At 54.6% G+C, this 552,840-nt stretch overlaps 22 protein-coding genes and 1 long non-coding RNA gene across 73 annotated transcripts; 6 read left to right on the top strand and 17 right to left on the bottom strand.

The window, feature by feature from the left end:
- Positions 1 to 156,552: 156,552 nt before the first annotated feature.
- RPS6KA4 (ribosomal protein S6 kinase A4) lies at positions 156,553 to 169,611 on the bottom strand. 2 transcript variants are annotated; one of them, XM_031016339.3, is made up of 17 exons: positions 169,451 to 169,611; positions 169,292 to 169,363; positions 168,360 to 168,578; positions 168,149 to 168,264; positions 167,503 to 167,610; positions 167,195 to 167,275; positions 166,999 to 167,102; positions 166,743 to 166,893; positions 163,284 to 163,448; positions 160,489 to 160,617; positions 160,160 to 160,293; positions 159,964 to 160,057; positions 159,145 to 159,318; positions 158,871 to 159,065; positions 158,379 to 158,538; positions 158,037 to 158,200; positions 156,553 to 157,485 (listed from the first exon to the last, which is right to left on the bottom strand). In XM_031016339.3, exons 1-17 carry the CDS (start codon positions 169,503 to 169,505, stop codon positions 157,288 to 157,290), a joined length of 2,319 nt encoding a protein of 772 aa, XP_030872199.1. In that variant the 5' UTR covers positions 169,506 to 169,611; the 3' UTR covers positions 156,553 to 157,287. The 2 variants fall into 2 exon arrangements, with proteins under 2 accessions (XP_030872199.1, XP_030872200.1); XM_031016340.3 differs by having other exon boundaries at positions 169,338 to 169,363; positions 169,451 to 169,602.
- A 1,601-nt stretch (positions 169,612 to 171,212) lies between these two features.
- On the bottom strand, positions 171,213 to 188,662 carry CCDC88B (coiled-coil domain containing 88B). 3 transcript variants are annotated; one of them, XM_031016351.3, is made up of 27 exons: positions 188,540 to 188,662; positions 188,114 to 188,259; positions 187,848 to 187,959; positions 187,688 to 187,757; positions 187,538 to 187,596; positions 187,362 to 187,445; positions 187,124 to 187,267; positions 186,727 to 186,872; positions 186,491 to 186,572; positions 186,186 to 186,344; positions 185,544 to 185,690; positions 185,254 to 185,362; positions 184,954 to 185,090; positions 183,711 to 184,871; positions 179,515 to 179,642; positions 179,305 to 179,422; positions 177,834 to 177,929; positions 177,265 to 177,405; positions 176,495 to 176,751; positions 175,986 to 176,129; positions 175,633 to 175,819; positions 175,376 to 175,521; positions 175,059 to 175,157; positions 174,702 to 174,868; positions 173,341 to 173,547; positions 173,113 to 173,181; positions 171,213 to 171,702 (listed from the first exon to the last, which is right to left on the bottom strand). In XM_031016351.3, exons 1-27 carry the CDS (start codon positions 188,597 to 188,599, stop codon positions 171,647 to 171,649), a joined length of 4,431 nt encoding a protein of 1,476 aa, XP_030872211.1. In that variant the 5' UTR covers positions 188,600 to 188,662; the 3' UTR covers positions 171,213 to 171,646. The 3 variants fall into 3 exon arrangements, with proteins under 3 accessions (XP_030872211.1, XP_055210366.1, XP_055210367.1); XM_055354391.2 differs by having other exon boundaries at positions 174,844 to 174,868; positions 188,540 to 188,635; XM_055354392.2 differs by lacking the exons at positions 171,213 to 171,702; positions 173,113 to 173,181; positions 174,702 to 174,868 and having other exon boundaries at positions 173,357 to 173,547; positions 188,540 to 188,635.
- On the top strand, positions 188,624 to 203,849 carry LOC129525243 (uncharacterized). The gene is made up of 3 exons (XR_008669397.2): positions 188,624 to 188,966; positions 201,355 to 201,407; positions 203,568 to 203,849. It is a non-coding gene; the product is annotated as an uncharacterized lncRNA (long non-coding RNA).
- A 3,219-nt stretch (positions 203,850 to 207,068) lies between these two features.
- PRDX5 (peroxiredoxin 5) lies at positions 207,069 to 210,799 on the bottom strand. 2 transcript variants are annotated; one of them, XM_004051443.4, is made up of 6 exons: positions 210,556 to 210,755; positions 209,073 to 209,207; positions 208,155 to 208,286; positions 208,044 to 208,082; positions 207,879 to 207,940; positions 207,069 to 207,294 (listed from the first exon to the last, which is right to left on the bottom strand). In XM_004051443.4, exons 1-6 carry the CDS (start codon positions 210,724 to 210,726, stop codon positions 207,189 to 207,191), a joined length of 645 nt encoding a protein of 214 aa, XP_004051491.3. In that variant the 5' UTR covers positions 210,727 to 210,755; the 3' UTR covers positions 207,069 to 207,188. The 2 variants fall into 2 exon arrangements, with proteins under 2 accessions (XP_004051491.3, XP_018891738.3); XM_019036193.4 differs by lacking the exon at positions 209,073 to 209,207 and having other exon boundaries at positions 210,556 to 210,799.
- A 207-nt stretch (positions 210,800 to 211,006) lies between these two features.
- TRMT112 (tRNA methyltransferase activator subunit 11-2) lies at positions 211,007 to 212,256 on the top strand. Its single transcript, XM_004051448.4, has 4 exons — positions 211,007 to 211,494; positions 211,582 to 211,683; positions 211,800 to 211,889; positions 211,979 to 212,256. The coding sequence occupies exons 1-4, from the start codon at positions 211,417 to 211,419 to the stop codon at positions 212,084 to 212,086; spliced, it is 378 nt and encodes a 125-aa protein (XP_004051496.1). The 5' UTR covers positions 211,007 to 211,416; the 3' UTR covers positions 212,087 to 212,256.
- On the bottom strand, positions 212,204 to 223,473 carry ESRRA (estrogen related receptor alpha). Of its 3 annotated transcripts, XM_055354384.2 has the most exons (8): positions 223,222 to 223,382; positions 222,510 to 222,672; positions 221,454 to 221,790; positions 214,876 to 214,992; positions 214,576 to 214,704; positions 214,036 to 214,203; positions 213,677 to 213,946; positions 212,204 to 213,240 (listed from the first exon to the last, which is right to left on the bottom strand). In XM_055354384.2, the coding sequence occupies exons 1-8, from the start codon at positions 223,251 to 223,253 to the stop codon at positions 212,981 to 212,983; spliced, it is 1,476 nt and encodes a 491-aa protein (XP_055210359.1). In that variant the 5' UTR covers positions 223,254 to 223,382; the 3' UTR covers positions 212,204 to 212,980. The 3 variants fall into 3 exon arrangements, with proteins under 3 accessions (XP_055210359.1, XP_018891737.3, XP_004051495.2); XM_019036192.4 differs by lacking the exon at positions 222,510 to 222,672 and having other exon boundaries at positions 223,222 to 223,473; XM_004051447.5 differs by lacking the exon at positions 223,222 to 223,382 and having other exon boundaries at positions 222,510 to 223,138.
- Positions 223,474 to 224,164: 691 nt separating this feature from the next.
- On the bottom strand, positions 224,165 to 228,592 carry CATSPERZ (catsper channel auxiliary subunit zeta). The gene is made up of 5 exons (XM_004051442.4): positions 228,479 to 228,592; positions 227,922 to 228,252; positions 225,367 to 225,446; positions 225,089 to 225,155; positions 224,165 to 224,385 (listed from the first exon to the last, which is right to left on the bottom strand). Exons 1-5 carry the CDS (start codon positions 228,497 to 228,499, stop codon positions 224,282 to 224,284), a joined length of 603 nt encoding a protein of 200 aa, XP_004051490.1. The 5' UTR covers positions 228,500 to 228,592; the 3' UTR covers positions 224,165 to 224,281.
- Positions 228,593 to 228,881: 289 nt separating this feature from the next.
- KCNK4 (potassium two pore domain channel subfamily K member 4) lies at positions 228,882 to 237,598 on the bottom strand. 5 transcript variants are annotated; one of them, XM_004051441.4, is made up of 7 exons: positions 237,321 to 237,598; positions 235,680 to 235,945; positions 231,899 to 232,022; positions 231,620 to 231,780; positions 231,246 to 231,432; positions 230,651 to 230,790; positions 228,882 to 229,561 (listed from the first exon to the last, which is right to left on the bottom strand). In XM_004051441.4, the coding sequence occupies exons 2-7, from the start codon at positions 235,866 to 235,868 to the stop codon at positions 229,181 to 229,183; spliced, it is 1,182 nt and encodes a 393-aa protein (XP_004051489.1). In that variant the 5' UTR covers positions 235,869 to 235,945; positions 237,321 to 237,598; the 3' UTR covers positions 228,882 to 229,180. The 5 variants fall into 5 exon arrangements, with proteins under 5 accessions (XP_004051489.1, XP_055210361.1, XP_055210360.1 ...); XM_055354386.2 differs by lacking the exon at positions 237,321 to 237,598 and adding an exon at positions 237,102 to 237,301; XM_055354385.2 differs by lacking the exon at positions 237,321 to 237,598 and adding an exon at positions 236,774 to 236,976.
- Positions 237,599 to 239,395: 1,797 nt separating this feature from the next.
- On the bottom strand, positions 239,396 to 244,099 carry GPR137 (G protein-coupled receptor 137). 11 transcript variants are annotated; one of them, XM_063693223.1, is made up of 8 exons: positions 243,513 to 244,099; positions 242,010 to 242,381; positions 241,877 to 241,926; positions 240,945 to 241,170; positions 240,677 to 240,826; positions 240,423 to 240,551; positions 240,170 to 240,288; positions 239,396 to 239,854 (listed from the first exon to the last, which is right to left on the bottom strand). In XM_063693223.1, the coding sequence occupies exons 2-8, from the start codon at positions 242,364 to 242,366 to the stop codon at positions 239,695 to 239,697; spliced, it is 1,191 nt and encodes a 396-aa protein (XP_063549293.1). In that variant the 5' UTR covers positions 242,367 to 242,381; positions 243,513 to 244,099; the 3' UTR covers positions 239,396 to 239,694. The 11 variants fall into 11 exon arrangements, with proteins under 11 accessions (XP_063549293.1, XP_063549291.1, XP_063549295.1 ...); XM_063693221.1 differs by having other exon boundaries at positions 239,396 to 239,748; positions 243,513 to 243,646; XM_063693225.1 differs by having other exon boundaries at positions 240,183 to 240,288; positions 243,513 to 243,646.
- Positions 244,100 to 244,164: 65 nt separating this feature from the next.
- BAD (BCL2 associated agonist of cell death) lies at positions 244,165 to 256,754 on the top strand. Its single transcript, XM_004051439.4, has 4 exons — positions 244,165 to 244,262; positions 244,517 to 244,711; positions 255,183 to 255,373; positions 256,250 to 256,754. Exons 2-4 carry the CDS (start codon positions 244,525 to 244,527, stop codon positions 256,376 to 256,378), a joined length of 507 nt encoding a protein of 168 aa, XP_004051487.1. The 5' UTR covers positions 244,165 to 244,262; positions 244,517 to 244,524; the 3' UTR covers positions 256,379 to 256,754.
- A 415-nt stretch (positions 256,755 to 257,169) lies between these two features.
- PLCB3 (phospholipase C beta 3) lies at positions 257,170 to 275,094 on the bottom strand. Of its 4 annotated transcripts, none has more exons than XM_055354375.2 (32): positions 274,845 to 275,094; positions 272,098 to 272,175; positions 271,774 to 271,842; positions 271,552 to 271,692; positions 271,277 to 271,356; positions 271,141 to 271,194; positions 270,974 to 271,049; positions 270,769 to 270,869; positions 270,048 to 270,214; positions 269,826 to 269,972; positions 267,889 to 268,129; positions 267,632 to 267,716; positions 267,357 to 267,543; positions 266,367 to 266,572; positions 265,109 to 265,205; positions 264,940 to 265,024; positions 264,529 to 264,653; positions 264,044 to 264,198; positions 263,786 to 263,947; positions 262,998 to 263,097; positions 262,800 to 262,904; positions 262,483 to 262,574; positions 261,491 to 261,644; positions 261,367 to 261,402; positions 261,092 to 261,284; positions 260,555 to 260,708; positions 260,392 to 260,468; positions 260,190 to 260,279; positions 260,042 to 260,099; positions 259,323 to 259,409; positions 259,024 to 259,241; positions 257,170 to 258,090 (listed from the first exon to the last, which is right to left on the bottom strand). In XM_055354375.2, the coding sequence occupies exons 1-31, from the start codon at positions 274,941 to 274,943 to the stop codon at positions 259,038 to 259,040; spliced, it is 3,705 nt and encodes a 1,234-aa protein (XP_055210350.2). In that variant the 5' UTR covers positions 274,944 to 275,094; the 3' UTR covers positions 257,170 to 258,090; positions 259,024 to 259,037. The 4 variants fall into 4 exon arrangements, with proteins under 4 accessions (XP_055210350.2, XP_055210351.2, XP_018891735.3 ...); XM_055354376.2 differs by having other exon boundaries at positions 267,889 to 267,985; XM_019036190.3 differs by lacking the exon at positions 257,170 to 258,090 and having other exon boundaries at positions 258,671 to 259,241.
- A 3,473-nt stretch (positions 275,095 to 278,567) lies between these two features.
- PPP1R14B (protein phosphatase 1 regulatory inhibitor subunit 14B) lies at positions 278,568 to 282,103 on the top strand. 4 transcript variants are annotated; one of them, XM_031016361.3, is made up of 4 exons: positions 278,580 to 280,175; positions 281,302 to 281,385; positions 281,619 to 281,651; positions 281,762 to 282,103. In XM_031016361.3, the coding sequence occupies exons 1-4, from the start codon at positions 279,918 to 279,920 to the stop codon at positions 281,828 to 281,830; spliced, it is 444 nt and encodes a 147-aa protein (XP_030872221.2). In that variant the 5' UTR covers positions 278,580 to 279,917; the 3' UTR covers positions 281,831 to 282,103. The 4 variants fall into 4 exon arrangements, with proteins under 4 accessions (XP_063549296.1, XP_030872221.2, XP_063549297.1 ...); XM_063693227.1 differs by lacking the exon at positions 278,580 to 280,175 and adding exons at positions 280,195 to 280,921; positions 281,166 to 281,212 and having other exon boundaries at positions 281,619 to 282,103; XM_063693228.1 differs by lacking the exon at positions 278,580 to 280,175 and adding an exon at positions 280,216 to 281,212.
- A 346-nt stretch (positions 282,104 to 282,449) lies between these two features.
- On the bottom strand, positions 282,450 to 285,630 carry FKBP2 (FKBP prolyl isomerase 2). 7 transcript variants are annotated; one of them, XM_004051431.4, is made up of 6 exons: positions 285,458 to 285,630; positions 284,032 to 284,206; positions 283,278 to 283,390; positions 283,092 to 283,138; positions 282,713 to 282,748; positions 282,450 to 282,621 (listed from the first exon to the last, which is right to left on the bottom strand). In XM_004051431.4, the coding sequence occupies exons 1-6, from the start codon at positions 285,514 to 285,516 to the stop codon at positions 282,560 to 282,562; spliced, it is 492 nt and encodes a 163-aa protein (XP_004051479.1). In that variant the 5' UTR covers positions 285,517 to 285,630; the 3' UTR covers positions 282,450 to 282,559. The 7 variants fall into 7 exon arrangements, with proteins under 7 accessions (XP_004051479.1, XP_004051481.1, XP_018891734.1 ...); XM_004051433.3 differs by having other exon boundaries at positions 285,352 to 285,495; XM_019036189.4 differs by lacking the exon at positions 285,458 to 285,630 and adding an exon at positions 285,056 to 285,077.
- Positions 285,631 to 287,801: 2,171 nt separating this feature from the next.
- Positions 287,802 to 291,808, bottom strand: VEGFB (vascular endothelial growth factor B). 2 transcript variants are annotated; one of them, XM_031016358.3, is made up of 7 exons: positions 291,677 to 291,808; positions 291,070 to 291,112; positions 290,561 to 290,757; positions 290,243 to 290,316; positions 289,370 to 289,405; positions 288,937 to 289,172; positions 287,802 to 288,236 (listed from the first exon to the last, which is right to left on the bottom strand). In XM_031016358.3, exons 1-6 carry the CDS (start codon positions 291,734 to 291,736, stop codon positions 288,959 to 288,961), a joined length of 624 nt encoding a protein of 207 aa, XP_030872218.1. In that variant the 5' UTR covers positions 291,737 to 291,808; the 3' UTR covers positions 287,802 to 288,236; positions 288,937 to 288,958. The 2 variants fall into 2 exon arrangements, with proteins under 2 accessions (XP_030872218.1, XP_030872219.1); XM_031016359.3 differs by having other exon boundaries at positions 288,937 to 289,071.
- TRPT1 (tRNA phosphotransferase 1) lies at positions 291,735 to 302,771 on the top strand. Of its 6 annotated transcripts, none has more exons than XM_063693218.1 (8): positions 292,113 to 292,375; positions 300,697 to 300,780; positions 300,986 to 301,067; positions 301,596 to 301,765; positions 301,850 to 302,024; positions 302,226 to 302,282; positions 302,354 to 302,467; positions 302,600 to 302,771. In XM_063693218.1, exons 2-8 carry the CDS (start codon positions 300,706 to 300,708, stop codon positions 302,689 to 302,691), a joined length of 765 nt encoding a protein of 254 aa, XP_063549288.1. In that variant the 5' UTR covers positions 292,113 to 292,375; positions 300,697 to 300,705; the 3' UTR covers positions 302,692 to 302,771. The 6 variants fall into 6 exon arrangements, with proteins under 6 accessions (XP_063549290.1, XP_063549289.1, XP_063549288.1 ...); XM_004051426.4 differs by lacking the exon at positions 292,113 to 292,375 and adding an exon at positions 300,354 to 300,504 and having other exon boundaries at positions 302,357 to 302,467; XM_019036177.4 differs by lacking the exon at positions 292,113 to 292,375 and adding an exon at positions 300,382 to 300,516.
- DNAJC4 (DnaJ heat shock protein family (Hsp40) member C4) lies at positions 292,288 to 296,234 on the bottom strand. 4 transcript variants are annotated; one of them, XM_019036187.3, is made up of 6 exons: positions 295,624 to 296,234; positions 294,598 to 294,691; positions 293,948 to 294,132; positions 293,697 to 293,858; positions 292,589 to 292,675; positions 292,288 to 292,496 (listed from the first exon to the last, which is right to left on the bottom strand). In XM_019036187.3, exons 1-6 carry the CDS (start codon positions 295,707 to 295,709, stop codon positions 292,385 to 292,387), a joined length of 726 nt encoding a protein of 241 aa, XP_018891732.2. In that variant the 5' UTR covers positions 295,710 to 296,234; the 3' UTR covers positions 292,288 to 292,384. The 4 variants fall into 4 exon arrangements, with proteins under 4 accessions (XP_018891732.2, XP_018891731.2, XP_018891729.2 ...); XM_019036186.3 differs by having other exon boundaries at positions 293,697 to 293,861; positions 295,624 to 295,762; XM_019036184.3 differs by having other exon boundaries at positions 292,288 to 292,675; positions 293,697 to 293,861; positions 295,624 to 295,762.
- NUDT22 (nudix hydrolase 22) lies at positions 296,542 to 300,305 on the bottom strand. 4 transcript variants are annotated; one of them, XM_019036176.3, is made up of 6 exons: positions 300,257 to 300,305; positions 299,422 to 299,919; positions 298,888 to 298,986; positions 297,214 to 297,311; positions 296,987 to 297,080; positions 296,542 to 296,708 (listed from the first exon to the last, which is right to left on the bottom strand). In XM_019036176.3, exons 2-6 carry the CDS (start codon positions 299,899 to 299,901, stop codon positions 296,568 to 296,570), a joined length of 912 nt encoding a protein of 303 aa, XP_018891721.2. In that variant the 5' UTR covers positions 299,902 to 299,919; positions 300,257 to 300,305; the 3' UTR covers positions 296,542 to 296,567. The 4 variants fall into 4 exon arrangements, with proteins under 4 accessions (XP_018891721.2, XP_004051473.1, XP_055210356.2 ...); XM_004051425.4 differs by having other exon boundaries at positions 300,127 to 300,284; XM_055354381.2 differs by lacking the exon at positions 298,888 to 298,986 and having other exon boundaries at positions 300,257 to 300,304.
- Positions 302,696 to 321,459, bottom strand: FERMT3 (FERM domain containing kindlin 3). Of its 2 annotated transcripts, none has more exons than XM_004051420.5 (15): positions 319,212 to 321,459; positions 318,504 to 318,677; positions 315,201 to 315,434; positions 314,874 to 314,993; positions 314,602 to 314,770; positions 314,297 to 314,399; positions 307,216 to 307,323; positions 306,916 to 307,050; positions 306,785 to 306,834; positions 306,559 to 306,683; positions 306,270 to 306,376; positions 305,921 to 306,154; positions 305,450 to 305,574; positions 303,380 to 303,521; positions 302,696 to 303,256 (listed from the first exon to the last, which is right to left on the bottom strand). In XM_004051420.5, exons 2-15 carry the CDS (start codon positions 318,661 to 318,663, stop codon positions 303,077 to 303,079), a joined length of 1,992 nt encoding a protein of 663 aa, XP_004051468.1. In that variant the 5' UTR covers positions 318,664 to 318,677; positions 319,212 to 321,459; the 3' UTR covers positions 302,696 to 303,076. The 2 variants fall into 2 exon arrangements, with proteins under 2 accessions (XP_004051468.1, XP_055210352.1); XM_055354377.2 differs by having other exon boundaries at positions 318,504 to 318,674.
- Positions 321,460 to 321,503: 44 nt separating this feature from the next.
- On the bottom strand, positions 321,504 to 340,015 carry STIP1 (stress induced phosphoprotein 1). Its single transcript, XM_004051421.4, has 14 exons — positions 339,712 to 340,015; positions 332,695 to 332,904; positions 331,647 to 331,788; positions 331,357 to 331,498; positions 330,172 to 330,340; positions 328,582 to 328,708; positions 328,384 to 328,486; positions 328,005 to 328,125; positions 325,926 to 326,022; positions 325,669 to 325,793; positions 323,136 to 323,172; positions 322,820 to 322,923; positions 322,426 to 322,598; positions 321,504 to 321,991 (listed from the first exon to the last, which is right to left on the bottom strand). The coding sequence occupies exons 1-14, from the start codon at positions 339,718 to 339,720 to the stop codon at positions 321,919 to 321,921; spliced, it is 1,632 nt and encodes a 543-aa protein (XP_004051469.1). The 5' UTR covers positions 339,721 to 340,015; the 3' UTR covers positions 321,504 to 321,918.
- A 17,054-nt stretch (positions 340,016 to 357,069) lies between these two features.
- On the top strand, positions 357,070 to 526,171 carry MACROD1 (mono-ADP ribosylhydrolase 1). Of its 4 annotated transcripts, XM_004051419.4 has the most exons (11): positions 357,127 to 357,791; positions 372,534 to 372,635; positions 373,569 to 373,685; positions 509,396 to 509,425; positions 524,377 to 524,493; positions 524,957 to 525,078; positions 525,160 to 525,190; positions 525,316 to 525,389; positions 525,684 to 525,765; positions 525,848 to 525,882; positions 526,034 to 526,171. In XM_004051419.4, the coding sequence occupies exons 1-10, from the start codon at positions 357,494 to 357,496 to the stop codon at positions 525,850 to 525,852; spliced, it is 978 nt and encodes a 325-aa protein (XP_004051467.1). In that variant the 5' UTR covers positions 357,127 to 357,493; the 3' UTR covers positions 525,853 to 525,882; positions 526,034 to 526,171. The 4 variants fall into 4 exon arrangements, with proteins under 4 accessions (XP_018892279.1, XP_055210347.1, XP_055210349.1 ...); XM_019036734.3 differs by lacking the exon at positions 525,848 to 525,882 and having other exon boundaries at positions 357,070 to 357,791; XM_055354372.2 differs by lacking the exons at positions 509,396 to 509,425; positions 525,848 to 525,882 and having other exon boundaries at positions 357,112 to 357,791.
- Positions 405,541 to 489,251, bottom strand: FLRT1 (fibronectin leucine rich transmembrane protein 1). Of its 2 annotated transcripts, none has more exons than XM_031016346.3 (3): positions 488,885 to 489,251; positions 420,717 to 421,704; positions 405,541 to 408,730 (listed from the first exon to the last, which is right to left on the bottom strand). In XM_031016346.3, exon 3 carries the CDS (start codon positions 408,679 to 408,681, stop codon positions 406,657 to 406,659), a length of 2,025 nt encoding a protein of 674 aa, XP_030872206.2. In that variant the 5' UTR covers positions 408,682 to 408,730; positions 420,717 to 421,704; positions 488,885 to 489,251; the 3' UTR covers positions 405,541 to 406,656. The 2 variants fall into 2 exon arrangements, with proteins under 2 accessions (XP_030872206.2, XP_063549286.1); XM_063693216.1 differs by lacking the exon at positions 488,885 to 489,251 and adding an exon at positions 433,522 to 433,653.
- Positions 526,172 to 526,312: 141 nt separating the features above from the next.
- OTUB1 (OTU deubiquitinase, ubiquitin aldehyde binding 1) lies at positions 526,313 to 539,143 on the bottom strand. Of its 2 annotated transcripts, XM_031016345.3 has the most exons (7): positions 538,079 to 539,143; positions 536,208 to 536,269; positions 535,854 to 535,952; positions 528,073 to 528,191; positions 527,780 to 527,864; positions 527,477 to 527,671; positions 526,313 to 527,374 (listed from the first exon to the last, which is right to left on the bottom strand). In XM_031016345.3, the coding sequence occupies exons 1-7, from the start codon at positions 538,134 to 538,136 to the stop codon at positions 527,177 to 527,179; spliced, it is 816 nt and encodes a 271-aa protein (XP_030872205.1). In that variant the 5' UTR covers positions 538,137 to 539,143; the 3' UTR covers positions 526,313 to 527,176. The 2 variants fall into 2 exon arrangements, with proteins under 2 accessions (XP_030872205.1, XP_030872204.1); XM_031016344.3 differs by having other exon boundaries at positions 527,780 to 528,191; positions 538,079 to 538,203.
- Positions 539,144 to 548,015: 8,872 nt separating this feature from the next.
- COX8A (cytochrome c oxidase subunit 8A) lies at positions 548,016 to 549,979 on the bottom strand. The gene is made up of 2 exons (XM_004051417.3): positions 549,763 to 549,979; positions 548,016 to 548,335 (listed from the first exon to the last, which is right to left on the bottom strand). The coding sequence occupies exons 1-2, from the start codon at positions 549,874 to 549,876 to the stop codon at positions 548,240 to 548,242; spliced, it is 210 nt and encodes a 69-aa protein (XP_004051465.1). The 5' UTR covers positions 549,877 to 549,979; the 3' UTR covers positions 548,016 to 548,239.
- Between the last annotated feature and the right edge of the window lie 2,861 nt (positions 549,980 to 552,840).

Genomic DNA, 552,840 nt, shown 5'->3' with positions numbered 1-552,840 from the left:
GGCTGAGGGCCCTGCAGGGAGGCCCAGTTCACAGCAGAGCTGAGGGGACGGTCATGCCCTGAGCCCAAGGAGCTGTGGACTTTCTAGAAGGTTCCCAGCTCTGCCCTGCCCCCGATCCCTTCCTCCCTCACCTGCAGGGAGAATCCGCTGTTGCCTCTCACCTGGGACAACACAGAGAACAGCTTGTTCCTAACCCACAGAACCTGTGAGTGTTACCTTATATGCAAAAGGGACTTTGCAGCTGAGACCGAGTTCAGCATCTGGAGGTGGGGGACGATCCTGAGGGGCTGGAAGGAATCACAGGGGTCCTCCGAAGAGAGAAGCTGATGAGCAGACAGAAGCTGAGAGACAGGGAAAGGCGAGGCTGCTGGATTTGAAGATGGAGGGGAGGCCTCCAGCATCTGGGACCCCCAGAGCTTCCAGAAAGAACCGGCCCCACTGCCACCTTCATCTTAGCCCAGTGAGACCCACTTCAGACTTCTGACCCCCAGAACTGTAAGATAATAAGTGCTTTTAAGCCACTACATTTGTGGGGAATTTTTACAGCCTCAGCAGGGCATGAGTACGTCTGGGTGACCGAAGCTGCTGTGTAAGATATAGGAAACAGCAGAGTGTTTCCCCACTCCTGAACATCCCGCACCACTCAACGCAGAATACACCTGTGCCCAGATGTGCGGGGGGGTGGAGGCTCTCAGGGGGCACCAGCAGGGTGTCCTATAATTTAACCCAGTTCTGACACCACCTACCTGCAGTTAGCGTCGGATTTTCACAGGGTGAGAGTTCAGTCCCACAAGACTGCCCCCGCTTCTGATGCCAATCACAAGCCCTGGGTGGTGACCTGTGCTTCTGACCAATCACCTCTAAGAGGTCCCCACGACCTCTTCCTCGGGTTCAATTCATTGGCTAGGACTGCTCACAGAATTCGGGGAGACACTTACTTACAGTTATAGTTTATTGTGAAGATTAGAAAGGACACAGATGAACTGCGAGATGGAGGAGGCACATGGGGCAGGGCTGTGAGGGGGGCCGCGGAGCTTCCACACCCTCCCTGGGCACCATTCTCGGGACACCACCACGTGTTCAGCAACCCGGAAGCTCTCCAAACCCAGTCCTTTTGGGTTTTATGGAAGCTTCACTTTGTAGGCAGAATTGATTGCATCATTGGCCATTGGTGATTAACTCAACCTTCAGTCCCTCTCCCCTCCCTGGAGGTTGGGAGGTGGGGCTGGCTAGTCCTGCCTTGGTCTTTCTGGTGACCAGTCCCATCCTAAGGCTACCTAGGGGTCCCCAACCACCAGTCATCTGATGAGCATACTAAAGGCACTCTTACCACGCCAGAGATTCCAAGGGTTTTAGAGGCTGTGTGCCAAGAACCAGGAGCAGAGACCAAATATAGATTTCTTATGGTATGGTAATATCACAAGTGTCATTCTGTGTACCACCCTCTGCCGCCCACCTCACTCAGTTGGGCTCCCTGAGGCACACTGTGCTCTCCACCTTCTCCTGTGGGGTCAAGTGGGGTGTGGTTTAAATGGATCATCCAGTCCTGCTGGGGGAGGTTGGGTGTGTCACACCCCCGACAGGCGGAATGCAAGCCCTGTGTGAAAACAGCCACATCCGAGAATTCTAGCTTTGGTTTGGTTTTTCCTGCACAAGTACCCCTGAGGCACAATATTCTCTCAGGGCACTGCAACGCTACAGCGGTTCAGACTGGAGCTCCTGCCTTCACACCCAGCCCAAGGTAATCACGATTGCTCTAAGTCACTCAGGACAGTCCAGTTATCCACTTTTCCAGCTTTCCCTACAATTGGAGGAAGCAGAATGCACCTTGGCGCTGGCCAGCAAGGCATGAACAGAAGTCGGCTGGGGCTCTAGGAAACCTCACCCTCCCGATGAAAGGGCAGATGCTGCCGGCACACTTCGCTCCGTTGTCCCGAGAGCAGAGGAGAGGCCTGGTGCTACAGTGGCCATCTGTACCCAGGAGGTGACAGACATGGTTATGGCATGGATGGAAAGAGAGAAGGGGAGGGTGTGGTCCCTGGTGGCACCATTAGATAACTGAAACAATGCCAGAAACTGTCCATTCTGGATTCACAGTTGCACATGAAAAAGTGACCCACCACCTGTCTAAGGCGTAGCTGGTTGGGGGTTCTTTTTCTCCTACTTGCAGCCAAACACACTCCTACTGATTCCATGCATGGATGAACAGCCGGTCAGTGGAACAGAACCGCCTGCCCAGAAATAATGGATGTGTCATACTCAGTGGGCAAGAGCAGGAGCGTCTTCAGAAGTAGAACCAGGACTATTCACTGGCCATATGGGGGAGGAAAGTTGGATTCATATCTCACTCCACACACAAAAATAGATTGCGCATGTGTCAAAGGAGGGGAAAAATGAACTGCAAAGACCTAGAAGAAAACAAAACTAAATATTTATAAATAGATATAATAAATAAAGATAAAGTACCAATCAAAAGCAGACTACGTGGGCATTAGGAGGGCACAGTAGGATGTGCCCTGCCCCACATCACAGTGATTTTATCCTACATTAATATGACCCTCCCACTACAAATTTCTACCTGCTCCCAACTCCCAAATTAATTCCCCCAAAGTTCCGGGGGTGGAAAGAGGCAAGAAGTACTTTAATTGTTTGGAACATGCTAGCACGGAAACCACAGTTCAATTTGTTCTGCAACAGCAAATGACTTTTTTTGTGACAGAAGCTAAAAGCAAAGAGAAACCACAAGGAGTTCTGCTTCCTACCATATCAAGGACTTAATATTATGAAAATAATAGCGACAACAACGAAAACGAAGCCTGTAAACATGCTAGATTAAATGCCACAGACATTCTTTGAAATGCATAGCTGGGCTTGCAAGAACGTAAAAGTACTCCATGGAACAAACAGGGAAATGGAAGAGAAAGCCTGGGCAATTAGGAGCAAAGGGTTTTTGTGGAATTGAACGGAGGTCTTGGTTTTAAGATCCCCATGGGGATGGGAAATAAGGCCTGGAGCCCATGGGAAGGGAGGAGATGAAACGACAGCCCCCCTCCTCCCTGTAAGCCTGGAACCCTTGAGAGGCTGCTTCCTTCATGAAAGGTGGGCTAGAACAATCCCACCTGCAGCAGATGGTCAAGTCTCTGCATGGCCAGCTGGGAAGGCTTGCCCGGCTGTGGCCAAATACGAGAGAAGAGACTACGAGAGAAGACAAGAGGGAAGAGAGGGAGGGGAACTGCAGGTTCCTGCTAACGTGCACCTACAAACCTGGGAGCACATGCCTGGGGGTGGATGGAGTGTGCTGGGCAAGATTACGGGTGGAATAGTAGGCCAGGAGGGGGAGAATTTACCAATGAAGGGGCACCGTCCCGTGACTCAGGAGTCTTCATCATGACAAGGGCAGCTTGAGCCGTGCCTAATGCTTTACTAGGCTGCCATCTTGAGATTTAGCAGCAATGGCCTGCAGTAGATGAGGAAGAAACGCTGGAGTTACCTTGGCAGATTTTGATCAAGAAAGGGATCAAGTGGCTCAGAAGGTGCACGTGTTATAATGAAGTTATGATGGAAGACTGGAGAACTTACTCCCTGTGTATGTTCCCAGGGAGCCCCAGAGGACTCTGCTTGCGAAGACTGTAAGACATGCACCAGTGAAGGAAGCCCCGGCGGCATTGCCAAGTCTGGTTGTGGTCATCATCTGCAGTACAGGATTGATGACGGGAGGCTGCTATAGAACTGGCCTCCCTAGTGTCCACGGAGAAGAGAGGATCCCAAAACAGCAGAGACCATGTAGCACTCTTAACCCTCAGAGGCAAGATGATGCCATTACCAAAATGGGCAATGAGGGTGGAAAGGTCACCAGGAGCCTGACATTCAGGGCTCTGTGATAATGAATAATAGGCTGTGTTCTGGCCGGGCACAGTGGCTCATGCCTGTAATTCAAGCATTTTCGGAGGCAGAGGTGGGCAGATCACGAGGTCAAGAGATCGAGACCATCCTGGCCAACATGGTGAAACCCCATCTCTACTAAAAATACAAAAATTACCTGAGCGTGGTGGTGCATGCCTGTAATCCCAGCTACTCGAGAGGCTGAGGCAGGAGAATCGCTCGAACCCGGGAGGTGGAGGTTGCAGTGAGCCGAGATTGCGCCACTGCACTCCAGCCTGGTGACAGAGCGAGACTCTGTCTAAAAAATAAAACAAAACAAAAAAAGACTGTGTTCTTTCTAGAGGCAGGGTAGGTGGGCAGCCAGTGTGCTTATTTGACTTATGTAACCAAAAAAGGATAAGAATGTGTGAGCAGAAGGCTGAGGCCAGCCACTTCAATGGAAACATTATTATCTCTTCGCCAACTTCTAGGTTCGTGCTAGTTCTCAGACTCAGAGCCTGCGGATTGAAGGGAAGAAAGGTCCTCTTGAGGAAGGATCCTGAAAGCCCACACAGTAGGATTCTCCCAATCCCTCTGCTCTGCTTATTTATCAGAATAGCTTTTATAGTGGGGAAGGAGGATGCCCAGATTTCTCAAGGACTGATGGATACGTGTCAGAATTGACACTGGTCCCAGAGAACCCAAAATACCATCGTGACCGCCCCCATTAGAGTGGGGTCTACAGAAGCCACGTGATAAATGAAGTTCTGGCCCAAGTCTACCTTTCAGGAAGCCAGTGAGTCTGGAGAACCATCTATGGCCATTTCTTTAGTCTCTGAGCACATGTTCAGGCTGGAGACACTTACAAGATGGAAAATCAGAAGGAATACTAAGTCTGAGCATCATGACAGAGATGAGTGTCACCCTTATTCACTTAGAGGATGCAGAGAATGTGGTCCCTAATACATCCCTCTTTAATTCACCAGTATGGCCCTTGAAAAAGTCATCTGAATTGTAGCAGATGATGATGGACTCTTGTAAACCCAACTGCATGGGAGCCCCAAGTGCTGCTGTTGTGCCATGTACAATGTCTTCAGTAGAACAGGTCAGCACAGCCTTGGAATTCGGTGTAAAGCTGTTGATCTGGTGTGTGTACCCTCTCAAACCCTATCAGGAAGATGTATCTAAACTGATTTGCACTTACCTGGAATAGCAGCAGTACACATTTACAGGGACCTTAATCATCTGGACATCCCACAGAACATCACATAGGGATGCTACACTGAAGATGCCATGCTAATCAGACCTGGTAAGCAGGAAGTGGAACATACCCTACATGCCCTTGTAAGGCACCCATGCATTGCAGAGAGTGGGAGATAAGCCCTAGAGTGGTTCAGGGGTCTGTTATCTCAATAAAGATCCAGGGGTCCATCCTGGGTAATATAGCAAGACCCCATGTCTAAAAAAATTTTTTTAAGTAGCTGGGTGTGGTCATGCACACCTGTGGTTCCAGCTACTTGGGAGGCTGAGGCAGGAGGATCACTTGAGCCCAGGAGGTCAAGACCAGCTTGGACAACACAGAGAGACCCCAATTCTACGAAAAATTTTAAAAATTAGCTGGGCATGGTAGCGTGCACCTGTGATCCCAGCTACTCCAGAGGCTGAGGTGGGAGGATCCCTTGAGCCTGGGAAGTCGAGGCTGTAGTGAGCTATGATCATGCCAATGCACTCCAGCCTGGGGAGCAGAGCAAGACTCAAAAAAAAAAAAATCCATTGGTGTGGGTCATTCTGAGACATTCCCTTCAAAGTAAAGGATGAGTTACGTCATCTTGTATTTTCCACCACTAAGGAAAAGGCACAGACCTTGGTAAGCCTCTTGGGACTTTGGAGATGATCTCTTGTCATGGCACACTTGGGAATACTGCTCCAACCTCTTTATCAGATGACTTGGAGACAGCCGGTTTTGTTGGATCTGAGAGCAAGAAATGTCTCTCTCTCGAAGGTTCAGGTGCCAGATAAGTAACTCTGCCACTTGGGCTGCATCTCTTCACATCCTGCGGTGCCAGAGCTGCCCGTGGCAGAGAGGGATGCTGTGGAAAGCCTGGAAAGCATCTGGAAAGAATGGATAGGGGATTCACGGTGTGGACGCAAGAACCAGGCAATACTGTCAGCAGCAGAGAACTGGTCACCACTGAAAAGTAGTTCATAGACACTCATGCCTGGCACAGGACAACAGTGACTCTGTGGTAGAGCTTCCCATCTTGAGCTGGGCATCACCAGGCTTGCCAAGCCGGAGTGTTTGGCCATAATGAAAACAATCCACTGAATGATGAAAATGGAACAGTCAGGAACATGCCTGAGCAGGTCCTAATGGTATAAACAGGTTACACAAACAGGTGGCCCAGACCCCATGTCACCCATCTCTGGCATCCCTGCCTCTCTCAGCTCACACCTCACCTGGCTAACAGAGGCTGGGATCCTCTGGGTCTCATTCATTGGCTTGATATATTGGAGCAAATAAAAAACGGATGCTGCCTCACTCCAAGCCGATCCAGCCAGCAGAGCTTCAGGCAAGCACCTGGTTATCCACTTAGGTAAGGATTGTACACAGACTCTGGGCAATGGTAACTGATTGGGCTGGTTCGTCAGAGACTTGGAAGGAACGAGATTGGAAGATCAGAAAAAAATGGCCTGGGAAAGAGAGATGGGAATGAGCAAATGGGAGTGAGCACATTGTCTCACGTCAACACCACCGCTGGCCCCCTGAAATTATCAACTGCAGATGAAGCACTGAAGAACCAGATAGAAAAGGTGACTCAGCCAGCAGAGCTCAACCAGCCTCTGCCCACAGCCACCTCTGCACTTGCACAATGAGTGTGTGCAAGGAGTTGCCACGGTGGTGGGTTGGGAGACCATGCATGGGTTCACTCCATGTGTGCCTGGAGTCCGGGTCACAAAGGCTGATCCAGCTTCGGCTAAACACCTGCGTGTTCAGGAGCAGAGACTAACGCTAGGCCCTCATTATGGTGTTGTCCCTGGAGGAGACCAACTCGCTATGTGACAGCAGCTTGATTGCATTTAATCCCCCTATACTGGAGGGAGCAGCAAGCCCTCTGGACCAGAATTGACCCCTACTCTAGGTAGGATTTTACCTTGCCTGACTGCAGGGCTCCAGCTAGTACTCTGGACTCATGTGAGTCTGTGGACTCATGGAGTATCTAATTTGCCATTATGGGATTGCAAATAACATGGCCTTGAACTGAGAGAATCAAATTACAGCAAAATAGTTGTGATGATGGGCAGGACAATAGGACCCACTAGGGTCTCCATCTAAGCATCTGCCGGCTGGGTGGAATGTTTGGGGAAGAAACCAGTTTGGGGAAGACACCCTAGGGCACTGGGACACTGAGTTGGAAGGTGCGATCTATACTTTGAACCAATGGCCACCCCATGGTGTGTGTCCCTGATAGTGAGAGGACCCAAGGGGTGAAAGTAGGGGTGGAAGTAGGGGCGGAAGCTCTCACCATCATCCGCAGGACTCCCTGGCGAATTTTTTCCCATCTCCATGACTTCACGCTCTGCTTGGACTAGAGGTGTTATTTCCCATTGGGGAAGGGGAATGCTTCAATGGGGACATGTTAAGGACTCCAGTTAGTAGGTGGCATTTGGTGAGGGTGGTTGCATGCTGCCATGTAATAGGAGCAGGAAGGACTTTGTCTGAAGACTGAGGAATTCGCTGCAGCCCCTCCTGGTGCTTGGTATGGTAATAAGTCTGAACGGGCAACTGCAGCAACCATGGCCTCACAGGGTGTGGTGACCAGGGGCTCAGGCACCTCAGGGATGAAGTTTGCATCACCCCACCAGGCAAGCCACCAAGACCAGCAGAAGTGCAGGCCCAGGGTGCAGGGAATCCAGAATAGTTGGTAGAGGAAAGAGATAATGAATGTCAGGTATGGCCCTGGGACCCACTGAGGCGGCAGGGACTGCACTTCGTCCTGCTAATATTCCTGTTGTATTTTTTTTTCTTTTTTTGAGAAAGGGTCTCACTCTGTCGCCCAGGCTGCAGGAATGCAGTGGCACAATCACAGCTCACTGCAGCCTCCACCTACTGTGCTCAAATGATCCTCTCACCTCAGCCTCCCAAGTAGCTGGGACTACAGGTGTGCACCACCACACCCAGCTAATTGTTTTATTTATTTAGTGGAGACTGGGGTCTCACTATGTTGCCCAGGCTGGTCTTGAGTTCTTGGGCTCAAGTGATCCTCCTGCCCCAGGCTTCCAAAGTGCTGGCACTACAGGCATGAACCACCACACCTGACCTGCCTGTTATTTTTTAGAAATTGTGATAGGCCACAACCTTGAAGAAGCAGGGATGGAGCAGGTCAACTTTACTTGCAGCATGAGTGCATCTGAGCTGTTCAAGGGGTGAATGATGGCAGATGTTCCCTTAGGTGCCCCACCCAAGTCTTCTCAGCCCTCACTGTTCCAGTGCATGCTGGTGGCATCCTTTTCAAGTGTCTGTCTAAAGGCTCTGTCCCAATGCACAGGGAGAAGACTGGAAGTGCCTGGAAATTAATTCCCCTGCAACATCCTTGCAACATCAGCCAATGATGAAAAGAAGTTGGAAGATAAATACCTCCAGACTGGAATAGCCCCCATGCATGTTCTGCACTGTCTCCAGAGTTCCTCTGCTTTGCATTTCTGTGGCTCACATTGACACTTGCTTGGTAATGCATCCATGGCCTTCCTTTACTTTCCTCTTTGGACTTTTACTGTATAGTGTCTACCTTCCATTTCACCAGTTCTCTCTTCAACTGTGTTCAGTATGTTCTGCAGTCTATACATTGAGTCTTTAATACCAATAATAATACTTTCAGTTCTAGGAATTCTATTAGCTTTTTAAAAAATGTGCCTAGTTATGTTTGAAGTCTCTTATTTCTTACTCATGTTTTCAATCCATCTTTTATTTCTTTTAACAGTATAAATATAGTTTGTTTAAAATGCTACATTCGTTAATTCTGATACAGGAGCCTTTGGGTTCTGTTTTAATTTTAGCTATCCTAGAAGCTGACCCTGACACAAGTATTTGTGTACAACTTGATTGTTTTCGTAGTCTTAGGAAGCACTAATAGGAGAATGGAGAAGTTTATAGAGGAAAAAAGAAGAAGAAATTATGGGCAAATGAACGGGTGTGATGTGAATAAATCTTAACAAGATGTATAGACTGTATAAAATAGTAATATATTATTTATTTTGAAAGATTAAAAAAACAAACTAAAGCTAAGGTAACTTTTTGTAGTCACTGTAATTCGCCGATGAAATATAAGATGGAATGAGGTGAACTGAAGTGTTCAAACGTCATTGAATTGTTTTTCATAAGCAAGTGGGTCCGTTATTAAACTATTGTCTCATTTCCAAACCAGCCTTCTGTATTCGGTTTTGTGATACTGGTGATGGAACTCTGCAAACATTTCTGCTTTGACAGCCACGTCCCTGTTAGGGTCTGCCAATAGGGGGCACTAGAGAGAGACTAACAAGCTGGGCTGGAAGAAGGGACCTGCTCCTTCCAGTCGGCTTCCTGTTCTGATGAGCATCCTCCCAGCAGAGCTGCTTCACCCTGGCTGCAGCAGTTCCTGCAGCTGTGAAATCCAGCTTGCAGTTTTTTAGACATTTGCAAACCAATTTCATCTTGTCCCCTCTCTATCCCACAGATACACCAGCACCCGCCAGAGTTTCTCCTCAGAAGTCTGGGTCCCAAGCCCAGGGGGCCTCTCCTTTAATTACTAAGCTTTAATAATTCCAGCCTCTTCCCTTTGCTCCCTCAGCCCTGGGGGTGGCAGCTGCTGCCTGTGGTTGCTAATCCCTTGATAGACTAAATTTCTCTTTTTTACCATTTTATTTACCTAGTTAACAACTGTTTACCTAGTTAACAATTATTTATATTAAATCCTCTCTGTTCAGATAACTGGGGTGGTTCCTGTCTCTTGACTGTGTGCTAACTGATGCAGCTTCAGAAATTAATAAATTTCTAAAAACTGGTAGAATACAATACTGGAAAAATAAAAACAGTACTTCTTAAAATAAAAGCACTGAGTGAACATAGCATAATTATTTTATAAGATTGAAATGGGAGAAGCCCTTACCAACTATAACACAAAGTTAAGAGGCACAAAAGAAATAAAAAATGAAGAAATTTGACTATATAAATTAAAACATTTCTGGGCCGGGTGCAGTGGCTTACACCCAGTACTTTGGGAGGCTGAGGTGGGAGGATTACTTGAGCTGAGTTTGAGACCAGCCTGGGCAACATAATGACACCTGTCTCTACAAATAATGTTTTCTAAATTAGCTGGGCATTGTGATGTGCACCTGTGGTCCCAGTTATTCAGGAGACTGAGGTAGGAGGATCACCTGAGCCCAAGAAGTCAAGACTGCAGTGAGCCATGATTGTGCCACAGCACTCCAGCCTGGGTGACAGAGATCCTGTATTAAAAAAAAAAAAAAAAAATCTGAATGGGAAAAGATGACTTTAAGTAGAATCAAAAAATAGTCAAACTGGAGAAAATAAGTATAATTAATCAAAGACTAATATGTAAAGAACTTCTATAAATAAACAAGAAAGAGGCTAACCACCAAAAGAAAAAATGTCAAAGGGGATGAGTAAACTATTCATTTAAAAAATACGAATAACTTTTTAAAAATAACCTTTTATATTTTGGAATAATTTTAGATTTACAGAAAAATTACAATGATAATACAAAGATTTTCTGTACACCTTTCTTTCAGTTCGCCTAATGTTAACATCTTACATAATAACTGTGGTGTATTTGTCAAAATTAAGGTATTAGCATTAGCACATTCATTACTATTAACCAAATTATAAGCTTTGTTCATATTCTACTAATTTTTCTCAATAATTCCCTTCTCTGTCCCAGGCTCAAATCTAGAGTGCCACTCACATGTATGTGTCTCTTTGGTGTCCCCTGGTTGGTGACAGTATCTCCATCTGTCTTTGTTTATCATAACCTCGACAGTTTTGAAGAGTAGTGGTCGGGTATTTCACAGAATGTCCCTCAATTTCGGATTGTCTGACTTTTTTCATGACTAGAGAGGGGGCATGAGTTTAAGGACTCCCTTCATCACATCACAGCAGGGGGTGTGTGTGGTACTCACGTGGCATCATTGGTGATGTTGACCATCATCACGTGGTTTGGATGGTGTCTGCAGTTTCCTCCACGGTAAAGTTACTGTTGTTGCTTCCCATCTTCTATTCTTAGGAAGCCAATCACTAAATCCAGCCCACACTCAAGGGGAGGGGAATTAAACTTCACCATCTACGGGGTGGATATCTACATATATTTTTGGGATTCTTCTATAAGGAAGATTTGTCCCTTCTCCCCCCATTTATTTATTTATTCAATCATTTATTTATATGTGGACTGACATATATGTATATATATGTGGACTTATGTATATTTATTTTTATGTGAGCTGATGGATATTTATTTATATGTGGACTGATGTATATTTATTTATATGTGGACTGATGTATATTTATTTAATATGTTGGGCTATGGTCCAGCACTACATTATTTATTTTGCTGCTCAAGTGGTTCTTAGGCTGCTGGGAGCCTTTGCAGTTGGCTCCCATGAGCCTTTGACATTCCCCCGTCACTGTGGGTTGCTCTGGTTTTGTTGTGTTTTGAGTGCTTCCTTGCTTCCGACACTGAAAGATGCTCCAGGCTGATCTTGTATATTCCCTGACCCAGACCTAGAATCAGCCATTTCTCCAAGGATCCCCCAGTTCCTTTCACTGGAGAATGGCATTTCAAAACCAAGATCTGTATAAATTACTTTAAAACATGAAAATATGCTCAACCTGACTTACAATAACAGAAATATCAATAAAGCTAGAATGATACTGTTATTCACTAATAGATCAACAAAGAACCAAGATTTGATAGGATGTTCTGTTGGAAAAGCCAGGAGGTAAATAGGACCTCTCACTCTACGCTGCTCTAGGTAGATACGGCACAGCCTCAATGGAAAGCATTTGGCAACAGCTGTCAAAATTGATATGCACATACGCTTTGATTTAGCAACCCCACTTCTACTGATCTGCTTGCTGCCTATGAAATAACGGGTAAAAGAAAGGGTTTTTATTGCAATGTTGTTTATAAATTTCAAAGAACTATAAACAACATAAATATATATCAATAGAGAACCTGACATTTAGATTATGGTTCATCAAATTCAATGGAATACAATGCATTTGTAAAAACAAATGAGGAAGCTCTTTACATACTGATGCCAAATGATCTGTAAGACATTTTACTAAGGACAAGCTAAAACACACTTCAGAGCTGAAGGAGTAAGGTTTGTCTAGGAAAAGCAATATATGCATATTTACACACATACACAATATATATTTCTATATTCATATATACACATTTTACTTTGTGTGCATAAACTTTACCTGGATGGACTCTCAGCTAATGAATAATAGTAATTGCCTATGGGTGGCTGGCTGGGGGACAGGAGTAGAAAAAATAGTTTTCCTTGTAGACTTTTTATGCGTTTTGAATATTGAAACTTTTGAATGTATTACCTACCCTTTCATCAAAAAACAAATTAACACTATGCCTCTAAGTCATTCATGAGTCCATTGAGAAATCATAGTGGAAATCTCTAATACTCAGAACTGAATGGTGGTGAAAATACTACCCACCGAAACTTGTGGGATGCCACCAAAGCAATACTTGTAGGGAAATTCGTAACCATAATGTTCCTATCTGCGAAGAAAATAGGCTGAAAATGGATGGACGTTCCAAATGAGGTCACTGAAAGAGAGGTGGCTCAGGTGGGTTTTTGTTTGTTTGTTTTAAGACAGGGTCTCATTCTGTCGCCCAGGCTAGAGTGCAGTGCCGTGATCGTAGCTCACTGCAGCCTCAAACTCTTTTGCTCAAATGATCCTCCTGCCTCAGCCTCCTGAATAGCTGGGACTACAGGTTTGTGTCACCACACCCAGCCAATTCTTTAATTTTTTGTAGACATGGTGTCTCACTATGTTACCCAGGCTGGTCTCAAACTCTTGGCCTCAAGTGATCCTCCCTTGACCTCCCAAACCACTGGGATTCCAGGCGTGAGCCACCACACCCAGCCAATAATGTTTAATTCTTTCTCCTAATGGTTTAAAGAGCTTAAAGTGTCCTTGGAGGTCAACAGGTACAACCCGCTCATTTCCTGGTTGGAGAACTGAAGCCAGAAGAAGTCTGGAGACTTCAATTCTGTCCCCACCTTCTCCTGATCTTTGAAGGTGTCCCTCACTCCTCCTGTGCTCAGTGGCACCCAATAGCAAGCGGTACCAGATGCTCCGTGGAAGGGTCTGAGTTGCTGCACATTTAGGAATATGGCCAATGGGTTGATGTGCATTTCTGGCTGTGAGGAAACTGTGTATTCTGAGTACAGTGTGAGCTCAAGCTGGGATACGAGTTTCTAGCAAATGATGGGGCAGGCCTAGAACCCTGCTTCCTGGAGGAACAGGGGGCAGGAGCGGGCAGGAGAGGCTGATGCATTAACAAGTGCAGATTGCACTGCAGGGAGCAGGACCCCGAGACCGTAACCGACATCAGCCTCTGTGCTCAGCCGAGGCCCCTGCCTAGCCTGGCCACATCCGGGTCCTAGAAAGACCGTGAGTAACAACCTGAAAGAGCTATTCTTGCAAAACCTTCCAGGCACCTAGGGCTTAATGGCATAGCCTGAGCCCTTCAGCAAACCATAGAGATGAGCCTTCTCCCCACCTGCCACCCAGGGCACTCGGAGACAGATGCCAGGGACTGGGCCAAGGGAAGGGATGGCTTTGTCCAGCAAAGACCAGCGCTGGTGTGCCAAGCATCAGCAGTGTTGGTGCCCATCAGATGCCAGCTGGCAGCTGCCTGGGCCTGAGCACAGGTGGGACACCCACAGATATATGGGGGGGATTGAGAGAACCTTGCAGGGAGCCGAGACCCCAACTGAGGATGGGGGAAATACCATAGCAGTCATTACCACATTATTATTGGTGCCCATAGGCTGGAGATGCCTGGGGCTGCACCAGCTGTACAAGCAAACACTGGAAGCATATGAAGCACGTAGAGCAGCCTCCAAGCCCAGCTCAATCCCCTACCCAGCAACTCCAGTCTCATGAAAACACAGGGCAATTGAGACACGCTCAAAGAATAAAGAATACGACGCTTGTGATTTACAGTAGAGACAAGTTCACACATAAAAGGTTACTTTAGTCCTGAATTTAAAATTTACGCTTGTTCCAAAAAGTACACATTTGCAAGTATTTTCACTTTAGAATATTATAAAAACAATTTCCCGAGGACTTAAAGATTTCTATTTTGAATTACAGAAGGCAAAGTGGAAGAAGTTGCTCTCTGAAAATTGAAATAAATGTCAGCTGTGTGGTGCGAACAGCGGAGACATGATTTTATGGGCAAAACAGATTTCTTAAGGCAATATCAAAAGGCCTGAGTTGAGTAGTTACTTTGAATATTCTAATTTCAAAGAAATTTGCCTCCTCTTTACTGAAATTCTTTGCATTGTCACAGCACACTGGCACAAAAACGCTTCACTACGCGCACGTTATTAAGCAATTTTTTTGTTGTTGTTTGATGCCTGTAAATCTGCCAAACCGATTTCCAGAAGTTGATGGAGCCACTGTCCACTGTCACCTGGGATCAGCAGGACACCAAAACTCCAGGTCAGAGAGAGGGCTGGGTGCGTCTCAGGGAGAGCTCCCTCCCAGGGACAGGGAGAGGGTCAGCATGCACATCCACAGACAGCCAGGCGGTGCCTCTCTGGGGTCCTGAGAACTCTCTCAAAAGCAGAAATAGTGTGATGGTTGGCCAGGCCATCTCTGCTGCCTAATGCACCCCTTGGGGTCCCTGCAACAGAAACAAGGGGTTCCCTTTCAGAAATGTCCTGGACAAACCATTTCATTCATGGTTGCAAGAAGCTCCAGGAAACCACTCTCCCAAATGCCAAACCACCCGCAGTGGAGGACAGCACGAACAAAAGGATGTCTCCAGTGTGGGTCAGCTCCTCTGTCTCACCAGGAATCCTCAGACCTGGCTGGTCAGGGTGCAAACTGGCTTCTCAGTTTGGAGAACAGTTTGTTCCTATCTGGTAAAATAAAAATGTACATATCCTCCTCCCTCAGTTCACTTTCAGACTCTGTCCCCTAGAGATGCCCCCACTCCCAACACACACAGACACACAATGTTCACGATTTAGTTTTAAAAAATGGAAACATCTGAGTGCCCATCAATAGGAGAGTGGATACATAAAATGTGACGCCTTCAAAGCGTGGAATATTACACAGCCATGAAGACGAATGAACTAAAGCTGCTGGCCTCTGCATGGATGCATCTCAAAAACATACAGCTGCATGAAACAGGCCCATGTCTGTATCAAATAATGCTATTCCTATAAAATTCAAGAACGTACAAGACTATACCTATACCATATGTTGTTTTTGAGGACCTTCATGTGTAGTGAAAGTTGCAGTCCTGCCTGGGGCGGGTACAGCAGGCACCCCTCATAGGGGCCTGCCTAGCCCCCCAAGCATGGAAATAAAGGAAAATCTTGAATTCCTTCAAGGGAAATTCCCCACACCTAGCTAGCCTTGAGAAGTAAATGAGCAACTTCATTGATAAACAAGACCGTAACGGTAGCTTAAAGCGATGCCTGCCCAAATAAGTTAGTGCCACGAGAGGTTTGGTTTCCTATAGAAGTGAAATATAACATCCTGACCTATGTCCCTGAGTTGTTTTTCAGAAGCCCAGATCCCCACTAAATGGCAAATGCCATCCGCTGCCATGTAGACTTAGACCAGGGGGACTGAGGCCTGAATTCTGACTGCTGTTTTTTGTTCTAAATTTCTTCCTGAGGGCACAGCCACAGGCCAGAACTTAACGTTTCTTTCTACTGACCTCAAGTGTTTTTTGTTTTGTTTTGTTTTGTTTTTCTTTTTTTGAGATAGAGTTTCGCTCTTGTTGCCCAGGCTGGAGTGCAATGGTGCAATCTCGGCTCACCAAAACGTCCGCCTCCTGGGTTCAAGTGATTCTCCTGCATCAGCCTCCCGAGTAGCTGGGATTACAGGCATGCGCCACCACGCCCGCTAATTTTGTATTTTTAGTAGAGATGGGGTTTCTCCATGTTGGTCGGGCTGGTCTCGAACTCCCGACCTCAGGTGATCCACCTGCCTCGGCCTCCCAAAGTGCTGGGATTACAGGCGTGAGCCACTGTGCCCAGCCCTGACCCCAAGTTTTTAGACAAAGCTTTGCTTCCTTAACCAATCACAAATCAAAAATCTTTGAATCCGCCTATGACCTGTAAGCCTCTGCTTCAAGATATTCCTCCTCTTTAGGCCAAACCAAGGTAGAACCTCCATGTACTGATACGATTTTGCTTGTAACTTCTGCTTTCCTGAAATTTACCGCTGCCTTTACAACCCTTGTGTGTAGGCCATCAGGGAGGTCGGAAGCTCCCGACTGGCACCCAGTAAACAAACACCCTCCTTCCTCTCACCTCAAAACTTCAGTGTAGATATTTGGCTTACTGTGCTGGGCTAGCGGACTCCAGTTCAGTTCGGTAACAATGACGTTAATAGGGTAGAGCAAATCCCTTGGGAAGGAAGGGGATGGGGGCCAGAGGACACATGGGGGTTTCAGGATAAGTCAGGGGAAGTCAGAACCTCTGGTTTCTTAGGTAGGGTGACAGCACATGGATATTCCTTGTATTCATTATCTCCTCCTCCTCCTCCTCCTCCTCCTCCTCTTCTCCTTCTCCTTCTTCTTCAGATGGAGTCTCGCTCTATCACCCAGGCTGGCGTGCAGTGGTGTGATCTCGGCTCACTGCAACCTCTGCCTCCCAGGTTCAAGCAATTCTCCGGCCTCAGCCTCCCGAGTAGCTGGGATTACAGGCATGCGCCACCACGCCTGGCTAATTTTTGTTTTTTTGTTTTTGTTTTTTTGGGGGGGTTTTTTTGAGACTGAGTCTCGCTCTGCCACCCAGGCTGGAGTGCAGTGGCACAATCTCAGCTCAGTGCAAGCTCCGCCTCCTGGGTTCACGCCATTCTCCTGCCTCAGCCTCCTAAGTAGCTGGGACTACAGGCGCCCATCACCACAGCTGGCTAATTTTTTGTATTTTTAGTAGAGACGGGGTTTCACTGTGTTAGCCAGGATGGTCTCGATCTCCTGACCTCGTGATCTGCCCACCTCAGCCTCCCACAGAGGCGGGATTACAGGCGTGAGCCACCACGCCCAGCCCATGCTTGTTTCTTCTTATGCATAAATTTTTTTTTGCTTGAAATATTCCACTGAGAAACAACAGCCAAAGGGTGGAAACCACCCAAAAGTCCATCGATGGATGAACGGATAAACATGATGTGTGAAAATGTTGCCTCAATTTGTTTTAAGCAGGAAAGGGGAGACACACAGTCAAGGAAATGATCACCGTGAAGGAGGAAACTTGTCCTCACCCTAGAAACAGGATCACAGCCGGCCACCCAGGGCCACGTGGGGAAGCACCAGGGCTGTCAGGTGAGAGAGTGGCCGTGGCCCTTACTGGGGTTTTCATGGGATAGAATGGGCATGGCGGGGCAGGTGCACTAAGTTTCAATTGGGTGGTTTGAATAATTTTGGTGGACTCTGGAGTATAGGGCCAGTCCCTACTTGTCCAGGACCTGACCCTGGGGTGACTTAGGCCTGGGGGATTATTGGCTCAGTGTGTGAATTTGTGATAAAGGAGGAGGCTGGGAATGTGGGCTCCGGGTTGGTTGGTCTGCATGTCAAAGGTGCGTGCAGCAAACTATCACAAGGACAAAAAAACCAAACACTGCATGTTCTCACTTATAGGTAGGAATTGAACAATGAGAACACATGGACACAGGAAGGGGAACATCACACACCAGGGCCTGTTGTGCGGTGGGGGGAGCAGGTAGGGATAGCACTAGGAGATATACCTAATGTTAAATGACAAGTTAATGGGTGCAGCACACCAACATGGCACATGTATACATATGTAACTAACCTGCACGTTGTGCACATGTACCCTAAAACTTAAAGTATAATTTAAAAAAAAAAGGTGTGTTGCAGGCAGGGGAGTCATTGGCTAGCTTCAGGACTTAGCTAGCTCTGGAGGGGGCAGACTCTCCACGATCAAGGATCCCAATGCCAGAGCAACGAGAACACAGAAAATGAGAAAACATTGTCAATACAGGGGCATCTACAGATGATAGAATATTATTCAACCTTAAAAAGGAAAGAAATTCAGGCTGCAACGCAGATGAATCTTGAAGACATTATGCAAAGTGAAATGAGCCAGTCACAAAAGGACAAATCTGTATAATTCCACACATAGGAAGTGCCTGGAGTATCCAAATTTATACAGACAGAAAGAATAGCATTTCCCAGGGGCTGGAGAAGGAGAAGCAGAGAGTATTTAATGGACAGAGCTTCAGTTTGGAAAGATGAAGCATTCTGGAGCTGGGTGCTGGCAATGGCTGCATAGCCATGTCAATGGACTAAATACCGCTGAATCATATGTTTAAAAATGGTAAAATGGTACATTTGATGCTATGTATATTTTACCACCATAAAAACAATACTAAATGTTAAAAGACTTCTTTCCCATGCAAAAATGTATGTGATTCCTTTTGGCTATTCTCAGCTGACTCTTTTACATGTAAGTGGGATATTTTTGGGAAATCCTAAATTTTTCAGAATATATTAGATAAAACACACTGATAAAAACAGAACAAAGCCATAAAATAACAGAGGTTTGCAGGAGTTGTTTATAAGGTCAAGGTGACCAGTGAGAGTCAGGAACCAGAAGCAGAGGCTGAGGTTTTCATGCCTTTTTCCTGACAATAGGGACTTCTGGGACCCCAGGTGATGAAGGGGTGGCCCTTCTGCAGCTCTGTACTGAACACACAGAGATGCACACAGCAGCAGTGCACGACTCCATGTGCTCTGAACACTGCATGCCAGGGCTGGGCTCTGCTCCAGGGAGTCTCGAGGTGGACTCAGGCTTGGTTGCAGCCCTCAGGCAAGAAAGCACACACCGTTGCTTTGCCGAGGGATATTCAAAAAACACAGACCGTGTTAAGGGGTCCAAGGGGAGACACAGAGCAGGAGAAAAGGGCTCCTCTAGGAGAGAGGGCTGGAAAGAGCCTCGAGGAGAAGGCACTTTTGAAAGGACCTGCACGTCTACAGCCGTACCACCCTGAATGCGCCTAATTTCATCTGTCTGGTCTCAGAAAGGACCACTGAGAGGTGGAGGCTGGCTCCAGCAATGGGGACAGGAGACGGCTGCGAACTGGGTCACATGGCATCTACATGGTCATGGGGCAGGATCGCACACAGCCAACTCAGGGAGGGTGAACAGTTAGGTCTCAAGGCGGAGAACAGCTCAGCAAGAGATGAAGCTGGACTAATAAATTGGTGGGAATGAAAGGGACCCCATGAACAAGCTCCTGAGGCTAGAAAGACCTCGTCAGAGCAGAGCCATCAGTGGCGTGACACTCCAATTCTCCATCAAGCATGGGAAGAGGAAGCTGAGGGCCCCATGGTGGATAAAACCCACAAAATCACACAAATAGATGCAAACCTCCAACTGCGGCCATTGCTACAGAGCGGAAGTTCAGGTTCTCAGGAGAACAAGGTTGACAGGGGGCTTTGGTGCGGCCAGGGAGGTCAGAGACACTCCCTAAGGAAGCGATGCATGAGCCAAGGGCCTCAGCATGAGTAGAAATTAACAAGTGAGGAGGAGGCCAGCGAGTTTCCAGCAGAAGGGATGGCATATGCCAAGGCCCTGTGGATGGTCTCATGGCTTCAGACGCCGGCCACACCCAGTGACTCCCAGAAGCACACCTCCAGCCCAACCCCACCCCACACACCCCCAGACCCCAGAATCATACCAATGGTCTACCTGATGTTGCCACTGGAATGTCTAACGGGCACTTCACACTCAAGGAGTCCAGTCCTTGATCCCCCGAACCTCTGCTGCCCCTTATCTTTCCATCTCAATCATGGTGGCACCATCCACCCGGCAGCAGATAACCTGATGTGATCCTTAAAGTCTCCCTTTTCTTCTCCCTGCCACTTTAACAAGATACCCCTGAAAGCCAGGAGTATCTGGGAGCCTGCAGCTGGCAGCAGCCCTCAGAGAGCCCAGCTGCCTTGCTTCGAGGTGGGATGAGCTCTGGGACATCGTTAAGGCTGCAGAGTGTCCTGTGGGATCTCGCTGGGGCTCAGCTCTCACCTGAGACTGCCCCTTTGTGTGGCTTCCTCCTGATCCTGCTTCCCCCTGTGAGGAAGGTTACTCTACCACTTGCACGAGCCGGGTGAGACAGAACGCTCACACTGTAAATTAAGAAAAGCAACTTTATTATTCGCTGATCGGCATCAGGGGACAGCAGGAGCCTAGGGTCCCTGCTCCCCGACAAGGCTCAGGCAAGCTGGCCAGGGTGGGTAGAGTCCATCTGCACATGTCCTAGGCAGCACCACAGCCAACGGATGCCAAAAGATGCTCCGCTCTAGGTTTTATACCTAGGGGAAGTTGACTCACTGAGCACAAGTGTTGCAGGACATCTTGTTCTAGGAGGGACAGGGAGAGACCCTGGACTGTTCCAGCCAGTTCCTTCTTATCTCAAGATGTTGCACTCCCAGCACAATCAACAGTTATTCTGAAAATGACAAGCAAGAAAGTGGGGAAGAGCTGGGTGGCCAAGGCCATCTGGGATTTGTCCTGCATAGCTACTGTCCTTCCCATTTGTCCTGCAAACACTTTAATAAATCCTTTGCACGTGAGTCCTATCTCCTGGTTTGCCTCTGTGACAATCTAAAAACCCCTCATCTGATCTATTACCAAATCTTATGCTCTGTCTCTGAGATATTTCTTGAGTCTGTCCACTTCTTCCCGTCTCCATGGCCAGCACCCTGATGCAGAGAACTATCAGTGAACAACTGCCGTGGCCTCCTCAAGGGTCTTGCTGACTTCCCTCTTCCTCCTCCACATTCCCCACCGAATCATGCCACTCCCTGAAAGAAACCACTGCTCTCACTGTAGGTCGGCCAGGATGGTCTGCCTAGGTTCCTCTGATACCCCCTCTGCCATGGCAGTATCTGGCCTGTCACGGTCGTTGCAGCATCCCCTGGCTCAGTGCCTGGAAAGAATGAATTCAGTCTAAATGACCCTTAAAGAAGTACCCTTTAATTCCCTCTAAAGCTGAGGGGGCCAGAGCCTGCATAGAGGGTCAGTGCAGAGTGGGCCAGCCACCAGGCCAGCTTCCTTGGAGTGCATGACCCCCTGGTCCATATTTGGTTGAAAGAGGAGGGTGATGTGATGGTTAAGTTTATGTGTCAACTTGACTGGGCCACAGGATGTCCAGGTAGCTGGCTAAGCATCATTTCCGGGTGTTTACATAAAGGTGTTTCCAGAAGAGATGAGCATTTGGATCGGTGGGCTGAGGATAGCAGACAGTCTCCCTAATGTGGGCAGGCAACATGCAACCTGTTAAGGGCCTGATGAGAACAAAAAGGCAAAGGAAGGTTGAATTCCCTCCCTGCCTGACTGCTTGAGCATCAATCTTCTGTCCTTGGTGCTCCTGGTTCTCATACCTTCAGACTCAGACTGGAATCTGCACCATTGACCATCAAGCTCTCAGGCCTTCAAACTACACCACCAGCTCTCCTGGGTCTCCAGCTTCTGGGTTTCCAGCTCTACCAGGTCTCCAGCTTCTGGGACTTCAGCTCTCTTGGGTCTCTAGCTCTCCTGGGTCTCCGGCACTCCTGGGTCTCCCGCTTCTGGGTTTCAAGCTTTACCAGGTCTCCAGCTTCTGGGTCTTCAGCTCTTCTGGGTCTCCCACTCTTCAGGGTCTCCAGCTTTCCTGGGTCTCCAGTTTGCAAACAACAGACTGTGGGACCTCTTGGCCTCCATAATCACATGAGCCAGTACCTTCCAATACATCTCTCAGCTAGATGATAGGCAGTTAGATAGAGATACAGATCTAGATCATACATATAGATATTGCGAGAGTTAATTTTTGGTGTCAACCTGACAAAATTATGAAATATGAAACAGCTGGTAAAGCATGATTTCTGGGTATGTCTGGGGATGTTTCTGGAAGAGACTTGCATTTGAATCAGTAAGCTGAGTAAGGAACATCCACCCTTACTCAGTGTGCAGGGAGCACCATCCACTTGGCTGAGGGCCAGGACAGACAAAAAGGCTTGGGAAAGCCCAATTTGCTCGCTGTCTTTCTCCCGGAACTGGGACATCCTTCTTCTCCTGCCCTTGAACATCACAACTCTAGGTTCTCTGACCTTTGGACTCTGAGACTTGCACCAACAGATCCCCGTTTCTCAGGCCTCTGGCTCCTACTGAAAGTTACCCCATTGGCCCCCTGGTTCTCAGACCTTTGTGCCTGGACTGAGTCACGCTACCAGCTTCCCTGCTTCTCCTGTTTGCAGATGGCATATTGCAGGGCTTCTCAACTTTTGATTACCTGAGCCAGTTCCCCTAATAACGCTCCTCTCATATCTATCTATCTATCTATCTATCTATCTATCTATCTATCTATCTATCTATTTTTATCCATCTATCCCTCTATGTATATTATGTATACATCTATCATCTATCTATATCCCATTGGTTCTGTTTCTCTGGAAAATCCTGATTAATATAGACATAGACATAGACGCAGACATAGACACTGACACAGACACAGATAGACACAGACGCAGACACAAACAGACACAGACACAGACATAGACACAGACACAGACCTAGATGCAGACGCAGACGCAGACAGACGCAGACGCAGACACAGACACAGATGCAGACAGATGCAGACGCAGACGCAGACACAGACAGACACAGACACAGACCCAGACCTAGATGCAGACGCAGACGCAGACAGACGCAGACGCAGACACAGACACAGACAGACACAGACACAGACACAGACCCAGATCCAGACGCAGACGCAGACGCAGATAGACACAAACGCACATGCAGACGCAGGTGCAGGCGCAGAGGCAGACATAGACAGAGATGGAGATGCAGACACAGACATAGACATACACACAGATCTCCCATGTTGGTTCTGTTTCTCTGGAGAACTGTAATGTGATGGGGAAGGTCCATTAAGCCCCTGAAAATTGCACGCAACATTTCACCTGCATGTACACTCTGTGTCTTCTACTGTCCAATAGCTTCCATCAGGTCTTCAAAGGGCTCACAATCTTCCATATAAAAGGAAGTAATTCACATTGGAGAGGGTCAAGAAAAATGTCCCATCATGTGTTGGCCAGTATTGATCTCTAGGCAGAGAAATTAGAATGTTATTTGATATATTTGGTTTTTAGTTATTTATTCATTTATTCAACTAAAATGTAGTGACCACTAAAACATGCCTGGCTCTGTGGTGTTCACTGCAATTGAGACTATGAGCTCTGGTGTCAGATTGCCTGGGTTCAAATCCTAGCACTGACATTTACTGGCTGTGTGATCTTAGGCGAGTTGCTTAGCCTTTCTGTGCCTAGGGTTCCTCATTTGTAAAATGGGATTATTAAAACTTTCTCCAAGGGTTGTTGGAAAAATGTAAAGTACTTGAAACAATGTCTGGCGCAGAGTAAGTACTCAATAAATATCAGCCAGGCTTCATTAATTTAATTCATCAAGTAAAAATGTACTGAGCACCTGGTATGTGACAGGCACTGTTCCAGGTGCTTGGGATATGCCTGTGAAGAAAATGGTAAAAATCTCTATGCCCGTGGAGCTGACGTAGACATAGACACCGACATAGACACAGACACAGACATAGACACAGTCCAATTGGGGAGACAGGAATAGAAAATAACCATAATCTGGAAGTAAATTACCTAGCTTGCAGGAAGGTGGTAAATGCTATAGGAACAAGACTAAGCGGAGTAGCCGGGAGGGGGATCAGGAGTGGTCGGAAGTGCAATTACAAGGGGGGCGGTCAAGGTCAGTGTCGTCAAGAAGGTCGTGTATGAGTAAAGACTCAGTGGTGAGGGAGACAGCCATACAGATTCTGGGAAAATGCATTCCAGCAGAGGAAAGAGCCAGTGCAAAGGTCGCAAGGTGGGAGGTGTGGTTGCTGAAAAGCAGCAGGACAGGTGGGAGGTGGCAGAGTCATGGGTAGTAGGAGGAGACGAGGTTAGCATTCCACACCCCAGTGCACTGGACAGATGGCAAAAGGGAAACAAAGATGGAATCGACTTTTTCCCTTTTTATATGTTTTCCAAATTTTCTTTAATAGGCATTTTTAAGCTGGGCAAGGTGGCTCACTCCTATAATCCCAGTACTTTCAGAGGCTGAAGCGAGAGGATCGCTTGAGGTCAGGAGTTCAAGACCAGCCTGGGCAACATAGGGAGACCCCTGTCTCTACAAAAAAGTTTAAAAATTAGCCAGTCATAGTGGAGCATGTCTGTGGTCCCAGCTACTTGGGAGGCTGAGGTGGGAGGATGGCTTGAGCCTGGGAGTTTGAGGCTGCAGTGAACCAAGATTGAGCCACGGTACTCCAGCCTGGGTGACAGAGTAAGACCCTGTTTCAAAAAAGAAAAATATTTATATATATATATGTCAAAGCTTGGTAAGGAAATCTTTTTGCAATAAAAGAAGTTTTGGAGTTGTGGAACAAAACTTTCAATATCCTCTAATAGCATCCTTTGCTTTAGCCTTTTCAGGAATTTAGGATCTGGGACACAGGGCATTATGTGGTGGGGGCTCCTGAGCAGCACAGGCTTCTGTCCTCTCTCCCTTACCCACAAGCAGGCCCAGCCGGCCCCAGGAGCCTTTAGGGCAAGGGTCCCCAGCCCCTGGGCCACAGACTGGTACCAGTCCATGGCCTGTTAGGAACCAGGCCACACAGCAGGAGATGAGCGGCTGGTGACCTAGTGAAGCTTCATCTGTACTTACGGCCGCTTCCCCGTTGCTCACGTGACCACCAGAGCGCCACTCAGGTCAGATTAGTGCCGGCGTTAGATTCTCACAGGAGCACGAACTCTGCTGTGAACCGCGCATGCAAGGGATCTAGGCTGTGCGCTCCTTATGAGAACCTGATGTCTAATGATCTGTCGCCGTCGCATTGCAGGAAAACAAGCTCAGGGCTCCTACTGATTCTACATTATGGTGAGGGGTATAAATACTTCCTTATATATTACAACGTAAAAATAATAGAAATAAAGTGCACAATAAATGAAATGCCCTTGAATCATCCTGAAACCACCCCCACCCCCATCCCCCACCATCTGGAAAATTTGCCTTCCTCCAAACCAGTCCCTGGTGCTAGAAAGGTTGGGGAGCGCCGCTTTAAGAGCCTCACAAGAGATCAGTCCTGAAGACGCAGTTGGGATCACGTGACCCGAGCCCGCCCATCACAGGGCTGGCCCCGGATGCCATTTTGAGAGAGTGCTCCTTCCTTAACTCCTCCTGGTGGGGCTAGAATTTGGTGGATTGGGTGTTTATTTGATGAGGTTGCAGCATTTGGGTCTAATTTAAAACTTAGGATGTTCTTTAAATGTTTCATTTCTTCTTTGGGTCATTTCCATGATGCTATGCCACCAAAGGGGAGCCTCTAAGGGATTTTCCTTCCAAAATGTTGTATTTTGCTGGAATTTTGCAATTTCTTTGTTAAAGAATCCACCCACTCTTCCATTGCTCTGCATTCTTTCTGAAAGGACGTATACCTTGTGCGTCCAGTGAGACCTGAATCATTGTTAAAGTTGGCCAGAGACCAACAGCCTCAGGGGTGAGTATAGCTTGGGCACCCGCCCCCCCACCCAAAGCTCTGAAGACAGAGTGGGAGCTTCTTGTGGCCGCCGCCACCCCAACCGTCCCTCCTTTGTGGCGTCCTTCTGGTTTATTCTTCCACACACAGCACTTGTTCTTTCCTGTGACTGTTAGGACACTCGTAACAGTTTATTTCCTTGTTTATTATCTCTCTCCCCCACACACCCAGGCTGTACACTCTAGGAGGGCAGGACCCCATCCTCTGCTCCCCACACTGTGCACCGTGCCAGGCCTTTGCTATGGGTGTGTTTTATGGACAAATAAAGCGCATCTCCTCTCACTGGGGAAAGGTGAGGAAGCGATTCTTCCGCCTTTAATGGGGCCCTTCTCAGCCTTTCTCCCTTCACATTCTTCTTCAGCGAGCTGGGGAGACACCTGACCATAGACGGGGCTAAGATTCCCCATTCCAGGAGCTACTAAAGCCATCCCCAGGGTCGTGTTTGAAGAAAAAGCCAATGAGGACTGTCCTTTCCAAGGCTGTGGCCCACAGGGGTGGTGAGGCCAGCAGGCAGTCAGAGGAACAAGTGTCCACCCACAGTGCCAGCCCCAGCCCACACTCTAAACCAGGAGCCCTCAACACGGGCAGAACCCGGAATAGGTTTGGAGACTTCTGGAGGCATTTTGTATCACAGTGACTGGGTGAGGACACTGTTGGCATCTGCAAAAACTGGGGTGGGGACTTAAAATGTTCCACAGTGGGCAAGATGGTCCCACACCACCAAGATTCATCCGTATCCCGCACAACTTCTGAATGTCCACTGGACTGCATTTAAAATCATTTTAAATCATTTTAAAGTTATTCTGAAATGCTAAAGAAGTCTCATAATTTCAAAATCAAATTTTATTACAGTACTTTGTTTATAATCATTCAGCACCTAAAACCTAATATTATTTTACTATATATAAAAATATAATATGTTATATTTTATATTATATATATTTGTAACTGAATCCTGAAGTTTTCAACTATCATGTGAAATGAGATTGTACTTTGTTTTGTTCCAATTTTTATCGAGACTTAGTCACCCATTTGGAAGACCGTGTCTCCTAGTGGAGCTGTGCTTGGACACTTATCTATTATAATACAGATTACTTTATTTAAGTTATCTTTATTTCTTCTTTATTACTGTCAGAGAATTATATTGAGGTCTAAAAATGTATCTCTGAATTCCATTTCAGGACAGTAAAGAAGGAGCTACATAATCTTTGTGGTAGAATGGGATTGTGGGGCTGTTGGGTTGAGGATGGTTGCGGGAGGCTGGGTGTAGGGACTGCACAGATCCCAGTGGAATTTTCCACCTGGTCCTGATGGGTCATCCTCGTGCCTTCCCTCTGGTTCTACTCACCTTTCCAGGCTGAATCATTACCCCAGCTCCCCTCCCATTGGTGCACACCTTTGTCACCAGTATGGTGGCCAAGTTGACTGCCTTTCCTCTTGTCCTATCTCCTTGCTTCTAAAGTTTAGTTTCTTATACATAGGCTCCAGAGTACACGGAGTGAAAATTATGCAAGTTCACTTTCAAAATGAGGATTCGAAGGTAGCTCTTGGGCAGTGACCAGGGTATGACTCCCTGACACCATGACTCAGTTTCCTCCATCCATGTGGTCTGGGCGAGGGTCACAGTGGGGCAGGGGCTGATGTGGTGCCTCCTGGAATTTCATCATCATGGCAGGGACAGTGGCTTCTCTGTGAGGCAGCCAAAGCTGCAATTACTTCCTCCTTCTCTTTATTTAAACTACTTGGTATTTGCGGGCCTCTTGAATCTATGAGTATTAACTCATCTATGAGTATTAACATTAGTTCTTCCTCAAATCTAGAGAAATCTCAGCCGTAATCTTTCCAAATGCCTCTGCACCATTTCCTCCAGCCACTCTTCTGAGGCTCTAATGAAACAGATTAGATCTTTTCATCTCTCTTCTGAGAGACAAGAGGCAGAGAGGTTTTGTTTCTTCATGCTTTATTTTGCCAGGTTTATTCTGACCTATATTCCAGTTCACTAATTCTCTCTATAGCTATGTATAATAAACTAATAATTGAATTCCACTGAATTCCTAATTTTAGTTATTTTTTAGTTCTAGAATTTCTATTTGGTTCTTTGTCAAAGCTGCTATGTCAGGTTTTGCTGCTGCTGCTTTTTTATTTTTGGCCAAAAAATTCAAGCATAGCATGTATTTCCTTGAACATAGTAAACATAATTATTCCATAGTCTACAGTTTTTATAGTATATTGAATATTGTGTCCCTCTGTTACTGTTTGTGCTGGTTCTTGCTCTAAGTGTCTCTTCATGCATCTGATTATTTTGGAATGTGTAGTTGATACCTTATTTTATTTTATTTTGTTTTATTTTATTTTATTTTGAGACAGAGTCTTGCTCTGTCTCCCAGGCTAGAGTTCAGTGACTCTGTGTCTGCTCACTGCAACCCCCACCTTCCAGGTTCCAGCGATTCTCCTGCCTCAGCCTCCCGAGTAGCTGGGATTACAGGTGGCCACCACCACATCCAGCTAATTTTTGTATTTTCAGTAGAGATGGGGTTTCGCCATGTTGGCCAGGCTGGTCTCGAACTCCTGGCCTCAAGTGATCTACCCACTTCGGCTTCCCAAAGTGCTGAGACTACAAGTGTGAACCATCACACCTGGCCTGATAACTATTTTAAAAATTAACTATAGAGGCCAGGCGCAGTGGCTCACGCCTGTAATCCCATAACTTTGGGAGGCTGAGGTGGGCAGATCACGAGGTCAGGAGAACGAGACCATCCTGGCCAACATGGTGAAACCCTGTCTCCACTAAAATACAAAAAATTAGGCCAGGTGCGGTGGTTCATGCCTATAATCCCAACACTTTGGGAGGCTGAGGCAGGTGGATCACGAGGTCAGGAGATTGAGACCATGCTGGCTAACACAGTGAAACCCCCTCTCCACTAAAAATCCAAAAAAATTAGCCGGGCGTGGTGGCGGGCGCCTGTAGTACCAGCTACTCAGGAGGCTGAGGCAGGAGAATGGCGTGAACCCGGGAGGCGGAGCTTGCAGTGAGCCAAGATCGCGCCACTGCACTCCAGCCTGGACAACAGAGTGAGACTTGGTCTCAAAAAAAAAAAAAAAAATTAGCCGGGTGTGGTGGTGTGCACCTGTAGTCCCAGCTACTTGGGAGGCTGAGGCAGGGGTATCGTTTGAACCCAGGAGGCGGAGATTGCAGTAAGCCAAGATCACGCCACTGCACTCCAGACTGGAAACAGAAGGGGACTCCGTCTAAAAAGAAAAAAAAATTAATTGTAGAAAACACTTGAGACCTGAGGGATGTAATTCCCCTTTAAAGATAATATTTCTTTTCCTTTTCTTTTTTCCAGGTACTGAGGATAATAACGATCTAGAATCCTCTCTTCTTCTTCTTCTTCTTCTTTTTTTTTTTTTTTTTGGAGACAGGGTCTCACTCTGTTGCCCAGGCTGGAGTGCAGGGTCATGATCAGGGCTCGCTGCAGCCTCTACCTCCTTGGCTCAAGCAATCCTACTTCAGCCTCCCGAGTATCTGGGACCACAGGTGCACACCACTATGCCTGGCTAATTTTTAAAAAATATTTTTTGTAGAGACCAGGTCTCACCATGTTGTCCAGGCTGGTCTCAAACTCCTGGGCTCAAGTGATCCTCCCACCTGGGCCTCCCAAAGTGCTGGGATCACAGGCATGATTCCACCATGCCCGGTCTAGAATCACCTTAATATAAATGCAGGGCTTCAGATTTTCTGAGCTGTCCAGATGATGAAAAGCTAAGATTATTCTATTTCCTTCAGTGTAGCCCTTTGGGTCCTAGCCTAAAGTGGGATAGGGTTTACAGGTTCCCGTCTGTGATCTTGTGAAATATATATTTGGTCTTTTCCTGGCACACAACTCTTAAAATTCTTGGAATTTTCAAAGTGATGAGTGTCTTTTGTAGCTAATGAATTCACTGATGGCTGACAGCCCCTATGTAGCTTCAGGATGGTGGCTGGTCACAAGAAAGACCAAAGCAGGGTTAGATGATTAGGACTTTCATCTTGTCCCCCACCGACCTCTGGGGAAGAGAGAGGGGCTGAAGGTTAAATGGCCAATGACCAATAATTTAATCAATCATGCCTATGTAATGAAGCTTCCATAAAAACCCAAAAGGGAACTACTACTCAGCTATAAAAAGGAATGAATTAATGGCATTCGCAGCGACTTGGATGAGTTTGGAGAAAATTATTCTAAGTGAAGTAACTCAGGAATGGAAAACCAAACATCGTATGTTCTCACTGATATGTGGCAGCTAAGCTATGAGGACACAAAGGCATAAGAATGATACACTGGACTTTGGGGACCTGGGGGGATGGGTGGGGGGGCGCGGGATAAAAGACTGCAAATAGGGTGCAGTGTATACTGCTTGGGTGATGGGTACACCAAAATCTCACAAATCACCACTAAAGAACCTACTTATGTAACCAAACACAACCTGTTCCCCAATAACCTATGGAAAAATATAAAATAAATTAAAAAATTAAACAACCCAAAAGGACTTGGTTCTGGGAGCTTCTGGATAGCTGAACACGTGGAGGTTCCTGGAGGGTGTGCACCTGGAGAGGGAAACACGCCCCTTCCCCATACCTCGCCCTATGCATTTCTTCATCTGTATCCTTGGTAATATCCTTCGTAATAAACTGGTAAATGTAAATAAGTGTTTCCTTAAGTTCTGTAAGTCACTCCAGCAAATTAATCAAACCCAAAAAGGGGGTCATGGGAACCCCCATTTATAGCTGGTGGGTCAGAATTACAGGTGGAACAACCTGGGGCTTTCGATGAGCACTGGAAGCGGGGGCAGCCTTGTGGGACTGAGTGCTCAGCCTGCGGGATCTGATGCTGTCTCCAGGTAGACAGTGTCAGAATTGAATTGGAGGATGCCTAGCTGGTGTCCTCTGCAAAGTCGATTGATTGCTTGGTGTATGGGGGAAAAGATCAAGCAGATCAATCAAGAATTATTGCTTGTTGATTATCGAATGAGAGAATAGGAAAAGCACTTTTGTTGGTTTCTGGTTGTTCTTTTTCCTGTGTCCTCAGACCGCCCTTTCCAGGCACTCTGACTTTTGTCCTCTTAGCCTGAAGGGACTATGAAAAACAAGGCCCATCTTTTCAGGTATCTCATTGGGATGGGAAAATATCCTCAGAGCAAAGCGGCTGTGAGTACTGAGAAGCACATGGCATCATGGAGGTAGGTTGGTTACCTAGAAAAGATTGATCAAATAAGCAAAATATTGAGGAAAATGAAAGCCAGGTTTCTCACTGCCACAGAAGTTACAGACATGGAAAAGGAGGAAACTGGAATGAACGCTGTGTGTTAGATTATAATTGGAGGGATGAGCTAATGGTTTTCAATACTTATGGACAGATACAGAAATGAATATAGATATAATTGTGTGTGTACGTACATGTGTTGCTAGCTTTATCCACCAAGAAGGCCTGGGTGCAATAACACCCCGACAGCAATGAGCACGCCCAGCACTCAAATCTTGGTTTCTAAATACCATTCTCCCCTAAAAGCAACCAGGATTTCTTGGGAAAATGGCTGATTCCAGGGTTGAGGTAGGAAAAGCACAAGATGAACCTATAACATCTTTTGTGCCAGAAAGTGAGCATGTGCTCAAAAATCGGTGGAGATGAATTAAAAGGACAGAGGAGCCAGCTCTAAAGGGGTCCTGCTTGTTCTGACATAATTTGAACACCAAACTAGATAATAATAACATAACCTATTGGATAAAACAGAAAGCCATATAGATACTAAGGAATGAATACATAAATGAGGAGAAGAAAAAATTTTCTTACAACAAGATGCCAACTAACAAACGTGGAAGCAATTATGGAATTAGAAAAGTTACCATTTGATAATCATCATAGCTGTTAGTAATCAGTAATTTAGCCAAGAAGTATCAGTAGATGTTAATGCTGATGAGTGAAAGTTTGAACAGGCAGGAATATTTACATGGTTTCGAGGTACTTCTTTACAAAACATTTGTTAAATACAAAGGGAAAAATAATAACTTTATAGTGGAGACACCTGGCAGATACCATTTTAGCCAAGTGACCAAAGTCACAGTCAAAGCATGATGTCCCATCACCAGTCATAGGATAAATCTATGTTGTGTTCTCCCTGATAGGATACAATGGAAAGAACACAGCCCAACTGCTATGATAGTCCTGCCAAAAATGCGTAACCTGAATCTAATCAAAAGGAAGCATCAGACAATCCTGTACTTGAGGAACATTCTACAAAATAACTGATCTGTGCTTTTCAAAAGCGTCAGGTCATACAAATCAAGAAAAGACAGAGAAACTGTTGGATTGAAGGTGACTGAAGAGACATGTCAACTAAATACGACTTGTGACCCAAGATGAGATCTTGTTGGTACAAAGGATGTTCCTGAGAAATTGCCTAAACATGAATGCAGGATTCTGTTGATTAGATGGTAGTAGTGTGTGAGTGTTAATTTCCTGATGTTGAGGTTGCCTTGCTATGCAGGAGACTGTCCTTGTTGTAGAATGTACACCCTAAAGAATTTGAGATAATGGGCATCAGGCTGGTAATTAATTCTCAAGTGGTTCAGAAGGGGAAAACATGCTATTTGTACTCTTCTTGCAATTTTCTTTTTAAAATTCTTTTTATTTTATAGAGACGAGGTCTCACTATGTTGCCTAGGCTGGACTCGAACTCCCAAGCTCAAGTCATCCTCCCACCTCAGCCTCCTGAAATGCTAGGATTACAGGGGTGAGCTACCTCACCCAGCCCAAATTTCTACAAGTATAAAATCATTTCAAAATTAAAATTATCTTTAGCTCTAAAAATATGAAATAATAGCAAAGAAACTGGTTAAAACATAGACATCTAAATATTGACTATGAAGCAATAATAATAATGTCTAATTTTAGGGATTAAAAAAGATAAAAGTGAAGACAACAATAGTATGTATAAGTCAGATGGGTTATATAAGAATTAAAGCATTGTAAAGTCCTTAATTAAGAGAATGAATATATTGATTAAATTCAGATTTTGTTAATTTAAGTATACACATAAAAAAATCTATGGTTAACACAGAAAGAATAAACAAACAATAGGAAAAGGAAAAAACAAAATTTAGTTCAAATGAAGGCAAGAAAGGGGAAGGAAGGAAAAAGCAGAACCAAAATAAGATGGTCACAAGAAGTCCAGGCAGATGGAAACAAAAAGCAAACATGAGTGGTAATATGAGAGAAAGTGGAATTGAGGGTTAAAGCACTAACTAGAAAAAAATGGACATTACATAATGATAAAAGCCACCATTTATGAAAAAAATAGACCCGTGTCCACAAAACAGTGCCGCAGGTAGACATAAACAAAAGCTATTCTAAATGGTAGGAAACTGCAGCCTGACTAACATGGTGAAACCCTATCCTACTAAAAATACAAAAATTAGCCAGGCATGGTGACACATAAATCCCAGCTACTCAGGAGGCTGAGGCAGGAGAATCACTTGAACCCAGGAGGCAGAGGTTGCAATGAGCCGAGTTCGAGCCACTGCACTCCAGCCTGGTTGACAGAGCGAGACTCCATCTCAGAAAAAAAAAAAAAGAAAAGAAAAAAGAAAAAAGAAATGGTAGGAGACTTTGATTAAAATATAGATCCATGACCAGGCACAGTGGCTCACGCCTGTAATCCCAGCATTTTGGGAGGCCAAGGCAAGTGGATCACCTGAGGTCGGGAGTTCAAGACCAGACTAACCAACATGGTGGAACACTGTCTCTACTAAAAATACAAAAATTAGCCAGATGTGGTGGCGGGTGCCTGTAGTCCCAGCTACTTGGGAGGCTGAGGCATGAGAATAGCTTGAACCCAGGAGGCCAAGTTGCAGTGAGCCGAGATCACTCCACTGCCCTCCAGCCTGGGCAACAGACTGAGACCCTATCTCTGGGAAAAAAAAAAGATGCACACACGTATATGTATGTGTATATATTTATGTATGTGTACATATTTATGTATGTGTACATGTATACACATATTAATCAATATGTGTAAATACACATATACAAGTATAGTTGGAAATGTAAATATATACAATAAGATACACTAAAATCTTCATACTTAATAGAAATATATCTTTATATCACCTGAGTAGAGATTCATTTTTTCAAGTCCATGGAACACATTCCTGTTCTTAGCCATAAAGAAATCCTTGAGAATGTCTTTATTTATTTTTTATTTATATTTTATTTTTTGAGACAGAGTCTCACTCTGTCGCCCAGGCTGGAGTGCAGTGGCATAATCCTGGTTCACTGCAACCTCCACCTCCCAGGTTCAAGCGATTCTCCTGCCTCAGCTCCCAAGTAGCTGGGATTACAGGCATGCACCACTACACCCATCTAATTTTTGTATTTTTAGTAAAGATGGGGTCTCATCATTTTGGCCAGGCTGGTCTCAAACTCCTGACCTCGAGTGATCCGCGCCCCCACCCCCCTCGGCCTCCCAAGGTGCTGGGATTGCAGGCGTAAGCCACAGTGCCCGGCCGAGAATATTTTTTAAACAGGCTTTACCAGCAAATCCTCTAAACATAATCCAAAACAATTGGGAATAATTACTACAGAGATAACCCAAAAATGTTTACAACTTCAGAATTAAGAGACACATTCCTAGCTTACACCTAGCTCAAATAGGAAGTTTTACAATGGCATATTATCCTGAAAGTAATAATAATAAAAAAGGACGTTTCATCCCGAAATCTGTGTGAATCCTCCAAAACCAATACTCACAGGAAATGTTAGCACTTTAAAATGCTTTTGTTATTAAAGTAGGAAGATGAGCCAAGCACATCAAAAGAACGAATATGTTGTACTCATCCTAAGAAATTAGGAAAGGAAAACGAAATTATTCAAAAGAAACCAAGAAGAGTAACTGAACCAACACAAAAGCCACACTGATGGAAGGGAGGAGTGGGTCTGCGCCGCGGATGGGCGCTGTGATCAGATGGCGTTTCCTGAAGACGCTGCTCAAGCTGGAGAGTGTTCTAGAGAGCGGGTGCGGTGGGTGCAGGAAACTACAGCCTGCAGGAAACTACGGCACGTGGTCTCCAAATACGCAGTGTCCTGGCCACAGTGAATCTGAGAAGCAACCATCATTTATGAAAAGGCATGGCTCTCTGGATGCACTTATCAGACATCCACATGCCTAAGTCCAGAAACTGTCAGTGTGAGCACAAACGAAGACGAAGGACCACGACGCCAGCATCAACACGCCACGGCGAGCTGACAGAAAGGACGAGGGACAGAGGAACAAGGAACTCCCCCGTGACCCCGAGACCTGGGGGCCTCAGGCCTGCTGTGAGTGGGTTTGGCCCCTCCTGCGTGGGAGGCAGGGGCAGTCCCTGCTGCACGGGGTGAACACAGGGTGAGCGTGTTGGGTTGGTCTCCATTGAGGCTGCTCAGAAGGGAGTTCCATTCATTCTTCCCCGGTAACATCCACAAGGTCCTTCCGCATCAGCACAAGCTCCCCACTGCGTGGTCCTGTTCTTGAACTGATGGCCTAACATCAACAAAGCCTCTGAGCCCTGAGACCCTCCTCTGGCTGGGAGCCACGGTATCCATGGCAACCATGGCTGACACAGAGGAGGATGCGGACATCGTGGGAAACAAAGCCACATCTGAGTGAAACGCGCAGAGGTGCGGGTACCGGGGTACAGCGCGTGTGGGGCGCCCCCACGTGGTCAATCAGGATAGAGGCTCATGCGTGTCCCGCAGGGAGTGTGGAAAACTGGCCCAAGCTGGAGTGTCCAGAGGACCATGCCTAAGGAAATGATTTTGTCACATTGTCTCTCGCAGCGCCCTGGCTTCTGGCAGTGACCCCCTTCATCCCCTCTTCATCCTGTACCTGTGCTGGGACCCTCTTCATCCCGTGCCTGTGCGGGACCCTCTTCATCCCGTGCCTTTGTCTGACCCTCTTCATCCCGTGTCTGTGTGGGACTCTCTATTCTGTTGGGCCCGGGGAACACAGGGATGAGTTAGGCTCAGCAGCCCCTTCTTTCTAGGAGTGTGTATGACATCTGAGTGAGTGTGTCTAGCTGTTGGAGTTACACCATTCAACTAGTGATTTAATATTTTATGGCAAAACAAAAGCATACTATCTGTAGAGTGGAATGAATAATTTACAGGAATTTTTAAGGTCAAACAGAGACTTTCAAGGACTTTTACACCCAGAAGGGTCATTTTCCACCCCTTTGTACCCCCAGGGACCCGTATTTCCCTCTTCCGTGTTGGGGATGCTTCGGTGCAAATGTTTGAAAAGTATGTCCTGGCTCTAGAATCAGAAAGATTCTGCCTTTGACATATGAATTTGGAGGAGCACAAATGTTCGTCCATAGCATCATTTAATCTCTCTAAGCCTATTTATCATTAAAAAAAATGGTGATTTAAGTCTATATACCCGCAAGGCAAAGAAACCCGAAATGCATTCCTAAACCTCTTAGGCCTCTCGGATTACAGCTGATGCTCATCATTGGCAATAATTATATTCTGTAAAGTCCCCTCAAAGACTGAACTAGAACTAGTGGATACTGAATTATTGCTTTTAGGGAAACTTGGGGTCAGGGTCCTGTGAGCCTCTGGTCACATTTTTTTTTTTTTTTGGACAAAGTCTGGCTCTTTCACCCAGGCTGGAGTGAAGTGGTGCGATCTCGACATTCTTTTGAGGGTTTTGCCATGTTGGCCAGGCTGGTCTCGAACTCCTGACCTCAGGTGATTCACCCACCTCGGCCTCCCAAAGTGCTAGGATTACAGGCGTGAGCCACCATGCCCAGCCTCTGGTCACATTTATTAGTCAATGAATAAACAATTCTCCTTTATGTGTGTTTCTGTTTAAATATACATCATTTCGTGTCTATTGCTGATTAATTATCTCATGACTATACGAAGTGTATCTAACACATGTGTTTTCTCCATGGGGCAGGTTCTTGTGCTTAGAACAACAGATAGCACTTTAGTGCTATTCTGGAGCCAGGGCCATTTTAAACAAAATCACCGAGAAGAAACATGAAAATGCAAAACCATAGCACCAAATAGACTTCGAAAAAATGTGTTTATGACATAAGAGCTGAAGCAAGATGGCAGTTCCTTGTTCAGCCTCAACTGGGAACATACATTCAAAGCCTTTTTTTTTTTTTTTTTTTTGGCCACTGGGCCTGTCCATAAATGACCTCAAAAGGCTCTGACTGGCCGGGCGCGGTGGCTCACGCCTGTAATCCCAGCACTTTGGGAGGCCAAGGAGGGTGGATCACAAGGTCAGGAGATCAAGACCATCCTAGCTAACACAGTGAAACCCCATCTCTACTAAAAATACAAAAACAAAATCAGCTGGGTGCAGTGGCACACGCCTGTAGTCCCAGCTACTCGGGAGGCTGAGGCGGGAGAATGTCGTGAACTCAGGAGGCTGAGTAACAGCCTGGGCAACAGAGCAAGATTCTGTCTCAGATTTAAAAAAAAAAAAAAAGGCCCTGAGTGCTGATTTTGGATTTACAAATACATTTAAGCAAGTAGGCAGATTTGCAAATACAGAATCTGCATATAACGAGGGTGAGGATGAGCTGTCTGTGCAGCTCAGGTCCCTGTGACCCTGTGACTGGCTGTCATCTGTTTGGGTCACTGAACATTTTGCAGTTGTTGGATGTGGGGGCATGAGGGAGGTCTCGTGGGGCTCAATCTGCCCCAGCCTCCTCTCAGTCTTGGCAAAGCCATGCTGGAACACTGAGAACTCGATTTTTCTTTTCTCTGAAAAAAATATTTCTACATTGGGGTGATCTTCAATCGCAGGTCTTCACTCTGCTATTTTCTCTCCAATGAGAAAAAACCGAAGTTCACCACTGGGGCCTGTGCCCATTCGTGGACCAGGGATATTGGTTCCCAATGCCTTGGAGAATCGTGGGTCTCTGATCAGGGCAGAGAGAGCGTGCCAGCCATGTCCCTGCCCCCCACTCACCCACCCTCTGCCCAAGCTCCGGCCATCACTGCTCTCTGAGGGTGGCTGAGGCCCAGAGCTTCTTCTAAACAGCTCATTGTTCCTTCTTGCTTCTGGGACCCTCCTCTGCTAATTCCTCACAGCAGCACCAGCTACAAAATGTGTGGGTTCCGGTGCAAAATGAAAACACAGGCCTTTCATTCAGAAGTAGTATCAAGCTGGTGGTTGGAAAGCATTGGAACAAGCTTGGGCCCTTCTTAAGTAGCCGCACAGACCCATGAAGCCTGCCCTGCCTCAGAGCCCCAGGTCCTTTTCCTCCCCTACTCCCACACCATCCTGGTGGTCCTTGCTGCCTTAGGCAGAGCTACGTGTCCATTTTGCAGGGCAGTAGTCCGGCTCTACCTACTAACGGCATTCCTGGCAGGAGGAGAACCATGAGTACTGGCCCAGTGGGATAACCCCAAAAAGGAGCTTGACCCATGATCTGGCCAAGTACATCCACAGAGAGACTTGGGGTGGTCCCATGGGGCTCATGAATAAAGCTGTGCTCAAGGAGTCAGCCAGGTGGGGAAGGAGCATCCACGCAGTGCTGAAAACCCTGTTGCAGGGTGCCTCAGGATGAAGGGAGGTGGATTCAGCCAACAGATGTGTTGAGCTCTATGCATCTGCTGGTGCTGTCCACGGAGCTGGTAACTCAAAGATCAATAAGACATAGTCCCCTTAGAGGAACAGGAAGTCATTGGGAGGCACAAACCCATAAATGAATTATTACAACAAAATGTAATAATATCAACATGGAAGTGTGTACAGGAGGGGGTTCTGACTCCCTCCCTTCCCTCGCCATCCTGCCCTGGCCCCCAGAGGCCACTCCGCAGGTGGCAGATGGTGGACTTCTCAGCCTCCATAATTGCATGAACCAATTCCCATAATAAATCTCCTCTTATGTCTCTATGTAGCCTATGGGTTCTGTTTCTCTGGAAAACTAATATGCCTCTGATATTCTATTTCTTTCAATCCTGAGCAGGAGCTGTTGGCTACAATGAAGTTCCCTCAGACATATACATGTGCAACTGTCACTGTAACCCATCACTCGCAGGGCTCCACGTGGCCCAGCTTGATGTAGGACTAAAGGAAATGGCAGCTGGACTCCAGAAGCCACAATGATTCACAGAGAGCTTTGCCTAGAAGGCTACCCATAAATCCAGTGTAGGCTTCTCTTCCCCATCTCAAAGTTTCCCAGGCACAGAAGTTGCTGATATCTCTCCACCTCTCCCCTCATTGATATCCCCCACCCACCAGGGGGAACTCCAAACCTTTCTGCAGCCAAAAATGACTCAGCCAGGCATGGTGGCTCATGCCTGTAATCCCAGCACTTTGGGAGACCAAGGCGGGCAGATCACCTGAGGTTGGCATTTGAGACCAACCTGGCCAACATGGCGAAACCCCATCTCTACTAAAAATTAAAAAAAAAAGATTAGCTGGGCCTGGTGGTGGGCACCTGTAATCCCAGCTACTCAGGAGGCTGAGGCATGAGAATTGCTTGAACCCAGGAGGTGGGAGTTGCAGTGAGGCAAGATCGTGCTGCCGCACTCCAGCCTGGGCACCAGAGTGAGACTCTGTCTCAAAAAAAACTCTCGAGACATCTTTTCACAGGAACTGGACTGAGGACCTCATTTCCACCCATGGGACCCCAGGGAGCACGTAGTTCTCTCTCTGCTTTTCTTATGAGGATCGATGGTGGAGTTTCTGGTGAATGAAACTCTCTACCTGTTGCATCCACGTCAAAATAGTTAAGACAAAGAGGTGTTGCCTTGAGCCATGAGATTGGGCTGTTTTTGGATGATGGGACTATGAGTGAGTTTTCCCCTTCCGCTTTTTACCTCTCTGTACTTTCCATGTTTCCACCAGGGAGTGCCTTATTACAAAAATGATCAGAACTAGAAGACAAAAAAAAATCAAAAGGGAAATAATTAGGCTTGAATTGATGTGTAAGGTCCTGTTATTGGCAATCAGGGATCAGGCTGGGAGTTCAGCTTGTGGGTGGCCATTCTTCGGCGCAACAACTATTTATTGGATGCCTTAACGAGGTGCGGGAGAGCTTGGGGTGAGAATGGACGAGATCTCTGTCTCGTGGAGCTTCCCTACCCGAGGCGCAGGTGGCCACCAGCCAAACTCCCAGATAGATGGAGGCGCCGCCCCACTGGGATGCCTCAACCAGGCGGTGAGTGTGGAATACGGGACCCAGCCTCGGGTAGGGCTCAGAGGCGGGAGGCATGGGAGGAAAGGGTGGGGAGGATGAAACACACAAATCCCAATCAAATACAGCAACATGTTTGCAGTTGTCAAATCTGGGCTGTGAATTCTCTGCACTCTTCTGTATGTTCAGATTCTTTCGCTTAGATTAAAAAGTGGGTGTGAGGTGATAGAATGGAGACAGCAGGAGCGGACGGCTCTGCTGAGGAGTTTGGCACTGAAAGGGAACCGAGAAATGGGTTGTGGCTGGAAAGGGTGGTCAAGGGAAAGATTGGAGTATTTTTTGTTTTGTTTTGTTTTTAATATTTGGTTTTGAGGTAGCAGAGGGAGAGAGACTGATACTGAGGGGGAGAGGAGGTCTGAGAGAAATGCTTCCTGCATTGTAACCTCAGAGGCATTCAAACCAGAGCAACTCCATCTTGAATAGGGGCTGGGTAAAATGAGACTGAGACCTACTGGGCGGCATTCCCAGGAAGTTTGGTATTCTAAGTCCCAGGATGAGATAGGAGGTTGGCACAAGATACAGATCACGAAGACCTTGCTGATTAAACAGTTTGAGGCAAAGAACTCAGCCAAATCCCACCATAACCAAGATGGCGACAGAGTGACCTCTGGTTGTCCTCACTGCTCATTATATGCTAATTATAATACATTAGCATGCTGAGAGACACTCCACCAGCGCCATGACCGTTTACAAATGCCATGGCAACATCCAGGAGTTACTGTTTATGGTCTGAAAAGGGGAGGAACCCTCAGTTCCAGGAATAGCCCACCCCTTTCCTGGAAAACTCATGAACAATCCACCCCTTGTTTAGCATATAATCAAGAAATAACTATAAGTGTAATCAGTGAGCAGCCCATACCGCTGTTCTGCCGCTGGAGTAGCCATTCTTTTATTCCTTTACTTTCCTAATAAACTTGCTTTCACTTTGTCAGACCTCTGAACCTAAGCTAAGCCATCATATCCCCAGTGACCTGCACTTATACATCCAGATGGCCTGAAGCAACTGAAGACCCACAGAAGTGAAAATAGCCTTAACTGATGACATTCCACCATTGTGATTTGTTTCTGCCCCACCCTAACTGATCAACGTACTTTGTAATCTCCCCCACCCTTAAGAAGATTCTTTATAATCTCCCCCACCCTTAAGAAGTTTCTTTGTAATTCTCCCCACCCTTGAGAATGTACTTTGTGAGATCCACCCCCTACCACCAAAACATTGCTCTTAACTCCACCACCTATCCCAAAACCTATAAGAGCTAATGATAATCCCACCACCCTTTGCTGACTCCTTTTTCAGACTCAGCCTGCCTGCACCCAGGTGAAATAAACAGCCATGTTGCTAACACAAAGCCTGTTTGGTAGTCTCTTCATACGGACATGTGAAACACACTTTACAGACTTGCCTCAATTTTTTTCTCATGTGAGGTCCAAGAACCCTCTTAGGATCTGGATCGGGACCCCTTTCTGGTAACAGTAACAGTGGGGAAGGTGAGTATTTGAATTGGGCGCACACTTTGATGAGACTCTTGCCACCCTGCAGCCCAATGCCCCTTTAAAAACAGTATTTCTCTACAGTGGCATTCAGACATTTATAAGAGCCCTTTGGTGGTTGCCATGATTGTGTCTGGCATTTGGTGGCACAGCCAGAGCAACAGGTGCCCCCATTGTCCAGGACAGCCCCTCACTGCAACACTCAGCTTCCTGCCACCTTGCAAATGTTCTGTGGGACACTCATGTGCAAAGCCTGAACAATTGTTTGTGCCTAGAAATAAGAAAGATTTGTGTCTATTTTCCATAGAAAACCAAAGTTCTTTTTTTTCTTTCCTTTTCTTTTCTTTCTTTCTTTTTTTTTTTTTTTTTGGAGACAGGGTCTTGTTCTGTTATCCAGGCTGAAGTGCAGTGGCATGATCATAGCTCCTTGCAGCCTCAACCTCTCAGGCTTAAGTGATTCTCCTGCCTCAGCTTCCCAAGTAGCTAAAACTACAGGCACACACCACCATGCCAGGCTAATTTTTTATTTTTTTTTGGTAGAGACAGGGTCTCACTATGTTGCCCAGGCTGGTCTTGAACTCCTGGACACAAGCAATCCTCCTACCTTGGCCTCCCAAAGTGCTGGGATTACAGGCATGAGCCACAATGCCCAGTAATTGTTTTGGTTTTTGTAGAGATGAAGTCTCACTAAGTTGCCAGGTCTGGTCTCGAACTCCTGGCCTAAAGCTATCCTCCTGCCTTGACCTCCCAGAGTACTGGAATTACAGACGCAAGCCACCATCCCCCACCCAAAACCAAAGTTTCTTCTGTGTATATTTAACATACACTAGATAATACTTGCTCCTAGTCTCTTAAAAGAATTCTCCAGGACTGTCTGGCACATGTTTTCAAGGGACAGCTGCAGAGGCCAATGGATGGAAGCCAGCATCAGTGGTGTTGTTCTCAGCACCGTGAGGCTCTGCCACGGTGAACGATTCTTGGAGAAGTCCCCAAAAAACAAAGAGCCATCTCCCTTGGTTTGTGTGGTAGCTGCGTTTCTGGAAAATCCAGTGTCACATCCCTGTGCCTATGGGATCTGGAGCTGCCACGTGCATGCTCTTTATTTTGTGCCCTGGATGTCTGTGGGCACACAGGAGATTTAAAAATAAAGAATTACTTTTAAACAGAAATAGTTCTGTTTGTTTTCTTTCTGTAGATGCATTTAGATTTTCGAGTGAACATTAAATATGCATAAGAAAAAGGGAGTTTTTAGCAAGTGGAATTCCATTCGGGTTTTATAATGATGACATGGGAGCAAGATGCAAAATTTAAGGAAGTTTTTTAAGTATGCCTTGTCCTTGCTAAGAGCAAGAGTTTCCTAAATGTTATGCCTTAGGAGCCTCTCTCTGGCCCTGCATAAAGGTTTACCTTTGTTAGTCTCTGAGGGCAATGAAATGGAATGACTCTATGGACAAATCTGGGAACAACCTTACATCTGCAGCACTGCCTGGGATGCTGTGTGTGTGTCCCTCTGTGCCCAGGGGTAAACACAGCATCCAGTCTGTTTTGCTAAGAAGTTAATTTGGCAAGGTTGCTGGATACAAGTTCAATATACAAAAATCAATTGTATACCTAATCTAGCAAGGATGAATTAGGAAACGAAAAATTTTTCATCGAGCATGTGAAGTACTTTGGGGATAAAATTAATAAAATATGTGCAATACTTGTAAATTGAAAACTTCAAAGCACTCCTGAGAGAAATTAAAGACCTAAATAGATGGAGGGATATACCCTGTTCATGGATTGGAAAACTCAATATCATTAAGATATTGGTTTTACTCAAGTTGAGCTGAGGTTTAATGCAATCCCAATTAAAAGCCCAGTAGATTTTTTAATAAAAATTTATAAGGTGATTCTAAAATTTATATGGAGACAGAAAAGTCCTAGAAGAGCAAAAATAATTTTGAAAAAGATGAGAAAATGTGGAAAACCTAAAATAACATAAAAACAAATTTTTATTTTGTTATATATATAACATTTCAGTGAGAAGACTTACTGTAAAGCTACAGTAGGCCAGGCATGGTGGCTCATGCCTGTAATCCCGGCACTTTGGGAAGCCGAGGTGGGGGGATTACCTGAGGTCAGGAGTTCGAGACCAGCCTGGCCGCCATGGTGAAACCCCGTCTCTACTAAAAATACAAAAATTAGCCAGGCGTGGTGGCGGGCACCTGTAATCCCAGCTACTTGGGAGGCTGAGGCAAAATAATTGCTGGAACCCGGGTGGCGGAGGTTGCAGTGAGCCAAGATCACACCACTGCACTCCAGCCTGGGTGACAGAGCGAGACTCCATAAAAAAAAAACAAAAAAAAACTACAGTAATCAAGGCAAGTAATATTGCTATAAGAGTTAACATATATTTGTGGAACAGAATAGAGAATCCAGAAACAGACCCACACATACATGGTCTGTTGATGTTTTACAAAACTGCCAGAATAATCCAATGAGGAAAGGATAGTCTATTCAGTAAAGTACTGAAACAACTATATATGGAAATGACCATTTCCTCATATGGTACACAAAAATGAATTTGAAAAACATAGGCCTAAACATAAAAACTAAAACTATAAAACTTCTAGACGGAAACAGGAGAAAATCTTCACAACCTTGTGGTAAGCAAAGATTTCTTAGGAAGACCAAATCATGAGCCAATAAATTTTCAATAAATTAAACCTTGAAGAAATTTAAAATTTCTCCTTTTCAAAAGACCCTGTTAAAAAGGAAATTAAACAGCAAGCCACAGGCCAGAAAAAAAAATTATTTACAATGCATCTATCTGCTAAAAGACTGGTGGTATACAGAATGTAAAGAACCCTTACAACTCAATTTGAAGATAACCTGATTTTTAGAAATGTGTAAAAAGTTCAAAGATATTTCACAGAAGAAGATATACAAATGGCCAGTAAGTGCATACATAGAAGTTTAATATCATTGGTTATCATACACATTTAAATTAAAACCCTAGGCTGGGCGTGGTGGCTCATACATGTAATCTCAGCACTTTGGGAGGCCAAGGTGGGGGCATCACTTGAGCCTAGGAGTTTGAGACAAGCCTGGGCAACATAGCAAGACCCCATCTCTACAAAAAATTAAAAAATTAATTGGGCATGCTAGTGCATACCTGAAATGTCATCAACTTGGAGGATGAGGTGAGAGAAATGCTTGAGCCCAGGAGATCAAGGCTGCCATGGTCGTGCCACTGCACTCCAGCCAGGGCAACAGGGCGACAACTTGTCTCAAAAAAAAAAAAATCACTGATACTACTAGAATTGTTGAAATTTAAAAGACTGATAATTTCAAGTGTTGACAAGAAGGAACTGGAGCTCTCACACATTCCTGGAGCAAATGCAGAATTGCACAGCCACTTTGGAAATAATTTGGCATTGTCTTATAAATGTAAACATATCCTTACCCATGCAAACCAGAATCACACTCCTAGGTATTTACTCAAGAAAAATAAAAACATATATCTCCACAGAAATGTGTACTTAAATGTGCATAGTAGCTTTATTCTCAATAACCAAAACATGGATAAATCTCACAGATGTTACACTGAGCAAAAGGAACTAGACACAAATGGCTACACAAAGTATGATTTACATTTACATGAAATTCCAAAAAGGCTAAAAACTAATGTATGGTGACAGAAAGCATTGATGATCAGCCAGGACCAGGGAGGTGGTGACGAAGGTGGTGGTTACACAGGTATATATGTTGGTCAAAGCCAAAGCCCATTGAACTGCACACTTAAAATAGGTGCATTCTATTGTATGCAACTTATAGCTCAATAAAGTTGATTTTACAGAATTTTATATACTTACTATTCTTCTATAACAAGCCCAGACACAGCTCCTATCTCATGCTCACAGTCATTAACTCTAAAGTGAGAATTTAGAAAAACACTTGATTGAGTTGTGAAACAAGATCAAAATGAAAGATGTGGATGGGCCTGAAAAATGGTAACAGAAGACACAAATGTTAGTTACAGTTGGTTTCTATAAATACAAGATAATAAAAAAGAATATGGCCAAGCGTGGTGGCTCACACCTGTCATCCCATTACTTTGGGAGGCTGAAGCAGGTGATTCACTTGAGGTTGGGAGATCGAGATCAGCCTGACCAACATGGAGAAACCTCATCTTTACTAAAAATGCAAAATTAGCCAGGCATGGTGGTGCATGTCTGTAATCCCAGCTACTCGGGAGGCTGAGGCAGGAGAATCACTTGAACCCAGGAGGTGGAGGTTGTAGTGAGCCAAGATCACACCATTGCACTCCAGCCTGGGCAACAAGAGTGAGACTCCATCTCAAAAAAAACAAAAACAAACAAACAAAAACCACACACAAAAGCAAATAAAAAACAATATAAGTCACTGCTATGGCTTGAATATTTGTGTTCCCTCCAAAATTCATGTTGAAACTTAGTCCTCAATGCAAAAGTATTAAGAAGTGCAGTCTCTAGGAGGTGACTGAGTTAGGAGGACACCACCCTCATGAATGGAATCGGAGCTGGTCTGAAAGACTTGTTGGAAGGGGTTCATCTCTCTCTTGCCTCTCTGTCCCTTCTGCCATGCGAGGACACAGCCTTTGTCCCTCTGCAGAATGCAGCAACAAAGTGCCATCTTGGAAGCAGAGAACAGCCCTCACCAGGTACTGACTCTGCTGGCTCCAAAATCATCATCTTGGCCAGGTGTAGTGGCTCATGCCTGTAATCCCAACACTTCGGGAGGCCAAGGCGGGTGGATCACTTGAGCTCAGGAGTTCGAGACCAGCCTGGTCAACATGGAGGAACCCTGTCTCTACTAAAAATACAAAAATTAACCAGCTTTGGTGGCGCGTGCCTGTAATCCCAGCTACTCCGGAGCCTGAGGTGGGTGGATCTTTTGAACCCGGGAGGCGGAGCTTGCAGTGAGCCAAGATCGTGCCACTGCACTCCAGCCTGGGAGACAGAATGAGATTCTGTCTCAAAAAAAAAAAAAAAAAAAAAAATCCCCGTTCCAGGCTCCACCTCTAGGGAATCTGACCTAGGACACCAGGGAACCCACTCTGGAGAGCCAAGGAAAAAACCAGGACAAAGCCAAGGTCTAAGGAGAAGAGTGTGTCTAGGAGAAAGGGTTCGTGGCCTCTGAGGTCATGGGCAGGGAAGAACAGCAGCGTGGCTCCTCCCCCGCTGAGCCCTCAACTCACTGTGCATCCTCGGCTCTCACACCTGCCAGGCCCCTCATCCCCTGCAGGATGAAGCCTGGTGTCCATGGCTTGCCCTTAGCACCTACCACAACATTGTAAGCCTTGTAGCTCCTTCCTATGGGCTGCTGGATCCACACAGCCCTGAACATCACAGCCACCCTCCCCGACTCAAACCCCACGGAAGCTCAGGGTTCGTTCAATTCCTGAATCCCGCATGGAGCCCTGCCTGCTCCCTCCCTGTCACCTCAGCCTCACATCCTCTCCTCTCACTCCCATCGAGGGAGCCCTTTGAGGTCGCCTTTCCATTTCTGAGCCATTCCCCCTAAGCCTCACGAGGGCAAGGAATGTGTCTGAATAACAACAGCTTCCATTTATCAAGGGCTTGCTATATGCCAAGCCCCGTGCTAGTGCTTGACGTGGGTAGCAGGGTCTCCCACTCGAGACTGACTGAGGCACCAAGACACCAGATCTCAGACAGCAGAGCGAGGAGTGAGACGGGGCTCCCTACTGGCTGTCAGGGCAGGGTGGCCAAAAGGAGGTGTCACGACTCTTCGAGGGCTAGAATCTAAAAGGATCAGGGCAGGGCGGGTATTTGAAAAAGGATTTATTTAGAGAGAACTGGAAGTCCCACCTCCCTCAAGTTGGGTGAGGGTAAGGGGGTGTCTGCCTCATAACTCCAGCTTGGAGAGCCTGGACATCCCAAAGAGCCTGCTGGGGGACCCCACAGTTAGAGGCAGAGTGATGAGTCGAGAGACCGGGGCTGGCTCACCCATTTTAAAGCATGGTCCTGCCCGCAGGCCATCATTTGACCAGGCAGAGGCAGATGAGGGCTGCAGTGCCAGCCGGTGTAGGCCAGCGGGCCACCTAGAAGGACAAACAGCCTCAGCAGACGGGGGTAGGAGGCGGGCTGCTTGGAGGAAGTGAGCTCAGGAACAAAGCCTCTGCCCAGAGCGCAGGGGCTGCCATCAAGGAACCCCTGCCCTGAGGGTCTCCAAACTGGCCAAGTCCCAAGAGAGGAGGTGACAGCTGTGAACTCTGGCAGACACCAAACACAGAACCACGTGAGGACAGTGTCAGCCACGCAGACCTTTCCTGCCCCGATGGCTCCTCCTGGAGCCTGCCCCTCCCCTTCAGAGGGGACGAAAAAGGAGATCAGAGAGAAGGAAGATGCCACCTAGATGCTCCCCAGCCCCTGCTGCCTGTCCAAGATACCTTGGCTTGGAATGGAGAAGAATGTGTGGACTAACACATTGAACTGGAAGCCTTGAATTTCTGAATCGAGACTTTATTTTGATGTTTTTGGTTTTGTTTTTGTTTTGAGACTGGGTGTCACTCTGTCACCCAGGCTGGAGTGCAGTGGCTTGACCTCCTAGGCTCAAGCGATCCTCCTGCCTCAGCCTCCCGAGTAGCTGGGATTACAGACATGCAATATCATGCCCGGCTAATTTTTGTATTTTTTTGTAGAGACGGGGTTTCACCATGTTGCCCATGCAGGTCTCAAACTCCTGGACTCAAGCGATCCACCCGCCTCGGCCTCCCAAAGTGCTGGGATTACAGGCGTGAGGCACTGCGCCCAGCCAAGACACTATTTTGGACTTAAAGTGACTACAGGACATTTCTCCCCTGAGGGTAATTGAAAAAGTCATAGGAGCACCCACATTTCCTTTTCGATCTTGGTTCATGCAACCTCCAACTCCCTGGTTCAAGTGATTGTCCTGCCTCAGCCTCCCGAGTAGCTGGGATTACAGGTACGGGCCACCACTCCTGGCTAATTTTTCTGTGTATTTTTAGTAGAGGCAGGGTTTCACCGTGTTGGCCAGTAGGGTCTCGATCTCCTGACTTCGTGATCCGCCCGCCTAGGCTTCCCAAAGTGCTGGGATTACAGGCATGAGCCACAGTGCCCGGCCTAGGAGCACCCACATCTTCATCTCTCACTGTACTGAGTTGAACAGCAGCCCCCACAAATTCGTGTCCACCCAGAACTTCAATATGTGACTTTACTTGAAAATAAAGTCTTCGAAGATGTAACCCAGTTAAGATTAGGTCATACTGGATTCATGTGGACCCTAAATCCAAGGGGCTTACTACGGTCCTTATAAGAGGAGGGAAACTTGGGCAAGACACACTCATAGAGGGAAGATGACAAGAGGATGCAAAGGCAAGGGAGGAAGTCCCCGGGATGACGGAGGGAACGGGAGTGACGCATCTACAAGACAAAGAACGCAGGCAATGATCAGAAGATGGACAGGCCAGAAAGGGTCCCCCAGCACCTTTGAAGAGAGTATGGCCCTGCCAACACCCTGATTGCAGACTTCTGGCCCCCGGGACTGTGTGTGAGTTTCTGTTGTTTCAGACTGTCTGGTTTGTGGCACTTTGTTCCAGCAACCACAGGACACTCATTCACCCTCTGCAGGAATTCAAGTGGGGCACTGGGGGGCAAAAAAAAGACACTTTCTGATACCATCCCAGCTGGCTTGTTCTGCAACCCAGCCAACATCTAGGCTCTCATCTCCACGTCTGAATCCCCGAGATGTCACTGTGCCCGCTCAGCGAGGAGAAATCAGAGTGTCGGACTGACTTGCCCGTGGTTATTCATCTAGTGCCTGGTGCAAGAGGCCAAGTGCGAAACCCATATCTGCAGCGTTCTAAACAGCCTGGTCCCTCCCGGTTCTCTTTCCCACACATGTGTCAGGGACACATGTGACAACACTGCTAGCCCCTATTCCTCTGCTGAGGACTGGTCTCCAGTGTCCCATGATACTCCCTACGTTCGAATGCAGTGTATCGATCTGTTTAAATCTACTATCCTGAGGCTTAAACAAAAGCCTTCAAATCTAATTAATACCTCACCAACCACAAAGCTGGTGCTACTCCTGGGAAATGTCCCTCTCGACTTTCCTAAGACTACGTTCTCTTCACCCATTTCGCAGGTCACTGTGTCTCCAGTTCCTTTTTTCCATTCATTCGTGCTGTTTTTCTGTGTGTTTTGAACTCCAAGTCTAGTGTGCCCTAGATAATCAGCCACCTGGGAGACTCTTCCAACTACCTCTTTGGGCCTGGCCTTGCCAAGAAACATTGAACGCGGCTCACCAATACCAGCAGTTGCTGAATGGGAAATGTCACCCGCAGTCTGGCTCATTGAGATCCTGGGTACAGCCTCTTGATGGGGTTGTTAGAAATTCCAAGTCAGAAGTCAGTCTGTCAGTCACATTGTTAATGTCCAGAGCAAATGAAAATGAAGCTGAACTTCACAGCAAAGTTACAAATCACACTTTTTCTATTTCAATCTGTACTGACTTTATTTCCTTCACAGATATCAATGATTTGGATTCTGTCTATTTCTTTCTTGTTTTATGTTATTTTATTATTAGTGTTCATAAAGTGTTTTGTTTACAGCTTACAAAGAGCTTTTCCAGACGATAGGGTCATCCTCATTTTGTAGAAAAGGCTCATGCAACTACTGGTTGGGAAGCCAAACTTCCCGAAACCTCTGGGCTCTCATCTTCAACTCAGCGCTTTCTCCCCCGCATTGCTTTCTGCTGGAGCTAATGAAAGAAACTTGGTAGAAAAAGAACTTCTAGAGTCCATTTGTTGGAATCACTTTGGAAAACCGGGCTGAATCTATGAACCGCAAGATTCTCCACATCAGAGGCTGGTAATGTGATCCGAGGATAATTCCTCCAGTTTCCCAAAAGAGTGGGACTGTGAAGAGAATCCCTGGTGACGTCGTAGCTTCTCCCCAGCCGAACAAACAGGAGCACAGGAGCAGTCTTGAGCACTGTGTTTGCATTCCATCCCAGACCCCCACCAGAGTCTCTGCTCTCAGGAGAGTACATCAGAAATCTGGATTTCCCCAGAAATCTGGATCTCCCCAGTTTTTTTTTGTTTTGTTTTGTTTTTTTGAGGTAGAGTCTCGCTGTGCCACCTAGGCTGGAGTGCAATGGTGCAATCTCAGCTCACTGCAACCTCCACCCCCCAGGTTCAAGCAATTCTCCTGCCTCAGTCTCCCAAGTAGCTGGGATTACAAGTGCATGCCACCACACCCTGCTAATTTTTTTATTTTTAGTAGAGATGGACTTTCACCATGTTGGCCAGGCTGGTCTCGAACTCCTGACCTCTGGTGATCCGCCTGCCTCGGCCTCCCAAAGTGCTGGGATTACAGATATGAGCCACTGCGCCTAGCCAGGACCTCCCCAATTCTGCTGTTAACTCACTGTGAGGAACAGAACTGTGCCCATCTCAAAATTCATATGTTGAAGTCCCAAGCCTAGTCCCTCAGAATGTGACTGTATTTGGAGACAGGAGCTCTAATCAGTCAATCAAGTTAAATGAGGCCATTAGGATGAGTCCTAATCCAATGTGACTGGGGTTCTTATAAGCAGAGGAAATGTGGAGCCACAGAGACACCAGGGAGGTGCTTGCACAGAGAAATGGCCACGTGAGTCGTGCAGGACAGGAAAGCCTCAGAATTGGGGCTTAGCCTGGGTCAGTGCTTGGCTTCACCCAGGAGAGAATTCAAGGGGAGCTGATGTTCTGCCCCTTGCAGAGCAGGCCTGACTCATAGGCAGTGTGCCCAGAGTAAGCGTTGTATGGGCTCTTGGCAACTGTATTTATGTTCACATAAGCCCAATTTCAATTGCATGCAAATTAAGGGGTGGGTCAATGCAAATTGAAGGCTGGGTAGGAAAGGCGCACTAACTTCCCGGTCATTGTAGAATGACCTGGGCATTTGTAAATTGTCATGGTGCTTGTGGGAGTGTCTTATGCTAATGAGCCCTGAGGGCAGCCAGAGATTGCTTTTGCAACCATCTGTTGGTTTGGGCCAGTTGGTTTCGGTTTTTCACTTTATCTTTCTGGACCAAATCCTATTTTGGTCAGCAGGGTTGTGACCAGAAAACAAGTCCTGCTGGTCTCCTACTTCATTAGGACACAGCAAGAAGGCAGCATCTGGAAATCAAGAAGAAAATTCTCAGAAGAAACCAAATTGCCAACACCTTGATCTTGGGCTTCCAGCCTCCAGAACGGTAAGAAAATTAATTTCTGTTGTTTAAGTCCTGCAGTCTGTGATATTCTGTTATGGCAGCCTGAGCTGACCCATACACTTGCTGACTCAGGTCATTTGACCCTCTGTGGCATCAGGTTTCCCATCTTCCATAGGGATGGGCTCTGGCCCTCTCGACCTTGCAGGATCAATGTCGAAGGTCCTTTGGGGTTGTGAACACAAAAGCCTGTAAGACACAGAACACCAAAACCTGGGAGACATGAAGAGTGTGTTGTCCATGGTGCCATGTCACAGGCTGGGGCTGAAGAAGATCTGGGATCAAGCACCGTTAGAGTGTCTGCTTCTGGTTTGAAATGAGCCCCTAACACCACTGTTGGCTCAAAGTAGAGGGGGCACCCACTGATACAATCTTTCAGAGACTGATTGGTATGAAAACCCTGAAAATGGGCTGGGCACGGTGGCTCAAGCCTGTAATTCCAGCACTTTGGGAGGCCAAGGCAGGCAGATCACCTGAGGTCAGGAGTTTAAGACCAGCCTCAACATGGAGAAACACTGTCTCTACTAAAAATACAAAATTAGCCACGCGTGGTGGTGCATGCCTGTAATCCCAGCTACTCGGGAGGCTGAGGCAGGAGAATTGCTTGAACCTGGGAGGCGGAGGTTGTGGTGAGCCAAGATCGTGCCATTGCACTCCAGCCTGGGCAACAAGAGTGAAACTCCGTCTCAAAAAAAAAGAAAGAAAAGAAAGAAAGAAAGAAAGAAAGAAAGAAAGAAAGAAAGAAAGAAAGAAAGAAAGAAAGAAAGAAAACCCTGAAAAAGTCATCACCTTGGACTCAACAACTCTACCTCTAGAAGACCAGCAGACAAGTGAACTAACATAATGGAAAAAGATGTTCATCCTAGTATTGTTTATGGTAGCAAAAAAAAAAAAAAGAAAAAAGAAAAATGTCCAGCAGGGAATTGGTTAAGGAAGAATCATGTGATAGAATAATTTTCATCTATTAAAAATTATGCCATAGAAAAACATGTATCAGCATGGAAAAAATGTTCATAATGTATTGGTAAGAGAAAAAAACAGCTGACAACAGAATCATGTATAAAAACACATATTTCTGTAAATCTGTATCTGTCTGAAAATATACATAAAGAAAAAACTAGCAGAAAACATATCAAAATGCTAATAGTGGACAGGTGATTATGCATTTGGGTTAGACTTTTCTTGAGTTTTTCTGTGTTCTTCAATTTATCTGCATCGAACAAGCATTACTTGTTTTTTTTAAAAAAAATAATAGCCACTATTTTAAAAGAAATAAAAAAGATAAATGGCACCTCAGGGTCCAGAAAATAAAAGTCTTATGGTTAAATGAATGACTTTTGTGTGTAACACCGCAGAGATTGTTTAAGCACAAATAAAAAAGACAGATTGCTTATAGAATTGGGGAAGATGTGGGGCAAAGAATCCTCTCACAAACTTCTAGTGGGGACATGAATTGACAATAATCTTTTTGCAAATCAATTCATCTGTATATATTAAAACTTTAATGTGCATATCCCTTTGGGCAATAGCATCCTTGGGAATCTGTTCCATGGACACAAAAGCAGCAGTACATAGGGGTATGGGGACGTGAGTGTGACAGTGAGTATGCCTGGGCCACAGTGAAAGACCCTCACTCAGGGTGAGCAAAGGACAGTATGCTTACACCCTGAACTTCTATGCAACCATGAAAGAGCAAGTGAGTTATACAAGATGGCCTGGGGAATTGCTGTAATGTGTGAAGTGAGGAAATCAAGATACAGAGAAGTGTTATGATTTGATTCCATTGTCAAAAAGACAAGCATTGATTTTGTTGAAAACTCTACAGTATATATATGGGACTTTGTGCATGATTAAATGAGCCTGGAGAAAAGATGTTACCACTGTGTACCTGGGGTAGCAGAAGGTGGATGTAGCAAAAAAAAAAAAAAAAAAAGAAAGAAAGAAAAAGGAAAATGAAATAATGATTCACAATTTTGAAAAGTATTTACCAAGATCCAATGTATGCAAAATAATGTACTGAGGTTAAAGAGATGCATAGGAAAAGGCATGAAAGGATGTGCTCCAAAACATCAATGGTGGCAATACCAAGGTGAGAGGATTTCACATGATTTTTACTTTCTTCTTAATACTTTTCCATAATGCTTGATATTTTTACAATAAGCATGTATTTTAACAAAATCATAAAAATATAAATAACAATAACTTATTTATGGGTGGCGGGAAGCAACACCTCTACTCCCACCTCTCTCTCCCAGCAAATCTATTGAACTAAGTTTAACAGTGATGCTACAGGGCATTTCAGGATTGAAGACTTCTCTTCATTTCTTACTAGTCCTATTAGTTCAGGGAAAACAGGATTTATTCTTTGACTCAGCTGTGCTTTAACTAACTTATTAACAAAGCCTCTGTATTTTCTCAAAAATAAATATCATTTTCCTATTGCCTACGTGAATTTGTGATCTAGAGGAATTTTTAAAATGTGAATAACAAGAAAATTTATAATATTTTCCTTAATCTGAATGAGATCCTATATCTTCAGTCACACATTCCTGAAGCTGGAGCAACATGGTTCTGAAATCCAACATTTAAAATAAGACAAGAGAAAGAGGACTCAGTATCCTGGACCCAGCCTCTTTGCTCTTGACCATCAGTCTTTAGCTGACACTTCTCCATACCTGCACCAACCTAGGGATTACAAAAGGGTCAAAGTGAAGTCTAGACCTGGCCAGCAGGACTGTGCACCAGGCTGGGGGGCATATGCAGGACCCCAGCAGCTTTGAGCCCACACTCAGCCACCATCTTGATGTCAACTTGACTTGTCATCGCTGAATAGAAAAATTCGGACATGGGATGGAGAGGATCGGGAGGAGACTTCAGGGTGAGAGACAGGCCTGAGGGAAAGACTTCCTGAGTGTTAGAGGAGTGATGGATGCTGCATTTGTTTCCTGGGGTTGCCATAACAACTGCCACAGATTGAATGATTAAAATAACAGACATTTATCATCTCACAGTTCTGGAGGCCAGGGTTGGTTCCTTCTGAAGGATGCAAGGGAGAATCTGTCCCATTCCTTTCTCCTAGCTTCCGGGGGTTTGCTGGCAGTCTTTGACATTTTTTATGCATTACCCCAATCTCTGCCTTCATCTTCACATGACATTTTCCCTTTGTATCTGTCTCTGGGTCCAAAAGTCCCTTTGTAAAGACACAGTAAGATTGTATGAAGTCCTACCCTAATGATCTCATCTTCAACTGACTACTGCAAAGACCCTAACCCCAAATAAGGTCACATTCTGAGGTACTGGGGGTTAGGAATTCAATGTATCTTTCTGGGGGAACACAATTCACCGGTAACAGGTGCTGTTTCTACAGAGCAGTTGCAGACAGGAAGCACAAGAGACATCAAGGAAGGCGCAAGAGCAGCACAGGTGCCTCGGAGGGCAGCAGCAGGTCGCAGGCACCAGCTTCTGCCCGTTCCTAGGTCAGAGGACCCTGTTAGCCCTGCAGAGGCTGCCATGCCAGCAAGTTGCCCGACATCCACCGACCTGTGGGAAGACTCACTTCCACCTCCTGCCATGCCAGGGCCAGCTTGAAACCGATATTAAACTCCCTGCTCAGATGTAAACGTCATGATAAAGCCAAGTTGCAAGGATCCAGTAAATAGCATCAATCAAGTCTTTAGGATGAGGATTTGTCCCACTCTGTGCAAAGGGAGCTTTGTACTGATACTGATATCAATGAATTATGTGAACACCTACTATACGCTCAGGATCATGTTGACAAAATGGACTGTGTGATTCTGCCAAGGAAAACTCCTATTAAGTGATTTTTACCCAGGGGTGATACACTGGGCTGGAGGTGTTTCAAAACATGTGGCAGAGGCCAGGCACAATGGCTTATGTCTGTCACCCCAGCACTTCGGGAAGCTGAGGCAGGTGGGTCACTTGAGCTCAGGAGTTCAAGACCAGCCTGGGCAACATGGCAAAACCCTACCTCTACAAAAATTACCCAGGCATGGTGGCATGCACCTGTTATCCCAGATGCTCAAGAGGCTGAGGTAGGAAGATTGCTTGAGTTCAGAAGGCCAAGACTGCAGTGAGATGTGATCGCAACACTGCACTCTAGCCTGGGCAACAGAGCAAGACCCTGCCTCGAAAAAGAAAAAATATGGCAGCCCCTCACCTGCCACATGACTGAAAAAGAAAATCCCTGAGCCTAGTATATGGATGATCACTGCCTTACTTGGAGAGGCCCTGAGAGACTGTGGAGCAGGAAAATCCTCCCACTGGGCAGAACTTACAGAGAACACCTGGTTGTCCACTTTGCTCAGAAGGAGAGATGGCCAGAAGTATGGGTCTACACTGATTCATGGGCAGAAGCTGATGAGTTGACCAGATGGTCGGTCAGTCTGAGAGGTTTTTGTTGTTGTTGTTGTTGTTTGACAGTCTTGCTCTGTCGCCGGGTTGGAGTGCAGTGGCGCAATCTCAGCTCACTGCAACCTCTGCCTTCTGGGTTCAAGCGATTCTCCTGCTTCAGCCTCCTGAGTACCTAGGATTACAGAAGAACGCCACCATGCCCAGCTAATTTTTGTATTTTTAGTAGAGACAGGGTTTCATCATGTTGGCCAGGATGGTCTCGATCTCTTGACCTCGTGATCCACCTGCCTCAGCCTCCCAAAGTGCTGGGATTACAGGCGTGAGCCACCAAGCCCGGCCAATCTGAGAGGCTTTTTTGTCCTCCTGTTACCAAATATGAAGGGTTGTGTTTTGTTTTTTTTTCCTCACACCAACAAATTCTCTGACACCACCTAGATGTCTGATCATTCCATCCAATTCTGACACTATCTACCTGGAGCTAGCATCAGAGTCCACAAGCTAAGGGCTCAGTCCCACAAGACTGGCCCCACTGCAGATGCCAATCCAAGTCCTGGGCCCCCCATACTAGCAATAAACCAAAGGTTTCTGCAACCCCTTCTCAGGTTCAGTAATATACTAGGAGGACACACAGAACTCAGGAAAATGTTTTACTTACTATTACCGGTTTATTATAAAGGACACAATTCAGGAAATTTAGGAACAGCCAGACAAAAGATACACACAGAGCAAGGTGCAGGGGTCGGGGCAAGGAGCCTCCATGCCTTCTCTGGCCATACCACCCTCCCAGCACCTCCATGTGTTCAACCCAGAACCTCCTCAAACCCCATCGTTTGGGGGTTTTTTTGTTTGTTTCCTGAGACAGTCTCGCCCAGGCTGCAGTGCAGTGGCGTGATCTCGGCTCACTGCAACCTTGGCCTCCAGGGTTCAAGTGATTATTTTGCCTCTCGAGTAGCTGAGGTTACAGGCACGCACCCCCACACCTGGTAACTTTTTGTATTTTTAGTATAGATGGGGTTTCACCATGTTGGCCAGGTTGGTCTCGAACTCCTGACCTCAAGTGATTCACCTCCCTCAGCCTCCCAAAGTGCTGAGATTATAGGTGTGAGCCACTGTGCCCAGCCTTTTAGGGGTTTTTATGGAATTTTATCCTGTAGGCATGATCAATTATTAAATCAATCTTTAGCCCCTATCCTTGCCCCAGAAGTTGGGGGGTGGGGCAAAAGTTCTAGGCTTTGAATCAAGGTTTGGTCTTTTTGGTAACCAGCCTGCATCCAAAGCTATCTAGGGACCTGCCAAGAGTCACCTCATTAGAAATAAAGATGCTTCTATCATTTCTGTCCTTCAGGAAATTCAATTCAGGAGTTCTGTGCCAGGAACCGGGGACAAAGATCAAATATAATGTTCTCATTTATAATATAATATTTCTTATTATGCCACAGTCAAGGATTAGGAAGGAACAAAAATACAGTATTAAGCCTGCACAACATGGCGAAACCCTGTATCTAACAAAAAAAAAATAGAAAAACAGAATTAGCTGGGCATGGTGGTGTGCGCCTGTAGTCCCAGCTACTCAGGAGGCTGAGGCAGGAGAATCACTTGAGCCCGGCAAGCAGAGGTTGCAGTGAGCCAAGATCACGCCACTGCACTCCAGCCTGGGTGACAGAGCAAGATTGTCTCAAATAAAATAAAATAAAAGTCAAAAAGAGTCAAATAAAATAAGTCAAAAACACAGTAAAGCCACTCTCACATTAAAAAGTATGAATGAGGCCGGGGCACAGTGGCTCATGCCTGTAATCCCAGCACTTTGGGAGGCCGAGCTGGGTGGATCACCTGAGGTTGGGAGTTCGAGAACAGCCTGACCAACATGGAGAAACTCCGTCTCTGCTAAAAATACAAAATTAGCCAGGTGTGGTGGCGCATGACTGTGATCCCAGCTACTCGGGAGGCTGAGGTGGGAGAATTGCTTGAACCCAGGAGGCGGAGGTTGCTGTGAGCTGAGATTGTGCCATTGCACTCCAGCGTGGGCAACAAGAGCAAAACTCTGTCTCAAAAAAAAAAAAAAAAAGGTATGAATGAAAGCCATCCAGAAAAGGTAAAATAGTTCCGTTGTCAATAGGGATCCAGTGATTTCCTTCTTTCTGTTCCACACTTCCAGTACTTGGTACCATCCTCAAGGCAACCTCATATTCAAAGATGGCTGCTGAAATTCCAGCCATCCACTCAGCTTTCCAAGCAGCAGAAAGGCAGAAATAAAAGGACACCCTCCCCACTCGGTTGACTCTTTCAAGCAGCCTTCTTGACCTGGGCTGGCATCTAGTCATAGGGCCTCATCCTGCAGAAAGGGAGGCTGTTTAATGAAGTCTTTCAGCCAGGTATATTTTCACCACTAACACAACTTGAGTGGGCTACTAAGGAAAAAGGGGGACATTCATACTGGGTGGCAGCTAGAAGCCAGACCAAAATCAACCCATGAAAGCTGGCCTGGCAATATTAAAACAAAAATTTATGACAGAACGCATTATTAGGCATAAATAAATATACAACATAATGGTAAAGTGTACTAGCCCCCAAAGCGTAAATTTGCGTGCACCTAACAATATAACTTCAATATATACAAAGCAAAAACTGACTCTTTTACAAGGAGAAATTGAACAGCCACAGGCATGGAGAAAGATTCTGATGCTCATCTATCAAAAACAAATAGGTTCAAGCAGATAAAAAATGATGCAATGGTTTCTAATGTCTGAACAGCAAAATTCACAAGCTTAATCTACTTTATATAGAGCCCTGGATGCAACAAATAAACCATATTCATTAGTTTCAAGCATAAACTGAACATATGTAAAGACTGACCATTTACAAGGTCACAGAGGAGATAATAAAAAATGTGTGCCGGGCACAGTGGCTCACGCTTGTAACCCCAGCACTTTGGGAGGCAGAGGCGGGCAAATCACTTGAGGTCAGGAGTTCTAGACCAGCCTGGCCAACATGGTGAAACCTCGCCTCTACTAAAAATACAAAAACTAGTCGGGTATGCTGGCACGTGCCTGTAATCCCAGCTGAGGTGGAAGGCTGAGGTGGGAGGATAGCTTGAACCCGTGAGGCAGAAGTTGCAGTGAGCCAAGATCATGCCACTGCACTCAAGCCTGGGTGACAGAGTGAGACCCTGTCTCAAAAAAAAAAAAAGAAAAAAGAAAAGAAAAATATGTGGAAGAATCTGTATCTTATAGGCCCTAATCTCTAAGCACAATTCAGGTAAACTGAAGATTCACGATTTAAAAAAATAATTTTTAACCCACCTCATTTAGAAATAAGAAATTAGCCTTAGGTAACTATAGATGATAAAGGAACCTACAAATAAATGACAAAATATTTAGAACTGAATGTCTATGGAAGTACTACTTTTCAAAACTTCTGGGATGCAGTTAAAATGCATAGGTACTTGTTCTAAATTTATACCCTTAACTGTATTATATTTTTATTAAAAAAAAATGAAGACTGAAAACAATGACTAAAGCATTCAACTCAAGAAGTTAGAAAAAAAATTAGAGAAAGTCAAAGGAAGTAAAAGGAATGAAATTAAAATGGCAAAAGAGGCCGAGCACAGTGGCTCACGCCTATAATCCCAGCACTTTGAGAGGCCGAGGTGGGTGGTTCACTGAGGTCAGGAGTTCAAGACCAGCATGGCCAATGTGGTGAAACCCCATCTCTACTAAAAATACAAAAATTAGCCAGGTGTGGTGATGCATGCCTGTAATCCCAGCTACTCGGGAGGCTGAGGCAGGAAAATCGCTTGAACCTGGGAGGTGGAGGTTGCAGTGAGCCAAGATTGCGCCACTGCACTCCAGCCTGGGTGACAGAGCAAGACTCCATCCAAGAAAAAAAAAAAAAGTGCAGAAGAAAATCTTGTGAGATAGTAACTTTTCAATATTGGAGGTGGTGAGCGTCAGGGGAGACTGTTGATCCCCTACTCCTGAGGATCCCTCCAAGTGGGGGAAAGAATACTGTGGGCCCCTTTCCTCTCACTCCTCCACCTCATACCTCCTGAGGGACACAGTGGGTTCCCCTGATTGGACGGAGAAACTAAGCATGTATGGACCTGCCAGCCTGCCTTTCCCCTCTCGTCTTCTGTCTTCCTTTCCCACCATCAGCCAAGAATGTGTTTTCTTATTGTTCTTGACCACAAAGTAAACCGGACACCAGAACCCTGTCCCCAAGAGACAGAGTGTGGGTTGCAGTTCCCCATCCCTCTGTAAGCGAGCACACGAGTCCATCGCACTGTGGCTTGCAGCCCTGGGGGTGTCTTTGCGACAAAGTATGCTTCATTCTCCCACATCATCAACTTCTTTGGTAACCAAGATGATCATTTGGTCACCCGGATTCCCTTTTTGTCTTATTCCTCAAATGATATACAAATCCCATAAAAAGAAAGGCAATATTTATCGGGGTCTCTAAAACCCCTAACAGTCTGCAGGGCCGAAAGCTAATGCCTCCAAAAGAACAACAAAATGAACAAACTTCTAGCAAGTCCAATCACCTCAAAGGATGAAGGCATGAAGAAAAACAATGTTCCTCGGAAGAGATCCTAACTAGTCATACCACAGGAATGTTAAAAATCATTAGAGAAGATGATGAACAACTTTATACTAATAAATATTAAACCTTGAATGAAATTGTAAGCAAAGTTTTCAAATAATATAAAAGACAGACCCTACTTATTTTAGGAAGATGGCATCACTAATATGTCAGCTGGACAAAGATGGCATAAAGAAGAAAATTATAAGCCAATCCCCCTTTTAAACAGAGATATAAAAATCCTAAATAAATACAAGCAAAACAAATTAAGCAGTGCATTTTAAACATATATACATCATAACCAAATTGGCATTATCCTAGGCATGCAATGGTCAATTTTAGAAAAATATGTTACATAGAATTTGCCACATTAATAGATTAAGAAGAGAAAACATCACCATCTCAATAGATGCAGAGAACCATGTAATAAAATTCAGGCTGGATGCAGTGGCTTATGCCTGTAATCACAGCACTTTGGAAGGCCGAGGTGGGAGGATCACTTGAGGTCAGGAGTTCGAGACTAGCCTGGGCAACATGGCGAAACCCCATCTCTACCAAAAATACAAAAAATAAGCAGGGCGTGGTGTGTGCGCCTATAGTCCCAGCTACTCAGGAGGCTGAGGTGGGAGGATTCCTTGAGCCTAGAAGGTGGAGGCTTCAGTGAGCCAAGATTGTGCCACTGCATTCCAGCCTAGGTGACAGACTGAGGCCCTGTCTCAAAATAAATAAATAAATAAAATAAAATTCAACTCCTATTCATGATACAAACCAAAAATAGAAAGGATTTCCCTTAGTTTGATCAAAGACATCTATCAGAAACTCATAGCAGATAAGATTATTCATGTTAAAACATTAGAAGCATTACCATGAAAATTCAGGAATAAAATAAGGGTGCCAGCAACCACTCCTGTATTCAACATTGTACTGGAGGTCCTAGCCAATTCAGTAAGACAAGAAAAAGGAACAGTATAATAATAGTGAGGTAGGAGGCAGAACTCCACTCCAGAGGCAGGGATCGGACATCAGGCCAAACTGAGGACTGGTTAAAACAGAGACCTCGCAGAAGCAGCTTTCCAGCAGACACTCCCGCCAGTGTCCATGTCAGCTTACTGTTGCCACGGCAACACCTGGGCGTCACCGCTCTTTTCCATGGCAATGACCTGACAACCCAAAAGTTACTATCCTTTCCCTAGAAATTTCTGCATAAACTGCCCCTTAATCTGCATGCAATTAAAAGTAGGTAAGGGCCTGGCATGGTGGCTCATGCCTGTAATCCCAGCAGTTTGGGAGGCCAAGGTGGGTGGATCACCTGAGGTCAGGGGTTTGAGACCAGCCTGGCCAACATGGTGAAACCCTGTCTCTACTGAAACTACAAAAATTAGCCAGGTGTGTAGTCCCAGCTATTTGGGAGGCTAAGGTAGGAGAATCACTTGAACCAAGGAGGTGGAGGTTGCAGTGAGCCGAGATGGCACCGCTGCACTTCAGCCTGGGCAACAGAGTGAGACTCGGTCTCAAAAAAAAAAAAAAAAAAAAAAAAGCAGGCATGAATACGACTCCAGTCCTGCCCTGCCCTGCCCTGAGCTGCTACTCTTAGCACACTGCCTATGGGGTAGCCCTGCTCAGCAGGAGCAGTCACGGAACTGAAACTCCACCAGAGCTCTAACACTGCTGTTTCAATAAAGCTGTTTTCTTCCAACCTACCACCGGCTCACCTTTGATTTCTTTCCTGGGCAAAGCCAAGAACCCTTATGGGCTAAGCCCCAGTTTGGGGCTCACCTGTTCTGCATCAATAGGAAAGAAAAAAGCAACATATAGTGATTCTTTGCTGATAATAATATGATTGTTGACATAGAAAATCGAAGAGCTTCCACAAACTTTGAAAAGTGATAAAGGTTTGGCAGGGTTGCTGGATATAAGATTAATGTATATTATAAAAGATCAAGAATACTTCTATGCCCAGCAATAATTGACTAGAAAACATGTTATAAGAAGGCATCACTTACAATAGCAGCAAAAACAATGGGAACTGAGATTTCAAGAGAGGGAGTGATGTGCAGGATCTTTATGGAGGAAAGCATAAAATATTGCTGCAGAACACAGAAGTCATGAATAAATAAAGACCTATAGCGTGTTCATGGATAGAAAGACTCAACACCATAAACAAAACGATGCTTCCTAGATTAATCTATAAAGTTAACACAAGGCCAATCAAATTCTGAATGGGGCTTTTCAGGGAACTCGATAATATAATCCTAAAATGCAAATGCAAAATAAAGGGCCAAGAATAGCCAAAACAATTTCAAACAAGAGCAACAAGTCAAGGTATGAGGAGGGATTTCCCCTACCAGGTATCAAGACTTATAAAGCCATGATCATTTAAACAATGTGATAGCAACACAGGATAGACAGATACACCCAGAATACTGAACCCCAGAAATCTGATTTAATAAAATCAGTAAGAAAGTGGATGGATAAAAAAAATCCTGTTGGGTCCATCGGTTGTCCATTTGGAACAAAATTAATGTAGGTTCCAGCCTCACACTATAGCAGACACCGGGGTGCCTGGGCCACTCTCCCTTCAATCCCCAGACCCAGTGCATATAAAGGTGTCCCCTGTGAACACCCATGGCCCTCTGAGACCCCAGGGCTTCCACTGACCTTGCAAGAACAGTAGCTGGAAGAACCAGGGAGTCATTGTCCCAGGAGTAGGGTCTGGTAGTGCTGGTGGTAATGGGCAGAGGCTGAAGGATAATACCACAGCTTCCTGGCCCCTCCAGAGGGACAGTTGTGGGGTGTGTCTTACACCACCTCCCCACCATTCCCAGTGGTGCCTGCTCATCAGTGCACCCTTCCTAGGACTTGCCTTCCCCTCTTCCACCCAAATCCTTGTCTCAGGATCAACCCCTGGGGAAACCCACCATAGATAACACTGGGCCAAAACCAAGGTCCATAAAGTTTCCAAAGATGAAAAGCAAAACTGTAAAATATTTATAAGTAGAAAGTACAAGAGAAACCTGATTTTGATCTCTGCACAGGGGAAGGATTTCTTAAATGCGATGTGAAAAGCACATCATAAAAGAAAAGATTGATAAATGTGACTACGTTAGAACGGAGTGTTTCTGTTCAACACAAGACACCATAAACAAAGTGAAAACAACAAACCACCGATTCAGAATAGATATCTGCAGCAAAAGATCGTGACCAGAAAATGTAGGAACATCCTAGGGAGAATAAAAATAAGACAAAAATGGGAAAATGGACAAAGGACAGAAATAGAAAATCCCCAAAATAGAAATACATAAATGACCAAGAAACAAAAAATACAGGTTCTGTCTCCATAATGTTTAAGGAAAAGCAAATTAAAACAATGAGATAATCATGTTTTATCTGCCAGTTGGGCAGAATTTTGAAAGATGGAAGCAGCGTTGGGGGAAGAACATACTCAAACTCTTTTGCTGCCAACAGGAATTGGTGTAACCTTTTGGAAGAACCATTTGACAATATTCAAAAACCTTTGAAGTGCTTATTTACAACCTATGACTCAGCCATCTCACTTTTAGAAATGTCCCCTACAGAAATAATAGCATGAGTATATAAAAAAATTAAAGCGTATGCTTTTCTAATTTGTTAGTAAATAAAAAAATAGCTCTCCCTCTCCCTCTCCCTCTCCCTCGTCTCCCTCTCCCCACGGTCTCCCTCTCCCTCTCTTTCCACGGTCTCCCTCTAATGCCGAGCCGAAGCTGGACTGTGCTGCTGCCGTCTCGGCTCACTGCAACCTCCCTGCCTGGTTCTCCTGCCTCAGCTTGCCCAGTGCCTGCGATTGCAGGCGCACGCCGCCACGCCTGACTGGTTTTCGTATTTTTTTGGTGGAGACGGGGTTTCGCTGTGTTGGCCAGGCTGGTCTCCAGCTCCTAACCGCGAGTGATCCGCCAGCCTCGGCCTCCGGAGGTGCCGGGATTGCAGACGGAGTCTGGTTCACTCGGTGCTCAGTGGTGCCCAGGCTGGAGTGCAGTAGCGTGATCTCGGCTCGCTGCAGCCTCCACCTCCCAGCCGCCTGCCTTGGCCTCCCAAAGTGCCGAGATTGCAGCCTCTGCCCGGCCGCTGCCCCGTCTGGGAAGTGAGGAGCATCTCTGCCTGGCCGCCCATCGTCTGGGATGTGAGGAGCCCCTCTGCCTGGCTGCCCAGTCTGGAAAGTGAGGGGCATCTCTGCCCGGCCGCCATCCCGTCTAGGAAGTGAGGAGCGCCTCTTCCTGGCCGCCATCCCATCTGGGAAGTGAGGAGCGTCTCTGCCCGGCCACCCATCGTCTGAGATGTGGGGAGTGCCTCTGCCCCGCCGCCCCGTCTGGGATGTGAGGAGCGCCTCTCCCCGGCCGCGACACCGTCTGGGAGGTGAGGAGTGTCTCTGCCTGGCCGCCCCGTCTGAGAAGTGAGGAGACCCTCTGCCTGGCAACCACCCCGTCTGAGAAGTGAGGAGCCCCTCTGCCCGGCAGCCGCCCCGTCTGAGAAGTGAGGAGCCCCTCCGCCCGGCAGCCACCCCGTCTGGGAGCTGAGGAGCGTCTCTGCCCGGCAGCCACCCCATCTGGGAAAGAGGTGGGGGTCAGCCCCCGCCAGGCCAGCCGCCCCGTCCGGGAGGGAGGTGGGGGGGTCAGCCCCCCGCCCGGCCAGCCGCCCCGTCCGGGAGGTGAGGGGCGCCTCTGCCCGGCCGCCCCTACTGGGAGGTGAGGAGCCCCTCTGCCCGGCCACCGCCCCGTCTGGGAGGTGTGCCCGGCAGCTCATTGAGAACGGGCCATGATGACAATGGCGGTTTTGTGGAGTAGAAAGGGGGGAGAGGTGGGGAAAAGATTGAGAAATCGGATGGTTGCCGTGTTTGTGTAGAAGGAGGTAGACATGGGAGACTTTTCATTTTGTTCTGTACTAAGAAAAATTCTTCTGCCTTGGGATCCTGTTGATCTGTGACCTTACCCCCAACCCGGTGCTCTCTGAAACATGTGCTGTGTCCACTCAGGGTTAAATGGATTAAGGGCGGTGCAAGATGTGCTTTGTTAAACAGATGCTTGAAGGCAGCATGCTTGTTAAGAGTCATCACCACTCCCTAATCTCAAGTACCCAGGGACACAAACACTGCAGAAGGCCGCAGGGTCCTCTGCCTAGGAAAACCAGAGACCTTTGTTCACTTGTTTATCTGCTGACCTTCCCTCCACTATTGTCCTGTGACCCTGCCAAATCCCCCTCTGTGAGAAACACCCAAGAATGATCAATTAAAAAAAATAAATAAATAAAAAAGAAACCTAAATGACTCTCTGTAAAGAATTTTAACTTAAATGAAGGTAGGCCGAGCACAGTGGCTCGTGCCTGTAATCCCAGCACTTTGGGAGGCTGAGGTGAGCAGATCGCTTGAGCTCAGGAGTTCGAGATCAGCTTGGGCAACACGGTGAAACCCGGTCTTTACAAAAAAATACAAAAATTATCTAGGTGTGGTGGCGCATACCTGTAATCCCAGCTACTCAAAAGGCTGAGGTGAGAGGATCACGTGACCCAGGGAGGTTGAGGCTGCAGTGAGGTGTAATTGTGCCACTGCACTCCGGCCTGGGCAACAGAACGAAACCCTGTCTCAAAAAAATAAAATAAAATAAAATAACAAAAAATAAATAAATGAAGGTATACTACTCGGCCATTAAAAGGCAAGTGGTGAAATGTGGTCTACACAGACAGTGGAATATTATTTAGCCATAAAAAGGGAGGGAATTCTGACATATGCTGCAACATGGTTGAACCTGAAAACATTAGCCTAAGTGAAAGAAGCCAGTCACAAAAGGGCGAGTACTATATGACTCCATTTATAGGAGGTACCTGGAGCAGTGAGATTCAGGGAGTCAGAGAATAGAAGAGAGTTTCCCAGGGCTGGGGTCGGGGATGGGAGGTCAGTATTTAACGGGCACAGAGCTTCAATCTGGGAAGATGAAAAAGGGCTGGAGATGGATGGATGCTGAGGATGGTTGCACAGCAATGTGAATGTACTTAATGCCACCGAACTATGCATTTATAAATGGTTAAAATGGTCAATTTTACGTTATATACATTTTACCACAATTTTTTTTAAAGGCAAGGAATGGATAAACATGTATTAACCTAGAAAGCGCTGTGCATTTGCACAGTGAACACTTCCTGCGCACCTCGGTGTGGCAGATGAGGCTCTGGGGTGAGGCAGATGCTCTGGCAAGCAAGAAAAATGAGGTCCCTGCGCTCATGGGGCCGACTTCCAGTGGAAGAAAAGTCAGCAAGTGAGATCATCCCAGAACCATCGTGTTACAGAGAAAATACAGGAAATGGAACGGGGGTGGGGGCGTGGTGCGGGGCGGGACAGAGAGCCCAGGGGAGCCTCTTTGAGAGGGTGACGTGATCCCATGTCTGAGCACCAGTGGGATTTCCTGAGATTCCCTTCTTACTGCTCAGCTCCCAACACATTCGATCCCGTCTCCCCCTTCTCCATGGGGCTGAGAGAGATGCCTGGATTCTGAGGGGTAAATCCTTCTCAGTTAATAAAGAAAAGCTTTGTTAAAAAAAAAAATAGGGGTTTAAAAAGAAGTGAATAATTTAGCCAGGATTAATATTCACAAGAAAGAAAGTAAGCGTTATGTTTACTTTCTTTTGGGGGGTTGGGGGTGCTGTCTCCAACGCTGCAGAGGATTTTAGGAAGAAAAGTGACACCTCAGCGTGGCCAGTCCTGAGGAAGAACAGGACAGGCGAGGCGCAGGACAGGGTGATATTGCTTTGTCCTCAGTCTGTAGGGCTCCTTTCTCCCACCCCCGCTTGAGATAAATCTCAGGCAGGCACATGGTCCCAGGCAATGTAAGTCATGTCCTCACTTCTAGATCCAAGAACAGCCTTGGCTCAGTAATTATGACACCCAAGACCAGGTGAGAATCCAACTCTCCATCTCACTAAAGGCTGAGGCTCAGCCCACCGCAAGAAAGAAGCTGGCAGTGGCTGCCGGGGACGAAGGGGGAGGTTCTTTTTTTTCTTATATCTATTTCTTTAAATTGGGGTGAAATTCGTGTTACATAAAATTAACCATTTTAAAGTGTACTGTTTCTGTGCCATTTAGTACCCTCACGATGTTGTAAAGCCGCCACCTCTATCAAGTTCCAAAACATTTTCCTTGCCTGAAAGAAAACCTCATACCCATTCAGCATCACTCCCTATTCCCCACCGGCTCCGCCCGGGCTCCATCAATGGGCTCTGTCTCTGGATCTTCCTGTTCTGGTCATTGACTAGGGACCGTTCTGCAGGAGAAGCTCTCAGGAAGTGAGGGAAGCAGATGAGGGAGGGGTGCAGGCCAGGCAGGCACGTGCCCTCAAGTTGAATCTCAGGTTCTGATCCAAGGAGGCTCTAGAGAGTAAATCCCACTGCAGGGCTGTCCCAGCTTGAAGCAATGAAGCTGGTCTTTTCTCCCCTTGATTCCTCAGCCATTGGCTGTGGCCTGTCACTGCAGTGGGAAGGGGACTTTACACCGCAGGAAGAGCAGCTCCATTGGCTGAGGTCAAGTGCGGAGAAGACGGGAAACTCCCTACCACTAGCAGCCCCTCTCGCAGCTGCTGATGGACGGGCATGTGCCCTGGCCAGGTGAAGGGGTCTGGGCCAGGCACCAAACTGTCCACTACAGCCCGCCCTTTGCACCATTCAGACCTATTTGCTTCTCGCATAGAGTCCACTCCGTGCAGGCCCAGCTTCTCCAGGACGGTCAGAAGCCCTCCCTGGGGAAACCGCTACAAGGCAGGCTCTTGCGAAGGACTAGGGACCCCATTGCTGCCGCTGACCTCAAGGCCTTAACTGATCCATGCCATCGGCCCCCTTGACTCCTCCCTTACTCTCTGCTGGGCTGGGGCCTTGCCTGGTGGGGCGACCCAGACTGTCATCCCTGAGGGGTCTGAGGCCCTGGTTGCCATGGCCTGATCACGCCATGGTTGCTTATGTGCCCATTTACATATAGGCCCCATCTTATAGCTGCATTCCTCCTTCTGCTGATCGGGATCCCTGGCCCGTGCTGTGTAGAACGTTCATTCCATACCTGCTGGGCCACTAGCACAGAAGCCCAAAGGCACCAGGCAGCAACCAGAGCTTCAAGCTTGGTGGGACCCTCACCATATCCCCTATGGAAGCCATGTTCCCTCAGGGATCAGAACTTCTTGATGGACAAAGCCTAATGGCGTGGGGATAGGAGGCACAGATTCCCCAATGTGGGTCACAGGGGAAATGGCGAATGGGGCCACTCCTACCCCTTATGCTGCCTGGAGTGAACACAGTGCCTTATAATTGCTTAGTTTAAGGAACAATCACACCCTGAGGGATAGTCACCCGGTATCACCTCAAAGCTGTGATCCCAGAGGCCATTCTGTGGCTGCCCAGGCTAGCATTCCAGAGGACGTGATCTGCAGTAGGGCTGGCGGATCCCACGGTCATGTGCCCACTGCCGCACCTGCTTCCCCACAGAGTGAATCCCCTGGCCTTAGGTGATGTCATTCAGAATCCTGTGTCAGAGAATCAGCCACTTGACAGCGAGCCCTCAGAGAGTGATGTTGGCAGAGACCCCAAAAGTAGGAACTGCAAGCCCATTCCTGGAATCGGGCTGATGGAACTGAGTGAATCTCTGCCCTTTCCAGGGTGGAAGGGGTCCTGTGAAATCAGTTTGCTACTAAGTGGCTGGCCAGTCACTTCAAGGGAATGGGACAGTACTGGGAGCTCAGTGTTGGTCTCAGTTGCTGACGGATCAGACACGCAGAGGTGGCAGTAACCATGTCAGCCTCGATAAGTAGAGGCACATGCTCTTGGGCCCAGGAGTAGCCACCGTCTCTGCCGTCATGACAGTTCCACTCATGAGCCCATTGCCCAAGCCCTATGGCAGCCAAGGATGAAGGCCAACTGGGTCGTCCTGTCCATTTGGTTGTTCAGTGTCTCTTCCGCACGGGATACTCTCGGATGTTAATCTGAGATCAAGATTTTCACACTTCATGCCTGTCCTACCAGCCTATACACATGCCTTTCCCCCAGCCCTTCTTGCTCCTGAACTTCCAATCTTTTTGTTTTTGTTTTGAGATGGAGTCTCGCTCTGTGGCCCAGCCTGGAGTGCAGTAGCACAATCTCGGCTCACTGCAACCTCCACCTCTCAGGTTCAAGCAATTCTCCTGCCTCAGCCTCCCGAGTAGCTGAGATTACAGGCATGCGTCATCACGCCTGGCTAATTTTTGTATTTTTAGTAAAGACAGGGTTTCACCACGTTGGCCATGCTGGTCTTGAACTCCTGACCTCAGTGATCCGCCCACCTCGGCCTCCCAAAGTGCTGGGATGACAGGCGTCAGCCACCGAGCCCGGCCTAAACTTCCAGTCTTGCTCCTTCTAGATCCCTGACCCACCAGCTAAGCCACTGTCCACTGTCCACAAGCCCATGTACATTCTTTCCTCAAGCCACTTCTCTCTTCGCACAAGTGCACACACCAGGTGCACTGCCAACGGCCTGCCGCTGTCTTTGAGGACCTCCCTGGGAGGGCTGTGGTGCAGCAGCCACACGCGTTCAGCTCACAGGAACACATCCACTGAGGTGAGACTGCAGCCTATCTCCGCTGGTCACAGGAAACCCCCCAGGATGTGAGCTGAGGGGAGGCCTTGGTGCCGCATGGCCAGAGGCAGGGGGTCTGGACCACGTAGCTCCTGCCTTGGGGACCTTTGGGAGCCCAAACCCTGATGTGCCACTTGTGCCTCATGATGGATACCTGGCCTTGTGATTTGGTGACTCATCAGCTCATGGTGAAAAGCTGTGTCCACTTGATCACTTGATGTCCCCTGGTCAGATGCTTAGTTTCTCCCAGGGCTTGGGGACACATCCGGAGCCCTTCTCTGCTGCAGATGGCGTGGCGTTGTTCCAGCACCCTCGGGGTCTGCACTGTGGCTTTCCTATTGGGGCCTGCCGGGGACACCATGTGGTGACCCTCTCCACTACAGACACCCCATGTAGCACAGGGTCTGCAGAGTCACATGTCCCAAGCACAGTTGCTCATAGAACTGCATCTCCAAACTAGCAGCCTTCTGTGTCACTCAAGAAATGGGCCAAAACTGGATTCCCAAGTGCTGAGTATGCCACCCCCAAATTCAAAGAGTCCCGCCAGAAGTCGTGCCTCCTTCCACGTGGTAGGAAGGACAGGTGCAGTAACCACCCTTTACTTTGCAGGAGATAGCCCGACATGGCCAGACCACTGGCCCCGTCAAACCCCTACAGCATGGCAGCCCCTGAGCCTTCCCATTAACCCCCCATCCTCCTCCCCCACATATTCCACGAAAGCTTCCAAGGGACCTGCTGCTTCTTGCTCTGTAGGTCTGGTTAACACGATGTTGCTCCTGGCATTGACCAATGTGGTGGCCTGGAGGCTGCCCCGATGGGCTGGATCCCTTCAGACTATGTTGTGATAAGAGAACAGGAAAATTGACGTAGCCCTGGGGTAAGGCCGTGAATGTACACAGCTGCATCCTATAGATCCATGATGACCTTACCCAGCTCCAGCAAAGATGCTCCATTTCTCAGAGAAGATGCACTCAGGGGCCAGGCACGGTGGCTCATGCCCATAATCCCAGCATTTTGGGAGGACAAGGCAGGAGAATCACTTGAGCCCAGGAGTTCAGTAGGGAGATGCCATCTCTACAAAAAATACAAAAATTAGCCAAGCATGGTAGTGTACACCTGTAGTCCCAGCTACTCGGGAGGCTGAGGTGGGAGGATCTATTAAGCCCGGGAGGTCAGGGCTGCAGTGACCCAGGATTGTGCAGCTGCACTCCAGTAGCCTGGGTAACACAGCAATACCCTGTCTCTGGAAAAAAAAAAAAAAAAAAAGACACACTTGGGGAGACCACTCTGTTAAATTCATTGTTCTCCAATAATGCCACAATGCATCAATGCACATGGTTTTTGCAGGGGCCACACTGGTGTGCTCAATAGAGTTATGACAAAGACCCTCCTGCATTCTTTTTTTTTTTTTTTTTTTGAGACGGAGTCTCGCTCTGTCACCCAGTCTAGAGTACAGTGGCACCATCTTGGCTCACTGCAAGCTCCACCTCCCAGGTTCACGCCATTCTCCTGCCTCAGCCTCCCGAGTAGCTGGGACTACAGGTGCCCGCCACCACGCCCAGCTAATTTTTTTGTATTTTTAGTAAAGACAGGGTTTCACCGTGTTAGCCAGGATGATCTTGATCTCTTGACCTCGTGATCCGCCCGCCTCAGCCTCCTAAAGAGCTGGGATTACAGGCGTGAGCCACGGTGCCCAGCCTCTTCTGCATTCTTAAGTCTCTGAAGATGGCACTAATCTCTGTCCTTCCTCCACAAATGCAATATTGACTGTGTCATACTCTGGGGCAGTGGGGAGGGGGATGCAGGAGAAAGGCAGTTTCAGGGACTTCCATCGGGCCTAATGCTACAGCTCACACGCTATAGGTCAAGGAACCAACATGAAGGTTCTCCCACCTGCCAGGAATTTCTATTCCATTTATACATTCAGGAGCTGGGGGAATGACCACATGGTACGTCTCTGGACACACCAGAGGCCTATTGTGAGATGGACCTAGGCCAGGACTCCATTTATTACCTGGTTCCTATTACATCTTTACTCTATGGTTAACATGACAGCCTTTGGGTCCCTGGGTGTCAACGTCAATCTGAACCCTATATCCAAAAGTCCCTGAAAGATCTGGGAAACCCCCTTGTGGCAGCCCTGGAGATGCCACTCAGCACCCCCTTGCCACAGGGCAGTGAGCTGACAGCCTCCACAATGGGTGACAGTGTTTGAGCCAAGGTCATGCTGCCCCAGGCAGCTCCCAGCCAGTGCCTACCTGCAGCAGGGGTAGGAGGCCCTGGCGTTCCTTCCCAACGTGGGACTCCTCTTTGAGCAATCTTGGTTCCAGAGCCCCTGCTGGGCTGGCCAGACTCCCTCCAAGCTGCACTGCAGTCCAAAACTTTTCCTACCCAATCCTCCTTCCTTCCCCATCTCCTCTCACAGGTGTCAGACCCTCCTCAGAGCCTGAAAGTCCCCAGCCCCCTCCTGCCCCCTCCTTTACCTGTGACAGGTACTACCTCCATAAATCCCCTGCTTTTCTAACTCCATCCACCCAATTCCCAGAGGACCAGAGCTGGCCATGCCCTCTTCCCAGTGTACAGCTGCTGGAGAAAATGGCTAAGTTCCCTGTTATGTGTTGGATCATGCCTCCACCATTCCCCCGGTACTGGGGAAATCCTGATCCCGAGGACTGTGAATGAGACCTTATTTGGAAATAGAGTCTTTGCAGATGATCAAGCTAAGATGAGGTTATTAGGATAGGCCCTAATTCATTATGACTGTGTCCTTATAAAAAGGGGAAATTGGAGGTGGGAGGATCCCTTGACGCCAGGAGTTTGAGACCAGCCTGGGCAACACAGCAAGACCCCATCTCTAAAAATTTTTTAAATTAGGCTGTCACGGTGGTGCACAACTATAGTCCAGCTATTCAGCAGGCTGAGACGGGAGGATCGCTTGAGCCCAGGAAGTCAAGGCTACAGTAAGCCATGATCATGCCACTGCACTCCATCCTGGAGTGTAGACAGAGTGAGACCCACAAAAAATGGGTGGGGCAAGAAGAGAATTTGGACGCAGAGACAAGTAAGCACATGGGTAGAACATCAGGGGAAGATGAAGGCAGAGGTCGGGGTGATGCATCTCTAAACCAGGGAGCACCTAAGACTGCCAGGGAGCTAGAAGAGAGGCAGTGCAGACACCCCTCACGGCCCTCGGAGGGAGCCAGCCCTACTGATGCCTTGATTTTGGGCTTCCAGTCTCCAGAACTGTGGGAGACAATGCATTTTTTTTTTTTTTTTTGAGACAGAGCCTCGCTCTGTCGCCCAGGCTGGAGTGCAGTGGCATGATCTTGGCTCACCACAAGCTCTGCCTTCCAGATTCACACCATTCTCCTGCCTCAGCCTCCCAAGTAGCTGGGACTGCAGGCGCCCACCACCACGCCTGGCTAATTTTATTTTTTTTTTGTATTTTTAGTAGAGACGGGGTTTCACCATGTTAGCCAGGATGGTCTCTATCTCCTGACCTTGTGATCCACCCACCTCGGCCTCCCAAAGTGCTGGGATTATAGGCGTGAGCCACCGCGCCTGGCCAGGACAATGCATTTCTATTGTTTAAGCCACCCAGTCTGGGGCAGGTTTTTACAGCAGCCCCAGGAAACCGATACAGTCCTGGGGGATGGTATGGCTGCGGGGTCCTTCCTCTTGGGACCTGCCCCTCTTCCACTGATGGATTCTGAGTTTGAGAACAAGTTCAGATTTGGAAACAGCAGGGGATCATTCCTTTCTGTTGGGGCATCCGGCCTTGGACTTCTGCTCATCGATTCTTGGTTGCTTTTCATTCTATTTGTTGAACAAAATCCTTGCTGGCTGCCTAGACACCTTCCCCCTGCAAATGCTATGTCCTATGAGCCATCTCCATAGGCTGGGCAGGGCAGGCTCCCCCGCGGCTGTCCCAATCCTGCTGTCCATTCTGATCCTCTCACCCCCTTGCTTGTGACAGACAGTTAAGTGCTGCCCTTTGACCTGTGCTACTCGGGAATCCAGTCGTCCCTGTGGCTGTGGGAGAGCTCAGATCCATGGCAGCCCACCCCTGCCAGGCCCAGGCCACCAACGGCAACCCTCACAGGGCTGCTCAGCAACGCCGATGTCTCCTCGACAGCTCAGGCCTTATCATTTGGTTAAAGAGGTGGAAACTTCCAAAGAACATGGCCAGCCGGTGGGTTTTCCACCCTGTTTCGTGGTGAACAGGTCTGTGCAAATCTACCTGCAAAGGCCGAGGGAGCTGAGAGGCTGAAGAAAGAGGCTGACAAATCCAGTTTCTTGTAAAGAAATATTTAATAGGGACTTAGGAGCAGAAGCGATGTTCCGGGCTGCCACAAAATGGTAGATCCCCACATCTGCCCTGCAGAAAGTACTTTTATGTAGCAAGCTTTTAGGGTAAAACATGTGCAGGTGGCCATATCTCCGATTTTATTGCAAAACTCATAGCCACTTGCGGAGGGGGTTAGCTAAGCATCTTTACAAAGGGTTATGTATGGTACAGGCATTGTTTAAAGAGCTTACTGCAGAGCAGCTTGGTATATGGGGGTGAAACATTCATCATCATATGGCGGTTTTAAGATGGCATCACTCTTGTCATACTGTTTTCCTGCACAACCTACAATAGAAGAGCCATTCTGGCTTGTCCACTTCTCTGAGACTTTGCATACCTTCCTCCAGGGCTGTTCTGACATCTCCACTTCATCACCTACGCACTATCACTTCTTCCAAGCTTTCAAGAACTGCCTCAAGTGCTGGGCACTGTGGCTCACACCTGTAATCCCAGCACTTTGGGAGGCCGAGGTGGACAGATCACTTGAGGTCAAGAGTTCGAGACCAGCCTGGCCAACATGGCAAAATCCCATCTCCACTAAAAAAAAAAAAAAAAAATACATTATCTGGGCATGGTGGTGCATGCCTGTAATCCCAGGTACTCGGGAGGCTGAGACAGGAGGATCGCTTGAACCTGGGAAGTGGAGGTTGCAGAGCCAAGATCGCACCACTGTACTCCAGCCTGGGCGACAGAGAGAGACTCTGTCTCAAAAAAAAAAAGAACCCTCCCAAGCAACATATTAGAATCTTCCCAGGGCCTTTTTAAGGGTTAGGGAGTCTTTCTGTACTAATTAACTCTCCAGTCTCCAGCTTCTATGCAGCCTCCCTTGATCCAGAACCTTCGGAGTCCACATCTAGGAACATTCTCTAGACCCGGCTGGTCCCTGCTGGCTTGCTCCCACCACTCCTCTGCTTGTTAATCCCTCTTGGTCCCTGGCATGCAAAGCACATCCTTGGTCAGGTCATGCTGAGATATGATCCAGCTTTGAGCCTGGTGGTCAGGAGGGGAGGTGGGGATAGATGCTGGAGAGAGGAACTCCTTGTCTTGTAAGGTCCCTTCCCTTAGTTTCTGCATGGTCTTTAAGCAAAAGAGGACCTCTGTCTTCCAACAGAGGCAATGGGTCACTTCTGCAGGCCAGGAGGTACAGGAGAATCTGGGGGTTCAATGTCTCAAGAGTGTCTCCTCAGATAGTCCATCTCAGATATCAGGGACCCCACCCTTCCCCTTGGGGCCCTGACTTTGGAGAAGGGACTTCCCTGGGCTGGAAATTTGGCCTTCTCTGGAGTCCTGCACCTTGTCTTCTGCCCTCTGACCCCTGGCTATAGAAGAGAAGCATTTCGTTAAATTCTGCCAAGGAATCCTGACTTTGCTTTAAATTGATGATCCGTGGCCCTGAACTTGTCATTTTCCCTCTTCTAAGTGTCAGTAGTATTCAGTGACAGCCTCCCCACTCCACGTCCTTCTCACGGCTATTTTCCCATCTGTCTCTCAACATCAGTGATATTAAACGAGCCGGGCATCCCCGTCCACCTGAGTCCTGTCCCAGGTGACCACAGGCGGAGGCCTGAGCAGCTGCTCTGCCACCTCGTGCCAGGGGCCTCCGCAACGGGCTCCAGTCACCAGGGGCCAGCGGGGCATCCTCCCGCAGCATCCCGTCCTTGGGGCCAGCTTCCTGGGGCCCCTCCTGCTGTTCCCTGCCTTCATCTGTCTGAAAACAGAGCCCAAGACAGGGATTTACTAGGGGAGGGCTCATCCTGGGACAAGCTGCCCAGGATGTGAGGGCAGAGGGGCGGGGAAGGAGAAAGGACTCGGTAAAGGGGTGGTCCCAGGGTAAATACAGCTCTGGCAGATATGCAGGGGGCCCTGAGGCAGAGGTATCGCCATCTAGAGGCAGGCGAGGGAACAGTCTTTTGTTCAGTTAGCCGTGGGCTGTGGGCGTCGCCTGAATGTACCAGGTATTGTGGCTCCATTGGCTGAGGATGCTTCTCCAGCGAAGGAGGCAGGGAGCCGGGGAAGTGGGGTGGGGTCACGACACCGACAGCAGCTGCCAGACCAGCCATGCTGCGCTCAGCTCCCTCAGGCTGTCACTCTTAATCATCATGTCACTATCTCTGGGGCGTGTCAGTCACCATCAACGACGTGTCCCCCAAGCTGCAGAGGACGCAAATCCAGCTCTCCAAGAGGCTCTGTTGGCCCTCTCCACATGGGCTTGACAAGGTCAGGGGTGGGGGCACGTTCGGACCGCCTTCCTGCCTCTCTGAAGAAGATCCTCCAAGTCCCGGCTCCAGCTCTCCGGCCTCTTTGGCAGCTGGGCGGGTGGCCATCCAGGAGGCCCGTTCTCCATGCCCAGCTTGGCAAGGCTCCTTGGGACGCCGGGCTCGCTGCCTCTGTTTTCTTAAAGCTTCGGCCCAAAGGGACCCAGAGTCTGAGGTTAACACTCCGTCATCCCAGCGTGAGCGGCGCCTGAGTCCAGCTCTCGACTCCCCCACCTCCTATCACCTGTGCCGGGCTCACCCTGCACTCCCACCTGCAAATCAGCAGAGCAGACGCCAGCGCTCCCGACGTCCAGCACCACCCAAAGCGAGGCAGGGGGAGCTGAGTGGCCGGAAGCGCCATCTAGTGGGTGCCAGGGGCGAGTCCCCGAAAGAGACTGGAGAGCCAGGACTGGGGCAGGGCAGGATGGTGTCCCAGGGAGGGCCGGGGCCCAGGCGCTGGACAGCAGAGGACATAAAGGGAGAGGCATGGGAAAGCGAGGAGCAAGGGTGCTTCCGGGGCGCATGAGCCCCACCCCAGCCTGCCTCTGCCCTCGTAAGCAGATGACTCGGCTCAGGCAGGACACACCACGTCCAGTCTCTGTCCCCTCTCCAGACTCTTGGGAAAGTGTTACTTAAAATCCATTTGGGTCTGGTGTTTGCTTTATTCCAAGGAAAGGGGTAAGGAAAAATTCAGAAAAGGGGCGAGGGTCTCCCCTCTCCACAGTGGCAGGCAGGGGAATAGTGACATTCACCCCCTCCCCCAACCTGGTCTTGAACGTGGCAGGGAAGAGAACTGAGCCACCTGTCACCCAGAGGGGGAGGGGGAAGGTCAGAACTCCAGCCTTCCCACAGCAGACACGCCTGCGGGGCAGGAAGCAGGCGGGCTCCACGCAGTGTAGACATGTGCACTCACATGGATGTTAACAGTCTGGAAGAAACTGACCTGGCTGTGAATAGAGGCTCTCTCATGGGGAAGGGGCAGAAGATGGAGCTTTCACTTCTCCATTTATACACTTCTCCAAAATGTGGTGGGACCATGAGGAAACTGCACTTTCAGTTTTGATCTCTTTTTGTATTTTTTGAGTTAAAATGCAATTGGGAACAATGGGGTGTTAAGTGCCTCAGTGTGAAAGGCTGCGGCATCACCACTGAAATGCTGTATCAGACGTGGATCGGATCCACCCTCGACTCAGGGCTGTGCAAACTGGGACCCAGATCCCGCGCTGTGGGAACGGAGCCCTGCTCCACTGTTTACATGTTGTCTCTGGCTGCGGCCTCGCTGTGACAGCAGAGTTGAGGAATTGCCACAGAGACTGTTATAGCCCACAAAGCCCAAAATATTTACTCGCTGGCTCTTTATGGAAAAAGTTTGCCAACTATCAAATTACAAGACATACAGGGACTGGGGAGCCTGCTCAACAAAGCTAAGGGGACGTGACCAGCAAAATCCGGACTGCAGGCAACCATAGGACAAAGCGCCAGTTTCTTCAATACGTAATTTGCAACAGCAACCTGCTTACTAGAGGCCAGGAAGGGGAGGGGGAAAGGAGGGGATGAAGAAAGGTTGATGAGTGGGTACAAATACACACTTAGATAGACGAAATAACATCTGGTGTTCAATAGATCAGTAGGGTGACATTAATCGATTGTACACTTCAAAATTGCTAGAAAAGAATAATCCTAATGTTCCTGGCACAAGGAAAAGATAAATATTTAAGATGGTGGACATCCCAATTACCCTGATTTGATTATAGGAATGTATCCAATTATCATGCACATCCCAAAACTAGATACAGCTAGTGTATTTCAACTTTTATAAAGAAAAGAAAAAAGCGGGTGGGGTGCAGTGGCCCACGCCTGTAATCCCAGCATTTTGGGAGGCTGAGGTGGGCAGATCACTTGAGGTCAGGAGTTCCAGACCTGCCTGGCCAACATGGTGAAACCCCTTCTGTACTAAAAATACAAAAATTAGCCAGATGTGGTGGTGTGCACCTGTAATCCCAGCTGCTCCGGAGGCTGAGGCAGGAGAATCGCTTGAACCCGGGAGGCAGAGGTTGCAGTGAGCAAGACTCCATCTGAAAAGAAAAGAAATGAAAAGAAAAGACAGAGGGGGCCCATAGATTTAAAAGAGGCTGAGCAGTGACAGATAATAGAAGTGTGGATGGTAAGAAAATAAAGTCTCATTTTTCATGGTAGCAAGTGAGATCTCAAATCCGAGATCAGAAAGTGAAGAAAATCAGGAATTAAGAGTAGAAGCCATTTCACTTAGAAATGAAGGTTTAAGAAAAAGATGAGGCCGGGCGCAGTGGCTCACGCCTGTTATCCCAGCACTTTGGGAGGCCGGGGCAGGTGGATCACCTGAGGTTGGGAATTCAAGACCAGTCTGACCAACATGGTGAAATTCCATCTCTACTAAAAATACAAAAATTAGCCGGGCGTGGTGGTGTATGCCTGTAGTCCCAGCTGCTCAGGAGGCTGAGGCAGGAGAATCACCTGAACTCGGCAGGCGGAGGTTGCAGTGAGCCAAGATCGCACCATTGCACTCCATCCTGGGCAACAAGAGCAAAACTCCATCTCGAAAAAAAAAAAAGAAGAAAGAAAGAAGAAGATGAAACATCTACTCAAAAACTGAAAGTGGGTGCCCCTAATGAGGGGGTTTTGGGAATCAGAGAAATGGAGCAGAGAACTCTTTTTTATTTATATAATTTTAAGCCTAGTGGTAGTGTTTGAATTTTTTAATTTTGTATACATTTAAACAAAATATTTAAATATTAATATTTGAATCCAATAACAACTTAAGTTTTTTAACTTAATTGAATATATTTATAATCTTGGATTAAGGAAAGCCTTTTTAAACATGACCTGAGGCTGGGTACTTTGGAAGGCCAAGGTGGGCGGATCACTTGAGGTCATAAGTCGAGACCAGCCTGGCCAACCAACGTGGTGAAACCCCATCTCTATTAAAAATACAAAAATTAGCCAGATGTAGTGGTGGGCGTCTGTAATCCCACCTACTCAGGAGGCTGAGGCAGGAGAATCACTTTAACCCAGGAGGCAGTGAGCTGTGATTGCACCACTGCACTCCAGCCTAGGCGAAAAAACAAGACTCTGTCTGAAAAATAAATAAATAAATAAAAATAAATAAATAAACATGACCTGAAAACCAGAAACTAAATGGTTGATCTATGCAGCTGCATGAGAATCTCAAACTTCTCTCTGAGAAAGCTATTATATATTATATATATAACTATACAACTATATATATATATACACACACACACACACACACACACACACATATATATATATGTATGGTTGAAAGACTACTGACAACTGGAAAAAAGATTTGTAACAGATAATACAGATGGAGGGTTAATATGATAGTTTTTTCTCGCAAGCAACAGAAACTGACCTTGGCTGATTTAAGCAGAAAAGGGATGAGTATCAAGTACCACCACAGACTTTCTGGGTGGGCTGGAGAACCAGGCTTGCAGGCCTCCCAGACAGGAACAGAAACTGTGCTCCAGCTGGTCCAGTAAAGACACCATGGCTACCTTTTTACTGGGTCCTGCGCACTGCCACGGATCAGCTGCCATTGCTTTCACTCTTTCTGGAATCAAGTCTGCACGGCTTCTGCTACCTCTGGCCATTAGCTTTTAATCCCATTCCTGAGGCAAGAGCCTCTGAATGACAGATCCTCAATCATAAGCCTGCAGCCTGCAAGGGAGGCTGGGAAAGTGGGCCCCTGGCATCTTCTGCTTCCATAGCAGAAGTCAATGGATACCCCAAACATGGCAGACAAACAGGCAAAGGACATGAAGAGGCAATTGACAAAACAAGTGTGGAATTAGCCAATAAATATATAAAAAGCTGTTCAGCCTCACTAATATGGCAGCTGCTTGTGGTTGCCTACCCGGAATCAGTTCCCACCTTCTTCCTGCTGGCAAACCTTGATATGGTTTGGATACCAATCCCACCCACCAGTGACTCAGTGGGGAGCATGCACCCAGTTCCCATCAATGAGCTGGCTAGGCAGGTCTGCCAGGGGGCTTCCAGGAAAGACTTCTGTATTAGTCAGCATAGGTTAGCTGCCGTAACAAGCATGCTCCAAACCTGTAGTTTAACACAAGTTTATCTCTTGTTCATGCAAGTTGAATATGAAAGTCCTTGGTTGGGTGCTTCTCCCATGCAGTTCTCTGGCATTGCAGTGACTTTGAAACCTGAGATCCCTCCATCGTGGAGCCCTGCTATCCTCAACATGTGGCCTTCCAGATCACAGCACATAGGAATGCCACGGAAGGAGCACATGTTCCTTCTGCCCACATTTGATTGGCTAGAACAGGTCACATGGCCACAGGGACCTAGCCAGCTGCAGGAGAAGCTGGGAACTGTAGTTTGTGTGTCAGGAAGAAAATGAACCAGATTTAGCCAGGCAAGGTGGCTCACACCTGTAATCCCAACATTGTGGGTGACTGAGGCAGGAGGATCACTTGAACCCAGGGGTTCAAGACCAGCCTGGGAAACACAACAAGACCCCATCTCTATTAAAAAAAAAAAATCAAAAGATTAGCCAGGCATGATGGAGTGCACCTGTAGTCCCAGCCACTCAGGTGGCAGAGGCAGCATCCAGCTTCATCTGCTGGGTTAAGCCATGCAGTCCTGGAGCCCACGGTTGTGGCAGCTGCATTCTGACCCCTGCGTCCAGCAGGGATGGTGTGGCCCTGGGCCAGCCTCTGGGACGGTGGTGGGCTGAGTCCCCAGGTTCCCGGCTGTGCCAGAAATAGCAATTCCCTTTCAGGCCCATCTGAGGTGGGAGGATGGCTTAAGCCCAGGAGGTCGAGGCCGTAGTGAACCAAGATCATGCCACTGCACTCCAGCCTAGGTGACAGAGTGAGACCCTATCTCAAAAAAAACAAAAACAAGAGAAGAAAGAGAAGAAAGAAAGGAAGGAAGAAAGGAAGAGAGGGAGTGAGGAAGGAAGGGAGGGAGGGAGGAAGGGAGGAAAGAAGGAAGGAAAGAAAGAAAGAAAGTAAGAAAGAAAGAAAGAAAGAAAGAAAGAAAGAAAGAAAGAAAGAAAGAAAGAAAGAGAAAGAAAGAAAGAAAATGGGTCAGGTTTAGTGGACACTGAGTGCTGTCCACAGTTCCCCTCTGGTAAGCACATATCCATTTGGCTCTTCCTCCCACATAAAGGACCCACTCCTTGACTGGGGCCTGATCTTCCTCTCTAAGCAGAACTTTTCTTCGCTGTCTGCGCCCCACTGGCTCTTTCTGCATCAACCAACTAGGCCACATCTGATACGGGCATTGGGGTCATGGCTTCTTTGGGGTCCGTATAGATTTTGCCACTGGACTTCTGCTCCTACAGCCAAGACCTGAGAGTACAAACGGTCCTCCCAAGGCACATCTCGGTGAAGGGTCCCAGTGTGGCCAAGTGGGTCGCCCCCTGCCCATGTCTTCTACTCCCTGTAGGTTTGAGCCAGCTGTCAGGCTTCTGTCACTCCACCCGCAGAGATGCCAAGGAAATTGTTGCTTTCGGCAGGTGGCAAAGGAACCACCTGGCCAGACCAGGGCCTCCTCTGCACACAACACACAGCAAGGCTCCTGAGAGCTCAGCACACACACGATTTCCAGAATTAAAAAATCAATCCAGGACAGGAAGGGTGGAAAGATCCGCTAGAGAACAAAAGCTGCATTCTGGCAGATCAGATGGAAGAGCTCGCCCATGACGTCGGACACAAACACAGAGAAACGAAGGCAAGAATCAAAAGGTAAGAGGCTGAAGAATCAGATCTAGGACCCTAAATTGTAAGGAATAGCATTTCTAAAAGAAGAGAAAGGAACAAAAGGAGATATAGTAATTTAAGAAATAATAGAGTAGAAGAGAGATGTGAATCTTGTGATCTGAAAGGACTCTAGGCAGCCGTGATGAATAAAAAATACACACCTGGTGAGACGTCTGAGCTCCAGGATAAAGAGAAGTCTTTGGAGCTTCCAGCCAGAAAGGGCCCTGCGACAACAGACAGGCAGCCTTCTCATTTGCATCCCTGGAAGTGAGAAGGGAGAGAACCAATTTGCCAACTAGTGAGAAAAGGCAGCAGACAAGGAAAAGAAACCAAGGGAAGCAGACCAGAAAACCCTCTAACAAGTTGAAAATCAAATTGGAACAAAAGTCTCAAAAGAGTGGAAGACAGAACACAGGAAATAGCAGCCAGCGCCAAAGCGTGTTTGATTACATTTCCATGGATGACGATATGCCCGAGAAATATCATGTAATTAAAGGAGGGATGATTGAAAGGCGGGAAACATACTATAAGACAAAATGTATGGCCAGGTGTGGTGGTTCACGCCTGTAATTCCAACACTCTGGGAGGCTGAGGTGGGAGGATCACCTGAGGTCAGGAGTTCAAGACTAGCCCGGCCAACATGGCGAAACCCCATCTCTACCAAAAATACAAAAATTAGCCGGGCGAGGTGGCAGGCACCTGTAATCCCAGCTACTCAGGAGGCTGAGGCAGGAGAATCTCTTGAACCCGGGAGGCGGAGGTTGCAGTGAGCTGAGATTGCACCACTGCACTCCAGCCTGGGCGACAGAGCAAGACTCCATCTGAAAAAACAAAAAGAAGATAAAATATAATAATAAATGGGCTGAGACTGGAACTAAACATTCTCAGTGCATCTGCAAAACTCAGACATCGAGTTGGGGGCAGCAGTAAGGGAGCGAGGGAAGGGAAGTAAAAGTTCTAGGCTTCTCTTTTGAGGTAGTGTAGGCAGAGCGGCCAAGTGAAACCTTAGGGGGTTGGGTAGTTTTCATAGTTAACTTGGATTAGTAAGAGAGAATTCGAGGTTTAAACAAGGTTATTTAAAAGTTGCAAATGTGGAGGATGGTGAGGATCCAAGGTCCCAGGGCAGAGGCAGCATCCAGCTTCATCTGCTGGGTTAAGCCACGCAGTCCTGGAGCCCACGGTTGTAGCAGCTGCATTCTGACCCCTGCGTCCAGCAGGGATGGTGTGGCCCTTGGCCAGCCTCTGGGACGGTGGTGGGCTGAGTCCCCAGGTTCCCAGCTGTGCCAGAAATAGCAATTCCCTTTCAGGCCAGTTCTGAGATGGCAGTCACTCATTCCTGAAAGCTCATCGCCAAACCTCCTCCTCCAGTTGTTCTAAGCATCGTGTAAGCACCCAGTTCCTTGGATGACTCTCTCGCTGCTTCAACTGGGTGATTTCTGTTACAAATAGTAACCATAAAATAAGATGAAAAGGATAAAAACAAATATATCAATTGTCACAATAAATGTGAATGTACTAAATTCCCCTTTTAACTTGGAAGTTCAAATTGGGGAAGAAAGAAGGAAGGAAAGAAAGAGAGGGAAGGAGAGAAGAAGGAAGGGAGGGAGGGAAGGAGGGAAGAAGAGAGGGAGGGAGGGATGGATCGAAAAAATCTCATTATATACAACTACTTTGGAAAACCATTTTCTCTCTCTATCTACTAAAGCTAGACATACGTCCACCCTATGATCCAGCATTTCCACTCCTAGGCAAATATCCAAGAGAAATGAGTGCGTATTTCCCACCAAAAGACATGTGCAAGAATGTTCATAGCAGTGTTACTTAATATAGCCCCAAACTAGAAACCACCCAAACGTCCATCAATGGTAGAATGGATACATAATGATATATTCATGCAATGGACTACTACAGAACCAGGAAAAAAGAGCAAACTGGTGCTACACGCAGTAATACGGAGGATTCTCACTAACAGTAGAAGAAAACAGGCAGACACGAAAGAGCATATCCTGTGGGATTCGGTGGTGATGAAGTTCCAGAACAGACAGTAGAACACACAATGGCAACAGAAGTCAGAATGGAGCTTCCCTCTGGGAGGGGCGTGAGGGGCCTGCCCGGGGATGAGGCACATCCTAGGCCTTGATGCGGGTGTTGGCTGCATGGGCATGGGTGTGGTCACCCGCAATCAAGTTGTCCTCTTAAGAGCAATGCATTTTGCACACTGTGCTAGAGTTGTACCTCAATAAACGTTTCATTCCAGTCATGCTATTTATAGAAAGATAAATCTAAAACAAAATGAAAGGAAATACTGAAAAGGAACTGACTTGCTGGAGAAAAAAAGAAACCCCTGAAGGAATACATTTCAAGACCGAATATAAACTCCTTTTGTTAACCTGCTCTTTTTCTGCTCTCTGTGGGAGTCAGCAGTGCTTCCTGGGGGCAAGAAAGGGACATCAAAGCCCCCCAGGCCTCCACCCCCAGCGTCCTCCCTGCCTCAACCCAGAGAAAATCTGCTTCCCTCACTCCTGGATAGAAGACAGTCTACATTCCTCCATCGAACACTGAGTAAGCACCTACTGCATGCACCACACTGCCCTGCTAGGCCCTTCTCCCCACTCCCTACCCCTATGCACAGAAATGCTGGCTCGAATTCTTGCTAATATGTCACTTGGGCTGCTGGAACCTCTCCCCCAGAGATGGCTCTCAACAGGGTCCCAGGGCCATTCAGGAAGGGTCCTGTCCCCATGAGTCAGCCACTGCAAAAAGGCACTCACCTAAAACTGTTTCCGTCCCTGTGGGCTCGGCGGGGCGGGGCTGAAGTCCTAACTCACCACCTCCTACGGCGTCCACACCCTTGCTGTGGCCTTGTCATGGGCAATGGGTACTTCCCTGCTCCTTGACTTTGAGGTTGTCCATGGGATTTGCTTTGGCCAATGGCACATAAGCAAAAGTGACCACCTGCCAGGTGCCAAGAAGCCTCGTATGTTCTGCTCTGAAAGAAGCATGTCCCAGCTGAGCCACTCATGCAAGGAGGATGAGAGACTCGTGGAGCTGCACTGCCCCACTGAGCCACAGACCAGCAGGGAAAAGTGGAGCTGCCTGAGCTGCCCCAGCCAGAAGCCTGCACCAGCCAAGCTCCAACCAATCCACAAAATCATGAGAACAAATCACCATTGTTCTAAGCCACTGAGTTTGGGAACCATTTGTTACATGACACTATTGTCTAGTAGCTAACTGATACATCCCATCACCTGAGAAATGTGTGATCAGGACCACATGAGGGGCACAACACCATGACAACCATTCAGAGGAGGGGGAGATCAATGTGGAAGAATCAAGAAGCTTCCTGAGCCACACACAGTGGCTCACGCCTGTAATCCCAACACTTTGGGAAGCCAAGGCAGGCAGATCACTTGAGCCCAGGAGTTCAAGACCAGCCTGGGCAACATAGTGAGACCCCAACTCTACAAAAAAAAATTCAAAAAATTAGCCAGGCATGGTGGTGCATGCCTATAGTCCCAGCTACTCAGGAGGCTGAGATGGGAGGATCGCTTGAGCCCAGGAGCTCGAGGCTACAGTGAGCCGAGATTGCGCCATTGCACTCCAGCCTGGGCAACAGAGCAAGACTCCATCTCGAAAAATTTTTTTAAAATTTAAAACAGGAGACCTCCTGTTGCATGTCAGGTGCCGTGTAAGAGGCTCGTGCTTATTTGCATCAGCATCCCTGTGGTTAAATGCCACTGCACTGGCCCCGCTGAGGCTCCTTATCCCTACACGGCAGCTGGAGCTCAGCCGTCCTCACCCAGTACCCAGGCACTCTCCTTCCAGCTGACTGCACCCTGCCCCTCCCTCCTGGCCCAGGCCTCTCCTCTGCACACCTGCCTGGCCCTTTCCAGCACTGCAGTTTGAGACCCCTGCTATTCAGGGTCCCTGAGTCTCCCCAGCGCTGCGGGGAGTGGCTGTCTGTCCCTTTCAGGGAGGATGGTTTTGGTGCTGGAGAATTCACAGCTTCCCAAGGCTGTCCACCCACATTCCAGAGAGACAGGATCACTGAAACCATGGAACAGGTGAAATTGCCGAAGAAGCCCCTGGAGGCAAAAGAGCCAAGGACAGAACCTACGGGGAAACATCAAGGGGAGGAAGTGAGCCCCAGCCCCCAGGAGAGAGAGAAAATGTCTCAGAGGCCATGAGGAGGCCGTTTCCAGATGCTGCCGAGGGAGCAGGAGAGGAGCCTCCCGCCAGCGCTGGGCAGCGAGAGGGCGACGTGACCTTTGAGAATTCTGCTTCCCCAGCACAACCGGGCGAGAAGCTGGCTCCAAAGGGCTTTCTTCAAAGACTAGTACAAGCCCCTGAGGGCTCCGCTGATTGGACACATTTCCCAGCCTGGTCCAAGGCCGCTGATGGTGTGCGCCCTCCCAGACAATACCAAAAGCATGGTCACCATTCTCTCCAGAAAAATTGGGCTAAAATTGTACTGTTTCCTCTTTTTCCCCTAGGTCACTGTATTCTGCTTCACTCCACATTCTTCTGTACAAAAGAGACCAAAGCTTATGAATAGGGTTGGGAGATGTCCCAAGGAAAAAAAAATTCAAAGCGCTTTGGTTTCTCTAGCTGTGGAATGGACGCCCCTGGCTACCTGGGTCCATCAGTTCTTTTCTGGGAAAGTCCCAGGGGAATTGGCCAAAATCCTGCTCAGACCCGTCCAGTCCCACCTCTGCCCCAGATACCAGAGTCCCTAGGGCAGCGGGGACATCAGTGGACTCATATTGCCCAATCCAGCTACTGTGCAGAGCCAGATTTGTGTTCCAGAAGTTGTTAAAATATCCTCAGAAAACAACAAAGGTGGCCGGGGGCATGGTGGCTCATGCCTGTAATCCCAGCACTTTGGGAGGCCGAGAGGGTGGATCACTTGAGGCCAGGAGTTCCAGACCAGCCTGGCCAACATGGTGAAACCCCGTCTCTACTAAAAATACAAAAATTAGCCAGGTGTGGTGGCAGGCACCTGTAATCCCAGCTACTCAGGAGAGTGAGGCAGGAGAATTGCTTGAACCCAGGAGGCAGAGGTTGCAGTGAGCCGAGATCGCACCACTGCGCTCCAGCCTGGGCAAGAGAGCGAGGCTCCGTCTCAAAGAAAAAAAAAAAAAGGAAGAAAGAAAAGAAAAGAAAAAAAGAAAACAGCAAAGGAACTCCCATGTTGTGAAATTGCCCCTCCATAGCCTGTGGGTGTCCCTGGCCTCCCGCCTCTCGCTCTCTCCTCTCTCCTCTCTTTCCTCTCTTCTCTTTCCCATCCTTCTAACTTTATATCACAAAAGGGCAAAAACAGGGCTCATCTCTAAGGGCAGGGGAGACTGAGAAATGGACCCTTTTGGGGCAGCATCCCCTCGGGAGGCAGGAGGAAGGGGAAGGTCCACCCGGCAACACTCACAGGCTAGAGAATTTTGCTCTTTGACAAAAACAGCTCTGCTTGCTCCACAGTGGCCTGGGGCTGAAAGTCCTCACCTGGCATTTGTGTTGCCTTCTGTCAATCACCCCAGGGCCAGGGTGCAGCATTTAGGATGCTCTCAAGAATGCGGAAAAAATGTAACCAAAAAGTCCAGAGGTGAGGCATGATCAGGCATGTCATCCGCAGCCATGCTCTTTCTGTCTCTCTGCACTGTCCTCCTGCCGTCAGCCCTCTGTGGTTGTGCGGTGGCCACCAGCAACAGCTGGCTGCCTGGCTCCTTTATCACAATTAGTGGGAGAGGGTCAGTGGTGTGTAGGTAAGCCAGCTCTCTGGGGTGGGGATGGGTGTGAGGAAAAGCTCTAATTTATAGCATGTGCCATTTTCTGTGGTGTAAACACTCCCCATGGCTGATTTTTTTTTTTTTTTTTGACTGGGTATTGCTCTGTTGCCCAGGCTAGAATGCAGTGGCGCAATCTTGGCTCACTGCAACCTCTGCCTCCCCATTTCCAGTGATTCTCCTGTCTCAGCCTCCCGAGTAGCTGGGATTACAGGCACCTGCCACCACATCCGGCTAATTTTTGTATTTTCAGTAGAGACAGGGTTTCACCATGTTGGCCAGGCTGGTCTCAAACTCCTGACCTCAGGTGATCCGCCAGCCTCAGCCTCCCAGAGTGCTGGGATTATGGGTGTGAGCCACCGCGCACGGCCACCCCATGGCTGATTTCAAGCCACTAACCTGACTACACAGTTGGGAGGAGAGGCACACACTAGATGCCCACACAGCTCTGGCACAGAAACCCCATGGGACAGAGGACAGGATCACATGGATTGTTTAGACCCATCAGGGCCCATCCCTGGAGGCTGAGTCAATTCCCCCCAAACTATTTTAGCAAGGGCAGGAGGAGGGAGGAGAGGGTGTCAGGAGAGGCAGCGGTGAGGGTCGCAACCCGGCCCTCTCATCTTCCTTGCATTCCCTTCACAACATTCCTGCCCAGCCAGCCTCTTGCAGTTTCCAGCAACTACCCTAACACTGAGCCCAAAGAGCGACCCCACTCAGGGCAGTGGGCAGTGGCCGATTCCTGGCTTGGAGACAATGAACCATGAGGCTGACAGCCAAGGAGACCTCAGGGATAACCGGAATAGCAAAAGCCAGCATCCCATAGAAGGCCCCAAGAACCCCCTCCAGGGCCTTTGTCATGCCTGTGTGGTGGGCAGCCTGCCTGCCTGACAATAGCCACAGCCATTGCCTGATGCAGTCCCAGCCTGGCCACCCCCAGGCAAACAGGGGACAGCCGGGGACACTCACTCTGCACCAGCTTGGGGTCTCTTGGTCCAGTTCTAGAACCCACTGACGGGGGAAGATGGTGCAAGGCTGGAGAGAACAGCCCTGCATCCCTGAGCACCTCTGTCCTAGTTCACAACCATGTTGTCAGATGACTCATTTTTCTTATAAGCTAAGTCCAGAGCTTTTGGAAGCCAGACAGAGAGCTTTGTAAGAGATGGACACACCTGCCCGAAGTTGGAGTTTCCTGCACCTGCACCGAGGAGAGGATGGTGGATCTGAAAGGTGCCCCCTCCGCTGCCCGCTTCCTGGCCCAGAGCCACGTGGTAGGCTCTCAGTGATGCTTCCCACATCATCTGTGCAGAAAACCTGTTTCTCTTTGCTGCCAGCAAAGCTAATTGCTGAGTTAATTGGCAATGTGTTGTTAGGTGAAAAAGAGCAAGTTATAAAACTGTATTTATAGTTTGACATTATTCTCAAAGAAAAATATGTATGTATGTTCGTGTGTGTTCTGCATGTGTGTGCATGCATGTGTTCATGTGTATATGTGCATGTGTGTGATGGAGGAGTGTCTCTCTGTGCGAATATAAATGGACATAGAAAACAAGAATAGAGGCCAGGCGCGGTGGCTCATGCCTGTAATCCCAGCACTTTGGGAGGCCAAGGTGGGTGGATCACCTGAGGTCAGGAGTTCGAGATCAGCCTGGCCAACATGGCGAAACCCTGTCTCTACTAAAAATACAAAAATTAGCCGGATGTGGTGGCGGGTGCCTGTAATCCCAGCTACTCAGGAGGCTGAGCCAGGAGAAGCGCTTGAACTCGAGAGGAAGAGGTTGCAGTGAGCCAAGATCACACCACTGCACTCCAGCCTGGGCGACAGAGCGAGACTCCGTCTCAAAAAGAAACAACAAAAAAAGAAAACAAGAATAGAACAGGACTGCTCACTAGGAACAGTTTTGCTCCCCACCCCAGGGGACATTTGGTAATGTCTGGAGACATTTCTGGCTGTCACAGCTCAGGGGGAAGGTGCTTCTGGCATCTAGATGGTAGAGGCTATGGACGTTGCTAACCACCCAGCAGTGTACAAGACAGCCCTGCAGCAGAGAACCCGCCGGCCCCAAGTGCCAATGGTGCCGAGGTTGACAGACCCTAATCTAAGCAGTTGTCCCAAAGAAAGGAATCACCCAGGAATCATTAAAACCATAAATTCTTAGCCCTTACCCAGGTCTACCGACTCAGACACTCAGGATGGGGCCAGGGAATCTGTGTCTTTAACAAGCCCTCCAGGTGATTCTCACGCGTGCTCCCGTCGGAGAGCCACTAGTCTAAGAATAGACATCTTTTATCTCTGAATAGGGGCACAGTGACTTTTATGTTTTTCTTTTTCTCTATATTTTCTAATGTCTCTATTTTAGAAATCACGACATATTACCCTTGTGATCAGAGAAAATATAATCTAAGGTCTTAATGAATCTGTGATAGTGAAGTTTCCTTGTCAGCTGGGAAGAGAACAGAAGGTTCCCAAACCAGCATGTTAATCCTGGCTCCATTTAGGAAAACAGCTACGTGACCTTGAATGAGCAAGGTGAGCGGAGCCTCAGCTGCCTCACCTGTGAAATGGGGATTACAATGCTCCCTGCCTCGCAAGGTTCTTGGAGGGATGTGTTGAAATCCAAGACAAAAGCACCCAGTGCTGTTCTGAGTTCCTGAGAGGTGGCCAGTAGGTCCACCCAAGCCCACCTTGGGCAGAGGTGATCTTGCCCTGATGTGAGCCAGGCTCGGCATGGACAAGAACCTCCCGGGCCCACCCTGGACCCCTTTCCTTGTAACCAGAGCTCACACGGCACAATCATTGTAGGAAATGGTGTTCCCTCCCCACATTCGTAAGAGCTTGGTTTGCTTAAGCAACACCTCCTAAATGTTCACACGTGTCCAGCCATCGTTTCTGATCAGGGGGACATTATGTTTAGGGGTATTTCCTCCATGCATGCATTAAACCGGATGCTGTCAGATACTATTGCAGAACAAATAAAGTCTGTTCCACACTGGGGAGAATGCCAAAGACAGCACCAGCTCCACTGCCCAGGCAGTGACTGCATTGAGCACTTCTGTGAATGTGCAAGACTGACCACGTCTAGACCAGCCCCACCCAAAGCCAGTCCAGCCAATCAGAACTCAGATCTGCCTTGAGTGCCCCAGGGTGGGGTGGGGGGCAGGGGGGCCCACACACAATCAGGACTCAGGCACCAGCCTGGAGTAGGACTCCTCCATCCTTTATGTCTTTTTTTTTTTTTTTTTGATTGTTAACACTTTTTTTTTTTTTTAATTGATCATTCTTGGGTGTTTCTCGCAGAGGGGGATTTGGCAGGGTCACAGGACAATAGTGGAGGGAAGGTCAGCAGATAAACAAGTGAACAAAGGTCTCTGGTTTTCCTAGGCAGAGGACCCTGCGGCCTTCCGCAGTGTTTGTGTCCCTGGGTACTTGAGATTAGGGAGTGGTGATGACTCTTAACGAGCATGCTGCCTTCAAGCATCTGTTTAACAAAGCACATCTTGCACCGCCCTTAATCCATTCAACCGTGAGTGGATACAGCACATGTTTCAGAGAGCACAGGATTGGGGGTAAGGTCACAGATCAACAGGATCCCAAGGCAGAAGAATTTTTCTTAGTACAGAACAAAGTGAAAAGTCTCCCATGTCTACCTCTTTCTACACAGACACGGCAACCATCCGATTTCTCAATCTTTTCCCCACCTTTCCCCCCTTTCTATTCCACAAAACCGCCATTGTCTTCATGGCTCGTTCTCAATGAGCTGTTGGGTACACCTCCCAGATGGGGTGGTGGCCGTGCAGAGGGGCTCCTCACTTCCCAGTAGGGGCGGCCGGGCAGAGGTGCCCCTCACCTCCCGGACAAGGCGGCTGGCCGGGCCGGGGGCTGACCCCCCCCACCTCCCTCCCGGACGGGGCGGCTGGCCGGGCAGAGGGGCTCCTCACTTCCCAGTAGGGGCGGCCGGGCAGAGAAGCCCCTCACCTCCCGGACGGGGCGGCTGGCCGGGCGGGGGGCTGACCCCCCTACCTCCCTCCCGGACGGGGCGGCTGGCCGGGCGGGGGGCTGACCCCCCCACCTCCCTCCCTGACGGGGCGGCTGGCCGGGCAGAGGGGCTCCTCACTTCCCAGTAGGGGCTGCCGGGCAGAGGCGCCCCTCACCTCCCGGACGGGGCGGCTGGCCAGGCGGGGGGCTGGCCCCCCCCACCTCCCTTCCGGACGGGGCGGCTGGCCGGTCGGGAGGCTGACCCCCCCACCTCCCTCCCGGACGGAGCGGCTGGCCGGGCAGAGGGGCTCCTCACTTCCCAGTAGGGGCTGCCGGGCAGAGGCGCCCCTCACCTCCCGGACGGGGCGGCTGGCCAGGCGGGGGGCTGGCCCCCCCCACCTCCCTTCCGGACGGGGCGGCTGGCCGGGCGGGGGGCTGACCCCCCCACCTCCCTTCCGGACGGGGCGGCTGGCCGGTCGGGAGGCTGACCCCCCCACCTCCCTCCCGGACGGAGCGGCTGGCCGGGCAGAGGGGCTCCTCACTTCCCAGTAGGGGCGTCCGGGCAGAGGCGCCCCTCACCTCCCGGACAGGGCGGCTGGCCGGGCGGGGGGCTGACCCCCCCACCTCCCTCCCGGACGGGGCGACTGGCCGGGCGGGGGGCTGACCCCCCCACCTCCCTCCCGGACGAGGTGGCTGCCGGGCGGAGACGCTCCTCACTTCCCAGACGGGGTGGCTGCTGGGCAGAGGGGCTCCTCACTTCTCAGACGGGGCGGTTGCCAGGCAGAGGGTCTCCTCACTTCTCAGACGGGGCGGCCGGGCAGAGACGCTCCTCACATCCCGGACGGGGCGGCAGGGCAGAGGTGCTCCCCACATCTCAGACGATGGGCGGCCGGGCAGAGACGCTCCTCACTTCCCAGATGTGATGGGGGCCGGGAAGACGCGCCCCTCACTTCCTAGATGGGATGGCGGCCGGGCAGAGACGCTCCTCACTTTCCAGACTGGGCAGCCAGGCAGAGGGGCTCCTCACATCCCAGACGATGGGCGGCCAGGCGGAGACGCTCCTCACTTCCCAGACGGGGTGGCGGCCGGGCAGAGGCTGCAATCTCGGCACTTTGGGAGGCCAAGGCAGGCAGCTGGGAGGTGGTTGTAGCGAGCCGAGATCACGCCACTGCACTCCTGCCTGGGCGCCATTGAGCACTGAGTCAACGAGACTCCGTCTGCAATCCCCGGCACCTCCGGAGGCCGAGGCTGGCAGATCACTCGCGGTTAGGAGCTGGAGACCAGCCCGGCCGACACCGCGGAACCCCGTCTCCACCAAAAAATACGAAAACCAGTCAGGCGTGGGGGCGCGCGCCTGCAATCGCAGGCACTCGGCAGGCTGAGGCAGGAGAATCAGGCAGGGAGGTTGCAGTGAGCTGAGATGGCAGCAGTACCGTCCAGCTTCGGCTCGGCATCAGAGGGAGACCGTGGAAAGAGAGGGAGAGGGAGACCGTGGGGAGAGGGAGAGGGAGACCGTGGGGAGAGGGAGAGGGAGAGGGAGAGGGAGAGGGAGGGAGAGGGAGGGAGAGGGAGAGGGAGAGGGAGAGCTGCAGCTCCGTCTTCTATGCCATGTTCTACCCATCCTTTATGTCTTATGGGTCACCCAACAAATCCAGGTGCACAGCTGGAGGTAAATAATAAAACAACAAGGAGTACTCATTGCCAGAGCAACTCCCAGCAAGACGGGGCTTGGCAAGGACGAATGTCTGAATCGGTTCTGCAGTCAGATGGCAGGCGGCACTTTGCATGACCTTGGACAAGTGGCTCGACCTTGCTGGGCCTCCATCCCTACATCTGTGAAGCGGGTTGAAGGGCACGCCCATTCAGGGAGCTCTTACAAGGATCTGTGAGGTCACTGGCCTGCAGCGCTGAGTGGCCCTCGGTCTGTCCCACACATAGTAAGTTCTCATTAAATGGTGGCTCTCGGCCGGGCGCAGTGGCTCATGCCTGTAATCCCAGCACTTTGGGAGGCTGAGGTGGGTGGATCACCTGAGGTCAGGAGTTCAAGACCAGCCTGGCCAACATGGTGAAACCCCATCTCTAGTAAAAATACAAAAATTAGCTGGGTGTGGTGGTGCATGCCTGTGGTCCCAGCTACTCAGGAGGCTGAGGTGGGAGAATCGCTTGAACTCAGGAGGCGGAGGTGCGGTGAGCCAAGATCGTGCCACTGCACTCAAGCCTGGGCTTCAGAGCAAGACTTCATCTCAATCAATCAATCAATAAAAATAAATAAATAGTGGCTCTTAACTGCCCCGGGCAGCTCTCGCACCATGGCCAGGCTCACTCTGGAGTCACCTCTGATCGCTGGACACAGGGTCATTGTTCATTTTTCTTCTGAAAGATTTGGAATTCAGGGCACCATCACCCCTGGGACAAGGCAGCGTCCTCAGGTTCAATATTCTCACAGATGAAGGCCCAGGACACGACTCTGAGCAAAGTCATCCTGTCCCTTGGAGCTCCTGGGAAGACAGCTTTGCATGCAGCCCTCAGCCCAGAACTAGGCACTCCTCATGGCCTGAGGAAGTTTGGGGTAAGGGGTCTGTCTTTGAGAGGAAGGGGTGAGGACCTACAGGCCCTGGACAGGGAGCCAGCCTGAGGGTGGAAGCAGCCACCCTACAGGGTCTCACGCCCATTGCCTCCCCTAAGGACCCATTTTAGTGCCTGCCCAAGCATCTGAGCTGGCTTAGAAGGTGACAGCATCTGGCTTTTAGCAAGAGAAAGAAATAATGATCCTCAGAGGGCCTGATGATTACCTGGTGGTTTCCTTGGAAACCAAGTCTCCTATTCACCTTCCACCTCTTATCTGTCTTCCTCTTTCTCTCCTACCTTGATCTGGGCCACGGATCCAAGAAGGGTCAGATCACCACTTTCAAAGGAGAATGGGCCATCCATGAAAAGGAGAGAATCCCATAATTTCCCCATCTTTCGTCTAGGGACCATATCTCAGGGTAACCAAGCAAATAAATGTGAGAGGAATGATGGAATTAGAAATTCATTTTTGTAACTTCTAATAAAGTGATTGATTCAGGCGATGGTTAAAACATGTAGGGGAAAAGTTGATTGGTGTTCCCAGTTAATAACAAGCCATCCCTAAATGTGGTAACTAATGACAACAATTTCATATTACCTCTCACATTCAGAGTTGACTGAATATGAGCTGACAGGGCTCAGCTGGGCAGATCTCACCTGGGGCCTCTCATACAGTTGGAGTCAAATGGCAGCTGGGACTGCGGTGATTTGAAAACTCAACTAGGCAGGATACCCAGGATGTCTTCAGCAGTCTGGTGTCTGGTGCCTCGGCTGAAACTGCAGGAGGCAGCAAGGGCTGGTGGGTCTCCCTCTCTCTGTCTGGTGCCTCGGCTGAAACTGCAGGAGGCAGCAAGGGCTGGTGGGTCTCTCTCTCTCTGTCTGTCTCTCTTTAGGTGCCTCTCCCCATGGTTAGCTTGGGCTTCCTCACAACATGGCAGTCACAGAATAGTCTCACTCCTTCCATGGCAGCTGGCTTCCCCCAGAGTACATGTTCTGAAAGACCGGAGACTTTCAGAGGACAAGGCTTCTATGACCCAGCCTCAGATATCACACGAGGTCACTCCACCACACCCTAGTGGGCAAAAGCAAGTCAGCCAGCCAGCCCGGATTCAGCCCCGGGGAGGAGACTACCTAAGGGTGAGAACACTGGGAGGCACATTCGTTGGGGGCCATCTTTGAAGATGAGCTACCAGACAAGGAACTTTACCATGGACGGGTGGGGCTGTCACCCTCTGGACCCACAAGTCCTTTTGACAATCATAAAAAGAGAGACAAGCCGACCAGGCATGCCCCCGATAAGACAGTGAGAAGCACCCAGAACCACCTGTGGCCTGTTCTTGGGGAAAGAAAAGGTGAATCTCATTCTCATTGAGCCTCTAATGCTGACATCCATTTACAGGAAGCACAGGGGAGGTAGGTAGGTAAGTCCAACGCCATGAGGAAGCAGACAGAGGAGTCCAGGATGTGGAGCAAACCTAAGCAGAAATAGCCAGGTTTCTACAATAAGTCAATGTCATTAAATTTATAAGAGGAAGGGTGGGGATCAGCCCAAGACTGGAAGGTCCTTACGAAACTTAAGGACCTGGGCAGGTGCAGTGGCTCACGCCTGTAATCCCAGCACTTTGGAGGCCAAGTCTAGAGGATCACTTGAGCCCAGGAGTTTGAGAACAGCCTGGGCAACATAACAAGGGCCCTTCTCTACAGAAAATTTTAAAATTCGCCAGGCGTGGCAGCTCATGCCTGACTACAAGTCCCAGCTACTTGTGAGGCTGAGCGAGGAGGATCCCTTGAGCCTGGGAGTTGGAGGTGGCAGTGACCCATGATCGTGCCACTGCACTCCAACCTAGGCGGACAGAGTGAGACCCTGTTTCCAATAAAATAAAATAAATAACAGACCTAAATGACCAAACACTGCACATGAGCCTTTTCTGAATCCAGATTCCAACAGTATAGAAAGCCCGTTTTAGGGCAAACAGGGACATTTGATTATGGACTGGGTATCAGATGGCCCCGAGGGGTTAATATTGACTTTGTCAGGTGTGGTCATGGCTTCGTGGTTATGTAAGAAAATATCTTTTTTTCAGAGGAAGATACAAAGGTGAAGCCGCATGATGGTTGAGATTTTATTTTAAATACTCCAGCAGAAAGAAAGAGAAGAAAGAAAGAGGAGATAGTGAAGAAATGTGGCCAAATCGTGCTGATTATCTAATCTGGGTGAGTGATGGGTATATGGGGCTTCATTGTACTGTTCTCTCCACTCGTGTATGTGTTTGAAATAGCTCATAATAAAAAGAAATGTTTTAAAGGGGAGCCTTAGAGAAGGAGCCTTTTATCCCCTACTGCTCCCGACAGCGTGGCCTCGCGCTGAAATCATTTGTCACCATAAAGCTTAGCTGCCCAGACCTCGTCAAGCACAAATGCAGCTTTTCAAAGTCACCTTTCATGAAGCCAGAGGCCGCATTTCTAAGCTGTCGGCGGCCACCTCTTCTATTGTGAACTGGGGTCTCTGCTAAGCGAAATGGCAGATTTTAGCTCCCAAAGAACAGCGGGCCCTCAGCCGACTCAGGATCACACATCCCCAGGGTCTGTCCCCATCGTGGGGTCGATGTCGGCATCAAGCAGACCCTGCAGGCCACACGCTATATCAGGGAAGGCTTAAAGCAGACAGAGGGAAGGTTATGTACATGGCACGTACGAGTCCACATGTTCACACCCCCTGAAACACACACCAGCGGGAGAGGGAGAGAGAGAGAAGGTGAAGGTGGCATTGGGGATTCATTGGCTATGGTCAGTCTTCTCCTTCAGGCTGGATGTTGCTTCTTCCTCTATAAAAAGAGGGGGCCAGAACAGTGGTCCCTCACCTCCTGGCTGACCCAGGAGAGATGTCTCAATGTAGATTTGGAACCCTGCCTGTTTTTGAAATTCCCTGGTGATTCCAAGGTCACGGCTGCAGATCAGCTGTTGGGGGCCCCAGGGCTTAAGCATATGGAGTCTGGGCCCCGGTGGAGCTCAGATGGGCTGACTCAGACCTCTCCTGGGAGAGAAAGGAGTGGAGAGGGCAGATTGCCCACCTGGAGATCAGAAGCCCAGGCTCAGCCCCGGCCAAGCAAAGCGACCATTTCTCAGGGCCTCACCTGCAAACTGGAAGCCGGTCGCAAGGTTGGGCCAAGGCGCCTACCTCTGATATTCCACAAATGGTAGAGGGTGAGAAGTAACATACTGAACACCTGTTCACCCCGCCGTGGCTGAGCCTCAGCGCCTTTGGGTGGCTGGCTCAGCCTCTGACACCGACATGTGGCAATGCACAGCAACTTTGAGCAAGTTTGATTTCTCACAGGGAGGCCTGAAGCTTATATCTGCTACCTTTCCAAGGAGAGCCCAGGCTAAGCCAGTGTCTCCTCCGGGAGATGTCATCTGAGCCCCGGGTCTCGCCTGAGCACACAAGAGACAGAGCTTTACAAGGAAGACATGTGAGATCAAGGTGTGACAAATGCTGAGGGGACAAATGATGTCTGTGTTTGGCTGCAGCAAGGGCACGTGCCCTGCCTGGGCTGCCCTTGGCCCCAGAAAAACATTTGGGACCTACTACATAATCAAACAATGCTACCCAAGTGGGCCTGCCAAAATGAACCCAAGTTGTATTCTTTCCCGTAACTAACCAGGCTACAGAATCGAACGTACTGGTCTACGTTCCAGCTGGGTGGTGACTCGGGGACATCCTTGTGCACACACATCTAGATGCACACGGAGTTCAATGGAAAGACACCAAGCCACACTACAGACAAACCAGGGGCCCTACTCACCCTCACCTGACTAAGCCCACCTTCTAGGGACTGCCTCTGCTCTTCATCAAGAAGGAGGGAGAGACCATCTACAGACTGGCGGAGACCTGAACCAGCACCGCACATATTGTGTCACACCACAAGCAGGTGACATCGCTGGGAGGAAACTCAAAGGAGCCAGAATATTCTTAAAACATTCTTATTTCTAAAATAAAAAATACTCCTTCCTAACAGAAGTTCTTTCAATGTGGCAAGATTATAAGAGATTTTTCTTCTTTTTCTTTTTTCCTTCTTTCTTTTTTTTGGCTTAACTATATTTTCTACTCTTTCTACAACAATCATGGAGAGCTGTTTCCATAGAGACTTCAGCACTACCATTTGGCGCCAGATAAATCTTTGCTGTGGGGGGATGCTGTGTGCATTGCGGGGTGTTTAGCAGTGTCTGGGGCTCTTCCTGCTGGTAGTCAATCACATGCCCTTGGTGGTGACACCAAAGATGTCTCCAAACATGGCCAGAAGTCCCCAGGGAGGTAAAATCATCCCCAGCTGAAAGTCACTTGCCTGAAGAATGGCTGCTGAGGCCGACGGTGAGTAGCCAGAGCTGGAGGCAGCCGGGAGGGTGAGGACGAGAGCGAGCAGGCGCTTAGTGCTTCCCCAGAGCCAGGCGCCACACTCCACACGTCCCAGGCACCGCACATCTGACCCTGACGAGCACTCAACGGGGGGGCCCTCTCATCGTCCCCATTCTAATGAGGCCAAAGTCCCAAGACTATTAAGAAAGCACATCATGAAAATCAAAAGGAGAGAGATTCAAGGAGGAGCCATCAGCAGCTAGAGTGTAAGGAGCTCTTTCAAATAAATATAAATGGTACACCGGCAAATTAGTAACTTAGGTGAAATGAACAAATCCTAGAGCAAGCTTGTCCAATCTGCGGCCCAACACAAATTTGTAAGCGTTCTTAAAACATTATGAGATTTCTTTGCCATTTTTTTTTAGCTCATTAGCTATCGTCAATGTTAGTGTGTTTTATGTGTGCCCCAGGATGATTCTTCTTCTTCCTGTGTGGATCAGGAAAGCCAAAAGATTGGACACCCCTGTCCTAGAAAGACACAAACTATAGAAACTGACTCTAGAAGAAACAGAAAACCTGGATACATTTATGACAAGTAAAAAGATTGGATTGATAATAAGAAAACTATCCACAAAGGAAAGCCCAGGCCAAGAAGCCTGCGTTGGTGAATTCCACCAAACATTTAAAGAATTACTACCAACTCTTCACAAACTCTGCCAAAACGTAAAAGAAGAAAGAACACTTACCAACTCAGTCTGAGGCCAGTATTATTACCCTGATACCAAAACTAGACAAAAACATCATAAGAAATGAGAACTACAGACCGATATTTCTTGTAAATACAGATGTGAAAATTCTCCACAAAATACTAGCAAAACGAATCCAGCAACATATAGAAAGGGCCAGGTGTGGTGGCTCATGCCTGTAATTCCAGCACTTTGGGAGGCTGAGGCAGGAGAATCTCTTGAACCCAGGAGTTCAAGACCAGCCTGGGTAATATAGTGAGACCCTGTCTCTACAAAAAAATTAAAAAATTAACCAGGCATTGTGGCGCATGCCTGTAGCCCCAGCTACTTGGGAGGCTGAGGTGTGAGAATTGCTTGAGCTGATAGGTCAAGGTTGCAGTGAGCTGTGATCATGCCAAGGCACTCCAGCCTGGGCAACAGAGCAAGACCCTGTCTAAAAAAAAAAAAGAAAGAAAGAAACATATAAAAAGGATTATATATCATGACCACGTGATGAAAGGTTGTTTTAACATCTGAACATTAATTAATGCAAGTCACCCTTTCAGTAAAACAAAGGACAAAAACCCACGATCATCTCAACAGACACAGAAAAACTCATTCACCAAATTACCACCCCTTCATGAAAAAGGCATTGAACAAACTAAAAATAAAAGGGAGTTTCTTCAACCTAATAAAGGAGACCTATGAAAAATCCACAGCTAACATCATTTTGGGTTTTTTTTGTTTTGTTTTGTTTTGTTTTGTTTTTGAGATGGAGTTTTGCTCTTGTTGCCCAAGCTGGAATGCAATGGCATGATCTTGGCTCACCGCAACCTCCGCCTCCCAGGTTCAAGCGATTCTCCTGCCTCAGTCTCCCAAGTAGCTGGGATTACAGGCATGTGCCACCACGCCTGGCTAATTTTGTATTTTTAGTAGAGACGGGGTTTCTCCATGTTGGTCAGGCTGGTCTCGAACTCCTGACCTCAGGTGATCCACCCACCTTGGCCTCCCAAAGTGCTAGGATTACAGGCATGAGCCACCGCACCCAGCTTGTTTTTGTTTTTTCGAGACAGGGTCTCACTCTGTCACCCAGGCTGGAGTGCAGTGACACGATCACAGCTCACTGCAGCCTCCACCTGCCACACTCAGGTTATTCTCCCATCTCAGCCTCCCAAGTAGCTGGGACTGCAGGTGAGCACCACCATGCCAGCTTATCTTTTGCATTTTTTGTAGGGATGAGGTTTCGCCATGTTGCTAAGCTAACATTTAATGGTGAAAGACGGAAAGCTTTCTCCCTAAGATCAGGAACAAGGCAAGAATGCCTGCCTCGACCACTCCAATTCAGTGTTGTACTGGAGTTCTAACCAGGGCAATTAGACAAGAAAATGAAATTAAAATCCTTTGCGGTATAGTGGTTTGAGAAAAAATGAAATAAAAGGCATATATATACAGAAAAAAAGAAATAAAACTATCTCTATTTGCAGATGACATGATCTTGTATATTTTTTAAGCCTAAGAAATCCATTAGGCCGGGCGCGGTGGCTCACCCTTGTAATCCCAGCACTTTGAGAAGCCAAGGCGGGTGGATCACCTGAAGTCAGGAGTTCGAGACCAGGCTGGCCAACATGGTGAAACGTGTCTCTACTGAAAATATAAAAATTAGCCAGGCATGGTGGCAGGCATCTATAATCCCAGCTACTCAGGAGGCTGAGGCAGGAGAATCACTTGAACCTGGGGGCTGAGGTTGCAGTGAGCCAAGATCACACCATTTCACTCCAGCCTAGGTGAAAGAGTGAAAATCTGTCTCAAAAAAAAAAAAAAGGAATCCACTAAAAAAAGTTACTAGAATTAATAAACAAGTTCAGCACAGTTGCAGGATACATGATCAATATATAAGAACCAAGGCAGGCACAGTGGGCCGTGTCTGTAATCCCAGCTGAGGGAGGCTGAGGCAGGATTGCTTAAGGCCAGGAGTTCCAGATCAGCCTGGGTAACAACACAGCGAGACCCCCATTTCTAAAAATAAAAAATATGTATATAAGCCAATTGTATTTCTAGATACTTGCAGTGGACATTACAAAATGAAATTTAAAGGCCAGGCATGGTGGCTCACGCCTGTAATCCTAACGCTTTTGGAGGCCTAGGCAGGTGGATTGCCTGAGCTCAGGAGTTCAAGACCAGCCTGGGCAACATGGTGAAACCCCATCTCTACTAAAATACAAAAAAAAAAAAAAAATAGCTGGATGTGGTTGCGGGTGCCTGTAGTCCCAGCTACTCAGGAGGCTAAGACAGGAGAATTGGTTAAACCCGGGAGGCGGAGGTTGCAGTGAGCTGACATCACACCATTGCACTCCAACCTGGGTGACAGAGTGAGACTCAAAAAAAAAAAAAAAAAAAAGAAATTTAAAAAGAAACTTCATTTACAATAGTATCAAAAAGAATTTAAAATTTCAGAATAAATTTAGCAAAAGAAGTACAAAACTTATACATTTCCATACATGTATATCTCCTAGAAATCAAGGTGTGAATAGACAGTAACAGGTTGCAATTATTGAGCACCTACTGTGTGCAAAGCCTGTGCTTGGCACCAGATACGTATTTTCTAGTGTAATTCTGTAGCACCCCTGGGGTTAGTGTTTTTATAGATCCACTGACTTTCTCAAAAAGCCCTGGGGCCAGATGTGTTTCAGAAATCTGATTTCTTCACATTTTAGGAAGAGAATGTGACGCATACACACTGTGCATTATATAACAGCCCCCAGCGGGCCTGGGGCACTACCCTGAGATCAAACATATTAGTATTTTCACAGTGAGATGTATGAATATTCACACTGAGTGGAATAAATAAAGGCTGAAGTAGCCTCTCAGCAGCTCAGGTCATGTTTTGCAGAGCTGAGTCTAACCAGGTCTGTCTGCTGAGGGGGATCTGCCCTTACCTCCTCCATGGACCCTTCTCTACACATACTCTTGAAACTTCCACCACCTCAGTTTCCCACTTCCATCTTTCCATATAAAACCTGTCTTTGGCCGGGTGCGGTGGCTCACGCCTGTAATCCCAGCACTTTGGGAGGCCGAGGAGGGCGGATCACGAGGTCAGGAGTTTGAGACCAGCCTGGCCAACATAGTGCAACCCCATCTCTACTAAAAATACAAAAAATTAGCCAGGCATGGTGGCACACACCTGTAGTCCCAGCTACCCGGGAGGCTGAGGCAGGAGAATTGCTTGAACCCAGGAGGCAGAGGTTGCAGTGAGCCGAGATCGCACCACTCCAGCCTGGGCGACAGAGCAAGACTCTGTCTCAAAAAACAAACAAACAAACAAAAACTGTCTTTGCCATGTTCTGTGGCCCCAACCCATATACCCAGTTCCATGGGACTAAAGTCGTTTGTGCATGGACTCCATCCCTAATCTCTGACCAACCCCTGCCTCCGAAAGCTCCCTGTGTCCACAAATCCTGCTTAGGCTGAATCACCGGCCAAGTGGGCACAGTGTGCTATTTTGAAAAAGGAAGGCCAGGCGGGTGGCTCACGCCTGCAATCCCAGCACTTTGGGAGGCTGAGGGGGTGGATCACCTGAGGTCGGGAGTTCAAGACCAGCCTGACCAACATGGAGAAACCCCGTCTCTACTAAAAATACAAAATTAGCCAGGTGTGGTGGCACATGCCTGTAATCCCAGCTACTCAGGAGGCTTAGGCAGGAGAATCACATGAACCCGGGAGTAGAAGTTGCAGTGAGCCGAGATTGCACCATTGCACTCCAGCCTGGGCAACAAGAGTGAAAACTTCATCTCAAAAAAAAAGAAAAAGGAAATACCCGCTTATCAGCTACCTCAGGAAAAAGGCTCAGATCTCCTAACCTGCTCAAGGTTTCACCTCTTCAGGGAAAACAAAAGGCCAGACGTGGCAGGGCAGATCCTGTTTTGACTCCGAGACCTGCCATCGATATCCTGCTCCCGACCCTGTGTGTATCCTGTTGCCTGTTATTTCCAAAAACTTCTTCCTTGGATGCCTTTGGAGAATCCCCTCTGAATCCCAGCGTGAGCCTCGTCTACCTATGCTGGGTTACTCTTCAGAGGCTGCTTAATGCCTTCATTCAACAAACATTTATTGGACAACTGTGACATGCCAGGAATTCTTCCAGGCACTAGGACTGCAGCTACGAATAAAACAGACAGGACCTCTGCCCATGTGAGCTTGAATTCTAATGTAGTGAGAGATAGTAAACAAATAGATATATAATATAATGTCAGGTGGTGAAAAGTACTATGAAGAAAAATAAAGCAGAGTCAGTGTATACAGAATGGGGACCCTTTTTTTTTTATTTTTTTTTTTGAGACAGAGTCTCGCTCTGTCACCCAGGCTGGAGTGCAATGGCACAATCTTGGCTCACTGCAACCTCCACCTCCGAGGCTCAAGTGATTCTCCTGCCTCAGCCTCCCGAGTAGCTGGGATTATAGGCATGCGCCACCACACCCGGCTAATTGTTTGTATTTTAGTAGAGATGGGGTTTCGCCATGTTGCCCAAGGTGGTCTCCAACTTCTGAGCTCAGGCAATCCGCCCGCCTCGGCCTCCCAAAGTGTTGGATTACAGGCATGGGCCACGGCACCCAGCCTGGGACCCTATATTAGATTGTCACAGATGGCTTCTCTGAAGAGGTGACATTTAAGTGGTACCTGAATTAAGGAGAGCAGTAAGCCATGAAGATATCTGGAAGATATTACAGACAAAAAGAAAAGAACACTCCAATGCCCTAAGTAGGAAATGGGCTTGAGGAAGGGGGAGAAATCAGTGCACAAAAGAGTCAAGCAATTCTGGTATCTAGCCAGAACTTCACCTGTTTCTTGTTGTTTGTTTCTTTGAAACAAGGTTTCCACTCCTGTCACCCAGAGAGGAGTGCAGTGGCATGATCACAGCTCATTGCAGCCTTGACCTTCCAGGTTCAAGTAACCCTTCTGCCTCATTTTTTTCTTTGTGGAGTTGAGGTCTCACTATGTTGCCCAAGCTGGTCTCAAACTCCTGGGCTCAGGTGATCCTCCTGCCTCGGCCTCCAAAGGTGCTGGGATTACAAGCGTAAACCACTGTGCTCGGCCAGGAACTTCAACTGTTAATTGAAGCCAAGTGGCCTTAGAGGGTGTTGCAGATGAAGACTTCGAGGAAAATGGAGAAAGTATTATTGGAAACTGGAGGAGAGAAAATTATTGTTATAGTGTCTGAAAGTTTAGCAGCACTGTTATCTGTAGTAATGTGGAAAGTAGAAAATGTACTTAATGGGCTAGGTGATCTTGTTAGGGAGATTTCCAGGCAGAGTATTGGAAGTGCCACTTCACTTCTTCTTGTCTGTTTTAGTAAAATGAGATAGGAGAGAAATAAGCTAAAGGAAGAACTGTTCAACATAAAGGTGCCAGGACTTTCTGGTTCTGAAAATTCCCATTTTCTACAGATGGCAAACAATGCCAAATTTAAGAAATAGTTTCTGGGAAAAGATCAAATCCAGGACAATATCAGGAAAACACAGTCTAACGATGAAGCTAGAAGAGTGATTATAAACTCTTGTATTATATCTTCAGAAAATGTAAAGGGTGCTTCAGAGAATCATTCATAATAAGGTTCCTAAGAAGTTTAAAGATATTCCTCAGCAGTGTCAGCAGAATGCCAAGGTAGAGACAGGCTTATCTCAAAGAGACTTGTTAAATAGAGCAAACCTCAAAAAGATTCATAGGGGACCCAAAAGGGCTTTACAAGAATTGTATTGGCAGAAGCACTGCTAGTTTGGACTGAAAGAAACAGACACAATACAAAATAAAAAGAAGACTTTTGACTTCTTTTCTATAGGTAAGAAGAAAGCTAAGAAAACCAATCATCTGCTAAGATAAGCCACCTTTCATGAAAAAGAAAAGATGACTCAGCTTCTAGACAAAGCCAACAGTCCCTAGGGCAGAGCCAAGAGCCAAGGAGAATTATTTCCAGCCCTTGAGTCCTAATGAAGTGACTTCCAATGTGCGGTCTGCTAGATTTAAGAATTGCTATGTGCTAGTGACTCCTGTGTGCCTCCTTTTATTTTTTTCTAAACAGGGCCTCACTATGTTGCCCAGGCTGGCCTTGAACTCCTGGACTTAAGTGGTCCTCCTGCCTCTGCCTCCCGAGTTGCTGGGTCTACAGGAACACACCACCACAACCAGCTCTATGTGCCTCTCTTCTCGAATTGGGAATGTCTATAATGGTTATCTTATGCTTCTCACACTGTTGTATGTTGCAGGGTACAGAGATACAGAGATACAGATAACTGCCTCTTTAGTTCACATGTCTTCAGATCAAGCAAAACTATTCTCAAGAGCTATACTTGAGGAGCCTTACCCTAGAAGCCTCATCTGAACCTGATTTAGATGATGAGATTCTGGACTTTGAGCTTTAGTAAGATGAGACTTTTGGAGGCTGTGGGAGGAGGTAAGAGTATTTCCATGTGGAAAGGATATAATTTACTGGGGGCCAGAGAGTGAGCTATGATAGATTGCCTCCTACATGGCCCCATATGATATCCCCTCCTGCTATTTACACCTTTATTTAGTCCCTTCCCACATCGAATAGGGAAGACCTGTGTAGCCAGTAGGATATTGTAGAAATGATAGTGTGTGGCTTCTGAAGCTTTAAAGATATTGTGGCTTCTGTCTTGTTCTTTCCAAGATTACTTGCTCTGGAGGAATTCAGCCGCCATATTGTGAGGACACTCAAGCAGCCCTGTGGATAAGCCACATGGTGAGGAACTGAGGCCTCCTGCTAACAGCCAGTCCCAATTCCCCGTCTATGTCAGTGACTCATCCTGGAATCAGAGCCTTTTGGCAGTGGAGCCTATAAATGGCTGCAGCTCTGATCAATAACTTGACTACAATCTCATGAGAAATCTCAAATCTGAGCCATCCTGCTAAGCAAACCATTCCAGAATTACTGCCCCACAGAAACTATGTGAGATAATAAATGTTTATTGTTGCTTTAAGCCACTAAGTTTTTAAATAAATTTTTTAAATAGAGATGAGGTCTTGTTCCATTGCCCAGGCTCGTCTCAAACTCCTGAGCTCAAGCCATCCTCCCACCTCAGTCTCCCAAAGTGCTGGGATTACAGGTGTGAGCCACCACACCCAGACGGTTTTTTAATAATTTGTTATGCAGCAATAGATAAGTAATACAAATGGTCATCCATTCTTTATTTAAATCCTTCCAGGATCAGAGAATTCATCTATTCATTCATTCAACAAACAGTTTAATAACTGTTGGTATCTACTCTGTGTTGGCCAAATAGTTACCACCCCTCCCTGTGGGAGCATGGTATCTCCCTAAGCCCATCAAGTCTGAAGACATATTTGATCATGTGATTCTCTGTGGCCAATAAAATGTGAACAGAGGGATATAAGCCACTTCTGAGCAGAGGCTTTAAAGTCATTTCTCAGTTCTGCTGTCACTCTTTTTCCTGTGCCTCAAAACCAGCAGTTTCATAGCTGATCTTTCAGCCTGAACCATAGAATGAAAAAAACATAGAACAGGCTCACACCTACTGCAGGCAATGTGCAACATTAATAAGAACAACCTTTCTGTTATAATTATTATAAGCCACTGAGTTTGGTACCTGTTTGTTACTTGGCATAACCCAGCAAAAGCTGACTGATACAGTCACACTGCATCCAGACCTGGTGGGATGACTTTTTTATCTGAGTCTTCTTTATCCTGGCTTTCCTCCTCAGAATGCTTCCTGGTTCCTAACTGTTTCTCAAAAATGTGCCTCCCAGGAGTCAACATGATGGAGTCTGATCGGCCCAGGGCATGTTGGCCTTCCTTTCCAAGACCTGGCTGTCAAACACTCACAACATGGCTCCTTGAGACTTGGGAAACTTTGCTGCCTGGCAGCCTCACAGTCTGGAACACAGAGCTTCCCACATACAGCTAGAGAAGAATGCCTCCAGGGACCAAAATGACGTCATGAGTCCACATTCTAAAGCTTGAGAACTTGTCCCTGAGGACAGATTTCTAACCTCCTTAGAACCTAATTAGGCTTCCCAACCTGCAATCTAACGAGCTTGGTGATGTGGCTGCCAAGTTTACAGCAGATTCAAAGGTATGAATTAAAGATAAATCAAAATGCCAGGCAACCCAGCAGAACTGACGAAACAAACAAGAGTTGGCTGAGCACCAAATGGTGTCAGGCACGACCCATCTCACAACCATCTGTAAAATAGGTATTAATGTGCCCATTTTACAGGAAAGGAAACTGAGGCTCAGATAGGTCACTAATTTGACAAAGGTCACAAGCTTGTCAATAAGGATTCAAATGGGCATATGGTAGACATGATATGAACGGCAGCTCCTGATGCTGATTTTGGCATTGGTGCTGGTTGTAGGGAAGACAGAGCCAGTGGGGAGGGAGAAAACCATGAGATGGGAGGGTAGGGGGAGATTTTCAGTGGAACAAGGAACCAAGTGGAGAAAGGATGAGCCCTGGGGTATGGAAGAGTGGGGTACAGGGGAGGAGGGAGCACCTGAGAGCCCAGGGAACCCTGGGAAACCATCCCCACCTCAGAGAGGGCCTTCCTTAGGGCAGGCCATCCCTCGCTATGCTCCCCAGAAGGCCAAGCCCTAGCCTGGGCGACATGACCTGGCCACTGCACTGCACTGCCTTCCCTGGCTCACACAGCACCAGGCTCTCGCAGGACCATTTGTTGAGCTCTAGGAGTCTGGACCGATTGGCACATACGTATGGACCAGGACAACATCCAGTGCCAGGTTTATTGCTCCCAAGCCAGAATGGAGACTGCTTATGCCCATGGAATTGAACTTGCCAGTGCCGGCCCAGGCACAAGAGCTGGACAACTGCCCCTGGTGGGGGCTGCCCCTTGGAAGAGAGCAGAGGTGCAGCTAGCAGACAGGAGGGCCGAAGAGAGACGGACGGAAGCAGCTAGTGATCCCCCGCTCAGGACCCTCCTTCTGTCCAAGATCGCCTGGGTCCCGTTTCCTCCCAAGGAGGGCACAGAGAGAGCCCCAGGCATTCCTTCACCTGTTCTCTCCAGGGAGGCCAAGAGGCTGCACATTCTCCTCAGGACAGACAAGTGTCTGGCCCAGCACTGCGTGTGGGCACAGACAGGAGGAGGAGCTGGGGCACCAGCATTCTCCATCCAGACACCTGACTAAGACCAGGACCACCTGGCATTTTGGAAACCTTGATGAACACCTTCCCAGGGTTTATCTAAATTATTCTTTTTAACTTTTATTGTGGTGAAATATGTAGATCATAAAATTTATCATTTTAGCCATTCTTAAGTATACAGTCCAGTGACATTAAGTGTATTGTTGTGCGACCATCATCACCATTCAGCTCCAGAACTTTTTCATCTTCCCAACCAGAACTCCACATTAACCCCCCATTTGCCCCTCCCCCAGCCCCTGGCACCCACCATTCTACTCTCTGACTCTATGCATCTCACTCCAGGTACCTCCTATAAGTGGAATCCTACAGTATCTGTCCTTTCACAACTGGCTCATTGCACTTAGCGTGAGTTCCTGAAGGTCTATCCATGTGTAGCATGTGTCAGAATTCCCTTCCTTTTTAAGGCTGAGCAATATTCCACTGTATGGATAGGCCACATTTTGCTTAGCCATTCATCTGTTGATATGGTTTGTCTGTGTTCCCACCCAAATCTCATCGTGAATTGTAGCTCCCATAATTCCCACTTGTGGGAGGGACTCAATGAGGGAATAGTTGAATCATGGGGGTGGTTTCCTCTGTGCTGTTCTCGTGGTATTGAATAAGTCTCTTGAGATCTGATGGTTTTATAAGGGGAAACCCCTTTTGCTTTGTTCTCATTTCTCTCTCTTCCTTGCCGCCATGTAAGACATGACTTTGCTCCTCCTTGCCTTCCGCCATGATTGTGAGGCCTCCCCAGCCATGTGGAACTGTGAGTCAATTAAACCTCTTTCCTTTATAAGTTAACCAGTCTTAATTAGCTGGGCGTGGTGGCGGGCACCTGTAATCCCAGCTACTCAGGAGGCTGAGGCAGGAGAATTGCTTGAACCCGGGAGGCAGAGGTTGCAGTGAGGCAAGATGGAGCTGTTGTACTCCAGCCTGGGCAACAAGAGCAAAATTCCATCTCAAAAAAAAAAAAAAAGTTAACCAATCTCAGGCATGTGTTTATCAGCAGCATGAAAACTGACTAATACATCTGTCAATGGACAACTGCACTGTTTCCACCTCTTGCCTATTGTGAAGAATTCTGCTAGGAACATGGGTGTACAAATCTCTTCAACGCCTTGCTTTCCATTGTTTTAGGTATATACTCAGAAATGGAATTACTGGATTATATGGTAGTTCTATGTTTAATTATTTGAGGAACCACTATACCATTTTCCAAAGCAAATTTATCATTTTACACTTTCCCCTGCAGGGCACACAGGTACCAAAGTCTCCACATCCACGCCAACATGTGCTGTTTTTTTTTTTTATTATAGGCATCTGACTGGGTGTGAAGTGGTATCTGGCTGTGGTTTTGATTTGTGTCCTAACGATTAGTGATGCTGGGCATCTTTTCATGTGCTTTCATGTTTTTCTCTGGAGAAATGTCTATTCGAGTCCTTTGCCCATTCTTTAATTCATTTGTTTTTCATTGTTGAGTTGTAGGAGTTCCTTATACATTTTGGATATTAACTCCCTATCAGGCTGGGCGCAGTGGCTCACACCTGTAATCCTAGCACTTTGAGAGGCTGAGGCAGGTGGATCACTCTTAGAAGAAAACATAGGGGAAAAGCTGCATGACATTGGATTTTGCAATGACTTCTACTCTGGAAGTCAGGAGTTCAAGACCAGCCCGGCCAACATGGCAAAATCCCATCATTACTAAAAATACAAAAGTTACTCGGGTGTGGTGGTGCTACTCAGGAGGCTGAGGCAAGAGAATCACTTTAACCTGGGAGCTGGAGGTTGCAGTGAGCCAAGATCACGCCACTGCACTCCAGCCTGGGTAACAGAGCAGGACCCTGTCTCAAAAAAAAAAAAAAAAAGTGTCTGCTGATGCACAAAATATTTAATATTAACAAAGTTCCATTTATCTATTTTTTTCTTTTGTTGCCTGTGCTTTTGGTATCAAAACCAAGAAGTCATTGCAAAATCCAATGTCATGCAGCTTTTCCCCTATGTTTTCTTCTAAGAGTTTTATAGTTTTAGCTCTATGTTTAGGTCTTTGGTCCATTTTAAGTTAATTTTTGTCTATGGTGTAAGGTGAGGGTTCAACTTCATTATTTTGCATGTGGATATCCAATTTATCAGAACCAATTGTTGAGTAAATCATTCTTTTTTTTTCTTTTTGTGAGATGGAGTCTTGCTCTGTCACGCAGGCTGGAGTGCAGTGGCACTCACTGCAATCTCCACCTCCCGGGTTCAAGCAATCCTCCTACCTCGGCCTCCCGAGTAGCTAGGATTACGGATGTGCACTACCATGCCCAGCTAATTTTTTTGTATTTTTAGTAGAGATAGGGTTTCACCATGTTGGCCAGGCTGGTCTAGAACTCCTGGCCTTAAGTGATCCACCCACCTTGGCCTCCCAAAGTGCTGGGATTATAGGCGTGAGCCACCGCGCCCAGCCTCATTCTTTATAATTTACTTAAATACAGATAAACACAAAAGCTATAATTGTTGTTCTTACAGAACTGTAAGCCAATACAAATTAAACACAAAACAAACAACCAGTAAAATTCAAACAGCACTAAATTAATATAAGTGATGATGTCATTTTGCTGAAACTAAGTCCCCCATTACTCAGCAGTGGCACAGTGGGTTTGGTGGGTTGTTTCACCGGGGTTCTCCATTGGAACCGTGGCCAGAATGCATCTGTCCGTAGTAGCCTGCCTCTGTTCTGCTGAGACAAACACAAACACCTGTGACCACGAACCCACGTGGCAGTGTGCACTCACACATGTGTGACCAGGAACCCACATGGCAGTGTGCACTCACACCTGTGGCCACGAACCCACATGGCAGTGTGCACTCACACCTGTGATCATGAACCCACATGGCAGTGTGCACGCACACCTCTGACCACCAACCCACATGGCAGTGTGCACTCACACCTGTGTGACCACGAACCCTCATGGCAGTGTGTACTCACACCTGTGGCCACGAACCCTCATGGCAGTGTGCACTCACACCTGTGTGACCACGAACCCACATGGCAGTGTGCACTCACACCTGTGTGACCACGAACCCACATGCAGTGTGCACTCACACCTGTGTGACCACAAACCCACATGGCAGTGTGCACTCACACCTGTGATCATGAACCCACATGGCAGTGTGCACGCACACCTCTGACCACCAACCCACATGGCAGTGTGCACTCACACCTGTGTGACCACGAACCCTCATGGCAGTGTGTACTCACACCTGTGGCCACGAACCCTCATGGCAGTGTGCACTCACACCTGTGTGACCACGAACCCACATGGCAGTGTGCACTCACACCTGTGTGACCACAAACCCACATGGCAGTGTGCACTCACACCTGTGTGACCACAAACCCACATGGCAGTGTGCACTCACACCTGTGTGACCACAAACCCACATGGCAGTGTGCACTCACACCTGTGTGACCACAAACCCACATGGCAGTGTGCACTCACACCTGTGTGACCACAAACCCACATGGCAGTGTGCACTCACACCTGTGTGACCACAAACCCACATGGCAGTGTGCACTCACACCTGTGATCATGAACCCACATGGCAGTGTGCACTCACACCTCTGACCACCAACCCACATGGCAGTGTGCACTGACACGTGTGATCACGAACCCACGGGGCAATGTGCACTCATATGTAGTCATCCGGGTGGACCAGCACCAAGCATTTAAGTTATCAGTGACATGAAACTCCCAAAACTATTCTTGTAAGGGAATTGAAGGTGTTGAAAATATGCCTGAGGCCCTCGGGGAGCCCAGGTTAGAAACCCTGAGTTAGGCAGATGTAGCACACAGGCCTTCTAGAATGAATTAGGCGCACAGTGGCTTTTCCACGGCGTTAAAGGGTTCCGTTTACAAATGTAAACAATTGTCCTTACGGTTACATAGCTGCGCCCTGCAGATTATGTGTGCGTAAGACACAGCTGTCTTTTCAACATCTCGATTCCTGAGCTAACCTCAAATGGGCCACTGTAACGCTTCCCGGCAAGCATGCTGCACCCCTGGGCCCACGCCCTCCTCCCACCTCCTCCCCTCTCCTCAGACCCCTATCTTCCTCCCCCACTCCCCTCGGAGCTGGTGCATCCTTTTAAGCTAAGAACTTCCTCCACCCCCACAGCACATCTGCCCCTCCCCCAGGCTCCAGGGCATCGGTCAGGCATCCCGTCAGCTCTCCGTCCTCCCTGCTTACATCTTAAACTCTCTTCATCTCACTCCTTTTTCAAATGCCATCTTATTTCCCTCCTTCCCTTGACAGCAAAGGCCCCGAAGCCTCTGAAGAGCAGTCTCTCCCCTCTTTCCACTCACACACTTCCTGTCCTCTCACAAAGCCCACTCAAGGCAGGCTTGCAGCCCAAACTGCCCTTGTCAAGGTCACCTTGCTCTGCCAAGTCAGCTGTCAGCTCTGTGGTACTCAATCACCAGAGCATGGGACCCAGGTGCTCACCCTCCCTTCCTTGAAACACTCCCTCCAGGGCCTCCAGGGGCCTCGTGCACCTGGTCTTCTCCCCACTCCTGCCCCATCTTCCTCCTCATGGGCCGGCCTCTACTGTGGGTGTGCCCGACTCACGCTTGCACCTCGTGGATCACATCCAAGTTCATACCTCTAGCCCAGGCCTCCCCTGAACCCCCTGAGTCACAGCCAACCACAGTTGTGTTACAGGAAGGGGGTCCTGATCCAAACCCCAAGAGAGGGTTCTTGGATCTCATGCAAGAAAGAATTCAGGGCGAGTCCGTAAAGTGAAAGCAAGTTTATTAAGAAAGTAGAGGAATAGGCCGGGCGCGGTGGCTCACGCCTGTCATCCCAGCACTCTGGGAGGCCGAGGCAGGCGAATCACGAGGTCAGGAGTTCAAGACCAGCCTGGCCAACATGGTGAAACCCCGTCTCTACTAAAAATACAAAAAATTGGCAAGGCGCAGTGGTTCACGCCTGTAATCCCAGCATTTTGGGAGGCCGAGGTGGGTGGATCACCTGAGGTCAGGGGTTCGAGACCAGCCTGGCCAACATGGTGAAACCCCGTCTCTACTAAAAATACAAAAATTAGGTCGGGGGCAGTGGCTCATGCCTGTAATCCCAGCACTTTGGGAGACTGAGGCAGGCACTTCACCTGAGGTCAGGAGTGCGAAACCAGCCTGGCCAACATGTTGAAATCCGTTTCTACTAAAAATACAAAAAATTAGCCGGGCATGGTGGCATGCACCTGTAGTCCCAGCTACTCAGGATGCTGAGGCAGGAGAATCGCTTGAACCTGGGAGGTGGAAGTTGCCATGAACCGAGATCACGCCACTGCACTCCAGCTCGGCCAACAGAGTGAGACTCCGTCTCAAAAAAACAAGAAAAAAAAGAAAAATTAGCCAGGTATGGTGGCGGGCACCTGTAATCCCAGCTACCTGGGGGGCTGAGGCAGGAGAATCGCTTAAACCTGGGAGGTGGATGTTGCAGTGAGCCAACATCGCACCACTGTACTCCAGCCTGGGCGACACAGCGAGACTCCGTCTCAAAAAAAAAAAAAAAAGTCACGGAATAAAATAATGGCTACTCTATAGACAGAGCAGCCCCAAGGGCTGCTGGTTGCCTATTTTCATGGTTATTTCTTGATGATCTACTGAACAAGGGATGGATTATTCATGCCTCCCCTTTTTAGACCATATAGGGTAACTTCCTGACATTGCCATGGCGTCTGTAAACTGTCGTGGCGCTGATAGGATTGGAGCAGTGAGGACAACCGGAGGTCACTGTTGTGGTCATCTTGGTGTTGGTGGGTTTTAGCCAGCTTCTTTAGTGCAACCTGTTTTATCAGCAAGGTCTTCAGGACCTGTATCTTGTGCTGACCCCTATCTCATCCTGTGACTTAGAGTGCCTTAACTGTCTGGGAATGCAGCTCAGGAGGTTTCAGCCTCATTTTACACAGCTCCTATTCAACATGGAGTCGCTCTGGTTCACAGGCCTCCAACAGTTGGACCTCTTCATTTGGGGACATCAAACTCAGCCTGTCAAACCGACCTCCTCTCCCTCCACATTCCCCATTCTTGCTTCTTCACAGCTCCATCCTTCCTCTGGTTGCTCAGGTTAAGCCCCTTGGCTCCACAAATGGCCAAGAAGCACATGAAAAGATGCTCACCACTCTCCCTCTCCCTCTCCCTCTCCCCCTCCCCCTGCCCCTCCCCCTCCCCTCCCCCTCCCCCTCTCCCTCTCCCCACGGTCTCCCTCTCCCTCTCTTTCCATGGTCTCCCTCTGATGCCGAGCCGAAGCTGGACTGTACTGCCGCCATCTCTGCTCACTGCAACCTCCCTGCCTGATTCTCCTGCCTCAGCCTGCCAAGTGCCTGCGATTGCAGGCACGTGCCGCCATGCCTGACTGGTTTTCGTATTTTTTTGGTGGAGACGGGGTTTCACTGTGTTGGCTGGGCTGGTCTCCAGCTCCTAATCGCGAGTGATCTGCCAGCCTCGGCCTCCCGAGGTGCCGGGATTGCAGATGGAGTCTCGTTCACTCAGTGCTCAATGTTGCCCAGGCTGGAGTGCAGTGGCGTGATCTCGGCTCGCTACAACCTCCACCTCCCAGCCGCCTGCCTTGGCCTCCCAAAGTGCCGAGATTGCAGCCTCTGCCCAGCCGCCACCCCGTCTGGGAAGTCAGGAGCATCTCTGCCTGGCCGCCCATTGTCTGGGATGTGAGGAGCCCCTCTGCCCGGCTGCCCAGTCTGGGAAGTGAGGAGCGCCTCTTCCCGGCCACCATCCCGTCTAGGAAGTGAGGAGCGTCTCTGCCCGGTCGCCCATCGTCTGAGATGTGGGGAGCGCCTCTGCCCCGCCACCCCATCTGGGATGTGAGGAGCGCCTCTGCCCGGCCACAACCCCGTCTGGGAGGTGAGGAGCGTCTCTGTCCGGCCGCCCCGTCTGAGAAGTGAGGAGCCCCTCCGCCCGGCCGCCACCCCATCTGGGAGGTGTACCCAACAGTTCATTGAGAACGGGCCATGATGACGATGGCGGTTTTGTCGAATAGAAAAGGGGGAAATGTGGGGAAAAGATAGAGAAATCAGATTGTTGCTGTGTCTGTGTAGAAAGAAGTAGATATAGGAGACTCCATTTTGTTCTGTACTAAGAAAAATTCTTCTGCCTTGGGATGCTGTTGATCTATGACCTTACCCCCAACCCGGTGCTCTCTGAAACATGTGCTGTGTCCACTCAGGGTTAAATGGATTAAGGGCGGTGCAAGATGTGCTTTGTTAAACAGATGCTTGAAGGCAGCATGCTCGTTAAGAGTCATCACCACTCCCTAATCTCAAGTACCCAGGGACACAAACACTGCAGAAGGCCCCAGGGTCCTCTGCCTAGGAAAACCAGAGACCTTTGTTCACTTGTTTATTTGCTGACCTTCCCTCCACTATTGTCCTATGACCCTGCCAAATCCCCCTCTGCGAGAAACACCCAAGAATGATCAATTAAAAAAAAAAATCATCATCATCACCATATCTATTTTATTGAGTTATCATGAGGACTGGGAGTGAGTTAATACATGTACAATGTTTAGCACAGTGCCTAGCACATAGAAAATACCCAATAAATCAGCTCTTTGATGTTAAAAAAAAAAAAAAGAAAAGATGCTCACCATCATTAGTCATTAGGGACTGCAAATCTAACCCGCAATGAGATACCACTGCCCACCCTCCAGGATGGCTATAATTTAAAAAAACACACACAGACAATAGCAAGTGTTGGCGGGGATATGGAAAAAGAGGAACCCTTGTACCTTGCTGATGGGAATGTCAAATGGTACTGCTGCTGTGGAGAACAGCTTGGCCATTCCTCGCAAAGTTAAGCATGGAATTACTATACCATCCTGCAGTTTTACTCCTATGTATACATACCCCAAAGAACTGAAAACAGGTGTTCAGTTCACCTGAGCACAGTGGCTCAAGCCTGTAACCCCAGCACTTTGGGAGGCTGAGGTAGGGCAATCACTTGAGCCTAGGGGTTCGAGGCCAGCCTGGGCAACATGGCAAAACTCTGTCTGTACAAAAAATTAAAAAACTAGCCAGGTGTGATGGCACATGTCCATGGTTTCAGCTCTCAAGAGGCTGAGGTAAAAGAATCACCTGGGGGCTGGGCTCCATGGCTCACGCCTGTAATCCCAGCACTTTGGGAGGCTGAGGTGGCCGGTCACTTGAGGTCAGGAGTTCAAGACCAGCCTGACCAACCTAGAGAAACCCCCGTCTCTACTAAAAATACAAAATTAGCCAGGAGTGTTGGCACATGCCTGTAATCCCAGCTACTTGGGAGGCTGAAGCAGAAGAATCGCTTGAACCTGGGAAGGCGGAGGTTGTGATGAGCCAAGATCGTGCCATTGCACTCCAGCCTGGGCAACAGGAGTGAAACTAAAAAAAAAAAAAAAAAAAAAGAATCACTTGGGTCGGGAGGTGGAGGCTGCAGTGAGCTGAGATCATGCTACTGCACCCCAGCCTGTGCAACAGAAAGAGACCCTGTCTCAAAATAAATAAATAAGTAAATAAAAGGGAAAAAAACAGGTGTTCAAAGAGAAACTTGTACATGAATGTTCATAGCAGCACTATTCACAGTAGCTAAAACATGGAAACAACACCCATCTCCATGGATAGATGAATGACTAAACAAATGTGGTCTAGCCATACAGTGGAATATTATTCAGCCTTAAAAAGGAAGGAAATTGACACATGCTACCACATAGCTGAAATTTGAAGACGTTATGCTAAGTGATTTACCAGAATAGGTAAATCCATAGAGACAGAAAGCAGATTCATGCTTGTCAGGGGCTCCGGGAGGGGGAAAAAGGAGTGACTGTTTAATGCTTACAAAGTTTTCCTTTCAGGCTGATGGAAATGTTTGGGGATGAGACAGAGGTGATGATTGAACAACACTGTGAATGTACTAAATACCTCTGAATACACTCTAAAATGGTTAAATTAATATTATGTGAATTTTACCCAAATAAATAAACCAACTAATCAGCCTTGGCTCTTCCTTGGCTTCTCTCCCACTCCCATACATCCCACCTGTCAGTCAATCCCATCAGCTTTGCACTCAAAATATATACAAATATACCCAGAATCTAGGTTGGGTGCGGTGGCTCACACCTGTAATCCCAACATTTTAGGAGGCTGAGGCGGGCGGATCACCTGAGGTCAGGAGTTGGAGACCAGCCTGGCCAAGGTGGTGAAACCCTGTCTCTACTAAAAATACAAAAATTAGCAGAGCATGGTGGCAGGCGCCTATAATCCCAGATACTTGGGAGCCTGAGGCAAGAGAACTGCTTGAACTCGGGAGGCGAAGGTTGCAGTGAGCCGAGATCTTGCACTCCAGCCTGGGTGACAGAGCGAGACTCCGTCTCAAAAATAAATAAATAAAAATTTAAAAATTAAAAAAAAATACACACACACACACACAGAATCTGTCACTTACCACCACCTCGAGCCTCCACGCCAGTCTTAGCCACTGTCACCTCCCAACAGAGGACAGCAGGAGCCTGCTGACCAGCCTCCCAGTCCAGTTCTGACCCTCAGAGGCCTGTGCTCCTCGAGGCAGCCAGGGGGATCCTGTTAAATCAAAAGTCAGGTCCCATCTCCCGCCCTGCCCCTGCTTTAAACCTCCCCAAGTAGCATCACATCATGGTCAAAGCCAAAGTCCTTCCTACAACCCACCAGGCCACTGTGTTCCCCCACCTTGCCCCCACTGTGATCCTGGGTTCTCTCTCTTTCTGGCCACCCACTGGCCTCCTGCTGCCCCCACATACCTGCTACCCCCAGCTCTTTGTGGGGTCTCCTGTCCTGACATCTGTGGGCTTACTGCTCACTTCCTCATGCCTTTAGGCCTCCTTGGCTGGTCCTTCCTGAAGTTTCAGCTCCATCCCAACACTCCCACCCCTTCCTTGATGTAGTATTGCCTAGCATATGGCATATTTTATTCCTTAGGCTTGTATCTATGGACTGACTCCTACCCCAAAATATAAGCTCCATGAGGGCGGGACTTTTCCCTTTTTTGTTCCTTGCTATGTCCTCATTGTGTGGGACAGTGCCCAGCATAGAGAACATGCCTAAGAAATATCTGACAAATGAATGGATTCCAATTCACCTAAGCCCATGTATTTGTATTTGCTTTGCAGAGGTGGGTGTGCATGTGTGCGTGTGTGCACACATGCATGTGTCAGACAGGCATCCATCCTATCCAGGAGATAGGAAACCAAGAATGCAAAGACAACTCAGCAGATCTGCTGGCATGGAGGCGAGGCTGCATGGAAGGATCTGGATTGGATAGGAGTGTCCCATTCAGGACATGTGTCACTCAAAACCACACAACTCAGACTTGGGAAATATTCTATGCCAGTCACATCTGTTTACAACACGTGTGGCATCTCCTGTGGACGGAGTTGACAGTCTCATCCTGAGATAGGCAGAGCCTGGCGTGGAAGTGAGAGCCTTCATCTGGGATGAGACAGCAGGAGGCAGGGAGGTGACACACTGGGGGACATCACGTGGGGCCAGGCAGTGTCCACCCAGCTCTGGCACAGCCTGAGAGTCATCACTTCCTCAGTTTTCACACCCTGGGCACCTCCACCTCGCCTGCCTCCCCCGACCCCGGCCCCATGGCCAGAGCTTTCTTCCACATAATTCCCAGGAGTGCTATATGCATGAACCAAGCTAAGGTGTCAATCTCGTTTCAGAACCACAGCACGGCTCCCCATAAAAGTCATCTTTATGGACAGATATTTCATGGCAGCAGCTTGAGAAGGCTCACGTTTCTTAGGCAGCTGGTGCAGAGCCAGGAGAGCTAATCATGAGATCTTCCAGTCCCAGGACGTGGGCTGCGGCTGGCGGCTGTGGCCGTCTTATATCAAACTCTCAAGAGTCACAGGGCAGCAGCATTGGCCCCCTCCCAAGTCATTCCAGATGGGATTTAAGGTGGCTTAATGAGCATTCATAAAATACAGCAAGAGAACATAAATTGAAAAGGGTGTGCAAGAAGAAATCAAATAAATGGGAACTACATTAAATGAGCCAGAGACAGGAGGGAGGGGGAAGAAGAGGGAGGGGGAAGAACAGGCGGGAGGGGGATGAACAGGGAGGGGCCCCCTAAGCCACTGGAAAGTGTGGCAAGACTTCCCGGAGCCGGACAGAGCAGATTCTTGAGGGGTGCGCAGGAGTTTCGTAGGCCAGGATGGAGAGGAAGGGCCTGCAGGCAGAAGACTGATGTGTGCAAAGGAACCAGAGAGAGAAGGAGGCGGGGAGGGGAGAGGGGGTGCCGGGAGGAGGGAGAGGAAGCTCAGTAGTTCTGGGGGATAGCGGGGGGGATTGGGGAATGAACTGTTTCCCGCAAATGCCTCAGCCATAGTTGAAAGGATTCCCACTCCCTTCCCCACTCACAAAGTCCTGGTGCCCTTGGCCCGGCTGCCCAGGCCCTCATTCCCTGAGCTCCCAAGAGGTGCAGTGATTTATCCAATGCGGAGCTCGGGAGTCCGACTGCACCCGGAGGTGGTGGGCGCGGGGCGACGGAGGGGCGGAGGGGCAAGAGTACTACAAGAAAAGGCCGGGGCCTGCTCTCTGCTCTCTCCTCTCTCTGGACCTGCCTGAGCCCCAGGGGCACGGTCTGCACCATCTGCCTGTGAACAGGAGCGCTTAATTCAGAGTGGCCGGCAGAGACCCTGGGTCCGATGATCCAGAAGTCTGACATCGAGCTGCTGTTCATTAGCCGCAACCCTCCCCTGGGTCCTGGAATCTGTTCTCAGGTGACCGTGGAGGAGGCGATGCTGAGTGATCAACACCTCGGATCTCCAGCTGTCGGTGCAATGACCAAGAAGGCCTTGGTGAATGTTAAAGAAACAATTATTCCATGACATTGGTAAAGCATGGCTGAGCCAACTTTATCCAGGACAGTGGAGATTGATACAGGGACCCCCACAATAAGATCTTGCAGACGGGGAGAGAGATTAGGCTCCACTCTGAATACAGCACAGGCAAGTAGGAATTTATGGCCAAGGAGTGTGGGGGTCAGTGGATGGAAAATCACCAAGGGGTAGGGGAGATTCTGCTTAACCCGACCTAACAGGATTCTTGCTGACACAGGCCAGGGTTCTTTCGCTAAAACTGGATTTTTTTTTTTTTTTTTTTTTTTTTGAGACGGAATCTCACTCTGTGGCCCAGGCTGAAGTGCAGGGGGCACGATCTCAGCTCACTGCAACCTCCATCTCCCGGGTTCAAGTGATTCTCCTGCCTCAGCCTCCCAAGTAGCTGGGATTACAGGCATGCACCACCACGCCCAGCCAACTTTTGTATTTTTTTGGTGGAGACAGGGTTTCACCATGTTGCAAGCTGGTCTCGAACTTCTGACCTCAAGTGATCCGCCCACCTCAGCCTCTTAGAGTGCTGGGATTACAGGCATGAGCCACCGCGCCTGGCCTAGAACTGCATTTGACAAGGAAGTGCACAGATGGGCCTAGCAGAAGATTCAGAAGCCTGACTAAAGTTTGGCCGAGCAAAGAATCTTTATCTGTAACTCTCATTCAATGACCAAGACGCCCTTTAGGAGCTCTTGGAAGAGCCCTCATGATGGGGTGAGTGTCCTTATATGGAGAGATCGGGGCCAGGCGAGGTGGCTCACACCTGTAATCCCAACACTTTGGGAGGCCATGGTGGGAGAATCACTTCAGCCCAGGAGTTCGAGACCAGCCTGGGCAACATGGCAAGACCCTATCTCTACAAAAAAATTTTAAAATTAGCCTGGTGTGGTGGTGTGCACCTAGCTATTTGGAGTCTGAGGAGGGAGGCTCACTTGAGGCTGGGAGGTTGAGGCAGCAGTGAGCCGTGATCTTGCACTCCAGTCTGGGCTGTTCTGTTGAACGAGATCCTATCTCAAAAAACAAAAACAAACCTTGGAAGGACTGGCTTTTGGGGCTCTGAGGACTATGAGGAAGGATCAGTGTTTCTGGCCACCTACAGGTCTTGAGCCTGTGCAGGATGCGACTGGCTTTTATCGCAATTCCAGCTGATATTGAAGGGTGTGCCACAGCAGATGGAGTGACAGAAAAACAAAGAAGAATTTAGGAAAACACACACAGACATACAGACACAGACACACAGAGACACAGACACACACACACACAGACACACACAGAAACACAGACACACACACACACAGAAACACAGACACACACAGGCACACAGGCACACACATACACACATAGACACAGAGACACACACACAGACATACACAGACACACAGACATATACACAGACACACACAGACATATACACAGACACACACAGACATACACACAGACACACACACACAGACACAGAGACACACACATTCACACACACAGACACACACACAGAGACAGACACACACAGACACACACACTCCCACACATAGACTCACACACACAGACACACACAGGGGAAGGGTTTCACCTTAGGATGAGTCAAGGCTTGTCCAGGAGCTCACACTCCACAAGCGCAGAAGGCCCCTGAGCTGAGACCCAGTCCAAGCTCGGTGAGTGGGGCTTTTGTGGGGCGCGAGGCCCTGGAAGTCCACTGCGGAGTTTTGCTCATTAATTTGCTTTCCCTCCTCACTCAATTTCTAAGCCAGCTTAGCAAACCTGGAGTTTAAATTGCAAAAGCCCCAAGGGTTCGACTCTGACCTTTGGCAGGGACGGGACTTACCCTGAAGCCCATGGGCCCTTCTCCTGAGCCGGCCCTTCCAGAGGCCAGGAATTCCGGGTGGAGCTAGGTTTTGTGACCCCTGAGCCTAATAGAATGGAGGTGGCGACCTCTTTAGAAAAAGGATGCCAGGCCAGATGCAGTGGCCCACGCCTGTAATCCCAACACTTTGGGAGGCCGAGGCAGCCGGATCACCTGAGGTCGGGAGTTCGGGACCAGCATGGCCAACATGGAGAAACCCTGTCTCTACTAAAAATACAAAATTAGCCAGGTGTGGTGGCGCATGCCTGTTAATCCCAGCTACTCGGGAAGCTGAGGCAGGAGAAACGCTTGAACCCAAGAGATGGAGGTTGTGGTGAGCTGAGATCGCACCATTGCACTCCAGCCTGGGCAACAAGAGCAAAACTCCATCTCAAAAAAAAAAAAAAAGAATTTTAGGGGGACACAGAGATTCAGTCCATAGAGGTGTGACAACACATACGAAATATTGCAACCAGAGATGCTCAGCCAAGCCCTAATGTCCCAAGTCTTATTAGGGGTCAGTCATAGAGGCATGTGGCACCCACGTGACTGACCTTAACTATTTCATCTCCAGCCCTAGCTTAAGGCAGACTGATACAGCCTGGCCCAGGGCCCCAGGTGAAAAAAAACAGGCATTCGCCATAAATCACATGGCTGGCATAAACTGTCTCAGGTGGCCCAAGGCCCCAGGTGAAAAAAACACTCCTGTTAGGCAGGATATTCCAAGGGCTCAAAGCTTATCTCCCAGGGGCCAGGCAAGGGCCAGTCCTCTCTTTGGAATGTGCAGGGTTTGGGCAGCCCAGGCCTGATGAGTTAACCCCTTACTCCACAGGGCCCCTGCTGTATACATGGCATTACACAGAGTTAGATTCCAAAGCAGGAGGCAAAAATCACATGGAATCAGTGACCCTTGAAAAATCCCTCTGGACGATGCTATTTTGGAGTCCTCATCTCTCAGGAAGTCCGGCACAGCTGGGCTTCCCTCCAGGGCTGCAGCTGGCTTGCACTGAGGCTGCACTGTGTGGAAAACGTGGTCTGCAAATCCTCCACTGGCACTCAGCTGTGACACGCTGGCCCTGGGGTCATGCTAGGGAGCCGCATCCCAGAGGGGCCTCTCCTGCCCACTCCAGGAGGCCCATTGAGGGACCTGCCTCCAACAGGAGCTCAGCAATATGAAAATGATTCTTTCTCCTTTTTCCACCAGCTACATTTAATACAATCTGCAAAAGCTAAATATGTATTTGATTCAACTCCCTTCCGGGGAATGAGTCTTCTTCTTGGGGTGAAGTCAAGAATAATGATCACAGTGAATACTCAGTGGGTGCTTGCTTTGTGACGGGGACATTTCTCAGCGTTCTGTGGGTTAGCCCATCAAATCCTCACACCCTGCCTCTGAGATAGGGTAATCTATTGTATGCATTTTGCGATGAGGAGACTGAGACATGAAGACCTTAAATAATGTGCCCAGGCCAGGTGTGGTGGCTCACACCTGTAATCCCAGCACTATGGGAGGCCAAGGCAGGAGGGTCACTTGAGCCTAGGAGTTCAAGATCAGCCTGGGCAACATGCTGAGACTCCTTGTCTACAAAAAACAAAAAACAAACAAAAAAAAAATTAGCTGACCGTGGTGGTGTGCCCCTATAGTTCCAGCTACTTGAGAAGCTGAGGTGGGAGAATCACTTGAGCCCAGGAGGTCAAGGCTGCAGTGAGCAATGATGATGCTGCTGCACTCTAGCCTGGGCGACAGAGCAAAACCCTGTCTCAAAAAAAAAAGTAAATAAATAAATAACGTGCCCAAGGTCCCACAGCTAGTTGGTGGAAGGGGCCGCAGTTTTAACCTAGGCAGTCCAGCTCTGGGCTCTGCCTCTTAACCGCTATCTTCTTTTGTCTCTGAAAGGCAAATTAGTGTAATTATTATAAACCCGAAAGCTAAGAAGGAGATGTGAATGCATTCCTGCAGGACGCTGTCACTAGCTACTAGCTGTGCACACAGACTCAAGCAGAAATGGAATTGGCTCAAAAACAGATCTTACAGCCAGAACAGGAGCTGGGAGACAGTGACTGAAAAATGGCCCGGCGCAGTGGCTCACACCTGTAATCCCAGCACTTTGGGAGGCTGAGGTGGGAGGATCACCTGAGGTCAGGAGTTTGATACCAGCCTGGCCAACATGGTGAAACCCTGTCTCTACTAAAAATACAAAAATTAGCTGGGCTTGGTGGCAGGCGCCTGTAATCCCAGCTACTTGGGAGGCTGAGGCACGAGAGTCACTTGAACCCAGGAGGTGGAGGTTGCAGTGAGCCCAGATCGCGACACTGCACTCCAGCCTGGGTGACAGAGTGAGACTTTGTCTCAAAAAGAAAAAAAAAAAAGAAGAAGAAGAAAGTGACTGAAAAATTAAGGAAGTCATCCTGGCTGAACTGGAGGAAGAGGGGAATTGCCTTAGGAGAAGAGTTGGGCCCTTGGAGGTCAGGGGAGGCAGGTAGGAATGGGGGCAAGGGAAATTTTGCCATCCCACCCTCTTAAGTGCCCTGGCAGAAGGAACTAGGAGAAGGAAGCCTTCTTTTATTGTCACTGGATTGGGGAGGTGACTTGGAGATGAGAAATCTAACAGGGGTAACTAGAACATCTCCAGAGTCAGCTGGAATGGCCCACCCGGGAGATTCCAGGACAGATGCTCCTCAAAAGCCTCCCTCCTCCTGAAGCTCTCATTGTGGGGGGGCTCCTTTAAGGAGCTGGAGACCCCAGGAGTGGTTACAGAAAACTTGGCAGTTGTGAGAAGAGTCCAGAAAGATAATCACAGAACAGGCTGGACCCTGAATTTCACGGTGACCCTGTGATGTTAGGTGGGGAGGCAGGAGTGGTCTGAGCCCTGAGGCAATGTGCCTGGTCCATCCTAGGAGCTGGGGGTTCAGAGCCAAGCAGCACTCTGGGTGCAGTCATGACTGGCTTAGATGTTGGGCAGAGAGAAGGTGTTGGGCTGAGGATGGGGAGGGCTTTTTGGAACAACAGGTACTTTCGGCAAAATCAGACTCTAATGATTTTATCTCTCTCATTATGGGGAATCCACAAGGCAGAATCTGCAATGATCCAGGTCTATATCAGTCATGGTCCCATCAGGAGACAGAAACCATGTGTTGTGTTAACAGAGGAAATTTAATATAAAAAATTATTAACTAGGCATTGAAAAACTAAAAATGCAAAAAAGAGAACTCTAAGGGGAGAACCTTCCAGGAAGCAACACACACCCCCAGGGCTGGAGGAATGAAGAAGGGACTGGAATTATGAAAACATGGAAGGCTAGAATGCAGACCTCTAAGGAGCAGACAGGGTCAGCAGGTGCTGTGATGTCTCCAGAGGGGTTTGAAGGGGCTGGTCTGCCTGCTGGAAAAACTGCAAACTAGATCCAGCAGCTACCACAGGAAGGAACTGCCGCTGCCACAGTGAAGAAGTTGTGTGAGGGTGATGCCCACAGGAAGCAGACCGAAAGGAGCAAGAACCTTCGTCTTGTTCTAGCTTCAAAGCTGCTCTCTCTTTCTTTCTTTCTTTCTTTCTTTCTTTCTTTCTTTCTTTCTTTCTTTCTTTCTTTCTTTCTTCTTTCTTTTTTTTTGAGACAGAGTTTTGCTCTTGTTGCTCAGGCTGGACTGCAATGGCACAATCTCAGCTCACCACAATCTCCACCTCCCGGGTTCAAGCGATTCTCCTGCCTCAGCCTCCCGAGTAGCTGGGATTGCAGGCATGCACCACTATGCCCGGCTAATTTTTGTATTTTTAGTAGAGATGGGGTTTCACCATGTTGACCAGCCTGGTCTCGAACTCCTGACCTCAGGTGATTTGCCCACCTTGGCATCCTAAAGTGCTGGGATTACAGGTGTGAGCCACCATGGCTGGCCAAAGTTGCTCTTTCTAACATCCCCTATTGTCAGAGCCCAGCAGGGAAACAGCAGACAAAGCAGAAACATGGTTTGCAGAATTCCAACTCCATCATCACAACACAGAGCGTATAGAAGGCTGGGCTGGAAGCTGGAAGACCGTAACTTGATAACTGGCAAAGTCTACCCCTTTGGCTACTCTGCATTCGTGAACACCCCTCTGCATATATTTTTGGAGTTCTGTACAACAACAAAAATAACTCTGTGTCTCTACATAACAAGATGAAACTATCCTTCATACAAAGAAAGACATTCTCACTCTATGTTAGTCTGCTCAGGCTGCCATAACAAAATGCCACAGCCTGGGTGGCTTAAACAACAGAAATTTATTTTCTCAGAGTTCTGTAGGCCAGAAGTCCAAGATCAAGGTACTACTATCAGGTTGATTTTTGGTGGGATGAAGCCTCTTCCTGGCTCATAAACAGCCGCCTTCTCACTGTGTCCTCACGTGGCCTTTCCTCTGTGTGCACAAGGAGAGTGGGGTTGGGGGGAGATCTGAGTCTCTTCTTTTTCTTATAAGGACACCAGTCCTATAGGATTCGGGCTCACCTTATGACCTCATTTAATCTTGTTCCCCTCCCTAAAGACACTATATTCAAATGTCTTCATTAAGAATTAGGGCTTTGGCATATGAATTTTGGGGAGACACAATTCAATCCATAACGCACCATCTCCCCAAAATGAGAAGATGCGAAGTCCCAGCAGTCACTGGGTTCATCCTGGGAGATAAACACACCATCCGTCTTCAGGACGCGTTAGTTATTCCTGAGTCAGTCACCATCCCATCTGAAAATTCTGCTACTTAAAGACTAAATCAAAAAGTTAAAATTTGAAAAGCTTACATAAAATAATATAATCACATGATGTAATGATAAAATAAAATGAGGAAGGGGAGGGGAGGAAATATGCCTCACACAGCAGGAACCCCCTTTCCCCTTGGTATTGGGGCCAGTAATCCCAGTCAGCACAGTAACCCTGTCTTTTGCCTGTTGATCCAGTGGCTGAGAACCCCATCTCAACTTGGTTTTTTTTTTTGTTTGGTTTTTTTTTTTTTTTTTTTTGAGACGGAGTTTCGCTCTTGTTGCCCAGGCTGGAGTGCAATGGCACAATCTCGGCTCACTGCAACATCTGCCTCCCGGGTTCAAGCGATTCTCCTGACTCAGCCTCCCGAGTAGCTGAGATTACAGGCATGCACCACCACACCTGGCTAATTTTGTATTTTTAGTAGAGACGGGGTTTCTCCATGGTGGTCAGGCTGGTCTCGAACTCCCGACCTCAGGTGATCCGCCCACCTCAGCCTCCCAAAGTGCTGGGAGTACAGGCGTGACCCACTGCGCCCAACTCATCTCAACTTTTGACTCAATAAAACAATGGTGTCCCCTGGGGGAAGCATTGTCTCCTTGGGAACTAAGATTTTCAAACCAGTGGGGTTCAAAGTTGCTGGGACGGGAGAAAATAAAATCTATGAATGGGATATTAGTTTTAATGAGAGAAGCCACTCTCATTCCATCCCTTGATTCCTGGACCATGTTTTCTGGCCATGGAGAAGCAACAACAACATAAATTGGTCACTGATTCAAAGCATATCTGTCTCACGTAAGACAGAACTCCCTCCTGTCGGGGTGTCGTCTCCCAGCTGATGATGACTTACTGAATAAGTCTTCCCTGAGCTATTCCACCATTCCATGAGGCCAGCTGCTTCTGGGTGATGGAGTGTTTGGTAGGACCGGAGAACCTCACGACCGAAGAGCTATTGTCACATTTCTTTTGTCATGAAATGAATTCCTTGATCAGAAGCAATGTTGTACCATGATGGTGAATAAGACTCACAAAGTCCACAGATGATGATGCTGTCAGAAGCATTACGAGCAGGGATGGCAAACACATCTCCAGAGTATGAGTCTTTTCCAGTGAAAACAAATCTCTATCCCCTCCATAATAGAAAGGGTTTGAGTAATCAACCTGCTAGCAGGCTGCCTGGTCCACTGGATGCACCGTATCAGGGGCTCAGTGTCAGTCTCTGCTCTTGGCAGGCCGGGCACTCAGCAGTAGCGTTATCCGGAAGCCCTGGTGCCGAGAAGTACACATTCGTCGCTGAACCCCTGCATAACCTCCATCTCTGCCACCATGGCCACGTTGAACATGGACACAATGGGCAAGCACTGGGCTGGCTGGGGAAAGAGGATAACTGACACTCACAGAGAAATTCTCCCTCACGCTCTCATCATTGTGTCCACCTGGCTCTGAAGAGCTCCTCTGCCGGGGGTGCCCTCTGCGGGGCATCCGCATTGGAAACAAACATCTTTGCATTCTGTGCCCATTCTCAGCGCTCCACGTATTTCCTACCCACACTGCGTGTCACCATCTTCCAATTCTGCTTTTCCCAAATCCCTGACCATTCAGCTAAGCCAGGGGTTAGCAAACTTTTTCTATCAAATTTATAAATGTTTTAGGCTTTGTGGACCATTTGTTCTCCGTTGCAACTATGCAACTCTGCTGTTGTCCCATGAAAGCAGCACAAAAAGCAAACACATGGGTGTGGCTGAGTGCCAAAAACACCTTTTATTTACAAAATCAGAGGGTGGCCAGACTTGACCTGTGGGCTGTGGTTTGCCAACTTCTGAGCTAAACCATTAGCAATTGCCCATGAATGACTGTAGATCCGGATCCTCTGTCAGTCCAAAGTGGGACCCCTAGAGTTCTGCTTGACTATGTCTTTCAATATCCTTCAGAGCAACCCCTGAATGAGGCTGTCACACGGCAGGCACCCACTTCCAGTCAACGCCAGGATATTACGCAAAATCACCTATAAACTAAACCCAACAAGTCTTCTCAATCACACATCCCTAAGGCCATAGGTGGGGATCAGCGGTGTCAAAGGAGTCTGAGCCACCTGCTCCGGCAACTTACCTGTGCCTGAGCACATTCCCACTTGAGGATAGATTCAGCCTCACCGGCTGACCTCAGGGCTTGGTGGGTCTGATAACACCCACTTTCCACTGGACACCTTGGATACTGAGGTGTTCAGGGAGATCCCACCTCCAGGACTGGGGCCCTCGTTCCCCAGCTGCCAAGACGGTTCACAGCTGAGTCACCCTCTGGCCCTGGCCCTCAGCAGCAGGGAGTTGCCTCACCCACGGATGTGACCCCACCCTGGAGGAAGCCTGCTTCCAATGGCTAGTCGATGTAGGGGTGCAATGGCTTAACTCACTTGCCTGAATCTGGGATATGGCTGAAGAGCTAACCCAGTTCCAGAGTTCCCCGGGGAATTAGCTAGCCCTCTGTTGCAACTTCGTCATAGTTCAACACTTCCCTCTTCACAATTCCATCTCCTTCTCTCCCTTATGGGTGTTATTTCCAAGAGTATTTCCCAATAAACCCATTGCCCAAAAATCTTCCCCTCCGGGTATGTTTCATGGGAACCCAACCTTCTGAAACAGATGCTCAGGCCACATGGTCACTTGATGTCCAGTGTTCAGTCCCTACCAGGACACAGCTATAAGCCAGAAACTGTTTCTTGTTTTTTTGTTTGTTTGTTTTTGAGATGGAGTTTTGTTCTTATTGCCCAGGCTGGGGTGCAACGGCACAATCTTGACCCACAGCAACCTCCGCCTCCCGGGTTCAAGCGATTCTCCTACCTCAGCCTCCCAAGTAGCTGGGATTACAGGCATGCGTCACCACGCCCGGATACATTTTTTCTGTATTTTTAGTAGAGACGGGGTTTCTCTATGGTGATCAGATTGGTCTCAAACTCCCGACCTCAAGTGATCCGCCCACCTTGGCCTCCCAAAGTGCTGGGATTATAGGCATGAGCCACCGTGCCCGACCCAGGAATTGTTTCTGTAAAGGAGAATACTCTGTTGCAGAAGAGGGCATGGACTTGCACGAGAACCCTGGAGGCCTGCACAGTGATCCTCTTCCTGACACTTGCCTGCAGCCCATGCTTGACAGCAGCATCCCTGTTCACAAGCACATTCTGAGCATCATCAGTCTGTGGAGTCACAAGGCCCAAAGGAAGAGCACTTGCTGTGCAGGCTGGACTGGCTGCAGAGTCTTCTCTTGATTTGGTCCCCACTCAAAACTGGCACCTATTGCATTATTATTATTGAGGGAGTGGGTTTATTATTGAGGGAGTGAGTTTGCCCCCCTCTTGACCTTTCTCACTCACTCTTTGCCCTTATTCCATGTTATGATGCAGCAAGAAGGCCCTTGCCGGATGCTGGCCCCTTGATCTTGGACTTTCCATCCTCCAGAACCATAAGCCAATACATTTCTGACCAAATGGGTTGGAGTAAAACTCTCAAATGTGATGTATGCAAACCTCCATTATTTTTGTGGTAGGTGGTCCAGATGCAGCAACATATCCTTCACTTTGGAGGGGATATCTTGACATGCTTCAGACTATTGGTGCCCCATCAACCTCCCTGAGGTGACAGACCCCTGAATTATTATGGGGTTCATCTCCCCCATCTCCTTTTCGTTTGTCTTACTAATATACATGAAAGTATCTGCTGCTTCTTGCTCCTCAGGCCCTGTCTTGGTCCATTTTGTGCTGTTAAAACAGAATACCACAGACTGGATAATTCATAATGATCAGAAGTGTATTGACTTATGATTCTGGAGGCTGGAAAGCCTGAGATCAACGGACCAGCATCAGGCAAGGGCCTTCTTGCTGTGTCATAACATGGTGGAAGATCAAAGAGAGAGTGAGAGAGGGCAAGAAAGGGCGAACTCACTCCCTCAATAACAAACCCACTCTGTCAATAATAGCATTAGCCCATTCATGAGGGTGGGGCCCTCATGACCTAAACACCTCTTAAAGGTCTCACCTCCCAATACCATCCCAGTGGCAATTAAATTTCAACATGAGTTTTGGAGGGGATAGACATTGAGATCATAGCAGGCCCAATCAGCATAATGTTTCCCAGGTAGTAGACCAGTGTCATGTTCTGTGGAATGCAGAGAACAAGATCTCTGCCAACTATACTGTGGCAGAAAGTGGAAGGGTTGACGTGGCCCTGAGGCAAGACTGTGAAGGTGACAGATAAAAGCAAACTGCTTTTGGTGGTCCTTGAAAACTGCTATACAGAAAAAATACTTGGATGGGTCAAAAGCTGCATAGCAGGTGCCAGGGGTGTGCTGTTTTGCTCCAGGGAAGATACTGCACCTAGAGCCGCAGCTGCAGGTGGAGTCACCACCTGGTTACGTTTACAGCAACACACAGTCCTCCAGGACCCAGGACCCTTCCACCTTCTGCACAGATCAAACAGACGTGAATGGGGCTGTGCTAGGATCAATTCATCAGGATCCCTGGAGTGGGGTCTGAGCATCAGTAGACTTGCGATTCCAATGAGCTGCTGCGGTTGGGAACCTCAGTTGGGGAGGAATCATGGATGGAAATAAACACCGGAAGCCTGACCCACTGCTGCAGAGACGGAGTGGCAGAAAGGAGGGCTTCTGCTGCCGCTCTAAAAATAAGTCCTAGGAAATTCAAAAGCCCCTGGGAAAAGACACACAGCTGCCCCTGGCCCTCTGGGGGCACAGGCGTCTGAGGCATTGGCAGCTGCTTTGGATCAGGAATATTCCACGGTGACTCTGCAGGGGAGACACCTCGGGTCTGAGGCCCCTTGGAGGGCCCCGGGAATTCCTGAGCAGCTGCTGAGACTTCACGGCCCAGAGCTGTAAGCCTCCTGCAGATCTCGCTGAGGAAGGAGAAGCTTAGAGGGCAAAGCAGGACACCACCGGAACTGCAGAGAATCAAGCATGCAGCTCTGAGAAGGGCCTGCTGGAGGAGTGGGAAACTCATCAAAATTAAGAGCCTTTGAATAAGCAGGATGAGCACAAGGTGGGGGAGGGGCGGGGAGCCCTAGGTAAGGGCTCCAGGAATGACTTCACTGCAAATGTTAAGTGACCCCAGAAGACAACTGTCCCCCCGCTGCTCTCAGAGGAAGCTGTGAGCCTGGGTGGATACGGACAGCAGGGGCACAGTTTGCCTCTCATTGGGCAATTTCCACCAGTGGAGTTTCAATTCCTGGGTCGTGGACTCTCATCTCCTGGTGAAGTGCAACATCATTCCTCTTGTCGCCAGTGCGTTCTGCCTGCATCTTTGCTACAGCTCAGCTGGCTCGTCTAGGCCTCTGGCTGCCCACCGCAGTGGGTTCTGGGCTGGACTCTGGACCATGCGTTGCTGGGTTTGCTGCTGTGATGATGGAGGTGCTGCTTTTGTCTGCCTGATGTTTATACTTTGTGGGTGTGGAGTGTGCTAGGAACATCTCATATGTACCAGGAACTGGCTCTTTGGAAAAGTCAGTCCAGGTTAGAAACATAGACTGTGGCCGGGCATAGTGGCTCACGCCTATAATCCCAGCACTTTGGGAAGCCAAGGTGGGCAGATCACTTGACTTGAGGTCAGGAGTTCGAGACGGGCCTGGCCAACATTGTGAAACCCCGTCTCTACTAAAAATACAAAAATTAGCCAGGCGTGGTGGTGCATGCCTGTAGTCCCAGCTATCCGGGAGGCTGAGGCACGGGAATCGCTTGAACCCTGGAGACAGAGGTTGCAGTGAGCCAAGATCACGCCACTGCACTCCAGGACTGTATCAAGTTCACTCCAAAAGTGGAGAAGAGCCATCCGGACTGCAACTGCCACCAAGGGAAGCCACATTTCAGCCAAGTGGGGCCCTCCACCTAAGGCCGAGCATGGTAAGACACTGCAGAGAAAGCGGTCTTGACTTGAATTCATCTGGGCTTTGCCTTAGAGGGAGAAAGTTATTGCATTTTTGGACTTCAATCATGGGGGCTCCTGTTTACATTGCAGCTCTCTTATGTTGCAGGTTTTGATGTGGTTCTCAATGTTCAAACCCCACTGGGAGTTATATTACACAGTGTCGTTTGACCTAATTTAAGATAGGAAATGGAATAAGAAATGAATTTTATTCCTAGGTGTCACACAGCTGTAGCCGTTAGGAATGTCTCTGGATGCAATGAACAGAAAATCTACATATCAGAGGCTGAAGCAATAAGAGGCAGCAGCATGGGTATGGGCCATTCTGGGTTTGGGGAAATAGTTCAGAGATGTTATCCAGGAGCCAAGTCCACTTTTATTGGCCTTTTATCGGGAAGAAAGGAGTGTTCCTTTCATCAAGAAGTAAAGTGTTTCCCAGAAGCACCCCCTCCTCCTCACATTTCTTCACATCTCTTTGGCTAGAACCGCATCACACGGCCACCCCCAGTTGCAACAGAGACTGGGAAGGTGGAGTATCAGATGGAAATCCTATTGTCAGGACCCAGGCTGAGCATGCTGCCTCCCCACACGAAACCAGACTTCTGTTAGCAAGAAAGATACAAGATCGCCGGCCACTATGGTTATTGACATGCTGTGCTGTCATCTTCCAAAAACTGACGAGGGCCAGGTGTGGTGGCACACACCTGTAATCCCAACATCCTGGAGGCTGAGGCAAGAGGATCACTTGAGGCCAGGACTTTGAGACTAGCTTGGGCAATATAGCGAGACCCCCATCTCTACAAAAAATAAAAATAAAAATTTTAATAAAAAAATAGCCAAGCATAGTGTCATGCACCTGTAGTCCTAGCTACTCAGGAGGCTGAGGCTGAGGAACTCCTGAGCCCGGAGTTCAAGGCTGCAGTGAGCTGATTGCTTCACTGCACTCCCTCCTAGATGACACAGCGAGACCGTCTCTTTAAAAAACAACAACAACAAATTACAAAGAATTCAACAATTTAAAAATACAGCCCAAGGCAACCTACAGAATTGGAAGAAATATTTGCAAATCATGTATCTTATAAGAGATTAATATCCAGAATATAGAAATAACTCCTGCAACTCAACGACAACACAAAAATCCAGTTAGAAAGTGTGCAAAGAGAGCTAGGCGTGGTAGCTCATGCCTGTAATCCTAGCACTTTGGGAGGCTGAAGCAAGAGGATCACCTGAGGTCAGCAGTTTGAGACAAGCCTGGCCAACATGACAAAACCCTGTCTCTACTAAAAATACAAAAAAATTAGCTGGGCGTGGTGGCAGGCGCCTGTAATCCCAATTACTTGGGAGGCTGAGGCAGGAGAATCACCTGAACCCAGCGGGGGGAGGTTGCCATGAGCCGAGATCATGCCACTTCACTCCAGCCTGGGCTAAAGAGCGAAGCTCCATTAAAAAAAAAGAAAGAAAGAAAAAGAAAGAAAGTGTGCAAAGGACTTAAATAAAAATTTATCCTGTCTGGGCACAGCCAGGCACAACTACTCAGAAGGCCGAAGCAAAAGAATCACTTGAACCCTGGAGGCAGAGGTTGCAGTGAGCCAAGACTGTGTCACTGCACTCCAGCCTGGGCAACAGAGCAAGACCCTGTCTCTAAAAAAAAGAGAGAGGCCGGACGCAGTGGCTCATGCCTGTAATCCCAGCACTTTGGGAGGCCAAGGCAGGTGGATCACCTGAGGTCAGGAGTTCGAGAACAGCCTGACCAACATGGTGAAACCCCATCTCTACCAAAAATACAAAAATTAGCCAGGCATGATGGCTCATGCCTGTAATCCCAACTACTGGGGAGGCTGAGGCAGGAGAATGACTTGAACCCGGGAGGTGGAGGTTGCAGTGAGCCGAGATCAGGCCACTGCACTCCAGCCTGGGTGACAGAGAGAGACTCTGTCTCAAAAAAAAAAAAAAAAAGAATTAGGGACAGTGTCAAGTCCATCCATTCTGGCCACAGTATCCAACTTCAGTAGGTGGCTTATGGAGCACAGAGCCAGAGGCTGCAGTGGGGCCAGGCGTGGCACCCAGTGTTCAATGGTGGCAGCGGCCGATCGCTCCCGTGGCCTGACTTTGCCTCGGGTTCTGGGAGCTGCACCCTGTTTCTGTGGTTCTCCAGCCTTCCTGGTACCTCCAGAATCCCTTCCAGCCCCCATGGATAAAGTTAAGTGCCTCCCTCTCGTGTGCTCCCTGGAACCACCTCCCTCGTGGCCTCATCAGCTAAGGTCTTTGTCCCCACACCACATGAGCACCCACTGAGGGCAGGGACCAAGCTTCATCTTGTCCAATTCTCTATCCCTGGGCCCAGCTCCAGCCTTACATGTAGAGAAAGTTCTCGTTGTGAATGAATGCCTGGCTCTTTGGAAACAGAAACAGAACCAGGAAAGGATTGACCCAAAGTCCGCTGCAGAGATTGAGCTCCCCCAGCCCCAACAGGGCCCCCCGCTACAGAGGCCTGGGGAACAACCCCAGAAGGGAAATCAGGAACCAGCCTGGGAATGGAATGTCCTAGATCTACCTGAGATCAGGACCCTCCTCCCCTTCCAAGCATGCAGTGACCTGCCAGAGTCACACAGAGGAGCGAGTCCTGGGACCATTCTCCCTCCTAGAAAAAAAAACCCTAAAAGACAAAGCTGTAGCAACTGCTTTTAGAAGGACAGGCTGAGTGGCCGGGCGCGGTGGCTCATGCCTGTAATCCCAGCACTTTGGGAGGCCGAGGCAGGCAGATCACCTGAGGTCGGGAGTTCAAGACCAGCCTGACCAACATGGTGAAACCCCGTCTCTACTAAAAATACAAAAATTATCTGGGCGTGGTAGCAGGTGCCTGTAATCCCAGCTATTTGGGAGGCTGAGGCAGGAGAATCGCTTGAACCTGGGAGGCGGAGGTTGCAGTGAGGGGAGATCACAGCACTGCCCTCTCCAGAGCCTGGGCAATAGAATGAGACTCCGTCTCAAGAAAAAAAAAGCAAAAAACAAAAAACCCCGACAGGCTGAGCTCCCTGGCTTGTGGGGAGAGAGCAAGGGGCCTGCCCAGAGCTGAGTGATCCGGGATGATGGGTGCAAGGGAAGATGACCTCCCTGCAAATTAATGAGGCAGCTTTCTGTTCATAAACCACCTGCCATGACAAGCCTGGCCTGTTCCCAAGACAATGTCCAGGCTCAGAGCAAGCCAGATCCAGAACAGTTTCCAAACTACATTCCAGGGAACCCCAGTGCTCCACAGGCATTGCTAGGTGTGCCATGGGGAGCCTTGAATTAAACACATATAACAATGCAGGACTCCTCAGAGCATTTAATGTGCTGAGGCCCTTGATGACTTTCCAAGAGGCAGCACAGTACACGGCTGATGACAACATTTTTGCTGAGCATCTATCATAACCTTCCAACCTCCTTGAGCTCCAAGGAACATAGCTTGCAAATGCTGCTGTGGGCAGCACCCCACTACCTTCCACTGAGAAACTGAGGTCCCATCTCTTAAGTCTCACTCCCACCCTCTGCTGGGGGCAGTGGGGAGCCAACCTGACCTCCCCTCGCGGGGCTCTGCACACATTGCACACGTCTCCCTCCAGGGAAAGGGGTGCCAAGGAACTTCTGGGCCAGCTGAGCCAAAATACAGACTTGGAGTGTGAACTGGCCAAGTCACTGCCTCCTCCCTGAGGGTCCCTCCCTTTGGCACCCGCCGCCTTATCTCCAGAGAGGCCACCGTGGCACAGAGCCCCAGGCTCCACAGGTGGCTACTGACCTTCACCCACCTCTGGGCCAAGTCCACTCTCTTTTTGTTTTCTTTTTTTTTCTTTTTTGTTTGAGACAGAGTCTTGCTCTGCCCCCCAGGCTGGAGTGCAGTGGTGCAATCGCAGCTCACCGCAACCTCCACCCACTGGGCTCATGTGATTTTCCTGCCTCAGCCTCCCAAGTAGCTAGGACTACAGGCATGGGCCACCACTAAATCTTTGTATTTTTTTAGTAGACATGGGGTTTCACCATGTTGGCCAGGCTGGTCTCGAACTCCTGACCTCAAGTCATCCACCTGCCTCGGCCTCCCTAAGTGTTGGGATTACAGGTGTGAGCCACCACACCCGGCCCCAACTCCACTCTCATTCTTGCCCTGCCCCCTGTGGGCCACAGGACAGCCCTCTGTAGTAACCACTGAAGTCTGGTAAATGAACAACCTCAGCCCCTTGGAAGTCCCAAGAGATCCCAGCAGCTTCCCCTGCCTTGTCACCGCACCTGAAGAATGGTGGTGTGTGGTGGAAGGAGTACAGCCCTGCTCCGGGCCATCGGCTACCTGCATGTCCCCTCTGCTGGAGCCACAGGCCCCTCTGTTGGGCCAGTGTCCACATCCCACACCACAGCCAGGCCAGGCTTCTTTAGAAGCTCCCCATCACTGAGCCAACTTCCTCTGCCAGTTACACATATCACCCAGATGGGGTGATTTCTTACTGCAGAACACTTTGTTAATTGACACACCATTGAACTGAGCTGATGACTCCCGTGACTTGGTATCCTTAGTCCCTGATATGTTTTGGCTGTGTCCCCACCCAAATCTCATCTTGAATTGTAGTTTCCATAATCCCCACATGTAGTGGGAGGGACCTGGTGGGAGGTAATTGAATCATGGTGGTGGTTACCCCCATGCTGTTCTCATAATAGTGAGTGAGTTCTCATGAGATTTGATGGTTTTATAAGGGGCTTTCCATCTTTGCTCATTCTTCTCTCTCCTGCTGCCCTGTGAAGAAGGACGTGTTTGCTTTCCCTTCTCTCATGATTGTAAGTTTCCTGAGGCCTCCCCAGCTCTGGGAACTGTGAGTCAATTAAACCTTTTTCCTTTGTAAATTACACAGTCTCAAGTATGTCTTTATTAGCAGTATGAGAACAGACTAATACAGTACCAATATCTTTTCCTGATTCACTCATGGCACCTGAAGATGGGAAGAAGTAGCACAGACACAGCCGTGATTTCCAGCCCCTCTATGAGCTGCATGCTGACCCTTGGACATGAAGATTCTCTCTCTTGGCTCTGGAAGGTGCCAAGAAATAATATGATAAATGGAGATGCAGCCTGGCTAAAGGACAGTTCAGCAGTAGGGTGGACTTCAGGGTTGGTTCAATCCAGCAGCTCAGCTGTGTCCTCAGGACTTGACCTCTTCCCTCTCTCCTCTGTCATCCATAGCCTCAGCTGGACCCTGAGGTATGGTCCCCTTGGGGTGACAGGCTGGCTGCCAGCTGCCATTAGGGCTAGGTGCTTCCTCATCTGTGACCAGCAGAAATGGGTGAGCATCTACCCCAGCATCCCATGCATTCCAGCAACTGACCTAGAGCAAGCTTGGAGGGACCAGAAAGCACAAGTGCGAGGAACAGGAGCTGGGTAAGCTACACACACTACACAAAATCACAGATCAAAGCCACTTGGTCCTGGGCCAGGCTCAGAGTCCATGCTCAAATATCAGCTACCACTTTTATTCTATGTAAGCCAATATTTGGGCTCATAATGAGCCCATCTTCCCTTGAAGCTAACAGTCTAAGGGATGGTGAGATGACATAAAAAGACACCTGGAGTCTCCACCAATGACTGGCCTCATCATCACAAGCAAGACCTCCCCGTACCTTCTCCATCTGCAAAATGAGGGTTAAAATATCTCCTCACCAAACTCACAGGAGAAATCATGCTTTATAAATGCAGAGATGTTGGCCATGAGGCTTCTGATCCTTGCTACAGGCTTTCAGATCCTTGTTCTGAGCATTGGCAACAACACGTTTCTGAGAACATCTCCTTTGGCAAATGGTAGGTCAGGCAGAGCTGCTTCAACAGAATATGTTTTTGCTTTCAAAAAAAAAGAAAAATTGTGTATGCCTTTTAATCCAAATGGCTGAATTGCTGATTCAATCAGCAAACATGGAACAGACTGAGAAAGTGCAGCGTGAGCTCCGAGACAGCAAAGAGGGCCATGAACTTCAAGGATGTTTATGGAGCGATTGCTGAAACCAGCTTTCTGAAGAGGTAAGTCTCCACCAGGCAACAGGGAGGCACGATGCTGGGAGTGCCGTGGGATTTACGATGTTCATTAAGTCCATCAGCTTCCAACTCCCTCTGCAACCTGCATGTCCAGCTCGGCTACCTGGGGCACAAACAAGGTCTCCAGCTAAATTACCAAGATTCTTAGTGCCCGGCTGCACACCCACAGAGCACAGCCGACCTCAGCACCTGCCACCCCTGGGGACTCCAGGGCATGTTGGGTGTCTCCCACATGCTCAGGTCCAAGCCCACACCTGGCTTCCACCCGGCCCCATCCTCTCTGCATCCCCTGCTTCTGCTGGCCTCCAGTGTTCCCAGGCTGCCAGTCCTAGAGAGTCAAGGTTAGGCTAGGGTTGGGGCAGAAACACACGACTTTGTGCTGTCCCATAGCTGCACTGTTCTTTGTCACCCAGGCCAGAAGGGACACTGCCTGAGCCCAGAGGTTCGCTACCACTCCCAGAAACAGATCCCCAGGCCCCAGCCCAGCTGTCACTTCGCAGCATCCGCCTCCACCATTCTTGCTGCCCCTTCCCCTCCCAGGGCACCTCTGCACCAAACGACTTCATTCTCCTCCTCCAGTTCTGAGAGATAAAACCAGCGTGCATGCCCGTTCCTGCAAACAGGACCAAGCCAACACAAGGCCCCCAGGCCCACAAAAAGCAGGCTCTGTTCCCAGTACAGATGCCTCAGGGACACCCTGCTATATCCATGTCAAACTTCCCTTTATTCATGAATAGAGATGGGAAGTGAGGCATCAGGTGTGCTCAAAAGCTTTGCTATCGGTTAAGAATTGCACCTGGCTACAAGCTACAGAGAATCAAAATAACAGTGGCTATAATAAGGGAGAGGTTAAATTTTGCTCTCATGTGAAAAGAAGTCTAGAGGTAGCCAGCCCAGGGTTGATACAGCAGGTCCACAGCCATCAGTGACCCAGGCTCATTCTATCTTGCTCTCTGCCATCATTAACATGAGGCTCCCATCCTTGGGGCTACCTCATGATCCCAAAATGGCTACTGCAGCTCCAGACATCACATCCACATTTCAGGCAGCAGAGGGTAGGAAGGGGCAAGGCAAAAGGACATGCCTCTCAGCTTAGCCTCCTTTGGAGAGCTTTCCCAGAAACCATACTCAATAACCTTTGCTTACATCTTATAGGCCTATTTCTGAAAGGCTAGGAAATGTGATATTATAAAAAGCCCATTGACACCCAACACTATAGCTTTTGCGTTGCTAAGGAAGCTAAGGAAGACAGGAGTATAGAAAATACCAGCCTCGGCCATACTTTTTTTTTTTTTTTTTTTTGAGACAGAGTCTCACTCTGCCGCCCAGGCTGGAGTACAGTGGCACGATCTCGGCTCATTGCAACCTCCACCTCCCAAGTTCAAGTGATTCTCCTGCCTCAGCCTCCAGAGTAGCTGGGATTACAGGCATGCACCACTATGCCTGGCTAATTTTTGTATTTTTGGTAGAGACAGGATTACACATGTTAGCCAGGCTGGTATGGAACACCTGGCCTCAAGCGATCCGCCCACCTTGGCCTCCCAAAATGCCAGGATTACAGGCATAAGCCACTGCACCTAGCCAGCCATACTTTCTACAGAGCTAATAAAACTAAGAGGATAGGGGCCCAAACTAATCTCCCTCCTGGATTCTTGTGGAGAATAATACAACAGTGATTATGACATCAAAAAAGAGGAGGCAAAGTGTCAGATGTTCTCAGCCCATTCTACACCTGGGATGCAGCACTGTTTTGTGGTGCTTACCTTAACAAATCTGCTATCATATTCTGCTGCTGACAGCTGGTGGTCTACTGGGACCTCAGCGTCTTCATCTCTTGAGTGTTCACACAATTGATTCCTCCTCATCCATCTTTCATTTGTGTTCTTTGCTTTTCTCCTTGAAACAGTTTAATTTCATGGGCTGCATGATGATGTTTTGGACAGTGTGGGACCATATATTCCATGGTGGTCCCATAGGATTATAATGGAGGCTGGGTGTGGTGGCTCACACCTATAATCCTGGCACTTTGGGAAGCTGAGGTGGCCAGATCACTTCAGGCCAGGAGTTCGATACCAGCCTGGCTAACATGGCTGGGACTTGGGAGGCCAAAGCAGGAGGATTGCTTGAAGCGAGGAGTTTGACTACAGCCTGGGCAACATAGCAAGAGGCTGTCTGTATGCTTTTTTTTTTGAAAGAAAGAAAAAGAAAGAAAGAAAGAAAGAAAGAAAGAAAGAAAGAAAGAAAGAAAGAAAGAAAGAAAGGAAGGAAGGAAGGAAGGAAGGAAAGAAGGAAGGAAGGAAGGAAGGAAGGAAAGAAAGAAAGGAAAGAAAAATAACAAAAATAAAAGATTATAAGGGAGCTGAAAAATTTTTCTCATCTAGTGATGTCATTCATAGCCATCATATCATCATAGTGCAATGTGCCACCTTTTCTATGATTAGATATGTTTAGATACACAAATACCATTCTATTCCAATTGCCTCCGCTACTCAGCACTTCCTGCCATACAGGCTTGTGGTGTGGGAGCAATCAGCTGTACCATCTAGCCTAGCTGTGTTGCGGGCTACCCATCCAGGTTTGTGTAAGTGCACTCTGATGTTCACACGATGACGAAATCACCTAACAATGCATTTCTTAGAACGTGTCCCCATGGCTAAGTGACTCATGGCTGTATTCTGGAATCTTGTCATTCCAGACCACAGTCTTCACATTGAGGTACCAAGTTGTGGATCAGAATGGAAAGCTAGGCTATGATGAGGGACAGTGCGCTGTCACATGACTGACATGATTTATTTCACAAAGACAGCAAATGGAGCTGCCATGCCACCTCCAGCAAAGAGAGCCCGGGGCTGGCGTCTATGGAGCTCTAGGCTCTGCAGAGTCGGAGCGAGAACCAGATCCTTGGGGCAAAGAGAGCTGAAACGGATTGCAGAGAAAAGCGAACCACCACACATCTGCTAGAAAGAAATATCTCTTAGGCAGGAGATAACCTTGAGAGGCAGCGTAACCGCTCAACCACTGTGGTTAAGGGCTTAGTTCTCAAGTAGGGAGGCCCAGGCTCTAGGGCCAATGCCTGTGGATGCCTTCGTGTGACCTTGGACAATTTACTTTCTCTCTCCAAGCCTGATTTTCTTCATCCACAAAATGGAAACAATTGCAGATGATGATAATGTAGAACCTGTTCATGAAAGGAAATTGTAGACAGTGCTGGGCCCGGTGCCTGGCTCCTGGTACAGAGAAGGATTCAATAATAACATTAGCCATGACTATTAACAACAGCGGCAGCAGGGATCCTATGTGTGACCTTCTACTTCTGTGGCACAGGGCCTGGCACATCATGAGGCTCAATAAATGGGCTCAACGTCATCGCTACTCTTGTTGTTATTAAAGGAAATAGCCAGAAAGTGCTTCCTCTTTCCACAGGCAACCACGGACACTTTCTCTGGACTTGACTCACTCAGGCAAGAAGAACCTTCCGGGCTGAGCTTCCAAGCCCTAGCCAGGGGAGACGCAGGGCACGGAAGACCCCGCTGAGGCAGATTGGAGAGCTCGGAGCTGCAGAGTCTGTTTGGCATCTGCAACTCTATCGGTGGAGAAACGCCTGCCCCCGCTAAGCAGTCAGTGCCCGCCTGGTCTCACTGGCTCCCAGGCAGCTTCTCCCCACCTCCCCTCTGTGTCCAGCATGCTCCCGGCAGCCTGCCTTATGACAGGTCTACAGGGACATCTGTCGGTGAGAAGGCCCTGCCAGATACCTGTTGACCCCCGCTGGGCAGGAAAAATAACACAGAGAGGCTCTGAGGACCTGGGTATGGTGCAGTGGGAGTGGGGGACATAGCAGACACCCCTTACTCTGTAGAATACCAGCTTTCCACTAAAGTGGGTGATGGCAGGGAATTCTGGCAGAGAATACTGGTTTCTGAGAGCTCCTAGTATAAAATTGGATCTGTGTCCCTAAGGAAAATTCCACATTACAGAAAGTGTGGCCCAGGGAGGGAGAAAGCCTCAGCTGGGCATCACAGGAATTGGTTTTGTCAGTCGGCAGCCCTGTGGCTCTGGCTAAGTCCCTTCCCCTCCGTGCCTTGGTCTCCCCATTAGGAAAGTTCAGGAGGTTCATGAGGTCTGTGGCTCCATAGCTTGAATATACACCATGGAAGGTTGCTTTTTGGTTGTTTTTGAGACAGAGTCTTGCTCTGCCACCCAGGCTGAAGTGCAGTGGTACAATCATAGTGCACTGTAACTTTGAACTCCTGGCCTCAAGCAATCCTCCTGCCTCAGCCTCCCAAAGTACTGGGATTACAGGAATGAGTCACCGCACATGACCCTGGGAAGCTTTTTAAAAAGCAGATTCCCAGACTGCACTCCCTGAAATTCTGATTCAGCCGGTTACAGGGGGCCCAGAAACCTGCCTGAGGCTCCTCCCAGAGGACCCCACTCCCTGGCTGCCTCTTAACCTGCAGTTTCAGGCATCCCAGGGTGTCCCACTGTCTCCCAGGCCCCAGGGAGAATCAGAAAGAGTGGGGGCACCGCAGGGAGCAGGCAGGAGGGAGCGGTTGCAGAGGCCCTGGCCTGGTGACTGCTGTCTTCAAACCGCCCAGAGCAAACCCACAGAGCCGGCCCGGGCCCCGCCCACCTTCGGTCCAGTGTTATGGGGGAAGCTGTCAGACGCCAGCATCAGTGTGAGGTGCACTTATGGAAACTGCCCTCCCTGACTTTCCCGCTGAAAAGTCCTTACCTCTGAGGTTTTCAGGAATCTGAAAGGAAAGGCTTCTTTCCATGAAAATGTGCCGAAAGACCACTTCACACCTGCACCTACGCGCCGTCCTGTGGGAGCCAGCCTGAGTCGGCCTGGCTTGGATGGCAGCAACCTCCATGCCTCACCCATCCCAGGGGCCCTCCTGCCCTCTGCCTAGGAGGTGTTCCAAGTGCTTGGCATGCATTACTTGACCTTATCTTTGCAATGCCACGAGGCGGCCAACATTATTGCCCCGTTTCGTGGATAAGGTTACTAAGGCACAGAGAGGGTCGGTAATTTGCCCAAGGTCACTTAGCTAAGAATTGGTGGAGATGGGTTTCACACTCCTTCAGGGAAACTCCTGAAGCTAAGCTTTGAGACCCGCTTCATCTTCTAGCTTAGAGATATAGTCACTACTTTTTTCAGCAGAGCCCTCTCCAAACAGAATCGTAGATTTGACCCCTGCATAAGAAACACATCAAAGCAAAGCCACTCTGGTTGAAGCGGAGGGACTATCCAGCCATCCCGCCTCCCCTTACCCTGCTCATGGAGACCTCCTCAGAGCACCAGGGTTCTGCAGAACTGAATCTAAGAGTCAATAAAGAAGCCATGGCTCAGAGAGGGAGTGTGCCTTGCCCAAGGCCACACAGCCTGCAGGTGGCAGAGCTGTTGTGACACAGGCAGCATCCAGAGAAACAGGGGATGTGCGGGGCAGCCTGAGAAAGGGGCCCTGCACACCTGGCCAGCCCACCCTGAGCACCTAGATGGGCAGAGGAGAGCAGTGATGGTCCGGGTTGACCCCAGGCAGGGGGCTTAACTGGGGTTGCTAGGGAATGGCTGAATCTACAAGTATATTCACTTGTTCACTCAACAAACATCGCCAGAGTACCTACTATGTGCCAGGTATGATGTGGCACCAAGGATACAATGGTGAATGATGAGGACAGTCTCGTCCCTCCCCGCCATGCTCATATCCCAGGCGGAGAGACTGATAATTAAACAATGACAACAGGCCAGGTGTGGTAGCTTATGCCTGTAATCCCAGCACTTTGGGAGCCCAAGGTGGGTGGATCACCTGAGGTTAGGAGTTCGAGACCAGCCTGGCCAACATGGTGAAACCCCATCTCTACTAAAAACACAAAAATTAGCTGGGCGTGGTGGTGGACACCTGTAGTCCCAGCTACCTGGGAGACTGAGGCAGAAGAATCGCTTGAACCTGGGAGGCGGAGGTTGCCATGAGCTGAGATCATGCCACTGCACTCCCGCCTGGGCGTCAGAGCGAGACCCTGTCTCCAGAAAAAGAAAAGACAATGACAGCAACACACAGGGACGGCTGCTTTGGTGGGAACTGCTGCCTACTGAGGGCACAAAGAGTCGGGGCTTGTAGGCTGGTGGAGGGGTCAGGAGGGGCTGTTCTGAGAAATAAAGCCATCCGAGCATTGACAGATGACATGGCATCAGCCTGGCCAAGAGAAGGGGAAAGCGTGCCCCACAGAGGGAACAGCAAGTGCAAAGAATGAGCACAATGCATTTGAGGACCTGGAAGAGGTTTGATTTGGCCAGAGCAGAGCCCATGGCAGGAGATGGTGAGAAAGGGGACTGGAGAGGTAACAGGGGCCAGGCTGCATGAGTCATGGAAAGAGGCGTGGGCTTTATCCTACAGAAGTTGAATGATTAGATATGTGTTTCTCTCATTGTTTTAACTCCCCTGGCTTCTATATGGAGGACCGTATGGAGGAGGGGTGGGAGATGCTGGGACGTTGTTCGTAGGGAATCGTGGTGTCCAGAGAAGACATGATGGTGATTTGATGTGATGATCACGGGAAGGAGAAGAAGGGACGGTCTGCCAACATCCATCCCTTTCTCCGCCTCCTCTGCATCGGGGGAGGGAGGTGAGGAGGGTAGGTGACAAGTCTGGCCAATGACATGGTCAGCAGTGATGTACATCACTTCCAGAATATCCCCACACTCTCCTTCACCCCCATCTCCCTGGGATGGTAATGCTCCCAGGGTAAGCCTGGGAGCCTCGGGCCAAGTCCCTAGAGCCTGGGTCCAAGAGCCCCTGGTTCCCTTTGCCCCACTGGGCTGCAGCAGGAGGGACCTACCACGCCTCTCTGCCCTGAGACAAAGACCAGTCCCCTCTCCAGTAAAAATCCTTATCTCTGGAGAAGGAAGCAGGATGAACGGGGAGGAATCTACAACCACTCCCACATTAATGATGTTCATGCATGCGTACGTGCCTGATCGTTCTTTGAGCTCTTCATCTGTTTTTTTTTTTTTTTCTTTTTTCTCTATTTCCCCCTTTTCCTTAAACCACGGCACATTCAAACAGGCAGTACTTGCCTTAGGGGAGGCAGGTGTTAGGTAAAAACACCTGTGGGTGCCGGGCATGGTGGCTCATGCCTGTCATCCCAGCACTTTGGGAGACCAAGGTGAGCGGATCACGAGGTCAGGAGATAGAGACCATCCTGGCCAACATGGTGAAACCTCGTCTCTACTAAAATACAAAAAGTTAGCCCGACATGGTGGTGTGCGCCTGTAGTCCCAGCTACTCGGGAGGCTGAGGCAGGGGAATCGCTTGAACCCAGGAGGCGGAGGTCACAGTAAGCCGAGATCATGCCACTGCACTCCAGCCTGGCAACAGAGACACAGTAAAAAAAAAAAAAAAACTAAACAAACAAAAAAAAAACACCTATGGGTCTTCTTAACTTTTGTCCTCCAAAATCCTTTGTCTCGGAGAAAAAAGGAGAGCCAGCCTTGGGCATCCTGAGAGCAGAGATTCCTGCCTCTACTCACAGCAGCCTGCCAAAAGAAAGCCTAGGCCCCAGGGAGGAACCGTGCTGAGGCCTCTCAAAAGGGGGCACACTAGTGGCTCACCCACGGTCTCCTGCCCTGAGCGCGCCATGGAAGGATCTTGTGGGCTTTGAGGACTGGAGTGTGGACGTGTCAGAAGTTCCTGTGTGCACCCATGATGGGGACCCTCCTGGCCCCTACTTGCTGCTCTGGTCCCTCAGAGGTCTCTGCCGCTGTGACAGGACCCTGAGCAGGGTAGGAAGTTCACCAAGAAGATTGGAAGCTACTTTTTCTCTGCCAGTTCAGCCAAGGTCTTGATGTCAGAAACACTGCTGAGTGGTTAAAAACAAGTGGTGGGAGGCGGTGGCTTACACCTGCAATCCCAGCACTTTGGGAGGCCGAAGCGGGCAGATCACTTGAGGTCAGGAGTTTGAGACCAGCCTGGCCAACATAGTGAAACCTCGTCTCTACTAAAAATACAAAAATTAGCTGGGTGTGGTGGTGCACACTTGTAATTCCAGATACTTGAGAGGCTGAGGCAGGAGGATCGCTTGAACCCAGGAGGCGGAGGTTACAGTGAGCTGAGATTGTGCCACTGCACTCCAGCCTAGGCAACAGAGTAAGACTCCATCTCAAAAAAAAAAAAAAGTGATTTTTCTTGCACACCTGAGTCAGTGCCCTGAGCTTCTTACACTTTACACAACAGTTATTAGGGATACCCTCCCCCAGTGACATCTGAGGGCAGCTGCAGAGGGCAGGGTCTTCCCCACAGCAGAGCCGGAACACCCCTTCTGGGAAGGCTCAGCTTTGGGGAGGAAGGGCTTCCGTTTCCAAGCAGGCCAGGGACTCCCCACACACATCCCAGGCTGCGTCTGCCCTGGAGATGAAGTCACAAGCCAGCCTCAGGGTTACCTCTGGGCTCCAGTCCCCCCAGCCTAGTCCTGCGGTGCTCCTCCCCACAGCCCTTCTTTCCCCATTCACAGGCAAAGCAAGATCCCTGGAGATTCCAGTTCCTGCCTGGCCCTGGTTCTGTCACTGCTCCCCTGACAGCCCCCACATGCCCACAGCGTCAACCAGCACATCACTTCACAGCCAGCGGCCGCCCCATGCCTGCCCGCGGCTCCCCTCTGCAGCCTCCAGGCCAGCCCCACCCAGCGCGGAGAGTCAGGGCTTCCTGGCCGGGTCTGAATCCCGCATCCCCCGGCTACAATACAGTCCCAGTAGGCAACAGGGTCCCCGTGGAGGGGAATCAACTGAAGAATGAAGTGTTTACTTCAGAGCTTCTACCACGGCGCTGTGTGCTTCCCTCAGAGAGCGACACACTCACACACACCCTCTCACACTCTCACACTCACGCTCACACACTCACACCCACAAACACACACACGCTCACACCCACACACTCACGTACACACCCACACACACTCACACGCTCACACCCACACGTTCACATGCTCGCACCCACACACTCACACATGCTCACACTCTCACACACATGCTCACACCCACACACTCACATGTGCTCACACCCACACATGCTCACACATGTGCACTCACTCAGACTGACAGACACTGACACACACTAACACACACTCACATACACTCAGCACATTGACACATTTACACACATACACTGACACATTCTTACACACACACATTCACACACTCATGCGCACACACTGTCACATGCTTACAATCAACATACTCAGTCTTTGTTCACACTCACACTTATATGTCCACACACTGTCACACATGTTCACACATACACTCACACAAAACACAGGCTTTGTTCACATACATTCATACACATTCACACACATGCAAACGCAATCCTCACAGCACACACCTGCATACACACCCACACTTGTGCTTACACACACACCCACACTCATCCACATTCTCACACTCACATGTGCTCACACACTCCCATACACCCACACACTCGTGCACTCATGAGGTCGCACTCACATGCTCTCTAGCATCCTCATATTCACTCACACATCTTCACACGCTCACATAGACACACAGGTGCTCACACACAATCACACTGACACACTTATTTACTCACATACGCACACATTCACATACACAAGAGTGTGCTCCCACGCCCATCCTGGCCGCTCCCAGGCAGCTACTGACACACGCCAGGTCGGTGGCGATTCACACTCCGTGCTGAGAGGTATTCAGAGGGTGGGGCGCCATCTGGTCCTCACTTTTCGTGGGGGGCGGGGGGGCGGTGTTCAGAACACTTGGCTCTGGCTGATGCCAGAAGGAGAAGGCCGGTGGCCCAGGGAAGGGGGACCGGGAGGGAGGGAAGAGCATCGCTCTCTTTTTCCTGGACATGGGTCCCTTCCTGAGCAAGCCTGAACTGGTCTCAATTTTCCTGGGTTCTCTTAATAATTTTTTGGTAAACTGCCTTTTGTGGGGGAATCCCAGCGCGCCACGCACTTTGCCAAGCGTTTGGCCGTGCACCCGTCGGCAATTCCAGTGGCTGTTGTTCCATCCGCACTTCACTCTAGAGGCCACGGAGACTCAAGCCCAAGTGGTTTTGGTCACGACTGCACAGCTGGGAGGGGAAGAGCCCTGGTACGAAGCCACTCGGCGGCTCAGTTCATGGTTCTGCAAAGCTTCCCCGCCGCCCAGCTCTCCTGCCCTCAAGCACGCCCACTCCCTGGGGACCCTTCAGCACATCCCTGGAATCACTCTCTCCCTCCCCCATGCAGACTGTGTCCCCAGCCCATTCCCGCAGAGACAAAGGTCAGATCCACCACTTCTGTCCCTCGTCCCCTGCTCATGGTCCACAACACCCTCCACCACCATCACAGGCCCAGCGGGCGACTGCAGGGCAGGAAAGGGAGAGCCTCCGCTGCCGCATCAGCCTCCAGGAGCTCCGCCAAGAAAAATGAGGGCAAGGACACACTCCGCTGGCGAGGCCTGCCATTTCATTTTAAAGGAGACAGCGCTTCCTGGATCTTGCTCGTGCTGCTGCAAGTCATATAAAATGATAGGATCTTTCTGAAGGGCAGTGTGATCACATATATCAAAGACCTTTAAAACGTGCATGCAGGGGCACATCCTTTAGCCTATTAACTTCACTTCTAGGAAACGTATCCTAAGGAAATATTTGGACAGGTGAGCAAAGACGTAGGTACAAGGATGTTCACTGCAGCACTGTTTAAAATAGCAAGGAGCTGTAGCCAAAAATAGAAACAATCTAAATAAATCATTGCATACCCATACAATGAAGCACCCTACAGCTACAAAGAATAATTGTAAAATATAGTCATTGACATAGAAAGATATTCACAATCTATTTTTGACTTTAGACAGGCTGTAATAACCTATTTACATTTTGATGCCATTTTAACTAAAAATCTGTATCAATAAAGAAAATTCTAGGCCGGGCATGGTGGCTCACACCTGTAATCCCAAAACTTTGGGAGTCCGAGGTGGGAGGCTTGCTTGAGCCCAGGAGTTCGAGACCAGCCTGGACAACATAGTGAGACCCCATCTCTGCAAAAAACAACAACAACAACAAAATCAAAAAATGAGGTGTGAGAATTGCTTCAGCCCAGGAGGTTGAAGCTGCATGAACTATGATCATGTCACTGCACTCCCGCCTGGGTGACAGAGTGAGACCCTGCCTCAAAAAGAAAAAAAAGAAAGAAAAACTTAGAAGTGAATGCATCAGACCAGGCGAAGTGGCTCACGCCTGTAAGTGGCACTTTGGGAGGCCAACACGGGTGGATCACCTGAGGTCAGGAGTTCGAGACCAGCCTGGCCAACGTGGTAAAACCCCGTCTCTACTAATAATACAAAACTTAGCCTGGTGGGATGTTGCGCACCTGTAATCCCAGCTACCTGGGAGGCTGAGACAGGAGAATCACTCGAACTTAGGAGTGGGAGGTTGCAGTGAGCTGAGATACCCCCACTGTACTCCAGCCTGGGTGTCACAGCAAGACTCTGTCTCAAAAAAAAAAAAAAAAAAGAATTGAATGCATCAAAATATTAACTAACACAGTTTATCTATGGAGAGTAATGCCACGAATGATTTTTTGAAATCTCCTTTGCATTTACTGATTTTTTCTTTTTTTTTTTTGAGACGGAGTCTCGCTGTGTTGCCCAGGTTGGAGTGCAGTGGTGCGATCTCCGCTCACTGCAAGCTCCGCCTCCCAGGTTCACGCCATTCTCCTGCCTCAGCCACCTGAGTAGCTGGGACTACAGGTGCCCGCCACCACACCCGGCTAATTTTTTGTATTTTTAGTAGAGACGGGGTTTCACCGTGTTTGCCAGGATGATCTCAATCTCCTGACCTCTTGATCCGCCCACCTCGGCCTCCCAAAGTGCTGGGATTACAGGCGTGAGCCATCGTGCCCAGCCTGTTACTGATTTTTTCTAAAATTAACATTTAATTAATATGAATTTTTACTTATACATGCATATTATTATATATTTGTTTGACTACACATAAATATTCCTGGAAAACTACACAAGAACACATTAGCTTCCTCTGGCAACAACAGAAGGTACGTGGCAGAGGGTCAGCATGTGGAAGAACATTTTTCACTATGTACTTTTATGGATCCTTTGAATTTTGAATCATATGAATATATATATATATATATATATATATTTTTTTTTTTTTTGAGACAAGCTCTCATCTCACTATGGTGTCCAGGTTGGTCTGGAACTCCTGAGCTCAAGTCTGGAACACTGAGCTCCCACAGTGCTGGGATTATAGGAGTGAGCCACCCCACTCGGCCAAATTTATCATCTTTCACAAATACAAATACAAACTAAATTTAAGTTTTAAAACAAAATAAAATATTTTTTTTTTGAGATGGAATCTCGCTCTGTCGCCCAGGCTGGAGTGCAGTGGTGCCATCTCAGCTCACTGCAACCTCCGCCTCCCGAGTTCAAGCGACTCCCCTCCCTCAGCCTCCCAGGTAGCTGGGATTACAGGCCTGTGCCACCACACCCGGCTAATTTTTGTATTTTTAGTAGAGACTGGGTTTTGCCATGGCTGGGTTGGTCTCGAACTCCTGACCTCAAGTGATCTACCCGCCTCGGCCTCCCAAAGTGATGGAATTACAGGGATGAGCCACCGCACCTGGCCAAAAATAAAAGATTTAAGGGGTATCTTTGACATTTCACAAAGCCCATTTTTGTGCAGCAGTGACCGTGGAAGGAGACTGTTTATATCAGAGTCACAAACTCAAATGCCTAGAGGGCCAGAGGGATGAATGCAGGACAGAGCTGGTGTAACCACAGGGAGTGGTGGGGACTGCGGCAACCTGGAAAGCAGAGGCCCTGTCTGTGGCGGCAGCGTGATTCTGCTCCAGCTGATTAGACCATGCAGGAAGACTGCCCCAGGGCCAGCCCTTCCAGCTCATCAGTAAAAGCCTCACATCTAGGATTCCATATGCTTTTCCTCATTTTAAAGCATGTGCTTAGGCCAGGTGCGGTGGCTAATGCCTGCAGCCCCAACACTTTGGGAAGCAGATCACTTGAGCTCAGGAGTTCAAGACCTGCCTGGGCAACTTGGCGAAACCCCATCTCTACAAAAATACAAAAATACAAAAATTAGCCAGGCATGGTGGCGCATGCCTGTAATCCCAGCTACTTGGGTGGCTGAGGTGGGAGGATCACTTGGGCCCAGAAGGTTGAGGCTGTAGTGAGCCGAGATTGCACCACTACACTCGAGGGTAGGCAACAGAATAAAACACTGTCTCAAAAAAAACAAAAAGTGCTGGCCCTAAAAATGAGTTTCTACAGGCCAGGCACAGGCCAGTTTGCAATCTCTACATTCATATGGAATATTTTTGTTTACACTCCCAAAGTACCTTAGGGAGAAGTAACTTGCTTAGAGTCAAACGGTGACTCTAGAACTTTGAGATGGAGTCTCGCCCTGTCGCCCAGGCTGGAGTGCAGTGGCACAATCTTGGCTCACCGCAACCTCCGCCTGCTGGGTTCAAGCGATTCTCTTGCCTCAGCCTCCCTAGGAGCTGGGATTACATGCATGGGATTACAAAATGCCTGGCTATTTTTTGTATTTTTAGTAGAGACAGGGTTTCACCATGTTGGCCAGGCTGGTCTCGAACTCCTGACCTCAGATGATCCGCCCACCTCGGTTTCTTAAAGTGCTGGGATTACAGGCACGAGCTGCTGTGCCCGGCCAGAACTTTAGTTCTAACAGTAGTTATTAATAGTTAACAGCAGGCCAGGAGCGGTGTCTCACACCTGTAATCCCACCACTTTGGGAGGCCAAGGCCAGAGGATGACCTGAGGTCAGGAGTTCGAGACCAGCCTGACCAACATGGAGAAACCCCGTCTCTACTAAAAATACAAAATTAGCCGGGCATGGAGACGCATGCCTGTAATCCCAGCTACTCGGGAGGCTGAGGCAGGAGAATTGATTCAACCCAGGAGGCAGAGGTTGCGGTGAGCTAAGATCACACCATTACACTCCATCCTGGGCAACCAGAGCAAAACTCCATCTCCAAAAAAAAAAAAAAAAAGTTAACAGCGACTTGGAGGGAGCCAGAGGTTTACAGGGCTGTCGGACCCTCTCGGGGCACCAACATTTTATCAGAGCAGGAAGCCCAAGCGTGTTCACTGAGGACATTTGAAGAGTGGAAACAGAAGCCCAGTGTAGGAGGGTGAGCTCTCCTGGCTCCCCTGGAAGAGCCAGCCTCCATGTTAGGTAAGGCTGGTCAGCAGCCAAAGTCAAGGTATAGAAGCAGGGGGCCAGACCTAAAACCTTGAGCACTGGCCTCTGGCCTCCCTACCTCCCTGCCTGTGCCCACCGTGTCCCCTTCCACTCTGCCGCTTTACACCCTGGCCAGCCTGCAGCTCAATCACATCTATCTCCCACCCGCAGGCTCCTTGACCACACAGAGAAGAGGCAGGATTCAAACCAAGGCTGGCTCATTCCTCTAAGTCCCTGCTCTTTCCACCCAGCATCCTCCCTTCTCTGGGTTACTGCATCCTCTGAACCTGTTTCTTCACCCCTGAAATGAGGCTAAGTACTCCGGAGGCTGAAGCAGAAGGATCGCTTGAGCCCAAGAGTTTGAGGCTGCAGTGAGCTACGATGGCACCACTGCACTCCAGCCTGGGCAACAGAGCAAGACCCCATCTCTAAAAGCTAAATTAGGCCAGGTGCAGCAGCTCACACCTGTAATCCCAGCACTTTGGGAGGCCGAGGCGGGCGGATCACCTGAGGTCAGGAGTTCGAGACCAGCCTGTCCAACATGGTGAAACCTCTTCTCTACTAAAAATACAAAATTAGCCAGGTATGGTGGTGGGCGCCTGTAATCCCAGCTACTCGGGAAGCTGAGGCAGGAGAATCACTGGAACCCAGGAGGCAGAGGTTGCAGTGAGCTGGGATCGCACCCCTGCACTCCAGCCTTGGACAACAGAGCCAGACTCCGTCTCAAAAAAAAAAAAAAAAATCTCTTTTTTAAATAAAAGTTAAATTAATTAATTAATAGGAAGAAATGAGGCTAAGGATACCTCTTTCATAGGGTGGCTGTGAGTTACATGGAATGAGAGGTGAAGAAATTGAAGATGAGAGACTATTTTGCATCCACTCAATTAGAAAAGGTTTTGAAATGGTAATACTCAGTGCTTGTGAGTATCTGATGAAATGGGACCCTTTCATCTCCTTCAATGAGATTCCCGCCTAGAGTGCTCAGGAGGGTCCCTACACATTGGAAAAGGTCAGTAAATCTCAATAAATTCCTGGTGACTGAGTGACTACACTCTTAAATCTGTTAATTCTCTAGTTCCTCTTTTCGACAAATAGGGGAGGCTGGGGCTGTTAGGTGACTTGCTAAAGTCACACAGCTGGTAACACAGGAGTCAGAATTAGAGCCTCAGAATTTCTTCCCTCCTCCTGAGGGCCTTGTCCTGGGCCCCTTCCTCTTCTTTCAGACCACCAGGATGGGACACAGCTGGCGCCCGCATACCCGCCCTTTCCACTCCCCCGGAGCCCCACCTGCCCACAAGGACTGCCTGATTCGCCTCACCTGGGCACCTCTGGGTCCCAGCCCAGATCCCCAGGCCTCCCGGGGACAGGAGGGGAAGGTCCACATTAGATGGTCTCACAGGGTAGCCACAGGGAGAGAAACGATGGGGAGGCGGCCCAGGGTGGGGTTCAGGCAGACCCTGGGGCGGGAGCTGTCAGGACATCCCCATGTGTGGACAAAAGAACCTACCTGCGGTGCTGGCAAAAGTGCTCAGGCCACAACCGCCCTATGGCCACACACACACACACCCCGCAGGGATCACACAGGGAGGAGTCTCAGACACTCCCTGAGGGGAACCAAGCTCTGATCCCAGTGAGGGCCCTAATGAATAGGGCTGATCCGCTCACTCCCACCTTCACTGACCACCCAGCCGGGTTCAAGTAACCTCCCTCCAGGGCCCACCCCTCCCCTACTCTCCACCCAATGAGCCTCCAGAGGGGATGCCATGGTCCAGACCTAAGCCAATCAGCACACTGCCTCCCTGGCCACAGTGATTGGTTCAGTGTGGGCACATGACCTCAGTGGCTCCAATCAGAGCACATCTCAGGACTTCCCTTGGGAACCGTGAAACCATTACCATCTCCATATTTCCATCTGGAGTCCCTGGAGCGCCTGGCACCCGTCTTGGGTCCATAAGGAGAGTCCTCCAGACTGGACCACCGCCAAGAAAACAATAAAAAGCTCGGCCGACTCGGCAGCTGAGTCCTGATCATGTGCTTCAGTCTGGATTAGGTCTTGCCTGAAGCTAGCGAGAAGCTGCATAGTTCCAAGAGCCCCCCAAAACCCTGTGTTTTGCTTAAGCAAGTTTGGGTTGGGTTTTCTCTTACAGACAGTCCCCGACTGACTTATGCTTGACAGGAATTTTCCGACCTACGATGGGTAATCCCATCGTAAGTCAGGAAGCTCCTTACCATTTATGTTTTCTACTGAAAGCCTATCGCTTTGGCACCATGGTAAAGTTGAAAGCCGGTAAATCAAACAAGCCTAAGTCAGGCACCGTCTGCTGTGTTGCAGACATTAAATGTATTTTCGGCTTTCAGCATTTTCTATTCAGGTTGGGTTTATTGGGATGTAGGTCCACCCTAAGTCAAGCAGCAGCTGTATTTACAACCAAGAATATCCTAAATGATACCCAGCAGAGCTGTCCGGATATACACCCAGGATGAGAGCTGCGCCCTCCTGCTCATAGCAAAAGTCAAGGAACAAAGAATATCTTCTTGCCGAGAAGAGTCTGCCTGTCCCTCCCCACTGAGGTTCCAAACTCCACGGGCTAGCAGCCTGTCTGCCCAGAATCTCTGCTCTAGACACCCACAACACGAACGAGAACACGCAGATGCCACACACAGCACTGGGTGGACTTTTATTTTAAAGTCAAAGGCACAGCCTGGCTGGGCTGAGGCAGTGACCATGGATGCCCAGCCCAGACCCCCAAGGCCCCACCCCCAGCCAGGAGTAGCTGTGCCAAAGAGGAGGGGGTGGGTGAGAAGACGGCCTCCTCTTTTAGGAGCCACCTATCTCCTTCCTTAGCCCCAACAGGGGAGAAGCAGATGACATAAAGTGAGGCAGAAATGCTTCAGAGGGTCCCCCAGGGCCTCTCCTTCAGTACCCCCAACACGGGTCTTTGGTGGACGTAATTGCACAGACAGTCCATAAAGTGACAGTTGAGGGGTGCCCCTCCCAGGAACGGGGCCTCAGGGGAGAACAGGGTAGGGGGTCCCAGTTTAGGAGTTAGCACTCCTAACTCAGTGCTTAGAAGTGGGGGAGGGGCTCTTTCCTGTTGGAGCAGTCCCCCTGGAGGGGCCTTCTGCCCAGAAGAGGCAGTGTCGTGGGAGAGGGCCCCCCAAACCCCGCTCCCCAGCAGGCCCCCCCTTCCCTGCATCTCTATCTGGTAAGACATAAAAAATTCTCTGCTTATAAAAATACTTCTGCTCTGTCTGGGAGTGGGGTGGGGTAGGAGAGGAAAGGACAGTCCCTTGGGGATCAGGTCGGCCGCAGGCAGAGGCCTCCGGGAGTGAGCCGGGCTCCCAGGTCACAGCCCCTATGAGGGAAGGGGGTCACAGTGGTGGGGATTAGGAGGGGGGCAGGGGGCCGTTGGCTCGGCGGGGGGCCCCTTTGGCGGCGACGGGGGCTCGGCCCGGGTTGGCTGGTGCAGGGGAGCCCCGGCGGGAGGCGGTGGCGCTCCGCAGCTTCTGCTTCCGCCGCTTGGCCAGGGGTGCGTTCTCCACGCTCTTCAGGAAGAAGCCCTCCCGCTTGCCCCGGTTGAACGCCTGGCAGAAAGGAAAGGGTAAGTGCTCCCACCCCCGCCTGACCCCGGCTTCCAGATCTAGTTTGACCTCCATTCCCAGACCTTGCCTCCAGCCGCCTAGGTCAAGGCCGACAGGGCCTTGGCCTCCAGACCGACCACCGGATTCGGTTCACCTCCCTTTTTTTTTTTTTTTTTTTTGACGGAGTCTCCTTCTGTCGCCCAGGCTGGAGTGCAGTGGTGCAATCTCAGCTCACTGCAACCTCCGCCTCCTGGGTTCAAGAGATTCTCCTGCCTCAGCCTCCTGAGTAGCTGGGATTACAGGCGCGCACCACCACACCCGGCTAATTTTTCTCTTTTTAGAAGAGACGGGGTTTCACCATGTTGTTCAGGCTGGTCTCGAACCCCTGACCTCGTGATCCGCCCGCCTCGGCCTCCCAAAGCGCTGGGATTACAGGCGTGAGCCACCGCGCCCGGCTTCACCTCCCCTTTCCGGGCTCCGATGGCCGGGCCTCCCCAGACCCCACCTCTCGAGGCTTCGCCCACCCCTTCCCTTCAACAGACCCTGCCCCTTACCATGAAGGTGGCGTTGAGACCCGAGCGCACTGCAGGCCCAGAGGACTCGAGCACGTCGGGCGTCCGGAGCGGGGGTGAGGAGCGCGCGCTGCCGTCCTGCAGCCACGAGCTGCCCCGCAGTCCCTCGAGCTTCAGCCGCTTGGCGGGGTCCACGGTCAGGAGCCCTGGAGGCGGGGCAAGGAAGTGTGGGGAGGAGCCTGGCGTAAAGACTGAGCCCCAAAGAGATCGTAGCAGCCCCACTCTCCTCCCCTACCCATCCCCAACCAGGACACCTGGCCCAGTGACCATCCCTGTCCCAGCGTCCCCCTCCCCAACCATGGTCTGTGACCTCCAGCTCCGCACCTCGGACCAGCTCCTTGGCTTCCTCGGATACACCCTGCCAGGCCTCCCCGTCAAGGGAGAAGCGCCCCTCGCGGATTTTGCACATGATCTCGGCCGCCTGGCTCTGCCCGCCCTGGCCAGAGGCCCCTTGGAAGGGGACCTGCCCCGACAGCATCATGTACTAGGAGGGGTGAGGGGAAGGTGAGGCCAGCCCAGGCTGCGGTGCCGAGGCTGACCCCTCCGCTCCCACAGAACCACTCACCCTCCCCACTAGGGGCACTCCTGAGACCCACGCGTGGTGAACCCTGACTTCTAACCCCCAATACCCGGATGCTCCGACTCTAGCACCAGAGCGACCCCACCTCTTTATTTGAACCACCCCGATCCCAGCTTCGGACGAAACCCAGCCGACCCCACCAAGATGACCCCTGTCCCCTCCCTCGTGCTGCTGCACATCAGGAAGACGCCAGGTCCGAGCGACCCTGACCCCGCCTCAAGGACCGCGTCCCATACCAGAATGACGCCCAGGCTCCAGAGGTCGCAGGACTCGTCGTAGCCCTGCTGCGCCAGCAGCTCGGGGGCAGCGTACTGCAGCGTGAAGCAGGGCGTCTGCATGGGCACCCCGGGACTCTGCGGCCGCAACCGCGCAAACCCGAAGTCGATGATTTTCACCGGGGCCCCGGGCGTGTCGTCGGCGTACAGGATGTTCTGCGAGGGCGGCGGGGTAGTGGTCAGAGGCAGCCCCCGGCGCCACAGCTCCGCCCCGCCGCCGAGGCAGCTCGCCCACCTCCGGCTTGAGGTCGCGGTGCACCACGCCCGCCTCCTCGTGCATGAAGCTCACGGCCGACACGAGGCTGCGCAGGATCTGGCTTGCTTCCGACTCGCTGAAGTGCCGCTTCTTGCGGATGTGCTCCAGCAGCTCCCCGCCCCGCAGCAGCTCCAGGACCAGGTACGTGTGCAGCTGCGGGCGGCGTGGCGGGCCACGGTCAATACCCACCCACAGCGGCGAGCCCCCTCCCACCACCCAGGCCCCACCCCCGGCCTTCGGGCCCTGCCAATGTTCGAGCACCCCCTCCTCAAAGTCCTTTTTCTTTCTTTCTTTGTTACTTTTTTGGAGACAGTCTCTCTTTGTCGCCCAGGCTGGAATGCAGTGGCACCACCTCGGCTCACTGCAACCTCTGCCTCCCGGGTTCAAGCGATTCTCGTGCCTCAGCCTCCCAAGTAGCTGGGATTACAGGCGCACGCCACCGCGTCCGGCTAATTTTTGTATTTTTCGTAGAGACGGGGTTTCGCCATGTTCCCAGGCTGGTCTCGAACTCCCGACTTCAAGTGATCCGCCCACCTCGACCTCCCAAAGTGCTGGGATCACGGGTGTGAGCCATCGCGCCCGGCCAAAGTCCCTTTTCTTGTCGATCCTCAGCTCCGCCTTCCCGTCCTCAGGCCCTACTCCCCTCAAATTCCACTCCCTGCGCCTCCCTGGTCCCTTTGGGCCCCCGAATCAAACGCTAGGCCCCGCCCAATTCACCCCTAGATCCAGCCCATAGTGCCCCCAAGCCCCGCCGCCTGCCCCTTTTCTCTCCGCCCTCCCCTGGCCGGAAGCCATCACCTGGTCGTGATGCACCTCGTGCAGATTCACCACGTTGGGGTGTGACTGGCACAGGCGCAGGGCAGCCACTTCGCGCTGCGTGTTCGCCTCCAGCCTGGGGGACGGAGCAGAAGGAGTTACGGTCGCCGCGCTTCGGCCCCGCCCCCGGGACAGCGCTCTGCCACCCCCACCCCTGCCCGCGCCTGGGCCCTCCCACCTGCGACTGAGGATCTTGACTGCGAACTCCTGGCCGCTCTGGCGCTGGCGGCAGCGGCGACACACAGAAAAGCTGCCCTGGCCCAGCGCAGGCTCCCGCAGGTCCAGCTCGTACTGCTGGAAGAAGGGCGAGTCCTGGAGGCGAAGGCGAAGGGGGCGCGTCAGAGGTCCCACCTGGTAGCCCCACGGCCCCGCCACGCCCCATGTCGGAGAGGCTTAGGACCTTACCGAGCTCACGCTGCGGGCGCCAGTTGGATCTAGGCCTAGAGTCCCCGGGCCTAGGCCTCTCCTAAAACCAATTTCCCCCCAACCCAGCCCAGCCCAGCCCACCTGCATCATAGCGCTCCTGGCCACCGCTGCCCGCCCTGGCCGGTCTCCAGCACCAGGCGCTTCCAGCCCATCGGTCATCACCGCGTTGTTGTGGTCAAAGAGGATGGAGGGTGCCACAAAGGAGTATCCCTGCAGGGCGGGAGTCCGGGGAATGGGCATGGGCATGGGGGTTGGGGGTGCGGGTGAGGGGACTCTGGTGGGGAACCAGGCAAAGGCAAGACCCTGGACAAGGGGGCAGTGGGGGGTGTTCCAGTTGCATTCTGGTACACACAGGATGTGTGGACACTTTTTATTCCACCTGGTTTTATAATCACTTGGGGCCATGTCTGTCCCCACCAGCCTGTGACCCCAACTTTCTCATCCAAGTGACCACCTATTCCTCCCCAGGTGCCAAGGGCTGAAGGCACTGAAAGGACCAATGAATATACTGAAAGTGTGGCCTGAGTTCACGCTTAGCTTATGAGAATCCAACTCTATCCGCTGAGGAAAAAAACCTTTATTCCTCCCTTTCAAGCCGGACTTTGGCTTCTTCTGCAAGGGGAGCTACTGAAGAAATGCAAAAAGAAAGCAGAGTTAATTCTTTGCTTTTCCTAAAGATCCACGTCCTGGCAATTTGAGGAGCTTTTAAGGGTCATTTTAATTGCGTGTTGTGGCCAGGCGCGGTGGCTCGCGCCTGTAATCCCAGTACTTGGGGAGGCTGAGGCAGGTAGATCACCTGAGGTCAGGAGTTTGAGACCAGCCTGACCAACATGGAGAAACCCCATCTCTACTAATAATACAAAAATTAGCCAGGCGTGATGGCACATGCCTGTAATGCCAGCTACTCGGGAGGCTGAGGCACGAGAATCGCTTGAACCCGGGAGGCAGAGGTTGCGGTGAGCCGATATCATGCCATTGCACTCTAGCCTGGGCAACAAGAGCGAAACTCCGTCTTAAAAAAAAAAATTAATTATCTGGGTGTGGTGGCACTTGCCTGTAGTCCTAGCTATTGGGCAGGCTGAGGTGGGAGGATCACTCAAGCCCAGGAGTTCAAGATTGCAGTGAGCCATGGTTGCCCAACTGCACTCCAGCCTGGGTGACAGAACAAGATCCTGTCTCTAAAAAATTAATTAATTAATTAATTTTAAAAAATAATTTAAAAAATAAACTATGTGTCATCTTCTCCTAAAAATGTAGTACCCAGATCCGTACCTGGAATATTTTAGGCACTCACTACACATTTTTGAATCATTAAATGAATGAATGAAAGTACCTACCAATTCAAGAGAAAGAACTTTATCATGAGGGCTGTGAGACAATGGAATGGAATGTGGACATTCAAGCACAGAGTTGTCAATTCTAAGAGCTTCAGAGAAGGAACTTATCCAGCCATACTTGGTCTGTCTATTAAACAAACCATACTGGTTTATTTAGTGATAATGATATGATATCATTATGGCAACATGACAAACTGCACAGAAGGAGATGCTGTCCACAGAGGACTGCAGCACAAAGAAAGGGTGACCCCCTGGGCCAGGTGAGCAGACAAGGAGGCCTAAAAGAGGGGTAGAAGCTTGCCAGGTCGACTGCTGTAGAGAATGTACTCCAGGTAGCAGGAGCAGCAAGTGCAAAGGCACAGAGGTATATTCTGGAACCTCTGAGCAGTTCGATCATGCCCTCCAGAGCATCAAGTAGGAAAATGATGAGAACTGAGGCTAAGGTTCTAAGCAAGGACCACATCATGAAGGGCCTCAATGCCCAAGCAAAGGGAGTTTGGACTTGTCCAAAAGGTGTAAGCTTCTAAAATTCAGTAGAGGGGGCTTGGCATGGTGGCTCATGCCTCTAATCCCAGCTCTTTGGGAGGCCGAGGCGGGCGGACCACAAGGTCAAGAGATTGAGACCATCCAGGCCAACATGGTGAAACCCCATCTCTACTGAAAATACAAAAATGAGCTGGGTGTGGTGGCGCGCGCCTGTAGTCCCAGCTACTCAGGAGGCTAAGGCAGGAGAATCGCTTGAACCCGGGAGGGAGAGATTTTAGTGAGCCAAGATTTAGCCACTGCACTCCAGCCTGGAGACAGAGTGAGACTCCGTCTCAAAAAAAAAAAAAAAATTCGGTGGAGGGGACCTGACCCTCCAGGAGTGTACCATGCTATGCCAAGGGCATGCAAAGCCACAATATCAACATGCATCTCCTCCTAGGTGTCCATGTGAGGAAGTGAAGATCTCTTTTTTTTTTTTTTGAGACGGAGTTTCACTCTGTCGCCCAACCTGGAATGCAATGGTGTGATCTCGGCTCACCGCAACCTCCGCCTCCCAGGTTCAAGCGATTCTCCCACCTCAGCCTCCCGAGTAGCTGGGATTACAGGCGCATACCACCACATCCAGCTAATTTTTGTATTTTTAGTAGAGACGGGGTTTCCCCATGTTGGCCAGCCTGGTCTCGAACTCCTGACCTCAAGTGATCCACCTGCCTCAGCCTCCCAAAGTGCTGGGATTACAGGTGTGAGCCACCACACCCAGCTGCAAGTGAATAATTTTAAACAATATTTTTACATAACAATAAAGAGATGATGGAATAGAAGGGAAATTAACAGAAGGTTTAAAGATAAACCATGAACTATCAAACACACATCCTGCCTGGGTGGTCTCTGTGACTGACAACCCTAGGTCCCACTGAAGTGGCGACCTCTAGGGGAGACGCTGAGTCCTAATCAGGACACAAGGCCTAGGCAGTGTCCTCGGGCCAGCCAGGGCTGAGGCAGACAGCAACATCTCATCTCTCCTGCATCTGGGTTCCATGAGTTTCCCCTCACCTGAAAGATTCGGGGGTCCCCAGGTGGGGGGCTGCCAGGGGGTGAGTAGACAGGCTCCAGCCGAGTGAATTCCTCCGCAAAGTTGCCCACATCCAGCTCTGAGCGGATTTGGGGCCGGAATGGGGCTGGAATCTTCCTGGCAGCCAGAGCCACCCAATCGAGGCCCTGAGGGAAGGGAATCAGAGGTCAGGTGTCAAAGGTCAGGAACGAGAAACTCCCTCCACTCAGCCCACCCTCACTGGGCAGTTCCTCCATGAGGCAAGGGCCCATCTGGCATTTGGGGTGGGCAGCTGTTCCTCCTGCCTCCCTGGCTTCTCTCTCCCTCTGGTAACACAATCCCTATTCCCCTTAGAGAACCACCATGACACCACACTTAGTCAGTTCTGGAACTTTTAATAGAATTGGTGTGAAAAGGTCGGGCGTGGTGGTTCATGCCTGTAATCCCAGGATCTTGGGAGGCCAAGGCAGCTGGATCACCTGAGGTCAGGAGTTCAAGACCAGCCTGGTTAACATGGTGAAACCCCATCTCTACTAAAAATACAAAAAAAAAAAAAAAAAAAAATTAGCTGGGCGTGGTGGTGCACACCTGTAATCCCAGCTACTCGGGAGGCTGAGGCAGGAGAATCAGTTGAACCCAGGAAGCAGAGGTTGCAGTGAACCAAGATAGCGCTACTGCACTCCAGCCTGGGCGACAAGAGCGAAAACCCCATCTCAAAAAAAAAAAAAAGAGTTGGCGTGAAAAACAAATCTCTTTCTCCTGCTGGACTTAAATCTAAGAGGATGTGGTCTGGAACTGCTGGGGACCCTCTCAGGGTTAGATGAAGTCCCCACGCAGAAAAGCAGAACCAAGGGACATAGTTTCAGCACCTGGATGTGGTCTTGCCTTAAGTCAGACCACTTTCCCTCGACCTTTTCACTTATGAGAGCCAAAACATGCCCATTTATGTTTAAGCTAATGCGGCAGAATCTGTTGATTGCCTGCTCAATATCCATTCTCCCTGTCTTCCTTAGTACCATAGCCCCAGTTTTATTCCACGAACCAATATACACAATTAAAAGAATATTTTTACAAACTTGCTTGCAGTTAGGGGTGACCAAAACTTATCAGAAAAAAATTATTAGGTAGGATTCCAGGAAAAGATCCTGAAGAGGGAGGTTGCTAGGTGGCATGTGCTCCTTTTGCCCCTTCTCCTTCCTCCTGCTCCCTACCTGGGAGACAGCTTAGATGGCAAGAGCTCCAGCAACCATGTTGGACCATGAAGCAACCCCAGGGATAGAAGCTACTTGCTAAGAATAAAAAAAATTAGAAAAAAAAAGAAAGAAGAGGAAGAGTTTGGATTCCTGAAGACAACGCGGCACTGTGAAGACACCGCGGCAGCCCTGGTCTGCTAATCTGGACTTCTTTTATGTGAAAAGAAAAATAAGTAAGCCACTTATTTATAAGTAAGTATAATAAAAGGTTTACTTATAAGTAAACCTCTTAGGTCACTCTGTTCATTCTGATCTCTGTGGCTAGCACCAAACTTGATTCCAACAGATATCACCATTTTGAGTTGGACTTTTTGTCAATGTAGCCAAGATGACTGACTCAAGCTGGAAGGCTCCAGTTCTACCACCAAGGACCTGAGCACTGCTCTCACCAAAGAAGCTGTCCAAGAAAAAGCAGAAAGAGGCCAGGCGTGGTAGCTCACGTGTCTGTAATCCCAGCACTTTGGGAGGCTAAGGCGGGCAGATCACGAGACCAGGAGTTTGAGACCAGCCTGGCCAACATGGTGAATCCCTGACTCTACTAAAAATACAAAAATAAGCTGGCCATGATGGTGCGCACCTGTAATCCCAGCTACTCGGGAGGCTGAGGCAGGAGAATCACTTGAACCAGGGAAGCAGAGGTTGCAGTGAGCCAAGATCATGCCACTGCACTCTGGGAAATAGAGCGAGACTCTGTCTCCAAAAAAAAAGAAAAGAAAAAGAAAAGACAGAAGGAGGGAAACACCCTTCCACACATCAGGCCTTGAAGACCTTGGGGCCTCTCCTGTATGACTGGTCAACCCACTCCAGCATCCAGCGCAGCACCCAGCATAGGTGAAGGGTGGGCTTACGGAATTCACTGAAAGAAACCAACACTGCTCACATGCTTTCCCCACCCCGTGCAAAGGGACATCTTCACCTCAAAGACATAGATTCCTATGTAAGAAATCATCTCAGGCAGGCCCTCCCAGGGCTTGGAAGATTCAAAGAGATGGCACTCGAAGTATGAGTAACACAGTACCTGGCCCACAATAAGTACCCAGAAATGGGTGCTTTTGTTTAGCTGCCAGACAAATGGCAAATCTGATGCCTACACTTAAGCAGAAGACCATTAAGTACAGGCATTCAAGCCTCTCAGCCTTGGGTTGAATCTGAGCTCCATCACTTCCTGGACAAAGTACTTAATTGTTTGGAGCCTCAGCTTCCTCATCTGTAAAGATGGGGACAAGAATCAAGGTGGTTGTGGCAGGGCGTGGTGGCTCACACCTGTAATCCCAACACTTTGGGAGGATGAGGCAGGTGGATCACTTGAGGTCAGGAGTTCGAGACCAGCCCGGCCAACATGGTGAAACCCCGTTTCTACTAAAAATATAAAAATTAGCCAGTCGTGGTGGCCTGTGCCTGTAATCCCAGCTACTTGGGAGGCTGAGGCAGGAAAATTGCTTGAACCCCTGAGGTGGAGGTTGCACTGAGCCGAGATCGTGCCACTGCACTCCAGCCCAGAAGACAAAGTGAAACTCCGTCTAAAAAATAAGAATCAGGTAGTTGTGAGGGTGAAATGAGTTCATGTCCGCAAGGGCCCGACACACAGTAGGTATTGACTGTTACAAAGTCCTGCTGGGCGATGACGCTGGCCAGGCCCAGCCCCTGAGTCAGTGCATTCTCGCATGGCCAGATTCACTCTGCACTGTACTCTAACATGTGTGTGCTCCTAACGAGTGAGCAAACACCCATGTGTGCTGATCAACCGTCCATCTGAATGACAGGCACAGAGACTGTACAGGGACGGGGACAAAGAACAAAATGCCTGGGTGGGTGCTAAAAGCCATAAGTGTGGGTTTCCGTACTGATTTGGACCAGCAGGAGATCTATCTAGACCCAAGGTCTATTCCCAACTCGGCACCATTTACTGTGCCTTCTGGGGCGGGTCACCTGCCTTCTCTGGGTCTGTCCAGTGAAAGGACCGACCAATCCATTCTCAAATCCCTGACAGCCCCAACAGCCAATGAACCTAGAATCCTTTCTTTCAGGAACACATCTGCCAAGTTTCAGTGGGGATGGATGTGAAGAGAAACCTAGCTGACACACGCTTTCTTTCTCTGGGGGGATTTCCAAATAAAGTGAAACTGGCCAGGCACAACCTTAACCTGGAACAGCAGCCCCACCTGGGTATGCACCAGGAGGTGTGGGGCCCTGAGTCAGGAGCCTCACCTGGAAGAAGGGATGGTTCCGGACTTCTTGTGCCCCCTGGGGCCCCGCGCCCAATCGCTTCTTGGGATCCTTGCAAAGCAGCCGCTGCAGCAGGTCCTGTGCCACGGGCCCGATCCGAGGGGGGAAGGGAGGGGAGCACTTCAGGATCCGTCTGGGAGGATTGGGGGGGCGTCAGGGGCAGCAAGCCCCCCCCCACAGCCCTGCCCAGGCAGGCCCTGCAGCCCCCTGGCCGCCCTCCACGTCCAGCCCCACTCACCGAGACACCTCAGCCTGCGTGTTCCTCTCGCCCTCCAGGGTGAAGGGCGAGGCCCCCGTCAGCAGCTCGAAGAGCAAGATGCCCAGGCTCCACCAGTCCACAGCCTGCCGGGTGGAGCCGGGGTGAGGGCCTGCATCTCCCCTGCCTCACACCCCACCTTTCCACCTCCCCCAGCCCCACTTCCCTGCCAACCTACCTTGCCATGCCCCGTCTTGCTACGGATGATTTCAGGGGCCATGTACTCAATGGTGCCACAGAAGGAGAAGGTCCGCTCTTTCTGGGAGGGCAAGAGGTCCTGCTTAGATGTCGAAACCTCTCCTGTGCCCCAGTGCCCCACAAGGCCCAGAGTAAGACTCGCTCAACTTGTGAGGTTGGAGAGCTGAGCTGTGGAAACTTCTTGGAGCTATTCACTTCTGCAGCCCCAGAATGCAGGCCCAGAACAGGAAGAGGCAGGAAGGAGAAGGATTGAATGGGGCACTGCAGGCAGAGGTGGCCTCCACTCACCTCCTCCGTCAGGAACTCCTTGCTCAGCCCGAAGTCCGTGAGGACAATGTGGCCCTCGGAGTCCAGCAGCACATTCTCCAGTTTCAGGTCTCGGTAAATGATGCCAAGCTGGTAGGAGCAAGAGGGGTGCTGAGGCTTCCTCCCCGAAACCCTCCCCAGCTCCTGCAGCTCCTGGCCCTGCTCAGGATAAGGAGACCCCCCATAGAAAGTCATCTGCCTGTAGAGGGGGTCTCCAGGGCAGAGCCACTGAATAAGAAAGGCCATTTAAGATATAAAACAAAGGAGGGCCCCGTGGATCAGGCCCCAAGGTCCCAGAGAGAGGAAAGTCTGTGTGAAGAGCTCCATTTCAAGGAGGCCTTAGGAGCCAGGCCGTGAGGTTTCCATTTGAGGAAGTTCTGTGAACGCAGCCCCGAGTTCCCTGAAAGAGGAAAGCCCCTTCGAGGAGGTGCCAGGGGAGGGGACCCCACCAGGCAACGTTGAGGCTTCCTGCAAGGGGTCCAGGGGAAGCAGCTCCAATTCCCACCCAGCTCACCACTGGCCCCCCAGGAAGCCCAGGGGGAAGCCTGAGGCTGCCCTGCGTGTAGATTCCTTCCAAGGCCCAGACCCAGTTTCCATAGCAACAGCCTGCGGCCAGGTCTTCACCCACCTTGTGCAGGTGTTCCAGGGCCAGCACGATCTCACCCCCATACACGCGCACCTCAGCCTCCTTGAAGTACTGGCGCTGGTAGAGGTGGGTGAACATCTCCCCGCCGCTCACATAGTCTGGGAGGTGCAGTGGAAGTCAGGAAGCAGCCCCGTCAGGTGGCCTCGCCTGCCCCCAGCCACCCCACCCCCGTTGGGATGTGGCGTGCGCTCACCCAGGATGAGGTGCAGCTTGGCATCCGTCTGGAAAGCGTAGTGCAGCGTGACCAGGAAGGGCGCCTGGCGCACCAGCTCCAGCACCGAGCGCTCGGTGCGCGTGTGCTCCTGCGTCTTGGCGCGCTGCACCAGCGCCGCCTTGCGCAGCACCTTCATGGCGTACAGCTTCCCCGCGTCGTGCCCGCCCGCCTTCCGCACCAGGAACACCTTGCCGTAGGCTGTGGGAGCAGCGAGTGGGTGGAGGGTGGGCTGTGAGCGGGAGATTGGTGCAGGCTTGGGGGGTGGGGGCGATGCCAACCCAGGAGGGTGTGCAAATGAGGCGAAGGAGCTGGGGCAACAGGCAGGTGTGCAAAAAGCTGGCAGAGCCTTCTAAGGAAAGGGTGTGCACATCCCGGGAGGGTGCCCAGCAAAACCAGGGAAAGGATGTGCAAACCAGGCTGGGGAGCATGCATCTCCAGGGGGCCTGCTGCGAGGCGTGGGGGCGGGGCATATGCAAACCTGCGAGAGATCAGATGGATGTGAAAAGATGCCAGTGCAAGGAAGGGAGGCAGAGGTGTGCACCTGGCTGGCGAAGGGATGCGCAAACCAGCGCTGGGGCATTTGCAAAATGTGGGAGGGGGATTCCATATTGGAAGAAAGGGAGGAGCTATGCAAATCACTTGAGAGGGGCGCCAGTCCCCCTCCCCAGGCTGTTGGCAAATCCAGGGGGGTATGCACGCACAGGACCGTGGAGGGAGGAGTGATGTCAACGTGGAGTGCCCTGGAAGTGGGCATGCAAACCCTGGCGAGGCAGGGCGGGGCAGGCAAGGCAGGCTGTGCCGGGAAAGGGTGGGGGGCCTGCTCAGTGGCCTGGCCCAGGCCCAAGAGTGAGCAGGCAGGAGGTCAGGGGCACCGCGCCTGGGACGCCTGCCCGGTGGATGGGGGTCCTCACCTCCCGTGCCCAGCACCTTGAGCAGCTCGAAGTTCTCCACGCTCACCTTCTCCTCGTGCCCGGTCAGGTTGGCTGTGGGCACAGGGGGCGAATGAGCCCAGCCGGTCCATGACCCGTCCCGGCCTGCCCCGGGCAGCCGCAGTCAGGCCCCACACCCACCTTCTGTGATCCGCAGCTCCACGGCGCAGCTCTCATCCTCGTCCTCGTCCCCCATGGCGGGCGGGTCGCTGGGGCCCGCGCGGCTCGGGCTCCGGGCGGCGCCGGTTACATGGCGGCTCCGGCCGGGGCGGGCGCTTCCTGGTGCCGCCTCCGGGGCCGAGGCGGGCGCCGGCACCGCCTCCCGGCTCCCCGCCCTGCGCGGCCTGAGTCAGGCGGCTGGAACGTGACAGCGCCGGGCTGCCGGTGGGCGGCCGGCTGGGGCCGCCCTGTCTCCCGAGCCCCCAGGCCAGGCCTCAGGGCCGTGCGCTCCGGGACCTTACTCGACTCTCCGGGGAACTGGAAACACCCCGTGGGAGCCATCCCTGAGCCCGTGGGTAACCTGGAGCCTCTGGGGCATTAGTCCCCAAGCCAGGAGTCTGCCCGGGAATGCCGGCTGCAGCCAGTGGCTGGAGGACATTACGAGTCTGTGCCCCAAGGTGGGGGACGAGGTGCCTGGTGCTGGGCAGGCTGAGAGGGGGTCTGGATCCTGGAAGTCACCCAACTCTCAGGCAGTGGAGCCCACCCCACTCCATCGTCCTGGGGGTGGCCAGCAGGGCCCCTCTCCCCAGAGGACTGGCCTTTGCAAGGAGGAGCCTCATCACCAAGAGGGGGCTGGAGCCCGGCCTGGGACCCCATGGCAGGGAGAGGAGTGGCCAGTTTTCTGACCAGCTTTCTTTCGGGGGGGCCTGCAGAAGCACTTCAGCCCCCAGTCACCATGCAGAGCCCACCAGGTGCCATGCGCACCTCACGTGTTCTGCTCCTGTTGTCTCCTAGCCTGGTGCAGTACCCAGCTTAGAGCCCTGAGCAGGCCTCAAGAAGAGATGTCAGTGCCACACAGGGCTGCCCCCTCTCCCCATGAGGCCCAGGGCCCCTGCTGACTGGTCCTCCTGAGCCCCTGCTCCGTCTTCTTCCTGCCTTTCCCTTCCTGACCACCAATGGGGCCACCTAGCACAGTGGGACAGCCATGAGGCCCCACACCCTGAGGCCGGTGGGAGGGGCTCTCAGCTCCTCTGCCAGCTGGAGAGGCCAGGGTGTCCACCCCACGCCCCTGTCCTGTGAAGCCCTGGCTGAGAGGAGGAGGAACTCAAGCTGCTGCAGGTCACACCTGGGAGGCTGGACGGACCGTCCCTCCCAGCTCTGCACCCCCCAAGTTCAGGCTGCCTTATCTCAGCCCTGGGCAGCTCCACCCTCCCCTGGGTGGCCCCAGGTACCCTGACTCACATCCTGCACCCCAGCCTAATTGCCCCGCCTCTCAGGCATCAGGCTAGAGGCCCTGGTCAGAGAGCCAGCGTCCCTCCCACCTCTCGTGGCAACCCCTGGCATTAAGTGATGCCCCGCCAGGCTGAGAACTCCCTGGGGAGGGGGCTCAACCTCAAGGAGGGAGGGGAGATGAGTAGGAGGAGGATGTGAACAGAGAGAAGACGGTGCCCTGGGAGAGGGTGGGGGCGGGGCAACAGGGGCTTCACTGCCCCACACCCCTGAGCCCAGATCTTAGACCCCAATCCCTGCTGGCTACCCAGGATGTCATCCCCTCTCCACCTCACCAGGACATCCGGGCTTTGGCCGGCCGGACTGGCCAAGCCCCTGGAGAAAGGCCTGTGCTGCTCTGTCCAGGCAGGGGCCCTCTGCCCACAGACCCCCGCCAACCAGGAGGACTGGGGCGGCATGTGTCCTGGTGTCCTGAGGTACCCAATGCAGCCAACAGACAGAGCAAGACTCAGGAGGCTGCAGTTCAGCTTTATTCTCATGCCCCTCATGTCCTGTTAAGGCTCAAGATCAGCCCAGGCCACAGTCCCCCAGCACTGGGACTCAGCTCCCCACCTGGACAGGGCAGGGGATTCTCTTGCTGACTCCTGCCAGCCTCCTTCAGCTGGGGGATCCCCCAGAGACCGCTGCCTCAGCGGGAGCCACCTGGAAGAAACAGAACTCCGGCCTGGAGCTGCTCGTGGGGGCCAGCCATCCCCCCTGTCCACACACTCGTCCCAGCTCCATCTCCGAGCCCCGGCGCTGACCATGGAGGATCTCAGGGCCCAGGCCTCCTTGTCCAAGGACTCCCCTTGGGGGCCCTGGCTCCCTGAGCTCTTGGGCTGCCTGGGGCCTCCGCTGACACTCCAGTGCCAAGAAGGCTGCAGTCCCAAGCCTGCTGTTCCCACGGTGTCACTGGCTGAGGGATGGGGTGAGGGGACGTTTCTCCGGTTCCTGTACCTCGGGGCCTAGAGGGAAAGGCTCAGCTCAGACCTGCTTCCCTCAGGAGGACTCCCAGAGTCCCAGGAGGCCCACAGGCTCGAGCACCTTCTGCCCACCCCCGACCTGCCAATACCCCCCGCTTCCAGCTGCACCACGCCTGCTGTTCCCTCAGCGGTTCCCTCTGCCCAGAATGCTGTTCTCAGGTATGTCCACATGACAAACTCTCCCCTCCAAGTCTTTGCTCCAATTTCACATCCTCTCTGAGGCCCACCCCAGCACCCCAGTTACTAAAACTCCAACCAGCCTGCCCAGAGCTCCTGAGCTCCTGACCCCTCCCCCGCTCTCCTTTCTTCCCAGAGCATTAGCGCCTCCTGATGGTCCAGCCGGGTCTAGGGCTGAGCTGCCCAGGGCGGAGCTAAGTAGGTGAGATGGGGTTGGCCTGTGACGTGCTTCAAAGACCTACTATGTTTTTTTGTTTTTTGTTTTTTGTTTTTGAGACAGTCTCACTCTGTCACCAAGGCTGGAGTGCAATGGCGTGATCTTCGCTCACTGCACCCTCTGCCTCCCAGGTTCAAGTGATTCTCCTGCCTCAGCCCCCTGAGTAGGTGGGATTACAGGCATGGGACACCATGCCTGGCTAATTTTTGTATTTTTAGTGGAGACAGGATTTCACCATTTTGGCTAGGCTGGTCTCTAACTTCTGGCCTCAAGTGATCTGCCTGCCTTGGCCTCCGAAACTGCCAAAGACTTACTATGAAAAAAATTACGTCTGGCTGGGTGGCTCATGCCTATAATCCCAGCACTTGGGGAGGCTGAAGCGGGCAGATCATCTGAGGTCAGGAGTTCGAGACCAGCCTGACCAACATGGTGAAACCCCGTCTCTACTAAAAAATAATAATAATAATTATACAAAATTAGCCTGGCGTGGTGGCCCATGCCTGTAATCCCAGCTACTTGGGTGACTGAGCCAGGAGAATCGTTTGAACCTGGGAGGCGGAGGTTGCAGTGAGCCAAAGAGTGAAATTCCATCTCAAAAAAAAAAAAAAAAATCACGTCTAATAGCTCATTCATGATTTTTACACTGGCTACATGCTGAAATGGTAATAGCGTAGGCATATTGAGTTAAATGTTATTAAAATCCATTTTACCTGTCTCTTTTCACTTTTTCTGGTGAGCCTACTGGAAAAGTTAAAATTATCATGTGGTTCACACCATATTTCTAGTGGACAGGGCTGTTGTAGATAATAATTATTTTTAGGCAAATTGTTTACTATCTGCCTCCTCACACCAGAACGTTCCCTGCTGTGTCCCCTGCCAGCACGTCACCTGGCACTTGGTAAAGGATCATTGTCGAATGAAAGAATGGATGAATGAAGTTCTGTCAGGGGCCCCAGGCAGGACAAAGAATACTACTCCTTCCGCAGTCCCCCACTCACCCTCTCGGTTGGCATCTGTTTCGTGCTCCTGCAGGGTCTCAGCGGAGTTCTCCCATCCCACACCAGGTCCTGGGAGGCACAAGGCAACCACTGGGCCCGGGGCCAGTGCGGAAGTGGACAGAGCTTGCAGGAGACACAGGGGACAAGAAGGAAGCCTCCTCCCCCAAGGAGCTGGTGGGTCCACAAAGAGTTGGGGGGCTGGCTGGTACAGTGACCCTTGTCCCTCACCTTTGCTGTGGGAGACGGGTGCCCCCAGGGGGCCTGGATGGCGCTGTCGGAATCGTTGCCTAGGGGTGTCCCCAGGGCTGAATGACTCAGAGCTTCGCCCCACCGGGAACCTTGAGCTGAGTTTCCGCCGCTGCCCGCCTGCCAAGGTCTCATCCCGCAGGCAGAGGGAGCTCTGGGCCCGGCGCATGGGTGCCGGGGAAGGGGACCCTGCAAGAGGTACATGCAGGGAGGGGGTAAGAGGAGGGGAGGGGAGCTGAGGCTCCTGTAGGGAGGAGGTCAGAGAATGGAGGGGGGGCTGAGGCTCACGCAGGGAGGGGGTCAGACAAGGGGAGGGGGTGCTGAGGCTCCTGCAGGGAGGAGGTCAGAGAAGGGAAGTGGGGTCTGAGGCTCATGCACGGAGAGGGTCAGAGGAGGGGAGAGGGAGCTGAGGCTCATGCAGGGAGGGGGTCAGACAAGGGGAGCGGGGGGGCTGAGGCTCATGCAGGGAGGAGGTCAGAGAAGGGAAGGGGGGGCTGAGGCTCATGCAGGGAGGGGGTCAGATGAGGGGATGGGGGGGCTGAGGCTCCTGCAGGGAGGAGGTCAGAGAAGGGAAGTGGGGGCTGAGGCTCATGCAGGGAGGGGGTCAGAGGAGGGGAGGAGGCTGAGGCTCATGCAGGGAGAGGGTCAGAGGAGGGGAGGGGAGGCTGAGGCTCATGCAGGGAGGGGGTCAGAGGAGGGGAGGGGGGCTGAGGCTCATGCAGGGAGGGGGTCAGAGGAGGGGAGCGGGGACTGAGGCTCATGCAGGGAGGGGGTCAGAAGAGGGGGCTAAGGCTCATGCAGGGGAGGGGTCGGGGGGGGAGGCGGAGGCTCATGCAGGGAGGGGGTCAGAGGAGCAGGGCCCTGGATGGAGTGGAGGGGCCAGTGGGTGAAGCTGCCCAGGGCCAGGGAGGGGAGGTGCAGAGGTGGGGGAGGAGCCAGGCAAATAATGGGGGCAGCAGGACACTGGCCCTGTGCTGGCCTTCATACTAACTCACTGCATGACCTTGGGCAAAAGCTTCCCCTCCCGGGGCCTCAGTCTCCTCATCTGCAGTCTAGGATCAATGACCTCTCCCTAGAGTCCACTGCACCTCCCAGATCCTGGGCTCCGCTGCAGATGGGGCAGGCTGGGTTGGGGACAGCACAGGCAGGAGGGAGGTGTGGGCCAAGGGTGATCCTGCAGGACCCAGGGAAAAGAGCCCCTGGTGGCATCAGGGCAGGCTGGGCAGGCCTCAGGGAAGGCCAATGGGGTCACGCATGCAGGCCAGGCAGTGAGGCAGGTGCCAAGGTGGGGGACGGAGGATGTGGGGCAGAGACCATCCTGGCCACCTGACCCCCAGACCCACCTGTCCCATCTGCCTCCCTGCCCTCAGGAAGCTCCGTCTCCGGGGGGCCCCCCAGGCTCTCGGTGCTGCCAGCCCCATCGGCCCCCAGGCGCAGCCCCCCAGGGGGGCCCCCCTCCCGCCGGGGCCGCATCAGCCTCTTCACCTTGTCTGCCAGCCAGCTGCCCTTCCTGGGGGCAAGAGGGCACAAGAGGGGGTCAGGACAGGGAGGAGGGAGGGAGCAAAGGGTGTCCTGGGGATGTCAAAGGCTAGGTTGACCTTCATGGGGCCTGGACCTGAGCTGCGCCTGGGGTCAGAGGCCAGGGCAGGGGCAGAGGTTAGCAGGATGTCCAGCCTGAGGGAGGTGACAGGGCTGCTCACTTGGTCCGGGGCAGGGGCACAGGCTCCAACACGCGGTATTGGTCCATGATCTTCTCCACGAGCTTCTGCTTCTCACGGCGCAGGGCATTAAGCTGGTCCCTGGCAGGAGTGAGAAGGGAGAGGTGGGTGTGAGGCCCAGGGAGGCCGAGGCAGTAGCAAGGCACAAGCTGCAGCGAGGACGCACTGGTCCCGTGCCGCAGATCGGACTGACCTGGAAGGTCAGCTCCAACCCTGTCCCTAGGCCCTCACTAAGGGCTCTCCCCAGGAACGCCCAAAGGGGATGCAGGCCCCACCCCGTTCCCAGGCGGCCCACTCACAGGTACTCCCGCTGTTCGCGGTGCAGGTGGTCCCGACTCTCCAGGCTGCGCTCCAGGAGCTCCCTGTTCTCCCGGCTCAGGGCCTGAACTTCAGCCAGCAGCTGCCGGTTCTCCTCTTCCTGGGCACTTCGCAGCTGTGTCAATAGCTGGCAGGGGGGCAGCATGGCTCGGGGGGGTGGGACCCAGCTCAGCACCACCTGGGTCTAGGCTTTCTGCCCCCCCACATGCCCATACCCCCACCGGCCCTCCAGCCACACCTCACACTGCGTGGTCAGCCGGCAGGCGCTCAGGTCCAGCTGCTGGTTGGACTCGCGCAGCTGCTGGCTCTGCATCTCCAGCTGTGCCCGCTCCAGCTCCAGCCGCGCCAGCCGGCCCCGTAGCTCCCCGCGTTCACCCTGCAGCTCACCCCGCTCCCGAGACACCTCTGCCAGCAGCATCTGAGCCCTTGGGAGGCAAGGAGAGCTGCTCTCCAAGGGACCTGGGTCCCCAGTCCGAGTGCTGGCTAGAGAAGTTATGCCGGGGAGGGGAGGCCAGGCAGGACCCCACACCCCCAACCCACTTTCAGGATGGGGCCACTGAGAGCTGCTAGGGGCTGTGGCAGGGGCGGCACCTGTCGTGCTCGCTCTGAAGCCTCCGCAGCTCCTCCTCCAGGCCCCGCTGCCGATGCCCATCCTGCATCAGGCGTTCACGCTCTGCCAGCAGGGCCACCTCCTGTGCCTCCACGCTGGCCCGCTGGGCCTGCAGCTGCTCGTGCCTGGGATGGACAAGGGGCTAAGAGGGCTGCGTGAACCTATGGCCACCACAAGCAGCCGGCTGGACTATCTGGACCCGGGGCGGGGGGGGGGGGGGGTCTGTCACCTCCTAAGCCTAGGTCCCCCAGGGGAAGCCATTGGGCAGAATGCCATGCCAGGTGCCCACCACTCCCAACAGGTGAGCCCCACGGGGAGCCCAACCCAGAAGTGTGGGGAGCACAGCTACCCCAGAGGGCACAGCAGTGGCAGGGGCATCACAGAGCGGAGGTGGAGGTGCTTCCTGGTGGGGAGTCAGACCTGCTGAGGGGAGTCTTCTCTGGCAGATAGGGGGTGCCAGGGGAGGAGCTGGGCATTTGGTGATGCTCACCGGCCCTGCAGCTCCCGGTGGGCCAGCTCCAGTGCCCGCATGTTGGCCTTGAGGTCTCGGTGCCGCACCAGCAGTCCCTCTAGCTCGGCCTCCTGCCGCCGCTGCAGCTGTGCCAGGGCCTCGTGGTCCCGAAGCAGGGCCTGCTGCTGCCCGCGGGTCTCCTCCTGGGACTGCCGTGCCGCCCGCACCTCCTCCTCCAGCACCTCCAGCTTCCGGTGCAGCTCCTGGCCCTGAATCTCCAGCACAGACTTCTCGGCCTAGGATGGAGGAGGGAAGCAGGGGCTGCTGGGGAGGAACCCCTGGCTGGAAATCGAGTGAGAGGCGGGGGGCTAAGGGCAGACTGTAGGGCCCAAGACAAGGAGAGAGTTGTGGAGGAGGCAAAGGGCTGGGGGCACAGCAGGCAGTACAAGCCCCAGCCAGAGGCTGATGGTGAGCAGGGGAGAGGCGGCAGAGGCTGGCTGGGCCAGGCTGTCTGGAAGGGGCACAGGGCAGAATGGGACTAATGGCGCCCTGTGGAGGGGAGGGCTGGGACGGTGAGAGGGCAGGGCAACATGGGTGTAGATGTGGGGGCTGGCGGCAGGTAGGAGGAGGTAGCGGCAGGGAGGATGGTGCAAAATGGTGGCTGGGGTCAGAGGACAAGGATAAATGAGACTGGGGAAGAGGTGGGGCAGCTGGCTGGGAGCTGGGATAGAAAAAGGCCACAGGACGATCCAAAAGGAGCAGGAGGGGGCAGTACATGGGCAGGGATGGGCACCCGGGCCACCACCCACCTGCAGGCGGCTGCTGTGCTCCTGCGCCCGCTGGCTCTGCAGCAGCAGCTCCTGGGCACGGCCCTGCAGGCTCCCCAGCTGCCCCTCCAGGTGCTGCAGCTGCCCCTGCAAAGCTGCCTTCTCTGCCACCAGCATCGCATTCTGCCCAGAAGTGGGGGTTAGCAATAGCCAGGTGGCGGGGGCACCCCCCAGTGCCTACCACAGGCCCACACTCACACTGCATGGGGCACCCCCACCCCCGGGCCCACTGTGGGCCCACACTCACACTGCACGGGGCACCTCCCCAGGACTCACACTGCATGGGGCACCTCTCCGCCCAGGGCCCACTATGAGTCCACACTCACACTGCACGGGATACCCCCCAGCCCAGGGTTCACTGTGGACCCACACTCACACTGCACGGGGCACCTCTCCAGGACTCACACTGCATGGGGCACCCCTCCGCCCAGGGCCCACTGTGAGTCCACACTCACACTGCACGGGATACCCCCCAGCCCAGGGTCCACCGTGGACCCACACTCACACTGCACGGGGCACCTCCCCAGGGCCCACTGTGGGCCCACACTCACACTGCGCTCCACCTCGATAAGCCGCACATTCTGGGTCTCCACCAGCCGAGGCTCCGCACGCTTTTTGGGCCCCAGCCCCGCGGGGCCCTGGCGCAGCTGCAAGGAGAGTCCCTGGGAGGTCATGCGGGGCAGCCGCAGTGCCTTGGGGATGCCTCAAGGACCTGCGCTTATGAGCCTGCCCTGCCAGCAGCATTTAGCCTAGTCCACCCCGCCCCAATCCCATGCCTTCCCTTGGATCCCACAAGTCCCTGCTCCTGGTTCCTGAAGCTCCACCGTCACCACCCTGCCCTTCTCAACTTCTCTCTGTCTGCGGCAGAGCCTTCTGCTCATAACACTTCTCCATCCCACTACTCCTCTAAGACTCTTTGGTTTTTTGTTTTTGTTTTTGTTTTTGTTTTGAGACAGAGTCTCGCTCTGCCACCCAGCCAGGAGTGCAGAGGTGTGATCTGGGCTCACTGCAACCTCTGCCTCCCGGGTTCAAGCAATTCTCCTGCCTTAGCCTCCCAAGTAGCTGGGATTACAGATGTGGGCCACCACGCCTGGCTAATTTTTAGGGGTTTTTTTGTTTTTGTTTTTTGGGGTTTTTTTGAGACGGAGTCTCGCTCTGTCACCCAGGCTGGAGTGCAGTGGTGTGATCTCGGCTCACTGCAACCTCCTCCTCCCAGGTTCAAGCAATTCCCCTGCCTCGGCCTCCTGAGTAGCTGGGACTACAGGCGCCCACTACCATGCCCAGCTAACAGCTAATTTTTGTTGTTGTTGTTGTATTTTTAGTAGAGATGGGGTTTCACCATATTGGTCATGCTGGTCTCGAACTCCTGACCTCAGGTGATCCACCTGCCTTGGCCTCCCAAAGTGCTGGGATTACAGGCATGAGCTGCTGTGTGGGGCCTTCTCTAAGCCTCTGTTTCAACCCCACCTTCTCCACAAAACCTTCCCTGATAGACTCGCATGCACCTGCTGGGTATCTTGCTGGGTACCACCCTCCCAAGCCCCTGCATGGCCTCCTCACAGCCCCTGGCACCTAGTTATTGTCACCTGTTTTCTTGCCTCTATCCTCACTGTCCTGTGAGCTCCCTGAGGATGGCAGCCTGGGATTGGGCCCCACCACCACCCCACCCTCCGTGTGGAGCCCGCACACAGCCCGGGCATCAGAAACCATCGCTGGCTTCCTTGATGCCAAGCACTGAGCTCCCTAGGCAGTGGGGGACCTCGGGTGAGACAGGCAGAGCAGTCATCCACAGCAGAAGTTCTGTCCATGTGCAGAATGGGGAAAATGAGACCCCAGATAAGTCAACACGGCCACCTGACTCCCAGCACAGTGCTCTCTCCAACAGGCCCCACATGGGGAGTGAGGCAAGTAGCTAGCCAAGAATCCAGAGGCAAGACTAGGAGCACAGATGACCCTGGCATCTGCTCATGGGATGGAGGGCAGAGTGGCATGGCCCCCAGCTCCCAGGCGGGCAGGCATCACCTGGAACAGCTCCTCTTCCAGCTGCAGGGCCCTAGTCTTGAGCTCCATCAGCGCCTCCTCCTTGCTGGTCGCCGCCGCCTGCAGCTCAGCTTCCAGCCGCTGCTCCAAGCCCTGGTACCTGCCAGGAGAATCCTTGGCACCCAGCCCCACCCCACCCTCGCCCCACCACACCCCTGCCTCCCTCATTCTTCCCCTCAGCCCTGTCCCCACCTCTGGTGCTGGCTTTCCTGTTCTCGCAGAAATTCCTGGCGCTCGAGAGCCGCCTGCTCCAGCTCACGCTGCAAATGCTCCAGCCGGGCCCCCAACTCCTTGCCCCGCACCACAGCTTTCTCCAGCTCCTGAGGGCAAGCAGAGCAGGCTCAGGGCAAGGGGGCAGGAGAAAGCCGGAGACAGAGGCCTGAGAGTTGAGAGAGCTGCCTTTCTGTCCTTGACCTGCCATCCTGGGCACGTATCATTAAGCCTTTGGGCTCTACTTCCCCATCTATAAAATGGGAGCAAAGCCTGGGGCCCTCGAAATTGGGCATGAAAGAGCTGGGGGTTGTAAGCCTGGCAGGGCATGAGGAAGGCCCCTGGGCTGGGAGTCAGTAGGTGACACATGTTGGGCAAGTGCCGTCACCTCTCTGAGCCCACGGTTCTTCATGTGCGCAGTGAAAGGTGGATGCGCCCGGTGGGCTGCCACCCCAGCCATGTGACAGCTAGACAGCTAGAGAGGCTCAGCAGAGGTGGGTCCGGTGAGAGACCTTGGCTACAGGGAAAAGGCCACGGAGGGCTGGCGGGACAGGAACTCAGGAGCTGACAGTGGGGGCTGGGGGGCAGGGGGCGCCAGGATGCTGCCAGCTAGGTGACCTGTGGCCTTTGGCGGTTGGGCTGCACCACTTTGGAAGGAGACGGGAGGCCCATTCTGGCCTGTGTGCCCCAGAGGGAGGGAGACCAAACCATTCTGCCATGTGGGGGGCCTGGCAGGATGAAGCTTCGGGGACAGCTGCCCATGACCAGCTGCCAGCCAAATCCTGCCTTGGAAACCAAGCCTACAAGCCTTGCTGCTGAAAACTACCTTCCTGGCTTAATAACTGCACCTAGGCCTTGCCCAAGGGGCACTGCACCTCCTGACACTCCTGGCCACCACCTCTCCCTGAAAAACTACAAGTCCGATGAGGCACTGCTGCCTGGCTGGCTGACAGCCACTAGCGCAAGTACTGGGGTAGGAGGCATGGTGAATAGAACCTCCCGCCCAGCCCCTGCCCTGCCTTCCTCTGGGCCCTGGCCACAGCCCTCCTAGGGCCCCCTCCCCCCAGCCTGGGAGGCTTCCCCACCCAGTGGACAACCTGAGAGGCCCATGGTTCCCTGACCTCCCCCTGGCCAGCCACCTTCTCCTGCTCCAACCAGGAAATCTCACAAAACTCCCCCTTTGTCCCTAGCTTCCCCCACCCTCTCAGTCCTTGGAGCCGGCTCTTCCAGCCCGCCAGCCCTACCCTCACCTTCACTGCCTACCTGCTGCCATTCCCTCCCATGGAACAGGTCCATTCTAGGTGCCAGGTATTGCCCCAAGCTCCCTACGCTCATTATCTTACAGGATCCTGTGAGGCAGGTACAATTTTTTTTTTTTTTTTTTTTTTTTTTTTTTTTTTTTTTTTTTTTGAGACGGAGTCTTGCTCTGTCACCCAGACTGGACTACAGTGGCGCGATCTTGGCTCACTGCAACCTCTGCCTCCTGGGTTCAAGCAATTCTCCTACCTCAGCCTCCCGAGTAGCTGGGATTACAGGTGTGAGCCACTGTGCCCGGCCAAGGCGGGTACAATTTTTATTCCAGTTTTACAGGTGAGAAAACTGAGACTCAGAGAGGTTAAGTAACTTGACCCAAGCCACACAGCTGGAAAGTAGGCAGGCTGCCCGGCTAGACAGCATCTCAGCCACACCCCACAGAGTGGACCCCAGAGATGGTCTCTCACCTTCCCTCTCACATTCGCCAGAACCCCCTTACCCTGGGCCTGTCTTGCACAACGCCTGACCCCATGTCTACCCAGCAGTGTTCTCCCCACCCCCCATCCTCATAATGGGTCTCTGAGCAAATTACTCTTCCTCCCTGAATTTCAGGGTCCTTATCTGTACAGAAATGGGACTGGAAACTGCCTGTGCAGGATGACTCAGTTCCTACCTGTGTTGCAATCTCACAGGTCCCCTAGCACTGGGGCCCATTGGCCCAAACACCCTTCCTCGTGCCTTTTCACACGCAGACCTGACCACTTTGCTCACTTTGCCCATTGGGGAGCCTTCAGTGGCTGCCCAATCCCCCATGGCAAAAGCCCTAACCCCTTCCTTAGCTTGGAAGGAAGCTGAAGCCACGCCCAAACACTGGAGTGCTAGCTTCGTGGTCACTGCTGTGTGCCCAGAGCCTGGTACAGGGCCTGGCACCAAGAAGATGCCTGTAAACATGTTTAAATGAATAAGTAAAAGTGTGTTGGCCAGGCGCGGTGGCTCACGCCTGTAATCCCAGCACTTTGGGAGGCCGAGGCGGGCAGATCACAAGGTCAAGAGATCAAGACCATCCTGGCCAACATGGTGAAACCCTGTCTCTACTAAAAATTCAAAAAATTAGCTGGGCAAGGTGGCGTGCACCTGTAGTCCCAGCTACACGAGAGAGGCTGAGGCAGGAAAATCGCTTGAACCTGGGAGGTGGAGGTTGCAGTGAGCCGAGATCACGCCTCCAGCCTGGTGACAGAGGGAGACTCTGTCTCAAAAAAAAAAAAAAAAAAGGAAAAGAGAGAAACTAGCCAGGCCAACATGATGAAACCCCATCTCTACTAAAAAATACAAAAATTGGCCAGGCGCGGTGGCTCACGCTTGTAATCCCAGCACTTTGGGAGGCCGAGGCGGGTGGATCACGAGGTCAGGAGATCGAGACCATCCTGGCTAACATGGTGAAACCCCGTCTCTATTAAAAACACAAAAAATTAGCCGGGTGCGGGGGTGGGTGCCTGTAGTCCCAGCTACTCGGGAGGCTGAGGCAGGAGAATGGCGTGAACCTGGGAGGCGGAGCTTGCAGTAAGCCAAGATAGCACCACTGCAGTCCGGCCTGGGCGAAAGAGTGAGACTCCGTCTCAAAAAAAAAAAAAAAAATACAAAAAGTAGCCAGGCGTGGTGGTGTGTGCCTATACTCCCAGCTACTCAGGAGGCTGAGGTGGGAGAATCTCTTGAACCTGAGAGGCGGAGGTTGCAATGAACCAAGATCACCCCACTGCACTCCAGACTGGGCAACAGAGGGAGACTCTGTCTCAAAAAGAAAAAAGTGTCCAGTCCTCCTCTCACCCCCACTCCCATGCCGCCCTAGTCAGCTTCCTCTGCCACTTACACCATGGCCACTGCGTCCTGATAGCCCCAAGCTCCCCTGTCCACCAAGGTGACCCTCCTCAAGCGCAGCCCCACATAGTTCTGCCCTGGCTTTCCCTGCCTGGGGAGGGAGGACCAACACATTCAAAGCTGGCCCTCATCATCCCTTCCTCCTGGGCCCTGAGCATTCTTTTTTTTGTTTGTTTCATTGGATGGTGTTTGTTTGTTTTGAGACAGAGTCTCGCTCTGTCGCCCAGGCTGGAGTATAGTGGCACAATCTCAGCTCACTGCAACCTCCGCCTCCCGGGTTCAAGCAATTCTCCTGCCTCATCCTCCCAAGTAACTGAGATTACAGGTGCCTGCCACCACGCCTGGCTGATTTTTGTATTTTTAGTGGAGGCAGGGTTTCACCATGTTGGCCAGGCTGGTATAGAACTCCTGACCTCAAGTAATCCACCCACCTCGGCCTCCCAAAGTGCTGGGATTACAGGTGTGAGCCACCACACCCGGCCCCTGAGCGTCTTTAATGACTTTGTCTTTGCACATGCCATTCCCTCTGGACAAAATGTCCTCCCCACCTAGTGACATTGTGGTCACTCCTCCTAAAGCCTCCTTGCCTCCACTTGGGCATCAGCTCACCCTCCCACGGGCTCTCGTAGCACTTGGCTCTGAATAACCAGTGCTTGAACACTTACAACATACCCTTGCCAGCATGAACCAGACCTTTACAGCTACTGTCTCCCAAGGTCCTCCTAAGACCGGCCCAGGTGGCCAGGAATAGTACCCCTGTTTTACAGAATGAAGCCTGGTGTGGAGGTGAGTCGACTGCTGCAGCCAGAGAGCCAGGATGTGTACTAGGCAGTCCCACCCCCTCCCACAGCGCCCCCATCACACAGTGGACATGGCTCTGTGCCCCAGGCCAGGCACACCTTTGGAAGGCAGGGGTGGACTTGGCCTTTCTATCTCCAGCCTCCGCTCGGTGCTGGGCACCCACTGAACAGCTGCTGATGGAATCAGTAACTCCCAACAGCCTGGAACTCTGCTTCCCAACCCCAGCGGTGAGCCCCAACCTGACCTACCGCCTGGAGGGCCTCCTTCTCCCGGCGCTCCCTCTCAGCCTCCTCCAAGTGCTGGCGGCCCTCGCTCTCCAGCGCCTGCATCCGTTCCTCCGCGGCCTCCGACTGGGCCCGCAGCCTGGACCCCTCACGCTCCCACTGCCTCCGCTCCCGGCCCGCTGCTGCCAGCGCCTCCACCAGCGCCTCCCGTTCCTGGGACGCAGACTCCAGCTCCCGGCCAGCAGCCTCCACTGCCTCCCGCAGCCGGGCTTGCTCCCAGGCCTGGGCCTCTGCCTCCCGGTGGGCCTCGGCCTCTGCCCTTCGCGCTTGGGCCAGCTCCTTGGAGAGGCGGGCAGCCTCCGTGTCTTGGGCCTCCAGCTTGCGGGCCTGGGCTTCCAGCTCATCTCCAAGGGCCTCAGCCTTTCTCCTCAACTGTGCCACCTCCTCCCTGAGGGCCTCCTGCTCTGCGACACCACTGGCCAGGCTCTCCCCTGGGATTGGGCCTTCCCAGGCCTGGACCTCAAGAGCCCCTTCTGACTTCTGCTGTGGTTTTTGCCAGGCTGGGTCCCTGACCGTCCCTTCCAGCCTCTGGTCATGCTCTCTGGCCTCTGTTTGTCGCGTGGCCAGGTCCAGGCACTGGTTTGGGCCCTCCTGCTCCTCCAGCTGCACAGAGCTGGGCTCCGAAGGCCCTGGCTTGTGCTCAGGGCCCTCCTGTCTCAACCCCCGGGCCTCAGGCACCAACTCGCCTTGGGGAGCCTCTCTTCCCTCTGTCTCTCCTCCCAGCAACTGCGGGGCCTGAATTTTGGTCCCTGGACCCTGAGGTGGGGCCACAGAGGCAGGGATCTGGAGAGAGGATCTACGGCCAGCCTTCTCCGGGGACTCCTGTGTCTCCACAGGAGAGCCTGACTCTTGGGGGGACCAGTCTGAGGCCTGGGGGTCCATGGCAGCTGCCTGAAGGGGACTCTCTGCCTCCTGTGGGTCTGAATCAGGTGCCTGGGGACACTCAGCTGATGCCTCGAGCACTGAGTCTAATGCCGGGGGAGCCAAGTCCAAGGCCTGGGGGCCTCCATCCCTTGCCTTCTGAACCAAGCCCTGAGGGCTGTGGTGGGAGGCCACAGGAGTCTGGGGAGCCTCCTCCAGCACTGGAAGAACAGGGTCCTCTCTCGGTGCCTCCAGCAGGGGGTGCTGAGGGCATACGAGAGGGACAGTCAGGCCCAGGGAGGGACTAGGGGAAGGGCCGGCCAGGACCCTGGGGGAGGGGACTTACCTGGCCCCCTGGCTGCCCCTGAAGCACCTGAAGCAGCCCCCGAAGCTCCTGGTTCTCCCTCTCAAGGGTCCGAAGCCGCCCAGCCTCTGCCTCCCTCACCTCATCTTGCAGCGAGGGGGCCGCTCCTGCTAGGGGTGCTGAGGATGAGAGATGAGGTCAGGACCCCTCCCTTGCTGCCTGGCTCCTCACATACACACCCCAGAGGCTTGGGAGAAGGGAGGGAGTCAGAGGCTCTCCCCAGTACACCTGCCGGAAAGCATAGGCAGCCCCCACCCCAGCCCCTCCACTGGGGTCCCTCACCCTCCCCAGGGGATCCTGGAGGTGGCTCCAAGCTCCGCTGAAGCTCCAGCTCCAGCTCCACATTCTCCTCAGCCAGCTGGTCCACCTGATGCCGCAGAGAGTCCAGCTCCTGGGGGTGAGGGAAGGGTCAGACAAGCCCTCCACACCATGGCCAGGCCGAGTGTGTAGGTCGGAGGGTCACTAGAGGTCACCAAGAGCAGAGGTTGCAAGAATCACTAGGGACCACTAGGGAATCAATGGGGTCATGGGGTGACGGGGCAACCCAAGTGGGATCACTGTGGCTACCTTACCGCATGGGCCTCGCCCAGCCGGGTCCGCAGCAGCAGGTTCTCTCGCTGGGTCTCATGCAGCCGGGCGCAGCGCTCTCGGGCAGCCTCCAGCTGCTCTTCCAGCAGCGCCTTGGAGGCCTCCAGCACTCCTGAGAGCACCCGCTCCTCCTGGTGGGAGAGCAGGGAGAACCGGTAGCCATGCAGCCCCCATGCACTCCAGCGCCTGAGGGTCCCAAACTCCTTCCCCTCAGCCTGTCACATACCCTGCCTCCCTCCCCTACCCTGCACCCCATCAGTCTCTAGGCCCCGCCACTCCCTTCCATCTTCTTCCCACCAAGATCTCTTCAGGTACTTTCTTCCTCGCCCCTGGCCCCGCCCTTTGTGCAGGCCCCGCCCTTCTGTCCATGCCCCGCCCCTCCCCCGGGAACCGCCTTCCTTCCAAGGCTGCATCACTTACACAGCCCTCCCCTCCCCTCCACCTGCCCCATCCTCTGGAGGCCCTTTCCCAGACGCCACCTCCCTGAATTTGTCCTCACCCATTTCTCCACCTGTGACTGTCCCCTCCAGAGAACCTGCCTCTCTGCCCTCGGGACCCAATCTCGCCCCTCCTCCTGGCCCGCCCCCTCGCGCACGCCCCGCCCCGCGGCTCCGTCTCCGCCTCACCTCCAGCTGACTCTTGCAGGCCTCAGCCGCCTGCAGCCGCTCGCGGCAGCGCCTCAGCTCCTCCTGCAGGCGGGGCAGGCGGCCGGCCCGCTCCCGCAGCGCCTCTGCCTCCTCGCGGTACAGCTCGGCCCGCTTGGCCTGTCCCGACAGCGCCTGGGCCTGGGCCAGACGGTGTGGAGCTGGGAACAGCCAGCCGCGGGCCAGAGGGATTAGGGACGGGAAGGAGCCGGGTTGGGAGGGAGGCAATGGGATCGGGTGCGGGGAGGTTAGGGAATGCCGCGGTGGCGGGGAGCATGTGAGCGCACCTCCTGGCGGAGCCTTCTTATTTCGGCCTCCAAACCCTGCACCTCGGCCTGGGAGTCTAGCAGCAGCTCGGCCTTCTCCTCCCTGGAGGGAAGGGGAGTCTAGGGAGGGTCTGGGGGCCCACAACCCCCAGCCCTTCCCAGGCCTGACCCCTCCCGTAGCCACCAGGGCTAGGGTCCCATCAAGGCTTAATCTGCCCCTCTCCACTCAGTCCCCTTCCCAGGCTGCGCACACTCACAGCTCCTGCCGCAGACGCCGCAGCTGAGCCTTGGCGTTGGCCAGCTGCAGGGCCAGATGGTGCGAGGGGCCCTCGGCGGGAGCCCTAGAGGGAGCCTCAGGCCTCAAGCAGAGGGGTTCTCGCTCCAGCAGCAGTTCAGCCAGCCGCTGTAGGTCAGGGGTCAAGGGTCAGGACTAACTTATCCAATGCCTCTGCACATCGACCCCCAACCACAACACCAGACATGGGGTTGTGGTCTGGGGTCTTGGGCCATCTGGTTGTGACATCCCTGATGGCCCAAGACCTCAGACCACAACCCCATGCCTGGGCCCCAAACTTCCATCTCCCTTGCACAACCGGCTCCCTGATGGTCCTCCAGTTCCCCAACCTGAGTCCACGATGCCCCTGCTGCCCCTACCTGGGCCCCCAGGTCACGCTCCCGTGCCAGCTTCGACAGTGTCCCCATCAGGCTTCGGGACAGCATCTCCAGCTCGGCAGGTGCCAGCTCCCCAGGCTCTGGCCCAGACAGTGCCAGCACCATGCCGGCCCCCGGCTGGGTCACCTGGGGCGCAGGAAGAGCAGTTCAGTGGAAGCCGCGGTGTGGCAAGGGCGTCCCAGGTGCCATACCAGTCTGGGCTGCCGAACCGTCTCAGTACCTCCTGGATGGCAGCGGCCAGCTCGCTCTGGACCTCGAGACTGAGGCCCTGGATGTGGCGGATGAAGAGTTCCCGGTGCTCACACTGAGAGGAGACAGGAAGGGGAGCTGGTGCAGGATCTCCCTCCTCTGCCGCCAAAGCTCGACCCTAACCTTTCCTTCCCACCGCCGGCTCACCTGTACTGACGCTCCCAACAGTAGCCGAAGAACGCCTTCCAGCTGCTCCACCGCTTCTTCTGCAAGGCACATGCCACAAGGGGTTAACTGGGGCGGGGAAGGTAGAGTAGTGCGGGGGCAGAGGCAGGAGGGTGTGGGTGGGGAGAGCACCTGAGAGAGGGTCAAATCCCAATGTCTGGAGGTCTGGGGGTGGCGACAGGATGAGCAGCTGCAGCTCCTCCTGGAGGCAGAGAGGCAGACTATATGAGGCGCCTTCCCGAAGGGGCTCCTCTTCCTCTCCCGTCTCCGCCTTTCCCTCGAGACCCCTTACCTGGTAGAAGTCCCTCAGTCGGCCCCACAGGTGGTTCAGGTTCCACACTCGCCAGGCAGCAGGTCCGTCAAGGCCTCTGAGCATCCGAGGTCCCCCTCGGGAGCTGGGGGCACTATGGGCCGGAGGTGGGCTCGAGGACCCGCCTCCCATCAACAGGCCTCGCCCACCGTCCCTCAGGCCCCGCCCACTGAGCATCAGGCTCCGCCCACCCGCTTCCCCTCCCCTCAGATCCTTCCCCGCCACCGCCCCCGCCCGATGCCCCTTACATGATGCCCAGCACCCGGAGGAGCAGGGCCCCATCGCTGAGGCGCAGGAATCTCTTCTCCAACCAAAGGGGCGGCTCTTCCTCCTCTTCCTCTTCTTCCCCCTCCGAGTCTTCCGCCTCCCCGACCAGCCCGGCCAGTCCCAGCGCCTATGAGGAGCCCAGAGGGGTCAGCCGACCAGCAGAGTGAACCCTGAGCCCCTCCGACCTGCCCCAGTGAACCCAAGCACCCCTTCTCACCCATCCTCTGAGTGCCTCTGTCCCCTCTTCCCTCACCACAGCCCCCCACACCATATCTCCATCCCCCACATTTGAACCCAGCCCTCCCCTCCGGCCTGGTTCTGCCTCACCCTCCCCCGGCCAGCGCCAACACCAGCCCCTGGCTGGGGCTCACTTCCCCTCCCCAACCCGCTGCCACCTGCCCCCTCACCCAGGTAGCCAGACTCCCACTCAGGAAGTCTCTGAGCCTGGGCCCCTTGCCCCCCTCCATGCCCGGGTCAGGGTGCCCGTCTCGCTGTGGCAGCTGCACCTGCCCTGAGAGGAAGAGGAAGTCCCCGAGTGGGGGATCCCGGGGCCAGCCACAGACACCCTGTGCAGCTTCCTCCTTCCGGGTGCAGGCGGGCCTGGGCAGTCTGAGTCCTACCTCAACCCCCACCTCACCTCCCTGCATCCTCCTAACATCTCTGCAGGGCTAGCCCAGAGGTTGGCGGCGGAAGGCCCACAGCTCCCCTGGCTCCATGGGCAATGACCGGACAGCCCTTCACCTCTCTGGGCCTTGTTTTCTCAAACTGAAACTGGAGAGGATGACCCCAGCCTGGGACCTTCGAGGGCCTCAAAAGGGCTCTGGGCCTTGCGTGGTGAGTCTGGGCACCCACACACCCATCTTCCCAAATGCCAGGCTTCACTCACTACAGCGTTCTTTCTTTTCCCTTCAGTGTTTCTCAAAGTTACCCAAACCACATCCCCTGGGAAGCCTGGTTCAGATGCTCCTCCAAGAAGCCTCCCTTGAACCCCAGACAGAAGGGAGCATCACTCCTGTGACCTCACCCCACCCCATCCTCTATACACTAGAGACTGTTGTAGCCGTACTAGGTGCTATGAAGGGGAGGGGATTTGACCTCGGCAGGATGATCAGGGAAGGCATCCTGGAGTACGCATGAGATCAGGGATGGCTGGGTTAACATGGCAAAGTGGAAAGGAAGGGAGGGTATTCCAGGCAGCAGGAACAGAATGTGCAACTGCTCTGAGGCAGCTGGAAGCATGGTCAGCAAAAAGATTGGAAATTATGCATGTTTTATCTATTCCAAGATGCTTAATGTTCACGTTTCACTTTTTGTTTTGTTTTGTTTTTAAGAGACAGAGTCTGAATCCGTGACCTAGTCTGGAGTGCAGTTGCAAGATCACAACTCACTGCAACTTCAACCTCCTGGGCTTAAGCAATTCTCCTACTTCAGCCTTCTGAGTAACTGGGACTAGGGTGTGTGCCACCACACCTGGCTAATTATTTTGCTTGTTTTTTGTACAGAGAGAGTCTCGCTGTGTTGCCTGGGCTGGTCTCGAACTCCTGGGCTCAAGTGATCCTCCCGCCTTGGCCTCCTGAAGTGCTGAGATGACGGCATGAGCTGCCTCACGCAGCCCCCATCCTATACCTCTGAAGTGAGTTTACATGGTACAGTTGCTGTCTGGCTAGCTGCCGTCCCAACATCACTATCAGGACCCACACCTGAAAAGCACCAGCATCAAATCCTTCAGAAGACTGTCAGCAGCTTGGAAGAAATCCTAGAGGCAAGCAGAACCCTTTTTAGCCCTGGGACTCAAATGGTGGGAAACCCCAGGGGGAGGGAACCAGGCTTGTCAGTGACACTCCCTTTTTTTTTTTTTTTTTGGTGAGACGGACTCTTGCTCTGTCTGTCGCCTAGGCTGGAGTGTAGTGGTGCAATTTCGGGTCACTGCAACCTCCATCTCCCGGGTTCAAGCAATTCTCCTGCCTCAGCCACCTGAGTAGCTGGGATTATAGGCACCTGCCACCACGCCCAGATGCTTTTTTGTGTTTTTAGTAGAGACAGGGTTTCACCATGTTGGCCAGGCTGGTCTCGAACTCCTGACCTCAGGCAATCCACCCGCCTCGGCCTCTGAAAGTGCTGGGATTACAGGTGTGAGCCACCGCGCCCGGCCTGTCAGTGACACTCCTAGAGCAGAGTGAAAACTCGGCTCCACTTCATCTGCACAATTGTAAAGCTGGCTTAAGAGCGCCTGGCTGTTTCATGGCTGTTTTATGGAATGTTTGGAGCAGTACTGCTCTCCGTAGAACTCTCAAGGACTCAGAGAAGGAGGTGGCAGGCAGACACAGACATCACGACTCTCAGACCAAAAATGATTCACACAAGTTGGACTCTAAATGTGAAGGAGTTTTCTGAACATGGTAACCAATTTATTTTGCTTCTATTATCCTTTTTATGTGTGCATGAGAATTATATATGATGAGAATCTACATTTAAGTGAAACAGAGCTCTTTCGAGAAATACAAAAGAAAAATTCTAGTGATGAAAGAACCTTGGGACATCGTTAACTGGCAGCATTCTCTTTTCTTAGTGACATTTTTATAATTGATGACATCTTAGTTTTTTTTGTTTTTTGTTTTGAGACAGGATCTCTGTCACCCAGGCTGGAGTGCAGTGATGCAATCACAACACACTGTAGCCTCAACCTCCCTGGCTCAAGGGATCCTCCCACCTCAGCCTCCTCAGTATCTGAGACCACAGACATCCACCATCCACCTGACTAATTTTTGTATTTTTTGTAAAGATGGGGTTTCACCATGCTGCCCAGGCTGGTCTTGAACTCCTGGTCTCAAGCAATCCGCTTGCCTTGACCTCCCAAAGTGCTGGGATTACAGGCATGCACCACTACGTCTGGCCAACATCTTAGATTTGATGAAATATGGCATAATAATGACATCATAGCAAACACGGGCTTCCCTTGAGCTAGGCATGGTTGTAAGTGCTTTACACTTACTAATGTGTTGGCTCTGGACTAGTCTGTGAAATAAGGACTATTGATTATCTCCATTTTATAGAGGAGGGAACAGAGAGGTTAAGTAATTTGCCTAAGGTCACACAGCTTTTAAGTGGCAGAGCCAACTGAAAGAAGGCAGTGGGGCAAGAGTGCAAGGAGCAAGGGGCACCCATAGTCAAGGTGAGCTGGGCTTGACCAGGCCACAGGAAACCACGCAGGATTGGTAGCAGAGGAGCACAGCCAGCTGTTCAGTCCTTTTGAAATGCCTCTGGAAATGGGAGTGATCCTCTCGTTGTTGCCAGAATTCCAGGCCTTGATGCCAGCACAAGCCTTCATTAAATGTCCCTGGGGTGATTATTATTATTATTATTATTATTTTTGAGACAGAGTCTCGCCCTATCACCCATGCTGGAGTGTGGTGGAGCAATCTCGGCTCACTGCAGCCTCTATCTCCTGGGTTCAAGCGGTTCTTCTGCCTCAGCTCCCTACAGAGCTGGGATTACAGGCATGCGCTGCCATGCCTGACTAATTTTTCTATTTTTTTTAGTAGAGATGGGGTTTCACCATGTTGGCCAGGCTGGTCTCAAACTCCCGACCTTAGGTGATCTGCCCACCTCAGCCTCCCAAAGTGCTGGGATTACAGGTGTGAGCCACCACACCCAACCTGATTATTATCTTTAGTATTAATAATATCAAGGATCAAGGCCGGGCACAGTGGCTTACACCCATAATCCCAGCACTTTGGGAGGCTGAGGTGGGCGGATCACCTGAGGTCCGGAGTTCGAGACCAGCCTGACCAACATGGAGAAACCCCATCTCTACTAAAAATACAAAATTAGCCAGGCATGGTGGCTCACACCTGTCATCCCAGCTACTCGGGAGGCTGAGGCAGGAGAATCGCTTGAACCCAGGAGGCGGAGGTTGCGGTGAGCCGAAATCGCACCACTGCAATCCAGCCTGGACAACAAGAGGGAAACTCCATCTCAAAAAAAAAAAAAGAAAAGAGAGAAAGAGATCATGTCCTTCGTGGGACATGGATGGAGCTGGAGGCCATTATTCTTAGCAAACTAATGCAGGAACAGGAAACCAAACACCGCATGTTGTCCCTCATAAGTGGGAGTTAAATGATGAGAACACACGGACACAAAGAGGGGAAAAACAGACACTGGGGCCTACTTGAGGGTGGAGGGTGGGAGGAGGGAGAGGAGCAGGAAAAATAACTATTGGATACTGGGCTTAATACCTGGGTGACAAAATAATCTGTACAACAAACCCCCATGGCATGAGTTTACCATATAACAAAGCTGCATGTGTACCCCTGAACCTAAAATATAAGTTTTTTTAAAATTCTATACCTGGCCAGGCACAGTAGCTCACGCCTGTAATCCCTGCACTTTGGGAGGCCGAGGTGGGTGGATTACCTGAGGTCAGGAGTTTGAGACCAGCCTGGCCAATATGGTGAAACCCTGTCTCTACTAAAAATACAAAAATTAGCCAGGCGTGGTGGTGATGGATGCCTGTAGTCACTGGGGAGGCTGAGGCATGAGAATTGCTTGAACCCAGAGGTGGTGACTGCAGTGAGCCGAGATCGGGCCACTACACTCCAGCCTGGGGGACAACAGCAAAACTCCGTCTTAAAAAAAAAAAAAAGTATATATATACATACATATACATATGTGTATATATATACATATATATGTATATATATACATATATATGTATATATATGTGTGGGTATATATGTATATATGTGTGTGTATATATATGTGTATATATGTATATATGTGTATATATGTATATATGTGTATATATGTATATGTATGTATATGTGTGTGTATATATGTATGTATGTATGTGTATATATACTGAATTAAAAATACTAACCCTTCCTGAATCTTATTACTTTTTAATTTTACTTTTTTTTTGGGGTGGGAGGAGATGGAGTCTCACTCACTCTATTGCCCAGGCTGGAGTACAGTGGCGTGATCTTGGCTCACTGCAGTCTCCACCTCTGGGTTCAACCAATTCTCATGCCTCAGCCTCCCCAGGGACTGCAGGCACCTATCACCACCACGCCCAGCTAATTTTTGTATTTTTTGTAGAGATGAGGTTTTCACCATATCGCCCAGGCTGGTCTGAAACTCCTGACCTCAAGTGACTCAGCCTCCCAATGTTCTGCGATTACAGGCATGAGCCACACCTGACCTAACCCTTCCTGAATTTTAATATTTTATAATATTAAAATAATAATAATAATATCAAGCATCTGTCCACTCTGCAAAGCTTGTTCCTATTTGCATACCCACCCCCGCACGGGCATCCCTCAGGAGCACCTGTCCTGTGCGCGCCCAGCAGCTCCCGTGGGGTTAGCCAAGTGTGGTGACAGGGGCTCACCTCCTGGTGGCTAAGGGCCTCTGTCTTGCTCAATATCTGAGTCACACCCTTCCTCAGGCCTTAGGGGCAGGGCCATGTCTCTATTGCTCTCACATCTGTCACTCCAGACAAGCCTGGCTGCACCTCCATCTGGTTATCTGACTCGCCTCAGCTGAGTCAGGCAGAGGGAGTCTGTGGGGAGGAGGGGAGGCTGGAGAGGGGCTTCGCTCATCAGCTGACACTGAGATCCGGGGATTCCAAGGCCCAATTAGGTGTTCAGGGGTGTTCTTCAAAGGGTGGAAGTGGTCCCTTTACCTTGGACTTTTCCCTTAAAATTTTTTTTCAGATACAGCACATGATCAAAAGTGTCAAGAATGAGGTCAGGCATGAGCCTGTAATCCAAGCATCTTGGGAGGCTGAGGCAGGAGGATCGCTTGAGCCCAGTAGTTGGAGACCAGCCTGGACAATATAGCAAGACCCCATCTGTACAAAAACACTGAAAAATTAACTGGGCATGGTGGTGCGTGCCTGTGGTCCCAGCTACTCGGGAGGCTGAGGTGAGAGGATCCCTTGAGCCAGGAAGTTCAAGGCTGCAGTGAGTTGTGATCACACCACTGCACTCCAGCTTGGGCGATAGAGCAAGATCCTGTCTCAAGAAAAAAACAATGTCGGCTGGGCGTGGTGGCTCACGCCTGTAATCCCAGCACTTTGGGAGGCCAAGGCGGGCAGATCACCTGAGGTCGGGAGTTCGAGACCAGCCTGACCAACATGGAGAAACCCTGTCTCTACTAAAAATACAAAAATTAGCCAGGCGTGGTGGTGCATGCCTGTAATCCCAGCTACTCGGGAGGTTGAGGCAGGAGAATCGCTTGAACCCAGGAGGCAGAGCTTGCAGTGAGCCGAGATGGCGCCATTGCACTCCAGCCTGGGCAACAAGAGTGAAACTCTGTCTCAAAAAAAAAAAAAAGAAAAAGAAAAACTAATGTCCAGAGTACACAGAGGCCGGACACCGTGGCTCACGCCTGTAATCCCAACACTTTGGAAACTGAGGTGGGCAGATCACCTAAGGTCAGGAGTTCAAGACCAGCCTGGACAACATGGAGAAACCCCGTTTCTACTAAAAAATACAAAAATTAGCCAGGTGTGATGGCAGGTGCCTGTAATCCCAGGCAGGGAGCTGAGGCATGAGAATCGCTTGAACCTGGGAGGTGGAGGTTGCAGTGAGCCGAGATTGCTCCCCTGCACTCCAGCCTGGAGGATAAAGGGAGGCTCCATCTCCGAAAAAAAAAAAAATACATAAGAGTATAGAGAAAAAAATAAATTGTCTCCCATCCCTTCACTGGGTCCCCATCCCGTTTCCAAAGGCAATTTCTTGTGTCCTTCCTGAGGATACAAATGGCTACATGTGTGAGCCTGTAACAAGTGGCTGCAACCACATACACAGCCACACACCTTCCTTGCTTCACAATGTATTTTGCAGTCCATTTCATTTCTGTTCAGAACCTTGACCTTTTTAACAGCTGTGTAGTATTTTACCACGTGGCTATCCCGTCATCATTTAAATAGCCTTCTGCTGATGGATATTTTAAATGTTTGCATATTTTGCTATGACTACAGTGCCATAATGACTGGCTTTCTCAGATATCTCTTCCTTGCAGCTTTTAAGGGGGCTCAGTGTTGGCTGGGCGCGATGGCTCACGCCTGTAATCCCAGCACTTTGGGAGGCTGAAGCGGGTGGATTATTTGAGGTCAGGAGTTTGAGACCAGCCTGGCCAACATGGTGAAACCCTGTCTCTACTGAAAATACAAAAATTAGCCGGGCATGGTGGTACATGCCTATAATCCCAGCTATTCGGGAGGCCGAAGCAGGTGGATCATTTGAGGTCAGGAGTTTGAGACCAGCCTGGCCAACATGGTGAAACTCCATCTCTACTGAAAAAAACGAAAATTAGCTGGGCATGGTGGTACATGCCTATAATCCCAGCTACTCGGGAGGCTGAGGCAGGAGAATTGCTTGAACCCAGGAGGCGGAAGTTGCAGTGAGCCAAGATCGTGCCACTGCACTCTAGCCTGGGCGACACAGCAAGACTCTGTCTCAAAAAAAAAAAAAAGTGGGGGGGCTCATTGTCCACTGCTGCCCAGCATGGGGACCCCGGAGGTGGGCAAGAAGCTGAGAAAGACAGACAGACAGAGGGACAGCACAGTCAGCCTCTGTCTCCTCCCCGGGGAATCGGCTTCTCCATCCACGCAGGCGGGGCTGGGAAGGCCTCCATCTCCCAGTCCTCTTATAGGCTCTAATTTTGGGGGGTTTTTTGTTTTGTTTTATTTTGGTTTTTGAGACGGAGTTTCGCTCTTGTCACCCAGGTTGGAGTGCAATGGCGCAATCTCGGCTCACTGCAACCTCCGCCTCCCAGGTTCAAGTGATTCTCCTGTCTCAGCCTCCGGAGTAGCTGGGATTACAGGCGTGCGCCACTACACCCAGCTAATTTTTGTATTTTTAGTAGAGACAGGGGTTTCACCACGTTGGCCAGGCTGGTCTGGAACTCCTGACCTCTCAGGTGATCCACCCGCTTCAGCCTCCCAAAGTGCTGGGATTACAGGCATGAGCCACCACTCCCGACCTGGGTTCGAATTTTTTAGCTAGCTCTGGTTCAGTCTCAAAGGCCAGAAGCAGGAGGGCTCTGGGGTTTGGGCGGAAGGGGAAGCCAAGGAGGCCAGGGCAGGTGGGGGCCCAGATCCAGCAAGAGCCCTGAGCCAACCAGAGCCAGGTCAGAGTGAGGCTTTCTCCCTGCTGCAGGCAGCCCCGGAGCTCCGCCTGGCACCCCAGCGGCCTGGCTGGGGCCCAGCTCTCTAAGTAGATAATTCAGGGCCCCAGGCTCAAAAAACAAAAAACAGCCTCCAAAGCCTTCTGGGCAGCTGACCCTCTGTTGCTAGATCTTCAGGGTCCCCCTCCTTCCCACCCAAGTGTCTGAGAAGGGGTCGTCTCCCCACCCACCACTTGAGGGTGAAATAGTGGAGCTGGAGTTAGCAGTAATGCCCAGGGGAGTGGTCCCAAAGAGCTACCCAGGTGGCAGGAGGCAGTGGGAAGCCAGAGCCAGGAAGGGTGGGGCCCAGGGCCATTTGCCCAGTGCCCGTCCAGATGCCCCGTGACTCAGAGTGCAGCCTGCGCGGCCTGGGGTCCCGCTACTGTAGAGTGAGGCCCAGCCCAGCCCCCACTACCTGACACCAGGCCGGCTCTCCCTTCCTGTTCTCCCCGGGCACTCCCATGCTCCAGGGGGGCACTTGCTGTGCCTCACCCTGTGCCTCCAAGCCATGCTGGGGCGCAGGCGCGAATCCTCCTCCAGGGGGCATCCACCCAGCACTGAAGGAGTCATTCAGAAACTGCCTGGCTCACGGCCATGCCGGGCTTAAAGCTCTCCAGTGGCTTCTCCCTGAGTTGACTCAGCAGCTCACCATGACCTTCAAGGCCGTGGAGAGGCGCCGCCTCACCACCCTGACCTCATCCTTCCTCCTCTCCTCCACTCTGGCCACGCTGGTTCCTCAATCGCTCTCCCCCACTCGGCACCTTTGCATCGCCGACCACTCAACTTGGAGCTCAACATGTCTGAGTCACACACTCCCCAACTCCCTACACACACACATTCACACATGCTCACACGCACGCACATTCACACATGCTTACACACATTCACACATGCTCACACATGCACATTCACACATGCTCACACACATTCACACTCACACACACACGCACGCACACACACACCCTTTCCCCTTATCCCATACTGGTCTCTCAACTGTCCCTTTCTCAGAAAAGTCCTTTCATGACCTGGCATGGTAGCTCACACCTGTAATCCCAGCACTTTGTGAGGCTGAGGCAAGAGGATTGCTTGAGCCCAGGGGTTCAAGACCAACTTGGACAACATGGTAAGACCTCATCTCTACAAAAAAATCCAAAAATTAGCCTCACATGATGGAGCACACCTGTCATCCCAGCAACAAGGGAGGCTGAGGCAGAAGGATCACTTGAGCCCAGGAGTTCAAGGCTACAGTGAGCTGTGATCACACCACTGCACTCCAGCCTGGGTGACAAAGTGAGACCGTGTCTCAAAAAACAAAAGAAAAGAAAAGAAAAGTCCTTTCTCTTGTAAAGCAGCCCCCATCCTCCTCCCACAGCAGGGTTCCACTCCATGGCCACCCGGCACCTTCGCGTGCTTGCTTTGCCTGCTCCCCTGTCAAGTGGAAGCCATCATGGGCTCACCCATGACTGCAGTGCAGAGAGCGCAGTGCTGAGCCCACTGGGTACATGAGAGCACCGACGTCCGCTGCCCACTGATCTCTGCTGGGCTCCATTCTAAGCACTTCCCACATCTCAATCACTTAATCCCCTCCTCAGCTGTAAAATACAGGAGCTGGCCGGGCGCGATGGCTCACACCTGTAATCCCACCACTTTGGGAGACCGAGGTGGGCAGATCACAAGGTCAGGAGATCAAGACCACAGTGAAATCCCGTCTCTACTAAAAATACAAAAAAAAAAAAAATTAGCCGGGCACGGTGGCGGGCACCTGTAGTCCCAGCTACTCGGGAGGCTGAGGCAGGAGAACGGCATGAACCCGGGAGACGGAGCTTGCAGTGAGCCGAGATTGCGCCACTGCACTCCAGCCTGGGCGACAGAGAGACTCCATCTGAAAAAAAAAAAAAAAAAAATGCAGGATCTATTGTTTATCCCCACTTTACAATGAAAAAAATTGATGCCCAGAGAGGTTAAGTCACTTGCTTAAGGCCACACAGCCAGGAAGTGGTGGAGCCAAGATACTGAAGGCAGTTTTTTGTTGTTTTTTTTTTTATGTTTTTGAACAAATGAACTCTTATTTCAGAGGCCAGGAAAGTGCAGCTCAGAAGGGAATGGGGGCAAGTAGGGCAGCTGAGGCTGAAATCTCAGTCCTTCTCTGGCGCTAAGAGCTCGCGGTCTCCCAGCCCCACTCTACCCACAACCCCACCCCACCCTCCACCCCCTGCTCCCCACCACCTCCTCCACTCCATTCCTTTGTGTTTTGTTTTGTTTTGTTTTGTTTTGTGTTTTTGGAGACAGAGTCTTGCTCTTACCCAGGCTGGAGTGCAGTGGCTCGATCTCAGCTCACTGCAACCTCTGCCTCCTGGGTTCAAGCAATTCTCCTGCCTCAGCCTCCCACATAGCTGGGATTACAGGCAAGCGCCACCACGACCGGCTAATTTTGTATTTTTAGTAGAGACAGGGTTTCTCCATGTTGGTCAGGCTGGTCTCGAACTCCCGACCTCAGGTGATCCACCCGCCTCGGCCTCCCAAAGTGCTGGGATTACAGGCGCGAGCCACTGCACCCGGCTCCACTCCACTCCTTGTTGCTGTCGGGTGGGACAGCAAGGCTGGAGCCCAGCATCCAATTAGGAAACAAGGTGGAAACCCAGGGCTAAGCCCCGTGGCTGCCAGTTGCCCTCGTAATTAAAGACACACACATTAAAGACAGCTCCGAGGTGCCATTAAACATCCATTAAACTGGCAAAAAATAAATCCGAAAGGTAAAACTCAACTGTAGTTGGCAACTGCAGCAGAGAACACAGCACAGGTCACAGGTCACAGGTGGCTCAGAGGCAACAGCCCTCACACCTGGCTGCCTGTCCCTGCCCTGAATTGTTCCATGTGGGAACTGGGTCACACTGGTCAGCTTCATCAAAGATAGATTTGCCAAATTGGCATACAATTCACGTCATAAAATTCACTCTCTAAAAGTGTACAAGTCAGCACGGTCTCAGAATTTCCTGAGACCAATAAAACCACCGGAGCCCTTTGACCCAGCACTCCAGCGTTTGGGAATAAGCCCTGTAGAAGGAGCCCAAGAGGAAACAAAAATAGAAGTGTGTCCAAAGCTGGAAGCTGCCCCAGCCAAACACCGGAAACACCCAGCTCTCCACCAGATAACCCACGTGAGTCACAGCTTGTGGGCAATATCCCATCTCCATCCTTACCACTGCTCAGCCCAGACCTCCCTCATCTTCCTGGCCTGCAGACCTTAGCAGTGGCTGTTCCCGCCCCTGGAACACCCTTCCCACCTGGTACCTGGTGCCTGCAGGGCCCATGCACGGCATATTCACTGCTGTATCCCCAGAGCCTCGCACAGTGCCTGGTGCAGAGATGATTTTCAGCAAAGAGGCACTGAAGGGAAGATACCTACGTGACTGTGAGGAGACACAGGCGAGCAAGTGGAACCTCTGAACACCTGATTGGGCCACTCATAATGACATGAGAATTGCAATGCTCAGAGGAGAAAAGCAGCTTCTTTTGGTGAGAAGCCACTGAGATTAAAGATCTGTCTTAGGGTCGGGCATAGTGTCTCATGCCTGTAATCCCAGCACTTTGGGAGGCCAAGGCAGGAGGATCACTTGAGCAGAGGAGTTTGAGACCAGCCCGGGCAACACAGAGAGACTTTGTCTCTACCAAAAAAAATCAAAAATTATCTGAGCATGGTGGTTCATGCCTGTAGTCCCAGTTACTAGGGAGACTGAGGCAGGAAGATCACTCTACCACCACCAGGAGGTAGAGGCTGGTGGTGAGCCAAGATCGTGCCACTGCACTCCAGCCTGGGTGACAGAGTGAGACCCTGTCTCAAAAAAAAAAAAAAAAGCCGGGAGGCCTTTGGGAGGCCAAGGCAGGCGGATCACGAGGTCAGGAGATCGAGACCATCCTGGCTAACACGGTGAAACCCCGTCTCTACTAAAAATACAAAAAATTAGCCGGGCGTGGTGGCGGGCGCCTGTAGTCCCAGCTACTCAGGAGGCTGAGGCAGGAGAATGGCGTGAACCCGGGAGGCGGAGCTTGCAGTGAGCCTAGATTGTGCCAGAGCAAGACTCCATCTCAAAAAAAAAAAAAAAGATCCGCCTGTGCCTTAGTGGTGATGGTTGCGCAACTCGGTGAATATATTGAAAACAACCGACTTGTACACTTTAAAAAAAAAAAAAAGAGACAAGGTCTCATTATATTGCCCAGACTGGTCTCAAACTCCTGGACTCAAGTAAGCATCCCCCTTCACCCCCACAAAGTGCTGGGATTACAGGCATGAGCCACCATGCCTAGCCTTTGTACAATTTTACAGGCTGAATTTTATGATATGTGAATTGTATGTCAATTTGGCAAATCTATCTTTGATGAAGCCGAACCATGTGGCTCAGTTCCCGCAGAAACTAATTCAGGAAAGGGACAGGGAACCAGGAAAGAGGGCTGTTGTCCTCAGCAGTGAAACTGACTTGGGGCCCTGAAGGTTAGAGTGATCTGGGCAGGGGCATCCCAGCGGGGAACATTGTCTGGTAGATGCTGAAAGGGAAGAGATTGGAGGACCCACAATTGGGAATCAGGGTGACTTTGGTGACCAAGGTTGCAGGGAATGGGGACAGAGGCTTGGAGAGAAGTCACTGGGGAGATGAGAGGACCACACGTGGATCTAGGCCAGCTTCGTATTAACCATGCCCTTCCATGGCTGACAGGAAAGGCAGGGAAGTGAGCATCTCCTGGGAGGCATGGAACCTCAAAGGTCCCTCTTCTCAGAGGTGATCCCTGTGTGGCCACACTGCTTGCTGTCCACCCAATATCCTTTCTCTCTCTCTCCCTGACTAAAAAAACTCATAATTTTTAATTTAGACACATGGCACCCTGGAATGAAGTTGATACTTCTCAGCTTCCTTTGCAGCTAGTATGACCATGTGACTAAGTTCTGTCCAGTGAGATGTAAGTGGAAGGGATATATGGCAGCTTCCAGAAAAAGCTTCTTGACAGACAGCTGGCATGGGCCTTTTATCTTCTGTTCTTCATTTCCTCCTTCCTGCAGGCTGGACGATGAATGTGATGGCTGGAACTCAAGCAGCCACAGTGGATCATAAGGTAAAGACATGTGTTTAAAATGGCAGAGCAGCAAGACAGAAGGAATAATCACACAGCTAGCATACTAGCTCAACCTCTCTAGTGCATACCTGTGAGCTAAGCCTTTGTTTTTTTGTTGTTGTGTTGTGTTGTTTTGTTTTGAGATGGAGTTTTGCTCTTGTTGCCCAGACAATGGCACAATCTCGGCTCACTGCAATCTCCACCTCCCAGGTTCAAGCCATTCTCCTGCCTCAGCCTCCTGAGTAGCTGGGATTACAAGCATGCACCACCACGCCCTGCTAATTTTGTATTTTTAGTAGAGACGGGGTTTCTCCATGTTGGTCAGGCTGGGCTTGAACTCCAGACCTCAGGTGATCCGCTCACCTCTGCCTCCCAAAGTGCTGGGATTACAGGCGTGAGCTACCACGCCTGGCCTTCACTTCTTTACTCCTTCCCAAAACGTGTTAAGTATTATCTGTGTTTCCCACGCCGAGCAGGGCTCCTTACCTGTGTTAAGTAAAAAGACATGATTCCCAACTCCAGGAGTGCGAGTTGATGATACAAATAGAATCACATGGCAGGCCAATATGCATGCTCGTTAACACCAAGAATCTGTGCCTTCGCATAGATGTTACCTGAACTTCTCCAGAAGTTATACCCATGCACACATTGCGCTATCTGCTGTCACTTCTCAATGCCTGTGTCACCAAACCCCAACCACGCCCAGTAGAGTGTGTCCCTTTGGGGCCAGCAGCCTCCACTGCCCCTGATCACAGCACCTTCATGGCTGCAGCCCAAGCCTGATCTAGGCCAGGAACACCAGGACCCCTCCAACCTTTTCTTTGTCTCAGAAACCCAGACTTGACTCCCTTAGGGCCTACTGAAAACTCCCCCAATAGGCCAGGCACGGTGGCTCACACGTATAATCCCAGCACTTTGTGAGGCTGAGGCGGGCAGATCACGAGGCCAGGAGTTCAAGACCAGCCTGGCCAACATAATGAAACCCCATCTCTACTAAAAAATACAAAAAGTAGCTGGGCATGGTGGCGCGCGCCTGTAGTCCCAGTTACTCAGGAGGCTGAGGCACAAGAATCGCTTGAACCCGGGAAGCGGAGGTTGTGGTGAGACTCATTCTGTTGCCCAGGTTGGAGTGCAATGGCGTGATCTCGACTCACTGCAACCTCTGCCTCCCAGGTTCAAGTAATTCTCCTGTCTCAGCCTCCCAAGTAGCTGGGACTACAGGCATGGCGTCACCATGCCTGGCTAATTTTGTATTTTTAGTAGAGATGGGGTTTCACCATGTTGGCCAGGCTGGTCTCAAACTCCTGACCTCAGGTGATCCGCCCACCTCAGCCTCCCAAAGTGCTGGGATTACAGGCATGAGCCACCATGCCTGGCCTGATTTTTATCTTTCAAATAACCTTTTATTGAGCCTTTTTTTTTTTTTTTTTTTTTTTTTTTTTTTTTTTTGAGGCAGGGTCTTGCTCTATTACCCAGGCTGGAGTACAGTGGCATAATCATAACTCACTGCAGTCTTGGCCTCCTGGGCTCAAGTGATTTTCCCAACTCAGCCTCTGGAGTAGCTCGAACTATAGGCACGTGCCACCACACCCACCCAATTATTTTATTTTTTTGGTAGAGATGGGGTGTCACTAATTTATTTTTATTTAGTTGTTTTTGTTTTTGTTTTGGGTTTTTTTTTTTTTGAGACAGAGTTTGGCTCTTGTTGCCCAGGCTGGAGTGCAGTGGTGAGATCTTGGCTCACCAAAACCTCCGCCTCCCGGGTTCAAGTGATTCTTCTGCCTCAGCCGCCCGAGTAGCTAGGATTACAGGCATGAGCCACCACACCTGGCTAATTTTGTATTTTTAGTAGAGAAGGGGTTTCTCCATGTTGGTTAGGCTGGTCTCGAACTCCCGACCTCAGGTGATCCGCCCACCTCAGCCTCCCAAAGTGCTGGGATTATAGGTGTGAGCCACCACACCCGGCCTATTTTTATTTTTTTAGAGACAAGTTCTCGCTCTGTCACCCAGGCTGGAGGGTAGTGGCACGATTATAGCTCACTACAGTGTCCAACTCCTGGTGTCAAGCGATCCTCCCGCCTCAGCCTCCTGAGTAGCTAGGACCACAGGCATGCACTACGACAACTTATTTATATATTTATTTATTTATTTATTTTGTAGGGACGGTGTCTTGCTGTGTTGTCCAAGCTTGTCTCAAACTGGCCTGAATCAATGCTTCCACCTCAGCTGCCAGAGGAACCGGGATTACAGGCCTGAGCCACTGCAGCCAGCCAGTTTGTTATTTTAATGTAAATTCTTAGTAAACAACTCAGGAACTCTCTTGTCCTTTTAAAATCCATTTCAACTGCTGCTAATCGGAGTGTATATTCAGGGCAACTTGAATCTGTGCTCCTGGGATGCAATCCTCAAGCTTGGCCCAAATAAAGTCTCCGCTGATATTAATTTTGCCTAGGCTTCTTCCTTTTAGGTCAACACTCTTCAGGCTCATGTTGGGGTCTGTTCAGCTGCGTTTCAAAGGGACTCTGGACCCAGGAAGGCCCAGAACCACTGATGCTGAGTAATACCCTTGGCCTTCTGGTCTGAGTTGCTATGGCCTTGGGCATGCTAGGACAGGCAAGTGAGTTTCACTGGGGCATGTGTTGGGTGGATGTTTCAGGTTTTCTTTTCTTTTCTTTTTTTTTTTTTTTTTGAAACAGAGTCTTGCTCTGTCTCCCAGGCTGGCATGCAGTGGCACGATCTCGGCTCACTGCAACCTCCACCTCCCAGGTTCAAGCAATTCTCCTGCCTCAGCCTCCCTCCCCGGTAGCCGGGATTACAGACATGCGCCACCATGCCTGAGTAATTTTTGTATTTTTAGTAGAGATGGGATTTCTCCATGTTGGCCAGGCTAGTCTCAAACTCCTGACCTAAAATGATCCACCCACCTTGGCCTCCCACAGTGCTGGGATTACAGGTGTAAGCCACCCCGCCTGCCCTGTTATGTTTTTTAACGTTGGTTTTTCGGCCACCAAGAGCCCAGGAAGGCCACACGCACAGCTCTGCCAAGTGCAGCCCAGATGTCCAGGGCTCTCTGGTCCAGGACACCGTGGCCTGGTCTGCCCTTATCTCCAGGCCTGAAGCCCCACCTGTCCAACCTGGAGACAGCTATGCAAGGTTCTCTTGCCAGGTGCTGTTTAATCTTGGGCCCTCCAGGGCCTGGAGCAGCTTCCAGGGCCAGTCCTCCGTGCCCCCACCCAAGGACGTCCTCACTCCAGCAAGCTCAGCCACATGCTCAGCAGTCAGGGCCACTGAGGCCACAGCCCCACTGCCACCCACACCAGGCTGTCCTAGAGGGCCACCCCAGCCCTGGAAGCCCCCTCAACCCTTCCTAGAGGCCCAGCCAGTGGCAACGGACCTTGGAGGGGACACTTCCTCTAGAGGCCTTGCTTAGCCTCAGCCAGCCCAGATAATAGCCCAGGAGCAGAGGAAACAGGCAGCAGAGTGACAGAGACGGAGCTGGGCTTCCCCGATAGCAGGGAGCTGCCTGGGTAGCGTGGGGTGCACAGCCAGTGGGGTGGGCTGTTTGCTACCACCACCCCCTGTTTACTGATGGAGACACTCATTAGCTCACAGGTGCCCTGTAGGAAGCTCCATGTCTGTTTTCTCATTTGTATGATGAGAGGATAAAGAGGTGGTATCCGGGAAAGAAAGGGGCTTTGTGCTATGCGTGTCCATGAGAACAACACTGTACCCCCGAGTTTGGCAGGAGAGGAGAGGCAGGCAGTTTACCAGGGCAGCTCGAGGTGCAGTCAGCCTCCTTCCCTGCCCCAACCCGGGACCCCTGAAGGGGTGGCAGGTTGTGGGAGAGAACCACGGTGACAGAGTTTGGTGGGCAGCACGACTCGGGTAGGCTGAGCACCTGCAACCCTGGGCAAGGAGGCTGGCTCCCCTCCTACTGAGTGTCTGTTCTCACAGACGTGACCACAAGCACCCAGCCCCTCCACCTTCAGCAAGCAGCTCCCTGGATGCACCCTCCCTCCCAACACATCCCCACCTCCACCTCCTGGGCATTGCTGTCATCATGGGTCCTGCTCTCTGCTGCCCATCTGGTGCCTCTCCCAGCCTCCCAGCTTGGGGGCTGCACACGGTAGCCCATGGCCAAGGTGCCTGTAGCGTGGAAGGCAAGCTGCTCATCAGCTTGAGAGAGCCCACTGACCTCCAGGCATCCTCTCTTGTCCCCAACATGCCCTCCCTACTCCTGCTACCCACCTTGCTGCGGCAGCATGGGATTGTCCCACCCTCCACCCCTAGGGCTATGGGCCTCCCTCCGCCTCCCACTTGAGGCGCCACTCCCACTGCCTCAAGGATCATTTGCTCTATGAGGCCCTGCTTTGACCTTCTCCCTGACCTCTCAAGAGTGGGGCCTGCCTGAGTCAGCAGTGGGGGCTGACCCCTGGGGACCACTACGCAGGAAGTGCCCGGGAACCAGGTATTGATGTGTTTCATGGCAGGGCAGCTCCACGCGGTGATGGAATGCAGACTCCCTGTAGGTGGCTGAGAGGCAGCAGCAGTCCACACCTCACCGATTCTTGTGAGGGCTGTTACCACACCTGGGGTGGGCAGGCAGGCAGCATCGCGCAGGGCACAGAGGCCCCCTAGACTCCACGCAGTGGGGCCTCACCATCACAGGCGTGGCTTCCCTGCACCAAGGGGCAGAGGCCCAGAAGCAGGGCCTGCCGTGGCAATGGCCCCCATCCCCACACCCTGCTGGTGTCCCCACTCGAGGCCCCTCACACCCAGCCACCGCTGGTCAGGCCTCACCAGCATCTTCTCCCCTCCACAGCTCACCTAGACTCTTCCCCCAGGGAGCCCTCCTGGAATGAGCAAGTGCTGTGCCAGAGCCCCTCTCCCTGTCCATCAAACGGTCCTAAAGTGACCTGAGCTCTTCCTGGGATGAGGGTGTGCCCAGGAGGGGGTCAAGTCTGAAAGGATGGTGGGGCTGGGCCCCGGCAGGAATGCTGGGAGCCAAGCTTCCCACCATGGGGTTTCCAGACTAAATGGCATCAGGCAGCACCCAGAGAGCAGGTACAAAGGCCACACTGTGCGCCACATGCCATCGGCCAGGCCTCGCCCTCTGTGCTGCCTCTGTGGGGAGCGCTTCTTCCCTTCCTCTTCAGATTGCTGGCTCCTTCTCAGTGCTCAGTAACACCTGCCTCAAGGCTGGGCACAGTGGCTCACACCTGTAATCCCAGCACTTTGGGAGGTGGAGGTGGGTGATCACCTGAGGTCAGGAGTTCGAGACCAGCCTGGCCAACATGGTGAAACCCCGTCTCTACCAAAAATACAAAAACTTAGTCGGGCGTGGTGGCAGACACCTGTAATCCCATCTACTGGGGAGTCTGAGGCAGGAAAATCGCTTGAACCTGGGAGGCGGAGGTTGTGGTGAGCCGAGATCATGCCACTGCACTCCAGTCTAGGCGACAGAGTGAAACTGTCTCAAAAAAAAAAAAAAAAAAAAAAAAAAACCTCCCTTGAAAGGCCCTCCCTAGCTCCCCCTTAATTAAGCCAGGACCCCCTACATTCTCCCTTTCAGCCCATCTGCGCCCTCACCACTCTCACCCAGTCTGTGATGATGCCAGAATGCCTGGCGCTGAGCGAAACAGCCATTCATAACCAAGGAGATGGCCACAAACCACAAGTATTTATTGCAGAAATCTGGCCAACATTCCAATTGCAGGGCCCCAGCACAGGGCTGGGCAGGTGAGATAAGGAGGGGTGGAGGAAGTAATCTGGCCCAGGGCCTCAGAGCTGTGAGATGATATTGGGTGCCAGGCTGCAGGTGAGGCCTGTGCCATCTGGTTCCACATTCAGGGCCTTCACTATGCCATCCTGTACCACCATGGAGAACCTGCCGGAAACAGGGGCCCAGCCAGCTGCATCAGCCTGGGCTTGGAGGCTGGGCATGGAGACAGGCAGTGAACAGCCAGGGGCCCAAGAGAACTCCAGAGAGGACTCCCCCCACAGAGGACTCTCCCCCACAGAGGACTCACCACCACACAGGACTCTCTCCACACAGAGGACTCTCCCCCACACAGGACTCTCTCCCCAGAGGACTCTCCCCCACAGAAGACTCTCCCCACACAGGACTCTCTCCACACAGAGGACTCTCCCCCACACAGGACTCTCTCCCCAGAGGACTCTCCCCCACAGAAGACTCTCCCCACACAGGACTCTCTCCACACAGAGGACTCTCCCCACAGAGGACTCTCTCCACAGAGGACTCTCTCCCACACAGGACTCTCTCCACACAGAGGACTCTCCCCACAGAGGACTCTATCCACAGAGGACTCTCCCCACACAGGACTCTCCCCACAGATGACTCTCCCACACAGAGGACTCTCCCCCACAGATGACTCTTCCCACAGAGGACTCTCTCCACAGAGGACTCTCTCCCACAGGGGACTCTCTCCACAGAGGACTCCCCACTTTTACCTCTTGAGACGTCGATTCCCAAAGATGGACACCAGTGAATCATCTAGTAATAAGTCTGTCTCCTAAGAAGAGACAGAGAAAAGTGTCAGAAATCCCTGAAGAGGCCAAGGGCCCCCACTGCTCCCCGCACTGCCATGTCCCTGTGGCGGTCAGGGAAACACTCACCTTCCCAAAGGCCCCAGTGGGATCAGCCAGGAGACGAACCTGCAGAGAAAGTAAAGGTCACAGGAAGAATATCCTACCTGGTCCTGACTCCCTGCAGGCCCCGCACCTCACCTTGCCTTCCGCCTTGTGGGCTCGGCCCCACTCGCCAGTCACAAAGGCATCATTAACACTCAGACAGGCCACCACCTGGACTCCCTTGGCCTTCAGAGCCTCAGCCTGCTCCACAAACCCTGGCAGGTGGGTCTGAGGAAGGGGAACAAAGGGTCAGCAAAGGGATAACTGCATCTGACCCCCAGCCCACCCTTCATCTCCAGGCCCTCCTCAGTGCTCTGCCTCAACACCTTTGATCAGACAATGAGAGCTGTCTAAACCATTCTATTTCCTTTTTGCCTTGGCCACTAGGAAGCTCAGAATGAAACCTAATGCCTTATGGTCCAGACGTGAACTTTCCATGGGCAGAACTATGTCTTATTTATCTGAGTCCCAAGCACCTTCCACAGTGCCTGTCATTTAGCAGGACCAACAGGGGTGTTGGATTTAATTGTAGTATGCTTTTCTCCAACATTCCTGGTACTGTTCCCTTTTTGCAGTCTCTACTTGTTTTGTTTTGGTTTTATTTTGAGACGGAGTCTCGCTCTTTCACCCAGGCTGGACTGCAGAGGCACGATCTCCACTCACTGCAACCTAGCCTCCTGGGTTCAAGCAATTCTCTGCCTCAGCCTCCCCAGTACCTGGGATTACACGCGCCCGCCACCATGTCCGGCTGATTTTTTTGCATTTTTAGTAGAGACAGGGTTTCACCATCTTGGCCAGGCTGGTTTTGAACTCCTGACCTCGTGATCCACCCGCCTTGGCCTCCCAAAGTGCTGGGATTACAGGCGTGAGCCACCGCACCCAGCTCTACCCAGCTCTACTTGTTTTCTGATGGCACTGAAATGCTTTTTAGGAGTCCTATCAGGACTATGTGGAGGACTTAAGAGCAACACAAAAGATCCCAGGTCCTGATCTTCAGAAGGGGAAGGGCCTCACCTTGGAACATCCAGGGGTGAAGGCCCCGGGAACTCCAAACAGCACACCCTTCTTGCCCTTGAACAGCTCTGCCAGGTTCACCTTGTTCCCTGGCTCCCCTTCAAACACCTCCACTGCTGGGATGGCATCTCCCACCTAGAAGGAAGGACTCCAGGGTAAGGGGGGTGAGGGAGCCGGGGCAAGCCAGAGGCAGGAAGGTGAACAGAGAGCCTGGCAGCTGTGCCTGCAGGAACCGGGGCTGAAACCCAGCAGGATACTCCAGCCCTGTCAGTTTCCAAGGGCCCTCCCTGCCAGCTCGCACTGGGTTACCCCATATCCTCCAAGTTTCAAGGTGGCCCTGCTCCTCTTAAGGGGCTATTGGTGACAACAGAGAAAGGGAGGGAAGGTTTCCCCATGTGTCGCAAAGGGTTGCATAACATGCTGTCTAGGTTACAGGAAAGGAGTGGAATAAAATGGACAGCGGCTAGAGGGCTGTATTTGGGGGTGAGGAGGAGTCCCTGACAACATGGAGGGAGAGGATCTTGGCCAGGTCTGAGGGTCCCACCCTCACGAGGAGGAAGAGGAAGGGCAGCGGCAGGTGGAACGTTGGGGGAGGGTGTCCAGGCCCCTACATCCAGGAGATGTAGAACAAAAGAAGGAATCTTTTGAAGGGGGAAGGATTCATCCCCAGAGTACTTGAGGGCTTCATGGGGCCAGAGTGGGTAGGGAGAGAGAGTCAGAGGTGAGGGCCTCTGAGGAGCCCAAAGGTTGAGAGCAGGATGAAGTAGAAAGGGAATGGGGTCTCACAAGGTTTGGGAGGAGAAGGGGGAAGGTCCAAGGCCCTGGGGACAGTTCCAGGAAGTGAGTGAAAGACAAGACAGAAAGGTGGGAATTCGCCATGGGGGGAGGGGAGGTCGTGGAGTGGGATGGGGGAAGCCCCCGCGGGGGCGCTAAGGGACAGCTGTTTCAGAAGATAGGGGAAATCAGGCCGGGAGTGGTGTCTCACACCTGTAATCCTAGCACTTCGGGAGGCCGAGGCGGGGGGTTCACCTGAGGTCAGGAGTTCGAGACCAATCTGAACAACAGGGTGAAATCCCGTCTCTACTAAAAATACAATAGCCGGGCGTGGTGGCTCGCACCTGTAGTCCCAGCTACTCAGGAGGCTGAAGCAGTAGAATCGCTTGAACCCGGGAGGCGGAGGCTGCAGTGAGCAGAGATTGCGTCACTGCACTCCAGCCTGGGCGACACAGAAAGACTCCGTCTCAAAAAAAAAACAAAAAACAAAAAACAAAAAACACAATGCCTCGGGACTGTCCCGGGAGGTGAGGCCCCCAGGGTTGGCGAGAAAGGTGGGCAGCCACGAGGGGCTTCTGAAGGGATGAGCCGGGCGGGCGGCGGGGACCGGTCTGGCAGGCAGGAAATAAGGCGATACTCTCAGACTAGCGGGACGGGGGTTGCCATGGGGGTAGTGGGGGATGTCAGGCCCCGCCGGGCCAGCGGTCACCTTGATCGGGGCCATGGCTGCAGCGGCTCTGCTGAAACTGCGGACCCCGCCAGACGCCCACCCTCCTTCACTGCACCGTCTTGCTGCCGCTGCCGCAGACTGACCGCCGGCCCCACCGACGAGCATATAGTCCGCTGAGCGTCTCAGGGCGCACACGCCAGCTAGTCCCATACCCGTCCCACGGCCACTTCCACTCCGCCTCCTGGCTGGTGCCACCGCAGCAGGCGGGGCACCGCTGGCGGCACAGCCGCGACACCCTGCGGAAGGCGGGCCTGGGCCGCCTCCACTGCGCAGGCGCGAGCGGCCACCCGCATAACAGAGCTTCCGGGACCCACGCCTCGTGTGCACTGGGGGCTGGACAGCCGACGCAACTACAAATGGGGCGGAGCTTTCGGCACTGGAGCAGCTAATTTGCATATAGGAATGAGGTGCGGCTCGGCTTCCATGGGCCTAATTTACAGATAGGGCGGTATTTCTGCCCCTTAACCGAAAGTGGGATACAGAGGACGACGGTGTTAGGCGCCTGTGTAGGAGTAAAATATGTTTATTTTGCATTCAACGAGAGCCCCTGCATTGCAGCTATTTTGCATATGATTTGCATCTTACGAAGAATTTGTGGCAAAAAAAAAGCTGGGCGTGCGCCGTAGGAACCTCCTGCTGAGACGCTTCCGGTAGCGGCGCGTGACCCGACAGGTCTTTCACCTACCTACCTCAGCTCCCACAAACACGAGAAGTTCCAGCAAGTTCGCCACTTCCGGTTCTCCTGGCTATCCAATAGCATCGAGTGGAGCATCCCCGGAAGTGAGGCAGCGGAGCACGACCTCTTTCCGGTTCCGGCCTGGCGAGAGTTTGTGCGGCGACATGAAACTGCTTACCCACAATCTGCTGAGCTCGCATGTGCGGGGGGTGGGGTCCCGTGGCTTCCCCCTGCGCCTCCAGGTACCCGCCGGCGGCAGTCTTCCCTTTTCGGGCGGGATGGTGGGCCGGGGTCCAGTGCTTGCCTAACTAAACTCCTCCGCCCTGCAGGCCACCGAGGTCCGTATCTGCCCTGTGGAATTCAACCCCAACTTCGTGGCGCGTATGATACCCAAAGTGGAGTGGTCGGCGTTCCTGGAGGCGGCCGATAACGTGAGGATCCTTACCCCGCCCGAGCATATCCCGGGGAATGCGGGGCGGGCACACCTCAGCTGGGCTGAGGCAGGAGTTCGGGATGCCCGGAGATAATTTCGGCCTCTTGCCCACAGTTGCGCCTGATCCAGGTGCCTAAAGGGCCGGTTGAGGGGTATGAGGAGAATGAGGAGTTTCTGAGGACCATGCACCACCTGCTGCTGGAGGTGAGAAGCGGCCCATCACTTGCTTCCCGGGCCACCTGCCTCCCGTACTGAGGCTGCCAGTGCTCAGCTCTGTCCCTCCCCGCCCGCAGGTGGAAGTGATAGAGGGCACCCTGCAGTGCCCGGAATCTGGACGTATGTTCCCCATCAGCCGCGGGATCCCCAACATGCTGCTGAGTGAAGAGGAAACTGAGAGTTGATTGTGCCAGGCGCCAGTTTTTCTTGTTATGACTGTGTATTTTTGTTGATCTATACCGTTTCCGAATTCTGCCGTGTGTATCCCCAACCCTTGACCCAATGACACCAAACACACAGTGTTCTTGAGCTCGATATTATATATTTTTTTCTCATTAAAGGTTCAAAACCAAAAGCGGTTTCTCTTTGCAGCAAATATACATTAAAATAGAGTCTCTGTACAGCCAAGGGCTCTGGGCCCTGGCTTGCCCCATGTCCCTGCGCCTCCCTGGCCAAACCCAAAAATAAATATAGTGTTATTGCTCTGCAGGGCATAGAGGCAGTGCTCTCCTACCCCCTGAGGAGGCTCGTTGGGAGCTGATGGGGAAGCCCTGGCCACCCCAGGGGTCCAGGGGCTGGAGTCTGCTTGGAGTTATTGCTTCAAGGGGGGGCACTAATGCCCAATGCAAATGATGAGAGGAGGAGCGAAGGGGGCATGGGCCTTTGCTCTCCAAGTCCCACTCTGCTTTGAAGAGGGGGTAGGATTAAGCAGCAGCAAAAGCATCACCCACTGGGAGACTCTGGCCTCCATCCCCTTCCCTTCCTGAGATAGGTTTCTGCCTCCCACGCATCCCGTGCAGCCCCCTATGGCTTCCGCAAGGCCCCCTACACTCTGGGAGCACGTTATGGCTTGCAAGGGGCAGCACTGTGCCCAGAGCCTGGACACACGTTCCCAGCTTCTGACACCCCCTAGGAGGGGGAGGAGAGGGCGTGGGGCCTGCTCCCAGGGGCTGATGGCATTGCCCTGGCCCTGCCAGCAGGCTGTGGCACTGCCCAGACCCCAGCTCCGCCCCAGCCCTTGGGGCTGACCCCATGCTAGGCAGGTCCTGCCAGAACCCCCACCAGTCCCACCCCTTGCCTCAGTCCATCATGGCCTCGAGCATCTCCAAGAACAGCTTGTGCATGGGCACCTTGCCCTCCAGCTTCACCCCATAAAAATGGGCCAGGACTTTGCCCGCTGTCTGGCGGAGGAGCGGTAGCGTGAGCAGCAGCCTGCCCGCCCGCCGCCGCTCAGCACCCCCGCCGGGGCCAGCCCGGCCGGCTTCGTACTCCAGCAGGGCCTCGTGCAGAGCTTCTCGCAGCTGCTCCACAGCCTCGGCATCTTCGATGTGCACAGAGTCTGCAAGAAGAGAGGAGTGTGGTGTTGGCCTGGGCTATCTCTGGCAAGGGCACTCCCCGTATCTTGAGCACTGCTGGATGGGGCCTAAGGAGGAGCCAAACGAGGATTTGTTGATTGGCTGACTGAGAGGCACCACTCATTGCTGCGGCTCGTGGGCCAGGACTCCACCCTCTCTCCCTCAACTGTGGCCACCTTGTACCCTCCCCACCTTCCCTCCCACTAAACGACCTTTCTGCATTAGTGTGGCACTAGGGCTCAAAATCCTGTGTGCAGTTTGGAGCCTGTACTTGGCTTGCTTTTTGACTTCGAGCAAGTCATTGTTCTTCCCTAAGCCTCAGTTTTCGTTATCTGCAAAATGGGACTGTGCTACCATCACTGAGTTAACCTGAAGACCTTACGGAGACACCTCACCTGTCAGTGCCTGCCCCAGACTCACCTGAATTGGCAAGGGCCAAGGCCTTTAGTAGAACATACTCCTCTCGCTCCAGCCGCAGGGCCTGCAGCCGCCGCACTAGTTGCAGCAGGGCAGCCCCCAGTTCCCCCAGGCCAGCTGCCCGTGCCCCCTCTTCATCCAGGACTAAGTCCTCAGCGAAGGCCAGCTCATCCTGCAGTGGCAGTGAGCGCTGGGCCACACCCAGCACCAGCACCTCCATCCACACGCTCTGCAGTACTGACATCTGGTCAGACAGCGACAGCGATGAGAAGCCTAGGGGGCAGCGGGGAGCGGGCCTGGCTGAGCAAGCGCACCAGAGCTGGGCCCGTTCAGGGCAGCCCCGGGTCACCTGGGCCCTTTACCTGGGATGCTCTTGGCCCAGCTGATGGTGACCACGATCTCTCGGTCAAAGAGGTCACAGAGGGTAGCCACGGCTGGGAGGTGCCCATCAGGGCCTGCGGGGTCAGGCATGGCATAGAGCTTCTCAGGCTCAACCACCAGCAGATGAGACACCAGTGCATTCACTGGGGCTGCGGTGACAATTAGAGGACAAGAGTCAGGAGCACTCGAATCTGTCAGGCCTCAGGGGTTAAGCATCTTCCCACAGTGGCTCCCCCTGTGGCCTTCCTCAGTAGCAGCTGTCCAGTGACTTCCCTCCAGGGAAGAGCGCTGTCTCCCAGGGAAAGCCCGTGTGTTTGTGGACAGGCTGTGAGTGTTGGAAAATCGTCCCTGTTCCCAGTCCTACTACTTTTCCTGATGCAGGAAAAGGCAGTTTCACATGTCTTGGGGAAATGAGTGAGTGAAGAGACGAAGGGGAAATACAGGTCCCAGTGCCCAAGGTAACTATGATACCACACATAGGCCTCCGGTTTCGTAGCCCCAGGTACCCACAGTGCTCTCACCTGTCTTCCGGGGGCCTCCAGCGACTGCCAGGGGCCCAGCAGGGAAGGGGCCCGGGAAGGGCAGTGGGTCCACCTCCGGCCGCCGCTTGTACTTCTGCCGCCCACCCCGGACGCGGTCCAGGCGCACTCCTTGAATTGTGGGACAGATAGGACTGTGACTGTGGTGCTGTGGGCAGGGTGGGGCTTACTCTCCAGAGCTGTCCTCCCCGAGTCCATTCACCAGAACTCCCAGGCCTCACCCCCACCTGGCCAGGGTCCCCGACTCCCCCAGCCCTCGCCCAGCCCCTGCCCAGCGCTCACCCTCCTTCAGCATGCCCACCCGCAGGCACTTGGTGAAGCGGCAGGCCTGGCAGGCCTTGCGTCTCCGCTTGGTGATCTCACACTCGTTGGAGGCCGGACAGCTGTACTCGATGCTCCCTGCCAGGAAGAGGCAGGGCTCCAGTGGCGGCCTCCCGGGGCCAGGAGGGGACCCAGCTGACAGGAGAGCCCTGACTCTCCCCGGGCAAGCACAGGTCTGGGGGTATGGGGAGGAAAGGGAGAGCAGGCGGCCATGAGCAGGCAGGGAGGGGAGTGGCTGCTGGACGGGGGAGCCCTGCCTGGATGAGGGAGGAGCTGGACCAGGCAGCGGGGCTGCATCTCGGCCCCAAGCCTCATCTCTGGACCACACTGCCCTCATCTGCCGACATCAAGGGCCACAAGGACCTCTGCATTGCTAAATCCAGTGGTCAATTCTTAGTCCTCATGTTACTTGGCCTAAAAGGAGGATCTAAGGCTGTTGATCACTTCCTGCTCCTAGAAACACTGAAACACTTTCTTCTTTTGCTTCTAGGACAGCATACACTCTGGTTTTCCTCCCACCGCACCAGCCACTTTGTGGTTTCTGAGCATCTTCCCAAGCTCTTCCATCCAGACTGCCAGGGCTGTCCTTGGAGCTCATCTCCAATCCCATGGCGATCTTCCCCAGCCGTGGGGCTCTCACGTTTCTACCTCTAGCCTGGACTTGCTGTGAGCTCCAGATCCATCTCTCCAGCTGCCTCCTTGACATCCTGCATGTCTAGAAGGCATCTCGGACCGAACACAGCCTACGTGGACTCCACGTGTTCACTTGCCCAAGAAGAAACCTAGGCAGAATCTCTGGTTCCTCTCACACCCCACATCCAAGCCACCGACACATTCTGGTGGGCTTTACCTCCTCCAAGGTCCAGAATCCACCTCCTGCCCCTGGCAACTACTTCCACCCTTGACCTGATAGTCACTGTCACCTTGCCCCTCGCTTGGCTGTCCCTGCTTGCTCCAGTCTGTTCTCGACTCAACAGCCAAGAGACTCCTATTAAGCCTCCATTACATCCTGTACCTCCTCTTCTCAAAACCCTCTGAGGATTTCCCTTCTCTGAGTCCAAGCCAAAGCGAACCTACGTCCTCCTAGGCCTACGCCCCTGCTTCTTGCCTCCTTTTGACCTCTACTCCTTGCTCTCGCCTCCTCCATGTTCCTCAAACAGGCCCTGCCTGGAGCTCTGGTCCTGAAGTCCACACAGGCTCCCTCACCTCCCTCTGCTCACTGTCACCTTGAAGGTCTTCCCTGGCCACTCTGTGATAATGCCAAATCCCTTTGCAGAGTCCTCCTGGCCTCTGAGCCCTGCTTCTGGTTTCTCTTCAGCCCTCAGCACCACGGACCACGCTGCATATGCACTCACCTATCTCGTTTATTACGCCTCCCCCTTCAGTGGCAGCTCCACCGGAGCAGGAACTGGCCCCAGCACTAGCAACGAGGCCTGGCACATGGTGGGTGCTGGCAGCCCTCCCGGCCTCACAGGGCCCGGCAAGGACCAAATGACACAGCTAGACAGCAGGCCCGCAGCACATTTCTCCTCGCAATGCATTTTCTCCTACCCCCTATTTGGGCTTCTGCACTCAGCTCAAGACACCACGGCCGGGCAGGGTGGCTCACACCTGTAATCCCAGCACTTTGGGAGACCGAGGCGGGTGGATCACCTGAGGTCAGAAGTTCAAGACCAGCCTGGCCAACATGGTAAAACCCCGTCTCTACTAAAAGTACAAAAATTAGCCGGGTGTGGTGGCAGGCACCTGTAGTCCCAGCTACTCAGGAGGCTGAGGCAGGAGAATCGCTTGAACCCGGGAGGCAGAGGTTGCAGTGAGCCGAGACTGTGCCACTGCACTCCAGCCTGGGTGACACAGTGAGACTCCATCTCAAAAAAAAAAAAAAAAAATTAGCCAGGCATGGTGGTGCATGTCTGTAATCCCAGCTGCTCTGGAGGCTGAGGCAGGAGAATCGCTTGAACCCGGGAGGCAGAGGCTGCAGTGAGCCAAGATCGTGCTATTGCACTCCAGCCTGGGCAACCAGAGCGAAACTCTGTACCAAAAAAAAAAAAAAAAAAAAGGCCGGGCGCAGTGGCTCACGCCTATAATCCCAGCACTTTGGGAGGCCGAGGCAGGCAGATCACGAGGTCACGAGTTCGAGACCAGCCTGACCAACACAGTGAAACCCTGTCTCTACTAAAAATACAAAAATTAGCTGGGCGTGTGCCTGTAGTCCCAGCTACTCAGGAGGCTGAGGGAGAAGAATCGCTTGAACCTGGGAGGCGGAGGTTGCAGTAAGCTGAGATCGTGCCACTGTACTACAGCTTGGCAACAGAGTGAGACTCCGTCTAAAAAAAAAAAAGAGGCCGGGAGCGTAATCCCAGCACTTTGGGAGGCCGAGGCGGGTGGATCACGAGGTCAGGAGATCGAGACCATCCTGGCTAACATGGTGAAACCCAGTCTCTACTAAAAATACCAAAATTAGCCATGTGTGGTGCCATGTGCCTGTAATCCCAGCTACTGGGGAGGCTGAGGCAGGAGAATCGCTTGAACCCGGGAGGCGGAGCTTGCACTGAGCCGAGATCGCGCCACTGGACTCTAGCCTGGGCAACAGAGCGAGACTCCGTCTCAAAAAAAAAAAAAAGACAAGCCCTCTGGAACCTCAGAACCAGCACCTCCCCTTCCTGCACATACCACAGCTGTAATAAGACAAGTCTGTGCAACTCACTGTTGCCCAGCTCTCCCCTCTGCCAGGATGTTAACTGCCTGAGGGCAGAAACAGCCCTGCTTCAGCCCCAGCTATGTCCCCAAGGCCTGGAACACTGGCCAGGACAGCAAAGAACAGGTCTGTGCCGAACAGGGACTCTGGCTACCACATACCTTTATGACCTTGGGCAAGTCCCATACCTAACCCCTTGAACCCTCAGTTTCCCAGCTGTAAAAGTGCCCCACAGAGTTGGGTCGTGAGAATTAAAGGGGCTAATATGGTCAAAACATCCAGCATGGTTCATGACACCTAAGTGCTCAATATACAATTCCTATTCACAGCCAGCACACAATAAATATTTGTCAATAGTCAACATACAGTGAGGGGCCCCAGGGTAGGTAGGAGATACCCGCACCCTGGCCGGCTGGCTCACTGTTCTTCAGAGCAGGAAGGGCGCACAAAGCTTAAGATTGGTGGATTTTGGCCAAGTTAAAACTTGCTGGATTGGCTGGGTGCAGTGGCTCACACCTATAATCCCAGCACTTTGGAAGCCCGAGGAGGGCAGATCACCTGAGGTCAGGAGTTTGAGACCAGCCTGGCCAACATGGTGAAACCCCATCCCTACTAAAAACACAAAAATTAGCCGGGCATGGTGGCAGGCACCTGTAATCCCAGCTACTTGGGAGGCTGAGGCAGGTGAATGGCTTGAACCCGGGAGGCAGAGGTTGCAGTGAGCCACGACTGCAGGCCGTTGCACTCCAGCCTGGACAACAAGAGCAAAACTCCATCTTAAGAAAAAAAAAAAAAAACTTGGCCAGGAGCAGTGGCTCACGCCTGTAATCCCAGCACTTTGGGAGGCCAAGGCAGGTGGATCTCGAGGTCAGGAGATCGAGACCATCTTGGCTAACACGCTGAAACCCCATCTCTACTAAAAGTACAAAAAATTAGCAGGTGTGGTGGCGGGCACCTGTAGTCCCAGCTACTCAGGAGGCTGAGGCAGGAGAATGGTGTGAACCCGGGAGGCGGAGCTTGCAGTGAGCCGAGATCGTGCCACTGCACTCCAGCCTGGGCGACCACACGAGACTGTCTCAAAAAAAAAAAAAAAAAAGTGCCGGAATGTCACAATCAGTCATTCAGCGTCTGTCCAAAGTTCGGTGTTATTAGTAATAAGCAGAGGAAGCAGTCTAACATTGAAGAGCTCAGCTCTGGACCTATACTGACCCAAGTTCAAATCTTGGTTCTGCCATTTCCTAGTTGTGAGACTTCAACAAAGTTTCAAATGCCTCTCTTAGTCTCAGTTATAACAGTACTGACACCTTATAGGGTTGCTGTGGGGACTAACTGAGATCATAAAAGAACACAGTGCCTAGCACAAGGTAAGCACTCAAGACTTTTTTTTTTTTTTTTGATACGAACTCTCACTCTGTCACCCAGGCTGGGAGTGCAGTGGCACGATCTTGGCTAACTCCAACCTCCGCCTCCTGGGTTCCAGCGATTCTCCTGCCTCAGCCTCCTGAGTAGCTGGGACTACAGGCACCCACCACGACACCTGGCTAATTTTTGTATTTTTAGTACAGACAGGGTTTCACCATGTTGGCCAGGCTGGTCTCGAACTCCTGACCTTGTGATCCTCCCATCTCAGCCTCCGAAAGTGCTGAGATTACAGGCATGAGCCACCACACCTGGCCTTTTTTTTTTTTTTTTTAATTATACGTGTTATAGCCCCCAAAGTAACCAATGGTTACATAAAAGCAGAAATAACGGAAATACTAGGCCCTTCCCAGGCAACGCTTAATGTCAGCATCTTGCTCATTCCCCCAAATTCTGATAAGCTTTCCTGAGTGAGAAAAAAATTAGTGACTTTGAAGAGTAGAGATGCCTGTAAGTCCTTTTTTTTTTTTGAGATGAGAGTGTCTCATTCTGTTGCCCAGACTAGAGTGCTGTGGCATGATCTCAGCTCACTGCAACCTCTGCCTCCCGGGTTCAGTGATTCTCCTGCCTCAGCCTCCCAAGTAGTGGGATTACAGGCACTCACCACCACGCCCGGCTAATTTTTGTATTTTTAGTAGAGACGGGGTTTTACCATGTTGGCCAGGCTGGTCTCGAACTCCTGACCTCATGATCCGCCCACCTCAGCCTCTCAAAGTGCTGGGATTACAGGCCATGAGCCACCAAGCCCAGCGTTTTTGGTTTTTTTTGTTTTTGTTTTTTTGTTTTTGTTTTTTGAGATGGAGTTTCACTTTTGTTGCCCAGGCTAGAGTGCAATGGCGCGATCTGGGCTCATTGCAACCTCTGCCTCCCAGGTTCAAGCAATTCTCCTGTCTCAGCCTCTTGAGTAACTGGGATGACAGGCGCATGCCACCACGCTTGGCTAATTTTTGTATTTTTAGTAGAGACAGGGTTTCATCACATTGGTCAGGCTGGTCTCAAACTCCTGACCTCAGGTGATCCACCCGTCTCGGCTTCCCAAAGTGCTGGGATTACAGGCATGAGCCACTGCGCCCGGCCTTTTTTTTTTTTTTTTTTGAGACGGAGTCTCACTCTGTCGCCCAGGCTGGAGTGCAGTGGCGTGATCTCGGCTCACTGCAACCTCCGCCTCCCAGGTTCACGCCATTCTCCTGCCTCAGCCTCCTGAGTAGCTGAGACTGCAGGTGTGCACCACCACGCCCAGCTAATTTTTTGTATTTTTAGTAGAGACAGTGTTTCACCGTGTTAGCCAGGATGGTCTCGATCTCCTGACCTCATGATCTGCCTGCCTCGGCCTCCCAAAGTGCTGGGATTACATGAGCCACAGTGCCCGGCCTTTTTTTTTTTTTTTTTTTTTTGAGATGGAATCTCGCTGTGTCACCCAGGCTGGAGTGCAGTGGTGTGATCTTGGCTCACTGCAACCTCTGCCTCCTGGGTTCAAGCAATTCTCCTGCCTCAGCCTCTCAAGTAGCAAGTAGCTGAGATTACAGGCGCGAGCCACCATGCCCAGCTAATTTTTTGCATTTTTAGTAGAGATGCGGTTTCACCACCCTGGCCAGGCTGGTCTCGATCTCCTGACCTCAGGTGATCTGCCCACCTTGGCCTCCCAAAGTGCTGGGATTACAGGTGTGAGCAACTGTGTCCCGCCTTGCCTGTTAGTCTTTTTAAAGTTGGGTGCTAAACTATGATGTAGCCCCTCTCAAGTACTGATAAAAATCTGCCTTGTTTTGGGAGGCCGAGGCAGGTGGATCATTTGAGGTCAGGAATTCCATACCAGCCTGGCCAACATGGTGAAACGAAGTCTCTACTAAAAATACAAAAATTAGCTGGGCGTGGTGGTGCACACCTGCAGTCTCAGCTACTCAGGAGGCTGAGGCAGGAGAATCTCTTGAACCCAGGGGCAGAGCTTGCAGTGAGCAGAGATTGTGCCACTGCACTCTAGCCTGAACAAAAGAGTGAGACTCTGTCTCAAAAAAAAAAAAAAAAAAAAAAATTAAAATCTGCCTTGTGCTGGTGCTGCTTTGGGAAAATTAAGAAAAAGGGGACATGTTCTATGCTGGGGAGAGGTCAGAAGCTGCCAGAAACAAGAACAAAGCTTAGGAACAGACAGAGGCTGCCTTGGACTCTTTCAGAGCCACTGTAGAAGGTGCTGGGCCTAGAGTACCCAGGTGGTACCCTGAGCTCACTCACATCCACTGCAATGCATCAGTACACCCGGTGCTTTTACCATACTTCTCAGGGAAAGGGTGTCTCTGGGAGGTAGAGGGACTGGAAACACCAGATTGTTAGCCTCAAGCGGTGCCACAGCCATCTGGGGGCCTATTGCACCCAGCAGTGTACCCAGAGGGTGCAGGGCAAAGGACAGGGGAGTGGGCTGGGGGCTCACCCTGGATGGTCCTCTTGAAGAAGGCTTTGCAGGCCTCACAGGATGCCACACCATAGTGGTAGCCGGAGGCCACGTCCCCACAGACCAGGCAGAGGCGCTTGGGCAGGGAGCTGAGCACCAGCTTCCCACCGCCCTGCTCGCCAGGCCCAGCCCCCTCCCCATCCTCCTCTTCCTTGTGGCCTGGGAGGCAGCGAGTGGGAGCTGGACCAGGGGCCAGGGCCACAGGAGGCTCGGTCTCCGTCTCCGAGGAACCCTTTGGACTGTCAGGGCTGGCCGGCTCTGCCTTGATGTAGAGAGGCTCAATGCCCACCACCTGGCTGGACATGGCGCTGGTCACCTGCACAGAGAGACCCATAGGTTCCCAGGGAGGCACTGGGATGGGGGATGGGAGACACCCTGCCACACGGGTTGCCCAACCTCGGGCCTAGGGCCAGGCTTCCAAGCCCAGCAAGCGGGGAAGAAGGGGGGCAGAGTCCAAGGAAGGACTGCCCAGGAACACTGCCCCCTCCTAGCTGTTGCCATGAAAACAGAGTCTTCAGGGCCAGTAACTGACAGCAGGTCTCCCCCTTGGGAACCTGGGGGAGGCTTAGAAAGCCCCTACTCCCACCCAGGCCAGGGAGCAGGGTAACCGTAGCCCCCAGGCAACCTTCAACCCCACCTGGAATCCCTAGCCAGGAGCAGGATACTTCCCAGTTTTCTCCAGATGTTGGGGGGACCTCTGAGACCCTGCCCTCATCTGGGTATTCTGCATTGGAGAGCAGACCCAAGGCCAGTGGACGTGCTCACACCGAGTTCACACACTCCACTCACCGGGGTGCTCAGGAGCCCCACAAGCCCACGCAGGCTCGCTCTCTGCTGAGGGCTTTCACACTTGCACCGGCCCTCCCAAACCCGTGCTCACTCCTGCTCACACTTGTGCTCACACACTTCTCCTGGAGCGCACACCCCATCCACGAACTCAGTCAAGGCTCATGATCACACACACTCTCACTAGGTCTCCCCACATCCACACGCACAGGCACGGACTCATGAAAACACCTCCAGAGCTTTTCACACCTGACACGCGGCTGCCCTCCTGCCCCAGCATGCCGGTCCCAGGCACACGGCGGGCGCCGCTCCACCTCCTCGCGACCAGCCTGCAGGTCCACTCTTATACTCCCGCTGTCGCAGAGGCCGCCACCTCCCGGGGCGCCGTGTCCCGCCCCCAACCTGCGCACACCTTTGGGAAGTTGCCTAAAGTTGCTACGCCTCCCCCTCCCCGCCCGCGGGAGACCTCTACCAGGTTATCAGGAAGTAAGTGGGGAGAGCCAAGGAGGAGGAAGTTCTCCCCTGCCGGTGCGATGACCTTTGACCCAGAGAGGAGGGTGGCCCCAGGCCCCTTCGAGCGCCCCCACGTGGTCTTCAGAGCCCCTTCCCAGACATAGAGCCCTCCCCGTCTTCCACCCCGGCCAGCCCCAGGGACTTCGGCAAGTGCGGGATTGAACCCTTCCCCGGAGCGGGCTGGATCGGAGGCCCAACCCTGACCCGAGTCAGGACCCGCAGCCAGAGCGAGATCCTGCCCCAGGCCGGCCCACCAGGACTCGGACGCCGGATCCCGCCTGAACCCTGATCAGTCCGACCCTCGACTGGGTCCCAACCGTGGCCCGGACTGGCCCCAGAGTCGGACCCCGCCTGCAGCCCGCCCCGCCCGCCTCCCTGCCGCGCTCGCACATGGCCCCCGCGCCCGGCCCGCCCACCCCCGCGGCAGCGCTCCCCTCCGCCCCCGGACCTGGGGCTCCGGCAGCGCGGTCGGGCAGGCATGGGGGCCGAGCGGCCCGGAATGCCGGAGTGAGCCGGGGGCCGCAGGCGGCCCCTCCTCCGCCGCCTCCTCGGGCCGCGCCGCCCCACCGCGCCGCGTCCCCTCACTCGGCGGCGCCGCCGGCTGCTTGTAGGACACAAAAGGACATCGCGGCCGCTTCCTACTCCGCTTCCTCCAGCTGACAGCGGGGGTGGGGCCGGCCGTGCGCATGCAAAGCAGGGGGCGGGGCCCGGGGTCCTATGCTAATCAGACCAGCGGGGCGGGCGGCGCCTGCGCGCCCGGACGAGTCGGGGCGGAGCCGGCAGCGCCAGTGGGCGGGCCTTCGTGCAGGTCCCGCCCCGCAGCCCGCCGAGCCACTGCGGCGCACATGCGTACGCGGCCCCTGGGAGGGGCGGGGCCGGAGATGCGGAGGGCGGGGACAATAGAGCCGAGAGCAAGTGGGGCCAGAAGCGCTCTTTCGTAACGGAGAAGGCGGGGCTTGCTGCGCGCGAGAGGAGTGGGCGAGGCGGTGCAGGCTGCAGTCGCGGAGCCAAGAGACCACTTACAGATGAAAGCGCAAGGGCGGGACGAGCGGAGAGGCTGGACCTGCTACCTATGCTTGAGGGGCGGAGCCTAGCGCGCCGTCGCGAGGAGGGAGGTGCTGCCCCGTTCCCCCTACCCCCTTCCCCCAAAGCAACACCAACTGGGCACTCGAACCGTAGACCCAGTAGCCCCACAGAGCTGCGGAACTCGGGGTGGGTGAAACCGACTTAAAACATGCAAGAAGTCCTGGATTGCGAGTCCCGGAAGGTAGGGCCGATAGGGCCCGGACGGAGAAAGCTCAAGGTCACTGCGGTGACCGAATGAAGGTCACGGGGAAGGGCGGGGCCACGTGCGTCCGCCTCACGCGGGCTGTCATGCACTGACTCACGGACCATGCATCGACTCTTTTATTTCTTTAGGACTCAAATTCCACTCGGATGGGGTCGGGCTTGGGTCTGGGGACCCAACGGTCCCCGAACGGTCGCTGCTCGAGCCCAAGGTGGCGTTTTTAATTCACGTACAGCCTTTTGCTCCGGCGCTTCTTGAGCCCCTCGATGTATCGCTGCAGCTCCTTAGTCAGGAAGTGGTCCCTGCCGATCCCTAACTGGTAGCCTAGGAGGAGGGCAGAGCTCGGCTCAGGGCAGTGAGCAACCGAAAGGTCTCCCCACCAGGGGGCGCCGCATGTGTGATTCGAGGAACCGCAGATGATTCGAGGTAGCAGCAGCGCAGGGCACTCAGGTCTGTGTTAGCCTGGGGAACTTTGCATCTCTAAGGGTGCTGAGTGTTAAGGTGGAGGATGGATGAGGTCAAGGCTAGGGAAGACGTTGCAGGCCTGAACTAGGGCGGTGGTAGCGAGCGGTTTGCCCACCTTCTGGACCAGCCACCCACTCTAAGCCATCAGCTGGCCCTTTATCACCGCTGGGGTTTCCTACCCCAGCAGCAAAAGTTCACCCACATAATCCACTGTCCAAAGGCTCCTCACAACTCCCCAACCAGAGGGAGTCGAGGCCACACCAAGGCGGTCATCCCACTGTGCAGGTGGAGAAACAGCCACAGAAAAGCCTCCCTCAGCTGGAGAGGGGCTCCACTCAGCCTGGAGCCCAGGCCTCTGCCCATCACCACATGTCCCCCACTGGGTCTTCCTGTGCCCAGTCCCTCAGCTTTTAGCTTTTATGGGGCCCTTGGAATACTTGTGAGTGCCAAGGGCATCTGACAAGACATAAGGCACCCTGAAACCCCACCCCCCTGGGCCCCAGCCCTGCAAAATCCACCAGAATCTGTCGTGGGAGTTCTTGGGGGTTGGCGGGGAGCTCACTCCGGAGGGCTTTGGTGAGGATTTCCAGAGCTTCATTCTCCATGAGTTCCATCAAGGGCAGTGGCAGCTGGAGAAGCAGCAAGAGGCTTAGGCGTCCAGGTACTTCATCTCTGCCCACAGCTGAAATGCCCCCACCTCCTCCCTGTGGCCCCCAAACCCCCAACCAGCCTGCCTGCCTCTCCACCCTGCCAACCACCCCCAACTTTCATATCCTATCAACCCCCAATTTGCCTATCCCCTACCCCACCGAAACGCCCAGTCTCCCCAGCCCCTCCAACCCTGCTCTGCTGCTCTGCCCAGTAGGCTCGATGGGGCATGTGCTTCGCAATATTGAGCGATGACATTGAGGAAGACTTTTCTGGGAGAAGAGAAAAAAGGGTTAGTCATCCGCAGACTCCTGGGCCTTCCCTGGAGCACAGGAGATGGGTAGGCACCTCGTGAGAGGGAATGGCCTTCAGAGACCAGCTCCTGGTGCAGCCTTGGGGTCAGCATGGGACAGAGGTTACAACCCTGGGCTTTAGAGCCCCACCCACATGGTTCCAGTTCTGACTGCCCCACAGTGTGACACTTAGGACCAGTGACTGACACTCTCTGACCCTCAAGTTCTTCATCAGTAAAATGGGGTAATAAGAACAGCTCTTGGCCAGGCACGGTGGCTCATGCCTGTAATCCTAGCACTTTGGGAGGCCAATGTGGGTGGATCACAAGGTCAGGAGTTCGAGACCAACCTGGCCAACATGGTGAAACCCCCGTCTCTACTAAAAATACAAAAATTAGCCGGGCATGCTGGCAAGTGCCTGTAATCCCAGCTACTCGGGAGGCTGAGGCAGGAGAATCACTTGAACCAGGGAGGCGGAGCTTGCACTGAGCCGAGATCGTACACCTGCACTCCAGCCTGAGTGAAGGAGTGAGACTCTGTCTCAAAAAAAAAAACTAAAAAAAAAAAAAAAAGAACAGCTCTTGGCTCTTGGCCAAGTGGTGGCTCACGCCTGTAATCCAGGCACTTCGGGAGGCCAAGGTGGGCAGATCACAAGGTCAGGAGTTAAAGACCAGCCTGGCCAATATGGTGAAACACCGTCTCTACTAAAAATACAAAAATTAGCCAGGCATAGTGGCAGGCACCTGTAATCCCAGCTACTCAGGAGGCTGAGGCAGGAGAATTGCTTGAACTGGGGAGGCGGAAGTTGCAGTGAGCCAAGATTGCGCCATTGCACTCCGGCATGGGCAACAGAGTGAGATTCTGACTCAAAAATAAATAGCCGGGCGCGGTTGGCTCACGCCTGTAATCCCAGCACTTTGGGAGGCCGAGGTGGGCGGATCACGAGGTCAGGAGATTGAGACCATCCTGGCTAACAAGGTGAAACCCCGTCTCTACTAAAAATACAAAAAATTAGCCGGGCGTGCTGGCGGGCGCCTGTAGTCCCAGCTACTCCAGAGGCTGAGGCAGGAGAATGGTGTGAACCCGGGAGGCAGAGCTTGCAGTGAGCCGAGATGGCGCCACTGCACTCCAGCCTGGGCGACAGAGTGAGACCCCATCTCAAAAAATATAATATAAATAAATAAAAAATAAATAGCTCTTTATGGAGGTTGTGAAGTTTGAAGGTGACAATCCACGGGAAGCCCCGTGCCTGGCACACAGCAAGTGCTCAATATGTAACCATTGTTATACTGTTATTGGTTCTTACTCTCTGATGAAGTAGTTTGAGGGGGTGCCAGACAGTGCCCAGCACGTAGTAGGGGCTTAGAAATTGTAACCAGCAACTGACTAATGGAAAGATGTACACCTCCTCAACCAGCGCAAATCATAAGACAAGGAGTTAACTCTTGCAACTGGTGGGATGATTCCATTAAAAACACAGGTCTCGCCGGGCATGGTGGCTCACACTTGTAATCCCAATACTTTGGGAAGCCGAAGCAGGAGGATCACTTGAGCCCAGGAGTTTGAGACCAGCTGGGGCAACATGTCGAAATTTTCTCTACAAAAAATAAAAAATTAGCTGAGCAGGATGGTGCCGGCCTGTCCTCCCAGCTCGGGGTGGTGGGGGTGGCTGAGGTTGGAGGATACCTTGAGCCTAGGAGTTTGAGGCTGTAGTGAGCTATGATCACAACACTGCACTCCAGCCTGGGTGACAAAGCAGGACGTCATCTCTAAAAAACAAAGGCCGGGCGCAGTGACTCAAGCCTGTAATTCCAGCACTTTGGGAGGCCGAGGCCGGCGGATCACTTGAGGTCAGGAGTTCGAGACCAGCCTGGCCAACATGGTGAAACTCCGTCTCTACTAAAAATACAAAAGTTAGCCGCACGTGGTGGCGCGCGCCTGTAATCCCAGCTACTCGGGAGGCGGAGGTTGCAGCGAGCAGAGATCGTGCCATTGCACTCCAGTCTGGGCGACACAGCGAGACTCCGTCTCAAAAAAAAAAAAAAAAAAAGTGGGAGGCGGGAGGATCACTTGAACTGCAGTGAGCTATAATCGCACCACTGCACTCCATCCAGCCTGGGCGACAGAGTGAGATCCTGTCTCAAAAACAAAACAAAACAAACAAAAAAACCCCGCAGGTCCTACCACGGGGTCTTTGCGCAATTTATTTGGTGCGTGCTTCCCCGGACTCTCCGCGTCACGACCGAAAGGCCTGTTACAACGCCTGCCCGGGAGGGGGCGCTCCAAGAATGCCTGGCGGATTTAAAGGGCGAAAGATTGGCGCGGGCGCCTCTCCCAGGGAATCCTAGAAACTTGGATCCCATCAGCTTCCCCCCATTTTACAGCTCCAGAAATTGAGTCCCTGGCCAGCTTATTGCCCTGCGGGTGCCCACGGCCTGGCGAGGCCACACTGACCGGCCTCGATCTGGGATGCAGTGTCCTTCTCCCCCAGATTGATTTCCATGGAGGTGCCGCGGTGCAACTCCAGCTCCACCAGCGCGTGCTCATCCAGTTCCTCCGGCTTGTGGCTGGCCTTGTACCCCTCGTCCAACGAGCCCCGCCCCGGGCTGTGCCACCCGCGGGTCTTGCTAATGTTGCGGCCCTCTTCGTCGAAGCCCTCGCAGACCTCGGACAGCGGCATGTTCAGCTGTGCCAGGGACAGCGTGGTCGTGGTCCACAGGTCCCGAGTGTCGCTGTGCACGCTCTCCTCGTCCGAGCCTTGGCGGTCGGAAGACTTGAGTGACACCTGTGGGCCACATACAAGGAGGGAGCCAAGGGTCGCGGATGGCTGGAGCGGGAAGGAAGAGCGGGCTGGGGAACTGAGCCGGGCCAGGTTGGGGATCCTGTAGAACGTGGGGTTGGGTGGGGGCTGCGGGCAGCCAAGGCTGAGTAAGAAATAGCGCCAGGGGCCCGAGTCGGACCAAGAGTGGGTTGGGAGCGGACAGGGTAAGGGGCCTAGGGAGACGTCTTACTTTCGAAGGCTTTTCCTCCATGGTTCTGCCCCAACGGACCCAGACGCCACAGGCCTCGAGACGAGAAGGGAGTCAACGCTCCAGGAAAGGGGCGGGGCAGGGTCTCGCGCTGGGAGAGTTCAAACGACAGCCCTCCACGCGAGATGCCATTCTCTCTCCCCTGCCTCTCCCTCCCCGCACCCCACCCGCCAATGTGTGTGCGGAGGCCGGAGACGCGCAGCCCATCCCGGCTGATCCCCAAGCCGGACCCTACACAGCCTCCTCCAGGCAGAGACGCGGGCCTGAGAGGGCCGAGACTTGACCGACCTGGGTGCCCGGGGACCCTCGGCCTGGGGGTCACGGGAGGCCAGAGGTGCCCCCACGGTGGCCCGAGGAAAGCACTTCCACACCCACTCGCGTCCGGGATCGTCACGCCCGCAGCGGTGCAGACCGTTTTCATTTATTGATGCAGGCTTTGAGGCACACTCGTGAGGTGCTGTGAGGGATACACCCGCCCGGGGCAGCGACACAGAAAGCCTTGGGGGGTCTGGAGATGGATGGAAGTGAGGGAAGGGCCGGGGCCAGGGGGGAGGCGGAGAGACAACTGTAGCCTCCTCCCCAGACTTCAGTCTCGTTGAAAGAGGGCTCTTTGGTCAAACAAGCCAGGCATGCCAGGGAGAGCAGAAACGAAGCCCTTGAGAGGCCCGGCCAGGGATCCTGCCCCTACACCGGCACGCCTTTGTCTCGGGGACGCCCGGGGCCGCGGGGCCGCACGGGCTTCCTGGGGGGATTTGGGCGGCGGCGACCTCTCGGCGCGCGGGGCAGCGGGCAGCCGCGCTCGCTCTGCGTATCCGAGGACTCGTCGATGAAGGCCAGGTTCTCGCTGGGATAATCCAGGGCCGAGGCCGTGGGCGGGGAAGGCGGCTGAGCCTTCTCGGGGGGCGAAGGGGATCGGGGCCTGCCCAGCGGCTGCGCTGGACAGGGCGGTGGAGGCAGCAGTGGCTGCTCCTTCTCCGGCGGCGGGGCGGCGGGCCCGGCTCGCTGGGTCACGCGCGCTGTCACCGTGCCAGTCCAGCTGGCAGCCTGCGCCGTGAGGCCGCCCATCTGCACGGAGAGGGAAAGCAGCCCTCGACTAGAGGTCTAGACCCCCTCCGCGACCCCCGGGGAACCTGCCCCTTCACCAGCAGGGATCAAAACCCAACCCTCTTTTCTGCCTGGTCCTCCAGCCTCAGCCAGCCCCAAGGATGGAAGGGCTCCTCCACTGGGTGCTCCCAGCAGGGTGGCAAAATACAAATCGCCTGGCTAAATGTGAATTTCAGAGAAACAACAAATAAAATTCTAGTATAAATATATCTCGTGCAATATTTGGGACATGCTTTTTTTTTTTTTTTCTTTTTTTGAGACAAGTCTAGCTCTGTCATCCCGGCTGGGGTGCAGTGGTGCGATTTCAGCTCACTGCAACCTCTGCCTCCCCGGTTCAAGCGATTCTCCTGCCTCAGCCCTCCAAGTAGCTTGGATTACAGGCGCCCGCCACCACGTCCAGGTAATTTTTGTATTTTTAGTAGAGACGGGGTTTCACTGTGTTGGCCAGGCTGGTCTCGAACTCCTGACCTCGTGATCCACCCGCCTCAGCCTCCCAAAATGCTCGGATTACAAGCGTGAGCCACTGCCCCCCGCCATAATAAAATTTTATTTATTTGAAATTCAAATTTAACTGAGTTTTGTTTTTGTTGTTGTTGTTAATGTTTGTTTGTTTGTTTGAGACCAGGGCTTACTCTGTCACCCAGGCTGGAGTGCAGTGGTGCAATCATGACCCACTGCAGCCTCGACCTCCCCTGGCTCAAGCGATCCTCCCATCTCAGCCTCCCGAGTAGCTGGGACTACAGGCACACACCACCACGCAGGGCTAATTTTTGTGCCTTTTCTAGAGGCGGGATCTCACCATGTTGCCCGTGCTGGCTTTCTGCATTTTTATTTGCTAAATCCGGCAATCCTACCCATGAAGGAAGAGGTGGTGAAGTTACCCACAAACTTATACCCCTCTGTTCCCTGCGGGGCACACACAGAGGCTCACTCAGCCCCTGCCTCAGGAACCCACGCCCTGGATAGGAGACAGCCTGATCAACCCCCTGCTAGGGAACAGCACATTTGCACCACAGTGCGCAGGCACAGTGCCAACCCTGGGGCGCCTACCTCTGCCCGAGTGCGGCGGGACACTACTCGCAGCCAGTTCCCGATGGTGGTGAGCACTGAGGCGAAGTAAGCCAGGCCGAGCAGGATCCAGAACCACACCAGCGGCTGATAGGCCGGGGAGTCCTGCCTGGGGTCCGCGCCTGGGATACCACCAGGGAAGGTAGAAAGAATTGGATTGTGGGGCAAGCCTGTGAGCTCTGGTTCAGTGCCCCCTCCCAGCTCCTGGAGAGGACCTGCCCTCCCTAGGGCAATGGGTATGTGCTTGAGTGTGTGAGTGCAGGCAGGAAAATGAGTGGTGTGCATGAGTTGAAAGTGTGCAAGATAAAAGCATGCAAGAAGGGGCGCTCTCGTGCAAGAATGTGACACAGGCGAGGGGTGCATTTAATATATGTGTGAGCATGCATGGGACTCAAGCATATAAGAATGTGAGTGTGCATAAGGCGCTGGCGTGTGTGCAAGGCTGTGATGGTGCATTCCATGATGGATGCAGGGGTTAGAGCAACCACATGGGATCTGGAGGGAAAGGCAGGAGTGCAGAGCCCCTGATCAGGAATAAAGTAGATGGGAAAGTGCAGCACAAGAAGGGCGGCCTCACCGGCCACATAGTCGCCGAAGCCCACGGTGGTAAGCGTCACTATGACAAAGTAGATGGCCTCCAGCTTGCTCCAGTCCTCCATATAGCAGAACACGAACGTGGGCGTGAGGACAAAGAGCAGGCAGCCGATCAGCAGGAAAAGCATCGCCGACAGCACTCTTACTAGCTCCGGTGGCACGTGCCACTTCTGCGGGATGGGGCAGTAGGCAGGACCCAAGAGACACCAACAATCCCCACTCCCATACTCCCCACTCCCGCCCCCAGGAGCCTGTGGGAGAGGCTTATGGTCTTTGGGGGCGCGCTCATGTGCCAGGGACATGGGGAAGGGTAGCCGGAGCCCAGCACAAGGGCAGGCAGGGCATGGAGCAGCTCACCAAGAAGATGGCTTCAATGTGACCGATGCCATGGCGCAGGGAGGAGCCCAGCCGGTCCCCGACCCCTGCCAGTAGGATCCCAAACAGCGGAATCCCCACCAGCGCATAAAAGATGCAGAAGAGGCGCCCGGCATCTGTGCGCAGGGCCACATTGCCATAGCCTGGGCAGAGGGGCGATGCAGGAAGTCTAGGGGCCACCTGGGACCCCTCCGTCTCCCTGCACCTTCCCCCATGAGGAAGCTCCTTGCCGCCCCCCCACATGCCAATCCCCTCCCCCACCGATGGTGGTGATGATGGTCCCTGAGAAAAAGAAGGCGCTGCCCAGGTCCCAGGCTGAGTGACTGCTGTTGCTGGTCGAGTTGGTTTCTGGGTCCGCACCCCCTCCCAGGGCATCAGCCACCTCCTGCAGGACAAGGTGCAGAAGGAGGAGCTTCAGTTCTTCCCTCCTGTCTAGGGCAACTCGTGGCCCCTCCAGTCTCTAGGGTGGCTCCTTCCCTGCTCCTCCCTGTTCTCCCCTTCCCTTTGGTCTCCCAGGAGGCAGTCCCTTACAGCAGAAGATACAAACTGGGTCCAGTCTACCTGCAGGCAAGTTTGTTTGACTTCTACAATGTTTGAGAAACATTTTCAGTATCTGGCCCCCAACTTCAGACAACAAATTTCCACTTTTACCATGGTCAGGAGCACAGACCCTGGGACCAGACTGCCTGGGTTCAAATGTTGGTGCTATGGGACTTGGGCAAGTGAACTCTCTGGCCTCAGCTTCTGCATGTCTCAAATGGGGATGATAGTGACAGCATCTGCCTCCCAGATTTTTTGTGAACTTGCAACAAAGTAAGCACTGACTGTTGAGTAAGTTCCCAAGCAGTGACCACACCCTATGTTTCCAGCTTTCCAACCCCACCACTCCCATTGCACCTATGGAAGCTGAATTTGAGTCCCTTTCCTTAGAAAATCTCAAGAAAGCTAGGGACTTTCTCTCCAGGAAGGTTTATATGCCACAAAATTTTGCTCCCAATTTTTAGGAGGTTTATACGCACACACAAAAACACACACATCCCACCCCTGCCGAAGCCCAAGCCAAACCCTGTGCTGCAGTGTAAATCATATTGATTGAGCACCTCTCAATAAGTATCATTATTATTTTAAGGCTAGTCAAGTGAAGCAGTGGGAGTGGAGAAGGGACCAAGAAATCTGTAACTGGTTGTGATCAATTAGTTGTAAACACTACTGTACTCGGACCAGCCAATACATATTATTAAATGAATGTAATGTCCCTATTTGGGTGTCTCCTCCTCTCGCCAGCATAGTCCCATGGGCAGGGACTATTTTGAGAGTGCTTGCCCTAGGTGAGAGGAAATCAGAGAGACTCTTCCCCAAGCAGCAGTGTCAAGGTACCAGAATGGTGTCTGTGGGGCATATCATAAAGCACCTCTTCACCCCCTGACTGCAGTCCTCATTAGCAAGACTTAGTCCAAACAAATCGTCCTAAAGTGGCTGCTCAACACCCTCCATGGCTCCCCACTCCTTGCAGGCCTAAATGCCCCAGACCAGCATTCCTTTTTTCAAACTGGTCCCCACCCCCCTTCCTCTAGTCTTCTCCCTGGGACTCCAATTTGGCACCCCATGTTACAGCAACCTTCCCCCCAGATTTTCTGAGATTATTCCATTCCTGTAATAATTGTGAATGAAAGCAAGAAGCGAAATAGCTAATTAAAAGTGATTTAATGTGTATTTTGCAACACTTTTCCAATAAATTCACGACTTAAGGGAAAAATCCTTTGTCATCCTGTGTGTTCTAATTTTTGCTTCAAATGACTAGGCATCTGCTAACTCCAGGTTCTGCAAAATGCTCCGGAACTTTCCAGCTTCCACGCCTTTGCCCATGCTGTCTCTCCACATGGGCATCTCTTGCCCCTCGTCTCTACTCTCTACCCCTCTCGCCTGGTGTATTTCAATCACCAGGTCGTTCCTCAGGCCCCTGACATCTCCATCCTTGTCCCCAGTCCCTAGCTCAAGGTCTAGCACAATTGGTGCTTAACAGAAAGAGGGACACTTCCTTTCCACTGAATCCTACAGTGATCTGTCTGACCATGGATCTCTCCCCTTGCCTAGATGTGACACCCTCCAAGGCAGACCCTGTGTCTGATCCACTCCAATATCCCCTTGGCATATAACACTACAGCACCTAGCACACAGTAGGTGCACAATTGCTGCACAACTAATTCAGGGAGTGAATCCTACTGTGGAAGAGAAATAAAGCGGCTGTCACCCACCCTTCTAGGTCCTGCCTCTCCTTTTCTTCCTTTTTCTTATCCAGGAAAAAAGCAATTCCATTGTGAAGACAAACTAGGTCAGATTCCCTCCCTCCCTCCCTCCCTCTGACCTGTGGTCTGGCCAGACACATTCTTCCCACGCCTCTCTGAGCCTCCACTGGCATTCTGTAAGTGTCAGAGACGCTGTCGGGTGGTCTGTGTCCCAACCCCACCCCACACTCATCTCTGCCCTGAGTCCTGCTGCCTTGAGAATCTGCTGGAACACTGAGGCCTCCGTGCCAATGGCCCCTCCCTCCACAAAGAACAGGCAGGGAACAAAGGGTACTCTTCAATTTCAAATAATAGACATTAATTTATTAAAGCTAAATCTTAATTTTTTTGTATGACAGTGACTCCGAAATCAGAAAAAGTAACAGACGTGCCTGCCTGACTGTACCCTAGAAGGCTGCAGCCCAACACTTTCTTTTTTTTTTTTTTGAGACCGATCATCCAGGCTGGTCTGGAGTGCAGTGGTGTGATCTTGGCTCACTGCAATCTCTGCCTCCTGGGTTCAAGCGATTCTCCTGCCTCAGCCTCCCGAGTAGCTGGGACTACAGGCATGCACCACCACACCCGGCTAATTTTTGTATTTTTAGTAGAGATGAGGTTTTGCCACATTGGCCAGGCTGGTCTTGAACTCCTGACCTCAGGTGATCCACCCACCTCAGCCTTCCAAAGTGCTAGGATTACAGGCATAAGCCACCGTGCCCGGCCAACACTTTCTTGAGTCTATGGTTGGAGTCTGACCAGAAGTGCCTCAGGGAACCCTGACGTGCCCCCCTTCTCCCCACATGGTAAGCATGCATGCTGGGGGAAGGGGCACCTGACCTGGCATTCCTGGTGGCATGGATCCTGGAACCCTCCCAAATCACCTGCACATGTTCATATGCACACTTTTCCAGGGGGAGGGGGTGTGTTCACCATGTTCTTGGGCTTTTCTAAGGCACATGACTCCAAGAAAAGTATGGGAACCAGTGTAGGTAGGGTTGCCAGATTTAGCAAACAAAAATATTGCTTGGGATGGACTTGTATTAAAAAGGCATTTGTGGGCCAGGCGTGGTGACTCATGTCTGCAATCCCAGCACTTTGGGAGGCCGAGGCGGGTGGATCACTTGAGGTCAGGAGTTTGAGACCAGCCTGGCCAACATGGTGAAACCCCATCTCTACTAAAAACACAAAAATTAGCCGGGTGTGGTGATGAATCCCTGTAATCCCAGCTGCTTGGGAGGCTGAGGCAGGAGAATCGCTTGAATCTGGGAGGCGGAGGTTGCTGTGAGCTGAGATCACACCACTGCACTCCAGCCTGGGCGACACAGGGAGACTCTGTCTCAAAAAAAAAAGGCATTTGCGGTTTAACTGTAATTCATGTTTAAATGAGAGTCTTGGATTTTGTGTGGCAATCTAGACCGGTGAGTGGAACCTGTGCAAATGTAACATAGCCCATGCACTATGGCCATTCATTCATTAATTCATTCATTTCCCCCTCATCCCACCACCATCACACCCTGAAGGAGACACTATAGGTGCACAGTCCTGTGCCAGGCTCTCCAGGGAAAACAAATGACCCCACAGTTGCCCTATTGAAAACACAGAGACCTGGACCCCAGCCTCTGTCCCACAGCCTCCCACTGCACCCCGTCCTCAGGGATACTGATCTGAAAGCAGCACTGGCACAGGGCCTCACTGGCACACAGCTAGCGCCAGGGGTGATGGGTGACAGCTGAAGGGGCTGCGGCCCACCCACGCACCTTGATGAGGAGGCCCAGCTCCTGGTCGCTCACACACGGATGGGCCCTCAGGAACTTCTCTCGGACCTCCCCCAGCTCCCTCTGGGCCTGCTGCTCGTGGGGCTGCTCCAGGGCCCGGAACACCAGGGCACCAGACACCAAGTAAAGCAAGACCAGCGCCAGCAGGGCCAGGAGCGTGGTGCTGCGCATGGCGCGCCCAGGCGCCAGGCCAGCTCCACTGCCCGCCTGGAGGGGCCGGGCGGGGGGCTCCTGGGGAGCTGTCGTCACTGCGGGCAAAACCAGGGATGCTGGGGTCACTGAGCTGGCCTGACACCCACACCCTCCTCCTCGATCCCCTACACACCCAAAGATCCATGAAGCCCCCAGCCGCACTGTCCACAGACATCCCTCTGGCTGGACACACCCAGTCCCCCTCCTATCTCCAGCCTTCCCCTTACCTCCGCTGCCCGGCCCTCAGCCCCTGTCTGGGACTACCGGGTGAGGGAAGAGAGGAGGGCACCGAGAAGGGAAAGGAAGGCGAGTGGGAGGCCGAAAGAGAGCCTAAGCCTGCCTAGGGGGAAGCGGGGCGAGCGAGGAAATGTGTGGGGCCTGGGGCGGGTGCGGGGAGCTGGCCCTCGAGGAGGAGGCTGAGGGGGCTCGGAGGCGTCCGAAGGGAAACCCGGAGGAGAGGCCAGACCGCGCAGGGCGGGGACAGGGGAATGGTGGGTCCCTGCTCGCCCGCTGCGGCTGCGACAGCATCTCCGCGGCTTCTCCGTCCCCTCTCGCCTCGCCCTGCTTCCTAGCTGGCCCTCCAGGGTGCCCCCGCGCCCCGCCGGGCTTTCGAGGAACCCAGGGGCGGGTCCCGGCCGCCGCACCCAGGCGAGGAGGGGTGCTGGGGACGCCCAGTTCCCGGAAAAAGCGGGGCGGGGGTCCGCAAAGGCCACACCGGGGCGGCAGCCCCCGAGACAGCTGTCAGTCCGAGACAGCGGGCGGCGGCGCCCACGCGCACACACGCCCAGGCACGCGCCGCCACGCGCGGGCACAAAGACCCGCGCGCCCACGCTCCATCCCGAGGCTGCAGCGCCGCGCCGCCCCGCTGCACGCACGCACCCCACCTGCACACTCCGCAGACGCCCCGGCATCCCCGGCCCCCATGGGCGTGCCGGCCGCGCCAGGGCACCCAGAGCCCACGCACACGTGTGTGGACACTAGCGTGCACACGCCAGACCGCAGGGCCACCGCGCAGCGCCCGCAGCTCGCTCCCACCGCCTCCCCCGCGTCCGCACAGCGACGCCTCGGAGCGTGGCTGGCGGCGGGACCGGCGGCCACACCACTCCCGGAGGCGCCCACGCGCGAGAGGTGGGCACCCCGCCCGGCCAGTCGCCCCTGGGGCGCCCCTGCCCCGAAGTCCTGCCCGCGCACCGGAGCCCGCCCCGCACTTACTGTCGGCCCCGCTGCGGCTGCGGCTGAGGCCCAGGTTCCAGCACGGCCTCGCCGGTGCCGACTGGGCCGCGGAGGCGGCAGGGGCGGAGCGGGCGGCCGCCGGGGCTGGGACCCCCCTCCCGCCGGCAGAAGCCCCCCTCCTCCCGCAGTTAACGCCTCCGGCACCGCGCTTCCCTCCGTGCAGCGCCCTCGCCGCCGGCGCCGCCCCAAGCCGTTTACCTGCGGCCGCCCGGCTCCCCACAGCCGGCCAGCCCCGGGAGGTGGGTGGCAGAGGAGCCAGAGAGGGGTTGCAGCAGGGGCCAGCCTTCTAGCCTTGGACCGGAGCCCAGTGTGGCCAGCGGCAGGGCCCCGACCTGGGCATCAGCTGGCCCGTCTCTCCGGACAGGCACCACGCTAATCTGGCATCTCCCAGGCCCATTACCGGATCGGGAAGGGCCCGCAACTCTCCTCCCCTGGGGACAGCCTGGCCCTTGGGCTCAGCACTCATGAGGGAGGGGCTCCGCGGGACAAAGGGGTGGGGGAAACCCGGTGGGGCCACCTGGAATTGGCCGACGTGGAGGTTGGGACCCACCTCTGGGGAGTTGCTGCTGGAGCACCTCCTGTCCCCACTCCAGCTTTTGGCCCTCTACCTGCTCCCCGGCTATCCCTCCAGGGTGCTCCCTGCCCCAGCTTTTGGTTCTCACTTCCATGCCCAGAAATCAGCCCCGGAAGGCTGTGGCTGAAGCTGCCTGCAGATCCCAGCATGGCACTGGTGCCAGCATCCACTCTCCCACTGCCTGAACACCCAGGCCCTGGCTGGTCCTGAACTTGCCCCGCCCTGTTCTCACCCACTTGACAACCTGTGACCTCTCCAAAGACCCTCTGGTGCCTGCTGGGGTCCTCAGCCCTCATGCTGGATGGCTTTCAGCCTGGGCTTTGAGGCTGACCACCCACTACTGGTAGGGAACCTGAACAGGTTACCAAACTCTGGAGTCTCCCTGTTCCCACTTACAGAAAAGGGGTGATTAATCATCACTTCGGGGTGCTGTTCTGGGCATTAAGGAGGCCAGTGTTTAGAAATCCTCAAAACAGAGCCTGGCACACACAATAAAGTGCCCCACAAATGTTAGCAGTTTTCCTTTCAACAAAAAGTGATTGTCCAGCTTCAAGCTGATTCTCTATGAGTCTCAGATGCCCTCTCTGGAGGCCCTGAGGGCCTGGTGCCCAGGATGGTCCCAAGTAAAGGGTTTTGAAGCAGGCCCAGTGATAAGCCAAGGGAACTCTGAAAAGCTGGGACAACCACCTATGTGGGCAGGGGACAGACCCTCCAGCAAAGGACTCCTAGCCATCAGACAGACCTGCCAGGGCCATGGAAGCAAAGGGTAGTGACTATGCTACTAAGGACAGTGGAGAAGAGGGCTACCGGGAGGGCATAGCTAGGGGACCACCTGTACATCTGGGCAAACCCACGCCCTGGTAGGAAGATGGGAGCTGCTCAGTCACTGCGCCAACTCCCCAGCAAGCCCTGGACTAACTCCTGACTCCTAAAGACCAGGTTGGGGTGGTGATAGGGAAACAGGGCCTCCAGAAAGTCTAATCCATTGGGGTTAAGACTCAGAAGCTGCCAGGCATGGTACCTCATGCCTGTAATCCCAGCACTTTGGGAAGCTGAGGTGGGTGGATTGCTTGAGCCCAGGGATTCGACACCAGCCTGGGCAACATGGTGAAACCCCACCTCTAAAATTAAAAATTAAAAAATTAGTCAGGAATGGTGGCATGTTCCTGTAGTCCCAGCTACTCGGGAGGCTGAGGCAGGAGGATTGCTTGAGCCTGGTAGGTTGAGGCTGCAGAGGGCCATGATCGTGCCACTGCACTCCAGTCTGAGTGACAGAGTGAGACCCTGCTTCAAAAAACAAAACAAAACAAAACAAAAAACCTCAATGGCCACATAATCAGTAATGTGGGGCTGTGGGGCCCAGCAGAGGGGCCATGTCCCTTGACCAGGAGACAGAAGGCTTCCTAAAGGAGGTAACAGTTGACGCAGGTCTTGAGGAAAGAGTAGCAACTGTTCAAGTGGAGAGGGATCTGGAGGTAGTGGGGCAATTCTGGGCCAGGAGAGCTTTGAGAACAAAGGCCTGTGTGGTCTCCTTCCCTTGCAAACTGCAGGCCCCTCCTCTCCCAGCCCACCAGCCTTGATGGGGTAAGTCACCCCTGCCCAGCCTAGCAGCCCACTTCAAGGGCCAGTGTCTGTTCAGCCTTAGGCCAAACAGGCAAAAGTGATAGGAACACAAGGCAGATGACAGACAGGTGCACAATTGTGGGGCGCAGACACTGTTTATTGAGTGGCAGGCACAGGAGAGGTAGCTGGCTCCGGTGTGGAAGCGGAGGTGGCAGGTCATGCCAGGGTGCTGTGGGCATCTGGCAGCCAGGGCCATGCCCCCCATCCTAGGGGGATGGCACAAGCTCACTATGACAGGAGCAGCAAGGAGCCGGCCAGAGGAGAGGGCAGCCACGACCCCCAGGATCCTGGGCAAGAAGCGGCAGACAAACTTGGCACAGGGGCCTAGGGTGAGGGGGACTGGGGCCTGGGTATTCTGTGGGGGAGGGAGGGGGATCACGTCTGTGGGGTGGAGTAGAGACTGTGGTGGTGGCCGCCTGGTCCTGGCACCTGGGAGAAGAGCAGAGGAGTGGTCTTCGTCTGGCTGCCCCCATACCAGCCCGGCTCACGCCCGATGGCACCATACCAGCTCCCAGAGCCTAGACTGCCCGACATACTGCAGCAGAGAAACAGGGTCAGTCTCAGGACAGTGACCAGGGCCACAGTCACAAGAGCTGCAGGAGGAAGACAGGCTTAGAACAGAACCCCTGTGACCTAGACCTTCGGGGCCCAGGGCAAAGTACATCTCTAGGCAAGGGGTGGAGGCTTTAGCAATAGGAACCCAGGGGACCTCACCTAGTACAAATGGGGAAGCAAAGGCCATGGCAGGGGTGGAAGGCAAGACCCGGCTATCTCGGTCCCCCATAGCTTGATGGAGCCAGCGGGGCGGGGGGGTAAGGCAGGGGTACTGAGGCAGTGCCACAGCTCCTACCTGGTGCTCTCACCCCGGCTGTGCTCCCAGGAGCAGCCCTCATCTTCACAGTGCCCAGCCCGGTCAAAGAAGTAGGACCGGGAGGCAAAGACCTGCCCATGGAGGATGTGGCTGGTGCTCTGGGGGAGGAAGCCATCATCGATACTTACTCCTGTACCGCACTGGCCTCCCAGGCCCAACCCCAGACTCCAACCCAGGATTTGCAACATCCGCCCCCTCCACTGGCCCCACAGAAGAGGGAGCAGACCCTTACCAGGTCCTGTGGGGGCCGGTGCACCCGGAAGAAGCCCACCAGCAGGGTGGTGGGCAGTAGCTCCCACACGAAGAGGATGAGGCCAAATACCAGGTAGCCTTTGTTCCCCAGGTCATTCACCAGGTCCGCCTGTGGGAAGGCAGGGGCTGGTGCCAGTCTGCAGTCACGCCAAAGGGGTAGTGGGACAGGGCCCAGGCCAGCTGGGGCCAAGGTGCCATGGCTACTAAGGAGGTGGCAGACATGCGTATGCCCACCTGGTCAGACACATTGTACCAGTCGTAATCGAAGGTGTCCAGCCGGCTCTGGGGGGCCAAGGCCAGTGCTGTCAGGTTGTAGCAGGCCCGGCTGGCATAGAGCAGGACCATGGCGCCACCCATCGCGGCCGCCTGGCACACACTGGTCCCCTGGCACAGGTAACAACAGAGGACCCTCAGGGAGAGAAGGCTCCCAGCTTCCTCTACACCCTGAGAACCACTGCCGAGAGACCCAAAAGACACCTGGGCATCAGTGCTGCAGCCCTACCTTGGCCTCCAGGTAGATGCTAGTGGAGGGCGCCCGCCTGGCGACGAGGCAGAGGCAGGCAGCAAGAGACAGCGCGCAGATGACGAACAGGGAGTCGCTCACCAGGACGCGGACAAGCAGCAGGGCCCAGGGCTGTGCCCGGCGCCGATGGGAGAGCACAGCACACAGCACGTTCACCAGCAGAAAGAGCAGCGAGGCCCCCACAAAGGCCCCTCGGACAGCGAGCCTGCAGCCACAGCACAGTCAGCGTGGGCCCTCAACAGCCCTCAGCACTCACCACCTGCCCCACCTCCTGCAGGAAACCCCAATGTCGACAAAACTCAGGGCATCCAGTCTGAGCCCTGTTCCTCCACTCTTACAGATGGAGAAACTGAGGCCCAAAAAGGTCAGAAGGTGACTGACAGCCATGGTACCTCGGAAGGTGCACCAACTGGAGTCAGAAGTCTCTGTTTGAGCCCTAGCTCTGCGACCTTGATCCTGCTGTCTTACCTGGCTGGGCCTCAGTTTCTTCATCTCTCAAGGGAGGACAGTAGCCTCTCAGGCAAATTGTACAAATAAAAGATGGCTGGGAAAGCTCTTTATAAACCGTAAGACACTGTACAAATGACGAGGGCATTGCGGCCCCAGGTCACCCAGGAGTGCATATGGCTTTGGTGCTTCCATGGGCTGGAGCCTCCAGCTCGCCCTCCATGGTGGATGACACTGGGGCCCTCTCCCTCACACTACCACAAGCATTCCTATTCCTGTGCCTTGCAGATCTGCAAGGCCTCTGCTGAGCCATCTGCGCCAGGTGCTTTAACTTTTCCAAGATCTTCCACAGACATTCCCTGGGTTGCCTTTGTCTCAGCCCTGAGAGGTGGGAAGGGATCTACATGGGACTGTCACCTGCCCCTGACCTGGAGGCTGAGCCCACCAGTGTCCCGAGTACTTACAAGCCTCGGCTCATCTCCGGCCGACGCTTCACCTTGGCCTTGAACACCACCTAGAAGCAGAGATGCCCTTCACTCCTGTGGGTCCTTGAGGCTTGCCACCTCCCGCCCCCCACCCGGGACCACAGTTGGTTACCTGGGCAAAGTAGAGGTTCATAAGCGTCAAGGTGAAGAACTGCAGGCAGACGGGGCAGCAGTAGAGAAGCCAGAAGGGCAAGGGCCCCAGGCGGTTGGCGCGGGGAGTATCTCGGAAGTAGAAGGAGAAGAGGGTGGTACGCAAGGCGGCCCAGAGCAGACAGAGGGCCAGGAACACCGTCTGATAGCTGAGACGCTTGTGCCCATACAGAAGCACCAGCCAGAGCTGGGCATAGACGGAGAAGAAGAGCAGGGCATACAGGGTGGTGTAGGCAGCCGTCAGCCCCAGGGTCACAGCAGGTGGCAGCGCAGGCACCAGCCCGGCAGCAGGCACCAGGCCAGACAGGTTACTCTCCATGTCAGGGAGGGAGGCCTGAATCCCGGAGACAGACAAGCAGGGGCTGTCGGCGGGACCAGGGAAATAAATACGGAGGGGTGGGAATTGCAGGGTGCAGAGAGGGAGATGGGGCGCTCAGGAGGAAAGAAGTTGTGGCTGACAGGCCCCTCCTCCTCAACAGAGAGACCCTTGCCCTTGGGGAACACAGGCAGCCTGGGCCCCAGGCCCCTCACTCAGGGGCATGGAAGGGCAGTCTCTTTTCTCCAGGACAGACCGGATAGGGGTTGGGGGTGTCTCCTCCCTGGGCCTACCCCAGAGCCAAGGATGGGGGGATGCAGAGGCCCAAGGAGAGGACTCCCTGGCCTCGGTCGTTCATGTCGTCCTGGGTGGAGGGGGAGAGCCGGCCGATACCCGTCGGGTCAGGGCAGCGGCCGCTACGGGGGGCGCCCAATGCCCCGCTCTCCCCCTCCCCAAGCTGGGGGAGGCTCTCTCTCCTCCAATAATGCGGATGGGGAGGGCCTCTGCCTCCTGTCCTCGTAATTCTCGAAAGCTGCCCCCGCCCCACCCTCCCCCACCGCGTCCACGCTCCAGCCTCAAGGGGAGGGAGGAGGCGGACGCCAGGTCCTCAGGCCGCTGATGGGAGAGGCGGCTCAGGTCGTGGGGACCCGGGGCTCCGGCTCCCCGGCTCCCGCTGCTCCGCCCCCCCTCCCCCTCCTGCGCCTGCGCGGGCGCCGTTCGCTACGCAAATTGCGCAGCGGCCCGGCTGGCTCCGCAGTCCAGCGCCGCACCCGGCGTGAAACCGTACGAGAATTGGCGCGAGCTGCGCCGCTGGCGGGCGCCCGGGGTTACGGGAGGCGGCAGGAGGGCGGCCGAGTTGCGGGGGCCGTGCCGCATCCAGGGGGTCCCCGGGTGGGCCGTGCCCCGGGCCGCCCGCCTTTACTTGTATGGGGGTCCGCCAGTTCCCACGCTCCTCTCTCCTATAGCCAAATCGGGGTCGTGCCGCCCGGCCGGGGGCGGCAACGGATTCCCGTCCCTCGGTCTCTGAAGAAAACTTCCGCCCATAGCCAAGATGGCCCCCGGGCCCCGCCCCCGGGCCTGAACCCGCGGAGCCCCGAATACCCCGCGCGGGTCCGCCCCTCGCCCCGGCGCGCCCGCGGCCCTGCTCACCTGGCCGGCCGCCTGCCAGGCGTGAAGCCCCCACGGGCCCTACGGTCCACCCTCACCGGGTCCCCGGCCCTCCTCCCGCGCCCGGGCAGCCATCCCAGCCAGGGAGGAGGTTCCTTTCCTTATCTCCAGTGCCCCCGAGATGGCGCGGGAGGTGTCCCCCGAGGCGGGCGACGCGAAGCTTCCGCGCCTGGGAGGAGGAGCGGGGAGCGGGACTTTCCGACCGGGCACCCAGTCCAGGCGGAGCGGTAACAATAGCAACAATAATCACATCCGACGGCTGAGCTTCAGTTGTGGCTGTGCCAAGCGCCTTCGCCCGCAGTAATCACTCCCTTCACAAAGTTTTCACTGGCTCCCGGGGGAGCTGTCACTATCCCCACTTCACTAGGGGGAAACTAAGGCCCAGAGGGGCTGAAGGACTTGTTGGCAGAAGTGGGTCTCCAGGTTCCAAATGGGGACCCCAGAGAATCCCTCTCCTGCTCCCACACACGCCCAAGGTGTGAGGCAGCGAGGATGTGAGCCCCGGGGCCGAAGGAGGGAGAAAAAAGGCTGCGGACGAGGAGCCTTGGATCCGGCGGGGGGGCGGGGCCGGGCCGGGTTGACCCCGCCTCTGGACCTACCCGAGTGACGTTCCGAGAGGTGATTGGGCCAGGTCGCTGACAGTTCCCGTTGCCCAAGCAACTAGGGCCCGGAGCCCGGGGTGCTGGAGGGAGGCGGCAGGCCCGGGTCAGGGGCCTCGAGATCGGGCTTGGGGTGAGACCTGTGCGCCGTCACCACAGGCGGGGCGGGGCCTGGGTCCACCGGGGTTCTGAGGGGAGACTGACGTCCTGAGCCGACAGCCTCAGCTCCCTGCCAGGCCAGACCCAGCAGACAGATGAGGGCCCAGGAGGCCTGGCAGGCCTGGGGGCGCTAGGGTGGGAGAGGGAGCCAGGGGTACCTGCCTCTGCCTTCCAGGGCCACCGTTGGCCCCAGCTGTGCCTTGACTACGTAACATCTTGTCCTCACAGCCCAGAGCATGTTCCAGATCCCAGAGTTTGAGCCGAGTGAGCAGGAAGACTCCAGCTCTGCAGAGAGGGGCCTGGGCCCCAGCCCCGCAGGGGACGGGCCCTCAGGCTCCGGCAAGCATCATCGCCAGGCCCCAGGCCTCCTGTGGGACGCCAGTCACCAGCAGGAGCAGCCAACCAGCAGCAGCCATCATGGAGGTAAGTACCCCACCACCTCCACCTGCCGGGACACCTCACCCCCAGCCCACTGGCTCCCTGCATCTCAGTTGCATCCACAGGCACTGAATGCTTTGGGTCGGTCTCCAACCTCTCAGAGCCCCAGTTTCCTCTTTTGTAAAACAGCAATTAATAACCACCATTGTAGGACTGTTGAGTTAATTAGCAGGAACATATAGGATGCACTTGATTACAGAGCTGGTGCACATTAAAGCTAAAAAATGGTTGCTGTGGGGCATGGTGGCTCACACCTGTAATCGCAGCACTTTGGGAGGCCAAGGCAGGAGGATCGCTTGAGCCCAGAAGTTCAAGGCCAGCCTGAGTGACTTAGGGAGACTCCAGCTCTTAAAATACATATGTATATATATATATATATATATATATAGCAGCTATTAGTGTGGGGCTAGGACAGAAATCAGTGACAGGCAGGCAGTGATCCGAAAAGGAAAAGGGGCCTGCCTAAGGCCACACCTGCCTGGTGTTTCTTTCCTTAGAATGTGGGGGCTGGAAGCCTCCTTGGTGCCCTGCCCCAGGCTACATGCTTTCCCTGGGATTGGGCCTTCCAGCTCCCAGATGTGTTCTTTCTTGCCCTGTGGCTTGTACCCACCGCAGGACTGTCCTGGCACAGTGGCCAGGGGCAGGTGACCTCAAGGGGCAGACAGTCCTCCCAGACAGCAGGGCTGTGTGGGGTAAGAAGCACAGGCTCCAAGATGGAAGGATGGACACTGGGGTTCTGTGTCCATTTCTCAGTAGGCTCTACCACCCCTGTGCCCAGCACTGGCCTTGGCACCTGGAACAACAACAGATATCTTCTGAACACAAAAACCAGGTCAAGCCGGGTGGGGTGGCACATGTCTGTAGTCCCAGCAACTCAGGAGGCTGGCTTGAGCCCAGGAATTCAAGACCAGCCTGGGCAACATAGCCAGACCCCATCTCTAAAAATAGAAAACTAGGTCATGTCACTCTGGCACTGAAGCTTAAATGACCTCCTCCCCATTTTCAGGATTAAGAAGGCTTAAGAGGCCTCTTTCCCCTCGCTGTCTTACGCATAAACACACACACTTAATTCTCTCAGATTGGACCCCATAGCTTGCTTTCTTTTTTTCTGTTTGTTTTGTTTTGTTTTGAGACAGGGTCTCGCTCTATCACCCAGGAGGGAGTACAGAGGTGCGATCGCAGCTCACTGCAGCCTGGAACTTCTGGGCTTAAGCGATCCTCCCATGTAACTGGGAATACAGGTGTGTGGACCACACCCAGTTAATTTATTTTTTACTTTTTCTTTCTTTCTTTTTTTTTTTTTTCCTGAGACGGAGTCTCTCACTCTGCTGCCCAGGCTGGAGTGCAGTGGTGCAATCTCGGCTCACTGCAACCTCCGCCTCCTGGGTTCAAGCAGTTCTCCTGCCTCAGCCTGCAGAGTAGCTGGGACTACAGGCGCGTCACCATGCCGGGCTAATTTCTTGTATTTTTATTAGACATGGGGTTTCACCGTGTTAGCCAGGGTGGTCTCCATTTCCTGACCTTGTAATCCGCCCGCCTCAGCCTCCCAACAGTGTTGGGATTACAGGCGTGAGCCACCACGCCCAGCATTTTTCACATTTTCATGAGATGAGGGCAGGGGCGGGGTCTCCTTTTGTTGCCCAGGCAGGCCTCAAACTCCTGGGCTCAAACAATCCTCCTGCCTCAGCCTCCAGAACAGCTGGGACCACAGGTGCATGCCACCACACCAGCTCATTTTTTATTTTTTGTAGAGGTGGGGTCTTGCTTTGTTGCCCAGTCTTGTCTCGAATTCCTGGGCCCAAGCAATCCTCTCACCTTGGCCTCCCAGACTGTTGAGATTACTGGCGTGAGCCACCATGCTCAGCCTCCACAGCTTTCTTTAACTTCCTGAGCTTGCACTTGGCCATTTTTCTGCTCAGAAACTTCCCCTGCTCTCTGCCCCCCACACACACTCAGCATTCACTCGCGCCACACAGTGAGTGTTCACTGTGTGACACAGGCTGTTCCAGTTGCTAGGGGGCCTCGGTGAACCCAAGTGTCAGGAATCCTTGCCCTTGTGGAGCTTACCTTCTAGTGAGCTGGTGGGGCCATAAGCAAAGAAGCACAAAAGCATCCTATCATGCATGAGAAGATTTGTATGGGGGCAGCATGTAAAAGAGTTAAGAGAGGCCGGGCGCGGTGGCTCACGCCTGTAATTCCAACACTTTGGGAGGCCTAGGTGGGCGTATCACAAGGTCAAGAGATGGAGACCATCCTGGCCAACATGGTGAAACCCCATCTCTACCAAAAATACAAAAATTAGCTGGGCATGGTAGTGCGCACCTATAGTCCCAGCTACTCGGGAGGCTGAGGCAGGAGAATCGCTTGAACCCGGGAGGCAGAGGTTGCAGTGAGCCGAGATCGTGCCACTGCACTCCAGCCTGGCGACAGAGTGAGACTCGTCTCAAAAAAAAGAGTTAAGAGAATCCGGAGTCACAGGGGCGGGGGGAGTGATGGTAGCAGAGGTGGTCAGCACTCACCTTGGTGAGAAGCACCACTGGAGCCAAGGCCACAGGGATGATGGGAAGAGAGTTCCAGGCAGAGAGAAGGGCAGATGGTAAGGCCCTGAGGGCAACACCTGCTCCTGGCTAGGGTGGGCCTAGGGGAGGGGGTTTAGGAAAGGGTATTTGGAGACCTAAAGTTGAAGATCATTCTAAGGACTCTGGCTTTGCCTTTGAGTAAAAACCTGGAAAGGATTTGAGCAGAGGCAGCATGGTCAGATTTAGACATTCAGAGAGTCACCAGGGAGGTGGTGAGAAGTAGCTGGCCTCTGGTTTTATTTTTAAAGCAGAACTGGCAGGATCTGCTGATGGACTGGATGTGGGGTGCGAGGGAAAGAGAGGAGTCAGGATGATGCCAAGGAATTTTAAAAAAACTATTAGGCTGGGCGCGGTGGCTCACGCCTATAATCCCAGCACTTTGGTAGTTCGAGGTGGGCAGATCACGAGGTCAGGAGATAGAGACCATTCTGGCTAACACGGTGAAACCCCGTCTCCACTAAAAATACAAAAAATTCTCTGGGCGTGGTGGTGGGCGCCTGTAGTCCCAGCTACTCTGGAGGCTGAGGCAGGAGAATGGGTGAGCCCGGGAGGCGGAGCTTGCAGTGAGCGGAGATTGCACCACTGCACTCCAGCCTGGGTGACAGAGCGAGATTCCGTCTCAAAAAAAAAAAATTATTATTGGCCGGGCGTGGTGGCTCACACCTGTAATCCCAGCACATCGGGAGGCCGAGGCGGGCAGATCATTTGAGGTCAGGAGTTTGAGAGCAGCCTGGCCAACTTGGTGAAATCCTGTCTCTACTACAAATACACAAATTAGCTGGATGTGGTGGTGGGCGCCTGTAATCCCAGCTACCTGAGAGGCTGAGGCAGGAGAATCACTTGAACCCAGGAGGTGGAGGTCGCAGTGAGCTGAAATCGTGCCACTGCACTCCAGCCTGGGTGACAGAGCAAGAGTCCGTCTCAAAAAACAAAAAATAAATAAAAATAAAATAAATTAGGCCAGGCGCAGTGGCTCACGCCTGTAATCCCAGCACTTTGGGAGGCCGAGGCGGGCAGATCACGAGGTCAGGAGATCAAGACCATCCTGGCTAACATGGTGAAACCCTGTCTCTACTAAAAATACAAAAAATTAGCCGGGCGTGGTGGTGGGTGCCTATAGTCCCAGCTACTTGGGAGGCTGAGGCAGGAGAATGGCATGAAGCCAGGAGACAGAGGTTGCAGTGAGCCGAGATGGTGCCACTGCACTCCAGCCTGGGCGACAGAGCAAGACTCCGTCTCAAAAAAAAAAATTATTATTATTATTATTATTTTATTTTATTTTATTTTATTTTTGACATGGAGTCTTGCTCTGTCGCCCAGGCTGGAGTGCAGTGGTGCAGTCTCGCCTCGCAGCAACCTCCACCTCCCAGGTTCAAGTGATTTTCTTGCCTTTATGTACATTCTTGGCTTTATATATTTATAAAGCCTCAAATTTCTGGGCTCCAGCCATCCTCCCACCTCAGCTTCCTAAGTAGCTGGGACTACAGGCGCACGCCACCATGCCTGGGTAATTTTTTTATTTTAATTTTTGTAGAGACAAGGGTCTTTCTGTGTTGCTCAGGCTGGTTTCGAACTCCTGGCCTCAAGCAGTCCTTTTGCCTTGGCCTCCCAAAGTGTTGGGATTACAGGCATGAGCCACCATATTGGGCCTGTATTTTTAAATTGTGGACAAAAATCCAAAGAACTATATTTTGTAACATGTGAACATTCTATGAAATTCAAATTTCAAGGTCCCTAAAGAAAGTGTTAGTGGAACACAGCAAGGTGCAGTGTATTCATTTACACATTGATTATGGTTTCCTTTCAGCTCTGGCCACAAAGGTGAGTGGTTGTCACAGAGACCACGTGGCCCACTGAACCCCCTTTATAGAAAACATTTTCAGCTAACTTAGGAAAAGGGAAAAGAAAGTGAACAAACATTTGCCAGCCAGCCTTTCATACCTGTAATCCCAGCACTCTGGGAGGCCAAGGCAGGAGGATCACTTGAGCTCAGGAGTTCGAGACCAGCCTGGGCAAGATGGCAAGACCCTTCTCTAAAAATTTTTTTAATTAAAAAATTAGCCGGGCATGGTGGTGCCTGTAGTCCAAGCTACTCAGGAGGCTGAGGTGGGAAGATCGATTGCGCCTAGGATTTTGAGGCTGCAGTAAGCTGAGATCGTGCCACCACACTCCAGACTGGGTGACAGAGAGAGACCCTGTCGCTGTTTTTTAAAAACAAAAAGGAAACATTTGCCAACTTTAGAGTACTTTCTGATTTTATGAGCTCTGAGCAAGGTTGGGGGTGTTCTCTGCAGGCCTGAAGGGGCTTCTGTACCGGAAGGCTATGGTCAAGGCTGAGGCCTACAGGTGCCGGAGGCGGACAGGCTGCGAGTGTCTGCCTAGGGTGGGGTGGCAGCACTGGCCACTGTGCTGGCCACTGACGTCAGCCTCCCCCGGCAGCAGATTGTGTGTGGTCGGCATGTGGTAGGGGCAGGATCCAAACCCAGCCCTTGCCTGATGGCAGAGCTTCACTGCTCCAAACGGTCTGGAACACCACTGTTTTAATTAAGTGTGCAATTCAGTGTGCAAGTGTCTTGTAATTAAGTGTGCCTCTGTTTCCTCATCTATAAAACAGGGAGAACTTCGTATTCTCCTTCTTGGGAATCTGAGGACTCTGAAAATCCCAGTGCAGGGATGCTCACGGAAGCATCAGCAGGGATGTCCGCCCCAGCCGCTGACTCAGAAGCCCAACACGCAGAGAATGTAAAGCTAGAGGTGCCATGCTGGGGCCTGGGGCACTTCTAGCCACAGCCACCACCCTCCACTTCCACACCCAGCTCCGGGCCAGGCTCTAGGCGGATGGCAAGAGTGGGCAGGCCTGGGCACCCACCCACGTTCACACCCAAGGAGGAGCCACACCCCTTTCCTTCCCCAGAGAAGGGAGAGTCTGGCCCAGGCCCTGCCCCAGCCCTCTCCTTCCCCCAGGGAATTCACAGACACTCCCCCAGGGTTTTTCCCCGTAAATAGAACACTTTTTAAAAATTCAATTTAGGGCTGGGCATGGTGGCTCACGCCTGTAATCCCAGCACTTTGGGGGGCCGAGGCACGTGGATTGCCTGAGGTCAGGAGTTAAAGACCAGCCCGACCAACATGGTGAAACCCCGTCTCTACTAAAAATACAAAAATTAGCCGGGCATGGTGGCGGGCACCTGTAATCCCAGCTATTCAGGAGCCTGAGGCAGGAGAATCATTTGAATCTGGTGAGCAGAGGTTGCAGTGAGCCAAGATCACATCACTGCACTCCAGCCTGGGTGACAAAGCAAGACTCCCTCTAAAAAAAAAAAAATACATATATATATATACACACACATACACACACATACATACACACACAAATATATATATACACACATACATATATACACACACAAATATATGTATATTTGTATTTACATATATATAATTCAATTTACACAAATGGGTATCATCTTGATAACAACTAGCTTGGCTAAGTCCACGAATTTGGTGAAAAACTCCCACCCCATAGGACAGGCTCCTGGCAGAACTGGTGCTAGCAGAAGGCCCAAAGGGGCCTTCCCCAGCCTAGGCCTCCAAGGCAGCCCAAGGTACAGCTGGAAGGAGCCTGGGGCATGACAGCTAAGCACACAGCCCCTGAAGCCACATTGGTTGGGTTGGGATCCCAGCTCTGCTACCTACTAGCTCTGTGACCTTGGGCAAGTTACTTATGCTCTCTGCCTTAGTTTCTTCCTGTGTAAAATGGCAACCATGAGGAACCTCCCTGATAGGGTGTGGCAAGGATCAAATGAATGAATACACAGGGAGGGCTTCCGACCATCCACCATACCTGGCCAGTGTCTTCTGCTTGTTCTGATCCCTGGGCAAGGGGCAGTGCCCAGGCCAAGTGCCTGGGTGCAAGTCACTCACCTTCCACCTGTGGGGCCTTGTGTCCGGCAAGCGCAGTGGTCCTGTGGCCCCACTCAGAGCTAGTGGAGGAGAACAGCTGCCGTTTCCTGCGTATTTAGGTGGCTAAGCAGGCTGTCCCAGCCACATGGCCTCAGGCAAGTTCTTAACCTCTGCCTCTGTTTCCTCATCTGTACAACAGGGAGAGCTGGGTATTCACCTGGCTGGGACTCTCAGAGGCCTCAGGCTATGAGGGGCTGGTAGGGCACTTTCCTGCTCTCATTTGTTGTCATGGCGATCCTGGCAGATGGGGAACTGCCCCCATTTCACAGAAGACACTGGGGCCCCAAAGGGTTGGAGAATGGGCCAAGGTCAGAGCAGGAATGTGGCCAGGGCCTGACCCACCTAGCTGACCCCTGCTCCACAGTCACCGCACCACAGAACTGGAAATTACTCTGCAGACAGGGCTGTTCCGTCAGTGCCCCTTCTGTTCCTGGCTCTCCTGCCCCTATCCGAAATCCTTCAGCCTCCCAAGGTGCTGGGATTATAGGCATGAGCCGCCACGCCCGGCTGTCATCTGTAATCTTTACTCCTGACCTAGTATGCCTCTCCCCACTGCCACCTCACTCCTCCAGGGTCTTGAAGTATCCCCACCTGACCTGGGGGCAGCTCTGGGCTTTGGTGATGCTCAGAATGCCCAGGCACTCTGATCACAGCCTATCTTACCCTAGGCCTTTCCGGATTCCGTCCTCTCGTTCCCTTACTTGCTTTTTTTTTTTTTTTTTTTTTTGAGACAAAGTCTCACTCTGTCTCCCAGACTGCCAGACTGGAGTGCAATGGTGAGATCTCAGCTCACTGCAACCTCCACCTCCCAGGTTCAAGTGATTCTTGTGCCTTAACCTCCCTAGTAGCTGGGGCTACAGGCCCACGCCACCATGCCTGGCTAGTTTCTTTTTTTTTTGAGACAGAGTCTTACTCTGCCACCCAGGCTGGAGTGCAGTGGTGCAATCTCGGCTCACTGCAACCTCTGCCTCCTGGGTTCAAGTGATTCTCCCGCCTCAGCCTCCTGAGTAGCTGGGATTACAGGCTCGCGCCACCACACCTGGCTAATTTTTGTATTTTTAGTAGAGACAGGGTTTCACCATGTGGGTCAGGCTGGTCTCGAACTCCTGACCTCGTGATCCACCTGCCTTGGGCTCCCAAAGTGCTGGGATTACAGGCGTGAGCCACCACACCTGGCCTTTTTTTGTATTTTTAGTAGAGATGGGTTTTTGCCATGTTGGGTCAGGCTGATCTCGAACTCCTGGCCTCAAGTGATCCACCTGCCTTGGCCTCCCAAAGTGTTGGGATTACTGGTGTGAGCCACTGCACCTACTTGCTTTTTTTTTTTTTCTCGAGGTAGAGTTTCACTCTGTCACCCAGGCTGGAGTGCAGTGGCGCGATCTCAGCTCACTGCAAGCTCCGCCTCCCGGGTTCACGCCATTCTCCTGCCTCACCCTCCCGAGTAGCTGGAACTAAGGCGCCAGCCACCATGCCCAGCTAATTTGTTGTACTTTTAGTACAGATGGGGTTTCACCGTGTTAGGATGGTCTCGATCTCCTGACCTCGTGATGCGCCCGCCTCGGCCTCCCAAAGTGCTGGGATTAAAGGCGTAAGCCACCGCACCCGGCCACCTACTTGCTTTCTTAGTCATGTGTCTCATTTATGTGTCCTAGCTGGGACCCCTGGAGGCCCTGCACTGGCCCACAGGCCAGGTCCTCAGGTCCTCTGAGGGGAGAAGAGACATTCCGATGGTTATCCCCTGCCTTCAGTTCCTGGCCTGTAATTTACCTCCTCCAAAGAACCTCCCTGACAGACATATCTTGCCATGAACACCAAGCATGTTCCCTACCTGCCTCTCTTTCTTTTTTTTTTTTTTTTTTTTTTTGAGATGGGTGCAGTGGCATGATCTTGGCTCACTGTAACCTCTGCTGCCCAGGTTCAAGCGATTCTTCTGCTTCAGCCTCCCGAGTAGCTGGGATTACAGGTGCCTGCCACCGCGCCTGGCTAATTTTTTTATATTTTTAGTAGAGACAGGGTTTTACCATCTTGGTCAGTCTGGTCTTAAACTCCTGACCTCGTGATCCCCCCAACCTCGGCCTCCCAAAGTGCTGGGATTACAGGCGTGAGCCACTGCACCCAGCCCCCCACCTGCTTCTCACTCTGTCATTGCACTCTGAGTGTTTGCTCAGGGGAGTGGTTCTAAGTCTTTATCGGTCTGGGTAGAGGAGTGGAGTTGGCAGGAGTTGGGAGATGGCACAGAGCACAGTTCAAATAGACCATAGTAGGCGGGCCTCTGAATAATAACCCATAGTGCACTTGCAGCCTACAAAGTACTTTCTTTTTTCTTTTGTTATTATTATTATTATTTGAGACAGAGTCTAGCTCTGCCACCCAGGCTGGAGTGCAGTGGCACAATCTCGGCTCACTGCAACCTTCACCCACTGGGTTAAAGCAGTTCTCCTGCTTCAGCCTCCTGAGTGGCTGGGACTACAGGCGTGAACCACCACACCTAACTAATTTTTGTATTTTTAGTAGAGACGGAGTTTCACCAGAGTTTGAGGCCAGGCTGGTCTTGAACTTCTGACCTCAGGTGATCCACCTGCCTTGGCCTCCCAAAGTGCTGGGATTACTGGCGTCAGCCACCACGTCTGGCCTTCTTTTATTATTTTTTTAAATTAATAGAGATGGGGTTTTGCAATGTTGCCTAGGCTGGTCTCGAACTCCTGAACTCAAGCAATCCACCTGCCTCAGCCTCCCAAAGTGCTGGGATTACAGGCGTGAGGAATCACGCCCAGCCACAAAGCACTTTCACATTTTTTAATTTTATGCGACGTTCACACAGCCACTGGGAGTCAGGGCTAGGATTATCCCCTCATAAAGGTGAGGACACAGGCTCAGAGAGTCGAAGGCTGGCTAGACAAGGGGAGAGACACAGAGCTCCGCTGATCATCACTGGACTCTGGATTCCACCAAACCTTTGGAACCTTCCAGCCTCGGGCCTCCACAGCTTCACAGAAACTGGGCAAGTCTTAACTCTCTAAGCTTGTGTCTTCTCACCTAAGCATGTTTGGTACTCACCTCCCAGGGTGGTTAGGAGGATAATAAGGGAATGTCTCGGCCTACACGTAAGTGCACCATCAATGGTACCTAAAAACGTCAACAGTTCCAGACACTGTCTCCAGAGAAGGCTCTGTGGGGGATGCAGACATGTAGCGGCCAGGTTCTTGTTCTCCAGGGGCTCTGCAGGTCCCTTGCAGAGGAGGCATTCAATCCTGCCGGCTGTGGCAGGACACTTTCCTATCCAAGGGATTGGCTTCCTCCAATGTAGAACAGACACTATGAAATAGCTACCAACCCAGGGGTTGCCAGGAGGCCCCATGAAGGTCTTGCACTAATAATACTTCTTGCTTTTTTTTTTTTCTTTCGAGAAAAAAAGCCTGTTGCTCAGGCTGGAGTGCAGTGGCGTGATCTCGGCTCACTGCGACCTCTCCCTCCTGGGTTCAAACGATTCTTCTGCCTCAGCCTCCCGAGTAACTGGGACTACAGGCACGTGCCACTATGCCCAGCTAATTTTTGTGTTTTGAGTAGAGACAGGGTTTCACCATGTTGGCCAGGATGGTCTCAATCTCCTGACCTTGTGATGTAACTAGTATTTCTTATGCCCTTATTTTGTGCTAGGCACAGGGCCTCACCCATTATTGGCACTCGGTAAGGATTCGTGGGATTAATGAGAAGTTAACCTGAATCTTCACCAAAGGCCCCTGAGCTTCCCCTCGATTCACATACAAGGGACTGGGGCTCTGAGAGGTGGGCTGTGATGCGCCCCTGGAAGACCCACGAGTGGGCCTGCAGAGCTGATGGGGAGGGTTCAGGCAGGGCCAGGGGCTTAGAGGAGCTGAGATTAACGTCGCCCCCTACCCACTGACCCTCTGCAGGCGCTGGGGCTGTGGAGATCCGGAGTCGCCACAGCTCCTACCCCGCGGGGACGGAGGACGACGAAGGGATGGGGGAGGAGCCCAGCCCCTTTCGGGGCCGCTCGCGCTCGGCGCCCCCCAACCTCTGGGCAGCACAGCGCTATGGCCGCGAGCTCCGGAGGATGAGTGACGAGTTTGTGGACTCCTTTAAGGTGAGCGCCGGTCCCCAGCGTGCCAGGACCTTGAAGTACCAGGCCGCCCCCCGCCGGTCTGTCCCTGCCTTGTCCCAAGGCACGCCCGGATCTGGAGTCGTCCCACGACCCCTCCCCAAAGCCGTCCTGTTCCTTCCTAGCTCCAGAGCATTCTGGGATTTGTAGTCACAAGACATTTCCCCCCCCCCCCCACTCCTCAGCTCTTCCCCCGCCTGGGGTGTGTGTGTGTGTGTGTCAGTCACAGGGCATGCTGGGATCTGTAGTCTAGCTCCCACTCCAGGCGTGTGTGTGTGTGTGTGTGTGTGTGTGTGTGTGTGTGTGTGTCACAGGGCATGCTGGGATCTGTAGTCTAGATCCCACTCCAGGCCAAAGCTCCTGGGTTCCCCGAATTCTTGGAAGACCAGGCATGCTGGTATTTGTGCTCCTTGCTGGCACCTGTGCGCTCTGTCGCCCCGGCTGGAGTGCAGTGGTGCGATCACGGCTCACTGCAGCCTGGAACTCCTGGCCTCAAAGGATCCTCCCGCTTCAACCTCCCAAAGTGCTGGGATTACAGGCGCTCACCATCGCTCCCGGCCCTTTGATTCTCGAATTGCGGTCTCATGCTAGGTCTCCAGCTCTGGCCTTTCCATTTAGGGCCCTAGGCATCCTCTCTTCCCGTCCCCGGCACGGAGTTCCTGGGATCTAACCAGTTCCCATTCCTGGGGGCCCATGCGTCCTCACGGGCGTCCCTGACCGCCCGGCGTGGAGCCTCCTGGGAGTTGTGGCCTTCATTGTCTCCCCCCCGATCTCACTTAGAGGAAGGCTCACGGAAGTGGAGAGCCTGGCTCGAGCTGCCATGGTAATCTAACTCATGTAACCCTTTTCTCCCTCCACCAGAAGGGACTTCCTCGCCCGAAGAGCGCAGGCACAGCAACGCAGATGCGGCAAAGCTCCAGCTGGACGCGAGTCTTCCAGTCCTGGTGGGATCGGAACTTGGGCAGGGGAAGCTCCGCCCCCTCCCAGTGACCTTCGCTGCACATCCCGAAACTCCACCCGTTCCCACTGCCCTGGGCAGCCATCTTGAATATGGGCGGAAGTACTTCCCTCAGGCCTATGCAAAAAGAGGATCCGTGCTGTCTCCTTTGGAGGGAAGGCTGACCCAGATTCCCTTCCGGTGCGTGTGAAGCCACGGAAGGCTTGGTCCCATCGGAAGTTTTGGGTTTTCCGCCCACAGCCGCCGGAAGTGGCTCCGTGGCCACGCCCTCAGGCTCCGGGCTGCCCCCCAGGCGCCTGCGCTAAGCCGCGAGCCAGGTTTAACCGTTGCGTCACCGGGACGCGAGCCCCCGCGATGCCCCGGGGGCCGCGCTCACTACCAAATGTTAATAAAGCCCGCGTCTGTGCCGCCGAGGCTTTTCTGTGCGTCGACTGGGGCTCCGGCAGGCCGGGGTAGTGCTCTCACGGATACTTTCAAAAGAGGCCCCTGTCTTACGAGGGAAACTTAGGCTCTGCCTGACATCCAGCGACAGAGACGGAAGGGGTCGCGGCGGCTCGCGGGCCAGGGCTGCGCGGCCCAGGTCCAAGTCCCCAGCACGCGCATTGGGACCGCAGCGCTGCCGGCCGCCCGATCCCGCGCTCTGCAAACCGTGCCGCGGCCCCCCAGAGGGTCACTCGCTCCTATTTGGGTCAGCCCTTTCCAGCAGCCACTGTGTGGCCGGCCCGGGGCCAGCGCCTCCCGGGTACCTCGCGGACCGCGCGGGGCGGGAGGGAGCGGCGGAGCCAGGCTGGCAGCAGCGCGATCGTTGGAAACTGAGGCTTCATGCGGGGACCCGGACAGAGCGGGGGCTCCGTTCCAGAAAGATTTATTGGCGCCCCCTATAACCCGGGCCGGTTCTTGGTGCTGGGCACAGAGATGCATTGCGCCACGGCCCTGCTCGCGGAAGCTCCCGAGGGCCCGGAATCGGCAGGGCAGTCAGAGAGGGCTTGAGAGAGGAGGCAGCTAGAGCTGCGACCGGAAGGTGAGGTGAGGGTCATCCCTCTCGGCGCAAGGAGGAGTGGACCCATGGAAGGATAGGGGAGCAGCAGAGGCCAGGCTTCTAGGGGCTGGAATGTCACACCCAGGAGTTAGCCATTCAGCTGGTATTTGAGGACCTGGGAACTGACTTGGAGTGTGTCCCTCAGTGGACACCAGCTAGAGTCAGGAAAGTGGGAGTTGGCTGCTGAGGAGCCTAGATACGGAATACACTGGAGTGAGCAGAACTGGGGGATAGGGCAGCGTCCCACAGCAGAAGTGAGGAAGTCTGGGGCCATTGCATTGACCCTGAGGGAGGAGGGCCCTACTCCGGAGCCTGTTTCCCTGGCCTCCCCACCCCATCTGTTTGCCTGAGGCTGCAGCAAAAACAAAGCAAAGAAGATACTCAATTGGCAGGAGATAAGCCCAGATAAGAGGCCGCCTTCCCCTGGAGGAGGGATGCAGGCGGGCAGCCTGGGAAGAGCCAGGAAGCTGGGAGAGGCCTTGAAGAGGTGCCAAGCCGACCCTGCTGCGAGCCCAGCCCAGCCCTGGAGCCCGCACGGTGGGCTCTCTGCCACTTTTCGCTGGTCTTGAGGCATGGGACAGGTCCAGGCTGGCTGAAGACAGTCCACCACGGAGGGTCCAGGCCTGCCCTACCTCCAGGTCAGGACGTCTTGACTTAGCTGTGGCCTGGCACACGACAGATGGCTCCGGGCCTCAGTCTCCTCATCTGTAAAACAGGCATAACATCTCCCTCACAGGGATGAGGGGATGCTGGGTGGCCCAGCCCCTGCGTGTCTGTGACTGTCCACTTCCCTTCCCCCAGGGTCACAGGCAGGCCTACTGCCCACTTATTTCTGAAGACCCAGGTCCCCTGGTGTTGGGCAGGTTCTGAGCTGCCCTGCTCCACCCTGGCCAATCCATCACCTGATAGAGTCAACTGCCTATCGGGGGCCCAGAGCAGCCCCAGCGGAAGATGCTAGGCGTTTGGGTCATATCAGGCCACAGGAAGGGGGGCAGGGAAGGCTTCCTGAAGCAGAGGCCTGAGCCTCAGAAAAGAGAGAACAGGGAGAGCCTCGGAGAGACGAAAGTCATGGGGATGGGGGAACAGGAACAGCGGCTTGGGGGCAGAGGGCACAAGCAGAAGGCCACGGAAGCTCAGCAGACTCGGTAGGGCAAGCTCAGGTTCAACCCAGCAGCCCTTGGCTGGAGGCGTGACCTCAACCCCACCAAATGCCCAAAGTCCATTTTATAGATGAGGAAACTTAGGGCCCAGAGTCCTGTCACCCCAAATCACACTGCACACAGGGTCCCTGAAATCCACTTTTATTCATGTAAAAAAAATCCCCAAAGAATAGAGAAAAAAATGTGACTCCTACTTCCTGGAGCTCCAAGTCTCCAGCCAGCTCTCCCGGGGAAGGGAGGAGACGCTGCTAGCTCGAGGGTGTGGGTGTCACAGGGAGCAAAGCCCTGACCAGGGCCCTAACCTAAGACTGAGGGCAGGAAGGAGGGGCCCCAGGAGGATGAAGGGAGTTAGCTGAGGTACTTGCCCCGGGTTTAAAAAAATAAAATTTCTAGATAAAAAGTTAAAAAAAAAAAAAAAAAGCATTAGTGTCGTTGCCTCCTGCCCTCCACCCAGCGCCCGCCCTGGCCCTGTGGCCACCTCGCTCAGCCAGTTCAGAGCTGCGTGTTCTCCTCCTGGCTCTCCGAGTCAGCGCCCGACAGGTGCCCGCTGCTCCCGGGTGCATGACCGTTGCTGGCACAGGCCACCAGAGGCCCGTCCCCCAGCCCCTCCGGCATCTCGCCCAGCAGGCTCCGGCGGATCTCCTGGGGGAGCCTCGCCCGCTGCTCCTGACACTCCTGGGCCAGCTGGGCCAGCAGCTGTGGGAGGAGGATGGGCATCACAGGCGAGGCCTGGCTGCCTTGCACCCCGTCTGCCCACCTGTTCGCCCATGGCCTCACCTTGGGCTCCTCTTCTGCCAGCTGTTGCAGGACCTGCTGCTGCCCAGCCACAAGACGGTCATGCCGCTGCTTCTGGGCCTCCTCCAGCTACAGGGGTGGGCAAGGGCTCAGCTGAGGGGCCCTGAGGGAGGGGCTAGAGCCTCGAGGCTCTGGCTGGGTATAGAAGTCAGGTGGGCGAGGCCGGGTGCAGTGGCTCACACCTATAATCCCAGCACTTTGGGAGGCCAAGGCGGGCGGATCACCTGAGGTCAGGAGTTCGAGAACAGCCTGGCCAACATGGTGAAACCCCATCTCTACTAAAAATAAAAAAATTAGCCAGGCATGGTGGCGGATGCCTGTAATCCCAGCTACTCGGGAGGCTGAGGCAAGAGAATTGCTTGAACCCAAGAGGTTGCAGTGAGCCAAGATCGCGCCACTGCACTCCAGCCTGGGCGACAGAGTGAGACTCTGTCTCAAAGAAAAAGAAGTCAGGTGGGCGAAGGCTCCCAGGGTGATGTATCAGGGTTGTGTGAGGACTGGGCCCAAGGACACCAAAGCCAGGGACACTGGTACAGACAGTTGGCTTTGGGTATGATGTGGGTACCCTGGGGCTGTTGGGCACTTGAGAAAGGCTCTAGAAGAACCTTGAGGGCAACGTGGCACCAGGCCAGGCACAGAGATGGGTGTCTGATGAGTGAAGGAAGGGAGGTGGGGTAGGGTGGCCCGGGAGCCTTACTCACCCGACGGATGGAGTTGACTGACTCAGTGATGTGCCGACGGTTAATCTCCGTCAGTTCCCTGCATGGGAGCAACGCAGGATGGCTTGGGGCCCAGACACCTGCCCTGCCTCCCTAGTACCCAGATGGCCCCCCGTCCCGGTGCCCTTACGCCTCCTTCTTATGCTTGTCCCTCATCTTGGCCTCCGAGATGCTGTTATGGCGCTTTCTGTCCAGGATCTTCTGCAGCTCCTTCTTCTCCCTGGAGAAGCCAGCAGGGGAAGAGGAGGGGTCAGCGGCAGAAGCACAGACTCTGCCCTCCTTCTGGTACTAGAAGTCCCCAGCCCTTCCCATAGACAATCCTCGGCTTTCACCTCTCGTTCATCTCTTTCAGCCTCTTGAACTGAGTTGTGTTTGCATCAAGGACGACCTCCCTGAGCCGCTGCAGAGCCTGTGGACACAGGGAGCTGACAGGTGATGCTGGGCTGATGACGGGTCTATCCAGCAGGCTTTCCCTGGCCACTGCAGGCCCCCTACCTGTCTCAGGTGTTCCAGCCTCCGCTGGGCCTCTGCGTCCACCTGGGCCTCCCGCAGCTCCAGCAGGCTCTGCACCTGTCTGTTCTGGAACTCCTGATACCGCTTTGCCTCGTCCTCCCCCTCCTTCGTGTCCTCCACATCAGCGGCCCCACCTCTGCGAGGAGAACCCCTCTGGGTGATGCCTGGGCCCATCACATGGACTGGGATGGGGAAGGTGTGTAGAGGGGCACATCCTGGCAAGCGATGGCAGACACCATCCCATGGGGCCAGGTCTGTTATGCAAACCAGGAGGCCTGTGAGCTCCACCCAAGTGATGGGAGCCTGTTTGGGCAACATGCTCCTCATGGACTTCAAAAGAGATGTCACTCCCTGGGGGACACAGGGATGCCTGGTGTGGAAAGCCTCCTCCATCCTTGCACTGAACCCTCCTCCCTGGGGGTCAAGGAGCAGCTCTTGCCATCTCTCCATGCCCACCGACCCCCATGTTCACATCAGCGCACCCAGCACACATAGCACACAGGCGGCCCAGACACTCACAGGGCACCTGGCCGCAGCCGGCACCTGCCCTCAGCCTGTGCCTGAGCCAGGCCGTCCAGCAGGCGGCGGGTGAGGGTGACTGCCTTCCGCTGATGCTTCTTGCGCAGCTCCCGCAGGTCTCGCTCTTGCCGGCTCCGGAGCTTGACCAAAGCCTTGTGACCTCGGAGCTCATCCAGCGGGGTGGGGGCCACCTCTGGGAGCGGTAGAGCAAAGGTGGGCGGGGGGTGGGGGAACCTGCAAGGCAGCCCCCCGCCTCCAGGTACCCCGCCCCCTACCTGAGAGGATGCTGGCGATGAGATCGTCGCGCTGCCCTGAGGAGCAGAGGCCCTGTGAGGAGCTGGAGGACAGGGTGGTGGGGTGCCTCCCCGCAGCCCACCCCCGACCCAGGCCACTCCTTACCTGGGCTGCTGAGGGAGGTGCTGGTAGGGGAGGTGGTGGGGCCAGGGGGCCGGCGGGGGGAGGCATCCAGTGGGCTAGGGGTGGGGTTTGAGGACGGCTGAGACCCCAGCTGCTGAGACTGGGTGTCCTGGCACGTCTCTTGGCCAGCCTGAGCCTATAGGGAGAAAGGAGAATGCTCTTTTCAGAAATGCTGTTCCCTCCAGACCCTTCTGTCCTCTACCACCTCCTGGGGCCCCTAGCACCCCTGTCAGCCTCCCTTAGTCCAAGCCACTGCTGGACTGCTCTGTAACAGGAGGCTGTCTGCATGAGAAGAGCTATAAATCAAGCCTTTCTAAACCCCTTTTCCACATGGGCTGTGGGGAAGATAACATAATGCCAGCCCACTGCATGTGCTCAGTAACTCCCAGATTGTTCTGGAAAGGCCTGGCCCAGCCCCAAGCCTCCTCTCCTCCCCTGCCTGTGTCCCCCAGCCTTGCCTACAGTCGCTCATTTTCCTTGCTGCTCAGCTCCTGATTAAATCAACAGAGGACTCAACCGCAGAGTGGGCACCAGCCTCTCTGCTAACAGCTCCGGGCAGCCCTAATTGCAGTCATCTCTCCCCGCCCGCCTGCCGCAGGCCCTAGGGGGACTGGATCCGGAAGCGCAGGTGAACCTCCGCACCTGACCCCTCCCCACGAAAGCCACTGCCCTCCTCATGACTCCCAGGACACCACGTCTGAACAGCTTCTGTGGCTTCGCACTGCCCTGATGAAGTGGCTGGGACCCCTGTACCCCCACTCCAAGCCTGCATGGAGCTGGAGGAATTCCAGCCCAGGTGTGACCTGAAGGCCTCCTGAATGCAAATGGGTGGTTTTCATCTCCTCAAAATCCCAGGGCTGCCAAGCCTACTGCGCTAGAGAGACCAGAAGCCCCCTCCTCACATGGCCACAGCAGTCGTGTCCAGCGGCCCCCTGGGTCACAGTGAGCCTGAGCCCTGCCCTGCCCCAGCTCACCTCACTCTCTCCAATGAGGGCGGCCAGCTGCCGGGCCCTCTGGTCCATCAGGCTGACGTGCTTAATGGGGTTGATCAGGGCCTCCGCGTAGTCTGGGGGGAGGCAGAAGGCCAAGGTCTCAGAGACAGAGCCCCCAGGCCACCCCCACCCGCCACCTCTGGTCTCAATGAGGAATTCCAGAGCTTGTCCTCGGATCTGTTCCCTACTCAGTTCCCTACTCAGTCGGGGCCATCCAGCTCGGCCACTCCCAGGCCCTGGGGGTGGCCCTTGTCCCTCACACTCCTTGGCCAGGCAGGCCCCGCCCACCCCCAGCTCACCCTGGTGGTCGTCAGGAATGTAGTCCGAGGCTTCGGTGTAGATGAGCAGGGCCGGCAGGCACAGCGGTTGGTTGGCCTCGTTCCGCAGGCAGACGTAGTGGTATCCTGGGTGGTCAGGAAGGCAACGTTGGGTTGCTGGGCCAGGTGGGGGCCCTACCCACTGCCCGCTGTGCTGCCCAGAGCCCACCAAGGCCTCACCGGAGCGGATGGCAGAGACAGGCAGGATCCGGTGCCCTACGAATTTACCCCCCTCCTCAAAGGCTGCGATGCGAAGTGAAGCCAGCGTGGGCAGCACCACCTGTGGGCCAGACTGGAGCTGAGCCGCAGGGCTGACCCTGGGCCACCGTGGCTACCAGGCCACAGCTAACCACAGCCATCAAAGCTTAACAGAGCAGACCTTCAGACGAGCTGACCTACTGACCATCAGTCACCATTGCCACTAAGCTGATGGCTGACCCCACTTCCATGTCCTGGCCTAATGGATGACTGCAGCCATCAGGACCCTGAGGCAAGATGACAGGCAGCCAGGCCCCTCCAGGGCCCCCACAGACAGTTCTGGTCATCGCCAGTTTAGAAACAGGAGTGAGCCATGAGCAGGAAACCAAGAACACACGCGCCCAGGCTGGGAGCAGAGGCCGCGTCCATGCAGGGCCGTGCGGGGTGCTGAAGAGCGGATATGAGCTTGGGGTTGTGACCTCAGCTCCTGCATCGGAGACGGGGCAGGCTGTGTCCACTCCTCGCAGGGGACACAAGACGTCTAGCTGACACCCCCCAACCCCATCTCACCTTCTCACCCTGGTCTCTTACCCTGAGGAGGGCAGGGAGACTGACGCTCGGACAGGCAGGTCCTGGGGGACCCATGGTGCCCCCCACTTTCTGATCCCCAGTCGCCAACGGTGTGCCTGGTTCCTGTTCTCCCACCTGAGATCCGGGGCGGTCTGGGCTAGATCTGCCTGTGCCTGGGCGGGTGCGGGGGCCAGGCTCACCTTGGGGAAGTCGAAGGGCTCTTCGTCCCACACGGGGTTGAACGAGTTCCCCTGAGAGGTCCGGGTGCGGTACTTGCGCCGCGTGTCAACAGGGAGGCCAAACATGTCCACCTCCACGTAGATGCCCACCTTCCTGTCGGACAGGAACTGCCCTGAGATCACCTGGGGGTGGGCCAAGGAGGGTGAGGTGGATGCTGAGAGTCCTGCCCCCAGGACACCCCTGGCCTGAGCCCCCCGCAAGCCCCACCTTGGCCCCACCTTGACCCGCAAGGCATTGGCCACGATGCCATCCACGATGACCTCAGTGAAGGGGTCGAAGGACTTGTCCGGCCGCCGCATGAACTCCGGCTTGAGCAGGTACCCGCTGCGCCCGTTGTACTCAAAAACGCCCGCGTTGAGCTGCATCGCCACATCTGGGGTGCCATGGGCACGTCGAGCAGGGGCAGGGATCAGGCAGGACGGTGCCATGTGGGGAATGGGAGATCATCAGGTCAGATGGCGTCCAAGGTCCAGGGTCAGGGGCGGGCTCAAATGGCATCAGGGTCCGGATCCAGGACAGATCAGACAGGGGAGGGGTCTGGCATCAGCCAAGGGCAGGAGGCAGGGTGAGTCGGAAGCTGGGTTCCCCTGGGATCTGGGATTAGACAGGGTCAGAGGTCCATTCAGGCAAGACCAGCAGGATCGTGGGTCAGAAGTCAGTAAGACTGAGGGTCGGGGTCAAGATGGAGGGGGCCAGGGCTCACCGAGGGTCTGGAAGTTGAGCGCAACAAGCTGGCACCCTACGTTCCAGAAGAGCTGGGGCATATAGTTGGAGGAGTCCACGCGGGTGCCCTTGGGGTAGATGCGGCTGAGCTGCTGCTTGTTGTATCTGAGGTTGGTGGTCAGGGGCCACACAGGTGCCAGGGCCCACCCCGTCAGCCTCCACCTCCGGCCTCAGCCAGGTGCTCCTGTGACCCCCACACCCAGCCTCTGTTTCTCAGCCTAGCCATGCCCCCTGAGACTGCCTGGACCTGCCCAAGCCCCAGGCCAGGGTGCAGGAGGGCCGCCGGAGGGCCAGCACCCTGTGCAGGTGGCACATGTGGGGACAGAACACCGGAGCCGGCCTCCGAGCACCCCACCCTGGCCTGCCCGCCCACAGCACCTTCAAAGGATACTCCACAAACTCCATGGGGCTCTTGGTCAGTTGCTCCATGGCCTTGGTCTCCACGAAGGACGACATCTCGAAGCATTTGTTCCTCTCTTAGGGGTGAGCCAAGAAAGGGCGTCAGACCTGGCAGGGCTGAGCTGGGCAAGCTCCCATGCCTGCCACCCACCCCCACTCACTTCGAGCAGCCTCAAAGGACTTGAACTTGACAGGCTCGATGTAGTTGACAAGCGTGGACATCTCCTCAGTGGCATTCACCTCGCTGCTGGCTGTGCCCTGTGGGCCCCAACCCAGGGTCAGCAGTGCCATTCCCGCCACAGCTGGCCATTCCCTCACCTGCCCCCCATGAAGGAGGTGCTGACCCTCTTCCCAGCACTATACACGCACTGCTGGTGGTGCCGACAGTCTTCTCCCCGGGGTCTCACTGATGCGCCCCGGACACCACCCAGCTCAAGCAATTTTCCTGCCTCAGCCTCCCAAGTAGCTGGGATTACAGGCGCCCGCCACCTTGCCCGGCTAATTTATGTATTTTTAGTAAAGATGGGGTTTCACCATGTTGGCCAGGCTGATCTTGAACCTCCCAACCTCAGGTGACTCGCCCACCTCAGCCTCCCAAAGTGCTGGGATTACAGGCATGAGCCACCTCGCCTGGCCCATATAGGTGTTACAATTATCATTACTTTTACTGAATCATTTGGGAGTAAACTATAGACATCATGACCCTTTACCCATAAATACTTCAGCATATATGGACATTCTCTTCTATAACTCCAATACAATAATTAAATTCAGGAAACAAAACATTAACATATTATCTAATATGTAGTCCAGCTTTAAATTTCACTAATTGCTCCAGTAATTGTCTTTATAGCAATGATGTCTTTTTTTTTTTTTTTTTGAGACAGAGTCTCCCTTTTTAGCCCATGCTGGAGTGCAATGGTGCAATCTCAGCTCACTGAAACCTCCACCTCCCAGGTTCAAGGGATTCTCGTGCCTCAGCCTCCCGAGTAGCTGGGATCACAGGTGTGAGCCACCACGCCCAGCTCAGACTGATTTTTTTCTGTACCACTCCTCACAGCTACTCAATGCTCCCCATGACAATGCTCCCCACTCCTGCACCCCCTGGCCCTGCCCCAGGACCTTTGTACATGCTGTCCCCCTTCCTGAGGTCTCCCTGCCCCACCTCCCTGCCCAGGGCAGACTCCCTGTCCTCTGCCAGTTCTGTACCCTAACTCGAACCTCCCAGGCCACATCACCAGCAGAACTGTATGCTTGTTTCCATGCCTGATGACCGAAGAGCCCTCCTCCCACCTTCACTCACACCCACACTGAGCCCCAGGAGGCAGGGGTGATGTCAGTTTTGTTGATGGTCAGACCCAGCCCCCTGGGAGGTAAATAGATGTTACCTCCCCGACCTGCCCACCCTGTGGGCCTGACCTCATCTGTAGTTGGCTTTTTGGGGTCTGTCTGTTCCTCCTCTTCTTCATCTTCCTCCTCATCCTCACGGTCAGCAGGTCCAAGAACATAGGGGCCCCGGTTCAGGCCCTCGTCGCCCAGAGACTTCTGAGGCTCCAGGCTGGGCTTCTCAAGCCCTACCTCCTCCCCGTTGCTCAGGCCTGGGCAGCTGTCAGAGCTGGGAGACCCTGCAGAGGACAGGGCCACAGGGTCAGGGGTCAGGACCACACAGCTGCTTAGGAAGCCTGGAGGGGTTTTTCCCAGTGTGTGCCGAGCTGACTCAGTGGGGAATTCAAGGGGTACTCTCATGGCAGTGTGGCTTGGGGAGAGGCCAAGAGGTGGGGGTCAGACGGTATTAAACCCAGTAGTGGTTGAGAGGGGTCATAGGTCAAAGGTAAAGGTCTGGAGTGATATTCAGCAGGGAGGCAGATAGGGTGGTTCAGTGGGGTGAGAAGTCAGGAAGTAGCGTACCACAGCCCTAATAGTGGGGTAAGGGATGACATAGAGAGGTTACAGGTCAGGGGTAAGTCAGAGCCATGTCTAAGGAGGGGGCATAGTGAGGTGAATAGTCAGGGGTGAGAGGTCAGAGGTCAGCTGAAATGATAACCAACTGGGCAGGTGAACTCAATGTGGGCTTAGGGGCCTGAGGTCACACCCAGTGTGGGATGTGGTTTACTGAGGTGAGAGGTCAGCCTTCAGAGCCATCACCGGGTTGTGGGAAGGCTCTGAGAGGTGAGAGGCTGAGGTTGGGAGTCAGGAGTTGGGGTGCAGCTCGGTGAGACGTGCACCTGAGGTCAGGGGTCAGAGGCCCACACCAGCCGACAGGTGGTGAGGAGACAGGCCGGTTATGGGAACAGGCGCACAGCGAGGCGGGAGAGTGGGCTGGGGGTCTGGGATGAAGTGTCATGGCGCCTGGAGCATGAGGCCAGAGGCTGGGGTCAGGTCAGGGTGGCGGGCCGGGCTGGGGCCTACCAAGCTGCGGGGAGGAGGGCTCAGTGGCCGCGGAGCTCTCACTCAGGGCAGAATTGCTCTGCTCCAGGGGCCGCTTGCGCCCGGAGCTGTCTGGGCCACCTGCGCTGGGTCGGTGCCGCTTCTTGTTCTTCACCAGGATACGGCCCATCAGGTCCTGGGGGCTGGGCAGGGGAACGCCTGGGGCCAGCTGGGCAGGCATGGACGAGTCAGGGCCCTGGACTGGGTCCGCAGCACCCTGGCCCCCACGCCACCCCCCTTGCTCCGAGCTCCCGTACCGGGTACTTGTCCAGAGGCTCGATGAGTAGCGCGTCTCCAAAGATGGAGCGGCAGTACTCAGCCATCTTTGCCTGTTGCTTTGCCCTGCGGAACCAAGGTCAGAGGTCAGAGATCCCTCCCCCCAGAGGGGAAGCTGAGGTCTACGGGACATGTCAGTGGCCGTTCGCAGGGTTGGAGGTCCCTGAGCAGTCCAACAGCACTGAAGCTGGAGGACTGTCCCCGGGTCCATGGGGTTTCATGCCAGGGGCTCACTCACGAGTCCACATGGTTCTCGAAGGAGAGGATGACGGGGTAGGGCGAGGTCTTGAAGGCAGTCTCGGCAATGGCCTCCAGCACGTCGCGCAGAGGCACCTCTGTGGTCATGGTGAAGCCATGGGTAATGAAGGGTTCCTCCTCGGGCGGCCGTCCCTTCCACACATCCAGCTCCACGCAGCGGCAGCCCCATAGCAGTGCCTGGCGGTACATCTCCACCGACGAGGTCCCAGCCAGCTGCCCCGCTGGGGCGGCGAGGCTCTGTCACCAAGGCCACCCACCAGCCCAGCTCCTCACCACCCCGGCCCCACCTGGAACCAGGACATGCTGGATTTGCAGAGGGCTCTCCATCTCTCAGATGGATACCCACCACCTGTCCATCCCACCAGCGTGAGCTGGGGGAGTCATCCCTGAGACTCATTATAGCTCCCCACTGCCTCAACAATCCCTCCCTCTCCTCACTCCCTCCGCCCACCTCAGCCTTGGCACAGCTCACACCACCTCCTGTGTGGAAGACTCCAGGCCTCCCTGCCTCCAATCCAATCTCTTTTTTTTTTTTTTGAGACGGAATCTCGCTCTGTCACCCAGGCTGGAGTGCGGTGGCACGACCTCGGTTCACTGCAACCTCCGCCTCCCTGGTTCAAGCGATTCTCCTGCCTCAGCCTCCCGAGTAGCTGGGATTACAGTTGCCCACCACCATGCCTGGCTAATTTTTGTATTTTTAGTAGAGACGGGGTTTCACCATGTTGGCCAGGCTTGTCTCGAACTCCTGACCTCAGGTGATCCACACGCCTCAGCCTTTCAAAGTTCTGGGATTACAGGTGTGAACCACTGTGCCTGGCCTCAATCCAATCTCTATAGAGCACCTGGCATCATCCTTCTAAAAACATATCATATCAGGTCACATCACCTCTTCTGCTTCACCCTCCAAAAAGCCTCTTCCTCACACCCAGGATGAATCCAAGTGCCTCTAGGCCCCTGGGCTTAGCCCTGCCTTGCTCTCCCTCTCTTAGCAGGCACCTATCTCCAGCACTCTGCACCCTGCCCCACCAGCTTCCTTTCTGCTTTTTTATTATTTATTTAATTTTTTTTTTTTAGAAAAGGGTCTCACTCTGTCACCCAGGCTGGAGTGCAGTGGTGCAATCACAGCTTACTCCTGCCTCAACCTTCCCAGAACCAAGCGATACTCCCACCTCACCCTCCCAAGCAGCTGGGACCAGAGGCATGCGCCACTATGCCCAGCTAATTTTTTAAAAATTATTTGTAGAGATGGGGTCATGCTATGTTGCCCAGACTGGTCTCAAAACGTGGGCTTAAGTAATCTGCCTGCTTTAGCCTCCCAAAGTTCTGGGATTACAGGCATGAGTCACCGCACCCAACCCCCTTCCAGCCTCTTAAAAGCACCCTGCAGGCTGGGCGAGGTGGCTCATGCCTATAATCCCAGCACTTTGGGAGGGCGAGGCAGGTGGATCACCTGAGGTTGAGAGTTTGAGACCAGCCTGACCAACATGGAGAAACCCCATCTCTACTAAAAATACAAAATTAGCCGGGCATGGTGGCGCATGCCTGTAATCTCAGCTACTTGGGAGGCTGAGGCAGGAGAATTGCTTGAACCTGGGAGGCAGAGGTTGCGCTGAGCCTAGATCACGCCATTGCACTCCAGCCTGGGCAACAAGAGCGAAACTCTGTCTCAAAAAAAAAAAAAAAAGGATCCTGAAGTCTCTCCTGCTGCAGGCCCTAACACAAGCCGTTCCAGCCCTTCCCTGGGAAAGCCACCATGAGGCCCCACTGCTCAGGGCTGGCTGCCTGTTCCCTGCCTGCATCCCCAGCACTGGCCAATGAATGAGCAAATGGGCCAAAAGGACTGTGCCCCAGGAGGAGTGGGGCTGTGCAAGGGTCACAGGGCAGAGGTCATGGGCGCCACCCTTGCTCCCCGCTCACCAGTGAGATAGGTGTTATGCGAGGAGTTGATGAAGTAGGCACTCAGTGGCTGGGTCATGTCCGTGCTCAGATCCAGGGCTTCCAGGGGCAGGATGCCATTCTCCTCGCCTCCCAGGTAGCGGCTAAAGCCCTCCATGGACATCTGGTCTGGGGTGGGAGGGGATCAGCACGGTCAGCTGGGGTCCCACCTGCCCCCACCCACCTGCACCCCGGCCAGCTCACCTCGCTCCAGAAACTGCTGGTTGGGCTCATACTTTTCGATGAGCAGCCGGGCCTGGGAGGGCCGCAGGGGCGGGTACAGCACTTCGTTGAGTCTCGGGTCACGTTGCTTCTGGTTGATGAAGTCCATGAGCTGCTCCAGCGTCAGGTATGGCTTGCCCTTGGCGCCTCTGGAGGGAACAGGAAGCTGGGTCAGGATGCAGCCTGGCAGGGCTCCCACCCCGTCACCAAGCCCTTGCCCTGGGCAAGGGAGTCAGAAGGCCTGCCCCTGGATCTGGCACCCAGTGAGTGGGACTCTGGGTGAGTCATGGCCAACCTCTGGGCCTCAGTTTCCCCCTTTACTCTCCTGACTACTCAGGATTGTCAAGGCAGCAGACTAGTGGGCACTGGCAATGGCCGGGGCTTAGGAACTGCCAAGTGGTCAGCCTACCACCCCTTGCTTCCAGACCTCACAACACACCTGAGGCTTGGACCCCATTGCAGAGTAGGCTGATTAAACCAACCCTGGCACAGGGTTAGCCCAGAGCTGCCTGTAACTGAGGGGCAGAAACAGTGGGTCTGAGTACAGGAACATCATCGACAGGTTCTCCCCGGGCACCCCTCCGCCCCCTGGCGCTCCAGGACCCGGCCCACCAGTTTCCCCTCTCCCCATTGAGCTAGAGGCACGCTAAGCAGAAGCTAAACACAGAGCACAGGGGTTGTGAGGCAGGCCGGGCCCACTCACATCTCCAGCAGGATCTTGTCAATGTCCGGCCGCAGACACAGCTTGTTCAGGAACCGCTCAAAGATTTCCAAGGAAAACTCATCGGGCCGGATGGACTCACTCTGGAGGTCGAGGAGTGTGGGGTGAGAAGCCAGGGGCGGCCAGCCCCGTAAGGGTGGGTGCCCACCGTGACACCCCACCCCGCCCCTGTCCCCACCCCACACACCCGGTTGAATTTGAGGCCACAGGATTCCAGCGCAGTCTCCACCCGCTTCTTGTCTGCTGAGAACATCTTCAGGATGCTGATGCGGGCAGGAGGGGTTCAGGGTCAGTGGAGGACAAAGGTCACCAAGGTCAGGGCAGGAGGAAGGTGCTGGGGGAAGGGGTGCTCACTTCTTGACGGGGATCCGACCATCCTGGTTCACCTGCAGCTTCAGCTTCGTGTATCTGGGAAGGCAGATGAAGAGGTCACACCCTGAAAACGGCCACGTGAACCCCCCGGCTCCCCCTCGGGTGGCCTGGGGCTCACGCTTTGCGCAGGAAGGTGTTCCGAGAGGCGTTCTGAGCCAGGATGTTCATAGCCAGCTTGAATAGCTCCTCAGACCAGACCTGGGGGGCCAGTATACACGGGGAGGCGGTGAGTGGGGGACACAGGGGCTGCCCAGCCACAACCCAGGTCCACAACTGTCTCTGGTACACAGTAGGTCACAGAGCAGCCTAGAACACAGCAGGTGTTCGGTAAGTGACGGTCGATTCACGGAATAAGACAGTGACTCCCCCTTCGTCCCCTTGGTGCCAGCCCACCTTGGCTGTGTCATCCTGCACGGCCATGAAGTTCAAGAACACTGTGTTCACCGGGTCTGGCCCAGACACCACCGTCATCAGCTTCTCCTCCAGCCGGGCATCGGGACCCCCAAAGCCCAGAACTTCCCGGATCTTGGGGTCCTGAGTAGGTGACAGCGAAGGGTGAGGAGGGGGCTCCCGCACAGCCTCGCTGTGGTCTTCACTCCCAGGCTCATCACTCACCTTGGGCAGGCGGGCGTACCGGCCTGTCCGTGTGTCCCTGATGGAACTGATGTCCAGTGTGTCCACCTCCTGGGGGGAACCAGATACCAGGCTGGGTATGAGAGGCTGCAGGGCGATAGCCAGGAGCCTCCAAGCTCTCTACCCAGGCCAGGGAGTGGCCAGCCCCTGGCTATAGCCCCAGCCTCAGCTCCTGCCCGGAGCACTTCCTGTCTGGGCAGCAGTGGGAGAGGTCAGCCTGCAGCCAGGCCCCACCCCCACGGGCAGGGCAGGGGTCTGGGACAGGGGTCCTTGGCCTGAGCGAGCTGCACCAGCGCCCACCCTCACCATGTTGGGGCCCGTCCAGTACAAGAAGAAGCCATTGGGGTCCACACGCAGAGTCACCAGGTTCCGACTGGAGGTCTCCTGAGGACAGCACAGGGCAGCAGGGGTCAGGAAGTGAGGGCTGTGGTGCAGGGCTGGCCCCTGGGGCCCTCCCATCATGCACCCCAGAGTTCCTGCCCATGAGCTAAGACGAAACCTCATCCAGTCCACAGGTCCTGTGTGGCTGCCTGTGGCCCTCAGAACAAAGCCAAGGTCCTAGGTGTGACATTCAGTGTCACACCTACCCCAAAGCCTCTTCCCAGCCTCGCCTCCCTCTGGCCCTAGGATTCTACCTGACCTTTCCCAGGGCTTTGTCTCATGTTCCCTTCGCCAGGACACCCTGCCCTTCCTTCTCCACCCGTGAAATCTGACCCACCCCCTGGAAGAGGTCCCCAGCCCCCATCCTGGGCTCAGTTTCCCCAGAAGTGCTGAGAGCTCTGTGACAGTGGCAGCCCCCCAATCCACCCCACTACAGAATGTTTAAGGCATGAAAGTGAGAAGTCTGACTCCCACTGCCTTTCTGCATCCCTTGGGACATCACGATAGCCCCTTGGTCTGCCTCAAAGCCCATTATCCACCTTACCACATCTGCCGGGGTCCTCACAGCCTCAAAGCTCATCCCCATCTCGTAGAAGAACAGTCCCCCTAGAAGGGGACTTGCCCTACTCTCAGGACTGGGCAGTGAGCTCTTCCTCCCTCAAACAGCCGTGCAGCTGGCAGGGGGTAGGGAAGTGCATGCCAGCCCCATTTTCTGAAAAGGGCCCCGGTCCCTGGCACACTCCCAGGGCCACCCCGTGTGACTCAGGACCAGCAGCCAGAGGGGCTGTCCTCCAGGGCTTAGACTCGGCCAGGGCCAGAGTGACCAAGTGGCTACAGGTAGAACCCTCCTATTCCAGGTTCTTCCAGACAGAAAAGGACCCCACCTCATGTTGGGTGCCACCCCCAAAATGCAGCTCAGTGTCTGGTGGACAATACTATTATCAATACATCTCATATACGTACACCGCCCCTACTGTGCACCAGGTACAGTTCTATGCACCTAGCATCTTCGAGCACACAAAGGCCTCCTAACCAGCCTAAGAGGCATGTGCTGTTGTCACTCCCATTTTACAGATGAGGACACTGAGTTACAGGGACACTTCGTAGCCTGCCCGAGATCATTGGAGCCAGGACCTGCTTGCAGGCAGTGTGGTTGCAGCGTCCTGTGACCTGGGAAGCAGGGAGCGGAGACTTCTGCCAGGCTCCCAGCTCCTGGCCTCAGCCACACCCCATTGTGGGGCCTGGGATAAGTCTCTGCTTTCCAGACCTCAGTTTCCTCTTCTGGAGAATGGGGATTGCACCAGCCCCACCCATGGCAGGCTTTGCTTACAAAAGATGGGCGTTCATCTGGGAACAGAAGGCCCCCAAAATTTGGGGATGCATGGGCCTCCCCACTTCAGTGTGCTGACACCCAGCCCCAGCACCTCTCCTGATTCCCAACCCTACCCTGGGCCTGAGGCCCCCGAATGGTGTGCAGAGCGGGGAGTCTATGGGTACTGCCCCTAGTGTTTCCCTCCCACCTCTCCCCAGGGGTCTAGACCTCAAAGGCAGCCCAGGTCCCCTGCTCTCCTGCCCCAAGCCTCCGTCAGCACCCCCCACCCCACCCCACCCCCAGGGCCCTCTCCCTGTTCCCACTTCCTTATTTGGGTTTATCACAGTGGAAGGAAAAGAAGAAACTTTTCCCTTCAGGCCAGCCTGGGGGGAGGGGTCTCCCCCGGCCCCTGGGGCCCCCAGGCACCCCACCTCGCACACCTGCCGCTACAGGCCACGCCCCCATCTCCTCCCCCCAGCTCCCACGCCTACCCCGGGGCCCCACCCAGCCGGAAAAGAGCCCAGAGTCTTCCAGGCCCGTGGCCTGACTGGGAAGGAGCTGCGAGGAAGCTCAGGCCGGCCGGGTGGAGGCCCTAGGGAAGGAGGGGCCCAGGGGGCAGAAGAGGGTGGACCCAGGATGGGGATGGGCAGCCGAAGGTGGGGACACAGGCATTTGGGAAGCACCAGGGGCAGGACAGGGAAAGGGGGGCCAGGATGTATTGGGGTTCAAGGTCCCAAGCCTAAGAAGTGGGGAGCAAAGTTCCCAGGGGTGGAGGAACTTGGGGGGCAGAGTCTCCACTAGGGGGTGACTGGGTGCTCCCATCTGAGCAGGGAGCTGGGCTGGGATCCAGAAGCAGGGCGAAGGGGTGCCAACCAGAACAGGGGGAAAAATGATGAATGGACGAGGACTGTTCAGGCAGGGCACCGGGGAGAGTAGGGGCGCCCTGGCACACACCCAGAATGAGGATGCCCCCAGCCAGCCTGGAGGTCAGGGTCCTGCAGCCGGGGAGTCTAGTGCTGGGCAGGGGTCTGGGGACCAGGCCAGGATCGGGGAACGAGAATTAGTCTGGCAGGGAGCGGTGGGAAGAACGAATGGAAAACGGAGGGACGGGGTTTATTGGGGTTCAAAGTCTCTGCGCCAAGGAGTGGAGGCAAATTTTCCAGAGCTGAGGGACTGGGAGTTGGGGGGACAAAGTCTTCATTACGGAGACGATCGGGGACTTAAGTTTCCGGGGCGCCGCCAGGCTGGGATGAGGGTGGCGCCACGGGCAGGCGAGCCTGGGGTGGGGGTCCCCAGCGTCTGGTCGAGCTTGACTGAAAGAGTCCCGGGATTTGGGCGGAGCAGGGGCCCGCGCGCTTACCTCGTCCCATTTGATGAACTTACTCCCGCGCCGCAGGGTCTCCACCACGGTGGGCGGCTCCAGCTGCAGCGCGTGGACGCCGGGCTGGGCGCCCGCCATGGCCCGGCCAGGGGCGGGTCGGGGACCCACGGAGCCCTGACGGGGACCGACGGCGCCGCTGCTCCCACCGCGCGGCCCGCTCCGGCCCCGCGGCGTCAGTGCCCGCCCGCCCGCCAGTCTGTCCCGGACCGACCAGAGCCTCGGCGGGGCCCGGGCGGGGCGGGGACGGGGCGGGGCCTCCCGGGCCCCGCCCCCTCCCCCCGCGTCGGCTCCCCCTGGCGGCCGGGGCGGCGACTGCAGCCGAAGCGGGGATTGGGGCAGGGGCACGCGGACGGGTCGGGGGCTTTGCTGCGGGGCTCAGCAGAACCTGATTCTTCAAGCCTGTGGTGGAAGGAGGGCGCTGGGGGCCTAAGTGGCTGTTGGGGAGCAGCTGGAGGGACTGGGTGTAGAGGGCGCTGCTTAAGGCGGTCCGGGATCAGCCCACTGAGGTTTCTGAGCGACTGGGGCTGCAGTACCAGTGGAGGGCTAGACTTGGGCCGGGGGTCGCTGCAGAGCCCTATCGCCCACCCTCTTCTGCCGCACTTAGCTGAATGCAGGAAAAGCTTCTCCCGCCCCCCTCTGCCCTGGCTTCGCCTCACCCACTCTTATGCCGCGCAGTCCCCCCTCCCTGGGAGCACTTAGCCGGCTAATGGACCTCCCGCCGGCAGGCACCCCTCCCCCGTCCCTAGCCCAGGGAGGCCGGGCGCCTGCCACCTCCTTTAAGGACCCAAGCATCCTGGTCTTCGAGAGTGAGCCCTAGAACAGCCCCCTTCTTGTTGCTGCAGACTCCCATGACTGGAGCCTGACTGTGAGCCTCTTGGCTGGGAACCGCGGGGGGGACGCTGTTGTCTGCCCGGAGGGGTCAGAAGCTTTGTCGATGTCCCCAGACAGGAGGGTTGAGGAGGGGCTCTGCAGTGCCTGGCCCACAGCAGGTGCCCTGAAATCTGCGTTCCAGAGATGGGAGCGGGGAAGGCGCATGGGCAATGGGATGGGTGGGGGCTGCAGCCCCTCCCGCAGGGCTTAGCTGGTGGGGGGGGTTCCTGCCTGGGGGCCCCTGTGGGAGCCCCCCCAATACAGAGGCAGTAACAGCAGCAGGTTTAAAGTAGAACTCATCCAGAGGGGCCAGCCAAGTCACCTAGAAACCCAGAAAGAGATGCAGCTGGCTCTGGGGGAGGAGGGGTCAGCAAAGGAGGAGCTCCCCTGCAGGCCCCTTTGCCCCAGGCTCTGAGACCTCCACAAGGAGCCCTGCCTGGCCCTGGCCTTCCTCCACACCCCGCCAAGTTCTCTATCAACTCTAACCTGGCGGATCTCCTCGCTCTCAGCCCTGGCCCTGTGGGGTGTGATTATGATCTCCACTTGAGGCCCAGAGAGGGGAAGGGACTTGCCCAAGGTCACACAGCTTCTTAGGAGGATTTCAACCCTCCGACTTCCTGAGGCCCAGGAGCCTCTAGACCTCATTGGGAAAACAGAACCATGCAAGGTGGAGCTTGGCCTCTGCCCTCACAGGCTGGAGTTCAAATCCGGCTCTTGCTAGCAGCCTCTTGCTAGTGGCAGAACCTAGTCTCTCTAGGTGCCTCAGTCACCTTGTCCAGAACCTAAAGGTTGTTGTATACATAAGCAAATGGGTGGGAGATGCCAAATTGACGTGAGTGGCTGGAAGCTGTTGGGTATACCAGGGAGGGAGGAAAGGGCATAGGTCAGCTCTGGGGCAGTGGAACCTCCAGCCTGTGCCAGGGCTAGCAAAGCCTGGAGCCAAGGCCTGAGCTTAGGGTATCTGAGGTGTGGGCCCTAGGCCTTGTGCAAGGGTACTTTAGAGAAGCATTGGGCAGCAGCTCCTTGTGGAAAAAAACAGGATGGGCACCTGTTTCCTGGGCTTAAGCCTCTCTCCTCCCCCAACCCTGTGTCTCTGGAGGCCAGGGCAGCCCCCATTACAGGGCTCCTTCCTTCCCAGACACTTTCTTCCATCCTTGGTAATGGTAATAGGGTTTCTCAGCAGGCAGTAATGGTGAAGGCAGGCAGCCTTTCCGGACTCTACCCTTGATTAAAGGAGCGGTCTTCACCCACAGGACCCTCCCCAGAGCCTCTGCTTCAAGGATGCGCTCTAATGGAGGGGGGCTGGGGCCCTGGAAGGGGTAGGGCTGGGGAGGCCACAGACTGAGGCTAGAAGGAGGAGGAGCAGTGGTACACTCCAGTCCCAGTAGGGCTCAGGCAGGAGGGCCAGGGCTGGGCATGGGCCCCCAACCACAGAAGGTCAGGACCATAAGCCCCCTGAAGAGGCTCTGAGCAGGTAAGTGACTTGCATACAGCCTCTCAGCCCATGGGGCAGAGCCAGGATTTGAACCCAGTATTTCTACTCCAAGGCTAAGGTTCTGTGGCCCAGCTTCCAAGAAGGTGGCAGGCCAGCATGCCCACCTGCAACAAGTGGTCTCGGGTGGATAGCCATGGGAACTGGACAGGAATCTGGGTGTGCCTGGGCGTGGCGCGGGGTGGGGAAGAGGGAGAGTCAGAAAGAATGCCTGACCTGTGGACACGGACATGGCTGGAGACCTTCACACCAACCCTGAGGGAGGACAGACAGAAAGGTCAGGGCTCAGGGTCACAGCATCTTGGGGGCAGAGCTAGGGCTGGGGGTCTTCATGGCCTGCAGGCCCCACTTCCACAGAAGCTGTTGGGCATTAGGGGCTGTTTGAGGGTCTTCCCCCTTTAATCTGTGTGCACCCTCAAGGTACAAACAATGCTTGGGTTCAGAGGGAGCTGGGCTGGCCTGGTGGGGTGTGGTGGGGAATTTGGACTGGGGTAAAGTGATCCTCCTATCAGGCCAGGCTAAGGGCAGGAGGCCAGGCCACGGATAGGGCTCCCGGTGGAGAGGGTGGATCCTACCTAATCCACAAGAGCGAGGGTCAGCCCTTCCTCGGCACCCAGACTGGCTGAAGGGAGGCTGAGGCCAGAGGAGGGGCACGGGAAGGGGAGGGGTCAGCTCACTCTACCCTTCCCTGAACTGAGCCCTGTGAGCCCATTGCCTTCACAATGCCCAGCCTCTGTCTTCTCTTGGTCTCTTCTCTCTGACTATAGGGCAAAGGAGGAGCCCAACATCCTGGGTTGGAGTTTGGATGCAGCCCCAGCTGTGTGACCCCGGGGCCAATCCCAATCCATCTCTGAACCCCACCCGCTGCAGAGGGCTTCCCCCCACAACATCCAAAGAGTGTCTGTGAGGGGCTGGAGCAGAAACATTGCCTCTCAGATCCAAGACCCTGTTTGGGATGGCACAAGGTGAGCCTGCCTTCCACAGAAACATACCCCGGGAGCTGCAAAGCCTTATTGGGTGGTGTCTACAGGGAAGTGAGGAGGTTGAGTAGAGACTTCGTGTCAGGGGGTTTGAGCCACACAGCCTGGGTTCAAAGTCTCGTCTCCGGTTTTATCTAGCAGTGCGACTTAACCTCTGTGGTGTAGTAATTGAACTTTCCACGAATTTTCCTATTTAATCTTTGTTACAACCTTCTGAGGAAATGCAGGCACAGAGGAAGCCATTCATTCTTTCAAAATCATTTGTTCAACCAATGCAGCGGCCTACTACGAGTGTGACATAGTTCTAGGTGCTGGAGTTCAGCGGGAGCCAGGTAATTTGCCTAATAGCAGTGGATTTGAAGATTGTTCAAGCCTGGTAGCACCAGCAGACCAGGTCGGCGCAGGGCTCAGCCCCGCGGCACTCACAATCTAGAAGTGGGAGACAGACAATACACGAATGAATGAGACCATTTAAAGATGCAGAATATAAAATAGAGGGAGGGAATGGGATGCGCCGTCGGCTTTTTGGAGGTGGGCCAGGGCTATGTGAAGGACCGAAGAGCCGCAGGACGGGGGTGCAGGAGCCCCGGCACGGCGCCCTCTCTGCGGAGCCGACTGGGCGGCGGTCCCGACGCACGCTCCTAGGGGCAGCCGCAATTACCGCCTTTATTATTATGAGTCCCGGCCCCCGCACTGCCCAGCTCTTTGCGCCTTAGTTTCCCCCTCTGTGCTCACTCGGGTCGCGGGGCGCAGAGGACGCCCCAAACAACTTTGCGCTTCCCGGCCTGGCCGCAGGGCGGGGGAGGGGCGGCGCCGGGAGCGGACTCCGTTTCCCACAAGCCCGAGCCTCGCGCCATCTTGCCGGTGGGCGGTGGCTGCCCGGGGTTGGCCGTTTGGGCCGGCCGGGTGCCACCGCTCACCCCCAGCCCCGGCTTCCTCCGCTGGGGGCGTGGGACCTGCCACTCAGAGAGTCTAGGGACCCGGACAGTCCGCTCCTGCCCGCCTTCTCCACTCTTCCTTTCCCAGGAGCCCAGTCCACGTGTCGGTCCGTGCGGAGGAACCCGTTCGCTCCTCGCTGGCCGAGGGCTGGAGGACCTGGACATCGGGGACCGCAGCGTCTCCTCACCAGACTCCCTGTCTGCACACGATGTCCACCCCTGCATTCTCAGATGGTCCCTATTCTCAGATGGCCTCAATGAGGACAGAATGAGGAAGGGTCCAGTGAGGACTAGGGTCCTGGCGTGAGCGCAAATTGTCGTCCTGAGCTCTTAGAACGCCTGGGTTTGGGACTGGAAGGTTGCGTTTGGGGAGTACAGACAGCTAGGCCACCCCCTGCCGAATAGACCCTCCGCTACCCCTGCCCGGGGGCGGAGTAGGGGAGAGGGGCCTGTAGAGGGGCTGGCCCTTTAAGGGGGTGTGGTCGGGGGGCGGAGGAAGAGCGAGACAGAGAAAGCGCTTCGGCGGCGGCAGCTCGGGCGGCGGCCGCGGGGGACAAAGGGCGGGCGGATCGGCGGGGAGGGGGCGGGGCGCGGCCAGGCCAGGCCCGGGGGCTCCGCATGCTGCAGCTGCCCCCGGGCGCCCCCGCCGCCGCCCTCGCCGCGGAGCCGCGCGGAGCGGAGCCGGCGAGCTAACCCGAGCCAGCCGGCGGGCGTCCCGGAGGCGGTGGCGCAGGGAGGGGCCCGACGCGCGCACGTGGCCCCGGCGGCCGCCATGGCGGACAGCGGCACCGCGGGGGGCGCGGCGTTGGCGGCCCCGGCCCCAGGGCCGGGCAGTGGCGGCCCAGGACCACGCGTCTACTTTCAGAGCCCCCCCGGGGCCGCAGGAGACGGCCCGGGCGGCGCGGACGATGAGGGCCCAGTGAGGCGCCAAGGGAAGGTCACCGTCAAGTATGACCGCAAGGAGCTACGGAAGCGCCTCAACCTAGAGGAGTGGATCCTGGAGCAGCTCACGCGCCTCTACGACTGCCAGGTGTGTTCCCACCCCGCGCCGACACCCCAAAATCGGTCTCGAGCCGGTCCGCCTGGCAGCTCCACTGTGAGCTCGCCTGTCACTGGAGTCAAAGGGCGCTCTGCTTCCCCGCGCGCTCCCCTCCCCTCTGCACTCCCGCCCCCAATATATACTCTTTCTTGCCTGACCTAAGTCACTTCTGCCTTCTCCGCTGCCTCGGACCCTGCCCCCCATCATGCCACTCCCCAGGTCAAGCCTAGTGTCCTCCAGAAGCCTCAAGGGGTAGCCTGGGCCTTGGACAAGAGGCAAGGGGGCTAGTCTGGGCTGGCAGCGGCAGGAGGTCTCACCACCTAGTGCCCGCTGGGTTAGACTGTGGTTACAAGGTGCTGGTCTGGTAGGACAGCTGGGGCTGGGCTGTTCTGTGGGCTAGCCTGGAGCTCCATTTTGGCGTGCGTGCAGGCTAGCCCGCTTTCTGGGCTCTGCTTCTCCACCCCCATGACTCCCTGGTTGTTCAGACGGTGACTCAGGCCCCGGGGGGCAGGGTGGAGGAGTGGGTTTGCCCGGTGCTGCCTGCCTACCCTAGCCCAGCCCTGGAATGCAGCTGACTACAAACAGGATAGGGGCTTCCTGGGGAGGGTGTGGCAGGGTGGTGGGCATCCCCTCCCTCACCAAAGCATGGGCTCTTTGTTTCCTCTTTGCCAGGCGTGGGTCCTTCCCAGTGACCCCTCAGCCTTCACTTCCTCCTCACTCCCGGGGAGCTGTGACAGGTGTTTGGGGGAGGGGAAGGGGGTATGATAAGCTGGGACAGCTGCACCCACCGGTCCTCTGGTGAGATGGGGGGCCCGGATGTTGGGGAGACACATCTGCTGGGTTCCCAGCCCAAGGTCCCCAACCCTGGCTGTCTGGCCTTGTCTGGCACCCCCGGTGCCCACTGGCAGGGACAGGAAGCTCCCCCCCACCCCGCTTTGGGCAGTTTGCCTTGGCACGGGCCTGATCTGTTTTCCTCCTCAGAGCAGCTGCTGTTCTGTCTGCTGGGCAGAGGGCCGGGTTCCTCCGAGGTAGGCAGGGGCCTCAACCCAGAGCCCCTCTCACACCCTCTCTCCAACTCAGGCTTATGTCTCTCCCTCCTCCCCCACCCCCACCCCAGGAAGAGGAGATCCCAGAACTGGAGATTGACGTGGATGAGCTCCTGGACATGGAGAGTGACGATGCCCGGGCTGCCAGGGTCAAGGTGAGGGGGCTGGGGGGCGATATGGGTTGCCTGAGGCACTGCCCCGGGAAAGCGAGGCTGTGGAGCCAGGCCCTCAAGCCCCAGCTCCTGCCTCAGCAGAATGGGGCCAATGCCTAGCTGTGAGGTGGTTGTGGCATCTCCTGTGCCTCAGTCTCTTGGAAGTGGGTATAGGCGAGCTCCAGGCCCCCACTCCTGAGGACTCCCTTATTCCTTCCTCCCCCATCCTCTGCTAGGAGCTGCTGGTTGACTGTTACAAACCCACAGAGGTAAGAGATTTCCCGGGGGGGCCGGTGGGGGGGGGGCAGGGTGAGGGGAGCCCGGCTCCTTTCATCTTGGGGTCTGGTCTCCTTAATGTTTACCCTCCCACCCCACCCAGGCCTTCATTTCTGGCCTGCTGGACAAGATCCGGGGCATGCAGAAGCTGAGCACACCCCAGAAGAAGTGAGGGTCCCCGACCCAGGAGAACGGTGGCTCCCACAGGACAATCGCTGCCCCCCAACCTCGTAGCAACAGCAATACCAGGGGACCCTGCGGCCAGGCCTGGTGCCATGAGCAGGGCTCCTCGTGCCCCTGGCCCAGGGGTCTCTTCCCCTGCCCCCTCAGTTTTCCACTTTTGGGGTTTTTTATTGTTATTAAACTGATGGGACTTTTTGTGTTTTTATATTGACTGCGGTGCGGGCCCTTTAATAAAGCTAGGATACGCCTTTGGTGCAGCTAACAGGCTCGGCTGGTCTCTTTTAGGGGGGCACACTGCTCTGTGACTTCTGCCAGCTCAGCTTCTCCCCAGGTGACCGCAGGCCTTCCTAAGGGCCACGTAGCCATGACGATAGCCCAGTGCTGGCTCCCAGACCAGGAGTTGAAAGTGGCTGGGGAGCTGTGGGGGTTGGGGGAGCAGTATTGCTGTTGGCAGGCAGGAACACTCCTTTTTCTCTGGGCAAGGGCCACCGTGTCATTGAGCCTAGACCCCCAAGGCTCCACAGTCGGGAAAGGAGAAGGTGGTGGGGTATGCTGGAGCTGAGGTCTCTGAGTCTCTCAGGGCCCACAAACACACACAGGCTTACTCCTTGGGCTTTTAAGTGTTTTTGTTTGTTTGTTTTTGTTTTTTGTTTTTTTTTGTTTTTGGAACAGTCTGGTCCCTGATGGGGGCCTCTCCCCCTGCCCCTCCCCAGTCTGGTTACAGCTCAGTTCGTCGCTCGATTTTGAGCAGCTCCACCTCAAACACCAGGGTTGCACCGCCTGTAGGGAAGAAGGGGAGTCAAAATGCCAACCAGGGCCACAGGGAGGTGGGCTGGCTGCAGGTGATGGGAGGTATCAAAAGGTTTACTACCTGGAATCTTTGGGGGAGCTCCCCGCTCTCCATACCCTGTTGAAGATGCACAAAGAAACAGTCAGTGATGGCCAAGCTCCCTTCCAGCGTGGGCAAAGGGAGGGTGTTCCGCCCCTCTCAGCAAGAAGGCCAGAAATAGAGAAGGGTAATGGAGATGGGAAGGGGGTGCCAAAGGCCTGGCAAGGGCAGAGTGGGGCCACTACAGCTGAGTGCTTCAATGATCTTGCCCTGTACTCACTGCTAGACACAGCCAAACTTGCAGGAGGCATGTATTGTAATGAATGGATACAGTGAAGACCAATAAAAAGCTGAAGCAGCTTTCACCCTTCCCAGTCACACACCCCAAACTCGCTCTGCACCCTCAGGAGGGGCCTCTTACCCAGCTCGGATGGGATCACCAGCTTGCGCTTTTCCCCCTCACACATCCTGCAGGAAGACACATGCTCAGCCCATGGCAGCACCCAGGGCCCCTGTCTTGTATCCCTGGGGCTTGCCTCCCACAGCTTACCTCCTGGGCAGTGGCCATGCACGCCCCCACTCCCAAGCCCATTCCCCCATGACTCACCCCAGCAGCCCCTGGTCCCAGCCCTTGATGACCTGGCCTGTGCCAAGGGAGAAGACAAAGGGCTGGTTCTGGGGCAGGCTGCTGTCAAACTCTGTCCCATCTTCCAGCTTCCCCTGTGGAACCATGAGAAGGCCAGTGAGGAAGAGGGGACCACCCCTGACACCCCCCTCCCTCAGCTGCTTTCCCCATCAAGCTGCCCCCCCACCCCCACCCACAGCCCTGGTGGTCAGTCCTTTTTGTTTTTTGAGATGGAGTCTCTGTTGCCATGGCTGGAGTGCAGCGGCGTGATCTCGCCTCCCTGCAGCCTCTGCCTCCCGGGTTCAAGCAATTCTTCCACCTCAGCCTCCCAAGTAGCTGGGATTATAGGCGCCCGCCACCACGCCTGGCTAATTTTGTATTTTTAGCAGAGAAAGTTTCATCATGAGGCCAAACTGGTCTCAAATTCCTGACCTCAGGTGATCCACCCGCCTCGGCCTCCCAAAGTGCTGGGATTACAGGGGTGAGCCACTGCGCCCAGCTGGTCATAGTTCTTTAAGAGGACAGAGCCTTGGGCAGCTCACAGTACACTGTCACTCCCTGCTGGTGCCCGCCTGGGCAGTAGGCAAGGGCAAGGCAGAACCATGGAAACTGGCTTAGAGGCGAGAGGGGACTTGCCCAAGGTCACCTACCTGGCTGATGGAGAACCAGACTCCCAAGCACTCTCTGGTCCTCGGAAGCCCCACCCACTCCCAAAAGGCCCGCCCAACCCACTCACCGTGTAGTGCATGTGCAGGACATCCCCTTTGCGCGATTTGATGGGACAGTGGTCCACCCGCTTCTTGACCCCGATCTGCAGCTTCCTTTTGCCCTCGGCCCCCGTGGCCGTGGCCACGGCGCTCAGGCAGATGGACAGTACTGTCAGGACCCGGACCCAGCTCAGCCTCATGTCTCTGTGGGCACAGACCCCGACCGACCGACTGAACGTGGGGGAGGGCAGGCAGAGTATGGAACACGGGTAGGTAACAGGAGGGTTCCACCGCCACTGTATCTTCCTTGCCCCGGGGGATCCCCTTTGTCCCGGGTCACCGCCCTCTCCCCCGGGCTCCGGGGCCACACTTACCAGTCCAGTGAGAAGGGGGCTTGGCCGAGGACCCCAGCAGCGGGGGGAGGGGGTCAGGGGAGGCCACAGCAGCCAGGGACCCGCCCCTTTGCTCGCCCCCATACCTTCCCTCCCTCCCAGTCCCCACCTCCGCTCTTCAGTTCCCGCCTGTCCCTTTACGCAAAGTCCAGACCCTATCTGGCTGCACTGCAGTTGCCCCGACTGGGCGGCCCCACTCACGCCACACCCAGCTGCCCCCGGTCCAGCACACCAACACCTCTGCGGCCGCTGCAGGGGGCCGGCCCCGAGGCACCCACACATCCCCACTGGGTGACTCCGAGGAGCCCGGGTCCTCGGGAGATACCCCCCAGCCTGGCCCTGTGCTTCCGCCCGGGGCGCCGCCCCAACTCTGAGCCCTTGGGGGTCTCCGGGGCACCCAGACTGGCCCTGTGTCTGCTGGCCGCCGAGCCCGCTCCACCCACACCACCTCTCCCGGTGGAGTTCTCGGCCTACGGCGTCCCCAAGCCCGGCCACCACGGAGACCACCCCCGCGAGGACGCCCGGGGCCATTACTCGGGCCAGGCTCCTCACTTGGCTCCTTGGCACCGCCCTTCGGAGGATGCGGTGCCGCCCCCGGGCCTGCAGCCCCGCCTTCGACAGAACTAGACCCCTTTTCCGGAGCCGTAGCCACGCCACTAACCGGCTGAAGCCCCGCCCCCAGCGCCTGCGCTCCGTCCCCCTCTGCTTCCGACCCCGAGGCTCCGCCTTTCACCTCCTCCAGCTCCTCCTTCAAGAGCCAGGCTCCGTCCCCCGTCCCTCCTAGCTCCGCCCCCCGCCGCCGGGCTCCGCCTTCCACTGGCACCAGCTCGGAGGTCCCACCCGTCCTGGTTACACGTCCCGCCCCGAGTCCCAGGACTCCGCCCCGTGCGGCGTGAGAACCCTCCCCCTGCGGCATCTCCGGACAGCTCCGGCCCCCACACCCAATTTCCTCGTCACCTAGCTCTCGTTGACACTCGGAGCCCGGTCCGCTCCTGCCCGGCCTGATCCAGCCTGCCCTCTTGCACCCCGGCTCCCCCCAGCCCGGGCTGTGGCCCCCGCTCACCTCCTCGCCGCGCCCCCGGAGTCAACCCCGGTGGTGCTGCCGCCTCTGCGCAGGCGCATCCTCGTCGCTACCAGGCCGGGCCACGCCGCCCTCCCTTATTGGGCCGTGCGAAACCCGCGGCCACACGCCCGCTGGCACGGGACTTTCCCGAGCCCCGCCCCCGCGACGCCGCTGCCCTGCGTCACTTCCGGCGGAGCGGTAGTCTGTAAGGTTAGGTGAAAGTGACTTCCGAAAAGGCCGGAGACACTTCCGGCCGAGGTGATAGTAAGGTCAGGCGGGCGTGGGTTCCCGGAGGGGGTCTTGAGGCGCCATTTCAAGTCGCCCCCAGCCTCTCCCACAGCACTCCTGTTTTCCCGGGCCTCATCATGGCCCACGGCCCTCAGTCGCTGTGGAGCCTGGGCTTCACAGTGACACTCAAAGTTTGAATTCCCGGTCGGCTGTGTGCTTGGTAGAATTTGTCATCCAATACAGGCGTGTAACACGGGCTTGATGACACCCACCCCACAGGGCCCCTGCAGGACCGAGATGATGTCCAATGACAAGCCCTGGCTTCCAGCCAATGCTCCTGCCCACGTCTCTCTCCCAGGAGCCAGGCTTACCTCTACCTGTGCACCTGGGCTGTGACTCATGACTGGAATGATCTGGCTGGGCCTGTTCCCCCACCAGACTTATTTTCAGGCGCCGCAGCAGCCACCAAACATCTGTCAACTGAAGTAATGAACCTGCAGTTGAGAGGCAGCTAAACCTAGGTTGAAGGTTAGGGAGACAGCCGAGTTGAGGTCAAATCCCCCCGGCCAGTTAGCCTTTCTGAGCCTATTTCCTCAATTGTAAAAGGAAGACAATCATGATGCTGACCTCAGAATTGAGGAGGAAGTGAGGAGGTGCATGTGAAACTGTGCGTGACTGGTGGGGCTAACTGGGCTCTGGAGGCGGTAGCTCTGGGGCCCTAACCCCTTTCTGCCTCATGCTAATTGACCTATGGCATGTCCAGTGACATCATGACTGAGAAAATGATTTGAAAGTAGTAATCGCTGTCAGGAATTGTCTCCTGGTTCAACCCACTCCTGCCTTAGGCCCACTAAGATCATACCCACATGCTCTGACCCAACACCTCAGAGAAAGCCTCCATTAGGGTGGCTGCCCCTCCCAGTGGCTGCCCAATTGAGTTAACTGTGCCCCTGAATGTCCTGCTTCAGCAGGCAAAGCAGTGGTGCCCAAGGTTGGCCTTTCATCCACCCCAAACCACTCAGCCCTGGGCACTGGAGGCTGCAGGGAGAAGGGTAGGGGCTGGGCTTGGGCTAGGATAGACAAGTCAGGAGAATCTCAGGCAGCAACTGATGAAGGAAGCTGCAGGGTGCAAGGGAGGTGAGGGTGGAGAAAACTGTGTGGGTTGGGCGGGCGCGGTGGCTCACGCCTCTAATCTCAGCACTTTGGGAGGCTGAGGCAGGTGGTTCACCTGAGGTCAGGAGTTCGAGACCAGCCTGGCCAACATGGGGAAACCCATCTCTACTAAAAATGCAAAAATTAGCTGGGCATGGTGGTGGGCACCTGTAATCCCAGCTACTTGGGAGACTGAGGCAGAAGAATCGCTTGAACCCAGGAGGTGGAGGTTGCAGTGAGTGGAGATCGTGCCATTGCACTCCAGCCTGGGTGACAGAGTGAGACTCTGTCAAAAAAAAAACAAAAAAAAACAAACAAAAAAAAAAACTGTGGGTTGGGTTGAGGGGAGCCTGCCGCCCAAACCAGGCCCACCAGCCCCAGACTTTTGGTGCTTCCCTTTCAGGGAGGTGGGAGTGAAGTTAAGACAGGGCAGGTGCTGAGGCTTTAGATTCAAGCTGCAGGGAACAAAAAGCAGTAGATACCGAAAGTGCTGCCTGGCAGGAAGAACAAGTGTTCTTTTCTATTATGTAAAGATAGTCTCAAACTTCTCTGGGGCCCGAGGACGCCAGCCACAGCAATCTTCTGTTCCCTCTATGTGCACATGTGGAAACTGCTGCTCAGAGAGGCAGGGGTAGTGACAAGCACGGTCACTCAGCAGATCTGGGTCCTACCCCAAGCTCTCTGGCCACAGAAGGCTGTCTCCTTCCAGAAAAGAACCCCAGTGAAGAGCAGGAGGGCAGGCAGTCTGTATTGACTGGGCTGTCCCTGACTCCCATGCCTGGCAATAACTTGAAAGTGATGAATACATAATTCTGGCCCTGCCTGGGATCTGCTGTGGGGCCTTAGTCCTCATTTCCTCCATCTGCACGATGAGGGAGCAAGACAAGCTCTGGATTTAGTGATGCAGACATTCATGCTCAAACCAGCCAGCCTGGACAGTGACAAACAGTGACATAGGCAGGGACAGCTCCTTCCATCTCTTTTATCAGGGTTGGGGGTCACAGTTCTTGTACCAAAGCCCAAATCCCATTATGCAGAGGTTTGGGTCTTCTTAGTGAGGGGAGGAAGAGCCAGTTGTAAGATGCTTACTTGCACAGAGTGGTTAGAAACTGAGACAGTACTCCATTCTCCCCTGAGCTGGTATGTGACCCCTCTTGCTGCCTCCCAGTCTCCTCTTCCAACTCTGTCCTGTTTGATGATGGCCTCAGGGAGACAAGGGATGGCAGAAGAGCCCTCTGAGAGGCCCAGGTCCTGGAGCAGCTTCTGCCTGGGCTGAGGTCTTGGGGGCTTGGCTGTTTTTTACCAGGCTCCTCTTTGTTCCCCCACTGGGATATAGCCTCTGAGGCAGTCACCCTGCTGAGTCTGAAAAGCCATGTGTCACCTTCGCAGCTTCCGGCACCTGAGGAGGGAGGAAGTGATCTGTTCATGCTGGCTGGAGCGCAGCCCCAGCCCTGGACTCACGTGTGCCTCGGGCCCACTAAGATCACAACCTGAGCATCCTGCCACACCACTCGGCCCTGGGCACTGGAGGCTGCAGGGCGAAGGATGAACCTTCTGCAAAGGTCATCCCCTCCTGACACCCCTCGGGAGCCCCCACTGGCCCTGCCCATATGATTTCACCCCATGGCCTCACTGCGGGACACGGATGGTGAGAAACACATCAGGTAAGGGTGGACAAGGGTTCCACTATGTCCCCTGGCCTCTTGAAGCCCATAGGTAAGGGCAGATGTCTACCACAGGGGCTTCTGGGAAGGCCCGAACTGCAAGCTGGAAAAGCTGTGTCCTACATTTCTACTCCGGGCAGATGTTACCTCCTCCAAGAGATCTCTGACCTCTGAAAGACGAGGCCAGGTACCCCTCACCACAGCCCTTGACATCCTCTGCTGGCATTGTCCCTCCTGTATCTGACTCCTGAGTTAGAATGTTGGACTTGCTTATACAGCTCCAGGTGCCAGCAGCTGTTTGGTAAATATTTGTTCAACACATTCAACAGTTTCCCCTTCCCTGGCCCTCCTCCTACTGGCAGGCTCACCCTGGACCTGCTCCAGGACAGGGCCTTGGTGCCTTCCCAAACAAACACCACCCCACAGACGCCTCACCTGCAGGTGTCTGGGTTGAGCTCTAAGCCCCGCCCTTGGCAACGGAGGAAGCTGCGGCGTCGGCAGCGGCAGCGGCAGGTCCGGGGGTCAGGGCGCTGGTGGTGCTGGGTGCAGCGTGGGCAGAGGGGCCTGGGGCTGGAGTGGGATGGGTGATGTCAGCTGGGGAGGATGCTCCGGGGGCAGAGTCCCCGCCCGGAACAGAACGGGGCTGGGGACGGTGGTGGGGAGTGGCAGCCCTAGGGAGGAGAAGCGACATGTCTGGGGTGGGAAGGAAGAGTCTTCCCTAGAGCTGGGGTCGGGGCAGAGAACACAGGCTTGGGGAGCAGAGGAAAAGGGAAAGTGGGGCATGGGTGGGAGGAGAAAGAGGAGCAACAGCTTCTGGACTCACTTGTACTCCCCCTGCCCCCACTCAGCTGGAGTCCAAAAGACTCACCTGTCTGGCTTCACAGCACTGTCCTTTTTTTTAGGTCTGAAAAGTAAGAGAGATAGACATAGACAAACAAGAGGAAGATCAGGAAATCCCAGCATCCTACTCTCTCTCTCTCTCTCTCTTTGAGACTGTGTTTCCCTCTTCTTGCCCAGGCTGGAGTGCAGTGGCATGGTCTCAGCTCACTGCAACCTCTGCCTCCCAGGTTCAAGCTATTCTCCTGTCTCAGCCTCCCAAGTAGCTGGGATTACAGGCACCCGCCACCATGCCCGGCTAATTTTTGTATTCTTTTTAGTAGAGATGGGGTTTCACCATGTTGGCCAGGCTGGTCTCAAACGCCTTACCTCAGGTGATCTGCCTGCCTGGGCCTCCCAAAGTGCTGGGATTATAGGTGTGAGCCACTACCCCTGGCCCAAGCATCCTACTTTGTTGCCCCAGATCCAAGGCTCTACCCTTGGCTCTACTCTTTTTTTTTTTTTTTTTTTTTTTTGAGGCAGAGTCTTGCTCTGTCGCCCAGGCTGGAATGCAGTGGCACGATCTCGGCTCACTGCAAGCTCCGCCTCCCAGGTTCATGCCATTCTCCTGCCTCAGCCTCCGGAGTAGCTGGGACTACAGGCGCCCGCCACCACACCCGGCTAATTTTTTGTATTTTTTTAGTAGAGACGGGGTTTTACCATGTTAGCCAGGATGGTCTCGATCTCCTGACCTCATGATCCGCCCGCCTCGGCCTCCCAAAGTGCTGGGATTACAGGCGTGAGCCACCACGCCCGGCCCCTTGGCTCTACTCTTAGGAACCTGGTCCCCAGTTCTGTGGACCACCATACCCAGCACCCCCCAAGCCTGGCCTCTGCGAGCTCAGAAGTTGGGCCTGGCTGGCACCTGCATTCACACTGGCTGTGTTCTTCCAGGGACATCTCCCCCAGCTGACTGCTCGGGTACCGGATCATGAGGATCTGTGCTCAGGAGAAGAACAGGGGGGACAGTGAGGGAGAGAGAGAAAGGGGATGCTCTAAGACTGAAGGGAGAAAAGCTCACCCAACAGCCGGGAGGCTGGCCACCAGCCCTCCCCCCAACCCTGTCTCTTGTGCAGCAGTCTCTAGGCTGCCCCAGCCCCAGAGCCAGCCAGCATCCACCCTGCCCGCTGCCCCACCTGCCCAGTACCTGCATCCCCTGCCCGTTGCCCCACCTGCCCAGTACCTGCATCCGGACTTGGTGCTGCCCAGTGGGCACACATTCCAGGCCATCGTCAGGGCAGCAGCCACCACAGCGCTGCACAGTCACGCAGCTGGGCACAAGCTGTTTGGCCACGGTGCCCATGAGCTCCACAGTCAAGGGCACCACCACCTCCCGGGGCTGGCAGGTAGCGCGAGTATACACATCTATCCATGACACCACTGGGAGCAGACCGGTAGGGGTTAAGTCCTCACTGGTTTTCCTGCAGCTGCTCCCAGCATCTGTCCTCCCCAGTCCCCAAGTCACAGCCACCCTCCACTAACCCTCCCCACTCTGCCCTCACAACCTGTCTTCCCCTGCCCTGTTTATCCAGATCCCAGTAACCCCACTTCCTCAATTTCCTCCTCTGTGAAATGGGTAGAATAATAGTTTGAATCTTCTAGGGGAGTTACACAAGATGATGGACACCTGGAATCAGGGCCCATGACAAACCCTCTTAGTGCTGGCTAGTGCCGAGTTTTTGTGAGTATTACCTTTCTTCTGGTGGCCAGGGGCATCAGGCTGGGAGACAGGGGCCTGTGGGAGAGAAAAGACCTGTACCCAAGGTACACTTTAGGAGGGTGTGGCCCTGTCACCGTCCCTGGGGCTTTGCCCTTGCATCAGTAGGCTTCACCACCTCTCTGACATCTTTCCAGATTGCTGTGTTCCTGCGGCCACTGCTCTAGCTTTACCTGTCCTCTCCTGGCCACCAGGGACCTGCCCTGGCCCAAAACACAACAGGTGCTCTGGTGGCCGCGCCAAATCTCCAGGCCGCGGAGCCGAGCATATTTGGGGGCTGCATGCAGATCAGGAGCGCGCACAGTGCGCACCGAAGCAGGTCCGGCAGGCACCAAGGGAGCCCCGCCCCCGGCGGTGCCCAGGGGACGGGGTGGGGCGGAGGAGTGGCCCCAGACTGGGGCTGGCGGGCCAGCGGGGAGGGGCACCTCCCAGGGGATGCACGCGCCGGGCCCCCCAGACGCCCGCGTCCAAGGCCGGACCCCGCAGATCCCCTCGGCCGAGGCCGCGGGTCGCCTCCTCACTTCCGCCAACCTTGAGAGAGGGCACGGCGGGCGGGCGGGCGTGCTGTCGGGCCGCACGTACCTGGGCGGGGGCCAGCTGCAGGAGCGCGGCGAGCAGCAGGCGGCGGAGCAGAGGGCTCATGGTGCCCGCGGGGGCCGCCCGCCGGGGGCGCCCGCATCGCCCTAGCCCGGCGGCGCGGGGGGCGGCGGCAGCCAGAGCCCCATGGCGCGGGCCCGGGCGCGGCGGGCGGGGGCCGGGCGGGGGGGCGGCTCCTCCGCGGCCCCCTCCCGAGCCCTGGGTGCAGGCAGCGCAGCGCAGCGCAGCGGAGGTGGCCGGAGGAGCCGGGCGGGCGGGCGGCCGGTGGCGGCGGGCAGCGGCGGCGGGGACGGCGGGGGCGGCGGGGGGCCAGGCCCGGGCTGGCGGGCAGGCGGCTCATGTGACCCAGACACGCGCTCCCCACCGGCCCGTGGGGCGGGGGCGGGGCGGCGGGGTGGGGGGGCGAGGCCGCCGGCGGGGCCCGCCTCCTCCACACACCCCCTCCCGCCTCCCTCCGCGGCAGGGGAAAGGGGACGCACCGCCCAGGAGGCCGGGCTCCCCGGTCGCCGCCGCCACTACCCGGAGGTCGGGGCGCTGCCCCTTGGCGAGGCCGGGGCCGGGGGCGTCGGGCCTTAAGGAAGGAGCCGGACACGAGCTCTGCGAATCACTTTATTGCGCGCGTTTCGGGGAGCGGACCGTCCAGGGAAGGAAGCAAGGCGGGAACGCACTGCAGGCCCCATCCAGGTGAGCCCCTCAGGGGCCGGCGCCCGGGGGCACGATCTCGGGGCCTTGGGTTGGCTCGGATGGTGGCGGCTGCCGCTGCCCTAGCCGTTGTCGCTCCTGCTGAAGGATGGCTCTGTTGGCCCTGGAGGAGAGGGTACCTGGGTGGTTGGGATAGGGATCCCGAAGTGTGATGCCTGGACAAGGAGCAGGGAGCAGAATAGAGCAGGGACAGACCTGGCCCGTGCCCGGGCTTCGTTGTAGAAGGCTGTGATGATCCGATCCTTTTCATCCATGAAGTTAAGGTGCATCTGCTTCACCTTCCTGCAATGGGTCACAATTAACTCTGGGACTCCAATTCCTGCTGTCCCTGAAGTCCTGCCCCCTTCCACCCCACTCTAGGGGCCTCACAGCTTTTTACCCTTACACGGGGTTAGGGACCTCAGTTTAACCCTTCCTGTGATAGATAGGGAGGGCTCAAAGTGGCCCTGGCTTGTCTAGGGTCCAATGGCATCCGAAGTCCCTGGTCACTTTGAGGTGTGACAGCAGCTGTGGACATGGGGGTGCTCCTCCCAGAAGACTAGAAAGGGTATGCGTCTAACTCCATCACTGAACTAGGCAGGCTGCTAGCAGTGGGCACTGGCCTTTAGGTATCTGCTATAGAAAATCGGCTTTGTGGCCAGGCGCGGTAGCTCTCACCTGTAATCCCAGTACTTTGGGAGGCCAAGACGGGTGGATCACCTGAGGTCAGGAGTTTGAGACCAGCCTGGCCAATATGGTGAAACCCCATCTCTACTAAAAATACAAAACAACTAGCCGGGTGTGGTGGTGGACGCCTGTAGTCCCAGCTACTCGGGAGGCTGAGACAGAAGAATTGCTTGAACCTGGGAGGCAGAGGTGAGGTTGCAGTGAGCCAAGATCGCGCCAGTGCACTGCAGCCTGGGCGACAGAGTGAGACTCCATCTCAAAAAAAGAAAAAAAGAGAATAAAGAGAATCAGCTCCGTGGCACGCGTGAGAGTGGCAGGGAGATGCCTACTGCCAAATGAATGAGCTGTGCTGCATTTGCTGCTTGTGCTTGATTTTGTTTGGCTCAATCCCTTCCTGGCAGCCAGCATGAAAGATTTACATTCGAAATATGAAAAACTGTAAATGACAACGTTAGCTCTTGGTGCAGCGCTGCCTTTAATAAGTAAGGAGAGGCTCCAGAGACCAATTTCAAGCAGCTCTTAGCTTGAGAGACACAAGAGTACGGGCCACGAGGTGCTGTGGAGGACTGGCTGACCACACTGGAATTCACCCACCCTCCTGCCCTCTGCCCATCGCCCTGGGGAGAACAGGCATCACCTGAAGGCAATGTAGTGCAGGCCCATGCCCGCCAGCATGAGGAGGAGGCAGTACCCCAGCACTTGTTTGTTTTGTTTGTGTTGCTGCTGCCTCAACTGGGGCCCCTGTGGCCTCACGCTGTGAAACTGGGACCAGTACTGTGCATTGGGGGGTGTCCAGGAGCTGCTGGGAGGCAGAGGAAGGGACATTGTGGAAATGAGACTCCCCAAGAGACCTGGGGGTGGGGCAAGCTGAGGGCAGGATTACTGTACCTGTGTGTTTGGTGGGCAGACTTGTCATGGGCTGTGGTTCGTGGAGACTTTGGGGGACTACCTGAGCGGAGCTGGTCATCATAGCTGCGGCGGCTCTGCTCACGGCTGAGCACACGGTATGCCTCGCTCAGCTCCACAAAGCGGCTGTGCAGGCTTGGGTTCCCAGGGTCCCGGTCCGGGTGCAGCTGGGGTGGGGCAGGACTCCCCTTATCTCCCTTTGCCTGTCCCTCCCCAGGACCCATGCTGATGACATCCACCCACCAGGGCTCCAGTCATACCCAGAGGCCCTGCCTGGTCAGTGACCCTCACTCAGGCCTGCCCACTCCTCAGAAGGCCAGAGAGCATGGACTCCTGCTTCCTCCTGTGTTCAAGCCCTCCCCACCTGCCAGCCCCCTGCATTCACCGTATGCCCCGGTCCAGGTTTCTCAAGAGCAGGCAGGCAGGTCAAGAAAACCAAGCCCAGCCCATCAGACAGGACCCCTGGCTCCTGCCCACAGCCTTTCCCCTACCATTGAGCACCTGCCACTCCCTATGAGGGCTGAAAAAATGTGGCACCCGCCAGAGATGCTGGTCTACTCCTGGGAATTTGAAGCACACCCCCACTGGCTCAGAGTTCCTGCTCCCCCTCCCCACCTCAGGGGTACTGGTACCTCTTTGGACTTGGAGAAGAAAGCTCGTTTAACTTCCTCAGTGCTGGCACCAGGATGCACCCCCAACAGTTCATAATAAGTACTGAGTCTGGACCTGTGGACAGAGTCCCAAACCCGCAGGGGCTGAAGGAACCCAGAAGCTAGCTCTGCCCTGCCTTCTGGACCACACCCTTCAACTCAGCCACCAGGAGCTAAGAGGGCTGAAACAGGTCCCAGGACAGATCTGTCTCCAGATCAGCACCCCCTTTGGAGTGTTTCAGGCATAGTGCAGGTCAGGATTTCTCAAACTGGAGTCCAAAAACTTGTTGGAAAAAACTGATTCCTGGCCAGGCGCGGTGGCTCACGCCTGTAATCCAGCATTTTGGGAGGCCGAGGAGGGCGGATCACCTGAGGTCGGGAGTTCAAGACCAGCCTGACTAACATGGAGAAACCCTGTCTCTCCTAAAAATACAAAATTAGCCGGGTGTGGTGGTGCATGCCCGTAATCCCAGCTACTCGGGAGGCTGAGGCAGGAGAATCGCTTGAACCCGGGAGGCGGAGGTTGTGGTGAGCCGAGATTGCTCCATTGCACTCCAGCCTGGGCAACAAGAGCGAAACTCCCATCTCAAAAAAAAAAAAAAAAAAGGAAAAAGAGAAAGAAACTGATTCCTGACCCCCACCCAATTGATTCCTCCAGTTCAGAATCTCCAGAGCAGAGCCCAGGAATCTGGATTTTGTACCCGACACCTCCCCATCTCCCACCCCCCACAGAGGGTTATGCACAGTGATACAGTGATGCTTGGAAACCACTAGAGCTGTGGTAAGAGCGTTGGGTTTGACCTGGACTCAAACTTCCTCCTCTGCCGCTTAAATCGGTGTATGACCTTGGGGGTCTTCTCTATGTCTGATCCTCAGCAGGGAAGGCGAGGGTTACCTGAGACAAACCTGGGAGTCTCCTCACACGGAGTAGAGACCACAACTAACTCAGCACGTAGGGCAAACAGAAACCCACTGAACAACCGGGCCGGCCCCCCGCGCCCAACTCACCGCTGCCCGGCGGCCGCTCCGAGGAGCCGGGAGGGAGGGTTGCGGGGCCACAGCCGGCACAGGCGCAGGGGCAGTAAGGGCGGCATGGCGGTGGGCGGGCAGCTGGGAAAGGAGGCTACCAAGAGCGCATTGGACCAGGATGGGGCTAGACTTCAAGCACCCGGGGGCAGAGGGAAGGGGCCTGGCCCGTTGTTCTGCGAAGGAAGACTGAAGCAGGCCCGGGGAGGGGGCGGTTCTTGCCCAGGACCAGACCCGCGTGTCCTTGGACTTGCCCCTTCCTCTGACCCGGGCATCCGCAGCCCTTCCCCGCGCTGGCTTCGGGGTCTGGCCACCCAGCCAGGGACCGCAAGACCCCGTTCCCACCCAGGGAGCTTGGGGACGGCAGAAGGAGGAGCCACAACCAGGCCCCGCCCCCGCTGCTCACAGACCCGCGGCCGTCGTCATTTCCTGCGTCTATTCAGGCCCCGCCCTCGCATTCTCATTGGCGTGGATGCCAAGACCACGTCCACCTGTCAGGAAAAAAAAATCGGTGGAGACCCCGCCCCTACATGTCTATTGGCCTTTGGTGCCTCCGGTCCCCCTGCCTGCGGACTCGCTGGACAGGCGCGGGCGCCCACTTGGGGAGCGGGCGGGACAGAGCCCGCTCTCTGAGGCTTTGTGACGTTTTCGGCCCGGCCACCGTGTCTCCGTTCCGCTGTTGCTCCCCTCTGCAGCGAGGTATATCTTACGGAGCTGCTTCCGCCCCGGAGCCTCTCTGGAGCCAGCAAAGGGAGGCACAGTTCTTATCCCCTGCTTGCAGAGGGGGACGCTGAGGCTGGTCGGGTTTTTTTTTTTTTTTTTCCCAAGTCACTTGTCCTGCCTTACACACTCAGGGCCCATTGCTCCTCTCTGTCACAGAAATAGCAGATGCCAACGGAATCCAAGAATAAAGTCGTTTATTATCTTCAGAGCGGCGGGAGTAGGGCTGGGGACCCTAGGGCCGCTCCAGTGGGACTTCCCTGAACCCGGTTGTAGAGGATGATGGCGCCTTTGGCCGAGGGGCAGAGTTCAGCCCACATCTCCGTCTCCTGCAATCTCCGCACGTTCTGTGGGGAGACAACGAGACCCAGGCATTCAAGCTTGCCACATCTCCTGCCAGGGCTGTGCCCAGAATTCCTGAGCCTCAGAGACCTCTGCACTGTCCTTAGGGAGGCATGTTAAGGGGCTGAACATGTCCCTGGACCTCTCCCTTGCACTGAGGGCAAATCTTGTGACTCTGGAGGGAATTGTGACCCAGCCAACACCTCCCCTACAAGATATGCATTGCCAGGCCTCTGCAGGCCCCAGCCCTGGCCTCCAAGCAAGATGGTTTGTCACTCTGCACCTGTGTCTCCATAAAGATGATTCCTGTAGACTCGTGGGCCTCGGGTCCCCCACTCAGGTAGTGCTTCCTCACCTGCTCAGAAGTCAGGCTGCACCTGGACAAGAACACAAGGGTGGCTTAGTGGGTGACCAGCCCCTGCGGGGTACCTGTGGAGCCACAGCTGCCTCAGCCCACTCCTCACCACCCACGTTCCCAAGACCCAGGATCATGTACCCGAGTCTACTCACTGGACATAGAACTCGGCACTGGCTCGGCCAGCACTGGTCTCATTTCGGGCGATGCCCAACAGCAGGGGCTGGCTCAGGGTGAGCAGCGGCAGGTTCACCTGCGGTGGAGGGTGGGGTGGGGGGAGGTCCCACCTATCAATGCCACTGCCCACATCCCTGCCCGTCTCAATGAAAAACAGCCTGTTACCCGTGTACAGCATTTTATAGCTTGTAGATCAAGGACCCAGCATTACAGAATGTCAGATGATGGGCATGTTTGTTTTACAGGTACACCAAAACCAGAGAGATTGAACACGTTGCCCAAGGTCACCCAAGAGAAGTCAATTTAGTGACTGGGACTCCCACTTACTCCTTTTTCTTTTTCTCTTTTTTTGAGATGGAGTCTCGCTCTGTCGCCCAGGCTGGAGTACAGTGGCACAATCTCAGCTCACTGCAACCTCTGCCTCCCAGGTTAAAGTGATTCTCCTGCCTCAGCCTCCTGAGTAGCTGGGATTACAGGTGCATGCCACAACGCCTGGCTAATTTTTGTATTTTTAGTAGAGATGGGGTTTCTCCATGTTGGCCAGGCTGGTCTCGAACTCCTGACCTCAGGTGATCCGCTGGCCTTGGCCTCCCAAAGTGCTGGGATTACAGGTGTGAGCCACCACGCCCTGCCACACTTACTCCTTTTTCTTTTTTTTGAGACGGAGTCTCGCTTTGTCGCCCAGGCTGGAGTGCAGTGGCGCAATTTCGGCTCACTGCAACCTCCGCCTTCCGGGTTCACGCCATTCTCCTGCCTCAGCCTCCTGAGTAGCTGGGACTACAGGTGCCCGCCATCACGCCCGGCTAACTTTTGGTATTTTTAGTAAAGTCAGGGTTTCACTGTGTTAGCCAGGATGGTCTTGATCTCCTGACCTTGTGATCTGCCCACCTCGGCCTCCCAAAGTGCTGGGATTACAGGCATGAGCCACTGCGCCCGGCCACTTACTCCTTTTTCAACAGACTTGGGGAGTAGGCAAGATATTTATCATTGTTTCCATTGAAAAGAAGAATCCTTGGCGGGGCAAGGCATGAGAATCACTTGAACCCAGGAGGCGAAGGTTGCAGTAAGCCAATATGCCACCACTGCACTCAGCCTGGGCAACAGAGCAAGACTCTGTCTCAAAAAGAAAAAAAAAAAAAAAAGAAGAAGAATCCGGCCTGGTGCAGTGGCTCACACCTGTAATCCCAGCACTTTTGGAGGCTGAGGCGGGCAGATCACGAGGTCAGGAGATCAAGACCATCCTGGCTAACAAGGTGAAACCCCATCTCTACTAAAAATACAAAAAAATTAGCCAGGCATGGTGGCGGACGCCTGTAGTCCCAGCTACTCAGGAGGCTGAGGCAGGAGAATGGCGTGAACCCAGGAGGTGGAGCTTGCAGTGAGCTGAGATCGTGCCACTGCATTCCAGCCTGGGCAACAGAGCAAGACTCTGTCTAAAAAAAAAAAAAAAAGAAGAAAAGAAGAAGAATCCAAGGCAGAGGGTACTGAGGGCTAGAATTCCACTCCAAGTATGTATAGTTGCAAAGCCAACTTCTTCCCTCATTGCTGGCCAGATGCCTGCAGGCCTCCTGCCAGCCCAGACCTGTAGAATTCTGGCAAGTCCTACCCCCTCCCTTCATGTCTACCACCCTGTCCAGGTCAACCTCACTCACCTCATCACAGATCTCCTGAAGGACACTGGAAAAGAGTTCACGTACCACCAGCTGCCCAGCAAGGTCCTGGTGCTGGGGGCTGCCACCAGGGCACAGGGCCTGTGAGAGGTCAGGCTCAGCCCCTGCTCCCCACCTCTTCTCCCTGCCCCATCTCAGGACCAGCAAGCCTATACCTGCTGGCCTTGAGGGCCTGATGTGGCACAGTGTAAGAGAGTTAGTGATCCTGAGTCTGGTGTCCTTTCCCTGACAGACAACCAGAGGTCCAGCTTCAAAGGAGATACACAGGGGGCAGGGGTGGAGTAGGGCATCTTCTTCCTGTGCCCAATCTTTCCTCCCGTGTTTTCTAGTTTCTCACAAGACTGGGGCAGGGGTCAGTGGGGAGGCAGGTGGACTGCCCTGAGCAAGCTTTCAGAGAAACACCAGGCCAATTCTCCCTTTAAGGGATGAAGAAACCAAAGCTGGGAGGATTGGGAGGGTGGAGAGCTGCAGCTCCCTTGAGCTGTCTGGGTCTTCGTGCCCAGCCTGGAATCTCACCTGAGGCTCAGGGTGCCCACCAGGCACATCCACCAGCCCAGGGGCCTCAGCCACCTGCCGGGAGCGGCGCAGGAAGACAAGGAAGTCATCGGCCGTGGCTAGTGCAGCGCCCACCCCCAGTGGGTCCGCCAGATAGGCCTGCGTGTCACCCCAGTCGGTGGCCCCCTGCTGTCGCAGCCAGGCAGCTGAGCTGGACCAGTTGGTGCCCAGGAAGTCTCGGTAGGAAGTAAGGCCCAGGCGCAGGAGCAGCTGTGGCCCCCGAGAGCCAATAGGCGCCAGGGTGGCTGAGTGCAGGCGGAACTTGGGGGCGTCGAAGAGCCAGGGTTGGGCCTTTAGCCGGGTCTCCCAGATGGCAGTGATGGCCTCGTCCCCACCTGGCAGTGGCCGACGGTCATGGGCGGGGCTCAGCTTGGCCTGTATCTGCTCCTGGGGCAGGCCCCCGCCAGGGCACTGCAGCAGCAGGGTCACCTCAGGATCCATGGTCTGAACGGGGCAGCTCTGGGGGAGGATACGGCCAGGCCTGTCATCCAGGGGGGCCACTACCACTCCTGGGCTGCGCAGCTGGCCCCCTCTGTCGCAGACCTCCTGAGGGTACCCGCAGCGCTTCTCCACCCCCCTGACCACTCCTTGGGCAGTAAAACGTGCCATCTTCCCCGCAGGAGCCCCGAGTCCCGCAGGGTATCCAGGACGCCCGGGCATCCCTACCATCCAGAGGTCTTGGGTTCAGGCGCCCCAAATGCCCACGTCCCCCAAACCCAGGGGTCTGCCTCCGACCCGGGGCGCGCGGGGACCCCTTTCCAGGGCCCGGAAGCTCCAGCCTCCAGCGGGCGCTCACCGGCCGCCGGGTCCCGCAGGCTCCGCCCCTTCCCCGAAGCGGAAGTGCCCGCCCCCTTTCCCCGCGGCTTTTCATTGGCGGGTCCGCCGCCCGCCCCGCCGCGGTCGAGGATCCTGGAGGTTTGTCCCCGCCGCCCCGACCCTTCCGCCTGGTCCGTCGGCACGTCGGCCCTGCCCCCCAGACCACCCTGCGGGGCGCACCAGCGATCTGGAGTGCGGGGCTCGGCCTCCCTGCGCTCCTGGCTGACGGTGTGACCTTGGGCAAGTCTGGCCTGCTGGGCCTTAGTTTCCCTCTCTGCAGCAGGGACTTGGGGGTGGTGAACTTAATGAGCCGTATACTCCCACCCAGCGATCACTTCTTGAGGCTTTGTGACTTTCTGGGAGGGATGGGGACGTGGGAGGGGCCTTAAAGCAGTCCCCCCTCGTCACTGCTCCCCACAGGTCTTAACCATGAACTTCTCTGGAGGAGGGAGGCAGGAAGCAGCAGGGTCCAGGGGTAGAAGGGCTCCCAGACCCCGAGAACAGGTGCGCGCTTCCTCCCCACCCCCTCCCACCAGTCCAGGCTCCCTGGGAGTTGCTGGGGGGCGGAGCTGAAGGGTCCTACTATTCCTGGAGACCACTGGCACTCCTCTCTCTCTGGGCTCTCTCTGCAGTGGGTCATTGAGGGTTCAGGATGGGCAGCAGGGCAGGGTCACCACGGATACCAGGGGCCACCGCTGGGTTCTTTCAGGACCGAGACGTGCAGCTGTCCAAGGCTCTGTCCTATGCCCTGCGCCACGGGGCCTTGAAGCTGGGGCTTCCCATGGGAGCTGGTAAGTAGGGGCCTTGGAGGCTGGGGCTTGAGCCCAGAGAGAAACGTGAGCCTGTCTGCGACTCCTCCCTGACGGCTGCCTCTACCGCTCCCTGAGGAAGGCACAGAGGGCACTTCCTCCCCATGCACAGAGGAGAGCAAGGCCTAGAGCCCCTGTCATGTCCACAGCAGACTGAAGAGAGTTCTTGTCTGGGCCAGGCCTGGTGACCGCCCCCTCCAGCCAAGCAGCCAGATCAGCACTTACCCCGAGGGCGAGCCCTGGAGGGTACGGCGCAGCTGGTGGTGTGAGTGTGCACTCTGGGCCAGCGCTATGCTGGGCACTCACCTCCCTGCCCCTCCGTGAGGCAGATCCTCTTTTTATGTAAGTTGAAAAAACTGCGGCCCAGAAAGGGGAGACTTTCTAAAGGTCCCACACAGGATGCCCGAGCGATCTCCAAGCCCAGACTTTGTTTCGGTTGCCTGTGGCTCCCTGTTAACCCTGGCCCAGTCCAGAGCAAGGTTGGCTCCTGAGCACCCTGCCTGCCCACAGATGGCTTCGTGCCCCTGGGCGCCCTCCTGCAGTTGCCCCAGTTCCGCGGCTTCTCTGCTGAAGATGTGCAGCGCGTGGTGGACACCAATAGGAAGCAGCGGTTCGCCCTGCAGCCGGGGGATCCCAGCACTGGCCTTCTCATCCGGGCCAACCAGGGCCATTCCCTGCAGGTCGGGGTGAGGGGACAAGTGCAAGAGCGAGACGGGAGGGACCCCTGCCTGCGAAGGGGGTCTCACTGCTACCCGTTCAACCAGGTACCTAAGTTGGAGCTGATGCCCCTGGAGACACCGCAGGCCCTGCCCCCAATGCTAGTCCATGGTACATTCTGGAAGCACTGGCCATCCATCCTACTCAAAGGCCTGTCCTGCCAGGGAAGGACGCACATTCACCTGGCCCCAGGACTGCCTGGAGACCCCGGTATCATCAGTGGTCAGTGCCCTCCCCTCCACCTAGCTACTCCCACCCACTCTGTCCTCCCAAGTCCCCTTCAAAGATTACAACACTTGTCTGGGGCCACCCCATGCCCAGCATGGAGCAGCACCCCTGCATCCCCCAGCCCAGGACCCTAGTCTGCCCAGGTTGCTGACTGCACTCCAGGTGCCCAGGCCTCAGCTCCAGCTGTCTCTGCAGGCATGCGGTCCCATTGTGAAATAGCTGTGTTCATCGATGGACCCCTGGCTCTGGCAGGTGAGTCTGGACAAAGCAGGAGCTGCCCTTGCCTTCGGGGAGGGCATGAGTCACATCTCTGGCTCTGTCAGCAGATGGAATACCCTTCTTCCGCTCTGCCAATGGGGTGATTCTGACTCCAGGGAATACTGATGGCTTCCTGCTTCCCAAGTACTTCAAGGAGGCCCTGCAGCTACGCCCTACCCGTGAGAGCCACCACCCCAGCCCCTATTCCTTGTTCCTGAAAGCTGTGCCCTTCTGCCCTCACCTCTCTCCTAGCTTCCAACCCTAGACTGACTTAGGTGTCCCTTTCTCTAACCAACTCTTGTCTTTATCAGGAAAGCCCCTTTCCTTGGCTGGTGATGAAGAGACAGAGTGTCAGAGTAGCCCCAAGCACAGCTCCAGAGAAAGGAGGAGGATCCAACAATAAAATATTAATTTATAAAAAAGAAATTTTAAAAAGTAACAAGAAAGAAACTCCAGTTTGAAACCATGTTTCATCATCCTGTAGCTACATCTGGTCTTCTTTGTGTGCTGGGGGACTGCAGATAGGTCAGGAGTATCAGCCTCAGCCACTCAGACAAGGAAAGGGGGCACCACATGAGCTCAGGGACCCCCACCCCCATCCCTGGCCTGGGTGATGGTGCAGCATCTGGCCCTGCCAGGTCCTTGGCCTGCACAAAGTCAGTGACAGCAGGTGAAATGCCCAGCTGGGTGCCTGCCTGGAGCGGGTGTGGGGCAGTGAGCCCCTGTGGGTGTGGGCTTGGGAGTGGCTATGACAGGTGGTGAGCAGGGCAGGGGCAGTCAGACAGCCCTCAGAAGGCCTCATGGCCCCCAGTGAGCTGCAGGAAGAGGTCTTCATCCAGCTCCTCCCCACGGGCCCGCTCCCGCGTCGACAGGAAAATGTAGCCCCCGATGTACTCGTGTACAATTCGGCAGCTGGCAGACACGCAGCTGAAGGCCACATTGATGTGTTCATCAAACTCGATGGCCACCTGAAGGGCAGACAGAGGGGCAAATGGTGGGTGGGATAAGGGAGCAGCCCCTGCCCCACCCTGGCTGGATCCAGCTCCGGCCTGCACCTGTCCCCCATCCATATACCCTGGGTCTGGGCCCACCTGCCGGATGTCCCAGTTGACATTCCACTGGCGCATGTTGCTGAAACGCCAGGTCTTGACCACGTCGCCCACGGCCAAGTCGATGCGGATCAGTCGGTTGTTGGCGATGCCCAGGATCTCGTCTTTCCTGCTGCCCTTGAACCTGGCCCCCAGCGAGAGAGAGTGAGCCAGGGCTTCACCCTGCATGGCCCGAGCCCGCCCAGACAATGTGGCGCCGTGCTGGAGAGCCAGCCCTTCCCGACTGCAGCTCACCAGCTGTGTAACCCTGAGCAAGCCATTTGGGTTCCCTGGGCCTCAAGTTCCTCATCTGGAAAATGGGGGTTAATTGATAAAATCCCCACAACAGCATTTAGCAGCATCGGGCAAACAGGCCAAGCCTTTAAATGGTAACTTTTTTTGGTTTTTGTTACCATCCTCATCAACTGCTGTCTCCCTCCCTTCTTTGCAGTCTTGGGAAACAACTAATCAAAGGGGCCCACTCCCCATAACAGCATCCACCGCTAGCCGTGTCTTGCGGACCGGCGAACCCAGGCCCAGACAGTGAACTGTCCACAGCAGAGCTGGAGCAAGAACTGGTTCTTCTGCTCTCCTGACCTGAAATCTGTTTTTTTTTTTTTTTTTTTTTTTTTTGAGACGGAGTGTCACTTTGTTGCCAGGCTGGAGTACAGTGGCTCAATCTCGGCTCACTGCAACCTCCGCCTCCCGGGTTCAAGTGATTCTCCTGTCTCAGCCTCCCAAGTACATGGGATTACAGGTACGTGCCACCACTCGTGGCTGATTTTTGTGTTTTTAGTAGAGACGGGGTTTCACCATGTTGGTCAGGCTGGTCTCGAACCCCTGACCTCATGATCTGCCTGCCTTGGCCTCCCAAAGTGCTGGGATTACAGGCATGAGCCATCGCGCAGTCTCTTTTATTTATTTATTTATTTATTTATTTATTTATTTATTTATTTATTTATTTGACTGAGTTTCACTCTTTCGCACCCAGGCTGGAGTGCAATGGCACAATCTCGGCTCACTGCAACCTCCACCTCCTGGGTTCAAGAGATTCTCCTGCCTCAGTCTCCCGAGTAGCTGGGATTATAGGCGCCTGCCACCACACTCGACTAATTTTTGTATTTTTAGTAGATACAGGGTTTCACCATGTTGGTCAGGCTGGTCTCACACTCCTGACCTCAAATAATCTGCCCGCCTCGGTCTCCCAAAGTGCAAGGATTACAGATGTGAGCCACCGCGCCCCGCCTATTTGTTTTTTGTTTTGTTTTGTTTTGTTTTGTTTTTTGGAGGCAGAGTCTTGCTCTGTCACCCAGGGTGGAGTGCAGTGGCATGGTCTCAGTTCACTGCAACCTCTGCCTCCTGGGTTCAAGGGATTCTCCTGCCTCAGTCTCCTGAGTAGCTGAGACTACAGGTGCGTGCCACCACACCTGGCTAATTTTTGTATTTTTAGTAGAGACAGGTTTTCACTATGTTGGCCAGGCTGCTCTTGAACTCCTGACCTCATGATCTGCCCGCCTCGGCCTCCCAAAGTGCTGAGATTACAGGTGTGAGCCACCGCGCTTGGCCCAGCCTATTTATTTTTGAGACAGAGTCTCGCTTTGTCACCAAGGCTGGAGTGCAGTAGTGTGATCATGGCTCACTGCAGTCTTGACCTCCCAGGCTCAAGAGATCCACCCACCTCAGCCTCCCGAGTAGCTGGGACTACAGGTGACCACCACCATGCCCAGGTAATTTTTTACAATTTTTTGTAGAGACCAGGGACTTTCTGTGTTGCCCAGGCTGGTCTCAAACTCCTGGGCTCAAGTGATCCTCCTATCTCTGCCTCCCAAAGTGCTGAGATTACAGGCATGAGCCCCAGCACCTGGCGTGAGCTTTGTCTCTTATGTTTGTTGTGGAGGGACAGCATGAGGGGCACACATGGGGCCCTCAGTAAGGCCTGCTTACAAAGAACAAGGGAAGGGAGTCTTCAGGGTGCCTGTCCAGAACCCACTCTTGGGATGTGGGCACACAGCAGCCAGGTGGCAGGTGAGGGCAGAGACGGTGCTGGGCAGGGGGCTGGGCCGGGGGCCATACCTGACCATGACATAGGAGATGCCGAAGTCGGGCAGGGACTGCCAGGCCTGGATGAAGCGCAGCTGGGCCTCTGCCAGCGACAACTGGGCCACATTCTGGTGGGCTTCCAGGATCCGTGGGGTGAGCTGCGGGACCATACTGGTGATGGGCTGCCAGGCACTATTCCCCTCCTCCAGAGTCACCGAGCCCCCACCTCCCCGTCAGGGTGACAGCATGTGAGCCTGGGAAGGGGCAGTGCCCACGTGGGGCCGCCAAGGTGCAGATGTGCACTGCGCCAGGCTGCGAGGTGGACATGGGCACCTGGACCGTGACTCCTCCCAGAGGGTGGGTACCAGCCGCGCAATCTCAGGGACACAGTGGGAGAAGCCCAGTGAGTACGTAGCTTTCCTGAGGAAGGCTCTGTGGAGACCCAGGGGTCAGAGGTCTCTGGGTAAACACTATGCTCATTCCCACCCTGACTCCTTCTGGTACCTGTTTGGCCTTGAACTTTCGCTGGAAACGGGGGGCAACGAGGCCGTAGGGGTTGAGGCCCTCGGCAGAGGCATCAGGGCCGTGGGGGTGGTTGCCCTGGCCCCCACTGCCCGTGCGCTGCAGGCTGAGGAAGGCCAGGATGGCCTGCACCTCGCTGCTGTAGCTGCTGTCGGCCATGGTGCGGCCTTTGGAGGCCAGGCGGCAGCCAGCCATCCAGTGGGCATACTGCTGCTCCTGGGCAAGAGGGGTGAGGGGGACAGTGCTAACCAAGCTTGATGCTCCTCAGCCCCTGCCCCTGCCCCAGCCCCAGCTCCTGCCCGGCCTTGGCCCCTGCCCAGCCCTCACTCACATCCTGGCACCGCAGGTAGATCTCACTCATGCCCTCAGGGGAGGGCACTAGGAGTTTAATGCAGAACTTCTGGCCGGAGACGTTAACATCGGGAACCACCTCACAGCCTGGAGGGAGAGAAGGGGAAGAGCCGCCTGAGGTCCTGGAGTGCATCCTAGCCCACACCGTCACCTCAGGACAGAGGGCATCTTCCCCGGTCTCCAGGAGGAAACAGGGCCAGTGAGAGCATTCACCTGCCTAGCCCACAAGTGGGGATCCCCCCACCCAGCCCCTGGCCCTGTGCACTTACCCTTGAGGTTGAGCTGCTGAATGGGGTCCCCAGGGGCCTCGTCCTGGCTCTTGTAGTAGGACAGTGTGGTCTCCTTGAACACCACCCAGTGTTGGCGGTAGCCCTTCAGGGTCAGCTTCCGGGGCCTTCGTGGGATGCGGGGGTTTGTGAAAGGCTGCCTCAACCCCTCCCTCCATATGCAGATCAACCCCTCCAGCAGGGCTGCCTACTCTGGCCCCCAACTCACCGAAAGATTCGGAGATGGTCCTTGAGCTCTGGGATGGTGGTGAGGCTGTCCTATAGGAGGACCAGAGTCAGAGGGGCACCCGGTGCCTCACAGTTCTCCCTGCCCAGCCCCTGCCCTGAGCCCCTCCTCACCAGCACATCTGTGGGCGCCGACCCCTCCAGCTTCACCTCCAGGTTGCTCAGGGCCACATCCAGGTCGTCCAGCCCTGGGTCTGTGCCAGCCGGCTCCCCCACCTCCCCGCTCTGGGACAGCTTGTTGATGTGGTACTAGGTGGTCATGAAGCCAGGGAGGGCTGAGTCCAGCAGCCTGGTCCCCTAGCAGTACCCTCAGGCCGGGCTTCCCTGGAGGTAGCCCCCACTCAGGAAGGCCCTTCCTGTCCTGGGACTGGCTCACCTCCCAGCTGCCCTGGTGCCCCCAGGCCCGCCTGGTACCTGCAGGGCGGCAAACACCATCATCTCCTCCTCGGTGCAGTCAATCTCCTCCAGCAGCAGGTCCCACCGGGCCTGCTCATACAGCTGTGTCAGCCGCACGGGGTCTGTCTGGAGCGGTGGGAGAGGAGGCTGGAGGCTGGGCTGGTCAGATGCCAGCTACCCTGGACGCCCTGCACTGAGCCCCTGCCAGCCTTGGCCCTCTGCCCTGCCCTCCTTGCTGAGGCAGATTCATTCAGTGGCCAGACATGGGCCACAGACCTCAACCCCATCCTTAACAGCCTGCTAGCCCCCTGCTGCCCAGGCCTGCACGTCTAAACCTTGGCTTGGTTGTGCTGATGTTTACTGTGTGCTGGCATGCTGCCCTGGGTGCAGGAGAGACCAAGTAAACCAATCAATAAGTCAAATAATTTAAGGCTGCAATAAACACTATCAAGGAAACAGTTTCCACAGGGAAGCTCACATGAGCCCTCAGTCTAAGGCCCCCCCAAGTTCAATGGAGATGACAGAATGGAACATGGGGAAGCAGTCAGGGAAGGCTTCCCTGAGGAGGTGACAAGCTGAGTAGAGATAGGAAGGATGACAGCGGGCCACTCAAGGGAAGCGTGAAGGAAGAGGATTCCAGAGAAAAGGAACAGGGAAGGCAGAGACTCCAAGAGGGGATCCCAGTTACCCACAGAACACCAACAATCCCGCTGAAACTCACCCAAAATTGATAGCAAAGGTTTAGGAAGATAAACCCAAAAGGACAAAGGACAGGCCGGGGCGGTGGCTTGCGCCTGTAATCCCAGCACTTTGGGAGGCCAAGGCAGGCGGATAGCTTGAGCCCAGGAGTTTCAGACCAGCTTGGGCAACATGGTGAAACCCTATCTCTACTAAAAATACAAAAAATTAGCCACATGAGGTGGTGCGTGCCTGTAGTCCCAGGTACTCAGGAGGCTGAGGTGGGAGAATCACCTGAACCCACGAGGTTGAGGGTGCAGTGAGCTGTAATTGCACCATTGCACCCCAGCTTGGGGGATAGAGTGAGACCTTGTCTCCAAAAGAAAGAAAAAGAAGGCCAGGCGCAGTGGCTCACGCCTGTAATCCCAGCACTTTGGGAGGCTGAAGCGGGCAGATCACGAGGTCAGGAGTTTGAGACCAGCCCGGCCAATGTGGTGAAACCCCGTCTCTACTAAAAATACAAAAATAATTAGGCCAGGTATGGTGGTGCATGCCTGTAATCCCAGCTGCTCGGAAGGCTGAGGCAGGAGAATGGCTTGAACCAGGGGGGCAGAGGTTGCAGTGAGCCGAGATCTTGCCATTGCACTCCAGCCTGGGTGACAGAAGAAGACTCCATCTCAAAAAAAAAAAAAAAAAAAAATCCTTACAGAGCTAAAGCACTGCACTCATAAATCAAGACCAGAATATTCTTTTTTTAAAGGAATGTAACTGGGCGCAGTGGCTCACGCCTGTAATCCTAGCACTTTGGGAGGCCGAGGCGGGCGGATCATTTGAGGTCAGGAGTGTGAGACCAGCCTGACCAACATAGTGAAATCCTGTCTCTACTAAAAATACAAAAATTAGTTGGGTGTGGTGGCAGATGCCTATAATCCCAGCTACTCAGGAGGCTGAGGCAGGGGAATCTCTTGAACCCGGGAGGCGGAGGTTGCAGTAAGCCGAGATCGTACCACTGCACTCCAGCCTGAGTGTGACAGAGTGAGACTCCGTCTAAAAAAAAAAAAAAATCCCAACTTCTCAGGAAGCCGAAGCGGGAGGATAACTTGAGACCCAATCTGGGCAACGTAGCAAAACTCCATCTCTAAACAATTTTTAAAGAATTAGCCAGGCTTGTGGCACATGCCTGTAGCCCCAGCCACTCAGGAAGCTAAGGCAGGAAGATTGCTTGAGCCCAGGAGTTCAAGGTATGCAGTGAGCTATGATCGCACCACTGCACTCTAGTCTGGGTGACAGAGCGAGACCCCATCTCTAAAAATAAAAAAAAAGAAAGATAAAAATATAAATTTGGTTCTATTAAAATTAAGAGCTGCTGTTTATGAAAAGAAACCATTCAGACAATTAAAAGGCAAAGCACAGAGGGGGAAAATATATTCACAATGTATTTATCTGGCAAAGTGCTCATATCCAGAATATATAAAGAACTCCTACAAATAAATAAGAAAAAGACAAACGACTCAATATGACAATTGTCAAAATGTTTGAACAGAAACCTCACAAAGCAGGATATCCAGATGGCTAATAGCCGTATGAAAAGGGACTCAACTTTATTAGTCATCAGGGAAATGTAAATTAAAGCCACATGGAAAGCAGATCAGTGGTGGTCGGGGTGTGGGAGGAGGAATGACTGCAAATGGGCATCGTGCAATCAGTGCTTGTCTGGGGCAGTGGAAATGTTCTAAAACTGGATTGTGGTGATGGTTGCACAACCATACACATTTGTTAAAAATAAGCTGAGCCGGGCGTGGTGGCTCATGCCTGTAATCCTAGCACTTTGGGAGGCCAAGGCGGGTGGATCACGAGGTCAGGAGTTCAAGATGAGCCTGGCCAACACAGCAAAACCCTGTCTCTACTACAAATACAAAAATTAGCTGGGTGTGGTGGCACGTGCCTGTAGTCCCAGCTACTCAGGAGGCTGAGGCAGGAGAATTGCTTGAACTTGGGAGGCAGAGGTTGCAGGGAGCCAAGATCACGCTATTGCACTCCAGCCTGGGCAACAGAGTGAGATTCTGTCTCAAAAATATGTAAATAAATACACACATACATAAATAAATAAATACATAAGTAAAAATAAAAAAATCAAGCTGAATGGTTACAGGGGTGATTTTTATGGTATGTACATTCTACCTCAACGAAACTGTTTAAACAAAATTATATGAGATACCATCACCACACCTATCTGAATGGCTACAATGAAAAAATAGAAAATACCAAGCACTGGTGAGTTGTGGAACAACTGAAACGCTCATCCACTGTTGGTGGGAGTGTAAACTGGTCCAATCACTTAGTTGTGTGTTTGTTTTGAGACAGAATCTCACGCTGTTGCTAAGCTGGAGTACAGTGGCTCGATCTTGGGATCTCGGCTCACTGCAGCCTCCAGCTCCCAGGTTGAAGCGATTCTCATGCCTCAGCCTCCTGAGTAGCGGGGATTACAGGTATGCGCCACCATGCCCAGCTAACTTTTTCTACTTTTAGTAGAGACAGGGTTTCACTGTGTTGGCCAGGCTGGTTTCAAACTCCTGGCCTCAAATGATTCGCCCACCTCAGCCTCCCAGATTTCTGGGATTACAGGCGTGAGCCACCGCACCCTGCCTGGTGCACTTTGAAAAGCTGTTTAATAGTATCTACCACAGTTCAACTCATGCGTGCCCTATATCACAGGGCATAAACATGTTCACCAAGATACATAGCTTCTTTATAGAATGTTCATAGCATCTCTATCCATAACAGCCCCAATCTGGAAATTGTACAATGTCCATCAACAGTAAAATGGATACATTAATTGTGGTATTTGACATAATGAAATGTTATACAACAGTGAGAAAGAATTTAAGATGAAGATATATGCAATATGGATGAATCATACAAACATAACGCTGAAAGAAGCCAGGTGCAAAAAGAGTATAGACTGTGTGGCTCCATTATGTAAATTTCACAGACAGAACTAATCTAAGATGTTAGAAGCAAAGTTAGTGGTTACTTCCTGTGGGAGCTATTGCCTGGAAGGAGTGTAAGGGGGCTTCTGGGCCCAGTAAAATTCTGTTGCTTGATATGTTAATTATATTTGTGTATTTTTCTAAATGTATGTTACACTTAAAAAGAAAGCCCTATGGCCAAGCGTGGTGGCTCATGCCTGTAATCCCAGCACTTTGGGAGGCCAAGGCAGGCGGATCACCTGAGGTCAGGAGGAGTTCGAGACCAGCTTGGCCAACATGGTGAAATCCCATCTCTACTCAAAATACAAGAAGAAATTAGCTGGGCGTGGTGGCGGTGGGCATCTGTAATCCCAGCTATGTGGGAGGCTGAGGCGGGAGAATCGCTTGAACCCGGGAGGCAGAGGTTGCAGTGAGCCGAGATCACGCCATTGCACTCCAGCCTGGGCAACAAGAATGAAACTCCCTCTCAAAAAAAAAAAAAAAGCCCTATAAAAGAACACTCAAAAAAGAAGAGCTCTTGGAACTTAAAAATATAGTTACAGAAATTAAAAATTCAATAGATATTTTAGAAGATAAGTTGAAGAGGTCTCCGGAGAGTAGGACACAGAAAGAAAAAGAACCGAAAAATAAGAAAAAAAGTGTCGGCCAGGCATGGTGGCTCACGCCTGTAATCCCAGCATATTGGGAGGTTGAGGCAGGTGGATCACCTGAGGGCAGGAGTTTGAGACCAGCCTGACCAACATGGTGAAACCCCGTCTCTACTAAAAATACAAAAAATTAGCCAGGCGTGGTGGTGGGCGCCTGTAATCCCAGCTACTAGGGAGGCTGAGGCAGGAGAATCGCTTGAATCCAGGAGGCGGAGGTTGCAGTGAACCAAGATCACACCATTGCACTCTAGCCTGGGCAACAAGAGCGAGACTCCATCTCAACAACAAAAATAGATAAATAAATACAGTTAGCTGGGCATGGTGGCGCGTGCCTGCAGTCCCAGCTACTTGGGAGGCTGAAGCAGGAGATCGCTTGAATCCGGGAGGCGGAGGTTGCAGTGAGCTGAGATTGTGCCATTGTACTCCAGCCTGGGCAACAAGAGCAAAACTCATCTCAAAAAAAAAAAAAAAAAAAAAAGGCAATTATGAACTTCAAAAACATTTGAGCAAAAAGGGAAAAAATAATCATAGTTACTCTGTGGCTTAACTAGGAACACTATTTATATGTGTTACTATTTACAGCCATATCACATTGTTTTAACCAAAGACTATAGACACTACTCACTTAGAAAGAGGCAAGGAAATGTGTGTATTGTGTGGGCAGGGAAGAGAATGTAAGACAGTGAAACCTTCTTACAAAGTCAATAGATAATGTGTGAAATGGCAAAACAAAGAAGTGGAAATATGTCATAGAGAAGAAAACACTAGAATAAAAAGGCACAGCTGGCCCGACGCCGTGGCTCACGCCTGTAATCCCAGCACTTTGGGAGGCCAAAGTGGGCAAATCACCTGAGGTCAGGAGTTCGAGACCAGTCTGACCAACATGGAGAAACCCCGTCCGTCTCTACTAAAAATACAAAATTAGCTGGGCATGGTGGCTCAACGCCTGTAATCCCAGCTACTCGGGAGGCTGAGGCAGGAGAATTGCTTGAACCCAGGAGGCGGAGGTTGTGATGACCTGAGATTGTGTCATTGCACTCCAGCCTGGGCAACAAGAGCAAGACTCCATCTCAAAAAAAAAAAAAAAAAATTAGGCCAGGCACAGTGGCTCACTCCTATAACCCCAGCACTTTGGGAGGCTGAGGCGGGTGGATCACCTGAGGTCAGGAGTTCGAGACCAGCCTGACCAATATGGTGAAACTCCATCTCTACTAAAAAAATACACTCCTATAACCCCAGCACTTTGGGAGGCTGAGGCGGGTGGATCACCTGAGGTCAGGAGTTCGAGACCAGCCTGACCAATATGGTGAAACTCCATCTCTACTAAAAAAATACAAAAATTAGCCAGGCCCACGCCTGTAATCCCAGGAGAACTGCTTGAACCCAGGAGGAAGAGGTTGCAGTGAGCCGAGATTGCACCACTGCACTCTAGCTTGGGCAACAGAGCAAGACTCCATCTCAAAAAAAAAAAAAAAAAATTAGCCAGGTATAGTACACGCCTATCGTCCCAGCTACTTGGGGAGCTGAGGCTTAAGGATCACATGACCCTGGGAGGTCCAGGCTGCAGTTAGCCGGGATAACACTACTGCCCTCCAGTCTGGACAACAGAGCAAGACTGTGTCTCAAAAAATAAAAATAAATAAATATATAAATAAAGCTTAGGAGAGAGACATCTGAGCTGGAGATGATCAACTGGGAGAGAGTGTGGAGATGGTATTGAAATCCACAAGACTGGAGATGACTGAGAGAAGGAGAGGAGAGAGCAGAGGCCCAGAGTGGAGCCTGGGGCAGAGCCTGGGGCTCACCAACACCGAGAGGCCATGGAGAGGAGGAGGGAGCGTCACAGAGCCTGGCAGAGTGGCTCGGGGAGAGGCCACCCCCTAAGCAAGTGTACAGGAGGCTTCAGGAGGAAGATATTCCGGAGGAGTGGTCGGGGTGGTGTCTATGCTGCAAGTAAGTGGTCAAGTAAGAAGCGGGTGGGACATGGCCAGGGGACAGATAGCCTGGAGGCGTGGCCGCCTCAGCAGGTGCACTTCTCACATGTGGATGGTGTCAAAATATATAGAATAGCTGTGGCCAAGGAGTGAGAGGGAGTCGAACAGCACCCAGAGAAAGCTTGGAAGCAAGAAGTGGGATTCTGCGGAGCAAGCGTTCAGACAACTACGATGTTTTGCAGAGAAAGGGGGCAGAGAGGCGGGGCCTACAGGTAGAAAGAGCAACCTGTGGGCTTCTGGGAAGTTTTTGAGATGTGCGCGAAGCACATTGCATGGAGCATTTTGCCTGGAGCATGTTGGTTGCCAATGGAGGAAGGGAGGAAGAGTGAACAGGGCACAGAGGGGCCACCCTGCAAAGCTTCCTTCCTCACCCACCCCCAGGTCCTGCAGTCCCTAATGGTGCCCCCTCCAGGAAGCCTTCCCAGAGTTCCCAGGCTTGGGCCTCTCCCACCTGAGCCCCAGACTTCTCAGGGGCACCCACACACACACTGTCTATGAGGATCTGTGGGTCTTAACTTCCTCCCCGACAGCTCCCTGGGAAACAGGCACTGAGACTTACTGGTCTTCATCCGCTTCAGCATCTGCCCGGGGCCCAGGACCTGGCCTGATGCTGAGGTGAGTAGATGAGTTTCAGTGCGTGTTTGTGGGGTCAGTAAACAAAGGTGTGGATGGACAAACGGGCAGACGGACAAGCCACTACAAGTCACTAACATCGCAGAGCCCATACCCCAGGCCCTAGGTCTCCACGTCTCATGGACCTGAGGCCCGCTTTCTCCCTGCCCTGACCCACCTTGGGATCCAAATCGAAGAAGCTGTAGTACTTGAAGCGCAGCCAGAGTGCGTCCCCGGCCTTGATGCCCTGCTGCATGAGACACCGCGACGAGTCCAGCCACCTGGGCCGCGGCAGAAGCAGGAGTCAGAGCTGCGCCAGGTACGGCCGTGGGGTGGGGAGGGGGGCTGGGCTGGGGGGACAAGCACACACAGAGAAAAGGCCTGGAAACGAAGTGTGGATCTGGGGTGGGCACAGACACGGGACAGGGGGGTGGATCCTGGGTGGGGGAGCCCCAACACAGGGGGCGTGGCTCCTGGGTGCACCTGCTGTGAAGCTGGGTCTTGTCTGACAGGGAGCTGGGCCGTGGCAGACGCTGGAGCAGGAGGGGGTCGGGTGGAGGCTGGGGCCGGCTCAGCATGTGGTAGCAGGCCTCGGTCTGGGCGCTGTCTGAGAAGTGAGCTGGCATCCCCCGGAACAGTGCAGGTGCCACGCCTGGAGCGCAGGTTGGGGGTCAACCAGGCCTGTCCCCCAGGGCTGGGACTTACGGGCCGGCCCCTGCCCTCGCCCCCCCAGGCCCACCCCCACTTGCACTCACCCCCAGCCAAGACGACCTTGCTCAAGTCATAGAGCTCTTCCTCTGGCTCCTTCTCTTTCTTCTTCTTCTCCTTCTTCTCAGGAGCCCGGAGCAGGGACAGCTCCTCGGGGTGCCGGATGCCTGAGGGGAGCTGGGGTCTCAGCGGGGACTAGGTCCTGCTGCAGCCTCCCCACCTCACCCATGGGTGCTTGGGGCGGGTCACAGCCCTGCAGGCAGGGTGGCAACCCAGACAGCAAGGACAGCGTCAACAGAGCTGGGCCTGGAAACGGGGGGACCTGCCTCTTTGCATCACCCTCGTGGGCCAGGGGAATCAGCTGGGCAACTTACTGAGGAGGCGGCAGATGGCAGCCACAGCCTGGAAGAGGGGCTGGGAGAAGCTGGCACGGAGGCGCAGTGCGCGGCGGTTGGGCAACCGAAGGATGACGGGCCGGTGCTGGGGCCCAAAGAAGAGGCGTGCGTCGGCCAGGATCCCGTACTTGTCCAGTGTCCAGTGGGTCTGCAGCAGCCACTGCCTCTTCTGTTCCCACCAAATAGCATGGTCTGACCAGTCCTGCTTGCGATCTGTGGGGCACGGGGGCACATCTGGGTCCAGCCTTCCTCCCTGGTGCCCCCAACACCCAGCACAACCCCAGGATTCAGAAGCCTGGGGCGACCACTCCCCTGCCCTGCCTAAGCCAAGAGTGGGGCAGCCTGGGCGGGCCTGGGGTCTACCCCATGGTAATAGCAGCAGGGCTCTCTGTAGGCAGCCCCTGATTTGGCCTTCTAGGCTTGGCTTCTATATCGCTTCCCAGGGGAGCTCTTCAACCCAGAATCTGAGTGCCCCAATCTTAGCACCCCATCTCTTGCATTCCAGCCCACTGGGCTCCCTCCACATGACGCCCCCTCTGTCCTCCCATAATCCACGGTTTAATGGCCTCTGTCTTGCATTCTGGGGAGCTCTTGGAGGCAGAGACTATGTCTGTCTCACTGCTGTATGTCCTCAGGGCCTGGACCTGTGCCTGGCCTGGAGCAGTGAGCACTCAATATTTTTAGCTATTAGCTGTGTGACCTTGGACAAGCCACTTAACCTCACTGGGCCTCAGTTTCCCTGTAAGATATAATAACGATCTTACAAACTGGGACACGGAACAATGCCTCCCATGTGGTAGCTGCAGGGTTTGCGGCAAACTTGTGCATGCACATGACGATCCATGAGTGAGCATTGAATTAGAGATGTGCGTCTGTCCCTTGTCAGCCAGCTGGGAACTGGAGTTACAGTAATGGGAGGCACAGGTCTCCCCACCTCCTCCCTCCAGGAGCATGCACAGGAGGGAGACAGCATAGGAAAAAGGCTGCTGGAAAGCTGCTCTGGGCACACAGCCCTTGAGAGTTTGCAAAGCCGTTTCCTGAGTTCCTCCCAAGTCCTCCCGGTGAGTTTTCTGATTCCCACTGCATCCCACCCGCCTCAGCCAGCCCCCAACCCCACTGCTGCACATGCCGGGCATCACCACTGCTGCCAAACCAAGAGAAGCGCTCGTCCTCTGGCGCTTCCCCTCCCAGGCTGGGCCCTTCCCTCCTGGGCACCCCGGCGGGACCCTGGCTGTGTGCCGCCGCATCCCCTTGTCTTGGCTCCTTGCTCTTCTCCTGTCCTCTCTGGTCCCTCTCCTGACCGGCCCCTTACCTTGTCCTTTCCCCAGGTTCGGCCTGGGACCCTCTTCTCCTGCCTCGGCCAGGTCCCCTTACTGGGTCTCCCTATTCTGTGGCTTCAGTTGCCATTTTCTGCTGCCTCCCCATGCGTGGCCCTCAGCCCAGACCCTGCCCTGGGCCCCCAGCCAGAAACCCATGTGCTGCCAGCTGAGGGGCCTGTCCACTGGCTTCCTCCCTTCCAGAACCCTCTGTTCCTGTGGCCGAGTGGCTGACACTGGGACTGTAAGCACCATGACTCCTGGTCTTGGCTTTTGGTGCTCAGCTCAGACTCGCTGTGCACAGAGGTGCCCTCTCCTCGCCAGCTCCCCCTCCTCACCAGCTCCCTACACCACCTCTCAGGGCTGGGGGACACGGACTCGTGCCAAAGGCCCAGGCATCCTCCCTTTCTCTTCTAGCCACCACATGTAATCAATGCCAATCCCACCTCCAAAATCCACCCTCCTCTCCGTCCTCCCTGCCCGGCCTTAGGAGGCCCTGGTGTCTCTAACCAGGACCACAGCCTCCTCAGGGGCCCGCCGCCATCAGCCTTTCGCCTTGCTGCTGACCTTAGCAGGACAGCCTCCTGCTGAGAACCCTTCGGTGGCCACCTTCCCCTCCAGAAGAAAGTCTAGACCCCTTCTGGAGGCCTTCGGGGCCATGCAGAGCTGGCCAGGCACCATCCAGCCTCATTTCTGGTCATGCTCCCAGCATCCTCACCGGCCGAGAGCCCTAATTCACAGCCCTCCGAGTCCCAGCGCCACCACCTTGCTCCTCCCTGCTGAGGCCACCTCTCAGGACTTCTCCTGGGGTTATCCCCATCCTGGGCTCACAGCAGCCCCCTCCTCAGGCTCCAGGCCCCCATGATAGTGCCCTCTGTGCGGCAGCCGGCACGCAGCCCCCACGGGTCAGTCTCACCCGCTGCTGCTCCAGGAGGCCAGGGACTGGCCCGGGGCGGCCAGGCTGAGCATCAGTAGACAGAGCTGATGTGCTTAGGAGTGACAGTATCCCCACCACAGGGAACACAGAGCTAAAGGGACTTGCCCTGGGGTGCCCAGCAGCGGGTAGAGCAGCGGGGTCTGTCTGACTCCAGGTTAAGGCCTCCTGCGTTACCCTCATGCCGTGCCCTGGGGCCACCCAGGTCTTCACCACCCTCTCTCTGTTCCTCACTTCTCTTCTCACAGCTGCTCCGGGCCCTGCCCCTGGCAGCTCCCCTCGCAGCCTCAGCCTTGTGGCCGGGCCGTTCTGAGCCCTATCCTCTCCACAGTCGGACTGACCTCCTCCTGTCTGCACGTGGTGGCCTGGCGGGGTCTGAGGAAGCCTCCCCGCCATCACCCACCCCCCACCGGCAGCCCAAGCCCAGGCTCTTGGCCGGGACTGTGGTGGGCCTGTCTTCCGGCTCTGCCTATCGGGGTCTTCCTGCTGCCCTCTCAGGAAGGGGTAGCCCCCACCCCCGGCAGGGAAGGAAGATGAGGAGCCCCCGTGTCACTGGCCCCGTGGTCCTCCATGACTGATACCACAGGCTGCTCTGCTGTAACTTCCTGTGGGGGCAGGGCCTTCCCACCCAGGCTGGGCCTGTCACCAACCTGCTGAAAGCTTCCGCCAAGGGGAGGGAGTGTGGGGGCAGGCCCCTAGGTCACCTAGACCCCCTCAGACCTCAGCAATGTGACTTCGGCCTCGGCCCAGGCAAGACCACCCCTTCTGCCCCTATTGGTGGCTGAATGGAGGATCGTGGCTGGGTCTGATCCTTAGCAGACCAGCTGGAGCAGGAGGGAGGGAGGGAAGAGGGTGGGAGGGAGAGGAAGTTGGGGAAATGTCTTTTTTGGAACCAAATGATTAAGCTAATGCCTGAGTCACCGTGACACCATTATCGGGAGGTGAGCAGCAGGGATGGCCCGGAAGTGCCCAGAGACACCCGTGGCGGCCGCCCATGGTGCCGAGTTCAGCAGGCGGGCAGCGGACACTCACTGATCTGCTCCACAATCTTCAGGAGCACCCCGCCGATGTGCGACTCCCCAGTGACCCGCAGGGTGACCGACTCGGCCTCCGGGTCCTCCTCTCCCACAAACACCCGCAGCTCCCATGATGAGTCGATGTAGTCCCCGGAGGCTGTCTTCATCCCCGCCATGGCTGCAGCTGCTGCTACAGAGTGTGGAAGGAGGCAAGGTGGGCAGGCCCTGGTAGGCCTCTGGGTTCGGGCAGAAGAGCTCTGTGGTACCCTGGACACACCCAGAGGAAAGCCGCTCATGAAGGAGGGCGGGAGCGAGCCCCCAGGCCAGCACGCCCATGGTACCCTCAGACTCTCTCTCCAGCGCTGGCGCTTGAGCCGCGAAGGCCCTCAGAGACCATGTAGTCCAACCCGCTTCCATCCTACAGGCGGGCAGACTGAGGCCGGGTAAGAAGGGGCTCACTCAGGACCACCGTGCTCAATGCCAGCCCACAGCTCACTCCCAGACCCTCAGGGGCAGCTGCCCACTCTGGCCATGGCTTCGTACCCAGGCCAGGAAGTAGTTCCGATCCTGGCCCACAGCTCAGATGCCAACATCACAAACCAGCCAAAGCCTCTCCGGGGAGGTGGAAAGTTCAGGCTGCCGCATGGCGAGAGGCAGGCTGGGCAGAGGCTGCAGGAGGGTAAGGAAGAGAAGGGCCCAGGGTCCCAGTGAGGCCTGAGCTTACCTTTCCTGGCAAGGGCTGGGGGCTGCAGGTGGGTCTCGGGCTACACCGCTGTGGGCCGTGGGCTTCCTGCCCTCCTTTCTCTTTGGAGCTTCCTTCAGGGCAGCCCTTGCCTGTGCCTTATCACGAGCAGGGCGGGTTCAGCCCCTCCCCAGGGCGGGCTGGCGCTGGGTGCAGGAAGCACGCTGCCAGCCCACAGAAGGTTCCAGGGGCCCCCACCTTTGTCCCCAGAGAGCACAGGAAGCTAGGGAGAGCGGGGCTTAGCGACTCAACACCATAAAAACGCCCCCTTCCTCATTTGGAGGGAAGCTCAGTGCAAACTCAACAAGTCCCCCAGCTGTGTGTGTTCAGGGCTAGGTCCACTTTTGTGGGAAGTGTCTGCCATCCCCAGCCTGTCACATGAGGTGGGGACCTTGGGCTTTGAAACATCACTGGGCTGCCGGAGGGAGAGCCCAGGAATTGACAGAGTGTCTCCAGGTTATTTGGGACTCACAAGTTAAATCGGCTCCAGCCTGGCTATCCCTATCAACCAAGGATCCCTCAAGGCCCCAGAGGGAAACAAGTCCATTTTGCAGTTTTTCCTAGCTCCGCGTAGGGCTACCTTCAAACTCATGAACTCAGACCTGCCAGGTGAACAAGTGAACAGTACTTGGCCCTGACCATCCACAACCTCCCGGGCCCTCAGGTCACCCAGCTCCAAACACGACCCCTCCACTGTGCTCCACTTGGATGAGCCTCCCCGAGTCCCCACGAGACTCACTCCCATCAAGTCCCTGCTTAGGTGACACCTCAGGGGTCTCTGGTGGTCTATACCCTCCTGCTCATCACCTGCCCTAGGATGTGGACTTCAGTAGAGCAAGGCACGTCCGCCACCACCTCTGCGCAGGACAGCGGCCTTTCCAGTGAACACACTGGGGTTGGAGCACGCAGGGTGGGCAAGCCTGGGGGCGGCAGAGTCCTGCCGATGGGGGAGGCTGCCTGAGCGGCGCTGCTCAGATGGGGAAGGGGGAGGCCTGCCGGGGATTCCCAGGGGAAAAGAAAGCTGATGAAACTAGCAGCAGGAAGTCCAGCCAGCTGCTAGTCTCAGCGCCTTCCTAGCCCAGAAAGCAGCAGTCTTGGAGCAAATGAGGAAGTTTTACTCCTGCCCCAAAGGCCTCCCCAGTCCAGGAAGAGAGCTTTAGAAAACACAGCTTGTTGCAACCATGGAAAAGTGTAATTAAAGCTTAGCACCCTAAGTTCTCAGGTAAGAGCCGTGCGTTAAAACCATCACCCAGGCCAGGCGCGGTGGCTCACGCCTGTTAACCCCAGCACTTTGGGAAGTCCAGGCGGGTGGATCACGAGGTCAGGAGATCGAGACCATCCTGGCTAACACGGTAAAACCCCGTCTCTACTAAAAATACAAACAAACAAACAAACAAAAATTAGCCGGGCGTGGTGGCGGGCGCCTGTAGTCCCAGCTACTCGGGAGGCTGAGGCAGGAGAATGGCGTGAACCCGGGAGGCAGAGCTTGCAGTGAGCTGGATCACGCCACTGCACTCCAGCCTGGGCGACAGAGTGAGACACCGTCTCAAAAAATACAAACAAAAAAAACCCATCACCCAGCAGGGTGCAGTGGCTCATGCCTGTAATCCCAGCACTTTGGGAGGTTGAGGCGGGCGGATCACTTGAGGTCAGGAGTTCGAGACTAGCCTGGCCAATATGGCAAAACACCTGTCTCCACTAAAATATAATAATTAGCTGGGTGTGGTAGCAGGCTCATGTAATCCCAGCTACTGGGGAGGCTGAGGTAGGAGAATCGTTTGAACCCAGGAGGTGGAGGTTGCAGTGAGCCGAGATCACACCACTGCACTCCAGCCTGAGACTCCATCTCAAATAACAAAACAAAAACAATCCATGACCCAACTCCTAAATCTAACAGCAGCTAACAGCATAGCTGCCCTCTCCCCACAGAGGTCTCAGCATCTCACATTAGAATCCTGTTCTCTGGATCTAGCTGGTTTCTAACTTTGAGACTATAATGTGGAGAATTAACAGCACCCAAAGCTTATCTGAACCTCTCATTGGTACTACTTGGGGTGGGGAAGCCTTCAGATTCCCTTCCAGCTGCTGAGCAACAGCGCCACCTGCCAACCTTCTTGGCAAAGCCATGGAGCTGTGCCAAGCCACCTGACTCCTCCTAAGCCCGCCCCAAAGAGAAGAGCAAGATCAGGTTCCAGGAGCAGCCCCTGCAAGACAAACTCCTGGTTAAAAAAAAAAAAAAAAAAAAAAAAAATCACTCAAGGCCAAAGCAACATATAACCACGCCCAACTGGCTTGTTTTATTGTAGAAGGGGACGCAGAATAAACAACGTGAGACAGCTGGGACCTGAGGCTGGAAGAACCCCCTCCCCTCCCCATAACATGCCCACTGCCCCAAATAAAAAAAAAACCAACTATGGGAGAGCAGCCGAGACAGCAACTCGGGGCAGGGGAAGGAGACACGGAACTCGAGGGCAGCGGTGAAGAGACCATGCATGTGCTGGGAGGGCCCAGAGGCAGCGGCGGCACAAACAGCGCAGGTACGAGTCTCTGTGTCTTCCCCGGGGTTATGTATAAATATAGAGAGATGAGGCCTTTTCTCCCCTGCTCTCCCTTCCGCTCCGTGCTGCTCGCCGCGGTCCCAGCTCCTCTTTCCACATGAGGGCGAAGGGAAGGGGGGATGAACAAGTCATCACCGAATTGCAATCAGACCCACATCCATCAGCTTCTGGATCTTCTGTGCTATTACAGGATTCTTTAAGTGTCTACAGAGGAAGACGCAGTTACTTGAAATGAGACAACCTTTAAAGTCTTACTTGCTCTCAGAGCAAGCCCCAATTCAACCCCCTCTACAGAAGGCCCCGGCAGGGAGGGGTCCTGGCGAGGCCCGGGGCGCCGAGCTGCAGAGGCCTACTCCACTTCGCAGAACTTGCCAGTCCTACTCTGAGCCCACGACACAGCTTCCAGTCAAGACCTTTCTCCCAGCTAAATGGGCCTTTCCAAATGACTGCTTAAGCTATCACGACTAACAAACAAAGCCCTTCCAGCTCGCCACCCACTGCCAATCTCCTTAAGTTTAGGAAGAATGACAGAATTCCTCTTCCTCGCAGACTAAGCACACCACCCCCCAGCCGCGTGCACTCATCTGCCTGCTTTTGTTCTCCATTTCCAGCAAGGCCGCCTCTCTGACTCTACGTACTCGCTGAGTGCCTGGGGGTCCTTCTGCATCTGTTCCAGGATAAGGCGCATGGCTGGGTCACTCATGATCTGCTGCACCTCAGGGTCGGCCATGGCTCGTCGCTTCACATCTTCGGGGCTGTCGTGCCGGTTGTACTGCGCCATCATACAGCGCTGGTAGCCGTCTGCCGCCTCCTGCAGTCCAGAAGAGACAAAGGTGAAGCGTGTTAGGACCACCCAGCTCACTGCTTCAGCAGGTCCAAGATAACAGAGGTAACTGACAAGGGGAGAGAGAGCAAGTAAGAGAGAAACAGAGAGAAATGGAGGTGACAGGGAAGAAATCAGGGACTGAACATGGAAAAGACCCAACAGAGAAAGAGGCAGGGGGGGCCCCTGGAGGCCAGAAGCAGCCCCACCTTACAGCTGGAGTCCAGGTCTAGCGCCTTCTGGTACACATCCATGGCTTTGGTGTAGTCCTTCATCGCTTCCAGCGCAGCGGCTTTCCGTGTATAACCCTTGACTACAAACAGGAGAGGTGGCGCGTTATCCAACCGCAGCGCCCAAGGCTGCTCCTTGCACCTCTTCACCTGCACACCAACACTGTTCACACCTGCTGATGTTGGATCCTAAATCCTACAGGTCCCAAGGACACACAGGTAGACAAAGGGCTTGCCCTTTCCTTCTCTAATCTTTTGGCTAGAGACAGGGGACAGGCAGCAGAAAGGCACTTACTGAAGGTCGGCTCCAGCCGGATACATTCCTCACAGTCCTAGAATGAAGCAACAGAAAGAAATTAGGCTCATTCCCTTGGACAAGCTCAGTACAGGCAACTCAAACATGTGGACTTCCAACTCTAATGCCTCACCCAGCACCACACAGAGGGGACAACACCAGGAAAGACAACTCCAGATGATGGATCATCCCACACAAGACAAACTGCCCGGACTCTGCAAGAGGCTGATGTTAGAAAAACACATAGCGGGGGACAATTCCAGGTTGAGAAACTGAAGAGTACATGACAACTAGACAAAATGCGTGGGCCTTGGTCCTGAGAGCTTTGGAATCCAAAACCATTGCTGATTAAAAAACAAAACAACGCCGGGTGCGGTGGCTCATGCCTGTAATCCCAGCACTCTGGAAGGCTGAGGTGGGTGGATCACCTGAGGTCAGGAGTTCGACACCAGCCTGGCCAACATGGTGAAACCCCATCTCTACTAAAAAAAAAAAAAAAAAAAAAAAAAAAATTTGCTGGCCTGGTGGCTGCACCTGTAATAATCCCAGCTACTCAGGAGGCTGAGGCAAGAGAATCACTTGAATCCAGGAGGCAGAGGTTGCAGTGAGCCAAGGTCACGCCATTGCACTCCAGCCTGGGCAACAAGAGTGAAACTCTGTCTCAAAAAAAAAATAAAAACAAACAAACAAAAATAAAGAAACCTCAGTTTTAAAACATATTTTTGGAGAAGTGGGCAAGTCTGAGTATGGATGGACAGACGGCAGATGGCATCAGGCCTTGGTCTGGTGAGGTCGCGTGTGCTGACAGTGCTGCACTGGACAGGAGTCTTTTCAGGCAATGCGTGCACAAGACTTGGATGTCTCATTCTAAGTACCAAATGTATACAATTTCCTTTCGCAAACAGTTCAGCAAAAACAGGTCAACATTTGTCAGATAAAGGTGGAAGATACACCAGATATTCACTATGTATTCTTCTCTTTGAAACATCTTCAAAGTGAGAAATGATGAGGAAGAGAACACTATGCAGTACACTGAGCTCCCCTGGAATTAATTCCAATTCTCGCACCAAGAAGCTGGGACAGCAGCAGAAATCCCATTCATTCTTTCTCCACGCTCTCATGATTGGGAAAGTACTGCCCACCTCCCAGGTGATTGACAACCTGCTATTCTTTGCCTCACAAATCAATATGCTTTTGACATGACTCTTGCACAATCCTACTAGTAGAAATGATGTCTCTAGGCCAAGACACAGACCCAGAAGACAGTGGCACAAAATATAAAAACCAACACAAACCCAGGTATGGCCGTTTCTAGACAGGTCACACTTTGTCACGTTCCCACAATACGGTCCAGGTTTGTCAGCTAGAGAACAGTCGGAAAAAACTGCTGATAGAGGCAGGGTGGCTGAGATTCGAGAGGATTATGGGAACTCCACAGTGTCAAACAATTGTATTTGACCTAACTTGATATGACTGAGAACAGCAGACCTACCTAGCTGAGCAAAACAGAAAAGCAAGCAAGGATGGTACAGCTGCTGAAAAACATATGGTGGTTCCTCAAAAATAAAACATAGGCCGAGCGCAGTGGCTCATGCCTGTAATCCCAGCACTTTGGGAGTCCAAGACAGGAGGATCGCTTGAGCCCAGGAGTTTGAGACCAGCCTGGGAAAACATGGTGAAACCCTGTCTCTATAAAAAATACAAAAATTAGCTGGGTACAGTGGTGCACACCTGTAGTCCCAGCTACTCAGGAGGCTGAGGTGGGAGGATGGCTTAAGCCAGGGAAGTAGAGGTTGCAGTGAGCTGAGATTGTGCCACTGCACTCCAGCCAGCCTGGGCGATAGAGCCAGACCTTGTCTTTTTTTTTTTTTTTTTAAAAAAAGGGGGCCAAGCACGGTGGTTCACGCTTGTAATCCTAGCACTTTGGGAGGCTGAGGCGGGTGGATCACCTGAAGTCAGGAATTCAAGGCCAGCCTGGCCAACATGGTAAAACCCCGTTTCTACTAAAATACCCGGGAGATGGTGGTTGCAGTGAGCCGAGATCGTGCCACGGCACTCCAGCGTGGGCAGCTGAACGAGACTGTCTCAAACAAACAAACAAAAAAAGTAAACACAGACACCACATGACCCAGCAATTCCACTTCTTAAAAATGGTTAAAAAGGCAAAAACAAAGAAAAAAGAGGAAGGTTACAGGGGTGAAAGGACCCACCTTCCAATGTACTGCTAACCAGTAGTGACTCCATGGACCAGGATCAGTTAGATACAGGCCCCATATTTTACACACACACACACCCCCCTATAAATCTAGGCAACACAGCAAGACCCCAACTCTACAAAAAAATTAAAAATGTAGCAGGATGTGGTGGCATGAGCCTGTGGTCCTAGCTCCTCAGGAGGCTGAGGCAGGACAGAGTGAGACACTGTCTCAAACATCATGATCATCATCAACTCAATGTTGATGAGAACAGAGAGAGAAAACCCACTCCTCATGTGCAGGCTTTCAGTAATGGCCGCCCCCACAGGTCTCCTCACCTTGAGTGCCAGCTGGAACTCCAGGAGTTTGGTGTAGCAGGCAGCTCGATTGCTGTATAATTTGGCATCTTTCGGGTTCCTTTTGATGGCTTCTGTATAATGCTTCATGGCCTGGGGATAGTCCCCTGGGGAAGAAAAACAAAGACTGTCTTTTAAAAAGCAAAAAGCCCCCATGTGTAGCCGGCCATTTACCCCACAGCCAGGCACGGGAGGCACATCCAGCACTGCTCCCCCAATCCCCAAGCAGCAGGCAGTACCTTTCTGAAAACACTCGTTGCCTTTGTTCTTCTCCTCCAAAGCCAGGTCGGGGTTTATGTAGGCCAGCCGCTCTTGCTCCTTCAGGATTTTCTCTGCCTACAAAACATAATTCTTGAAATAATAATTTAAACACTCATAATCATCTAAATATTGGGCTTAAAAATCACATTAGGGGCTGGGCGTGGTGGCTCACGCCTGTGATCCCAGCACTTTGGGAGGCCGAGGCGGGTGGATCACGAGGTCAGGAGATCGAGACCATCCTGGCTAACATGGTGAAACCCCGTCTCTACTAAAAATACAGAAAATTAGCCTGGTGTGGTGGCGGGAGCCTGTAGTCCCAGCTACTCGGGAGGCTGAGGCAGGAGAATGGCGTGAACCTGGGAGGCGGAAGCTTGCAGTGAGCTGAGATCGCACCACTGCACTCCAGCCTGGGTGACAGAGAGAGACTCCATCTCAAAAAAAAAAAAAAAAATCAGATTAGGATTTTAATTTTCAGAGTATTGCTGGCAAGATTTTTTTCTTTTTTTTTTTGAGATAGAGTCTCGCGCTGTCGCCCAGGCTGGAGTGCAGTGGCGCGATCTTGGCTCACTGCAAGCTCTGCCTCCCGGGTTCAAGCCATTCTCCTGCCTCAGCCTCCCGAGTAGCTGGGACTACAGGCGCCCGCCACCATACCAAGCTAATTTTTTTTATTTATTTAGCAGAGACAGGGTTTCACTGTGTTAGCCAGGATGGTCTCGATCTCCTGACCTCTTGATCCGCCCACCTCAGCCTCCCAAAGGGCTGGGATCACAGGCGTGAGCCACTGCGCCTGGCTATTGCTGGCAAGATTTTTTTTTTTGAGATGGAGTCTTGCTCTCACCCAGGCTGCAGTGTAGTGGCATGATCTCGGCTCACTGCAACCTCCGCCCCCCTGAGTTCAAGTGATTCTCCTGCCTCAGCCTCCTGAGTAATTGGGATTACAGGCGCCTGCCACTGCTCCCAGCTAATTTTTTCGTATTTTTAGTACAGACAGGGTTTCACCATCTTGGCCAGGCTGGTCTTGAACTCCTGACCTCGTGATCCACCCACCTCGGCCTCCCAAAGTGCTGGGATTACAGGGGTGAGCCACTGCACCCGGCTATTGCTGGCAAGATTTTAAAAGAAATTTACAGTCTTTATAAAATAGTCAAAATGTTATGTTACAAGAACTATTAACACTCTTAATGCACAGACCCTCAATATTAACACATTTAGGGTTGAAATCTTGGCCAATACCAAAAACTGCAAAAAAAAAAAAAAACCAGATCACTTCCTACATGTTGTCACTGTTAAATGACAGAGAAAGAATCATGTAAGATGACCAAAGCCACTACCTAAAAAAAGATCAGGTTCAGCCAGGCATAGTGGCTTACGCCTATAATTCCAGCACTTTGGGAGGCTGAGGAGGGCGGATCACTTGAGTTCAGGAGTTCAAGACCAACCTGGGCAACACAGTGAGACCCCTTCTCTACAAATAAAAAAATTAGCTGGACATGGCCAGGCGCAGTGGCCTGTAATCCCAGGACTTTGGGAGGTTGAGGTGGGTGGATCATGAGGTCAGGAGTTTGAGACCAGCCTGGTCCATATAATGAAACCCCATCTCTACTAAAAATACAAAAATTAGCTGGGCATAGTGGCGTGCACCTGTAGTCTAGCTATTCAGGAGGCTGAGGCAGGAGAATTGCTTGAACCTGGGAGGCAGAGGTTGCAGTGAGCAGACACCATGCCACTGCACTCCAGCCTGGGTGACAGACTCCATCTCAAAAAAAAAAAAAAAAAAAAACAAAAAACAAAAAACAAAAATTAGCTGGACGTGGTGGCATGTGCCTGTAATCCTAGCTACTCAGGCTGAGGTGGGAAGATCACTGAAGCCCAAGAGGTTGAGGCTGCAGTGAGCCATGATTGTGCCACTGTCTTTCAGCCTGGGTGAAAAAGTGAGACCCTATCTCAAAAAAAAAAAAAAAAAAAAAAAGTCAAGTTCATTATTAAATAAAACAGTAAGAAACAATGGCTCAATTATTAGGAAAACAAGAAAATACCCCTATTCTTTTCCTACGCACCTGCTGGCATTTCTTGAGCACATCTGGGGTTCGATGCTCTGCCAGAGACTTGTTATAGAAATGGATGGCATCCTTGTACTTTTCTTCTTTGAAGTAGGAGTTGCCAATTCGAGCATATGCTCTGATAAAGAAAGAGGGACAAGGACTGCTTAGGACAAAGAGATAAGGTCAGCTCCTGCAGAAAAACACACCTGCAGCTAGAAAGGCCCACATCACTGCCTTCAACACCTTTTGTCTTGTCTCCGGTGACCTTCTTGCCAGCCCTTTCTAAACACAGCAGATTCTATGGCCAGCAGCCCTCCTCCCCATGCAGAGAAACTTAAGTCTTGGACAGCAAACCCTCCGCGCTACTCAAGGTATTCTGGAAGGTCGAGCCTACTTGGCAATCTGTCGATAGTCTTCTCGGTTTTCTCTCCCCACTTCAATGGCCTTCTCACAAAGCTCCCGGCACTTATTGTAGTCGCCCTTTTCAAAGTATACCGCTGCCAGGCAGGATGGTTAAGAAGGAACAGTCAGTCTTTGCTTCTTCCCTCAGAGACACCCAACAATTCCCTTGCCCCTTGTTTCTGGGCCTCACCTGCTTGATTGGTAATGTAAGTCATGTTGGTGGGGTCCAGCTCCTTGGCTTTGTCGTAATGCTTCAAGGCTGTGTCAAAGTCTTTCTTCTTGTAGGCATCGTTCCCCAGCTCTTTTTCTTTCAGTGCCTAGATGAGGTTTAGAAGAAGTGAGTGCTGAGCAAATCTAACTCAGGTGACAAAGACAGCAAGAAATCTATGATCTGTCACAAGTTCTGAAATACAACTAACATGAATAGAATTCTATCAAGTTCTCCTGAAGGCCTCTTCATCAATCAGCTATAGACAATACAGTCAAGTATCAGCCGTTAGAATGAAAACTAACTTCATCTTTGCTTGCTCTGAAACTCCCCCTTTTCCACCTACTCTCCTGGATCTTTGTCAGGAAGCAGAGCGCTTCTTTAGGGGAGAGGAAATCCCTTCGACTTGAAGCAACCGGTGAGGACAGCAGAGTTTTGGACCAGGCTTTATTCTGAGGCTGCAGCAGATCTGGTGTCAGTCTTGTGGTTGCCTCAGGGTCTTAGTTGTCAGGGAACCATAGCAGAGGGGGTGGTGAGAGGATGAGAAGCGGCTGAGTGGCACGAGTCTTCAGCAAAGCTCACTACCGCCCACACTGGAGGGCCTTTTTCCAGCTGAGACACCCTAAACAACCAACGCTTACCCATTTCAAGGTGCTAAATTTGGCAACAATCTGCTGTTCCAGTTTACAAGGAGGGAAATGAAATCGCTGAGGCACATGCCTTCTGCTCTAAAAGAGTGCTGCTTAGCGGACACTCCCAACCACACACCATGTCCAGCCAGGAAGCAAAGGCCTAAGGATTGATGTGGACAACATTCTTCTGGATCACGACAAGGACGTGAATTACTCTCAACTTTCCAGTCTTGCTTGGACCAACATTCACACTGGCAGCAATGAAGCCGCTGTGGTGACCATGGGAAGGGCAACTCCCGCTGCTCACTCTTTGCTACACATTACTCCTAGGAATGCTCTTGTGAAGCTTTTTTTTTTTGAGATGGAGTCTCGCTCTGTCACCCAGCCTGGAGTGTAGTGACGAGCTCTCAGCTTATTACAACCTCTGCCTCCCGAGTTCAAGCGATTCTTCTGCCTCAGCCTCCCGAGTAGCTGGGACTACAGGCGCCCACCATGACACCTGGCTACTTTTTGTGTTTTTAGTGAAGATGAGGTTTCACCATGTTGGCCAGACTGGTCTTGAACTCCTGACCTCAGGTGATCTGCCCACCTTGGCCTCCAAAAGTGCTGGGATTACAGGCATGAGCCACCGCACCTGGCCTGAAGCTGATTTTTTAACATGCTGACCATTCTAATGAATAATAGCCATAAGCTTAGCACATACTAAAGCACTCAAAATAGTTTTAGGTGGGCACAGTGGCTCGTGACTGTAATCCTAGCTGAAGCAGGAGCATCGCTTGAGGCCAGAAGTTCAAGACCAACCTGGGAAACACAGCAAGACTCCGTCTCTAAAAAAACCATAATAATCATGGTCAATCAAGGTCAACAGATGTCCCCATTCAACATAAAGATTTCTAGTTGTTTATAGATAGGTGACAGTGAGGAGAGAAAAAAACAAGACCTGCTTCTTATTCTCTGGAAGATCTTCTTCCATTGGCTCTGGCTTGGTCTCCTTTTTGGGAGGGGGTGGTGGTGGAGGTGTTGCAATCTCTTCCTCCTCATCCATACTGCCCAGATCGACCCCAAGGAGGACGCTGAGAGTGGTCATGATCCGGGGATCTTGTAGTTTCCTAGTATTGATTTAAAAAAAGAAAGAAAAATTGTAATTACTCCTCCCCACAATCAGTCTTTTAACTCCCACTTACTATTAAAGTCAGATTCCTGTGTTCAGAAGCTCCTCACCCATCAAAAGATGGCTAGATTTTGCACCACTCATGAGTTACAACTGAGAAATACTCAAACCGTCAAAACACCATCTAAAATAGAGTCAACAAAAATAAATAAAATGAAGTCACAGATAGCTGAGCACGGTGGCTCACACCTGTAATCCCAGCACTTTGGGCGGCCGAGGCGGGCAGACCACTTAAGGTCAGGAGGTTGAGACCAGCCTAGCCAACATGGTGAAACCCGCCGCTACTACTAAACATACAAAAATTAGCTGGGCGTGGTGGCGTACACCCGTAATCCCAGCTACTCAGGAGGCTGAGGCAGGAGAATCGCTTGAACCCAGGACGTGGAAGTTGCAGCGAACTGAGATCACACCACTGCACTCCAGCCTAGGTGACAGAGCGAGACTCCATCTTGAAAAAATAAAATAAAATAAAACGAAGTCACAGAGATCAAGTTTATTCCTCAAGGTTAGCAGATACACAGAGAAATGAGTTGTTTTAGGTATACTTCCGTAGCTCATCTCAGGAGCCAGAGGATTGAGATAGAGATGGATACCAGTACAAGATTTAGACACATCTTTACACATGAACTTCAACCCTGTTTCCACTCTGATATACCAACAGAGAAAGTAGGGCCTAAGTAGATGGAAAGGATGGGGTTGACGCTAGATCAGAGTTCTAGAAGAGCAGGAAAGAGGTGTATACAGATGACAAGGAACATTCTAGATTACTGTGAAATATGCTCCCCTGACCCTTTCTATAATTACAAATAAATGACCACCACCTACTGCTCTGCAGAGAATAAGCAAAGGCAAAAAACTCTGCAGTTTAGACCAGGGAACCCTCTGCTGTGAGGTTACAGGAAGAAAGCATAACATTCCCCATTTCCAGAACCTCAGTGAGCGGCGTCCACTTACGTGCCCAGGTCAGAAGGCTTGTTTCGTAGCTGCTCTATCAGCTCCCGGTAGGTAGGATCACTGAGTAGTGTCCTTGTCCTGGGATCACTCTCCAACTTCTGATACAGATTAGGCATGTTGAAAGGGTTCATGAATTTTCTCTCTGTCCAAATAAAGGAAAGCACATCACTATGAAATGAGTTCACTAGAATTACTGTGTCCCATACCCTACCAGATTGACATTTCTCGGGGGTGAAGACTCAAAATTAATCCCATTAATAATAAGAAAGAAAACTGTGCGTGGTACCTACCTGCCAACCTGGCCTCCATATTCTGTAAACCCTCTTTCAGTTGAGGGTTATTTGCCTCGTGTTTTAAGCCCTCCTCATAGGTTCGCTTGGCTTCTTCAAAGCGGTTTAAGAACTCTAGGGCTGCTGCTTTTCGTGAATAGCCCTTAAACCACCAAAGACAGACACAAAATAGAGAACACCCAGAGGTAAATCTAGAAGACGAACTCAAAAAAGAACAATTCTACTTTTATGGGGGAAAAAAATGAGTATTCACATGAAGGCCAAAGAGAAAAAAAGGAGAGGAGTAGGCTACGAGGCCAAGGCTGCTACTTTAAGGATCCATCCAAATAGCAGAGGCACATCCGCCCCGCCCTGTTCACCTCTGATCAACTGTGGTCAGTTTCTTTGGCAACGTTTTTTCCCTTATTTTTTTGGTAAAGACAGGGACTCCTTATGTTACCCAGGCTGGTCCCAAACCTTTGGGCTCCAGTAATCCTCCTGCCTCAACCTCCCAAAGTGCTGGGATTATAGGCGTGAGCCACTGCACCGGGCCTCTTCCTCCTTTTTTTTTGAGACAGGGTCTTGCTGTGTCACCTGGGCTGGATGCAGTGGCACGATTTCAGGTCACTGCAACCTCCGCTTGCCAGGCTCAGGTGATCCTCCTGCCTTAGTCTCCTGAGTAGACGGGACTACAAGCACATGCCACCATGCCTGGCTAAATTTTTTTGCATTTTTAGTACAGACAGGGTTTCACCATGTTGGCCAGGCTGGTCTTGAACTCCTGACCTCAAGTGATCTGCCCACCTCAGCCTCCCAAAGTGTTGGGATTACAGGCGTGCGTCACCGCGCCCAGCCCTGGCCTCTTCCTTCTTAGTACCAAAAATAAAGCCTGTATTACAACTAATGGCTATCTTAAATTTGATGAAAAATGCCATTTCTGAGGAGGATACTCAAACAGGGAGGTGGGTAGGTAACTATCAGTGTATCAGGACAGGTAAACCTCAGGCCACCAAAAGGCATTTCTGGAAGGGTCTGAAGGGCCTCTCTCCCTCCACTGCCCACAGCTGACCTTGCCCCAGTCAGGCTTTAGGTCGACAGTCTTGCAGCCATCCTCGTAAGCCTTCTGGTAGTCTCCTTTCTTGGCATAGGCAGCAGAACGGTTGCTGTACAGCACGTGGTTGTGGGGATCCAGCTTAATAGCTTCGGAGTAGCACTGTAAGGCATCATCGATGTTACCCACGCTCAGGGCCTTGTTGCCTTTCTCCTTCAGCTCATTGACCTGAGGGGAAAGGAACACACAGCTTCTCTATGATGTGCCCATTTAATCCCAAGCTTTAAAGACAACACTCATTCTTTCATGTAGTTACCAACAAATAGGTGACTTTACAGATCAGAAGAGAGAAAACCGGTTCATTTATTTAATTTCTCACACCTTCCCTAAGGAGCCAGCAAAGAAAAAATAAGCAGGGGCAAAGAGCCCAGGCTGCACTCCACGCTGGCCCCCATGTGACGAACGAGGGCTCTGCCACTCTTCCGGTCTCCACATGGAGCTCACGAAGCCACTCCAGAATGTGCCACATGCTCCTTCCATGGAAAAGTCAATGCATTTGCCACAGATTTCCAAAGCATCCAAATGACAAACAGAGCACAGCCCTAGTCACCCCTCACAGGAAGAAGGTGGGCGGAGTGGCACTGATACATGCTCCAGTGACCCAAAGGCTGTGGGATGGCAGCGGAGGCTTCTCTTTCTTGGGAGCGGTAAGATGCTTGCCTATGGCATAGTTGTCATCTCCTCCCATCAGGGAAGAACCAGTCTCCATTTCCTGGTGTGGCAACATGTCGCCACAGGATAGATAAATGTTCATTAATGGGTAACAGTCAAGCTAGCTCCCCAAATTGATTCCTGCCATTCTTAAATATTACATTACAAAGGGGATGGAGAATAAAGAAATGCTACTGTGGTTTAAACCTCTCCCTTCTCAAACATATAAAGTGCAAGAAGTAAGGATACAGTGGGGTTTTGTTTTGTTGTGTTTTTTGAGACAGAGTCTCACTCTGTCACCCAGGCTGGAGTGCAGTGGCATGATCTCGGCTCACTGCAACCTCCGCCTCCCAGGTTCAAGCGATTCTCCTGCCTCAGCCTCCCAAGTAGCTGGGACTACAGGTGCACACCCCCACGCCTGGCTAATTTTTGTAATTTTAGTAGAGACGGGGTTTCACCATATTGGTCAGGCTGGTCTTAAACTCCTGACCTCAGGTGATCCACACGCCTTGGCCTCCCAAAGTGCTGGGATTACAGGTGTGAGCCACCGCGCCCGGCGGGATACAGCAGTTTTAAAAAGTGAGGCAGCTCTGCCTGGCCGCCCCACCGACTAGGAAGTGAGGAGCGCCTCTGCCCGGCCGCCCAACTGACTAGGGAGAGAGGAGCACCTCTGTCCACCTGCCCCACCGTCTTGCAAGTGAGGTGCGCCTCTGTTGGGCCGCTGTGCAACCCTCCAAGTGTGAAGTGACAGCCTTGTGTGTGATCTTTCTGCCCTCCCCAAGTTTGCATTTTCCACATTAAAGTTTACTTTTTCATTAAAAAAAAAAAAAGTGAGGCAGGCCTTGGCCCTGTCAGAACAGGGTCCTCACTGAACGGTTTCTCCTTACTGAGCTGCCCCACAAAAGGTCAGGTGCCCCACAGCAGCCTACCTGAGGGCAGGCAACCCCTTGAGAAGCTCATTGTATTTATTATTATTATTTTTTGAGACAGAGTCTTGCTCTGTCCCCAGACTGGAGTGTAGTGGCACAATCTTGCCTCACGGCAACCTCCGCCTCCTAGGTTCAAGCGATTCTCCTGCCTCAGCCTCCTGAGTAGCTGGGATTACAGTCACCCGCCACCACGCCCAGCTAATTTTTGTATTTTTAGTAGAGATGGGGTTTCACCATGTTGGCCAGGCTGGTCTCGAACTCCTGACCTCTTAATCCACCCATCTCAGCCTCCCAAAGTGCTGGGATTACAGGCGTAAGCCACCGCGCCTGGCCATATTTATTTTTTTTTTAACGATGGCATCTCACTCTCTTACCAGCCTGGAGTGCAGTGGCATGATCACAGCTGACTGTAACCTTGAGCTCCTGGGCTCAAGCAATCCTCCTCACTCAGCCTTTTTTTTTGAGACAGAGTTTCACTCTGGTTGCCCAGGCTGGAGTGCAATAGCGCGATCTTGCCTCACCACAACCTCTGCCTCCCAGGTTCAAGAGATTCTCCTGCCTCAGCCTCCTGAGTAGCTGGGATTACAGACACGCACTACCACATCCGTCTAATTTTGTATTTTTAGTAGAGATGGGGTTTCTCCATGTTGGTCAGGCTGGTCTTGAACTCCTGGCCTCAGGTGATCTGCCCGCCTTGGCCTCCCAAAGTGCTGGGATTACTGGTGTGAGCCACTGCGCCCGGCCAACTCAGCCTTTTAAGTAGCTGGGACTACAAGTGTGTGTCACCACGCCTGGCTAAATGTTTTTTTCTTTTTGTGGTAGAAATGGTGTCTCACCATATTGCCCAGGCTTGTCTCAAACTCTTGGCCTAAAGCAACCCTCCTGCCTCAGTCTCCCAAAGGTGAACCACCACACCAGGCCAAAATACACTTTTAAGAGGTAAACGTTCTGTGAGATAGAGTTATGTCACCGAAGTTACTAACTCATTCTATGTATTATCCACCCACGACCCAGTAAATTGATGCAAGAAATAGTTTTGTCAAGAGAAATGATTTTAGGCTGTAATCTCAGCACTTTGGGAAGCTGAGGTGGGTAGATTAACTGAGGTCAGGAGTTCGAGACCAGCCTGGCCAACATGGTGAAACCCCGTCTCTACTACAAATACAAAAATTAGCTGCTGCCGGGTGCGGTGGCTCACGCCTGTAATCCCAGCACTTTGGGAGGCCAAGGTGGGCAGATCACCTGAGGTCAGGAGTTCGAGACCAGCCTCAACATGGAGAAACCCCGTCTCTACTAAAAATACAAAAAAAATTAGCCGGGCGTGGTGGTGCATGCCTGTAATCCCAGCTACTTGGGAGGCTGAGGCAGGAAAATTGCTTGAACCTGGAAGGAGGTTGCAGTAAGCTGAGATCGCGTCATTGCACTCCAGCCTGGGCAACAAGAGCGAAACTCAGTCTTAAAAAAAACAAAAAGATAAATAAATAAATAAATAAATTGGCTGGATGTGGTGGTGCATGCCTGTAGTCCCAGCTACTAAGCAGGCTGAGGCAGGAGAATCATCTGAACCTGGGAGTCAGAGGCTGCAGTGAGCCGAGATCACACCACTGCATTCTCACCTGGAGGACAGAGTGAGACTCTACTTGAAAAAAAAAAAAAGAGAAATGATTTTGGAATCCTCACATAGAGAGATCAGGAACTTCCATCAATCAGAGACCTTACAGAGGCAAGGGCAGAAGGAACCTGCCAAATTAAGCAAACAAGGGATAAAAAGTCCTACAGCCCAAGATGGAGGTCAGAAGACGAAGAGTTAACAAAACTCAAGTGGTGTCAAGAGGCAGCTGGTGAAGTTCCTGCCTATGCTTTAGAAAAGCATTTTTCAAACAGAGCACTGATCAGCAGTGGGTCAGGAAATCAATTTTGGGGGTCATGACCAGCATTTTAAGAGACCAAATGGGACAAAAAAATACCAGCACACAGTACACATAACAGTAAATACCGTTTTGCTGAATGTGTTACATGGCTGTACGCCTGTGTTGGGTTAAATGTAAGAAGCGTATCATTGTGGGATTTGAAAGGCCCCTATTGAAAAAAAAAAGCCTGAACATTCAAAATCTGTCCAACTTTTTTTTTTGGAGATGCAGTTTCGCTGTCATTCAGGCTGGAGGGCAGTGGCGCAATCTTGGCTCACTGCAACCTCGACCAGCCAGGTTCAAGCAATTGTCCTGCCTCAGTCTCCCACGTAGCTGGGACCACAGGCGCGCGCCACAAGGCCCGCTTATTTTATTTATTTTTTTTTTTTGAGACGGAGTCTCGCTGTTACCCAGTCTGGAGTGCAGTGGCGCAATCTCGGCTCACTTCAAGGTCCGCCTCCCGGGTTCAAGCGATTCTCCTGCCTCAGCCTCCCAAGTAGCTGGGACTACAGGCGCGTGCCACCACATCCAGCTAATTTTTGTATTTTTAATAGAGACAGGGTTTCACCATATTGGCCTGGCTGGTCTTGAGCTCCTGACCTCGTGATCCACCCACCTCAACCTCCCAAAGTGTTGGGATTACAGGTGTGAGCCAGCACGCCCGGCCCATTTTTTCTTTTTTTTTTTGTATTTTTACTAGAGACGGGGTTTCACCATGCTGGACAGGTTGGTCTCAAACTCCTGACTTTATGATCCGCCCACCTCGGCCTCCCAAAGTGCTGGGATTACAAGTGTGAGCCACTGCACTCAGCCCAACTTGAGTATTTTCTAAACTGAAATACAAACCTCACAGTTGAAAATGAAAACAAAAGGTAGAGAAATCGTGTTTTCAGGAATGGCTTCCAGATGGTGGGCTCAAACACACCTGGGATTAAATGCCAGGTCATCTGTACAGCTGCCATGCCAGTTTGCTGTCCTGAGTTAAGTCAAATATTCATTCACCATCTACCTACCTGTACATACACTTCTATCACCAGTGGTGGTAATTTAAAAACAAACATTTTAAGACCAGGCAAGGTGACTCACGCCTGTAATCCTAGTGTAATGAAGTGGGAGGCCAAGGCTAGAGGATTGCTTGAGCCTAGAAATTCGAGACCAGCCTGGGAAACAGCAAAACCCCTGTCTCTACAAAAAATTTTAAAATTAGCCAGTTGTGGTGGTGTGCCCAGCTACTCAGGAGAGTGAGACAGGAGGATCGCTTGAGGCCAGGAACTTGAGGCTGCAGTGAGCTATGATCCCACCAGGGCACTTCAGCCTGGGCCACAGAACCAGACCCTGTCTCTAAAAAAAATACAAAATAAATTTGGTAACAGAGATCGTTTCTTTTTTTCTTTTTTTTTTTTGAGATGGAGTCTCACTCTGTCACCCAGGCTAGAGTGCAGTGGTGCGATCACGGCTCACTGCAACCTACGCCTCCCGGGTTGAAGCAATTCTCCTATCTCAGCCTCTCCAATAGCTGGGATTACAGGCCTGCGCCATGCCCCGCTAATTTTTGTACTTTTAGTAGAGAGGGGGTTTCACCATGTTGGCCAGGCTGGTGTCGAACTCCTGACCTCAGATGATTCGCCCACCTTGGCCTCCCAAAATGCTAGGGTTATAGGCGTGAGCCACTGCGCCCAGCCGAGATCCTTTTCTTTTTTTTTTTTTTTGAGACGGAGTCTCGCTCTGTGGCCCAGGCTGGAGTGAGATGGAGTCTCGCTCTGTGGCCCAGGCTGGAGTGCAGTGGCGCAATCTCGGCTCACTGCAAGCTCTGCCTCCCGGGTTCACGCCATTCTCCTGCCTCAGCCTCCAGAGTAGCTGGGACTACAGGTGCCCACCACCACGCCCGGCTAATTTTTCTTTTGTATTTTTAGTAGAGACGGGGTTTCACTGTGCTAGCCAGGATGGTCTCGATCTCCTGACCTCGTGATCCGCCTGCCTCGGCCTCCCAAAGTGCTGGGATTACAGACTGAGCCACCGTGCCCGGCCCCAGATCCTTTCTTAAAGGTAAAAGAGCAACGTCTTATTCCAGAAATCTTTTCCTCACCTATACTACAGCCCATTTAACCCTAGATACAACTGAAATATTATATGGGCACAAAAAAGTTTACTAACTTCATTTCCACTCTTTTTAAAACAGCAAGGAAGCTCGAGCTTTGCCTAAAGCAGCAACCGCTACAGGAGACCAAAGGCTCAGCTCTGTAGCTCACACCAAAAAAAGGATGGTAGTCACTAGTCCATCGAGATGTCTTATTTAAGGGGAGAGTGTGGGCGATCTTAGTTTTATGGCCCTGAAGTAAGAACCAGATACCAGGTATAGTTTCAGAATTGTCACCCCCAAGTGTTATGGGCCCGGAGCGAAGACAGTAGTACTCCCGAGCGGGAGGATGATTTCTCGGAGGTTGGTAGAGGTTTCTTGGAGGTTGTTTTGTCCTTTTTCTTCCGATGAATCATTACAGCTCAATGACAGCTTCAAATCGAACAAAACCCCTAGGCCTTTCACAACCACAAACTACTGAGGACATAACCAAGTCACTGAAAGGAAGCAGCAACCGCTTCAAACTCGGCCCCTCAAATGCTCAGTAGAGGCCCATAACTTCCAACGGTTGATCTCTGTAAATTGTCTACAACCACCCCCGGGTCGTCAGAAACCCATCTTTCAGACCCACCTTTCGGAAGTGTTGGTCCTCGGTCACTCGACAATCACACACACAAGCATACAAAAAGAGGGGGAGGGGCCGCAATACATTTGTAAAACACTGTCAGAGATGGAATTCGTCCCAAGGACTTTTGCGGCACCCTTCCCTTTCCTGCATCAGGTAGAGTCGGTCTGTCGCTCCTCAGACCCCCGCTCAACGCTCTCCCACCCTGACCTTCTCAGATGTAGAAGAGTAAGATTTGCCCCAACTGCATCCCAGGCTGCTAAGATCCTCGGCTACTCCCAGTGTATCCCCGTCCCCGCTCCCTGGATCCGTCCAAGTTCCTCGTGGCTAAGTCCCGAGCGGTTTCTCCGTCGGCCGTCTCAGATCTCCCGGAGGGCTACCTCGCGGGTGCGGACCCCGGCCCACGGCCCACGGCCCACCTCCACCCCGCCCCCTGCGGCCCGCACCCTCCCCAGCATGGCCCGCAGCCGCCCCCACGGGACGCCTTCAGGGCCCGGTCGCGACCCCTCTTCCCGCCGCCGGCCGGACTCACCCAAGCTGTGGCCTCCTCCCGGCCCTCCTCGCCCAACCAGGGGGCGATGGGCGCTCCCCGCGGCCGGCCTCGCTACAGATCCCGCTCCCGCCCGCCGCCCGCGGCCCTCACCTCCCCGCCGCCGCCCCGTCCGGCCCCAGCGCCCAGCTCCGGCCGCCTCGATCCGGCGCCCGCCCCGCCCCCCTACCGCGGCTTGGCCACCGCCGGTCCCCGAGCAGTCTCGGGGCCTCAGCCCGCCCCTCCCCCTTCACCTGCTCCATAGCGAAGCGCGGTCCGGAAGCCCGTTGAATCGAATCCGTCCGCTCCGCGTTCCCAACCGCACGCGCCGCCTTCTGGAACCTACTAGAAGCTGCCGGGACCCCGGCTCCCGCCCCTTCCTCGCCTGCTCACTGGTCGAGTTCTTCTAGGGGGAATGTCTGTGCTGCTCTACTATTGGCTTGAGGTCCAGCCCATCATCTCCACTTCCCTCTCATTGGACAGCGGGGAGTAATTCCCTCAACCCTGCCTCCCCCGCACCTCAGGATTGGGCGCTCCTCTATAAACCCACCCATCTCAGGCTCCACGAATGGAGGGAGGAGCGAACTTCTGCGACACGGATTGGTCTTTTGCACTGCCAATCGTAGCCGCGCTGGCCGCGCCCATTGGTTCTGATCGTTCTGGAAATTTCCACCTCTCCCATTGGGCTGCCGGACTCCATGTCGGCACCGCCTTCAGAATGAGAGCGATTCCAATTGGGCGGAGGGTTGCCAACTCTTTGCGCTGATTGGTTTAAATCGCTGCCCTTCAAAAGGCCGAGTTTCGCCCCGCCCGTGGTATATGGGAGTACCGGCTGCAGTCGGGGTCTGTAGCTGTGTCGCCGGCGGCTTCGGGGCCTGTGGGTTGCTTTCCCTTTCGCTCCGGAGTGCCGCGAGTTCCAGGCGGTCCCCGGGATCGCCAGCGGCACAGGGCCCCAGCCCTTCGCCCGTGCATCGGGATGGGGGTCCTAGCCGGTGGGAGCTGCCTGGCCCTCGAGCGCCAGCTACCCGCGTTGTCCAGCGCTCCGGCCTCGGCCCGGCCCTCCTGCATCCTGGCTGTTAGGTTCTGAATGTTCCGAAAATGCCACGTGACCGCGAGGGCGCTTGGGCTTGGGCTGGACAGGCCGGGGATCTCACCGCGGCGGGCCCGGCTGTCCCGCTGGGCGTCCTCAGTGGAACCGCACACCCTTTCTCAGCGCGCCGGTCGTTTGGTCCTGTAGGGCCGAGGGGAATTCGTGCGGTATTTAGCACGCGGGAAGCACTTAACGAAAGGGAGCTGCCCCTCAGCCCTCGTGAGTCCAATGTAAAGGAGTGAAGGAGACGAAGAACTCAATCAGTAGTTGACCGCCTGTAAGCTGGCGAGCTGTGCCCTGGTAGGGCCTTAAATCCCAGCCCCAGAAGTCGGAGGCAGGGCAGGCACCCCAAAGCGTGGAAGATCTGATGCACCTGCGGAGTGAAAATGCTGCTATTGCTTCTAGGGTCAGCCTTGGTTCCTGGAACAAAGGAGCCGCATGACTCGGGTCTGGCGATGATGTTGGGCTCTGCAGTGTCCTCATCCTTCCCCCTCTCTGGGTAATGATATCTTCCCAGGGTTTAAAGTGTGTCCTCTCTGCCAGTAGCTTGTCTCCACAGCCTCATCTTTAATTCCACCTGCCCCACCCATTTTGGACACTGCAGCCAAGTTGCAGCAGATCTGCAAACCTGGTAATCCCTCACTTGAAAGTGATGGAGGCTTTAGGATGGGGTTCAGGGCCTGTGCAATCTAACCGCCTGCTTTTTTTTTTTTTTTTTTTTTTTTTTGAGACGGAGTCGAATCCCAGGCTGGAGTGCAGTGGCGCCATCACAGCTCATTGCAGCCTCAACCTCCTGAGCTCAAGCCATCCTCCCACCTGAGCTTCCCAAGTACCTGGGGTTACAGGCAAGCACCATTACGCCTAGCTAATTTTTCTGGGTTTGTTTTTTTTTTTGTATAGACGGATTTCGCCATGTTGTCCAGGCTGGTCTTAAACTCTCGCTCTGTCTCCCAGGCTAGAGTGCAGTGGGGCGATCTCGGCTCCCTGCAACCTCTGCCTCCTGGGTTCAAGCAATTATCCTGCCTCAGCCTACCAGTTAGCTGGGATTACATGTGTGCGCCACCACGCCCGGCTAATTTTTTTATTTTTAGTAGAGGCGGGGTTTCACCATGTTGACCAGGCTGGTCTCAAGACTACTGACCTCAAATGATCCCCCCCCGCCTCGGCCTCCCAAAGTGCTGGGATTACAGACGTGAGCCACCGTGCCCAGCGGTTTTGCATTTTCAATTGTGGGGCACGGTGAGAAAAGACTTGAAGAAAGCAAGGGAGTGAGATCCATGGAAATGTAGGGGAGAACCTTGCAGGCCTATGGAACAGCCAGTGCAAAGGGCCTGGGGTGGGAGCTGCCTCAGGGTAGCCAGGATGGCAGGAGGCACAGCTACCGAGAGGAAGTAGGGGCCAGGTCCTGCAGGGTTAGAGGCCATTGCTACTCCCGAACACATTGGCAGGTTTTGAGCAGAGAAGTGACATGATTTTAGTTTTCTCAGGATCCCTCTGGCTGCTGTGTGGAGGAAGAGGGGAGGGTGAGAGCAGGGATACCTCTTTTTTTTTTTTTTTTTTTTTTTTTGAGACGGAGTCTCGCTCTGTCGCCCAGGCTGGAGTGCAGTGGTGCAATCTCGGCTCACTGCAAGCTCCGCCTCCCGGGTTCACGCCATTCTCCTGCCTCAGCCTCCCGAGTAGCTGGGACTACAGGCGCCCGCCACTGCGCCCGGCTAATTTTTTGTATTTTTAGTAGAGATGGGGTTTCACCGTGGTCTCGATCTCCTGACCTCGTGATCCGCCCACCTCGGCCTCCCAAAGTGCTGGGATTACAGGCGTGAGCCACCGCGCCCGGCCAAGCAGGGATACCTCTTAGGAGGCTGTGGCAGTAATCCCAGGGAGCCAGGATGGGAGCAGAGGAGGGGACAGGAATTGGATTCTGGATGCATTTTGGAGGGAGCATGAAGGAAAGCGGGGTCAAAGGTTCCTCCGAGGCCTTGGCCTCCTCTCTTATTCATCTACATCCATTCTGTCAAGGACACCTTTCATTTCTTCTTGGCACTGTCTCAAGGCCACCACGCTGCTGCCCACCTGACCAGCAGTGGCCTTTACAGGCCTTCCATCTTCTCCCCAGCAGCTTCTCTCTGCGTGGCCAGGTCCCATTTCCCACACACCTTTTTTTAAAGTGTGTTGCACTGCTCTGGGTGCAGGACTGTAGCAGTGACCAGGGCAGCTCCAGATGAAGCTTCTGCTCACAGGAACTTTTTCTACTGAAACAGATGATACCTAAACTCTCAGCTGTGTGACTTTAAGCAACTTGCACAACCTCTCTGTACTTCAGTTGCCTCCATCTTCAAATGGGGATTAAAAAGTGTTGACATCATAGTGGTTGTGAGGATTACATGATTTGATAGTTTATAAAGCACTTAGAACTTGTGAAGAAGAGTGCCTGGGGATTGCCTAAGGTCAGGAGTTCAAGACCAGCCTGGCCAACATGGAGAAACCTCGTCTCTGCTAAAAATACAAAAACTAACCACGCATGGTAGTGCACACCTGTAGTCCCAGCTACTTGGGGGGCTGAGGCAGGAGAATCACTTGAACCTGGGAGGTGGAGGTTGCAGTGAGCCAAGATTGCACCACTGCACTCCAGCCTGGGCAACAGAGCAAGACTCGGTCTCCAAAGAAAAAAAAAAGAACTGCCTGGCTACGGAATAAGAACTACATGGAGTTATTAAATCAAAATCGGTGCACAAATGATAATTCTTAAGAGTGAGTGCTACAGAGAACACAAAAGGCAAGGCACAGAGAGATGACCTGGGAGGCAGGGAAGGAAAGCACTCCTAGAGGTGAGTGGTTAGTGAAGGCTTGTCAGAGATGGGACGAGGAGAAGCCTAGGGGGCACAGAGTGCCACATAGGGCAACAGAAGATGCAAAGGTGCTGAGGCCAGGGCAAATTCAGAATTTTTTTTTTTTTTTTTTTTTTGAGATGGAGTCTCGCTCTGTCTCCCAGGCTGGAGTGCAGTGGTGCGATCTCGGCTCACTGCAACCTCCACCTCCTGGGTCCAAGCAATTATCTGCCTCAGCCTCCAGAGTAGCTGGGATTACAGGCATCCACCACCACGCCCGGCTAATTTTTGTGTTTTTAGTAGAGACAGGATTTCACCATCTTGGCCAGGCTGGTCTTGAACTCCTGGCCTCATGATCCACATGCCTCAGCCTCCCAAAGTGCTGGGATTACAGGCGTAAGCCACCGCGCCCAGCCCAGAATTCTCTTTTTTTGGGGGCGGTGGGGGACAGAGTCTCACTCTGTCCTCCAGGCTGGAGTGCAGTAGCGCGATCTTGGCTCACTGCAACCTCTGCCTCCCAGGTTCAGGCGATTCTGCCTCAGTCTCCCGAGTAACTGGGATTATAGGTGCCCGCCACTACGCCCGGCTAATTTTTTTTTTTGTATTTTTAGTAGAGATGGGGTTTTACCATGTTGGCCAGGCTGGTCTCAAACTCATTACCTCCAGTGATTCACCTGTCCTGGCCTGCCAAAGTGTTGGGATTACACAGGCGTGAGCCACCATGCCTGGCCCTGGCCCAGAATTTTCAAGAAATCTAAGGAAGGCTTTTTTGTGCTCTAAGTAAGTGTCCTTGTCTGTAAGGTAGGGGGGATAAAGTGCCCTTGCCTTCCCAAGGTTACTATGCAGATTGAACAATATAATCCTCCCGGGTTGGCCTTGAGTCTTGTCAGACCTGAAGCTCATGACAATTTGAGAGCTCGCTTTGAGAAAAGAAACACAAAAAATGAGGTGTGTGGCTTTAGAAGGAGCACAAATGGGGTCCCTGATGTTTAAGCTGCTTTAGTGTTACAGTAAAGCCACCTCTGAATACCCAGAAGTGTTAGCTCTTACAACTTCCACCAACTCAAGTCTTCTCCAAGCCTCTTGGTGGACTCAGAGGAGGACAGGGAGGCAGCCACTCTGGCCGGCCAGGGCCCTCCTCCCAGGTCCCTGGAACAGAGGCGCACCAACCACAGCTGCGTCCTGGCCTGGGCATCACGTGACGTCCCAGAGTGATTCACGCTGCTATTTCAGTGCTGCTGCAGTCAAGGGTAGGGAGAGGCATGGTGAGGCTGTATCTGGAGTCAGCTTGGAGGCCGTAGTTCCTGCAGCAGTGGCACTGAAGGTACAGCGAGGGTGACTGAGTCTCAGCAGAGCAAATTCCCAACTTTAAAGTTTTCTCAATATCAGAAAAACTAGGAGAGCTGGATCTCAGTGTAGGTGGGGAGTAGGGGTTAGGGAAGGGCTGCAGCTCAGAATTTGGGCTCTGTAGACCTGGAATTTTTGTTTGAAACTCCTAAGAAATCTCTTAATTTCTTACTTAACTGAGTATCCTAACTTGTAGCTCTTCTGCAAAGATAGAACTGGCATCCTTATTAGTGGGGAAAATAAAGTACTGTAGAGTTCTGTCCAATTCCGAGGACTTGTATAGAGCCAGGCACTGTGCCAGATGCTTCAAGGAATAAAATGATAATTATTATCTAATAATTATTAATCAGAGAACCCTGGAGCCCAGTCCTGGGCCTTGCTATCCACACCCCCCTCCCTGGGAGATCCAGCCAGTCTTGTGGCTATAAATGCCATCTCAGATGACTCCCATAAATCTGTCCTCTGCACAGGTCTCACCCCCCAGTCCCAGACTTATCTATCCAGCTGCCATCTGGACATCTTCGTGTGGATGGCTGACAGACTTCCCGGGGTGCTCAAATCATAACTCCCAATATCCCTCTCAACCCCGCCTGCCCTTGACTTCCTCTTGCCAATGGCATCATTATTCTTTCAGCGGCTCAGGCTGAAAACTGTGGAAGCATTCTTGACTCATCTCTTTCACAGCCCACATCCAGTCCATCAGCTAATTCCGTCAGCTGGACGCAGACCCCCGGGACCCCCTCAGGGTGTAGGGGGAAGGAGTGTTGCTCCTTGGGCTGGTAGATGCCCAGAGTCAGAGGTGACAATGTGCTTAGACACCCTGCAAGGGGCCCCCCCAGCCTAGGCACCCAGGCCATATATAGCCTCTGTAAGATGTGGGGTTGGGTTGGGGGATGGGAGGAGAGACTCTGTATTTCAGGGGACCACTGAGGTGAGGCCAGCTCAGCAGCAGCCATGGCACACAGTGGATCAGAGCCCTTCCCAAGGGTTAAGGACCATGTGAACTGGGAACAGGATGAGTTCCTCACAGCTGAGTAGGATAGAGGCTTACGTCAGAACAAGGTGATCCCAAGGCAATGGTTTTTTTTTCTTTTTTTTTTTTTTTTGAGACAGAGTATCTTTCTGTCAGCCAGTCTGGAGTGAAGTGGCGCAGTCTCAGCTCTCTGCAACCTCTGCCTCCAAGGTTCAAGCAATTCTTCTGCCTCAGCCTCCCAAGTAGCTGGGATTACAGGTATGTGCCACCACGCCTGGCTAATTTTTGTATTTTTAGTAGAGATGCGTTATTCCCATGTTGGCCAGGCTGGTCTCGAACTACTGACCTCAGGTGATCCACTCGCCTCAGCCTCCCAAAGTGCTGAGATTACAGGCATGAGCCACCGCACCCGGCCGAGGCAATGGTTTTCAGCTAGGGTGTCCCCAGCTGTCATTTGGCAATGTCTGGAGACATTTGGGTTGTCATAACTGAGTGTGTGTGTGTGTTTGTGTGCACATGCTGTAGTGGCCAAGGATGCTGCTAAACACCCTACAAGGCACAGAATAGCCATCACAATTATTTGGCTCCAAATGTCAATAGAGCTGAGGGAGAGAATATTAATATAAACACAGCAGTTCCTGCACACCGAGGTTGAGGCTCAAGGGTGAAACCTGCCTGCTACATGGCAAGCAGATTGCAACTGACCACAGCACATAATATGACACCCAATAGCAAGAGAACGATGTCAAGGGTCACTGAGAGAGATGAAAGATGGTGCATATTCATTGACACCCCTCTCATTGCAAAGTGGGAGGTCTGTGTCCCCTCCCCTTGAATTCCATGGAGTTGGGACTACTCTGACCAATAGAATACAATAGAAATAACATCTTGCAGTTTCCAAGCCTTATAAAACTGGCAGCTTCCACTTCTTGTTTCTTGGGACACACTGCCTTGGAGCCTGTGCTGCCACTGAAGAAGTCTGAGTGCCCTGAGGCCACCATGGTGTGGGGAAGCCCACGCTAGCCTTGTGGCAAGCCAACTGTTCCGCAACATAGTGCGGGCTCCAGGTAACGTGAAGGAAGCTGTCTTGGGCCCTCTAGCCCAGCCCAGTCTCCAGCAAATCCCACTTAGTGACCCTAGTCAAGCCCACATGGAGCAGAAGAATCACCTAGCTGAGCCCTGACCCACAAAATCTTGAGAAGGAATTAAATTGCTATTGTTCCCAGCCAGAAAAGCAAGGTAGCTTAAGGTAGTTTGTTCCACAGCAGTAGGTAACTAGAACAGTCATGTCCAAGGATTTGTTCCTGCACTTTCCCCTTCGCCATGTATGGCAGAAATTCTTGGGAATTCTCATGAGCCAGTGTCATGCTAGTGCTTGTTGCATCTGCTCCTCTCCAGCCGCCCCAGCCCGCTGATCCAAGCACTCTGTGAAATGACTCTTGTGTGTCGACTTCTTCCCACGAGGAAGACGTTTCTTTCATTGCCATGTGCTGGACCCCAGTGCAGAGCCCGGGGCATTGTCAGTGCTTGGTGTTTGTCGAATGAGCGAATGGAACTGGTCACCCTCTGCTGCCCTGGGGGTCCCTTGGCCTTTCCCAGAAGGTCCCTTGGACCTTCCCTCTGGGCTTCCTCACTCCCTTTTCTGCTTATTCTTTTCTGAGCTGAATTGTTGTAGCCCCTCAGATCCAAATGGCCCAACCCCACTGTCTCCTTTCCAGCACCTCTGTTGAGAAATACCAAGTGGTAGAGAGTGTGCCTGTGTGGACGTGGGTGGGATACGTGCCTCTTCTATACCGCCCGTAGGAAGGTACGCTTAGCAATAGCTATTGAAAATACAAAAGTGATTCTGCTCTTAGGAATGTCTCCCGCAGGGACCCTGCCCTGGTGGCACAGGATGTCTCACGCAGCACTGTCTGGGACAGCAAAAGGGATGGAAACCACCTGAGTCCAACTATGGAGGACACTGGAAAACACGGTGCTGCCTCCATAGGATGGGGTATTGGCAAGTGTGAAGAAACAACATTTGGGTAGATATTGACATGGCAATGACATGGTAGAATGAAAAAAGTTAGCGGTTGTGATATTGTGAATATAAGTGTGCATATTTGGGTTTCACTTCCAGTTCCTGGCACAGAGCTCCTGAAACACTTGTAATTTCTTGAGTGATGGTGGGAGAGGAGCATCTTTTGTTACTCATAATGAGCCCCTTTCAACCATAAATTTATGCTAATGAGGTGACTCTTGGCGCATGAGGGTGGTAGCCAGGAGAAGGGGAACCCAGTAAATGATTAGAGGGTTCAAACCCTGGGGAGGGGAGATGGGGTGGACATTGAGTTAATTACCAGTGGTCAAGAATTAATTAATTATACCTTTATAATGAAGCCACCATAACAGTCCTAAATGAGGCCGGCTATAGTGGCTCACGCCTGTAATCCCAGCACTTTAGGAGGCTGAGGCGGATGGATCACCTGAGGTCAGGAGTTCAAGACCAGCCTGGCTAACACGGTGAAACCCCGTCTCTACTAAAAATACAAAAATTAGCTGGGTGTGGTGACGCACGCCTGTAGCCCCAGCTGCTCAGGAGGCTGAGGCAGGAGAATCGCTTGACCTGGGCGGAAGGCAGGGGTTGCAGTGAGCCAAAATTGCACCACTGCACTCCAGCCTGGGTGACAGAGCAAAACTCCATCTCAAAAAAAAAAAAACAAAAAAACAAAAAAACAACTAAATGACAGGGTTCAGAGAAGAACACATGGAGGTGCTGGGAGGGTGGAGTGATCAGAGAGCACTTGGAGGCTCCGCATCCTGCCTTCCACACCTTGTCCTATGCATGTCTTCCATCTGGCTGTTCCTGAACTTGTATCCTTTATGATAAACCGGCAATAGTAAGTAAGGCTGGGTGCAGTGGCACATGCCTGTACTCCCAGCTACTTGGGAGGCTGAGGCTGGAGGATCGCTTGAGCCCAGGAGTTCAAGACTGCAGCAAGCACCACTGCACTCCAGACAGAGACACTCTGTCTCAAAAAAAAAAAAAAAAAGTAAACTGTTTTCCTTTGAGCTGTTCTAGCAAATTATTGAACCTGAGGAGGGGGTCATGGGAACCCCCAATTCATACGTCAGAAGTATGGGGGACCCAGGACTTGCTCCTGGAGTTTGAAGTGGGGGTAGTCTTGTGGGACTGGGCCCTTAACGTGTGGGAGCTGATGCCAACTCCAGGTTGATAGTATCAGAATGGATTCAATTCTAGGACACCCAGATGGTGTTGGAGAGTTGGTCGATGTGGGAAAAAAAAACCCACACATTTGGTGTCAGAAGTGTTGTGAGTAAAAAAAAAAAAGCCTAGTAGTTGTGGAACAGTGTGTATGGCTGAATCCTATTTTTGTAAAAAAAAATTATGTGTGTATCTCTTCACATATGATTATACATGCAGGGAAAAAATCTATGATACGCAGCCAGTGGCTACAGGAATTACCTCTGTGGACTGGGAACAGGGAGGCGGTGTGCTGTGATAGTCTGCTGGGGCTGTCATAACAGAATGCCACAGATGGGGTGGCTTAAACAACAGAAATGTATTTTCTTACAGTTCTGGAGGCTGCAAACCCAGGTTCAAGGCATCAGCAGGTGTGGTTTCCTCCGAGGCCTCTCCCCATGGCTTGCAGATGGCTGCCTTCTTCCTGCATCCTCACGTGGTCCCTCCTCTGCACTCCAGCATCCTTAATGTCTCTTTGTGTGTCCAACTTTCCACCCCTCCACCCCTTTTGTTTCTGATGGAGTCCACCCAGACTGGAGTGCAGTGGCGTGATCTCAGCTCACTGCAACCTCCACTTCCTGGGCTCAAGTGATTCCCCTGCTTCAGCCTCCCGAGTAGCTGGGATTACAGGCGTGTGCCACCATGCCTGGCTAATTTTTGTATTTTTAATAGAGATGGGATTTCACCATATTGGCCAGGCTGGTCTCAAACTCCTGACCTCAAGTGATCCACCCACCTCGGCCTCCCAAAGTGTTGAGATTACAGGTGTGAGCCACTGCGCCCAGCTCTGAACTTTCCTCTTAAAAGGATATCAGTCAGGCCAGGCGCAGTGGCTCACACCTGTAATCCCTGCACTTTGGGAGGTTGAGGCGGGTGGATTACTTGAGGTCAGGAGTTGGAGACCAGCCTGGCCAACATGGTGAAATCCCGTGTCTACTAAAAATACAAAAATTAGCCGGGCGTGGTGGCAGGCGCCTGTAGTCCCAGCCACTCGGGAGGCTGAGGCAGGAGAATTGCTTGAACCTGGGAGGCAGAGGTTGCAGTCAGCTGAGATCATGCTACTGCACTCCAGTCTGGGCAACAGAGCAAGACTCTATCTCAAAAAAAAAAAAAGACACCAGTCAGACTGGAGTAGGGCTCACCCTAATGGTCTGATTTTAACTTAATTACCTCTTTTTTTTTCTTTCTTTTTTTGAGACAAGAGTCTTGCTCTGTCACCCAGGCTTGAGTGCAGTGGCGCGATCTCAGCTCACTGCAACCTCTGTCTCCCGGGTTCAAGTGATTCTCCAGCCTTAGCCTCCCAAGTAGCTGGAATTACAGGTGCGTACCACCACACCAAGCTAATTTTTGTATTTTTTAGTAGAGACAGGGTTTCTTCATGTTGGTCAGGCTGGTCTCAAACTCCTGACCTCAGGTGATACACCTGCCTCGGCCTCCCAAAGTGCTGGGATTATAGGTGTGAGCCACTGCACCCAGCCTTAATTACCCCTTTAAAGGCCCTATATGCAAATACAGTCACATTCTGAGCTACTGGGGGTTAGGGCTTCAACATAGGAATTCAGGCAGACACGATTCAGCCCATAACAAGGGCTTTCACTTTTTTTTTTTTTTTTGTAGAAACAGGGTCTCACTATGTTGCCCAGGCTACTCTTGAACTCCTGGGTTCAAGTGATTCTCCAGCCTCAGCCCCCAGATTAGCTGGGGCTACAGGTGCACCAGCACGCCCAGCTAATATTTTTACTTTTATTTTTTTTAGACGGAGTTTAGCTATCTTTGCCCAGGCTAGAGTGCAATAGCGTGATCTTGGCTCACCACAACCTCTGCCTTCCGGGTTCAAGAATTCTCCTGCCTCAGCCTCCCAAGTAGCTGGGATTACAGGCATGCACCACCACGACCGGCTAATTTTGTATTTTTAGTAGAGACGGGGTTTCTCCATGTTGGTCAGGCTGCTCTCGAACTCCCGACCTCAGATGATCTGCCCGCCTCAGCTTCCCAAGGTGCTGGGATTACAGGCGTGAGCCACCACGCCCGGCCAATATTTTTATTTTTTGTGGAGTCAGGGTCCTACTATGTTTGCCAGGCTGGTCTTCAACTTCCAGGCTCAAGCGATCCTCCTGCCTTGGCCTCCTAAAGTACTGTGATTCCAGGCCTGAGCCACAGCACCCTGCTGGCTTTCACTTTTTACTTTATTTCTATGTTGTTAAAATCTATTACAATAAACATTACTTTTAAAGGATTTTGTGCACTTCAATCCAAATGTCCCTGAAGCATCTACCTCCCTCCTGGGCCTTCTCTGAAGTCAGAGTAGGGGCAGCTGAAGCCCTCCCTCTGCTGGCTCCAGGAACGAAACCCCCTGGCCCACTAAGGCCCTTCCCCTGGGGGGGGTGGCGTGGGATAAGAACACTCAGTATCTGTCTGGCCCTCTCAAGATCACTGAGGACTTTCCCAGATAGCTGACATGGTCTTCAGATCAGTCTGCCAAACATCAGGTAGAGGCTGGGCACAGTGGCTCACGTCTGTAATCCTAGCATTTTGGGAGGGCAACGTGGGTGGATCACCTGAGGTCAGGAGTTCGAGCCCAGGCTGGCCGACATTGCAAAACCTCGTCTCTACAAAAATACAAAAGTTAGCTGGGCGTGGTGGCACGCACCTGTAGTCCCAGCTACTCGGGAGGCTGAGGCAGGAGAATCACTTGCACCTGGGAGGCGGAGGTTGCAGTGGACCAGGATCGTACCACTGCACTCCAGCCTGGCCAACAGAGTAAGACTCCATCTCAAAAAAAAAAAAAAAAAATCAGGTGGAGGGGCATCTTCTGTTTTCCAGGCTCCTGGTTTATAGCTACAAGCTCTGGACATTTAATACCTTGTAATCCATCCTTCCCTTATATACCTCTCAACATAATGACTGTACAATATGGCCAATGAAACAGATAGTAAAATGAAACATAGGCAAGTAATAAAGTGAGATATGAAGACAGTAGTACAACCTGGATGAGGGTGGAATGCAAAATTGTCATCAGACAGAGAAGATGACAGGAGGACCTGAGAGCTGGAGGGATGGATGCTTATCTACCCAAATGAGGCTATAAAAAGTAGAAAGATGGCAAGGTAAAAATGGGGGAGAGCTGCCACTTGAAAGACTCTCAGGAAACAGTGATGCATCAGACTTTATCATTAAGTCCCAGGGGAGAGGAGTGGATCTGGGGATCCCTTTAGATATGGTAGAATTCTCCTGGGTCCTGCTCTGGTCTTAAATCTCAGACCAGTAGCAGGAAAACCCTAACTGTACTGTGGTCCTGAATGTCACTGCAACTTCAGCCCTGCTGTGATGGTGTATCTGCTCCTCTGGATGGCTCTGCCACCTTGAAAGGTGAGACCATGTGGAGCAGAGCCAAGGGGCCTCAGCTGACAGCCAGCACCAACCATCAGTCATGTGAGTGAGACCACCTTGGACCCCCCAACCCCAGTTGGGTTGTCAGATGACTATAGCTGCAGGTACAAGAGTGACCCAGTGACACCAGCAGATGAACCGGCTAGCTTAGCTCAGCCCAAACTGCTGACTTAGAACTGTTGTTATGTTAAGCCGGTAAATTTTCAGTGACTCATTACAAAGCAGTAGATAACTGTGACAGTCTAAGAGGATCTAAGTTTGGAAACAGGATTGAATATTTAAGATAACTGATTTGCCACATTTATAAGTTTATTAGTATATAAGAGTTGTTTGGCTGGGCACAGTGGCTCATGCCTGTAACCCTAACACCTTGGAAGGCTGAAGCAGGTAGATTGCTTGAGCCCAGGAGTTTGAGACCAGCCTTGGCAACACAGTGAGACCCAATCTCTAAAAAAAAAAAAAAAAAAAAAAAAAAATTAGCTGGGTGTGGTGGCACACACCTGTAGTCCCAGCTGCTCAGGAGGCTGAGGCTGGAAGATCGATTGAGCCCAGGAGGTCAAAGCTAGTGAGTCATGATTGCTCCAGACCCTGTAGACGCTGTCCCTGAAAAAAGGAAAAAGAAAAAGAGTTGCTTAAGTGATAAGAAAAAAAAAAATCCTTGTAAGTCTCTTCTGCTGGGAATTTGAGGTGTTTGAGAGGATCAGCTACTTTAAGTCTGTAAAATATAGTTTAAAATCTATTAGAGGATTTAATTACCTAAGTTTGTAATTGGCATTAATTTTTAGAATAATTTAATCTGTTGAACTTATGAGTTAATTAAATATTAAAGAATAAGTGAACATAATTGTTCTTACTTTTATAAAAAAATTAGTAGGCTTATACATAGAAACTAGATTTACAAATTGCACTTGGATGTTTAAGAAAAACTAGTTTTTAAAATTTATATGTTTAATAAATACAGTATTAATTTAAACACAAGCAGCAGTAGGTAGCTTTTCTCTGCACAAAACCCCCTCTCCAACATTAAAAATCCTCAACTGACAACACCCTATGCCACAGCCCCAGCCGAAGATTCAGCATTCCACAGACTTCCACGCCTTTGCTTCTGTGGGTCTCTCTGCGTGGAACGCCCCCAACACATACACACCTTCCATACCTGGCAAAATTTTACTTTTTCCAAAAGGTCCAGCTCAAATTCTATGAAGATATCCTTCCTCACCGAAGTTTAGAATGCTGCTGCCTGCCCAGGAGCACTTACGCATGTGACCCAGGCCTCCAGTAGACCACGGAGAGCTGTTAGCAGGGACCTTCACTATCTTTGTGACAGCAGAGCTGAATCCCAGCAAAAAGAAACAGTAGCGCTGGTACACAGTAGGCGTCCAGGATGCTTCAGCAGCCTGGCCGTGTAGGACATGGGTTTTGGAGATTTCTGAGCAGGTGAATAACACGATATAAGTGGTTTTTTAAAATACATATTTGTTGGCCAGGCACAGTGGCTCACGCCTGTAATCCCAGCATTTTGGGAGGCCGAGGTGGGTGAATCATCTGAGGTCAGGAGTTCGAGACCAGCCTGACCAACATAGTGAAACCTCGTCTCTACTAAAAGTACAAAAATTAGCAGGGCATGGTGGCGCATGCCTGTAACTCCAGATACTTGGGAGGCTGCCCCTTGAACCTGGGGGACAGAGGTTGCAGTGAGCCGAGATCATGCCACTGCACTCCAGCCTGGGTGACAGAGCCAGACTCCGTCTCTAAATAAATAAATAAATACATGTTACTTATTTATTTATTTTTAGAGACAAGGTCTCACTGTGTTGCCCAGGCCGACCTCCAGCTCCTGGACTCAAGTGATCTCCTTGTTTCAGTTTCCCAAGTACTTGGGACTGCAGGTGTGACCCACTACACCTGCCTTATTTATTTATTTATTTTGAGAGGGAGTCTCACTCTGTCACTCAGGCTGGAGTGCAGTGGCACGATCTCAGCTCACTGCAACCTCTGCTTCCCAGGTTCAAACAATTCTCCTGCCTCAGCCTCCTGAGTAGCTGGGACTACAGACGTGTGCCACCATGCCCAACTAATTTTTTTCTTTTTTTGTATTTTTAGTAGAGATGGGGTTTCGCTATGTTGGCCAGGCTGCTCTCGAACTCCTGACCTCAGGTGTTCTACCCGCCTCGGCCTTCTAAAGTGCTGGGATTACAGGCGTGAGCCACTGCACCCGGCCTGAACGCCAAGACTTTTTTATGGCTGGGGACCCTGCCTCTACCTCATCATCCTCACTAGACATTGCCAGGAAGGTTGCACAGGGCAGAATAATGGCCCTCCAAAGACTCCACATCCTAAATCCTAGAGCCTGTAAATATGTTACATTACACGGCAAAGGGGAATGAAGGCTGCAAATCAGCTAAGTAGAGAAATTGTCACAGATTATCTAGGTGGGCTCCATGTAATCACAAGTGTCCCTGAAGATGGAAGAGAGAGGCAGAAGGAGAGTATCAGAGGGAAACACCACTACAGAAGAATGCTCAGATGCAACCGCGCTGGCTTTGAACATGGAGGAACAGGTCTCAAGCCAAGGAATGTGAGTGGTCTCTGGGAATCAGAAAAGGCAATGATACAGGCTGTCTTCTAGGGCTTCCAGAAAGGAACATGGCCTCGTGTTCCCCTTGATTTTAACCCAGTGATGCCCACATCAGACTTCTGTCCTACAGAACTTTAAGATACTAAATGTGTGTCGTTGAAGCCAGTGAATTTGCGGTAATGGTACAGCAGCAATGGAGAAGTAATATACTGCATCACCCACATGCCTCATTTCACCAATCAGTGACACCTGCATAACCATTTTCCAGACCGCAGATGGGAACCAAACAGACCTGGACCCAAGTCCGGGCTGGGATCCTGACCTGACCTTGGGCCAATCATCTCTCTGCCTGGAGGTGGTGAGAGCTGAGGATATAACGGGCTAATGGAGGTAGTGGGAATGGACATAGAGGGCTTAGCTCAGTACAGCTGGGACTTCGTGCATGTAGGTGTTGGCTGTCCTGATTGCAGTCAGCAAGGTCCTTCTTTTACTCTGAGTTACTGGAGGGGCCACAACTGGTGAGGTGACCTGGAGCCTGACTCCTACATCTTGAACCGTGCCTTGCTGATGTTTTCAGGAGAGGGTGCAGGCCTTGCTGGTGGTCCTGGAATGCTGGGGGCCGTGGGCTCTTCCTTCCTGGCCTCTGGCTCCCCTTTGCCCTCACTCCCAGGACTGATGACTGCCTACCCTGCTGCTGGCAAGTCTATGCTGATCCTCTCTTGGGCGGATTTAATGTCTGGAGTCCAAGGCTGAGCCCGTGTCACCATCCCAGTGGTTCCATCTGCATCCACGGCAGGTCAGGGATCCTCGTACGGCCATCCACGGTTATTGCCACACTCAGAGTCAGAGGCCTGGAGCACAGGAGCAGGTTTGCAACCAGCCAGACTCTCTTATTCCTAGCTGACAGCTCAAGAAGTTTGAGTCTTAAGGGGCTAGGGTACCCTAGGGCAGCAACACTAGTACTAGAACCTTCTCTGAAACCCTGGCTCGTTCCTCCCTCGTATTAAAATATATTCATTATTATTATTACTTTTGAGATAGGGTCTCACTGTGTCATCCAGGCTGTAGTGCAGTGGTGCTATCATGGCTCTCTGTAGCCTTGAACCCTTGGGCTCAAGTGTTTGCCTGCCTCAGCCTCTGGAGTAGCTGGGACTAGAGGTGAGTGTCTACCACCATACCAGGGTAATTTTTTTGTGTGGGGGCGGGTAGAGATGAGGGGGTCTCACTATATTGCCCAGGCTGGTCTTGAACTCCTGGCCTCTAATAAGCCTCTTGCCTCAGCCTCCCAAAGTGCTGGGATTACAGGTGTGAGCACTTATTCATTATTCATTATTACATTCATTATATTATTATAATGGCCCTGCCTGTATTCATTATATTTATCATAAAGTAATATTAATAGTACATAAAAATATATAAAAGTACTTAAAAATCCATCCTCGTGTTTTTTTGTTTTTTGTTTTGTTTGTTTTCTTTGAGACAGAGTCTCGTTCTGTCACCCAGGCTGGAGTGCAATGGCACGATCTCGGCTCACCACAACCTCCGCCTTCTGGGTTCAAGTGATTCTCCTGCCTCAGCCTCCCGAGTAGCTGTAATTACAGGCATGCACCACCACGCCTAGATAATTTTTGTATTTTTAGTAGAGACGGGGTTTCGCCATGTTGACCAAGCAGGCCTCGAACTCCTGACCTCGTGATCCACCCACCTCGGCCTACCAAAGTGCTGGGATTACAGGCGTGAGCCACCGCGCCCGGCCGGTTTTTGTTTAGAAAAGAAAAACAAAAAAACCACACAGACACACATAAAAACATCACCCCAATCCTTCCACCCTTGAACGCCACTTGAAGCCTAAGTTTCCTGCCTCCAAATTCCACTATTTCCACCCTCGACTCTCCTCCCCAGCTGTCCTAGATTCTGCTCCAGCTGAGCCTTGGCCCCGGGGCTGTTAGGAGGCAGAGGCTCTGGGGAGAAGTCCCCAAACCGGATTTACCCGTTCGTCGCACCTGTCCCTAGGAGGGCAGGCTGGGGTGTGGAGGCGGTGCCCTGCTGACCCGCGGGGAGAGAAGCCCGGGTCTCCCAGGCTGCAAAACGCTCGGCACCGCGGAAGCCGCGCCAGGCTCTCCCAGCTCTATACGCAGCGGCCGGCGCGCCTGCTCCGCCGCGGGGCCGAGCGGCAGAGGGGCCCGGGGCTGCGTGGAAGGCCCGGGGGCTTCAGCCCGTGCCGGGGAAGCCGACGCTCAGCCAACCAGAAAGTTAGAGGCGGCCGAGGTCTCGCGGAGTGGAGGCGCCTGGCGGCCACGGGAGAAGTCAGAAGGGCTCAGGCGTGGCTCCATCCGCGACACTGGGAGCCCGGGCGGGCGCGCACGTGTGTATACGAGTGCGTGGGCCCATCCGGCGGCCCGGACTACAAGTTCCAGGGTGCCCAGCGGCGCTCCCGGGTTTTCTGGCCGCGCCTCCCGCTGGCTCCGAGCAGGTCGCCGCTGGCTGGCAGTCGCCACCCGGTCCCAGAGTAAATAAGGGAGAGACACTCCCGAGCGCCGTAAATAGAGTCCAAGTGGGCGGAGAGCCGTCCCGCGCCGCCCGCTCATGTCTCTGCAGAGCCGACTGTCCGGCCGCCTGGCACAGCTGCGCGCGGCGGGGCAGCTGCTGGTCCCCCCGCGCCCCCGGCCCGGACACTTGGCGGGTGCCACGAGGACCCGCAGCAGCACGTGCGGTCCCCCGGCGTTCCTGGGCGTGTTCGGCCGCCGTGCGCGGACCTCGGCGGGAGTTGGGGCGTGGGGGGCGGCGGCGGTGGGGCGGACAGCCGGGGTGCGCACTTGGGCCCCCCTGGCCATGGCGGCGAAGGTGGACCTGAGCACCTCCACCGACTGGAAGGAGGCGAAATGTAAGTGTAAGCACGAGGGGGCGCGAGGGAGAGGGCGGCCTCACGTGGAGCTTCCCGGCTGGGCGGCCCCCAACGAGCGAGCAGCCCCTTCCACACGAGAGACCTGGGGAAGTTGAGGCCCCATCTGCCCTGGAACGGACCCCTCCTCCCCATTGACAGCCACCCCCGCCCCCCCCCGCGTGTTCCCAGCCCTACAGAACAATTCACTCCAGACCAGGTCCAAGTGTCCACGCGGGGGGCAGCGTGAGGAAGGCGGCCTTCCTTACCCCATTGGAATGGGTCACAGGGCACCCCAGAGATTGTGCAGGACCTACCAACTTCCTTCCCTGTGCAGGAGAGAAACTGAGGCCGAGTGCCACAGCTGGCTTCCCCAAGGTCACTCGGAGCTGGTGGCAAAATGGAGGTTATGATCCCGGACTCTCCTAACTTTGCACAGTGTGGTTCTTAAGTGCTCGGGAATGGGCTGAGGGAACAGCTCCGGGGCTGGCGTCCCACCTGGTGGGGCACGTAACCTCACAGAGTGACCTTCCTGGGCTGGCCTGTCCTGCCTCCACCCCACCCCAAGCCCCCACTCTGATGCCTTCCTGGGCACGTGGTCTGGCGCCCTTTTCCCCTTCTCGCTGGCCTCTGGCCACTTGTGAGCAGTTTGCTCATGCCAGGAACAGAGGTTAGAGGAGCAGGGCAGAGGTGGGGTCTTGTCCCTGTGACAACTGATGACACCCCTCAAGAATCACACCACTTCCTCTTGCTCCTGGAGGGGGCATGAGTCTGGGGCCTGGGGAGGGAGAGAACCCAAGCTGCCGCTACTGAGTCCCAAATAGCCCTGCCAGGCACCCAGCTGCCCCTGCCTTTCAGGGCCTGCCTCCTGGGAACCTGTGACTCTTCCCGGCTGGATCCCCTTTCAAAAGTGCAGGGAAGTGGCTAATTGGCTGGGCCTCCGTGGTGGAGTAGGTGTGGCCTCCGGGCTGGGCAGGCAGGATGGGGGGTCCTGTGGTGTTAGGGGTGAAGAGAAGATGGCTTTCTCGGGACCAGAGTTGGAAATCAAAATGATTTACTCCTGACATGAATTGCGTGGCCTGCGCCAGGATCTAAAAGTGACGGCAGAAAGCACCGACTTTAGCCCGTGAGCAGATGGAGAACTTGTCAGGCACTTGGCCCTTGCCCCAGAACAGCAGGAGGAGTTGGGGGCTGGCAGAGACCCCTGGAGGGGGAGCCACTGTCCCCACAGAGACCCCTGCTCCCCTGAGCACTCTCTCAGAGGACAACAACCCAGGAGGGTGGGAAAGAGCTATGGAGACAAGGTGCCCAGGCACCTGCTCGAGGGCTGCCGCTGTTTTTAGGATCCAGCCCCCACAACCCCACTCCTTGGTGCCAGGAAAGCAGCCGGACCTTGTGATGGGGCTGGGGTTCCTGGGCTGCTGTGTTGTCACTGGGGTCTCCCTCTTTGCTTTGAGCTGGGATTTCCAATCATGCAGCAAACTTTTATTGAACGCCCCCTAGGTGGTCAGGCTGGGGACTCAGACATGTGTCAGATAGGCAAGGGCCCTGCCCTCATGGAGCTTGTAATCTGGTGTGAGGATTACAAAGCATCTATTGTAAAGAATGTGTTCTAGCAGCTGAGACAAGGCCCGGTAACCTCAGTGCTGTGAAGACACCATAGCAGATGGGGCCACCTGAGCTGGGGAGATCAGAGGAGGCGTCTCAGGGGTGGTGGCCTGAGAAGAGGCATCCAGCTGGGTAATGATATTCCAGACCCGTTATTGAGTGACAGTGGGCCAGGCCCAAGGAGTGGGGCTGGTCTGGGGCTCTGCCTGCTACTGAAGCCACAGTTAGAGGGACGCTTTTGGGGGTGAGATGTGGAGATCCCCCAATAGTTATCTATTTCTGTGTAACAAAACACCCCGAACCTTAGTGGCGTAAAACAGCAAACCTGCATTCTCTCCATCTCTTGAGGGTCAGGAAACTGAGAGAAGCTTAGCTGGGTGGTTCTAGCTCAGGGTCTCCCTCCCTCTGAGGCTGGGTGGGACTTGGTTAGGGCTGGAGGATGGGCTTCCTAAACAGCTCCCTCCCGTAAAATGGCATTTGGTGAGAGGCCTCGGTTGGTCACTTTGGGGCCTCTCCATGGGGCTGCTTGAGTGTCTCACACGGGATAGATGTCCTAAGCTTTTCCCCCAGAGCATATGCTCCACGAGAGGGATCGGGAGGATACCCCGATGGAGCTGCAGTGCCTTCTTTGTGACCTCGTCTTTGAAGTCTCTCTTGCTTTATTCTAGGGGTCAGAATCGAGTCAGGGAGTCTGGCCATACTCCAGGAGAGGGAAATTAGGCTCTACCTCTTGAAAGAAAGAATCTCAAAGAATTTGAAGGTGTGTTTTTATTTTCTTAAAAAAAAATTTTTTTGAGACAGTTTCACTCTTTTTGTCCAGGCTGGAGTGCAGTGGTGTGATGTCACTGCAACCTCTGCTTCCCGGGTTCAGGTGATTCTCCTGCCTCAGCCTCCTGAGTAGCTGGGATTACAGGCACCCGCCACTATACCCGGCTAATTTTTGTTTGTTTGTTTGTTTTGTTTTGTTTTGTTTTGTTTTTTAGATGAAGACTTATTCTGTTGCCCAGGCTGGAGTGCAGTGGTGTGATCTCAGCTCACTGCAACCTCCGCCTCCGGGGTTCAAGTGATTTTCCTGCCTAAGCCTCCCCAGTAGCTGGGATTACAGGCGCGTGCCATCACGCCCGGCTAATTTTTTTGTGTTTTTGGTGGAGATAGGATTTCATCGTGTTAGTCAGGATGGTCTTGATCTCCAGACCTCGTGATCTGCCCGTCTCAGCCTCCCGGAGTGCTGGGGTTACAGGCGTGAGCCACTGGGCCTGGCCAATTTTCTTAAATTTTTTTTTTTTTTGAGATGGAGTTTTGCTCTGTCACCCAGGCTGGAGTGCAGTGGCGCGACCTCGGTTCATTGCAAGCTCTCCTCCTGGGTTCACGCCATTCTCCTGCCTCAGCCTCCCGAATGGCTGGGATTACAGTCGTGAGCCACTGTGCCCGGCCAAAATTTTTAAAATTAATTTAAATTTTTTTTGAGACAGGGTCTCGCTCTGTTGCTCAGGCTGAAGTGCAGTGGTGTAATCATAGCTAGCTGCACCCTTAAACTGCTGGGCTCAGCGATCCTCCTGCCTCAGCCACCTGAGTAGTTGGAAGTACAGGCGCGCATCACCATGTGCAACTAATTTTTTTTTTCTTTTGAGACAAGGTCTGTTGCCCACGCTGGAGTGCAGTTGTGAGATCTCAGCTCACTGCTTCCTCAACCTCCTGGGCTCAAGCGATCCTCCCACCTCAGTCTCCCAAGTAGCTGGAACTACAGGCATACGCCACCACACCTAGCTAATTTTTTGTATTTTTTTGTAGAGACAGAGTTTTGACATGTTGCCCAGGCTGTTCTCAAACTCCTAAGCTCAAGCGATCTACCCACCTCGGCCTCCCAAAGTGCTGAGGTTACAGGTGTGAGCCATGGGCTGCTAATGTTTTAAAACCTTTATTGTAGAGACTGGGTTTCACCATGTTGCCCAGGCTGGTCTCAAACTCCTGGCCTCAAGCAATCCGCCCACTGCAGCCTCCCAAAATGCTGGCATGACAGGTGTGAGCCACTGTGCGTGGCCAAGTGTATTTTTTAAGCCATCACATTATGGGAGATCTGGGGGGCTGCCCCAGCTGGACTCTGCCTTTGATTAGGGTCTGAGCCGTGGCCCTTGAAGACTGCTACACTTTTCATCATTACATTCAAATCACACTTTCAGCCAAGTTACATTTGACAGTCAAGTGCCGCAAGTGTAGAGATCTTCAGTGCACAGTGTATGCAACTGTGCAGCCACTACTTGGGTCAAAAGGTAGAGCATTGCCATCACGCCAGAAGTCGCCTCTTTTAACTTGGTACTGTCTGGAGCTAATCACTCTTGTGATATCTGTTCATTTTGTCTCTTCTTGAAGTCTGGCCCCTTTTACTCAATATCCAGCCAGTTCGTCCTCGTTATTGGATGTGGCAATGGTTCCCTCTTTTTCATTGCTGTATAGTGTTCCAGCGTATGAATGTACCACAGCTTGTTTCCCACTCTTTTGTTGTTTTGTTTGGTTTTGTTTTTTGAGATGGAGTCTTGCTCTGTCGCCCAGGCTGGAGTGTAGTGGCACGATCCTGGCTAACTGCAACCTCCGTTTCCTGGGTTCAAGCGATTCTCCTGCCTCAGCCTCCAGAGTTGCTGGGATTACAGGCACCCGCCACCACGCCTGGCTAATTTTTGTATTTTAGTAGAGACGGAGTTTCACCATGTTGGCCAGGCTGGTCTCAAAATACTGACCTCAGGTGGTCTACCTGTCTCGGCCTCCCAAAGTGCTGGGATTACAAGCGTGAGCCACCATCCCGTCCCCCACTCTTTTGTTGATAGGCATTTGGGTTTCTTGTAAATAAAACTGTGCTGAACATTTTTTTTTTTTTTTTTTTTTAGATATGGTCTCATTCTGTTGCCCAGGCTGGTGTGCAGTGGTGCAATCACAGCTCACTGCAGCCTCCAACTTCTGGGCTCAAACCATCCTCCCACCTCAGCCTCCTGAGTAGCTGGGACTATAGGCATGTGCCACCATGCCTGGCTAATGTTTTTAAAAATGTCTTGCAGAGACAGGGTCTCATTGTGTTGCCCCAGGCTGGTCTTGAACTCCTGGGCTCAAGTGATCTTCCCACCTCCGCCTGCAAAAGTGCTAAGCGCTGAGATTACAGATGTGTGCCACTGTGCCTGGCTTCCTGAACATTCTCTCCATGTCTTTGATGGACATGTGCTCTCATTTCAGGGCTGTACCTAGATAGGCCTCCAAATGCTTGTCTGCCTGAGAGGATCCTCTCTCAAAGCCTGGCACACAGTAACCAAACTCACAAGAGACTAACGTATAGGTCAGAAGGCATATGTGCAGTTTGTGGCGGGGAGATATAATGGCAGTGGGTCTGAAAACTCAGGTGTGCCTGAGCAGAGCCTCCTCTCCCTATGGGAAAGCCTCATGGAAGCCAAATTGTAATCTTAGGATTGCTCAGAGCATGCGATCTCATCCAGGGCTGGTTGAGTGATTTTGGAAGCCTTGCCCTGGGCAAGGCAGGTAAGTTTCCCTGTTTGAGAAGGGTCAGCCCACCCACAAGGATCCCCTTCCCCGGGCGTTTGCTCGGTATTTCCATCTATATGCAGTGCTGAGTGCCTGCTCTGGACCCATGTAAGGATGCCCAGCCCATGGCCCAGCTTGTCCTCCAAGCTGACGGCCAAACTCAGCTTCCCCCTGGACACTCCTTTTCTTTACCTCCAGGCTGACGCTCATTTCCATGGGCCCATTCTCCCTCTAGGTATGTACATACCTTCAGGCTGGATCTTCCTGGCTGGGAGACTTTCAGTCTTTTGGGGACACTTCAGCAGTGTCTGATTTTACTAGCCATGGGTTACTTTCTCTAATTTATTTTTATTTATTTGTTTTTTAATTTTTTTTTTGAGACCGAGTTTCGCTCTTGTTGCCCAGGCTGGAGTGCATTGGCGCAATCTCGGCTCACCGCAACCTCCGCCTCCTGGGTTCAGGCAATTCTCCTGCCTCGGCCTCCCGCGTAGCTGGGATTACAGGCATGTGCCACCATGCCCGGCTAATTTTGTATTTTTAGTAGAGACGGGGTTTCTCCATGTTGGTCAGGCTGGTCTCAAACTCCTGACCTCAGGTGATCCGCCCACCTCGGCCTCCTGAAGTGCTGGAATTACAGGAGTGAGCCACCATGCCTGGCCTGTTTGTTTATTTATTTGAGACAGGGTCTCACTTTGTTGCCCAGGCTGGAGTGCAGTGGTGGTATCTTGGCTCACTGCAGCCTCCGCCACCCAGACTCCAGCAATCCTCCCACCTCAGCCTCCCGAGTAGCTGGGATTACAGGTGTGTGCCACTACACCGGCTAATTTTTGTATTTTTTTTTTTTTTCTGAGACGGAGACTCGCTCTGTCACCCAGGCTGGAGTGCACTGGTGCAATCTCGGCTCACTGCAACCTCCGCCTCCTGGGTTCAAGCGATTCTCTTGCCTCAGCCTCCTGAGTAGCTGGGATTACAGGCCTGTGCCACCACACCGGCTAATTTTTGTATTTTTAGTAGAGACAGGGTTTCACCATGTTGTTCAGGCTGGTCTCGAACTCCCGACGTCGTGATCCACCTGCCTCAGCCTCCCAAAGTGCTGGAATTGCAGGCATGAGCCCCTGCACCCGGCCTCATTTTTCTATTTTTTGCAGAGACGGGGTTTTGCAATGTTGGCCAGGCTGGTCTTGAACTTATGAGCTCAATCAATCCACCCACCTCAGCCTCCCAAAGTGCTGGGATTACAGGCATGAATCACTGTGCCCGCCCTACTTTCTCTAATTGAATACCCTCAGTTTTGAGGCACTTCTTTATCCCCCCGGGAGTGCCTTTTCATCAGAAGATCATGGAAACACCCTCACTGTAAAGGCAGTTGGGCATGAGGGACTTACGGTTGGGCCCTTGTCGGTATCTGGCGCTGTGTCATCACAGGAGGGGCCTGGCTTTGGGTCCTTGTTCCAACAGCCCCTGGCAGGCAGAGCTGTGAGCCACAAAGAGCAGGGACATTGTTGTCATCAGATGTGGAGACGTGCTGCTGCTTCCTCGCTCTCCAAGCCTCAGTTTCCTCATCTATAAAATGGGACCAATGGCACCTGCTTGGAGGTTGTGTTGGAATCACATTAGACCACTTTGGGCCAGGCGTGGTGGCTCACGCCTGTAATCCCAGCACTTTAGGGGCCAAGGTGGGAGGATTGCTAGAGCCCAGGAGTTCGAGACCAGCCTGGGCAATGTATCTAGACCTTGTCTCTCCTAAAAATAAAATTAAAGAAAGAAAAGAAAAGAAACAATTTTATATATCATGGCCCAGAATGGGTCCCAGCAGCCTCCCCTTCCTTGTCACCCCTCAGGCCCTCAGGCCTGTCTCCTCTCTCTGCTCTGTGCTGGCCGTGGTGACACTAGGCTTGTCTCACGTGCTGGGGCCCTGAGCATGCACAGCCTAAGCCATCCTCTCCTTGGTGACTCAAGGTGGGGCTGCTACGCTCCAGCCTCACACCACACTGTGCAGAAGCCAGGGCTAATTTCAGCCCCCGTGGGATTTCATCCAGAGTGGATGGCTTATCTGATTTGACTGCAGCACTGGCAAATTTTCCAGGTACCCCTGGGAGTCGGGGGGCTTCTCCCACCTGTCTTTTGGGGACGCAGCCTTGCCAATGCCCTGGTGTGGGCAGAGACAAGGGGACAGGGGAGAGGAGAGGGGCTCCAAGGTGCTGCGTGCTCCGTCTCCCCTTTGCTCGAGCTGTGGGCTTTGACAAGACCCTGCTCTTGCGGGCCGGTGAGCACAGGTGATTAATGCCCCTGCCACCGAGTCTAAATGCTGCTGCATTCTGGGAGCCCAGCCTTTATCAGCCCTGCCCACCTGGCATTCTCTCTGAGAGGAGCCCTGCCTTGGCGCCCCAGCCTGCCCTCACCTCTCTGAACACCATCTTGCAAAGTGCCATAAAGACACTTCTTAAAACACATCATTGAATTCCCGTTCGCCCGCTGCACTTTATGGTTCTGGCGGAGCCTGCTTTCTCCTGCTTGGCTTTCGTGCCTGGGAGCCGCTGGAAGCTTCGTCCGGGGTCAGGCCTCTCCATCAAAATTTACTGCGGACATCTTTTTACAACACCTGTCTCACTGAACTGTGAAATACTCTTGCCTCTTCAAAAATGAAAGAAAATGAAAATGCATGTTTTACATCTTTTATAAAAAATAAAATAAAACTCACTTGTGCTTTAAGTCTGCATTTGTCCTTCTTACAGGAGGAGGTGGGAAATGTTAGAAATTCATGGGGCAAGGCCGGGCGCGGTGGCTCACACCTGTAATCCCAGCACTTTCGGAGGCTGAGGCGGGTGGATCATCTGAGGTCAGGAGTTTACGACCAGCTTGGGCAACATCGTGAAACCCTGTCTCTACTAAAAATACAAAAAATTAGCTGGGTGTGGTGGTGCATGCCTGTAATCCCAGCTACTCAGGAGGCTGAGGCATGAGAATTGCTTGAACCCAGGAGGCAGAGATTGCAGTGAGCCGAGATCGTGCCACTGCACTCCAGCCTGGGTGACAGAGTGAGACTCTGTCTCAAAAAAATAAAAAAAAACACAGAAATGCGTGGGGCATGTTCCTGGCTTAAGGCCCCTGTTTCTCCTCCAGGGGGAACGAAGAGGGGCCTGGCGGGCGAGGATTGCTGATAAGAGGACATGGAGGTGAGATGCTGAATGGGCGCGGTTGGCCTTTTCTTTCCCCATAAATCAGAAACCAGTGCAGTGTGTAGTTCTTTGGGGATCAGCCAGGCCACAGCCTTGTTCTGGTGGTGAGGACAGACATGCTGTCTGGCCTGCTGGCCTTCTGAGGTATGCACTTGGGTCCATAGACTAGAAGGGACAGGCTGACAGATGTCCTCAAGGTCGGCGCCCAGCCAGCTGGTGGCAGAGGCAGCATGCTGTCTCTGGAAAGTGGAGCCATCCTGTGGGCTTTGCTGGAGAGAAGGGGCTTTGTGGGCTGTGGGTTACTCAGACCAGGCCACCATGCTTAGGGAGGGCAGTGTGGGAGCAAGTCCAGGTTCCTCTCGCTTATGCGTGACTAGGGGCCGGTCACTCTGCCTCTTCTCTAGAACAAGGTGGTGGCATCTGCCAGATGATATCTGCTAGGGCACCTGAGGTATCTCTGGTCACGCTGGTCTAGTTCCATGGGATTCCCAGGGCCTGCCCAGCCAGAGACACTTCAGCAAGGCCTCTGGGGTCCGTCCGGGTCCCAGCCCACCAGTCCTGCCAGCATCACGGTGGGTACCTGACTTTCTGGCCACAGGTCCAGCCGTCTGGGAGTGCCCACACAGTGGCATGCCAAGGCCTCGCAGTGGGGAGGTCACAGTTGTGCAAGGTGACAAATATGGTGACTCAAATTATTTAGAGACAAGGTCTCGCTCTATTGGGCAGTCTGGAGTGCAGTGGCACAATCACAGCTCACTGAAGCCTTGACCTCCCAGGCTGAAGTGATCCTCCTGCCTCAGCCTCCCAGGCAGTTGGGACTACAGGCACACATCCACCACGCTCAGCTGATTTTTTTTTTTTTTTTTTTTTTTGAGATGGAGTTTTGCTCTTGTTGCCCAGGCTGGAGTGCAATGGTGTGATCTCAGCTCACCGCAACCTCTGCCTCCCAGGTTCAAGCGATTCTCCTGCCTCAGCCTCCCGAGTAGCTGGGATTACAGGCATGTGCCACCACACCCGGCTAATTTTGTATTTTTAGTAGAGATGGGGTTTCACCATGTTGGCCAGGCTGATCTCAAACTCCTGATGTCAGGTGATCCACCTGTCTCGGCCTCCCAAAGTGCTGGGATTACAGGTGTGAGCCACCATGCCCGGCCGCTCAGCTGATTTTTTGTATTTTTTGGTAGAGATGGGGTTGTTCCATGTTGTCCAGGCTGGTCTCGAACTCCTGGGCTCAGGTGATTGGCTTGCCTTGGTCTCCCCAAGTGCTGGGGACCCAAATAATTAGAAAAGCTCCTCCGGCTGCTGTGTCCCCAAGTTGGAAAAAAAAGTTCTCCACAGTTTTGTCCTGTTTGCTTTGTTCTCTTTGGGCATTATTTCGCCGCCAGGAAGGAGTGAGTGTGTCTGGCGTGTAGACCGCACTTTGCAGCGCACAGCCACCTTCTCCTTTGACCCTCCCAGCAAGCCTGGGTGTTAGCAAGGGAAGGCCTGCCTTGTCCCTGTTCCAGAGATGGGAAAACCAAGGCTTCAAACTGAGCATGGTGTTGAGAGGTCATGAGCCCAAACCTGGCGGGACCTATAACAGAAGAAAAGGCGCAGCCTGGGTCTAGGCCGGCTGCCACCAGCATCTGTCCATCCTCAGACGGGGAGGCAGACCTGGAGAGACCGACTGGCCTCACTTTCTCCACCCAAATGCTCTCTCTCTTTTTTTTCTTTTTTAATTAGAGGATCATCTCTGGCTCCCTCTTACCTCTGGGCTTTTGCACATACTGTTCCCTCTGCCTGGAAGACTCTGTTCTTAGCAAACTCGCCCTCAACCTTTGGTCTTGGCTCATTTATTCCTCAGCGCGCCCCTCAGCCACCCTCAGGTGCCCACGCACCGTGCCAGGTGGTGGGAATCCGATGGCAAACACAGCAGATCCCCTATGGAACCTACAGGTCAAGATGGCCAAGATCAAGAAAGGGGGCCGGCGCCGTGGCTCACGCCTGTAATTCCAGCACTTCGGGAGGCTGACATGGGTGGATTGCTTGAGGTCAGGAGTTCAAGTCCAGCCTGGCCAACATGGTGAAACCCTATCTCTATTAAAATACAAAAATTAGTTGGGTGTGCTGGTGCACGCGTGTAATCCCAGCTACTAGGGAGGCTGAGGCAGGAGAATTGCTTGAATCCAGGAGTGCAGGTTGCAGTGAGCCAAGATCGTGCCACTGCACTCCAGCCTGGGCGACAGAGTGAGACTCCGTCTCAAAAAAAAAATAAATAAAAGAATAAGTGTAAACAAAAGCAAACTATCCCATATCCTGCAGAGCACAGCAGGTACAAAGGGCCTGGGGCAGGAAGCAGCCTGGCTGTTTGGGGAACTGGTGTAGTGGGGGAGGCAGCATTGGGAGTGAGGTGGGAGAGAGGCCAGAGGACCGGTGTTTGAATGCAGTTTTGAACAGAGGAGGGATGGCACTTGATTTATGTTCCCGGGATCCATGGCTGCCGGTCAAGGAACAGATGGGGATGAGATGCACATGGGGATCAGCTGGGAGTTGGGAGCATCTGTGGGATCTAGAGAGCCATGAGGAAGGCTCAGCCCTGGAGGGTGAGAGGAAAGCTTGGTTTCTAGGGTGTCACGGGGATCAATCCAACAGGGCTGTGGCTGGATGGGACGTAGGGAGGAAGAGGATGGAAAGGGAGGGACCCCTGGTGCAGGGCCTCGAGTAAAAAAGGGGGAAGAATGGAGGAACAAAAAAATGACGTTTTGGGGGAAAGAGTCAAACGTTCTGTTTTGCATGCCTGGGCTTTGGGGAATGAGAGCAGGCAGGCGCTGTGGGGGTCAGAGGCTCAGAAGAGAGTGGAGAGACAGCCCCGGAGGTTGCTTGCTTAAAGAGGGTTTTGAATCTGTGCAACTGATTAGAAGACCTAGGGAGGAAAGCAGCAAGGACACTTCCTGTCCACAGGGAAGGCAGGAGGGGCCGCTGCATGGGGTGTGGTGACCTTGACCTTGTTGGAAGGAGGGACCAGACTGGGTGGACTGAAGGGAGCATGGGAGGGAGGAAGTGGAGACAGCGGAGGAGGGGGCAGCTGCAGGGGCATGGAATGAGGGCGTTGAGGGAGGGGACGGGATTATTTGAGGGCAGGCAGGACAGCCTGGTGGAGGGGGACCTGCAGCAGTGAGTCCTCTGGGAGGTGGGCCTGGCAGGTGGCAGCGCTGGCAGGAGGGACCTTCATGCCCAGTGACCTGAGGGAGGGAGGACAAGGTGCGGGCAGGTGGTGGAGGTGCCCGGCTCAGTGGGGGAGGACAGCAGCTGGAGGAGGAGTGGGGGCAGCTGGGGAGAGGGGGAAAGGTGGGGTCCCCTGCCAAAGCAGCAGCTGAGTGGCCAGGCTGACAGAGCCCCTATGGGGGAGGTGAAAAATTTAGAGGCAGCTTTCTGCTTGGTGGTGGGATTTCTTCCAGTGATTTACAGCCCCTGGGACCAACCAGAGAAATTGGGATCACTTCCTCCCTGAAGCTTTCCTGGCCTCCCCTCTTCTTGGTCAGGCTCCAGGACCTCACCTTGGTGAAGGTGAGGATGCTTGATAAATATTTATTAACTGACTTATTGGCATTTGAGCTGCCAATGAGAGGTGCAGAGCCCGGATGGAGTGGCCTCTCCTCCCTGGCCTGTTCTTTGCCCTCGGTAGGTGGTACCAGCTGCCAGCAGCTCAGCCCTTTGCCACGTGCCAGGCTAGCCCGGTCCACTTCCTATGAAATGCAGGAGGTAGCTTCCCACAGCCTCATTATACAGAAGAGGACAGCGGAGGCTCGGGAATGCTCCTTTCAGATGCCAGCGTCCCCTACCCCCACACAAAGAAAGGAGTCTTCAGATGGGGGCCCCTGGCCTGCTCCTCAGGTCCTGCTGGGGCCATGTCCCCAGCAGGGAGGCTGGCCTCTTGAAAAGGGGGGGCAGGGAATGGGCTGTGAGAAGCGAGGGATGCTAGTGATAGAGGGGCCAGCAGAGGTACCCTTGGCCCCTTAGAAAGAAGGCACATGGCGCCCAGGCGCAGTGGCTCACGCCTGTAATCCCAGCACTTTGGGAGGCCAAGGTGGGCAGATCACGAGGTCAGGAGATCGAGACCATCCTGGCTAATACGGTGAAACCCCATCTCTACTAAAAATGCAAAAAATTAGCCAGACGTGGTGGCACATGCCTGTAGTCCCGGCTACTTGGGGGGCTAAGGCAGGAGAATCCCGGGAGGGGAGGTTGCAGTGAGTCGAGATCATGCCCTGGACTCTAGCCTGGGCGACAAAGCAAGACTCTGTCTCAAAAGAAAAAAAAAAGAAAGAAGGCACATGGTACACTCTTTTTTTGGCAGAGTCTTGCTGTGTTGCCCAGGCTGGAGTGCAGTGGCATGATCTCGGCTCACTGCAACCTCCGCCTCCCGGGTTCAAGTGATTCTGCTGCCTCAGCCTCCTGAGTAGCTGGGATTACAGGTGCCCACAACCACGCCCAGCTATTTTTTGTAATTTCAGTAGAGACGGGGTTTCACTATGTTGGCCAGGCTGTGCTCGAACTCCTGACCTCAGGTGATCCGCCCGCCTCGGCCTCCCAAAGTGCTGGGATTACAGGCATGAGCCACTGCGCCTGGCCAGGTGAAATCATTTTCAATCTGGTTATAGCGCCCCTGGGATGAAGTCAGTTCCCCACCTCTGTCACCCCACAAACAATTTTATTCTCCTGCGACCTTGTACATGCTGTTCCTGCTGCCAAACACCCTTTCCGGCCCTGGCTACTTCCCATGGCTCTTCCAAGTCTCCCTTGAGCCTGCCCCGCCGCCCTGCCTGGGGGTTCCCCAGGGAACTCCTCTGCCAGCCCCTGAGTGTCTCATAGTGCGTCTCAGAATTGTAATTGCTTGACTAAAGCGCCTGGACCAGCTTCGACTCCCCAGCTGGGTTGTAGATTCACGAGGGCCAGGGCCAGGTCAGCCCTCTCAATGCATCCCTGGTACTGAATGCAGGACCTACTTGTGCCCAAACGTGTTTATGGAAGAGGGGGCAGAAGTGGCTGCCAGGAAAGGTGGCTCTGGCTTGAGCAGCAGTGGGGGCTGACCAGGGGTGGGCCTAGCCTTTTGTGATGACCCCACCTTTGCATCCAGCAGGGACTCTGGACTGGGCCCCTAGCATGAGTTCTGTCATCTAATGCTCTCAGCATCCTTGGGCTGTTATCACCACTGCCAGCAGTGGTTAGATGAGGAGATGGAGGCCTGGATGATGAAGTGACTCTGGCCAGGAAAACACCCTGCTGTGTGAGGGTGGCCTCCCAACCTCCCTGAACATTTGTGGAGGGACCTACCTGTCCCCCTCACTGCCATGTGCATAGAAGCTTCCAGGCTGCAGTCCTTCCTTTCTCACCACCTCCTCTAATTGCTCTCCCACCTCTACATACTTTTTGATGCTTTTTGAGTTTCTCAATTGTAGCCTTTGCTGTTTGCCATGGGGGCTGCCCCATCCCGGGAGCCTGTGGTCCAGGGTGCCAGGCTGGGCTGAGAGCCTGGTTGTGCAGGCGGCCTCGGGCCAGCAGGGGGAGCCCGCGAGCTGCGAGCCTGGCCTGGCGCGGTCGGGGCGGGCCCTTCTGAGACGGGTTCCAGGTGTCTGTGGCTGGTGCCACCCCCAAGGGAAGGCGGAGCCCATGGGACAGTGCTCAGGCAAGGGGAGCCGGCCAGGGTAGACCCGGAGTCTGTGAGCGGGTGGGGGACTCCTCACTCAAGTCCCTGCTCCTGGCTCCTCACTCAAGTCCCTGCTGTGTGAGGGTGGCCTCCCAACCTCCCTGAGCCCCGGTTTCCTCATCTGTAAAATGAGAACGATTCCAGCCCCATTGGTCATGCTGGGAGCCCTCAGCCGCTGCCGGGGGGCGGGGGGGGGGGGGGAGGATGTTAGGGACAGGTGCCAGGTCTGCTTGGTCCTGCAGCTCCTGGAGAAGGACAGCTATCCCGCTGCCTGCATGCAGTGACAGTGAGGACAGAACTGACTGGCGGTGGGACTGATGGATAATGTCACTGGCTGAGTGCTGCCAACCAGCTTGGCCTTACTTAGTGTGTGGGAAGAAGCTCGGAGCTGTTCCGCAGGGGATGTCTTCACCCCCGTTCTAATCAGGGAGAAACGGGGGACCCAGAGAGATGTGGACGCTGCTGGAAAGTGGCAGAGCTGAATTCATCGCAACCCAGGTCTGCGATGCCTGAGCCAGTCCCTCAGCCTCCCCAGACCTCAGTTTCCCTCCCTGAACAAAGAGAGCAGGATAAGATATTCTAGGGGCCTCTGAGGTTCCCCCAGCATGCCTGCCCTGTGTGCCCAGGGAAGGATGGACAGGAAGAGCTGGTTTGCATTCTTGGATGAGGCAAGAAGGGAGACATGGGGGTGCAAACCCCAGGCCCGTTCCTCTGCCCCCACCCTGATCCTCCTTCCTGCCTCTGCAGCCTTTCTGAAGGGCCTGAGTGACAAGCAGCGGGAGGAACATTACTTCTGCAAGGACTTTGTCAGGCTGAAGAAGATCCCGACATGGAAGGAGATGGCGAAAGGTAGGCCCTGCTCGGGGGAGGCCCTGGTGGACAGGCTCCAGACCCGTGGCTTGGGAGAATCGTGCAGACAAGAAGAGCTAGTCCAGTGGCATGTATCGAGTGCTTGCAGCAGGCAGGTGCTCCGCGTGTATCACCCCATTCAATTATTTTATTTTATTTTTTGAGATGGAATTTCACTCTTTTTGCGCAGGCTGGAGTGCAATGGCACGATCTTGGCTCACTGCAACCTCCACCTCCCAGGTTCGAGCGATTCTCCTGCCTCAGCTTCCTGAGTAGCTGGGATTATAGACATGCACCACCATGCCTGGATAATTTTTGTATTTTTAGTAGAGATGGGGTTTCACCATATTGGCCAGGCTGGTCTCGAACTCCTGACCTCAAGTGATCTGCCCGCCACGGCCTCCCAAAGTGCTGGGATTACAGGCGTGAGCAACTGCGCCTGGCCATCTCATTCAATTATTAACACAAGTGCAATTTTTATCCCCATTATATGGTTGGAAACAGAGCCCTAGGTTAGGTGAGCCACCTGCCCGAGATTACTTCCTTGTGGGGAGCTGGGGTTTGAAGCTGCGATTTGGTTGCTTACAGCGGGGTGTGTTGGTGAGACAGCAGGCCTGGTGACCCATAACCCTGGGCAAGTCCCTGACCCACCTAATTCTCAGTTTCTACGTCTGTGAAATGGGATAGATGATATTGGCACTGTACCTGCTGGTGGCCTTGCTGTGAAGATGCAAGGAGTCCCCGCGTGATTTTAGCACGCAGTAGGTGCTCCTCAGTGTGGGTTCCTGGTACTGGGTCAGCAGTCATCGTGCTGCAGGCTGCCTCTGGAGGTGGAGGGAGGTCGATAGGGAAGGCCCTGGCCCCTGGGCCCTGGCTGGGTCCCTCTGCAGTGGGCAGCCTCGCTGTGACCTCCCCGGCCCTTACTTGTTCCAGGGGTGGCTGTGAAAGTGGAGGAGCCCAGGTATAAAAAGGACAAGCAGCTCAATGAGAAAATCTCCCTGCTCCGCAGCGACATCACCAAGCTGGAGGTGGACGCCATCGTCAACGCCGGTGAGTGGCTGGCCTGAACCAGAGACCTGGTGGCCGCCCTGTTGCCTTTGCTCTGCTCTGCTGTGCCAGGCCTGGGTGGACGCCACCTGGCTCCAGTGAGGCTCGGGTTGCTGGCAAGGACGGCCTGCTGGCGCCATGGCAGCCCAACGTGTCGGCCACTCGGGCTCCTCTTCCCTTGAAACCCTGACCTGCTGTGTCGGGGGCGCCTTGCTCCACTGAGACCCATTAGTGGCCGGGGAAGGGGGAGAGCTGGGCTGAAACTGGGCTGCCCTGCCAGGAAGGCAGAGGCCACAGCGGGGAGGTCTGACCTTGGGGGGCCACAGAAGCCCCAACCAGTGCCTGCCTTCCTCTGCCTTTGGCCTGGCCTGCCCCCCCTTCAGAACTGGGCGGGTGAGGGAGCTTGTTGAGGGATAGTGGGGGCAGAGAGGTCCCCTGCGGTGCCCTGGCAGCTTTCCAGAGCCTAGAAACAGGAGCTGCTCAGCTTCCTGCGCTCGCCTCTTGCTGGCTTGGCAGTTTATTGTGATGAGTATGGGAGCCGGCTGCTTCTTTGTGGGAGGGAGGAAGGGGGCTGCTACTCCACACAGCTAGTGGTTGTCTGGCAAGGTCAAAGGCGCCAGGAAAGGACTTTGGCATGGGGTGCCAAGGGCTGGTTAAGTCCAGCAGGTGGCTTGTGGAACAGGTTGAGTGACGGCTGAACCCCGGCCCTCGCCCGCCTGCTCGCTCGCTCTTTTGCTTACCTGGCATCTGCACCAAGCATTGGAGGAAGGGGTGCCTCTTTCTCAGACCCTGAATGTGGGGGGCAGGTCCTCTCGTCTTGGGCTCCAGCTCACAGGGAAAACCCTGCCGTGCCAGCCCCTCCCTAACCTGTGCAGGCCCAGGGCACCCCCGGGAGCTTCTCGAGTCTCCTTCGTCCCCACTTTGCGCTTGTAGCGGTCCTGCCTGGCCCCAGCGCTGTCCCCAGTGACTCTGGGGCATGGTGGTGCCGATGCTGTGAGCATTTCCGTTAATCTCTGTGAGTGACGGGCTCTAGGATCTGGAGAGGGGAGGTCACTCGGCCGCCGCGGGCCTGGTCCATGGGGTCTGAGTTGTGTTTCCTGAAGCAACCTTGCTCTATGCGTCTTCCCACCGTTGACTGCAAAGCTGGATAGTCATATGGGGGTGCCTTGCCCGCACATTCCCTGTCTAGGCACACAGGTGACAGGTTACACGTAGGCAGGAGTTTCTGCTCAGAGTGGCTGGCTGAGGGCAGCAGGGAGAGCTAGGGTCACCTTGGGCTTCTGCAGGTGGTTCTGATGTGTTTCTCTAGGGCCACTAGGATGAGAACTGCTAGTCCATCTGAGGACACACAGCTAAGACAAAGCCACATCTGGGTTGGCAGACGTTACAATGGCCTAGGGGAGAAGGGCATTCTTGCTGCCTGTGCCCAGGAGGGGCTGGCCTGGAGCAGAAGGGCAGAGCCTTGGGGCTGTGGCTGAGGGGGCAGTCAGGCAGGCCAGTGGGTACTCCAGCCCTGCCAGTCACTGGCAAGCGTGTGAGAGGTACTGCAGTGGTACCTTCTTGCTGAGCTGCAAAGTGGCCGGAGGGAAAATGAGGCATCTTGTGAGCTGTGTCCCCCCTGGGTTGGTGGTTCGCTGCAACATGGGCCAGCAGAAAGGGTGCAGGGACCAAGGTGGGGTGTTGATGGGTGCAGATGGAATGGGGGCGCTCCGGAGGCTGCACCCGGGCTGTGGGCGTGATTAACGCTGCTTCCTAAGTGCCCTTGGGAGTCGCCAGGTTTTGGATGCAGCAGCTCCATCAGAAGCGCTTTAGTGCCAGCTCCATTTGCACCAGGGCCAGGGCTGGGGCAGTGCTGGCTGAGTTTCTCTGGGGACTCCCCTTCTCTGTGTCCTTGCCTAGGCCTCTGTTTCCTCCTCTGCACAATGAGGGTGGTGAAGAAACCACCCGTCATGTTACTGGGGGCACTCGGAGCTGATGCACGTGACGTGCAAATGGCGGTCACTCAGCACCTGGCGGGAATCGGGGCTCAGCACCTCGCACTGGTGCTGAAACTGGTGTCATCAGCGCTGTTCTGGGCATCACCCCTGTCCCAGGGGTGCCGAGGGACATGGTACCTCCTGCAAATGATCAGCTTTCACCTCCCCCTGCTTGCCTCAGTTTACCCACACACCTCTTGGTGTGTTCTCCTGGGATCTTTTTGTTCTAGACTCTCACAGCCAGGAGGACCCGGTACCCGCCTGGAATCCCAGGGAATGACGGAGGCAGGGTCTGAACACGGGCTTCCCACACAGAGCCCGAGTCTCCTTTCAGCCGTCCAGGGCTTTGTGGAACCCCAGCGTTCAAAGTGGCTTTGGCACTCGTCAGGCCTCCAGGGTCCTGGGTGGCCTTGGCTCCCACCGCAGCCCCTTTGCCCACCAGGGGGCAGCAGAGATTGCAGTTCCCAGGAGCCCATATATCAGCCTGTTTATTAGTGGAATAAAAGTTGTCGGCAACGGCAGGGCTTTTCGGGGCTGCATAAATCTGCGTCTGTGCCTCGTGAAACCCATATGTGCTTAATTCATATGTAAAGTTTCAAGCAGGAAGAGAATACATGTCCATTAAATTCTGTTTGACTTGATTATAATCATTAGCCGTGAATAATTGCTTCTCAGTGCCTACCGCGGAGCCACCACAATAAGCCAGAGGAGAGAGCAATTATCTTGGGGTGGGGATTTTTAAATTTATATTTTTGAAGCCAGGAGCAGTGCTGGCCCCGCGGGCGTCAGTGGCCCACGGAGAACGCCGTGGGTCACACTGGGCTGGGAGCTTGAGATCTGGCCGCCCGCCGGAGCTTCTGGATTTTGTTGTGGAGAGCGGTTCTCTTTGTTCCTGCTGCCATATGGGAGGGGCTGTCGCTGCCTGGGCTTGGGTCCAGCTGCAGGGATGTGGAGGGGAAGGGTGCAATGGGAGCTAGGAGAGGGCTGTGAGGGAAAGGGGGCGGGGAGAGCTCCCAACCCCCCACCCTCCTTCATCCTGAAAAGCTGTGGGGTTGAAGGGGTCTCCAGCCAGGCTGTGGGCATCTCCCTTGCCACTCAGCAGGGCCCTGGGGATCCTTGGAGAGGGCAGTTGCCAGGTGTCCCCCTGCCCGCCCCCCTCACTCTTTCCCTTCCCTGAAGAGGCATCTGCCTGTGACCTCCCTCAGGCCATTGAGAATTGGACCCTGGGCGGGATGTAGTAGCTCACTCCTGTAATCCCAGCACCGTGGGAGGCCGAGACGAGAGGATCACTTGAGCTTGGGAGTTTGAGACCAGCCTGGCCAACATAGTGAGACTCTATCTCTACAAAAAAAAAAAAAAAAAATTAGGCATGGTGGTGTGTGCCTATAGTCCCAGCTACTCAGGAGGCTGAGGCAGGAGGATTGCTTGAACCTGGGAGGTTGAGGCTGCAGTGAGCCATGGTTGTGCCACTGCACTCCAGCCTGGGTGACAGAGTGAGACCCTATCTAAAATAGATATGTATATGTAATAGAACATCAGATTCTGGGCCAGGTACGATGGCTCACACCTGTAATCCCAGAACTTTGGGAGGCTGAGACAGGCGGATCACTTGAGGTCAGGAGTTTCGAGACTAGCCTGAACAACATGGCGAAATCCCATCTCTACTAAAAACACAAAAATTAGCCAGGCGTGATGGCATGCACCTGTAATCCCAGCTACTTGGGAGGCTGAGGTAGGAGAATCACTTGAACCCAGGAGGCTGAGGCAGGAGGATTGCTTGAACCTGGGAGGTCAAGGCTGCAGTGAACCATGATTGTGTTACTGCCTTCCAGCCTGGGCAACAGAGTGAGACACTCCATCTCAAAAAAAAAAAAAAGAAAGAAAGAAAATCAGACTCTGAGGCTGCAGGCGGTGGCTCACTCTTGTAATCCCAGCACTTTGAGAGGCTGAGGCAGGAAGATTGCTTGAGCCCAGGAGTTTGAGACCAACTTGAGCAACACAGTGGCACCCTATCTCTACCAAAAAAAAAAAAATTAAAAAAGATTAGCCGGGTGTGGTGGTGCATGCCTGTAGTCCAGCTACTTGGGAGGCTGAAGTGGGAGGACTGCTTGAGCCTGGGAGGTCGAGGCTGCAGTGAGCTGTGATTGTGCCATTGCACTGCAGCCTGGGCAACAGAGTGAGACGCTGTCTCAAAAAACAAATAAAAATAAGAAAATCAGATTCTGTTTCCCTACTGATCTCCTGGCATTTGAAATTCAGGACTGGTTTCCACTCTTACATTATTGGGCTATGAGATGTGATTGGGATGTGTGTGATGGTGTGTGTGTGAGGTCAGGAGTTTGGCCTGTGTGTGTGATGTGTGTGGTGCGTGTGTTTGTGATGTAGCATGTTTGTGTCTGTGCTTGTGTGATGCGTGGGGTGTGTGTGATAGAGTGTGTGTGTGAGGTCAGGAGTTTGGCCTATGTGTGGGGGGTGTGCGTATGCATTTGTATGATGTGTGTGATGCGTGTGTGTGCATGATGTGTGTGTGTCTGTGCTTGTGTGATGCATGGGGTGTGGGTGATGGAGGGTGTGTGTGGTGTGATGTGTGTTTGTATGGGATGTGGTGGGAGTGAGGTGGGAGGTTGGGCAGAAGCATAGAAGTGGGGATGCCTGGCTGGCGGGTGGCAGGGCTTGAAGTTGCAGGGACGGGACAAACCCCCAAACCCTCAGGCACAGTGCAGGCCTCCCTGGGCCCTGTCCCCATGGGCTGCCAGCTGAGGCCACTTGCTTGGGTAGCACCCGGGAGAGTCTCAGGCTCCTGCCATCTGTGTCGGCCACAGCTCCTGCCCACAGGAGCATGGCACATCCGTCTTAATGAAATTGGGCTGCCACGTGCAGGAGATAAGCCAGGGAGCCCCCGCAGGCCCCCTCTTCTGGAGGAGGAGGTTCTCAGAGCCGGTGCCTGCCTCTCCAGCCTTGCCTATGACCTCAGGCCTGTGTCTGGGGAGAGCACCGGTCTCAGGGTCTCCACTAGGGGGTGCTGTGGCTTCCAGGGTGTTTATGTCTCCTTTTTACCACGGGGGTACAGTGACCTTGACTAGGCCACCTCCCTGCCCTTGAGTTTCCTGGTGCACCAGACCTGTGTGTGTGGACTTCTTGTTCCTGACAGCAGAGTCCTGGGCAGGACATGTCCGGGCACAAAGAAAGATCCCCATTCTTGGCCAGGCACGGTGGCTCACGCCTGTAATCCTAGCACTTTGGGAGGCCGAGGCGGGCGGATCACTTGAGGTCAGGAGTTTGAGAGCAGCCTGGCCAACATGGTGAAACCCGGTCTCTACTAAAAATACAAAAATTAGCCGGACACAGTGGCATGCGCCTGTAGTCCCAGCTACTCAGGAGGCTGCGGCAGAAGAATTGCTTGAACCTGGGAGGTGGAGGTTGCGGTGAGCCGAGATTGTGCCACTGCACTCCATCCTGGTTGCTGGGTGACAGAGCAAGATTCCATCTCAAAAAAAAAGAAAGATCTCCATTCTTGGCCAACCCAGGGGTCCGGCTGCCTGGCTTTGGCCTTCATGTCATAAGAGGACAGGGCAGAGATGGATGAAAGGCTTTGTGCAAAGGTGGAAGGGATCTTTTGTTTCAATGCCAGCCCAGAGCAGTGAGCATGGGCTGTGCGCACCGTGGCCAGGAGCAGGTCAGGGTCCCAGCGCCCCTGCTGGCCACTCCGTGGCCTCTACTTCCTCATCTGAGAAATGGCATCAGCATCAGTTCCACCGCAGGGCAGGGGTGAGGAGGACAGGAGTTCAGGCCTGTCCAGCCCTGGGCCCAGGGCCTGGCACACGGAGAGTCCCCAGGAAATGATTACTGGGAAGTCAGGAGCGAGAACTACTAAGCAGAGTATAATGTGACAAAGTGCTAGGAGCAAGGTCTGAACAAAGTGCCACGCAATGCCGCAGGGACCAATTAATTCTGCAAGGAGGTGGCGGGAGGCGAGGCGGGTCGGCTAGCCTTTGAGGGGCCCAGGCGTGCGGCGGGGACGGGTGGGAAGCCATGTTTCACAGCGACAAGCCGACCTCGCAGGAAGATTTTTAAGCCGCTTATTTATTTAAAGTAAGTCATGAAGTGGCGCTCTATCTCCTTAAGTCTTGGGGCTTTGATTTGTGAGAATCTGCTGGCCGCTTATCACCGCCCTCCTCCCAAGCACTGGCAGCCCCTGCCTCATCCTCTCCTGCCGCCTGGAGGGCCCAGCAGAGCCTGGCCTGGTGAGAAGGAGCAGGCCAGGACCTGAGTGGCCACCTGAGCGGCCACCCGCCCCTGCGTCCGGCCGTCCCTGGGCGCTGCTTGGAGTCAGTGATTTAGAGACCGCCTTGATGGACTACCAAGCAGGGGCCCCGCAGGGATGCGGACTGCCTTGTGGGAAGTGATCTGACGCTGAACTGTCGCCGTAAATCGCTTTATCTGTCACTTCAGATTTAAATGTGTTTGCTGAGGCTTGCCAGCCGCCACGACAGCAGAAACCTCTCCGCAGTGGGCAGGGGAGGTGGCCGGGCCAGCAACGAGTCCAGGGCCGGCTGTACAGCAGACTTTGCAGCTGGAACCTGTTAGCGACATGGGCCTGGCCCTGGGCTCCCTCCTCCTCGGGGAAGCCAAGCGCAGGTGGGGCTGGGCCACTTTCCGGTGCCCTGGCCACTCTGGATGTGCGCAGTGCTCTCAGAGGCCCAAGAGGCAGGCAGGATTGTTACCCCATTTTCAGGGATCAGATAACAAGCCCCACCTCGGCAGGTGACTGAGCCAGAATTCGAACTCAGGCATTTTCATCCATGCAACATACATAGATGATACGGCTGCTGTGCACCACACCGTGGGGTGGGCCTGGGCTGCAAAGGACACAGTCTCTAATTCCAGATAAGGGGTGACACATGTGAATGGAAAAGGAACTATGGTGCATGAGAGGCAGGAGTCTGGCCTACAGGGGAGGGAAGCAGTGGGGAAGGCTGCCTGGAGGAGAGGGTGCTTGGGTTGGACGGTGTGCTAAGTCAGAAGTCGGGGCAAGAGCATTCTTCGGGGAGAGAGCACAGACAGGGAGGGGCGAGGTGGACGGGACACTGTGGGGAGGCTCTGAGGGGTCTGGAGTGAGCCACGGCCGGGGCCTGAGTTGGGGGGGCTTGGTCAGATCACTTGGGCTGCTGGGTGGAAAAATGGGGGCAGGGAGCATAAGATAATAAGGACAGGGAGACCCAGAGCTTGGGGTGGGAGGTGTCTCCCTCTAGGTCTAGGCTGCATTCATACCGTGTGCAGTTAACCTCTCTTGCACTATTTCAGTCTCATGTGCTAATGGTGAAATGGAGGCTCAGAGATGTGAAGCAACTTGCTAAAGGTCACACAGCTAAATGGTAGTAGAGCTGGGATGGGAGGTTTGCCGAGCTCCAGAGCCCCCAGGAAACTGTGTGTGTGTGTGTGTGTGTGTGTGTGTGTGTGTCGGGGTTGGGGGAAGGGAATACCTCCTCTCTGTTCTCTTTTTTTTGGTTGATGAATTTGAGTTCTGAGAGTGGGTGTGTCCTGTCTGTCCTCACGGCCAGGAAACTGAGAGGTGGGGCAGAAGTTTGCCACAGCGGGGAGGGGTTGTTGTAAAAAAGATGGGACCAACATCTGAATCTGGGCTCCTGGGTCCCCTGAGGCCTCCTGGTGGGCTCCAGCTCCCTCAGCCTGCCCGGCATCCTGTGTCCCAAGCCCCCTCAAGTCCCCGGCATGCCCCATGGAGCTCCGGCTCTGGACTGAGGGCAGCCTGTCACCTGCCGCTTGGTACTGAGTGTTCCCTCTGCTCAACACGCTGCACACGTTGCCTCGTGTCTGAGTCAGGCACTGACATTTCCCCCATTATACAGATGAGGACACTGAGGCACCCACGGGTCACAGCTCTGGGTAAAAGGCAGGGCTGGGAATCAAACCCTCATCTTTCAGATTTGGGGTTTAAGAGAGAGACCATCAGGTTTTTTTCTTTCTTTTTCCTTTCTTTCCTTTCTTCCTTCCTTTTTTTCCTTCCTCTCTTCCTTTCCTCCCTCCCTCCCTCCCACCTTCCCTTCTTTCCTTTTTTTTGACAGGGTCACACTGTTCCCCAGGCTGGAGTACAGTGGTGCAATCATGGCTCACTGCAGCCTCCACCTCCTGGGCTCAAGCGTTCCTCCCATCTCAGCATCCTGAGTAGCAGGGACCACAGGCATGCCACCCCTCCCAGCTAATTTTTTTATTTTTTGTAGAGACGAGGTCTCGCCATGTTGCCCAGGCTGATTTTGAACTCCCAGGCTCAAGCAATCTACCTGCCTCAGCCTCCCAAAGTGCTGGGACTACAGCCGTGAGCTACCATGCCCGGCCCAGGTTTGCTTTTTCACCAGCTCCCTCTGGGTCGTCTGGAAGTGAGGGGCAGAGTTGATCAGGGGGGCCAGTCAGGATGCCTGGGGTCCAAGAGGCCCCCTCCCCACATTAGAAAGCCCGGAACACCCAGACACAGCCAGGAGCTAATTTCCACCAGTGCAAGAGGAGGGCGGCTCATCCCCACAAGATCGGGCAGTGGTTACATAAATTCATAAATGATGAATCCCTCCTGAATTATTGAGATGCCATTGTGGGCTCGCAGGGTCTGGTCCAGTGAGTGGAGCATTGGCCGGGGGGCGGCACTCAGAAAGGACCTTCCAGGGTCCTTCCACCCCAAGGTCTTCCGCCCAGTCCCCTGCTTCTTACCTGAAGTTCTTCTGTCATTTCCATGGGGAATGTGAGAGTAGACTGTGGACCCAGTAACTCTCTGTCCTGGGTTTCAGTAGATTTATTTTGTAAATTTTTTTGTAGAGGTAGGGTTTGCCTGTGTTGCCCAGGCTGATCTCAAACTCCCAAGCTCAAGTCATCCTCTTGCCTCAGTTTCCCAGCATGGTCGGATTACAGATGTGAGCCACCATGTCTGACCTGATGTTTGTTGAATGAACAAGTGACTCCATGCCCTTGAGAGTTGGTCAGATGGTGGGAGGGGCTGCACGAATCAGTGACACCCTCTAAGTCCCCTCTTCCTGCCTAGCCCAGCCCCCTACCCCACCCCTCTAAGCCTGAAGGGGCTGATCCATTTTACAGATTAGGACGGTGGTGGGCATTTCTGGGTCCTCCACCTGGTTCCTGGCTCCTTTCGAGGTGCTGGAGTGGTACAAGGCCCAGTGTAGCCCAGTGCCTGCCCTCCTGGCATTTGGCGTCCTGTAGAGGAGGACAGGGGAGGATCTGAAGCCCAGAGGGGGACAGTGACCTGTTCAGGGTCACACAGCAGGAAGGTGGCAAAGCAGAACTGCAAACCCAAGGGCCTTTTCTCCCCCTCGCGGCAGACTCGTAGTTAGAAAACCCCAGCTAGGAGTCTGCTGCCCCCACATGGGGTGGCCACCCTGCCTCCTACCCTGTGCCCAGTGTCCCAAGCACGTCCTCTCTGGCTCCTTCCTGTCCTTGAGGCCTCAGCGCCTGCACCTGTGCCCCTGCTTGCATCCCTGGTGTGCTGTCCACCCGAGCGCTGAGCCGAGGAGGCCAGAGCTTATGGGAATGTGTGTGTTTTGAAATTAATGGGGACCATTAAATTGGCCAAGCATGAAAAGGGCTGGATCTGCAGCCCTTGGCTCGCTCTCCTGGAATGATCCGCCAGTTCCTTGGCAAGGCACAGCCGAGCTGGTTTCAGGGCTCCCCAGGAGGCCGTGGCTTGCCTGCCCGTTTAACGGATGGGTACTCTGTGTGCCTAGGATATGAAGGGGTCTGGCTGCAGCAGCACGTGGTGGCCACAGTGCCCCCGCTCCCCGGCTCTGTGCAGATGGCAATGTCTGTGGGTGCGTTGACTTGAATCTTTTCCCTAGACCTCTAGAGTGGGCTCAGACACTCTCCAGACCCTGACCCTGGGGCTTCCTGGATGAGTCCTGGCCGGGCCTGGTGCCAGCTTGGCGTGGCCTCCAGGACATAGCAGGATTAACAGTCAAGGACCCAGGCCCCGTCTCCTCACCTACCCCACCAAAAATAGCCCCATCTACTGTGGATTCTCCATGTGGACATTTTCTTAAAGGTAAGGTCTTGCTCTGTCACCCAGGCTGGAGTACATTGGTGTGACCACAGCTCACTGCAGCCTTGACCTCCTGGGCTCAAGCAATCCTCCCACCTTAGCCTCCCGAGTTGCTGGGACCACAGGCTCATGCAACCATGCCCAGCTAATTTTTGTATTTTTGGTAGAAGTGGATTTACACCATATTGCCCAGGCTGGTCTCAAACTCCTGGGCTCAAGTGATCCTCCTGCCTAGGCCTCCCGAAGTGCTAGGATTACAGGCATGAGCCACTGTGCCTGGCCATATGGGACATCTTGTAACTGGGAGTTGGAGTCCTGGGTACAAGTCCTGGCTTCACCATGTACCAGCTTTGTGACCTTGGGCAAATCACTTAACCTCTCTGAGCCTGTTTTCTTGTCTGTAAAACAGGGATAAGAGTGCATGGGGACCCAGCCCCCAGCACTGTGGGTTTGTGTAGGATGCTCAGTACAGTGTCTGGCACAGAGTGAGCGCCCAGGAGATGCCAGCTGTAGTTCTTGTTGCCGTAGCTGCTGCTCTGGGAGGGCTGCTGAGACCCGCTGAACCGGGCATCCCATCAGCCAGCACCTGCCCTGCACCCAGCCCTTGGTGGGGCTGGGAACAGGGGAATGGTCCCTCTATCCTGAATAGGCTGAAGGCACCTCCTTCCCATATTCATGGTAGGGAATCGAGTCACCTGCTGGACCTGGCATGGCTGAGGGGACGGCCCTCTCTTGACTGCCAGAGTCTCTTGGATGGGCTTCCTGACCATGAGGGCACAGGGCAGGCAGCCTGGGCCCCTCACTCCCCACTGCCAGCAAGGCGGTCCATGCCTGCTCTGCCTTCCATTGGGAAAGATGTGTGGTCACATGGAAACAGCCTGTGCAGCGGGGCGTGAGGTGGGCTAGGACAGGGGATGTCCCCAGGGAAGCCAGGTGACTGAAGTGGCCCTGTCAGGGCCTGGCTGCCATCTGCTGAGGCCTAAGCTGCCAGAGAAGACCCCTGAAGGCCTTCAGGGATGGGGTGGAGGGCGCTGGCATGCTTGGTTGGCCAGCTTTGGAGGTCCCAGAGGCCAGGGCAGTGGCTGCTTACCAGACAGAACTGGCTAAGATCTGGTTCCACCACTATGTTGGGCAAGCCCCTGCCTCTTTTTTTTTTTCTTTTTTTGAGACTGAGTCTCGCTCTGTCACCCAGGCTAGAGTGCAGTGGCATGATCTTGGCTCACTGCAAGCTTCGCCTCCCAGGTTCATGCTATTCTCCTGCCTCAGCCTCCCAAGTAGCTGGGATTACAGGCGCCCGCCACCACGCCCGGCTAATTTTTTGTATTTTTAGTAGATACGGGGTTTCACCATGTTAGCCAGGATGGTCTTGATCTCCTGACCTCATGATCTGCCTGCCTCCACCTCCTAAAGTGCTGGGATTACAGGCATGAGCCACCGCACCCAGCCAGCCCCTGCCTCTTTAGGCCTTGGGGTTTCCCATCTGTTCCTTATGGGGGCATTAATAGGAAAAAAATGCATTACTGCCTGGAAGGCCCAGCACACTGGAGGGGCTCATAAACGGTAGTGATTGTTATTAGCAGTGAGGGATCTCACTTCACCACCCACAGGACTCCGAGCCCCTCGAGGGCAGGGGCAGTTCCGTGGACTCTGGGTCTCCGTCCCTGGAGAGGGCTCCTCTGCGGTGGGGGCAGCCCGAGCATGCCTGCCCCTGGAAGGACATACAGGAACTCATGATGGCTCATGGCTAAGGAGTCTTATGGGGAAGTAGGCTGCCCTGGTGGGCATGGATGTGTGGGAGTCTCCTGCTCTGTCCACTCCTGGCAGGGACAGGGACGCGGCTGTTTATATCCGCGCCGGGTGTCAGGAGATGGAAGCCAGGGAGGACGGGAGGATGCAGGAGCATGGAGAGCATGTGGGCTGCAGATCCGGGGGAGGATGGGCACCAGGACGGAGCTTGTCCTGACAGTAGTGCAGGAGGCAGTGAGCAGAGGCGGGGCTGAGAGGTCACTGGCGGCTTCCTCCACTGAGGCATGGCTGGCATTCCCTTCGGTTCATTAAAACCCATCAGTGGGCCGGGCGCGTTGGCTCACGCCTATAATCCCAGCACTTTGGGAGGCCAAGGTGGGTGGATCACCTGAGGTCAGGAGTTCAAGACCAGCCTGGCCAACATAGTGAAACCCCGTCTCTACAAAAATACAAAAATTAGCTGGGCATGATGGCAGGTGCCTGTAATCCCAGCTAATCGGGAGGCTGAGGCAGGAGAATTGCTTGAACCTGGGAGGCAGAAGTTGCAGTGAGCTGAGATGGTGCCACCGCACTCCAGCCTGGGCGACAGAGCAAGACTCTGTCTTAAAAAAAAAAAAATCCCCATCAGTGGCACCCACCTCCTGGCGGCAACAAGTGGCCCTTGGACGCCCATTCCCCACTCTCCTCCTCCCCGCTGCTGCCTCCTCCCCCTCTTCGGACATTGTAATTGCGGTAAAAACCAGAGCCGAGCGGCATCGCAGGTGGGGAGAGAGGCCCGGCTGTCAGCCATTCCTCTGCCAGCAGGGCCCGCGGCTGTTTTATTATTGCCGCCTGGCTGTATTTCAGGTACGGTTTAAACATCATCAAACGCCACATCCCTTTTGAAAAGCAAGAGCTACCTTGCTGAGGACGTTGAGGAGAAACAGGAACATTAAAATCTACGAAGCAAATGGCCCAGAATTGACATTTGTGACGAGAGCTTTGCAGCTTCAATTGTCAAAGGAGCTAAATCCCCTCTGGCAGCCTGCGGGGAGCTTTCCCCGTGAGGGTCACAGGAAGGTGGGGTATGTTTGCTCAGGAGGAGACCAGGCAGTGCCGGGGAAGGGGTTCTGTGGGTCAGCTGACTGCCTCTCAGGGCCTCCCTGGCCTCGGCCTCCACCCAGCCTCCTCTTCCTCCTAACAAGGAGGCAGGAGCCTTCCGGTGCGCATGGGACAGGGCTGGGTTCAAGTCCTGCTGTGGCCACTTGCTAGCTCTTGTGACCTTGGCCAGGATACACCTCTCCCCTGAACCTCAGTTTCCTCATCTGTAAACCCAGGAGAGCGATGTCCCCTCTGAAGGCAGAGGATGGTGCATGCAAACACTTGACAAGTCATTGGAATTCAGTAAATGGTGACTGCTGTCACCAAGGAAATGGGCATATGAGCTGGCATTAATTTTTTAAAAAACATTTACTTATTTCCACTGAAAAATAGGAACAGTAAAATTGAGAACCATTAAAACAGGAACAAAAAGAACCAAGCCACAGCAGGGGATACTAAGCTGGGTATCTCCTAAGAACTGTGCTCCTGGTCCCACCTGGAACTCTGCGGCCTGGATGCCCTCAGCACGTGCTTTCCAGGCCACCAGCCTCTTGCCTGGTTCCTGGTCACGGCCTGCTCTCTGCCCTGGCACCTGCTACTCGATGCTGGTGTGTGGCCTTCCGAGGAACTATGGCTCATATCTGCCCTTGTAGTTTACACTCTTGATGGCTACTTGGGGGTATCTTGGCTCCTGGTATCCTCTCCTGACCCGGCCCAGATGACACCTCAAAACTAGGCTGAGCAAATCTGTTGCAACTGAATATCAGATGCAGCTCTGAGCTTCCCAGCAGCCACTGCAAAATTTGTAACAAGATTTTAGGATCCATAACTCCAAGCTTGGAAGTCAATTTAAGTTTCAGCTGAATGCCTCCTTTTCTTTCTCCTCTTGGCCTTTTTTCTTCATTTTTCCTCTCTAGTATCCTCACCAACTATTCTTTATCTCCCCCAAGGATGGTTTATCCCTTGCTCCAGAGCCCATCCCAAAGTGCTCGCCCCTCACATGGCTGTGCCCCAGCTCAGGAGACCCCCCAGCCGCTGCCCTCCTATTTGCCACTGTAGCCTCCCCTGTGTCGTGCTCATGGCAGCTGGCCTCTGGGCCTCTTGTCTTGCTCAGGCCCACTGGGTCTGCTGTTGCTGTTTCTCTCAGATGAGCCTGTGACTAATAAGGGTTGCCCCTGGGGGGCTGGCAAAATCTTTCCCTCCTTAATATCGGAGTTTAAAAATGTGTCACCATCGATTTGAAGAAAAGCCTTGTTCCTGCTGAGAAAAGCGGCCTGGAGATTCTTCTCGCCTTAGGAATCAGACAGGCGGCTGCATAAATTCAGCAACAGAGAGAGCTCTCCATGCAAATGCTGAGATGCCCACTCCAGCCCCGCGCCAGCCCTCCCCGCTGCTCCCGGGGGCTGGCACCCCCACTTCCTTATCCCCCCATCCCTGCAGAGACTTGGGGAGGCCCCTGTGCAGGGAGGGGCTCCCTGGTTGGAAGATCCCCATCTCCCGATTCTCTCCACCTCTTTTCAGAGGCTGAGCCCGTGGCTAATTCCACGTCACGATGTGTTCTAATCCCTGAGGAAAAGGAGGATGAATGACTTCCGGGCCTGGGGCTCCTGGAAGCCATCCGGGTCCCTCACAGGTCGGTGTGGGGGGGGGTCCCTCTGACCCTCTCCGGTGGGTCTGCCCTGAAGTCAGGAATGTTACCCCCACAGGCCTTGTCTCCTGGCCTTGTTGCATCCTTGCCTGGAAAGGACTGTTGGGGTCCTTTGGTGCATCCCCCAGCCTCCAGGCAGGCCCCTCCCTTCTGGACCTTGCCCTCATACTGGGCCCAGCCTTGCAGCTGCCAACGCGTCCCACTCTCATCCAGCAGCTCTCCCAGCCCAGAATAACCATCACAGTCATGGCCTGAGAGGCGGCTATGAGTCCCACTTCTCAGGTTGGGAAGCTATGCTGTAGAGACCGTAAGTGACTTGTCTGGGATCCAGGAAGCTTGAACCCAGATCTTTTCCCTGTGTATCCTGGGAAGTGCCCTTAATTGAATCAATGAATGGGTGAATGAATGAATGAATGAATGAGGAGTTGTGGGCACACGGTGACCACTCTAGGTGTTGTTCTGGTTAGTGAACTTGGTGACAGCCCAAGATGGGTGTGTCTGGAGAGCTTGAGGGAAGGCTGAGCTTTCTGGTCCCTGATGGGATCCACTCCCACTCTGCCATCGAGGTCATGGTGGCCACCTTTGTGGCAGTGTCCTTTCTGTTCCCCAGAGGGCTCAGCCGAGCGTGGCGGGGAGCAGGACGGTGGGTTTGGCTGCCTAGGACGTCCATCGGGCCGCCCACAGCATGGGCCGTCCCCTGCACTGGCTGCAGCAGGGGTGACTTGGACCAGCCGGGAAGCTGCTCCAGGGGTCCTTGCAGGGAGCTTAGTGGGGGAAGGGGAGAGAGGGCAGGCGCGGGGTGCCAACGAGGCTTCCCTGGTTCTTGGGGAACCACACAGCCTTGGGCAGGGGCACCAGAGAAGAGGGTAAGCAGGCAGTTTGCAGTCTCTCTGGCTGCCGTGGGCCCTCGGAACATGTGCTGGGTGGCCATTTACCACCTGGCGCAGGGAAGGCTGCAAGCTGGCCTTGCGCTGCTCCCCTTAAGCTGCAGAAGGGGCCCCTCGAGGACTCCCGGCAGCCGTTACTCTGGGAAAGGAGGGGCTTTATTTTTCCTCCTCCCTAAGTGTTATTGCCTTTATAGGCTTTGGAAATCAGTTTTATGGCCTGCGTGTTTGTCCGCTGAAATGTGGGATGCTCTGGAGGGAAAATAAAATGCAGGGATGGTTCTGGCCCTGAAAGGTCAGGTGGCCGAGGGCAAGTGGCAAGGGCTCAGGTGTCTCCTGCAAAGCTGAGGGTGGGGTGGAGGGTGGAGTGACTGTGATGGACATGGTGACCTCCAGAGCTGAGTGGCCCTGGCCGGGGTTGCTCTTTAGGGACCGTTGTAGCTGGAAAGGGGGACAGGGAAGGTGTGTGCCAGGACCGGGAGGGGGCCTGGAATTCTAGTGGGAGGGCCGGCCTGAGGCTTCAGGACCTGTTCCGTTTGTCATATGGTCCCCGCTAGACTGACCTGGGATGGCGAGAGTCATTCTGTCCTCTGCGATGCCCGGGTATGCCAGCTGGCTCCCCTCAGGTGCCATCTGGGGCACCTTGCCAGCCACTGGCAGTGTAGACTTCTCAGTGTAAGTGAAAAATAAGCCCTCTGGGTTTTACCAGTCAGGATGCAGGCCTGGCAGGGGCTCTCACCTGCAGGAGATGCCTCATCTTCTGGCAGAGTTGGCTGATCGGGAGCCAGGCAGGGGGCAGAGATTCAGCGGGAGCACCCAGCAACCCACACAAATCTCCCTGCCTTCCCTGGGACCGAGGACCCTGGAGGGAGACTCTGAGGGCCCTGCCCTAGGAGAAGGCTGCTTCTCTACTCCTCTCTTAATATGCGAAGAGCTCCTACAAATCAATAAGAAAAATGGGTGAAAGATGTGGACAGGCAATTCCCGGTAGGAGAAAAACAAATGGCCAGTAAACAAGTGAAAAGATGCAGAACTTCGCAAGTCATCAAGAAAAAGCTAATTGAAATGAGAGACATCATTCTTCACCCACTAGAGAGGCGGGTGCTGGAAGTATTGCTGTGTACAGGTGTGGCGCAGCTGGGGAGGCAGGTGCTTCCTCAGGTGCTGTCCCCCACCCCTGCATCTCACACCAAACCCGCATGTAGTAGGTGCCTGGAAATACTTGGTTCATGCCAGGTAAACAGGGCTCCTCTCTGCTCACAGCAAGTCTCAGCGGGGCTGCTGCCGCCACTGCCTTTGTATCCTTTGCTTTCCCTCCTCCCTGTGGGTTCAACTTCCAGTCTCACCCCTACCCCCACCAGCTCCCTTGCCCTTGGGGTCCTCACGCTTCCTTGGCAGAGGCTGGGGTTTCTCTGGGCCTGGCCTCTCACTGGGGGAATGCTGCTTCCTGCTTCAGGGTTTCAACTCTCTCTGCAACCTCACGACTGGTGCCAGGGGTGTACTGCAAAGCTCAGGGTGGGGTGGAATGACTGTGATGGACATGGGGACCTCCAGAGCTGGGCGGCCCTGGCTGTTATCTTGGCTTCTTTGGAATCCCCTGGAATCCTCCACAGTGGGAAGCTCTAGTGGTGACCTCAGCCTTCTTGCCCTGATGGCCACCTCTGTCATCTGGCCCCAGAACTTCTCCTGCCTTTTCTCATTCATTCATTCCCTCTCCTACCCTATCCATTCTAGCCGGGTTGGGTGACTTTGGGCTTTATAGCTGCATGTTCTGTCTCTGCTCCTGGCCTTTGCCTGGGCACTTACCTCTGTCAGGAGCACCCTCTCCTCCATTTCCTTGGCTGACTCCGACCATCCTCCAGGTCCCAGCTGAGAAACCCTCCCCTCCAGGAACTTCCCCAGACCTGGGTTTGCTGTCGCTCCCATGTAGTCCGTAACAGTCATTCATTCGTTTCATTAATTCCTGCAGCAGGTGCTGGGGCTGCAAGAGGGAACAAGGGAAATGTACCCGGGCAGCTGGGGTGCCCTAGGGTCCTGCAAGTCACCCGTCATGACCGGATCCCAGGGGAAAACCTGTCTGAGAGTCAGGGACTGGGGACAGGGGCTCTGGGGCAGCCTGCTCTGGGAATGGCTCAGCTTGCTGCACTGGGAAGGGAGGCTGGGGTGGGTGGCAGGGCCATGTCCAAGGGGTCTGGGTCCAGATGTCTTTCTCTGCCTGCTCTACCTGTGTCCAGTGCTTCCGGAGCACAGGGGAGCTGCCTTTCAGGAGGAGATCAAGGGAGAGAACACGAGCCACGCTTTACACGGCCACAGCCCCGGGCATCTGGCTCAGCCTCCTGCCCTCTCACTTTGCGTGTGCCTCCCTATGCAAGGCAGCCAGCAGGAGAGCTCCAGCCTGAGATCCCCAGCAGTATTCTCTCTCAGCTCCCTCTGTCCCTGTCCCCCATCTTTTGAGGCATAGCCTGGCCTATCCTGTGCCCCTGGCTTCCTGCCAGTCTTCTTTCCAGTTCCCCAAGCTGGAGTGGATGCAACCTTCCTTTCTGCATTCAAAGGGCACGAAGTGATTAAGACCCAGTCCCTGCTCCCTGTGTAGCGGGGCAGCAGGGGCATAGCGTGGGGGCTCCGTGCATCTGTGCAGGAATCCAAGGCGCTGGGGGCTGCTCAGGGACGGCTTCCTGTGGGAGGTCTTCCTGGGGAGGTCTAGTTCCCCCCAGGGCGCTCTGGCTGGGGCTCATGGGTGTGCATTTCCCTCCAGCTCACTGACCCTCAGCCTGGTCTCTTCATGAGGCCTCATGGGGCCAGGACTCGGGGCAGTGGGCGGAACCTGGACAGACCTGGTTCCAGAGCTAACTCCATCACCATTGCCTTGGGCAAGCTGCTTAGATCTGGGCCTTGGTTTGCTGGTTTTAAAATGGGAGTAAGCCAGCCTGCCGCACCTCCCTGCCGTGAGGATGAAGCTCGGTGACAGATGCCTGGCGCCTGGCACCACTGGCCCCCGCTGCCTTGCCTCTCGCAGATGGGCGCCCCTTCAGGAAATCCCCCCTAATTATGAAGTTACAGATCTGGATGGTCACATGGGGAAGAGCCACATTCATTAGGAGACCCGGGCACACAGCCTGGACTGTGCCAAGCATCTCTCTGTGCCAGCTTCCTGAGGATCGCGGGCTGAATAGAGCACATCCCTGCATCTTCCTGGTGGCAGATTCCATCTGCCAGACCCCGAGGAGCCGCTGACTGGGGAGGGCCTGCTCAGGACCCGCCGGTCCCTGGCAACTGCCCTGAAGCCCTTCACCCTGGGTTTGTAATCTCTGCTTTAAAGAGGACTTCAATCCCTTTCCCCTCCCCCTGTCCCACCCCCAGTGACCAATCCATCCGCCAGGGCCCTGATCCAGGAGAAAGCTAATTAAAGAATTTCTGCTCTTGGCTCAGCCTGGACATAGAAGATTCCCCTTGGTCTTCCTGGAGTATCTGAAAACAGGTGGAGAAAGGGGGCATCAGATAAACCCCGAGAGCCTCCATAATAGGCTTAATCCCCCCAAAGCCAGCAGGCATCAAACAGCTCTCCTCCCGGGACCACTGAGAAAGGGCTCGAGAGCTTGGAGGATGTGGGGCTGTTCCTAACCCCATGGGTCCCAGACTGTAGGTCCCCTTGTCCCCAGCTCCCCATGAATGGGAGACTGTGTTCCTCATGAGTTCAGACGGAGTATCAGCCATTTCTGCATAGTTCTCCAGAGCAGGGGAAGGTGCAGAGACCTGGCCCCAGCAGCTCCGGCGTGGGGAGGCCCCACTTCCAGGGCTGCCAGCAGTCACTGTGATGACTGGCACGTAGCAGGTGCTCAGTCAAGTGCGCCCCTCCCTCCCGCCGCTCACTTCCCTCCGGTTCCCCCTGCCCCCCTCATCAGCTTCTTTTCTTTCAAGGGCCTGTTTGCCTGTAGGAGATTTTCATCAACCAACCACAAATATTTACTCAACACTTACCGGCAGGCAGCACATGAGCTCCACGGGGCAGGGGGCTCTTGGTCCCATTTGCTGCATGTTCCCCATCTGAACAGGGCCTGGCATGCAGTAGGTGCTCAATAAAGGCTTGGTTGGCAGTCACAGCCTGAAACAGGGTAGTCTCTGCTCCCAGAGAGCTTACACTCCTGCTGCCTTCAGAAAACATCCTGAGGGTCTGGGCGCGGTGGCTCACTCCTGTAATCCCAGCACTTTGGGAGGCCGATGCGGGTGGATCATTGAGGTTGGGAGTTCAAGACCAGCCTGGCCAACATGGAGAAACCCCATCTCTAGTGAAAATACAAAAATTAGCTGGGCGTGGTAGCACACGCCTGTACACCCAGCTACTTCGGAGGCTGAGGCAGGAGAATCGCTTGAACCTGGGAGGCGGAAGCTGCTGAGATCACCTCACTATACACCAGCCTGGGTGACAGAGCGAGACTCCATCAAAAAAAAGAAAACGTCCCGAGGGTCTTTGAGGGATCACGGAGCCCCCACACGTGGGTGGGGTGAGGGTCTTAAAGCCTGCCCTCCCCGTCACTCTGAGCTATGGCCAAGCTGGGTGTAACCCTGGAGAGAGTCAGGGTGTTCTCACCCGCTTCAGGCAGCTGGCCCCCATTTCCCTCTGCAGTGCCTGGGGTGGGGGGGACAGGGAGCATTTAGACCTGCAGCTCCCTGCACAGGGACCTCCTGGGGCACTCGCCTGCATCACAAGAATAAAAATGATAAAAACCTGCCACTGAATTCTGGGTGGCAGTAAATTACTTAACACCTGAAACAGGTTGAAATGTGGCCACCGTGGTTTTAATAAGCCCGTCTCCGACGCAGTGCTTCCTTGCGGGGCCGGCCAGGTCTCTTCTTGAGGCATAATTTCATCTCGTCCCAGGCTTGGCAGCATTGCAAATAAGATTTCACTTCCCCTGTAAATCTTAGAGGGAGGGAGTGCAGGATTTCATTTGTGCTGTCAGTTAGCACTCCAGAGAGCCTGTTTACTTTGCCGCAGGAGGAGAAGGTCCTCTGGAGGTGCTGGACAGGGTGGCGGGTGGGGAGGTGGCAGTGTCAGCACTGAAAGGTGACGTGGGTGCGGCGGCGGGGAGGCAGCAGCCTGTGTGGGGGGGGTCCTGGAAGCACGCCTTATTTGGGATGCCTGAAAGTGGATGAGCCAATGTCAGACCCACGGAGGCAGAATTTCAGGGCCAGCTGGGTGCCCTCCCATGCGTCCGGGACCCTCCTAGGCTGGGTGATAAGACTCAGCCACAGAACTTTGGTGTGGGGGTGTGGCCTGGGGTGTTAGATCCCTCCCAGGTTTGGACGCCTCTTCTTCAGGTTGCTCGGTGAGGCCAGAGACCCCTCCTGGGAAGTAGGGGCAGGAGAAGGGAAGCTTCCAGAACCCAGTGGTAGCCAGGTAAGGGCAGTTTCCAGGTACAGGAAAGCAGCCATGGAGGGGTAAGGTATCACCCACTGTCTCTCTCATTTGAGCAGGAGCTTTTTAGTCCTGAGTCTGACAAAACAGATGGAGTCAGATACACAAAGCTGGAGCCCCGGGACTTGAGGTGCCTCTTGGCCGCAGGGCAGCCATTCGGGGGTCTTACCCACATGTGCCCCTAATCTCAGTGATAATGCAAGTCCTGAGAGATTTGTGGGGAAGGAAAGGGCCCAAAGTGGCTTGGCTGGAGGGTGGCATGGTGGGGGGCTGCAGCAGTGGTGTGGGGTAGGTTTCTTGGGGGACCACCCCATCTCCTGCCATCCAGCTGAAGACATGGTGTCAGGGCTCTTTGGGGCCAGCAGGTCCCCTGCAGTGCCTTTGAGGCACTGGCCAGTCCTGCTTGCTCTCCTGTAAGAACCGGAGGCTCACTGCCCCGCAACCACCCAGTCCTCTTCAGAACAGGTTATGTTTGGAGGGTTTTCCTTTCATTCCTGAAATGCAGGTCCTGGCAATTCCCTCCTGTGCGGCCCAAACCTGGCTGAGCCTCCAACTCCCCTGGGGCGCGTATTAAAACCTGAGATGTCCCCCACACCCACCCCCCATCCTGAAGCCTAAGGCTGCAGCCAGCCTGTCATCCTCTTCAGCAGGCCGTGGACCTGGGAGTGTTGGGGGGGTGGTTTGGGGAACAGGCCCCACCCTGTACGGTTGCCTCTCTGTACTGGACCTGGAGGCACTTTGCTGCCTGGGTCCGAAGGTCCTGCCAAGAACCTGGGCCTCCCTGCAAGAAGTGCCAACCAGCTCAGCACCTGGCTCCATCCCTGGGGGCCAGGAATGCGGGAGAAACCCCCCAGGAGGCTGTGCTGGGGGTGGGAGAGGCCTACACTCCCCAGACAAACTGTAGGCAACCCGGCCTCCCATGCCCTCTCACAGAGGCTCTGTCACAGCCGTAGGGTTGGTGCGGGTGGTTTCTGAGCTGGGCACTCCCAGTGGCTTTACCTGTGTTGTCCCACCTCACCCTCCCAACAGCAGTCGGGGATGGAGCTGTTATCATGTACGCATGCAGGTGGAAACTGAGGCACAGAGAGGATGAGTAGCACAGGTGGTAACTGGCGGAGCCCATGGGTCTAACCCAATACCCAGGGACTCCAAGGCCCTGCCCCAGGAGAGCAGTGGTGTTAATCCAGTGGTTCCCAAAGGCCTGTGACCGGGAACCCTTTCTGGGCAACAGCTCTGTTAGCTGCAGGGGCTGAGGAACACAGTTTGAGAACACAGCCCTTCTTCCCTAGCTTCGAGGGCTCTATAGGTGTCCCCAGATTTGTGGTACTGCCACACATGGGGAGGGTGAGGTAAAGCCGGGAGCAGGACTTCCTGGAGAAGGGTGGGTTCACTGGGGTTGGCAAGGGCTGTTGTGCTTGGAGAATCATCCTCCTTGTACTCACATGGATCCATGGAGTGATTGGCTGATTGATTTACTGTTTATTGACTTACGCTTCATTCCTGTTTACGGGGCCTCCTGGTGCCAGACAAGTGCCCTCTGGGGATCTGGAGGTGTGGAGGGCAAGAGCTGCCAGTCTGGGCTCAGCCAAGCGAGGCATGGGAAGGGGTCACCTGTGCAGGTGAGAAAGGCCAGCAGAGGCGCGGGAAACCAGTGCAGCATAGACCTGGAATCTAAGCCACACTGGGCCTGGGGGGTGTCAGGCGTGGAGAGCAGAGGGCGGGGCTGCGCTGAGGCTGGAGTCTGAGGGGGGCAACGGGGAGATGGGGGGACACAGGGCCTTCCTGAGTGGGGCGCAGAAGTGGACCTGCCCTCCTGTCTACCTCAGGCGGGCGGCGTGCCAGGCCTTCCCCATTGCCTCCTAGTCCTCCTTATCCGTGGAAGCGTCCTCTGTGGAAATCTGGTTCCCCACAGAGCCTCCCCAGCCCCACCCAGGCTAGGCCCCGACTCCGCCACGGAGATTCCTCACTCCTCCATGAGGCAGGAATACACCAGCCCCAGAGCATAGCAGGCCCTCAGTCAATATCTCCTGGCTGGCTGGCTGACTGTGTTCCAGAAAGAGCCCTCGGCAGCCCCAGAGAATGGGTCTCAGGTGAGGGAGTGGGCACCCCTCCTGGGCACCCACTGTGCGCTGGGTCTCAGGGAGAAGTTGGAAGAACAGCCTGGGTCCTTTCCTGGGTGGTCACACTGTGTGCCACACCTTAGAGTGGTCTCTCTTGGGCTGCTCCTGCCCTGGCAGGACAGGAGGTGAGGATGGAGGAGGAGGGTGGGGCAGAGAGCACCTGTGGGGCCCACGTCACCCCACTCAGGGCCACCGGCCACCGAGAATTAACTTTGCTTCCTTGGAATATAAGGAAAAACCCGTTAACTGTATCCAGACATGAAGTCAGATCTCAGGCAGAAGTAATGAGTTCTTGTTTTATGTTAAATTTAGCAGAGACTGCTATTGTTCTCATGGAAATTTTGTTCCTTCCTGTCCCCCTCCCTTTGGGGTGTGAGAGAGGCAGATGAGCCTCCAGAGCTGTGAGTGTAATGGGTACATCTAGGGGATGGGGGGCGTCTGGGGTGGTGGCATAAGCTCATGTCCCCAAACACCCGGACAGTCCCACTTTTACCCCGGAGCCACTTGGTTGCTGGAGCCTCTTCCAGGATAACCCACAGCTCCTGCTGACACATACTTCTCCATGTAGAGACCCCTCAGAGTCTACGTTCAGCTCTGGTTCAGCTCTGGGTCCCCTTGTGGTGACTCAGGTGTCAGTAGACCTCTGGGGCCTGTGGGTGGGGACAGAGGGCCCTTCTTCCTGCAGCAGTATCATTTTGGTTGGGATGGTGCCGGAGGGAACAGTCTCCATCCTGCCTGGTCACCGCCTCCGAGCCAGGGCACCCCAAGAACAGAGCCGACCCTCGGGGGCAAGGCCCGGGGAGGGGGTGGGCTGAGCCTCGGGGGCAAGGCCCGGGGAGGGGGTGGGCTGAGCCTCGGGGACAAGGCCTGGGGAGGGGTGGGCTGAGCCTCGGGGGCAAGGCCTGGGGAGGGGGTGGGCTGAGCCTTGGGGGCAAGGCCCGGGGAGGGGGTGGGCCGCTTAGACCATGTGTGCCCTGGACACCTGGCCCCTGGCCCGATGGGGTGCCAAGCCGAGAGTCAGCAGCAAGAGATGACCGTAAAAGTTAAATCTTTCTATTTATTTCAAGAAAGAACAAGGCAAGTGGACTTGGACATTTTCTATGAAAACAGACAAACAGAAAATAGGACCAAGTAGTTAATCACATTCATCTCAACACTGAAGTTTCAAGGCACCTACAAGAAGGAGGCCAAAGGGCGGTTCGCAGTGCACTTTGGTTTGTGTTGTTGTCGTGGTGGTGGGTGTTTGCGTGTCTCGGTTTTCTGGAAACCCTTGCCTGGTGGTGAGGTTGGGAGCGAGGCAGGTGGGCACGAGGCCAGGCTGGTCTGGGCCCTGAGAAGCCGGGCTGGGTCAGCCATCTGGTCGCATGGCAGCAGGCGGTAGCGGGGACGGTCAGGCCCGTCACTCAGGCCCCTGAGACCGCTTCCAAGAAAAAGAAAGGAGACAGTGCTGCACCCGGGCGGCTGATTCTGGAGGTGAGGAAGGCTGGGGGGCATGGGAAGTGGGGGTACCAGCACAGGGTCCCCTTGGACATCAGACAGGACCTCGGTTACAGGCTTGAGAGAGATCAGTTCTGCTCCCCCTGACCCGGGCGGTTAGCTGGCGGGCTTCCTGCCTTCTATAGAGCAGAAGGACCCACCCCATTCACTAGGGGCTGGCCAAGGACCCCTCCCTGGTCTCCTCCTCCTCTTCAGACCACCAGGAAGGGGATGACGTTGTGTGCCACTCCAGAATGCTTTACGACGCCACACAAGATACAAATAACCTGTTAACATCCAGAAAGGGAATTACCGTTGGTGGCTCTTAAGACATTCCTCTGCCATGTTTATAGGGGGTACGGGCTCTTTCAGATAACTTTCATCTTTGGCCTCCCTGTTCACACTTACCTCCTGGCTCCAGCCAGCAGAATCCCGCAAGCACCCCTCTCTCTGGCTAGCCTATTTCGACGCCACACACCCACTCTACCCTCCGTCACCTCTCTCCCCACTTCTCTCACTCTTGGATGACAAGCCCTGAGCGCTGCGCCGTGTGGCTTCCTCCCCATGGCTCTTGGCCTCTCCTTATGAGCTGGAAGGCACCAGGCAGGGTCCTCAGAACCCCCTGGCGGCTCACTTTGGGTACCCAGGTGGGCTGCTGGCAGTGTGGGGGGCGGAGGTGTGTTGTGGAGGTGCGTTGTGTTGGGGAAAAACAGCCTAAGGCTAGTTTTGGGGTTTTGTGGGGGTGTCTTCTCACCTGCGTACTCAGAACTTTTGAAAATGGGACTAGCCCGAGGACAGGTGGGCTCAGAACATTGCAAGCCTGCGTTCCACACAAGAAAGGTGAGAGAGGCCTGGAGCCGCCTGGCTCCAGGGAAATGAGCCGGTGGCGGCCCCGCATCCGCCATGGCTTTGATTGTCGGTTTGTGGTGCGTTTGTTTTTTCCCATCTACAGAGGAAGCCCGATGAGTTCCTCCAGGTGGGTGGCTCCAGGTGCAGGGATTCTGCGGGGGCAGCAGGCAAGGCAGCAGGTGTCGCCTGGGATCTGGATTTCTTGCAGCGCCTCTCTGGGGCCCTCCCCCAGTTCTCTCCCCCTTGTCATCCACTCAAGGCGAGTCTTGGAGAAGGGAAACTGAGTTACCGACGCAGGTTGGGGCAGCCACCGGATCTCTCAGAGTGGCTACATTTCTCCATCTGGCTCACAGCTGGCAACACGTGGATCCAAGGCAGGGTGGAGCGAGGTGCTTCCGAGAGGTAAAGCTGCTGAGATGAGCCCCTCTCTGTGCCAGCTGCTGGCGGGGCAGGTGCAGGACGAGAGAAGCCCGTTTGTTGCCAACACTCGTGCCTGGGCCATCCTCACTGAGTGGGCAGATGGCAACTGGGGAGGAAGTGAGAGGAGGAGGCGGCCTCGTTCCGTTGGTGGCAGAGAAAGGATTGAGTACCCCGTGTGCCAGGCACTGTGCTGGGCCCCAGTGACCCTGGGAAGGGCAAGGTGCTGACTCGGACCATCTACCTTGATGAGATTTAGGGCTGGTGGCAGCAAAGACCTTCCTTTGAGGAGACTCTGGTCTTAGGCTTTGGGCTTTCAGGTGTGGGGAGGTGGGGGGGCCAGGGCACTGTGCCCACTCAGATGGCCACAGTGCTTTGGGGGCTGGCTTTGTTAGGACGTGGGGGCAGTCATCCCACCCACAGGTTGCCCTATGCCCTTAGCACACCCTCACTCTCTCCTGGCACAGGCCAGGCATTTCAGTGACAAGGGGTGGGAGGGGACAGTGACAGTGGTCTCAAAGAGCCAGGCCCTGGCCAGGGTCTCCAGCAGGTACCAGAAGCAGGAGCTGTCCCAGGCAGGGGTCTCCGGGGGAGATGTGGAGAAAAGATGAGGCTTTGGCCGGGCGCGGTGGCTCATGCCTGTAATCCCAGCACTTTGGGAGGCCAAGGTGGGCGGATCACCTGAGGCCGGGAGTTCAATACCAGTCTGACCAACATGGAGAAACCCCGTCTCTACTAAAAATGCAAAATTAGCCGGGCGTGGTGGCGCACGCCTGTAATCCCAGCTACTCAGGAGGCTGAGGCAAGAGAATCACTTGAACCCGGGAGGCAGGGGTTGCGGTGAGCCGAGATTGCGCCATTGCACTCCAGCCTGGGCAACAAGAGTAAAACTCTGTCTTAAAAAAAAAAAGAAAAAGACCAGGCTTTGCTCTGTGGCTTTGGGGGTCTCCAGGCACACCCGCAAATCTGTTATGGTGAGAAAGGGGGCCTGACCCCCCCTTTAGGAATTTCCAAAACCACGGAAAACCCACATTAAAAATGCCGAGGGAGGGGGAAGAGCAAAGGGAGGGGATGGAGAGCAAAAAGAACCTTTCTGTGAGTTTTTAAAAAGAAGCAAATATGGGTATTTCAGGCACCTACTTGGAACATTTCAAAAGAAACAGTAAATGCTTAAAACCACAGAGTGAAAAGTGCCCCAGGCGCCGTCCACCGGTGGTGATGGATGGATGGATAGATACAGTGGCGGCAGCAGCAGCATGAGCGTGTTGGACTGCACGTGGGGCAGCCCTGGCTTAAGAGACAGGCCCGGGACGCAGCCTGGGCTTCGGGGCTGCAGGGCCTGGGAGGTGCTCTCTGTCAGCCCCTCCGGCGAGCCACGGGTGCTGAGTTTAGACTCTGGAAAGGGGGTGGCACGTATCTGTACTTTCTTAGTGCCTCTTGGACACTGAGGATGGGTATTTTGCAGCCTCTCTGCTGGCACAAGTGGCTCTTTGGTGGGGCGGGATGGTCTGGCTTCAGGACTGCCCTGACTTGGGGTTTTCAGGGGACACCAGTGACTTTAAACAACATGGTGAACTTCTCTTGATATCTGCTCCCTTTCAGTGTCCTGGGGGATGAGAAAGCAAGGGTGGGAACCAGGATCTTCTAGTCAAAGCACCAGACCTTGGTAGGAAAATATCTGCCACGTCCCCATCTAGTGCTTGAATGCTCCCAGTGACGGAGAGCTCACTGCCTGCTTCCTTTGCTGGGCTAGAGTTTCTCTTCCCTGACCTTCAGTTTTCCCTTTACCCACTCCCCTTTTACTGGCCACAAGGAGTGGACTGGAGACAGACCCACCCAGAACAGAAAGGAAGAAGAAAAGCCCACGGCTCTAGAGTCCTACTCTCTAAGGACTGGATGGGCCACTTGTCCCAGAGGCCTGAGCCCCTTTCCCTAGGGCAGTGCTGGAGCCTCAAGCCTGAGTGCTCTGGCCCATTTGGTGTTGTCTTCAGAGACCCTGGCTCCCCAGGGAGCCAAGCCAGGGCAGGTGCCCCCATCTTGCACCCCCAACCCCCCCACCCCACCCATCGAGGCCCAGAAAGTCCCTGCTATGCAGATAGCCACTTGAGGCAGGTTCATAAACCACGAAAAATCCCCCTTTCCCTGCACCTCCAAGGAGTTTAATCTCTCCTAATCAATTTAGCAGACTCGCTTGGTTGTAAACGGTAACGATTTGCATTTTTGAGCCTTTTTATCCCTCCTTAAGAAAAAAAAATGCCTCCTCTCTGCACTCGGAAGGCCGATGCACGGCTGTGAATCGCTTGTGAGTGCTTGCCCTGGCGCCCATCCAGGGGCAGGCAGCAGCCACCGTCACCTGTGCCGATCGAGTATGAGGAGGCACGCAGACGCCCGCCACTGACCCTGGCTGCGTCCTGGCCCTGAGAGCAGGGTCTGGCCCTTGGGGGCACAGGTCCCTGCGCCCGGCCCCTCCTGCCAGCGCTGCCCCTGCTCTCCCCGTTGCCCTCCCCGCCCCTTTGCTCCCTCTCTGCCGCATCCAGTTCTCCTTGTTGTATTTTTCATAAGTGTGAGGCTCAGAAGCCCCAGCCTCCTCTCTGGCACGTTCAGCAGGAAGCAGGTTTCTGAAATGGGCTGGCTTTGGGACTTGAGCTGCCATTTTCAAGGGGGCGGGTCTGCTCTTTCTCCTCCTCTCCTGGCTCCTTGGCTCCAGGGCCGGAGGTGAAGGAGGGAGGCACAGGTTCGGAGGCAGCCTTGGGTCCCAGCCTGTCCTCTGCTCAGGCCCTGACCAGCCCCTCCAACCCTTCAGGGATCCCTCACCTGACTTGGGCCAGCTAGAACCTTTCAGCACCAGCAGCGGGGAAGGGCCCCCACTTGGCCTCTGGATCACCAGTTTCCTGAGTGACGCTGGACCCCTCCCTAGCACACCCACTTTACAGAAGGGGAAACAGAGGCTGTATTCTCACCAAACCCTCTTTCCCTGCACCGCTCTGGAAACATCTCCCCGACCCCCTCCTCAGCTCTCTGCCTGGCTTTGTTCGGACAGGGCTGGGCTGGGCTCAGAGGGAGGGTTTCCCAGATCCCCAGGGGAAGGAGGAGACCCGGTGCCTGTGTAGAGGGAGGGAGAAGAGGCACACGGCAGGTGTGGGCTTTGGGCTTTGGGAGAGTCAGGTTGGGCCCCTCCTAGCTGCTGCCATCTTCCCAGGTGCTGTCCCGTCCCCTGCCAGCATCACCCACAGCCAGGAAGGTGCAATGCCCCTGCTGTTGGCTCCAGACCTGCATCCTGGCCCTGCGTCAGGGAGGCCCCTGGCCGCCGCATGCACCATGTTAGCGTGGAGCAAGCCCCAGCCTATTTAGAGAAGATGGAGGCTGTGGCGGGAGGCCGTGGGGAGGGGGAAGGAGAAAAGGGAAGAAAAGGAGCTTTTGATGCACATCATGTCTGCGGAATTGAGTATGACTAATTAATAGATTTTATTTTTAGTAATCTCTTAAGCATTCCATACGTTGGGCCCCACGCCTGAGCTGAGCTTACAAGAGGCCTCATTCGCAAAATGCAAATGATTCCCGGCCTGCTGGTGCCTTCTCTCTCTCCTTCCTTGCCTTTTCTTTCCTTTCCTTTTTTTTTTTTTTTTTAGGGGAGATTTAAAGGAAAATTGCCATGTAATAGAAAAGAGATTCCAATCACTACATCTAATTACCACGAAGGGTAAACCACTTAACCAAAGAAGTGTCGTGGGCTTTCTTTATCTTTAACTTTAAACCTGCCTTAAATGCCACAAAACGTACTCATCAGTGCTGGGGCCGCTGAGGTTATTCTGGCTACTAAGAGGCTGTGGGGGTCAGCCCGGCCGCGGACATTCCCTTGGAAATGTCGGCTGTGCACGTGAGCCTGGGAGAATTTAGACAGGCCGGGGTTGGCATCCCAGGCCTTGTGTCCTCACGCATGTCTGAGGCGTAGGGGAGGCTGGGTGTCCTGAAACATCTCCTATCTTGTGGTATGAGACCAGCTGGGAGGAGCTGGGCCAAGAGGGGATGGGGTTTCAGAACAGACCTAGCTTCTGGCCCCTCCCTGGCTGAGAGGCTGTGACACAGCAGATATTTGGGGGCTTCCTCTGGGAAAACCCAGAAAGGACCCTGGGAAGGTGTCAGGATAGCTAAGGGGCAGAAAAGATGAGAAAGTCAGCTCTAGAGCTGGGTCCCAGGGCCCTGACTGGGTGGAGCATCCACCTTCCTCCACACTTAGAGCCCCAGTGGGTGGGTGATCCCCACGATGAGGCAGGCAGGGTCTGGTAAGAGGGGCCGAGCCCCGCCCTTGCCCAGTTAGTGCAAGAACCAGGAACAGGAGACTCGCGTGGTCCTGGGGCCCAAGGAGCTCCTCTGGGGCAGCTGCCAGGGCTCCTGCCTGCCTGGGCCTGCTGTGTGCAATGGGAGGGGAGGAAAGCTCATCACTCAGGCCTTGTCTCGGAGGGCGTGGCTGGGCACAGGCTGGCTCCCAGCTCTGCCTGCTCTCTAGCACTAAGTCCCCCGCACTCCTGCCCCAGCCAAGCAGGACCTTCCCAGGCAGCTCTCACGGTCCGGGCCACCTGCTGTCCCCAGATGCCTTCCTAGCCACTAAGGGCATGACCTGACCTGTCTAGGGTGGGGAGAGGAGACAGGGGGACCTAGGTGAGGTGGGGACAGTGTGCTGGCAGCACCGTGTTGCAGATGGGCGGGACTTGGGGGAAGGCAGTGATCAGAGTGGTGCCCTTCAGGGAGGGGGGGGGGTCTCATTTTAGAATCAGCAGAGACCTGGGACTTCTGTCCCGTGCCAACGTGGCACACCTCGGGCACGCTCTCCTCCCAGACATCCCAGGTGGGCCCTTCTGCTCATCTTGGGGCTGGGGGGCCGTGGTCCACTGGGAGGGCCTACTTTTTTTTTTTGAGATGGAGTCTCACTCTTTGCCCAGGCTGGAATGCAGTGGCGCAATCTCGGTTCACTGCAGCCTCTGCCTCCCTGGTTTAAGCGATTCTCCTGCCTCAGCCTCCCGAGTAGCCAGGTAACAGGCGCCTGCCACCATGCCTGGCTAATTTTTGCATTTTTAGAGAGACGGACTTTCACCATGTTGGCCAGGCGGGTCTCAAACTCCTGACCTCAGAAAATCCGCCTGCCTCAGTCTCCCAAAGTGCTGGGATTACAGGCATGAGCCACCGCGCCCGGCCTGGGGCTGACTTTTATACAGACCTGACGTTAAGGCCTGGGGAAATTTCTCTCTTGACCTTATTGTATGAGAAAATGATTCAGGCAGGAAAAGGAAAAACATGTCTAGTTTTGAGTGAAACGTGACCACGCTGCTCGGCTGTTCCCCAGGGCTGGGGAGTGGACCTATTTTGTGGGCTAGCCCCCCCACCGGCCGTGCTGGGAGCCTGCGCCCATTTTTCCACTTTCCACGTGGCTGTTGTGTCCGCTCCTTTCAGCCCCATCTCCTCACTGAAGGCGCCGGTCGGGCCTTTTAATGTAACCCCTGCCCCGCTGCTGCTTCTGCCTTTGCTTTTCGCACGGTGGTGGAGGCCGTTTGAAAATAGCACCACCAGGCGCTCCCAGCCCTCTCATCCTCCTGCCCTCAGACCAGCATCTCCTCTTTGACGTTCCTTTTCCTTGGCGCGGAACAAGCAGCACAGTGACAGATGGTGACCCGGGCTCCCTGAGTACTGGGACGCAGGCACGTCGGAACCCCAGGCTGTGCTCTTCCCCCCTCTCCAATTCGCTGTCATTATTTCATCATCGTTTTAATCTCATGGCTCACCACACTGCACTGTCAGTTGATAAATGAATGATAGCGACATGGATTCCAGAGGGAGGAAATAAAATCTTAACTCTTCTGAGGGCCCCAGTCAGGGCCCTTTCGGAGGCTGGCATTTTTAGAAAGAGATCTGGTCTCTCCCTCTCAAGAAACAGAGTCCCAGGGGTGGGCCCAGCTGAGTTTTCTACATTCAGGGAGGGACTGCCATCACCCAGGGCTTTTTCAAGAATTTTTGTGTCTTTTTCTGGGCTTTGTTTGAGCAGCCATGGAAACCAATAGGTCTAATCAGCTGATATTTAAAAAAAAAATCCCTGTGCTAATTACCCGTCCTAGGAGGGAACATTCAGCACATGGTAAATGCTCAGAAAGTAGCTGTTAAGGTGATTGCACATGGTGGGGGAGGGAGACGAGGACACTGGAATCAAATAAAGCTTTTATCTATATCAGAAAGGCGAGCAGCCCAGCGCTGGCCAAGCTGAGCCAGGATGGGACTGGCAGCCCCAGCTGCGACACCTCCCTAAGCCACCCGTCTGAGACATACACACCTCAGCCTTTAGGAACAGCAGCAGCCCCTGGAGACCAAGTCTCCTCCCCCACCTCACTCCCATCCCCAAAACATGGTCTACTTACTCAAGGATTTCTAGGAGAAAGCAACACTTTCGCAATTCTATTGTTCAGGAAATGGTAAGAACTGACCCAAGAAGAACGGTAAGGACCGTGCATATGGCTCTATCTACCCATCTGTACTTAGAGACACCGCGACAGGGATAGACAGGCAGACAGATGCACCTCCAGGTGGCAGGGAAAGCTACGGCTTCCGCCGGGGCTTCTACGGAGCGTGGTGCATGGAACTGAAGAGGGCTTCAGCCTAGGAAAAAAAAGTTTGTTTTTTTTTTAATCGACTACATGATTGTTCAAAGAATGCAGTGAAAGACGCCATGTTTCTGCAAATCTGCAAGGGAAATGGTATGGAATAAGCCAGGGGAGAGATTTCAGGACCATATCTCCAGGGCAAAAGATCTTTTCTTCCCTCTCTCCTTTGTGAGGAGCCTGAAAACCTTCCATCGGGTCGCCAGCGAGTGGCCAGCGGCAGGAGAGCTGCGTGGGAGCTTTGAGAGCTGGCTGCTTCTCCCTGGCGGTTCCTTTGTGATGGCCCTGAACAGAGCATGAGGTGTCCACAGATGTTGTACAGGTAGTATCCTTCCAGTTCAGGGGGGAAAAAAAAAAAAACCCAACCCAGCCCTGCCTGCAATATTATTTTTAGTCCTTCCCTCCCCAACTGGCATAACTCGGTATAAATTATGTCTTCAACAATGTCGAATTCCCCCTCCTGCCTTCTATTCTTTTAAAAAAAATTGTCACTGTTGTGTTCTACAAAATCGTTAGCCCTCCCCAAACTTTGCTTTCTGCGGGGGAAAGTCACCCGTGGAATTTCTCTTCCTTGCTCTCTTGGATTGCAGCAGGCTGGGCAAAGCCACGTGGCCACGCCAGGGTAGCTGGGGCTGAGGCGGGGCAGCCCGGGTGGGCGGGCATCATGTGTAGGAGTAGTCTATGTCGGGGATGCCGCCGTCCCGGTAGCCCCGCGTGGTGCCGTAGCCAATGGTGTGTGTGGCCTTGCAGAGGCTGCTGCCGTTGGAGGGGAAGATAGTGTGGACCACGTACTCCTCTTTGGCGCGGTAAGGGTTGATGGGCAGCATCTGCAGCCCAGGGCCGCGGATTTCCAGGATGGAGTTGTCCTTCTTGGTCCCCGACTCCATATAGTCATCCTTTTTCCTGCTGCCCCGGTTGTAGGCCCTCTCCCGGGTCAGCAGCTCGCCAGCCTGGTGCACGTACCAGCAGATGGCCCCCAGGACCAGGAAGAGGAAGACCAGAGCCACGGCCCCGCCGATGATGCCCGCCAGGGGCAGGCTCGCCATGGGGCCAGCGTTCTGCTCCTGGTTGAGTGTGGTGGTAGGGCCGTAGCTGTCAGCTGTCTCTGCCTTGGCACACACGGGTGTCTCATCAGCTACGTAGGCATTGCCGGTCTCCATGGTGACCATGCAGATGATGTAGGTGGACTTGGGCTCCAGGGCTGTCAGCAGGTACTCTGTCTTGTCCCCCTGCACCAAGGTCTCCGTGATGGAGCCCACGGCTGGGCTGTGGCCCAGGCGCAGCCAACTGAGCCGGAAAGAGGCGGCGGGGAGCGTGGCCTTCCACGTGATGCGGATGGAGTCTGCCGTCAGGGCCTTCACGTGGATGGCCAGGGTCTTGGCGCCATCGCCCGTGGCCATGGGGTAGTCAATGTTGGAGTCGGGGAGGCGCAGCCCTGGCCTTTTGGCCTTGAGGGTAAACAGGGAACCCTGGGGCGTGGTGGCAGAGGCGTGGTTGCTGGCCGTGGTCTTGGCGGCCGCATTGGCCACGCCGCCCTGCGGCCCCGTCTCAAAACACTCGTCCATCTCGCTGGTAATGTCCTTGATGGCCATGCCCCGGACCTTCTCAGGGCCCTGGCACATAAGGCCCCGCACGTTGACCACGGCCGCCCGTGCCTTCACCCAGTCCCGCAGCCACATGAGGTTGCAGCCGCAAAACCAAGGGTTGTTCCTGAGCAGCAGCTGGGCGAGGTTCCCCAGGTCGTCGAACAGGCCGCGGGGCAGCGTAGTCAGGTTGTTGTTGGACAGGTCCAGCCGCTCCAGCTCACGCATCTTGGCCAGCGTGTTGTAGGGGATGTGGCTGATGGCATTGTCCTGCAGGTAGAGCTTCTGCAGGTGGGCGCTGGGCAGGTTGAGGGGTGGCGCGGCCAGCGAATTGCGCACCAGCGAGAGCTCTGTGAGGTTCTGTAGGCGGCTGAAGGTGTCGTCGGCGATGCGCTGGTTGGCCAGCAGGTTACCGTCCAGCACCAGGCGCCGCAGGCTGTTGAGGCCCTTGAAGGCATGCAGCGGGATGGTGGAGATGCGGTTGTCGTCCAGCCGCAGCTCCTCCAGCGTGTGCGGCAGCCCCGAGGGGATGCTGCTCAGGTGGTTCCGGCTCAGGAAGAGCAGCTTGAGCTGTTTGCTGTCGGCGAAGGCGTCCTCCTCAATGCTGACGGTGGACACGGAGTTGTCATCCAGGTGCAGCTTCTCCAGCAGCGGGATGCGGGCCAGCGAGTCCCTGGCGATGGTGCGCACGTTGTTGTCCTGCAGGTGCAGCTCCCGGAGGGAGCGGGGCAGGTTGATGGGGAACTCATCCAGGTCATTCTCATATAGGTAGATGACCTGCACGTTGACCTTGGTCTTGAGGTCCTGGGGGATGCCAGCGTTGTTGATCTGGTTGTTCTGCAGGTAGAGGGTGGTGGCGTCATCAGGGATATCTGCGGGGATGGATGTGAGTCCCCGGTCGTTGCAGTAGATGAAGCCGTTGTCGCAGCGGCACACCGAGGGGCAGGTGGTGCTGTCGATGACCTCCGTCAGGAAGGCGATGAGCCCGTAGCAGAGGAACAGCCAGTCCCGCAGGTCCATGGTGGCCGTGGTCATCACGACGGTGGCTGTGACAGTGGCAGTGGGCGTGGTGGTGGCAGTGGCGGTGGGGTGTGCCACCACCATGGTGGATGGCTGGGGGCGTCCGGCCCCACCTGGCCTGGAGCCTGAATACCTGCAAGGAGCACAGGACAGGGGCAGTGAGAGGGAGGCAGCGACAGCGACCCCAGGAGTGAATTGTGCATTCCCTCCCACCTGCCAGCCTGTACCAAGGGGTGACCGAAGTCCGGTCCTGCAGGGTGAGGTCAAGCTGGAGGAGCGGCCTTTGTGCCAGGTTTATGGCGCAGGTGATTGCTTCTGCTGAGGTCGGACTCTAACAACATCTGGCTAACATTAAATCGTATCAGGAGCCAAGAGGCTGTGCATTAATGAGACCCGTGCTGCCGCGGCCCTCCTGGAATGTGATCCGGAGCCTCGGGGAGGTTAATTTACTGAGAGCCACGCAGCAGGTTTGGTTTCTTCTCTCAAGACTTCACAAAAAGCCACTTTATGGCCAACGCTAAAGGTACCAGCCAATATGGATGGGATGGATTTAGGGCGTGTTTTATGGATTCATAGCTGCTGTTTCCCTGGCACTGCACGAGGAGCACGCATTGCTGTCTGGCTCGGACCCAGGGTTCGAAAGGAAAGCTTGTTTCTGGAAGGCCCAGGAGCTCAAAAGGGGGGCGTCGCCAGAACCTGCGGGAACGAAGCTGTCAGTGCCATCACTGGCGAGGAGTGGAGAGCAGGGAGCTTCATTGTCTGGTGTTAAAACAACATGTCCTGTTGTCACTCGTACATTCTACAGACAGAAGAATGAGGTGTCAACAGAATCACTTTCTCATGTATTTACAGAAATCTCTTTTCATCAGAGGTGCCTCCCTGGCCCTGGGTTCCGAGTTGTGTGGGAAATTGTCCCATACCTTGCCCCTTTCTCAAATCATAAACTTTCAGCTATTCAAAAAAAAAAAAAAAGTGGTCTGTTTTCTTGCACTTAAAGGAATGAGACAAATAAAAGGAGGGAGGCGTCGCGTCTGTACTCTGAGGGAATTGGCTGCAAGGTGTAATTTTGGATTTCACAAATGGAAAAATTGCAGCATAGATTTTTCTTATATTATTTTACTGTTCGTAGTGGTAAAAAATCAATTAAAGAGAAATTATCTTTCAGTCTCAGTGACGAAGGTGTCTTCATGCAGCCAGCAAAAGTCTGCTATAAAACACTGGGTTCACGGAGGCTTTTCAATGATGGGACATGATGGCCTCTCGAAGCCTGAAGTCCCAGCCTGGGAGGGCAGCCCTGGTGTGCAGAGCAGAGCCGGCACCTGCTCACTGAGCCAGCAGGGACCTTACTTTCATGCCCCAGGGACTGAACATCTCTGTTACTCAACCAGGCCAAACTTTCTGTCTTCTCTGTCCTTCTCTATTCCTGAGCTGCTTTTTCTTTCCATTGAGCAAGCTACTTTTGCAGGACCCAGCTCAAATGTTACCTCCTCTGCTAGGTTTTCCTGAGGCCCCAGATAAAGCTTCCCTCTGCTCTGCCCATCCATCTGTCCACCCACCTACCATCCATCCACCTGTACATTCATCCATCCATCAATTCATGCATGGACCTGTCCATCCATCCATCCATTCATCCATCCATCCATCTATGTATCAGTCCATGCATCTACCTGTCCATCCATCCATCTGTCCACCTGTCCATTCATCCATCCATCCATTCATGCATGCACCTGTCCATCCATCCATCCATCTGTCCACCATCCTTCCATCATGCATCTACCTGTCCATCCATCCATCCATCCATCCATGCATGTATCAATCCATGCATCCACCTGTCCATCCATCCATTCATCCATCCATCCATCCATTCAACCATCCCTCCATCCATCCATCCATCCATTCGTCCATCCATCCATCCATTCAACCATCCCTCCATCCATCCATGCATCCACCTGTCCATTCATCCATCCATCCATTCATGCATGCACCTGTCCATCCATCCATCCATCTGTCCACCATCCATCCATCATGTATCTACTGTCCGTCCATCCATCCATCATCCATGTATCAATCCATGCATCCACCTATCCATCCATCCATCCATCCATCCACCTAACCATCCATTCATCCATGCATCCATCTGTCCATCCATCCATCTAACCATCCATCCATCCATGCATCCATGCATCCATCCACCTGTTCATTCATCCATTCAGGCATGCACCAGTCCTTGCATCCATCCATGCATCCACCTGTCCATCCATCCATCCATCCATGCATCAACCCATGCATCTACCTGTCCATCCATCCATCCATCCATGCATCCACCTGTCCATTCATCCATCCAATTATCCATCCATCCAATTATCCATCCATCCATCCATCCATCCATCCATCCATCCATCCATCCATCTGTGCATCAATCCATGCATCCAGCTGTCCATCCATCCATCCATCCATCTATCCATCCATCTATCCTTCCATCCATGTATCAATCCATACATCTAGCTGTCCATCCATCCATCCATCCATGCGTCCACCTGTCCATTCATCCATCATGCACGCACCTGTCCATCCATCCATCATGCATTTACCTGTCCGTCCATCCATCCATCCATCATCCATGTATCAATCCATGCATCCACCTGTCCATCCATCCATCCACCTAACCATCCATCCATCCATCCATGCATCCACCTGTCTGCCCATCCATCCATCCATCCATCCATCCATGCTATCCATGCATCCACCTGTCCATCCATCCATCCATCCATGCATCCACCTGTCCATCCATCCATCCAATTATCCATCCAACCATCCATCCATCCATCCATATATGCATCAATCCATGCATCCACCTGTCCATCCATCCATCCATCCATCCATCCATCCATCCATGCATCAACCTGTCCATTCACACATGCACCTGTCCATCCATCCATCATGCATCCAACAGAGCTTTATTGAGCATCTGCTATATTCCAGGCCCTGTTGTAGCCACTTGGGATTCCATTCAGATGGGATGGATGATAGTTCACACTATAATAAAGACTTTGCTGAGAACTTTCCTAATATTTAAGTCATTTAACCCTCTCAACAAACATGAGGTCAGTGCCCTTAATCCCATTTAACAGATGAGAAAATTGAAGCTCAGAGATGTTAGCTTACTCAAGACTACTTGAGAACCAGGTAGGAGGAACCCAGGCCATCTGGGGAGGAAGCCAGAATCTTGGCAATCTTGAGGCTTGCAGCACTCTGTGGGTTGCAGGTCACACCATTTGGTGACTGGTGTTTTCATGTCACCAAACTGCCAGGGCAGGGACTGTGGCCAAGCATGGCTTTGCATCAGTGACCACCCGATGACAGAATGGGCCCTACCGTGGTGAATATCTCTGCCACTCACCCCTGCACACTCAAACGTTCCCTTCACACTTACAGGGTCTCTGCCCAGGCAGCCACCACAGTCATCAAGGTGGCTGCTAAGGCCCTGTGCAATCCTATGTGGCACCCCCGTTGGCCTTGTCCACTCCATTCCCCTCTCACTGACTGCAGCAGCCAGGCACCCCCTGGTATCCCCAGGGCCCTTGCACGTGCTGTGCTCTCTGCCCAGACAGCTCATCCCCAGATCCACGCCTGCATCTCCTTCCAGTGAGGCCTTTCCTGGGCACCCTATCGAGAATTATGACTCCCAGATACTCCTCTCAGTTTCTTGCTTGCCTATAGTATTTACCACCAACTAACACACTACGTGTTTTATCTTTTTTGTTTTGTTTTGTCTTGTTTTGCTTTTTGAGATGGAGTCTTGCCCTGTCACCAGATGGGAGTGCAGTGGAGCGATCTTGGGTCACTACAACCTCCGCCTCCCAGGTTCAAGCGATCCTCCTGCTTCAGCTTCCTGAGTAGCTGGGACTACAGGTGCGCACCACCATGCCCAGCTAATTTTTTGTATTTTTAGTAGAGACCATGTTGGCCAGGATGGTCTTGATCTCTTGACCTCGTGATCCACCTCCCTGGGCCTCTCAAACTACTGGGATTACAGGTGAGCCACAGCGCCTGGCCCTTTTTTGTTTTTATTGTCTGTCTCTCCACTAGAAGGTACACTCTACAAGGGCAGGGATTTGTGCATCTTATTCACGGTGTTTCCCACGTGGCAGATGCTCACTAAAGATTTCAAAGGAGAAACTGTGATGGACTCGTTCTGTAGACGAGAGAACAGAGGCACAGAGACCTGTCCATGGTCCCCTGGCAGGAGGAGATGGGGTCTGGATTCCACCCCAAGGCTGTGTGGCTGCAGGACCTCAGTGCTTGACTCCACACTGCTGAGGGCTGTGAGTCCCTGGCCAGCCCAGACACAGTCCTGCAGCCCAGGCTGAGCATTCTCAGACCTTCATGGAGATGCCCACTCTCCTGTGAGCCTCCTGCTTCCTTTGCCCAGGGCCATCCCAGGCTGCTCTGACCCTTATCTGACCACCTCACCTTTCATTACATTGGGGACTGGGAAGGACACTGGCCCAGATCATGGGAAAGGACGGGCTTGAAGCCAGGACAGCATGCAGAGCTAGACACATCAGCCTCCAGAGGATCAGGAAAAGCCTAGGCGGTGGGGTGACCTCTCTGGCCAGACCTCACCCACCCCCCTTCACAGGCAAGGGTGCAGAGGTTGCCGCCTACACACAGGTCCACAGCCCTCATTTCACAGCCCAGCAGCCTGAGACTCAGAGACATGAGGGGCCCAGCCAAGGTCACAGCCAGCCCAGATTTCCCACTGCACATCTGTCCCTTCTGCACTGAGCCAGGCTCGTGAAGGTTATGGAGCCGGAGGTCCTGCCTCAAGCCACTTATGAAAGCAGGTAGGTAGCACAGGGCAATGCTAGAGACAGGAAGACACAGGCCAGCTCACAGGTCACTTTGCCTCAGTCTCCAGGGTCAAGTCTGAGTCTAGGAGCACCTCTGCCAGGGGGCCCCCAGCATCTGGCTGGAGGATTACCCCCAACCTGGTCTGTTGGCTGCTGAGTTCTGGCACAAGGGTTACAGGTGGCCTTTGTACTCAGCTGTTCCTGAGCAGTGCCCTAAGTAGGGGGCAAACTTGTTAAGGCCAAAGCCAAGGCAAGCCACCGCACTCCCTGGCATGGACATCTGTTCCCAGCGCCCGCTCAGCTGATGGCCACAGTCCTCAGCCTTCAGAGGACTCAGCATCATAATAGAGTCTAAATTGCACCTTTCAGAGATGCTTGATGGATAACCAAGAAGCATTTGGGAGGCAGGGACCCAAGGCCTTTCCGCTCCACTGTCTGTGGGCCTCATCCATCTTGGCCAGAGGCTCCCCTGCCGCGCCCCTCCCCAAGGCCAGCCCGAGGCTGAGCCCTCTGGCTCCAGGAAAGTAGGGCGGGACCTGGGGGTGGGGAGGAAGATAGCACGCCTCACCAGAGGAATCTTTAATTGCCTGGGTGCCTGCTTGCCTTTTTATTCCCTTGTTGTGTGTTTCATAGTTTATGTGGCCATCAAATTAAACCTGGTAAATCGCCCATCTTTTATGGGATCGCTTGTCGCCCTTGCGTGGATCCCTCAGACTTCAGCGTGGTGTGAGTTACGACCTGCCAGCTCCATGACTGACAGCCGGATCCTTGGCGGGCCACGGGGGTGGGCGAAGGGAGCAGTGGGATGGCTCAGGCTGTAGGTGTCCAGGACTCCTCCGCTTAGCTGGGGGCCCTGGGGCATTATTCTTGGCATTATTCTTGGCTCTATCAGTCGTTGTCCCCTGCCAACCTCCAGGACAGAGAGGCCTGGGTTCAAATCCTGCCTCTGCCACTTTCAGGTCGTATGATTTCTTTCTTTCTTTTTTTTTTTCTGAGACAGAGTCTCGCTCTGTCACCCAGTCTGGAATGCAGTGGCTCGATCACGGCTCACTGCAGCCTCGACCTCCCCATGCTCAGGTGATCCTCCCACCTCAGCCTCCTGCAGAGGTGGGACCACATGCTGCACCACCACACCCAGCTAATTTTTGTATTTTTTGCAGAGTTGGGGTTTTGCTATGTTGCCCAGGCTGGTCTTGAACTCCTAGGCTCAAGCAATCTGCCCACTTCAGCATCCCAAAGTGCTGAGATTATAGGCGTGAGCCACCACACCGGGCCTCAGGCTGTGTTATTTTGAGCAAGCTGCTTGCCCTCTCTGAGGTTTGATTTCCTCATCTATAAATGTGGTCATAATAGGGGCCCTTACATGGGAACTTACAATTCAGGATTCACTGACATTATATGTGCAGAGTACCCCCTCCTAAGTGTGATCTGGATGCCCCCGACGCATCCAGTTTAAAAGCTGCCCCAAGTCTCTGCCTCCCCAGACACACGGCCTAGCTTCTGCAGTAGCTGCCCGTCTCTGTCCTCCACGCTCCAGTGGCCCGTTCTCTACTCCCCTGCTCCTGCTGTGCCTTCCGGACAGGCTGACCCCTTAGCCTCTGTGAAGCTGAGATGTTGCCCCCTGCCCACCTCAAACTGTGTGGGTGCAACCCTGCCCCTCCCTCAAGCCATGCTGGCAGCCTTGACCCTATGTCTGGGCCGCACAGAGCTGGTGGATGGGGCCATCAACCATCCGCTCCTGTGGGGCCGCACCAGCCTCCCATGGGAGGCCCTCCAGGCTGGGGGCAGGGTGGAGGAGTCCGGGGAGGTAAGAGGGTTTTAAATGGGCCTTCGTCACCAGGTCATCCAGTGGCCAGAAATAGTTCCCTACCTCCTCCACGCCACACTTACTCCCACCCCTGAGAAGTCCTGAGGCTTCTGTCCCTCCCCTTTCCACCCCCTCTGCAGCCCTCCCCAGAAGCTGTGCTCATGGTGCATTAGACCCTTTGTGGAGCTGCTGCCCAGTGTCACGAGTGGGGAGAGGCCAGCAGCCTCCCGGGTTTCCCAGGTCTGGGGGAGCAGTAGGGAAGCTGAGTGTGGGCGTTTACACCCAACTGCAAAGCCTTTATAAGTCAGTGACACCAAGCTTCTTCCCCACCCCTCGTGGTGGCTTATGGCCCACTGTCTGCTGCTCAGCCTTTGCTGGGGACCCTGCTGCTGGCTCCTGGCCCTCATGGAACCTGGGGATGCTATTTTCTATTCACAGGCCTGTCCCAGGAGCTTCTGGAAGCCAGCAAGGAAATAGCCCCCCATCCCTGTCTGGCCTCACTCCCACGTCTCCTCTTTCACCTGCCCCATCCCTGGGATGGGGGCATCTCAGGCAGGGCCAGGCGGGGAGAGGAAGTGTCCTGCATGTAAACTCTGTATGTAGGAAAGACAAGCACATGCTCACGTGCACGGATGCTGGTCACATCTCCCCCACCCCCACTTGCCCCTCAGCCTCCTTCCTGCCTACCTGCCTGCCGCTGTCCTTAGGAATCTGGCTGCCCATGTGGCCTGGCACTGGTGTGTGGCCTGGCACTGGTGTGTGGCTGCTGCAGACCCTGGGGTCCTTTGGCTTTTCCCCCACTTCCCAGCCCCCACGTGGGGTCCCTTGCAGGTGTCTTTCCCCTGCCAGTCCCTCCCTTCAGCAATAATTCATGTGTCTCCCCTAAACCTTGCCATGCTTTCAATTCCTCACTGAGAATGCTGTGCAGGCAGACTGCGGGCAGAAGCAGTTTCTCAGCCCCAGAGCGGATAAGGCCAGTGGGACCCCAGTCCCACCTCCCACTAGACAGGAAGCCCTACTAAGGCACAATCATCTCCAGCTCTGTGATGGGGCTTCAGCAAACCTTTGTTTAAATTAATGAAAGACCCCACCTTCCTGGGGGCTCAACTGCAAATAAGACAGAGGGAAGAGGGCCAGGAGGTAGACAGGGCAGGCCGCTGCTTCCTGGTGCTCAGGGAGACCCAGGGAGAGCTCCCCTCCTTCTCACCAGGAAGCCCCTTTCCTGTGAAGGCAAGTAGCCAGTGGTCTGCCTGGCTCAACCAAGCTGCTCAGCCTACTGTGGGGTGGCTCTGGGTCTCAAGTCTTTTTTTTTTTTTTTTTTTTTGAGACAGAGTTTCGCTCTTGTTGCCCAGGCTGGAGTACAATGGTACGATCTCGGCTCACTGCAACCTCTGCCTCCTGGGTTCAGGCGATTCTTCTGCCTCAGCCTCCCGCGTAGCTGTGATTACAGGCATGCACCACCACGCCCCACTAATTTTGTATTTTTAGTAGAGACGGGGTTTCTCCATGTTGGTCAGGCTGGTCACTAACTCCCGACCTCAGGTGATCTGCCCGCCTCGGCCTCCCAAAGTGCTGGGATTACAGGGGTCTCAAGTCTATCTGACCATAAACGATCTACTTCCCTGGGCTTTTGTGAAGATAAAATAAGGTTACTTTCAATGTTTAGCAGAGTCGTTTTCAGAATGAGGGAACTATTACCATTACTAGCAATGAGCCATTCTTCCCCGAGCCCCAGACATGAACTGCAGGAAGGGAGGGGAGCCTTGAGTCGTGTGAGTGGGGCTTTTCCAAGCCCTAGTTCAGGCAGATGCCCCAGGGACTGCAGGCTCACCAGAGGCATCTCCTTAGGGCAGGGACTAGATGCCATGACCCTCAAGGACCTTCTAACCCCAGCTCCCGCCAGGGCAGGGTGCCAGCCAGCCACACCCATCACCCTGAACAGCTTTGCTCCTGGATCCCATCCACTGGTATCATTTAGAACTTGTGATGCATGGGGGCTGGGGCGGGAATTCTTTTAAAACCTAAAGTTAATTATTTTTCTAATTTCATGCTGCATGCATTATGCATCAGCTGTTATCACTGGCGGTAATTGCAGACAGGTATGCAAATCCACTATAAATGCACCTAACCACATAGGCCGGCTGGGCGGCGCTGGTGCCAGGCGGCGGGATGTCCTGAACTTCAGAGAATGTAAATCGCTTTTAAAAAAACAGGACTTTAGAATTGTGTCTTAGGAGGTTAATTATATTGATAACAGTGTCCGATATTAAACCATTCAAGGCCAGGAGGGGGTGGGGGGATGAAAGGAGACACGTGTAATTTTGTTCCTTTCTCTCTCGGCATTATTTAATAAGATGCTCCTGCACCTGATATTTCTGTCTGTCTGTGTCCATTTTTAGTAAAGCTGCCTAAACTGAGACTTAATTCCTTTACGGAAGGGAAAAAGAAAGCCCAGTGGGCTGGGCAAGGTGGCTCATTGTAATCCCAGCACTTTGGGAGGCTGAGGCGGGTGGATCACCTGAGGTCAGGAGTTCAAAACCAGCCTGATCAACATGGCGAAACCCTGTCTCTACTAAAAATACAAAAATTAGCTGGGCATGGTGGTGCATGCCTGTAATCCCAGCTACCTGGGAGGCTGAGGCAGGAGATTCACTTGAACCTGGGAGGCGGAGGTTGCAGTGAGCTGAGAGATCGTGCCACTGCACTCCAGCCCGAGTGACAGAGTAAGACCCTATCTCAAAAAATAAAATAAAAAATAAAATAAAAGAAAGCCCAGTGGAATTTCAGAGGGAAGGAGAGGGGTTAAAGGTCTTTATTTTGGGAGATGAGGAAAAGGAAGAGAGGCAGCACCAGCAGGGCTGGGGACAGTCCTCCAGAACAGGACTGAGGCTGCGGGCTCTGCACTGCTTCTCTCCTCAGCCCCTTTTAGGATCCTGGGCCACAGCAGAGAGCCTGGAGAGGAGCGGTGTGACCAGTAAAGGCTGGTGATGGGCAACACTCACTGATCCTAGATCAGAGGCTTGGCACTGGGCTCTGAGGGCAGGGCCTCTCAGGGGCTGAGAACAACCCTGACAAGGCAGGAGGCAGGCCCTGCTCCCAGTGGGACCCTCCCTATTTATTTATCATGAGTTTATGGATTGTCTCCTCCCCTTAGGATGTAAACTCCTACAGTTAGGACATGGTCTGCCTTGTGCCTGGCATGGAGCCTGGCACAGAAAGTGCTCAGTAAACATCTGATGAATGAATGAACAGGGCCACCAAAAGGGAGGCCCCTGAACCTAGACCCAGGGCTGGGTGGTGGTAGAGAAGAGGGAGGCTGGCCTTCCTACAGCCCACCCCAGGACGTCATGGTGACCCAGGGTGCCCTCACCACAGCAGCCCAAAGAGGCAAAGGGAAAGGTCTGGATTGTGCAGCAGGTGGCAGAGGGGTGGCCACAAACCCAGGCCTCAGACTCAATGTCTGGAGCTCTCCCCTTCCCAGGTCTCCTACTGCCTGTCTCAGCTGCCCAGTGGGACCTCTCTGACCCCAAAGGGAGACTCTTGGCCATCCCTCCTCACCCCCACTGATATGGATGCTGGCCTGGCACTGCCCAACTGCCTGTCTGTCTCCAACTATCAGAGGTGATCCTCACTTTCCTACAGAGGGCCTTTTCCCCTCCCGCCCACTCCACAGATACACTCATGGATGGAACCCACCACTCAGGACCCTGGAATCATGAGATAAAGGACCTCAGCGATTGTCTGCTTTTTGCAGATGAGGAAAATCTGAGGCCCTGCATGGAAGAGACAGGCTCAGGGTGGAAACAGAGCCCTCCCGCAGCTGTGGGCAGCCTCCCCGCCCACCTCCTGGGGCCTTGGCGCCCAACTGTAACCCTTTCCCAGGGGTTTGGCACAGGGAGGATGCTGGGGAACAGTGTCTCAACTCCAGCAGGGCCTTACGGGACCTGCTCTTCTCCACCAGCAGGTCTGCAGCCCCTTAAGCCTGTGGGGTCACTCACACCTGTGGGGTCACTCATGCCTGTGGGGTCACGCCTGTTAGCATTAGGAGTAGCTGGCAGGGCTGGGTGCCTGAGTGTTGGGCACGTCATAGAATGTTCTCTCCAGCTGGCCACAGCCTGTGTGGAGGGGACAGGCTGCATCCCCAGTGCAGAAAGAGGAGGCATACAGGGAGGGGCAGACCTGTCCAAGGTCACATGCTCACAACCAGAGGGCCAGGCCCCAACCCAGGTCTGTCTGCCCAGAGCGTTTGTTTCTTGCCTCCCTTTGCACAGAGCCACTGAGCAGACCTTTCATGGCAGCAGGCCTGGGGGACAGCAGCTGCTCCCCTCTAGCTTGGCTTCAGCCTGGGAATGACCCCCGAGCCCTCCTAGGGACTAGAGGGGCAGTAGGGACCAGGGCTGGGCACTGGGAGAGAAGCAGCCAGCCCAGCTCCGGCTCAGGCACGCTCGCGGCCCCGCTGTCAGGCTGGCGCACTTTTATAATAAATAACAGCATATAGCCCATCCGCAGGGCATCTTTCACGCCGGTGGCTAATAACATGGCTATTAATGCCCCCGCAGACGGCGTGCACGCTGCGCCGCGCTGACGAATGTCCCAGGCCCTGGTGCAATCATAAATCAACCCCTCTCCTGAGGAAGAGCATGCAAAGTGTCATTTTCCATCTTGGTAATGAATTGGGGCTTCCCTGTCCTGCGCAGGGCACAGAGGCTTGAGGTTGCTGGGATTTGTGTTTTTGGAGGTGCAGCCTCTCCCTCTGGCCTCCTGGGATCCCTGGAGGAGTCAGCCCCGCCTCAGCGGCAGGGAGGACTCACCGCCTGCTGTGTGACCCTTGGGGCACTCTCTGCCCTTCTCTGGGCCTCAGCTCGCTCCAGTAACCAACAAAGAGGCTGAACTGGAAGCCAGCGCAGATGGTGCCCAAGGGCCAACAGGAGCAGGACCTTGGGCAGTAGCTTTGGATCAACCCACCCTGGGTCCCCCGGCCAGAACTGGGGCGGGCCCTGATATAGACTTGTGGACTCCCTCCCGTTCAAGGGCAGCAGGCGCCAGGGCAAGTAGCCTAGGTTACCAGAGCTCCTGCCCACCACCCCGCCAAGGCCTCACTGCTACCACCTTTAGGGAGGGGGCTCAAAATGAGATTCCTCCACCCTGCTGCAGGGCCATTTACTCCAGGAGAGGCCACTCCATTACATCCTGGGTCCAGCTGCTGGGTAGAGCCCAGCAGCACGGGGACCACCAGGTGGCAAATGATGCTTATGCCGGCAAGCAGAAGCTGCCAGCTGCATGAACTGCGTGAGTGGGTGTGTGGGATGGAGCTGCAGACTCTTGGAGACCTGTGGAGCTCTGGCTGGGAAAAGGGGCCTTTGGAGGGTGCAACCCAGCTGTCTGGGCACGAGGAACCCTGGGCCCACCCTGGAGCCCTTCCGAATTCGCGTCCCTCTTCCCTCGTCCTTGGGCCTTACCTCCTTCGTCGCTGCAGCCCAAGAGCCTCTGGGTTTGACTGGGGTCACTGGTCCGGAGGCCCCTGCCAAAGTCACAAAGCCGCGACTCGACACCGTGAGCTCGGATGGCGCTCACATTCCCTGCCCCGTGGTGCTACCAGGCCTTGCACCACTAGGGACGCAGACCTCAGCCCTGGGGTGACTGGGCAGCAGTGGGGCTCCCCAGGGCACAGAGAGGGGATCCGGTGCCTCGGTATCCTGGTCTCCTGGTGTTCAGATGAGGCTGCGGGCCACAATCAGCAGCCTCCTTGGCACCCTAGGCCGCAGGCGCAGCTGGCTTATCCCTGCAGAGTGAGGGTCCTGTGTGCAAGGGGTACAGGGACACCCCTCTGGACCCCAGGACTCCCGAGGGTGGCCTGAGGGGGTTCCGACTCCCTGTTCGTCGGGCATGCCCTGTGGCCTGGCACCCAGCCCTGAGCAGGGTGGCCTCTGCTGCTTGCTACCTCCACAGCCCTTTTCAACTCTTGCCCTTTTGTCTGCAGGCTGCTACCTCTTCTGAAAGGCCTCTGCGTGGCTTTTACCCTCTTTTTGTTTACCAAGGCTTTTTTTTTTTTTTTAATTCCTTTAAGTCACTTGGCAGAATGGGCTGGGTGCAGAAAGCGTTCTTGCATGACGGAGCTGAGAGGGAGCCACTCTCCAAAGGCTCTGTATTCCTGCCACTCAGGCTGCGTCTCCGGGGGAAAGGAGGGGGTCCATTACCCTGCTGAGGAGTTCAGATGTTCATGGTGGGGCTGGAGCTGCTGACACATGCAGCTGAGCTGTCAGGCCCCCACATGCCCTTCTTTGAGAAGATGCTTGGGGGGCGAGGGCCTCAGTCCTGCTTGGCTGCTCCTGTTTGTAGAGGTTTCCTTGATGGGGAGGTAGGGAGGATGAGTTATTCCCGCTTCACTCTCTGGTCTTGTCTGTCCAAAAAGGAATCCATCTTCTTGCCCACTGCCTGCTTCCTCACCTGCCAAAAACAATACCAGTGATTAAGCCCAGAGACATGAGGGACCGCACTGGGACAACATCCACCAGGGCCACTGGGCTGCAGCCCCCTTTGCTTTGGATCCTTTTTTTTTTTGAGATGGAGTCTCGCTCTGTCGCCAGGCTAGAGTGCAGTGGCGCGATCTCGGCTCACTGCAACCTCTGCCTCCCAGGTTCAACCGATTCCCCTGCCTCAGCCTCCCAAGGAGCTAGGACTACAGGCGTGAGCCACCACACTCGGCTAATTTTTTTTTTTTTAATTTTAGTAGAGGTGGGGTTTCACCATATTGGCCAGATGGTCTCCATCTCCTGACTTCATGATCCGCCCACCTCGGCCTCCCAAAGTGATGGGATTACAGGCATGAGCCATTGTACCCAGCCTGGATCCTGTTTTTTTTCTTAATGCCACTTGCCTATGAGCTGGGGAAGGGGCTGGGGTTATTCTCCCTATCTCCTGCCTCTTTCCAAATCCTGACAATTGGCCATGCATAGTGCCCAGCCTTGTAGCTACCTGGTTTTCCCACCCTGGGGGTGGAAGGACTGGGAAGAGAAAAATGAAGTTTTTCGAGCTCCTGGCCATGCAGGGCCACCCGCCCAGCCCAGAGCTGGCTCCAATTCCCCCGGCACCTGCTCTTCTTGCTAAATGTCATTCAAAGGCTCCAACTGGGCCGCCATGGCCTGGGCTTCCAGAACAAGCACTGCCTTTCCCCACCACGGGAAGCAGGACCATCAGGGAACTGGGGAAGTTGGGTCTCCGTGTTCCTGGCCTCTGTCTGGTGCCCACCCCACTTCCTAGGTGGAGGGTCAGTCCTCAACACCGGCAGCCGCCCTCCTCTTCCGCACAGACGGAGGGCAGGGCAGGCTGTTCTGGAATCCAAAACAAAACCCCGAGCCCTCCCCAGCACCTCTCATTAGCGCGGCATGTGGAAGGGCCGCGGTGCCCTGGTGTCTGTATTCCCCCTGCAGGAGCCCCTCTTTGGAAAAGGGCTTTTATTACACATCTGAGAGTGCTTGCTCTGGTTTGAAATCAGATCCAGATGGGCTCAGCTGCATCTGGGCACTTTTCTTTGTAGGGCCTAAGGTGGCTGATTTGAGAAATGCTTGTTGTCGGAGGCCGTTACAAATAAAAACAGGGATATTAGGGTTCGTGTTTTAATAAGCCCAGCACCCAGATGGAGGGTGGCTGCCCACGGGGCTCACAGCCTGGCAGGGAAGGCATTTGGGAAGGGTGTGTGCCAGCCAGGTGGTGTGCAGGCTGAGTCTGATGGGGTGGACAGGGTGGCGGGGGGAGTTTTCTTGGGACAAGCTGCCCTAGGAAGGAGGAGGTTTCAGAGCCAGCAAGCCCCACGGGACATCGATTCTGAATGGCCAGTGCCTGGTGAATACTACAGGTGGGGCACAGGCCCTGGAAGGGGTACGGTGGGGCTTACGCAGGAGGGAAGATGAGGACAGAGTCCCTGCACGCGGCGGGAGGGCGGCCGGCTCTAGCACAAGCCCTTATTGCTATTACCACCCGCGTGATTTCATCCAATTATAAATTGTAATTTCTCCATGAAAGCGAGAGATGGAAAAAGTCCAGTGAGGTCATCCGCCTCCCTGGCCGGGGCGCAGAAATTGTTTTATACCGATGGGGGTGGGGCAGGGGCAGCGGGCCTTGGCATTTTGAGAGGATGATTGCCGTGTCCTGGGAGCCCAGAGGCTCCAGTCAGCTGTGGCCGCTGCCTCCCGATAAAGAGAGAAACCACTGAGCTCTGCTTTTGAAATTAAGAACCCAAAAAGGAGGCAGGTTCATCCCACTGGTGTGTTCACCTCAGACCCTTCCCATAGCTTCTCGGCTTTATCCTGAGAGCGTCCCATAGCTCTCAGGATAGAGGCAGTGCTCCTACAGTAGTCTCCAAGGGCCCTGCCCAGCCCACCAGCCGTGTCTCCCACTACTGCCCACTAATGCCCCGAGCTGGCTCCAGCCTGGCCCTTCACTGTACTGTTCCCCTTCTATAAGAATCCATGCAGATGTCATCCCTCCCTCCCTGCAATGGGCCACCCTCTGCTTGGCTTGTGTGGTCCTGTGAACCATGACAGCAACAACGTAGCATGAAAAGAATTGTCTCCCTGGCTTCAAGGGAGGACCTGAGGCTGGATCCCCCAGCACCTGGCTCAGTGCCTTGCATGCAGTTGGTGCTTAATAAATGCACCCACCAAACTCTCCATCTGCTCCCTCATTTAGAAAACCAAGGCACTAAGTGAGGCTCTTGGTGCCCGTCCAGCTTTGTATGTCCTTAGTCCACCTTCCCTGCTGCAGCCCCCACCCCCACCTTCCCTGGGGCCTGCAGAGCCTCCTGGAACCCCAGTGCTGGGATACTGGGCTCCTCAGCGTCTGTGCCCTGGATAAGTGGGGCCTCTCAGGCTTCTGGGGTGTGTATTGGTTTTCCAAGTGAGTCTGGCTGGCCGTGGTTGGGAGGTGTGAGCTCTCCAGCAGCACTGTGGCTCTTCCCTTGTGTGGGCGCATAATGATGATCATTAGTAGCCACCTGCATTCACTGAACCAAAGGAGGCCCAAGAATAAATATGTAAATGCGTGCGCCTGGCAGACACCTCCCGCCAGAGCCACAGCACCCCCAGTGGCCACCCTTCTGGCTCGAGTGAGTGGAGACCATGCCGTGTGAAGTTAGTGGTTACACTCCTCGCCTTGGCCTCCCCCATTCCCACAGGCTCCAGGTCTGGTCTCTGTGCTCAAAACCAATAAACCATTTTTTGAGTCAACATCATAAAAGCTTCCATTTTGAGTAAAAGTACTTTGAGATGCTTACACAATTTTCTACTTTTGTTGTCATCAATCACATCACAACTGTATTAAAAGAAATTTGAAAGGAGGGAAAGAAAGCCAAGTGCCCAATCTCACATCTCTGCACCACCCTCTGCATTTTGGCCGAATCTGCCCATACATATATGCCAGGGGACAATGCACCTTGTCCTTTCCCAGTAATTTCTGCCTTGCCGTCTTCCCTGAGCTTGGGAAGACAGCATGGCTAGCAGGTCAGGGAGGACCACTTCCATTGTGTGGACTGAGAAGAGGGAGCAGGACTTGTCCAGGGTTATACAACCTGCAGCAGTGTCAGGGCCTCAAACTCCAGGCCAGTTTCCTTCTTGCTGCACTACTCCAAGATAGCGCAAGAGAAATGGACCATCCACCAAACACTGCACTGAGGGGTCCTGGGCTTCTCCTGAGGCTCTCTTGTGTACCCCTCCATCCATCCATCCCTCCATCCTTCCATCTCTCCCTCCATTTCTCGATCCCTCCATCTCACCATTTCTCTATTCATTCATCCATCCATCCATCCTTCTATCCATTCATCTCTCCATCCGTCCATCCTTCCTTCTCATTTCTCCATTCACCTATCCATCTCTCCATCTGTCAACCCATCCATTCATCTCTCCATCCATCCTTCCATCTATCTCTCCATTCATCCTTCCAACTCTTCATCCATCCATCCCTCCATCAATCTATCCATTCATCTCTCCATCCGTCCTCCTATCTCTCCATCCATCCATCCTTCCATCTCTGTATTCATCCTTCCATCCCTCCATCTATCCATCAGTCCATCCATTCACCTCTATCCATCTGTCCATCTCTCCATCTTTTCATCCATCCATCCATTTCTCCATCTATCCATCTGTCCATTCATCCATCCTTCTCTCCATTCATCCACTTCTCTCCACCTATCCATTTCTCCATCTTTCCATCTACCCATCTCTCCATCCAGCAAACATATTCTGAGTCTAATCATGCTCCAGGCATTGTACAAGACATTGGGGATCCAAAGAGATGCCCCCATCCTCCAGGAGCTCACAGTCCAGTGGGGAGGGCATTGGTTTTCAGAGGGCTACAATGTGAGACGCACACAGGGCAGTGTGGGAGCCAAGAGCCCCGCCTTGCCCAGCCTTCGGGGAGTGGGGTGGATCATGGAGGCTTCTTGGAGAAGATGACGCTGTGCTGTGGTTCTGGGGTACTCTCATGTTATGACAGTCACATGTGAGCTCAGTGGCAATCCAGAGGGGGGCAGGTCTGGCTGTGTTTCCCCTTGACCACCTGCCTATCTTCTAGAGCCACTGCCCACCCTTGGCACTCAGGGCTTCCTCCCGAAGTAGAAACGATCCTCAGGCCCTCAGCTTTACAGTTCATAGCTGCCTTAAAGATCGGAGCTCTCTGATATTAATTCCTATATTAGCAATTAGCCCTCCTGTTTCATTTCAACCTTTGGCTCTTTGGGATGGATTTTTATGTATGTGTCATTAATCAGATGGCTGGTATGTGCTGCTAGAAACCCAGGTGGGCTTTATGGCTGGTGACTTAGCGAAGTGGTGTTTTAAATGAACAACATGCCTGCCCCCTCCCTGGGCAGAGCTGCCCTGTGGCAAAGAGGGCAGAGTTTAGATCATTGTAAGCAGGTCAGAGCTGGTGCGAGCTAGGAGACCCAGGATTTTCTTTCATTTTGGACTTCCAGGCTGAGGTCAGCATCTGTATCTGACCTTTATAGATGAAAAGGCTCTTTGTGACTCAAACTGGAGTTTGTTCCATGGCTCTGACTTCCCCCTACCAGGATGGCCGTCCACAGAGCCTGTTCCTTTCTTTCCCATTGCAGAGAGCAGTCTGGGGGCTGCTTATTCCCTCTCTCCCGAGGGCACTGGAGACAGAAGGCTGGGGGCAGGGAGAGCATTGGCGTGTGGGGGCTAGGACCGCTCCAGTAATGGGCTCAGCATGTAGGGAGTGGGACGGGAAGAACATTTCAGGCTGAGGGAACAGCCTATGTGAAGGCTGGAGGTGGGAGGGCTTGGTATAGTGAGAGGTCAGTGTCCCAGAGCTCTGAGTGAGTGGAGGGCCGTGATCCGAGCTGAAGCAGGGCCCGGAGCCTGGCCTTGGGGGCCCTCTGAATGCTGCGCTGAGGGGCCTGGTCTTCGTACAAGGGCAGCGGGGAGGCCGTGAGGGTGCCGAGGCATGGAGGAGCGTGACCAGACTTGCAATTTAGAAAGAGCGTTCTCGCTGCTGCATGGAGACCTGGAAGGTGCCCAGGTGCACAGGAGAGGAGCGGTGAAAAGCTGGGACCGTGTCCTCAGGAACAGGGACAGGGACCTGGGGTAGGGACCTCACACCGTGAGGGGTTGAAGGGAAGGGGCCAACTCGGGAGGCCCCCAGGTTTTACTCCCTGAAGACAGGCCTGGGTGCTGAGTGGGTTCCCGCCTCCTTCTCCTCACTGGAGGGCAGCTGAGTGCTCCCAGGAGCACCACCAAGAGAGCCATGGACAGCCGGCTTGCTATGGGTCCGAGCCTGGTCCTGATCTGCAGCCTGCAGCCCCAGGCCTGAGCAGGAGCAGGAAGGCCTCTGGAGGCTGTGCCTTCTGCTCTGTGAGATGGGCCCACCCCATTCCCTGCCCACTCGCTCCGGGCCCTCAGGCTTGGCACCGCTGCATGGCACCTGAGTAGCAGGGTGAGAAGAGGCGGAGGCGAGAGCCTGCTTGTGCGGTGCGAACCCTCCCAGCCTCCGCTCTGCTAATTAAACCATCTCCTGACAAAACCCAGACTTTCAGGGTATTTGCGAGAGTGTGCGAGCCAGGCCGTGGGTGGCTTCAGGAGTCTGTGCCGCCCGGCCGGCGGGCCTGGGCCTTTGCCAGCGCCCACCCTCAAGATGGCCACCAGAGAAATTCAGCAGGCAGCGCCCAGAGCAGGGCGCTTCAGGGGTGCGGGGCCCACTCGCCCAGGACGGAGCTTCTCTTGCCATGGGACATCTCCCCTTCTTTATTCTCTTCCTTCCTTCCTTTCACACGTGGGCAGCTCTGGCCAGAGGTGGCCTGGGAGTTCACCCATCCCTTGGTGCTGAGTTGGCAGAGAAGCCCAAATTGGGCGCAGACTGTAGCCACCTGCCCCTCCCTACCTGCCCCACTGGACCCAGCAGTCCCTCCCTGTACTGTCTGGGGGGTCTGGAGGCCCAGTTCTGCCAGGCTCAGGGTGCTGCAGAGGGGGAGGGTTCCCTAGCTGAAGCTGCCGTCCTCACAGTGCAGCTGAGCAACAGGGGACCTAGAAACGGCTGCCAGTGGGCACCGCCATCCCCGGGCAGCAGGGAGACAGGAGCAGGCAGGCGCCTGAAGAGTTCTCATCCACCTGGAGTGCTCTTGTGCCTTTGCCATCTCCTCCCAGCAAGGGTAGGCAGGAACTCCCGGGCCCAGACGCTGAGAGAGTGGGTGAGCGGGGGACCAGCAAGGGCCACTCGCACCCAGCTCACTGAGGGACAGGCATCGGCTCTCAGCTCTGCGGGGGGAGGCCCTCGAGGGGACACAGCTGGCAGTGTGCTTGGAAGGTATGGGGACACGGCAGCCCCCCACAGGCCTGCCCTCTTCCCCTCAGGGAGGGGCACTGCGGCCAGAGCCTGCCCCTTCACAGAGCAACTCTAGGCACAAAAGGGGACAGGGCAGGGTGTGGTGGCTCACGCCTGTAAGCCCAGCACTTTGGGAGGCTGAGGCAGGCGGATAACTTGAGGTCAGGAGTTCGAGACCAGCCTGGCCAACATGTTGATACCCCCGTGTCTACTAAAAATAGAAAAATTACCTGGGCGTGATGGCAGGCGCCTGTAATCCCAGCTACTTGGTGGGCTGAGGCAAGAGAATTGCTTGAACCCGGGAGGTGGAGGTTGCAGTGAGCCGAGATCATACCACTGCACTTCATCCTGGGCAGCACAGCAAGACTCAGTCTCAAAAAAAAAAAAGAAAAAAAAAAGAGGGGACAGGAACGACCACTTGCCTGCCAGCTCTACCTGGCAGACCTCACTGTAATGCATCGCCCATGCCCATTAGGGACCATGTCCAGCCTAGAGGAAGCTCAGGGTGATGAACCTGGCGCCACCAGCCAAGGCCGGAACCTCTTCTTTCAGGAAATTGGCCTGCTTTTGTCGGCAGAACAGTGGCTGTTCGACCCCCTGCCTGCCCGTCACAGTGCTCTTGGCTGGCCCTTGGCCGAGGCAGGTGGTGGAGCCGGCAGGCAGCCCTGGTCCCCTCCTGGCCTCCAGGGTCTGGGCACTCTCACAGTGTCTCCTGGCAGCCTGGCTGTGAAGTCAGCCCCACGCTGTCCCCACGCCGGAGCTCTCGAGTGGCAGTTTGAAGCAGCACTGTGCTGGCTGCAGCGCGACATATCCTGCAGGCTCATGGGCCCCTGGGGGGTGGGGGGACCACTGCTGGAGACTCCCCAGGGAGAAAGCGAGGAGCTGTCAGAGAACCCAGGCTCTGCCCAAAGGCAGTCAGCTCCCTCCCTCAGCTGCCCCTTCCCCAGACCCTCCCCTCAGCCTCGCGCTCCTCCATTCAGGTCTCAACCCCTGACTTGGAGCCCCTCTTGGCCTATTTCAGGAGCCCCCTGCTCACTTCCTTCAAGGGCTCTGTGCTAGTGCTGGGGGTCCGGTGTGCAGCACCTCCCTCCGCCTGCTACATCTAGAAACCCAGCCCTCCTCAGACCTCCGCTGTGAGCTGGGGATTCCAGTCCACACATATGCCATCATCCGAGTTACTCAGGTGCAGCTGGGGGAAGCCGCCTTTCCTTCCAGAAGCATCCACTAGCAACCTCAATTCTCTACTTCCCTCCCACCAGCTCTGCCAGCCTCCAGCCCCCAGGGACAGGTGCCCTCTCACTCAGCTCCCAGCTCTCTGGTTTCCCTGCACCAGCAAGAGCCTGTGCCAAGGGATTTTTTGCCTGTATTGGAAATCTCCCACCCTTTCCCTCCTTCCCGTAAACATGCTCTCTCTGGCCGAGAGCAATGCTGTGCGCTCGGCCCAGGCGGCCAGACTTTGTTAATATTTACAGCGAGTGGCTCAGGAAGCTATTAGCTTCCTTTTCTTGTTGTTAATTGAAAGAGGAGAAAATGGTTGTAACACTTCAAAAGAACTTAAAGCGCAGCCTGAGAGACTAGCTGAATTGGGAGGAATGGGGGGAAAAGAGAGACTATTTTAAATAAATAAAGCAAGCAAGCCAGCCCACACCTCACACGAGAGTGGAATGTCATTCCTTCCCCATCTTTGCAGACGCCTGGCTTTCCTCTGAGGTTTCCTTAGTGCCTCTCATTGTATATTTTCCTTTTCATTTGGGAGCCTGCCTTAAGGAGAGAAGGAGGAAGAGAAAGCATTCGCGGCACACTTTTGTTAATAACGAGGCTCTTTGAAGCCACAGCTAACGAGGCCCCTAGTACCTTCACTCCTGGAGCACACGGGGCTGGGCGACCTGTGGCTGCCTCCCCTCCTGGGACACAGGCCCAGATGGGACATTCGGTGAAATCCACTCCTGGGCCCCCCAACCTGGATGTGACCTCTGGGAAGTGCTTCAGCCTCAGTTCCCCTGTGAACCCCAGGCACAGCCAAGGATGCCGTGGTCGTGGGGTCAGGGGTGACTTTCTGAATCCTGGTAGATAGGGGTCAGCATTGAGAGGCCTCTGGCCTCTGTGGTCAGCCTCCCTGAACCACTTTTCCCAAAGACAAATGGTCTCGCCTGCAGCAGCCACACATTGAGCCTCCGGAGTCTGCCCCATGACGTACGCGACCAAATGGCTCTGCCAGTCACCCTGCGGTTAGGCAGGGGCAGGGATGGATGACTCAGGAGGCCTTCACTCCAGGAGCCTGCCATTCATTTCTAACTGACAACTTTTTCTTCCTCCAGGAAGCTTCCCTGACCCTTCCTTGTCCCCAGCCTGCTTAACTTTGTTTTTGGGGATTTTTTTTTTTTTTTTTTTTAAGTTGGAGTTTCACTCTGTCGCCCAGGCTGGAGTGCAGTGGCATGATCTCAGCTCACTGCAACCTCCGCCTCCTGGGTTCAAGCAATTATCTGCCTCAGCCTCCTGAGTAGCTGGGATTTCAGGCACCTGTCACCATGCCTGGCTAACTTTTTTTGTATTTTTAGTAGAGACGTGGTTTTACCGTCTTCCAGGTTGGTCTTGAACTCCTGACCTTGTGCTCCACCCGCTTTGGCCTCCCAAAGTGCTGGGATTACAGGCATGAGCCACCACGCCCAGCCTAAGCTTTGTATTTTTAATAGAGACGGGGTTTCACCATGTTGGCCAGGCTGGTCTCAAACTCCTGACCTCAGATGATCTGCCTGGCTTGGCCTCCCAAAGTGCTGGGATTACAGCCATAAGCCACTGCGCCCGGCCCTGGCCTGCTTAGCTTTGGCCTCTCAGGCTCCCCTGGCACCCTGCTTTCTATCAGCCGGCTATCCTCTGCTTCTGCAGAGCAAGGTGATTCACTGTACCAGACACAGAGGGACACCTTGCCCCCAGCTTCTGGTTGCTGCACAGGCTGTATTAATGGAGGAATCAACGGCATATTGAAGGAGGTGATCACTGTACCACCTCCTCCCTCCTTCCACCCTGGTCAGGCCAGACTAGAACACTGTTCTGTTCTGCGCTCTTAGAGACACACAGCCACACTACAGAGCGGGAGGCCTAGTGGGTGGGGAGTGACCTTGGCCATGACCAAGAGGGGGTGGGGCTTGTTCAGCCCTGTCCAGGGAAGAGGGCAGTCTCCTGTCTTCAGCAGAGAAGGAAGACCAACCTGTTCTGGGAGGCCCAAGAACTGGAAGGACTGGGAGGGAAGGACTGGGAGGGATGGAGTTAAGAAAGAAATCCGTACCAGGCAGAGATGCCCAAAGGTGGGCCAGGCTGCCCCCACCAGGGGCATCCATACCTAGTCTACATGGCCACTGGCAGAGATGCCAGGCAGCGGTGAGCATGCCAGGTGGAGGCCTGGCTTCCCGGCTCACTCAGCCCTTGCCCTCTCCACCGGGGAGTATAATTGTCTTTTCCCAGTGGGCCGTGAGCTCTTACGGGTAAGGACTGTGTCCGCAGCAGTGACAACACCAGCAGCTGACTTGATCGAGTTCTAGATGGCCCAGGCACACAGAGCTGAGATGTTGACGTGGATAATAATAATACTAACAACAACAGTAGTGGCCGCCCTGTGTTGTGTCCGCGGCAGGCACTATTCACACGTCGCCTCACTGAATGCACAGGCACTGTTATTACCATTCCAATTTTCCACCTGAGAAAACAGGTATTCAGGAGCCTGCCCAGGGTCCCACAGGGGGTCTGCTCCAGAGCCTGGATGCAAACTCACTCCCCTCTCCACTCCGGGTCCTCAAGGCCACACCAGCCACTCCGGTGTGGCCAGGGACTAAAGGTCGGCTGGAGGCTGCAAGCCGAGCTCCCTCTGCAGGGTCACAGGGCACATTAGCATATTAAAGGATCTGAGAAGTCCTGCAGCAAAGATGCCAATTGAAGTTTGTTCACTCCAGCGGTTACCCATTGACTTTGTCTTTGGTGACACCTGTTAACCTCCCAGCATTCGTGTCTTCTTCAAACCATGCTTGGGGAGATGCTATGGGTGTTCATGCACCCGTTTACTCAGGCTTTTGGTAAGGGGCTGCTGTGTGCCATGCAGGGGCCTGGTGCTGGTGACATGCAGTGGTGAGGACAGGCCTGTCCCTGCCCTGTGCCTCCCTGGTACCCAGCTGGTGGCTGGCACACAGTGGCACACGTGCCTGCAGCAAGTGAGGGCTGAATGAGAGTGGGAGTGGACGGGGCAGAGGAGCTGGGCTGGGCCATGGGAAGCCACGTGTCATGACCACACGCGGTCTCTGAGTGGCCCCATCTCCTCCCATCGTGGATGCTGTGTCAAGACCTCTGGCCACACCCAACCTCAACCTCTCCAGCGGCATATAGGCCCCTGGGAGGCCCCACCAGCCCTCCATAGGCAGGGTCAGAGCCCTCTGCCCCCACCCCAGGACCCCTGCCAGGCCCAGCACCTCTTCCCTTCCCTTCAGGCTCTGTGTCTCTGGCCTTGACATTCTGATCACATCCCCTGGCCTGCCTGGAATACTAATTCTCCCCATATGAAACCATCCGTGTTTAATTTTTTTAAGAGGCAGACAGAAAGACAAGAACAGGGGAGACGTTAGTGGGTAGGAATTAGAGCCCTCTTTGGAGCCTGAGACTGTGCAGTGACTCCACCCACTCGGGATGCCACGGCGACCCTAACACGGGCCAAGCTTGGAGGCCAGGAAGGACGGTGGCCTTTTGAATACACCAGAGTGTGCTATGGTCCTGGCTTGGGTGGGAGGATTGTTTTTTGGGACCCTCAGGAGCTGAGATCATGTGGGGATAGAGGACCGGCAGCCCCGCTGTCCTCTACCACCTGAGAGCCCAGAGTGACCCCACTGCCCTCAGTATGCTTCCTGCAGCCCCAGAGAGAGGCCTCGGGACACAGAGAAGAGTGGCCAGATAGTGGGATTGGCCCAGCAGCCACTCTGGTGCTCCTGCCTTTGGCTGTGCTGGGCCTCAGCAGCCTCCTGGGGGACTGGGGTAGTGGCCCACTGTCAGGAGGGCTGTTGTGGGAAGAACAGGTAAGCCTTGCTGGAGGCGACAGGACAGTGCTAATGGCCAGTGTCCAGGTGGGGAGTTGGGGCCCCTCATGCAACTTCAGCAGCTGCGCGCCTTGGGCCGAGTGTCTTCTAAACATCAGTCTCCTTATCTGTCGGATGGGGGGATGGTGGCGGCAACGTCCTAGGCTGTGGCAAGGACTCCAGGAGGTGCTGTGCAAACGCCCAAAGGACTGGCCCAGCTCTCCCTGGGCATGCACCTCAGCTACTGTTGTAACCCACCAGCCCCAACTCCACCCCAGCCTCACCCCTGTAGGCTCGTCCCCCACATCCACCTCCCTGGCACCAGTGCAGCCCTGGGGCAAAAGCTGCGGTGGTGCCACCCGCCCCCCAACCTCCCTACCTGGCATCCTCATGTCCCCAGAGGAATGAATGAGATTGTAACGGCAGGAAACTTGACAGAAAATGAAACGTGATGAAATCAGCTACGTGAGTGATGAAATCCAAATCCCAGCCTCCTTCTGAGGCAGGATGAACTCTGTCCCACGCTCCGCGGGCTGCAGACCCCGCAGCGGAGCCTGCCACTGCCCACTTCCCTTGCCCCAGGAGCTGGAGTCTTAGGCCCCCTCCCCATCCCTCTTCTATCCTTCTCCCATGCCCCCTCCCCACCCTCTCTTCCCTCCTTCTCCTCTCCCTTCTCCCCTCCTCCTCCCATGTCCCTCCTCGTCTTCTCTTCCCTCCTCCTCCTCGTCTTCTCTTCCCTCCTCCTCCTCCGTCTTCTTCCTCCCCTCCCTCCTCCCTCTTCTCCTAGGCACAGTCAGCAGTCAGTAACCAACTGACCCAGAGGTCAGAGGTCAGTGCTGCAGATTCTGCCAGTGCCCCCTACAGGGCAGACCAAACTGCGACCACCCTGGCTGTCCCTCCCCCTGCCCTCTCCTGCTTTACTTCATCCCTCAGGGCTCCCTGGGAGTGCAGGGCTGGACCCGACTCAGGCTCTGCTTCTGCAGAGCCCCAGAGACAAACCCCAAGTGCCTGGTGGAGAGACACCGCCACCCCGCCCCCATTTTAGTCTTGGGATGTGGTGGAGAGATGCTGCCACCCCTGCCCCCATTTTAGTCTTGGGACGTCCCCGCCTCAGAGAAGTGGTCTGTTGGTGGCTGGGGACAAGGCCTGGGGCTGCGCAGTGCTCCAGCTGGGACCCCTCCTGCGGCGATGGCTGGCCACAGCCTCCACTTCCTGCCTCATCCCGCAGCCTCCTGGCCCAGCCACCTGTGAGCAGGCAGAGCCGGTCGAGGGAGGGCCCGGGGAAGCAAATGTGGTTATTTGGCCTCCTCCTCCTCCTCCACCTCAGGGGCTGCCTCATAAATTATTATCGACCCACTGCTGCCCGGGCTGGAGGCGAGTTGAGGAAATAAAGCACCAGGCTCAGTAATTGTGCCCTGCTGCCTGAGTTTACTTATTTGTGGCTTTCCTACCCACTAAGAAACGAGACGATAAATAACTGCTGACTATTAGACTCCCAGATGGGAAAAGCAACGCACGATGCATTTCCCGAGGATGAGCAAAGGCTGGAGACCCACACGCCCATTGGCCTTTCCCACACCCTGTCACCCTGTGGACTCAGGCTATTCAGGGCCTGAAACCTGGGGCCTGGGAAGACAGGCAGAGATGAGTCCCTAGCCCCGTGGGGAGAGGGTGCATATCTTCCCCTCCCCCAGCCCCATTCTAGAAGGTTCTGGGCTCAGGATGACACAGCTGTTGAGTCCAGTCACAGGCTTTGTGTTTCCCTTTTGTTTGTTACTTGGATGGAGGGCCTTGTCATAAGTGCTGAAACAATGAAGACGCCACCTTATCCAATCCTCTCACTTTACAGGGCGTGGGGGGCAAACTGGGGCTCAGAGAGGTGAATGCCCTGCCCAGGGTCACACAGGGCAGAGCTGGTCTCGACCCCAGCACCATCATCCTCCTCATTCTTTCCCTGGGGGCAGGACACCTATGAGTGGGCACAGAGACTGGCATTAGGAGCCCTTACCCTCCTCTCAGCCCTGCCCCCACGGGACTGGCAGCTTCCCCGATGGCACCGTCTCAGGGCCTCTCACCCTCCCTCAAGAGCCCCACTTTGTCCAGGCCCTGGGCTGGCTTCTCTCAAGGCATCACCTCCACCCCAGGAGTGGGGCCAGGCTGGGACTGGGGAGTTCCTTGCTCTGAGAACAGTCTCCCCAAGTTTTCAGCCGCTTTCTCTGGTCCGTGGCTGCCGACCCGGCAGCTGGGAAGGAAAGTGCATGGATAAGAGGAGGAGGCTGGAGAATGCCCTGGGGGAGTCAGGGGATGGGGCTGGACCGACACCCGTGTTGAATCCCACCCCTGCTCCGTGAGGCGACGACTCCTCCATGTTACAGATGGGGAATCTGGGCTCAGAGATGGTGAGCCTCCTGCCCCAGGTCTAGGGGACTTGCAGGCCCTATTTTGACCGAGTTTGGGTCCGAATCCCTGGCACACTGGGACACTTGGCTGCCCTACCCCGGTCTCACTGCTGGTAAACAGCAGCACCAAGCCCTGCTCCCCCACCCAGAGCCCGGGGCCCTCACCTCCGCGGTGCAATGCCAGCCCCTCAGCAGAGCACTTGTCCCGTCAGATCACTCCCCGACCCGCCCTGTGCCTGGAAGGCTGCTGGTCACCAGCAGGCTCCTGGGCCCCTGCCTTCCGGCTGGGTTCACAGAGGAGCCACAGCAGCAGGCCGGAGGGAGGGAGGGCAGCCGGCGGGGCACGAGTCCCTGAGGCGTCCCTCTCTTGTCAGTGGCCCTCCCAGTGGCTTCGGTGGCTCTCTCTGAGTCTGGTAACCTCTGCCTCCTCCCCAGCCTCCATGGTGACAGCTGCCCACCTTCCCCTGTTGGTTTCCTAACCCCGCCCATGACTTTGTGAACGGCACCTTCAATACACCCAATTCTACCTGCAATCCTGCCTAGTGCCCCTGCCAAGTAATAACAGAACAGCCACTCCCACCCACCAAGAACCCATCATGTGCCAGGCTCTGTTCAGTCTCTTACTGTCTGCTGTCGTTCATCTCGTGCTCTTAGTGACCTGGGGAAACACACGATTATCCCCATTTCATAGACAGGGCAGCCGAGACCCAGAGAGGTCGAGTGACTTGCCGTGGGTCACACAGCCAATAAAGGTGGCCTGGTGATGTGTGCTGATGGAAAAACAAAACCCCGGGAGGAGGGGGAGAGACCTGCTCCAGGCCAGGAGAAACAAACTGTAAAGGGTGGTGCCACCTGCAGGTGAGAGGAGAGTCAGCCTCCGTCCTGGGTGAGGAAGGGGAGGCTAGGCAGCCAGCTCCTGAGCACCTGCCCTGCCCCAGGCCCACAGCTGCACCTGCAGGGCTCACAGGGAGGATGCTTGTGCCGGCCTTCCACAGGTGAGGACCCCAAGACCTCCAGACAGTCACACCCAAGGCCCCACTGCCCCCTGGTCTATGCTGCCCCTCCCTGGTCCCGCCTGGCCACCGAGCCTAGTGACGCAAGGTCCCCCCATCTCCTGGCTACGGCTCCCCTGGGTGCTTGCCTGGTCCCTCCCCAGAGGAGGTAGCGACTTTTACCAACCTCCCCACCCTCCACCCCTGGAGGAGTCTGGCTGCTTTGGGTCCCTGCGGGGTTCAACTTTATTTTTGCAGAGCACTTTCTGAGTAACAGAACTCCCGGGGCCCTGGGGTGGAGAGAGAGGGGCCAAGTGCCTACGGGAAGAGCCAGGGGAGGCCCAGAGAGCCAGTGACAGGGCCACCAGGGCCTCCACCACCGGGGTGTTTCCACACCACAGCCCCTCTCGAGGCCCTCCCAGCTCTGGTCCCTCGAACAGCTGAGGAGGCCCAGCCTCCCCTCCTGACACAATCCAGGCCTCTCCACCTCTCCCCTGTCGCAGAAAGAAGGAGCTAAGCCCTGTGCACCCACTGCCTTCATCTCCTGAAACAGCCCCCAGGAGAGTGGTCTGTGGACCCCACAGTGCAGAGAAGCCAGCCCTGGGCAGGCGTCCAGCCTCCGGTCATTCAGACGTGCACAGCGTGCTCTGTGTACTGGGTGGACAGGGTGAGGGACCACAAGGGCCAGGCCAGGCATGCAGCATCATGAGATCATCACAGGAGAGTGAATATGAGGACAAGGACCCGTGGCTGCATGTCGTGCAGGGTGGCTGGGGCTGCGGGCAAGGCCAGCCTTGCAGGCTGCAGCGAGTGAAGCTGCAGGATGCTGGTACCAGCTGCGCCCATTTCTTGGGGACTGCGTGCTTGCCTCCAAGCCCAGAGCTCCAGCAAGGGGTGGCAACTGTGGAGAGGTGTGGCCAACTGGACCCTGCCCAGTCTGGTTCCCAGAGAACCTGGCTTTCTTGGGAGACAGACGCACCCCGGAGTCTCCTCGGGCTGGGGACAACCGGCCTGTGGTCAGGGCTGGGCAGGACCTACAGCCGTGGCAGGGGTGGCAGGGTTGGGGTGAGGTCTGGGTGGCAGACCCTGTTCCCAATCCGAGGTGACAGGAGCAGGTTGATTTCCCTGCACAGAGGGCATGGAACTGGGGCAGGGGCCCAGGAGAGCAGTGGGGGCGCTGCACAGGTGCACTTCTGCCAGATCCAAGAATCGGAGACCTCACTGAACCGTGCCGTCATTTATTTTAATGCCTCTGTGGCCCACATTTGGGTCCAGGTGAAATATGGCCCCACATCATTTACTGGTGGGGATGTGAATTGTGCTTTGCTGTGGGAGGACAAACACATCCGGGGGGTGTCGGTCACTGTGGCAGCTGCTCAGGGTGGCCATGTGGCTGCTGTGTGGGTGGAGGCCAGGGAGGGGTCATCTCCCTGCGTCAAAAGGCTTCTCTTCATACCCCGCCATCAAGGAGAGAGGCAGTGACAGCTCCTGCCAGGACAGGGAAGGGCTAGCGGGCTGCCTGCTACCTCCCCTCCCAGCTCCATCCCCAGCCTCCACCCCCAGCACCGCCTGTGGAAGTCACGGGCTAGTTGGAGGAGCGGATGAGGGCTCACGTCCAGCTCCACAGCTGCTTGGGTGATCTGGGTGTGTCTACATCTCTGTACGGTGAGCACGAGAACCTTCCTTCCTCATGCCCTTCTCCCCCTCTCTGTCTTCCCTGAACACATGATGTGAGTCCCTGGAGCATGAATAGGAGTCTCAGACAGAAGTGGGGCTGCAGGGGCCGGAAAAAGCACCCCCAGTCACAGAACCGCTGTGCAAAGGCCTGGAGGCAGGAGGAAGGCTGGCTTTGTGGCTGTCCTGAGACAACTCAGCCTGGGGCAGGGAGGTCAGCTAGGGGACCTCAGGGAAGGGCCTGGACTTCCTCCTGAGGGCATGGGGAGAGCAGAGGGACAGGTTTGGACTGGAGAGTAGAAAGCTGGGGGTGGGGAGGGAATGTTCCATCCTCTGAGCTCGGGGGTAGTCACAAGGGCACCATATGCATATGTAAGATTCACAGGTCTTAGAACTGCACACCCCAGGCTGTGCAGGTGCCGGTATGCACTTTACGCCTCCTAAAACCACAATTCAACAAAGGAAGCCTCCCTCTGGCCCCGAATGCAAGACCTGGGGCAGGGTGGGCTCTGAGCTAAGCCCCTCCTCCCCACTCCAGCCCTGGGGGATCCCACTGTTGAGTCCCGGCTTCCCCTGAATGGCTGTGTGTGCGCAGCCACCCACCCCACCAGTGCTGAGTGCTCATGGCCTGACCCAGCCGACTCAGCTCACAGCCCCCAGGGCTCCAGAGGGAGGGAGGGCAGGGACAGGCTATGGCCACCTCCACCCCCCCCCTCCCTCCCTGAGCCTCCTTTGAGGCTGCAAGCCCACTAACCATCTGCTGAGGCAGGGGCTGGGGGCACAGGAAGGGCACCTGAGCCTCCCCTTCTGCAGGGGTGGGGTGGCCCCTGAGAAGGGCCCCCTTTCCTCACCCCCCAGGACTTTATCTGCATCATCTCTTATTCCTCCTGCATCCCTGCTGGAGATGCTGTTATTCCCCGACTTGCCCAGCTGAGGAAACTGAGGCCTGAGAAGTTAAGGTTGCTGGGAGAAGCAGGCCCCCAATGGACAACACTGAACTTCCTCCTGGGACAGCCTGCAAGGTTGCCCCTGGGCCTGTCTGTGGGTGACCGTCCCACTTCCCAAGGCAGGTAGGCCCAGCCTCCCCACAGCCATGTGGGGCAGAGGAACAAGGCTGTCGCTGTGCTGGCCCACGCTGCGGCCTGGGGTGGACCCCGCGGGCGGCAGGGGACGTACTTAGTGGAAGATTTATGAGCTGGGTTAAAATTTAATTTGGGTGGACAATCCCAGCCAGCTAAGCCGGCTGCCCCGTGGTTGGGCCTGGCCCCCCTGCCAGTCTCCCCCGCCCTCCGTCCCTGGAAGGCAGGCAGCCCGCCGCCCGCAGAGAAATATTAGCACGAATTCGATTTGGGGTGGGAGCAGCGGGCGCTGAGGCTTGTTGGCACTTCAGTTCAAAATTGAACAGGACAGAATCACCTCTGGCCAGGAACCATCTCCGTGGTGCCCAGGGACAGCGCTGCTCTCCAGGGAGCCCCGCTAAGCCTTCCAGCTCCTCACCTGTCCACTTGGGCGTGCTCCTCCAAGCTGCCCTCTGCCCTCAAGCCCCATCCTCTGCCCAGAACCCCCAATCCTCCCTGGTGCCCCACTGCATGGGCTTCAAACCTACTGATATGTTGGGGGATCTGTGCAATGACTGAACCTCTCTGAGCCTCAGTTTCTTCATCTGTAAAATGGGGATAATAATAAGACCCATTGTTATAGTAAAGCAGAGTTAGAACTGTGTCTGCACGTGGCCTCCCCATAGACGGAAACCCTTGCTGTGGGAGGGCAGCACCAAGGCGGGCAGGAGCAGGGGGACTGCAGAGCCCCCCCACACACAGGTCTCCCTGTGAGTCCTGTGGTCTTGCGCCCCTCCTGGGCCGGGGCATTACCTCTTTGGACCTTGGGGCTACGGTTCTTGGTTGCCCAGTCTGGGCTGGCAGGTGAGGGAGAATGCTGGGGTCACCAAGGCACGGGGTGTGGCCTAGGGCTGAGCCAAAGCATCACGGGCACGTGGACAGCCCTGCTCCCTCCTGACTGGCCCTGCCCGACCTGCCCATCACTCTTTGACCCCACTGCCATGCGCTGGGTCCCTTCTAGGCGCTGTCCTAAGTGGGTACTGTCCACCCATTTTACAGAGAAGGAAAGTGAGGCTTAGAGAGGCAAAGAAACTGCCTCAGGCCTGTAGCAGCGATGACCCAAGCCCAGGCCCCGTGACCCCAAGGCTCACTGTCCCCCCACCCTCGCTGCCTCTTCACTGCTGCCTCCACAGCGCCTGCCCACAGTGCAGAGAGGGGGCTTCGCGGGAAAGGTAGGCAGCTCAGGCAGCGGGGGCAGAGCAGGAAATGCACGTGGGCAGAGCACGTGCCAGGGGCTCCTCGAGGTTGGGGGACAGGCATCCCCCACTCTCACACATGTGTTCCTGCTGCCTCTGGCCAGGATCCAGGCATGGAAATAGCCGTGTCACCTTCGGAGGCTGAGTCCCTGTCACTGCTTTGCCCCAGGCCTGGGAGGGGGCTGAGAGGATGGGGAGGCAGCATCCTCCAGGACTGCAGAAGGCGCGCGTGCCATGCACTCATGTACAGGTATACCTGCATGCACACCTGTGTACACGCACACACTCATAGATGCACACACAGACCCGTGTGCAGGATGGCAGGGACACGCTATGGAAACCTCAGTCTGCCTCACCACCAGCTCCGCCTCCTGAGGGACCAGTGAAAGTTAGGCCGGAACCCAGCACGTGTTCCAGTTGTGTAAATGACACTCTTCATGTCAGCCCACAGCAGTGCCGGGCTGCCGCATATGTGCCCCTGCCCACGGGGCCAGCCGCACGCCCTCCTGCACGCTGCTCACACCCACCCAGCACCCCCCAGGTCAGCGCCCCTCACCGGCCCTGGCAGATCCGTCGGTCTGTCGATGCCAACCCCTGCTGACTCACCCCTTGACCTTGGGAATTTGGGGCTGGGGCCCTTCAGGAGTCACCGAACCCCCATTCCACACACTAGCAGAAGACCTGGAGCCAGTCTGGTGAGTCCCATTCCTATTTTGATAACCAAGTCCTAGCTCTGACCCAGCGTTGGCATCTCACTGCGGCCTCTCATTACTCACTTACATGCTTATTTATTTATTCCCGGCTCGTTCTCGAAAGGATTTGTGGCAGCTTACAGAAATACAACATAATATGAGAGGATCAAGAGGAGGGAGGGAGACGGGATGGAAAAAAGCCAGGCACCCGAAGCGGACAGGCTGGGGTTCAAATCCCGCCATTTGCTTCTTTTATTTTTGGGGGACAGAGTCTCACTGTGTTGCCCAGGCAGTGTTGCCCAGGCTGGAGTGCAGTGGTGCAATCTCAGCTCATGGCAATCTCCACCTCCTGGGTTCAAGAGATTCTCCTGCCTCAGCCTCTGGAGTAGCTGGGACTATAGGTGCCCGCCACCACACCCAGCTGTTTTTTTGTATTTTAGTAGAGATGGGGTTTCACCATGTTGCCAAGGCTGGTCTCGAACTCCTGAGCTCAGGCAATCCACCCACCTCGGCCTCCCAAAGTGCCGGGATTACAAGCATGAGCCACTGCACCCGGCTCCATTTACATATTATACCGCTGTTTACTCATTCATCTTTGGCCTGTAGAGTCAATTTGCCCCCCTGAGCCTCAGTTTCCTCACCTGTGAAATGGGGATGATGATACCCACCGGGTGGGTTGTTAATGGGATATGAGAAAACGCCAGGGGAGACTAAGCCAGCACTTGGCACACAGGAGGTGCCAATGGCACACGGCAGCTGCTGTGACGAGGAAGGAAGGCAGAGAGAGGTCAGGGCAGGGACAGATGAGGGCAGAGAGGCAGGGGGCCCTGGGCTGGAGCAGGCACAGCCCTGCCTACCTCGATGTCTGGTGCCCTGTGGGTCGTGGTGATGTCTGAGCTGAGGGAAACAGGGGAAATGGGAGCAGATGACTTTCAGGGGTCCCAAATGCCAAGGCCCAGGAATCCCCTCCGAGTCCTCTCAGAGGAGGATGCTCCACATTCCTTGTGTGAGACCCAGGGGCCTGCAGGGTGGAGCAGGACAGGGGTCTGGGGCTCCAGGCTGGGGGTCCCCAACCCTCCCACCTGGTGCCTGCACTCAGAGGTTCTGTCTTCAGCCTAGGGACCCCTAAGCTTCACCTGAATCTGAACCCCACTTCAGCCTGGAGCTCTGACTCCCATGGCCACCACCGTTAGGCACCGAGCCTTGTTTCACCCCCTGGGACCAGCTCTTGGCCCCAGCCTGGCCCTCAGTCCCTCAGCCCTGCCCTCAAGCCCCTCACCTGCCTGTCCCTCACCTTAGGGCACCCCCACTTCAGGCTCCCTCCCAGCCATCAATCACTCCAGCCATGCTCCTGGCTCCCGTCCTGCCTTCCACGGTCCCCCCGGATCATCCTCCACCCAGCGTCTCCGCTGGCTGCTCAGAGCAGGAGGCAAGATTTTCTCCACCCCCCAGGCTCAGCCACCCTCTGCTAAGCAGGGGCCCAGCGCTGCCAAGAGCGCCAATATTTAAGGGATGTTTCGCGCCTGCTCCTGGCTCTGGCCTGCTCCTGGCTCTGGCCTCCCTCCCGGGGGGCTCCAGGCGCAGCCACAGGAGGGCCTGGGGAGATGGGCACAGCCCCATCTGTTCTCGCCACGGCCCCTCTGCCCCAGCCCAGGATGCTGCAGGTCACACACTTTTCAACCCTGTCATGGGATCCGGCGCCTGCTCTGTAAATGGCTGATTTATTGACACAGCTGTGGGGATGGCATGTCCATTTAGAACACAGCAGGTGGAACACAGCACTCGAGAGCCGGGAGTCCAGAGGGCTGCAGGATGCTGCCAAGCTCCAGCCCCACCACCGAGCGGCCACTGGAACCACGGCCTCAGTCTTCATGTCTGTGAATTGGGGAGAACGGACCCGGACCTCTCTCCGGCAGCTCCAGGAGGCAGTGGAGGGGGGCTGTCAGGCTCGGCTCTGGACCTGGAGTTGGGATGCTGTGCGGCCAGCCCCCAAGCAGGAACAGGCTTCAGCCACACACCCTCACCTGCATGGTTCAAGCAGAGAAGCATGTATGGGGCGCCGACTGAATACCAGAGTCTACACCCAGAGTGGTCCCCTCCCTCGCCTTGCGCCCTGTCTTTGGCCTGTGCCTTCAGCCGCTGCTCTGATAATACCCATGATATGTGTGGTTTGCAATGGGGTGGGGGGGAGGTGTTACACTGATGTTCACTGAACCCCACGTACCAGGCAGGGCCTGTCCTGAGCCCTTGCTGGCACTCTGCCAATCCCTGTATGAGGGTCACAGCTGGGACAGGCCCCAGGATCACAGTGCTGTTGTAACATCCCTGAGCACGCCCAGCACTCTAGACACCTCAGGATATGTGAGTTCATGGTCATTGATTTTAAAATATGAAGTGTAGACTGGGTGCGGTGGCTCACGCCTGTAATCCCAGCACTTTGGGAGGCCGACGTGGGCAGATCACCTGAGGTCAGGAGTTTGAGACCAGCCTGGCCAATATGGTGAAACCCCATCTCTACTAAAACTACAAAAATTAGCTGGGCATGGTGGTGGACGCCTGTAATCCCAGCTACTCCAAAGGCTGAGGCAGAAGAATTGCTTGAATCCGGGAGGCCGAGGTTGCAGTGAGCTGAGATCATGCCACTGCACTCCAGCCTAGGGGACAGAGAAAGACTTCATCTCAAAATAAATAAAATAAGAAGTGTAACCTTGGGGGAAGATGGCAGAATGTCCCCTCATTAAACAGACTTCAACAATGTCACATAATTCCAACAGACTGGAGGGACTTCAGGAGCAGTGGGGATTCTCTCAAGGTCTGCCTGCAGCCCGAGTCCTCAGTGCCAGAAACAGCCACTGATGGCTGCTCAGGGTGCCTCTTCCCTCCCCATCACCCCAAGAGTTCTCCCATCACTGAGCCCGAGGACACTGCCAGTCCTCTCTGAGCACCACTGGCTCTAAAAGACACCCCTGGATCCAGCTGGGGGCCTGTCCCCTCTGCACGTCCTCCTTCCCCGGTCCTGGGTCTGAGAGGTCCTCAGTAGTTGAGGTCTGTGTAGTGGATGCAGGGAGGGGAGGCTCATAAACGTAACTATATCATAAACGTAACCCTCCCTTGCTGAACGCCTACGTGTTGAGCACTGTACTGGGTGTCTTGTGTTCAACCCTCGCCACCTCCCTTTGACTTAGGTGCTTATTTTTGTCCCTACTTTACAAATGATAAACCTGAGGCTTCTTTTTAGGGGATGAAAATGTTCTGGAATTACATAGGAATCATGGTTGCACAACCTTGTAAATACACACAAAAAAACCCGCTGAATTCTACACGTTGAAGGGGTGACTTTTATGGTATGTGAGTTATATCTCAATGTTTAAAGATGAATTTGAACTAAGCTTATAAAGAAAAATATTCAGCCAGGCACAGTGGCTCACGCCTGTAATCCCAGCACTTTGGGAGGCTGAGGCAGGCAGATCACTTGAGGTCAGGAGTTTGAGACCAGCCTGGCCAACATGTTGATACCCTGTCTCTACTAAAAATACAAAAATTAGCCAGGCGTGGTGGTGCACGCCTGTAATCCCCGCTACTCGGGAGGCTGAGACAGGAGAATCGCTTGAACCTGGGAGGCGGAGGTCGCAGTGAACAGGGATGGTGCCATTGCACTCCAGCCTGGGCGACAGAGTGAGACTCCATCTCAAAATTAAATAAAATTCCAGGCTCAGAGAGGGAAAGCAACTTGTTCAAGGTCTCAAGTGAATAACACAGCTGAGGCCTGATCTCAGGTCAGTTTGTCCCTTCCTGTGATACAATCCTGCTTCCCTCATTTACGACTGAAGACAAGCTTCTGTCTTGGTACTCCCTCACTCTGGAGCTGTTGCTGGCTCCCTGTGGCTCCTTCCTGGGGTCCAAGTGGTCCCCAGACCCAGCTGTACCTCCAGATGGAAGTGCCTTCTTCTCCCTCCTTACCTCCACTCCACATTTCCCTGAGCGTGCGCCCCACTCTCTCCCTGAACCCAATCCCCAGTCCTTCCTGTCCCCAACCACACCTCCTCCAGGGGTCTCTGCTCCCACAGGCTTTGAGTGAGGGGCCTCTGGGCCCAACTCTGCCTCCGTCTAGCCCATCTCCCACCCCACGCCCAGGACCCTGGACTCCTCTCTGTGCCCGTGGCGGCTGCGGTCTCTCTCACCTCCAAGCCTTTGCACTTGCTGGTGACTCTCCTTAAGGCACAGTTCTCATCCCTACCCCATTCCTGCCCCTGCGTGCCCGGCTGCTCATTTCTTGGATCTTGGCTTCAACACCCACTGTCTTCTGCACACCCCCCCCATCCCCAACGACCCCCTTCCCTCCTATCATCCCTTGCTCCAAATTTGTCTCCCCTTTAACCGTAACCTCCCAGAGGGCAGACCCCTGTCTGTCTCATTCCCAGAGGCATCTGCAGCGCCAGCTGCACACAGCAAGGTGGGAGCCCCTGTGACCCCTCAAGCCACATGCCAGAGCAGGAAGGGGCCGTGGGGCTCCCTACACACCCTCTTCCCTCATCCCACACACAGTCGTCAGCAAGTCCTTTCCAAATCCAATGAATCCAACCACCTCCCTCCCGTCCACCGCCCCCCACTGCACCATCTTTTGCCAGGAGACAGCAGCGCCTCCCCACCGCCCCCGGTCTGTCCGCACAGCGGCTCAGCAAGCCCCTGGGAACCCAGTCCCATCACCATCCTCCCCTCAGAACAAATCCATGTTCCTTGTCGGAGTCTACAGACCTCTGTCTCCGCCATTCACCACCCTTAACCGCACTGGCATAAAGATATGTCCTGGAACCTGCCAAACTCCCACTCTGAGTTCTTGCTGTCCCCTCTGCCGAGACAGTCTCCACGGCCAGCTCTGTGTCCTCAAGCTGGCCCCTGCCCCCACACCCCCTGCTCAGAGAGGCCTCCCCTCCTGCAGTCACCCGTCTTTCGGGTTTCCTTGTGGCCTGTCTCCCCAGCTTGGGGTACCCTCCCTGAGGGCAAAGCCTGGCTCCCCCTTTGCTGCTGGGGCACCTCAAAGCTCGGTGAAGAGCACATATTTGTAGGACAAGGATGCAGGAGCCATGATCACCTCAGGAGAGGGCCAGGCAATCCTGTGGCCACCCCCCATGGGACCCTGTGGGGCATAGGGCCGCGCTCACACCACTGCCCACCCAGACAGCTCCCCTCCCGGGTATCCCTCTGATGCTGCAAGGGGAGGCCGGGGTGGAATAACCAGATTAGCCTAAGCGGCTCCTCTTGTTTCCTGGCGTAATTGGATTGAGGCCATGTTTCGGTGCAGCTGCATTTAATATTGTAATTCTGCAGCCGTTCAGGCCCCTGAGAGCAGCCGCTGAACGCAGACGGGCCAGGGACTGGGAGGGGAGGCAGGCCTGCAGGCAGGGGTCCAGGCTGGAGAAGAGGCCAGGGCAGGGGTCTCATGCCTGGGACTTGTGCAGAGAGCACACCTGCCCACCTCCCTTCTGGAGGGCACGTCCTACTGGGCATGGGCATGGCCAGTTCTTTCTGCATCTCCGGGGCGGGCACAGAGCTGGGCACAAGGAGGGTTGAGGGTGGGAGGAAGGAAAGGAGTGCTGCCTGCAGCCCCGAGCCGGCAGGTGCGCAGGGCAGCGTGACTGTGAAAGGGAAGGCCGTTCCCAGAGCTGCCGTACCTCCCTGTGCCCGATGTCTGGGACCCCCGCTGAGGAGGAGGCAGGGGAAAGGAGGCCAGGCTGAGCACGGGCCCATCAGGGCTTAGCTGGCTGCAGGCCACAGTCCCCAGAGGGTCTAAGGGCCTAAACATATCTGCTGTTGCCACCAATCAGGGGGCCCTGGGCTCCTGAAGCCCACCCATAGCCAAAGGAGACTCCTCGCCCAAATGTCTGAGCGGCGGCCAGAGGCCCAGCCAGGGCCCAGTCCAGCCACGGGTTGGGGCTCCTCCCTCGGCAATGCAGTGAGGGGTAGTGACCCCCTGAGACCTGTTTGAATGCTGATGCTCCCAGAGAACAAGGGGGCGCAGCAGGTGGGGGCGTGCCAGCATGTGCCTCTGAGCGTCCATCTATGAGTTCTGTTCGTGTGTGCCCGTCAGTCTGTGTCTAGGTGGAATATGTGCACTGGGAGTGAGGGACCCCCCGCCCCACCCCTCACCTTCCCACATGCGGCCTGCAGCCCAGTCTGTCTCCACAAATGCCCATCAGTACCTGGGTCCTGAGGCCAGGCTGATGGGTCTTTAAAAACCAAGAAGCTTGGGGGGAAAATCCGAGGACGGGGCACAGCTGGGGAGGGACAGAGGGCAGGGCAGCCCTGTGACAGGGGCCCCCAATTCCCAGACATTGCTTCTGGAAGCACAGCCCCTGAGAGATGGTGCTGGCCTCCCTGACCCCCTGGATGCAAACATTTCCAGCTGGCCGGCTGGGGTACCTGTTGGGCAAATGAATCACTGGGTCCCTGTGGCTGGTGCCTTTCCAGGTAGCTCCTCCTGGAGGCTCAGACCCAGTTCTGAAGACCTCAGCTGCAGAACAGTTTCTCCACCATCAGGGAGAAGGGGTTCAGGCCTACCCGAGGCTGGACTGAGGTGGAGGGCACTGGGCTGAGGCCTGTGGGGTCTGGGGTCTGTGGACCCCCCTACCCTGCCCTATCTCCCTCCCTCCCATCTACTCCCCACAGCTCAAGGGCCTAGCGACAGCTCCCATCCATCACTCAGCCCTATTTTTAGGAGGTGATAACCCAGCTGTGAAAATTCTCTCTGCGCTGATCCCTTCCACATGAAGAAGTCTTAGCCCCAAGCCGATGAGTGAGTGTGGCAGCTTGGGAAGGCAAGGGATGGAGGCAGGAAGAGGCTTGCAGGAGGACCGGGGGGCTGCTCACGCAGTAGGAGGGACGGGAGCCCAGAGCCTGGGTCCCACCTTAGCTAGCTCTGCCAGCAACAACATGCTTATCGCAGTGTTGGCCTGGATCGAACCTCCGGCTCCTGAAAACATGGAGGACCAACCTCTTTCTGAGCTGTGTGTTCTTAGGCGATTTCGTCTCTCTCTGTGCCTCAGCTTCCTCCTCTGGAAAATGAAGATAATGATAGTATCTGCCCAATAAGGCTGTTGTGAGGATGACAAGTTCTCTGGCCGAGAACTTAGAGAAGGAACTATGTCTCCAGACCCCAGTGCCAGCACAGGGCCCAGCACAGATGAGACATCATCCGTCCATCCATCCATCCGTCCATCCGTCCGTCTGTCCGTCCATCCATCCATCCATCCATCCAGTACAGTTGACCACCTGTGATGTGCCAAGCACTGCTGTGGGCACTGGAGACAATCAGGGTCTCCGGGCTGCTCTGGGAACCAGGGAGCCTCCAGACCTGTCCCTGTGCCTAACCCCAAGTCAGAGCGTAGCATGTGGGGTCTTTTGACCCATGCAGTGGAGGGTCATGGGGGCACCTGGTGAGGGTCGGAGGGTCTTGCTAAGGAAGCAGGACCCTGCATGGTGAGATGGAGGGGCAGGAGCACAGCAAGGGAAGGGTGACGGGTTGGGAGCTGGGAAGGTCGCTGGGGTCAGGGCAGGGGCAGGTGACTGGCAGGGCCAGCCTGTGTTGAGGGAGAGGCCTCTGGCTGCAGGCTGGATCCACCAGGAGGCTGTGGGAAGGAGGGATTGAGAGAGCGACTTGGAACCAGGGCTTCCTTCACCCCAGCCTGAGGTAGCAGCATGCCAAGAAGACAGGGCCAGGCCGGGCACAGTAGCTCATGCCTGCAATCCCAACACTTTGGGAAGCCGAGGCGGGTGGATCACTTGAGGTCAGGAGTTTGAGACCAGCCTGACCAACATGGTGAAACCCCGTCTCTACTAAAAAAGTATAAAATTAGCTGGGCATGGTGGCTCACGTCTATAACTCCAGCTACTTGGGAGGCTGAGGCAGGAGAATCGCTTGAACCTGGGAGGTAGAGGTTGCAGTGAGCTGAGATTGTGCCACTGCGCTCCAGCCTGGGCAAGAAGAGCGCAACTCCATCTCAAAAAAAAAAAAAGCAGCAGCAGCCAGGGCCAGATTCGGGGTCCCCCTTCTTCTCGGTCAGAGCTGTGTAGGTTGTCACTCCATATCAGGATGGAATGGGACAAGGATCTGGCTGCTGAGGGGAGGAGGGCAGCAGGCCAGATCATCCCTCCACCTCTGCCTGTTCCCTCGGTTTGAGCCCAGCTGGGGCTCTGCCACCTACTAGCTGGGCAGCTTTGGGCAAGTTACTTAGCCTCTCTGAGCTTCGGTTGCTTCCATTTGTAAAATGGAAACAATATTGGATTGCAATGAAGAAATGATGCGTATAAAGTGTCAAGCTTGGGATAGTGCCCAGGGAATGGTTTAGACCCAGAAAGATGACTTCTGTCTAAACAGGGTGATGGGATGTCACCTGGAGGGAGGGGCCAAGGGCCAGCCAGGCAGGTCCCAGCCTATCTAGACATGGTCCAGGAGTCCCTGAGAGGCTGGAGCTGGCATGTGGATCAGAATGGTCCAGGCTCATGGCCTCAGACCCTCACGCGCTGCCCTGTGGGGTCAGCCTCACCAACCGTTTTCTCCAAGTGAGAGAAAGAGGCCCAGAGAGACCAAGGTGCTTCCTGAAGCCACAGTGGAGCCCAGGCCTTCCCCAAAGCCAGAACCCCCTGTCCCCACACAGGCGGCTAGGGTGGGGTCTTGAATTCCTGGACCTCCCTTTTCAACCTTAAGGAGAGGGGTACAGTGGTCAGGAGCCAACTGATTTAATGGGAAGTGACCCCTTTGGCCCCAGGGTGGCATCTCCCTGACCCTGCAGGAGGCTCCCAGATGGAAAGGGGCGTGTTCAGGATCCTGGAGTGAGGTCAGAGCTCACCAGGCAGGCCACAGGCTTCCCCACCCCAAGCCCCAGGAACTGGGGAGTGACTCCATTCAATAACCTGCTTGTTTCATGAGAAGCCTGGAGCCTGGTCACCCCTGGGCCTCTGGGGCAGCAGCTCAGGGACCCACAGGGCAGTTTGGTGGTATCTGGCTCCTGGGATAAAGGGGGTCCCACTACTTGGACATGCTGTAAGGGCACAGCCCCCCTTGGGGAAAGCCCAGTTCAGCAATGGGAGAAAGGCTACCACGGAGGGCCTGCGGGGACACGGAGGTGACATCGGAATTGCTTCTCCACACGTTATTTGCTGCGTGACCTTAGGCCAGAAACTGAACCTCTCTGAGCTCTGTTCCTCATCTATAACATGACAGGTCCTCCCTCCCACGGCTGTTCCTAGGGTCACATGGGATCCTGTGGGTGGACCACACCCCTGGAGCTCAGCACAGGAAGCTGCTATTAGAAACTGCAGAGGTGAGAGGGCAGTGGTTGGGAAATCCTCCCAGAGCGGGACCTTGCAGAATGCCTAGGAGCTCGGCAGCTAGGAAAGGTGGGGAAACCTTCCTCATGAGCCTCACACCCTGGGAAAGAGGAAAGAACCCCACGAACTGCATTCTGGGGCCTTGGGGGAAGCCCTCCTTTCTCTGTGCCTCGGTTTCCCCATCATAAAAGGAGACCATTGCCCTGAGCCAGCTTCATGTCTACTTGTGACATTCTAGATGACTCTTTCTTTGAGGGGAGGCAAGGCCAGAATGGGGAGGGGGTATTCCCCTCCCCACTGTCAGCTGGCCGGGCTGACAGTGGCCCTGGAGCAGACATGCTGGGGACTCAGGGCCTGGCCAGACGCCTCTGCCTTGTGCCTGGGCCTCCAAAGCACCCCCGGGGGCTCAGGGCCCCAGCCTCCCTCCCTGACCTTCAGCCCAACCAACCCTTCAACCCCAGAGCCACTAAGTGGCTGGGCTGGATCCGGGTCCCCAACTGCATCTCTGGCCCTGCAAGGCCCTGGGGGCTGTGGGCCCCCCTCCCCAACACAGGGCTGGACGCGGCTGCTGGGTTTCTCAGTGGGAAGCTCCAGTGTTTACCCTGCCGAGGCCCAGCTTTTACTCCCCAAGGAGTGTGTTTGGGAGGCGAGAACCCACACGCACGCACACTCTCGCATGCCATCTGATGTGCCAGACCGCACAGGCTCCCGGCCCAGACGTACATGTGCACCCCCAGCGCTGGCTCTGGCCTGCACCTGCCGTACCTGGGCCAGGCCAGTGGCCTCAGCACGGCAGGCAACTGGCACTAATTTTGAATTAGTTAAGTTAATTAGTAAGTGCCACAGAGGACCTCAGCTAATCCTTCCACCAACTTCCAGTTTCATGCTGTCCACCTGACAGGTGCCCAAACTAAGACTCAAGGGAGTTAAGAGTAGAAGCCAGAAGTTGCAAGTGGGATTCAAAGACAGGTCTCTGGGACCCCCAAGTCTGGTCTGGGCTGCCTCAGAGCGAAGCCAGGATGGGCATGGGGGAGTGGGAGTCTGCTGGGGGCACAGGACACTGGTTGAGTGACAGCCGGTTGATCACAGCCAGCTCCATCAGCACAGAGCGGGTACCCAGAAGTATCTCTGAAGAAACCGATGGCCGGATGAGGGGGTAAACTTAGGCAGAAGCAGGCAGCCCTGGGACTCTGTGCCTGGTGCCCTGTGGCCCTCAGAAACCCACGGTGGGGGTCTCTGGCCCCCTCCGCAGCATCTTTGCATGTGTCTGGGCACCCTGGAGCAGGGACAAGTGGCTCTGTGCCGTCAGGAGCTGGGCCTGCTGGCTCTGCCTCTGGCCGCCTGTGGGTGGGTCCCAACCCCTCTCTGGGCTGCAGGACCCTTCAGAAGACAGGGCAGTTAGAACAGATCAGAGGGTTCCACTTTGGGGAAGGTCACCTTGAGAACCTGACTCTTTTGAGAAAAAATAAAGCCCCTGCCCCACACGTAGGTTCATGTGGGAGTCGGGGTTCACAAACCCTCAGATGCTCCGGTTGGGGACCACTGAGCCACATGCAGGGTGGAGCTGCAACACAAAGCAAGACAGAGATCAACCCCAGATTCCAAAAGCAGTTGCTTCTTAATGTATTTCTAGTGCTTTAAGACATTAACTCCTCTAATCCCCAGAACAGCCCTATAACCAGGGCATGGGGAGAACAGCCCTATAACCAGGGCATGGGGGCAAGGGGGCTTTGTTATCCCCATCTGATGTTTGTGGAGACCAAGGCCCCAGCAAACATGGCCAAGGCCACACGTCAGGATGCAGCACAGCTGCTATGTTATTAGTTTCTGTGGCGGGTTCACGGGTGCCTGGTTTATCATCATGCTCGTAACTTATGGAATGCCACATGTACGTTTCATATTTATCCAATGTTATGTAATTATTTTTGTTTTTTTTTTTTAAATGAGCCGGATCAGCTGACCTTCTAATTTTGGCCTCTGGGATTCCTGCATTGCTGGCTTCCACGGCCTCTGCCAGAGGCAACCCCCAAAGGCTCGCCCTGGTGCAGCCACAGGCTGCTACAGTTATGGGGCCTGGCTCCCCAGGGCCGGCATCACCCCTGTACCCATCTGTGGGTTGGGTGCAGAACCAGCCCCTCCATCCCACAGCAGCTGAGGATGAAGCAGACCCTGCTCCCGACCCCCAAGTCCCCCCAGGCCCAGCCACAGCTCCCACTCACTCCCACACCTGGCTGCCAGCCGGGGCAGGCCCCAGCGGTTATGAGTTCAGCAGTCGATTCCATTCGGGCTCACATCATCTTGTCTGCCGGGAGGATTTAGTGCGCGCGGCGGTCAATAGTGCGTTTGTTTTGCTATCGACCTGCTGGAGCGGCTCAGGAGCCAGCCTGTCCCCCTCGGCAGCTGAGGCCTCTCCAGACTGCAGAGCCGGGACCTAGAAGCGTCACTGGGCAGATTAGGGGTTGCTTCTTGAGGCACCCTCCCAGGGCTCTCGCCACTACTGCCCCCGGCCCACAGCCTGGCCTGGGTGAGTCTCGATGCCCCTTAAAGATCCATCCCTACCCCTTGGCCTTTAGGCCCCACAGGCCCTGAGGAGGATGGGGCAGGCCAGTCTTCTGCCATCTGTGACTGTAGGGCCTCCTGCTTGACAAAGGGCCTTGGTCTCATGACCACCCCATAACCACCAAGCTGGGGGGCTCTGTGGTTCCCACTTCACAAATGGGGAAACAGGTCTGGAGAGGTGATACGACAGAACCTGTAGTGGGAAGAGCGGTCATTTGGGAAAGGAAACTAAGGGGCAAGGTTTCCCACCCTGCCCAGAGTGGGCCCCTGGTCTGGGATGGGCCCCAGGGTGACTCCTGGGAGAGCTGGCCAAGGGGACAATGCTCTCCTTGGCCTCAGCCCAGCCCCAGCCCTGGCCATACCAGTTAAGGGGAAGGGTAGACACTGGGTCTCCATCCGTGAGTTTCACACATTCATTCAACAAACATTGCTAGAGAGCTGCTCTGTGCTGGGCCCAGAGATTGAGACCGCAGGTCTGGGATCCCAGCTGGAATCAGGGAGCACCTGAGTACCCCACACAGGCCTGTGCTGGGTGGGAACCCTGTGGGTTCCCTGAGAGAGAGAGGTACCTGACAGGGTCTTAGGGAGGAAGGCTGGGAGGGTGGTTTGCAGCTAGGGGAAACCAGGGGCCTTAGAGGAGGTTATTTTGAGGGGGCTCTGGGGAAGGATGAGTAGAATTTTGACAACAGAGGCAAAAAGCCACCCCAGGTGGAGGTCCCAACAGAGACAAAGGCCTGGTGTCCCCAACAGGTACACAGAGAAGAATAAAGAGATGAGTATGGCCGCTCTGTGAACTGTGGAGGTCTGAGGATTGAATGGGCAAACCCTTCAGAGCCTGGAATAAAGACAGCCCCTCCTTGGTCTACTTAACCAACCCCTAGAAGATGTGGACCCATGGGTACCCCTTCCCCAAGTGTCCCAGAGGGGGGCCCCACTCACTCCTCCTTCCTCCTCTCCCCTCTTCCAAAACGAGAAAGAGCAAAAAACCATTATTGTTCACGCCTCGTCTCCCACCAAAGTTATTAAATTTCATTCCACGAACAAATAAATCCATTTTTATTGCAGCGGGAGGAGCAGGCAGCGGTTTTGCTGTTTTACCTTTTTTATTTTTCAAAGTCCTGTTAAATCTGCCCCGATCAGCTGGGAGGCCCCTGAGGCCCCAGCCCGCGTGTTAGTTATGGTGCTTTCTCCTCCTCTGGGAAGGGGGCCCCTCCGGGGGAGCGGGGAGGGTGAGGCTGGATCCCACCTGACTTGCTTCGAGTTCTCGAGCTCTGCTCTCGGGCAGCCTTCCCATGGCCTGCATTCCTGCAAGGAGGGTCCGAAAGCTTCCCACCAACTCCTATTTGTTTGGCGTTTTATCCCTTGCAGTCCCTCCCGGAGGCCTCTCCTGGAGAGGCGTGGCCGGCTCTATTTTATAGGAGAGAAAGCTCAAGCTCAGAAGGGCCAGGAGGATCATTGGAATTCTCAGTCACAGCTCCGAGGCCCCCAGGGAACATGAGGAGGCTCCGATTCCTTCCCCAAGGCTGGGCTGAGGACTGGCAGCCCAGGTAGGGCTCTGATCAGCAGACTCAGACGCCCTACTTGGTGCAGCAGGGATTCACCTCACATCTCTGTCGCCCAACCAGCTGTGTGACCCTGAGCACACGACCTGGTCTCTCCGGGCCTCAGTTTCCACATCTGTGTAAGGGGTATAATAGTGATAACAGCATCCATCTCTCATGCTGCCCTGAGGATTAAGAGGCTGCAGGGAGTGCTTAGCACAGAGTCTGGTCTGGCAGACACCTCTCACCATCCCCGCCTGTCCCCCAGCTTCCTGGCCCCCTGCTCTGCCCCCTGCAGAGGGACATTAATCCCACTGGGCGCAAGTCGGGCTCAGGGTGACATGTGCCTTCTCAATTGAGGTCTGGGAGGGGCGCCCAAGATAAATCCTCATCGTGGCTATTTTTTCTCCCTGAACCATTTGCTAAAGACTTAATGACTGTCGATAAGAAGCCTGTTGCGTCTGCTGCGTCTGCAGTGGCCGGCAGCGTGCGGAGGTTTCCTGGCGAAGCATTTAGGTGACACAGCTGCCGGGGCCGGGCCCGGGGGTGTCACCAGCCCCACCACTGCCTGCTCTGCCTGTGCCCCTGCAGGGAAGCCATGGAGGGGCTGCCTCCCCATGCCCAGGATGGGGTCAGGCCACTGCAGGAGGCATCAGCAGCCCTGGCCCCCTCCACACCTGGCCCCACAGCTAGGGGCACCACACGGGCAGGGAGAGCCCCTCCCTCCCCACAAAGGCTTCCTGTGGCTGTGCTTGCCCTTCCCCCACCCCAGAGCCAGAGGCTAAAGGGGACCAGACTGGCCAGCAGCTTGTCCTTGGGGAGTGGGCTCCAAGACCCCCAGGGTCCCTGAGCCAGATGGCAGGGAGAAGGTCTGGCTCCTGGGGCTTTGGGCCAGAGAGAGACCCCCATCCTCTGGCAGCCTCCTGTGCCCCCCAGGCTCTTCGGCTGACAGCCGTGCTTCATCCAGGCCTGGCAGCACCTTCCCCTGCAGTTCAGAGCTGTCTCCGGTGTCAGGTAGAACTGCGGATCCAGGTGAAGGTGCCCACCTCAGGCCCCCAGCCGCGCGCAGCGGCCCTCCTGCTCTGCTCCCCGCACCTCTCCCTCGGCCCCTGCAATCGAAGGTTGGGAGAAGTGCTGGCCACCGTCACCCTCACACCCCTAACTGGTTCTCCAGGGCTCCGTCTCCTGCCCCCATCCTGCCCCACCCCCACCTGCCACTGCCCCCGGAGGAATCCCTCTTCTTTTCTGTCCCAAGCTGATTAGTGAGTGGCACTATCAGGATAGGCAGCTCTAGATAATGTTCCCAGTGCTGTCTGTTGGCACCTGGGCCACTCTGGGGTGGGGGTTCACACGGATGCCCATTTCCCGCCAAGCCCCCACACTTCTGTGAACCTCTGGGGAAGGCCGAGGCTCACTCAACCAGGCTGGGAGGGCTGCTCAGTGACACAGGCCCACAAAGGATGGGGGAGCATGCCCATGGGGGTGCTCCCAGGTTCTGAGCCCATTATCTGGGCTCCCAGGCTAGCAGCTGGCCCAGCTGCAGCTTCTCTGCCCTCAGCTGGGAGAGACAGACATGTGAGATCAGGACCCTTGGTGCAGGCTGGAGGGGGTGGAGACAAAAGCCCCTCTGCACATGGAACCCTATCTATTCTGCCTGGGCCTCCCTGGCTTCAGTTTATCTGCCAATCAAATGGGAATGCGGGGCTCTGTTAAGAGTCAATCGGCAGTAAATATGTGCAAGGGAGACAACCATCGTTATCCTAGGACCTCATGTTTATGGAGGGCTCCAATCTGTGCCAGCCCTTACCGTGCCCAGTCTCTTTTATTCCTTGCTAGCAGCTGGCGAGGTCAATGCAGTAGATACCTCCATTTTACAGCTACTAGGGCGTGCGGGCAGCTGGGCCTGAGCCTGCCAGGGCCTGGTAGGCATCACTGTCCCCAAAGGCGGAAGAGTGGGACAGGCGGGTGCTGGGTGGGGTCGGGGTGGCCTTGCCACCAGCTCCCCAATGCCTGGGACTGAAGGGGTTTCTGACACCGCCTGGAGGTGCCACATCACCTGGACAGAAGGCAGAACCGTTGCCAACATTCCCAAAGCGTGAGTCCTGCCAATTCGAACGCCGTATCTTAACGCCATTAATTTACATTTTGATTCAACTTTCTTAATTTTACTTCAACTTCGCCTGGCTCCGGTTTGAGAATCATTTTAATGTATTTATCTGTGAGGCAATTTGTTAAATAACCCCCAAGACCAGCGGTTTTCTGTTCTGAGCTTTTATTGCAAGGCTGTTTTAAATTAAATTAGTTGTCAGGGTCCCTGAGTGCATTGTAACGGGGATGGGTTCACCACCAGCCCCCTCCTAAAAGCCGAGCGAACCGCTGGCTAAATAGACAGCAGCAGGAAGTGAGCCGCTCAGCTCCTCCCCCAACCCCCTCATCACCCATTTCAGGACTGTGGGGGTGGCACAGCCGCCCCTCAGTCAGGGAAAACAAACAGCTCTGGGGCCACCCCCAGTTCACAAGCTGGGGGTGGCACCCTGCGGTGCCTCGCGAGGGGCGTGTCCGCAATCACTGCAGGCAGGGCAGCTCCAGGCACCCCAGCCCTCCAGCTGCCTGCTTGGGGACCCTGTGTGTGCACCGGAGGCCACGGGCATGTTGGTGCATCACCCACCTAGGGACAGGAGGGAGACAAGCCTGGGTCCTGGTCCCTGCTTTGGGTCCCTGAGCCCCAGGGGGAGGGGCTGGGGAGTTGGGAAGGTGCCGTCTGTCCCTGTCCCCGACCTATCTCCTCCCTTCTGTTATCTGAGCTGGGCGTCTGTGCTGGCTGTCACCTGGGCCGGGGGCATGATTTGTGAGCTGAAAGGCGCAGGTATTGAATCTATATTTCATTTTCACGTCAGCAGTTGCTATTTTGCCCGATAATGGATTCCCCCCTCACCATCCTCCGGGAGAGGCTGAGCAGTGGGGAGGAGGCCATGTCATGTTAATGATGCTCCTTCCTTCTCTCTCGTGCCGCACAGGTGGGAGTGGGTGCCATGCAAGGCCTCTCCCCACCCCTCCCATCTGCCATCTCCTTGGAGCCGCATGTGCCTACAGGTGGGTATGGCCGGCCTCCCACCCCCACCAGCCCTGCCTACTTGGCCCTGGCCTGTGGTGTAATGAGAATGGCTTCCATTCTGCCAGGCCTTAGTTTACCCAAATGAGCCAGGACATTGGGCATGGGGAGTCCCTGAGCCCCTCATCCAATCTCCCCAGGGACTGCCTAGCGTGAGGGCAGAGGCTCGGGATGCCGGCTGGGCTCTGTGTGACCCTCCGTAGCACACTGGGGCGGGCAGCACCCAGGCTGGGGCGTGGGCTCCGGAGCTATAGCCTGAGCCTGAATCCTGGCTCTTCAGCTTCCAGCAGCCTGACCTTGGCCATCTGCTTCACAGTCTGAGCCTCAAGTTGCCTCTCTGTCTAATGGAGTTCTCGTAGGATAGTTGTTAGGATTAAGTTGATCTAAGTACTCAGAAGGGCCTGGAAGGTAGGAAGGAAGCCTCATGCCTGGGGGCTCTCATTATATTCCCACCTTGCAGGCAGACATCTCAGAAGGAGCGTGATTATTTACATTCTTTTTTTTTTTCTTTTTGAAGACACGGTCTTGATTTGTTGCCCAGGCTGGAGGCTGGAATGCAGTGGCTATTCACAGGTAGGATCATACTGCACTGTAGCCTTGACCTCCCAGGCTCAAGTGATCCTCCTGCCTCAGCCTCTGGAGTAGCTGGGACTACAGGCGCATGCCACCACACTCCGCTAATTTTTTTAAATTTTTTGTAGAGATAGCAGGGGTCTTGCTTTGTTGCCCAGGCTGGTCTGAAACTCCTGGCTTCTAGTGATCCTACCACCTCGGCCTCCTAAAGTGCTGGGACTACAGGTGTGAGCCACCCATGCTTGGCCTAAATTCATCTTTTTTTTTTTTTTTTTTGAGACAGAGTCTCGCTTTGTCACCGAGGCTGGAGTGCAGTGGTACAATCTTGGCTCACTGCAATCTCCGCCTCCCAGGTTCTCGCAATTCTCCTGCCTCAGCCTCCTGAGTAGCTGGGATTACAGGTGCCCACCACCATGCCCAGCTAATTCTTGTATTTTTAGTAGAGACAGGGTTTCACCATGTTGGCCAGGCTGCTCTTGAGCTCCTGACCTCAGGTGATCCGCCCACCTCAGCCCCCCAAAGTGTTGGGATTACAGGCGTGAGCCACCACGCCCGGCCTAAATTCATCTTTATAGCCACTTGGCAAGCTTCTTTTTGTCTATCAAGACTCATCCAAAGGTCACCTCCCCTGGGAAGCCTTCCTGAGGCAGGATTAGTTGTGCTCTTCTCCCTGCCAACCACTCTGCACTGGGGTGAATGCTTGTTGTGATCTCCCACCTGCCTGCCTGTGCATGGAGAGAGGGGGAGTCTCCTTGTTCATCTTTTTTTTTTTTTTGAGGCAGAGTCTTGCTCTGTCGCCCAGGCTGGAGTGCAGTGGCGCCATCTCGGCTCACTGGAAGCTCCGCCTCCCGGGTTCACGCCGTTCTCCTGCCTCAGCCTCCCAAGTAGCTGGGACTACAGGCTGCTGCCACCACGCCCAGCTAATTTTTTGTATTTTTTAGTAGAGACTGGGTTTCACCGTGTTAGCCAGGATGGTCTTGATCTCCTGACCTCGTGATTCACCCACCTTGGCCTCCCACAGTGCTGGGATTACAGGCATGAGCCACCGCGCCTGGCCCCTTGTTCATCTTTTAAGTCCTCTGTAGCTCAGGACAAGCACACACCCTGCCAGGCTCTCTGGAGCCTCAGTAAATGTTCTGTTTTGGAGCGGAGGTAGTGGGGGAACTCTTCGTACATGGCAAATCTGTGAGGACCTGGCTTAAAACCCTCCAAGGCCCCAGCCGCCCTCAGAACAAAGCCTGGCCTCCTGCATGTTGAGGCAGCTGACGCCTGCCCGCCACCTGCCCCATCCTGCCCACCCGCCGCCTCACTGCTCCGATCGCTCAACGCTCCACCCGCTCTTCATCTCTGGGCCTCTCTGACCCCAGGCCTGCTTCCTGAAACTCTGTCCTGCACCCGTTCCCTGGGCCACCTCTACCTCACCTCCAGGCCCACGTGTAGCCCGTCCTCCTCTGGGAAGTCTCTCCGAGGCCACCGAGTCTGGCTCAGGTGCCTGTGCTGGGCCCTGCTGGGCTTCTTCACCCCTGCTCATGTCCCTAGCACCAGCATTGCCCGCCTCTGGCTTGTTCCAACTAGCCTGTGCTCTGGAGTGGAGGGAAAGACCCTGAGTCTGTCTCAGTCACCATGGTGGCCCTCCTGCCTGCTGCCTTGCCTGGCACGTCATAGGTGGGCTCTGGAAGCACTCATCAAATGAATGAATGAATGAATGAATGAATGAGGTCCTTGTGAAACTCTAGCCTCTTGGCCACTGGGTGCCCAGGTTTTAGTTGGCAGCCTCTGTTCTGTCGGCCTTTGCTGGATGGTGGGTCCAGGCCTGGCTGCCTGCTGGGGGGCTGGCAGGGAGGGGAGAGGAGAACTCAGGGAGGGCCCCCCTCCTTCTATCTCGGTGCCGTTTAACGTCCTGCCAGAGGCCCCTACTCTGCATCCTGCTCCAATGCTGTCAGGATACATTCTGGGTTTTAACAGGGCCAGGGAAGAAAGCCAGCTCCGTGTCAGCCAGCAGGCAGGACTCAGGCAAGGACCATGCCAGGCACATACGTACATATGCACCCTGCCTGCGTGCTCATCCAGGGCAGGCCTGAGGCCTCCGGTTCTTTGGCCAAGAGAAAACAGAGATTGCCTGCCCAGTGCCCAGAGGAGCTGGAGTCCCGGCACTGGCCCTGAGCCTCCTCCATCCTCCATCCAATGCCTGTGGCCCCATAGGATCTACCTGGACAGGCAGGCCCCTCTTCTGATGAGACAACACCCCCCTACCTGCCGCCTGAACAGGGCTGCACGTGGAGACTACGGTGTGGCTTAGTTGCTATTTGTCCCCAACCCTAGGCTGTGCAGTTTGGGATTTTTTTCCCCTACACTGATGTTTTATTCATGTAAACCCAGACTGCATCTGTCCTCAGAAGACAAGAGAGAGAAGATGCTGAAAGGGAGAGTGGGAGAGACCGAGGGGCTTGGAGAGATAGGGGGCGCAGAGAGAGAGACCTCGGGTTTGTGTGGGTGTCGCTGTTCAAAGCCGGCTAACCTACAAAGATCCAGTGAAGATGCGCTCTCTCCCTGCGGCTGCCTGACAAGAGGAGCCGTCATTCGGATGCGATTCATTGTCACCTCTTAGTCTATCACTGGTTCCTTTCAAACCTCTCCACAGCTCACTGGGGAGGGCCCGGCTGGTCCCCCTCCACCACCCTCTCTGGGGCCGGGGAGAAAGCGGGAGGCATTGTCTGTGCTAATTGCATTGTTAGAGTGAAGGTGCTCCTGTTCGGCTGTCTCATTTGGGGCCTTTATTAGGCATGATTGCTGGCTGACAGCCGGGCGAGGACCGCGTGGCTGCCCATGGAGGGGGGAGTAGGTTTCAGCACCCGCTGAGGTGTGTCCCTTGACACCCCCAGGCTTCTGCCCATCCAGCACACACTCCCACGTCACACAAACCCCACTCCTCCAGAGGTGGTTTCATTCCTACATGAGCTTCACCAGGAAGAGACGCCGGGGAAGAGGCCGCATTGAAGGTTGCTGGCTGCTGGGCAGTAACAGAGACTTTTGGGGGGCACCTGGGACTTTGCCAGGATGCCTTTCCCCACCCCTTGATGAACTGTCCATCCTTCAACAAAAGCACAATTCGCCACCCCTGGAAGTCATCCTCCTCTCCATTGCTCCTTGGGCTTCCCTGACATCTGGCATGGGTCTCTGCTGGATTTTCAGTTGACACGTGTGTGGCACCTCCCTGCACCCAGCAATCCTCTAGGTGTTTTACAACTGTTAACTCATTTGGCCAATATGAACCCTAGGAAGAGGGCGCTAATATTGCTCTCCATTGTTCAGATGAGGAAACTGAGGCACAGAGAGGGTAAGCAACCTCTCTGTGTACCCTAAGCAGGGCGCACAGAGCCGTAACACACCCAGCTCCTGCATCTGTGCCTTTGATCACCATAGGGTGGCCTCTCCGCTGCCCGCGTTGTTCTCTGAAGTCTCCACTCATATGGAGACTAAACTAGAACGACTGTCGCCAGGCATGGTGCTTTTGCTCAAGTTATATCTCACTGAATCCCTCACAGCTTGGAAGATGGGCCGGGAGCCCTGTCCCCTTGCAGCTGTGTTGTCCCAGCCCCAGGCCATGCTGGAGCACGAGGTGGCTCAGGTGTTTGTGAGGAATGAAGGGTCACACTGAGTGCAGGGCTGGGAAGGACTGGCCTAGGAGGCGGGGCCAGGGTGGAGGTACCCGTGCTGAGTTCTGCCCCTGCTGTGTGAGCTGTGTGGGCAGGCACCTGATAAAGCCAGGCACCCCAGACCTGCCTGGCCTGGTTTTGGGGTGGGCATCTGGGGCCTCAGCCTGGGTCAGGCTGCGCGGGGCAGGACGGGCACACTGGAAGCCTTCAGCACTCTGGCTTCCCTGAGAAACCTTGCTGCAGAGCTGGAGACTGAGGCAGGGCCATGTGCCTTTGCTGCTCCATCCCCAGCACCCAGGACAGTGCCTGTACATGGTGGTGTTCAGGAAACAGAGACCGAGCTTGTACAAGAGTCTCACAGTCACCTCTGTTTGGGTGCCAGAGTGCAGGAGGAGGCTGCGCCAGATTGGCTGAAATCTGTGATGCTTCCTTCAGCCCTGTGTGAGGCGAGCCTTCCGCCTATGCCCAGTTGGTTCCAGGGTGTGGGCAGAGGGCTAGGCAGACATAAGACCTCCAGGTGTGGGAGGGCCTCTGCATATGTCTGAGCCAGCCACAGACACAGGACTCCCTCTGGGAGATACCCAGGGCTCATCACTCACTCACTGATTGATGCGTTTACTGAGCACCTACTGTGTGCCAAGTACTATGCAAGGCACAGGGGGTACTCCAAGAAGCAAAGGGGAGGTGGAACCCTCATAGTGTGGCAGAACCAGGTCCCTGTGTGTGCTCAGCCAGAGGAATCCCTGTCTGGGGAAGTCCAGGAAGGCCTCACGGAGGAGAGGGGCATTTCAGCACAGCTAAGCAGACATCCCCCAGGCAGAGAAGGGGCAAAGGCATGCCAGGCAGAGGCTTCGGACAGGACAGAATCTCAGGACAGGATTTGTTTGGGAAAGTAACTAACAGAAGCAAGTAGAAGGGGGCAGGGGGGCAGGGGTGGCATGGTGGTGGCAGAGGCCCAGGAATTTGAGTCCAGCCTGGGCAACATAGCAAGACTCCGTCTCTACAAAAAAAAAAAAAAAAAAAGCCAGCGTGGTGGGACACGCCTGTGGTCCCGCTACTTGGGAGGCCGAGGTGGGAGGATGGCTTGAAGAATGGCTTGAGCCCAGGAAGTTGAGGCTGCAGTGAGCTGTGATTGCGCCATTGCACTCCAGCTTGGGTGACAGAGTGACACCCTATCTCAAAAAAAAAAAAAGTCTCATTTACTCCTCTAAACATTAAAATTGGACCTTGATAGTATCACATCAAAAGTGCCCTGGCTGCCTAACTTGGAGCCCGAGAGGCATGCAGATTCGGACCCCATCCACAGATAACCCAATGCAGCAAATGGGGGGTGGTGCTCAGAACCCTGAATGGTGAACAAGACTGGTGATCACAGTGCAGAGCCGGGGAGGAGCTGCCTGGGGGGACTGCGGGGTCAGAGGCAGGGGACTTGGAAAGCCCACGAAGCTGTTGGGCGCAGGAGGCACCCCAAGGTCCTGAGAGGCCGGCCTGGGGTCTGGGCGGGCCAAGCCCATTCCTCTTGCCTAGCAGAGGGCCCTCACCTCCAGGCTGCGGGCTGGGGGCGGAGGCTCAGCGTGAAGGAAGGAAAGACGGCTGCAAAGTCGGCGCGCGGAGCATCCATCTGCCCTGACAGCCAGCAATTACACCGCGTGATCGCCAGATTACTCCAAATGCATTTATTACAGGGGTTAGAAGCGGGGGACTTATTTACTGGCAAATCCATACTCATTACAAGACTCAGCCTAGCCTAGACTGAAAACAGCTCAACTGAAACAAATAATTACCAGAGTCCTTCCAGCGCGAGGCTCTCAGGTGGTTGGGAGTGGGGGGGACGCCAAGCCCTTTCCATCAAGACAAGGGAGGAGGAGGCCGCGGTTGAGGATGCCTGGGTCGGGGAAGGTCGACGCCGGCCCGCCCGGTCGCCTGGAGGCCCGGGAGACCCGCCGCCGCCGCCGCCGCCGCGGTGCGCATGCCCCCCAAGGTCATGAATATGCAAAGAGTCTCGGGGGCGGGGCTGACACGCCCGGCCTGGAGGGCTTTGGCCCGGTTCACACCCGCCGGCTCCGGGACCGGGCGACCCGGGGGCTGCAGGACTCAAAGACTGGGCATTCGAGAGGTAGAAATGAAAGTCTCGCATTTTCCGGTGAAAATACAGTGGGCTCGGCACAGAGCACAGCCTCGAAGTTGCTGAATGAATGAATGAATGAATGAACGAATGAGCTAAAGAGAAGCGCAGACAGACCTTGCCCCAGGTCACGGCGTCCGGAGGAGAACCCAGTTTCACCAGTTCTAATCCTCAGGCTGTGGGCGCATGGGAGGCCACTGCCCAGCGTATCTCCAGGCTGGGGCCTGCTCCGGGTACCCCTCACAGCACACACAGCTCCGACCTCGGAGCCGCCAGGCATCTGTGAGGGCCTGGAGTCGCGGGCAGCCCCGACAGGGGCCCCAGGTCCCACATGCCTCCCGCACCTGCCTGGGACTCTAGGGATCCGGAAACAAAACCAATCCGAGGCCTTCTGGGTCTGGCAGAAAAGCTGGTGTTCTGCTGGACTCCTGCCCCCCATTTTACAGATGAGGAAACTGAGGCCCAGATCGGCCTGCAGGCGGAGGAAGAACTCCCGCCGCTCCCGGAGCTCTGGGGCCTCCTGGGCGCCCGCGAGGGGAGCTGTCAGGCCGCTTGAAATGTGGGCTCGGCCTCTCTGCCCGCTGGGCAGATGCTGGCACCGCCGTCCGCGCCTTAAATATTCATTCACTTGACAGAACACTAATTAAACAAAGTAAGGTGCATTATTACTTGATTAAATTTTTTATTGGCAGCTTAATTGGTCTGTTAGTTGCCCCTTAGGGAGTTGTTCGCCATTCCCCCCTGCCGTGTGGGAGGGGGGCCCCTGGACGTCCCGCACCGCCCTTCCCGGCCCTCAGTACCACAGGGTGCCCCGGCCCCCCAACATCCCCCAAGGGCCCCAGCTGCTCAGGAGGTCGCGGTTGCCAGCCTCGCCTCGCCTCGCCTCCTCGACCTTCAAGGGCTGGACCCTATTGGATCAGTAGCAACCAATCAGCGCCTAGGGGCGGGCCTCTCGGGGTCAGGACCCTTGGAAGCCCCAAAATGATTAACTGAGAAACTCAGGAGAGGGAATAGACCCGGACTCAGAGGGGAAGGCCTGCGTTTGCCTCAGCTGGGAGTAGCTGAGTGACCTGCCCCTCTCTGTGCCTAGGCCTCAGTTTCCCCATCTGCACCACTGCAGGGCTGGACTTTTCTGGCCCACCATCCATCCAAGAGTCCAGGTACCCCGAGACCCCTGCGGAGGCACATACACCTTCCAGCCTCTGAGCTGCCTGTTCCCCAGATGAGAGTGGAAGTACCCTGCAGGCAGGGATGGCCTGGGGGGCCTGGGTACCCAGGGTCAGCCTGTGGAAGGGCATGGGATGCCCTCTCAGAACAGGTGGGCCCACGCTTCCTTGTCCAGCCTCCAACCCTGGGGGGGACATCTCTTCCCACCCCCACTACAGGGAGCAGGGCAGCCTGCTGGGCTGCGAGCCTCTTGGGATAAGCCCGCAACGCCTCCCATGTCGGTGGCTACACACATCCACCTTCAGTGGAGCCAGGACCTGCAAGACCCTCTTCGCAGGGCGGCACCTCTCCCCTGCTTCTCCCCTTTCCCCGCTCGGCAAGAGGAATCTGGAGCCAGCCTTTGCCCCTTTTAGACAGGCTGCCCCTCCTACTGCTCCCCAAGTCTGTCCTCTGGGGGAAACACAGAAGAGGAAGAGAAGGACCAGGGGCTGTTCCATCCTTTCAGCACTGGTCAAATTTCCATGTAAGCCTCAGTTTCCCCCAGTGCAAATTGGGTGCCCATCCTCACTCCATCCAAAGAGCATCAGGCACTCCTCAGCCCATTCAGTAGACAGTGAGCCCCTGTTTTGAAGGTAGGGGCAGAGGGGGAAATGGAGCCCTCCCACAGTAGCCTGGGTCCATGTGTCACTCACCCCAACCTCCAGCTGTGCCCGGGTGTGGCCCAGGCCAGAGTGAAGATGGAAGCTCCCCTATCACTGGTCCTACCCCCCCTTGCCAGCTGCCCTCGTCACGCCCTCCCACCCGTCAGAGAGGATCCAGGCCCTGGCCGATGACAGAGGGATCGTCTGGCCACCCCAGAAGCTGCCGCTGGCAAGCAGGAGGCGAGGTAATTGGCATCGCTGGCCAGGGAGCAGGAAATGAGCGGTTGCAGCCGGCGTGGAGCGGGAAGCTGTTCAGTGTCATGGGCCTTATCTGGGAACAGGCTGCCCAATTACAGGGCCGTGCCCACTGCAACCGGCAGCTGCCGGCTCCTCCACCACCCCCTCTTCAGTGTCCTCGTGGCATCTCCCAGGCCTGGGCATCTGCTGCCCCTTCCAAAAGGCATGAGGCAGCTGCCTGGGAAAAGGCCTGACCTGCTCTTCGCCCACCCAGGTGGCAGCTACAGGTGCCCCCTCGTCAGGCCTGGCATACAGGGGAGGATCCCCCCCAAGCCCTCCTCACCTGCAGGTGACTGTCCGGGCTAAGCCCTGCCTGGGCTGCCTCCTCTAAGCATCAGCCTTCGGATGGGGGCTGAGATGGGCACCAAGGAGCACAGCAGAGCCGACAGTAGTCCCCAACTGCTCATCCGAGAGCACTCTCGGGGCAGGAGCAGGTTACCCTGCTCAGATGCCCACCTCTCTACCAGCCCCAGAAAGAGAGGATTAGTCATTTCGTGGGTGGACAGCATTGCACCGTCTATCCCTGAAACACAGTCGCTGGGGGCTGCAGTAAGGTGTCATGGATTAGGAAAATAGGCCTGTAATGGGTTCGCAATTGTTCCTAGCGCAGCCCAGTGTCGCAGATTACATTGCGCATTACTCAGTGGCTCACAGATGGTGGCAGGCCAGCTGTCCCAGGAGGCTGAGCACAAGGTGGGGTGGCAGTGGCAGCGCTGTCTTGGGAGCCCAGGGGTGGCACAGTGGAAAGAAAACTGGCTTTGGGGTTGGACCCACATGAGTTCAAATCCTGTGACCTCACGAATTCGTGCCTCGGTTTCCACAACTGTAAAGTGGGGGTGCTGCTGCCTGCTGGACCCGCGAACATGCACAGCACCGAGTACAGAGTAAGCGCTCAACAAGTGGCTGTCCCCTTCCTCCTCCTGGGCCATGTCAGGCACCCCTTTGTGGGAAAGTCTCCTTCAGGTCTGGGTACAGATAGAGTGGGGGAGCAGACACCTTGGGGACCCTGTAGCCCTCTCTCCTGACCTTGACCTTCAAGGGGTCCAGGCCCTTGGGTGTAGGTCCTGCTCGGGCAGTGACCAGCCAGATGGCCTCAGGATGCCAGCCCCTCTCTCATCTGTAAAATGGGCGTGGCAGCTGTTTGGCCTGGAGAGCTGGGCTTGCCTCCACGCCAGCCTTCCTGGCTGGCTGGGGCTTCCTGAGGGGAGGGACTGGGTCTGGCCTCTCTCTGTCCTCGGAACTGGCATGAGCTGGCACCATGTGGGTCACTCCCCATGAGGTTTTAAATCTGCCTTGGTAGGTGAAACTGTTCACCAAGCAAGAGCTGTGCACATACAGGGCGGATGAGGGGTCCCTGCGGCCTGAGCAGAGGGACCCCACCTGCTCTCAGTCTGCAGGGAGGAACCACCAATGGGCTGTCCCGTCCCCTATGTTCAGCCCCCAGCCAAGCTGGTCCCAGAGGCTGCCCTTTCTCCCAGCCTTATAAACACAGGGCTGGCTGTGGCCTAAAGTGGCACAGGGGCACCCGGGTCCAGCAAGCACTCAGGGAGCCGATGAACACACAGGAAGCCCTGTTTCGTGAGAGCTGGTGTGACGCAGGCTGGCCTGCAGGGAGGCCCAGAGCCTGGGAGCCCAAGGCAGGCTTGCTTAGGGGTTGACACGGGCGCAGAAGCTGAAAGGAAGGGCCAGGGCTGTCCCCGGGCTGGGTGGGAAAGCTGGGGGCAAAGGAGGGGCTGTCCTGTGGCAGTGTCAGCCTGATGGGTGCAGACCAGCTCCGACCCTGGTACCTTGGGTCTAGGGAGTGTAGATGAGTTTAGAAGGCAGAGTGGGGGTCATCCCAGGGGGTGGGACAGGCCTTACACCAGCCAGACCCCTTCCTTCAGCCCAGGGTTCGCACTACCCCATCCCACACCAAGGGGTCCCCAGGATGGGCCTCACACCCCTGCCGGGTTCTCTGCTGTCCCCTATGAGTGCTGCTGGTGGGCACAGCCCCGGGTGGTGCCTGTCCCCTGTGACCTGTCGGCCATGTTTCTCCATCACAACTAGCCCTGGCTGCTGCCATCCGGACTCAGGGCTGGCCACCCTGGCTGCAGCCTTTGGGGCGTGAGGTTTGGGCCAGGCCCCCGGCTGTTGCCTACAGATGGTGACCCAGGCTCCGTCTCTCCGTCCGTCTGTCTTCTCTCTAGTACAGCCTCCTGTTCCCGCAGCTGCCCCCCCCTTCCTCCCCACCCTCCTCCCCTCAGGCAGCCTGGTTGGGCTGTGGGTGTGAATTTCCACTAGGAGAGGGGGCCTGTTCATTCTGGCACTGAAGCAGAGCCTGGGCGGGAGGGGGAGGGGGTAGCGGGAGGAGCAGGAAGCAAAACGGGGAGGGGCTGCAGCAGGGACCCTGGAGACAGGCTGAGACCCAGCTCCCTCAGCCTCTCCCATGGGCCCACCTGCTGCAGCTCCTCCAGGGAAGCCAAATGGGCAAAGACACCCAGGCATTTTTGCCTGCACAACCCAGAAGATGGGAGCAAAGTGGGCGGGGGTCCCGACTGCCGGGGCTGCTTATTGCCAGGGGATGGAGCAGACTCCAAGCTCCCTTCCTCCTCCTGTCTTAATACAGCCTCCTGCCAACCCTGGCCCACAGGGAGGACAAACTGTGCTCCCATTCTGTGGACAGGAGGCCTGAGGCCCAGAGGACCGACAGCGCATCACTCCCGGGAGCTCCCCGGGTGCTGATAACGGCTGTCGGCCGCAGGCAGCATGGCATCTGTCCCTCGCCTGCTGTGCCCTGCCTGCCAAAAGCCCTGGAAGGACAATAGCAGACCCAAGAGTCACCGGCCTGGCCTGGTGCTAAGAATGGTACCCAGAAAGAGGCTGAATCCCACAAACCAGCATCCTCTGTATGAAAGGGAAAACTGAGGCAGTGCAGAGGAGCAGGGAATCCCCCTGCCCATCATCCACCCATCCATCCGTCTGTCCACCCATCCATCCATCCAGGCTATTTATTCCTGGTCTAACATGCAGGCCCCGGGGAATAGAAGCAAAAGATGATGTCCCTGCCTCTGCTGGGTTGGCTGCCTCGTGGAGGGACAGAGAAAGTCCCCTTGTGCTCCGTGCTGGAAAGGACACCAGTGAAAGGTTCCCCGGCTCCTCTTTAGCCCCCTAGTGGGGCAGGGGAGCCACTTAGGATGGGGACAAGCAGACCCTGGGCCCCAGGAGCTACCTGCCCTGCCACTAGCTCCCGTCCCGGCCTGTGCAAAGCACCCATCCCCCATCGTTTCTTGTGAATGAAGGGCAACTCCACCCACCCAGAAACCGGGCTGCTTCCAGCTGGTATTTAAAGAGGTGTCTCTGAGTGTGATGATGGCATTTGTTCCTGTCTCCCGCCCACTGTATGGTGTCCCGCTCAAGGCAAATTCGAGGCAAAGCTACTGGCTGCCCCTTACCCTGCTCCCGGCCCAGAGGAGCACCTCCTGCAGGCTGGGCTCCATGCCAGGCCCTGTGCTGGGCATGGTGGATCTGGGGACAACTAAAGCCCAGGGCTGCTCTCAGGACACACGAGTTGGCGGTGATGAGGGTCACCTTCTGGATCAGGCTGGGGGAATCTGGGAAGGCTTCCTGGAGGAAGGGCTGTCAGCATGGGAAAGAAAGGAGAAGACTGGCAGAGTCTGGATGGTAGTGGGGGTAGGAAAGGGCTGGTAGGAGATCCTGAGCCATCCTGAGAAATTCAGCGGTGAAGGGCAGGGGAGAAAGAGGGCGGTCACCAAGACAGAAAGAGTAGTGGGGGTATTTGTCATGGGAGATGCTAGAATTCCCTTAAAAGCTGGCTGAAAAGTACCACCCAAGGAAGGGGTGGCCACTTGAGGAGACAAGATGAGTGACACAGGAGGACCCATTGAGGCAGGAAGGGGCTGGCCAGGTGGGGGTTCAGGCAGGAACAAGGAAGTTTGTTGATTTGGGAGCAAGATAGAGGGGAATGTCTGTCTTCTTCGAAAAGCAGGAGGTGAGGTTGTCTCTCTCCTCAGCAAGTATTCCACCCATTTTAAAGATGAGGAAACGGAGGCCCAGGAACCGTGGCTTGCCCTGGTAGACGGACCAGCCTGGGGCCTGCTGGCTGGCTGCCACTCTGCACCCCATCAGGCACCTCTGAGCAGAGAGAAGATGCAAGGGGTGAGGGCTGCCGAGGGCACTGCACAGCGAACCCAGCACCCACTTTGTTGATATTTACTGGAAACACCCTGGATTTATAGTGCGGGGTTTGCAGAAGAGCTCAAAGCCTATCAGGCTGGCTGCCGAAAGCACTCAGTCTCCTGGAGAAGTGGCCGCTTCCTTCCTTTGCAAACTTGTTAATAATCCCTGTTGTCAGGCAGTTCTTCCTCTGTCTAACCTAAATCTCTCCTGTCATGACTTGAGCCAACTGTCTCCTGAAGCAGGCTATGGTCTGTCCTCTCAAACCCGGGAGACCTAAAGACGTCCCCAGGGAGGTTGGGGCCTCCTTTCCGCTTCCCTGCCCTGACCCTGGCTAGCTGTGGGGCTCCGGGCTCCTGCCTGGTAGGAGAACTCAGGGACTGTGGAGCTGGGATCCTCATCCCCATTCGCAGGTGGAGGTGACAGCTGTTTGCTGCCACCAGGGCCAGGGCCTCGCTTTCTGAACCACGTGGGAGTCAACTAGATCACAGTGCAGAGCGCCCAGCACGGTGCTGGAACGCAGGAACAGCTCCATGCCATGCAAGGATGACTCCGGGCCAGCAGAGGTGGTGGGGGGGATGACGGAAGGAACCAGGGATGCGGCCTTGCATCTTAGCCCTGCCCCTAGCTTCCATGTGACCTTGAGCACTCCCCTCCCCATCTGCGGGCAGGCAAGGGGCTCGGGATGCCGCTATAGGGCTCAACCCCACTGGGCTAGAAACAACCAAGGCCCAGCAGCCCCAGAGAGCGGAAGGCAAGGGAAGGAGAAAGTAGGGGCTCCAGGCCCCTTAAGCCCCTTCCCCCAGGCAGTCACACCTGCTGAGGACCCCGCTGAGCCAGCTGCCCCCTGTAGATCCCCAGGGTAGGGGCCCCACATCCCTCCCGCTTCCTGCTCCCACTCTGGCCCTTGTGTGCTGTGGTGTCTGAGTCCAGGGTTGTCCCTACAGCCTCAGACCAGCCTTGCCTCCCCAACCCAGGCCTGGGTTCCTGGCCACACTCCCATGGGGGCCACAGACATCCCCAGCCCAGCCTAACCCTGCACCTCAGCGCCCCTGGAGGGAGGGCTGGCCTCTAAGTCCAGATCTGCAGGAAACCATGGGCTGTGACAGCCCCAGTTAACAGAGCCCAGCCTGCTTAATCTGCTTCATTAAAGGCACTAATTAATTGGCTTAATTAAAAGGGTAACCTCAAAGCCAGGAAAACTACCTCCTAACGAGGCCCAAGGTGTACTGAGGCAGCCAGCCTCACAGCTAAAGAGGGGAGCCTCACCCCACCCTGCTCCCCAGCACGCCCGCCCCAGGGCCCCAAGCTCAGCCCCAGCTCTCAGCCTAGGGCCCGCATGAGCCTGGTGACTGCACCTTCTTGGTGCCTGCACACCCCTCAGGCAGGCCCAGCGTGCTGGAGGGAATCAGAAGCCCCACATTCGGAGACTGCAGCGCACTGTTTGGCTGCAGTTGAGAGTCCGGGGTGTAAGCAACCGAATGTAATTATACCCAAGCACAGGCAGGTTGCAGCCGGGGGTGGGGAAAGAGAGATGGCCCTGACCATGAGGCCAAGCCTGGCCATACTGTGCCTATCTGGAGGGTAGCTGGGTGGAGTAGTGGTGGGCTCTGGCAGGGGCATAATTAAGGCTGCTGGCACCATGGCAGAACCCCACCTGGGCAAAGGGCCCCTGGACCACCAGCTTCCATGATCACAAAGTTCTGGAGTCGGGAGAATCAGGTTTACATCACAACTCCACCCCTAGGAGCTGGGAGGTTGTGGCAGGCTACTTGGCTTCTCTAAGCGCCATTTCCTCATTTGCAAAACACTATCAGGGATGCCCAGGTCAGTTGCCCTCCCAGGTGGGCCCTCCCTGGACTCAGCAGGAGACAGGGCTGGGATTGATTAGCCATGTCTGCCAAGAGCAGCGGGTGAGGAGTGGAAGCTCAGATACTGTCCTGCTCCTGACCATCCTGCCAACCTCAGAAGGGCTAACTCTGCATGTGAACATTTAAACCTTCCCACAAGCTTGGCCCAGGCCTGCCCCTGTAGTCCCAGCAACTGGGGAGAGAGACTAAGATGGAAGATCGCTTGAAGCCAGGAATTTGAGTCCAGCCTGGGCAGCCTAGTGAGACTCCCATCTCTTTAAAAATTTTTAAAAACTCTTTCCAGGGTCACAGGGAAATAATTCTCACAACTTCTCACATTGTTTCAAGGCCTCACAGCAAAAAAAGTTGTTTTTTTTCCCCCACCCCAACAATGCTTATTTGGGCTTCCTACCACCCTTCTAGATTTAGAACTGAGCATCCCTGGTTTGGCACCGGGGCTCTGGGTGCCTTGTTGGGAGCCATCCTCTGGCCCCAAGGCCACTCTTTCTCACTACAGGGAGGAGGGCCAGGGCTTCCTCCAAGGGATTTGCTCCAATGCAGGGACTCTGCCTTCCTCCTTCCCAAAATGCCCCCCTAGATACCAGCCAAGTTCATTAGCAAGCCCCCAGCTCTCGCCTGGACCCCCTCTCATCCAAGCAGGAATGGCACAAACATGTAACACTGTCCGGGCACCAGTGGCCTTGCAGTATCCAGTCTCTACCTCTCTTGCAGCCCCCCAGAGAGGAAAGGCAGGACCCCACGATGGGATGGCCATGGCCCCCAATATCCAGAGGATCCCAGCTAGGCCCTGAGGTCCCTGGGGGTGGACAGGCAATGAAGCCATGGGCAATGGGCACCCTCAGAAGTTGTCCTGAGAGGGACTGGGCCACAGGGCTATCTGGCCAGCCCACTGTTCAGGGAGGAGCTCACCAACCTCGGCCCCTGCCCCTATAAGCTCCGGGCCGTGAGCTCGGAGAGGGCTGATGTACACACTGCCACCAGCCCACTGCCTGCTCCACGCAGGAATGGCGGTGTTGGCACAAGGCCATCTGTCAGACCCGGACAGATTTAGTCTCTGCACAAACAGCTGTTAGCCTGCCCGGCCGACAGCTCTGCCGCCCAGGAGCCAGGAGCGAGGCTTCCGAGAGGGTGCCCCCGCCCCACAACAATGAGACTCAATCAGTGCCACCCTGGGGAGAGTGGGGCCGCCATCACTGTCACCACTGAGTGTCAGGCCAAGCCGCCAGAGTCCCTGCTGCCTCCCTAGCTCGTGACTACACGCACCCACCCCACCACATCAGCACGCAGAGGGCTGTCAAGGCAGGTGTCTGCCCAGAGCTACTTCAAAAGAGGGACCAGCCCCTCCCCTCCCCTGATTGGGCACCTACATGGGGTAAGGCTGCTGCCCACATCATCCTGTCTTGGCACCCCTGGCCCCATGTCACAGATGACAAAACTGAGGCCTAGTAAGGTGGCTAGGTGAGTGGTCAGGGGGCCTCAAACCTGGGGCTTTGGGGGCCGCACCCACAGGCAGCATCCATGGAGTGAATCTCTCCTCCAGATCGGTGGGGCACAATACTTGAGCCTCAATCCTTGGAATTTACCAGGCTGTCCCCCTGGGCAAGGCTGGTCCAGAGGATTCAGGAGTGGGGCTCAGGGGACAGGCCTGGCTGCCTGCAACAAGAAAGTCTTGGAGGGTCAAGAAAAGCAAGGCTGTTGCCGGGCGCAGTGGCTCAGGCCTGTAATCCCAGCACTTTGGGAAGCCAAGGCAGGCGGATCACCTGAGGTCAGGAGTTCGAGACCAGCCTGGCCAACATGACAGAACCCCATCTCAACTAGAAATACAAAAATTAGCGGGGTATTATGGCATGCGCCTGTAATCCCAGCTACTCAGGAGGCTGAGGCAGGAGAATCGCTTGAACCTGGGAAGCAGAGGTTGCAGTGAGCCATGATTGCGCCACTGCACTCCAGCCTGGGTGACAAAAGCGAAAGTCAGCTGGGCCATCCATGGTCACCGCTGGGTCATGGTCACCGCCGGACAGCCCTCACTGTGTGCCAGGCCTGTCCTTAGCGCTGTGAGGGAGGGCTGTCCTCACCAGGTGACCCTTGGGAACGGAAGCAATAGAGGGTATGGGGGCCGAAGCGTCCATGGCCACACAGCCAGGAAGGGGCAGAGTGGAAGCAGTGCCCGGGCATCTGGGTCCCCACCACTGTCACACTGAGGGCTGGCCAAGGGCCTGGCCCCAGGACCCCTACGTGTCCAGCTGCCCCTAGGTGGCCTGCACATTTCAGAAGGGTCAGTGGGAAGAGCACTAAACTCAGTCAAGCTCTGGGCCTCGTGGTAGCTGTGAGTCCTGGGGAGCCACTCATCTCTCGGGGTCTCAGGTCCCTCCTCTTGTGGGGATGGGTCATCGGCCCTCCCTGCATCCCCAGGCTGGGGTCCAGGGAGGGAGGGATGGGTGGAGGGAGAGGTGGGAGCGGCAGGGTGAAGACGGAGCCTGCACCCGGCTTCCCTGTGGGGCATAAGGACCGAGGGCCTGGTTTCCCAGCCTCCAGAGAGATCTCGAGGGAAGAGTAGGCCATCACCCTCATCATCACTTTACCAGGCCATTTCTTATTAATATTAATAGCATTATTTATAATCTGGCATCCAGGCCTGGGCTGGCTCTGTGCGATCGCTAGGCCAAGAGGGCTCTGAGAGAGGTTTGGCCTCCTCCCCAGGGCCACAGCGTCTTGGTCTGGGACACAGCCTTTCTAGAACAGAGCTGGGGGATGGTGGGGTGGATCACAGCTCAGCCAGGCCCCAGCCCTAGCAATCAGGGAGTCTGCAGAGACGACTTCACTTGTGGGTCCCCCACAGGCTGGCGCCCATTTCACAGATGGAGAAACCGATCCCCCTCAGGATGAGAAGGCAAGACACTGGGCTCTGGGGTGTGCAGCCTGCCCTGCAGATCACTGAGCTGTCTGTCTGCACCCCCAGCCTCCACCCCCTTCAGCAGGCACCTCCAACCCTGAACCATCAGGATGTCTGTGCCGGAGTCAGCAGGTCCTGCAGGACAGGAAGCCAATAGAACCAGCTGAGCTAGGAGACAAAGACCGCTTGGGGAGGCTGACTTTGGAGGTGTGGCCTGGGGAAGGGGCCTCAGTTTCCTCGTACCTCCCCCATAAGGTTGTGAGGATGAAGCGATTCATGCGGGTAATGCTCAGAACTGGGCCCGGTGCACAGGAAGTGCTCAGGGGGCCTGCTGACCTCCCTGCCCAGGACCGGCCGTGGGCACCGCTGTGAACAGCACAGCCTTTGGGCATCGGCAGGACCCTGTTCAATCCCCAAGGCTTTGGGGATCCTGGGCCAGTCCCTTTTTCGCTTCTCTGTGCCTCAGTTTCCTACTACACAATGGGGTGTTAACAAACACAGTGGTCTCTGGGGGTCCTTCCAAGAGTGGGACTATGAATGGGGTGGCTCAGCCCTGAAGTCCCCCAGACCTCTCAGGGGCTCTGTCACTTTTCCTCCACTGTTCCCCACTCCAGTGAACGTAATACCTCACCCACAAAGTGCAGGCAAAGGCCCCACCCCCTGAAGGACAAATATGTGATCTGCCTATCACCCACACTCAGGGCAGGAGGCAGCCGGCACCCCAGTCTGTCTCTCTGAGCATCAGTTTCCTTGGCTCTAAAATGGGATGACAGGCTCTCCCTCACACCAGACTGCTTTGAGGGTCTGGCGAGCTGGCTGAGAGCTCTGTGGGGACAGGGCAAGGGCGGCTTTGGGTCTGCACCATGGGATGGCCCTGGTGCCTGGCCCACCTCGGGTGCTTGGCGGGGATAGCAGCCCCTAGGGCTCAGAATGGGTTCTGGAGTGGGATCCAGCTCCGCCCTTAGAGTTATGGGATCTGGGTTGAATTTCCTAACCCTGCAGAGCCTTGGTTTTCTCATCTCTAAAATGGAGCAAATAACTACAGGCACTTTGTAGGGCTGCTTTAAGGAATCGGTGATAACGCATAAAGTGCTTAGCGGCAGGAACAGTAAGAATTCCGCTGGGGCCGCAGCCCCTGCTGCCATGACTGTTATTAACCATCCTGCTTGACTTTTGCACCTCTCCAAGCCTGAGTCAGGCCAAGGACTAGCCTCCTCCATGGCTGGATCTGGGAGCTGGAAGGGCTCCTGGGTCCCTGGCAACCACAGCCTGGCAACACAGACCACACCCGTCCCAGGCCAACGGAGGGTCCAGGGCAGACCCTCCTGGGGAGGCCCCCAGCCTCCACAGACAAGGGCCTCTGTCCTGCTGACCCCGGGTCAGGGCAGGGACAGTGCACTGGCATAAAGGCTGGGCTCTGTCTGCACCTCCCATGGGGGCAGCTGCCCATGGCGGACTCTCCTGCCACAATGAGGCCTTTGAGTAGCTGCCGGCGGGAGCTGAGCTCTCCTCGAAGGCCCCCGGCTCTCACAAGCCCTGTCTGTCTGAGAGGCCAGTGGGCCAGAGAGGCAGCTGTCGTGGGGGCAGGGCCCCTGCCCAGCCCTGCTTCTGGGCCCACTGCCTCCCGCCGGCCAGGGCAGGCTGCAGGCCTGAGAGCCAGGCTGGGCCTCAGGCGGGCAGGGCCTGCCAGCATCCCCACTGTGAAGTGGTGGCTCAGGCCCAGCACACAGGGCACTGGGAAAGCTCCTTATCCACCATCAGGGTCCCAGGAAGTTGCTGCAGGGCTGGGGCTCTGCTTTCCTGCTTCCTTCCTTTCTTTTTTTTTTTTTTTTTTGAGACGGAGTTTCACTCTTGTCACCCAGGCTGGAGTGCAATGGCGCGATCTCAACTCACTGCAACCTCTACCTCCCAGGTTCAAGCGATTCTCCTGCCTCAGCCTCCCAAGTTGCTGGGATTACAGGCACCTGCCACCACGCACAGCTAATTTTTGTATTTTTGGTAGAGACGGGGTTTCACCACGTTGGCCAGGCTGGTCTCGAGCTCCTGACCTGAGGTGATCCATCTGCCTCAGGCTCCCAAAGTGCTGGGATTACAAGCATAAGCCACCGCGCCCGGCCTTCCTTCCCTCTCTTAACCTCAGTTTCCTCATCTGTAAAATGGAGCCTCTAAGTACATCTGGGCCACTGTAAAGATTAAATGTGATCCTCTGTGAATGCCAGGCAGGTGATGAGGGCTCAGGGAATGCCAAGCTGGTCACTCCTCCACCTGCTTTACGGCTGCTGGGGGTGAAACGGAACAGGACAGGGACCCCATGGCATGGACCTGGCTTCATCTCCTCCGATTGCTGGGTGACCTTGGCCCAGTGACTGAACCTCCCTGAGTCTCAGGCTTCGCCTTCTTAAAATGGGCTCACGCTACCCACTCCCAGGGCTGTTGTACAAAGAAAGCCATTTATCTTGGGCCGGGAAGGCTTGCTGGGAGGAGTTGAGGAATCTGACTGGTTCCATAGTTCAGCAGCACCTCTCTGGGGCAGGGGAGGGGAGGGGGGCACCACAGGTGGGTGGAGGCAGGCAGTGCCACCTGCACCGCCTTTCATGAGGCAGCCAATGTCGGGGAGTGAGGGTGGCCTTCCAGACACAGGGAACAGCATGTCGAAGGCTCAGAGGTGTGGGCGTGCTAGCCGGGGGAGGCACGGGGGCGAGGCTGGTGCATCAGCCAGGGCCATGCTGGGAAGGTCTGAAATGCCAGGCTGAGGGCGCTGGACTTCTCAGGAACTAGGGAGCCACTGATGGTCTCAGAGCTAGTGCGTGACTTGACTGAATTCAAGTTTTTTTAAAATGTCCGGCAGTATCTGGCTAGAGGATGGGGAGAGGCAGGGATGGGGAAGACTTCGCATCACACCATGAATTCCTCCACAGCTTAAAGAATGGGCCAGGCCAGGCGCAGTGGCTCACACCTGTAATCCCAGCACTTTGGGACGTTGAGGCGGGCGGATTACTCAAGGTCAGGAGTTCAAGGCCAGCCTGACCCACATGGTGAAACCCTGCTTCTGTTAATAATACAAAATTAGCTGGGCATAGAGGCACATGCCTGTAGTTCCAGCTACTTGGGAGGGTACATCATCCTGTCCTCCAGCCTGAGCAACGAGAACAAAACTCCATCTCAAAAAGAAAAAAAGAACGGGCCAATCAGGAGTGTGCATGAAGCTGACCTGGGCTGGAGCACAGCGCAGGGTCCCAGACAAAGGCCAGCACTGTCTGGGGTCCAGGGCAAGGGTAGGACCCAGCTCCCTCCTGTCCCCTTGGGCAGCCTCGCACCCCAGCACAGGGGACACTTTGGGAACCCAGGGCCAGCCTGGCTCCACCCTGCATTTGTCACCTCTGTAAGCCTCTGTTTCCTCATCCGTGCCCCACCAGGCTCTAGTAGCAACTAAGTTTGCTACTAGAAGGTTCTGCAGGAGGTGGCCCCTGTTCCCTCTTCTGGGGCTTCCTCACTTTGGATGAGAGGGACTGGGGACCCAGTGGGAGTCGGCTGCTCTGGAGAACAGAGGCTCAGGAGGCCAGAGGCAGCACCCATGCTAAGAGAAGCCGGGTTCCCATCCTACCCCTGCGGCTCAGAACCTGTGTGACCTTGGCTGCCTGTAACTCAGTTTCCTCATGTGTAAAAAGGGAATAATAACAGTATCACTGCCCACTTATGGGGATTAAATGAGATACAGTACTGTACGTGACATGCTTAGCACACTGCAGGTCCACAGTGAGTGCTCAGTCATGTTAACCCAGCGTCACTGCTGTTATTGTTTTAAGAGATGGGGTCTCGCTATGTTGCCCAGGCTGGTCTCAAACTCCTGGCCTCAAGCCATCCTCCTGCCTCAGCCTCCCAAGATGCTGGGATTACAGGTTTGAGCCAGCATGCCCACCTGTTATTACTATTATTGTTAGTTCTGAATTCCTTCTCATCCCCCAGAAAAGTGAGGTCTATTTCTGGTTTTTGGCGTCCAGGGGTACAGTGGCTTATGCAACCACATGGCTGGCCAGCAGCAGGGATGTGCGCCTGCCTTTGAGACCCCAGGAGTAGTCTCTCCAATCTGTACCCTCAGGACGCAGCAAGGTGGCTACCCCAGCTGAACGCCACTGCTCCCTCGGCAGACCCTCACCCCCCACCTACCAAATTGGGTCCCATAAGTGACCCAGAGGCTGGGATAGGGGTGGTAGAGCCCCCTCTCCAGCTGCCCCACGGCAGGGCCCACGCTGCAGAAACCAAGCTGAGTAAATAATGACATTTCCTCCTCTCTCCTGTGCTCTTCACTCCTTTCCCTTCCACAAATAAATTATCAACATGCCCAGGTCCCGGCGGAGCAGAGCATAACGCGGGCAACAATGAAAAAGCTTTTAATAGGATTCCGGGAGCTGCTGCCACTCGCTCAGGGGCCCTAATGGAGATTGCTCCGTGACGGCAGGCCGCCAGCACCCTCCCGGGCCCCTTCGCCCACCGCCCACCCCACTCCTCCCGAGGGCACCAGCGGGCAGCGAGGCCCAGCTGGGCCACCTGCTGACGTCACAGGCCAGCGTCTGGGCTGCAGAAAAGCGCTCGGCCGAGGCAGAAGCACATGCCACCCACCACATGCACCCGGACTGCTCCCCCTCAGCCCGCACAGGCCTGACTGCTCACAATGCCCCTGCCAAGGCTGTTCCCCTCCAGGAATAATGCCCTTCCACCTGGCTCCAAAGTGCAAATGACACCTACCCTATGAGGCCTTCCCTGATTCCTCCCTGACACGTGTTAAATGACATCACCTACTGTCAGTACCAGCCCCAGGCCCAGCACACAGTGGAGCCTCAGGAAACGAAGGCAGAATCCAGGCAGGGAAGAGGAAGCATGAGGCTCTTAGACCACAGGAGACAGCTCAGAGGTCCTGGGCAGGTCCCCAGCTTGGGGAGGGGTCTGGTGAGGGGGGAGCATGACAGATACCAAAGCTCAGGCGCTGGTGACCTCGGGCAGTTACCTGCCATCTCCATGCCTCAGTTTCCCATCCTCCTTTGTAAAGGACCCAAGTTCACCCTAATGAACGTGGTTCCCCTTCCTCTGTGTGACCCTGGGCAAGTGACTTTGCCACTCAGTGCCTCAGTTTACCCCTGGGGTAAAATCAGGATAATAATAGTGCCTACTTCAGAAGTTGCTGGGAGAGCAGGCGCAGTGTCTCACACCTGTAATCAGGAGGCCAAGGCAGGAGGATCGCTTGAGGCCAGGAGTTCAAGGCCAGCCTGGGCAACATAAGGAAACCCTATCTCTGCCAAATTAAAAAATTAGCCAGTGTGTTGATGTGTGCCTGTAGTCCGAGCTACTCGGCAGGCTGAGGTGGGAGGATCACTTGAGCCCAAAAGTTAGAGGCTGCAGTGAGCTATGATTGCACCACTGCACTCCAGCCTGGGCGACAGAGCGACACTCCATCTCAAAAAAAAAAAAAAAAAGTTGTTGGGGGAACTGCCAACCACCAGGTACATAGTAAGTGTGATATAAATGTCAGCTACTATTGCTGTGTTGATTACTCTCATGTGTTGTAGGCTGAGGGGGTTACAAGCATATGCTTTAAGATGCCATGTCTTGGGCCGGGTGCAGTGGCTCACACCTGTAATCGCAGCACTTTGGGAGGCCGAAGTGGGTGGATCACCTGAGGGTCAGGAGTTCGAGACCATCCTGGCTAACATGGTGAAACCCCGTCTCTACTAAAAATATGAAAAATTAGCCCGGCGTGGTGGCGGGCACCTGTAGTCCCAGCTACTAGGGAGGCTGAGGCAGGAGAATGGCATGAACCCAGGAGGCGGAGCTTGCAGTGAGCTGAGATCACGGCACTGCACTCCAGCCTGGGCGACAGAGCGAGACTCCGTCTCAAAAAAAAAAAAAAAAAAGAAACCCCGTCTCTATTAAAAATACAAAAATTAGCTGGGCGTGGTGGCGCACACCTGTAATCCCAGCTACTTGGGAGGCTGAGGCAGGAGAATAGCTTGAACCTGTTGCAGACGGAGGTTGCCATGAGCCCAGATTGCACCATCGCACTCCAGTCTGGGCAACAAGAGCGAAACTCCATCATAAAAAAAAAAAAAAGATGCCATGTCCTGGCTACGTGACCTTGGTCCAATCACTTTACCTGCCTGAGCCTCAGTTTTCTCTACTGTGCAATGGGGCTGTTGTGAAGCCTCAGTGGGATTCTGCAAGGTAGAGTCCTTAGCATGGTGCTCTATGAAATACGCATTGTATGCAGTAAACACTCAATAATGATCTCTCTGCCACGCTTAATGAGCAGAAGGTGACATTTGAGCGCCATGCTTTCCCTTTCCACGATTTGACCTCTAGCCCCTCCCACACCTGCTGCCTCCTAACCCTTGCTGCTCTCCAGAGCCCTCCAGAGCTCAGCTCTCCCCAGCTCCCCCAGGAGTCACCCACACCCCAACTTGCCCTTTTGTCACAACCAGGCAGTTAGAGTCCACTGCTCCCTGATGCATTCCACCTGCTACTGCATGGGCCCCAGACCTCAGGGCTCAGCAGTGCCCCACAAGCCTTCCTGCCAGAGAGGGTGGGGTCCTGAGGGCAGAAAGCTAGCCTGTACAGCCCCTCTCCAGCCCCTGAGCTCCTCAGAGCCCCGAGCAGGGTGATTATCCCAGCACGTGTCTGGCGGGGCCTGTCCAATGATCCAAAGTAACTACTGGTTCCCACAAAGCCCTTCTGTGGACACAGTCACATGGAGTCTTCATGCTAACCCTGGGATGTCAGCACGTGTGCCATCATCCTGTTTCACAGGTGTGGAGACAGAGGCACAGAGAGGGGACGTGAGGCGTCCAGGGTACTCAGATGATAAGTAACAAAGGTGGGCTTCGAGCCCAAGCTCATCGACCCCAGAGCTTTCATTTCATAGTCCTTCTGCCCCAGAATGTGTCCTGACTACCACATGGCACTGGACAGGGCATGTCTCCACTCTGTGCCTCAGTCTCCCTGCTCTCACAGTGGGAAGAAGATAAACCAGGCAGAGCTTGTCAAGCCAGAAGCCCCTGGAAACTGGGGTGTGGCACTACCCGGCCCCTCTGGCTAGCCCAAGCCTGGTGGGGGTCTCAGGGCTCAGAACCATGGTGCTGCTCTGAGTGGCAGCTACTAGGGACCTAGTGGTCCAACCCCTTGTCCAGAAGTAGTGGGAAACTGAGGCATGAAGCACCCCACTGTGACTGGGGGATCAGGGGAGTGTTGTACGGTCTATCTCCCTGGGACCAGTAGACAGCCTAGGAGGCATGCAGCCCCAGTGAGGCAGGGAAGGGCTTCCAAGATCCCCACAGGCCTGGGCACCAGGCCAGCCCCACATTGGCTAGCCAGGGGGGTGGCCCTACCCAGAGCCTACCTGACTGCTGGCTCCCTGGGGTCAAAGGTTATGCTGCACGGCTGGCCATCACAGGGCCTCCTCCATTGGAGCAGGGCTTAGGGGAGGGGCTGTCACTCCCACTTCTCATTCCTTCACACCCACCCATTCCCCAGAGAGGGGTCCAGGCCTGGGCAACAGATGGCCACTGTCTGGGGGCAGGAAGGGCAGGGGACTGTACGGGAAGGGTGGGGCAGCCACTCCAGCCCCTTCCTCGCGGCAGCTTCCAGAGGTGGGGGTGAGATGTGGGCTTCATTCACCTCAGAGCCTGGCTCAGGCTGGCTCAGGGAAGACAGGAGAGGAAGGTGGGTTAGGTGTGAGCATGTGTGTGCAAGAGTGTGTGCATGAAGGTGCATGTGTGCCCACCAGAGGTGTGAGCGTGGTGCACATCTGTCTCCCCCTCCCGCCTGGTCCCACTGGACTGGGCCGCCACCACCTCCCCTGTGGCCAGCTCCAGGCCTGGCCCACCATGGCCGCTGCCCGAGAGAGTGAGTGGGCGAAGAAGGAAGGGTGGGGCAGCCCAGCCCAGGCTAGGAGCCCAGGGGCTCTCAGCCCACCGAATCTCACTCCTGTGCTTTAACTGGGCGGGGCACCCTCAGCCTTGAGGTCAAACTCCCGTGACCCTCTGCGACTTGCCATGTCCCTAGGGCCAGACACCCACCCCCTAACAGCCAGATTCCCTGAACCAAAGCCAGGCTCCCTCTGGTCTGACCAGAGAGAAGTGGAATTGGATCCAAGACCCAAGATGCTATGTCACTTGAGAGAGCTCAGTCCCTCGGATTTCGTCCCTAGGAATCCTGATGGGCAGGCTGGACCCTCCACTGCCACCACACCAGCTCCCGAGGCGGTCATTCGGTCCTGGCTGCACCCCTTTTTCCATTCATTCATCCGTTCACTCGCTCTGCCCTACACGAAGCCCCACCTCTGCCACCACTCAGAACCAGCCAGGTGTCCCCCAACACACCCTCCAGAGCAGCCCTGGGCACCCTCCACACTCCCCTGAGCTCTCCTCTCCTCCTCAGCCCCTGGCTGACCTCCCCCAGGAAAAGCCCCTCCTGGCTCCAGCACCCAGCAGCATTTTTGAGGACATTTTCCCGAGCAGCATTTCCCAGGCGTCACGGGGGGGTGGAGGGGTGGGGGGCGGCAGGAACGGTTCAAGAAGAGCAATTTGCTTCTGGAGATAAATGCCGGCTCCTCACGGAAGGCATTCCCTCCTTTCTTTTCTCTCTTCCTCTCTCGCTCATGCTCTCTTTTTTTTTTTTTTTTTTTTTTTACAGTTTGCTAAATCTGTTGTAATCTGGTGCCAACGATTAATTCAGGCAGAAGGAGGGAAAGGGGCAGGAAAAAAATACTGCCACAGAGCTGCCTCTGGAGAGTGACGCGGGCAGGAATGGCCAGGACTAGCGCCCCGTGACCCCAGTTTTAATCCCAGTTTTAATTAAGCCATCCCCAACCAGCCCGGCCACTGCCTCCCTGCCAGCCAGACAATAGACCCCGTCTGCCCATGAGGATGCCCTTTGACCCCTTGAAGCAGAGCCTGCCGCACCTGGGGCCTGGCCGGACGTCGGATGCCTGGGTCCTGCGGTCTGCCTGGGAGGCAGTGTCCCCTAGTGGCTAGCTGAGCCCCATACAGCCGGGTCCGGGGCCCTCCAGGACACAGCCCCTTCACTCCCTTCTCCCTCTGCCTGCATCCCAGCCCACTTCCCTGCACCAGCAACATTCAGGGCTGGGGAGGGTTTCTGCGGACTCTCCTTCATCACTAATAGCTCTCGGTCCACCCAGGGCTACCGCCCCCGTCATAAACAAGCCCACATTTGTCTTACAGCCCATCAGATGCTGGGGCAACCTGTCTACGCAGGTGAACACACAGCTCTCAGGAAAAGGGGACCTGGCATCCCGGGCCTAGGAAGCCCACTCTTCCAGAGGCCCATCTGCAAGGACAGGCAGAGGGTCCCTGAGGCAGACCCAGGAATCCTGAGAGAGCTGGAGATGGATGGGCCACAGAGACCCAGGGACACAGCCCACCAGCCCCAGCCCTGGCCAGGTGCCTTGAGCCCCTCTGCCCTCCTGCCGGGGGTCTCCATGCAGCCCTCTCCATCCATCCTGTCCTCCAGGCCCTTGTTTCTGTCCCTGCCCTTCCCTGGCTCCAGCTCACTCTTCACAGCTTAACTCAAGCACCCTCTTCCCTGGGAAGTCCCCCTCAATCCCACCCCTCAGCAGGCCCCTCTGTTACTTGACCTCACCACTTTGCGCCTTCAGAGCCAAGGCTTCACGGGGAAGAGGTAGATCTGACTAATGTCTGACACCACATCTGACTGGAAGTGCCCTGAGGGCAAGACACCCACTGCTTTTGTTCCCCACTTTTGTCCCAGAGCCCAGCACTGTGCCTGGCAATAACTAATGCTCAATGATTATCTCAAGAATGAATGAATGAATGAATGAATGAATGAATGAATGAATGAATGAGCAGGAAAGGAGGGAAGGAGTGAGGGAAGGGAAAACAGAAGAGCCAGGGAGCCAGGTGTGCCAGAGGAGCACTGGTGGGCCAGCCCATTTATCCTCCATGGCTTCAGCCCCAAACTCCCACCCATACTCCTCCCTGCCCTCTCCCCCACCCTCACTAGCCACCAGCTCTGCAGGTTGTCATTTTAAAACCCAGGGCTGCAGGAATCCAGCAAACAACCTCCACAAAGCAAGGAGAGGCCCCCAAACCCTGACATCATCTGCAGAGCCGCTGGCCCGGGGGAGCGGCAGTGCTCTGGGGGCCTCGAGCGATGGTAAACAGGCAAACACAGGCCTGCACAAACACAGCCTGCTCCATGGAACCCTCTTGGCGGCTCCAGCTGCTGCCAGAGAACTCCAGGCAGTTTGTCCTGGGGGAGGAGGGCAAAACAGGGGTGCTGTCCTTTTCCCGTCTCCTCCCGGCCATCCAGTCTGCCCCACACCGCAGCCCTGGCCCTCTCACGGTGAGTGTCCCATGGCAGAGGACAGAATGCAGCTGCCTCGTGGGGCAGCCAGAGCCTGAACTTTGTCTCCAGCAGAACAACACAGGTTCTGAGGAGGAACCCCCCCCCCACCACCCCGACCTCAAACACACTCAGAAGGCAGTACACCGGGGGCAGCAGCCAGGGCCTGGGGCCTGGGCCTCCCAGAGGCTGGCGCTCTCCTCTGCCAGTGAGCAGGGAAAGCTACCCCCGGGGCAGTCCCCACCCACCCCACTATAGGCAGTTAGCATCCTCGCCACACCCACGCCCCTTCTTGTCCACCCACGCTCGCTCACCCACATGCCTCACGCACCCCATCCTATAAGGGGCCTCAGCAAAAGCCCTCCAGCTCCCCCTTGCTCTGGGGCATTTCCCACTGCCCCTTGGGCCAGGTACCAGAGTGGATGGCCCCTGCCTGCAGGGTATGAGGGCCACCTCAGTCCTCCCTGCTACCCCAAGGCCTGAAGAAGCTGAAAGCCCTTGGCCCACAGTGAACAAGGGGTGCAGACTAGGCAAGGGCCCCACATTGCTAGGCATGAACTCTGCTAGAAACCTCATACGCATCCTCTCAAAGTGGGTGCCTCCCCAAGGTAGGTACTGCTGTTACCCCACCCTACAGATGAGGAAGATGGGTCACTTGCCGAAGGTCAGCAGGCCAGGTAGAGAAACCCTCCCCAGGAACCGAAAGTCCTTAGGACCCTGTGATGGCATTCTAGTGTCCCAGGAACACAATCAACAGGGATGACTAGGTGGTTGATATCATTTCCAGACTCTAGAGCAGAAGGGCCAGCACAGCCAGACCCACACAGCCCCATACAGGCCCCATCTCTGAGATCAGGCCATGTCCAGCCCTGATTCTGGGGATGTCTGGCTGGCTGGGGAGGGGGCTGCTAGCCCCATGACTGGGCAGAGGTGGCTGTGCCCAGCTAGATCCCAGAGGCCTCATCCTCCCCCTGCACCAGAGCAGCCACTTGACAGCTGCCCCCGTGCTGGCCTCTGGGCTCTACACCCACCTCTCCGTCTCTCAACACCCGCAGAGTCAAGGCCACCTGGAGCCCTAGTCCTCTCAGCTAACTTTGAAGCGAGCACAGATGCCACCTGCTCATGTGTGCACTGCCCTTCCCTGCGCCCACACGCAGAACACCCAGACATCCTCTCTGTGGGACAACTGCTGTAAACCCCTGCGCAGGCAAGGAAGCCGGTCCCAGAGGGGAGGCTGCAGGCCCAGGGTCACCCAGCGAATGCGACACAGGCTCAGCCACCAGGCATCAATCTCTACAGAGCTGAGTCTGTACACCTCTGGCAGTGGGTGACCAGTGGGATGGCAGCACCCCCTCCCCATCACCTCCTTAGAAACAGGCTGGGCGGACCTCCCAGGGGCTTCCATGGGAGGCCTCGGAGATGGGGAGGAGGGGACACAGGGCGCTGCCACTGAGGGCCAGTGTGAGGATGAAGTCCAGTGACAGCACACTGGCTGGTGGTGGGAAAATCCGACCCCCCGACCCTCTGAAGTCCCTGCAGGTACCCTCAGCCCTTGAGAATCCTCCAGTCCAGGAGCAGGACCACTAACAACATGCGTCAAATGCACTTACAAAGCAGCACCCCGGCTCAGGCGGTGGCACTATCAACCCCATTTTACCAACAAGGGAAACTGAGGCACAGGGAGGTGGAGGGACCAATAAATGGTAGAGTGCGGACGCACAGACCCAGGTCTAGGTGAAGTCCAGGAGGCCACAGCTGCCTCGGGGGTGTGGGCTACGGAGCCTCCATGCTGGGGTCAGGGTGCTTTTTACTGAGGAGTATCCAGTCTCTGTGTCTGGGAAAGAACATGGGACTGGGTGCGCACACACACGCACACCCTGTGCCCATGGCCGACCCTTCAGCCAGATATGTGACAGCCCTCAGCTCTTCCTGCCCCTCACACCTACCAGGGCCCCCCTCACTGCTGGCCCAGCTAGGCAGCGTCCCCTCCCAGGCACGGGCCCTGTCAGCTCAGGCCATTTCCATTTTAAACCTTCTGAGGAAGCCCTGAACAGTCGCCCACGGAGTCAGCACCAGCTGACAGGTGATGTCTGCTCCTCTCCTCCTGGGGCTGGCGGAAGAGATGCAGTAGCTTTCAACTCCAGAAACTGGAATCTGGAGCCCCTGAGCGCGGCGGCTGCCTCCCCCGCGGCCGCCGGGCAGAGACAGGGTGCCCCAGCCACCTCCCTCCACAGTGGCATCGTGGGTCCCCCCCTACAGGCAGCCTCCTTCCTAACTCCTGAGCCACCTGGGGAGGGGGATGTGGAGAGGCTGGTTTCCATCCAACCCGAGGGCGTTGGGGCCGCGGTGAGGCAGGGCTGTTCTCAGTCACCCCTCACCTCCGTCCCCAGCCTTGGCTGTATTTATTCACATCAGAGCTCTGGCTTGGGCCTCGGGGGCCTGGCACACCCCAGCTGGGCTGTATTCTCTCAAAACTGCCCACCCTGGAGGGCCTCGAAGGCCTCCCGGGGCCACCGGGAAGGCTGTGGCAGCTCCCTGGTGTCCCTGCTCCACAACTTTCTCCTCCTCGGGGAGCTCTGATCAGCCACGGTTCCCTGCAGCTGGGCGACAACACTCCCCAGCCTTCCTCCCCGGGGCCTCCAGTGCCCGCGAGGAGGGGCGTGCGCCGCCGGGTCGGGCCGCCTCCTTGTCTTGAGAGCTGGGGGATGGGGGGTGCCCGCCGCCCCCTGCCCAGGCACCATGGTCTCACCGTTCCAGCCGCCAGGTGTACGGCCCCAAACCCCGCCCGGCTCAGGGCTGACGGTCCACAGCGCGCACAGGGAGGGAAGTTGGAGGCTGCTCATGCCCCCCTTGAAGTCGTTTTAAAAATAAAACCTCGCTCCAACCGTGACTCACGCGGCTGGTGGGGACGGGAGCGCGGCGCCCGGGCCGGCCGGCTGTCCCTGGCCGCGCGCCCTCCTCCGGTTCCCGAGTGCGGGAGCTGGGACCCACATGACCGGCCTGACGCCCCCCACGGGCCAGGCCCCCTCCCTGGGGGGTGCAGCGAGGGCTTGGACTAGAGCTCCAGCTGAGCCCCCGCCCTTTCCAGCCTCGGCTCGGGAGAGCTGAGCCGCCGGCCGCGCACCCCGCGCCTCCCCGCGGCGGGGCCCGCGCCACCGCTACTGGTGCTTGGCTTTTGACTCAGGGACCCCCACCCCAAATCCCAAAGGCTGGGCGTCCCATATCCCGCCGCTCTGGGGCAAAGCCAGGCTGCCTGACCCCGTGGCGCTTCGGTGCCCCCGGGCCCCCGGCCCCCGCCCCGTCGGCTCCGGCGCCCTGTACCAGACGCGCGGACCCCGACCCCCGCCCGGTGCAGCCAGCCCTACCTGCGCAGCGGCCGGGGAGGCGGGTCTCCTCGGGAAACTTTGCGGTGACGGCTGGAGCCTCAGGGGTTATTCCAAGGAGCGGGCGGGAACCAGAGCCGGAGGGCGCCCAGGGGGGCCCGGGAGAGGAGCCCCCGGCGCGCGGCAGAGCACGGTGGCGGGCCCGGAGCGGGGGGCGCGCGGCGGCGCATCTGCCCGGCTCGGGCGCCCGGCGGAGCCGCGGGAGGAGTGCGGGGGGTGCGTCCAGCGGCGGGGTGCGTGTGCCCGGGCGGGTGCGCTCGGCGGCGGGGCGGGGGCCAGCGGCGGTGCCCGCGCGAGCGGCGGCGGCGAGCAGGGCGCGGGGAACCAGGCTGTGCGGCCGCCTCTCCCCTCGCGGCGGCGGCGGCGGGGGCCGTGCGTGCAGGCGCGGAGCGGGGAGGGAGAGGAGGAGGAGGGGAGGGGGAGGAGGAGGAGGGGGAGGCAGCGGGCGGGGAGGAGGCGGCGGGGGCGGGGGCGGGGGCGGGGGCGGGGGCGCCGCGCTGCGCACTGGCCGGCGGGACCCGGCGCGGGAGGCTGCGCCGCTGCTCGGGGACTCTGGCCCAGCCGGGGAGAAGCGGCCTCCGCGCCCCCCTCCCCCGCCCTCGGCTAAACTGGCTGGGGGAAGGGCGGGTGGGGGAGCCGACCCCTCTGGGGAGTGGGGGGAGGGAGGCTCCCAAAGCCAACCTCCACCGCGGAGGCGGGGGAGAAAGGGGTTCTAGCTCACGCGCCGCCTCCCCAACACCCTCCTCTCCGCACCCACTCATTCAACCATCTCTCCAGCCATCCATTCATTCATTCATTCATTCATCTGTCCACCCGTGCATTCATTCACAAACAGGTACCCACCGCCTACTCTGCATGCCAAAGTAACCCCTTCCTTCCTGCCTGGCGCCCCTTCCCTGGGCAGACCCTCTCATCCGCTGCGTGCTGTAAACACCAGGGCGCTCCCCAGCAGTACCCCTTCCACCTATTAAGGGGGCAGTGCCAGGGTCGCATGCCAGCTCCCCCTCCCATCCCCAGCTGACGGTGACCTTGGCCAAGTTGCTGAACCTCTCCCAGCCTCAGTGTCCTGGATTGTGAAATGGGAGCGTTACTACCTAGCTCCAAAGGTTACTGTGAGAGATGAAGAAGACCTTGAATGGGAGGGTGGCTGGCCCAGTGCCTGGCACCTATTAGAGACTGGGAAGATGTTCATGCCTGTGGGTGGCATCCGGGTGGGGTGAGGGAGTGTTTAGACCAGACAGCCTCCTCTTAGCCTGAAAGTCCCCGTGCTCTTGGCATTCACTGGGACACTAAGTAAGGGACTCTCCCATATACCCAGCCTGGCCTGCCCTGGTCAGACCTCATCACCTTGTCAGTGGCTGCTCTGAGTCCCAAGCCTGCCCAGAGCCCCCACCAGGGCCCCAGTGCTCCTGATCCACCCTCAGACCACCCACAGTCTGGCTGGGACCCCCTCTGCCGGCCCTGCTCTTTGCTGTCCATCGAGGCCTGGGGGCCACCTCCCCTCTGGGATGCCCTCCCAGATCCCCTTGGGGAGGGTCCCCCCTACAGAGACTCCAGCACCTCTCCCCCTCCTTTCCCTGTGCAAACCCAGCCCTCTTGCGCCCAGTCCGGGAACAGACTGGGGCCTAGCCTGAGGCCGCCGCCTCTGGCCTCTGTGCGCTCTGCATGCGCCTCTTTGCCCTTCCTGCCTCTCCCTCCTCACTTCACCCTTCTAATTTCCCTCCTCTTAACTCCCTTTCTTCTTTCTCCCAATTTCTACTCAATTCACCAAACAGCTATTTTTTCTCCCAATTTTTATTTATTGCCCAAACAGCATTATACCAACAATAAAAGAAAGAAAAATCACCCACAATGCCACCGCCCTGTGGCGTCAACAGCTTCCGTTCCTCTGCTCCCTTCCAGGCTTGTCCATGCAGAGACGGCTGTAATTTTTACAGAGCTGTGGTTTCCGTCCCGCCTTCCCAGACCCCCAGATGGACGTGTGGCCCTGGGGCTCCGTCATTCCTCCATCCCAGCACTTGGCGTGTGGCTCAGGAATTATGTTCAAGCCTTCCTCCTCTTCTGAACTAAATGTCTTGAAGGAGAGACGCCTTTCTATCCCTGCCACCCCCACACCAAGCCACAGAGCTGGCACAGAGCGCGGGCACTCAATGCCTCGCAGTGGAATGGATTGTATGATTGTAGCTCTGTTTGACATGTCACACTTAGATATCAAAATGTTATCTTCGAGCCAGCCATGGTGGCTCACACCTGTAATCCCAGAGCTTTGGGGGGCTGTGGTGGGATGATTGCTTGAGACCAGGAGTTTGAGATAAAAAAATATATACAAAAAAATAAAAATAATAATTTTTTGGTGGGGGCGGCGTTTCGCTCTTGTCGCCCAGGCTGGAGTGCAATGGCACGATCTCGGCTCATGGCAACCTCTGCCTCCCAGGTTCAAGCAATTCTCCTGCCTCAGCCTCCCGAGTAGCTGGAACTACAGGAATGAGCCACCACACCCGGCAAAAAATAATTTAAAAAAAAAATTAGGCACCTGTAGTCCCAGCTACTCAGGAGGCTGAGGCGAAAGGATCACTTGAGCCCAGGAGGTTGAGGCTGCAGTGAGCTATGATCGTGCCACTACACTCCAGCCTGGGCAACAAGATCTTGCTGAAGCAGGCATTACCTCGTGACCCCAAGACAGAGGGCCAAGTCAATTTTGACATCAGCTTCCTCAGGGAGGTGCCTCTTGACCTGGGTCTTGGAGGGGCAGGAGGGATGTTCATGCAGACAGCAGAAGCTCACAGTTGCTGTGACGTGAAACAGCCTTGGCTTTGAGGCTCAGGAATTCTTGGTTAGAGTGGGGGACAGAAGCCGGGGGGCGGATAGTGGAAGATGAGGTGGCTGGTGTCAGCCAGGATGGGTGTGCAGGGTCTTAGACAAACCTGGAAAGCCTCGACTTTATCTTGGAAGGAGTAGGGCACCACGAGGGAGTGTCATTCCAGGAAGGGGACAGTGGGCTCTGAGAGTCAGAAAGATCGCTGTTCAGTCAACAAACCCTTGCCGAGCCCCTGGGAGCTGTGGGCTCTAGGAGGACACAGGTGACTGGTAATGGCAGCGTGGCCTTGGGCTGGAGGACTGAGCTAGTCCCTGCTGGGCACTCATGGGGGATACACTCAGCCGCAAGGGCAGCTCAAGTCACCTGGCGATGATTTGTAGGTTCAACCTTGAGCTCACCAAGCCCCAGCTTCCCGGCTCCCAGAGGGGCAGTACCCCACGCAGCCTGGTGGGGTGGGCCTTACCACTGGGCAGCCAAGGTCACCCTGGCCCTGCCCAAAGCATCCTTATCTCTCCAGCTGCCGTCTACCCTCTCTGGAGCCCCTAAATCTGGGTCCTGCTCACCATCCTGCAACTCACCAGCCATGGGCCCTGGGCACCATCCCAGCCTTGCTGTGCCTCCATTTCCTTATCTTAACAGGGCCATCTCAGACCTCCTAGGGCTAGCGAGAGTCCAGTGAGGTCCCAGGAGGAAAGTGCTTCGTATACAGTGAAGTACATGAAGTATACAATACGACTCACCATTATTAGACTGTGGTCAACTAAAGCTGGACCACCCCTGGCTTCACTTGGGCCTGTTCTCAGCTGGGGGCAGGGGAAGGAGGTGACTTGACTCCAGGGAGGAGCAGGGTCTTCCTCACTGGGGGGTGGGGTCTGTGGTCATCATCAGGGACCCTTAGCCCCAGGCTCTGTGCTGGGCATCCAGGCATGAAGCCATCCCAGGGCAGTGGTCAGGGGTTGGCACCAAGGCAAGGACAAATTGCAGATGTTCAGAGGGCACAACCCTGGCCTCAGCCTTCCCCACAGGCCCCAGCCTGGGTATCACCTCCAAGGAGGGATGGACTCCTAGCCCGGGGCCCCAGTGATGCCCCAGTATACTACGGGATGTTCACACGAATGCATGGATATGTAACCTCTGGGTAGACAGGCTGTGCACGCCACTTCAGGGACACCTGGCCAGCGCACATCAGAAAGCTCCAGCAGCGGCCGGGTGCAGTAGCTCACACCTATAATCCCAGCACTTTGGGAGGCCGAGGCAGGTGGATCACTTGAGGTCAGCCATTCGTGACCAGCCTGGCCAACATGGCAAAACCCCGTCTCTACTAAAAATACAAAAATTAGCTGGCGTGGTGGCGGATGCCTGTAATCCCAGCTACTGGGAAGTCTGAGGCAGGAGAATCACTTGAACCTGGGAGGTGGAGGTTGCCAGTGAACAGAGATTGTGCCACTGCACTCCAGCCTGGGCGACAGAGTGAGACTACGTCACAAAAAAACAAAAAAAAAAAAGGAAGGAAGGCAGGCAGGCAGGCTCCAGCAGCTTCTCTGATCCAAGTTCTAACTCCACTGTGCTCCCCTCCCACCGTTATGCACAACACAGAGGGCTGGGGCTTCTCCCCTCTAAGCACAAGGTCTAGGACCAGGAGGGTGGGCCCTGGCACAGAGCTTCAGGGAGAGCCAGAGAGCAAGACCTCCAGCCCAGGAGGAAAGTCCCAGAGAGGGTGCCCCAAGGAGCAGGCACAGAAGGGACAAAGCCAGGTAGGGTGAAGTCAGCAACCCCCAGGCCTGGTGCTGGGAGCAGGGAGGGGCCCAAGGCAGGTCAGACCAGGCCACTGGCACTGGGGAGGCTGCCAGCCAGGACAAGAGCACCCCTCCAGCCCTGCTCCAGTGCCTGCCTCCTCCTCATCCTCATCCCTCCCCTCAGCATGCTCCTGCCCCCAGGCCTTGAAACAAGGGTCTTACTTCTCTGCATCCTTCCGCCTCTCCAGTCCTAACCAACTCCTCCTCATCAGCCCAGAGCCTGGCCAACCTGTCATCAGAAAGGCCTCCCTAACCCCCACATCCCCACCACCCACCCACCTTCCTTTTTTTTTTTTTTAAGAGACAGGATCTACTATGTTGCCCAGGCTGGATTCGAACTCCTGAGCTCAAGCGATGCTCCCACCTCAGCCTCCCGAGTAGCTGGAATTGCAGGTGCCGCCACCATGCCCAGCTTCTAACCCCACCTTCCCGATTTGGTCACCTTCTTCTGTCTCCCTCCTCCACTTCTGTTTTGTAGCACTCAGCTCGTTGGTGATTGCTTATGATTTCTATGACTGCGTTTTTCATCTACCGGCCAACATGTCCACATCTCTAAGATCCGGGTGTGGCTGATTTTTTCTCTGGCATTGTGTTTGCTTCCTGGGGAGTACATACAATAGTAGCGTGACTTAGAATCACAGGCACCTGTGTCCAGTGATGTGTGTTTTGGGTTCCTGCGTGTCCCCAACCCCTGCTACAGTGTCCAGCATGTGAGGACAGCATGGTCAGGCATTGGTGAATGTGGCGAATGAATGAATGGACAGAACATTAAACAGGAGCGAGCATCAGGCTGACAGAGCCCTTCAAGGCAACAATGACGGAGCTGTCCCAAGGCCAACCATGATTCATAAAACTGGGAATTGCCCGGAGATGATGGCTCCTGGGGTTCTGGGGGGCCAGATGCACATCCAGCTACTGGGGAGTGGCTAGAGTCTGGGTGTGAGTTTGGGGGGTGATGGAGACATGACAGGGGAGATCAGGTCTAACCAGCTGCCCTTGGGTGGGTGGGGAGACAGACACCAGAGAGGGTGGGAACGCAGGCCTGGGCAGAGGCAAGACTGTGTCACCCAGGGGGTGGTTGTTCTACCTGTCAGCTGGTCAGCCCCCAGCCCCAGCAGGACTGAGGCGGTTGGTGGCCAGGCTTCTCTCATGGGCCCCTCCTTCCCTTGGGAGCTTCCTCTGCTCCCCACCAGTGACATCACCTCCTCTGCCCCCATCCCTTCCAGACACTCAGGGCTGCCTCTCCCGGCTCCCTCCCTTCTCAGCGATCATTCCCAGCAGAGGATATGCTTTTTGCGGTGATTTAGACCTTCCTTTACTCCAGCTGTCATTCACCTGTTACACACATCCCAAGTTCAGGAAGGAGATGTGAACTGTGTCCTGAAAGACAGCCCTATGGAGACACCAGCCTCAGCCAGGGTAGGGAGGGATGTGTGATGAGCAGCTCATGGGCATGTGTCCGAGAAGGGGGTGGGGGCGAGGCCAGCTGTGTAGGGTGGGCTGGGAAGGGCCTCCAGGAGAGAGACTGGGCCTTCTGGCTGGTGCAGAGTCTGTGGCAGGTGGAAGCAAATGGGGGCTGGACCCCCGGGACAGTGAGGAAGGGGATGCCATTGGGAGCGAGAGGTGGGGCCTGATCCAAAGAGAGGGTGGCAGCCCCAAGACATCAGGGAGCCAGGGGATGGGGTCCCTGTGACTGCCCGAGGTCGGGGATGCAGGAGGCTCTGAGATTGGTGCCTCAGAGACCTCTATTGGGGATCCCCCCACCCCGTCACTGTGCCTCTTCTGCCGGCCGCCAGATTCCCGTTTCAGGGGCTCCAAGCTCTGCAGCCCCCTCATCTCCCCTCCCGTTCCTCTGCCCCAGTGTGAGCTGCTTTATGGCCTCAGCCTCCCCGACAGCGCAAAGGCTCTTGAGGCCCAGCGCCCACATCCCAGCACCCGGCTCAACCAACCGCAGCAGGTGGCCACTCCCCACCTCACTGGGAACTCAAGCGGCTCCTAGCCCTTCCCCTTAGGTTGTCTCTGTCCCCCAACAGATGCCAATAAAGCTAAGGCCACAGATGGTGCCCTGGGGCGGGGAGGTGGGGATGGGAGAGTCTGAGGTGGGGTGCCCTGAGCCCAGGGTCCCTCTCCCAGAGTCCTGGGGCTGCAGAGCTGGGGTTGCGGAAACAGATGTCATCTTCTGGGACCCCTCACCTGCCCTCGCCTGCTGGCCGAGGTGCTCCAGGGGCAGGGAAGTAAGGAGAAAGAGTGTCCTAAGCCCAGGGTCTCCCTCCCTGAGTCCTGGAAGGCAGAGCTGTACTCCAGAGCTGGGGCTGGATGCAGTCACTCAAAGCCCCTTACCTGCCTGGCACAGGTGCTCCCAGCAGCCAGGCCTGGTAGGTTCTGAGCTAGGAGCACCAACGCCGCTGAGGCTGGGCACTGGGAGGAGCTGCAGGAGGAGGGGGAGGGGAAGAGGGCCAGCGCCAGTGGCAGGGGGCGGGGCGCGATGGGGTCGCCCAGCAACCAGCATGCTGCCGCTGCCGAGGAGGGATTCTTAAAGAGCTGAGCAGAAAGGCTGGGCCCCGGAGGGAGCAGAGGGGCTGAGGCCGGGCCTCGCATACCAATGGCTGCCACACTGACCTCCTCCTGCCTCCTGCTCCTTCCTTCCGCCTCCTGCCTCCCACCTCCCTCCACCCTTTTCTCTCCTCCCTCTGCAGCATGGAGCCCAAGCTGGGAGGGCAGGGGAACAGAGAAGAGGAGGCGCCCAGGCCAGGGGGGCCCTAAGGTAGGCAGGCAGGCAGGGACCAGGCTAGGGTCCTCTCGTGTCCCCACAGGACAAGGCCTGGGAGGGGTAATAACACAGGGCAAGGGGCACCCTTGACTCCAGACCCTCAGCACAGGCCCTGGCGCTGGGGACAGCAGGGAACTAGAAGGCCTGGTCCCCGGCCCACCCGGCCCTTCCCATGCGCCTCCCCGGCACTCCCCACTGGGGAAGCACTAGTTTTAGAGTCAGACACAACTGCTTCTTCCGCCTGCCCAGCCCCGCATCCTGAGAGTCCTGGGCAGCCTCAGAGGGTGAGCAGCCACTGGCTGCAGAGAGGCGGCGGGTGCCCGGCAGGCAGAGGACGGTGCTTCCTGGTGTCTGACTTAGATTCCCTGTGCAGCAAGTGGCTGCTGCCTTTCCTCTGTCTTTACTGAGAAGGGAACGTTTTTGGCCTTGGTGCAACACTTCGTATTCTAAAAAGCAAAGTGACAATTCAGCTGTGCCACCTTCTTCCAGTTCCTTTCCTTCTAGGGCCTTGGTTTCAAATCTGTGGTGGGGGAGGGGAACCTAGGTCAAGGGCTCCTTGCTGGGGGCCCCGGGAGGATCCTTCCACGGAAATTGTAGGCTGAGTGTAGTGCTTACAGGCAGCGTCTGGGGAAGTGTTCAAAGCGGTCACTGGGGGCCAGGGGGAGGCTATAACCCATAACCCCAGAGGTTAAGACCTGAGTCTCTGGGTGGGCTAGACATGAATGAGCTCCTTCCCAGCTTCCTTCAGAGGGTGGTGGAAGCCAGCATGGGCAGGAGGGTGGCAGGGCTACAGCTACCACTGTGTCTTCATAGACCATGTGCTCTTCCATTGACTGGATTGAGCCAGTTCTGAGCCAGTCGCATCCTTGATCCAGTCCCATCTCCATGGTCTTCTCTTTGGTCCCATGGGCTCAATCATGCTGCCTCTCCCAGCCCTCCTTCAACCCATCCTCAGCCACCACCATCCCTGCAGCCCCTGCCTCCAGGACCACCTCTTCACCCGCAGCCCCTGCCTCCAGGCCCACCCCTTCAATCTGCTCCCTTCCCCAGCTCTAAAGGGGGTCTTTCTAAAGGGCAAGACCAACCCTGCTGGTCCCAGCTCCAGCACCCGCCATGACACCCCATGACTGTGGGAGAAGGATCAGGGAGGGCCCCGTGGGCCTGGTCACCTCTCTGCCCTCCTCTCAGCCACACTCCCCTCTGCAAAGCCCCTTCCCCACTGCTCACCCTCTGTGACATCGGTGGCCTCATCAATGTCTGTTGAATGAATGAGTAGTCCTAAGAGGAGCTCTTAGGTGCCAGGCCATGCCGGCCTTTGGGATCCAGGAATGTACAAAGCAGATGAGGTCATCTCCCCACAGGCTGCCATGCTGTTAATAAACCAGCAAACACATCAGAGGATGAGGTCATTATGGGCACAGGGTGTGGGCTCCAGAGGAAATAAAGAGGCTGATAAGAGGAATGGGGCAGAAGGCCCTTTAACTGGGTGGTCAGGGGCAGCCCCTTAGAGGAGGTGACATTTTCATTGAGTCCTGAAGGATAAGAAGGAGCTCAGCTTGGGAAGAGCTGGAAGAGTGTGCCAGGCAGAGGGAAACGTATGTGCAAAGGCCCTGGGGCATGAAAGAGCCAGACCTATTGAAGGAAGAGAAAAGAGGCCAGGAAATTGTGGGGGAGGGGTATGGGATACAGCCATGCCTCCATGGAGGGAAGCATGGATTTTATTCTAAGTATAATCGGAAGCTATTGGAGAATTTTAAGCAGGGAAGTGACATGATCTAATTTATATTTTAACACGATCATCTGAACAACCACTTTGCAGAGCAATTTGGCAATAACTAGTAAAGTTAAGATATGCGCACTCCACAACCCAGCAGCCTGCTCCTAAGCGTGGACCCAAGAGAAATTCTGGTGCATGTGTGCATGGGGCATGTAAAGATGCTACTGCCACTGTGTTTGCATGAGACAAAACCAAGCATGCTTGACTGTGGGTCAGTGGGAGAATGGGTGGCTGGGCGTGGGGTAGTTCCACCATGGAACATTAAACACCAGTGAACAAGAAGCCGAGCGCAGTGGCTCACACCTGTAATCCCAGCCGTTACGGAGGCTGAAGCAGGAGACTCACTTGAGCCCAGGAGTTCAAGACCAGCCTGGGCAACATGGGGAGATCCTGTCTCTGTGAAATTTTTGTTTGTTTGTTTTCCCGAGATGAAAGTCTTGCTCTCTTGCCCAGAGCTGGAGTGCAATGGCACAATCTCGGCTCACTGCAATCTCCACCTCCCAGGTTCAAGCAATTCTGCTGCCTTAGCCTCCCGAGTAGCTGGGATTACAGGCGCACACCACCACGCCCAGCTGATTTTTATATTTTTAGTAGAGATGGGGTTTCACCATGTTGGCCAGGCTGGTCTCGAACTCTTGACCTTGTGATATGCCCGCCTCGGCCTCCCAAAGTGCTGGGATTACAGGCGTGAGTTACAGCGCCCGGCCCGAAAATTTTAAAATTAGCCGGATGTGGTGATGTGTGCCTGTGGTCCTAGCTACTTGGGAGGCTGAGGCAGAAGGATCTATTGAGCCTGGGAGGTCATGGCTGCAGTGAGCTATGATCCCACCATTGCACTCACTACAGTCTGGGCAACAGAGGGAGACCGTCTGAAAAAAAAAAAAGGGCTGGGCGGGGCCCATGAGAGCAGTGTGGGCCTGCCCAGATAAATCTTACAAGCATTGCAATGAATGATAACAGCAAACCGGGAGCTCTCGTTTATACAAAACTCAAAGACACAGAACCTATCTTACCTTGTTGAGGGGCACGCATAGTAAAACTCTAAAGAAAACACATGCCAAATCCAGAATAGTGGACACCTCTGCAGGGAGGGGGCTTCCGCTGTTTTGTGAGGTTGATTCATCCATGCAGGAAATGCATGGAAAAGGCTCATCAGTTGCTGGAAGAGGAAGGCATGAGGGGTGAGGGGCAGCTGAGGAGCCGCCTATGTAGGAGGCCACAGCAGCCAGGCCTCCTGGGATGGGGATCTGGGAGTCAGGGGGAGCCCAGGCTGGCCTGGCTGTTCAGAGCTGGTGCTCACTCTTTCCTCGTGCAAACCCCTGCTTTGTTTTCTACTAAAATAGCCCCAGCTGGGTATGGTGGCTCCTACCTGTAATCTGAGTACTTTGACTTGAGGTCAGGAGTTCAAGACTAGCCTGGCCAACATGGTGAAACCCCGTCTCTACTAAAAATACAAAAATCAGATGGGTGTGGTGTCGTGTGCCTGTAGTCCCAGCTACTCAGGAGGCTGAGGCCTGGCAGAATCTCTTGAACCTGGGAGGTGGAGGTTGCAGTGAGCCCAGATAGCACCACTGTACTCCAGCCTGGGCGACAGGGTAAGACTCTGTCTAAAAAAAAATTTAAAAATTAAAGAACAATAAAATAGCTTCTGGTTTTCTCCTTTTAGAAGAAAGCTGAATCACAGAGAGGCAAGGGGCTTTCTGGGGTCACCCAGCAAGCTGGGTGCAGAGGAACCCGTGACTCTTCCTACGGGGCAGTCAGGCCTGCCCAGCTGGGGCTGGGCCTTGACCTTTCCTAGGGGTCAAGGCTGCCTTCAAGACCCACAGACTGAGGGGTTCATGGCCGTCCTAAGGCCCCCCAACTCCTCCCTCATCTTCTCTGATGCCCTCCACCCTCCCACCCGCCAAGGCTCCCTGGATCACCAGCCCCTCATTCTTGCAAGGATGGAGACTGCCCGGCTGGCTGGGGCCCAAGCCATCTCCTGGTAATTGAGTTTCAGGGATGCTTATGGTTATGCTAATGTGGGATGCTGAGTGCCTGCCCCATGGCGCCCAGGAGAGGGGAGGCCCAGGCAGCAGCTGGGGGTCCTGCAGCGCAGCAGCTCAGTCCTCCCATGGAAGTCAGACAGCCCAATTCAGACCCAGCTCCCCACTCCCCAGCTGCATGACCTTGGGCAAGTCACTCAGCCTCTGGAACCTCTATTTTCTCATCTGTAGAGTGGGAAAAATCATAGGACCCCCTCAACGGGCTCTTGTGGGGAGGGCGAAATGAAAGAAGCCACTGGAAATACTTGGCCCAATGCATAGCACGGAGAACTTATTTGATAAATGTGTCATCAGCTATTTTTTGTTTCGTTTTAAAGTTTGGAAGGTCCTTCAGGGCCATGGGAATGGGGCGAGCCGAGTCTGCGCCATGAGCGAGCAGCTGACTTGCGTTTCTCTTGTTTTTGTGTTGCATGCTCATGGTATTCCATTTGGTGGAATGAACATGAATTTTTTACTTAGGAAAATAGCAATAAGTGGAAGGTGCCTGGGGACAGGGCTTGGAGAGGGGGTGTTGAGGGGGACCTCCATGTTGCCAGGGGTTTAGGGGCCAGCTTGGGGTGAGACTGGCCAGGAGCTTGGGTCTCCAGGGGCCCAGGCAGCCAGGCAGACAGAGCCCAAGAAACCCAGGCAGGAAGCAGACAAGAGAGGCCCAGGCCAGCTGGAACTGCAGCCACGCCATTTCAAACAGTGAACTGTGAGGCTTTTATGGGGAGAGGCGTGGGGGTGGGATGCCTCGATTAGACCAGGAAGAGGGGCTATAAAGTGGAGTGGACGTGGGCAAACAGGCAGGCGGTACCTGGAGGTGTGTGGGAGTGAAGGAGGCCGCTCTGAGGTACAGGGGAGTCGGGAGAAGGAGGGCCTGGAATGGGCCCAGTGGGAAGGAGGAGACCGAGGGGAATCTAGTGGGGATGCCCAGCTGGGTACCACCCCAGCAGCTTTGAGCAGCTCCCAGGCTCGTCAGAGAAGACATGGTGAGGGGCTTAGCCCTGGAGCAGCGGGGTTCAAATCCTTCTCCCTGACTTACCAGGAGTGCTGGGACCTTCTGCCCCCAGGAACCGCCCCCACCCAGCTTTGGGGCCCACTGCCACAGTGAAGCCCTATGAGGCTGTAGGTTTTACGGGCATTTTTAACTTTATCATCTATGCCTCACAAGGGCCTCAGTTAAATGATCACCCCCCCTACAGATGAGGAAACTGAGGCTCCAGGAGGTGGGGCAGCTGACCCGAGATCACAGCTGGGGGTTTCAGGACCAGGGCTGGCAAAGCATAAGACTGTTGGCTCCTCCCACTGAAGTCTGTGGCCTTAGGCAAGTCATTTCTCTTCTCTGGACCTCAGTTTCCCCATCTGTAAGTGGGACAGGAGGGTGTGTGAGCACATGCAAAGATGATGGTCAAAGATCCATGTGGAGGCCAGGCGTGGTGGCTCACCTGTAATCCCAGCACTTTGGGAGGCTAAGGCAGATGGATCACTTGAAATCAGGAATTTGAGACCAGCCTGGCCAACATGGTGAAACCCCATTTGTACTAAAAATAGCAAAATTAGCCCAGCGTGGTGGCACATGCCTGTAGTCCCAGCTACTCAGGAGGCTGAGGCAGGAGAATCTCTTGAACCCAGGAGGCAGAGGTTGCAGTGAGCTGAGATCGCACTACTGTGCTCCAGCCTGGGCTCCATCTCAAAAAAAAAAAAAAAAAAAAAAAAAAATCCATGTGGAAGCTTGCTGGGGAGGCACTTGGTGCCCATAAATGGGAGCCCTCACCCTCCAGTGAGGCCCCTGCTCCCCTGGCTCCCCAGCCTGGAAAATGTCCAGGAAGTCTCCCACCTTCCACCTGGGTCACCCTACCACGGAGGACAGTGACCTTGGCCTGGGGGGACAGAGCTTGTCAAACAAGCAACTGCTCTCACAGCTTGAGATGCCTTTGAAGTCTCTTATTTTATCTTCAAAATCCAGCACATTTCACATGTTATTCCATCTGCGGGGTGTTTCTAATCTAAAACATGTTTTAAACGACTCACCCTCAAGTCACACGGATACCCACCGCTGGCCTGCAGGAAGTGGGGCATCGATTTCCAAGAACAAACTCCGCTCCCCTAAGCCCCCTGTGGGGCCAGGCCTGCCAGCTGGTCAGATGCTGGGACAGTTGGCAGTCATGGAGCCCCTTGGAGGTGCCAGGCTCTGTGCTGATGGCAGGGATCTGGGCTCGGGGAGGGTGAGGAGGATGCTGGGGACACACTTTGTGGGAGCACCAGGGAGGCTTGCTATCCCCAGGGGAAGTCTGAGAGGCATCCCGGAGGCAGGGGTCACCTGGACACTGCAGTAGCCAGCAGGCCCCTCCTGCCACTACCTGTGCTCCCAGTCCCTTCCCTGTGCGGTTCATCCCTCCTCTGTCTAAACCCCCCAGCAGCTCCCATTTCTCACTAAGGCTCTCAAGGCCCCCCAGGGGCTGCTCCTGCCTGACCCCCCTCACTTCTGTCCTCCTTCCCTGCTCCTCAGCCCCCGAGGTCTCAAGACCTTTGCTCCTCGTCCCCCACCCCTGCCTGGCTGTGCTGCTCACACCAGCTCCAGGGTTCAGCAGGCCCCGCCCACCCCTACAGATCCACTGCCCGCCGCCACCTCACACCGCACCCCCCCCGCCCCCCGCCACTCCCTTGCATTTTCTTCTCGGCCTCTGGCACTCACAGGGATTCTTGTGCAAGTTGATTCTCGTGCTGTCTTTCCTGATGGTCTCCCAGCCAGATGATGCACATGCCAGCAGGGCTGTCCCCATCCATGTCCCAGCGCCTGGCACACGGTGGGGCTGGCTGCACACTTGTCAGAGGACAGAAGGCTGAGATCCGGCTCACAAGGGGAAGGGGAGAATGAAGGCCAGGCCAGGACGCTGGGTGACTTAGGGGAGCAGCCCCCACCCCCCCACTCCTGGCTGGGGCCCCTCCAGGCAGCTGAGGCCAGGGTGAGGCGCAGAGCAGCAAGCAGGGGGAGTGGAGGTGGCCTCCAGGGACATGCAGGTGGGCTGTGCCCGCCTCAAAGTCACCGCTGTGCCTGCTCGCCCAGCCTCTCCCTGGCCCAGGAACCTGCTCAGCGCTTTCCTTGGGTCACTGCGTCTCCTCTGATGTCCCGGCCCCCACACAGCACCCCTCACCGCCCTCAGCAGCCCCCCTCCCTGGGCTGGAGGATTTCGTCCCTGTCAGGGGAACAGCAGAGGCAGCTCCTGCACCTGAGCACCTTCGTGGCTCCGGCCTCCTGCCACTGCCCTTGGAGCAGCCCCTGTCGCCTACACAGCTCCCGGCCCAGGTCCTGCCTCCCAAGGGCCCCAGGGTGGGCTCCCCTGCATGGCCCATGGTAGAGAGCTGAAGCTTGGGAGTCAGGCAGGCAGACCCAGCTTAAATCCAGCTGAGTGACTCTGGGCACCATCTGTAATGTCCACGGGCTCCTTCAGGAACTCATTAGTGGGCACCTGCTGTGAGCCAGGCGCTGTGCTGAGAGCCGGGGAATAACCATGAGGGAGACACCCGAGGGCAGGAGTGGGGGTATCAAGATAAGCACCTGGGGGCCGGGCGCCGTGACTCACGCCTGTAATCCTAGCACTTTGGGAGACCGAGGTGGGTGGATCACCTGAGCTCAGGAGTTCGAGACCAGCCTGGCCAACATGGTGAAACCACGTCTCTAAAAATAAAAAAAAATTAGCCAGGCATGGTGGCTCGCACCTAGACTTTCAGCTACTCAGGAGGCTGAAGTGGGAGAATCACTTGAACCCTGGAGGCAGAGGTTGCAGTGAACCGAGATCGAACCACAGCACTCCAGCCTGAGCGACAGTGAGACTTCATTTCCAAAAAAAAGATAGGCACCTGGGAGGGGATTCTGGAGGCAGTGATAGTGATTCATGGCCCCCCCGGGAGAGCATCACCGGGGGCCAGGAGACCTGAGGAGGTGGCAGATGATGAGGGTCTCCTCCAGGCAGAGGGGCCATGGCAGAGTCTATGAAAAGGGTCTGGGGCTGGAGAGCATGGGGCAAGTTTGAGGACCATATGTACGGCAGAGGGAGAGGAGAAGGGGAGGAGATGGTCGATGGGGCCTGGGGGTCTGCAAGGAGCCAGTCTTTATCCTAAGAGCAAAGGGATTTCTCATTTCTCACTAAGGCTCCCAAGTCCCCCAGGGCTCCCCACTGGGAGGGTTTTCACAGGGCAGCTGGGGCAAAATAGGAGATTTTACCTCCTCTCCAAATGTACATTGTGAGAGGATCACTTTCCGTGGCTCAGCATCCTCATCTGTAAAACAGGTTTGTAAACACATCTTCCAAACAGGGAAAGGATTAAATGAGCTGTGCATGCACCAAGCTTACCCAGCCTGGGCCCAGGCATTCCACCTTGCTGGTCCCTTTCCTCCATAAAACATATCTTAAATTATATTTTATGACTTGGTTAGCATCAAGACAAATGTATTAATATTATATCTGATAACATTGTCTTTGACCTAAAAGTTCATTGTTTTCTTCTGATTTTAAAAGAACTGCAACATCTTTGTGGGCCCCTAAAAGTGTCATGGGCCCTAAGCACATGTCTACTGTGCCCAGCAGGGAGGCTGGCCCTGCCTGGGCCCTAGGAGGCTGGCGCTGCCCTCTCAGTGAGGTGTTGGCTAGTAGGGTGCCCTCCTCATGCACATCCCCGTGCCCCTCCCTCCATGCCTTTCCTTCTTATCCTTCAAGCCTCAGCTCAAATGCCACCTCCTCCGAGAAGCCTTCCCAGTCCGCAGACTTCAGTAGATCCCACACGCCCCCATTCCCCTCGCCACAGCATTTAGCACGCCCGGGGCAGCTCTCAAGCCTGCTCCCAGCTACCCCTCCAGTCAGGACTGGAAGCTTCCAAGGCCCAGGGACTACATACTGTTCTTTTCTCTGTGCCTGCTGCCCAGCACAACCCTGGCACCCAATTGGCACTGAATTCAAATGTTTTGTGTGGAGCATGGAGGAGGGGCCGGGTGCCACCTGTGCCTCGGGCCTCCTGTGACCTGTCGTTTCCAAGCACTCAGGTCTGGCCCTCTCCCTTTCGCTGGACAGCGGCCACCTGCTAGCCTCTAACTAGGCTGGGAGCAGGGGCACAAACTGGGAAGCTACTGCACCTGCCCTCAGGGACAGCAAGTGCTGGGGCAGAGGAGGGCTGGGAGGAGGGGTGTGTGGGAGTCGGAGACTGAGGTTTCCAGGCCCCCAGTCCCCAGGGACCGCCAGCAGTGGACAGAGGACTTGGCAGTGACTGGCATTGAGGGGTGCCACCCCAAGGTCACAAGCGCAGCACCGGGCTCAGAGCCAGTTAATCAAGTCCCAGGGAGCATGGCGCAGGCATGTCCTCGGGCGGGGGGAACCCAATGGGGCCGGGCCACCTCGGCCTGCAGTGGAGGCCTACAGGCGACTCCAAGAGCAGACCGCAGACTAGGGCACTCCACAGCCTCCAGGGTGTACTTGCTGCCGGGAGGCCCCGCCCCCACCCAGAGCCAAAGTGAACTGTGCCCCTCCGAGCTCTCAGGTCCAGGCTTGGGTCCCCCAGTCAGCCCCACATGGCGTTCAAAGACCCCTGTTTGCTGGGAGCAGATCTGGGTCCTTTGGGTGGGGCTGGATCATGAGCCCCAGCTTGGACTCGCAGTCCAGTGCCCATCCCCCACCTCACACGGCCACTGCCTGCCTGAAGCCACCATGCCTTCAGCAAGAAGAGCCCTTTGAGATGGGCATGTTGGGGGTCAAGAAAAGGAGCTGTGACAACCAGTGCTCCTGGGCCCACCTGCATCTCCCCCAGTCTCCGGATACTCTGTGAGCCTCAGTTTCCTCCTCTGGAAACTGGGTTGATGACTTGTTGTGTAAGGACCAGAGCCTCCCAGCAAACTGAGGGGGGTGGTGCAGTAGAGAGGGGACTTAGAGGCTCAAGCCGGTGGCCAGGGACTAGCTGAGGTGAAAAGGGCTGGCCACGGGCCAAGATGTTGGGGTGCACGGAGGCCTGAGGAGCAGGGAGACCTGAGAGGCCCTGCCCTGGGCTGGGCAGGCTGGGTGGCCACACCCAGAAGGCTGTCTGTTGGCGTTGGCTGGCACAGCCGCCCTAGGCTCTTCTCTGCAAGCCTCCAGGCCATTCCCCTGCACAGCCTGGCCCAGCTCTCCGGCCTTGGAGGCAGCTTTATGGGGGAACCATGTGGCTTGGTGTCGAGGCCCAGGGGCCAGAACGGGGGCCCAGGGAAAGGAGGAGCTGAGGAACTGGGTCCCAGCCACCAGGTTGGCCACCTGACCCCCAGAGCCCCCCCCACCGGTGGGACGTCAGGCACAGGGGGCTAGAGAAGGGGGCACAGTAGACTGGCCTCCCGGGGCACCCACTGCGCGTGGGTCAGGCCTGGGACCAGGTCCTCCGTGCATCCGAGTCTGAGCCCCCAGCACTGGGCCGCAGCCACTCTCTCCAGCCTGTGGCAAATCCCATCTCCTGGCCTGGCCTCCCCCAGCTCCACCCAGCAAAGTCTTCCCTCTGCCCCCAGCTCACCCCCTCCTCAGGCTCTGGCCGGGTTGGCGTCAGGTCAGTTCACCCCACTCACCTTGCCGGGTGCAGTGCAGGCCACACACAGTGGAGTTTGGGGGCGCCAGGTGGGCAGGGGAATGGCATCACCTTCCCACAGGGGACCGCAGAACGGCAGGTCAGCAACCCTTCCCTACCACCCCTTCGAGGCACACTGCCAACCTATTTGGCACGGTGCCCTCTTTGAGCAGGAGCCAGCTCATTTGTGGCCGGTGTTAATTAAGAGAGAGAGGTGATGGGGGGAGGTGGGGGGGGGGCCGAAGAGGGCAGCTGCTGACCGCTGCCAGGACTGCCCAGGCCGAGGGGCCTGGAGCTGGACCGAGACCTGAGATGCCCCCTCCTCCCTCACTGGCTCTGGGGTGGCACTGCCCAGATGCCCAGCCCTCGCCTCTGCAGCTGGACCTGCTGGGGTGGGGAGTGGGTGGAGGCTGCATCTGGGGCTTGCGGGGTGCTCTGCCTGGTTTCGAGAAGGCAAGCCCCACCCCTGGCCAGGGAAAGGCAGTCCCTCTGACCGACCCTCAGACAGTGTCCCTGGGGTCAGCTGGCTTCGTGGCTTGGCTTTGGAGTCAGACAGACTCTTCCAATTCTGCTGCAGCCACCCCATGACTGAAGCTCCCTAAGCCTCAGTCTCCTTCTCTGTAAAATGGGAACCATCGCACCTCCCTTGTGGCTTTGTTATGATAATAAATGGGCCCATCTGTGCCCAGCACCCCGTCTACACCCAGCAAATAGTCTTGGTCAGCAGAAATGTACATTCATGCCCAGGCGCGGTGGTTCACACCTGTAATCCCAGCACTTTGGGAGGCCATGGCGGGCGGATCACTTGAGGTCAGGAGTTCAAGACCAGCTTGATCAACATGGTGAAAACCTGTCTCTACCAAAAATACAAAAAATTAGCCGGGTGTGGTGGCGCATGCCTGTAGTCCCAGCTACTCAGGAGGCTGAGGCAGGAGAATCACCTGAACCTGGGAGGTGGAGGTTGCAGCGAGCCGAGATGGTGCCACTGCACTCCAGCCTGGGCCACAGAGCCAGACTCCATCTCAAAAAGAAAGAAAGAAAGAAAGAAAGAAATGTGCATTTGTGGGCACAGGCCCCACCCAGAGTCACTGGGGGGCCCGCCCCTCTGCAGCCTGCCCGGGCCAGCCTGGGCACCCCATTGTGGTCCGTGTCCTGCTCTCCCTCCGGCTCCAGCTCCGGCTTCAGCTCATGCTCCCACTGCCTCGCTGGCACCACTCAGCTCACCTCCCCCTCACTTCCCGCGGCCCCCACCCCTGCTTTGGGAGCGCCCAGCCGCTCCTCGCCTCTCCATCTTAATTAGCTGCTTGTATTAATCTCACAAGTAACATGGCAACTTGCAGCCCTGGGTTTTTGGGCTGTGGAATTAATTATTCCCCAAGCGAAGAGCTGTCAGCTCTGGGAGACCAGCCACTTGGAGCCGCCCGACACCACTTAGCAGCATCCATGCCGTCCTCACGGCATCTTGGGCCTGCAGCCTGGCTGCCCAGCTCAGCTCTGTGTCCCCTCATCCTTTCTACAGAAAGGGCTGCAATGGGCTGGGCAGATGGGATGGGTAGCAAAGCTGTGTGCAGAGCTGAAGGCCCTGTCTGGGAGCCAGGACTCCTCGGCAGAGGGGCGGGCGCAGCTGGCCTCCCACCTGGGCAGCATCTGGGCCTGGGCGGCACCTGCCTGGCCTCACCCGCTGCTTTCCCTGATGAGCTCTGGCAGTTACCACGGATGCAGGCTGCGGATGGGGGCTGGAGCCCAGGCTGGGGGCAGTGCTGGCATGCACAGCTCTGGCATTCCTACAGAGAGGGGCTGCCAGCCTCACTTTGCCCCCGTGTCAGCTGCATGGTGGCGGGGGGCAGCCGATCGGACAGACTGAGACAGACAGGGCTGTGCGCAGGAAGGTGGCAGCCACAAAGCCGTCAGTCCAGCTCTGCCTGACAACACTACCCCTAGTCCAAGGAGGGGGCGGGGACCCAGGTCTTCCTGCAGCGGGGCTCAGAGTTGAGGACCCCTCTCCATTGGCCTTCACACCAGCTGGTGAGGTGGGGCTATTCTCCCACATGGGGAAAATGAGGCACGAAGCCACATGGCCCCAGTCACCCCGCTGTTGATCTGGTTTTGGCTCCAGTGGCAGTGCTCCAGGCCCCCTACCCGGCTCGCCTTGTCCCTCTCGCAGTTGGGCGCCCCCGCCCCTGCCCCCTTCTGCGCCCCCTCAGCACTGCTCCGTGTTCTCAGTCCTCCAGCTCTGGCCCTGGGCAACGCTTAGCCCGGTTGCAAAGGTGCAGTTTGCTTCCTAGTGGCTTCAAGGCTATGCCCTGCCGGAAGCTGTGAGCCCTGGGGAAGGGGACCTGTCCTTTCCTCCCCACATCTCTGCACCAGGCCTGGCGCCGACCAGCCTCAGGAGATACTGTGGGCGAAACAGTGAAGGAATGAAAGGGCCGTGGCGGGGGCCATCTGCCTCTCTGGACCCCACCATGCGTCTGCGTCCGGGTGAGCAGGCAGGCCCTGATAGCTCTCCTGTGTCCCCAGCCCTACCACCCTACAAACCCCAGGACCATGAGGAACCTCCTCCCTCTTCACCATCGTCTACTACCGCCCCGGAGGACTGGGAAGACCCTGTGCCCAAGTCTGAAGACCTAGCTGGCAGCCCACTCCCATCATGACGTCACCCTCGCCTCAAGGCTGATACTCACACCGCAGCCCCTTCCCCACTGATCTGCCTTTGTCTCTCTCTCTTGCAGCCAACAGCTCCCTGCTCGGAGGCGGTGGCGGTGAGTGGACCTTCTGTCTTGGTGGGCGTGGGGTGTGGCATCTCCCCTGCTGGGTCTGCTCCTCCCCTGCCCCTCGCCCTCGGTGCCCATCTCACTGCCATCCACCTTCCCCGCTGTCCTCACAGGGTGCCTCCCTTCCCCAGAGCTGGAGACCTGGATGGCAGGCCTGGCACCCTCACCACCAGGCAACCTGGGCCAGCTCCCCACCCCTCTGAATGCAGGCCTCCTGCTCTGTAACTGGGCAGGGGCCACAAGTGTGGTGGAAAAAACCCAGCCCTGACCTTGATCTCCCTGTGACCTTTGGCAGCTCTGTCCCTTTTGGCCTCAGTTTCCCCACCTGTGAGGGCAAAATTATCATCTCTGCCCTGCCCTTGGACCTCGGGCTCTGCAGCCAGGACAGGTCTCGCAAAGTCAGGGAGAGAGCTGCCAGCTCTCAGCCCTGGGATGTCTCTGTGTCTGCCATTGTTAACGACCACCACGGAGCAGGGGTTCTGGCAGGGCCAGGCAGGCAGGAGGTCGGAGGTCAGGGTGGACCTGGCCACAAGGGATACAAGCCAGGTCACAGGTACCAAGCGGGCGTGTCCCTGTACCCCCAGCACCTGCCTCCATGGCCAGCCCACCTAGGGCAGACCACACCAGCCCCTCAGCCCAGTCCCGCAGCCCCCCAGCTGGCCGGGCTGCCCGCTGTCTGCACAGGCAGCAGGATGATTGGTGAGCTAGGGGCCAGGGGTTAATGCGCCGTCGGATAAATCCTGGGGGCCGTGTTTACGGCAGCGGTGGCGGGGCCCAGGCCAGGTTTTAAAAGGGGGAAAAATAAAAGGGGCATGAAGGTCAGGAATAAATAAGAGCAGCATTAAGAGCTGTCGGTGACCAGCCAGGATGCAGAATGGGGGTCTGTTTGTGGCTGAGATGTTTTCCCTCCTCCCCATTCTCCTCTAGCTGTCCCCATGGAGGTCACAGCTCCCCAGAGGCCTCACAGAATGAGGGGCTTTGCCGGGGACTGTGGTCCAGAAAACAGGCCACCTAGGACCCTCTTCTGAAGCCTGTCCTTTTGGAGGACACTTTGCAGACCTGACACCTGCATGTCCCACCCACAGCACCCTGCCCTTCCTCCGTTCATTGATCACCCCTGTGTGCCAGGCCCCGAGCTGGGTGCCAGGACAGGTACTGCCGGGCACAGATGGGCCTGGTCCCTGTCCCCTGAGCTTCCAGTGCAGATGAGAGCACCACCAAGACACAGGGTGATCTGTGGTGTGGGTGTGGGGGTAGGAGTGGCACCACAGGAGCTTGATGAGGAGTGCCTGTCCCTGCTTGGGCATCAGGAAGGCTTCTAGAAGGAGGTGGTGCCTCCTCTGCAATCCGAGGGATGCGTAGGCGTGAGCCCAGTAAAGAGTGCTGGGAAGGGTGTCCCGGGCAGAGGGAACAGCACAGGCAAAGGCCTGGAAGTGGAGGAGAGGGAGGCTCTGACACAGGAATGACTGGAGCCCAGCCAAGAGGTGGGGAGATGGGAGATGGCCCAGGATCCCAGACAGCCTGTGAGGAGCGAGATCTTTAGCCATTCAGTTCAGGAAGATAAAGGATCACAAAGGGGGTGGGCCTTTCTGTCCCACATCAGCTCATCGAGTCTCCCCTGCCCACCACCCTGCCAGGGTTCTTGTCTCACTCAGGGCCTAGGCCAAGTTCCTTAGCATGGCCCGTTAGGTCCCCAGCCACCTCTCACAGTCACCTCCGCACTGCCACCCTCTCCACTTTGCTCCGGCCACCCTGGCCTCCCTGGACAGGCCCCGCCCACTCCTGCCTCCGGGCCTTTGCCCTGGCAGTTCCTTCTGCCTGCAATGCCCTTGCTCCAGTTGTCCACGCGGCTGCTCCGTTCACTCCGACAGGCCTTGACTTGAATACCGTCTCTCAGGGGGGTCCACCCTGGCCCCTAGCTGAAATTGCAGCTGCCTCCCCTGCCCCATGCTGGCACTCCCCCGGCCCCCACCCTGCTGTGGTTTTAATTTTTCTGAGCACCTGTCTCCTTCTAATGTGCTGTATAATTTACTTACATATTGTGTTCCTTGTCTTCTACCCCCTGAAAATGAAAGACTGTATCTGGGGCTGGCACTTATAATAAGTGCTCAGTAAATGTTTGTAATCCCAGCCTATAATCCTAGCACTTTGGGAGGCCAAGGCAGGAGGATTGCTTGAGCCCAGGAATTTGAGACCAGCCTGGGGAACATAGTAAGACCCCATCTCTACAAAAAAAAATCAACCAACCATGCTAGCATGTGTGCCTGTAGTCATAGCTTGGGAGGCTGAGGTAGGAGGATCACTTGAGCCCGGGCGGTTAAGGCTGCAGTGAGCCATGATTGCGCCACTGCACTCCAGCCAGGGTGACAGAGTTAGACCCTGTCTCAAAAAACAAGGAACAAGGGGCCGGGCATGGTGGCTCATGCCTGTAATCCCAGCACTTTGGAAGGCCAAGGCAGGTGGATTACCTCAGGTCAAGAGTTCGAGACCAGCCTGGCCAACATGGTGAAACCCTGTCTCTACTAAAAATATAAAAATTAAGGCCAGGAGCGGTGGCTCACACCTGTAATTCCAGTTCTTTGGGAGGCTGAGGTGGGCAGATCACGAGGTCAGGAGTTCAAGACAAGCCTAGCCAACATGGTGAAGCCCCGTCTCTACTAAAAATACAAAAATTAGCTGGGCATGGTGGTACACACCTGTAATCCCAGCTACTCAGGAGGCTGAGGCAGGAGAATTGCTTGAACCCCATAGGCAGGGGCTGCAGTGAGCCAAGATCACACCACTGCACTCCAGCTTGGGTAACACAGCGAGACCCTGTCTCAAAAAAAAAAAAAAAGTTTATTGAATGAATGAACTACAGGTAAAGGTGGAGATGACCCTACACATTAAGCAACGGACTTACCCAAGGGCAGCAGGTGGAAACCAAAGATGTTTTGGCAAATCCAGGAGTGGCTCACAGATGGCCTGTGACCTCACTCTAGGAAGTGGAGGGGCCCTGCGCTGGCTACTCAGAGGCATGGCGGAGGTCTCTCTGGTTCTCCTTCCAGCATTTAGGGGTGAGGAGCGGCTGGCACAGGCCTCTCACACAACCTGACTGATGCAGAGATGGACGGGGCGGGTGCCCCTGGAGGAAGTGGGCCCGGAGTCCAACCTTTTAACATGGGCTGAGATTTATGGAGCCGCCGCCAGCGCTTGCTGGGACTGTCACTCTGCTAATGTGATTGGAACACAGTGGAGGTGGCGGGGAGGGGGCTGTGGTAGGGACGATGCTGGGGCTGGAATGGAGCCCAGCCTGGTCCCCGGAGGTGCTCTGCCCTCCCCTATACCCCTGCTCCTCCCACCATCCTTTGAGTTCATCCAGTCCTAATCGCCTACCTGCCCAAGTTAGACCCCATCTGACTCTGCCCAGACACACCCATCTTCCCGTGGGGTCCCTGGACATCCCTCCTACAGGAGTTCAGGCCTCTACCCACGCCCCTCCCATGACCAGCCACCCATTGTTCGAACAAGCACAAGGGCCATCCTGCCTGCCCTGGCCACTCTGCCCAGAACCCTGATGCACTGCCCTGCTCCATGTCTTCATCCCGCAGCCCTGATTCCCTGCTTGCGTTTTGTGTTTGTTCTTCATTGCCTGCCTCCCCACCGGAATGGACTCTCCCTGAGAGCAGGGTTATGGGAGATTCTGAGCTCCTAGAAGAGCTTCCTGCTTTGAAGTAAATAATTAACATCTGTGGTGCAGTGAGTGGCACCCTCTGTGTGCCCTGGGAGCCAGGGACACAGCTCTCAGTCTGGCACCCACATCGCATCCCCTCACCCTGGGGACTGCCAGTCTGCTAGTCCCTCAATGGAGAGGGGCAGCAGGCAACACCCTGGCCAACACCCCAATCAGCATCCCAGCCAACAGCCCAACCAACGTGCCAGCCAACACCCCAACCAACATGCCAGTCAACACCCCAGCCAACACGCCAGCCAACACCCCAACCAACATGCCAGCCAACACCCCAACCAACATGCCAGCCAACACCCCAAACAATACACCAGCAAACACCCCAACCAACACTCCAGCCAACATGCAAGCCAACACCCCAACCAATACCCCAACCAACATGCCAGCCAACATCCCAAACACCCCAACCAACTCGTGCCAACCAATATGCCAGCCAACACCCCAACCAACATGCCAACCAACACCCTAACCAACACCCCAACACCCCAACCAACATGCCAACCAACACCCCAACCAACACGCCAGCCAACACCCCAACCAACACCCCAACTAACACACCAGCCAGCACCCCAACTAACACCCCAAACAACACTCCAACCAACACCCCAGCCAACACCTCAAGCAACATGCCAGCCAACACCCCAACACCCCAATCAACATTCCAGCCAACATCCCAACCAACACCCCAACCAACACATGCCAACCAACATGCCAGCCAACGCCCCAACCAACACGCCAACCAACACACCAGCCAACATCCCAACCAACACCCCAACCAACATGCCAGCCAACACCCCAACCAACGTGCCAGCCAACACCCCAGCCAACACCCCAACCAACATGCCAGCCAACACCCCAACTAACACCCCAACCAACACTCCAACCAACACCCCAGCCAACACCCCAACCAACATGCCAGCCAGCACCCCAACCAACACCCCAACATGTCAGCCAACATCTCAACCAACACTCCAGCCAACACCCCAGTCAACACCCCAGCCAACATCCCAGCCAACACTCCAACCAACACTCCAACCAACACCCCAAACAACACCCCAAACAACATACCAGCCAACACTCCAACCAACACCCCAACATGCCAGCCAACACCCCAACCAACACCCCAGCTAACACTCTGGGCAACACCCCAACCAATATGCCAACCAACACCCCAGCCAACACACCAACCAACACCCCAGGCAACACCTTAACCAACACCCCAGCCAACCCCCCAACCAACACCCCAGCCAACCCCCCAGCCAACCCCCCAACCAACACCCTGGGCAACACTCCAACCAACACCCCAGCCAACACCCCAACCAACATCCCAGCCAACACCCCAACCAACACCCCAGCCAACACCCCAACCAATACCCCAGGCAACAACCCAACCAACATCCCAGCCAACACCCTGGCCAACACCCTGGTGTGGGTAGTGGCGTGGAGTTCCTGCCAGGAGGGGCCGGCGCAACTGGGGCTCAGAAGATGGGGCTGGGACTGGCCTGCAGGGCTTTGGGGCCCAAGCCCACTGTTTTTACAGCAAATGTGCGGTGATTTAGAGCAGAACAGGGCTGCAGTCTCAGGGGAGCAGAGAAGGGAGTCTCCCGGGCACCCCCAATGCAGTGAGAGCCCCCAGGGGCTGCTGGGGCTAAAGGGACTTAACCTGGAGGGCACAGGACTCCTGTGCCTGCCTCACTCTGGGCCTGGACCCCCACCCACCACACCCTGGGGCCGAACTAGATGGTGCTGGCAATGCAGTGAGTCCTGGGGAAGTCCCCCTACTCCCCTACTACCCGTTCTTCCCTGGGGCTCTCTCTCAGTTGAGGGAGCTATGCCAAATGCTGGGACTCAGGGCTTGGCTCTGCCTTCAGGGAGACCCAGTTTGGTAGGAGGCTTCCCAGCAGAGGGAGCATTTGACTTGGGTCCCGAAGGCTAAATAGGAGTTCTGCAGATGGAGCAGGATGGACGGGCCCCTCAGGGGGAGGGCCTGTGTCTGCTTCAGGAAGGCTTGATGGGCTTGGGGCAGCCACCAGCCTTCCCGACAGACCCTTTGGCCTGGTGTCTGCCAGGCCCCCTCCTCTCTCCCACCTCCCTCCTGGAAAGCTTTTACTGGCTCAATAAAAACATTTTTTAAAACACTCTCCTATTGTATGGTAAGAAGGGAGGCAGGTCCTAAATCAGGATGGGAATCGACAGAGCCCTGACGCGTGTCTCTCCTGTTTATTAGGACTGAAATGTTTACTCGGAGATAAGGAGCCGGCTTTCTCGGGGAGATTTGTGCGCTCTTTTTCAATTACCCCTCGTCTTTCTCCGCCACTTTTGCACTAAAGGGATAATAAATGTATCGGAGCGTTTCAATTATTCATCTAAATCATGACTGCGCCTGCCACGGCCAAGCTTTAGTGACAGATTAATTCAGGGCCGCCTTCCTCTGGCTGCGTGGCCGCCATCTCTACTCCCGCCTGGCCAGCGCCCCAAAGGGTCAGCTCCTGGCGTGGGTGGGAGGGAGTCAGGCAGGTCCCCGGCAGGCAGGCAGGAGAGGATGGAACCCCATCCCCAACCTCCCCACATTCTGTCCGGGGCCTTCCTGAGGTCAGCGACCCCACTCAAACTGCAGGAGCCGAGCCTGCCTGTGTGGGTGCAGCTGCCCCTGCCCCCATGCCGTTGGCCCTGAGCACCTCTGCACCCTGTGCTGGCAGGGCAAGCCCGTGTGTGTGTCTCCTACACCGCCCAAGAGAAGCTAGGGTGGCTGGGCTTCCCTCACTGTCTTCCCCTAGCACCGGGCCTTTGCACATGCTGCTCCCTGGCCCGAGCGCTCCTCTGCCCTCCTGTCGCAACCCTCCCGCCTAGTTTCGCCTTCCCATGTCAGGGCAGCCCCTCCAACACCCCCTCCACTGCTGCGTTTAGTGAAGGCCTGCCATGTGGACAACACTCCCTGTCCTGCGCCCGCACCCTAACCCTGGGCGCCTATGTGTGCGTGGGACCTCCCGCCTCTCCCCAGGCCCCACCGCAGACTCCCTCACCTGCTCAGAAGCCGCCACCCAGGGCCGGTCCCTCCTCACACACATGCTGGGACCCTGGGGGCCAGCCGAGCGCTCTCCCCCACAACCCTGCCTCTCTTCCTCAGGTCTTTCTCTTGCCACCTCCCTCTCTCCCTCATTTTCTCCATTTCTCCCTCCACGCTTTGCCTCTCTCTGGCTCCCTCTCCCTTCTCCTGTCGTTCTTTCTCTCTGGCTCTGGCTGGTTCTCTGTTCGTAGACCCGCAGGCCCGGGAGGATTCGCCCAGGCCTCTAAGTATTCAGCGCTCGACTCCTGCCCGGCTCGCAAGCGCTTTGCGCCCTGCTCTGGCGCTATCTCCCATCGCCCGGCCGCTGCTAATCCGTGATTGCTTCCCGCGGCCGCTAGGAAAAGGCTCAGCTCCGGCCGCTCCGATTAGCCGTGGCCTTGCTCTGCGAGCAGATAAACGTGACCTCCGTGGCCTGTGGCCAGCCTCGGCCCTCTGGAGGCGGGGCTGTGTGCGGCCCTCCCCTCCCCAGCAGGGCTGAGCTCAGAAGCAGCAGGCAGCCGGAAGGGCTCGGCAGTCCCCGCACCTGTCCCTATGCCAGTCTGGTGGGTGTTGTGTGTGCAGGGTGGGCGTGCCGGGACCCTCTGGCGTGGGGCTGTCTGGCAAAGGGCGGGGGGGGGAGGGGGCTGTGCTTCAGCATAGAAGGGAAGGGCGTGCCAGGAAGAGGGAACAGAAGAGGGTCCAGAGACCGAACCAGAACACGTCCCTTCACTGCTGGAAACTTCCCACCGCGCTCGAATCAATTCCCAATTGCTCGACTCCTCGCACCTCCCAGGAGGTCTTGTAGAGGCAGCGCTCCCTCCCAGCCTCACCTGCCGGCCTTTTCCCGCCACAGGGCTCTGCCCTTCCTGAGCTCTCCGCCCGGACTCTCATCCCGGACTCTCCTCCCCATCTCCTTCCAAAGCCAGTTCTTTCTCATTACTCAGGGCTCTGCTCCAATGCCACCTCCTCGGAGGGGCCACCTCATCCTCTGAACAGCGCCCACCCCTCCCTCCTTCCTCGGGTCCAGCTCCATTTTCCCCTTCTCCTTTTTCACCACGCCCACAACTTAGAGCTGCGTGTCCCGTCCCTAGAACTGCGGCCACAGGACTCCTGGCCCTTGCATAGGGCTGGCACGTGGCACGCCGCCCCGCAGCCCTTGTAAGCATTTTTTGAATGGTAGAGTTTGGAACCAGTAGGAGGGGCGCGGGAGGCAGTGAATTCATCTAAGAGGGAGGCTGCAGGGAGCCCCAGAGAGTCCAGGAAAGCTTTGTTGGAGTTGAGGATTTTATTCCATGTACTCTTGGGAGCCACGGGAGGTTTTATGACAGGGGGCGCGTGCCCTTCCCCAAGGAAAGGCCCCCAGGCCTTCCTGCCACCCCTGCCTGACCCCAGTTGATGATGATGGTGCCAACGGCAGCCAGGCATTCTCAGTACTTACGACATGGCCACCAGCACCCTTTGAACCTCTCCCTGAAGAATCTCATACACCCTCACCCAGCCCTATGGGAGGCATCATTAGCGTCTCCATTTTGCAGGTGGAGAAACTGAGGCACTAAGTCCCTGGAGCTGAACCTCACTTCCCGCCCCACCCCACAGCTGGCCCCTGTGTAAGAGGGAGGCTGGGACTTGGGCCCCTGTCCCGTGGCCACAACTTTGACCAGGCAGGGCTGTGGAGCTCCTGCTCTGTCCCCAGCAGGCATGATACCACCAAGCCCCGGCATGCAGCTGCCACAGGGATTTTTAATAACGGGAGTGATTTTTGCATGATGAATGAGGCACTGCCGTTGTGTACATAATGAAGCCCTAATGTTTTCAAATCCCCATTTAAGGAGCTGATCTCACCCCGTAATGAATTTCAGATCTCATCACAGAACTGTCGTCCATCCATCTTCTCCCCGGGGCACCCACCCGCCTGGGCACTGAGAGGGTGGGGCCTGGTGAGGATGGGCTCTGCACCCCGCTGGGCTGAGCTCAAGCCTAGCACAGAGCCGGGGCTGGCTAGAGTTTGTTGATTGAATGGCCAACCAGGAGGGTGTGAGCAGAAGCAAAGATGGTTCCGGCAATGGGATATCGCTCAGGTCTTGGCCTAGGAGTTAAATAGAAGCCAGAGGTGGAGAATGAGGAGTGGGCTGGGAGAGAAGAGAGCGCAAGACCCTTGCGTAGGTCACTTATCCGGGCTTTGTGGCTAAACCTTCCTTCTGCAGGGTTAGAAGCCTGGGGCAGCAAGTCAGATGTCTGCCCTTGACGCAGTTGGTACCCTCTCAGAGACTCAGTTTCCCCCATTTCCCCGGGAGCCTGGCCCCTTTCTGCCTTGGCATCTGGTATTTCTGTAGCCCTCCTCCAGAGAGGGAAACCAGCATGGGCTGCACCGAGGCTCGGCTGCCAATGCCCTCCAGGCTGTGCCCAGCCCGTCCAGGCAGGAGTGGTCCCTGGAGCCCAGACCCCTGGTCCTTCCTGGGCTGGAGGGGAGACACACCCCTCCCTCAACCCCCAGCTCACACCTCTGCCTCCCCAAGGCCCTCTGTCTCCAGCCCTCCTGCCTGCCTTCTCAGAGGCATCTCCACCCTGGCAGTGCAGCCAGTCCCTGGGGTACAAGGCCCCCAAAAGCATGACAGGGCAAAGGAATCCCCTGCCTGTGAAGTCCATGGCTGAGCCTCAGCCTCCCATCTGTAAAAAGGGGATCCTCCCAGACAGCCCCCAAAAGCTCATTTCAGAGGCGTGAGGTTGAGCCAGAGAGGTATGAGACTCGGCACCTGAGAGGCAGGGCCAGACGCTGCAGTCACAGGACAGCAGGATGGACACCCAGCCAGCCCAGGCCCCACTCACCCCCACAACCTTGCCCAGGCCCCCCTTCCTATTCACCTCCCTGCTCTTGGGGCCCACAGGAGTCCAGGAAGGTGGGGGGCAGGGGCAAGAGCTGCCCAGGCAAGGCCTTACACTTTGCTGTGTGGCTCGGGGAAAGTGGTTTTGCCTCTCTGAGCCTATCACTACTTCTGTACGATGAGGGTTAATAATGTGGGTCTTGGCCGGGCGCGGTGGCTCACGCCTATAATCCCAGCACTTTGGGAGGCCGAGGCGGGTGGATCACAAGGTCAGGAGTTCAAGACCAGCCTGGCCAACATGGCAAAACCCCACCTCTACTAAAAATACAAAAACTAGCCAGGCATCATGGCACATGTCTGTAATCCCAGCTACTCAGGAGGCTGAGGCAGGAGAATTGCTTAAACCCGGGAGGCGGAGGTTGCAGTGAGCTGAGATCACGCCATTGCACTCCAGCCTGAGCAACGAGCAAAATACTGTCTCAAAAACTAACTAACTAACTAAATAATAATGTGGATCTTAGTTTCTACTCAGGAGGCTGAGGCAAGAGAATTGCTTGAACCCGGGAGGCGGAGGTTGCCGTGAGCTGAGATCATGCCATTGCACTCCAGCCTGGGCAACGAGCAAAAAACTGTCTCAATAAATAAATAAATCAATAAATCAATAAAGTGGATCTTAGTTTCTGCTCCTCCTCTCACTGTGGGGCCTTGGACAGGTTGCTTAATCCCCCTGGCCCTCAGTCTCCCATCCCCCTTGACACCTCCCAGCATATCTCAGTGCTCCCCACCACTCTTTTTTCTTTTTTTTTGAGATGGGGGTCTCACTATGTTGTCCAGGCTGGTCTCAAACTCCTGAGCTCAAGTGACCCTCCCACCTCAGCCTCCCAAAGTGCTGAGATTACAGGCATGAGTCACCCCTCCCAGCCCCCACCAGTCTCTGGAGGCCAGAGCTCTGAGACTCAGAGAGGTTAAGTGACTTGCCCCAAACCACCAGCAATCTCATGACCAGGAATTCTGGGAAGAGAAATCCCAAAGAGGGCACACCGTGGGCCAGCCCCACGGGATGGTAGGGGGAATGGGGGAGCAGAGAGAGACCAGGAGCAGGTCCAGGCCTGCGGGTTGGGGTGCCCTGCCCTTGGCAGGGGCACAGCTGCCCTCCTGGTCCCCTGGGCCACAGGCCTCCTCATGTTCCTGTAAATAATTAATTAGCCCCTGCCTGCTTGTTTGTTTAGCATGAAGAATGCTCCCCCACTGAGATGCATTTATTGCTGAATAAATTTAAATATCTAATCTTCCCTTCATGAATATTACAGCACCCTAAATAGCGGCCAACTCATCCTAAGCGCCTTGGTGGATGGCCCCACCAGAGCCTGCCTGCCTTCCGCCTCTGCTGGCTCTGAGGACTGCCCACTCCTGGTGCCCTCCACTGCCCCAGGAATGCCCAGGGCCACGGGCAGTCACTCAGCCCAGCCCTCCTTCCTTCCTCAACATCCTTCCATGGGAGGCGCACAGATTCTGGGCTGAATGCTGGCTGTGGAGGCTGGAAGGCAGGGCTTTACCACAGCAAAGCAGGGAGATGCCTAAGATGGGGCGGAGGGCCAAGGGCCGCTCAGAGGCCAGGGCTTGGGGCAGAAAGAGGTTCCTTCGGGCTCAGGCGAGGGCAGGCAGAGCCCCAGTGGCATTTGAGGAGCGGCCTGAGGAACGTGAGCCCACGAAGGAGACGGGAAGTCCCGCTGGATGGAGGGAGCCGTCAGCGCTGGGGGCAGCCAAACCGTCCAGAAAGACAGTGGCCTCAGAACACTGTGCAACAAGAGGCCACCAGGGCAGCCCCCCTGCTGGAAGGGGACGTGCTGATGTGGGGAGACACTGCCTCCCCAAGAGCGTGGACAGGGGGCCATTCAAACCAGTCAGCCAGAGTGGTTCAGGGTGAGGCCCTTTAGTGGTCCCAGAGGAAGCAGAGCCACCGAGGTTGGGAGCCCAACCTTCCAGCCGTGTGGGCAAGTTTTGCTCTCTGTGCCTCAGTTTCTTCTTCTATAAACAGGAAAAATAATAAGACAGTGGCTGTAAATCACCACGCAGGTGCTTACCCAACAAGAAGGCTGACAAAGGCCATGGGGGGTGTCATACCAGCTACTTAGGAGGCTTAGGCAGGACAACATAGCAAGACCCTGTCTCAAAAAAAACAGGCTCACATCTGTAATCCCAGCACTTTGGGAGGCTGAGATGGGTGGATCACTTGAGGTCAGGAGTTCAAGACCAGCCTGGGCAACATGGTGAAACCCCGTCTCTACTAAAAATACAAAAAATTAGCTGGGCATAGTGGTGCGCCCCTGTAAGCTCAGCTACTTGGGAGGCTGAGGCATAAGAATCACTTGAACCCAGGAGGCAGAGGTTGCAGTGAGCCAAGATTGCACCACTGCACTCCAGCCTGGATGATACAGTGAGACAGAGGTCTGATATGAAGGAGCCATATCAGGGGGAGCTTAACGGTAGAGGAGGGAGGAGGGAAGAAGGGGCTGCAGGGAGGAGGCAGAGGGGCCTTAGGGGGCCATCTTCTGGCCACAGGTGGAGGAAGGCTTCATCTTTGACCTGATGGAGAAACATCTCAGGGGGGTCCCGCCACCCAAGTGGGCTCTGTCTCCCCAGGAAAGACCCCAGGTTTTCTGCTGACTTGGGGTGAGGGTTGAGCTGGAGCCTGGAGGTTTGTTTTGGGGGCTGAGGGCCCTGGAGAGGAGACTAAGGGTTGGTCAGCTCCTGTGAACTGGGAATGCCCCACCTCCACCAGGTAGCCCCAGGGATCAGGGCTGCTGGTCTTTTCCAGCTGCCTTGGGGTGGGGTGGGAAGAGGGAAGAGGGAAGGAAGGGCATCTCCCCTGAATGGGACCCCAGGAAGCTTGAGTCTCTAGGACCTAGCTTAGCCCCAGGTAAGAGCCAGGACAGGGCCTGGAGGGCAGAGCTAAGGGGGCTCTGGGAGTGTGTGTGGGAGGGGTCCTTTGGGCCTATGGCTAAGGAGAGCAGGGTGGGGGGAGTTCCCCTCTGCACACTCAGGGGAGAGAGCGAGAAGGCTGGTGTGTGGACAGGGAGGGACACGCAGGCAAGAGGGGCCAGGCTGCACTCTAGCTTGTTGGGGTAGCAGTGGGCTGACAGTGACCTGTCCCTCATCTCTGCTTTAGGGGAGCCCCTCCCTGGGGCCCCTGCAGAGCCATCACCTGGCCCAGGCCCTGTTCTGGAACTGCTGGGGGTGAGGAGGGGGCATCTGGCCTGAGCCCTCTGCCAGCATTGATTCCAGCTCCCTCCACTTCCCTTGCGCCCCCAGGTCAGCCCCAAAGGCCTGGCTGCAGGCCCGTCCACTTCCGCAGGAAACATGAAATTCCTGAAACACTGAGCTCCACTTCCCCGCACGGGCCCCCACAGCTGGCCGAGGTCGCCTGCAGGGCGGTGAGCCCCCAGAGACTTCGAGCAGCCGAGTGCCAGGTGCTCGACCCGGGAGGCTCCTAGGAGAGCCAGCTCAGACAGATCCCTGGGCTCACCCCCACACACTGTGAACACCCTGTGTGCACCCACCTCCCATCACACTGATGTACACATACCCGAACATGCCCACACTGTCACACTGTTGTTAATAACAGGATACACTCATGACCTCCATTTGCCAAGCACTGCCTTAAGCACATTACAAAGTTAGTTAACTCAATCCTTCCAACAGCCCAATGAGCTCTGAGGTGGGTGCTATTATCCCATTTTCCAGATGGAGCAACTGAGACCCAGAGAGGTTAAATGATATGTGAGGGGTCACACATCTGTGGCTGGCAGAGCCAGGATTTGAACTCACGTTGCCCAGCTCCACAGCCCAGCCACGGCACCCCATTCGGAACACTCACTTCCCAGCACTGGGAGCTCCAGCCTGGACGCCCGCTCTGGGCCCTGCCTTCTTGCTCCATCTCAGCCTCGCCCTGGGCTACAGCTGCCTTTCTCCCTGCAGAGGAGAGGAGCAGGTGGAAGGGATCCAGGCCTGAGCCGTTCTCAGGGTTCCCCTAACCTCTCTGCCCACCCATCCCTGGGACGCTCTAGGAAATTGCCTGGTGCCAGCTCTGAGTAAAGTTGCAGAATGAGGTTTAATTGTGCCCCCAGGGCACGAGAGAAAACAGCAAAAGAAAGGGGTGTGAGCCAGCTGGCATCCCTGGAACTGTGCCGAGACTGAGGTGATGAAGGAGAAGGTGGCCTTGGTTTGTCCATCTGTAAAATGGGGAATGATGGTCCTCTCTTGATGCCTGCCTGTGAGCCCCAGGCAGCTGGTGCCTGAGGAGCTCCTGGCGTGGGCGATCAGAGCTGCCAAAGATGGGCCCTGTCCTCCCGGCCAGCACGCGGCGTTTTCCTCTGTGGGAGGGTCGCTGTCCCGGTATTCCAGATAAGAGAGTGGACGCCAGAGAGGGGAAGGGGCAGGATCTCACAGCCGATGAGGGGTGAGCCCGGGCTGGACCCAGGCCTGCCTGAGGCCGCGCCTCTCCTGCGCGGTGCCCTGGCGAGGTTGGGCTGCTGGAGCGTTTCCTCCATGCCTCCCGCTGCGCCCCGGTTGTTTATCTGCGCCCGGGTCCTCAGGGTCGCTCGCGAGGCCCTGCAGCCGCCCTCGCATAAACAAGCCCATGCGGGGCCGTAATTAAGCCGGATGCGCTAACGAGGCGGTTCATTAACCAGCTGGGGTTTGCGCGCCAGGAGACTCGGGCCCGGGCGTCGGGCTCACCTCCCCGCGCGGCTGGAAGACCCAGGCTCCAGCTACAGATCTGATCACCCTGTAACAAGGTGGCCTCGGTTTCCTCATCCGCAAAATGGGTCCTAGGGTTTGCCGCCGCCCCGTGATGGGGCGCCGCCTGGGGAGGTGGGCCTTGGGATCGTACCGACGCTGAGGCCCGGGCGGAGGCAGCGACTGGTCGCGGGCCCTGCAGCGCGCCCGGGACAGGGCTAGGGAGGGGCGTCGGGGAGGAAGGTGAAGCTTCCCTGTCACCCCGGCTCGGGCGGCGGTTCCTGTCCCGGCGGCCCCAGCCTCCCTGAGCCGCCCTGCCTGGGCCCTGGCGGCGCGGCCTGGAAGGGACAGAGTGGGCCGGGTGCGCCCCCTGCCGGCCTCCTTGCGTCACTTCCCGCCAGGCCCAGGGCCGTCCTGCTCTGCGCCTCGGTTTCCCCAGATGTGAAACATTCCGGGCGGGGGTGGGGGCAGCGGCCGGAGGCCACGGGGTTGGGGCGCGGCTCCGCATGGGTCCTCGCACCGCCGAGGGGCTTCTCGGGACTGAGGGTGCTCACCCCGGGGCCGCAGCCTTGCCAGGCCAGCTCAGTCGCGCCCGCCCTTCCCGCAGTGGACGGCTGCATTCATCGGGCCGCCGGCCCCCTGCTTACCGACGAGTGCCGGACCCTGCAGAGCTGTGAGACTGGCAAGGCCAAGATCACCGGCGGCTATCGGCTCCCGGCCAAGTGTGAGTCCCCGACGCGCCCCCAGCTGTGGGGCGCAGACAGGGCGCCCGTGTGTCACTGGGACATCAGGGGTGCGGCCCCCACAGGAGTGCTGGGGAACTCCTCAGGGGGCCCTTCTTAACCTTAAGGGCCAAGACCCGGCCCCCACCCCGCACCCCCCGGGAAGCAGATGGGGGAGACCGTGCGTGGAGGCTGAGCATGGAGCTAGGGGGCAACGCCTTCGCGCCCACACTCGCGCTCGGGTCTCAGCCGGGCCCATACGGATGTGGGGAGGGGGCGCGGGGCTCAGTGCGCGTGCGGATTCAGGCTCGAGGGGGCCCACAGGGGTGGGGGCCTTCGCGGAGGAGGCTCAGCGCTTGGGGGGAAAGGTGTTTCCTGCCCCCTTCTGCCCAGGCCGGCAGGAGGAAGCGAGGGAGCTGAGGACCGCGTAGACCCCCGCCGGTCTGACCCCGTTGCCCCCCGTAGACGTCATCCACACAGTGGGGCCCATCGCCTACGGGGAGCCCAGCGCCAGCCAGGCTGCCGAGCTCCGCAGCTGCTACCTGAGCAGTCTGGACCTGCTGCTGGAGCACCGGCTCCGCTCGGTGGTGAGGGACGGCCCGCGGGGGAGGGCGGGAGGCGGGGCGCAGTGACAATGTTCCAACCCCCTCTCACCCCTCCCCGCCCAGGCGTTCCCCTGCATCTCCACCGGCGTGTTTGGTGAGTCTGGAAGAAAGGCAAGGACCAGGAGTGGGAGGTGGACCCAGACCCTGGGAGGGGCCGGGGCGGACAGGGGAGTGGGCGGGGCCAGAGCCTAGGACTCACTCCCGCCCCACCCGCCTCAGGCTACCCCTGTGAGGCGGCCGCCGAGATCGTGCTGGCCACGCTGCGAGAGTGGCTGGAGCAGCACAAGGACAAGGTGAGTCCTGGGCCCGGGCGAGGGTGGGGTCCGCATCCCGGCCAGAGTGACCAGCCCCCATCATCGCCCAGGGAGTCAGGGTGCAGAGCGCAGGGCCAGGCCCGCCCCTTCCTTCCCTGTTTCTCCTGCGCAAGGGCGCCTGGCGGTGGCGAGATGGGGGTGATGGCACACAGCCGTGAGCCTCCGTGAAGGGCACAGGGCCAGGCAGGTGAAAGCCTGCACCAGGGCAGGCAGTCACAGGATCCTGGGGCCAGGCGTGGCAGCTCGGCCCAGGCTGAGCAGCCCCTGGCGCAGGTGGACCGGCTGATCATCTGCGTGTTCCTCGAGAAGGACGAGGACATCTACCGGAGCCGGCTCCCCCACTACTTCCCCGTGGGTACGTGCCCCGCGCCGCCCCACGGCCCGCCCCTGCCCCGGTCCACCCTGGGGGCGGGCTCTCACTGTCCTCTGCCTTCCAGCCTGAGGCTCCCGCAGCCCACCCTGACCGGGACTGGTAAGCAGGGCCTCGCCCCGTGCGGAGGCCCCGGCCCTAGACTAACCCGCCCACTAACCCCCGCTCACCCCCCAAGCAGGGCGGGAAACCACGGGGCAGCCTGGGAGGTCGGGGACGCCCATAGACACCTCTGACTCTGCTCTGCCCTCAGACCCGCCTTCGGGACCCCGCTCCCAGCTCTGAGAGGTCGCCAAAGCCTGCAGCCTGGCCTGGGCCTGGCCACCCCTTCTTTCCCTCCGCGCCCCGCCCCCGAGGAACCTAATTAATAAAGATCACGTTGTGGCAGCTCCTACTGTCTGAGCTCTGACTGGGGGGAAGGAAGGCGGCTCAGGTGTTGGATGGAGCCCCTGGCCAGATGCTTTCGCTGAAAGGGGCTGGCAAGAGCTCTCGGTGAGCCAGGCGGGCAGAGGCACAGGCGGACGGCAGAGGCGGCAGCAGCAGTTCACATTTATTGAGGGCCTGCCCCCAAGGAGCTCACAGCCTGGGGGCTGAGACCCCGAATGTGCAGGGGGCGGGGAAGAAAAGAGGTGAAGGCAAAAAGGCAGGCAATGCAGAGACACCGTGGCCCAAGCAGAGGGGGTGCAAGGCAGGCACAGGCAGGGGGCCTGGGGCGGATGGGGAGGTGGAGAACTGGCAGCCCCACCTAGACCTGAGGACTGTGGACCCCACACGTTTGAAGGCTGCCCTCCCCCACCAGGATGGCACTGCCCGGGCACCCTGTGGGAGGCCCAGCTCCTCCACCTGCCCTGAGCCGGGTCCAGCCTCACAAAGGCCCCTCCACCCAGGACTCCCAACCATGCAGACCCCCGGTGGAGGGCAGGAAGCTGGGGTCTGGGGCCCAGCCGGGACGTGGAGGTGGGGCCTATGAGGGAGCAGATGAAGTGTGGGTGGCCCTGGGACCCTGGGCAAGTCCCCAAGGAACTTCCAGGATCCCATAGAAGCCCCTGAGCCAGCTAAGAAGGGAAGGAAGCAGAACCCAAGGAAGCAGGAGGGGCCTCCAAGAGGCCTGGCCCCTCAAACCTGCTCCTGTTGGGGAAGCTCAGGAGTAGATAGGTGAAAAGCAGGGGGACCCACCTGGGGGGAGGGGGCAGCAGACAGAGCAGCCAGGCGGGCAGCAGAGCAGGGACACGCACACACGGCTCACCACCAGCACCCCCTTTAATAAAACATGGGGGGGTCATGTGACAGAAAGAAGGGGGTGAAATAGGACCATTTACAACCACAGAAAAACCTCTGTACATGTCTAGCGCCTGGCAGAGAGGGGCAGCAGGGCAGCAGCGGGCTGGGGCCAGCCCTATTTGTAGAGGATATCGTAGTGTCCAGGCCGGTAGAGAAGGTAGACCTTGGGCTCGGAGCCCTCAGGGAAGATGTGCGGATTGGTGGTGCCGCCCTCGCCGCGGTCCATGTACTCCACCTGGATGGACACGCTGAGGGCCTGGGCCAGCGCAATGATGTGGATGTGGTCGCTCTCCTTGCACATGGGCTCCACCTCCTGTGGCACAGGTGCCGGTCAGCCCCGGTCTCCGCACCCGCCCCAGGCCCTGTGGACCCACTGCACTCCCCCGGCCGAGAGTAAAGGGGAGGGGGACGGCACCTGCTGGCAGAACTCCTTGACAGTCCGTCCACCCTCGATGAAGTGCTCGAAGAACTTGCTCTCGCGCTGCAGGTAGCCCGAGGTGAGCAGCCGCAGGTAGACCACAAGGTAGTCGGAGGTGCTCTGGTCATTGAAGGAGGCCAGCAGGTCGGCGACAGAGGTCTGCTTCTCCACCTGCTCAATCAGGTCCATGAACTGCAGCCACGGAGGGAGAAAGGGCAAGATGATGGGGAGGAGATGGGTGGTCCTCACCAGGTGAACCCCTCCCCCATGGCCCAGCCCAAGACAGGCACCAGGCCTCACCGTGTTGTGGAAATCCTCAATTGTGAATTCAGTGAAGCCCTGGGACACCAGGTCTTCCTTGCTCTTGGCAGACACAGCCTTGAACCTGGGGGTGGGATGGAAAGGCGGGCCCAGCATGGGCTCCTCGACCAGCCCAGACGCCAGGGCCCAGATAGCACTGCCCCGCCTGGCAAGGCCAGAGTCCAGCCCATCGCCCGGGAAGGAGGGAGACACCCTACTCGAGACACATCCTACTCGCCCGGGGAGGAGGTAGATACCCACCTGCCTCGGTGCCCAGTGCCCACCCTTCTCACCGCTGCAACTCCTTGCTGTCATCCAGCAGCGCCTCCAAGTGGGAGAATCCGAAAGCCCGATAGAAACAGTTGCCGTCAGGCCTGGTCTTGCGGATGTACGAGTACTTTTTGTGGAGGTCCTGCGGAGACAGCCCCACCCCGACAGGTTAACATCAGGCCAGAACTGGGGCTGGCCAAGGAAATGTCCCCCAGCAAAGGTCACACTCCAAAGGTGGCAACTGAGCTCCCAGCAGCCACCTGCCACCCTGGGCCCCTGAAACAGGCTGCTCAATGTGGCAATGGGAGCGGCCCACTGCCCAGAGTCCTCCCAAAAGATGGCAGGAAGCTGGGCACTTAAGGACAAACTAGTTGCATGGGTCACTAAAGTGCTGCGGGGCCTACAGGACTGTACAACAACAGGTGAGTGAATCTGTCCTTGAGCAATGCGTCCTCTCCAGTCTTTCAGCCCAAGAGAACTTCAGGGCAAGTAAGTCAGGGCCAGGGTGGAGTGCTGGCCTCCACACCTCAACCAGGCAGCTGGGGCCCTCTGCACAGCCCAGCTCAGCCCCGCTCCCGCCACACTGAGAAGAGTTCCCCCACCTCTAGGCCTTGCCCGCAGCCCTCCTGGGGCTAGAAACAGCCTCCCTCCTCTACTTGTTTTTTTGAGACAGAGTTTTGCTCTTGTTGCCCAGGCTGGAGTGCAGTGGCGCGATCTCGGCTCACTGCAACCTACACCTCCCGGGTTCAAACGATTCCCCTGCCTCAGCCTCCCAAGTAGCTGGGATTACAGGTGCCCACCCACCATGCACACTTCACCTGGCAAGCACACTTCACTCCCCTGGCCTGGGCACCCTCCCCTCTCCCCTACCCATCTTGCTCCTACCCCCAGCTGATGACCTTGTCTTTTTTCCTCAGCCCCCACCAGCACATCTGCCTTTGGCCTCCTCCCACAATCCTCAGAGGATCTGTTCCAGCTGCCACCTAAGCTGCCTCTCCACTCCACACTAGCCCACCCCCACCCTCAGGCTCAAGCACATCATTCCAAGCTGGGCGCCATGGCTCACACCTATAATCCCAACATTTTGGGAGGCCAAGGTGGGAGGACGCTTAAGCCCAGGAGTTCGAGACCAGCCTGGGCAACACAGTGAGACCCCCATCTCTCTAAAAAAAATAAGTGGCTGGGCGCGATGGCTCACGCTTGTAATCCCAGCACTTTGGGAGGCTGAGGTGGTTGGATCACCTGAGGTCAGGAGTTCGAGACCAGCATGACCAACATGGCGAAACTCCATCTCTACTGAAAATATAAAATTAGCTCGGCATGGTGGTGCATGCCTGTAATCCCAGCTACTCGGGAGGCTGAAGCAGGAGAATCGCTTGAACCTGGGAAGCAGAGGTTGCAGTGAGCCGAGATTGCGCCACTGCACTCCAGCCTGGGCGACGGAGCAAAACTCCATCTTGAAAAAATAAATAAGTAAGTTAGCTGCACATGGTGGTGCATCCTGTGGTCCCAGCTACTGGAGAGGCTGAGGTCGGAGGACTGTGTGGGCCCAGGAGGTCGAGGCTACAGTGAGCTGTGATGGCACCACTGCACTCTAGCCTGGGTGACAGAGTGCGTGAGACCCTATCTCAAAAAAAAAAAGACATCATCCTAGGAAGTACCCCCATCATCAATTTTTCCCACCCTACTGGTTTAGACCCAACAGCATATACACACATTCAGCTACTTCTTTAAAACGAAGGGAATCCTGGACTTTATGTTTCTGTCTGGCTACCCTTCAATTTCTCTGCTTTCTTTACAGCAAAACTCCTCATGAAGCTGTCTGTGCTGTCTCCACCTCTTTTCTCCCTCGGGAGGCTTTTGCTCTAGCCAAGGTCAGCTGAACGCCCTCAATCAGAGGGGGCAAACCCAGCGCCCCACCCCCACCGGCCCCTTAGCAGAACTGAGGCCACTGGCTGTGGCCCTGCCTAGATGCCTCCTTCCCTGGGCTGGCACCCCCACCCTCTCCTTGTCTTCCTCCTGCCTCCAAGGCCACTCCTCATCTCTCTAAGCTCTGAGGGTCAGGGATGCCACCAAACCATACAGCACCCTTCGAGACATGGTGTGTCACCTGCAAGAAAACAGTCACTGAGGCTGGGCGTGGTGGCTCACGCCTATAATCCCAGCACTTTGGGAGGCTGAGGCAGGCAGATATCGAGGTCAAGAGATCAAGACCATCCTGGCCGACATGGTGAAACCCCGTCTCTACTAAAAATACAAAAATTAGCTGGGCGTGGTGGCACACACCTGTAGTTCCAGCTACTCTGGAGGCTGAGGCAAGAGAATCACTTGAACCCAGGAGGTGGAGATTGCAGTGAGCCGAGATCGCTCCACTGCACTCCAGCCTGGGCAACAAAGGGAGACTCCGTTTCAAAAAAGAAAAAAGGAAAACAGTCACTGCACACTTAGCCACTGTGCCTGCCATGTGACCACGGGCATGAGGGCTGTCTCCCATGTGCCTACCCCGCCCTGCTCAGACCTGGGACAGCTTCCACTTTTCTTTTTTTTTTTCTTTTCTGAGACAGGCTTTCTCTGTCACCTGGGCTGGAGTGCAGTGGCAAGATCACGGCTCACTGCAGCATCAACCTACCAGGCTCAAGCAATTCTCCCACCTCAGATTTCAGAGTAGCTGGAACTACAGGTGCACACCGCCACACCCATTTAATTGTTATATTTTTTGTAGAGACGGGATTTCACCATATTGCCCAGGCTGGTCTCGAACTCCTGGGCTCATGTGATCTACCTGCCACAGCCTCCCAAAGTGCTGCACCCAGCCAGCTTTCTCTTTGAAACTACACTCACTCTCATGGCCAGGTACAGTGGCTCACACCTGTAATCCCAGTGTTTTGGGAGGCCAAGGGGGGAGGATCAAGTTGAAGGCTAGCCTGGGCAACACAACAAGACCTCGTCTCTACAAAAACGTAAATTATACTTGCTCTCTTGACGACATCAGTCTCAAGCAATTTTTTTTTTTTTTTTTTTTTGAGACAGTCTCACTCTGTCGTCCAGGCTGGAGTGCAGTAGCGCAATCTTGGTTCACTGCAACCTCCGCCTTCCGGGTTCAAGCAATTCTCCTGTCTCAGCCTCCTGAGTAGCTGGGACTACAGGCGCGCGCCACTATGCCCGGCTAATTTTTTTGTATTTTTAGTAGAGATGGGGTTTCACCATGTTGGCCAGGCTGGTTTTGAACTCCTGACCTCAAGTGATCCACCCACCTTGGCCTCCCAAAGTGCTAGGATTACAGGCATGAGCCATTGCCCCTAGCCAAAGTCTCAAGGATTTAAATAGCCCCAAGTGTGAATCTCAACTCTCAACTCCAATTACGATCCTCCTATCTACCAGCCTCACCACACCTCCTCTGAACTGTCCAACAGGCATTTCCACTGAGTGCAGCTGAGATCAACCTCCGAACAACTGCTCCTCCCCGAGGCTGCCCCACCTCAGTCACCCACAGCACCCAAAGCCTTACAGTCGCTGCCGACTCCATCACCATATCCATCCCTTCAATATGTCTGGTATCCAACTGCTTCTCACTCCTCACCTCTACCACCCGCTGCCTGCCTCCAGCAGATTTTACTGCACAAGTCTCCTGGCAGTGTCCCTGCCTCCACTTCACCCTCTGGAGTTTATTCTCACCCCAGCACGAGAATGGCCAGGGTCGGCTTGGCGTGATGGCTCAGGCCTGTAATCCCAGCACTTTGGGAGGCCAAAGTGGGTGGATCATTTGAGGTCAGGAGTTCAAGACCAGCCTAGCCAATATGGTGAAACCCCACCTCTACTAAAAATACAAAAATTAGCCAGGCATGGTGGCGAGCATCTGTAATCCCAGCTACTCAGGAAGCTGAGGCAGCAGAATTGCTTGAACCCGGGAGGTGGAGGTTGCAGTGAGCTGAGATGGTGCCATTGCACTCCAGTGCACTCCAGCCTGGGTGACAGGGCAACACTCTGTCTCAAAAAAAAAGAAAAGTGACCAGAGTCACCTGCTAGATGCACCCCATCTCCATCTCCCTCAGAGTCCTTTCTCTCGCCACAACACCCCACCCCACCCCGCCCCGCTCAGTTCCCCAGCCCCAACCCCTCATTCTGCACCAGCCACACTGGCCTCCATGCTGGCCTCAAACCATCCAGGTCCCCTCTCGCCTCGGGCCTGGGTGGGCACTGCTCTCGGACGCCTGTGACTCGCTCCCCGGTCTTTTTCTGTTCATTATTCAAAATACCACCTCATCAGCAAGGCCTTCACCAAGCCCTGTTTAAAATGGCAAATGCTCCCACTCCCAATCCCCTCTTTTTTTTTTTGAGGTGGAGTTTTGCTCTGGTCACTCAGGCTGGAATGCAGTGGCACAATCTCGGCTCACCGCAACCTCCACTTCCCAGGTTCAAGAGATTCTGCTGCCTCAGCCTAAGTAGCTGGGATTACAGGGATGCGCCACCACACCCGGCTAATTTTGTGTTTTTAGTAGAGACGAGGTTTCACCATGTTAGTCATGCTGGTCTCGAACTCCTGACCTCAGGTGATCCACCTGCCTCAGCCTCCCAGAGTGCTGGGATTACAGGCGTGAGCCACCACGCCCGGCCCCGATCCCCTTTTCATTTTTCTCCACAGCACTCACCGCCTTCTGATACCCCACATGTCCCAGAGCCCTCTTTGGCTTATCATGTCTTTCCACCCTGAACTGTAAGTTTTGTGAGGGCAGGGCTTTGTCAGCATCGCTCTATCTTCAGTACCTAGAACAGCGCCTGGACCACAGTCCGTTCTCAATAAACGTTAAATGAGTAGCACACCAGGACCACAAAGAGCCCAAATCACCACTGCTACTGTAGCAGCCACCATGGCCATTGTGAGCACACTCTGTGCCAGGCACTTGGCACAGGGCGAATAAACGTCATCCTAATTGATCCTCACAAGAGCCCATTTAGAGAGAGAGGAGCTCTCTCTGCTTGGGCTCTGCTGCCACAGCTGTCTCTACCCAGGGAGAAAAGGTGGGCTCAGGCACAGCACACAGAATGCGGGTGCTGGGGGCACAGAGAGGCCTTTTAGACAGCATGCTCTGGACATCCAAATGTTTGATGACTCCGTGGGAAGAACCTGGGGCCCAGCCTGTCCTGTCCACTTTACCAGGGTGGTCTAGCATAAGCGGCAGGCCTTGGCATGGGGGGGTCCCACTGGAGGACACTGACATAAGAGGAATGAATGAATGAAGCTCACCCCCTGTATGGGGAGAGGAGCAGCTTTGTAACCCGCTGCTTACAACCGCCCGTAACATCTCCTTCAACCCTCACACTTGCCCTGTGAGGCAGACAATGTCCCCGCCCAGAGAGAAGAGAACAGGGGATCCAAGAGCTTCAGGGTGTTGCCCGAGATCACGCAACTCGAAGTGGTGAGGCCAGGACTGGAACCCAGGCCCATCAGGCTCCACAGCCAGTGCCTTCATCTCTCCACAGGCACCCTGAGGAAATCTAGCTCCCTGAGGAGGGGGCCTCAGTAGATCACAGAGCACAGACCTCACACAGCTGGATCTGGCCTGCAGGTGTGTTTGGCCCACACAAAATTTGAATTAGCTGCCAACTGTTAGAAGTCAGGAGCTGTGGTTACCTCTGGCTTCTCTTGGAAAAACAGATCTGGAGACAATGGAGTCACAGGTATGGACACTCCCATTTCCCCCAGGGGCCTCTGCTCCCTATTACTGTCTGGCTGATACTGAGCTGTGCTGCCCTCCTTGTTCACCACCTGACTTCCTGGCCACCTTCAATCACCTGGGTTACCTACCTGGCCACGGAGGCCTCCCCTACCAGTAGAGGACTCTAAGCATCTGTCATCTTCCAGGAGAAGAGAAACATTTACTAAACACCTACACTGAGCCTACCAGATACTGTTTCCACACACCCATTGTCACATTTATTTATTTATTTATTTATTTATTTTTTTAGAGACAGGTCTCACTGTCACCCAGGCTGGAGTGCAGTGGTACAATCATGGCTCAACTTCTTGGGCTCAAGTGATCCTCCAACCGCAGCCTCTTGAGTAGCTGGGACTACAGACATGTGCTGCCACACCCAGTAATTTTTTGATTTGGAGAGACAAGGTCTCACTATGTTGCCTGGGTTGGTCTTGAACTCCTGGGCTCAAGCGATCCTCTGGCCTCAGCCTCCCAAAGTGCAGGATTCCAGGCTTGAGCCACCATGCCTGGCCCCATTTCACATGTCATCCTCCCAGCTCACAGACCTAGAAAGTGGGTAGTGAAGTTTGCCTCCGTTTGAGTGATGCAGCAGGGCCCTTCGAGGAAATCTGTGGCCCCTTGACCCCACTGCTGCCTGCCTCTCCACAAAGATCCAGGAGGCAAGCTGTGGGAAACAGCCCTCTGGCAACCCTCCTGCCCCACTGAGCACCAGCCTGGTCAGCCCCCGTATGGGCACCGAGATCATCAGCTCCTGCCCCGCCTGCACCTCCCTCAATCTCACAATCGCCCTATGGGAAGATGCTTTTTTTTTTTTTTTTGAGACGGAGTCTCACTCTGTCGCCCAAGCTGGAGTGCAGCGGCGCGATCTCGGCTCACTGCAACCTCCGCCTCCCGGGTTCACGCCATTCTCCTGCCTCAGCCTCTCCGAGTAGCTGGGACTACAGGTGCCCACCACCACGCCTGGCTAATTTTTTTGTATTTTTAGTAGAGACGGGGTTTCACCGTGGTCTCGATCTCCTGACCTCGTGATCCGCCCGCCTCAGCCTGCCAAAGTGCTGGGATTACAAGCGTGAGCCACCGTGCCAGGCCTTTTTTCTGAGACGGAGTCTTACTCTGTCGCTCAGGCTAGAGTACAGTGCGGGATCTTGCCTCACTGCAACCTCCGCCTCCCAGATGCAAGCAATTCTCCTGCCTCAGCCTTCCCAATAGCTGGAACTACACGTGCGCACCACCACTCCCAGATAATTTTTGTATTTTTAGTACAGATGGGGTTTCGCCATGTTGACCAGGCTGGTCTCGAACTCCTGACCTCAGGTGATCTGCCCGCCTCAACCTCCCAAAGTGCTGGGATTACAGGCGTGAGCCACCGTACCCGGCCAGAAGATGCTTTTATTGTCCCTATTTATAGATGAGAACACCCATTTTAGAGACACTAAAGGACTTGCCAAGGATACAGCTGCTGAGTAGCAGAGTCTAGATTTGAATCAATGTCTTTCTTTTTTTTTTTTTTTTTTTTTGTGAGACAGTCTTCTGTTGCCCTGGCTGGAGTGCAGTGCTGCAATCTCGGCTCACTGCAACCTCCGCCTCCCAGATTCAAGCAATTCTCCTGCCTCAGCCCTGCGAGTAGCTGCGATTACAGGCGCCTGCCACCACGTCCGGCTAATTTTTGTATTTTTAGTAGAGATGGGGTATCACCATATCAGCCAGGCTGGTCTCGAACTCCTGACCTCAGGGGATCCACCCACCTCGGCCTCCCAAAGCGCTGGGATTACAGGCGTGAGCCACCGTGCCCGCCCCCCACCTTTTTTTTTGTTTGTTTGTTTCTGAGATGAAGTTTTGCTCTTATCACCCAGGCTGGAGTGCAATGGTGTGATCTTGGCTCCCTACAACCTCCACCTCCCGGGTTCAAGCATTGAATCAATGTGTTTTTGAGGCCTCAGCCTACGCACTTCAAGAACCAGCAACGAAAGGTGTCCTCCAACACCCTACTCCCTCAGGTGACAGGCCCAGCAGGAAGCAAGTCTGAAGCAGGCACCCTCCTGCCCCACCCCCAGGGTGCTTCCCACCCACTCTGGCCAGGCTCCCACCTTGATCTTCTGTTGATAGATGTTGTCATCTTCAGCATACTCCTTGTATAGGACCGAGAGCTCCAGCCGCTCTGACACCAGAGGGTTCTGCACAGCAATCTGGAGGAGGCAGGGATCTGTCACGTCCTAGCAGGGAGATGGAGTGACCCATGCCTAACAGACAGAATAACTACAAAAGAGCTGGGCTGGTCACCCGGTGGCACAGCGACCCCCAGAAAAGCACCAGTACCTAGCATAGCCTAGGGAGGAGGGAGCTTCCAAAGTAGAGACAGACAATAGGCCTCATGCCCAGCCTATGTATTTCCACAATGGGGCTGCTGGCCACTGCCTCCCTCGCCCACTGCAGCCCCTCACCTCTTGCTGAATTCGGTCCTGCTGAGCCATGATGGCTTCATCATAGGCCAGACAGTTAACACCTGGGAAAAGGAAAAAAGCCAAAGATTACAGGGGGTCCTGGCCGTCTCCACTGCAGGCAGCTGGGCCAGGGACAAGAGCAGCCCAGGGTCAGGAAGACAGGCTTAGAATCTGGAAGCAGGTATGTTACAGATGTCCCAGATGCAAGCAATTCTCCTGCCTCAGCCTTCCCAATAGCTGGAACTACATGCGTGCACCACCACTCCCAGCTAATTTTTGTATTTTTAGTACAGATGGGGTTTCGCCATGTTGACCAGGCTGGTCTCGAACTCCTGACCTCAGGTGATCTGCCCACCTCAACCTCCCAAAGTGTTGGGATTACAGGCGTGCTCCACCTCAACTGTGTCATCTTGGCAAAGTCCCTTCCCCTTCTGGGCTTTCATTTCCTCATCTTTAAAATGAAGGGGCAGAGGTGCACCGTGGTATCCCTAAGGTGCGCTCTTCCAGCTCTGACACCCCCTTCCTCCCGTTAACATCACTTCCCAGCAGCCTGGGAATGTTCTGGGGCCAGGCGTGGTCTCTTGCGGAAAGTAGGATGAGGAAGCAGAGTCCTGGCCTGGAGGAGAGCTTCCTGTGAGCCTGCACTTTACTCCATCACCGCCTTACTCCTCTTGCGGTCCTGGATATTGTTAATGGTGCCCATTTTACAATTAACAAAACAAATGCAGACAGGTGAAGCAATCTGCCCAAGGTCACAACTAGCAAAGACCTGCGGTCAAACCCAGGTTTGTCTAATTCCAGGCTGAGCTCTTCAGCACAATACCTCTCCTTGGCTACCACATGGCAGAGACCTTTCCTCAACTGTAAAATGGGGCGAGTACCCCCGCCTTTCTTAGAGGCGTACCAGTACGTGCTCTAGGATTATCAGCCAGCTGGGCAGGTCCACCCTATGGACCCCACTGTGAGCAGCTATCGGTGAGGAGCTAGGACACCTGATTTTTAGTCCTGGCTCTCTCTTAATGTCATCTTGAACAAGTCCCTTCCGGGGCCCAGTTTTCCCACTTCTCGTTCCCTCAAGTGTTCGGTGAGAATGAGGTGCGTGGGCTGAATGACTTTAAAGGTCAACCCTTTTGGGGCTCGCCATCCCAAATTCTTGGCTGGGCGTCGACCTACCTACCCTTTTCGCACTACTCTGCAAAAGAGCTGTCCCTGCCACCCAATGACCTACGCGGTCCCCAGGGCCCAACTCATAGGCGGGAAAAGACAGAGTGGGACCATTTTTGAAAGGCCCATCTCCTAAGGAGACTAACAATGTCTAGGCAGGCGGAAAGGGGCTGCAAGGCCAGAAGAGGCGGCTCTACCAGAAAAAGTCGCAGGCCTCAGGGACAGATCCCGCAGGCCCCTCACATCCCAGGGCCGCCTACGACATCCCGAATGGCCCGCCCGGACCTTTGTGCTCCGTAGCCCAGCGAAACTCGAGGCACTCACGGCGCGGGCCGCCGCTGGAGCAGGCCGGGGGGCTCGGCCCTGGCCTGACTGCAAGGACAGGGGCGAGAGGGCTCGGGGCCCCTGGAGCCGGGAGCCGAGGGGTTGGGCAGAGGGCGGGGCGACCCAGGCCCCGCCCCGGGCGCACACGATGGAGAAGGGCCGCGGGCCTTGGCCCGCCTCGCCCGTCCTCCCTCCCGGCCGGGGGTCGCGGCGGTGGCTCCTTCCATTGTGAGGGGGAAGGGAGGCAGCGGAGGTGGAGGAAGGGACCCCTCGCGGACCTCGACCCCAGAGCCAGCGGCCCTGCCTCCCCTCCCTCCTCGGGAGCAGCTGGCCCGGCATCGCCCCCACTAGCCCGGGCCGGACATCCCTCCTTGGATCTGTACCTTCGGAGTCGCTGCCCAGCGGCTCCTGCTTCTGCTGCTGAGGTTCCTCCGCCGCCATCTTTAAACAGCGCCGCACTACCGACCGCTTCCGGGTTGCCAATTGCCGTCCTCTCGGAAGTGAGCCCCTCCTCGTGGCCCCGCCTTGGCAACAGCCCTAGCAACGGGATCCCCTTAGGCGTTGTCAAGGAATGGGCTTCCAGTCCCGTGGCAGGTGCTGGCACCCCAGGCCTGCGGACCTGAGACCTGTAGGAGAGGCCGGCCGCCCCAGGTCCGCACCTCCACCCCACACATTGGTTTGGCTCCATCTTCCCAGCCTCCCAAAGTTCCCGGTGGTGATTGCAGATCCTCCTGGAGCCAATTCCGTTTTCTTTTCCCTGGAGTTTGAAACAAGGATTTTGTTATTGAGAGAAGTAGAAAAGTGAAATTAAAATCACCGAAGGCAGCATTCCTGCTGCGGGCTTCGGCAGGCACTGCATGCGACCATAGCTGCAGTGCAGAGCAGCATCTGACCCAGGAGACAGGAAGTCGGCCAGCGCCGGGGCGCCCGCTGAGCCCCACATCGTGGCCCCACGGAACCTGGGTTCTCTGCCGGCTTTGGTGAGCTGCTTCCGGCAGGGAGACGGCATCCCTTGGTGTCAAGGCCAAAGCCTCATGACCTAACTTTGGGCTCTGTGTCCTTCTGGTTGTGACAAAGCAGGACCTTTAAAAAAAGAAGAAGAAAGAAAAGAAAGGGTCTCGCTATGTTGCATAGGGTAGTTTCGAACTCCTGGGCACGAGCGATCTTCGGGCCCTGCCTGAAGATTAGCTGAGACTCCAGCCGCGAGCCACCACTAAAGCAGGGTCTTTATAAAACCAAAGACTTCACAAAAAAGGAAAATAATGGTTGCCAAGAGTCAAGCGGAGGTGCTGGAGGGAAGTGGATGTGGCTGTGAAAGGGAAAGTCTGGATTCTTGTGAAGGTGGAAATGCGCAATACCCTGACTGTGTCAGTATCCTGGTGTATGCTTTACTACATTTTTGCAAGATGTTAGTGGGGGCAGGGGAGACTGAGTAAAGGATACATGGAATCTTTATAATTTCTTTCTTTTTTTTTTTTTTAACGGAGTCTCGCTCTGTCGCCCAGGCTGGAGTGCAGTGGCACGATCTCGGCTCACTGCAACCTCCGCCTCCTGGGTTCACGCCATTCTCCTGCCTCAGCCTCGTAGCTGGGACTACAGGCGCCCGCCACCACGCCCGGCTAATTTTTTGTATTTTTAGTAGAGACGGGGTTTCACCGTGTTAGCCAGGATGGTCTCGATCTCCTGACCTCGTGATCCGCCCGCCTCGGCCTCCCAAAGTGCTGGGATTACAGGCGTGAGCCACCGCGCCCGGCCTCTTTATAATTTCTTTTAAGTTCCCTGTGAATTATCTAAAAATTACGTTTAACATTTTTTTTTTTTTTTGAGACAGAGTTTCTCTCTGACCATCCAGGCTGGAGTGCAGTGGCACGATCTTGGCTCACTTCAACCTCTGCCTCCCAGGTTCAAGCCATTCTCCTGCCTCAGCCTCCCGAGTAGCTGGGACTACAGACGCCCGCCACCACGCCCGGCTAATTTTTTGTATTTTTAGTAGAGACGGGGTTTCACCGTGTTAGCCAGGATGGTCTTGATCTCCTGACCTCATGACCCTGCCACGTCGGCCTCCGAAAGTGCTGGGATTACAGGCGTGAGTCACCGCGACCAGCCACGTTTAATTTTTTAAATGGCAAAGATGGCTGGGTGTGGTGGCTTATGCCTGTAATCCCAGCATTTTGGGAGGCCAAGCTGGGAGAATTTCATTGGAGACCACCCTGGGCAACACAGGGAGACCCACCCCTGCATCTCTATAAAAAACATTAAAAAAAAAAATTAGCCAGGTGTGGTGGCATGCACCTGTAGTCCCAGCGACAGGAGTGCAATAGCGATCTCGGCTCACCGCAACCTCTGCCTCCTGGGTTCAAGCGATTCTCCTGCTTCAGCCTCCCAAGTAGCTGGGATTAAGGCATGTAGCACCATGCCTGGCTAATTTTGTATTTTCAGTAGAGACGAGGTTTATCCATGTTGGTCAAGCTGGTCTCGAACTCTCAACCTCAGGTATCCGCCTGCCTCGGCCTCCCAAAGTAATAAGATTACAGGTATGAGCCACCGCACCTGGCCTTGCCTAGCTCTTTTCAATGATGGTTTATTTGGTGGTTAATAACTGTTCTCTTGGCCAGGCACAGTGGCTCACTCCTGTAATCCCAGCACTTTAGGAGGCCAAGGCAGGCAGATCACCTGAGGTCAGGAGTTCAAGACCAGCCTAACATGGTGAAACCCTGTCTCTACCAAAAATTCAAAAATTAGCTGGCTGTGATGGCGCATGCCTGTAATCCCAGCTACTCAGGAGGCTGAGGCACAAGAATAGCTTGAACCTGGGAGGCGGAGGTTGCAGTGAGCCGAGATCAAGCCACTGCACTCCTCTAGTCTGTGCGACAGAACGAGACTCCATCTAAAAATAATAATAATAATAAATAAGTAAATAACTGTTCTCTTATCCTCATTCCATCTGTCCTGTTAATTTTACTGTGTGAGGATTTTGGTTCTCTATCCTGAATCATCTAAATCCCACCTGCAGGCCGGGCTCGCTGGCTCATGCCTGTAATCCCAGCACTTTGGGAGGCTGAGGCGGATGGATCACCTGAGGTCAGGAGTTTGAGACCAGCCTGGCCAACGTGGTGAAACCCCGTCTCTACTAAAAATACAAAAAAATTAGCTGGGTGTGGTGGCAGGCACCTGTAATCCTAGCTGCTTGGGAGGCTGAGGCAGGAGAATCACTTGAACCCAGGGGCTGGAGGTTGCAGTGGGCCGAGATCATGCCGCTTCACTGCAGCCTGGGCAAAAGAGGGAGACTCCGTCTCAAAAAATAAAAAAATAAAACCCTTGACCGGGCACGGTGGCTCAGGCCTGTAATCACAGCACTTTGGGAGGCCGAGACAGGTGGATCATGAGGTCAGGAGTTTGAGATCAGCCTGGTCAAGATGGTGAAACCCCGTCTCTACTAAAAACACAAAAATTAGCCAGGCACGGTGGTGGGCACCTGTAATCCCAGCTACTCGGGAGGCTGAGGCAGGAGAATCGCTTGAACCCGGGAGGCAGAGGTTGCAGTGAGCCGTGACTGCACCACTGCACTCCAGCCTGGGCAACAGGTGAAACTGTCTCAAGAAAAATAAATAAATAAATAAAATTAAATAAAATAAAACCCACCTGCAGATTCGCCAGGAGCCCCTGGCACAGCCCCAGACATTTGTCTCTGCTCCCCAGTTTGCCACCCTGGAAATGGTCCCATGCTGCTGGTCCTTCCTGTCAAGGGCCTGTAATGACACAGGCAGCACAGGCACTTGGTTGAGGCTGCATGTCGGAGACAGTCACAGAGGTGACAGGTAGCAGCCGGAGTGCCAACATAGCACAGATGCCTCCTCACACCAACCTGCCAGACTGGTGCCTGCCCAGACCCCACATCCATGTCCATGGGATTCCATCAGGTGGAGGGAGGGGAGGAGACCCCATAGTGGGACTCAGGGACTGTGAAACTTCAGCCTTAGAGGAAGTTTACACAACAGCCCAGAGGCCCCAAGGGGCCACATGGCTCCAGACCCACCCAATCTCTTCTGCCTCTGCCTCTCAGGGAAGGGAGCCAGGCTGAATGGACCAAGACAACAGGGGCAGGGCATGGGCCCTGGAACAGCCACAGTCCTCACAGGAAGGTGTGGCCAGCCGAAAGCCTGGAAGGGTGGGCCACACATGGGGATTAGGCGACCATTCTCGGTGCAGGCTTGGGAGTCGGGCAGCTGCCCAGACAGCGGGAGTAGGGGCATGCTTGGCCCCCACATGAACCTTGCATTGTACCCACGAGAGTCTCCAGGCGGCAGCCCTGAAATCATGGTCTAGGGAGGCTTTGACAGCAGCAAAGGCTGATGCGGCAGAGCAGGGTCTATGCCTCAGGGCCATAAGTTGGGCTGTGAGTCACCTGCAGGATTCAGACCTCCTAAGGCCAAAAGCAAGCAGAGGGGCAGAGGCAATGCAGGCAGAGCCCCTCCCAAGCAACTCCCACCACCCCAGTCCTTGCTGGGGCACCCACTGTAAGTGCTGTACATTCACTTCACTTTATGCCTGCAGAGGGTCCCAGCAGCTGGGCCCAGCCCCTCCCCAGGGCCTCACAGCACCACATGATGCATTACTTTCCTTATTGCTTCCGTAACGAGTTACCACAAACCTAGTGGCTTAAGACAACACAAATTTATTCTCTTACAATTTTTTTTTTTTTTGAGACGGAGTCTTGCTCGGTCCCCCAGGCTGGAGTGCAGTGGCGCGATCTCGGCTCACTGCAAGCTCCGCCTCCCGGGTTCAAGCGATTCTCCTGCCTCAGGCTCCTGAGTAGCTGGGATTATAGGCACCCACCACCACGCCCAGCTAATTTTTTGTATTTTTTGTAGAGACAGGGTTTCACCATGTTGGCCAGGATGGTCTCGATCTCTTGACCTCGTGATCTACCTGCCTCAGCCTCCCAAAGTGCTGGGATTACAGGTGTGAGCCACCATGCTCAGCCTCTCTTACAGTTTAGGAGGTCAGAAGTCTGGGTTTCACCAGACTAAAATCAAGGTGTCTGCAGGCTGCATTTCTTTCCAGAGGCTCTAAAGGAGATCCACTTCCTACTCGTTCGGGTTGGCAGAAGGTAGGACCAAGGTCCCCATGTTCTTGCTGGCTGTAAAGGAGGGCTGTTCCCAGCTTCTAGAGGCCCCTGCAGTCCTTGGCTCATGGCCCGCTTCCTCTGTCCTTAAAGCCAGCAACGGTAGGCTAAGTGCTTCTCACTTCAGGACTTATGACGACATTGCGCCCGCCTGGATCTCCAAGGATAGCCTCTCATTTCAAGGTCATGACCTTATTCACATCTACAAAGCCCCCATGCCATGTAAGATAACATATTCACTGGTTCCAGGGAGTAGACCACGGGCATTTTCGGGGGGCCATTATTCTGTCTGCCACAATATCTTCATTTTACAAAACTGAGATTCAGAGACCAGATGACTTGCCCAAGGTCGTACAGTTCAGTGGCCATGCCAGGCCTCAAGCCCAAGCCTCCCCACTCCCAGACCACTGTTCCTGACATTACAGTACCTGCCGGGACTTTAGCCTCTCCAGTCAGCACGCACACCAGGCACAGAAACCCACACATGTGGACACAGAAAATGTTTGGGGTATAAGGATCCTTGCTTTCTCTATAGAGAATTGCTCCAGGGCCCTGAATTGGTTGGGGACAAGGGTAGGCCAGTGAAAGACCGGATTTCAGACCTAATGGCCACACAGGGGACCAAGGAGTTTGGGGTTCAAACGTGATAGGTCACTCAAACTCTACACTGTCCTGCCCACCCCTACGTACATCACCCCACCCATCCCCACAAATGCAGGACATGGCAGGTTGTGGGAGGAAGAGGGGCTGGAGGAACTGCTGGGCTTGCTGAGGGCTTCTTCAGACCAGGGTCCTGAAGGACTTGCCTGGAGCCATTGGTGTTGCACAGGTTGGGGCAGTGGCTCAATCAATCGAACTTTGGGCTGGAGCAGTCCTCCTCGGAGGGGGACCAGCACCCATCATTCAATTCCAGGGGCACAAAAATGGAGGACACCCAATCAAACCCTTAGCAGGGCAGTGGAGTTACCACAGAAACTCAAGACAGGCTGGGCGCGGTGGCTCACGCCTGTGATCCCAGCACTTTGGGAAGCTGAGGCGGGTAGATCACGAGGTCAGGAGATCGAGACCATCCTGGCTAACACAGTGAAACCCCATCTCTACTAAAAATACAAAAAATTAGCCGGGCATGGTGGTGGGTGCCTGTAGTCCCAGCTACTCGGGAGGCTGAGGCAGGAGAATGGCATGAACCCAGGAGGCAGAGCTTGCAGTGAGCCGAGATGGCACCACTGCACTCCAGCCTGGGTGACAAAGCAAGACTCCATCTCAAAAAAAAAAGAAAAAGAAAAAGAGAAAGAAAAGAAACTCAAGACAACAGGCTGGGTGCAGTGGCTCACGCCTGTGATCCCAGCACTTTGGGAGGTCCATGTAGGAGGATCACCTGAGGTTAGGAGCTGGAGACCAGCCTGGCCAACATGGTGAAACCCCATCTCTACTAAAAATACAAAAATTAGGCAGGTGTGGTGGCCTGCGCCTATAGTCCCAGCTACTTGGTAGGCTGAGGCAGCAGAATTGCTTGAACCTGGGAGGCAGAGGCTGCAGTGAGCCAAGATCATGCCACTGCACTCCAGCCTGGACAACAGAGCAAGACTCTGTCTTAAAAAAAAAAAAAAGAAAGAAAAGAAGAAGGCTGGGCACAATGGCTCATGCCTATCCTAGCACTTTGGGAGGCCAAGGCGGGTGGATCACCTGAGATCGGGAGTTCGAGACCAGCCTGACCAACATAGAGAAACCCCATCTCTACTAAAAATACAAAATTAGCCGGGTGTGGTGGTGCATGTCTGTAGTCCCAGCTACTCGGGAGGCTGAGGCAGGAGAATCGCTTGAACTTGGGAGGCAGAGGTTGCCAATGACCCAAGGTCGTGCCATTGCACTCCAGCCTGGGCAACAAGAGCAAAACTCCGTCTCAAAAAAAGAAAAACTCAAGATCACACTTTTTCCAGTGCCACGTCCTTGCTGTGTGCAGCCCCATGGTTATGAGACCAGCACCTCATCTGTGCCCACAGCCAGAGGAAAGCAGCCCTGAGTCAACCAAGGGCCAGGACACTCAGGGCCCTCTACTCAAGAAGTGCAGGCTTGGTGAGAATGCCCCGGCCTCCCACACCGCAGTGGCTGGTCCCCAGGGCCAGGGAGCTGCCAGCCAGGCCAGGAGATGGGCCTGAGAGGACAGTCAGGCGGCGCTCAGGTCCCACCTCCACAGGGACTAATGTAAGCAGAAAAGCCTCCCAGAACCATGCACAGAACAAGGGGTGGTCCTGTTGTGTGGAAGATGGCCATGAGGCCCCTCCATCCAGAAACAAGGGACCTGTTGAGATACCTGTATGTGGCAGGTGGATTCTCCTAGGTCAGCACCCCATCCTGGCTCCAGATCCAACACGGGCTCTCCCCTCCCTGGCCGATGCTCCCACCGGGCACACCTGCAGCATTCTGAACCCCACTAGGGGCAACAGGCCCAGGCAGCTTCTCCCCAGCCCTCCAACCAGGCCGTGACCCTTCAGCCTCATATACAAAGTCTGGCTTGTGTGGAGGGAAAGGAGCCACCTAGGAGGCAGAGGACAATTTCCTAACGCTCAGGGAAACAGCTATGGCAGGAGCTGAACCCACTACGGTATCAGGCACTGGGCCCCACAGGCTTCCCTGGGCATCACGCAGAAAAGCCAAGCAAGACCAGGCTACGGCAGGAGAGTCGGGTCCACCCTCAGCTCTGTCAACATAAATCAGGAAACAACCTGCAGAACAGGAGCTGGGAAGACGTGTGTTCAGACACTCAGGGCCTGAGGCCAACCACAGCCCTCCCCTCTCACCTGACATCTTTGCCCACTGTTCCAGGCACAGGCGTCCTGGCAGCCTCAGCTCCACAGGGGAGACTGAACCTGTGTCTTTTCAGAAATCAACCAAAGAGGATGCAAAGGAGAGGTAAAGCCATGTCTTCCTCGAGGGTGGGACCCGGCAGGTCCGAGTGTTCCTTCCAGACGCTGGCAATCAGGACTCCAGCTCAGCATGCAGTGTTTCGGAACATCACCCCTGCTGAGCTACTTCCTGCCCCTCACAGACCAGGAGAAAGAATCACTGAGGAAGGACTCCTGGGGACAGAGGAATGGCAGATTCCCCAAGTCAAACAGAGGAGGAGAAAGGGAAGCTGGCAGATAGAATGAAGAAAGACAATTAGTCCATAACCATGTATGGAAAGTGTTAGAAGGAAAGGGGCCCTGGAGTTGACATTTAAAAAGCAAGCAGGGGCTGGCGGCGGTGGCTCACGCCTGTAATCCCAGCATTTTGGGAGGCCGAGGCGGGCAGATATCGAGGTTCAAGAGATCGAGACCATCCTGGCCAACATGGTGAAACCCCATCTCTACTAAAAATACAAAAATTAGCTGGGCGTGGTAGCACACGTCTGTAGTCCTAGCTACTCGGGAGGCTGAGGCAGGAGAATCACTTGAACCCAGGAGGCGGAGGTTGCAGTGAGCCGAGATCACACCACTGCACTCCAGCCTGGCAACAGAGTGAGACTCTGTCTCAAAAAAAAAAAAAAAAAAAAAGGCAAGCAGCCAGGCGCAGTGGCTCACACCTGTAGTCCCAGCATTTTGAAAGGCTGAGGTAGGAGGATCACTTGAGCCCACGAGTTCAAGATAAGCCTGTCCAACATAGTAAGACCCCATCTCTACAAGAAAATGTTTTAAGAAACTAGCCAGGCATGGCTGGGCGCAGTGGCTCATGCCTGTAATCCCAGCCCTTTGGGAGGCCGAGGTGGGCGGATCACGAGGTCAGAAGTTCGAGACCAGCCTGACCAACAGGGTGAAACCCCATCTCTACTTAAAAAAAAAAAAAAAATACCATTAGCCGGGCATGGTGGCGCGCACCTGTAATCCCAGCTACTCAGGAGGCTGAGAATCACTTGAACCCGGGAGGCGGAGGTTGCAGTGAGTCGAGATCGCTCCACTACACTCCAGCCTGGGCAACAGAGCGAGACTCAGTCTCAAAAAAAAAAAAAAAAAAGAAGATGAAACTAGCCAGGCATGGTGGTAGCACATGCCTATAGTCCCAGCTACTGGGGTACAACCTGTGGTGGGAGGATCGCTTGAGCCTGGGAGGTCAAGGCTGCAGTCAAAGTCAAGGCTACAGAGCTGTGATTGCGCCACTGCAGTCCAGCCTTAAAAAAAAAAAAAAAATGCGGGGGCACGGAGCGGTCTCTCACGCCTGTTAATCCCAGCACTTTGGGAGGACGAGGAGGGTGGATCACAAGGTCAAGAGTTTGAGACCTGGCCAACATGGTGAAATACCATCTCTACTAAGAATACAAAAATTAGCCAGGTGTGGTGGCATGTGCCTGTAATCCCAGCTACTCAGGAGGCTGAGGCAGGAGAATTGCTTGAACACCAGAGGCAGCGGTTGCAGTGAACCGAGATCGCACCACTGCACTCCAGCCTGGGTGACAGAGCAAGACTGTCTTGAAAAAAAAAATAAAAAAGGCAAGATTGCCAGGCGCGGTGGCTGTAATCTCAGCACTTTGGGAGGCCAAGGTGGGCGGATCACTTGAGGTCAGGAGGAGTTCGAGACCAGCCTGGCCAACATGGTGAAACCTCGTGTCTACTAAAAATACAAAAAAAAATTAGCCGGGCGTGGTGGTGGGTGCCTGTAATGCCTCAGGAGGCTGAAACAGGAGAATCCCTTGAACCTGAGAGGTGGAGGTTGCAGTGAGCCGAGATCGCATCACTGCACTCCAGCCTGGGCAACAGAGCAGGAGTCAGTCTCAAAAAAAAAAAAAAAAAAAAAAAAAAGCCAAGATTCTGCAAAGTCCCTACCCCCAATTAGGAAGGGCACCAGCACCTAAGAAATGAAGTCCACCAAAAAGGAAGACCAGAGAAGGCTGGCCCCTTAGAGGAAAGGCTTCTAGCTGAAGATCCAGCCCCAGTGGGACAGACACACACACACAGACACAGACACATACACGCCCATTGGGCTTTGCACAAACAAGGGAGCTGGAGGGGATGAGCCAGAAAAGCTGCACAATGACAACAGGCTTTGTCTTCCCAGGAAGCCAGGCACCATTTAAAGGCACAGAAGCACACGAGGAGTCCAGCTGAGGCACACAAAACCTACCACAGGGCAGCCAGCCGGGCACTCTTCTCCACACCCCCACCCAGTGCCAGTGGAGGCATGAGCCCAGGCAGGAGCGAAGGCACAATGAATTTCTGAAGTAAAGTTTAAATAGATTTTATTGTTACAAGGGAGACCCCACCAAGCAGGGTCAGTGACCCCCCCAGGAGGTCACCACGGAGACATCAAGAGGTCATGATTGCAGAAGAGGTGACTGGAATTGAATGACATGATCCAGGGGAGGCTGGCCAGAAATGCAGTAACATGACCAGGATGGGCCGGTGGGGCTGGTCAGGTCACAGTGTGAGGGACAGAACCGACCCCTTCACTCCGGCCTCCTGTAGGTCTCCAGGTGTGACAGGATCCAGCCCGCTGGCAGGAGGAAGGTCACGAAGCAGGAGGTAAGCCCAACGGCCAATTCCTACACAGAGCACAGGAAAGAAGGCACCTCGGAGTCAGTATTCCCCTAGGCTCTCTAAGTCCTAGCAGTTCCCAGGCAGCAGAAAGCCCCGCTCAGGGAGCCAGGACTCAGAGGCAAGTGGGAGGCCCCGCATCCTCATGTTAAAGGAATCCATGCTCCACGGAGCAGACAGAGCAGGTCCAAAGCTACGCTAACCCTTGAGGTAAAGGGTCAGTTATAAGGAGGGGGAAGAGTGAGAGGAAGGAGAGACAGCTGGGGTTAGGGTTCAGGGAGAAATGCACCACCAGATGGGAAAGGAAGCAGGATTTATTGAAACCTGTTTTAAAGCTGGTCTGGGCCGGGCATGGTGGCTCACGCCTGTAATCCCAGCAATTTGGGAGGCCAAGGCGGGCGGATCACGAGGTCAGGAGTTAGAGACCAGCCTGAGCAACATGGTGAAACCCCGTCTCTACTAAAAATACAAAAAATTAGCCGGGAGTGGTGGCGGGCGCCTGTGATCCCAGCTACTCGGGAGGCTGAGGCAGGAGAATGGCTTGGCTTAAACCTGGGAGGCGGAGGTTGCAGTGAGCCGAGATCGCACCACTGCACTCCAGCCCGGGTGACAGAGCGAGACTCCGTCTCAAAAAAACAAACAACAAACAAAAAAAGCAAAGCCTGTATGTTAAGACCCAGGATCCTTGCATGGGCCAGTAACTCCAAAACGATACCTATCCTTCCTTGCCTGAAAACCCCCTCCCAGGCCGGGCGCAGTGGCTCACGCCTGTAATCCCAGCACTTTGGGAGGTTGAGGCAGGCGGATCACGAGGTCAAGAGATCGAGACCATCCTGGCCAACATGGTGAAACCCCGTCTCTACTAAAAATACAAAATTTAGTTGGGCATGGTGGCACGCGCCTGTAGTCCCAGCTATTCGGGAGGCTGAGGCAGGAGAATCGCTTGAACCCGGGAGTCGGAGGTTGCAGTGAGCCGAGATCGCGCCACTGCACTCCAGCCTGGCGACAGAGCGAGACCCCGTCTCAAAATAAATAAGTAAAATAAAATAAACTAAAATAAATAGCAGTAACAACCATTTTCGTCGCTGACAGCGTCAGGCATCCCCCAGTGAACCAACGAGAAAATAGGCTCAGAGCGGCTAAAGAAGTCGGCTCGAGGCGGCGCAGCGAGGAGGCGACAGGAGAGGGAGGGCCTGACAGGACCAGACCCGAGATCCTGGGGCTGTGGGCAAAGACCTAACGCCGACAGCCCCGACTATCGCCCGGTCACTGTCCCCGTCGTTCGCGCCCTCCAGACATGCCCAAAGCGGCACTGCTGCTCCCCGCTACGCTGCGGGGCTCGGGGTGCGGGGCATTCTCAGGACCACCTGAGGTCAGCTAGGCAGAAGGGGTCAGCCCACGGCGCCTCCCGCGCTCTTCCAGGCCCGTTCCTCACCATGATCCCAAGCTTCTCGTCCGGCGGCAACGAATGGATCTTGGCGCGCGGCACTGGGAGCCGCCGGGCCGAGCCTGTCAAGCCCCGCAGCAGCAGCGGCGTCAGGACGGACATGATGGCACGGAGTACACCACAAAAAGCGGTCAGCGGTAGCCCAAGGTCAGGAAGCCAAAATGGCTGCGCTGGCCGGAAGTTCCGGAGCTGGGGAAGCAGGGAAACTGCGGCCCGGAAGTCTTTCGGAAATGACGCAAGAACACACCTCCCACAGCCCTTGGCAGTTTTTGGCGCGTCCCTCGAAACAGCCAATTGACACCTTCCTACGCTATGGGCGGAGCACAAAAGGGCTCTTCTTCGGGTTATGTTCCGCCTCAAAGGCTTATACTTGTGAGTGACATCTGGGGCCACCCAATCATGTACGCGAGAAGCCTAAACTGTTCTTGACTCCTCCCTTCATTCATACTGTTAAATCTCTCTCTATTCAGGCCGGGCGTGGTGGCTCACGCCCGTAATCTCAGAACTTTTGGGAGGCCGTCTGTACTAAAAAAAAAAAAGTACGGGCTGGGCGCGTTGGCTCACGCCTCTAATCCCAGCACTTTGGGAGGCCGGGGCGGGTAGATCATCTGAGGTCAGGAGTTTGAGACCAGTCTTACCAGCGTGGTGAAACCCCATCTCTAGGAAAAATACAAAAATTGGCCGGGCGCAGTGGCTCACGCATGTAATCCCAACACTTTGGGAGGCCGAGGCAGGTGGATCACCTGAGGTCAACAGTTCAAGACCAGACTGGCTAACATGGTGAAACCCCGTCTCTACTAAAAATACAAAAATTAGCTGGGCATGGTGGTGGGCCCCTGTAATTCCAGCTACTCGGGAGGCTGAGTCAGGAGAATTGCTGAACCCAGGAGACGGAAGTTGCAGTGAGCCGAGATTGAGCCATTGCAGTCCAGACTGGGCCACAAGAGCGAAACTCCATCTCAAAAATAAAAAACAACAATAAAAAAAGTTCGAAAGCAGCCTGGCCAACATGGTGAGACCCCATCTCGACTAAGAATACAAACAATAGCCGGGCATGGTGGTAGATGCTTGTAATCTCAGCTACTAGGGAGGCTGAGGCAGGAGAACTGCTTGAACCCGGTAGGCAGAGGTTGCAGTGAGCTGAGATCACGCCACTGCACTCCAGCCTGGGCGACACAGCAAGACTCCGTCTCAAAAAAAAAAAAAAAAAATCTCTCTATTGAGAGTCCCCTCCTCTCCACCAGGCCTCCATCGTTTTTGTTGAGAATTCCTGACACTGACCTAGTAACCAAACCTCCCTCAATTACTATTACACTCTTCAATTCCAGTTACCATGCTGGAGCAGCCAACTTCCCTTCCTTCCTACCCTATCACTCTCTCTCCCTTCCCCATCCCTTCCTTCTTGGTTTTTTAAACCTAAATCTGACCAAGTCATATACTTTCAGTGGCTCCCCATTGCTTCCTAGTCAAAATCCCAATTCCTGGATGTCACCGTCCAGCCTCAACTCTCAAAACTCTTCAATATTCCACACCTTCGACCCTGCTCTCTGATTTCCACCAACAAGCCTTTTGTTGCATTCAAAATGCCTTCTGCATTTTGTTATTGATGTTGAGACAAGGTCTAGCTCTAAGCCCAGGCTGGAGTGGAGTGTGGTGTGATCTCGGCTCACTGCAGCCTTGCAACCTCCACCTCCCAGACTCAAGCCAACCTCCCACCTCAGCCTCCCGAGTAGCTGGGATTACAGGTGCCCACCACCATGCCTGGCTTTTTTTTTTTTTTTTTTTTTCGAGACAGAGTCTTGCTCTGTTGCCCAGGCTGGAGTGCAGTGGCACTATCTTGGCTCTCTGCAACCTCCGCCTCCCGGGTTCAAGCGATTCTCCTGCCTCAGCCTCCTGAGTAGCTGGGATTACAGGCATCTGCCACCATGCCCGGCTATTTTTTGTATTTTTAGTAGAGACAAGGTTTCACCATGTTGGCCAGGCTGGTCTCAAACTCCTGACTTCAGGCGATCCACCCACCTTGGCCTCCCAAGGTGCTGGGATTACAGGCATGAGCCACAGCGCCCAGCCTAATTTTTGTAGTGTTCGTAGAGCTGGAGGGGGGTCTTGCTATGTTAGTCAGGCTGGTCTCAAACTCGTGAGCTGAAGCGATCCACCCAGATCAGCCTCCCAAAGTGCTGGGATTACAGGCGTTTGTCAGGGCGCCTGGTCTTGCCTCTGCACTTTGGGTTTTGTTTTTGAGACATGCATCACCCAGGCTGGAGTGCAGTGGTGCAATATCAGCTCACTGCAACCTCCACCTCCCTGGCTCAAGCGATTCTCCTGCCTCAGCCTCCCGAGCAGCTGGGATTACAGATGTATGCCACCACACCCGGCTAATTTTTGCATTTTTAATAGTGACAGGGTTTCGCCATGTTGGCCAGGCTGGTCTTGAACTCCTGGCCTCATGTCATCTGCCCGCCTCAGCCTCCCAAAGTGCTGGGATTACAGGCATGAGCCACTGTGCCCGGCATTGCTTCTGCATTTTATGTTCATTTTTTCAGCTCCTATGCAGGCTGCCTTTTTCACCATGCTAACTCCTGCTTCCTGGCTTCCAGTTAATGATACCACTTACTTTATTCAGTGAATATTTATTAGCCTCTACTGTGTGTTAGGAACTATTGTAGACACCAATATAAACGAGGTGGATAAAGTTTCTTGTCACAAAGCTGACATTCTGGAGGGAAAAAACAGACAATAAACAGGCACTTAATTAGAAACTATTGTGTAAGTGTCACGGTGAAAATAAAACCATGATGTGCTAGGAAGATATGTGGGGTGGGACTACTCAGGATGCCTTCGCTGGTCACCCCAAGCCTGTGTCTCCTCTGTGCCCAGCAACACCTGTGTCAGCCCTGCCCCACATGGTGGGTCTCCATCAAGACTAGGGGCCACCTGAGGGCAGAGCCTGTGTTGGTCCACCACTGTTTCCAACCAGACACTCAGAATGTTTATAAACTGCAGGAGGCTGAACAGTATTGAACTAGGTAGAAGGTACATGAGAAAGGGGGTGTGGGACCAGCCCCT

This window comes from Gorilla gorilla, chromosome 9, assembly GCF_029281585.2.
Source record: "Gorilla gorilla gorilla isolate KB3781 chromosome 9, NHGRI_mGorGor1-v2.1_pri, whole genome shotgun sequence".
NCBI classification, from domain to species: Eukaryota; Metazoa; Chordata; class Mammalia; order Primates; family Hominidae; genus Gorilla; species Gorilla gorilla.
Note: the sequence above shows the minus strand (reverse complement) of the source record. Positions and strands in the feature narration are given on the sequence as shown.

What these genes read in the sequence shown, in the direction of transcription:
- FKBP2 (XM_031016360.1), bottom strand. Translation starts at nt 284,925, where the DNA reads ATGGCCCCGGGCGTCCTCGCGGGGGTGGTCTCCGTGGTGGCCGGGCTT. An exon ending in CGAGAACTCCACCGGGAGAG is followed by an intron (nt 284,207 to 284,842) that starts GTGGTGTGGGTG and finishes CTGTGCCCACAG; the next exon opens with AGACATGAGGCTGAGCTGGG. An exon ending in TGGGACCAGGGGCTGCTGGG is followed by an intron (nt 283,139 to 283,277) that starts GTGAGTCATGGG and finishes GTCTTCCTGCAG; the next exon opens with GATGTGTGAGGGGGAAAAGC.
- ESRRA (XM_019036192.4), bottom strand. Translation starts at nt 223,461, where the DNA reads ATGCGCACGGCCGGCCCCACCCCCGCTGTCAGCTGGAGGAAGCGGAGT. An exon ending in TGGAGGCCCCCGGAAGACAG is followed by an intron (nt 214,204 to 214,575) that starts GTGAGAGCACTG and finishes TTGTCACCGCAG; the next exon opens with CCCCAGTGAATGCACTGGTG. An exon ending in CTTGGCCCTTGCCAATTCAG is followed by an intron (nt 213,241 to 213,676) that starts GTGAGTCTGGGG and finishes CTCTTCTTGCAG; the next exon opens with ACTCTGTGCACATCGAAGAT.
- TRMT112 (XM_004051448.4), top strand. Translation starts at nt 211,417, where the DNA reads ATGAAACTGCTTACCCACAATCTGCTGAGCTCGCATGTGCGGGGGGTG. An exon ending in TCCTGGAGGCGGCCGATAAC is followed by an intron (nt 211,684 to 211,799) that starts GTGAGGATCCTT and finishes TCTTGCCCACAG; the next exon opens with TTGCGCCTGATCCAGGTGCC. An exon ending in TGCACCACCTGCTGCTGGAG is followed by an intron (nt 211,890 to 211,978) that starts GTGAGAAGCGGC and finishes CCCCGCCCGCAG; the next exon opens with GTGGAAGTGATAGAGGGCAC.
- CATSPERZ (XM_004051442.4), bottom strand. Translation starts at nt 228,499, where the DNA reads ATGGAGGAAAAGCCTTCGAAA. An exon ending in TGCATCCCAGATCGAGGCCG is followed by an intron (nt 225,447 to 227,921) that starts GTCAGTGTGGCC and finishes CTCTTCTCCCAG; the next exon opens with AAAAGTCTTCCTCAATGTCA. An exon ending in GGGCAGAGCAGCAGAGCAGG is followed by an intron (nt 225,156 to 225,366) that starts GTTGGAGGGGCT and finishes CTGCTTCTCCAG; the next exon opens with CTGCCACTGCCCTTGATGGA.
- PPP1R14B (XM_063693226.1), top strand. Translation starts at nt 279,918, where the DNA reads ATGGCGGACAGCGGCACCGCGGGGGGCGCGGCGTTGGCGGCCCCGGCC. An exon ending in CGCGCCTCTACGACTGCCAG is followed by an intron (nt 280,176 to 281,301) that starts GTGTGTTCCCAC and finishes CCCCCACCCCAG; the next exon opens with GAAGAGGAGATCCCAGAACT. An exon ending in CCCGGGCTGCCAGGGTCAAG is followed by an intron (nt 281,386 to 281,618) that starts GTGAGGGGGCTG and finishes ATCCTCTGCTAG; the next exon opens with GAGCTGCTGGTTGACTGTTA.
- BAD (XM_004051439.4), top strand. Translation starts at nt 244,525, where the DNA reads ATGTTCCAGATCCCAGAGTTTGAGCCGAGTGAGCAGGAAGACTCCAGC. An exon ending in CAGCAGCAGCCATCATGGAG is followed by an intron (nt 244,712 to 255,182) that starts GTAAGTACCCCA and finishes GACCCTCTGCAG; the next exon opens with GCGCTGGGGCTGTGGAGATC. An exon ending in AGTTTGTGGACTCCTTTAAG is followed by an intron (nt 255,374 to 256,249) that starts GTGAGCGCCGGT and finishes TCCCTCCACCAG; the next exon opens with AAGGGACTTCCTCGCCCGAA.
- TRPT1 (XM_063693218.1), top strand. Translation starts at nt 300,706, where the DNA reads ATGAACTTCTCTGGAGGAGGGAGGCAGGAAGCAGCAGGGTCCAGGGGT. An exon ending in AGACCCCGGTATCATCAGTG is followed by an intron (nt 302,025 to 302,225) that starts GTCAGTGCCCTC and finishes CTGTCTCTGCAG; the next exon opens with GCATGCGGTCCCATTGTGAA. An exon ending in CCTGCAGCTACGCCCTACCC is followed by an intron (nt 302,468 to 302,599) that starts GTGAGAGCCACC and finishes TGTCTTTATCAG; the next exon opens with GAAAGCCCCTTTCCTTGGCT.
- GPR137 (XM_063693221.1), bottom strand. Translation starts at nt 242,366, where the DNA reads ATGGAGAGTAACCTGTCTGGCCTGGTGCCTGCTGCCGGGCTGGTGCCT. An exon ending in GCATCTACCTGGAGGCCAAG is followed by an intron (nt 240,827 to 240,944) that starts GTAGGGCTGCAG and finishes TACCTGTGCCAG; the next exon opens with GGGACCAGTGTGTGCCAGGC. An exon ending in AGCCGGGGTGAGAGCACCAG is followed by an intron (nt 239,749 to 240,169) that starts GTAGGAGCTGTG and finishes CTCTTCTCCCAG; the next exon opens with GTGCCAGGACCAGGCGGCCA.
- FERMT3 (XM_004051420.5), bottom strand. Translation starts at nt 318,663, where the DNA reads ATGGCGGGGATGAAGACAGCCTCCGGGGACTACATCGACTCATCATGG. An exon ending in GACCATCTCCGAATCTTTCG is followed by an intron (nt 306,684 to 306,784) that starts GTGAGTTGGGGG and finishes CATCCCACGAAG; the next exon opens with GCCCCGGAAGCTGACCCTGA. An exon ending in TCAACTGGGACATCCGGCAG is followed by an intron (nt 303,257 to 303,379) that starts GTGGGCCCAGAC and finishes TCTGCCCTTCAG; the next exon opens with GTGGCCATCGAGTTTGATGA.
- FLRT1 (XM_031016346.3), bottom strand. Translation starts at nt 408,681, where the DNA reads ATGGTGGTGGCACACCCCACCGCCACTGCCACCACCACGCCCACTGCC.
- NUDT22 (XM_004051425.4), bottom strand. An exon ending in GTGGGCACCCTGAGCCTCAG is followed by an intron (nt 298,987 to 299,421) that starts GTGAGATTCCAG and finishes GACCTCTCACAG; the next exon opens with GCCCTGTGCCCTGGTGGCAG. An exon ending in TCATCTTTATGGAGACACAG is followed by an intron (nt 296,709 to 296,986) that starts GTGCAGAGTGAC and finishes GTCTCCCCACAG; the next exon opens with AACGTGCGGAGATTGCAGGA.
- OTUB1 (XM_031016344.3), bottom strand. Translation starts at nt 536,251, where the DNA reads ATGATGAAGCCATCATGGCTCAGCAGGACCGAATTCAGCAAGAG. An exon ending in AGGACCGAATTCAGCAAGAG is followed by an intron (nt 535,953 to 536,207) that starts GTGAGGGGCTGC and finishes TGCCTCCTCCAG; the next exon opens with ATTGCTGTGCAGAACCCTCT. An exon ending in TCAAGGAGTTCTGCCAGCAG is followed by an intron (nt 527,375 to 527,476) that starts GTGCCGTCCCCC and finishes CCTGTGCCACAG; the next exon opens with GAGGTGGAGCCCATGTGCAA.
- PLCB3 (XM_055354375.2), bottom strand. Translation starts at nt 274,943, where the DNA reads ATGGCGGGCGCCCAGCCCGGCGTCCACGCGCTGCAGCTGGAGCCGCCC. An exon ending in GCTCAACTTCCAGACCCTCG is followed by an intron (nt 264,199 to 264,528) that starts GTGAGCCCTGGC and finishes ATGGCACCCCAG; the next exon opens with ATGTGGCGATGCAGCTCAAC. An exon ending in CAGTCAACTCCATCCGTCGG is followed by an intron (nt 259,410 to 260,041) that starts GTGAGTAAGGCT and finishes CCACCCCTGTAG; the next exon opens with CTGGAGGAGGCCCAGAAGCA.
- MACROD1 (XM_019036734.3), top strand. Translation starts at nt 357,494, where the DNA reads ATGTCTCTGCAGAGCCGACTGTCCGGCCGCCTGGCACAGCTGCGCGCG. An exon ending in CCTGCTCGGAGGCGGTGGCG is followed by an intron (nt 509,426 to 524,376) that starts GTGAGTGGACCT and finishes CCCTTCCCGCAG; the next exon opens with TGGACGGCTGCATTCATCGG. An exon ending in TGGAGCAGCACAAGGACAAG is followed by an intron (nt 525,390 to 525,683) that starts GTGAGTCCTGGG and finishes CCCCTGGCGCAG; the next exon opens with GTGGACCGGCTGATCATCTG.
- DNAJC4 (XM_019036184.3), bottom strand. Translation starts at nt 295,709, where the DNA reads ATGCCGCCCTTACTGCCCCTGCGCCTGTGCCGGCTGTGGCCCCGCAAC. An exon ending in TCTTCTCCAAGTCCAAAGAG is followed by an intron (nt 294,133 to 294,597) that starts GTACCAGTACCC and finishes GCCCCACCCCAG; the next exon opens with CTGCACCCGGACCGGGACCC. An exon ending in CTGCACTACATTGCCTTCAG is followed by an intron (nt 292,676 to 293,696) that starts GTGATGCCTGTT and finishes GACCCATTGCAG; the next exon opens with GAAGGTGAAGCAGATGCACC.
- VEGFB (XM_031016358.3), bottom strand. Translation starts at nt 291,736, where the DNA reads ATGAGCCCTCTGCTCCGCCGCCTGCTGCTCGCCGCGCTCCTGCAGCTG. An exon ending in TGCAGCTGGCCCCCGCCCAG is followed by an intron (nt 291,113 to 291,676) that starts GTACGTGCGGCC and finishes TCTCTCCCACAG; the next exon opens with GCCCCTGTCTCCCAGCCTGA. An exon ending in AGTGCTGTGAAGCCAGACAG is followed by an intron (nt 289,173 to 289,369) that starts GTGAGTCTTTTG and finishes TCTCCTCCCTAG; the next exon opens with GGCTGCCACTCCCCACCACC.
- STIP1 (XM_004051421.4), bottom strand. An exon ending in TATGGAGGCCAGGTTGGCAG is followed by an intron (nt 331,499 to 331,646) that starts GTAGGTACCACG and finishes TTATTTGGACAG; the next exon opens with AGAGAAAATTCATGAACCCT. An exon ending in GACTATCGACAGATTGCCAA is followed by an intron (nt 328,126 to 328,383) that starts GTAGGCTCGACC and finishes TTTCTTTATCAG; the next exon opens with AGCATATGCTCGAATTGGCA.
- PRDX5 (XM_004051443.4), bottom strand. Translation starts at nt 210,726, where the DNA reads ATGGGACTAGCTGGCGTGTGCGCCCTGAGACGCTCAGCGGACTATATG. An exon ending in CAGCCATGGCCCCGATCAAG is followed by an intron (nt 209,208 to 210,555) that starts GTGACCGCTGGC and finishes CCTTCCTTCTAG; the next exon opens with GTGGGAGATGCCATCCCAGC. An exon ending in CCCACAAGGCGGAAGGCAAG is followed by an intron (nt 208,083 to 208,154) that starts GTGAGGTGCGGG and finishes CTTTCTCTGCAG; the next exon opens with GTTCGTCTCCTGGCTGATCC.
- RPS6KA4 (XM_031016339.3), bottom strand. Translation starts at nt 169,505, where the DNA reads ATGGGGGACGAGGACGAGGATGAGAGCTGCGCCGTGGAGCTGCGGATC. An exon ending in CAAGCTGCACCTCATCCTGG is followed by an intron (nt 168,265 to 168,359) that starts GTGAGCGCACGC and finishes TGCACCTCCCAG; the next exon opens with ACTATGTGAGCGGCGGGGAG. An exon ending in GCAAGACGGGGCATGGCAAG is followed by an intron (nt 167,103 to 167,194) that starts GTAGGTTGGCAG and finishes TCCACCCGGCAG; the next exon opens with GCTGTGGACTGGTGGAGCCT.
- CCDC88B (XM_055354391.2), bottom strand. Translation starts at nt 188,599, where the DNA reads ATGGAGGGGGGCAAGGGGCCCAGGCTCAGAGACTTCCTGAGTGGGAGT. An exon ending in CACCGGGAGCTGCAGGGCCG is followed by an intron (nt 176,130 to 176,494) that starts GTGAGCATCACC and finishes TGTCCATCCCAG; the next exon opens with GCACGAGCAGCTGCAGGCCC. An exon ending in GCAGCTGGCTGGCAGACAAG is followed by an intron (nt 173,548 to 174,843) that starts GTGAAGAGGCTG and finishes TACCTCTTGCAG; the next exon opens with GGTCCCCTTCCCCGGCACCC.
- KCNK4 (XM_055354385.2), bottom strand. Translation starts at nt 236,813, where the DNA reads ATGGGGGCCGGGGATGCCGGGGCGTCTGCGGAGTGTGCAG. An exon ending in GGCGTCTGCGGAGTGTGCAG is followed by an intron (nt 235,946 to 236,773) that starts GTGGGGTGCGTG and finishes TTTTGCCCGCAG; the next exon opens with TGACGACAGCTCCCCAGGAG. An exon ending in GACCATCATCACCACCATCG is followed by an intron (nt 231,781 to 231,898) that starts GTGGGGGAGGGG and finishes CCCTCTGCCCAG; the next exon opens with GCTATGGCAATGTGGCCCTG.
- COX8A (XM_004051417.3), bottom strand. Translation starts at nt 549,876, where the DNA reads ATGTCCGTCCTGACGCCGCTGCTGCTGCGGGGCTTGACAGGCTCGGCC. An exon ending in ACGAGAAGCTTGGGATCATG is followed by an intron (nt 548,336 to 549,762) that starts GTGAGGAACGGG and finishes TGCTCTGTGTAG; the next exon opens with GAATTGGCCGTTGGGCTTAC.